The sequence below is a fragment of the Vulpes vulpes genome, chromosome 16 (genome assembly GCF_048418805.1).
Source record: "Vulpes vulpes isolate BD-2025 chromosome 16, VulVul3, whole genome shotgun sequence".
Taxonomy (NCBI): domain Eukaryota; kingdom Metazoa; phylum Chordata; class Mammalia; order Carnivora; family Canidae; genus Vulpes; species Vulpes vulpes.
This window is the reverse complement of record NC_132795.1, coordinates 69,562,187-70,097,669: the sequence shown is the minus strand read 5'-3', so window position 1 is coordinate 70,097,669 and position 535,483 is coordinate 69,562,187. Positions and strand designations below refer to the sequence as shown.

Genomic DNA, 535,483 nt, shown 5'->3' with positions numbered 1-535,483 from the left:
GGGGAACTCCTCCGCGAGCGGGCCGAGGGGCGTGGGCGCGCGGTTGGGTCGAGTCGCCCGGCGGCTGTTTATGAAGCGTGGACTGTGCAGTGCAAGGGGCGTGACAGAGGCCTTGCCTGTCTAGAACCAAGCTACATATATTTTCCATACACGTTTTGTGACCCATTTTTGTAACCCCGACTGATCTCTTGTCGCTTCTCTCAAGCCTTGTACTCAACCTTTTCTACTGTATTTTATGTATAATCTGTAGTTTTGAAATCAGTGCATGAAACTACCTATTTAGATGAGCACTTACATTGTACAGCAGTAAATAAAGTAAATGCTAGTCCATTTGCAATTGCAGTGGCTAAAAAGCCTTACTGCAGCAGGAAAAGTTGAGACTGAATTTCCGACTGACTCATCTTCCTCCTTCTACAAGGATCTATAATTGAAGGAAGTAGAATGTTGACACTCACACGCAGTGGTTTTTGTTCGGCCTTAAACCTCACTTTTTGGGGCGCCTGGGTGGCTCAAGTGGGCTGAGCCTCTGCCTTCAGTTCAGGTCATGATCTCAGGATACTGCTCTGATTGAGCCTCAGTGGGGAGTCGGCTTCTCTCTCCCTCGAATAAATAAATAAATTTAAAGAAAGAAACCCTCAGCCTCTTTTTGTTATCAGCCTCTCTTGGACTGCATTTTAAAACTGCTCCAACGTGCAGCCTGGCCCACAACCCATAGCTCCCCTTCAAGTGGGATCCCCTTTCCCTTTCCCATCAAGAAACTAGTTTTAAGAGGCTGAAAGGGAGGCTAAGGGCCTTCCCCTTTTCCCAGGTCTAGAGTAAGGGAGGTAAGTTACGGTGTTCATGGCAGCCTAGAGAACAGGTCTCAGGACCCCTACATTATGCTCCAGCAAATAAGATACTTGTAGTTCTCAGAATATGCCTTTGTAGTGTCATGTTATGTTTTTGCAAATTCATTTCCTTCTTTCTAAAATCCTCTTGCTCCTGGCTCTTGACCCAGCAAACACCAATTTAATCTTCAAATTTTATCTCTAAAGCAATTTCTTCTATGAAACCTCTGGTTCCTAAAGACAAACTTGGGTGGTCCTCCTGTTTTCTGTGTTGCTTGTGTAAACCACATTCCAGACTTTTTTCTTTGTCCCTATAATTTTTTTTCCTATAAATTTTAAGTGACAAAATACAGGATATATTGTTTACTTGCCTTATACATTAATGTTGAACCAGCAATACTGCTTTCCAAATACAGGTTTTTAGCCTTCTTGCAATACTGCGAGTTTCAAGACAGCAAGGATTGTGTCTTTGGTGTTTTTATGAACCTAACCTCAGCAAGCACAGTGTCCTGTGTAACCCGTGTTGGTTAAAGGAGCAAAACAGCTCTTTTTTTTCTCTTTCAGAATTAAGGACTCATGATTATTTACAGGTTTGTGGCTTAAAGACGTTCAACAGGTTAAGACCTCGCAGCTCTTAAGCCTTGAGGCTCATCCCAGCTTCTTGGTTTTCCTTTCTTGATGACCATCTTGAAGCCTGTTCCCAAGCTGCTGCCACTGGCTCAAACCCTTAGGGCCTTCATCCCCTACTTCATTGCCACGTGTCAGTTAGTCTCCCAATTCCCCTTTTTTCCTGTCCCAAGAAGAAAAGCTGACAGGCCTTACCCCTACCACACTCTTTACAGGGGCAGGAGGTGCAGGTTTCATGATTTTTTTTTCTTTTAATTGTTTTATTAAAGAACATTTCAAATATTTCCAAAAGTAGAGGGACTAGTGTAATGAAGCTCTATGCACTTATAACTTAAATTCAACAATGATCAACTCATGGCTAAATTTCAGGTATACTCTCAGCCACTTCCCCTTGCCCCTATTGGATTATTTCGAAGAAAATCCTGGTCATCATTTTTTTTAAAAAGGATCTATCTATCTATCTATCTATCTATCTATCTATCTATCATCTACCTATCTATCTATCATCTATCTATCTATCTATCTATCTATCTATCTATCTATTTATTTATTAATCAGGCTCCTGTGGGGAGCCTGATGTGGGACTCCATCCCAGGACCCCAGGATCACGCCCTGAGCCAAAGGCAGATGCTCAACCACTGAGCCACCCAGGTGTCCCATATTTTATTTGTAAACATTTTCATTTGTACCTTTTGAAAAACATAATCACAGTATTATCATGATATTTAAATAGTCTACAATTCTTGAATATCACATATCTAGTCAGTGCACAATTTCCTGAATGGTATCTGAATGGTATCTTACATTTAGTTTGGATCAAGGCTCAAATGTTCACACATTGCATTTGGTGGAAAGGTTTCTCAAGTTTTTTTTCTTTCCTATTTCTTTTTTATTTATTCATGAAAGACACAGAGAGGCAGAGACACAGGCAGAGGGAGAAGCAGGCTCCATGCAGGGAACCCGATGCGGGACTTGATCCAAGGTCTCCAGGATCATGCCCTGGGCTGAAGGCAGGCACCAAACTGCTGAGCCACCCAGGGATCCCCTTTCCTAATTCTTTTTGAAGGATTAGATGATTTGAATTTTTTTTTTTCGCAGTGTTAGTTACCATAAATGATTACTCGAATCTACTGTTTCATTAAAAAGATTGATTGATTGATTGATTGATTGATTTGCTAGAGAGTGTGGCGGGAGGTGGGGGAAGAGGAGCACAGGGAGACTGGGAGAGGGTGGGGGAGGAGGAGAGAAACAAACTTACTTCCTGCGCCCTGGAGCCTGGAGCCTGACTGGAGCTCTCTGTCTGTCTCATGACCCTGACATCATGACCTGAGCCGAAACCCAACTGATGGCTGAACCAACTGAGCCACAAAGGCTCCCCATTCCTTCTTCATTTTATTAATTGGAACATTTATATAAAAAGATACTATCCCTCACCAAATAGGCGTTACCCTGAGGTACAATTTATGTAGAAGAGCCAGATTAAATGTTTATTTATCATTTTTCAGAATAATGAATCCCTAACTCCCCCTAAAAAGAATCCTTTTTAGAAATCCACTGTGCTGGGCACCTGGGTGGCTCAGTGGTTGAGCGTCTGCTTTTGGTTCAGAGTGGATCCCGGGATCCTGGGATCGAGTCTCGCATTGGGCTCCCCACAGGGAGCCTCCTTCTCCCTCTGCCTATGTCTCTGCCTCTCTCTCTCTCTCTCATTACTGAATAAATACAGTCTTTAAAAACAAATAAAAGAAGTCCAATGTCCTCTTCACTACACTATAGACCCAGGCAAGAGAATTCTTTTTAAATTGTTATTAATAATACATACTTGATGAATTTCAATCCTTTGCCGTTGTTATTCTTTTTGAAGCCCATATTCATTCTCCCATCTCTGATCCTAGGGAACCTCTTTAGATTGGATTCTAAATCCATTTGATTCCTTTGATATCTATCCTGCTTTCTGTAGTCAACAGACCATCAGCCATTTCTCTCAGGGCACTTGTTTCCTTTTAGTAGAAATGCTCTTTAGAGACCACAGTCTATGCCTTGACTTTTAAAAAATTTTTTCATTAGTCATATAATAATACATGTTCATTGTTTAAAAAAAATCAGAAGGTATAGATACCTTGAAAGAAGATTAGAAATACCACCACAATGCCAGAGAAATACTGCCAAATTTTGGTAAACCACATTCCAGACTTTTTTCTGTCCCTATTTTTTTTCCTATAAATTTTCTTTAAGTGACAAAATACAGGACATACTGTTTATTTGCCTTTCAAAAATTCAGCAAGGTCTCATGAACATTTTTCTACATCATGAATACATTTTCCCAAAATCATTTAAATGACTACATGGGGGATCCCTGGGTGGCGCAGCGGTTTGGCGCTTGCCTTTGGCCCAGGGCGCTATCCTGGAGACCCGGGATCGAATTCCACGTCGGGCTCCCGGTGCATGGAGCCTGCTTCTCCCTCTGCCTGTGTCTCTGCCTCTCTCTCTCACTGTGTGCCTATCCTAAATAAATAAAAAATTTAAAAAAAATAAATGACTACATGGTATGTTTTTATAATCAATCTCGTTTTGGGACATATAAGTTGCTTTCTGTTTTTCCACGTTATAAATGAAAACATAACATGAACAATCTTACAAATTTTTCCATATTAATGTTACAAATATTATATTTAAAATGTATAATATTTATCATTGAAAATTTACCCAGTCATTTAATATTTCCCCCATAGGACTAGTTCCTAAAAGTGAAATTGCTGGACCTAAGGGTAGATTTTTTTTTTAATTTTATTTATTTATTCATGAGACACACACACACACACACACAGAGACAGAGACAGAGAGAGAGGCAGGCTCCATGCAAGGAGCCTAATGTGGGACTCAATCCCAGGTCTCTAGGATCACATCCTGGCGGCACTAAACCGCTGCACCACTGGGGCTGCCTTAAGGGTAGATATGTTACAAAAATTATTTTGAATGTGATATGTTCTCACGATTCAAAATTCAAAACAGAGTTGCCTGGGTGGCTCAGTGGTTGAGTGTCTGCCCTTGGCTCAGGGTGTGATCTGGGGTCCTGGGATCGAATCCCACATCGGGCTCCGTGCGTGGAGCTTTCTTCTCTTCCTTCTGCCTTTGTCTCTGCCTCTCTCTCTGTGTCTCTTGTGAATAAATAAAATCTTAAAAAAAAAACAACAACAAAATGTAGAAGATGCTCATTGCAACCCTTGTCCCAGCTACCCCAAACCAAGGCAACCAGTATTACTAATTTTTTATGGGTTGTTCCAATATAATTCCATACTTATGCAACAAATTAATTAATTTATTTATTTTCCATACCTCTTTTTTTCCACAAAGAGTGGGATTTTTTTTTAATTTTTTAAAATTTATTTATGATAGTCACACACACAGAGAGAGAGAGAGAGGCAGAGACACAGGCAGAGGGAGAAGCAGGCTCCATGCACCGGGAGCCCGACGTGGATTCGATCCCGGGTCTCCAGGATCGCGCCCTGGGCCAAAGGCAGGCGCTAAACCACTGTGCCACCCAGGGATCCCAAAAGTGTGGTATTATACACTGCTTTGCACCTTGCATTTTTCACATTTGTTGAAGGTCTTTGCATAATAGATCATAAAGAGCATCTTCATCTTTTCTTAGGCTATGTAGGGTCTCATTGTATGTTCAATTTTTCCATCATCTATTTAACCAGCCTCCAAGTAATGGACATTTAGGTTATTATCAATCTTTTGCCATTACAAATAATTTTGCCATAAACAACCTTGCACATATATTCCTTTACACATTATCTATAGGCTACGTTTCTAGAAGTGGAATTGGTGCAGGGATGCCTGGGTGGCTCAGCAGTTTGGTGCCTGTCTTGGGCCCAGGGCGTAATCCTGAAGACCCGGGATCGAGTCCCACGTCGGGCTCCCTGCATGGAGCCTGCTTCTCTCTCTCTGCCTGTGTCTCTGCCTCTCTCTACCTCTTATTAATAAATAAATAAAATCTTTTTTTTTTAAATAAAATCTTTAAAAAAAAAAGGTGAGTGCATCTGTAATTTCCATAGATATTCCCAAAATGCTCCCCCCACAGAGGTTTTACCAAATTCCATTCCACCAGCAGTATCTGAGAATACTCTCCAACGTAATGTGTGTGCAAACTTTTTATCTGACTAGTTACTAGTATCAGAGTGATTTTATTTGGGTATATATCTTTTTGCTGCTTTTTACTTCAAATTGACCCCCTGGACCTTCTTATATTTGCTGTTGATCATTACTTGGAACCAAATGAGGAATTTAAAAAAATAACAAACCTGGGAAAGTACCCAGTTATTTTGTTCCTTGTCCTTGGTAATTGTTAAATCAGTGGTTCTCAACTTGGCTGTACCGGTGAATCTCCTGGGGTGTTTTTTCAAAAATGCCAAGGCTAAAAAAAATAAAATAAAATAAAAATTAAAAAATTAAAAAAAACAAAAACAAAAACAAAAATGCCAAGGCTGAAGCTATCATGTAAGATACCACAATGGTGGATTCCTGACCTTCTGCATTTGATGAAATCCTAGAACTAACTGTACAACATCAAGAATTAACCCTGATGTAAACTGTAGACTTTAGTTAATAATCACGTACCAATATTCATCAATTCATCAGTATTTATCAATTGTGATTAATACACCACAGGAATGCAAGATATTAATAGTAGGGGAAATCGTGGGGATGAGGGAGGGAGTATATGGGAACTCTTTGTACTTTCTGCTCAATTTTTCTGGAAACGTAAAACTGCTCTAAGAAATATAAAGTCTTGGGCAGCCCTGGTGGCTCAGCGGTTTAGCACCACCTCCTGCCCAGGGCCTGATCCTGGAGACCCGGAATCGGGCCCCATGTTGGGCTCCTTGCATGGAGCCTGCTTCTCCCTCTGCCTGTCTCTCTTAAAAAAAAAAAAAAAAAAAAAAGAAAAGAAAAGAAAAGAAAGAAAAGCAGATGGATAATGGTTCAAAGGGTGGTCCTTGAACTGGCATTATTGGCATTACCTGGGATTTTGTTAGAAATGCAAATTCTTGAGCTGCATTCTGGACCTATTTTGATCTAAAACTGGGAGGGCGAGGACACAGGAGGAGAGCCCAGCTGTCCCTGTTTTGGCAAGCTTTCCAGGTGAGTATGATGCACACCCACATTTGATATGTGTGTGTGTGTTTTTTTTTTATTTTTATTTATTTATGATAGACAGAGAGAGAGAGAGAGAGAGAGAGGCAGAGGCAGAGACACAGGCAGAGGGAGAAGCAGGCTCCATGTCGGGAGCCCGATGTGGGATTCGATCCCGGGACTCCCGGATCGCGCCCCGGGCCAAAGGCAGGCGCTAAACCGCTGCGCCACCCAGGGATCCCCACACCCACATTTGAAAACCACTAGTCTAATCTCATAAAATGATTCTTCTTGGTACCTTGAGTACCTTGATTTGGGACTTGCCCCTTGAGAAATGATAAATTGTAGCACTGTGCTTATAGATGATTTATTTTGCCAGAGCCCCCATGTTAGCTGTGATATATTATTATTCCTAATGGAGTTCAAAGTTGTAATTAAAAAACAAAGTTATTTAAATGTGTAATATACCACATTTTATTTTATTCACACCAGAGACTTTTAATTGTGCTACCAAGATAGACTTCTTTCTTTCTTCCTTCCTTCATTCCTTCCTTCCTCCCTTCCTTCCTTCCCTCCCTCCTTTCTTTCTTTTCCTTCCTTCCTTCCTTCCTTCCTTCCTTCCTTCCTCTCTCTCTCTCTTTCTTTCTCCCATCCCTTCTTCCCTCCCTTACTTCCTTTCTTTTTTGCCTGTGACTGGATAAGTTTTTTTCACCTCCACAGATATTTTTTTCAAAATGGTATTTATTAGAAAAGCTGTAGTTCTGCATAGGCCTACTCAACTAATACTGTACAAACAAATAGTACTGCCTATCAGCGTGCTAGAAGATCATCATAGTGTGCAAAAGAATCCCCAGGAAAGCAATATCTTAGAGGGTGAGGCTGCTGTAAGACACTGTCATTTATAACCCCCAATGCAAGAATTTTGAATGGTTCTTTGCCTCACTTCTTGGTTTTATAATACATGCATTGGCAAAGAATCTCATTTACAATTTTACAACCTTAGGTATGTGAGAATTTTCCAGTTCTTTCTTCTTTTGAATAGTGGCTTTTTTTTTTTTTTAATAAATCATGTCATCTGCGAAGAGTGATAGTTTTCTTTCTTCTTTTCCAATTTGGATGCCTTTTCTTTCTTCTCTTACCTAATTGCACTGGCTGGGACTTTCAATACTCTGTTGAATAAAAGTGGCGATAGTGGACGTCCTTGTCTCAAGAAAAATCTTTCAGATTTTTTTTTTTAAGCTTTCAGCTTTTCAACATCAAGTATGATGTTAGCTGTGGGCTTGGCATATATGACTTTAATATTGAGAAAAATTCCCTCTATACCCACTTTGTTGAGAGTTTTTATCACAAATAGGTGTTGAATTTTATCAAATGCTTTTTCTATATCCATTAAGATGATTATATGATTTTAATACCTCATTTTGTTAATGTGGTACATCACATTGATTAGCAGATGTTGAGCCAGCCTGGAATAAAGATGTTGAGACATCCCTGGAATAAATCCCACTTAATCATAGTGCATGACTTTTTTTTTAAGATTTAATTATTTATTTGAAGTGAGGAGGAGTAGAGGGGAAGAATCTTCAAGTAGACTCTCTGCTGAGTGTGGAGCTGGATGTGGTACTTGATCTCACAACCCATGAAATCACAACCTAAGCCAAAACTAAGAGCCGGATGCTCAACGAAATGAGGCACCCAGTGTATGATTCTTTTAATGTATTGTTGAATTCAATTTGTTAATATTTTGTTGAGGATTTAAAAATCTATGTTCATCAGGGATATTGGCTTGTAATATTCTTTACCTGTGACATTGTTGTCTGGTTTTGGTATTAGGGTAATGCAGGCTTCATAAAATGAGTTTGGAAGAGTTCCCTCCTCTTCTATTTTTTAGAAGAGTTTGAGAAGGATTGGCATTGATTCTTCTTTGAATGTTTGGTAGAATTCATCAATGGAGTCCTCTGGCCTGGGACTTTTGTTTTTGGGAGGTTTTGGTTTACTGATTCAATTTCCTTACTAGTAATCCATCTATTCAGATTTTCTATTTATTCATGATTCAGGCTTGGTAGGCTGTATGTTTCTAGGAATTTATCCATTTCTTCTAGGTTGTCCAATTGTTGGAGTATAATTGTTCATAGTTACCTCTTACGATCCTTTGTAATGCTGTGGTATCAGTTGTAATAGCTTCTCTTTCATAGAAAACCCTAAAGACTCCATCAAAAAACTGAACTAATAAACAAATTCAGTAATGTTGCAGGATACAAAATCAATATGCAAAAACCTGTTCCATTTTTATGCACTAATAATGAACTATCAGAAAGAAATTAAGAAAACAACCCTATTTACAATTACAGCAAAAAGAATAAAAGACCTATGAATAAAAATAACCAAGGAGGTAAAAAACCTGTATACTGAAAACTACAAGACATTAAGGAAAGAAACTGAAAATGACAAAAATTAATGGAAAGATATTCTGTGCTCATGGACTGGAAGAATTTACTACCTAAAGCAATCTACAGATTTACTAACATCCCTATCAAAATTCTAATGGCATTTTTCATAAAATATAGAACAAGCAATCCTAAAGTTTCTGTGAATAGCCAAAACAATCTTGAGAAGGAACAAAAAAACTGGATGCCTCAAATTCCCTGGTTTCAAACTCTATTACAGAACTATAGTAATTAAAACAGTGTGGTTTTTGCATAAAAACAGACACATGGATCAATGGTCAGAATAGTCTAGAAATAAACCCATCCATCTATGGTCAATTAATTTATGATAAAGAAGGCAAGAATATACAATGGGAAATAGGTAAATGGGAAAACTGGACAGCTACATGCAAAAGAAAAAAAAAAGAATCTAGACCACAACCTTATACCATACACAAAAATTAACTCAAAATGTACTAAAAACTTGAATGTAAGACCTAAAACCATAACATTTATGAGCTCCTTGACATAAATCTTGGGGATGTTTTTTTTTTAAATCTGAGACAATCTGATGCCTGGGTGGCTCAGCAGTTGGGCAGCTGCCTTTGGCTCAGGGCATGATCCTGGAATCCAGGAATCAAGTCCCACATTGGACTCCCAGAATGCAGCCTGCTTCTCTGCCTCTCTCTCTATCTCTGGGTCTCTCATGAATAAATAAATAAAATCTTAAAAAAAAAATAAATCTGAGACCAAAAGTAAAAGCAACAAAAGCAAAAATAAACAAGTGGGACTCCATCAAACTAAAAAGCTCCTGCATAGCAAAGGAACTCATCAACAAAATAAAAAGGCAACCTACTGAATGGGAGAAAATATTTACAAGTCACATATCTGATAATGGGTTAATATCCAAAATGTATAATCATACTCAACAGGAAAAAAAATCTGACTTCAAAATGGGCAAATCTAAATAGTCACTTTTCTAAGAAGATAGATAGATGGCCAATAGGTACAGGAAAAGATGCTCAACATCACTAATGATCAGGAAAATGCTAATCAAACCACAATAAGCTACCAGCTTACCCCTGTTAGAATGGCTATTATCAAAAAAGTAAGAAATAACAAGCATTGGTGAGGATGTAGAGAAAAGGACGCTCTCATTCACTGTTGGTGGAAATGTAAATTGGTACAGCCACTGTGGAAAACAGTATGGAAGTTCCTTAAAAAATTAAAAATAGAACTACCACATGATCCAGCAATTCCACTTCTGGATATTTATGGAAGAAAACAAAACTACTAATTTGAAAAGATACATGCACCTCCATGTTCATTCAGTTTCATTTACAATAGCCAAGATATGGAAATAAAATAACCTAAGTGTCCATCCATGGATGAATGGATAAAGAAATTGTGGTACACACACACACACACACACACACACAGAAGAATATTATTCAGCCATAAAAAATGAATTTTTTTTGTCATTTCTGACAACATGGATGGACCTCAAAGCCATTATATTAAGTGAAGTAAGTCAGACAGAAAAAGGTACACTGTATGCTTTCTCCTATATGCAGAATCTAAAATAAAACCCCAGGGGCACCTGGGTGGCTCAGTTGGTTGGGCATCTGCCTTTGGCTTGGGTCATGATCCTGGGGTCCTGGGATCAAGCCCCACATCAGTCTCTCTGCTCAGTGGGGAATCTGCTTCTCTCTCTGCCCCTCCCCCTGCTTGTACTCTCTCTCTCAAATAAATAAAATCTTAAAATAATAATAATAATTTTTAAAACCCCAAAAACCAAGCTCACAGATTGTGGTTGCCAGAGGTGGGGGTTAGGAGGTGGGAGAAATGAGTGAAGGTGATCGAAAGATCTAAAAAATTTAAAAACTAAAAAAATATATAAATTTACCTATTCACCATTCCTACTTTTAGGTAATTATTCTGCAGATAAACCTCCAAAGGGATGAAGTGGCAAAAACAAAGCAAAATAACAACAAAACACCAAAAAACAACGCGTCTCAAGGTTTGCTTCCGGGTTAGCAACCTAAGACATATATTTTCTCAGCACCCCCAAGTATGATATGACTTAACACTTTCAACCTTGCCACATCTGTTACTTGGCTGATCCTCAAAGTATCTAAGTCTGTGGCTCCTTTTCTAGGCATGCTGCAGGCTTATGGGAAGCCCTGTGCCAGGTCTGTGGGAAGAGCACCTTGGGGAGGGAAATTCTGAGCTAGATCACACAGGGTGACCCCTACCTCCTTCCTGACTTCATTATAGCCACACCCACTCGAAACTGCAACTCTGCTTCTCTGTCTTGGATTCCAGGCAGGTGTAATGGCTACAGGAGTCCCAAGTCTAGTTTTCCAGAGTGAGTCATAGCAGGGCCCGACCTTAGAAAAATAAAGATAAAAATAAAATAAAATGAAAGAAATACATAAAAAGAGACCTCAGCTCTATACCACAGTGACTGTGTCAGTCAGCATAGGGACCCTTCAAAGTGCAGTAGGTTCCAATGGGGTCCAGAATCCAGGGCTGGGGGCCTAGGGGGAGGGGATCTGATTAACAGCCTAACATATGATGTAAAGATCTCTAGTACTGCCATGAATTCTGTTTACATACTGTTTCCATGCCTATCGTGGGGGCCAGGAACCCTAGTGCCAGCTCGCCTGAGATCTAAACACCTTCTTGGTATCGCCTTGGAGGCTTGCATGTTCCCAGGGACTGGTTCCCTCTCTTCCTCTTTACTCTCAAAGGTGTGTGACTCACTTCTGTGCCTCTGGAATCCTTCCCCTAACCCCTAACCCAGCTTCTCTCACCTAATGTGTATACTCATTGCCTAAAGAACCTATTGAAAGAGTGTCCCAGGCCTCAAGAGATTCTGATTCCAGGAGCGGGTTGGGGCCCATGAATTCACATTTCTAACTCCCTAAGAGGCTCCTCAGAGGATTACCCTTTCTGTAACACTGGCTAGGATGCCATCAAAGGGTGGGATCAACTGAGAACAGCTTCTTTTGTCCACGAGGCAAAACTTCCCGAGGCAAAGAAACAGCAAGCTCTGCCTGAAACACCTACACTGGGTGTTGGGTGATGTGGCATAGAGAGTAGAACAAAGAAATTAGTATTTCAAAATAAATATTACCAACTAGAAATCATGAAATTAGGTTCTGCTACTAAAACATCACTTCTCTCATTTACATGTGACTACATACATACTGAGATTCTGTTGAGATTTAAAAATAATTTTCAAAAGAAGCTTAAATCCTTTTTCTAGAAAAAGGATCTTCATGATGGCAGGGACTATGGCTGTGTATACTCAGATAAATGTATATTGTGATGAATGAATGAATGAATGAATGAGTGAATGAATGGTAACTTAGTAAAATTAAGAAACACACATATTCACCTCTGTTGTACCCAGGTTTATCTAAAGAAGGACCAGAATGGATATCTTGTAATTGTTAATAACAGGGTTGTTTTTGGTGTTGGTACTACTCTGGGTGAATAAGTATGTTCTGAATTTAGTTTTATTTCTCTATGAATTAAAGAAAATATTTTTCCCATTTATTATTATTATATATTTTTTTAAAGACTGAGAGTGCATGTGTGAGATGGGGGGAGGGGCAGAGGGAGAGAGAGCGTCCCAAGGGGACTCGAACTCATGACTTTGAGATCATGACATGAGCCAAAAATCAAGAGTCGGATGCTTAACCAAATGAGCCACCCAGGCACTCCTCTTTTCTTTATTTTAGACATTTTCTTTAATGCACTTGAATGATTTTATTTGTAATATAATAAATGTTATAAGCCTTTTTTTTAAAATATTATAAACTTAAATAAAACCAGTGTTGCTAGGTCTACAAAATCTTCCTAGTTCTGCTTGGGGTGTATAAGTGCATGTTGGGGGAATATAGGGCAGAGGACACATGGAGGTACAAAGAACAGTCTTTTGCTGGGTTCCCTGGTGAGTGTGTCAAAGGCACCACCCTTTTGACAGCCCAGATGGATCACAGAGTCCCCGGAAGTGCCTGCCTGAGGGTGAACTTCTATTGGACTCCACTCAAACCAGAAAACCCAGGGTGGCTCCTAAGAAGAAATCTCTCTAGGCTCATCTTAGTCCAAATCTAGGCCACGGTGGCTCCAGAATATGAGTCTAATATGGGTCAGGGGTGCTAGAGGCCTCTCTTAACTTTTCAATCCCTAAAAGAACTCATAAATATAGCACCAAAGCACAGAAGGGGGTAATTTGGTAATGTTGGTCATTAGGCCATAAACTCGAACATTATCAAACATCCTTTCCAGCTGAATCAGACTATAATTAGACCCAGGCCTGGGCAATCCTTTGCACAATAGCCTGTTACTTTGTTTGGTTTTTGTTTTTTAACCTACTAGCTACCTCTTTGGTCTTCTGAACATTGCCAGCATTAAGAAATGATGGATAAACCTGACTCCATTCTCCAAAAGTTCTCCATAATGAATTTTCAGAAAGAAAATTCCTGCTGGCCTTCTTGGGGTTCCTGCTTATTTGTGGTGCCAATTCCAGAATCCTCCCTTTGGACAAGCCAAGGTATCTATAATTCACTAGATCACCACTGTCTAAGAGAAGTACAAAATGAGCTACATATGTGTAAACTTAAATAGTAGCCACATTAAAAATTTTTTTAAAACTGGGTGAAATTAATTTTAATTAATGTTTTACTCAGTTGAATATACTCAAAATATTTCAACATATACTCAGTATAAACACGATTGAGATTGTTTACTTTTTGGTACTAAGTCTTTGGAATAAAGTATGTTTTACACTCCCAGTAAGTCTTAATTAGGACTAGCCACATTTCAAGTGCTCAATAGCCAAATGTGGCTGGGGCCATTTATTGAACAATGTAGGACCAGGTGAATACAGGTAGATTCCCTGAGACATTGCTGTGTGTCTAGCAAGAACATATTACTTATTAATGGACACAAAATACAGCTGTGTCTTGATGTCACATACAAGGTATTAAAATAGCTTTCAAACAATCTGCTCAATAAAGCTTCTTTCTCCATACCAAAGATCTTAGTTTCCAGTATTTTTATGTGCCTGTATCTCCTGGTCCCCCCCCCCCCAGTATCTCCTGTTTTCAAAAATATAATTCTCTAACAAATATTCCTAAATAGAACAATGGAAACATTTTCTTACCATCACTTGCAAATTTAACTCCAGTATATGAAATAACTAATTCACCAGATGATGCAAATTATGAGGTTGGATATTTACCAAAACACTTGTATAAACCCTTTCTTTATCATTGTGAAATATGCAGGTTATGACATCCTACAAACTCTATAAATACATGTATGTGTAAATGGTTACTAAAAGCCCATAAACAGGGGGTATGTAAGGCTGCAAGGTGCTAGCTGTGATTTGCAAGTCCTTAAGTGCCTTCCTGGGACTGGGTCCCCCCAGTGATTACAGCTTGTGTTAGCAGAGCCTTGTTAGACAATGTAATAGTTCACCCTGGCAAGAAAGTCTTCCATTTCCCCAAGCTTGAGGATTTCCCTGCTCTTTTTGGAAACAAGTGATACATTTATTCATTTATACTCATAAAATGAGCTACTCTTCTGAGTATGTTTATGAGAAAAGGCAAGGTTTTTCCTTGGGCAGCCGGCGGGGGGGGGCGGCTCAGCAGTTTAGCGCTGCATTCAGCCCAGGGCATGATCCTGGAGACCTGGGATCGAGTCCCATGTCGGGCTCCCTGCGGGGAGGCTGCTTCTCCCTCTTCCTGTGTCTCTCATGAATAAATAAAATCTGAAAAAAAAAAAGAGAACGTTTTTCCTTAATCCTATTTCGATAATCAGAGAGGGACCTAACAACAAAATAAAACAAGGCATGTGACAGTCTCATCTGCCAATAGGCAAAATTTCCCTCCTGCATTTTCAGTTAGTCTTCAGAAATATTTGTTTACAGTAAGGCAAATAAATAGAACTCTATTTTGTAGATAACTGTTATATTTGTCTTTATGGGAATTTTTCTGTTTCATCTAGGTCCTTTTTATTGCTATCAGGTCAGCAGTAATGTCCCTGCTTTTCTTCCTGACTTAGTAATTTGAGCTCTTTTTTCTTGGTTAGTCTAACTAGATTCATTAATTTTGTATTTTGTTTGTATTTTCAAAGAGCCAGCTTTTGGATGCTTTTTCTCCATTTTTTTTCCTGTTCTCTATTTTAAGTATTTCTGCTGAAAGCTTTATTAAATTTTTCCTTCTTGCTTGCTTTGGGTTTAATTTGCTTATCTTTTTCTAGTTTCTTTTTTTTTTAAGTTTTATTTATTTATTTGAGAGAGAGAGAGAGAGAGGCAGAGCACAAGCAGGGGGAGCAGCAGAGGGAGAGGGAGAAGCAGGCTCCCCAGTGAGCAGGGAACCTGATGTGGGGCTCTATCTCAGGGCCTTGGACTCATGACCTGAGCCAAAGGAAGGCACTTAACTAACTGAGCTACCCAGGCACCCCGTCTTTTTCTAGTTTCTTCTTTTTTTTTTTTTTTTTAAGATTTATTTATTCATGAGACACACACACACACACACATACACACACACACACAGAGGCAGAGACACAGGCAGAGGGAGAAGCAGGTCCATGCAGGGAGCCTGACACAGGACTTGATCCTGGGTCTCCAGGATCAGGCCCTGGGCTGAAGGCAGGTGCTAAACCGCTGAGCCACCCAGGCCACCCTTTAGTTTCTTAAGGTGAAAGTTTAGGTTATTGATTTAAGACTTTTCTTCTTTTTCACTAAGAACATTTATAGCTATACATTTCCCTTTAAGCTCTGCTTGAGCTGCATCCCATAAAATTGGTAATTTTGTGTATCATTTTCATTCATCTCAAAATATTTTTTAATTTTTCCTTGTTTCTTATTCTTCAACCCACAGGTTATTTATGAGCGAGTTGCCTAATTTCTACATATCTGCGTCTTTCCCACACTTCTGTTGCAATTGTTAATTTAATGCCATTGTGGCTGAAGGACATACTTTATATTATTTGAATTATTTTACATTTACTGGGAATTATTTTGTGGGCCAAGATATGGTCTGTTTTGGGGACTGTGAATATATATTTTGCTGTTGTTGAGTGTAGTCTTCTATAGATGTCTCTCAGTTTTTAGTGTTATTCAAGTCTTCATTTCCTTGTTAATCTTTTGTCTAGTTTTTCAATTCATTATTTGAGATAGGGTAATGAAGTCTATAACTATTATGGTTGAACTGTTTGTTTCTCCCATTAGCTCTGACAGATTTTGCTAAGTGTATTTTAGGGCTCTATTGTGAGGTACATATATGTTTATAATTGTTATACCTTCCTGATTGATCTTTTTGTCATTATAAAATGTCTTTTGTTTCTTGTAACAATTTTTGTCTCAAAGTCTATTATGTCTGATATTACCATAGCCACTCCAGCTTTCTTTAGTTACTGTTTGCATGGTATATCTTCTTCCATTCTTTCCATTTCAACGTATCCATGTCTTTGACTCAAAAGTACGTCTCTTGTAGAAGTTCAATTAGATCATGATTGCTTGTTTAAGAAATGCCTTCTGCCAATCTCTGCCACTTTTTTTTTTAAAGATTTTATTTATTCATGAAAGACACACACACACAGAGAGAGAGAGAGAGAGAGAGAGAGAGAGAGAGAGGTAGAGACACAGGCAGAGGGAGAAGCAGGCTCCATGCAGGGAGCCTGACATGGGACTCCACCCCGGGTCTCCAGGATCATGCCCTGGGCTGAAGGCAGGACTAAACCACTGAGCCACCCAGGCTGCCCCAATCTCTGCCTTCTTAATTCTAGTTATATTTCATGTAATTATTGATACAATAACAACATTAAAGTAATGAAGTAGGATTTACATCTGCCAATTTACTATTTGTTTTCTATATATCTACTTTTTCATTTCTTTTCTCTTTTTCATTTCCTCTTATGACCAGCTTTTGTGTTAGACATTTTTCTAGTTTATCATTATAATTCACCTGTCCCTTATTTTAGAACATTTTATAACTTATTTTCTTACTGGCTGCCCTAGGGATAACAATTAACATCTTGTAACAATCTAATCATGACTAATACCAACCAAATTTCAAAAGAATATAAAAACTTTGTTCCAATATAGCTTTGTTCCCTTTTCCCTCCTTTTTGCAGTTATTCTCATACAAATTATCTTCATAATTATAAGTCATCAATAGAGTTTTATAATTATTGCTTTATGCATTTGTGCTTTGAATCATGTAGGAAAAGAAAAGTGTTATTTATTTATTTTTGGTGGGTGGCAAAGTGTACAGAGCTCCCGAGGAGGGAGGGGATCCGAGAGGGTTGCCCAGAAGAAAAGAGTTATAAACAAAGAACACAATTAAGCAGTCTTTTTATATTTATCTCTATAATTGCCTTTACCCGGGTTTCTTATTTCTTTGTGTTCAAGTTACTGTCTAGTCGTCTTTCATTTCAGTCTGATGAATCTCCTTTAATATTTCTTGTAGAGCAGGTTTGCTAGCAGTGTGTTATCCTAATTTTTTGTTTGTTAATTTGGGAATGTCTTGATTTCTTCTATATTTTTGGAAGTATGCTTTTTGTGGGTATAGAATCCATGGTTGACAATCTTTTAATTTCAGCATTTTAAATGTCATCACACTGCCTTCAGGCCTCCATGGTTTCTGATTAGAAATAAGCTGTTAATCTTACTGTCAACCACTTTGTCATAATGAGTCACCTCTCTTGCTGCTTTTAAGATTCATTCTGTCTTTAGACAGCCTGATTATGAAATGTCTAAATGTAAATCTCTTTGAGTTTGTCTTATTTGGAATTTTCTGAGCTTCTTGGAAATGTAGAAAAATGTTTTTCACCAAATGTGAATAGTTTTCAGCCATTTTTACCCCCCAGGCATTTTTTTCTTCTCCTTTCTCATGTTCTCTGGGACTCCCATTATGTGTACATTGGAATGCTGGTGGTGTTGCACAGCTTTTTTGTTTATTTTCCACTTTTTATTAGTTTCGGAGGTAGAATTTAGTGATTCATCAGTTGCATATAACACCCAGTGCTCATTACATCAAGTGTCCTCTTTAATGCCCATCACCCAGTCACCCCATCTCCCACCCACTTCCCCTCCAGCAACCCTCGGTTTGTTTCTCAGTTTAGCATTTCTTATGTTTTGCCTTCCTCTCAATTTTCACCTTATTTTATTTTCCTTCCCGTATGTTCATTTGTTCTGCTTCTTAAATTTCACATGAGTGAAATTATATATTTGTCTTTCTCTGACTTATTTCATTTAGCATAATAACCTCTAGTTCGGGGATCCCTGGGTGGCGCAGCAGTTGGGCTCCTGCCTTTGGCCCAGGGCGCGATCCTGGAGACCCGGGATCGAATCCCACATAGGGCTTCCGGTGCATGGAGCCTGTTTCTCCCTCTGCCTGTGTCTCTGCCTCTCTCTCTCTCTCTGTGTGACTATCATAAATTAAATGATAATAATAATAATAACGTCTAGTTCAATCCACATTATAAATGGCGAGATTTCATTCTTCTTTTTAAAATGATTTTATTTATTTATTTATTTATTTATTTATTTATGAGAGAGAGAGAGAGAGAGAAAGAGAAGCAGCATGACCAGTGGGGAGGGGCAGAAGGAGAAGGAGAGGGAGCAGATTCCCCACTGAAGGAGTCTGATATGGGGCTTGATCCCAGAACCCCAAGATCATGACCTGAGCCAAAGGCAGATGCTTAACCAACTGAGCCACCCAGATACCCCAAGATTTCATTCTTTTTGATATATATATATCAAAAATATATAAATATATATATTTATATATATCACATCTTATTATCCATTCATCTGTCAATGGACATCTGGGCTCTTTCCATAGTTTAGCCATTGTGAACATTGTTGCTATAAACATTGGGTTGCAGGTGCCCCTTCAGATCACTACATATGTATCTTTGGGGTAAATACCCAGTAGTGCAATTGCTGGGTTGTAGGATAGCTCTATCTTCAGCTTTCTGAGGAAACTTCATACTGTTTTCCAGAGTGGCTGCACCAGTTTGCATTCCCACCACCAGTGTAAGAGGTTTCCCCTTTCTCTGCATCCTCACCAACATCTGTTGTTTCCTGTCTTGTTAATTTTAGCCATTCTGACCAGTATAAGGTGATATCTCATTGTGGTTTTGATTTTTGATATTTTCCTGTTGCTGAGTTATGTTGAGCATCGTTTTACATGTCTGGTAGCCATTTGTATGTCTTCTTTGCAGAAATGTCTATTTTTGTCTTCTGTCCATTTCTTGACTGGATTTTTTTATTTTTTGGGTGTTGAGTTTGATAAGTTCTCTATAGATTTTTGGATACTAGCCCTTTATCTGATAAAACATTTGCAAATATCTTCTCCCATTCTGTAGGTTGCCTTTTAGGTTTTTTACTGTTTCCTTTGTTGCTACAGTTTTTTGAGGCTTTTTAAAATTTTGTTTGATTCTTTTTGTCTGTTTTTCAGACTGGATAATCTAAAAACAAATTATCTTCAAGTTAGCTCATGATTTTTTTCAACCAGCTCAAATCTGCTGGTGAGCCCTTCTAGTGAATTTTCCACTTCAGTGAGTGTACTTACAACATCCAAATTTCTGGCTCCATTGATTAAGCATTCGACTCTTGGTTTCAGTTCAGGTCATGATCTCAGGGTTATGGGATTGAGCCCTGCATTAGGTTCCATGTTCAGCATGCACTCTGCTTGGGATTCTCTCTCTCTCTCTCCCTCTGCCCCTCCCATTCATGCTCTCTCCCTCCAAAATAAATAAATAAATAAATCTTTTTAAAAAACACTGAAATTCTTTTTCTTCTTTTAAAAATAATTTCTTTTTATTGATATTATCTATTTGGTGAAGTATCATTCTCCTACTTTCCTTTTTTTTTCTGTAGATACAGTTTCCTTTAATTCTTTGAATGCATATGTAACAGCTAATTTGAAGGCCTTATCTATGAAGTTCAACGTCTGGGTTTCTTCAGGGGCAGTTTCTATTGACTGCTTTCCCCACTGTATATGGGCCATACTTTCTTGTTTATTTGCTTATCTCATATATTTTTGGTTGAAAAATGGACTTTAATTAGGTTCTCCCCTGATCAGCATTTATTGCCATTTCTGTTTGTTTAGCAACTTTCCTGAATTGATTCTATAAAGTGTGTATTCTTTGCAGTGTGTGACCACTGAATTTTCTGTTCAGTTAACTTCATGGTCTGTTCATGACTCGTCTGAGATTTTCCTAAATGCCTTGAACAGGAAGTCTCCTAGTTTTTGCTAAAGGGCTCTGTGTTTAGGTGGAAGCATGTTTTCAGTGTTTTAGAAGGCAATTTACAATTCTGCCCCAGTTTTCTCTTCTGGATTTTGCCGAGTGTCAAGGTCAACAGGAAGTGAGAGACTAGGGCCTTCTCAGTCTTTCCTGAACATGCACACAGTTTTGCACAGGCTTGTGGTTTAGATTCCCAAGAATATGCTGAAGGTTTTCCAAGTCCCTACGGATATTTTATTCTCCAGCTTTTCAAAGTTTTTCTTTTTCTTAAATTTATTCATGAGAGACAGAGAGAGAGAGGCAGAAACATAGGTAGAGGGAGAAGTAGGCTCCCCACAGAGAACCCAATGCGGGACTCGATCCCCAGGACCCCAGGATTACAACCTGAGCCAAAGGCAGATGCTCAACCACTGAGCCACCCAGGCGTCCCTCAAAGGTTTTCTCATTTGCTTCAATTGTTAATACCACCTCAGGCAACTGAGAAGTTAAAAAAGAAGCTGCTGATTATTTTTAATAAATGCTCTGGGAAAGAGCTGTTCCCAATGAACAAGCTCTGAATGTGGTAATGACTTTTAATAGAGGAGGGTGAGACGGCCCAACAACCAGGGTACTTACTCACTTAAATGTATTGGAAGATACTGCGTCCTAGGGCAGAACTGCTTGAAGTGTGGACTCTGTCTGGTGCCAGTCAGTGAATTGTTTGTTAATGGTCTGACATGAGATAAAGAGCTTGTACCAGAGTGTAAATCAGTCCACTGTTTCTTTTATGATGAAAGTCTTGGTACAAAAAGAAAAAATTTCAGCTGAACCAGGCATCATGCTTAAAGATGTGGACCATTCTTTGACACTGTGGGGCTCTGCATGAGGGAACGCAAAAAGAAATATGGCAGAAACTAATCTACAATTGAGTAGTAGAGATAAATGTTCCTATTTCTTTTTTTAAGATCTTATTTATTTATGAGAGATGGAGAGAGAGAGAGGCAGAGACACAGGAAGAGGGAGAAGCAGGCTCCAGGCAGGGAGCCCGATGTGGGACTCAATCCTGGGTCTCCAGGATCACACCCTGGGCTGAAGGCAGCACTAAATCGCTGAGCCACCCGGGCTGCCCCAAATGTTCCTATTTCTGTGTGTTGTTGCTGGGTAAATTGTAGTAGATACCATCAGGAGCTCCAATCAACAGTGAGAGAGTTTCCAAGTAGAAAAATCTGGCAATAGTTTACTAAAGCAGTGAATCTGAACTAAACTTTAAATGATGGTTAAGATTTTTTTAGGGATTAAAAATATTTTTCCAGTTTTATTGAGGTATAAGTGACAAAAATTGTATATGTTTAAGGTATACAATATGACAATTTGATGCACTTATACACTGTGAAATGATTACACAATCAAGTTAACATATTACCTCACATAATTTTTTGGGTGCAGTGAGAAGGTCTAATTCTCTTAGAAAGTTTCATAGAAAGTTTCAAGGAGGGATCTCTGGGTGGCACAGCGGTTTAGCGCCTGCCTTTGGCCCAGGGAGCAATCCTGGAGACCCGGGATCGAGTCCCACGTTGGGCTCCTGGTACGTGGAGCCTGCTTCTCCCTCTGCCTATGTCTCTGCCTCTCTCTCTCTCTCTGTGTGACTATCATAAATAAATAAAAATTTAAAAAAAAGTTTCAAGGATACAATACAATATTACTGTACGTTAGATCCCCAGAACTTGTTCCTCTTATAACTAAAAGCTTGTGCTCTTTGACTAACATAATCTCATTCCCCCAGCCCCTAGCAACTATCATTCTCCTCTGCTTGTGTGAGTTCAACTGTCTTAGATTTCATATGTAAGTGATATCATACAGTATTTCTCTTTTGGTGTCTTGCTTATTTTACTTAGTGTAATATCTTCCAGATTCAGCCATGTTGTCACAAATGGCAGGCTTTCCTTTTTTAATGGCTGAATTTTATCTCTCACTCTCTCTCTCTCATATATATAATTCACATATATGATTGATACATATCATATGATATTTATACATTATATGTATAATATTTTATTTATCCATTCATTCACCAAGGCTTAGGTTGTTTCCATATCCTGTATTTCTATGTATAACTACAAATGGGATTGCTGGATAATACGGCAGTTCTAGTTTTAATTTTTGAGGAACCTCCATACCATTTTCCACAGTGGCCAGCTTATATTCCCACCAACAGAGTTCCCTTTTCTTCACATCCCCACCAACCCTTGTTATTGTCTTTTTGGGTATTACCTATTTTAACAGGTGTGAGGTGATATCTCATTGTGGTTTTGATTTGCATTTCCCTGATGGTTAGCAATACCAAACATCTTCTTATGTGCCCTTTGGCCATTTATATGTCTTTTTGGAAAAATGTCTATCAAGGTCCTCTGTTGAATGATGGTTATGTATAGGGTTGGTAGAGAGAAGACATAAGGCATTTGAGGTAGTACACAGTAAAAGAAAGTTTGGAAGTGGGAAAAATAAGGGTTGTGTTTAGATACTAGTAAGTAGTAAATTGTGAATGGAAAATAAGGTATAGAAGTCAGAGTGAGGTAAGGTCAGAAAGTATTTGAGGCCACATTAGAAAGGACTTGGATTCTACACCATGGAGTTTGTCCTCTGCTTTTGGGCAATAAAGACCCATTGATATTTGGTGAACCAGGAAGTGACATGGTTCTACTTTGATTTAAAAGATTAACTTCATATATTTGAGGAACAAATATCTAAAGAGAAACAGACCAGAGTGAGGGAGACTCATTAAAATGTTATTTAAATAATAAGAGACCAATAATGAGGGACTGAAGTGGGGTGGTGGTAGTGGGATCTGCCAGGACTATGATTGAGACACCATTTACAGGTCTTAAAACTGCTCAAATATGAACAACCAGGGAAAGAAAGGGTGTTTGAAAGGATGATGGTGCCAAACCAAGGGAGAGAGGCAGCAGGTAGAACTGGTTTGGTGGGAAGATAATGAATTGGCTTGGATTGAGTCTGAGGTTCTTGGCAAGCCATCCAAGTAGAAATATGCATAGACAATGTAGGTCAGCAACTTGAGAGAAAGGTGAGGTCTAGCGATCCTAATTTGAGAGGCAACAGCACCGAGATAATTGGGGAGCTATGAGGATTGAGATGCTTGCAAAGGAAACTACTTGATGAGAGAAGGTAGAGAAACTTGGGGGTAGGTTCTCTACCTTTAACCAAGTAAGAACTTTAGGGGAAGAAGGAGTGGTGGTTGGTAAGGGTAAGAGAATGAAAAAGAGACATTGAAAGTGGCAGATAAATGTTCAGGTAAGAAGACCCCAAGGATTACCCTGGCTATAATCCTGGGGGCTGTAAGTGTAACCATTAAATGCATTAAGTCACTTGAGGAGAAGCAAGATTGGTAATTCCAGGAAGTAGTAGGATTGAGGGGAGCATTTTATTTCTTGGGGTGAGATTGAGCTAAAGGAGTCAACCTTAAAAGGCAGGAAGCATGTATTTTTTCTTGGACATGGGGGAGAAGGATGAAAAGGTAAGTGTGGTTCCAGAGACATTCTGATGTGTGGAGACAGGAAGCTGAAGACATTCTTAGTGGGTGACTCACTCTTTTCAAGAGAATAGAAGGTGAGATCACCAGAGACCAGCATGGAACAGGTGCTGGGTTTTGAGAATAAGGGAAAAGACTGAAGTGGCTGTTGGCGTGGGATAGAGTCCACTAGAAATGGGCAAACAGATTTCTGAAGACCACTAGGAGCCTGAGTCTAAATCCAAGACTTTGTGGTAGAAGTAGGAAGCACGATCACCCATGTGGGGTCCCTGGAGGGCAAAGAGAAGAAACCAAATAGTGGGGTCTTCCAGATATATGTTCTAGTCAGTTATCTATATATTTTACATTATCACTGCAAGTGAAAAGCAGGTTCATACCTTACTTGGCATTGTAGTCCCCATACCCAGTGCCATTACCATGTTCATATTTAAGGGTTTGTTGAATATAAGGGTTTATTGTTCATATGTTCATGTCCATGTTTATATAAGGGTTCATTAAATGAATAAACAGACTATGCAGCAAGATTAAAATTCTCATTAACTAGCTACCATAGAGCAGAAGGAGAGGATGGAAGGTGAGAAACTGAGTTATTACTAAGGCTGAGTCAGTGCCCCATCAGCAGCTGCCCATCTCCACATGCCAGGGAGAAGATGCCAGAACCTCAGATCCCTCTTCCCTATTGAAGCTCAACATGCCTACCAGTGGTACGGAAGAGATCCATGAAACTTCCCCCACCCCCTCCTTTCCTTGATCGCCATGCTTACCTTTCAGCCCTGATCTCTAATTCTGCTTCCTAAGATCTATGGGGTCTAATATCAAAGCCATAATCATGGCTTACTACAGAGATTTTATCTTCTTTTAACATTAATAAATTAGCACGATGGCTTATAAGCCAGTCTTGTGTGAGTTTGGTTCATGGGAGGCATAGTAATTCATGGATGAATTAATAGAACAAGTTCAAAAGTTGCAAAGCTGAGCATTAGCATCAGGATCAGAGGCAATTTACTGTAATTATACTTTCACATTGCTAAGATTGAAGTCAAGAAATTTAGAATTTAGTGCTCTCTTCAATTAGGAGTATCTAATATTTTAGCCGAGGGCATGGGCTTTTCTAAAAAAAAAAAAAAAAAAAATCAGAACCCTCAAGAGGAAACTACAAGACAAAATGAATAATTATTTAGATATTATATGAACATTTACAGTCTACAGATCTAGATTCTCAGAATCTGGGCAGAACACTCTTTTAGACACAGAGGACTATGAACCTGCTGTGCACCTGCAGTGAATCTCATTGACCCCAAACAGCATGGGTGTAACTGACTGCTGTTGCTGGCCTGATCTCGGCCAATAACTGGGTGCTTCAGCCAGGGATGTGGAGGCATCTGCATTCTTAGAAGACGTGGATCTCCTCTGATAGCCAAGTTTGGCTTGAGAGCTCTCCTTTGGCCTTGGCAGAACATTCCTTACAGCACACAGAGGTCTAGGACACCTCCAGACCCTCTTCCTTCCCTGTCTCCTTCACTCAGGGTCAAATTTGCCTGGGTGCTAATGTTGCATCCAACCTTTCCAGTCCCTTCCTCATTATCTCTCACAGGCATAATAAAATGCTGGCACCATTCATCTCATCTCAAGCCATGGAGTTGGCTTCTTGGGGGACCCAGACTGACACAGAATCATTGTGTCAGGACCCAGAGGCCAAGAGAGACAGATGGCAGGTGAGAGTTTTCATAGCATTGCTCTAGCCACCGAAGGGGCTGACGGTATTGTAAGAAATATGTATTTTGGTCTTTGTCCTTGGGAACTGATGATCCTAATCTGAGTTCAAAAGCCTGAGGATTGGGATCCCTGGGTGGCGCAGTGGTTTGGTGCCTGCCTTTGGCCCAGGGCACAATCCTGGAGACCCGGGATCGAATCCCACGTCGGGCTCCCGGTGCATGGTGCCTGCTTCTCCCTCTGCCTGTGTCTCTGCCTCTCTCTCTCTCTCTCTCTGTGTGACTATCATAAATAAATAAAAGTTTAAAAAAATATATTATCTATAAAAAAAAAAAGCCTGAGGATTAGGGGATTGACAGTATTAAGTCCTGGTCTGAGTCCAAAGGCCGGAAAATCAGAACACCGATTCTGTTCAAGGACAGAAGAAGATGGATGTCCTAGATCAAGCAAAAGCGAAAATTCACTCTTCCCCTTCTTTTGTTCTATCCAGACTTTGAATGGACAGGGTGATGTCCACTTGCACTGGTAAGGATGATCTTTACTCGGTCTGTGATTCAAATGCTAATCTCCTGGGAAACATTCTCACACACTCAGGAATGAAGTTTAAGCAGCTCTCTGGGCATCCCCTAACTCAGTAAAATCAACACATTAAATGTACCACCACATACAGGTTTCCTCTTCTGTGTTTAACAGCTAGGGAGAAAAGGGAAAGTCTCAGTGAATTAAGATTTATTGGAGAACATATTTCTGTAACCCAACCACTGAGTTAAGTGTAGTGTTTATCTGTTGAGTGTGCCTGTCTGGGGTCCATCTCCTGTTTTGCTAGGAGCACCACTGTTTTGTTTAGTGGAAATAGTTTTCTGCACTGGATACTGTCTTGCTGGGAGTGTCACTCAAGGTGCTTTCTCTCTCTCACTCAAGTGTTGGTAAGTAACTCAAAGAGGAGCTCCCTCCCAGAGCCTGAATTAGAGTAGCACAAAACTGGAGATGGTTGGAGAACATTCGCGTAGAGACCAGGACTCTGAAGAAACCTTCCCTGGGTTCCTGACCCAGACCTCAAGAAGCCGGGAACTCTGGCTTTCTTTCAAGTCCATGGCCATCTTCAAAGCATCTCAAGATTTTCCTTTGCTGAAATTAGGCAGAGGTGGTTCTCCCCGGTTTTACTGTATTCCATCTTTTGAGAAAGTCTCTTCGAGACAAAATCAGAAAGGAACAGCAAGGAAATACTGATGTTTATCCCCTCACAAGTGGGATCACCTTTCTCTTTAAGGTCAACATCACATTCAGTGTCTCAGTGGAACCTCTCAGGATCTTCCTCCTCCTCCTCATGGGTAAATAGAGGCTGCCCAGAGTTATATAATTAGGGAGTGATGGGGTTGGCATATGTATTTAGTTGTCTGACTCAGGGATGCCATGCTGGTATCTCTCAGATAGCACCCTGGCGTGCCCACCTTGCTCTCGGGTTGTGATTTGGACCCTACCACTTATACACTGTGGGACCTACGGAGCCTCTTCTGGGCCTCCATTTCCATGTCTGTAATGTGAAGATTGGAATGCCTGCCCTGTAAGGCTTCTTCCCCACTCTCAAATTTTCTATTTTTCAATGTAACATTATGGGTAGGAAAAGGAATGTAAAAACACCATTTCCTCTGTGCTTAATATATGTCAGGCCTTTCTATGTATTTTGTATGGACTAACTCCCCTAATTCTCACATCCCCTGCCTCTGTGGTAGAGGCTCCATGAGGGCACAGGCTTTGTTTTGTTCACTGTGGTATCCACTCTGTGCTTGGCATAAAGTAGATGATCAATAAATGTTACAACAGCTGAATAAACAAGTTAAAAAATAAGAAAAAAATCAATTGATGAATGAGTAGAAAGGGGAAAGAGACCAGTTTTTTTCAAATCTAGTTCCATGGACTTTTGGTTTTCTTGAGGCTCATTTTGGGTTCTCATTATTTCTCCAGTAGGCTCTAGGTGTTTTGAGGAAATTCCCAAATTAGTTCTTTTTTTCAACTGCTGTGAAGATATGATTTCTGCATCTGCTTTGTTTCTGTTTTTCTTCTTTCAAGTAGAACCAATAACTGAGCCCAATGGTGTAAGTACTTAGCTGAAAAATGGGTATCATTTATTTTACCCGGATCCATATAGGAAAGGCTCTCCCTGTTCTGAGATGGTAGGTTATCAGTTCCACATAACCCAGTTCCAATGGGGGTTTTCTATGACCAGGTCACTGAGAAAAAACTTAAGCTTAGTTTTTAAATTTTTAATTTATTTTTTGAGAGAGAGGGAGAGCATGCACGTGTGTGCAAATGAGTGGGGGTGGGGTGGAGAGGAAGGCCAGAGGAAGAGGGAGAGGGAATCTTAAGTAGACAACACCACTCAGTGAGGAGCTGGACACTGGGCCCATGACTCTGAGATCATGACCTGAGCTGAATTCAAGAGTCTGATACTTAACCAACTGAGCCACCCAGGCACCCCTTAAGCTCAATTTATGATATGAAGCTGTCAGCCAGAAGCAGACAGCTGCAATGTTGTGGCTTCATCCAGGAGGGTGTCCAAAAGAAAACAGGAAAGACAAATCCTGGGCAGGACTGCCCAGTTGGAGAGCAGTCAAAGAAATGGTCTATATTGTTAATGGTTTGGCTGGATAGCCAGGGACCTGGAAAATAAAAGACCGGTGATAAGGAGGTCTGAGGAGGGGGACCATGCACTGACACTTTGGAAAGCGCAAAAGTTGGGAAAATATTTAATACCTCATGTGAATGTGCACCAAAGAGCAGAGGAGGACCCTAATAATCAGAAGAACAACATGCCCTATTCTGTGGATGTCAGCCTCTTTTTCCTATCACCCCTGCCTTTACCCAGTGCAGATGGGGATGTGGGCAATGCATGGACTCAACAACCTATGTTTCCTTTCACAAGACTGGCCTGCTACTGAGGCTACTGTGTGCTGGCTCTGTCACCAACAGATGTCAATGCTTAGTCTCCAATATGGCACCCTTCCCAAAGGGATCAGTCATCCATCTAGTGGGCAGGTTCATTATGGGGGACTGTCATTTGGCCATGAGGGCTCTTCATGCTCTTGAACCAAAAGGCAGGTTGTCTGGGTGATTGATCCTGATTACCAAGGGCAAATGGCTCCTGATACACAAAGGGAGCATGATGCGTGGAACACCTTAGTAAAACATAAAGGAAGGCTACAGCAACCAACACAAAGACAGGACTGCTAAGGAACCAGTCCTTTCAGCAAACGTTTGGGGCACTCTGGGTGAAGAAACTCACCTGAATGCTACCAGAGATGAAAAGGAACATGAAATGAATAGTGGAAGAAGGAAGTTAGGCTTATCAACCATGGCCTTGTGACCAGGTATACAGCAAGGACTTTGACATTATTATATTTTCTTCCTTGTTTGTTGTTTACATATTCATCTGTAAAAATTTCCCTCCAGCTTTTCTTATTCATTTTATATGAGGAGTGATGGTGATGATTAACATTATCATTTGGCTCTTGGATTATAGAACATCGGGCAATAATTAATACCACCCAGGGTGTGATACAATGACTGATGAGCCTTTAAATCTCCCCTTTTCAGAGAGAGAGGTTGAGAGAGAGAGAGAGAATCTTTATTTGGATAACGTGTACTTGCATCTTGTAAGGTAGAAACATGAGGTTTCTTGGTGGTGGTGAATGGACATTGAAACACTAATTGAAGGGGTAGACTGTGCCAACTATTGACCAACTGTCTCTTACAACTGCAATGTCTCTTTTCCAGTTGGTTCTGTAATGTGAAGGCTGGGAGTCTGCAAACTCTCTTGGAGCGTGGGATCTTGGAGACCCCAGCTGTCTTGCCAGCTGACTTCCTATCGTCTTCTGCCAATAGGAGGCACTGATGGTAGATCCAAAGGTGGGAGAAGGGGGGAAAGGAGAAACTGCTCCTTTGGTAGGTGAAATCCCGGGAGTATTCAAGAGTGTCTATGTTCAGATTAACTGGAGAATAAGGAACCATTTTGTCAGCTTCTTCAAATATTGGGTCTTATTTTTTTTTTAATTTTTTATTTATTTATGATAGTCACAGAGAGAGAGAGAGAGAGGCAGAGACACAGGCGGAGGGAGAAGCAGGCTCCATGCACCGGGAGCCTGATGTGGGATTCGATCCCGGGTCTCCAGGATCACGCCCTGGGCCAAAGGCAGGCGCCAACCGCTGCGCCACCCAGGGATCCCAATATTGGGTCTTATATTTGAAGTTGCTAATTGACTGAAAAATTGCAAAACCAAATTACAGTGCGCTAAGAGTTACAAACATCAGCATGGGATCATTGTCACTAATGTCATGAATACCTATCAAATTTACCCTGGAAATTATGACCATTTTCTCTTGAAAAGCCTGTGAAACATTATCCACCCAGTAGGTCATTGAGCATTACTGATTTATTAAAATGTGTAAAGACAGCATTTTTCTCACCTGTAACATTAGGAGCTCCTTTGATCTTGGTTGACTTTTTAGCTGAAGGGATTTGGACATCTTTGTTGGCATCAGAAAGGGCAAAGAGTTGTCACTGTTTGATAGCTATTTGATATTTGACCTCTTTTAGCTGAAATGATTAGAGTCTTTGTAGAAACCATGTATTAATACATGGTGAATAATTCTGCGTCTTAAAGGCCTATGCATATACATTTAAAACATAATTTTTTGGTTACGCAATATTGTGAATGTACTGAATGTCAATGAACCGTATACTTTAAAATGGCTAATTCTAGGGTGCGGGTGGCTCAGTCATGTGAGCGTCTAACTCCTGATTTTAGCACAGGTCATGATCTCAGGATTGTGGGGTTGAGCTCCATGTCATGCTGGGCATAGAGCCTGCCTAAGATTCTCTCTCCCCCTCTCCCTCATGCCCCTACCTCCCCCTCAAAAAGAAATAAAAAATAATAAAATGGCTAATTCTATGTTATGTGAATTTTGCTTAAATAAAAAACTTTTCTTAAAGTATTTTTTTCACATTGAAAAAATTATTTGCATACAATTTCACTTAGATTCAAGGACATTTTAAAAGTTTCTCATTGCCCCCCCACCCCCAAAAAAGTTTCTCATTACCCACTTCAGCTTATCCTTAAGCTGAAAGCCATTTCATAGATCTCAGATCTTGGGTCATTTTTGTTTTCAGTGAAATTCATGATTTTTGATCACTTAATAGATGGAATAAGATATGGAGGACTTGTTGCACTGGCTATTTAACCCAGGTATCTTAAAGGTTCACAATAATCAATTGTGAAAAATACACAGAAGTCTCAGGATACTTTCTTATGCATGCTCAGAAAAATCACCAATTTTGTAGTTGTATGAATTTGTAGGAAATCATTAAAAAGGAATTTTGGAAAAAAATTAAATTGTGGGAATTTAAGATAGTTATAATGAAATATTATGACATGAATAGTTCTGAAGCTTGCTAGTTATTAATTTTATTTTTCACAGTTCTTGTGCCTATATATAGCAGATTGCTTCTTTCTTCAAAATAAAGCTATATAGAGGCTCTGCAGGAAAATCATGTTTAATGGAACTATCATTCCTCTTCATATGTTGCTGAGGATTTTTCTAATATCAAATTATGAGGACCATCATTCTAAATTTGTTTGGAAATTTTAATCTTACATGTGTGGGCAGATATATCCTTTGTTTATTATATCTCATCTTTATTCTAGATTCCAAATTTAAACATCTACTTAAATTTTTTACTAAAATTGTGTTTTCTTAATATTTATGCCAATTTATATGCATACTTTTTTTTTCAAGATTTTATTTATTTATTCATGAGAGACACAGAGACAGAAAGAGGCAGAGACAAAGGCAGAGGGAGAAGCATGGGCCATCAGGGAGCCTGATGCAGGATTCAATCCCAGAACCCAGGGATCATGACCTGAGCCAGAGGCAGATGCCCAACCACTGAACCACCCAGGTGCCCTCTGAGTTTTGTTTTTAACTAGGTCTTATCCGTCATGTTTTACTCCTTTTTTATAGGAGCTAATTTGTTATGAATATGTACTGTATTAGTTTCCTGTGGCTGTAACAAATTATCACAAACTCAGTAGCTTAAAACCACACAGATTTATTGTCCTAAAGTTTGGGAGGTCAGCAGTCTAACATGGTTCTCAGTGACCTTAAATCAGGGTGTCAGCACAGCTACATTTCTTTGAGGAGGCTTTAGTGGAGAATCAATTTTTTCTTCCCTTTTCCAGCTTCTAGAAGCTGCCTGCATTCCTTGGCTCATGGCCTCTTCCGTCTCCAAAGCCAGCAGTAGCTGATTGAGTCTTTCTCACATTACATCACTCAAACTCAGGCTCTCTTGACTCCTTTCACTTAGACTCTTGTGATTACATTAGCCCCACCCAGATATTCCAGAATAATCTCCTCATCTCAGGATCTTTAACTTAATCACAAAGATAAAAAGTCCCTTTTGCCAACCCATTCACAGATTCTGGGGATTAAGATGTGGAAATCATTGACAGGCCATTAGTCTGCATACCATATGTACCATAAAATAAAGCATAAAAACATAGTGTTACAGAAGGATACTGACAACTAGATTTCTTTTTTTTTTTAATTTTTATTTATTTATGATAGCCAGAGAGAGAGAGAGAGAGAGGCAGAGACACAGGCAGATGGAGAAGCAGGCTCCATGCACCAGGAGCCCAACATGGGATTCGATCCTGGGTCTCTAGGATCGCGCCCTGGGCCAAAGGCAGGCGCCAAACCGCTGTGCCACCCAGGGATTCCATGACAACCAGATTTCAATTATATTGTTTAAAGACATAAAACAAACACATAGTTTGTGTAAATATGAAAATAAGTGTGGGATGATATACTTGCCATCTGTTGGGTAGCAGTGACCCTGGGGAAAGGAAGAAAGAAGGGAGAGGAAAGGATTAAGGGTATCACTTTATTTCTTTAAGAAATCTGAAGCAAAATGTTAACATCTTGTAAATCTAAATGGCAGTTACATAAATGGCTGTTATATTCTCCTACATGTTGTATTACTTCATAATTGATAACTAAAAAACATTAAGAGAGTATCCATTGTAAAGATGTGCTATATATACTCAATGGAATATTACACAGCCATCAGAAAGGATGAATACCTACCTTTTGCTTTGACATGGATGGAACTGGAGGGTATTATGTTGAGTGAAATAAGTCAATTGGAGAAAGACAATTATCATATGGTTTCACTCATACGTGGAATAGAATAGTAAAAGGGACCATAAGGGAAGGAGGGAAGCTGAGTGGGAAAAAATTAGAGAGGAAGACAAACCATGAGAGACTCCTAACCCTTGGGAAACAAAGGGTTGCAGGGTGGAGGAGTGTCAGGGTGGGGTGGGGTAACTGGGTAGCAGGCATTAAGGATGGCACTTAGTGGGTTGAGCACTGGATGTTATACTATATGTTGGCAAATTGAATTTAAATAAAATATTTTTTAAAATAAATTTTTAAAAAAGATAGTACCCAGCAACATCTCAGTGTTGGATAACCTGAACTAACTCCAATTTGATTTCGTTGTCAAAAAGAAATCAGTTTTCCATAACTTTTACAAAGCATACCAGAAAGTGAATGAAAATTTGTTTTCACTTGTATGACATTTGTTATATAGTCTGCTTCTCTACACAATATTTATGTTGCTAAGTGGGAACTTATATGTTTTAGCATTTAGCATTCAAATTGCTATTTCAATTCAAAGTGTTGATCTTTTCTGATTCAAGCACATAACTATCTGGTTAGTTGTAGGATTTAAGTATTAATTTGATGACTGACCAGAATGGCAAGAAGAAATGAGAAAAGACCTGTTCACTGAATGGGCTCACTGGGTACTGGGGAAACTCCCCAGAGATATCAATTCTGAGACACAGACTAAAAAACTATTAGATATCAAAGAAAAAGAAAATCCTAAAGGCCTGCAGGCTAAACTATCAAATAAATTACAAAAGAAAGAAGAATTAATCTGGCCACAAAATAATTAGTCTGGCATCAAACTTTTTGGTCTACATACCAAGAAAGCAACATTGAACACCACTTAAAAAAAACAAAACAAAACAAAAACAAGAAAAGAAAGCATGACCCAAGGGTTTTATACCAAAACAAGTTGTCCTTCAAATATCAAGGCTAAAGAAAAATAGCCCTAGACATAATAACATAGAGAAATCTGCATCCACCAATCCTCCTTGAGGATTTACTACAGTATATATATTCATTAACCAAATGATGACTGGGAAAACATCAGAAAACATGATGGTGAGTATTTTGAAACATATAAATGCACCTCTAAGATTAAATTAAAAATGGAGACAAAGGCAGAAGACCAATGTACAGATTTTATATATTATGACAAAATTGAAATATGAGAACCAAAATATGGGAGAAGGGAGCAAGAAAGCAAAAAATAAAATAAGCTTATTAGTTATTGTAGACAATAAGTGGGCTTTAATGGATACTAATTTAAAAAAAAAATCATAAAAATTAAATAAGAAAATAAAGGAGAGGCCTAAACATGAGACTGAAGCCATCAAAGCTCCTAAAATAAAACATAGGCAGTAATTCCTTGGACATCAGTCTTAGCAACATATTTATGGAAAGGTCTCTTTGGGCAGTGGTAACAAAAGCAAAAATAAACTATTGGGACTACACCAAAATGAAAAGCTTTTGCACAGCAAAGGAAACTATTGACAAAACAAAAAGACAACTTACTGAATGAAACAAAATATCTGTAAATGATGCAACCAATAAGAGGTTAATATCCTGAATATATCAAGAATTTACACAGCTCACCACCAAAAAACCCCAAATAATCCAATTAAAAAATAGGCAGAGGACTTTAATTAATATTTTTCCAAAGAAGACATCCAGATGGCCAACGGACACATGAAAAGATGCTCAATATCACTCATCATCAGACAAATGCAAATCAACACCATAATGAGATATCACCTTATACCTGTCAGAATGGTATCAAAAGAAATGTGTTGGGGCACCTGGGTGGCTCAGTGGTTAAGCATCTCCCTTTGGCTCAGGTTGTGATCCGGGGCCCTGGGATTAAGTCCTGCATTAGGCTCCCCAGAGGGAGCCTGCCTCTCTCTCTGTGTCTCTAATGAAAATAAAATCTTATAAAAAAAAGAAGAAGGAAGGAAGGAAGGAAGGAAGGAAGGAAGGAAGGAAGGAAGGAAGGAAGGGCAAGTGTTCATGAGGATGTGGAAGAAAAGGAACTCTATGCACTATTGGTGGGAATGCAAACTGGTGCATTAGCCAGTACAGCAGTACATGAAAGCATTAAAATTAGAAATACCACACAATCCAGCAATTTCACTATTGGGTATTTACCCAAAGAAAATGAAAACACTTAATTCAAAAAGGTACAGGTAGCTCTATGCCCATTGCAGCATTACTTAACAATAGCCAAGATACAGAAGCAATCCAAGTGTCCATCAATAGATAAATGAATAAAAAAAAAAAAAAAGATGTGGTATGTGGTACACACACACAATGGAATATTCCTCAGCCACAGAAAGGAGTGAGATCTTGCCATTTGCAACAACATGGATGGGCCTGAGGGTATCATGCTAAGTGAAATAAATCAGTCAAAGAAAGACAAATGCCAGATGATTTCACTTATATATAGAATCCAAAAAAACTAAGCAGACAATAAAAGACTGTTAAAAACAGAGAACAAACTGGTGGTTACCAGAGCGGGGGAAGGGGGGGGTGGAATAGGTGAGATAGGTGAAGAGGATTGAGATGTACAAACTTCCAGTTACAAAATAAAAAAGGAAAAAAAGGGAAAAAAGAAAAGAAAATAGGGGAGCAAGGTACTTCTGCTTCTAGCATGATGGAGTAACAGGGACTAGATTCACTCTCCCCTTCGAAATGACTAACACAAACACAAAATAGGTGAAATGATGGTTTTCAGACATTGCACCTCAGATTATGAAGAACAGGAATTCCTGAGAAAGAGGAAACATAGGAGAGATGAGTGAGTGCCGAACTTGGGGTCTGAAGACAATCTTCAGGTGGTGGGGGAATGCAGCTAGAGCCCAGCAATTTCACTGAGTTGAGGAAGTGTGATCAGGAGTTCTGGGAGGCCAAACTAGCTTGGGTGCACAGGGCAAAGTGTCAGAGAGGAGACAGCTGCATGTGTGCACAAAAATAGAGGCCCATGCAGTGCCGGAGATCCAAAGAGAGTCTTCTAGTCTTCAGCGGAGTATTGGTCTGTGCATGTGTAAGAGGAAACTACTCAAGGCCGTGGAAAGAATCAGCCCTTCAGATTAAAGGGAACAATCCTGAAAGGTTGAACAGGGCTAGGAATTGTTCCTGTGCTCACGAGCTGGAGTGGGAAGCCTCATCATTCATGGTCAGCGAGTAACACAGAAAGTTACTGCCTCTGTAATGGAGTCACATTAGTCACAGACTAAAGGCTGCTTTGATCCCACCTAAGCAACCTAAAAGCAAAATTGAAAGGATCAAACTGTTTCTAAACAACAATTTCATCCCAGAACAAAGCTCAATGATATTTATAGGAACACAGAAACATCTAGTCCCCAAAACAAGATACAATATTCGGTAGAAAAAATGCTGGTGTTCTGCTATTCAATAAAAAATTTCTAAGCAGACAGGGGCACCTGGTTGGCGGTTGGCTCGTCAGTGTAGTGTGTCACTCTTGGTTTTGCGGTTGTGATTCGAACCCCACATTTGATATAGAAATTACTTAAAAATAAAATCTTAAAAAAAAATTTCTGAGCATGCAAAGGAGCCAGAAAATATGACCCACAGTGAGGAGGAGAGCAAATCAATAGAAACAGGCCCAGAAATGACAAAATGATTAAATCAGTAAACAAAGCGAAGTTAATATAACTCTGTTATTATGTTCAAGAAGGAAAAGTTTGAATGTGTTAAGTAGAGACAAGAGAGATATAAAAAAGACACACATGAAAACCCTAGAGATGAACCACGCACTGGAATTAATAGCCGATTAGATACTGAGGAAGAAAAAAAGCCTAAGTACAGAGGCGACCACCAGAAGAAAACACGAACTTTCCTAAGTACCAAAAGTGTTTTAATAAATAAGAGTAAAGGGTGCACATCTTTCTTTCTTTTTTTTCTTTCTTTCTTTTAGAGAGAAGTGCACGTGTGTGTACGTGGGTTGGGGAGAAAGGGCAGAATGAGAGAATCTTAGGAAGCCACCGGCTTTATCTTGTGACTCTGAGATCACAACTTGAGTGAAATCAAGAGTTAGACACTTACCTGAGCCACCCAGGCACCCCAAGAATGCGCATCTTTTAGAAAAAGAAGTACACGGGACGCCTGGGTGGCTCAGCAGTTGAGCGTCTGCCTTCGGCCCAGGGTGTGATCCCATGGTCATGGGATCGAGTCCCGCATTGGGCTTCCTGCATGGAGCCTGCTTCTCCCTCCGCCTGTGTCTCTGCCTCTCTCTCTGTGTCTTTCTCATGAATAAATAAATAAAATCTTTAAAAAAAAGAAAAAGAAGTACAGTAAATAAAATATACGTCATTATAAAATATGACAGAGACCAAACATACCAATGACATCAATAAATGTGAACAGGCATAACTCACCTAGTAAAACAGTAAGATTTTCACTTTGAGTCATAAAACTACACCCAACTAGATGCTGCAAACAAGACCTCAAGCAAAATGATTCAGAAAGACTACACATAGAGGTATAGATGAAGGTATGTTAGGCTAAAAGAAAAATGGAAGGAGACAAAATATAGAAATTATCATGACAAAAATATTTTTTTTAAAAAGGGGGAGGGGAGACACTTAGGTGGCTCAGTGGTTGAGTGTCTATCTTTGGCTCAGGGCATGATCCCAGGGTCCTGGGATCTAGTCCTGCATGGGGCTCCCAGGAGGGAGCCTGCTTCTCCCTCTGCTTGTGTTTCTGCCTCTCTGTGTCTCTTATGAATAAATAAGTAAAATTAAAAAAAAAATAAAAAGAGAATTATCATGACAGACCTTTATGCTTACCTGTACACATTCTTTAGTATTTATTAACAGAATTCTTAACTTCCCAAGTTGACATTGAAAATTGCTCTATGTTTGTACCTGACTCCATGCCTTTTTCATGTGGGGCAGACTACAATTATAGCTATCATTTAAAGAATGAAACTCCAGGCATAGTACCAAGAGCCTTTATTTACACATCTCATTTAATCTTCAGAACAACTCTATGGCATTTATGGATTATTACTCTCAGTTTACTATGGAGAAAATGAAAGATCAGAGAGGTCAAGTACTTTGTCCAAGGTCACACAGTAGTAGTAAGTGGCATAGCCAGTAACTCAGCCAGGTCTGTTTGAGTCCCTTGTACCTGGACTCATCTGGTACTCCACACTGCCTTATCTTTTGTTAGGTCCTCATAAGGTATTTGAAAAATACTGACATTACCAGAAGGCATGTTAAATACTACATCAAATATAAAAATATGCCACATAGAAGAAATACCATTCATTTTAGAGAAGAATTTAAAATGCCCAATGTGGCACTCGAACTCACAGCCCTGAGATCAAAAGTTACATGCTCTACCAACTGAGCCAGCCAGGGACTCCTTACCTTTTCTTTCTTTCTTTTCTTTTTTTTTTTTTTTAAGATTTTATTTATTTATTTGACAGAGCACAACGAGGGAGAGAGGCAGGCAGAGGGAGAGGGAGAAGCAGGCTCCCCAGTGAGCAGAGAGCCTGACATGGGGCTGGATCCTAGGACCCTGGGATCATGACCTGAACTGAAGGCAGACACCTAACCGACTGAACCACCCAGGCACCCCGCCTTTTCTATTTTTAATAAAAACCGGTGGAAAGGGCTGATTTACATTAAACAGCCATTACAACAGGGATTATTGTATAAAACATAGGTTACTTCCAAGATCCTAATTAATTACACTATTTTATATATATAACCTCCCACTTAGTTTTTCTTTGGGCCCAAATGAGCAGAATCATTAAGTTTTCATAAAATATTTTGATGTTATCATAAATGTGCTTTCCTTTTTTTTTTTTTAAGATTTTATTATCAAGTAATCTTGGCACCCAATGTGGGGCTCGCACTCACAACCCTGAGATCATGAGTTGCTTGCTCCACCGACTGAACCAGCCAGGTGCCCTTGACTTGCTCAACTTTTGAAGTGTACAATTTCCATGGTTTATGGCTCCTAACACAAACTATATTTGTATTCTAGGCCTGAGAAATGTGAATATGCTGACTGGATATACGAATACACACACACAACAATAAAGTTTTTCTCAAGGTTTCATTTATATTAATGTAATTTAAGTATATAGTATCCCCATTCAATTAGGAGTAGTATCAACTTTAGTTTTATCTGGATTTAAATTCCCTAAAAATTCTAGCAATGTGCATAATGAGAATTCCTGGTCCCAGAAACTGTGTGATATGATAAATATCGTTGCATTCAACTACTGAGTTTGGGGGTAAATTGTTACACAGCAATAGATGATCGAAATACTGAGATGCAATCTAAATCAACTAAGCACATGATATGGAAATTATTGGTTGTCATGGAAGGACATCTCAAAACTTCCTGAGTGGTTCTAATCAATCAATAAGTATTAATCAATATTTAATAAATTGTTGGGAGATAGAATGGCTATATGCTGCAAACAAACATGACTTAGAGAATGGTGCCTTGGAATAGAGCTTTGTCAGTGATATTAAGCATTTACCCATCACCCTCTTCTAGGGAGAGACCTCCTAAATCTGGATTATAAGAATAATTTGGCTGCATTCTCTGTTAGGGAATAAAGATGATCTTGTTTCCCTGTTTCTGAGTTTAGATGAATAACCCCTTCCAACCCATTCTACTCCTTTGATCTGTTTTATGCCTGTCAAACAACTCTGGGTAACAATTCAGCTTTCCTGATGGCTGGGGAAAAGGGTGGGGGGGTCCTCACTGTGAGGCAGGAACATTTGGATGTGTGGATGCTGTCCTAGCCTGCTCAGACAAAGGCCATCTGGACAAACCCCAAGTCTGACAAAGTCAGGTTTATTGGTTCAAGGAACTAGAGCCTGCATACCAGCGGAGCCCTGGGGCATTTCACCAAACAAAGAAAGAGATAAGGTTATTATGTAATTTAGGGGAAGGGAGTTTAGGTAAAATTTAAATGAAGTAATGTTTGAATAGCCTCAAAACAAACAGGATTGTGTGTTAGGGGTCAGTTTTGGGTGTAAACTGCAAATCAAACTCAGGGCTTTGCTTCTTGGGAATTAGCAAGCGAAGATAGCTATATAAATGTCTTGTCTGGAGCCCGCATTTCGGTTGAAATGGAGGCTGTTTCTCTATGTTAAAGACATAGATCTGCCCAGCAAAAGAGTGCGGGCTTTCATTCTCGCTGGTTGGATTTTAAACAGCAGTGTTTCTTGATGGCCTCTGATTTTAGAACAAGGCTTCTCATCAAGAAAATAGAAGTCACTCAAAAGGGGGTTTGTTATGACATTTTACAGCTTTACCATGACCTTGGGAGTAATACTGTTTCCAGTTAACTTTGCAGCTGGCTTTGTTTCTGTTCTGCCATCCAGATTCAGGGTAGGGCAGTTTTTCCTTTCTCAGTGTAATGTCTGGGGAGAGAATTGTTTGAGTCTTTATTAAAAAAAAAAAAATCACCAGCTACTTTGCTGAATGTAGTACACCACAGATGAATACAATAAACAGTAATTGCTATGTTTAAAAACCAACCAACCAACCCCAAACAGTCATACTATTTCACTGTTCCCAAACACTTTTAGGTCACGACATCGTTCTTTCACAATTATCTATAAAAAAGTGGCATTCACGTCAGAGGGATCCAGAGCATAATTTTAAAAGTAATTAAAATATTGTATGACCTGGGAAATGTGAGTCATGACAGAAGAAATGTTTTTCTCTTCCACGAGAACCTAAGAGATCACTGCCAAGAACATTTCTTTCTTGTTAGAAAGTGTTAATCAGTGTCCAATCAGAAAAACAATCTAGATAATTCTACTAAACAGGATTGAAGGTAGGGACTTAGCTACAAAGACATTGGAAGGGCTGGAAGAACCGAAGAGCCAAAGACCCAAGAAGTTCGAGCTGGGAGTGAGGTGGGGATTATTGCAAAAGCTCCCACTGAGTGGCTAGGGGACGTGGGTCTGCATTACTATTCTTGTATTACTGAATCAAAATTAAAATGTCAATCACAATTTGATACTGAAAAATACACAGATAAACCTGTTGAGTCATGTTTCAGAGCATGGATGTGAGGCACCAGCAATTATTAGCTGCGTGACCCTGGGCAGGTTTTCTCACTTGGCAATAGAGGAAGCTCTACCTCCCAGGGTAGCTGTATTGTTGCAATGAGTAAAGAGGGTACAGCTTGTGAAGGGCTCGCAGCAGGCCTGGCACCCGGTAAACTCTCCACTGATTTAGGGTCCTTGCATCTGCTGGAAGCAGCACCTGCCTAAGCTGAGGCCATGCCAGGGACGGCCACTCACCCTGCTGGAGAATGGAAGAAAAACTAGTTAGAAATAACTGAGGTAGGGGCCTGGGCGGTTCAGTGGTTGAGCGTCTGCCTTTGGCTCAGGACGGGTCCGGGAATCGAGTCCTGCATCAGGGTCCCCGCAGGGAGCCTGCTTCTCCTTCTGCCTGTGTCTCTGCCTCTCTCTCTGTGTCTCTCATGAGTAAATAAATTAAATCTTAAAAAATAATAATAGGGATCCCTGGGTGGCACAGCGGTTTAGCGCCTGCCTTTGGCCCAGGGATCCTGGAGACCCAGGATCGAATCCCACGTGGGGCTTCCGGTGCATGGATCCTGCTTCTCCCTCTGCCTATGTCTCTGCCTCTCTCTCTCTCTCTCTCTCTCTGTGTGTGTGTGACTATCATAAATAAAATAAATAAATAAATAAAAAATAATAATAAAAAGAAAGAAGTGAGATCTTCCTGAAACCCTTACAATGTTGGGGGCGGGGACGGTTGGCGTCAGACGATCCTGGGTTTAGTACCCACTGGGCTCCCTACCTGGTACTGGGCCCCAGGAGTGCAGGTCTGAAGGGCTTCTGAGCTGCAGGTTTTCCCAGGTAGAAAACTGAAGTAGTTTCTTCCTTGCAGGGCAGATGTAAAACCTAAATGACTTTTTTTTTTTTTAAGTATGTGAAATACCTGGCTTATAGCAGGAGTTCAATAACAGGAACTGCAGTAATTAAATAATTACTTTATACATAATTAACAGATAAATAATTAAAATCTTTGACATAAATAATTAAAAATCACTATCAAAATGTCATAAAGTATTGTGTCTGTCCTATCGCCGTGTGCGGGGAAAACACTTATCTGGGTACGTTTTCAAAGGGAGAGCTTGGTGTGCGTGCGTGCCCATCGCGGGTACCTGCCCTAAGGCGGCTCCCGGGCCTGGACGCTGCATTCACGGGCTCTGGAGTCCGAGCCGGGAAAAGGTGAAGTCCCCACATGTCGCCACCGGGTGGCGCAGCGACCCTTCGCCAGGCTGCGGTGAAAAACCCGCCGGGTCGGGAAGCCTGACCAGCTTTGTCAGCTCCGGCAGGGCCAGCACTTTGTCTGGAAGTGGCCCGGAGGATGCACGGCCTCCGTGAGCTGCAAGACGGCTGGGGACGAGGGCCACAGCAGGAGACGGGGTGGGAGGTACCCCCGGCACCTGGGGAGCTCCCCCCCCCAGGCCCACGGATAATTCATCTGTTCTTGCCAAACGGTTTGTCCAGTGCTCAGCATGAGCCGTGAACCGGGCACAGTGTGAGATCAGCCCCCGCAGGCAGCTCACAGTCTTGCTGACAAGCTTGGCACGTGGACACATGGCTAATAGGTAAGGTGAAAATAACAGGACATAGGGACACCTGGGTGGCTCAGTGATTGAGCACCTGCCTTTGGCCCAGGGCGTGATCCTGGTGACCTGGGATCGAGTCCCATGTCGGGCTCCCTGCATGGAGCCTGCTCCTCCCTCTGCCTGTGTCTCTACCTCTCTGTGTGTGTGTCTCTCATGAATAAATAAAATATTTAAAAAAAAAAGAAAATAACAGGACATAATGCCACCATCTCTTCAACCCTTATGGTGAGCCAGGGGCTGGATGATAATCTTCCTACTTTGCACATAAGGAAACCAGGATTCAAGGGATTCACTCATTTTCCAAATTCCCAAAGCTGAAAAAAACCGGATTCAAGCCATGCCACTGTATTTTAGAGGCTTTGTCAGCAGTGCTTTGCAAACCACTGCTGCTCGCCTAAAACAAGACACACAGCCCCACTCCTTTAAAAGCTCACCACTTGAGGTTAGTCTCAGCAAGTTGACAAGATGACAGCGGGCACCCCGCCCCCCCCCCCCCCCCCAGCCCTGGGCTCAGTGCCCCTCTTGCCTTCCTCCCTGCTCCCTGTTCACTCACTGACTTAGGCACGTGGCTCACTGTAATCATCATCTTCTGGGTTCTTCTGCTGCCGCTCCCACAGCCACGGCTGGCCTTGGTGATCGCTGGCAGCTGGGCCCTGGAGAGACTAGCACCCACATCTCCCGGCTTACCTGGCCTTCCAGCTGGGTGCCTCAAATGCCCCACCCATAAGGAAACCTCATTTAACCTGGTGCGAGGAGGCCAGCAGGGGAGGCCCTCACGCCCCTCCACTGGTGGCCAACTGCACACCCAACGGGAAGACTCACCCACCAAGTAGACAGCTGCTACTTCACTCTCCAGGCAGCAGGGGGAAAGGGCTGTCTCCTGGGTGCTCCAACAGCCTGGCCAGGGAGAGACTGTCACAACTCAGCTGGTGAAAAGCCACTGCAGTTCGAATCCCAGTTTACGCCAGTGAACACTGGGTTTGTAAGAGCTGCTCCATCTCCTTTTCCACCATGAAGGACCCTCCCGTTTTGTTTTGCGGGCTTGGCTAGCATTCTGCTGCAGTTTGCTCATCCCAAGTTGCCATTCTCTGCTATTCCTGAAAAAAGCCTCTTTTTGATGGGAAAATAACTGACACTTTTCTTTTTAAAGTTAACACAACTAGTCTTTGTTTTACTGGGCCCCCTGGCAGCTGGTCCAGCTTCTCCCTGCACCCACTTCTCCTGACTTCACCTCCTTTCCCCAGCGTAGTTCCCATGAGGTGGCACCTCAGCTACCCTTCAAGAACAGCTTCGGTGCTGTCCCCAGTCCCACTCTCCTCCGGATGCTGGCTTCTACCTCACCATCACCAGTCCTTGCTGGGCACTACATCCCGCAACCGTGGCCGTGGCCTCGGTGGGAATCCTTGCAGCAGGGGAGCCCGTTGGAAGGGAATAGGAAATTCTGAACGGAGCACTAAGCGGAAGGCTTCAGAGTTCTCTGGGACGGCAGCGAAGTTGTGGGGTCCCAGGGCTAAAGACAGTGGAGAGGCCCTGACAGTCACTGAGGAGAATGGGGAGCTCCTGGTCGGGGGAGCATGCGGAGGGCCCAGCTGGGGATGTGGACCTAGGAGCTAAGGTGGGACCAATTCTGTGGCTGTGGCCTTCCTCTCTGAATGCTTGGCTGCAGGGATGAGCAATCAGTTTATCCAGGGCAGGAGGCTGCCAGGTGGTTCCAACAGAAAATGCTGGAGATATTGGCCAAAGTGTTGGAGCGAAATTTATAGACATTAACCAGATTACCTGGCTTGAAAACCTGATCATTTACTAATTGTTTACAAAACAGAAGCTTCCTGAATGCAGGGCCTTGCTCTGCATGTAGTCCTATCCTGTCAGGGGTCACTTCTTGAGCAAGTGAACTCAGACAGTGGGCATGAAGAACCTCAGTGCTCTGGCAGCAGGACAGAGGCAGAGGGAGAGTGAGAGAGACTGAAGGAGGTGTCTGATGGCCCAGTTTCAGAGACGGGTCACTTCTGGAGATGATCTGCTCAGGACACCAGGGCCTGAGGTCGAGTGCAGGTAGGTGACCAATACATCTGGGTTTGTTTGGACCTTCTTGACTCTACCATGGAAAGCCCTGTGTCCTCGAGAGCCTTCAGTCCTGGGTAATTTGGCCAACTGGTTACTACATGCTGGACAGGAACATCTCTGAGAAGCCAGAATATTGGTCAGTGGTCTGTGGAAGCTGCAGGATTCCTCACTCCTGTGGGCCTGTGTCAGTTTTTGCCACACTCAATGTGGGACTCCTTGGGCATGTTTTCCCAGCAGTGAAAGGGAGCCTTTTCATAGCACTGAACTCTAGGAATAACAAGTATGCTAAAAATGGCAAGTATTTCCAAGAATGGAAACACCAAGGTGTGGCTACATCAGCATTTCCAAATCTGCAAATTAAGTGCATCGTGCTCAGAGCCTTAAAAAAATCCTATCAACACAGCTGCCCTGCTAATTTTTTCTCTTTCTAGTGGAAATTAAACTGCTGATTTATTATAATAGCATCTATTTTCTTAGAACTCTAATAATGTCAATTTGCAATATTACATGAAATGCCTATGTATAAATATCATAATTTTATTTAATTGAGCACAAGAATCATATCAAAAATGAAATAGTCTTTGGTTAAATAGACATATCTAGTGTTGAAAATAGATTTCACACTCCACATGCATTATATAGCATAGACAAACCTTCATTATAATTCAAATTTTCTAATAACTGACTTGCTGTTACAGCAATCAAATGTGCATCAGTAAATTATTCTAGAGAAGCTTTATTTTCAGGACCATATTTGATGGATAAATCATTAAAAATGAAATACAGACTTTCTGGAAAAATTGCAGAAATACATTTCAACTAAAAAATAACTCTCATAATGAGTCAATATATACAAGGTACATTGAAACAAGTAACATCAGAATTATCCTATGTCAACATCATGGATATGTACAGTCACTATAAATAAAACCATAGGGGTCAGGATATAGCTGTTCACAGAAACAAAAGACTTCTTTCCCAGAACATTTAGGAATATTCCAGGAATGTTACTAGGAGTATAGTTCTTTCCTATAATCAGGGGAGAATCAGTATATACAGACTCGGATTCCTACAGTACCTACAGCTTACTCAACATGCTTATGTCAGAAATTTGAAGACAGCCTCCCTTTCTATGTGTCCCACATAAAATCTTATTTGAATCTGTTGAATTCTTATTAATTTGGATTCAATATTAAATTGAATACATTTAGAAAACAAACCTTCTCTTTCACAAATGCATACATTAATGGTTAACTAAAGAAAACTAATGTCTGTTCTGCTAGATTTTGGCACATAGTTGAGTTCTTCATTTCATTAAGGACCAATGAGATAGCATAAATGCCTTAGTAAGTCCGCTAAGCCTTATATTTTGTTTGTATTAAACTTTTTACTCTGAAATAATTGCAAATTCTAAGATAACTGCAGAAATTGTAGATTCACATAGAGTTGTAGAAAATAATACAAAGAGATCTTGTTTGCCTTTTATCCAGTTTCCCCCAAGGGTACTATCATGCAAAACTATTCCATACCACAACCAGGATTTTGACATTGATACAGTCAAGACACAGAATGTTTCCATTGTAAGGATCCCTCATGGTTACTCACCTCTCTCCTCCAAACTCCTCCTTAGCAACCTCTCATCTGTTCTCCATTTCTAGAACTTTACATTTCAAAATGTTGTATAAAAAAATGTTGTATAAATGAATTGTACAGTATGTAACCCTGTGGGATTGACTTTTCACTCAGCATAATTCTCTGGCGATTCATCCAAGTTGTTGCTTGTATGAGAGATTATTTTTATTGCTGAGTAGTATTCCAGGGCATGGATGTATCACATGTTTAACCAGCCACCCATTAAAGGACATCTGGTTGTTTACAGTTTTTGAATATTATGAATAAAGCTGCTATGAACATTCATGGACATTTTTTGTGTGTGAACATAAGTTTTCATCTCTCTGGGATAAATGCCCAACAGTGCAATTGCTAAGTGGTATGGCAGCTGCATGTTTAGTTTTATAGGAAACTGCCAAATGGTTTTGCAGAGTGGCTGTTCCATTTTACGTTCCCACCAGCTATGTATGACTGATCCAGTTTCTTTGTATCCTTGCTAATACTTGGTGTTGTTACTATATGTTAGGAATTTTGATAGGTGCATAGTAGTATCTCATTGTGGTTTTAATTTGCAATTCCCTAATGATCAATGATGTTGAGTATCTTTTCATGGTCTTATTTGCCATGTGTATATCCTCTTCAGTGAAATGTTTGTATATGTTCTCCATTTTTGAATTGGATTTTTTAAAAAAAATTATTGAGTTTTGTGAGTTCTCTATATATTTCTAGGTATTAGTCATTTGTCAGATATACACTTGCAAATATTTTCTCTCAGTCTGTAGCCTGTCTTTTCATTCTTCTAACATGGTCTTTTTCAGAGCAGAAGTTTGAAAATTTGATGAAGTCATTTATCAAACTTTCCTTTATGGATTGTGCTTTTAGGTGTCAAATCAAAGTACTCTTTCCTTAGCCCTAGGCCCTGCAATTTTCTATTTTTTTAAAAGTTTTATAGTTTAAGATTTTATGTTTAGAAGTATGATCCATTTTGAGTTAATTTTTACATTAGGCTGAGGTTTCTATTTGCCTGTGGATATCCTATTGCTTTAACATATTTGCTGAAAAGACTATCCTCCCTCCATTGAATTACTTTTGTATCTTTATATAAAACCCAGACGAATATATTTGTGTGGGTCTATTTCTAGATTTTCTACTCTGTTCTGTTGATCTATGTATCTGTGCCTCCAGCAATAAAAGCCATACTGTCTTGATTACTGTAGTTACATATAAATTTTTATATTGAATAGAGTGATTTCTCCTACTTATTTTTCTTTTACAAGACTGTTTTAGCTATTCCAAGGCCTATGTCTTGGAATTCCTGGAATAAACTTGAATATGTCTACAAACTTTGCTGGGACTTTGACAGAAATTGCATTAAACCGATAGCTAAATCTGGAGAGAACCGACATCCTTGCTATTTTGTGTCTTCCAATCCATGAACATGGTATATCTCTTTATTTATTTAGGTCTTTGATTTCTTTCATTAACACCTTTTAATTTTTGACATATAGATCTTGTACATGTTTTGATAAATTTATACCTATTTATTTTCTTTGGAGTTATTATAAATGGCATTGTGCTTTTAATTTTGGTCTCCACTTTGTACATTGTTAGTGTTTAGAAATGTGATTAAATTTTGTGTGCTGATCTTGTATCCTGAAACCTTGTTGAATCCACTAGTTCTGGGAGTTTTGTTTTGTTTTGTTTTAGTAGGTTCTTTGGAATTTGCTATGTAGACAATCCTGTCATTTGTAAACAGAGATATTTCTTTCCAATCATATGCATTTAATTTTTTTTCTTGTTTATTGCCATGTGTGGAACTTCCAGGACAGCCTTTAACATTTTCATCAATGTAAATTTCCAGAGATTTGCAGAAACATACTGTCCTGAATGGGGCCCATCATTCTCAAACAGATGTATCTTCAACACTCTTATCATCCAACCTGTTTAGACTTCATTCCCTATAATTTGGATAAATAACTGATAACATTCAGCAGTGGTTTTTAATGGCACCCACAACTGCAAAGCCTCTTGAAGCTAGCAGAGAGGCCATTAATGAGCTAAGTGGAACCTCATTATAAAAGCAAACTTAGCATAGGAACGTTATTCGTAAGACAGAACTAGGAGGTAGTGATGCTCAAAGAATTAAGGTATGAGGTTGACTTATGGAGTATGTGGTTTATCCTTCCAGTTTTCCCCTCTTACCTCTAAATTGAAGGTAGCCATAATTTTTTAACTTGGAAATACAAAGTACCATCAAAGTTACCTTATTCTTATATATTAGAAATTGCTATTGTTAGGAACCCTTTCAATAATTGGCTTTTGACAAAGAATTCCATGCATCTTTCTATGCTTTTAGTAATAGGCACTTAAAATATATTTTGACATTTCAAACTCTATTCATGTCTTAATTTTTTAAATAAAAGTATAACCATCAATAACATTTTACTTATTTAAAAAGTGTATATTTCCTATAGTGTTGTGTTTTTATGTTATACAACATACCTAACCCACCAAAGAGGGTTCATAGCCATTATAAAAAGACAGAAAACTGGGTACTACTAGATCTTTATAGAGGTCAATGTAAGAGGTCTTGGATGTATACACATAGGCCCTCTATAGGCCTTAGATGTGTGCTCAGGTACAATGTAGTTTCTTGCAAAACCAGGAGCTCCTGCATATAATTTGTAGAAAATTTTAATCTGTAGTAACAGTAAAACTTCAGAGACTTTTGTTTTTGTTTTTGTTATTTTGGTAGTTAACCGTGGCAAATCAGCCACAGACAGGTTAATCCTCACTTTACCAATTTTGCTGATTCAATGACCACCCCTGCATTTCGATAACACTCTTGTCTTGTTCTTAAGATTGGAAATCATCTAAGTGCCACTTCACCAGAAGCAGTGGCTTCTGGAGTCAGACCATGGGACGCTGACTTAGCCTGTCTGAGCCTCAGTTTTCTCGTCTGTAAGTGGCAATGATGATATGACTCTCACTGGTTGTAAGGCTTACATGAGATGATCCTGCCAAAGGCCTGGTCCAAGGCTGGGCAGGGAGTGTGCCTTCAATTACTGAGTTCCTGGATTCCTCCTCTTATATATTGTCCTTGCTTCCTTCTCTACTTCCTCCATGCTCTTCTCCTCTCTACACACCACAGAATGAGATGCTTCTTATTTTGGATGCCACTCCTCATGCCTAAGGAAAGGGAACCATCTGTCAGAAGCATTAGCAGTTGGGATCTGGGGGGTTTGGTGCTGAAGCTGTCCTGCCTCAAGAATGAATTACCAAGGCCTGCTCACCCAGAATGGGGCTGCATGCAGGACTCTGTGTTCTCATGCAGTTTGTCATGTTATAGTGGGACAAAGGCTTCCTAAGTGCCTAATACATTCTAGCAAATGTGACTTCATAATGCATCTGCAGTCCAGTAAGTAGCATGATGAGTGCTCCATAGACAAGCAGCCCTGCGTGCTCACCCCAAACACAAGACTGTAGCCATGTGAGGCATATCTAGTTCCTTTGTGGTTGCGGTGAGCTTCAAATCCAGACTGCTTTGGGCACAGCAAGCAATGAAAATACACTCACAATACAATGCAATCACATTGCACATAATTTTTTTTTTTTTTTTTGTCCTAAGGAATGGAACAGCAACTGTCTCAACAGGTCACTTTGACAACCAAAGATGATTCCCGAGTCAGCGAGACTGGGTTGACTACGATACAGAGGCTAAATATGTGAGTGCCTGTGGGAACTGGGGGTTTGCAAACGAGTACTCTAATCTCCAGCCTGGCACAGGGTTCCCTGGTCACCCTCCCTCGTTCTGCCATGATGATGACAGGGCGGCTGTGAAGCCTGCAACCAGACAGACAGCAGATCAGTCGCCGTCTGGCAGCGTGACTTCAAAGGTTTTCATTTCCTGCAAACCCCAAGGACTTTCTTCTTACTGCATCAGGCCTTTCTTGGGACTGCTCTGAAGTATTCGTCCCTCGAAATGTCGGATACTCCTCCATACCATTTCTGAAGCCAGATATGTTCTATCCTCATCTTCATAAAGAACCACTCATACTGACGAGGCCACTTCCTCATAACGGGGTGTCTGTAGAAATAAAGGAGAGGTCACGAGAGAGCCACTCTCATCAGCGGGTGCGCCCTCCCTGGGCAGCGGTCCAGACTACTAGCATCGGCCAGGTGAGGCAGGCCTCCAGAACCCAGGCCTCATTTGGGTGGAGCCAGAGGCAGAAGCCAGGGAACCAGGGATGGGGGCTGGGACACCCCAGGAAGGCAGGAAACTGCACCTCCACCGAGGGGCAAACCAGTCTTGTCCCAGGCTCCTTGGTTCCAATCCCAGGCTGACTGCTGATGAGCTATGATGCTTCATGGGCCATTTGGCCTCTCAAACCCTGCTCTCCTTACCCATCATGTGGGATGATGGTCAGTGCTCAGATCATGGGGTTGTGCGGAGAGCAAACAACTCTGCACATGTGAAGCACCTGCACAGACCAAGTGCTCAGTGAATGCTGGTTACTGTTACCAGGAAACACAAAGACAGGCTTGATGCATCAAAAGAATTGTGAGCCCATGAAACGAATCTGTTCATGGGAAGATCTCCATTCCTGCCAGAGGCTTAGAACTGTTGAACCAAGTAGAGAGTTAGCCAGAATGGACAGGGAACGTTGCACTCCACCTTCACTGACTTGCTTTCTCCCTCACGCGTAACTCTACACACACGCATGATTCGTAAGGGCAGGGGCTTGGCTCACTTCTTTAAAATTTCATAAAAGTAAAAAATTATATTCATATCAAATAATGTCAGAAACAAAATTCAAAGACCAAAGGCAGGCTGGGAAGGATGTCTGTGACAATGTAGATGCAGTAACAGGCTCATGGCCTCTTATAAGAGATAATTTGTTTTGAAATAACTGTAAACGCACAGAGAAGTTGAAAGTACATTACAATGAACTGGGTTTTCCCCCCTAAACCACTTGAAATTAAATTGCTGATGTGATGGGCCAACACTCCAAATGTTTGCGCAGCCAAGATAATAAAAGGATTGTCGTTATTTTAAGCCAACACCTTTTGTACTTGGAACTGGAACACACTTTGGCACTGGCAGGTGGGGGGCAGGTGTAGCAAATCCTAATCCAGGGGGCACCGGCCTTGCGTGCAGGCAGCCAGGGGCAGGTGGCAGGAACTTGAGGAGACTCACAATGGGGGCTTAAAAGAAGCTAAAGATGAAATTCGTCGAAGTGGGAGATAAAGGGACCCATGTAACATAGTGGTGAAAAATTTGGCAACACCATGCCTGTGTGATGCAGACGGCAGGAAATGAATTTAACGAACCCAATGGTCTCCCTGAGATTTTGGCCTCTTCTCACTGCCTATCATAACACAAAAGAGGAGTGTTTAGAAGTAAAGAGGACAGCTGGACTTGAAAGTATATCACGCATGCGGGCACACACACCCTCTCTGTTCTTTTCTCAGTCTATGTTCAGAAAACCCTGCGTTCGTGTTATGTATCTGATCACGATATGATTCAGGAGTTCATTCCGATTTTCTCTGTGGATGTGAAAATCTTTTCCACTGCATTGAGAAGCCAGGGTTCCCCTCTCCTACTACTTATTTGATGCTTCTCCTGTATGCTTCACCTCCTGAAGTGCCACCCACACCGCTTCTCCACTTGCTTTCATATTACTCTAACTTAGACAAAGTATTAATCTGCCTGTTTTCATAACCTGCAACTCTGGGAGGGTACCTGCCACTCCCGGGCCCGGCTCTGACCAAGGCCACCCCCCTGACCCATGGAGACAGACTCCACACCCGAGCGACCACCCCTCCATGCACACACCCTCCTCACGTTTTCATAAGCCCTTGACCTCTCACCACCTCTAACCTCCTGCTCTCTGGGAACCCCTACAGCAGTGATTCTTAAACTTCAGCATTCATGCTAATTTCCTGGAATGTGCTTTTAAAATTTAGATTGAATCTTCTCTCCAGAGAATCTGAGTCAGTCAGTGGGTGGGTTGGGTGGGTGGGTGGGGGCAGAAAGCCTGCCGCCGCCAGCATCTTCATGAGTCAGACGGAGGCATCACAGGACCACACTGGAGAGGCGCTCTTTCACCTCTGCACTGTGCTTTGCTTAGCGTGGCCCTTTGACAATGTTTGTTGGGTTGACTTCTCTACAAAGCCCAGGTATTTCCATTTCAAGGCAGGGGGTTGTGGATGGTTGCAAGGGCGCAAGGAAGAGTGCCTCAATCGGGATGCTGTGTGGCCTCTGCTGCCACCTGGAGCAGCCAAGACAGCCAGCGTGAGGTTGGCAGTGCTGCCATCCGAGGGCCACTCAGACCATTACTGTCATTTGCTTCAAAGGCAACAAATGGCACACTCCTCACCTCTGCTTTTTATTGAGGTTTATTTGGGGGCAAATCAACTTGAAAGCATATACAAACCTTGAAAACATGGCCTGCTTGGCAAATTCTACTTCTTCTGGAGGCACTGCAATCATCTGGCCGGTGAGCGTCAACCGGGCACATCGGGGGTCTTCCGGGTCGACGATATTTTTTCTGCATTCAGAGAACATTTTTCACATATTAAAATGATAGAACATTGACCTGAAATACTGAGGATTTTATTAAAAATTAAAAATAGCAGCCACACAGCTGGTTGTATCATTCAGGTTTTTACACTGTCCATAATCACTTTAAAAATACTTTGGCACAGGCCATGTGGGAGGTGTGCGTGGGTAAGTTACACATTGGCCTGCACCCCCGGGGCAGCAGAGAACTCCCAAAGGACCTTAGTCAAGGGGGTACGTGCCAGCTTGACCTCTGCAAGACTGTACTCGGGAGCTGCTGTCCTGAATCATGTTGCTGCTCTGCACAACTCTAGGGGGTGCCACTCACTTAAAGACTGTATGAAAGGTGCTCCTGAAGTAGTGCAGTGCACCTGCCTGGATCCAGGGTGACTGAGACAAGGGTCTTCAGACGTCACTATCAGAACGTGGAGGCTCCTCCCTCAGCGTAAGGGACATTGGAAATAATGAGAACGTTATTGTGACTATATCTGTGACTGCTTGCTAGAAGTGCTTCCACGGTGGCAGACTTCTTCTAAGACCTGCTTTCACTGAAAGAGTCACCTGGCAGTAAGGGTGTATTCTGTATTCGGGACACCACTCTACTTCTGTAATATGATATATGGTATGATATGATGTAATATAATTCTCTTAGTTAAAAATTCTCATTAGGATTGCCTGATAAAATATTGCATGACACATAGTAATATGGGAAACATATTTGTTGTTTATCTCATTTAATTTTTTATAGCTTTACTGATATATATATATTTACATAAAATTCACCCTTTTGAAGTGCACAGTTGAGAGTTTTTAGGATATTCAGAGTAGTGCAACCAAAATCCTAATCTAATTTTAAAACATTTTCATCACCCCTCACAAAAACCTCTGTGCTTGTTGGGGGCACATTCCTCATTCCTGACCCTTCACTTCATCCACCCCATCCTGAGCAACCTCTGATCTACAGTCCACCTCTATAGATGTGCCTGTTGGGTCGATCCGGATGGAGTCATACCACATATGGTCTTTGGCGACTATCTTCTCTCACTTAGCATAGTGACTTCAAAGTTTATCCATGTTGTAGCCTGAATCAGAACTTCTTTTTTTTTTTTTTTTTTTTTTACTGCTGAATGTTATTTGATTGTATGGAGAGACCACCTTGTGCTTATCCATTCATCAGCTGATGGGCATGTGGGTTGTTCCCACTTTCTGGTCCTTACAAATAATGCTGCCCTTGGCCCTTACAAATGATGTTTTTGTGTGGACATGTTTTTTCAGTGGTGGAACTGTTAGTAAGGGAATCGCTGGATCCTATGGCAATTCTACGTTTAACTTTTGGAAGAATAGCTGAATTGTTTTCCAAAGCAGCTGTACTATATTACATCCCCACCAGCAGTGTGTGAGGCCAGTTCCTCCACATCTTTGACAACACTGTTTTAGTCTTTTTCATTCTAGCCAGCTTAGTGAGTGTGAAGTGGTACCTCACTGTGGGTTTTATTTGCATTTCCCTGATGGCTAATGATATTGCACCTTTTCATGTGCTCATTGGCCATGTATCTATCTTTGGAGAAATGTTGCTCAAATCCTTCCCCATTTTAATTTCGACTTGATGTATGTAAAAATAATTTAAAATTTTTTCATCGGGATCCCTGGGTGGCGCAGCGGTTTGGCGCCTGCCTTTGGCCCAGGGCGCGATCCTGGAGACCCAGGATCGAATCCCGCATCGGGCTCCCGGTGCATGGAGCCTGCTTCTCCCTCCGCCTGTGTCTCTGCCTCTCTCTCTCTCTCTCTGTGACTATCATAAATAAATAATAATAAAAAAAAAAAATTTAAAATTTTTTCATCAAGTCCAAATTACCTATTTTGCTTTTGTTTCCATTTATGTTTTTTTAAAATCTCCCACCAAACTAGGGCAAAGGCTATTTATCAAAATCCTACACATGTGTTATATTTCATAGAACATGACAAGCGTGTCCATATTACTAGATATTGTGGCTTCTATAGTACAAGTAGAAATTTGTATAAAGATTGGGAAATAATAAACAAACATGTAGTTATTTGCAAATAACATGACTGTATACAAAGGAAAATGCAAGAAAATCCACACTAGGAACATCAGTATTGAGAAGAAAGCTCAGCAAGATTGTTGAGTTTAGGAATAAGATTATGAAACAATTGCATTGCTACTTATAAGCAAAAAATCATTTTTAAATACTAAAAAGTATACAAGATGGTTAAAAAAAAACTATAAAATACCTAGAAATAAATGTAACAAATATTGTGTAATACCTTGGTGGAAAAAACTGTGACTTTATTGAAATACATAAATGGCCTAAGCAAAGGAAGAGTTATCCCATACACATGAATGGGGAAGCCCAATTTAATGGAGCTGTCAATTTTCCCAGAATTAATCTTTTTCTAAAAAGATTTCATTTATTTATTTGAGTGAGAGAGAAAGAGAACAAAAAAGGGAGGAAAAGGAGAAGCAGACTCCCCACTGAGGAAGGAGGCCCATGTGGGGCTGGATCCCAGGACCCTGAGGTCATGACCTGAGCTGAAGGCAGATGCTTAACTGACTGAGCCACCCAGGTGTCCCTCAAAATTAATCTTTATAGATGACATAATTTCAATTCAAATTCTGGTATTTTTTAAAGATTTTATGTCTAAGTAATCTCTACACCCGACATGGAGCTCAAACTCACAGCCCCAAGATCAAGAGTCACATGTTCTAGTGACTGCGCCAACCAGGCGCCCCAAATTCTGGTATTTTTATTTTTTATTTTTTAAAACATTTTTATTTTATTTTTTTAAAGATTTATTTATTTATTCATTCAGAGAGAGCGAGAGAGAGGCAGAGACACAGGCAGAGGGAGAAGCAGGCTCCATGCAGGAATCCTGACGTGGGACTCAATCCCAGGTCCCTAGGATCACACCCTGGGCTGCAGGCAGCACTAAACCGCTGCACCACTGAGGCTGCCCTTCTGGTATTTTTAAAGTAGAACTAAGCAAGCTGAATCTAAGTTTCATATGGAATAACAAAAGTCTGAGAATAGTCAAAACCATGATAAAGAAGAGCAACATGGTGGGAGGGCTTCCTCTACCAGATAGCAAACCCTGATGTAGAAGAACCATATTAATAAGGCAGTGGGTATTGGTGTAAGGATAGAGCAAGGGAACAGACTGGAAGACCCAGAAATAGATCTATGCTTACACAATCCTTGACATACACCAAAGACTGAATTAGAAATTAGCAGGCAAGGTTCTAATTATTCAATAAATGGTGCTGAAAAAAAATGGCTATCTGTATGGGAAAAGAAATCTAAAAATAAATCCCTATATCACACCCCATACAAGTAAATTCTACATTGAATTAATGAAATTAATGATTTAAATGTATAAAGCAAAGCCCTAATACTTTTAGGACAAAATCTTTATGACTTCAGGGTTGGAAAGAATTCCTTAAGCAAGACACAAAATGCACAAACCACAAAGGTAGATGAATATGACTTATTAAAATGTCAATTCTTCTTTAATAAAAGATTTCATAAGTCAGCTATGGGTGAAGTCTGTTGATTTCCATCATGATTTCTTATTCTCTCAGTGAGCGTGGTAGGCAGAATTCTGGGATGGTCTTCGTCATCTCCACCCCCTACTGCTCCACCCTTTATAATCCTTCTCCCTGAACGTGGGAGCCGGCTCTCGCTTTTAACCAAGAGAATATGGCAAAGGTGACGGGATGTTAATCCCATGCTTATAAGATGTCACAGGCAGTGAGAAAGACTTAGGGACTGTGGAAGAGACAGACTGTCTTACCCTTCCTGCTGGTCTGGAAGAGGTCAGGTGCTGTGAGGTGACCTGTCCTGGCAGTGGAGGGAACAGTGGTGGCCTCCGGGAGCTGAGGCCCCAGTCCTACAACCACAAGGAAGTGAACTGTTCCACCAGGAACAACGCTCATGGGAGCTAGAAAGAGGACCAGAGCTCCAGAAAAGGAAGGATGCAGCCCCACTGACATCTTGCTTGCAGCTTCAGGAGACTCTGAGCAGAGGACTCAGTTAAGCCATGCCCAGAACCCTGACCCACAGAAACTGTGAGATAACCAATGTGTGCTATTCCAAGCCTCCATGTTTGTGTTAGTTTGTTACATAGCACAGGGAATGAATACAGTGGGTCTGTTCAAATCGTAATTTTCAGCTGATAATTCTTTTTCCAGTCCCATTGTTTGTTACTGATTTCCAACTTAATTACATTTTGGTCAGAAAGTTATCCATATGGTATCTTTTGTTTGGTATTTGTTGAAATCAGCCTTGAAGCCTTGTGGTCAACTGCTTTGCGCCTGAATAGAATGGGCTTTCTCTAACTGTTCAGTGAAGGTTCTACAAATGACCATTATGGCAAGCTTCTTAAATGTCTTCAAATCTTTTCTATCTTTGCTATTTTTGTTGTTGTTGTTTGCTTGCTCTATCAATTACTAAAAAGTGTGTGAAATACTTTAAGGGCCAATGTCTGGATCTCCATCCTTACACACACGCACGCACGCACTCACTTCACTTCCTCCTAAAGTAGTTATATCATAATTTTAATTTTTATTCATATAAATATTGTGTTTACAGTGAACACAGAGTTTACATAAGCCACTATGAATAAACTTTTTATTCAACCTTTTGTTTTCATTTGGAATTAGTAATAACTTCCCCTTTTTCTTTCTTTCCTTTTTAATTTTATGTTAGCATTCTACAAAGTTACCATTTATTCATTCCCAAACTTCCTTTTAGCACAATCAATATCAGATATATTCTATTGTACTCAAAAGAACTGAAAACATGAGATGCCTGGGTGGCTCAGTGGTTGAGCATCTACCTTCAGCTCCGGGCATGATCCCAGGATCCAGGATCCGGTCCCACATAGGGCTCCCTGTGGGCAGCCTGCTTCTCCCTCTGCCTATGTCTCTGCCTCTCTCTCTGTGTCTCTCATGAATAAATAAATCTTAAAAAAAAAGAACTGAAAACATAAGTTCATACAAAAACTTGTAATCGATGTTGATAGCAGCATTATTTATAATAGCCCAAAAGTAGAAATAAACCAAATGGCATCAAATAGACAGAATGTGGGATAAGTCATTCAGTGGAATATTATTCAGCTTTAAAAAGAAATGAAGTACTAGGGTGCCTGACTGGCTTAGTTGGTAGAGCATGCAACTCTTGATCTTGGGGTTTTAAGTTCAATCCTCACATTGAGTGCAGACATTACTTAAAAAAAAAAATCTTTATAAAATCGGTGCCCTCTCTCACTTCAAAAAAAAAAAAAAAGAATGAAGTACTGATCGTATGGGTAAACTCTGAAGATACTTCAAGGTGTGTATGTGTAATATAGATACATAACTCATATATATATGCATATATATGTGCAGAATATGCAAATTCATAGAGACAGAAAGGAGATTAGTGGCTGTAAGGGCTGGAAGAAGAGGAAATGGGAAGAGAAAGCAAATACACATGGGGTTTATTTTGAGGGAAATGAAAATATTTTGAAACTAGGTAGTGGTGATAGATGCACAACCTTGTGAATTTACTAAAAGTCAGTGAACATCACACTTTAAAGGTGAATTTTATGGTACGTGAACTCTATCTCAATTAAGAAAAAAGCCGTATTCCACTGAGTTCATTTTTTTTCTTCTTGGGAATCATCTGCTGGCTCCCACCTGTACAGTACAGGTACTTTCATGCTTGTTGCATGACCATAATCAGGAGAACTCGCTTTATCAATGAGAAATTTCCCTGGTCCTGTGTAGGATCATTTCTTTCCTTTTTTTTTCTTCTCATTTTGGTATAATGATTCTGCCCAAAATATGTACATTTTCTGAGAAGAACTACATTGGAAGTAAAATTGAGGTTTTGTTTATTTGAGAGTGTGATTAGTTTATTCTGATTTATTTTTTTAAGTAAACTCTACACCTAATATGGGGCTCAAACCTACCACCCCAAGATCAAGAGTAGCATGCTCCACTGACTGAGCCAGCCATGTGCCCCTAGTTTACTCTCATTCTTGATTGATAGTTTGGTCGGGTAGTAAATGGTATATTTAATGCTATACTAAATGCTGAAGTAAGTCCATCATTCTGGGTACCTGGTGAATAGTTTTAAATCTGGAGACTCATGTCTTTTGGTTCTGAAGAATTTTTCTTCAATTATATCTGATAATTTTTTCTTCTATTTTCTCATCTTTCCTGGAATTCTTTTATTTTAACTGCTGGACCTTTTGGATTAGTCCTTTAATTTTCTTGTTGTTCTTCTCATATGTTTCATCTATTTCCTTTTATTCCACTTTTTGGAAGATTACCTCAAATCTACCTTCTATATTTCAGTTGAGTTTTTTTTTTTTAATTTCTGTTATCATATTTTTAATCTTTAAGAGCTTTTTTTTTTTTTTTTTTTTTGGTCCTTAAAGCTCATTCTTCTGCTATATATTATCTTCTGTCCTGAAAAAATGTTTCCTTCTTTTTGTATTGTTTTAATTTTCCCTAGTTCTTTTTATCTGTTCATTTTGCATGGTAGAGATTTTCCTAAAATGTTTTCCTTGACTGTTTATACTGTGGTACCTCACAGCCAACTGAAAATTCTGACTGCATAGGTATGGCTTTCTGACTAGTGGACTTTACTCTAAGGTGATCAGCTTTGATGGTTTTGCTGAGGGATTCCCTAACTATTTAGTATCTCTGTGTTTGTGTGTGTGTGTATATGTGTTTCTCTTGGGCTGTTCAGTAACCTTGGGGAAATCCTCAAAGGATTCTCAGACAAAGCTTTGTTAAAGATGAGCTCAGTCCATAATTCACAGGAATAAGCAAGAGTCAGTAGAAACATAAATAGTAGAATAGATACCCAAGATACACTTAACTGATTTATAAGATAAGGATATCTAGGGCAGCCTGGGTGGCTCAGCGTTTTAGCACCACCTTCAGGCTGGGGCCTGATCCTGGAGACCCGGGATGGAGTCCCATATCAGGCTCCCTGCATGGAGCTTGCTTCTCCCTCTGCCTGTGTCTCTGTCTCTCTCTCTGTCTCTCTCTCTCTGTGTCTCTCATGAATAAATAATTTTTAAAAAATCTTTAAAAAATAAGATAGGGATATCTAAAATTAATAAGATCTCCCAATCTTTAATTGAAAGTGTAGCTCTTTGGAGGTCTGATTTTATATAGGGACCTTATTTCTAACTCTTCACCTCACCCAGCCCAAGCTATTGTTTCTTCTTTCTTGTTGCATTAATACCTAAGCCTTTATTTTTCCCAGACTAGTATACCCCATTAGAAAAGTTCTGGTTCTGGGTTTTTTTTTTTTTTTTCATCTTCATTTTTAACCCCTGGGGATTTCTTTTTGTTTCTTATGAATATGCATTTAAAAGACTGTTTTTCTTCCTACTGTTTTTTAGATTGATGAAGTCTGCAGTTGTATTTTATTTTATTTTTTAAGATTTTATTTATTTATTCATGAGAGACACACACAGAGAGAGAGAGGCAGAGACACAGACAGAGGGAGAAGCAGGCTCTATGCAGGAAACCTGACGTGGGACTCGATCCCTGGACTCCAGGATCAGGCCCTGGGCCAAAGGCAGGTGCTAAACCGCTGAGCCACCCAGGGCAGTTGTATTTTAAAACTTTAAACAGGGCAGCCTGTGTGGCTCAGCAGTTTAGCGCTGCTTTCAAGCCTAGGGTGTGATCCTGGAGACCGCGGATCGAGTCCCGTGTTGGGCTCTCTGCATGGAGCCTGTTTCTCCCTGTGTTTGTGTGTCTCTCAGGAATACATAAACAAAATCTTAAAAAAAAAAAAAAACTTTAAACAATACAAATTTTTCTTTTTTAAGATAAAAACATAATTTTCATGTAGAAGATTTGGAGACTATAAAAACATATGCTGGAAAATAAAAATGTGTGTTTTAAAATAAACTTGGAATTTTCATCACTTGGAGTTGCCTCATATAGAGCTTTTATCTTATTTTTTCCACTTCAAAGTTAAATCGTGAACATTTTATTTTGAGAAGTGCATGCTGTGAGGCCTATGTACTTGCAGAATTCTCAAACATTTTTCTACCATTCCTGTCTACTGAGTATCCAAAAGGGGCTGGGACGCTGCAGCTCTGATGTTGAATGACTTCACCCTGTATTGCGGGGCTGTGCAGAGAAGCTGAGTCATGGGAAGTGCACGGTGTCTGCTCTTGGTGCGACCACGGACCTTGTGAGCTGAAGCCCCAAGGACAGAGCCTCACTTTCCTCTTTGGTAAAGTGAGGACATTAATTTCTTGCCTGCCTTCTTCACAGAGTTCAAAGGTATGTAAGAGCATGATGAGCATCATAAGGAAGTGTTCTCATCGAAACGTGAAACTACAGTAAGTTAACGTGAGTGGGTTCAAGACAGGGAAGCTCTTCTTTGGGGTAGACCGGATCATTTCCCTTCTCCATCAGTCTATAACCCCAAGAGATTATTCTGGCGCTGCATTTCATTATCTAAGGCTAAATGAGAAAATCTTTATGATGGATTGTTCTCCAACATCAAAGGAGAGAAGGCAGCGGGAGAGAGCTTGCATTTCCCTTTTGCTTGAGGCCAGTTACAGTTAGGAAAAAGGGAGGTGGAGTACTCTTCCCTCGTCTGTCTTGTACAGTCAGTATCACTGAGCATTCTGATAGACAGTAAATGCAGAAGGACGTGAAAGGCATATAGTGAGGTGGTTAAGAGCATAGACTCCGGGTGCACCTAGCTGGCTCAGTCGGTGTTGTATGTGACTTCCTCTCTCTCCCTCTCTATCTCAGGGTTGTGGGTTCGAGTCCCACGTTGTGTGTAGAGATTCCTTTAAATAAAATCTTAAAAAAAAAAAAAAAAAGAGGATGGGCTCCTAATCAGCCCCTTAGACTTGAATCCTGTGATTCAACCTCTTTATGCCTCAGTTTCCTCACCTGTAAGAAACAGACACAAAGAGTTCCTGCCTCCTAGCAGCATTGTGAGGTACCAGTGTGGGAAGATGGAGACTTCCTGGTGCTATGATGAGGTGGACTCCCCAGGATAACACTCCTGACTCTCTCCAATACTAAAACTTCAGTTAATCATTGAGTCTGAAAGAAGATACTGGGCATCTTCTTGCAGGAAGAATCCATTCTGTTCTCCCCAGTCTCTTGCCATAAACTGGAAAGACCTGCCACAGCTCAGAGAGGTCCTAGGGTGGAAGTGCTGTAGACTGTGTGAATCTGTCAAATTTGGGAGTCTCCTTGCCCACATTCTCCATGTTGGCTTGACCAATGTTAAAAGTGAGATTTTGCTGTTCCCTCTGCTTTACTCTTTTAGTTCTCAATTGGTTTAGACCAGGCAAACGATGGCCTCTCACTTGTTTGTGTTTGGTGTGACAGATAAGAATGGATTTTACATTTTTAGAGGATGGAGAAAAATCAAGAGAAGAATAATATTTTATGACACATGAAATCTATATGAAATTTGGATTTCAGTCTACTTGAAAAAAGTTGTATTGGAGTATGGTCTCACTCATTTGTCTGTGGCTGCTTTCATGCTACAACAGCAGAGTTGAGTAGTTGTGACAGAAACCATATGGCCCCACATCTAAAAAATTTGCCATCCTCCCCCTACAGAAAACACTTTCCAACCCCTGGTTTAGATCATGGGACTGTTCATCAGGTCCCCTGGGACTCCTACATGAGGATGAAATGCATAAATTCATATAACATAATTAGAATAGTGCCTGGCCTGTAGCAAGCCCTCCAGGAGTCATGCTGTTACCATTCTGCTCAGTTGTCTTGGGAGCTGAAAGGGTGGAGTGGCTGGAAAGTTCTGGAATCTTATAGCCTTGATTGGTGGTGGTATTGATCATAAAATATCAAGAAGACTGCTATGAAGTGAGCTGTTTGCCTCTCAAATTCAAATAGTGAACCACCACCTCCCAGTGGGGCTGTGAAAACAGGGTTTTTAGAGAAGTAATTGAGGGTAATTAATCAGTTAAGGTTAATGAGGTCACAAGGGCGGTGTCCTCATCTGATGGCACTGCTGATCTTATAAGAAGAGAGCAGGGAGGGACACGCAGAGGACGAAGCCCAAGGGAGGACCAAGCAAGAAGGGGGCCATCTTCAAACCCAGGAGAGAGGCCTCGAGAGAAGCCAACCCTGCTGACACCTTCATCTTGGGCTTCCAGCATCCCGGCCTGTGAAAAAATAAATTTCTGTTGTTTCGGCCTCCCAGTCTGTGGTATTTTGCTAATACAAAGTTGGTGGGGACTGTACGGGGACTCTGAAATGGTGAGCACCAAAAGCCTCCTCCTCTGGCTCTCAGGCCACATTTGTTGCGGAGGTAGGATATCATGGGATGGAAGGTATTAAATTAGTATGACAGTAGATAACACATAATATTGGTGGGAGTTAACCTACAAAATCTTGGAGGTATTTTTTTAAAGCTGAAAATGGAGACCGATTATGTGTGTGGCAGATCCTGTGCCTGTATTGGGAACCTCGGTGTCTAAGGAGTCCACAGAGATGTGGAAAGACATACTCTAGCTGACTCCCAGAAGTTTGTGTATTTTTACCATCTGAATATTATGACATCCCCTGGCATCATGGTTAAAGCTGTCCCCACTTTAAGAACCTTGGCAGTTTCCAGCTGGGCTGTGCATTTCAATTCAAATCTACCCACCTAGTTACCAATCCATTTGCTTCACTTTGTAATTTGATTACTGCTTGAGAAAATGATATTTCTTTTTTTTTTCCTTTTTGAAACAGGTATCACTATTTGACTTTTACACATCTCCTTTACATAATACTATGTATCTTTTAAGGCATCTGACTTGTTTAATCCTCACGATATCCACGGGATGTAGGTAAGGAGCTAACTCAGCAGACCACAGTTGCTCAGGCCCTGCACATTCCAAAGAAAGACCTGTTTCAGGAGGACTGGCCCTCAGCTGGTTCCTGGAAGATAACTTCTGAGGCCATGACATATTCTCTTCATGAGAGTGTTTCTGTGAGGCCCTGGGCCACACAGGATCAACTTGACCTCTATGGGGCCCAGAGACTGAGTAGCTAAGATGAATCATTTGGACACCGTAGTGCCCATGTGACTGAACTACAATAAAAACACTGGATATTGAGGCTCAGGTGAGCTTCTCTAGTTGGCGACACTTTATACATGCTGTCATGCTTCATTGCTGGGAGAATTCAGTGTGTCTCCATGTAATTCCACGGGAAGCGACTCTTGGAAGCTTGGGCCTCCTTACTCTTGGACTTCACTTGTGCAGCTTTTCTTCTGATGACCTTGATCTGTATCCTTTTACTGCAGTAAAGCAAGAGCTCTTGAGTCTCACAAGGCATTTCAGCAAATCATCAAGCTGTTGGGGGGGTGGGGGTCGTTTGGGAGTTCCTGACACAGCTGGCCAAGCAGACTCCCATAGATCTATTTCTCCCAGATGGCATGTGTCATAAAATGGAAGCCTTGAGGCATGATTCTTTAAAACTCATTCTCACCCATTAAATTGCATTAAAACCTTGAGAAAGGTACATTTGTTAAGCAAAGCATATGTTTTGCTTATATTTAAGGAACTTGTTTTCACCTGCCTGGAAGCTTTTCTGTACGACACATCCTGTTGAGTTGTAACACGGGAAAGAGTGGACATGCCCACACTTTCAGGTCAATTGCTTCATGTGAGAACACTGTACCGTTTGAAAGTGTTATAGTCTGCTCTGTTTAGGACACCACAAAAATGCAGTTGCTGAATTGTGAATTCTTCTTGTGGGGTTATGATGAAACAACGGTGGGAAGCAATCCACATAATAACTACTAATCTACATTGAACTTGGTGAAAAACCCAAGAGGAGAAAAGAAGCAAGAACAGTAAACAAGAACTAAATTTACATATACTAGACAAGACTGTCAATCAGTTGCACCTAATTATTTGTTCACTATTAAGGCTAATTTCTTCACAACATTGTTCTCTGATGAAAGCAACAAAGTAGTACTCATAAGTAAGTCATTACAGGGTTTATATAGGGGGCATCATTTTTATATAGGGAGTGTTTTGCTTATCCACTGGTGGTGATTATATAGAAAAGAAAGGAGATTATGTATTTAAATAGATAAATACAAAACTTGCCATTTATGCAGTGGACAACCCAGCGAGACTCTGTAGAAGTTCCTTCCCACCTGTGGCAGGCAGGATAATTGTCACCCCACCCCCTAACAAAGATGTTTGCATCCTAATCTCTGGAATACGTGACTGTGTTACTTTACATGGCAAAGGGAAATTATCCAATGCCAGCTGGTTTTCCCATTTCTCCTCTCTGCCTTCCCTTCTGCTTCATTTTAAAGATGGCCCCACTTGTGATCCAGATGTGGCACCAGCAATTTCAAGGTTGTTTGGCCAACCAGCTGGCATTGGATATGGAGACTATCCTGGATTATCCGGCTGGGCCCAGGGAAGTCACAGGAGTCATTAAAAGTCACAGGGGGAGACAAAGGAGAGTGTGAGAGAGATACAGTGTGAGAAAGACAACCCACCATCGCTGGCTTTGAATGTGGCAGGGGCCACAAGCCAAGGAATACAGGCAGTTTCCAGAAGCAGGAAAAGGCAAGAAAATGGTTTTTCCCCTAGAGCCTCCAGGAAGGCACGCAGTCCTGTCTACACCCTGATTGCAGCCTATGAAGACCTGTTTGGGACTCCTGACCTCTGTCACTGTAACAATATATTTGTGTCATTTGAAGCCAGTAGGTTGTGCTGCTTTGGTACAGCAGTAAAAGGGAACTAACTAGCATCTGAAAGAGGTGGGAACCTTTAGTTCCCTGCCCCCCCCCCCCCCCCCGCCACTCCCACTACAACATACTTGAGGTTCCTCGCAGCTGCTGCTCTTGAGATGGTCAGTAAATGCACCGGGTACCAGCGAGGAGGATGCCCTGTACCCTGGGGACCCTTCCAGTTTATGAGAGCCTCCTTTGGTGAACAAGGGCTGGAGACAGACTCTCCCTCTTCCTGACACTGTTTAGGCATCCACTTGTCCCTTGTTCCCAGCTCCAGGGAACTCTATTCCACCACCCTGATTCTGAGGGCTGGGATTGCCTAAACCAGCCAGAACATTCTGTCCCCTGGCCAGAGTGATGGATTCGGGGATTGGCACAAGAAGTCCGGTCACTAAAGCTCAAGGTGCTCCTTGCTGGGGACTTCTGGAAGGGCAGCCCCCTTACTCTCCTCTGGAGTCTACCTGGAGTGGTGCTCACTCTCCCTGGACATAAAGAGGGAACAGCTTTGAAATTGCTGGCACCACATCTGGATCACAAGTGGGGCCATCTTTAAAATGAAGCAGAAGGGAAGGCAGAGAGGAGAAATGGGAAAAGCTGATTTGGCCTGACACTGCAGGACCCCTAAGAAAAGCCTTCCTCTGGACTTCCAAATATGTCAGTTAATAAGTTTATTTCTCTAAGCACTTCTGAGCTTATTTTTTCTATTTCTTGGCATCTGAGAGGCTCCTCACTGGTAGAAGGGTTTACAGTTCCTGGAGCTCTTCCTGTTCTTAGAATGGATCCTGTGGCTGAGGCATGCCCGCCTAATGCTGGTGGTATTAATAGTGATCTGCAAACTGTTCTCGATACAGGCAGTAAAGTCGTGATGAAACTGTGCAGAGGAAGGAGGTCCCCATCTGCATCCGTTTCTACTAACACAGTATCAGGCCAAGCAAAGAGGGCCCAGGTTTAAAAACTATTCACACTTTGATATGTTTTTTAAAGATAAGACTCTATAAGTCTTATCTAAGCAGTTCTCCAAGAGTATCTCGTGTTTCTGACCTCTTAGGAGCAGAGGACTAGCTTCCTTTGTTCAGGACCATCTTTTCCCAGAGATGTTCATAGAGCAAAGTGCCTTGGAGGGTACAGTGCTTCCCTCTGGGGCAAAGGGCAGGCTTGTTTACGTCCAGCAGGATGAAGATGCTGTCTTTCCCAGGATGGCGGGGGCAGGCAGGCTTGCTCTCGGTCACACAAGACTGAGGCTGAGAGGCTGAGAGTTGCTCTCCTGTTGTGCAACCCACTGTGTGTATAGATGCCACCTGGCCCTCTTCATATCCTTGTGGGAACTGGGGCCCCTGGGAACCTTGGCCACAAAACACTGCTCTGCTAGCCACTGCCCTCACGGTGAGCAACCCAAACCTTTGTCTCTGACTCACGAGTTTTGTGTCCTGTGCCAGCATCTGTGAACCACGGCAGGCTCACTGTTGGTTAGAACGAACGTGGCCAACTTGCTTGCAAATAGGGCAAAATCTTAGCCCTGTCACAGTTCTTGACACCATGTAAAACCGTTAAGTTTTTTTGCTTTGGATTGGAAGTGAATCACTTTGGAATCAGCGAAGTAAAAATAAATAGATCGTGCTGATTGCAAGCTCCGATTTGCATATGTATATATCTCTCTGAGTAATAAAAACGGAGGAATAAGTTATCTTAAAATGTCATCTGCCCATTAGACAAAAATATTTCATATTACATGGATTATAGGGTAAGATAATGAAGAAGGCATTGCTGGTGCAAACTCTGGAGTCCATTGGTGGCCTTCTTCTTTCTGGATTAGTCCAGGGCCTTGCTGGTCTATCCCCAGACTGGGGTGTGTGCAGCACTGGCAGGAAAGGAACTGCCTCTTCTCCTTCAGAACTTCCCCCAAGTCTGTCCATTCACCTCTTGTTCCCTGTTATTATCTGCACAGCGCCCCAAGTCTGATACCCACCTGCTATTTCTTGACCTCTGACTCTAGCTTAACCACATTCCTTGGCTCCTGGTGGACTCACCACTAAAGAAACACGAGCTGACTGCAGCTGGCCAGGAATTCCTGTGTCTCCGTGTGACTGGAGTAGAGGACCCGGTGGTGGGAACAGAGGGCAGTAAACACATCTCAGGAAGGGCTGCTCTTTTGTTTAGGAAAATGCATTAATGAGTCTTGATGAGGAGGACAAGGTGAGGCCCCCTCCCCAGGGCAGGGCTGGCACGTGGGAGGAAAGACAGGTCAGCGTGTGCAGTTCTGCAAATGATGTCTTCCCTTGATGTTATTGCATCTTGGACTCCTGTGCAGGCAGGAGACACAGAAGAGTTTGGTTTTGTTCGGGGAGGGTGCTGAGACTCAGAGAAGAGAAGAAGAGCAGAGACACGGAGTTGAGAAGGGAGGAAGGGAGGCCCAGCAGTGTGGTGGGAGGCTGGGGGTAAGGGGCAGACGTGCTCTCCATCCCTGCAAGGAGGGCGGCCAGTGATTGGAGCGGGGACGCCCTGGGATCCTCTGAGATGGGGTTAGGGTGCCCGGGCAGGCCTCACCTGCAGTGCCGGCCTCCGATTGGACGCAGCCCTGAAACCACTTCGGAGATTCCACCCAAGCTCCCCCTGCCCTTCTGCTGGCACTGCCTGAACAGTGGGCACACAGGCCTTGCGGCTCCGCTTGGGCTACATGTGTTTCTTAGACCCACCATGGCCCTCCTGCCTCAGAAACAGGACAGCAAGTCCCCGTGGAGGCACACAAGACCACAGGAGCCCACAGAGTGGGCTTTGCTTTTGTCCTCACCCTGTGTGCCCACGCTCTAGCAGTTGTAGCTTGAGCACACGTGCTGTATAATAACACTGTCCTCAACTGCACGTTCAGCTGTCCTTCCCCAAACCCCACTGCTCATCCTACTCGGAGATGTGCAGCAGCCGACGAAGTAAGCAAGAGGAGCTGCCTGGCACTCCAACACTCCACCCCCTTGGAAGGAGACAAGGCAAGGAGGCAGCTACAGAGGAGCCGAAAGCCAGAGGATGTGGGCGCTCAGTGGGGAGCAGAGCTGTCTGCAGAGATCATGCGGTGGGCAAGGGGTGACCGAATCCTGAGCCCCCATTTTCTGGGCCCCGGCTTCCCGCCCCTCAGCTCCTAACCTGTAAAGTGGAAGGCAGTAGCCCATGGCCAGGCCCTTGCAGGCTGTAAGGACCTCTCAGTGCCCCAGAGCCTTGGCCTGTTGTACGGGGAGAGACTGTGCCCCTTGGAGAATCACGTCTGCCGGCAGCCCAGTCAGGCTCAGCTCAGGCTGCTCTGACACCTGAAGGGGAACAGGGCAGAAAGGCAGTGCAGGGCGCACTAGGGTCAGCAGGTGGGGAGCACACAAACACCCCGCTGTCCTGGCAGGTGGGGGTGCAGGGGAATGGGCTTCTCAGAGCTGGGGGCCTGGGACGATGCAGTCCCAGGGGCTGAGACCTGGGCTCTCCTTGAGAGGCAGGCAGAAATGAAGTGCATCCTGGGAAATGAACTGGTAATTACTAGGGCTAGAAGGTGTGTTCGAAGCCTTAAGATGGGAAGGAAGAGGCAAAGAAAGGAAGGGACTTTCAAGAGATTAACTTTCAGATCAACTGTGTTGTTTTTGGTTTTGGGTTTATTTATTTATTTATTTTAGATTTACTTTTTACTTTAGAGAAAGAGAAAGAAGGCATGCAAGCAGGGGGAGGGGCAGAGGGAGAGGGAGAGAGAATCTCAAGCAGACTCCATTTCAGTGCAGAGCCCACCTAGGGACTCAATCTCAGGTCCCTGAGATCATGACCTGAACAGAAATCAAGAGTTGGACTCTTAACCGACTGAGCCCCACCAGGCGCCGCAGTGTCTTAAAGGACAGGTCAGACTGAATGGGATGAGATGGAAATGGTGGACAGACAGATGCCAAGTGGAGATGCTAAGCTGGTGGAAATCACAGCTACCACGTGCATTTCTACTCATCTACCCCACTGCAGAGATGTGTGGTTTTAACAATTAGGGGCCCTTTACACACAGTCACTTGTTCGATCTCCCTGTCTCAGTTCAAATGACTGGTGACAAATAAGCAGGGAAGAGCCCATGTCTGTAAGTCCTAATTATGTGCACCTGGCATAGAGGGAGTGCTTGATAAATATTGTTTGAAAGAAAAACTTATTTTCATTACTATATTTAGCATGTTCCTTCGTATACAGTATGCTTAATTCAATTAATTTTTTTAAAAGATTTTATTTATTTATTCATGAGAGATACAGAAAGAGAGGCAGATACAGGCAGAGGGAGAAGCAGGCTCCATGCAGGGAGCCTGACGTGGGACTCGATCCCGGGACTCCAGGGTCACACCCTGGGCCGAAGGCAGACGGTCAACCGCTGAGCCACCCAGACGTCCCTCAATTAATGTTTAATTGATTTTATTGTCAGTATCTCCCCACCTCATCTCTAGATTATTAGAATAACAGCTTTCCCTCACAAATCCCTTTTCCCTCACAAATCACAGATCCAGTGACTCTTTGTGATCCAATTAATTAAAATCTTTTTTTCTGAGACATTTTCTTACCATTCTGCACATTAGATCATTTAGGTGTACTTCTGTATTATCTCAGGAAAGTTACTTCAATTATGTCCTTTTCTGATGGGGGAAGTCCAGCTTATAGAAGCGAAAGAACACTAACCAAGAATATATATAATTTAAATGTCAATATTAAATCCTGAGTTTTTCTACTTCTTCCAATGACAAAAGAAGAGAAAATCAGACAAACATGCATTACAAACATTTGCAAATTATACATCTGACAAGGATCATATCCAGAATATAGAAAGAACTCTGGCAACTGAATAATAAAAAGAGAAATAGCCCAATTTAAAAAGGGTAAAGGCATTAAATAGTCCTCCAAGGAAGATAGACAGATAGCTAATAAGAACATGTGAAGATGCTTAACATTAGTAGTCATTAGGAAAATGCATATCAAAACCACAATGAAACACCACCAGGATGGCCATCATAAACAAGGCAGACAGTAACAAGTGTTGGTGAGGGTGTGGAGAAACTGGAAACCTCATACACTGCTGATGGAAGGTAAAACGGCGAAGCCCGTGAAGAAAACATTCAGTTCCTCAAAAAGCTAAACATACAGTTACCATATGACCCAGCAGTTCTACTCTTAGGTAGGTACCCTAGCGAATTTAAAGAAAAAGTCCATATGAAAACTTTTAAATATTCATAGTAGCATAATTCATAACAGGCAAAACATGGAAGCAAATGTCCTCAACTGATGAATACATAAGTAAAAATAGATACACAGAATGTGGCATTTTCATACAATAGAACAGTATTTGGCCATAAAAAGGAATGAAGTGTGGATACATGCTAAAACATAATGAACCGCAAAAGCTGAGGAGAGAAAAACTCTAAAGATCTACCCTCAAAGGAAGCCATTCTAGATTTCTAAGTCAGCATGACTCTAAACTTTGTTCAAACCAAAAGCCTGATTTATGGCCACCATGCATGTATTGTACATCTGCTTTGTGAATGAGTAACCTAAAGAAAAATCATCTTGTCCTTGAGATACGGATCAATGTTCCTGCTCCCTGCATTCCTTTATGATGGAAAACTCTTGATTCCTGCCTATATGCTAATCCATAATCTTCTGAGCTTCTACAAGATGTAAAATGTAGACAATCCTGTAAAAATGACTCATTCTTCAGAACACGTTCATCTCTGTGAAGAGCGTGTTTCCCAGGCAGCCTAACTTGGGCTCAAATAAAATGCTCTTTCTTGGTGTTAGAGATTCTAAAAGATTTGTTCATTTTGCATTGACAAAAACATCATGCTAAGTGAAAGAAATCAGTCATAAAGAAGCATATATTATATAATTCCACTTAAAGGAAATGCCCAGAATAGACAAATTCAATAAATACACAAAACAGATTAGCAATTTCCAGAGGCTAAGGGCCTTATAATAAAACCCTTACCTCTCTCTTAACAACTAAAAGCTTTCTGGAAGGTGTATATTTATAGGAGTTACTTGTCATGAATTCATCTCATTTCAGCACAAGGTGAAATCATGTCTAACAGGTGAATAAAACACTGTAAACTGGATGGGGAGAGGTAGTCAGAGATGCCAGACGGTGTGGTATGAAGACAGGGGAACCAGAACCACCAGTGGACCTGTGAAATGAGTGCCCTGGGATCCACAGGGACAGAACTTCATGGAGCTGAAACAAAATTAGGGAGAAAGAGGTAGCCCCAGGTTCCCGGGAGCACTGGCCATGGCAATGAGTGGAAGACGGGAGAGAAAAAGCAAACACCTGCCCAGGAAGCCTTCTCTCCCAGACAGTCTTTTAAAAGCAACTCGGGTTAATGTTAGCTTCAGGATTTCAGGGCTGTGCAGGCAAAGGAGAAGAGGCAACATGGACCTGGACAGAAAGCCATCTGTTTAGAAGACCTCTATGCTGCCTTCAAGGAGAATGAACAAAATTCAGTTGAAGAGAAATTGAATTCAGCTTCTTTAGCTGATGAGGGCTGGGCCCTGCACTTTGGAACGCCCGTCACGTCTCAGGTAGACGGAGTGCAGACGGAGATACATCTTGGCCGTTAGCAGGCAAGCTGTTGCAAGCACATGCTTACGCTGTGTGTTCACTTGACTGAACTCTTCTAGAGAACAATGGAAAAGAGCGCCTTCCACGTATAGTTCTAGGGGCACAGATCTTGGAGCCTGCATTTGAAATTGGGCTGGGCTAAGGTTTTCGGCTCCCATTTGATGTATCTTTTCTTCCTACGACAACAGTTAAAAAGATGCAGGCTAAGGGGCATTTGTATTTCTGGAACTTCTTGTAATTTTCTGCAGAGAAGGAAGGATTAAAGTCACTACGCTGTTTGAGTTGTGTGAGCCCACTGAGCGTTTGTCCTGCCTGTGCTCCTGGCACAAAGGCAGACCAGCCCTCCCACGGACACCCTCCCACGTTTCACCAAAGGAGCTTCTTGTCCCGTCAATGTGCCTATCAAATGCGAGGGCTGCTCAGAGGATAGGGCGGGAACCTGTGTCCAAGCACATTGTCCCAAACTCTCTAGTGTGAGCAATACTCTTTTGATGTGGGATTCTTCAGTGTTGAATTCCCTGTGCTGCACGTACCCCTCCAAGCAAATCACGCTGAGGGACCATCGTTTCCGAAGGGCTCCCATTCCGTGTTTTACACACCCAGGGGGCTTCGATCCATTCAGTCTGGCATCTCCCTCTCAGAAACTAGATTCCTTTACAAAACAGAATCTCAGCATCTCCTTTGATGCCAAACCACTCTGAGCCCTGGTCAATTCAAGGGCTTTGACAAGCTCATTGTCTGGACAGGGACGCTCTCAGCTGGGGGGAGGGGGGTGAGTAGGGGGGGAATGAATGGGCCATGGCAATATTTCATTAAAAACCTTTTGGGGAAAAGGAAACAAGTGTTTTCAGATCCTCCTGTCTTGATAACTGAGTAGAAACCTAGCTTGTGTCCAAACTATCAATCAAATCTTTTTTTCATTGCAGGAAAAGCATCTGATAAACCCCTTTGGGTCCTATTTATTTCCAGATCTTCAAAATGAAAGTTCATTCTAATGCCAACGAGCAGAATGTCACTCAATAGAAGAACCCTCCCTGGCCCAGAAGGCTTGATTTGCCTTGGCTCTGAGAAGATGCAAACCCTAAACTCCACAGTGTTTGAGCCCACGCGCTCTATAAGGAAAGATGTTTCTGCAGAGGGGAAGGTCTCCGATAGGCTTTCTCTGTCAATCAATATTTATTGGATATTCACACAACTGGGTCTCTGGTCTGAGCATACAGTCACTTAGGCATAGGAGCATCTCTACATCCTTTTTTTTTTTTTAATTTTTTATTTACTATTTATGATAGTCACAGAGAGAGAGAGAGAGAGAGGCAGAGACACAGGCAGAGGGAGAAGCAGGCTCCATGCACCAGGAGCCCGACGTGGGATTCGATCCCGGGTCTCCAGGATCGCGCCCTGGGCCAAAGGCAGGCGCCAAACTGCTGCGCCACCCAGGGATCCCGCATCTCTACATCCTTATGTGTTTGAAGGAAGAGGAAAATGAGAGGGGAGAGGGGTTGCTCATTGCTGGTGAACCTTGTGAACTGGAATCTTATGTTCAATTTGTCATGTTAACCTGAGCTGGGAAGCCTGAGCGTGGTCCTTTAGAAGCCACCAATGTCCTTTTCCGATATTGAAAGTCGCTTTCTGTTTATTGTCCAGTCGGATTCCCTTTCCAAATGATCTCCTCCCGGAGGAAGGGCAGCTAATAGCACCCAGTTCAATACGTCCTGACATGGGAGTCCAGACAACTGTGTGCCATTACATCTAGTAACTTTACTGTGACATTTTAGGGTACGTTCAGGGACCAGAGGATCAGGGTGGTAAAAAGTCTGGGGGAAATCCCATAACCAGATGGGATGGAGGACCCCAGGCTGCATTTTTAAAAAATATTTTATTTATTTATTCATGAGAGACACAGAGAGAGGCAGAGACACAGGCAGAGGGAGAAGCAGGCTCCTTACTGGGAGCCCAATGCGGGACTCAATCCTGGAATCCCGGGATCATGCCCTGAGCCAAAGACAGATGCTCAACCGCTGAGCCATCCAGCCATCCCCCCAGGTTGCATTTTACAGATTCACCAAAAAACTCTCTAACGTCCCCGTAAACCTGTAAAATGTGGAGAAATACATGTTCCTTGCTTATTCTCAAGATGTTGGTCAGCCTTAGTTAAGGACAAGACATCTGCTATGTATTTTTTACATCATTAAACCTCCTCGGAGTTTTGGATACTCGATGTCTTTCACCTCTAGGAATTAATTTATTTATTTTTAAAGATTTATTTATTTACTCATGAGAGAGGCAGAGACACAGGCAGAGGGAGAAGCAGGTTCCCTGTGGGAAGCCTGATGTGAGAGTTGATCCCAGGACCCCAGGATCATGGCCTGAGCCAAAGGCAGTCAACCACTGAGCCACCCAGGTGTTCCACCCTTAATAGTTTAGATCCAACTTTATCTTTAATCTACAGGGCAGCTATAGACCTAAGCATCATTTTGGGGGCATGATCTGTGTCAACATACATGTGGTGTTACTGAATGAAAAGCACTTCTCATGTACACAGGAGGACATTAATCAGCTAAAATCAAACTCTGCTATTTGAGACAACATGGATGCCTCCTGAGGATGTTATGTTGAGCATGAAAAATCAGATGGAGAAAGACAAAAATGGTATGATCTCACTTACACGTGGAGTTCAAAAAAAGCCAAACTCACTCACTCAGAGAGTATGGTGGTGCTTACCAGGGCCTGAGGATGGGGGGTGGGGGTGGGGGTGGGGAGAACCAAGAATGTGTTGGTCAAAGGACACAGGTGAGCAGTTGGAAGATTAATGAGCTCTGGGCAGCAAATGCACAGCACAGTGATCACAGGCAATGATACCGTATCACATACTTCAAAGATGCCAAGAGACCAGATCTTAAATGTTCTCACCACAAGAAAGAAATAATAATTATGGGACGTGCCAGAGGTGCTCGCTAACACTATGGTGGTAATCACACTGTAATATGTAAATGTATCAAATCAACATGTTATACACCTTATATACTGTTCTATGTCAATTATATCGCAATAAAAAAAGCGTATTTCTTAGCTACATGCCAAACATCCACATCAGCTTTGATCACAACATGCTTTCAAGGTTAAGCCTCTCAAATTAATAAAACGAGGATATAAATCAACTGGTAAGTCAATTAGCAAAGACTCGGGCTCTCTTACCTATTTTGAGAAAGAGGCAGGCTCCCGGCCATGCAGGGCCTCTCAGGCCATTTCTGAGGATTTTGTTATTTTTCCCAATGAAAGCATTTAAGCAGGGGAATCCCAGGATCTGACTCGGGTTCTGAAAGATCACTTCAGCTGCTGGATAGAGGATGAATTCAAGGTGACAGAGTAGACTGGGGGGGAGCCGGGGTTGGGGTGCCTGAGGTATATGCCCTCCGAATGGGTAATAGTCGAATATGGGACAATACGCACATGTGCACACACACGGCTCAGCCTGCCCTGGCAGGAGAATCCATGCCTGCGGTGCACCCTCGGGCAGGAATAGTGCTTGGCCCTGCTGGCGCTGTGTCCTGCCCGGGCAAGTGGGGCTCCCCAGCCTGTCGCAGTGCACACTGTGGGCACCGGGCTAGCCCTGGGGCAGAGGCATAGCCGTAGCTGCAACGCTCCGTGGGCCCTTCAGGAAAATGGCTGGGAAGGTACTTCTTTTCCTTCTCTCAGAGCATCGGTGGCCGCGTTGCTTCCCTCCCGTCTGGCCTCGGTCTGTGGTCGGGTTTCTGAGGGTTCCCCAGCCCCAGCGTGGCCCTCGGGGCCCCAGAGCCCTGGCATGCAGCACGCAGGAAGAATGGGTCTGGCTTCATTTGCCCACTTTGGGTGAAATGGGGAAAAGCCAGCCCCTCCCCGGGTGCACAAAGCGGAGAGCACCACGAGCGTGCAGAACGTACCAGACATGACGGTAAAAATGCTGCTGCACGTCTTCAATCCACAAGGACACCAGCTTTAAAGAATGAAGGCAATTTTCACTTTTCTCAGTATGAGCTGCCTTCTGCAGGTGAAAGGAAGGTGAAAGGCTTTGGTTTATCATCAGCAGCAGCAGCAGCAGCATGAGAAATGGGAGTTTTTTTTTCTTTTTTCTTTTTTTGTAATCCCGCGGCTCTGTGGGGGAATGCTGTGAAGGGCTTGGCAAAGAGCCCTGGTCTCAGGGGCCATCTCTCTAGACCCAGGGATCAGGTGGGAGGGGCAGCTTCTCACTGCCTTGCCAGGCTGTGGCAGGTCCGAGTAGTTCTTAGCCATGGACATTTTTTTTTTAATATATTTATTCATGAGACACAGAGAGAGGCAGAGACACAGGCAGAGGGAGAAGCAGGCTCCCTGCGGGGAGTCCGATGCGGGACTCGATCCCAGGACCTGGGGATCACGCACTGAGCAGAAGGCAGATGCTCACCCACTGAGCCCCCCGGCTGCCCCAGCCATGGGTATTTGTATCTGATGCCCTGTGATGCTTCTGTGACCCGAGGAGCTCCCGCTCGGCTTGTTTGTTCAGGGCTCCAGTGTCTGCCTGGCTTTCTAGTTAAGTCTCTGTGCTCAACATCACCAAGATGTTGGACCCAAAGCCTAAAATATAATGCAGAGCTTGGACGCTGAAGCTCACACAGCGGAAACACACCGGGGCATAGGCAGTTCAACGGAAGTAGTGGATCTTGGGGTGACAACAGGCCCCACTGCTTGGTCACCTTAGCTTTGGTGCTTACTATAGCTAACCTTGATTTTGTGTATGTTTCTTTAAGTTCTATTTTAATGCTTCAGAAGCTTAAGCAGGGAAAACAGGGAGCAGTTCTGAGAAGTAGTTTCACGTGAGGATCTAAACACAGGGGTACCAACGGTGGCGGCTCATCCCTCCTCTTCCAGGCCAGGCTTACACGTGTGCTGAGACACTGATGCCCTCAGGCCTGGGGTGGCCACTCAGGCAGGTCCTGAGCGGCCTCCTCCAGTGACCCTGGCGTGCTGCACAGGTGTCTGAACTTTCCAGATGTGGTCTGCACGCATGAAGACGGATGGCACAGATGGTTCCAGGCCATACACACACATACCCAGTTCTTACAGACCTCGATCACCCCAGCAAGGACTTCTCAAAGCCAGATTTCTCGTGGCTGCCAGCTTTCAGCTCCTGCTGACGTCCGCCTGGGACCTTCCAGTCGACAATTCCTTCCGCCATCTGAACTCTGCAGCAGCCGTGTGCGCTGCTCTATGTTCTGTTGTCTGTCTCCAAGAGCTGCTGTGGGATCAACACGCTCAGGCCTCATGACAACCTTTAGGATGCCTGATTTTGGAACTCCTCAGATGTTTAGAAAGGTATCCTGAGAATATACTTCTAGTGCCAGCAAGCTTGACTGGCCAAGAACAGAGAGAATATTCCATGAAAGAAGAATCATCCCTTTTCCTGGCTTCTTGCCAGACCCCACAGGGGTCTGAACTGTCTCTAGCCCAATGCAGTCTCTCCTCGTCAGTGTCCCAAAGGTAAGCGACAGAGTCTTTTATCTGAGTGGCATTTTACAGCATGTTGTTGCTTTGATTATTACCACCCCACACCCCACACCCCAAAGAACTAATCAGTTTGTTTGCTTAATATGTTTTTTTATGCCTTGTGTAAAGAATAATAGAATTTTGGAATTGGGATGAATTCTATCCTAGTTCCTAAAGTGTCACCAAATTTTCCAGTGAAGTGACTGAGTCCTGGGGTTTAAGGGACTTGCCTGAGGCCACCTGTTGCATTTGCTGCTCCTCAGGGGGTTCCTGCCATGTGACCCCCACACAAGCGTGGTGCGGACGTCTCCCTGGCAGGATGGGATTTCAACCTCTATGCTCTGAATGCAGACAGAAGTGTTGGATTAATGTTCCATCTGCACTTAAGTGTCTTTTCTTTTTAGAGGTTTTGAAAAAAGTGTGTTAAAGAATTTGGGGTCTTTGTGCATACATCTCTGGTGGGAGGGATGGCGGGTTCAAAATTAATTTGAAAAACAATAGAGAGTGAAGTAGGTAGATCACTGGGGGTAGTAAATGGATTCCTTGCTACTTGTGACTCATGGACTATTGGACATTCCTTCATCAACCTCCCCTCCCTACCCTATTTCCATCATAACAAGAGCTGCCAGTTGCCCACCAGGTATTGTACAAGACCCTCAACCCTCCCAGTAACCCTGTGAGGTAGGAATTATTATTCCCATTTCACAGAGGAGGAAGCTGAGGCTCCCACAGGTGAAGTAACTTGCCCCAAATCACACAACTTGGTGAGTGGTGGAATTCTATTCACCTGATTCCAAGGGGCGGACAGCCACTCCTTCCACTTCAGGTTGGTGAATACATCACTTTGCATCTCAGGGCCCTGGCAAAGTCATGCCACCCAGACAGGACCCACCCCATGGTCCCTCTTCTTTATGCAGAGGACCTGTGTGGGCAAGGCCAACCCCTTTGACTACCTGCAGAACTCTCCTTCCGATTCTGGCAGCAGGAGGGAGGCCATGGGGTTCTTCATCAGATCGGCCACTGCAGGGTCCTTGGGTGTCACATAGAAGAAAGGAATCCCAGTGCTGTTGTCCAAGGGGCCGTCGCTGATGGGCAGGCAGTTCCCAAACGGCAGTCCTGGGATCTAACAAATAGCGAAAAAGGCTTTTTCAATGCAGGGTTTTGGATTGATCTGAGCTGGGAGCTTAACTTGTGTCTCTGGCCAGGAAATGTAGCAACGAGGATGGCACGGCATCATCACGGGGTTGACGGGTAGTAAATGAAGCCACGGGGGTTCCCACCTGACCCAGGTCACCCAGTGATGGCTCTACAATTCTACAGAGAAGGTGAGCGGGGCCATTCTGTCTGGGAGAATAGCAAAGGGATTATTCTGGAAGTTGATGAAAAGCATTTGACAAAGAAAAATGCTCACTTTATGCAATTTAAAGCGATCTGTGGGAGAGGTGATGAAATGTATGGAAGGGTGCTAGAATATTTTCCATAAGCTGCCCCTAGAAGCCTCACTCTCCCAAGGTTTTGAAAACTTTGAGAACAGAACTCAAGTCTTAACTTTAATAACTGGTCTTTGGACTCTGGGAACTTTCTATTACTGTTTCTCTTAGGGCCACACCATTTTCTTAGGTATTAGTTACATTTTTTAATTGTAATCAATATTTCATTATATAGTCCAGCAACTCACCCTGGAAGTCATAGGAACATATTACACCCGGTTTTGTTCATGATCACCCAGTGGTGTAGGTGAAGTTCTCAGACATGTATGCAAATATATCTTAGGTTTGCCCTGACACCTGCTGGGTGTTGCATCCCTATCTTCATGAGCTTTATTTACCTTCTACAGAGGGTTCCTTATTGTCACTGAGCTTAGAACTCAGGGGCTGTCCTAATCTTTAAAGTGTTACATGGCAACAGTGGAATAATAGATGGCTTTCATCTTTGGAGACGCAATGTTATGGAGTCTTCCAAAATTGTAAGTTCATTCACAGATTCTTGTTTTTCAGCTTGTCATAAACTGCCTCGAGTCATGCTTTGCACACATGACATGCATATGGTAAATGCTCTCTGAATGTATTGAATTTGGATTAAATGTCAATACCGGAATAATAAAGCTAAGAAAAGAGACGTTGAAAGTCAAAGTATCTTCAGTACATTGGCACTAGCCTTTTAACTGCTTGAAACAATCTGTGTATTTTTTTAAAGCATTCACTCTATCTAGATTCTTCTTTTCTAAAAAAAAAATATTTTAATTTAAGTAATCTCTATACCCAGTGTGGGGCTCAAACTCACAAACCCCACATCAAGAGGGGGTTGGGCTCTTCTGACTGCGCCAGCCACACACGCTGAAACAATGTTTTAAACCAAGATCAGGGATCCCTGGGTGGCACAGCGGTTTGGCGCCTGGGCGCGATCCTGGAGACCCGGGATCGAATCCCACATCGGGCTCCCAGTGCATGGAGCCTGCTTCTCCCTCTGCCTGTGTCTCTGCCTCTCTCTCTCTGTGACTGTCATAAATAAAAATTTAAAAAAAACTTTATAAATTAAAAAAATAAAAAATAAACCAAGATCAGCTTCATAGTTAAGCTTCATATCTTCCTAAGGTGTGTCTTAGGAACCTCATATATAACTGTGAGCAACCATTTGGATGCTGTGACAGGGGTTAAATCATCACCATAATCAGAATAAACTTCTTGAGATATTTTTTAAAAAGTAAAACAGGAACTTTGAAACTATATAGTCAACCACTTAATTTCATAGACAAGGAAAGCAAAGTGGACAAGCCAGTGACTTAGCCAGTCCCCAAATGGGTGAGACCTGGGTTAAGAGCCTGCCCGCTGGCCAATGACCTATACATTCCAAAAAAAAAATATATTTTTTTTGCATAAATTAAATAGGAGTTCTAATTACCTCCCTGTAATAAAACCCTTACCAGGCTTACCAGCCCTGAAAGCTTTCTGGAGGGTGAGTACTTGTGGATGTCACAGCCTCGTATTTCTCCATGTCATTTTGACTTAAGGGGTAATCCTGGCTAACAGGTGAGTAAAACATTTGCGAACCGAATGATAAAAGTGGAGCAGAAACCGGCTCATTCCAGCACGTGTATATATATACATACACTTTGCACCTAAACCTCCTTTCCAGAAAAATTCTCGAGGTGCATATTTCAAAACGTCACTGTGCACCCCCGTCCCGTGGTGCTTCCTCCCGGCCGCAGTGTGGGCAGGTGACCGGGGCGCTGGGGTCCGCTGGGCGCCGGGGGCCGCCTCGGGGGTGCAGCTCGGGCGCCGTCCCCCCGCCCCCCGCCCCCCGCCCCCCGTTGCCAGGGTAACCAGGGCGCCGGCCCCCGCCCCCGCCCGCCGGGCACGGCCCCCGCCTCCCCCCCCCGGCCCCGCGGGGCGCGCACCTGCCGCCCGCTCGCGGCCGCGTACCTTCTCGTGGGCGGACACGGTGGCCAGACAGCCCCAGGCGCTGGCGTGGGCCAGGAAGCGGGCGGTGCCGGGGCGCAGCCTCGGGCCGCCCTGGCGCCGGTAGGAGAACATCCCCGGCGGCGCGGGGGGCGGCCTGGCGCGGGCGGCGGCGGCGGCGGCGGCGGGCGGCAGGTGCGCGTCCTCCTTGTGCGCCGAGGCCGGGAAGCTGCGCTGCCAGATGCTGCCCGAGTCCTCCAGCAGCGCGGGCAGCGCGTCCTCGGTGGAGGCGCTGTCCAGCTCCTCGTCCACCTCGTTGGTGACGGCCCAGGACACGGAGCTCACGATCACGTAGCCGGCGGCCGGGGACAGCAGGGCGCCGCAGCACAGCAGCCAGGGGAGGCGGCCGGCGGGCCGCGCGGGCCGGCGGCGCACGGACATCTTGCGGCGGCGCGCCCTGCCGCGGGGGCCGCCTGGAGCGCGCGGGCGGCGGGCCGGGCCGGGGCGCCCCCCGGCGGCGGGAGCGCGGAACTGGGCTGGGCCCCCGAGCGCCCCCGCGCGCCGCCGAGCCCCCCGCGCGCCCCCGCCCCCGCCTCGCGCTCCGCGGCCGCTGGGTCCGCGCCGCCTGCCGGGGCCCGGGTGCGCTCCGCGGCCAGACCGGGTGGGCGCTCAGATCCGAACCGACGCGCTCCCTGCCTCACCGGCTCGCGCAGCCTCTCTGCGCCTCGGTTTCTCTATTGGAGAAACCGGCAAGCACGGGATCTAGCGCCCAGGGGTGCTGGCGGGGAGAAGCGAATCACGGCGTGCAGAGGCCTCGGGCAGCGCGGGCGGCGGGGTCCGGCGTGCACCGGTCGTTGTCATTTCAGAGAGTGAACGGCGGGGGTGAGCCTGGCACCGCGTCAGCCTGATGCAAAGGCCTTGCTCCTGCTCTTGAGCACTTTACACTTTGCTGGGACAGGAACGCGTTGCCCCCCGCTCCTCTGAAAGCAAAATCAAATGTTTACGTATCAACTAAAGTAGAAGGGAGCGGACGCCCAGAGACAAAGTGGCTGGGGCGGACTGGGCGGAGAATTCTCTGAACCCGCCGGGGTTAAAGCGTTCTCCTGTTGGTGGACATTTGGGCTGTTGCCAGTGGTGAGGTTTTATAGGTATCAGCAGGATCTGAATCATTTACCCTCTGAACCTCTGCTTATGGCATTCCCTTATCTGCCCGTACGGAGACATGGTCTGCTCTAGATTTTTTTTTCTTTTTTCTTTTTTCTTTTCTTTTCTTTTTTTTAAAGATTTTTTATTGGGGATCCCTGGGTGGCTCAGCGGTTTAGCACCTGCCTTTGGCCCAGGGAGCGACCCTAGAGTCCTGGGATCGAGTCCGGCGTCAGGCTCCCTGCATGGAGCCTGCTTCTCCCTCTGCCTGTGTCTCTGCCTCCCTCTCTCTCTCTCTCTCTGTGTATCATAAATAAATAAATAAATAAAATCTTAAAAAAAAACTAAAGATTTTTTAATTTATTCATAGAGACAGAGAAGGGCAGAGACACAGGCAGAGGGAGAAGCAGGCTCCACACCGGGAGCCCAATGCGGGACTCGATGCCAGAACTTCAGGATCAGGCCGCCGGCCAAAGGCAGGCGCCAAACCGCTGCGCCACCAGGGCTGCCCTCTGCTCTAGATTTTCTTTTTCTTTCTTTCTTTCTTTCTTTCTTTCTTTCTTTCTTTCTTTCTTTCTTTCTTTCTTTCTTTCTTTCTTTCTTTCTTTCTTTCTTTCTTTCTTTCTTTTTTAAATTATTTATTCATGGAGACAGAGAGAGAGAGAGAGAGAGGCAGAGACACAGGCAGAGGGAGAAGCAGGCTCCATGCAGGGAGCCCGACGTGGGACTCGATCCCGGGTCTCCAAGATCACACCGTGGACTGAAGGCAGTGCTAAACCGCTGAGCCACTCAGACTGCCCGGCTCCAGATTTTCTATCCAAAATCTGATAGTCCTACTTCCAATTTATTACGGATGAAAGAAACAGGAGTTTGCACTAGCATTTTTGTAGCTCTTTTGGCAAATGTTACATGGTGCAGTAACCAGGGGATCTGTTGCCTACTCTGTCCCCCAATCCATCTACCTCCTCCTTTCCCTTCTCTTCAAAGCCTTTCTTCTTTTAAAAACTCGGCTTCGGGGATCCCTGGGTGGCGCAGTGGTTTAGCGCCTGCCTTTGGCCCAGGGCACGATCCTGGAGACCCGGGATCGAATCCCACGTCGGGCTCCCGGTGCATGGAGCCTGCTTCTCCCTCTGCCTGTGTCTCTGCCTCTCTCTCTCTCTCTCTGTGACTATCATAAATAAATAAAAATTAAAAAATAATAATAAAAATAAAAAGTCGGCTTCATCTCCTGGGTGCCCTCCAACCTGACCTCCTCCCACCCCACCCCCCACCTTTCCACGATGCCCTCTCTCTACCGAGAGCCTAAGGGGAGGCCTGGTACTCTCTCCCAGTGATCGCCTCTCCTCCGTGGCTCTGTCATCCTTTCCTACTGCTGACTTGCCAACCTCTCACTCGCCCCAGAGTGATGTGTGCCACGGTCTTGGAGAGGCAGCGTAGCAAGTTATTAAAAACGTGGGCTCTTTCAAATGACTTCAAATGAATCCAAATCCTGCTCTATGACCTACTAGCTGTGTCTGCAAAATAAGGACAGTCACATCTATCCCAGTGGCCTAGGAGGAGCCCGCAGCCGCGGCGCCGGATCCGTGTAGCACAGCTGCTTCCCCTGCCCGGGCTCTGCAGGGAGCAGGGCAAGCCCCGCGGCTACTCCTGCCACCAACGTTCTTGTTCTTGACTGTCAGGGGCTGCGTCTTACTGTGAGGCTCTGGTGAAGGTGGGTGTTGTCCTCTGCCGCCTCAGCACATGATGTGAAGATGAAATGCCTAATTCTTACTGTTCATTGCCAGCAGGGTCAAGTCCAGGTTCCTTAATTCAATATACAGGACCCCTGTAACCTGGTCCCTGCCTGTCTGTCCCTGGCCATCCTCCCCACTGCATCTCCCTCGCAGACTCTGCTGCAGTCATACCAGCCTCTTTGTGGTGCTACAGTCAGCGAACACCCACACTGGCACCATGTAGATAATGCAATTACCATTCTGATCTACTTGCGTCCTCACTCTTTATCCCTCTGTTCATTCATCAGGCTACATGATAATAATTTTAGAATATTTTGATTAAGAGATAGGACATATGCAGCAAATGCATAAAATACATGTGTATGATTTAAAGAATCTCTAACAAGAAAATCTGCTAAAATCATTCAGTGAGGAAATATTACCATTACCATTACCAGTTCCCCAGAAGCTCTCCATATATCCCCCTCCCCAAATCACAAGGCCCTGCCCCCTCTCCTGGAGGTAATTACCATCTTGTCATTTGTGACACACATTCTTTGCTTTTCTTCATAGTCTGACTTCCTACGTATGCACCCTCAATGCTACGGATTCATCTTATTTTGAACTTCATATAAATGAAATCATACTTAATGTATTTTTTGTGTCTGTGTTCAGTCAAAATTCTGTTTGTGGGAATCACCCTTGTTTTGTTGTTTGTGGATGTATGTGGCTGTACACAATACTTTGCATTGTGTGACTATCTGACCGTTTATTCAAGTACTGTCAGTAGATGTTTTGATAGGTTTTATTATTCAGGTAGGGTGAGGCCGGCAGATCAAGAGATGACTGCCATGGCAAAGGTAATTTACTCTACTCGTAGATCTCAAGAAAAGGGATCTTTGACTAATGTGGACAGGAGCCCTAGGATAAATACTCCCCATTTCCAGGTCACAGGTGGGCAATTTACTTTACACAGTTTCTCGGAGGGTATCCAGCAGGAATGAGCATGGGTTGCTCACCCCCTTCGAATGGCTTTCCTTCCTCACTGGTTCAGTCATTCAAATGATGCGCCACTTCTGTTCTTTAGGACTGACTACATCCCGAAGTAAACTACTGTGTGCCAAGTCCTTGTCTCAGAACTTTGGAGGAACCTAAGCTAAGGCGCTGGTGCACACATTCAAGAGTTTCTCTAGAAAATATCACTTGTAGTAGGATAGCTGATTGTGGGGTATAAGTGTGCTTAATTTTATTATATAATGTCAAACTGATTTCCACAATGATTGTACCAGTTTACATCGCTACAATCAGTGTATGATAGTTGCTGTTGCTCCACGTTCTCATCAATACAGATTATTGTCAGATTTCCTGGTTTTTGACTCCTCCACCCAGTCTGGTGGATAAATAATGGTAATGAGTGATTTTTGTTTTAATGACTAATGTGGTTGGTTGATTACCTTTTCATACTTTTATTGGCCAGTTGGATATCCTCTTTTGTGAAACGCCTTAATGTCTTTTGCCCATTTATATTGGGTTGCCTGTGGGGTTTCTTTGGTATTGATTTGTAAGAGTTACTTTTATTTTCTGTATGCCAGTCTTTTGGTGTTGAAAAGTGCCACAGCTTGTCTTTGGGTAGCTGTTAATGCTCATGTTTTTATGCATCAACTTCACGGGGCTAAGGGATGCCTAGACAGCTGGTAAGACATCATTTCTGGGTGTGTCTGTGAGGGTGTATGGGGAAGAGATTAGTGTTTGAGTCCATAGATGAGCAAAGAAGATGGGTCGCACCACTGGGGGTGGGCATCACTCAGTCCTTAAGGGTCTGAATAGAGTTGAGACACCCATCTCCTCCTGCCCTTGGACATCAGCACTCTTGGTTCCCAAGTTTTCAGGTTCACGCTGAGATTTACTCCATTGATACCCCTGGTTCTCAGAGCTTTGTGTTTGGACCGAGACCACATAAGTGGCTTTCTGGGGCCTGCAGCTTGCAGTGGGCAGATCTTGGACTTCTCAGGCTCCATAGTCACATGAGCTAATCCATGTTGTTCTATGGATCAGTAGTGCTTTCCTTTTTCTAGGTGACTAATATTCCCTCGTGTAGATATACCACATTTGTTTATTCATTCAACGGTTGATATTGTGTTGTTTCTTTTCTTTTTTTTTTGCTGTTATGAATAAAGCTGCAATAACGTTCACATAAAAGTGTAGGTGGGGACACATGTCTTCATTTTTCTTGAGTAACACTTAAGAACAGGATTGCTGGGTTGTGTGGTAATTATCAATTTACCTCTATAATGAATCATCAAGATTTTTTTCCCCTAAAGTGTCTATGCCATTTTGCATTCCCACTGACACTACATGACTGTTTCAATTGCTCCACATCCTTGGCAACACTTGGTATTGGGTGGCTTTTAATTTTAGCCATTTACTGGGTATGTAGTGATATCTCAGTGCAGTTTTAATTTACATTTCTCCAATGACTATTAATATTGGGCAGCTTTTTATGTGCTTACCTACTTTTTACCTATCTTCTTTGGTGAAGTGTCTCTTTAATTCTTTACTCATTTATAAAATCTGGTTGGGTCTTCCTATTGTTGAGTTGTGAGAGTTATTTTATATATTCTCCATACCAGTCTTTTTCCAGGTATGTGTTTTGCCAATATTTTCTCCCAGTTTATGGCTTGCATTTCCATATTCTTACCAGTGTCTTTTTAAAAATATTTTATTTATTTATTCATGAGAGACACAGAGAGAGAGGGGGGGGCAGAGACACAGGCAGAGGGAGAAGTAGGCTCCATGCAGGGAGCCTGACATGGGACTCAATCCCAGGTGTCTGGGATCCTGCCCTGGGTTAAAGGTGGTGCTAAACCACTGAGCTACCGGGGCTGCCCTTACTAGTGTCTTTTGAAGAAAAAAAAAAAACATTTAAAATTTTGATGGCATCTAATTTACCAATTTTTTTCTTTCATGGTTTGTGTTTTCTGTATTGTTTCTAAGAAATCTTTGCCTGACCTAAGTCCATGAAAAATAGCTTTGATGTTGTATTCTAGAAGATTAATAGCTTTATCTCTTACATTTAAGTCTATAATCCATTTAAAGACATTTTCTGTATATGGGTGAGGTTCATTTTGTCCCCAGAGATTAGACTGATCCATCACTCTTTGTTAAAAAGACTATCCCTTCTTTTGACTTACATGTTGTTGTTTTAATGCTATATTTTCTTAATACAATGAGACATTGTTATTCTTTTATGCACTCCACATTTATTCATTTTTAAATATCTTATTTATTTGAGAGAGAGAGAGAGAGAGAGAGAGAGAGAGAGAGAGAGAGAGAGAATGCGCTAGTGAGGGGAGGGGCAGAGGGAGAGAATCTCAAGTGGACTCCCTGCTTTCAAGATCATGACCTGAACTGAAATCAAGAGTTGGATGCTTAACTAACTGGGCCACACAGGCACCCCCAGTTCACATTTATTTAGATTTAGCCACATATTCTCCAATTTCCTCACTCTGTCTTTTCTTGTATCTCAGATCTTCCATTTGTAATCATTTTCTTTCCTACTAAAGGCCCCATCTCTAAATATCATCTAAAAGATCATTCTAAAGGAATTATATCCTTTAGAATTCGCTTTAATGAGGGTCTACTAGTGGCAAACTCTGTCTGAAGTGTACTTCTCTTTCACTCTCAGCAAATATTTCTGAGTATAGAATTCTAGCAATAGGCATGTCTTCAAGACATGGAAGTCATCATTCCACTTTTGGTTTCCATGTTGCTGCTGAGAAGTCAGATTTCAGCCTCATGGCCACTCCTTTGAAGACCACTGCTCTTTAGTTCTCCTGTGGCTTTAAAACTCTTCTCTGTGTGTTTGGTATGCATCTGAGTAGAGGTTTCTTCCTCCTCCTTTTCTTCCTTCTTTCACTGGAAACATTTTAGACCTCTCTGGTCTTTAACCTTTTATATTTGTTGTCTCTTTATCTTTGTGCTACATTTTGGATAACTTATTGTTGTGCACAGAAGCTTTGTGTCTACCCCCACCCCCAATTCATATGTTTAGGGGTAGCTATATTTGGGCATCGGGCCTCTAATGAAATAATTAAAGTTAAGTGAAGTTGTAAAGGTGGGGACTGATTTGACAGAATTAGTGACCTAATAAGAACACCAGAGAACTCTCTCTCTCTGTGTATGAGCACCAAGGAAAGCCATGTGATGACAGCACAAGGGTGGCCATCTGCAAGCCAGGAAGAGAGCTCTTACCAGAAACTGAATCAGCTGGAAACTTGATCTTGGACTGCCCAGCCCTCAGAACTGTGAGAGAAGAACTTCCTGTTCTTTAAGCCACCCAGCCTGTGTATTTTTTTTTTTATGACAACCTCAAGCACCTGAATACAATGAATATACTGAAATTGGTTTGTCCTTGAACCTATTGATGGATAATAGTCTTGTTACCAGATATTGTCTATTATAGCTAAAGCATCTATAAGTACCCTTGTACAAGTCTTTTTGTGAATATATGTTTTCTTTCTTTTGGGTAAATACCTTAGAATAAAATCGCTGGCTGATAGAGTAGCTATATGTTTATAGAAAACTGTGTTATGGACGGAATGTTTGTGGCCCTGCCCATATGTGGAAGCTCTATCCCCCATTATGATGATATTTAGAGATGGGGCCTTTGGGAGGTAATGAGGATTGGATTAGGTCATAGCGTAAGACCCCATGATGGCATTAATGGCCTTATAAGAAGAGGAAGTGAGAAAGTTCTTCCACCCACCTTCCTGCCCCACTGTGTCTATGCACCAAGGAAAGCTGTGTAAGGACACAGCAAGAAGATAGATAGATGTAAGCTAGGGAGTGAACTTACCAGGAACCAAGTCATGTGACATCTTGATCTTATACTTCTAGCTTCCAGAATTGTGAGAAAATAAATGTCTGTGGTTTAAGCCACTCAGTTTATGATATTTTGTTATGACAGCCCAAGCAGACTGAAACACTGTCAAACTGTTTTCCAATATGATATTTACCATCTTATAGTCCTAGTAGCCTGGTAGCAGTGTATGAGTACCACATGAGGTCTCTAAATGATGCATGTGGTCATAGCACTTACACAGAAGGAGTTATTTTGAATTGGAACTTGGTTACTTGGCTTAGTAACATTTTCCAGTGATTTTAGGTTTGTTTTACTGTAAGCAATCCAGAACCATCGGGTATGTGTTGCTCTAGCAAAGGACTCTCCCACTAGCAAATACTCTCAAGTTTGGTTGTAGGAGACTGGCCATTGGTACCTTTACAAGAATATTTGACTAGTAATGGGAGAGAACAGATTGCAGATCTACTGCTCACCCATTACTTCCCACTCACAAATACTTTGTCAAGAACAATGAGAGGCATGTGGTCGGAGGAAATAGACCATGGTTTAAAGTTTGGGGATGGGAATGTACAAGATGAGGCTGGGATGCCTTCTCGAGTTAGAAAAGAAAGCTAGAAAAGATTAATAGATCATGTCAGAAGAACACAGGAGGCAACTGGAAAGGTCTTCCCCTGGGAAAAGATGGAATAATTTAAGTATCAAAAAGAATAATAGTGGCAGTTATTTTAAACACTAAACATACATTTATTTACCGTACTCCTCAGCAATTGCTCTCCTGGGCATTTTTCCCAGAGAACTAAAACCATATGTCTCCCATGAAAACCTATAGACATCAGTGTTCATAGCAACTTTATTTGTAGCAGCCTCAAACTGGAAGCAACCCAAATGTCCCTCAATATGTGAATGGCTAAACAAATGGTTCTATCCATATCATGGAATACTACTCAACAATAAAAATTGATGCATGCAACAACTTGGGTGGATCTTAAAAGCATTATGTTGAGTGAAAAAAAATCAGTCTCAAAAAGTCACACATCGTATGATTTCATTTATATGACATTCTCAAAATGACAAAATTATAGGGATGGAAAACAGGCTAGTGGTTGCTAAGGGTTAATGATGGTGTGTGGGGGTGTATAACTATAAGGGGGTAGCATTAAGGAGCTCTTTGTGGTGGTGGAAGAGTTTTGTATCTTTTTTTTAAAAAAGGTTTTATTTACTCATGAGAGGCACAGAGAGAAGCAGAGACATACGCAGACAGAGAAGCAGGCTCTCTGGGGAGCCCAATGCAGGACTCGAGCCCAGGACCCCAGGATCACACTCTGAGCCAAAGGCAGATGCTCAACTGAGCCACTCAGGTGACCCAAGAGTTCTGTATCTTGATTGTGGTAGTGGTTACACAAATATACATGTGATAAAATGTCATAGAACTACACGCATATAGCACCAATGTTGAATTCCTGTTTTTGATGTTGTACTATATTTGCATAAGATATAAGTCTAGCTAATGGTACTGGTCTCTTGAGTTAATAATGATGAAAAACAAAACAAAAGACAAAATCTCAATAGTCTTCACTGGAAGTTATCAGGGCATCTGATTTATTATATTTTTTTAAGATTTTATTTATTTATTCATGAGAGAGAGAGAGAGGCAGAGACATAGGCAGAGGGAGAAGCAGGCTCCATGCAGGGAGCCTGATGTGGGACTCGATCCCGGGACTCCAGGATCATGCCCTGGGCTGAAGTCAGGTACTAAACCGCTGAGCCACCCAGGGATCCCTCCTACTCTATTTTTTTCTAAAGCAAAAATAATCTAAGCATTTATCCTGCCTTTCCTCTTATATTTCAATTATATTTCAAGGTAACCAATTGTTGATGAGGGAAAGATTTTCTTTCTAGATAAATTCCAGCTAATACATCTAGAAGGAAATAGAAAATGATAAAAAAAAAATCATTTTGCAACCCCTAATGAGGCAATCAATATAGGCAACAATAATCAATATATAAGTACAGGGCAGCCTGGGTGGCTCAGCAGTTTAGCACCTCCTTCGGCCCAGGACCTGATCCTGCACACCTGGGATCAAGTCCCACATTAGGCTCCCTGCACAGAGCCTGCTTCTCCCTCTGCCTGTGTCTCTGCCTCTCTCTCTGTCTCTCATGAATAAATAAAATCTTAAAAAAAATACTAAGTACAAGTTCAGGTGGAATTTTACACCAGTCTGGCAACACTTGAACCCTGGGATCGATCCTAATTCCTAATTTCACCAAATGTGGGACAAAGGACTGTCTTAGTCTGTTTGGGCTGCTGTATCAAAATACCATAGACTAGGTGGTTCAAACAACAGACACTTATTTCTCACAGTTCTGGAGGCTGAGAAGTCCAAGATCAAGGTGCTGGCAGATTTGATGTCTGGTGAAGGTTCTCTTCTTGGCTTGTAGATGGCCACTTCACTGTGTGCTTAGATGACTTTTCCTCTTTTTTTCTTTTTATAAGAGCACTAATACCATCATGAAGCCCCCATCCTCAAGGCCTCATCTAATCCTAGTTGCCTCCCAAAGTCCCCACCTTTAAACACTGGGGTCTAGGACTTCAACATATGAATTTTGGAGGAACACATTCAGCCCATTACAGTGACATCAAGTATTTCCTGATGTGATGCAGTGGTGTGAGCAAAAGTAGGAATTGCACAGGGCTGTCTATGAAGTGTTTAAAATAATTTGGCCTGATCTATGCAATGGGAGAAGATATATGCAACTGACACACCTGATAAAGGGTTAGTATCCAAAACAGATAAAGAACTTATCAAAATCGGGATGCCTGGGTGGCTCAGCAGTTGAGCATCTGCCTTTGGCTCAGGGCGTCGGGATCAGTCCCACATCGGACTCCGTGCAAGGAGCCTGCTTCTCCTCTCTGTGTCTCTGCCTCTCTTTCTAAGTCTCTCATGAATAAATAAAATATTTTTTAAAAAAGAATTTATCAGAATCAACATCCCAAAAACAAATAATCAGTTAAGGAAAGGGCAGAAGACACAAATAGGCATTTTCCAAAGAAGACATCTAGATGGCTAATAGATACATGAAAGGGTGCTCAATATCACTCATCATCAGGGAAATACAGATCAAAACCACAATAAGATACCACTTCCCACCTGTGAGAATGTTCTTCACAGGAAACAGCAGATGTTGGCAAATATGTGACGAAAGGGGAAACCTTTTACTGTTGGTGGGAATGCAAGCTGGTCCAGTCACTCTGGAGAACAATTTGGAGGTTCCTCAAAAAGTTAAAAATAGAGCTACCCTTATGACTCAGCAATTGCACTGCTACGTATTTATCCAAAGGATACAAAAATACTGATTTGAAGGGGCACCTGCACCCCAATGTTTATAGTAGCATTATCAACAATAGCCAAACTATGGAAAGAGCCCAAATATCCATCAACTGATGAATGGATAAAGAAGATGTAATATATATTAACAATGGAATATTACTCAGTCATCAAAAACAATGAAATCTTGTCATTTGCAATGATGTGGATGGATCTAGATCACTTATGCTAAGTGAAATAAGTCAGCCAGAGAAAGACAAATATATTATTTCACTCATATGTGGAATTTAAGAAACAAAACAGATGAACATAGGGGAAGGAAAAAGAAAGAGAGAGGGAAGCAAACCATGAGAGAGTCTTAACTATAGGGAACAAACTGAGGGTTGCTGGAGGGAGTTGGTTGGGCAATGGGCTAAATGAGTGATGGATATTAAGGAAGGCACTTAGTTGGGATGAGCACTGGGTGTTATATGTAAATGATGAATCTAAATTTTACTCTTAAAACCAATATTACATTCTATGTTAATTAACTAGAATTTATTTTTAAAAATTTTCCATAGAACTTTTATTTTTAATTGAATTTTATTTAAATTCAATTAATTAATATACAGTGTATTATTAGTCTCAGAGGTAGAGTTCAGGGATTCATCAGTTGCATATAACACTCAGTGCTCATTAGATCATGTACCCTTCTTAATGCCTATCACCCAGTTACCCCATCCCCCCACCTACCTTCCCTCCAGCAACCTTCAGTTTGTTTCCTATTAACTAACTGGAATTTAAAATAAAAACTTGAAACAAAAAATTTGGCCTGAATCTGCCCAAGCTTCTATTTTAACTTCTAGATAACAGAAATACAAAATGCAATGGAACAGGTTATATAATTCAGAATGTGGAACACTCCATGGTACAAATGACTCCATTTCCTCAACAAATAAGTGGCATGAAAAATTATGGGTGTATGGTCATAGATATGAAAAGATTTAGGAGACATAGATGAAGTGTAATGTATGGGCCAACTGTTAAAATCTATTATTGAAGTAAGTAGCGAAATCTGGATGTGGGCTAAGAATTAGATGATAATGAAAGAATGTCGTTATATTTATTAGATGCGATAAAGGATTTTTTGCTAGGTAAAATATTCTGTTACAGAGACATCATCTGACGAGGGACTTGTATCCAGAGTACCCAGAGACATCTACAACTCAGTAACAAGAAAACAAGCCTCTTTAAAAATGTGCAAATGGGGTGTCTGTGTGGCTCAGTCCATTAAGTGTCCAACTCTTGATTTCAGCTTAGGTGATGATCTCAGGGTGAGATCAAGCCCTGTGTTGGGCTCCATACTCAACAGGGAGTCTGCTTGAGATTTTTCTCTCTCCCTCTCCCTCTGGCCCTCCCACTACTTGCATGCTCTCTCCCTCTCTCTAAAATAAATAAAATCTTTAAAAACTGAAAAATTAAAAAATTAAAATGTGCTAAGGATTTGAATAGACATTTCTTCTAAGAAGATATGCAAATGGCCAATAAGCACACAAGAAAATGTTCAACATTATTAGTCATTAGGGAAATGCACACCAAAACCACAATGAGATACCACTTCACAAAAAGACAGGTGATAAATATGTGGAACCTTTACCCATTTCTGATGAGAATATTCGGTGTGATAAGAGGAAATAGGGGTGCTAAATGAATTAATGTTATTCATCTTTTGGGCAATTTTCTCTTTTTCAAATCCCCTGATAACAGCCAAGATTCCCTCCAGCCAGGATTCCCTGTGTACCAACCACACAATTGTTGGTCAAGCTTCCCAGGCTGTGGAGAAGTTTCATAAAATAAAGCTATTTCTTTGGAAAACAGTTGTGTTTTCTTTGGAAAACCGTTTGGCTGTTCTTGAAAAGGTTAAACATAGAGTTAGCATATGAACCAGTGGGATGCCTGGGTGGCTCAGTGGTTGAGCGTCTGCCTTTGACTCAGGGCCCAATCCCAGGGTTTGGGATCGAGTCCCACATCTGGCACCTGCATGGAGTCTGCTTCTCCCTCTGCCTGTGCCTCTGTCTCTCTCTCATTAATAAATAAATAAAATCTTAAAAAGAAAATAAAAAGCATATGAACCAGCAATTTAATTCCTAAGTATATACCCAAGATAAATGAAAATGTATGTCCACACAAAAATTTGTACACCAATATTTATAGAGGTGTTATTCAAGTGGAAATGATGTCATTTCCATTTCCATTCAGGGAAAACAACCTAAATGATGAATGGATAAATGAGATGTGGTATATCCATCCAATAGAATACCATTTGTCAATAAAAGGAGTGGCTTCTAGGGGCTGGGAAGAAAGAGAGAAGAGAGGGTGACAGCTTTCCCCCCAACCTGTTACACCCAGCAACTTTGTCACCTCCTGGGTATGGAATAGGGTGGGTGGGGAGGGCAGGGGCACGTTCACTTCTGACTCACCCTTACCTGGAGTGTATAAACCTTTGGATGTTCCAATTTGTGAGGTCTGCTATTAGACTCCACACCCTGGATAGGTTCTGGTATTTGACTACTGCTCTCTTCCCCCTAGTGGTCATCACACCTGAAGCTCAAAGTTGCATAGATTGGAAAAAGTAGCCTTGGTGCTCAGCTTATCTCACTTAACTCCACTTTCTCTTAGATTTTGATCGGGAGGGCTTTTTTTTTTTCTCCATCTAGTCAGCTTTCTGATGCTTTTAAGAAGACATTTTCTATTTTTTTCCAACACATATAGTTGCTTTCGCCTGATGAATTCATTCCAATATAATAGCTTGCCATATTTCTGAAACCAATATTGATTTTAAATCCTTAATAGTTTTAAGTTCATGGTCATTAACTTCCAGAGGCCACTAGGGCTGCCTGGGAGTGCTACTCAACTACCCTGATTCATTGTCCCACCCTTCTAGAAGATTCTCACAATTTCTTTTTTCTTTCTTCAGATCTCTTTTCAAATTACACCTTGTGCTTGAGAACCCTGTAAGAAGCAACACCTGCCTCCCCATCATTATCTCCATTATTGTGTGTTATTTTAACTATTATACTAGGTAATAGTGATAGCTACCTAAGATATCAGACTTCTGTTGATTAGTTTGGTGTTGGTCTTCTACCAGGAATATAAGCCCACGAGGAGCAGGGATTTGCCTGTTAGTTCCATGATGATCCCCGATGCTTAAAGAGTAGCACATGAAAAAGAATACATATGACAAATAATTTTGGAACACATCACTATACATTTTAGATCAAATGCCTGTGTTTGCGAGATCTGTCTGTTGCCAGAATGTTGGTGGGCTTCCAATTTTTTTTTAAATTTTTAACTTATTTATTAATGAGAGACACAGAGAGAGAGGCAGAGACACAGGCAGGCAGAAGGAGAAGCAGGCTCCATGCAGGGAGCCTGATGCGGAACTCGATCCCGGGACTCCAGAATCATGCCCTGGGCCGAAGGCAGGTGCTAAACCGCTGAGCCACCCAGGGATCCCCCCTTCCAATTTAACATCACTGTGGGTACAGTTTTATGTTCCAAGATCTATGTACTATTTGATGTGCTTCTCTTTCTGCAAGCACCATATTGACACTAGTGATGGGCCCTGGGAAGATTTCTGTTTGTACAGGGGGCTCATTATTATTTCTATTTCAAATGACTGTTTCAGGAAATATTACTGCCTCTGTGGTAGATGGCTGAGTGAGTCCAGCCAAGGTTCACGGGGTCCAGCCCAGATCAGCATAACCGTCCAAACAACCTGAGGACCCGTGGGGGGAATAATACACACATTGTGGCTGTTTGAAGCCATTAAGGCTTAGTCAGGCCGCAATCGTGAAGTGATAGATGGTGCAAGCAGGAAACAGTCTTTGCCACTCGCTCTGTAAATTATTTCTGGCTCTTTGATAAAAACCCAGGTTTGGGGAAGGGGCCAGAGGGAGGTCCTATTTATGCTCATGTTCACGTTCACATCATAGACCACCCGTCACTTTCAATCGTAAGCGCTGCCATGATTTCAAATCCACTTCTTCATGGTTAAGTGAGGTTGTCTGGATCTAAGGGTGACTTTGTTTACATTCGGGTGGCCATGTATGAAGGACGTCACAAAGCTGCTGTGCTGAGTGCTTACAGATACCAAGAATCTGTGAAGCCTTACCAGAGTGTTCTGTCCAGGCAGGGCTGCTCTTTGGCGGTCTAGATAGCTCTTTGAAGACCTTGGGACAGTAGCTCCTGCCGTGGTGAGGCTACTCCTTGTTGGCTGTGGTGCAAACCATGCAGTGGCCCCCTGAAGGGGATCCTCTTCCCCACCAACACCAGCGCTTCCGCTCTGCTAGCAAGGTGCTCCAGGGACAAGGCGCCTTCAATCTGTGCTGGCAGCTGGCCCTCAGCTCTTGGTTGGCGAAGCTGACTCTTCTGAGAACCAACTTGTGGAAAGGCACACCTCAATTAAATTTGGATTTTATATCTTTCATCTCCCCTTTGCCTGGAACAGTAGTGTAATTAATCTATTACTGGTTTGGAGTATGTTATTTCTTTATTGGCTCATGAAGAGACATTATCCTGGATGCTGCTGGCTTGTGACATATTATTATTATAAATTATAATTCCCGCAGTGAACTTCCGTTAAATGAGTTATTGGCAAAGACAATCTTGGTCTCTGAGCATAATTTGCCATGAATGAAACAAGAACCCTCTCTGTTGAGTAATTAGAATGTCCGATCCAGTGTAATAACCCAAATGTCAAACTTTATTAAGGATAAGAGCTTCTCCTCTCTCCTGGCTGAGAACTCTGTTGGGTCTTGAGGGAGGTGGATGTGGTTAGATTCTCAGCTTCCTTGCTCGGCCTCCTGCCTCAGCTCACAAGGGGTAGACTGAGAGGGAAAAACACAGATGTGCAGGGCAGGTGCGGTTCCATTTTCGTATCAGGACTCATGGGCCCTGGTGGCTTTCCAACATGGCTCACTGTCTCTTGAACTCCTGTGTGCTTCTTAGCCATTCTCCCACCAGAAACTTCCAAAACGATCCCCATTATGTATGTAATGCCTTCTATTTTTAAAAAAACATTTTCGGATATAATATAAAGCAGAAAAGTAATCAAATCAAACCACAAACTTTGTGACCCTTTTTCACAAGGTGAACACACTTGTACGGCCACCCCCCACCCCAGCCAGGAACTGGAGACTCTATGAGGGTCCCAGAAACCCCTTCTTCTCTTCTTTCTTACAACCCACCTCCATCCCCTACCCTAACTTCTAACCCTAGAGATAAACAATTCAGATTGTTGCCTTTGACAAACCTGGTTGGCTTTTTCAAGGAAAGAATGTCCTCTGCTAGTTCTCAGCTTATCAGTTTACCCCAAAATATGCAAACAAAATTCACTGTTCCCAGACTGATACATCTTGTTGTTACCTTTGTTTCTTCACTCAGTCTCCCATCCTTTTACTTACATGTGAGCAAACAAATGATATGCTAAGTTATTGAACAGTGAACAAAGGAGTATCTCTGAGTTATTCTTTGATAGACAACCCCTCCCAGAGAGCTTAAGGAATGAGGTAACATATTAAAGGTGGGGGGGGGGAGGGCCCTGAAATATGATTACTTCTTTAACTATAAAGATGAAGAATTCTTAATGGATCTCGTGACATATAGTTCTTAGGTTTCTTTAAAACTTCCAAGCATTTAGGGAAACCTAACTCATTTCTTAAATAATATGAGATCAATAAAATATTCTCTCTTCTCTCCACTTACACCAGAAATCATGTTGAGCATGAATTGTTAAATTCCTTTTAAATATTATAATCGGTTATATAAAAATTGATCTGGTTTAACAGGGATCTATTCTTAGTTTCAGCATTCCTTAGGATTTTGCAACAGAGAGGAATGAAAAGTGATTCAAAGCAGGACATCATTTGTTGCAGACACTACTGCTTTCACAATTCCACCTCACCTTACGAATATTCTTAGTGGACCACTGTGTAAGCCTAACGGTGGGTTCAAATTGCATTTTGCCTGTTCCTCACTGCCTGAGGGGATCTTTCTGCAAGGGGAAGAAAAATGTTACCATTGGCATTCTATTGCTTGTATCAGTTTGTGTCCTTCAAACTTTATCTTTCTCTAGAGATCTATCCATTTCTCTCCTCCCAACAAGATTTCTCAAATTTCTCTTCTGTTAAGTCCCCAACAAACATACTCAAAAATCCCTAAAGAAAAGCAACAGAAGCAACAATTATTCTCCAAATCAGTTTATGAGATTCATCAAAACTGGCTCCTTGAAATACAAACACAAAACAGACAATGCTACCTCTCCCATGTACAGAAAATCTTCTTTCTAATCAATATAAAAGCTTTAGCATTTAATATATCTTTATTTTTTCTCATTTAATATATTTTTAAGAGTGAAAAATCTGTCTTCTCATGTCCTATTCAAATAATAACCTTATATATTAGCATTGCTTTCCCTGAAAAAAAATATTTTCAGAGCTTTGGGGGTACATCTGATATGTGAATTACAAATTTTTGTCCATCTTTTAGGGTCACAAGGGCTTCTTGTCCCACAGGAAGGCTGAGTTTGACAGTGCTTTCCGTGGCCTTGTCTTCTAGTAATACCTGGATGAGCTGCAAGGGGGAAATGTTTAAACGGCAGGGAAAGATAAAAAGAGAAGTTACTCCCTGTTGCAGGACCCACCACTTGTATCCTTCTACCATGCCCTCAACCCACCTAAACCGCAAGCTTGTGCCTTATTTATTCCTACTACATGAGGTCCTAATTTCTCTGAGGAATCTTCAAGGCCTGGTGAGGACTTCAGGGAAGGAGTCTCATCCCTGGGATGGTGCAAGAGAGAGGGGCCACGGGGAGGGGAGGCAGGTGGGCTCTCTTTAGGAAAAGGAGCAGGCCTGCAGTTGTTTGGGAGGAGCAGAGATCAAACCAATACTCTGCTATTAAAGACACGGGGGAGTGTGGATCCATTGTCAGAAAGGAACCTGTGAAATGTCCATGGGGCTCCAGGTGGCTGAAAAGCTCATCGCTTCGGCTGCCTTCCAGATGGATACCAATCCCTGTATTCTTGGCTCAAATTCCCACATAGATCCTCCCTCCACCATCCATCAAACATACCAATAGATAAGGGATGGCGGGGGGGGGGGGGGGGGCATGAAAAAAGTCATTGATTAAATTAACACTCCTAGGTACTAATAGATTTGAGAGATTCACAGATTCTGATGTTAGCTTAGTGCCTGCTCTTGGATAAGGCATCTAACTTGCCTGAGCTGGCCTTGCTATCAGAGAAACAAGGATAATATGCCTCCTTTCCCTTAACTCCAGTGGTACTTGGAAGATTAGTAAATCCTTGGACATGATTACTTTTAAACTGATAGAGACATATTTTCTTGGTGTGATTTCATCGATAACCTCCTTCACTCCCCAGAAGTGAATACATTTTGACAAGGATGTGCACAAGACAACTTCAAATGCAAGGTTAGTGAAATTATTTTTCATTCTTTCTCGCTAAATTTGACAATAACCATCACCACCCAATGAGAGGATGTTTCTCTTCCCTCTCAAAAAAATCGTCTTTACCTTTGTCCTATAGCTAAAGAGTCATTTGTTTTTAAATATTTTTGCCATGCTTTAATCCTTGAGTATATACCCTAAAGTGAAAAATGTTTAGTATGTTATTTATTTTATTTTTTATTTCTAAATATATATTTTTTTATTTTTAAGTGATCTGTACACCCAATGTGGGGTTTCAACTTACAACCCCGAGATCAAGAGCCACATGATTTACCAACTGAGCCAGTCAGGTGCCTCCGTGTGGTATGTTTTTAAAAAGAATATTTCTTATTTAATATCAGTATGATTTTTTACTTTATTCTTAAAGACTCCTTGGCACCTTCCTATCTTGAATGTTGTTGGAATGTAGAAGAGTGACAGATGGATATGCAAGTCCAGAATGCTGACTTCGGACGTTATCATAGGTGCAGGGCAGCACTAAATTGTTCAAAGAATGAGGAAGCCACAGATGTACCGCGGAATGAGGCGTTAACTCGTGGCAGATGAATGCGTATGGGACACAGAGGGTGTGCTTTTTTGTTGATGATGAGTGCAAATGCTGAATAATGAATGCAATAAAAATTAGATGAGCGTAACTTTTTGGTGTTAGAGTGTTTAAGTCATTATAGCTAATTCAGCAGACATGCACAAACAGAAGCAGGTTTAATTAATCTCTAATGCATATTACCTTGGATTATCTGACATTCATCTGCCTGTATTGCTTTATGATGTAGTTCAATTAAGTATTTAATGTTTTTCTCTATTGTTTCCACCAATTAAATATAGGTCAAACCCCACTGCAATGAACTTTGGAGTTGCTAGGAGATTGGGTGGAGTGTCAATGGAAAGGCACTCAGATTAGGTTTCTTCGGCGAAATAATAATGACGACTAATGGTTATGGGTAATTACTATGTTCAAGAATTTTGTAACGATTGACTTATTTAAATTTCATAACAGCCCTATGGGATTAGATATTATTATTCCCATTTTGTAGATAGGGAAACTGAGGAACAGATAAATTAAGCAACTTGCACAAGGTTCTCAGCTAAGAGGTGGAAGATGGGGCATTTGAACCCAGGAAGTTAATGTACATAGAATTTCCCACTTAAATTCCCAAATCTTCAGACTTGAAGGTATTTTTTATTTATTCTTGAATCACCGCTTTTGGACTTAAAGCACATAGTAGCATCTTCTGGGGAGAGAGAAAGTGCTAGAAAATGATGGTCTTGCAAGGAGATCTACAAAGGTTTGACTCCCTGCTCTGTCAATTACTAGTGAGGTGACCTTAGGAACATTACTTGACACCTCATGAGCTCAGTTATGCTACCTGCGAAATGGAGGCAATGATGGCACATCTTGAGTTGCTGAAATGATGCATTTAAATGCCCAGCATAAGGAGCTGACAGTGTCTGCTCTCCAGCAGCTTCCAGCTGTGGCCAAAGAAGTGAAAATTTACTCCCAGTTATCTTGGTGATCAAGGGGCATGTCAGATTATCTATAGTCCTAGTTCTCTCCCCAGCCAGGGAGTAGAGAGATGTACACACTTGGAAATGAGTGTCTAGTACAATTGCTTGTCCTGTTAGAGTTCCATAGAATGTTCCAAAGTGTACTCAGGCAGACTTCCTACTGGCCAGCCCTTGTGGGACCCTGTTGTCAGGACAGGGCACATCATCCAGAGGGTCAGGGTGCCGGGAGAGACATGCCCCTGGGCACAGCCTGGCCAATGGATCTGAACTGAGCCTTCTGACAACAGCCCTGAAATACTAGCTCATGAGTGATGTCTTAACTGTCCCTGGCTATTCCTCTCCTAAGGGGGTCCCTGCCACTGGGTCCCTGATTTGAGGCAAGTATGTCACTATATCACTATTTCATCCCTATTCGGCATATCTGCTTCACATACACACTCACAGGGGAAGTTTCTTATTTTTTGACACACATCTGAATCTCCTTCACCAACAGCATCAAAGGCAGCTGGATATATGAACTTACTATTGCAAAGTAAGAAAACAAAGACCAAAGGCAGAGAATTTATAAACCTGAGATGCATTTCTTTTGCTCCTGCTCATATTATTTTTGTCTAGTATGGTGTTCCATCCACACTTTGCTCAATAACATGGTTCTCTGGGGGTGCCTGGGTGGCTCAGTTGGTTAAGTGCCTAACTCCTGGTTATAGCTCAGGTTATGATCCCAGGGTCTTGGGATCGAGCTCCTTGTCGGGCTCCCCACTCAGCGGGGAGTCTGCTTGTGGATTTTCTCCCTATGTCCCTTCCCCTTCTCCCCAGAGAGCGAGAGCTCTCTCTCTCTGTCTCTCTAAAAATAAATAAGTAAATCTTTATTTAAAAAAAAAACACACACACAAGGTTCTCTGCACTCTGGAATACTTGGAACGAGAGTTTGTTTAGGAAGAAAAGGTCCCTGGAAGGTTCTGGTTATTGTGATGACTGACTGGGAGGGCACGAACAGCTTCAGGCTATGACTCAGTCCCATGGTCAAGACCACTGTAACTCAGGTGAAGGGCAATGCCTCTGCCTGGGTCTCCTACTCAGCTCAACTCCTCATCTTTCCCAAAGGGGAAGGAACTTGAGGGTGCAATAGAAATAGTATGCAAAGTGGCTAAACTTCCAAACGTGTATAGAAGTTTTAGAAATTAGTACTAAGACAATTGTCTTTACACCAGCCATCCCTGCTTCCTCAGTCAGCAGAGTAGTTTTGGCGGCTTGTTCCATCAGTCTGGCTCCTCTTTCTGGCACTCAAGGCCCCCTGCACATCTGCAACCCGTGTCATAATCTTCTGGGGGCATGGATCACCTTCTTCTGATCTTGTGTTATGGGAGAAGAATGGATTGGAGAATAGGCAGGCCAGGGCTCCAATCTCTATTTCATTATTTAGTGCTGCGTGACTTTGTGCAAATCACTTAGCTTCTCCGAGCCTCAGTTACCTCAGCCATGGCATGACAGTGATAGCAACAAATATTCCACAGGACTGTATGGTTTCGAGATAGTGTATATAAAGGGTGTGTAGTGGGTGTTAGATAAATAGCAATACCTTTTTTTTTTTTTTTTTGAGAGGGACAGGGGAGGGGCTTAGGGAGAGGGAGATAGAGAATCTTTTTTTTTTTTTAGAGTGGGGAGGGGCAGAGAAAGAGAGAAAGAATCTTTTTTTTTTTTTTTTTTTTTGAGAGAAAGAATCTTAAGCAAGTTCCACACCTGGCATGGAGCCTGATGTAGGGCTCAATCTCACAACCCTGAGATCATGACCTGAGCTGAAATCAACAGTCAGACGTTTAACAGGCTGAACCACCCAGGTGCCCCAGCAATTCTCATTCTTACATCTTTGAAGAGATAACACAATTCTATCTTTTCAAAGTCCAAAACACCAGACGTGCTTTCAGCGCTTATGTCTTAGTTGAGTTAGCTCAGTTAGTCTTACCATGCCTGGTAAGCTCTGGAAAGACAAGGCCATCCAAATCTTCCATACCTCTAAGTGTGCCAGGTACCTATCTATGCACCACAAACTTGAGCCGACCAGTGATCAACAGATAAGCTACTATAATCACCTCTGGCAAAATCTCCCAAAGCAAAGATAAATCTAGAATTGTGTATCATTGTTTGGACAAAGTGATCTTTATGGGTTTCTTTTTCTTTCTTTTTTTTTTCTTTATGGGTTTCCTAACCATATGATAGTGTTAGGAGTTAGCTGACCAGGTGGGTAGTCAGGGCCAGGGTCCCCAACAAGAAAATAGGGAGTCAGGACAGCTAAAATAAAACAGCATTGACAATCTGCTTTGCAGGCCTTGCAGAGAACTAACTTCTGCAAAATGTCCTAAAACAAGACAATTAACCACAAAGCATTTGTCAATATCACGGGCAAGGGGCAGTGAAGACTCAAGCCCCCAGATGTCAACAAAACAAGACCATCAGCACATGGACATTAACCAAATGGGTAGACAGATAAGTGACCAAAGCCCTGATTGGCATGACTCAGCATACCTTGACTGCTTAAGAAAGTTCTGCAAAAGAGCTCATAAAACCCCTTAAACTTAGAAATTCCGAGGGTAACCCACTCAGGCTCCCCTCCCTCTAGGGGAGCTTTATACTCTTGCCCAATAAACTTTGCTTTGCAGCCCACCACTCTTCATCTGGTCTACCTCTTCATTCTCCGAAGTGGCATGACCAAGAACCTGGGCACTAATGGGACAAAAATCCTATAACAATGGTTCTTGCTTCCTTTGCAAAGACTGCAGAAGCCAGGGCCCCTGTATCTGTACCTTATTGCCTGTGTCAGTGTCCACCAGGAAGCCCAGGACCCTGAGAACCACACTGCTCACACCCACAGGATATCGGCTCTGGCCCATGTGTTTCAGGGTCACCCGGTGTGGATCCACACTTGGGCTGTCATACTCCTGAGTTGGCGAAGAATCTGGAGGGTGGAAAGGTGCCTGGTCTGGCTGGACAAGAGACTGGTCATCTGGTAGCATTTCCTTGAGATTTCCCACGTCGTCGTCCTCCTCTTCCTCTTCTATGCGTGACTGAAGTATATGAGTTACAAATTCCAAAAGCAGCAAATGAAACAGATGCCAGGAGCCTACATTGAAATAACAACCCCCAAATGAATAATTAGATAGGCAGATGGACAAATAAACAGATCATGGTGGAATTACCAACTTTTCTGGAGCTTTTAACTCCTGTGTATGGGGCCCTTCTCAGTCCTTTAGCAAATCCTTGCGGGGGGTGGGGGGTGGGTCTTGGGCAGGCATTCCATACCCGTGAACCCCAGCAAGGCGACTTTTGGACAGAAAGCACAGACAGCTAGATAGCCTGAGCCATGAAAGGGAACTTAAAACCCATCTAGTATAAGCAAATCCTACAGAGAAAGAGGTGCTATTCCCAGAGCTGGGGAATGCGCCCCTCAGCACACAAGGCACACAGCTGGCACACAGCACACAAGGGACAGGCTGGGAGAAGCCGTGGAGGCAGAGTATGGAGGAGGCCAGCTGGCGTTGGGAGGCAGGAAATGCAGCCTCGCCTTTCCCCTGTTGCAGTCTGTGGGGTGCCTGTCCTGGAGGGGGGGAAGTGGGAAGGGAAGCTGGCTGACATTCTCTCCTGCCCACCCGCCTGCAAGGGCTGCCATCAGGGACATCATGTGGGGAAGACAGGAGGGCCTGCGACTCAGCTGAGTGCTCCAAATCCCAAGGTCTTTGGTCTTCCAGGAAAGAAGGATAATTAATGTTCAGCTGAAAAGCAGGGAGGGGGGCCTGGCTTATTGCTATCATTAAAAGATACTTTTTTTAATGAAGGGAAAACCGTGGCTCTCTACAGATATAAAATAAACCTGCATCAAAGATCTTATGTAAGTCGTTTATTAAAGAGGAATTAATAAAATGTTGCAATTGGTTCAAAGGAGAATTCAAAGCACTAAACATATATAGACAGTGAAGAATTCACACAAAGATGCCCAACAGATCTGTCCTCAGGGCAGTAATTAATAGCATCCACCTGACACAACTAGTTTGCATTTCCCTGGAGGAGAATCATTTGCATTGTTATTGATATAATTTAGAGAGTTGCAAAATAACTCAAACACAATGAAAGGTGGAGATAGCTCAGAAGTGTGTGCTGAAAACCTTTTGTCCATTTCAAGCAAACTTTTGTCGATTTCAAAGCCTTATACAGAGTTTGTTTTTCCTTGATGGATCTGGGTGGGATGGGATGATCTGACCTGGTCTGGAATGAGCCTGACCAGCAACCCCTGGCCTATTTAACTATGTAAAGAGAAGAGACCAATGCAAACACTTTTCTTGGATGTCCTACGGGGGTTGTGTCGGGGGAGGGGGCAAGAGCTTCAGGGCTGGGTTTCTTTCTGTGATTGCGCTCCATCACTTTGCTCCCGGAGAGCATTAGCATAAAGCAGAGTCATTTTGGACTTCATCAAAGGGGAGAGTCTCATTACCAATGGGTGTCACCTACATGGCAGCTTACAGCAGCCACTCTCGATCGAGTTCCAGAGTAAAACTGGGAAAACTGGGCCACAATAGGTTTCACCTACCTGGCGTGAGGGCATCCGGCAGCTCTCTGGAGCCAGGAGTCTTCACCCTGCAAGCTCACAGGGTGGAGACTTTATCCTCTCACTGCAATGCCCCGGAAGGTGCCTGGGACTTTGTAGGGACACAATAAATGTCCACGGGAATAAACGATCCTTTCCATGAGGCTGGAAGGCTCAGGGGTGAACTGCCCTTGCTACCGCTCTCCTATGCGGCATCTTTGCCACAGATGCAGTGGAGGTGACCTTCCCAGAGAAAGACCACCTCTTTGACCAGAAAGTTTGCAGTGGATGCTGCTTCACTCTTTCCACTATCTGCATAAAATGATGACTGTATCGACTATTATTCATGAAATTTAAATATGGGTGCCCCAAGGAACCCATGTTCCTTTCCATCTCCATCAGCTCCCTGGGTGCTTTTCTGAACACACTCACTCCAGCACACAATTCAAAAACAGAAACAAGGAGAAGTTTTGTCTGCATCCGACCAGGATGGAATGGGAATGGGAAGCATGCTGTTTGATGGGCTATCATGTTGCCATTAAAAAAACGATTATTAGGGTTTTTGTGTCTATGTTGTATTTTACATACACAGGTGAAAAGAAAAGAAGGTGATTGGATTCTATGTGAAACACAGAAAATGCTTATGCCCTAATAGCAGTTTTCAATACAAACTGTTTGGTATTCTTGGACTTACCGAAACTCTCTCTGTGGCAGAGGGTCATGGCTTTGCTCACCGCAGTGAGAAGGAAATTCCATCGTAGCTGGAAGCTGGCGGCCAATTGGACAAACTCTTCTTTGTTTCTGCTTGGCTATTGCATTTTTGTGAGGGGGAAAAAAATGCTGGGGTTTATGACCAAGTCAAGAAGATCATGTGCGCACAGCTGCCCTGCACAGATGCTCCCAGGTGGCCGAGCGGAGGAGGAAGAAATGGTCAGGCTGGGACGGGGGCAGAGGCACACTGGCCTGTTTCTGGTCTCCGGCATCTCCTGTGGAGATGATTCCAGGCCAGAACCCTTTGAAGTCGGTGGAGAGTAGAAAAGAGGTGGGAAATTGGCCTACATTTGTTTTGTTTTGTTTTCATCCCACACGATTGTTTGAAGGCGTCACCTGCGGGGCGCACAGAGAAGGGTTGCAGGAGCGGCCTCCGGATGCCATCAGGAGAGCTGGAGGCTCTTGCACACCTGCCGAGGCCCGTGGGGTTGGGGGGACGGCACAGAATCCCTTAACGACGAAGGTAATTTGGAAAGCACAGAGCTGGCCGCAGCGCCGCGTGCACGGCTGAGCCGGGAGGGTCCCGCGCGGGCGGCCAGCGAGGGGCAGCCTGGGCAGCCGGTACCCGCGAGACGCCTCCACGCGCGGGCTGCGCAGCTCCCCCCGGGCTGAGGCTCGCCGTGGGCCGCGGGATCTGTGGCTCCGCGCCTGGGAGTGAACGCCCCGAAGCCGTCCCGGGTCTCCCGGGCCCTGGGGACCACCGGCCGCTGGCCCGCAGGCTGGGGGAGCAGCCGAGGGAATGCCCTCTGCTCTAACCCTAACCTCCCCCTCCGCCGCCCTCGCCCCGGGCCCCGGGCCAGTGCTTCTGACCACCCAAAGCCGGCCTCCCAGGACCAGCCCCGCTCAACACATTCAAGGATAACTTTTTAAAAGCATCGAGAGGGCAGCCTGGGTGGCTCAGTGGTTTAGCGCCGCCTTCAGCCCAGGGCGTGATCCTGGAGACCCAGGACTGAGTCTCACATCGGGCTCCCTGCTTCTCCCTCTGCCTGTGTCTCTCTCTCTCTGTGTGTGTGTCTCTCATAAATAAATAAGATCTTAAAAAAATAAAAGCAATAGGGAAAGTAGCCCTGGGTGACCAGCTCTCTGCACGAACCTTCAGACTCCAGGGGGAAACCGTGAACGCCCTGGGGTGTCCCTCTGGTGCTCTGCTCGCCACCCCACTGACACTTCAGGTTCCCAAGTCCCGAAGCCGCTCCCGGTCTGACCCCACAGGAGCTGGGGGGGAGGGACCCGAGCCCCGGCGACTGTCCCCGGTGCTAGCCGGCTGCCAGATGCTAGCCGCTGAAGCCGTGAGTCATCTCCGGCAGGCCTCGGGGCTTACGTCCTAACAGTCTGAGTATTTTACTGACACTAGTCTGTTTTTTATCAGCCAGGCTGTTGTACAAAAACAAGCCCTTGGAAGGCACGGTTACAAAATACACCATTTTTCTAACATGTCTCATTTGTGAAGGGTGAAGATACGGGGGCGGAGTCCGGGGAAATCCAGAGGGTCCTGCCCCAACACAGGGCGAGCCTCTGGGGCTGCCCCCAGGCGGGGGTGGGGGGCATCAGTGGTCTCAGACACAACTTGGTTGAAGTCAGAGGTGGCGTGAATACTCAAAACAAGGGACAGAGGCTTGAGGGCTTCTATGGAGGAAACTTTCCAATGAATACATGTCTCCACAGCAACGCAACCCTAGACACATGCTTACCACTGTTACAAATAAGCTTTGCCAAAGCCCAATGAGGAGGAATAAAAGCCATACAGAATCTGGAGTGATTATCACCCAGAAGCAAAGAATGGGGACAGACCCCTGCCAAGGATTGGGACTGACTTTCAAGCTCCTTCCTGAAAAGTTTTGTGGTTCATCTCTCTCAATGAGGCGTGTGACCCCACGGCTGCCCGCAGTCTTTGTGGCCTTAGGTCTTTTCTGCGCCCTCTCTCTTCAATGGGCATCCAGACAAGATCAGGCAGGGCAGGAAGCGGGAGAGAAAGAAATGTGACTGAGGCTTAACAGAGAAAGCCCAAAGTCGAGTTTCTGGTCCAGGCCCTCCAAGTCTTTGCTTTCTGTTCCAGAGACATCTGCTTCTTCTTCAGGAAATATGTCCTCCATTTTTCCATATGCTCCTTCTGCTCATGCCCGTCTCATGTGGGCTGTTCCCTTTCAGAATATTGTTTTAATCCTATTCACCTCCCACATCTTGTTTAAATCCCACCTCCCTCATCAAGGCCTTTCCGAAGGGCCCCAGCCTTCAGAGGATAATGCCTCAAGGTGGGGCGGCCTTGTGCTACCTTGTTTGGGTCTAAGTTTTAATGCATTGCCCCCAGCTCCTCGCCCACCACCCACTGTGGGCCACCAGGGCAAGGGTGCTGTGGCTTTCTCTGGCGGTACTCTCAGCTCTTACAATGTGGCTGCTGAGGCAGAAGAGGAGGACAAGCAAGCCAAAATAAAGCCCTATTCAAGTAACACCCAAGTTTCAAGCTGACCAGAAGGACCAAACTCATCTGTATCCAAAACAATATGTCTTTGATTTTATGAAATCAAGCCTGACACTCTACTGGGATAGTTCTGCAAAGTACCCAGACCTGCACCATTCTCCCCAAATAGACAAAACCCCCCCCTTTTTTTTCCCTAGACACTCTTGCTTGGTGTACACATACACTCATCCATGCTCATCTGCACACACATGCTCACTTGCACACACCCTTGCATACACATGCTCACCTCCACACACATGCTCAGCCACCCTCACACACACTCACCTACATACTCATGCTCACCCCCACACACATGCTTATTCACTGTCACCCAACTCACCTGTATATATGTGCTCACTTGTACACACACCTGAGGCTACACATGCTTACCCACAAACACACGCCTGTGTGTGCCAGCCTCTGATTCCTGTCTTGCTACAGGAGTCAGACACTACTTCCCTATTCTTTTTTTTTTTTTTTTTTTAATTTATTTATGATAGGCACACAGTGAGAGAGAGAGAGGCAGAGACACAGGCAGAGGGAGAAGCAGGCTCCATGCACCGGGAGCCCGATGTGGGATTCGATCCCGGGTCTCCAGGATCACGCCCTGGGCCAAAGGCAGGCGCCAAACCGGGGCACCATCCAGGGATCCCTACTTCCCTATTCTTAATATATGCACCAGCCTTGATACATTTCTAGCCAGAGAAAATTCTTTCATTTCATCAAGCCATGGGCACTGGTGCTAAAACATAGTTAGAATGAGCAACAGCCCCTTCTTCCCTTAAAAAAAAAAATCATGGTTTTGTACCTGAAGAACAAATGTTTGGAGATTTGAATACAGACAATTCAGGAATACACTGAGATCTGTGGATGTCCCCAGCAAAGCAATCAAACTGCTTAAACCTGTAAACAGAAGAAACAAAAAGACCGTGAGCCAAGTAGCAGGATTTTACTGGAGGTATTTGTATACTAGGTAACCTGGGCACAACACTGGACCTGCAGTTCAAAGGAATTCCCTGGGGCCTCACACTGCTTTTGAACACAAAGGATGAATTCTAAAGCTGTATTTGTCACTTCTGCGGTCAGCTGGTTCAGAGTTACAAGGTCTTGCCTCTTAGGAACCACCTCTGTCGCTTGTTGAAATAGAAAAAAAAATATTTTGAAATAATAACCACACCTTGTAATTATACAGAACCTGGCTACAGATGAGCTCATTGCATGATATAGACATGAGCTCACCTCCCCTTGCTGTTTTCACAAAAGGGGTAGTTTATTCATGTCCTTTAAGCCAATGGTGGACCTCAAAGCTGCTGAAGGATGTGCCTTGCCTGGGGTTACAGGCTCAGTGAGTACAGACCTGAAGGGTGGAGCCCAAGCATTTGTGATGTTGGCACTTGGGTCCTCCACCTTCTCGGGCAACATTGAGCAAAGAATAGCCTTTGGCTCTCCCACCTTTTTGCATGCAGCTCTCTGTACCAAGCAGAGTTTAGAAAACCAAGTAGGTTGCTGAGGCTGGCCAGGCCTCATCTGGAAGATCCTCCAGGGATACCTCAAGCATTTGCCTGCTAGGTGTCAGCAGTGGGTACCAGAATACTGTCTCCTTGCTGGCTCTGTGCCCCCTTGGAAGTTCTTTTATTCACAAGAGCGCCAGCAGGAGCACAGGAGCCCTGGGCAGGCATCTGGGGAGAGGCCTCATACCCTCCTGGGGCTCCCTGGGCTCTGGCTGGGGGCAAGAGCAGGGTTTGAGCAATCACCTGGAGTTTGGGGAAGAACCATAAGCCTGGGAGGGGGGCCCTTTGGGCTCCTACTAATGAGCATGACTTATCCATATCTCTGAAGCTTTGCTAGGTTAGGCATTTACCTTCTCGTTCCTGGTTTGGGAGGGGAGGAGCTGGGATTTGGGACAGTAGGGCAACAGGGGCAGAGGAGACCAGCCAACAAGTATGGACCTATTTAAATATTTTAATAACTGGTACAATCCTACCAAAGTCGGCCCTACTTCAAGGTTAAAGAAAGAGGCCAGGATAATTTGTGGTTCATTTATGTACTACTGAATCTCTGTATTCATCTAGTTATGAAGTATGGAAGTATTACCATGTGCCGACACATGAATGAGCCACAGCTGACACCTGAAGAAGCCCACAGGTTCTGGGGAGGCAGCTCTATGCACTGTTAAGTGTATCAGGACAGGGCCAGGTGCAGGGGGGAGTGAGGCCATCGTGGTGGAGCATTGGGAACAGGCACGAATGGAGCAGGGCCCTCTTAGCCCCCTCCTGGCAACGCTCATCCAAAGGCCTAGAGATTTGCCCATCGTCTGGGGAGGAGGTCATGCACCTTCTGTAGCTCTCCTCCTCAATCAGCATCCAGTTTCTCCCCACTGAGTGAGGACAGCAACTTCTCTCACTTTGCTTCTGGGAGATAGAACCGGGCTGTCAGGCAGCTTGCTGAGCCTTTGTGGAAGGGAGATTTTTTTTTTCCCCTTGAAAAATAATTACAACTATCAAATAGCAAAGGGCAGGAATATCGGCCTGCTTAATATCACTTGTTTGGAAAGCAGAGGAATACGGTAAGAGCACCGCGGCTAAACTTGTTCAAAATAATACTTGGTGATGCTAACAATAGTGAGAGCAGAAGCTGGCCAGGCCGGGAGCTAACTGAATCCAATTCAGACAAAGGTAAAAAAAAAAAAAAAAAAAAAAAAGACACTGCTGAATCTGCATGTGCGAGATCGACGTGGAAACGTTTTTTCCAAAGGAGACACTCCAGATTGATTTTTTTTTCCAGAAAGAAATACCGGGAAGCAATAACCAAACTCATCTGTCCATCCATCCAACATTCGTGTATCAGCACTGCTGGCAGACCCGGGGGGGGCCCCGGAGCACGTTCCCTTGGGTGCTCCTCACCCCTGCAGGATGAGATGTGGGAGCAGATAAATCATCATACCAAAGAGTAAAGTAGGTTCTACCTCTATTAAGAATTCATAAACTACTCATGGCCACGCCAGCCCCAAATAGACCCCACATGCTTTAAGCCGCAGGAGGAAGATTACATTTCATCTCCGTGTGCATCTCCAGGTCAACCGAGCTACTCGGGGTACTGGGCAGGGCTTTCTTAGAGAGGTCCAGAGTGCCTTGATCGATGATGGCATGCAGATCTGACTTCAAAATGTGGACTCTTCTGTTATTTTCCAATAGCATTCTCATAGTCTAAAGATAATGGAGAAGCGTAATACTTCATTAAGTCTTGTCCTTTGACTTTTGCCTAATCCCCCTCTCCAAATGACCATTTTTTAAATTTTAACTTTTATTTTTTGAGGAGAAAGACAAGTGGATTTGGGTATTATCCTTTAAAACTGAATCTTAAATGACAATTGAAATGTTTGAATTGCACACATTCTAGAACAGCCTGTCTGAAAAATCACCATTTGGAGTCCTTCTGCTCAGAGGCAGATGTGGTCAGGGCTCTCGGGGCTCTGTGGCTTTTCTTCCCCCGATTCTTATTCTCTGCACCCCATTCCATGAACCTGAACTACTCTAGAGAGGAGCACAAAGGCTCTGCCTGAAGTTCTCCAAGGAGAGTGTGGTGCTGCAGACATGACTTGACCTAATCCAGACGGTGGCTGTGGGCCCCCAGACACTGTCTCTGTCCTTCCCTCTTGGAGGTTTGGGCCATGAATTCAGCTGCTGGGAGCTGATTTCCTCAGCCGTCCAACAGGGGCAACCCAATTCCTTACACTTCTAGAGTCCATCCAGACTCTAGATGGGGTGGGTCATCCTCACACCAGCCTGATGGCAGTGGGTCATCCTCACACCAGCCTAAGGAGCAGACACTAGAGCCACCTCCTCCATCTGATAGGGGAGGACCCCCGAGGGCCCCTGGGTGTGAGTAAAATTTTCCAAGCAACAGTGTTCAGAAAGAGAAAATTTGCCACTTGGGCTGGGGTTGGGATGGAGGCCTTGCTGTGGGGCCGTCACCGGTTGACCAAACAGAAATGAGAAAGTGCTGGAGAATGGGATGGGCTGCAAGCACATAGGCAGGAAACAACCCCAAGAAATGTGAAGACAAGAGGGAGTTTTGTGCTGGGGGGGAAGAGGTGGGTAAGTGGAGGGCCCAGCAGAGCTCCTGCCGAGCCCGGATTGGTTTGGAACAGAGCAGCAGTCTAAGTGCTGTCCTGATCTAGTGTCACAGGATTTCAGAACAGGCGGCTGAGGGGCCAAATGCCGGCATTATATAACCTTTCTTTCAGCCCTTCTCTGCCTTCCTCTAACACTGAAGCTACATAAATAACCCAGGAGGGGAAAGGTCAGAGCTGAGAGTCCTGGAGGCCCAGACACCCAGAGTCCATGGGGCCACGCACAGGGTGAAGGGCTCTGTCTGGCTGTCCCAGGCTCTGTTACGATGCCCCTTCACCTCTGCCACTGGCTGGCCCTGGTCAGCACTTCTGTGGGGTCCTCCTCTGGAACTTTAGAATGTTGACCTGCTTTTGCTTTTTCTCCTGCAGGGAGAACGCTTCTCAGGAGGGGAGCAGGAGCATTGGCTTCTAGCTGAGTTTGGGGTGCACTGTGCCTTCCCATCAGTAGCCACAAGGTCCTCCTGTCTGCCTCTGCCCTCTGCATGGATGGACACAGCCTCCCTGCAAAGGGAGCTACCCCTGCTCTCAGGGGAGACCGGCAGCTTTCACTTTTTACTGCAGGAAACAGCTTCATTCCCTCCTTCCTGCGGGCTGAAGCCTACCTTTGCCATGTTGGAAAGGTATGTCTTTCTTCTTAGTCTCTTGACAAACACAGTAACTTCTGTTGAGAACAATACACATGCCATTATTGACACTGTGGGGACGAGGACATGGCACAGACACGAGGCACACACGTTTGTCTAGGCAGGTACAGCCGCCTGAACTGCCCTCCACACAGGGAGGCCTGGTCTTCCCATGGCCCACTGACCCTTTCCTGAATGACCAGGAGGTGCTGGCGGGGGCCACTTGACTACAACACTGCTCCCCCCACCCCTCCGTACCAGGAGGTGATGCACTCCCAGCATCTGACGTGCCTGCTCAAAGGAGTTTAGGACTTTTGCCCAGGAAGCTTGAGTTCCCCCAATTTTGTCTTCTCTACAGTGCTCCCCTCCAAAACTCACCCAAGGAGGGGCTCCTGGGGGGCTCAGTCGGTTAAGGGGCTGACTCTTGGTTTCAGCTCAGGTCATGATCTCAGGGTGTTGGGATCGAGCAGTGCATCAGACTCTGTGCTCAGCAGGGAGACTGCTCAGGATTCTCTTTCTCCCTCTGTGCTTCCCCCAGCTCTCTCTCTCTCTCAAATAAATAAATAAATCTTAAAAAAAAAAAAAAAAAGATCCAAGAAAAGGAAAGGGTGAAATGAGGAAACAAAGGGAGTGTGTGCATGTATTCATCTGGCAAATATTTATGAGGGACACTGGCGCAGTGTGTGCTCCATAAATGTGTGCGGGGTATTCGCTGGGTTGTTGGACAAAGGAGGGCAGCCTCAACTCTCTAGGGAGGGCCTCACCTTCTGAGGATGGGTCACCAGATGTGCAGACGCCTTCCTCAGAACAGGCTAAGTGCCCCCCTGTCCTAAGGAAGAAGGAAGGAAGGGGGAGGGAAGTACAGAGGGAAGGGAGAGGCCTGTTTGGAAAAAGGTGTCAGGTGTGGCTCCACTTAGAATGTGCAAGGTAGGAGTTAGGGAGGGGTGAGGGTTTGGCAGGGGAGGGAGGCAGGGGTTGAGGATGGGTTTGGCAGACTAGGCAGAGACAGGAGCAGGAATGTGGACCTTTTTGGAGACAACCCGTGTTGTGTTGCTGGGGAGCACCCATGGGAGGACTCCCTGGAGGCTGGGGGCAAAGATGAAGCCAGAGGCCAAGCTGTAAATGACTCTGCCTAGTCAGTGAAGGTGCGTGGACTATCTAGGCAGCAGAGGTCATGGAAGGTTTCATGAGTCAGAGCATTGTGTAGAAGGATCACGGTGCATAGAGGGAAGTGTGACAGAGCGGGCGATGCTGGAGGTGGGGGTGTGGACGATCAATGAGGAAGCTCTGAGGCAGCTTGGGGGAGGGCCAGAGGGAGACTGGGCTTGAGTGCTGAAGTCACCATAGGAAAGCTGGAGCAGGGCTTTGTCTCCTCACTTGACCCTCTGCCACAGCAAGTTTCAGACCTCATGTTCCCTGCAACGCCCCCTCTCTGCCAGTCCTTGGCTGGCAGTCTCACAGCTCAGGGCCCCTGCCCGGCCATGGAGCACTTCCAGGGGTCCCGCAGGATGGAGATTCCCCTGTGAGTGCTGAACACAGCAAAGGGTGCAGGCTGGTGGGTTACAATGAGATATGGTGCTGTTCCAGGAGACAGCAAACAGTATGCTGAGTCAGCCCGGAGCAAGCTGGCCCAGGAAGACAAGGGCCTGGGTAGGGAGGGCATTGGAGGTAGCTATGGGTGGTAGAGGGCAGGAGGGAGAAAAGAGGTATTTCCAGGACCATAAAGCATGTCACACACACAAGGGTGAGTGCTGGCATTGTGAGCCATTGTAGGCCTTGAGTGGACAAGCAGCCTGGGGGCAGTAGTATTCAGAGACTATCACCTGGCAGTAGGATGGAAGGGAACGTGTTCTAGAAGGTGAGTGAGGAGACTGAGACCACCAAAGTGTGAATGCCTCAGTGGCCCAAGAGGTGTGAATAAGTTAAGGACATGGGAAGAATTTCTTTCTTTTTTACCCTAAAGATTTTATTTATTTATTCATGAGAGACATGGAAAGAGAAGCAGAGACATGGGCGGTGGGGGGGGGGGGGGGGAGCAGGCTCCATGCAGGGAGCCCGATGTGGGACTCGATCCCAGGACCCCAGGAACACACTCTGAGCCAAAGGCAGACACACAACCACTGAGCCACCCAGGTGTCCCAAGGGAGGAATTTCTAAGGAGGGAGTGATGTTCTTTGAAGACTTGCTGGGCGGCCACACAGAGCACAAAGAGGCAGAAGACTCTTCGAGCCAGAACCCTGTTCAGTCCTGCTCACATGGCCCCTGAGCCCAAAGGCTTCCCTCAGGGGAATGCTCTGAGAAGGCACACATCAGCCACCAGCTGGACGCACTGCCAGTTTCTCTCCTGCCTGGACCATAGTCAGTGGCACCTTTTCTGCACCTCTAACTAATAACCCTGTGGGCCTGTCAAAAATCTACGTTAGTATTTATGAGGGGCAGTCCATGAAAGGGTGTGGATGGATCAGCACAAGGACCCAACACCCTAAAGAAAATGCCAGCAGATCCGAACCGGTCAGGCCTTGCGGACTGCAGTTTAGCACAGGATGGGAAGTGTTACCCAACAGCTGGAGTGACCTGTCTCAGTTTGAAAGTTAGATACTTCACCTACTCTCACCGAATTTCTTTCTTTCATTGAAACCTACCTTTGAGTTTGGAGATCTGTACAAGGGCTGGAAAACCTTCCAAAGCATTAAGTAGCCACAGCTTAAATTTCTTACTGAATAACCGGACAGATTTCAGGTACTGAATAGATACATCTTCCAAAAAGTCATGAAGGAGAATGTCCTCAATGCCCTACAACAGAATTGTCAAGGTGTGGTGACTGCAGGCCAAGGTAGGCATTCTCTAGCTGCAAGTGGCCACAGTCACACATGCCACAAACTCAGAGAGAAAGCTACCAGCAGCCCTAGCCACTGCTCATGGTGCAGGGTATTTAGCCAGAATGGGATTTTTTTCAAAGATCTTAAAATATTGACAATTGGTTGAAAATTTGAAGAGATACTATTTTAGCCAGTAGTAGGTGGATCAAACCCAAATATACAAGGGTTGAACCCAGCCTCCAGTTTTCAACCCTTGTGTTCAAAACTTTGTGGCACTAGATTATTTCTAAAAAAATAGTCTAAAAAATAAGTAAGAGGTAAAGGTTCATGACCAGCTTGAGGAGAACCACAGAAATTCTATATAACAGATTCCCAAGTAACAATAATCACTTTAGAGATAGAGCATTAAACAAACACAACAAGAACCATATGTATATTCCAAAGCAATTATTTCAATTACTCATTTTTAAAGGCTTCTTTTGTTGAAATTACCAGAGAAAGAAGTTTGACTCAGTGCAGGGTTCACTAATCACTGGAACCATAGGTTACCATGTGTATTGGCTTTTTCGTTATATGAGGTAACTCTCGCTGAATTTAAAAAGAAAAGCTGAGTTTTAGGGAAAGATCAAAATGCTCTGTCAACACCATGATTTACTTCTTAGAGGGCCTGAAGTCCACAGAGACTGCAGAACAGAATCGCTGCAGTTCTAACCCTAGCATTTGGTATCAGTTTCTGGAAAGGACACAAACCAGCAAGGCCAGTAAATGTCATCCTACCTTGTACAGCTGCACATCATAGTATTTAAAGAGCTGGCACACATCGGGCAATGACATAAGCATGACTGTGTCTTGCTGTAGAGATTTCCAGAAGGAAGTGAGCAAGTCCTCCACCTGATGAGGGAATAGAACATACCTCCAAGTGATCCCCTCTTATATACCTAATCAGCCCTAAATGATAATAATGGGATGGATTTCAGTCCAGTTAATGTAAAGCTCGGCCTATGAACTTTTCCAAGCTGTGTTTTAGAAGTGTTCTGCCCAGCAATCCATCAGTGAGCAACTGCCAGGTGGATGGGATAATGTGGAACGTGGTTTTTCATGAAGTTTTCTGGAAGGAAGGCTGTTTCTGACCACAAGGGGGCTCCTTTTGATTGTAATAGGATGAGCCACAGGGCATAGACCACAGTTTAAAATAAATGTTCATTGATTGATTGACTCCCTCAATTATTTGTCAGCTCAGAAGGATGTGTAACAGTATGTAATCAAAGAGGTCCCCTCGAGAAGTTAGAATTCACCTAAGGACCGTGTGAGCAAAAGGGCACCTGTATCATTCTACATAGGAGCCTTCTTTAAAGACTACAAAAGGTAGACACCTTTTGTTGTGGAACAAAATGGTAGCTTCCTTACTTTTTTTTTATGTTTGTCCATGTTGACTCTTCAGACTCTATTATTGAACCAGGTGGCCAATCTGAGATGCCAACTGAGAAAAACTCTTGCCTTTTTGGGATTTTTGCAGGCTCAAATATTTTGCAGCATTGAAACCCTGAAGTGAGGACCCAACAATGACTCCAGGCAAGGAACTATTCCTGTATATAGGCTGTCAAGGAAGTTCTGGCCAACTCTCAACATACCTGATGATGAGGCTGTGATTTGGAATCCTATTATTGGGGCATTAATTTTAGATAAGTCATCTCCAAATGACTCATAGATACTGAACAAAAAATACAATAATGAGATGAGCAGGATTATTTAATTCTTTTACTGTCAGGTTGGTAACTTTGGAGCATGGCTCTTTGAGGTTGGTGGGTCTGAATGAGGTAGCAATCACAGGCTCATCTCTGATGACTCCCTCATCACCTTTGTCCAAAGTCATCCAATCCTGCTGCATCTGGTTCAGAAATATTTCTCCAATTTGTCCATCTTTCTCTCTGATGTCATTGTCACTGCTCCAGATTGGACACCACCTCATATACCACCATGACAAAGCCTCCTGAATGCTCTCTGCTCCAATATGGCAATCTTGCATCATTGCTCCCCCACCTCCTTCTTTTTTTTTTTAATTTTTATTTATTTTTTTATGATAGTCACAGAGAGAGAGAGAGAGGCAGAGACACAGGTGGAGGGAGAAGCAGGCTCCATGCACCAGGAGCCTGATGTGGGATTCGATCCCGGGTCTCCAGGATCGCGCCCTGGGCCAAAGGCAGGCGCCAAACCGCTGCGCCACCCAGGGATCCCCCCCACCTCCTTCTCAATCAGAATTCTTCACAGGGCACGAGGCCCTTTCTAGCACGAGACTATTTCCCCACATCCCCTCTGGTTCTCTTCTTAAGAGATATTAATTTAGTCATAGTGACCTTTCTGCTGTGTCATGCCTGTGAACATCTTGCTGCTTTTGCCTACACCATTGGTTCTACCTGGAACCCCTTTCCTACTGCACTTTTAAGAGTATTTGAACCTTTGCTTTTCTACTGCAATCAACAGTATCATGGATTCCCCTTGGGAGACTCTTCGGCCATCTTTGTTACTCTTCCTCCTGGCACCCACAACAATCTAATCAAGTTGTCATTCTAGAACTTGCCATATTGTATCATATTTATTGACTTATATTCCTCTTTTAGTACCTGACTATAAGCTTCTTGAGGCTTATGGAGAATACCTTCCTAGTTCTAGAAATGGCACTAGTCAAGTGTAAGAATTAGGTTAATGTTTGATGAGAAAATAAAGGAAAAGAGTATATTAGATATTTAATGTGGATGGATATTTCTAAAATTTAATTGGTAGAATAGGGGCCATCCTGAAGACATCTTGGTCTCCACTATAATGCTTTACACTGAATAAATACTAAATGAACTCACGCTAAATGAATATTATCACCATACTTAAAGTACTTAGAACACTAGGCATCAGAAAAGCTTTCATTTAAATGTGTGCCCAGGAATTTCTACTTCAAAGGATAAAATTCAGAATGGTTAAAAGATTTGTTTGTGTTTCCCACAGCCATTTCTAGAATAAAACCCAATCATTACAACACAGATGACCCTGCTTCAAACTCTTGCTTCTTTTTAGTTAGTATGTATCAATAAAATGGCTCTTTAGCATTACTGAAAATTCTAAGGTGGACAGTGTTACCAATATTTTATTCAAAATCAGCAGGAATTAGATCTTTAAAAATAGCTGAATTATATTTGAAGCATAAGGCTATATTCGCACCTTGGAAAATTTCCAAATGATTAAAACTGAATAAAAATATCACCTCAGATATCTCCTCAGTATCCATAAATAGCTGACTTCTAAGCACTACAGTGCAATGAATTACCACTTGATACCCCTTCAGGGGGTCTTTTCAAGTGAAAGGATTAATAATGAGCCATAAATACTTGTATTTTATAGATAAAACCCTACCCTCTCAAATTTTTGGTTCCTCACGTTTTGTAGAATGTCTTGGCAATAGTTGTAGTAGTCATCAGCAAGAAAGGCCATCTAGGAAGGATATGGAAAATAATTTCAGGTGACTTCAAGAATGAACTGATCCTTAAAGGCCTCTTTAAGCCCTTTAGAAACTGCTGCTTATATTGCGATGTTGCAATTCTGATATGACAGTAGCTGAGCTCTTCCAGTGTTGTTTATTTTTGGGTAGCAATACATACATATTATTGGCCTAACATCAATATAGCTTCAGTTTTGATGTCATAACTCCAGGGTATGTACCACCCACTAAAGAGGCCACCAATCTCTGACATCTCTCTCCCTAAACCCCAATTTCCCCCTCCATATTCCCCAGTCCCAATTTCTAGAAAATCTGCCTATTTATTCTCTGCTCTGTCACTCTAGATGACAAAGTGGTCTCAGGTAGAGCCTTTCTATATAGGATGTGAGGGGAAGACCTGCATTTCCTAACTGCCACCAAAGTCAGGAGGGAACATGGGTGCTCATGGGTTTGGGGAGAAGGCAAATGTTACTCCATTTGGTTCAAATGATCATAAGCAAAATAAGAAGACATTTACTCCTCTAAGCATGAAAAGCATGAAAAGTTAGTTTCTCCCGAGTGTGCAAGCCTACCATTTTGTAGGAATACTTCTTTGCCAGTTCTTGCTCCCAGAATGGACATCTCCTGAATTCAGACAAAGGGGATCCAACTGGGTCTGTCTTTATCGGTGAATGATTTTCACACTAGAAACCATTTACACATGGATTATCTCTTTAAAATAAAATGGACTTTCTTTCATATAAGCCATGTAATAATCACATCGCTACTACAGGTTAATGTTCTATGTAACCTTTATCCACACCTCTGGACATATTATTGATCCTAGCAACTTTTCCCCCTTATTTCATTCCAAGTGATATTAACCTTCCCCTATGTTCCATAAACTATGGTCATCAGGAAGCAGTTAGGACTGAATATATTACTCAAATGTATCACTCTTGTGGTCATGTATTACAAGTGCTGTATAGCAACATGGGATGAAAATATTATCTATGAATAATTTAATACCACAAATACATTTATAAAATCTTTGTCTATGTACCTGTCCCTCCTTGAAATAAAACCATATCCTGCTAGGTCATGATGCCTGCATTATAAAAAGGATGAGTTGTATCAGAAATCTTAGGGCCTAACTACCATGGAAAACGAAGAGCATAGACTTCAGAAGGACAAACTACAGAATGGCAAAACATTCCATCAAGGAAAAAAAAGGCAACATCGCAGAAAGCAAATCCAACATTCCTTCCTGCTGTCCCCTTTGAGCAAGGGAAGGCATGATCCCTCCTGATTGATTGAAGGACCTTGATTTTTTTTAAAATTTTTTATTTATTTATGATAGTCACAGAGAGAGAGAGAGAGAGAGAGAGAGAGAGAGAGAGGCAGAGACACAGGCAGAGGGAGAAGCAGGCTCCTGTCAGGGAGCCCAACGTGGGATTCGATCCCGGGTCTCCAGGATCACGCCCTGAGCGCCCTGAGCCAAATGCCAAACCTCTGCGCCACCCAGGGATCCCAGGACCTTGATTTTTATCTTAAATGACTTCTTCAAGATTTTTCAGAACAACTTTTGAATAATTTCCATGTCAATAGAGTAGGATGAAGTCATTTCTAGGAGTTGGAAATTGAGCTGGCTACATTGGATTGTAACACATGTGAAAGTTTTCCTCTTCATTCTCCAACCCAATGGTTTGCTCTGTGACAGTACAGTTCCAAGATCAGTATTTCACCCTTAGATCATATCCTCAGATCTTACATACTTAGAGCCTCACTGAGCTACTCACTTATATCTTGCTTAGTAGATTGTTTATGTGGGTTTGCAGTATGTTCCTGTCTACAAGTCATGTGAGGGAAGAGCAGCCTTCTGAACTGCCTGCCTCACCCTTATGGAGAGGAGTGGCACTCAGTGACCACCCCACTTGGGGCTTCCAGCTTCCTCCTTCTCTCATACTCTCCGTTATCAACCCATATCACAGTGAGGATCAGTGGAGCTTCAGGGTCATGGCCAACAGTCTTCTCAGTGTCCTAAAATCTTTACTATTTAACTCTTCGTGGTCCTGAACCCCTTTGAGATCTGATGAAAGCAACTGACCCTTTCCCTGGAGCCATGCACACTATGCACTTGATACTGTGAAGTGCCAAGTTGAAATTCCCCTTGTAGATATTTTTGGAATAAATAGAGGTGTGGGTGTCTAAATACATAAAGTAGTTGCACAGAAAGGTGACAGCTCAAAGGATGTCATTTCCTATGGGTGTTTGGTTTCTACTGGGTTTGCACTGGGTACTATTGAATTCCCATTTCTCTCACTTTGGAACACTTGCTTTATTTGGAGTCATGGATGGACAGCCCTTGTAGTACATGGGTGTGGGTCATCAAGAAGGATGGAGCTATTTCATGGAGTTCACTGGTGTGGCCATCCATCTTCTATTAGAGAAGCACTAAGGAATACCAGCATTGGGCTAGCTTCTCCTACCTTCCACATTTTACCCTAACTATATCCGTTTTCTGTAGAGCACACCTTGAACTCCTGTGTTCATCAATGCTCCTGAGGCTGATGTTACTATGATCAAAGCCCGTGTTTCTCAAGTGTGGTCCTGATACCATGCAAATCAGAATCCCTGGGAGCGCTTGGGGTTCATATCCCGAGGGCCCTAGTAGATCAGATGAAGGCAGAAATCTGTCATTTTAATCAGCCTCCCAAGGGAGCCTTACACATGCTCAAGTTAAGAATCGCAGTTCCAGGCAGACTGTTCTTTGTCTCGCTGCAGAAATTGCTACATTTCAACATGGCAAATATATCACAGTTCTACCTGTTTAATGTACTATGTACTATCGTAGCAAAGTACTATTGTAGTAATGTAAGGAAATGTAAAAGTAATCAATTACTAAAAAATAACAAAAAGCAAAGTTGTGTGTTCCTGGAGTTCATCCTTTCCAGGCTCTTCCTGTGAAAAGAACTGATCTTTCAAAAAAATTTTGTTTTAAAACCACAAATTGAAATCTTTTCCTTACAACATAAACAATCAGAAATCTAACGTGGAAGTATGTTACAGAATCATTGAAGTCAGAATTTCTGCAGGAGAAGGCATTCAGGAAAGAATCAGAGGAATTCTCATTCTGGAGAAATAATTCAGCAAAATGACAAAGAAAAAAGTGAGAAATTCTATTTAGATTTTCAAATATCTATTCAAACAACTATTTATTTTTTAAAAATATTTTTAAATTTATTCATGAGAGATAAGCAGAAAGGCAGAGACATAGGCAGAGGGAGAAGCAGGCTCCCCATGGGGAGCTTGATGTGGGACTCCATCCCCGGACCCCGGGATCATGACCCTAGCCAAAAGTAGACCCTCAACCACTGAGCCATCTAGGTTCCCCCAAACATCTATTTAGATGTCAAATGCAGTTTGGGATTTTCAACAGTTCCAAAAAAATGTCATTGTAATCTTCAGCAAGTGCATACTGTGTGTCATACCCTAGAGATACAATGGGAGACCTTTCTAGTCAATATCGATCCTCTAGGCATTGTCTGCCTTCCCTATCAATTCTCCTGGATGCCATTGGTCCTTCCTGCATCCTTGACAACACTCATGCCTCTGTTATCACCCCCAAAGCAAACATAACCTGTCATTCTTCTTCTAAAGATGCCTCAATGGTGGCCTATAGTCTCCACCAGTCTTCACTATAGGCGAAATGTAAATTCCTTGGCCTGACATTGACAAGCTATCTACCATCTGACCCCACAGAGTCAGAGTGCAGAGAGAGCAGTACAAAGTCTACTGCCCACTCACCTCCCAGCATGAATGCAAAGTACACCCTCAACATGAATGCCTCCTAAAGAAGATCCAAGTGATCCCTCCAGTCTCAGCTTAAGGAGGTGTGTGGCAAGCAGAATAACGGCCAAAGATGTCCACATCCCAATCCCCAGAACCTTAGATGGTGAGAGGGACTCTGCACATGTGATTAAGGATGTTGAGATGGGGAGATTATCTGGATCATCTAGGCAGTGCCAATGTAATCACAAGGGTTCTTAACAGCAGGGAACCCTTTGCAGCTGCAAAGAGCCAGAGGGATGGCAGTATGAGAAAGACTCAGCCTGCCTTTGCTGGGTTTGAAGACTGGTGAAGGGGGTTATGAGCCAAGGAACATGGGCAGCCTCAAAAGTTGGAAAAGACAAAAGAACATGGATTTTTCCCCCACACCCCCCAGAAAGACTGTAGCCAGCACTTTGATCTTAGTCTGGTGAGAACCATGTCACACTGTGACTTCTAGAACTATAAGAAAATAAGTTTGTGTTTTAAATCACTACATTTGTGCTAATTTGTTATAGGAGCAATAGGAAACAAACACAGGCCACCTCTTCCATGAGGCCTTCCCTAATCACTCTGGCCCACTACAATCTTTCTCTTCCAATCCCACTTTGGACTTCCCAATCCACCTACAGCCTACCCTGCCCATATCACAGCACACCAGTTATTTCATGTCTATCTTATTTCCCCAAAAATGAAACTGTATTCTATTCAAGTATAGAGCATATGTTTTTACTCTTCTTTCATACCTCATTCAGTCCTCAAGAGTGTTGGTCACAAAAAAAGGTTTTTTATAAACTCATCCATTCAATGACACCGATCCACAAGACAGTATCAAAGTACTACCACGTCATCTCAGACAACTTAAGTAAAATTCAACTCATGATGTCATAGATTAGCTATGAATAATTCTGGTGTCCTAATTCAAAGAGCTATAATTGTAATATGGAGATGCTTTCACACAAATTGATTGCTAACAACCTATACATCCTTAATTATAGCAAAAGAAACACAAACAGCTGATGTGCAGTGAACAGTATACTCCTTGAGGACATCTGTCCCAGCACAGTGTGTGGCACATTGTGGATAATCAACAACCCTGGCCAAATGGGTGAGTGTTTAAGGGTCACACATAATACGACCATCAAACACAGGAAAACAGTTGCATCTGATCAAGCAATTACTGACTATTGCAGGGTCTGTTATCGTAACTCTATTTTATTCCATACTCACTGTTCCTTTTTGTTGGATAATGCTGTTATAATTAGGAGATTTTTCAAAGGCAATGATGTCTCCACTGTGACAGAACAGATAACAGAGAAATAATTTTAGTAAGCCACCTGTTTCTGAGCGCAAACATGAAGTGATTTTTTTTTGCAGCAAGTTTACTTATATGGGGTATAACTTTTATTTCAAAACTCTCCTCCAAGTTTCTATACATGACTGGTGATTAGCACCTGCTTGGAGTTAAAAAAATCAATTTCTGTAACTGAGACTGCCATGTATTTCTTTTGAAGGGTTTATTCCCCCTTAGAAGTAAGGTTATGATGTCACCATGGGTAGAGCTTGCTCCTGAGAGAAAAGAAAAATCATTATGGAAACGAAGTTTTATACTTCCTGATTTGGGGCTTTTAAATTGACCAATTCAGAAATGATAATATCTTCTGAGTCGATGGATGTAGTAGGCACCTTCGCAGAACAAGGAAATGGAGGATAATGAGATGCACATTGCATTTCCCCATGCCTCTTGGATTCATACCTTATAATGAAGACATTTGTATGTCATGGAGAACAGATTCAGTCCTCTCCATGTGGTGTGGTACATTTCCCCTCTAATTCTGGGTATTTGAGAAACTGGGAGCCCAGAGATGACCCCCTTTGCACAGGAAATGTCTATTTGCTGGATGCCAGAGGAGGTGGCATCTCCTTCCCAGTTCCCCTACCGTCCTCAGAGCTGTGTAGGCTCTGTCCACTCCAACTCAATGCACATCATCACACCAGATTGTTTCAACTCTATGTAAACATACAAAGAAAAGAGGAAGGCAGTAGACTAGTTCTCTACATCTGGAAGCAAGGCGGTGGTCTTCAAGGTAGGATGGCTTGGGAGGAGGTCAGAGTCCAGGGGAGCAGGGGAGATGGAAGCCAATGGCTTTTATCTCACACAGGGAGAGACTACAGCCCCTTCCAGCCTCTCCAAAGCCCCAGAAGCTCCCTGCTGAAGGTTTCTGTGTCTCCAGTCTCCAACCCAACTTGTAGGAAACGGAGATTACTTGATACCCCTCTGATGAATGTTTCTACATAATATTCTATTTCAAAACAGGGCAATAGATTAGGGTTTGGATACAAAACCACTAGAAAGCCACCCTCTTCACCTTCCATTAAGAGTTGTTATCACAACGGGAATTGTACTTTGGAGTGCTCAATGACAAGAGGGTTTCAGAACATGGGATCTGAACAGAATCTGGAGGAAAGATATATATTTGTCTTTCTCTACATAGCATGATGGATTGATGGATGGTGCAAGGAGAGCCACAGGTGAAGAATTTGAGATGTCTTGGAATTCTACTTGTCATATCCCAGTGGTCTCCCGGGTAGGTATGGACAATGATGGAGTTTCTCCAGGTAAAATATGTAAACAGCCCATTGCCACTCAGGTTCTGAGACAGTTCCTCAAGATCAACAAATAATAAATAAAACATTGGATAAAACCTAGAATGAAAGAAGACAGAGGAAGGGTGCCTGGATGGCTTAGTTGGTTGTGTCTGCCTTCAGCTCAGGTCATGATCCCCAGGTCCAGGGATTGAGCCCCACATCAGGCTCTCTGCTCAGTGGGGAGTCTGTTTCTCACTCTCCCTCTATCCCTCCCCCCTGCTTGTGTTCTCTCTCTTGCTCTCACAAATAAAAAATAAAAGATCTTAAAAAAAAAAAAAAAGGTCAGAAAGTTCACTGAGTAAATGGCTAATAGAAGAGGAATTTATATAAAAATACATAGTCATCAGCCTTAAAGAGGTCCTAAAAATCACTTATGAGGTCTCTTGTCAACTAAATTGGAAGGAAAAAATTTCTCTGTAATTCCATATTCTGTTAATATGCTACTACTAATATATTCTCTTTGGAAAAACGAATGCAAGATATTCATTCAAAATATGAGTGTATTCAGTGTCATCCATCCATCCATCCATCCACCCATCCATCCATTCATCCATCCATCCCTCATCAAATATTTACTGCATGCCTACTATATGTCAGGCACTGCACTAGGCTTTGGGGGATATAGCTATGATCATGGTAGAGAGGCTGTTCTTGCAGAGGTAACAGCCTATAGAGGATAAAAGATGTTACATAACTGCAAAGATACTGCATGGGAGTTAAGACAGTTGCAGTATGGGGTGTTAGGGGAACAAATGTCGGGGGGCCTGTGCTATCCCATTATTAGTCTACGTGCCTGTAAATTATCAGTTTGATAAGCTCAGGAGAGCTTCAGTTGTGATTAGTTAGCCCCTTTGGATGGTACTTATCTTAACACTGTACTTGGACAGCACTTAGTAAACTCTTTTGATGATGACAGCAATCTTCCTGGGACATTCCTTTAGCTGCTTAGAAACAGGAATCTGGAAGCTAGAAGGTTTGATTTCTGACTTAAAGCAAGACAACGGGGATGCCTGGGTAGCTCAGCGGTTGAGCCAATGCCTTCAGTTCAGGGTGTGATCCTAGAGTCCTGGGATTGAGTCCTACATCGGGCTCCCTGCTTGGAGCCTGCTTCTCTCTCTGCCTGTGTCTCTGCCTCTCTCTGTCACTGTGTCTCTCATGAATAAATAAATAAAATCTTTAAAAAAAAAAAGCAAGACAAGGGCAACCCTCTTGCCTTATTGCTCAGCCCCTCTGCTCTGACCCTGATTCTGGTAGCTTTGGAAGCCAATCAACTGAGAGTATAAATGCGAGTCCCAAGTTTCTGCCATTTGTTTATCGTAGTATAGGAGTTTAATTTAACAACCATTGAAAGGAGCATGGTGTTACCCTCCTCACTGTTCAAAGGAGGCTGAAAGGGAACTTCCTGCCACATAGAGGCCTTTGTGTATCAGACTAGGAAACACAAGCCCCCTATTCTCAAGGGGGAGTTATTTTATTTTCATAACATTTAGATGGGGGATTTTATCCTTTGAAACAATAGTGACAGGAAAAATAAAATCTCATCTTCAAAGAGAGATATTACAAAAAAGTGTCCATCTCTTTCTGGCCAGTGACAGCTCACTTGTTCAAAACAATGGCAAGGTTGCCTCTTCCAACCTTTGGGATCCCTTAATTCAGGTCAATGGCTCATAACATGGGTCTGGGCTTAGTGTAATCCTATCTATTTATTTAAAACATTTGCTAGTCTCAAAGGCCCCCTTCAAGCAAAGATGCATGAAAGTATGCACCAGTTAGTGAGAGAGAGGGAGGCAGTATGAGAGCCAGGCTACAAAGCAGGTGAGCAGAGGGTTGCTGTTGGAGACCAGCCTTGTGGCAAGAGGGGGATCCATGGAGGCCCAGGGCGAGGGCATTGGTGCCCAGAGGATCTGGCCAACTAGGCCAAACAGACACTGTAGACATTGGCCCCATGCTTTAATCTTCAGACAATGCTGGGCTGAGCTAGAAAGGGAGACTGGAAGACAGGTGAGGTCTATCACTCAAGGGGAGAGGCAATCAGGGTGGAGAGGGTAGGGAGGCCAAAGCAGCATTGGAGGTGACAGTTTTAGCTCTTGGGGTGCCAGCCAGGATGGCCTCATGTTCTAGGGGTCACTGTTACTGCATCACTTCCCTTGTGTGGTTCTGATTCAGTCCTTTGGGACATTTATTAGGTTGTGGTCAAAAGCATAGTCATTGCTGAAATATGGTTCTAATAAAACCACACTAACATCCACAGCCAGCCTTGCCATGAATGAAGGGCTTCCAGTCCACAAGGGCTTCTTCCACCATTCCCTGAGGCCTGAGGTATTTCATGGTGTCAAATCCAGTGGAGCTCAGGGCTTAAGAGAAACCCTGAATCAAGTCTGCCCAGTGAAGTCACTTGTGTTCCTTATGAACTGTCTCCTGAGCCCCAGGCCCAGGATGTCAGGATTTAACCGCTAGGGATGGGGTGGTGGTGGTCAGAAGGGGCCACAAAGGGTCCCCTGGTTTAAAAAAAAAGAACAAACAAAAAAAAAAAACAAAGGGTCCCCTGGAAATGGAGGGAGAGAGACTTAGGAAGAAGGAAGGCTCAGAATTCATACAGTACGATAGAGAATCTGGAGCAGACTCCCTCTTGAGCATGGAGCCCGATGCAGGACACGGGGCTTGATCTCATGACCCTGAGATCATGACCTGAGCAGAAATCAAGTGTTGGGTGCTTAAGAGACTGAGCCACCCAGGCACCCCATTCCTTGAATTAGTTTTTATGATAAATTTGGCTAAAGAAGGATTCAGCATGAGGAGGACTGCTATGTGGATTATATGGCACACAACTCTTTTTTTTTTTAACCATAAAATCTTTCAAATGCAGTGTTAGCTCAATACACTTTTTGGCATTTGACTTTCTTATAGTCTAAGTACAATTTTCATTCACATTCTCAGGTTTTGACATCATTTGTCATTAATCCAGACTTTCATTTACATCATTTTGGCCTCGTAATTTGTCCTCTCAAATCACTCCAACAACAGTGAAACAACTTGAAGCAATTACAAAGGTAAGAGGATAAAAATGTAATAAAACCTAATTCGTGGACCATACTTGTTTGGTGTCAGATTGCAGAGCAAAGGTGCTTCACTTTCCAGTCATTAAAGGATCCAATTTCAATTTTTACTCAAAGCACATGAATAATTATATTTCAGTTTGGTTAGATGAACTTAACTTGATGAATATTTTTATAGCTAAAATTAAAATAATAAATGTATGTAGCTGTAGAAGGACACGTGTCATTAGGATTGAAAAACAAAAGCTTTCTTTGATATAATTTTGCTTTTACCAGTGATAATAATCCCTACAATCCACTGAGCACTTATTTATTGCTAAGTGCTTTACTTTGTATTACCTAAATTCTTCTAACATAACAATCCACAAGGTAGATAGATAATAATTCATTATTATCCCCATTTTATGTATCAGAAAAGAGAAACAATTCAAAGAGCTAGAGACCCAGCTCTGACTGCAGAGGCCTATCTCTATCCATTCTGTCTTGCAAGATGTACGTTTAGGATAAAAAACAATGTACATGAGGACAGAGTAAGACATCGGGTATTTGAAACTTAAAATGGAAAATAACTACCTTATTTTAAAAACTGGTTTGCTGAGTGTTCGTGGATTAGTCATGTCCTGCATTGGGGGCTGCTGGTTTTTATACTGCTTAACCGTACCCTGACCCATTAGATTTTATGAGCAACTTAATTGCAAAATGATGACACCTTTGCAAATGTTGGAAGTCTAATCCATTCACCCTCACCCTCCTGAGGTAAAACTCGGCAACCAGAAGTCAAGTTTCACCAGCAGAGAGCAAACAGCACGTTGGCTTGTAGCGGCCCGTGGGTGAGGGAGGGAGGCTTTGAGCAAACCGGATCATCCAGCATTCGCGAGCTCCGGAGTGCTACCTGCTTTTATAATCTTTTCCAGGCAAGGCGCAGTCTAGGGTATAATTCCTCACACGTATGTTTCTCGAGCTGCTAGACAGCACCCAGGTAATGCGTATTTTTTTAACCTTCGCATGTTCTAACCAGCCTTGAAAACTATAGGGTGGACAGGGCCAAAAAGCGGGTTGCAACTTGGACACCTTGTTAGTACCTGAGAGTCAGGCCCTCTGGGGCTCACCAGAGCCTGGGGCCTCGACCTAACCGGACAGAAAGGAAGCCGTTCTTGGGTCTGGAGAAGGACTCTGAAGGAACTGCTGGTGTTCGCTCTGACATCATTAGGTCTGCGGTGCCCACAATTGCCAGGCTGACAGCTCCCTGTGAACTCATTCTCCTCAAGGGTGGTGTGGTCTGAAAGACGAACCCTTTGCCTTTCTGCTTTGTCGGCAGGACTGGCCAGCCTTGGACTCACAGCCCTGGATCCCGCAGGCCCGAGGCCCACCGAGGCAGCCCCCTGAGCTCATGAGCTGGCCGAAGAACAAAGGGCCAAAGAACAAAGCCATAGAATGTCGAAGGCACAATTTTAGAAGCTTTTTAAGGGCTTTTAATCTCCTAAATTTGAAAAGCTGGGAGAGAGAGAGAGAGAGAGAAAGTGAGAGAGGGAGTAAGAGGGAGAGAGAGAGAGAGAGAGAGAGAGAGAGAGATTGTTGCTGGGAGAGGAATGAGGGCAAGGGTTAGTTTCCATATTTCCTGAGAGAAATATGAGCCTCTGTACAACTGATTTCAGAATTTACATTAGGTAGAATGGGAATTCATCTATTTGCAACATGACAAAGACGTTTTCCTTGGAACATACTAACGGGGATTTTGCCTCAGAGGAAGAGCCTAACCGTGAATTAAGCAGGGTTGTTTCTCTAGATGTGACAATAATACACACACTCTCCTCCCATTCCCCTCTTTTTCCCCAGACAATAATAAAGCATTTTATACTCTGGCCTCAATTCTTCAGTGAGTTTCTAGGTCAGCAATTATACCCAGGTCCAAGTCTCAATCTGGTTGCCAGCTAAACAAGATTGGAATCTGGGGAGGCCTATTCCCTGTAAAAATTATGTTACCCCGGAGAGGGGAGCAGGAGGGAAAACGTTCTGGATTTTGTGAAGGGGTCCTTTTCACATGGTGCACACTGCATATTTATAGTTATTTTTCTTTTTCCAAAAAAAAAAAAAAAAAAAAGGAAGAAGAAGAAAAGCCTCAAACTTTTCATTTGCTTTGAAAATCAAACCTCGGTCTCTGCTTGGTTCAGGGCAGACGCTGCCTCAGCAGTTTTTAGTGAAATTCAGCACCACCCCCACTCCACCCTACTGCAAGCGAATGCTGTTGACATGCTGGACTCCTGATCTGCTCCTTGGCCACCTATTTAGGTGTCCAGTGAAGGGAATCATCAGTGAATGTGGGCCCTGGCTCTGAATCATGTCTTCCTGCTGCTTTTGTTTGCTTGCATGGAGGGCAGGGTGGGATGGATGGTGTCAGAGACCTGGGCATCAGAAGTTCTAGACTGATGAGCCTTTGGAGGAACAATATGGAGGAAATAGGGAGGAGATAGGGACTTATTTTGATACTAAATCTATGTTAATTAGGTTATATGCTTCTTTGCAGCGCTTGGTGGTGGTGGTGAGGAGAAAGCGAAGTCCCCCAAAGCCACCCTTTGCTACCAACCTGGGTTCCTTGTCAAATCTATGTTGACACTCCTATTGGTGTTTCCATTTCTTTCCTTAACACAAGGTCCAGAAGGCATAAAAGGCAAACAGAATGCCCTCGAACAGCATGCACACAGCTCAATAACTCAGGTGGTTGTTGCTGGAAATGGAGTATATTCCACTCTAAGACCCTGCTAACAAGCCATGCTGTTAAAAATAAAAATGAAACAAAACAAAAAAACCAACCACAATAACAACAAAACATAAAAATTCAGATTCCTATTCTTCTCATAGGCAAATTTCCATAAGATAGTTTTTGTAAATTAGTCTTCACAGAGAGAAGTGCCTGCTTCATTGGGACATTCAACTTTTGGAAACTATGAATATACTCATCTGTGGTTTGCTGTGGGTTTCCCTCTGTGTTTTAAACACTGGGGAGATCATGCTCCTGAAGGTGAATGTAAACATGCTTCAGCAGATGCAGTTGCCCACTGCCCACAGGGCTTGAAGACTTTCCCAAGCCTGCAGAGGGCCCCTCCTGTTCTGTGCCTCTTGGCTCTAGGAGTCTTGCTTGGTTATGGTAATGAGGCCATTTAAGGTCTCCGGAGGAAGAACAACTGGGCTGCCATTGCCACTTCCACACAGAGGAATGTGCAGGAGAGTGCTTTGAAATAAAGAACTGAACTCTGTGAGAAGAGAGAATGGGTGTGGGCAGAAGAAACACTAAAACCTCTGCAGATATGGCCTGGAAAAATGGGCAAGGGAATACTGTGGGGATACTTCATGGGACCTGTCATGTAGGATTAGGCCTCATTTATTACTTGAAATTGAAATTTTTAATTGAGTTAACTGTAGATTGACATGTAGTAAGGAATGATTTGAAGAGCTTCCTTTTATACTCTGTCCAATTTCCCCCAATAGTAACATTTCACAAAACTATAGTCAATGTCCCAACCTGGATGTTGACGTTGATGCAATTCACTGATCTTACTCAATTTTATCAAGTTTTACCTAAACTCATTTTTATGTGTATTTAGTGCTATATAATTTTATCACCTATGGAGATTGATGTGTCCATCCCGCCACAGACAACATATAGAACAGTCTCATGATCACAAGGATCCTTGTGTTGTCTATCTATAACCATACCCACCTCTTGCTTCTCTACCCCTGGTCCCTGGCAACCACTAATTTGTCCTCTATTTTAAAAATTGTGTCATTTAAAAATGTTTTATAAATGGAATCATAAGGCATGGAACCTTCTGAGATAGGAGTTTCTTCACTTAGAATCTAGAGATTCATCCAAGCTGTCAAATCAGTAGTTTATTCCTCTTTGTTGCTGAGTAATATTCCATGGCATAGATGTACCAGAGTTTGTCTAATCATTCACCCAATGAAGGAAATCAGGGCTGATTCTAATTTTTGGCCATTATAAAGAAAGCTGCTGAACAGCAATTGTGTTGTTTTATTAAATTAAATTAATTAATTTATTTTTTATTTTTTTATTTTTTTTAAATTTTTATTTATTTATGATAGTCACAGAGAGAGAGAGAGAGGCAGAGACATAGGCAGAGGGAGAAGCAGGCTCCATGCACTGGGAGCCCGATGTGGGATTCGATCCCAGGTCTCCAGGATCGCGCCCTGGGCCAAAGGCAGGCGCCAAACCACTGCGCCACCCAGGGATCCCAAATTAATTAATTAATTTATTTGAGATAGAGTGAGCATGTGAACACAAGCAGGAGGGGCAGGGAAATGGAGGAGAATGTCAAGCTGACTGTGCTGAGTGTGGACTCTGACATGGGGCTTGACCTTATAACTGTGAAATCATGACCTACAACTGTGAGATCACAACCTGAACTGAAACCAAGATTCAGATGCTGAACTTACTGTACCACCCAGGCACCCCCTACAGATTTTTATGTGGATCTAATTCTTCATTTGTATGGGATAAATGTCCAAGAGTACGATTGATGGTTTGAATGTTTATTGTATGTTTAGTTTTATAAAAACTGCCAAACTATTTTGAATTCTTACCAGCAATGTATAAGTGATGCAGCTTCTCTGGATCCTCATCAGCATTTGATGATTCCTGTTATTTTATTTGAGTCAGTCTGATAGGCATGTAGTTATATTTCACTATGGTGTTAATTTGCATTTTTATAATGATTAATGATGCTGATCATTCTTTCATGTTCTTATTTTCCATCTGTATCTCTTCTTCAGTGAGATATATGTGTCTTTTGCTCATTTTCTAATTTTTCTAAATTTTTTTTACTGTTTTGAGAATTCTTCATATATACTAGTTACTAGTCCTTTCTCCCAATTTCTATATTGTCTTTCCGTCTTCTTCATACCGTCTTTCACAGAAAGCAATTTTTAATTTTGGTGAGATCCAACTTATTAGCTTTTTCCCATAGGCTGTGGTTTTGGTGTCAAGGGGCACTTTGGTGGCTCAGTCAGTTAAGTGGCTGCCTTCACCTCAGGTCATGATCTCAGAATCCTGAGATTGAGCCCTTCCTTGGGCATTCTGTTCAGTGGGAGTCTGCTCCTCTCTATCCCTCTGTGCTCTTTCTCTTTCAAATAAATAAAAATAAAATCTTAAAAAATATTTTCATGGTTTAAAAGTAAGTCTGTGATCCATTTTAGTTAATTTTTGTATAAGTTGTGAAGTTTAGTTGTGAGTTTTTTTTTTTAATGTGGACATCTTAGTTGTTTCAGCACCATTGAAAATCTAGTCTCTTTCCATTGAACTTCTTTTGCACCTTTGTGAAAAGCCAGTTGAGTATATTTGAGTGGATCTATTTCTGGATTCTCTACTCTGCTTGATCTGTGTCTGTGCCTCACCAAAACCACACTGCAGTCTTGATTACTGTAGCTACATTACTTGACATTAAGTATCAAGTAGTGTTTCCTCCCACTTGATTCTTCTTTGTCAAGACTGAACTATATTAGGGCCTTGCCTTTCCACATAACTTTTAGAATAAGCTTGTCTATGTCTACAAAAAACCTTGCTGGGATTTTTTTTTTAACAACTTCACTGAGAGATAATTCACATACCATACAATTCACCCATTTAAGGAGTGCAATTCAATGTTTTCTTCATATATTCACAGGGTCATACAGTTGTGCAGAAAAGAGATAACACAGCGGTACTGAGACTGCTCTCCTTAGAAAGGCCTGCTTGCAAGATTGGCCCTTGGCTGGAGTCTGGGAACTTGGTTCCCAGAGTGTTCTCAGTCAATAGTTACTGATAAGAGTGGTTCCCTGTGCCTAGACTGTTTGTGCAAACAATATAATTTATGTTGAATAACATATTTTCTTTTTGGGACTCCGTCATTTTGGCATATGCTAGGAAGAATATGCTTATGACCAGCCCCCAGTAAAAACTTTGAGTGTGGAGTCTCTCAATGGGCTTACCTGAGTAGAAACATCACATATCTGTGGCTGCATTTTTGTTGCACAGAGGAGTATGCTCTGTGTGATCCCTCATAGGAGAGCAAGAGCATATAGAAGCCTAAACATGCATGCCTCCAGACCTCTGCCTCTTTCCCCTTATGTTCCAAATGTGTATCCTTACTATGTCTCTGTAGTAAATTTTAGCCATAGGTATGAATATATTATTTTGGTTTGCTTAGTTTATCTAGTGCTACTGGGGCTCCCTGCTGGTGCTACCTGAGGGAGCTGGAGGGCTATTCGAAGATTGGGTGAGGGGTTTCTCTCTGTGGGGCAGGGGTTCCCTCCATTGGTGCTCCCCAGCTCCCTCTGGGTGCAGTAGAGATAGAGATTTCCTAGACTAGGCCACTTGCTATAACTGGGTCTCCGTTGACAGATTAGCTCAAACTCCTCAGTGTATCTCTTGGTGGAAAAGGGGTATCTCAGACCCAGAGAGTAATGAGAGTGCTTTCTTTGGCTACTTATTTTTGGAGAGACTTCTCTTGGCTGCTATTAGAGAAACTAGAGGAGGAACAAGTCTACCCAGATGCCTTGTCTTGCTAGGTAGGGGGCTGGGAACCAGTGGGCCTGGGTGAATGGGGGAAGATACACAGTGCCCTATCACAGTGCTGGTTGTGCAGTCCTGCGGTCCCCAGCCAGCTCACTTTCTTCTTACCACCTTTCAGAGTTTTCCTTTCTTCTTGCATTGTTACCAGGGTTTACAGATGTGCTTAGCAAGGAGGAGCAGAAAGAAATGGGTGTATGCTATCTAGGCCTGGCCAAAAGTCCCTACCATCATATTTTAACTCATCATATTTTAATTTGTTAGGCACAATCATATAATCAAGCATTCCAATCACTGGTGACATTAATTTATAATGTATACAAGGTCTGCTTTCAGAAGGTTTTGGATGCAGCATGGATGATGTACAGGGAACAAGATAGTGTGGATTCATTTTTCCTTGCTGATTCCCTCTAATACAAATAGATACCCTGGAAATTTTTCAATGGGACATGATGAAAGTACTCTGAAACCTGGAAAGTAGAAGGTGGACTGACCAGAGAAGAGATAGTGTGGCAAGTGCCTGAAGGCACTTTTCTTTTTATGTCCCACTCATAGTTGGATTGGGTACTGGAGAGACCTGTAACCCAGAACTGTCAGTAGGAATAGGCATAAATCCCAAGAAAAATCTACACTCTCTGAACAAAGTGCTAGGAAAGGGAAGTCTAACAGAGACCCAGAGGGGGCTGCAACCTTTGCTTCTGGAGCATGGACTGGCAACCCAGTTTGACCACAGTGGCAGTCTCAATACCCAGGATGGGCTGATCCACCTGCAGAGACAGTACTGAGTCCTTTGGGAATTCAATGGAGTATAGAAGGGCAAGCATGTTACCCACAGGAGTAATGCCAGCAGAACCTAGTACTTCCCTGCCTGATACCAATTAGCGTAAAAGGACCCAGGCCCAGCCACTCTGGCTTTCTGCATTCCCCACAGATGGCCCAGGGGAGCAGCAGGTTCAGTCCCTGTAGGTAGCACCAGTAAGGAATTGATCAGCAGTCCCTGTGGTGCCAGAAGAATGAAGCAGACCAGAACAGCATGCAAGGGCTCTGAAAACAACCATCTTTAGTCTACAGCACACAAAAGTAGGCCAGAACCTATATGCTACACCTAAACAGGGTGACTGATAAAGTAGAAGATTTAATAGGATTGAAAATCTTCTAACAGCATAACCCAAATGCTTGGGATACAATAGAAAATCAATAGAAAAAGCCCAAAATAGAATAGAAAAATACATAGATCAACAGACCAGAATAGAAGGGCCAGTAGTAAGCCCATACATTTATTGTCAATTAATTACAACAGAGCAGCCAAGAATATACAACAATAAATGATGTTAGGGAAACTGGACAGCCACATACAAAGTAAATGCTAAAGATTTTATTTATACATGAGAGACACACAGAGAGAGGCAGAGACACAGGCAGAAGGAGAAGCAGGCTCCATGCAGGGAGATCGATGTGGGACTCGATCCCAGGTCTCCAGGATCATGCCCTGGGCCGAAGGCAGGCGCTCAACCGCTGAGCCACTAGGGATCCCCTCATGCTGCCTTTTTGAGAGAATTAAACTTATTTCAGTGAGAAATATCAATGGGCCAGCTCCGCCAGGGCTGCTGAGAAAGTCTTCCATCTGGTCGCTCTGCCTCCATTTAAAAGAGGCAGAGGCAGAAGGATCTCCATTTAAAATACGAATCAGAAACACCGCATGACCCAGTAATTCTACTGCTGGGTCTTTACCCAAAGAAAAGGAAGACGCTAATTTGAAATGATACATGTGCTCCTCTGTTCATTTATGCAGCATTATTTACAATAGTCAAGATATGGAAGCAACCCAAGAGTCCATCCATAGAGGAATGGATAAAGAAGATGTGGTGTATATATGCACAATGGATAATATTAACTATAAAAATGGATGAGATCATGTCACTTGTGACAACATGGATGGACCTAGAGGGTTATTATACTAAGTGAAATAAGTCAGATAGAGAAAAAAATACCATGACTTCACTTAACAGTAGAATGTAAAAAACAAAAATGAATAAACAAAAAGCAGCTCAGACCTACAAATAGAGAACAAAACTGGGGGGTGCCAGAGACAAGGAGGGGGGAAGGATGGGCACCATGGGTAAAGGAGATTGGGAGGGACCCCCAAATTCCAGTAATGGGGTGAGCACAGCATAATGTATATAGTTGTTGAATCACTATGTTGTACACCAGAAACTAATGTAACAGCTGTGTCAAGTATACTCAAATTTTTAAAAATTCAAATAAAAAGAAATCAGATTGCTTCACTACCCAGCCTGAGACTCTCAAGTGGCTCCTTATCATACCCACAACAATATCCAACCTCCTTGCCAAGACTTTTAGGTCCTGCTTGTATGTTCAGATTCCACTCCTCCCACTCTTCTGCTCATTCACCAACCTCCACCCTCAGACTTTCTTGCTGTTCTCTGGAGTCATCCCTGCCTCAGGCCCTTTGAGCTTGCTCTTTCCTCTGCCTGGAATACTTGTCCCCCAGATCTTCACTTTGGCTGGCTCTTTTTTTTCACATTTCTGCTCAAAAGGCATCTTTTCAAGGAAGTCTTCTCATGACTTCATTTTATGGTCTTCAGAGTAATCTTGCAATTGTTCCTTTTTTATTGTCTTACATCTTCAACACTAAAACTGACAAGAGGGGAGACCTTGTTTGTCTTGTTTACTGCTTTATTATCAGTGACTAGAACTATCAGGATCTGACTTATTGTGCTTACTCAAATATTTGTTGAATAAACAAAAAAAATGAATGGATGAGTTATACAATTTTCACTGGAGAAATGAAATTTTTGTTTTGAGACCTAATTTTTAAGAGGAATTTGTCATACAGATCCTTCTATAAAATGTACAATAGAAGACATTTTCATCTGTGTATTTCATAGATTATTAATAATAGTGTATCATTTATTATATTTCTGCATTCTAAAATAAATATTAAGTATTTTAAAAAATCTGGAACCAGTAAGGCAGTTAAATCTTAGTGCTTTAAAAAATCTCTTAAATGGCCAAGACTGTAGAGTTTATCAATTATCAAATATTATTAAATATGTGTTGAGCATGAAAAGCACCTGGTGTTGGGCTTATCTCATGGATCATCCAATGTCACCCCTGTTCTTATCTCTCTGTCTCCTGATAGCCCTCCTCTTCCTTGTTGAGGATAAAACCTACATTTTTTCCCCACAAAGACCAGTTCCAGATCCTCTCTCTGTGACATCAACCCAGAGACCTTAGGACACTCTTGGCATCTCACGCTGCTGAGTGCCAGTCTTGTCATGCTGTGGGGCTCTCTAAACTGTCGGCTGGGTGCTCTGGGGCAAAGCGAGATGCCAGTTCTAGCCTTTCAAAAGTGTATGGGTCAGTAAGTGAGAGAACTTGCACAAGGAGAGTTCTAACCCTCACTGAAATAAATCTATCTATTGCCTTCCCTAACTTCTCGATTTTTGTTGATGCAATTTTTCCATCTTTGTGACTAATCGATGAATAAGACATTTAAGAGGAAGAGCTGGTTGGAGGAGGAACATAATGACTTTATTTGAGGTTAAGTCTGAGGTTTCAGAGGGACAGGCTGGGCTGAGTCAACCAACCGAAGACCCTGCCTTGGAGAGGGCTTTCTGATCTGCCACATTTTTGATTCAGGCACTCATCCAAATGACCACAGCAGTCTTAGAACTATCTCTTAGGCTGAACCTCTCTTCCCAATCTAGTCAGGGATGACTTTGGGGTGACACTTTGTGCAGATTCTATCTATTGGTAGCATAGATTAAAATAAGTCAAGAGGAAGTCAAGAGGCAGAGATGTTTTGGAAGGAGATTAAAAATTTAGATTTCTGCATACTAAGTATGAGGCACCAATGGGTCATATAAATGAAAATATCCAGTAGACTGAGAGGAATGGCTGGGAGGTGAGAGAGAAAGGCCCATCAAAAATGACTTAGGAGAAGGAGTCATCCATGGGGGCGTGGTGATAGGTGAAGGATAAAGAAGGATGAGATATCTTGGGACCATAGGATAGGAAAAGCTCCACTGGTTGGGTCTCAGGAGAATGTCTGCACATAAGAGAAGAGAGCGATAAGGAGACCAAGAAGGGGTCACTCTGGGGAAAATATTGGAAGAAGCAGTCTTCAGAGCCAAATGAAGTTTCGAGAAAGAAGTGGCCAATGCTGTCATATTTTACAGAGAATTTGAGAAGAACAAATAAAAAACGGCTTTGGCAATTGCAATGATAATTATAATGAAAAGTATCCAAGAAAATGAACTGGAAATACCTTTCTCTGGCTAATGATGTTGCCAGAGACTGATTTATTGCCCATGTCAAAGCCATGTCGACATGATGATGTGTGTGTTTCCATCCTTAAGAAGGATTAATAGCAGAACAGCCAAAAAAGCCAGTTAGATTCAACTAAAATATGAATGCTTCTCATATTAATCAGGCTGTAACCTATGACCAAAATACCTAAATGACAGACAGATACTAACCTGTGATACCTTTTTTCACCCAGAAGGTAACAATACTGGGCATAGAAGAAAGAACTTTTCTTGATACAGATTCCATCATAATGATACCTGAAAAATAAAGATTAAGATAAAGATTAATCTTTAAGCTGTCTTAAAGATTATGTCAAACCACTGACATGCTTTACAAAAGCCACCGAATAGGCTAGCTCATGAAGACCTGAGTTTCATCTCAGTTTTAGCTATGACTCCCTTTTATTAGCTCCATTAGGTAGACAGTTTCATACTATTTCATACACATTAGCTTTGAAACAGGCTCACAAACGTTCTACTCTGCTTTCCCAACTTAGGACACCCCAGTCTTAGAAAGATGTGGCAGGGAAAGCCTTCTGCTGCACCTCCATGAACCTTTTTAAAGTGAAAGAGAGCGACACCAATGTTCCCTCTACTGAGAACCAGAGTCAGGTTCTCATAAACCCAAGAAGGAAGTTAGTTCCTGCTCTGCAGCCCAGGCACTTTGCTGAGCTGGGAAAATGCAGCTGCTTGTCTAGGCTCACAGCAGCAGAGCAAAATTTTTTCAAGTGAACTATTACCCAATGTTTAGTTTGGCAAACGCTTGGGCTTGTCTTCATTCCCCTGTGGGTAGCAGGCCCCTTTCCTAATTTGGCTTCTATCCCTTCGCACTGATTTTCTGATCTCACTGATTTCTCCTGATTTTTCTGGATTTAAAAGAAACAACAAACAACAATAGTAATTGAGTGACAATTATAACCCGATGCACCTGATAACACTGGAATTTCCTTTTGCATTAAAAATACAAAGAGCCTGGGTACCTGGTCTCCTGAAAATTCAAATATGCTAATTAGATGAATAGTTAAAAATTTTAGTTCAAAGAGTAATTAAAACAGTTCTATTACTCTGTGTGTGTAATTATTTCGATATTTCAATAGACATTTAAAGTGTTGAAATAAGAAAACATTGTGATTTTCGTATTTTAACAAAGTCACCAAGAAAGTAAAAACTATTTGCTTTTAGTATCACCCAAATTATTCCAGGCACTAGGATATCATTTGAATCATGGGAACTCTTTGGTAAAGCATTGATTTTTCTAGTTTGTTTAGTTTTGCATTTTTTTGTCACCCATTTTGAGATTTTTCAAAATGTTTGTTTTTAACACTTCAAATAAAGCAAAAATGATAAGCCTACCTGGCACTTCCTCTCGTGCCTAGCCTCCGGGTGCCGAGATCAGGAAAAACCAAATGCACAAGCTAAAAGAATAAACCAGATTTAAAGTTGCACTTAGAAAATTTAGAAATAAAACTTACTGTTTCTTCATTTATAATGTTTCAATTGTATTTCCTCTTTTTTTATTATAAAGAAAATATATGTAAATGAAATTTGAAAAAATCGGACAAGTATAGGAGAAAAAAACATACCATTCAGGGGAAACCATTCTTTAAACCTCAGTGTGGTCCCTTTCAGTCTTTTTTGTTTGTTTTTTTAAAGATTTATGAGAGAGAGAGAGAGAGAGAGAGAGCACACTTGTGTGGGGAAAGGGCAGAGGGAGAGAGAGTCTTAAGCAGACTCTCTGCTGAGCTCAGAGCCAGATCCAGGGCTCTATCTCAAGACCCTGAGGCATGAGCTGAAACCAAGAGTTGGTTGCTTAACTGATTGAGCCACCCAGGCACCCCTTTCTAGTCTTTTTTGCAAGCCTCAATATGTGTATTCTGTGGGTATACATAGGAAACAACTAGTGTCACACAATTAGCATGTGTGCAGTTTTGCTTTTGACTTTCTCCCCTCTACACTGTACCATAAATGTTTCCCCTTGTTATTAAGAATTCTCTAAAAACAAGAGATTATTAATAGCTGCATAATAGTCTATGTGTGTTGCCATAATTTTACTATTTTTCTTTTTCCAATGTGATAGTCATTTTCATTTTTATTATTCGTTTACCCAATTTTTTCATTTTAAAGGTTTTAGTAGCAAATGTTATTAAAATATTGAATAACACAGCTACTTCTGACTCAACTTCTCATCCCCCAGTTATGTTTTTGATGTGTTTTGTTAGCACTGATATTATATTTATGACTAATTACACTTAAAAAAAATAGAAGTCTGTTCCAGTTTCCTAATTAGAAGAGGTCCATGACATGCATGGTATCCAAGGGCATGTCTGTTGAAAGTAGAAATCCTGGGACGCCTGGGTGGCTCAGTGGTTGAGCGTCTGCCTTTGACCCAGGGTGTGGTCCTGGGTTCCCGGGATCGAATTCCACATAGGGCTCCTCATGGGGAGCCTGCTTCTCCCTCTGCCTGTGTCTCTGCCTCTCTCAGTGTCTCTCATGAATAAATAAATAAAATCTTAAAAAAAAAAAAGAAAGTGGAAATCCTGGAGCATGGTGGAATTAGAAAAATACAGAGCATTAAAGGCATGGTGTTTAAAGCAGTTAAGTAATGATTTCTGCTATTTTTCTACAATCCCCTCCATAATCATTCAGCCTCTGCTTCTGCTTGGTTTCTTCTTACATCCCTCTTTTTTTTTAAAAAAAAAATATTTTATTTATGTATTTGAGAGACCATGAGAGAGAGCAGGGGCGGGGGGCAGATGGAGGGGGAGAAGCAGACACCTTAATGAGCAGGGAGCCCAATGTGGGGTTCTGTCCCAGGACCCCGAGATCATGACCTGAGCTGAAGGCAGCTGCTTAACTGACTGAGCCACCCAGGTGTCCCTTCTATCTTTTTTTTCTTAACTTCTAAGCAGCAAGGTTCGACAGTGTTGTGTAATGTTTCTCTTGTCTGGTTCCAGGCCCTACCTTTTCCTATGGGAAGCCACCCAAGCCTGGGTATGGAGGAAGAAAAATGAAGGAACAGGAAAGGCAAGTCTTGCACAATTAAACATCAAGGTTGTGAGGGCAAATTGAGAAGTTCCTTCAGGGAAAGGGTCCAAAATGTACAGATGAAGAATAAATGACAATAAAAGAAAAAGCCAGCAAGTCTAAAAATGCAGGATTAGAAGCCAGAAATTCTTACTTTCAACAAGAGATTCTGAAAATTCCATCACCTCCTAAGAAAATCACTTACAACCCTCCCTCTATATCTACTTGTAAAATAGTGGGTACCTAGAAGAATTATTATGAACTATGCAGCAGGCTCAGATTCAAGGCCCTGGGAAATAATCTGGTGTTTTGGAGAGAGAATCAGAAATAAATTGCCTAGTTGTCTGGCAGCATAATAATCTGCACATTTTATTTTATTGAGTAATTCCAACCCCAGACTATCCTGTGTTTTCATTTTATGATCAGGTATGCTGCAGTTAAATTTAAAAACCAACTGAGATGATTATTTCCAAAAAATGTAATAAGAAATATGTATGTCTAATATATGGACAGCTCACATAAATTAATGGGAAAACAACAATACCTCAATAAAAAGTGGTCTGCTGATAATATGTATCCATATTACATAATATACACACAAGATCCATACGACCAAAGCACATGCAAAAGTGTTTACCTTTCCTAATCATCCAATAAGTGCAAGATGAAACAGCTAAATATAGTTTTTTTTTTTTAAAGATTGCATTTATTTGTTCATGAGAGACACAGAAGGAGAGGCAGAGACACAGGCAGAGGGAGAAGCAGGTTCCTTGAAGGGAGCCCGATGCAGAACTTGATCCCGGGATCACGCCCTGAGCCGAAGGCAGACGCTCAACCACTGAGCCACCCAGGTTTCCCAGCTATACATTTTCTTGGTTAAAATTTTAGAGATTTGGCTTACCAAATATATCAGGAACTACCATAAGGGCTGTGAATTAGTTATAATTGTCTAGAATCTCTCCTAGGGAAGCTATCACATACAGGTGGGGACTTACAGTAAAAGAGAAAAATTATAAACAACTAAATTTCCAATAAGGGAAATGGTTAAATGAATTCTGGAACATCCAAAAAGTATTTTACACTATTTATTTTAAAACATTTTAATGTGAAAATGTTTATGATATTCTAAGTGATAAATGGGCATGTAATTATATAAGTTAATTATTTCTTGAGTGCTTCCTATGTGCCAAGATCACTCATTTCTTTTTATATGCATTATCTCATTAATTTCTTAAAAGTATCTCTTAAGGCAGGTACTGTTATTAACATTATGAATCGTTTCACTTTGCAGTTGATGATGTTGAGGCACAAAAAGATGAAATAATTTGCCCAAGGTTATAGCCTAATTAGTCGGATTCCAGGCTTAGTGCTGTTAAAAACCATACCATATTACAAAATCAGCAACACAAGAAACAACAAGTGTTGGCGAGGATGTGGAGAAAAAGGAACCCTCATGCACTGTTGGTCGGAATGCAAGCCGGTGCAGCCACTGTGGAAAACAGTATGGAGGTCCCTCAGAAAGTTAAAAAAAACAAAACAAAACAAAAAAACCGACCTCACTTCAAATGGATACATGCACTCTTATGTTTATAGCACCATTATTTACAATAACCAAAGTATCGAAGGAGCCTGTGCCTATCAATTGATGAATGGGTAAAAAAAAAAAAAAGTGATATATATTTAAGGGAATATTATTCAGCCACAAAAAAGAATGAAACCTTGCCAATTGCAATGACTTGGATGGAACTAGAGAGTATAATGTTAAGCAAAATAAGTCAGAGAAAGACATATACCATATGACTTCATTCATATGTGGAATTTAAGAAACATTTAAGCAGGGATCCCTGGGTGGCTCAGCGGTTTAGTGCCTGCCTTTGGCCCAGGGCACGATCCTGGAATCCCGGGATCGAGTCCCACGTCGGGCTCCTGGCATGGAGCCTGCTTCTCCCTCTGCCTGTGTCTCTGCCTCTCTCTCTCTCTGTGTGTCTATCATAAATAAATAAATAAATCTTTAAAAAATAAAAAAAAAAAGAAACATTTAAGCAAGGAAAATGAGTGAGTGAGACAGACAGACAGACTGACCAAGAAAAGACTCTTAATTATAGAGAACTGATGGCTACCAGAGGAGGTGGGTGAAGGGATGGGGGATACAAGGAGGTAGGAATAAAGAGTATACTTATTATGATGGAAAAATGATAAAAAATGCCATACTGTATGCTGTCTATCCACCTGTCCATTCACCTTTCTGTCTTGCCTATCCACACATCAATCAATCCATCCCTCCACGTAGTATCTATACAACAGGATGAGGCACGAAGACAGCAGACATCAAAGTGAATTGTGAGACACACACATCTCAGGGAACTTATACCCTTAGACATTTATCTAAAATTGGGTATTAAAACCCTAAAAAGTCCTCGTCTCAATTTACTCATGATGAGATAGAGAGAAGAGGAGGCCTAAGAGGATTTCTTGTGGTAAGATAAGAAGGTAAGACCTTCTTACCTGTACAGGGTGTGTGGGACAGAGTGTGGCTCAATCATCTCGAGCCTAGCAGAAGAGGATTCACAGATCACTCCAAGAACTCTTGGGGAGGTCCCTGGAATGCGTGTCTGGCTATGGCATAGGACTCCTGATAGACTACAGACAGGCTGGCCAGTGGCCTTGGTGGACAGGCAGAGGTGAGTGTCAGTCAGCACATCCAAAGTCTGTTTAGTTCAAGAATGGCTGAGTAGTTCCTATGGCCAGAAGTTGTCTATGTGTGAGAAAGAGCTGACATGTGTAAGAGGCCAGACTTCGCCCAGCAAAAGGCCCACAGAATGGACAGTCAGGCTGTAGAAAGAGTCATTCACCAAGACAAGGAATGCATACTAGAACATTCCCAAGGGCTGCTCGGAAGAAGCCACCAAAGGGACCAGGAAACAAGAGTCTGTCTGGTCTCCAAAGTGTAAAGCTCAGTAGTAGGAACTTTCCAGCCATTTTTACTTCCTCTGCTCCCAGAGCGGTCAAACCAACCCCCAGTAAGTTTTGGAGAAGAGGAGTATAGGGAGGAAAACAGAAGCCCTCATGCCAAGTTCTCTGCAGGCAAGAAACCACCCTGGAGGAGATAAGGAAAAGATTTCACTTTAAACCCAGTTCAGTTTTGATATTATATGGAACTGGATATTCTAAGTATCAGACTGATACCATGTGGTAAATTAAAATAAGGGTGACAACAGGGCTTTGTATCACCCGAGGATTTCTAGAGAGGTCACACTGCCTGTTTGTGTGCTCATTCAGGAGTGGAGGAAGAACCAGCCAACGAGCAGGTTCAAAACACCATAGGAAATGAAGACAAAACCACTGTGTGATTAGTCCCTCAGCTCTTGCTGGTCACATGTGTGTGCATGTTTGTGCAAATATGCAAATAAACACATGTGTGGCTACATATCTGGACAATGAGGTTACAGACACTATTTATTTCCCTCTTTTTATAGTTTTCTCTAAATCCTATACTTTCTATAAAGGGACTGTAATACTTTAATAATCAGAAAAATAATCAGTAAATGTTATTTTTAAAAAGGAAGTCAGTGTTATGGAAATTCCCTAATCCATGTGAGATATCACTTGCACCAAGAATGAGCACTACCCATCACATGCCCAGGGCTGCCAAAAAGAGCAAGAAACATTCCAACATCTGCACAGGAACTTGATGTGGAATCTGGAATCAACTCCATTCCCAGGGGAAGGGGGAGGAAATGAGAATTGGGTATTTTGTTGTTTCTCTTGTAAACATGCTTTGGGATCATATCCTTTTCCCCTTCCTCTCCCTTGTCCATTAGTCACAAATTCAGCAGCAAGGGTCCCTTCCCAACATGGGCTCCACAGAATGGCCCATTCTTCAGGCAAACCCCCAACGAGAATTGAACATTAGTTGTCTTGAAGAATGATTCTAAGTATTAAAATGAAAAATGCAAAATAAATGCCCATCGCCACACACAGGAGTCTCTTTTTTATTTTTCCTTTGGAATGTTCTGCAGTGAGACTACCCTAGAGGGAACACAACTTACAAGAAACTCTAAAAAAGATTTTGAGAAATAGGCTTTGGCTTCCTAAAAAATCAAGTAGAAGTCTTGCAGAGCCTAAACATGTCATGCTCAAGTCATGCCACTTCCATCTGATCAAGTTGTTGGGCAGGTAGATAAAGAAAATGCTGTACAGTCAGGGTCCCCAGGAGTGGGTCCCCTTGAGGAAATGCTCCAGGCTGCCAAGTGACGAAATGGCAAAATGTGGGCTGAATGATAAGCTAGCTGAGGGAATTCCTGGTTGGCTGGAAAATTTTACTCAAGGACACCTTGTGAGCACAGAGTGTACTCATCGTCTTACACGTACTCATACTGCTTTCATGTATTGAATGAGGGATAAGAGATACACTTTTCACCAGGTTGAGAAGACTGGATGACTTACAAGATTCAAGAAGATACTGGCAAACAGAACTGCAGTTTGAAATTAATAAGCTGAGATACAGGAATAAGGGAATGGCTGCTTCTGTGTTCAAATACTTAAAATGACAATAATCTGAGAATAATATTTTGTATTTATGTGGAGTATTTCACAGTTTCCAAAGCAGTTTTTTTTGAGGGAGGGAGATAGCTTGATTTTAATTCATGTGAAAAAATATTTAGGTGTTATTTTTGTTGACCACAAGCTTAAGATGAAACCAACAGAGTGACAGGGAAGGATAAAAGCCAATAGTAGTCCCCCCATAAAAGTAAGAGCCTGTGTCCTCTGAGTACTCCTAAGACACCTTTTAAGAAGAACTTCAATAAATTGAAGTCATAATGAAACAAGTGGGTATGAAGGTAAAAATTCGGGAGCCAAGGAGTATTTAGTGTGGAGAAGCAAAGACAGGGAGATGTAAAAAATTGCTTCAAATATTTGAGCAGCTGCCATATTAGAAGATTCTTCTATGTATTTTATTATTATCAAAAGTACAGGACTTCTACCAATGACTCTAAGTTTCAGGCATGAAGATTTTGGTCTGAGGAATGGATCAAAAAATTCAATGTTTTGGAAGCAACATTGGAATCCACAGAATTGCTTGTGGGAGGGTAACCTGGAACAGCCACTTTGGAAAATATTTTGGCCCCATCCTGAGACATCACAGTCACACCCCCTCCTTAGCTTGCAAGGTTCACTCCTTGCCCAAGAGAACATCATGTGCACAGCAGGAAATGTACACATGAATATTCACAACAGCAAATTCTGGAAACAATCCAAATGCTCATCTGTAGGACAGTGGATGAGAAAATTATGAAATATTATACAATAGTGAAATGAATCTAGATGAATTTTAATACAATATTAAGTGGACTAAGTCCCAAAAGATGATGAATAACACAACATGATACCCCCTTTTAAAAGTTAAGCCACAAAAATTAAATATATGCTTTTTAGAAATACATGTATGAAATAGGTTAGACAAAGAAAGCCAAGTACCCTATGATCTCACTTACTTACATGTGAACCTAAAAGACAAAAACAACGACAAACCAAACTCACAGATATGGAAAACAGGTTGGTGGTTGAGAGAGGCAAGGGGCAGGGGAGTGGGCAAAAGGGGTAAAGGTGGTTAAAGGGTTAAAAAATACACAAAAATGCACTTAAACTCTTTTTTAAAAAGCGAGGTAATGATGAGAAGGTTGACGGTTCCCACCCGTGGGGCAGGCAGGGAGATGGGTCATGGGGAACTGGTGATGTGGTTCATTTGGGGTTGTGGGTTCACAGATGTTTACCACATTGTTAAAAAGAACTACGTAGGGCAGCCCGGGTGGCTCAGGGGTTTAGCACCACCTTCAGCCCAGGGCCTGATCCAGGAGACCCAGGATCGAGTCCCACGTCGGGCTCCCTGCATGGAGCCTGCTTCTCCCTCTGCCTGTGTCTCTGCCTCTCTCTCTCTCTCTCTCTGTGTGTGTGTGTCTCTCATGAATAAATAAATAAAATATATATATAAAAAAAGAACTAAGTATCCAGATAGAATTAGGCCATGGGTAAGCCCATGATGAGAGTGTGTCATGCATCAATTCAGTTCTGTCTATCTGAGTGCCATGGAAAAGAGGGAGAAGGAACAAAAGAAGGAAGGGAGGTATGGAAGATATTAAATTGGCATCATTGAGGCCTGGTCAGCAAGCTCCTTGTCACCCACATGATTTCAGCCCAAGTCAGGTGGCTGCCCAAAGTGGTATGGTTATACTAGTTGTGAGGTGCACCAAGGTCACCAATGAGGAGTCAAGCAGGTTTTCATCAAGCTGTGCTCTACTTGTCAAGCAAGATCCTGCAACAGGACTGTGTTTGCTCAGAGGAAGAGCACAGAAGCCTGCTGCCCCATCACCTATCTCCGCCCAGAGAGGGCATTTTGTTCTCATAAAAAGTTCCAGCCAGAGGTGCTTTCAAAGGGATCTTGCACCGGGATGGAACTGGACCAGGTGATGGTTAAGGTCTCTTTGAACTCAAGGATATTTTTGATGGAATAACAAGTGGAAAGAAGTCTGACTCACAATTCAGGAGACTGAATGTGAGGGGAGCAAAATTTGCCACCCCAAAGTGTATCTCTATAGTAAGCAGGTTATTTTAGGTATATAGAGGGCTCCAGAAGAAACTTTGACCTTTCCCCTAATTGCCTAAAAGAATTTGGAGTACCTGTTATCTTCTAAGGGAGGTATCTCTACAGAAAAGTCTGGTATAATATGAATGATGTGAGGAAGACAGGGAGGAATTTTAGCAATATCTGTTTGCTAAAATTCCTCTTGTTATTTCTGTATGGCCCAGCTAAAGTTTACCAAACATTCACTCTTTTTCATCTTTCTGTGAATTGCATTTCTTCCCTTTTGAAGTCCCACAGTCCCACCCCCTTCTCCTTGGTGCTAGATGGCATATAAGCCTCAATTGCCTGACTGCCAGATGGTCCAAAATAACCCCCATGCACACAATTATGTGTGTGTAAATTTGATTTTCTCTTGTTAATCTGTCTCCTGTCGATTTAAATCTTAGACCAACCAAAAGAACCGGAAAGAGTAGAGGAAAAAAATTTTTCCCCAACCACCACCCAAGCATTGCAACTAGCTGTGTGATCCTCAGCCTTACTGCTAGTTTGTTTCCTTGACTTCTAATGCTGCCTGCTTCAGCCAACGGCTATGACACAAGACAAAGCTTTAAAAATGCCAACCATTTCCTCCCTGCCCACATGTCCTTCCTGCAGGCCTCTCTTGCCCAAAGCCTGTTACAGTATGGGGCACTGGGGCAGAAGGTCAGGTATAGGAAGCACCATCCAAGCAGCCATCATGGGAAATCAGGAAGTCAGTGAAGGAAGCTGACTTCTCGGAAGGGACATGGAGCAGGCCAGTGGAGAGAAGCAGAGTCCCAGTGGTGTAAGGATATACTGGAGAGAAAGAAAAGAGATGCCTGGCGACTTAGAATCTAGTTGTGGGCTGAGATGGGGACCACCAGCCACATGTGGCTACTGCACACTTGAAATGTGCTAGTCCAAACTGAGATGGGCTGTACATGTAAAACATACACCAGATTTTTGAGATTTAGCATAAAGAAAAGAATGAAAAACTCAATGATTTTATAATATTGATTACACGTTAAAATAACATTTTGGAAATTTTGGATTACATTTCAAAATAATAAAAAATTGCACTTTAAAAAACAATCCCAAAATGAGGATACTAGGATATTTTAAATTACATCTGTGGCTCCCATTACATTTTTATTGGGCAGCAATGGAGTAGACTCTATGAAGTCTGAACTTCTTACAAGAGGATTTAATGAGGTATTTCTTTTCCTTTAAAAAATTCTCCTTCTAACTTGTTTTGAGTTGGTGTGTGCCTATTCCTGAAAAACCAGATGGGTAAGTGCCCTGAAAATAAATACAACTCTATCACTGGAAGTTATTATTATTGTTAATTTAATAACGATTATGTCTTATGATTCTATTAATTATTTCCATCAACAAATCCTATTGGCTGTTTCCCAAATATACCCAGAATTTGACTTCTTCTCCCTAATACATCTCTGTCCATTCTTGGCACAGCTGGCTCCTCTTGCCTCCCTGATTTGACCTCAAGGTCCTGGGGACCATCCTGCTCCTCTCTCCCTGTTCTCTTCCCTCCAGCTGTTAGTCTCCTTGCTGCTTGTGCTCCTTCTTCCCTCAGGGCCTTTGCACTGACTCTGCCTGCACTGCTCTTTTATTCATATCCACATACTCACTGCCTTATCTCTTCAAAGTCTGGATTCAAATATTACTTCTGAGGGAGGCTTTCCTTGTTTGCCTTCCCTAAAACTACAACATTTACACACACACACACACACACACACCTTATCTCCTTCTGCTCTATTATTCCCCTTAGCATTTATACTGTCTAATATACTATGTATTTTATCTTATATATATTTCTCTTCCAACTATAATAAATTTAGCAAAGGCAGGAATTTTTCTCTGTCTTGTTCATTATTACATTCCCAGCATCTAAAACAGTGCCTGGGACATAGCAGCTGCTCAGTAAATATTTGTCATATGTGGAGGGTCTCAGATAGACTTCTCTTGTGCTAATAAGTGCTGTATATTACATGTTCTACACAAAGTTCCTGACAGAGCTCTTAACCTCCAGAGGAGGTATTTAAGAGCCAATAAATTCTCTAAGTATAACCAAATTATAAGAAGCACCAGCTGTCTGACACCACAAGTGGTGCTTAGAGTTTGTGTGGTGCAAAGCATTGGCAATTCTTTTCTTTTTTTAAAAAAGATTTATTTATTTGAGAGTCAGAGAGAGTGAGCATGAGTGAGAGAAGCAGAGGGACAGGAAGAGAGAATCTGAAGCAGATTCCCTACCGAGCATGGAGAGCAACATGGCTTGTTCTCACAACCCTGAGACCACGACCTGAGCCAAAACCATTTAAGCAACTGCACCACCTAGGCACCCTAAGTGTTGGCATTCCTATGCAGGGAATATCGGCCCAGCAAACCTGGCTGAGGTTTTGGAGTATTTGGAGCTGCCGTGGGTACTTTCTTAGGCACCGTCCATTCCTTACCTTTCCAGACCCCTTACCAAGAAGTGTGGACGAAGGACAGAATGGCTTTTCAAAGAAGATGAAGAAGTATATTAACCATCTGGTCAGCTTCCAAGCCAATTATTCCCACTAAGAACCCATTAGACCCAAATAGACTTTAATATTTCCTTATCAGTTCACTTGCACGCTTTTTTTACTCAGTGAGTACTATATTTTTATCTTCATAACCTACCTTCCCAAATGTGGCTGGGTTGACTTGATTCTGAGCATTCTGACCACAGGTCTCCACATAAATCTCATACATCAGGCAGCGAGGCACACTGTATCCTTCACAGATACAGAAATTGTCAACCAACCTGCGGGAGAGGAAGACAAGGCAGAGGTGAAATTGACATTGGTTTGTCTGGAGTAGAACTTTTTTTTTTTTTTTTTTTGGAGTAGAACATTTTGATAAAGATCAACAGTCAGACACATGTGTGGGATCCAAGAAAATGAAATCTGTTTAAGTATTAAATGCAAAGGCTCACCAATCAGCATCGGTAATGTATCTCTCTTTTTTTTTTTTTTTAAGATTTATTCATGAGAGACACACAGAGAGAGGCAGAGAGAGAAGCAGGCTCCATGCAGGGAGCCCGACATGAGACTCGATCCCAGGTCTCCATGATCACACCCTAGGCTGAAGGCAGCGCTAAACCACTGAGCCACCTGGGCTGCCCAATAATGTATCTTTTTGTTCTCAGCCCAGAGTATATTGATTATGGGTCTTTATTTTTTTTAGTTATTTAATTTTAATTCGAATATCACTAACATACAATGCTATAAGTTTCAGGAATACAATACAATCATTCAATCCTATACATTACTCGGTGCTCATCAAGATAAGTATACGCTCCTCCCCGCTGGGAACCATCAGCTTGTTCTCTATAGTTAAGAGTCTGTAGGGGCACCTGGGTGGCTCAGTTGGTTAAGCATCTGCCTTTGGCTCAGGTCATGATCCCAGAATCCTGGGATTGAGCCCCATATGGGGCTCCCTGCTCAGTGGGGAGCTTGTTTCTCCCTCTTCTTTGCTGTCTCTGTCAAATAAATAGATAAAATCTTAAGAAAAAAAATCTGTTTCTTGGTTTGTCTCTCTGCCCCCCCACTTTCTGATCATTTGTTTTGTTTCTTAAATTCTGCATATGAATAAAATCATATGGTATTTGTCTCTGACTTATTTCACTTAGCATTATCTCTCTAGCTCTATCCATGTTGTTGCAAATGGCAAGATTTCATTCTTTTTTATGGCTGAATGATACTTCAATGTGCATATGTGCCACATCTTCATCCATTCATCTACCAATGGATAGTTGGGCTGTTTCCATAATTTGGCTATTGTAAATAGTGTGCAATGTACAGGGGGGCACATATATCCTTTTGAATTAGTGTTTTTGTATTTTGGGGGTAAAAACCCAGGAGTGCAATTACCAGATTGTAGGGTAGTTCTATTTTTAACTTTTGGAGGAATCTCTATACTGTTTCCCACAATGGCTGCACCAGTTTGCATTCTAATTATGGGTCTTTAGATTATCAACATGTGGGTTTTTATTGTTTTGTTTGTTGGTCTGTTTTTGTTTTTAGCATGTAGGTATATTGAAAAGAAGCCTAAATTATTGGCTCAGCAGACACTTTTTTTTTAAGGTTTTATTTATATATTCATGAGAGACACACGGAGAGAGGCCGAGACATAGCCAGAGGGAGAAGCAGGCTCCCTGTGAGGAGCCCAATGCAGGACTCGATCTGAGGACTCCCGGATCACACCCTGAGCAGACGGCAGACGTTCAACCACTGAGCCACGAAGGTGGCCCAGCAAACACTGTTTTACGTACTATTATAAATGTTGCAGCCAAGATCTCTACAGCAATAAAGTGAGAGGGTTTTTTTCAAGATTTTATTTATGTGGGAGAGAAAGGGTGAACGAGAGCTAAAGAGAGAGCACAAGCAGGGGGAGGGGCAGAAGGAGACAGAGAAGCAGGCTCTCCTTGGAGCAGGGAGCCCAATGTGGGGCTCGATCTCAGGACTCTGGGATCATAGCCTGAGACTAAGGCAGATGCTTCACCGACTGAGCCACCCAGGTGCCCCTAAAGTGAGAATTATTTACTTGCTATATCACCCCTGCAGGCTACTGCTTGTCCCAGCATGGCTTGCCAGTCCCTGTGTGCCTGTGACCCAGACCCTGTGTGCAATGCTTTGCCTCCCTCCCCCAGTTGTTTGCACAATTTTTAAACCTGAGTCATCTAGGGCAGGCCACGATATTTTGATTCTTTAAATTGAGATGAGATGTAAAATGCAAGACACCAAGAGACAGAGAGGCAGTATGCTTTCCCTCTCCAGCTGAATGGCATTTATATGTGATCTGCAGCACTCCAGGCCTCTGCTCAAGTGCTCCCACACTTGGGGGCAGGTGGTGCCCCCTTGGCAACGAGGGGCTCTGCCTCTGGCTCACAGCCCACAACCAGCCCTGTGGGGACAGCCAGGTCTCTGTTCTGGCAACTGGTATGTGTGTGGGGCAAGAAGCGGGGAGACTGAGATCAGGAAGTGTGGTCCAGGGCAGCCCCGGTGGCGCAGCGGTTTAGCGCCGCCTGCAGCCCAGGGCGTGATCCTGGAGACCCTGGATTGAGTCCCACGTTGGGTTCTCTGCATGGAGCCTGCTTCTCCCTCTGCCTGTGTCTCTGCCCCTCTCTCTCTCTCTCTCTGCATCTCAATAAATAAAATCTTTAAAAAAAGAAAGAAAGAAAGAAAGTGTGGCCCATAGTGACATCTGATCACAACCCTCCCTTTCCTGGTTGAGGAAAGACTCTCAGTGTTCTCCTCATCCTTTTAGAGAAATATGCAAAGCAAGCCAATATCATTTTTAAACACAGAAGAATGTTTATCAGGGAATTTACCAATACATCTTCTCCTTTTTCATTGATGATATACAGCTTATTTTCTGGGATGAAGAATGCTGAGGCCCAAATTTACTTTCCCTGAGAGCTAAAGACCACAGCCACAATTGTCAACCCCGTCAGCTTCCTAGAAAAAGGAAAAACCAACATAGGGAAGGTGGGGGAATCTTTGGCCCTAATATGAGGTATACAAATTACCACAGGCCAGGCAACTTAAAGAAATAGAAATTGATTCTCTCCCAGTTCTGGAGGCTGAGAATCCAAAAATCAAGATGTCCTTAAGGGTGGTTCCTTCCAGAGGCTCTGAGGGAGAATGTGTTGCATGCTCTTCTCCTAGTTTCTGTGGTCGCTGGACGTCTTTGGCTTATAGATGTGTCGCACTTATGTCTGCCTCCGTCTTCACCTGGGCTTCTCTTCTCTGAGAGTCCTCTCCCCTCATGAGGATACCAGGGATTGGATTTAGGGGGCAGCCTAACCCAGTAGGATCTGTTCTTAATCAATTACATCTGCAAAGGCCCCATTTCCAAATAAGGTCACATTCTGAGCTTCCAGATGGATATGTATTTTGGGGGGACACTATTCAACCCAGTACCTGCCCAAGGAGGGGGTTTTTCAAGGGTCTCCTTAACATCATGTGACAACATGCCACTTGAGATACTTTACCCTGGTTTAAATATAGCTGCTATAGCACCAATTATTTGGCTCAATGTTGAATACAGGATGATGTCTATTGGTGGGGAGCAGAGTGGCAAATTCATACAAGTAGGTGATACTTCTATTCCTCTTGTTAAGATATCACTCATTGATAGATGAAAAACCTACACTTAAAGTATCACAAAAGCTTGCTACACTTGGGGAGCTGCTGCAAAATGTGATAGATGTTAAGGTCAAACTCACTGTTGTTTGTTTATAGCTGCTACTGATTTATCATGGGATGGTTTCCTTTAAAAAGAAGCATGCAAAATGCTCCTTAAAAATGAACTCCAGGGCAGCTCGGGTGGCTCAGCGGTTTAGCACTGCCTTCGGCCCAGGGTGTGATCCTGGAGTTCTGGGATCGAGTCCCACGTCGGGCTCCCTGCAGGGAGCCTGCTTCTCCCTCTGCCTGTGTCTCTGCCTCTCTCTCATGAATGAATAAATAAAATCTTAAAAAAAAAAACAAAACTCCAGTTTAAATTTTTGCGAACCCTTTTTCCTCATCACAGTAATTCCTTTGTTCTGGGCCTCTGTGAACTGTGTCCTTCTCTTTCAAAATGCCATTACCGAGTCTGCCTGTTATCTGGGAACACAAGTAAGGCCAAATAACACTATCAGTGAGAATAACAGTAAGGGTCTATGATGAGTGTCTTCTCTGTCACACACTGAAACAAAGGGCTGCCTTTCTGGTTTTAAGCCTTGCACTGCCCCCTTGGTGACTTTGCTGCTTTGATCCTGGCTGCACCCCATTTCCATCCACGTGTCTTTGGTTGTTTCCCCAAAGTCCCCAGCCAGATCTCAGAAACTGGCCTGTGGTGGGCAGCAGCATACATTAACTGGGAAAAAGGGAAGGTTTGAAACAGGGTTTTAGTTTGTCCAGTAAGAGCATCTGTTCAGGGCCATGACTTTACTTCAGCTCAAACAGTGGTTGTTTCAGCATTTAGTCCCTACACGCATAGGAAATTATGATTTTTTAAAAAGCTTACTTATTTTAGAGAGAGAGCATGCACAAACAGGAGGAGGAGTGGCGGGAGAGGGAGTGGGAGGGAGAATCTCAAGTGGACTCCCTGCCTAGTGCTGAGCCTGGCTTGGGCCTTGATCTAAGATGATGACCTGTGCCTGGCTTGGGCCTTGATCTCAGATGATGACCTGTGCCGAAACTGAGAGTCAGATGCTTGGGGCACCTGGGTGGCTCAGTGGCTGAGCATCTGCCTTCAGCTCAGGTCGTGATCCCATACTGAGTCCCAAATCAGGTTCCCCACTGGGAGCCTGCTTCTCCTTCTGCCTGTGTCTCTGTCTCTCTCCGTGACTCTCATGAATAAATAAATCTTAAAAAAAAAAAAAAAGAGTTGGATGCTTAACTCACTGGGCTGCCCAGGCACCCTTATGAATTTTAAGTAAATTATTTCTTTTAAAATAATCTCTACACCTAACATGGGGCTCAAACTCATGACCCCAAGATGAAGAGTCACATGCCCTACTGATGGAGTCACCCAGGTGCCCCTTGAAATTATGATCATGAGTATTACCCAAGACTTTGCACCTCACAGAGCCAGGCTTTCGTTCTGACTCTGAGATACCAAGCTTTTGTGACCAGAAAACAAGCATATTACACACCTTGTACACTTACTGGCACATGGAAGCTCTTATCATTGTCATTTTAGTGTCTACCTCCAAAATCTTCAGTAGAAGCAAGAAACACATCCTTGTGGGCAGACTGGCAGCCCAGAAACACCTCTGGCAAGTGAGCCCGACTTTCAACAACATGTGGGTCCAAGGAGAGGCTGACGCGGGGGGGGGGGGGGGGGGGGTTAATATATAGGCAGTAGGGCTGGGCCAAACTACCGGCAGATGAGATTGCTTAAGGTTTTACACTGTTCCACCAAAACGTGTTTTGGAAGTCATGATTATAAGGCCTGTACACGTGAGCAATGAATCAGCTCACTAAACTCTTGCTTAGCTGTCTAACAGCAGTATTTACCAGGTCTTGTGACCAGATGAAGTTGATTGCTAAGATCTTAAAAACATTCATGATGTTCTCCTTGTTTAAAGTGATGTGTCCATCACAATCTGATAGTAGCCAATGTCAGAGCGCACGTACCTAGTCCTGCGATCCTCACGTTTTCTGAGCACTCCTTTCCATGGTAAAGAAAAACATAATGCTGGGAATTACACATGCTGGGAATTGTAGTACCCTTTCTTTGATTCAACCTAATCAAAAGCTCCTATGAATTCTGTATCTTTCAAAATAAATTTGCATTTCATTAATTTCAACAGTCTGTAGAAATTTGAAAAAAGTCATATCATATGCGGGAGACAGTTATTTTGGTCTCTAGCCAGGCTCAGCCTGCAGAAGGATTAGAGGATGCCTAGCTTCATCTGAGGTCTGAAGCCAAGGGCCACAGTCAGACCTGTCACTCCCTAGCAGGGGAAGTCAAGTCATTGCTTTTCATCCCTTTGTGCTCCCCCGAGGTCCGACCACTTCTCTCTCCGTTTCTACAGTCCTTCTTGCCTGTGAAACAGAAAATGTCTATTACTTCTGTTCCTGGAGACTGTCCTGCTCCTTGCAGAACCTTTCTCCTTGGAAAATTTATCATATGTTTACGACAGTGGCACTGAAGTCTCTAAGGAATGCTCAGGACCTAACTGGTGACTGGAAAATGAAGCAATGAGGCAATGCTGAAAGTGGAATGTTCCTCCCACGTGACAATAACCAGCCCCCTCTCTGGTCTTTCACTCAGAAAGAAGGTCTGGGCAGCTGGCCCAACAGTACTCACTGCCACTCTTCTAGGAAATTGGTTTCCTTGGGCATCTTCTAACCCCCTCCAGGATGCCAAGGCTCTGGATTACAAACTGAGTGGCTCTACTGTGTGTGTGTATGGGTTTTAAAATATATATGTATTTTTTCATTGTGGTAAATATATATAACAAAATTTACCATTTTAAAATGTATCATCAGTGGCGTTAACACCTTCACATTGTTGTGCAACCATCACTACCATCCATCCAAGAACTCTTACCATTTGCAAAAGAAATTCTGTACCTATTAAACTCTAACTCCTCCTTACCTTTCCCTCAGCCCCTGATTCCCACCATTCTGCTTCTGTGAATGGGACTACTTTAGGTACCTCATACAAGTGGAATCATACAGTATTTGTCCTTTTGTAACTGGCTTATTTTATTCAGCATAATGTCTTCAAGTTTCATTCGTATTGTAGTATGTATCAGAATTTCTTTCATTTTTTAAGCCTGAGTAATAGTCCATTGTACGTACATATCACATTTTGCTCATCCATTCATCTGTTGTTGGAACTTGGATTGTTTCCGTCTTTTGGCTATTGTGTATAATGCTGCTATACATGTAGGTGTGCAAAAATCTGCTCGGGTCTCTGGCTTTCAATTCTTTGGGGTACATACCCAGAAGTGGAACTGCTGGATCATATGGTAGTTATAGTTTTAATTTTCTTTGAGGCACCGCCATACTGTTTTCCATAATGGCTGCACCATTTTCCATTTCCACCAATAGTGCACAAGGGCTCCAATTTCTCCACATCACTGACAACACTTATTTTCTATTTTTGTTTGCTTGATAATGGCCACCCTAATGGGTGTGAAGTGGTTGGTGCTGTATTTTTAACACCAATGTTAAAACCATCAGTACCAATGATCTGGTTTTTTTTTTTTTAATTTATTTATTCATAGAGACAGAGAGAGAGAGAAAGAGAGAGAGAGAGACAGAAGCAGGCTCCATGCAGGGAGCCTGACGTGGGACTCGATCCCAGGTCTCCAGGATCACGTCCTGGGCCGAAGGCATGTGCTAAACTGTTGAGCCACCAGGGCTGCCCCCAATGATCTGTTAATCATTCTACTTCATAGGCTGGATGCCTAAAGAGCAGCCCTCTGCAGGAGGCTAAGCCCCCCTCACTTTCATTGCTCCATCTCCTCCCCAACTTGAAGAGCATTACCCTGTGTTTTAGAGGCTTGTAGGGAGGTAGGAATTCATGGCCTAGGACTTGAATTAGTTCAGCTTACAGCTTAAATGGTCTACACCATCCTAAGTGATTTAGGGCACCTGCACTGTGGATAGCCTGCATTGTGCCTGTTCATAGACAACTTCAGGAGGGTGTCTAGGTATTTTTGAATCTCTAATGATTCTTAAGTCTCTGAATATAATGCAAATCCCACAAACTCTAATTTACTAAAGAGTGACCTGGAATAGTTCACAAAGGCATCCTCATAGTTCTTTCTTCTAAGAAGGAGCCACTCTGCTGAGGGATCTGAGATATTGCATATAAAGGAAAGAGAGCACTGCTCCGTGGTATTCTGAAAACTTTGTGTGTCCTCTAATATGTATTTTTTTGATCGTTTTTCTCTTATGCAAGACAGACTACATCAAAAATTTTCTCTTAGAGGAACAGGGAGGGTAACACTTTTAGGACTTTTCACATTATAATCACAAACACGCCCTTCATTTTTCTATTTTGCTCACATGACTTTTTCAGTAAGTCTTCCCTGAGAAATATTCCTTAAAACCTTTTTAAAAAAGTAATCAGATATCTGCTATTTGTTCACCTTACGAAACTTAGGTTTTAGATTTTAGAAGACTGGTTTCAATTATTTTCCCATTTACGAAAAGCTACAAACCCATGAGTTCATCAGTCCCAAGGGCTAATGATATTTTTCTTTCCAGTTTTTCTGTCCCTATTTAAATAGCCAGAAGCGAATTTCACAAACAACGTGGAATGCATTGTTAAAGCTAAAAATGGCTTTGCTTTAAGTTAGAAAACATCCCATTCTGGATCTCATACCAAGGGGAAACATTTCCTCTCCTGGTCAAGGCCCACACGCCTCCAGACGTAGGTGTAGGAGCCAGAGTGACCGACAGGCCCCCGGTGGGGGTGGGGGCGACCACGGGGAAGCCCCACGGGGAGACCCCCAGGAGGCCTCCGCGGGGTGTGCGCGCCCGCGGGCCCGTCCCCTGCGCCGCCCCGGCGAGCCGGCGGCCGAAGGCGCGGGTCCTGGCGTGAACCGCGGCCCTCCCCGGCCCTCCCCGGGCTCCCGGCGCCGCCGGCCCCGCCCCCGCCCCCCGGCCGCCCCCTCCTCCCCTCCCGGGGCCCGCAGCGCCCCCCAGCCCTGCCCTGCGCCCGGCCGGGTGGGAAGGCGCCCGGGCGCTCACCACTGGACGACGCCGCCGTGCAGGCCCCGCGGACCCGCGCCGCCCGCCGGGGGCGCCGGCCCCTCCTCCGCCGTGGCTGCGACCCGGCCTTCGCTCCGGGCAGGGGCGGCCGCGCTGCACCCGTCGGGCCGCCGCGCTCCTCCGTGTTTACTTTAGAGCGGGGCGCGCGGGGCGCGCGGGGGGCGCGGGGGGCGCGGGGGGCGCGCGGGGGGCGCGGGGGGCGCGCGGGGACCAGAGCCCGGGGTGCCCTTTGGAGCCTGCTCGGGCCGTGCAGGAGGGTGGGTTACCGGCGGGGGGGGGGGGGGGGCACGGGCTCGCCTGCCCCTGGGTCAGAAGATGGAAAGACAGAGGGACGCAAGGCGCTGCCCGCCGCGCTACCCACCCATCACACAAACGAGGAAGCAACAGACAAAAACCAACGTCTAAGTTTCCGACGCGGTCACAGCAGCCGTGGCCAGCCGCGCCCTCCACCTGCTGGCGCTCTGGAGTTACCTGAGCCGCTCTCAGAAATTCTGCCGCCCAGGCGCCAAGCCGAGTTCTGATGTCATTGGTCCGGGGGTGGGGTGGGGTGGGGGGGTTGGCTCCCCCGGAGGTTAGTGCTGCTGGTGTGCAGGCTGAGAACCACTGGTCCTGGGAGGTTTGAGGAGCCGACATCAGGACTGTAGAGAGGCTGACCCCAGATTACTCCGGTGGTGGCTCACGTTGAGAACAGCTGCCCTGGAGTGACCCTCCCCCCAAGCCTGCAGCCAATGATCCCCCAAACCTCCGGGCAGTCCCTGCTCTCAGGAGCTATGTTCATGTCACTGATAGGTGATGTCCAACTGCTTACTCTCTCCCAACCTTACTTCACTTACTAGGAATTGTGTGGTTGTTTTAAGTATTAAGTGACCAAATATGGGCCACAGGGCCTGTGGCATGAAGAGGAGTTCATTCAGGCAACTGTTACTTTGGCTGCTGACTGCTTAAAAGTCCTCTCATAAAGATTTCTTCATCTAGGTTAAAAATACACTTCATAACTCAACAACAACAACAATAAAACAGCCCAACTGGAAAATGGGCAAAGGACTTGAATATCTTCTCCAAAAGAAGATATAGAAATTTCTATAGATATAGAAATATCCAAAAGAAGATAAAGAAATATCTTCTTTGGAGAAGAAGATATAGAAATGGCTAATAAACACATGGAAAGATGATAAACATCACTGGCCATTAGAGAAATGCAAATCAAAATCACAATGAGATACCACTCCATACTCATTGGGATTGCTATTATTAAAAACAAGAAATAAAACCAAGAAAATAACAACTGTTCATGAAGATGTGAAAAACTGGAACCTTATTCATGGCTGGTGGGACTGTAAAATGGTGCAGCTGCTATAAATACAGGTGGTTTCTCAAAAAATTAAAAACAGAATCAACATATCCATCAGTTCCACTTCTTGGGTATGTATTGTTGGGGTGGAAAAATTTTCCTTTACCTTCAAAGATTCTTATGGCTGGTTTAAGAATTAAATTTACATCAGACAGATTAACAGAGAAAAACATATTTAATTTTATATGTACGGGAACCCCATATACATGAGAGCTGTAAAGACAGAAAGGTAAAAGGAGGGAAATATGCCATCCTGAGCTGAGGAATGAGATAGGGGCCTAGGGCTTCAAAGGGGAACAGGGCAATTCACAGGACCATAAGGAAACAGGCAAATGTTTGGTAATTAGGTGTTTGCCTTGACATAAGGATGGGTCACTCAGATAAAATTTATCTCTGGTAGTAACTTTATTCTGGGAAAGATCCCCAATTTAGATTCTTCTAGGTAGTCAGGGGAGGGGCAGGAGTTTCTCTTGAGCCTGCAGGGTCTCAATTGCCTTCAGCTCAAAATAGACCACATGCTGAAGTAGCACATTTTGGGGAGATTTGTTCTGAATCCCTTCAGTACCCAGAAGAACTGAAAGCAGAGACTCAAACAGATATTTATAATTTATATCCCTATTCATAGCAGTATTATTCGCAAGAGCCAAAAGGTAGAAGCAACCCAAATGTCCATCAATGGTTGAATGGATAAACAAAATGCGGTATTTATGTTTACATAAACAATGGAATATTATTCAGCCTTTAAAAGGAATGAAATTTTATTACATGCTACAACATGGATGAACCTTGAAGGCATTTTTTGCTAAAAGAAATAAGCCAGTCACCAAAAGATGATTCCCCTTATATAAGGTACTTAGCATAGTCAAACTCATAGAGAAAGAATGGTGGTTACCAGGGGCTGGGGGAAGAGAAATGGGAGACGTTGTTTAATGAGTACAGAGTTTCAGTCTGGGATAAGGAAAAGTTTCTGGAGATTAATAATGGCAAAAGTTGCACAACGTAAATGTACTTAATGCCACTGAATTATACACTTAAAACTGGCTAAAATGGTAAATTTTATGTTATACATATTTGACCACAATTTTAAAAAATCTGGCTCAAAAAAAAGATACCCCAGGGTGCTTGGGTGGCTCAGGCCATTAAGTGTCCAACTCTTTTTTTTTTTTAAGTGTCCAACTCTTAATCTTAGCTTGTGTCTTGATCTTGGGGTCGTGAGTTCAAGCCCCATCTTGGGCTCCACACTAGGCATGGGGCCTACTTAAAAAAAAGAAAGGTAAAAAAAAAGATACCCCACCCCCACCACTAGCACCAGGTGAACCCATTTGGAGAACCACTTTTACTTTTTTTTTTTAAGATTTTATTAATTTATTCATGAGAAACAAAGAGAAAGAGGCAGAGACATAGACATAGGGAGAAGTAGGCTACATGCAGGGAGCCCAATGTGGGACTTGATCTCCAGACCAGAAACATGCCCTAAGCTGAAAGCAGACACTCAACTGTTGAGCCACCTGGGTGTCCCAGAAGAACCACTTCTAGAAGCAGGGCAGAGTTTCACAACAAACAGCAATGACTGCCTTCCATGTGACAGCATTAGAAAGTAGTTTTTGGGGAGGGGGGCATCTGGGTGGCTAAGTCAGTTAGGTGGCCAACTCTTGGTCTCAGCTCGGGTCTTGATCTCAGGGTCATGAGTTCAAGCTCCACTTTGGGCTCCAAGCTGGGCATTGAGTCTACTTAAAAAATAATTTTTAAAAAATGTAGTTGTTGGGGTATATCAGAAGGCTCCAGGGCTGGCATTCTCCCTCTAGTGGGGACACAATCATCAGGGTACCAGGGACAAGGCTCCAAAAGCAGTTCCAGAGAAGAGATCGCAGGACATTCATTAAAGAGCCTGAGCCTTGAAGTATGGCCAGGTCACTGGAGCCAACCCCATATGGCATCTGGTTTCACTTTGGGGAGCCGCACCAGGAATCAGCTTAGTTCTGAAAACCTGGCAAGGGTTTTTTTCCAGGGGAGAAGGTAGCGGTGGGCAGTAAAGTGGAAAGGACTTATAAACAAGGGATGGATGCCGAGGTTTGCCCTCTTTATCTTTTCAGCTGAATTTCCTTGTTCAGGGCTGGTGGCTTTAAAAAGCCATCCAGTAGGGGACACTTGACACTACATCAGCATCTCTCAGGCCAGAAGCCAAGGGGAACAGCATGTGGAGGGACTCCTTCATGACCTGGCAATGATAGGAGGCCGACTGTGTGGGTAAGAAGCAGATTGGCAGCATCTAAACTTCAAGTAGTGCCAGGACACTGCTGAATAGGGAAAGCTGAATGGTAACCATGATGAAAAACTAGCAAGAGGCGAGAGGAAACAACCAGGTGACATGATATAGAAGGTTCTCCAAGGAAGCTCTCTGGAGTTCAGTCCTTTTTCTCTGGTTGTTTCTAGAGAGGTGGTAGGTGTCTCAGGACCATGGGTGGGAGCCCTGCTAGGCTGCTTCATTGACTTTGCTTTGCCCTGAGGGCTCACATCCTGGGCCTCCTGCAGTGGGGGCAGGGCCTTCTCAGTGGCCGGTGGAAACTGAGAGCATGGCCCCTTCCATTCTTCATGCAGGTAGCTGCATGTGGCTCCTTGCCACCCAAGAAACTTCCCAAGAGGCTCACTCATTTCCACAGAGACTGGAAATAACCAAGAGAAGAGCCTACTCTTATTAGGCTCAACTTGTTAGGTCCAGCGTGAGGTCTTACTCTGTCACTGATGATTATGTGAGATTTGCATATTTACTTTGCCCCAGTCAGTCCCAGGCACTGGAACAGATCTTGGAAATACAATGGAGCACCGTGACCTTCACCAGGGGTCTCTGCTGTTTACTATATCAAGTATTAGATACAATGAATTGCAAACATTAGTTTGCCTTGCTCCAGAGCTGTTGAGGCTAGTTGGTTAGAGGACTACAGACATGAGGCCATGGGGTCGATTTCACACCCTCCACCCAAAGGACCAGCTAATTTCATCTATGACAGCTGACAGCTGGTGTCCCTAGTTTGACCAGCCCTCTTACAAATGCAGACTCTGAGTAGGTGCATGCTAATATAATAACAATCTTAGACTTCTTCACAGTGTATGCCTTCCTAATGTGCTAAATGTGCAAAAGACATCTATCTCTGCAGGTGACTCTTACTAGCAGTGTTAATTAAGGCTTTCATCTGGGCTGAGCATATAGCCACATAGACTGCAGAGTAGAATTAGATCTAAAATTAATCTTCTTTTTTTTTCATCTTATTTTCAAAGAACATTTAGGGGGATCCCTGGGTGGCTCAGCGGTTTAGTGCGCCTGCCTTTGGCCCAGGGCATGATCCTGGAGTCCCGGGATCGGTCCTACATCGGGCTCCTGGCATGGAGCCTGCTTCTCCCTCTGCCTGTGTCTCTGTCTCTGTCTGTCTCTCTCTCTCTGTGTCTATCATGAATAAATAAATAAAATCTTTAAAAACAAACAAACAAAAACAAAGAACATTTCATTGCAACTGATGTAACAAGAAACTTCCTTTTGTGGCACTCACTGATGAGTTAGCCAGACCCATGTATATGCTCTCTTGTACCTGAAAAATCCAGTATCCCTCTAATTCAGGTTCAGCATCTGATCACTAATGTCCTATGTCATCGCAGGGAAAAGAAATCTTAAAGTTCATATCAAACAGAATTCCAATTTTTCATGTCATATATTATGCACAATAAGTTTTTTCTCCCTCTGCCATAGAATATAACTCTTTTAGTTGAACAGTGACTTCTTTTGCCTACTTCAGTCTAATTGGTTGCTAGATTATCCAATTAGTCTTACTTCACCTTCTAAAAGGGCACACCAGCTGTGCCGTATCCTTGCACAGAAACATCTATCTGGGGTGCTTAATTTCATTCCATTCTTACAATTATTCACTTTGTGGATGTACCAGGTGTCTTCAGGCAATAGATGTATTTTTAAATAAAGCTAATGAGTATAATGCATTTGGTCAAGAATGTGGAATGTAGTTAGTATCTGCACGGACAGAGCATTACAGAGAACAGACAACTGCATGTTTCATTTTTACCTGGAAGAGACTTTCGAAGATCACTGGCCTCTAAACCAATAAGCCATGGAGACTTTTAAACTATACTGGAGCAAAACAGTCTCACTGGAGAGATTCCAAATTGCTATCACATGTTAAATTTTTCATTGGCCTGAATTCACCTACGGAGTATCTGAAATTGATTGGGTACATCACACTCACAGGCATGGATGTGCTAGGAAAGAAACTCCACACAAAGCAAATCTCTACAAGAAATCTCTATTTCTTGATCTGAAACCCATGATTTGGAGCACCTTGGAGACATACCATTTCTGTAGAGGTTAATTTCTACTGATCCACAGTCTTGCCCCTCCCCAGTTTTGCACAGGTCATGTGAAAGGCTGGCCACATGTGGTATAACAAACAGTATTATCTGCAGAGGAACTCTGAGAATGTATGGAATGAAAGGGAACAGGCTTCATTCATCATAGAATGCTCGTAAATAATAATGTGTAGAGGAATACATTTGAAATCTTGCCACATTAAAAATGGGATTTTTCTGAAGTCCGATAGAAAACCAAGTAAACACAAAGTGGAAAAGTGATTTCTTTCTTTTTTTTTTTTTTTGCAAAGGAACCGTAAGAATTAAGTCATCCTAGCTGAACTGTTACATAACCTCCAAAGGCACTTGTTCAAATCATAATTGTGTGCAAAATTGTAAATCACATCCTAATTTGATTAATAATTCTCTAAGAGAATGAGCAAAGGCACTCTATTGCAATTAGTTTGGTTTGTGTAAATACTATTTTAAAGATTTTTATGAGTGTGGAGGAGTTTTTTTTTTTTTTTTTTTTTAGGAATTATTCTTAAGAGCAGTTTTAAAATGGTAGCATTAGATAACTTTCTGGTGTGACAAACCTTCATCTTTCCTTACTGTTCATATTATTCTTTGGTAAAAACATACTCCAATAGCTAGTTGCTTGCGAAATTCTCTCATGCTATCCTCACCCTGAAATGAATATCACTAAAGCATCCCCAAACAAAACACATTTGACACATCTTTCTGAGAGCAGCTAAAGGATAGCACACTGCCTTTCAACTGGTTGTGTGACCCCCTTCTGCTAAGTAGGAATTGGAATACTCAAGCAGAGAGGCAAGGAGAGTGCTTTATAAAGGGCATCTGTCTATATGCTTTGTTACAGGACAAAAGTGAACATATCTCACTAGATGCCTAAAGATTTTATGACTAGAAGCTTGTTTTCACCTGGGTTACAAACCACCAATATGAAGACCCCAGAGAGCTAGTCCACAATGCAAACAGTTGTTGAGATCATCTTTCTCAAATACAATTCACATGCCATCACTGTGCCAGCGCCTTTCATCCACACCTGGATGCAGCTGAGTGGTCCAGGTCATACCTCTCCCACCTGCCTCTAATAATTCCCCAGCCAGACCACTCAGTTTGTAACACTTCTTAGAAGCCTGCAGAGGAAGCAGATGAGCCAGGAGAAGCTGAGGTGAGAGACCACAGAGCTAGGGAGGGCTGGAGAGGGTAGATACTTGATCACCTTCTAGTTCCCAAGTGACTCTGCTGTCCCTCCTGAAACGGAGCTCTGCAAGATTCCTCTGTGTTCTCCAACAGACTACCTTTTCATGTGAGTTAGTTTCAGTGGATTTCCTTTTCTTAGAACAAATAGATGTGTTTCTAATACTCATCATTTATTTTTTCAGTGAGGATTCTGAGAGAAGCAGGGTGCTCCCACACCAACCTTGAGGTGGCCATTTCGAAGTATCCTTGGTGTATCATGGCTAAGCAGAGGGAGGGCTAGATTTGAGCCTTTCACTCAGTATATATTTATGGAGCATCTCTATGACCCATGTGCATGCCAGGGCCTGGGAGAGTGAGGGCACATAGCAATGGTTCCCGCAACAATCACTGTTTCTGACAGAGACATAGAAATGAAAATAGGGCTACCCCCAAAAGATTCTGTAGGATTGAACATGTTAGATAGTGATTGAAAGTCTAGCTAGGGACCTTTTCAGAGTGGACATATAACTCAGGCCATCGGGGTGGGCCTTGTGGCAGGGAACAATGAAGACAGAGTGAGATCTCAGGGGCCCACAAAGCCCTCAGTTGTAGAAAGGCACAAGTCCTCCAGGGAGGGTGACTTAGGTCTAACCTCAGTCATGGTTAGATACCGGTTAGATCCCAGCTCAGATACTGGCCATGCTGCCACTAGTGGGCAACACCCACGAAGACAGGGGCATTGTCTTTGTGTGCTGGGGGCCAGGGAAGAAGACAACAAGGTCTGAGAAGGGCCATGTTGGGTGGGGTTTGCCTGGAATAGGGCAGGTTTATGCCTGCTGACTTTGTGCAACTGTTTCTTGCTCTTTTCCATTCTGAAGAGTGCCTGGGCTTAAGCCATGAGTTCTGTGGTTCTCCCACACAGTAAGCCACCTCTTTTCCCCATGTGGGGTGGGGCCATCTTGGGGAAAAAACAGGGGAGGGAAATAGAAATAAATCATGTTTCTTTAAGGAGACTGGGCATGATCTCAGAGGATGGGCTGAATCATTATACTGAACTCACTTTAGCAGTTTGGACTGAAATATAGATTTTTCTCCCTTGTACCCAGCACGTGCAAAAGAGAGCAGTCCTCCCCAGGGTCTTATACATGATTGTAAGTCCACTAGAGGAGCATAGTACTGTTTGCCTCACAGGGAGGAAAATGATACTAGAAGAGATGTGAAGTGACTTTGTCCTAAAGTCTCGCAGCCCCTAAGCAGCAGAGCACATGGGAACCGGCTTAATGACCCCACAGGGGGGGGGGTCTAGGTGGCAGTTTCCTTGGTTACAAAATGGGCAGTAAAGTAGCTACCACCCAGTATAGCTGTGAGGCAAAAAGAAAGTCGATAAAGCCTTTAGCTCAGTGTCCAGCACATAAGTACTCAGTAAACTTTTGACTGTTGCCTATTTTACAACTTTCCTGGAAAAGAAATAGTTAAAATGATGTCATTTTGAAATTTTTGGCATTGTGATATTATTATGGCTATGCTTGTAAAGAGAATCCTTATCTGTTTTAGAGATATACATTCAAAGATTTACAGATGAAATGAGAGGATGTCTGAGATTTTTTTTTAACCCATTGCAGGAGTGGGGAGGAAAAGAGGGGAGGATAGAGGACATGAGATTGGCAGGTGCTGATGATCGCTGAAGCCAGGCCATGGAGTTGAGGGAGTTTGTTATACTCTCTCCACCTTCACGTGTTTGAATTGTCTATAATAGGGGCACCTGGGTAGCTCAGTTGATTAAGCATCTGCCTCTGGCTCAGGTCATGATCCCAGGGTCCTGGGATCAAGCCCTATGTCAGGCTCCCTGCTTAGCAAGGAGTCTGCTTATCACTTTGCCTCTGTCCCCACTCCCGTTTATGTGCTCTCTCTCAAATATTTTTTAAAAAGAATTATAATAAAAAGTTTATATATATACATATATATTTGAAGTTGTATTCTGGGAGATGATACATAAGACACATAAAAGACATAAAAGACAGTTATACACATATAGACACACACACACATATGCACATGCTAGTTTCCGATCTGCCTAAAACCCTCTTCAACATGTGGAATATACAAACATAATATGTTAACAGTATAATTGACACAAGTATTTTGTTGATATGCAATTATTAGTACTCTGGTTTAATGTTCTTGCAACTAAGTGTTCCGCACATACATACAAAAAATTCTTTGGAAACTCCCAAGTACTATATTTTCATCTTGATTCACAGATGTATTATGTTGAAAGAGCTGCAGTAGATAATAAGCCTATTTAACTTCATTTAACTTAGTGTTTCCAAGTTTAATCTTCTACAGATTCCCACTTCCTCCCCATTTGTCTGTTTTTACATAGCACTGATTACCACTGCCTGAAAAACATCTTGAAGGATACTGGTTCCATGGAATTCAGTTTGGGAAACACTGGTATTGCTCTATATCACAGAATGAGATCTTGTGGGCTGTCCAGGAAGTGTAGGCTGCTGTTCAACTAGTGGTTTCTAGATGTTTAGCAAAAAGGAAGTGTAGTGTCCTTGTCTTCTGCTTCCTTCGTCCACTTTTCTTTTTTCTTCTCTCCTTCCCCATAGCCCCAGCCACCAACTGCCACATACCCAGAGAAGAGAAAGGGGTAGCCCTTGTGAGCACACCTCACTCTTCTTCTACAGGGGCAGCATTTCTGACTGTGGTGTGAGCTGGAGGCTACAGAAACAGTTCTGGTTCCTTGGAGCTCTGGGTGAAGGCTCAGCTCCCACGCCTCCTTCCCACAATTGCACACAGCTGGGGCCTTCTTATGGAAGCAGGATATAAGTCAGAGTTTGGTTCTATCCAAGGAGAGGTATGACAGGAAATTAAAAATACATATGTAGTCATATTTTATACATTCAGCATTCTGATATGATGCAAATGAATTTTCTTTGACTTTCCTCTTTGCTAGCACTTGAACTCATGTTTTAGCTGTGCATGAAAAAGCACTATGAAAACTGAAAAGATTGATCATTTGAGATTTTCTTGCTCTGGAAGTTTTGTCAAAAAGAAATAATAAAAATAAAATGAGTGTGATCATAACTGCTCCAGAAATATGCTGAGAATCAAAGAATGTTGATTCACAGACTCACTTTTTATTTATCCACCCACCACACAATTAGCCACTTCCCCTTCCTGACCTTTGTGCAGCCCAGCCAAAAACCCACATGCATCTTCCTTCTCATCCTTTACTCTTGTCAGTGGCCCCCAGCACCTCTGAGATCCTAGAGTCTGCCCCTTCCCTCCGACCCACTCCGCTGTATCTTCTCTAGCCTTCCTTTCTTTCTGTCTCTTGTCATGTGGGAGGCTGGGAAGACAAAGGAAATCTTGTGCTAAAGATGAACATTGTAATAGTAAAAATGCTAATCCCTAACACAGTTATTACCATTACATCATATTTGCTCACAAAGCTTGTAAAACACAGTCCTGTCCATCCATTTAAGAATATTTTTATTATTTTGTAGGTGAAACGAAAAACAAAACAAAACCCATTCCTCAGAATTAAGCAGTTTGCTCAAGATCATATGGTTGCAATTTGTAGTGCAACTAAATTTGTGACCTAAAGTTTTGCTATCATTCACATCTCTGTCATACTCTGGATCCTCTGTTTCCCAAAAATGACTGCAGTGATGTAACCACACACCTGAGGATTTTCCATCTCTGTAGGTATAAGCCTATAGTTTCAAATATTCATATGGAAATTATGTACATTTGAATATCTGATTCTCTAGCCTCATTTCGCTCACCTCCCCGAAGCACAGAACTCATAGTTCCTTGAGGAGCTGCACATTTGCATGTCCCAGTGCCTTTGCACAACCTATTCTTTCTGTCTGGAATCTCTACGTTTCTGTTCATCTTCTCCTGGCTAACTTCTGTCGGCCTATTTCAGCTTAATTTCTTCTTGTCCTGGAAACCTTTCCAGACCTTCTCTTCTTCAACCAATTTAAATGGGGGAGTTCTCCCCTCCTATACTCCCAGGGCTGAATTCCATCGTTTATGCTGGGCTTTAACACTCCGTGTGCTCAGCTGTCCTTCCTCTTATATAGTGAGCTCCTTAAGGCAGGGACTGACTAGCACAGTGCTGGACAGGTACTGGTAGGTGCCGAATAAGCAGTTGCTGAAAGACTAAGGTAATGAGAAATGTCCTCTAGAAAGGGATGATAAGGAACTTGAGTTTTGTTTCTTAAAAGGACCATTTCTTGCGTTGTTTTCTTTAGCATAATATTTTCTATTTCATAAGGTGGAGGTGGTATTTTTGCTTGGACCCATCCTAGGAGCCATCACTTGACCTTCCTGACTTTGTTGCCTTTGACACATCAGATACAGCCCACCGTAAAGAGGCCTGCTGCATTTGACTTCCTCTGCAAGGAAGAAAAACAAAACAAAACAAAAGTCTCAATTTATCACAAAACCCAGCACAGGAAAGCTTAAACAATGGCTCCCAGACTCAGCTCTCACATTGCTGAAAAAAACTATTTGTCTTACACGAGGAAGAGAGTTCCTCAAATCCAACAAAGGCAACTCTTCTTCCTGGATAAAGCAGCTTTGCCAGGAATGAGAGGAACATTCACAATACAGGTTGATGGTCAAGTGACTTTTGTGCACCCCAAAGACTAGGCGAGGGAGGAAGGACTGACAGAATCCCACTGAGGAGTGTATCCATTCAGTTTTGAGGATGAGACGGGCAACAGCTATGACTTACAGTAGCTTTGGACAATACACAAGTTTAAAAATAAACCATGAAATCATCAGATGTTTTGGAGGAAGCTGGGGGCCCAGGGAGGTCCCACGTGGCTGTATAGACAGTGAAATAGAGATTCTGTCCCTGTTTTCATTGTGTATCTTTCTGTTAACTGCTGAGGGTGCTGGTTTCCACTTCTTTTAATAGTGACCTCCTACTGTGTGATGTCTATGTTACTAGTTTCATTATTTGTCGAGCGCTCTCTGAGCTCAGGACAAACTTAAAAATCCCTTTTCTCTCCTTTCTCGCTTTCTTTGGGATTAATTTAGTAGGTTTTGTTATTCCATTTCTTTTTGTCTAGGTGGCTGATGCTCATCAGATGCTAGAAAGGATCTGGGTAAAATGAGTGGATAAAAAAAGATGTTAAAATATTTCATATATTGGGATCCCTGGGTGGCACAGCGGTTTGGCGCCTGCCTTTGGCCCAGGGCGCGATCTTGGAGACCCGGGATCGAATTCCACATCAGGCTCCCGGTGCATGGAGCCTGCTTCTCCCTCTGCCTGTGTCTCTGCACCTCTCTCTGTGTGTCTCTCATGAATAAATAAATAAAATCTTAAAAAAAAAAGACACATTCAGGCGTCAACTCCCCAAAGTGTTTCCTTATCCTCCCAGCCCTTCTCTTGTGACCCCAAGCCCTGCCCATGGGAACCCAAAGCCTATCCACATGATGGTGCCATCACTGTACTTATCACACCACATTGTTTTTAAATCTTGTTTTTAATTGTGAAATATAAGGCACTACGAAAAACACATTAAATATAAAATATAGCTTAACAAATCAGTATAAAATAGGACTTGGTAAATGTTTTCTGTAAAGGGCAAGATAGTAAATATTTTAGGCTTTGTGGTCATACAGTCTCTCTCTAAACTACTCAACTCTGCCATCGCAGTGAAAATCAGCCACAGACAATATGTAAACAAATGAGTGTTCCAATAAAAGTTTATTTACAAAAACAAGTGACAGGCAGGATTTAGCCTACAGGTGTGATTCACTCTTTTGTACTTTATACTAATAAGTAAACATTCTTGTAACCATCAACTGAGTTGAGAAATGGCATATTGCTTTTCTTGGCTCTTCTCAATCATAACTCCTCCTCACAAATGTAATCACTATACTGACTGATGATAATTCAATCTTTGCTTTTCTTTATAGTCTTAAACAATATGGTTAGTTTTACTGATTTTAATTATATATGAAAATATTTAATTTTTTGCATCAGGACTCTTTTTACTTAGGTTTTTAAGATTCATCCAAGTTGCTGCACCTAGCCATAGTTAATTCATTTTCTTTGCCGTATAGTATTCCACAGGATTGTATGACCACACTTTATCCATTCTATTATTCATGGATGTTTATGTTTTTCCAATAGTTTGGGACTATTTTGAATAGTGCTTCTGTGAAATGTCTTTTGGTACACACATGCAAGCTTTCTGGTTGCACCAAAAATACCCAGCAGTAGAACTGCTAGGTCATAGGTGTGTAATTCTACAATTTTATTCAACATGAGAAAGTGTTTTGCAAGGGGTTATAGTAATGTACTCTACCATCAGCAATGCAGAGTTCCTGCTGCTCCATGTTGTTAAAGATAAAAGATTGCTGACTGAATGAACAGTTCCCTCCAACTTCCACCTTGGGCAGAACACACAATCCAGCAGAGAGTCTAAAGTCTAAAATTCAATGGCTTCTAGGGTATCCATGAAGTTGTGCACCTATCACAACAATCAACTTTAGAGCATTCTCATTACTGCTAAAGAAAACCTGCACACCTTAGGTCACTCCCTACCTCCTCCATCCTCCTAACCCTAGGCAATCACTAACCTACTGTCTATCTCTATGGATTTGCCCTGTTTGGACATTCCATTTGTAAGTGGAATCATATAATACATGGTCATTTATATCTGACTTCTTTGACTCCGTATGATATTTTTAAGGACTATTTGTATTGTAGCATGTGTCAGTACCAACTTATTACTTGTTAATTTTAATTTATATTAACTTTAAATTAATTACTAAATTAAATACTTATTTAATAATCATTCCAAATACTGTGATACCATTCTCCACACTGGGCTAAGGGCTTTCTTCTTGGCTCCTAGTACTTTGAATAAGCTAATACATGTTTCTCTAAATGAAAATTACTTAATATTTTTCTAAATAAAAATGACTATCTCCCATCTCCTTATAATGAGCAGGGCTATTTGCTATCTTTGGTAAATGGAAGCAATTTAATCCACCCTAATGATGTGGAATGGCTGATTTAGTAATATAAATAAGGGATGCCTTGCTGTGAATGAAGTGTCAGAATCTTATGGGTGAGATTAAAGATAAAGTCCCAGATGAATTGGGAAAGGGTTCTATTAGATTTTATGTCTGCTAACATCACTGAATCATTATTCAAAATATGATGCAAAATATCCAAAGTCACTCTCCCTGCAAGCAGTGTCAGTGATGGGCCAGACTGGCTTCTCCTCGCCAGGTTTCATAAGCCAGGAAAAGCCTCAGTTTTTCTGGTCTGCATGCTCTCTTTAAAAAGCCTCTCAGGGCATGGGCCCTTCAGAGGCAATCTCTCAGGTCTGTCTGACTTAAAGTAATACAAAGAAGGAAGTAAAATTATCTGAATGAACTGGAAGAGGGCTGGCCATAGGACACTTCAACTATCCCTCTGGGATACTAAAAACACAACAAAATAAGGACTATAAGCTGATGAAAATATTGGCTCATACCTTACCGGTTGATCAATATGTATCAGAGATCAAGAGAATTAACAATAGAACATTTGGAAATGAGTACTCAGATGGAATAGATGTCAAATAGAAAAACAGGGAGATAATTTTATGGGCTTCTTAGAAAACTTATAGTAAAGTATAATGTTCAAAATGTTAAAAACATGCCTTTCATACAAAGATAGAAGGTTTATTTAACACATTAGTGAGAGATTCGGTATGATATTAAAGCTTTCTCAAAGTGGAATTTAAGAATTTATTAAGTCAGGAAAGGCCTGCTGAAATGGCTTTGCTAAGTGCATTTGTTTACTAAAGTTAACATTGCAAAATCCCACAGACTGGGGGCTTAACCAACAGAAATTTATCTTCTCATGATTCTGGGAACTAAAAGTCAGAACAAGTTGTTGGCAGGGTTGGTTTTTCCCAAGGCCCTCTCCTTGGATTGTAGCTGGCCTTCACAGAACTGTTCCTGTGTGTGTATGTGTGTGTGTGTGTGTGTGTGTGTGTGTGTGTGTGTGTCCTGATTGCTGGGCACAAGGACACCAGTCAGATTGGATTAAGGCCCATCCTCATGACCTCATTTTAGCTTAATTACCTCTTCAAAAATCTTGTTTTCAGATACACTAAGGTACTGGGGATTAGGACATCAACATACAAATTTGGGGGAGGAGGAGGGGACACAATTCAGCCTGTAACACTTCATGTTACAGACAAAACTAGTTAAGGTCCTAACAGGGCAAGAAAACTGTAACTGTGTAACTTTCTTCACCAGACAGAAATCTTTACAAACCTAACTAGACAAAAATCTACAACTAAGAATACAGGCCAAATCAGTATTAATTAGTAACTCAAGCAAAGTTACATTCCCTAGAGAATCAAATAATCCTGAGTGAGCCTGTTGAACAATGTCCTTAAGTGACATTGAAAGGAAATGCTGTCACCCTTTTATTGTAATCCCAACTTGGCATAGTTTTTTTTTTTAAGTGTGTAACAAATACAACAAAATGTAAAAACAGATAAGCGAAAATACAAGAAGTTGGGGAATTAAATGATTAACATTGTATATTGGAGAAATAAGTCTTGAAATACATTCAAAAGAATTCAAGATTAGGTTATTTGTAAAAATTCATTTAGTAACACTGAAACTATTTTGTTGCCTCTTTAAATTTTTAAAAAAGATTTTTATTCTATTTATTTTTTTGAGAGCAAGAGCGAGAGAGCACAGTGTGTGTGAGAACACAAGTGGGATGGAGGGGCAGAGGGAGAAACAGGCTCCCTGATCAATGGATCCTGGAATCATGACCTGAGCTGAAGACAGACGCTTAATGACTAAGCCACCCAGGAGCCCCTAAATGAATAATATTCTACTTATTTTTGGAAAAGCTCACTCACATTTTCTGTTTTTCTTCTCAATAGTAATAGCTTTCTTTTTGTTATAAGAACCAATATCTTTTATTATTATAAAAGCAATATGTTATTATTAAGGCAATATATTTTTGGTATCAAACAGGAAATTTTATCCAGTCCCCTCATTTATTTTTTAATTAAAAAAATTTTTTTTCTCTATTTAAGAGAGAGCAAGAGAGAGAGAGCGCATGCGGGGAGAGGGGCAGAGGGAGAGGGAGACAAGAGAATCTGAAGCAGACTCCCTGCTGAGTGTGAAGACTGATGTGGGGCTGGATCTCATGACCCATGAGATCATGACCTGAGTTGAAAACCAAGAGCCAGAAGCTTAACTGACTGAGCCACATAGGTGCCCCCAGTCCCCTCATTTTATACAATAATGAATAAAATTCTAGAGTTCTCTATATAAGTGGATGATTCTTAGTCTATTTTCCTAGACATGGAATTGAAGTAAGGAGCAAGCATGTTTGAATTTTTAATAGATACTATCAAAAAAAATTTTTAAATAGACACTATCAATTTGCTCTATAGAAAAGTTGCTCCTATTTTTCCTGCCACATGAAGTGTTTGAGAAAGCCTAACCCTTTCTTCATATCCTGGTCAACATTAGATGTTTGTGGTTTGTTTTTTAAGCCAGTTAAAAAAAAATTATAAACCTAATCCATGCTGTTTTTCTCATTTCTGTTTAAAAATTTATATCTTTATTAGGAGAGTTGTTTTTCGTGTTTCATGGCTTTTGAATTTCCCTTGTGAATTAATTAATCATTCTTTACCTGATTTTCTATTAAGGTGCTTGGCTGCTTTTTATTGATTCATAAGAGCCCTTCCTTTGTAAAGTTTGTAATTTGGATGTCAACCATTTCAGTTGGATATCTGGTAAATATTCCCCTCTCCTTTTCTTTGTTTTATTAATTAGCTAATTTATTTGTTTGGGTGAATTTTTGCCATGTGCAAGTCCTGTATTTTTTGTAGTCCACCTTTTAAAATATGGTTTCTGATTCAAGTATCAAAATAAAGTAATACAAGTACTTTTGCAGCTGATATTAAAAGAATAACTTCTTAGAAGGTAGGGACTAATGTTACATATTCTGTATGTTGTAGAGGTTGAGTAATTATTAAGCAGCAACAAATTTAGATAAGTAAGGGAAAATTAATTACATAATAATAACAACATGCTGAGAAAAAAGAAATGGCCTTACCAGGGAAACAAAAGATTGAATACAATTTCTACTAGTGTATTTAAAGGAGAAGTAAAAAATCTACATACAATGCAGTAGCTAATGGGAGCAACAGTTAGCTACATTCTGGGTTTTTTTGCAAGTATAATTGATCTTTAAAAAGTTGAAGTCCCTGGAAAAAGAAATGAAAGGCTCTGGAAAGTAGGATAATTTTGTTTAAAAATGCATGAAGCTCTTTGATAGTACAGAGTGGTTGGGGAAATGCCAGGAATGGAGATCTAGCCACAAGAACAAAGCTAAAGTATTTTATGTCAAGAAATGAAGTAAAAATTTTAAAAGGATAATTTCAGCAACTTTACGGCTATTTTCCAGAAGATCAGTTACAACCACAGATCTGCAGCTGTGACCAGAAATTATCTGGGTTCCCCCAGCATGGGATGAGAAAACAAAGGAGAGCTCTAAGTTCATACAAACCCAAGTCTATAACCAAGAATGATTTAAGAACTCCAGCAATAAAAGATTAGTAATCGGCCTTTAAAAGAGTGTGAAATGGAATGTGTTTATAGTCGTGGAAAAAAAAAAAGGAAATAAACAGAACTAAAAAGATAAACTTTATTGTCACTGTTGTTGCCATACTCCCCAAGAGCCACATGAAAATTCTTCAGGTACCTCTAACATCGGGTTCAAACTCAGCCCCTGAACCTTCTAAGCCTACCCATGAGGTCATGGTTAGTCTGCTCTCACCTGTCCTGATAGCCACGCTAGGAAGCCCTGCGCTATCTGGGCTTCCTCCCTTCTCCTTTCCTTGTCTTATAACCAAATGATGGACAGGTGACAGTTGCTCTGCGGAGCTTTCCCAGCCCATTGAAGATTACGTTCTTCCACTGTGCTTTTTTTTTTTTTTTTAAAAAGATTTTATTTATGTATTTGAGAGAGCGAGTGGAACAGAGAGTGGGAGCAGGGAGCCCAATGTGGGGCTCCATCCCAGGATCCTGGGATCATGACCTGAGCTGAAGGCAGATGCTTAACTGACTGAGCCACCCAGGCGCCCCTTCACTAGGCTTCTGAAAGGACAGTGCCTTTTCTGAGATTGTGTTGATCACAGCTGCTTTGTATTTATGGTCCATGTACATCCCTGGCACATAATAGATGCTCACATGGTTTCCTGAGTTGAAATTAAATCCAGGAAGGCTAGTCACCTACGTGATGTATTTTCTATGGCGGAAATCAGTCTGGCTGCTGTTTCAGCATTGCTGCTCCTTAATCCCTGCAGATTCCATTGCTATAATTTTTATGATGATTCTCCTCTGGTACAGGGTTTTTTGCAGCTGTTAGTAATTGCCTACAAAATTTGAGACTGTATCCCAAGGCTTGCATTAATCTCTGTAAATTAATAGGCCACTGTGATCACTTTTTATTACTGAATCAAAGAGCCACCTACGATGTGAGACCTTTTGCAACCTTTGGGAAAAATATTTCTGAAAGCCATTCTCATGCATCTGTGAGTGGCAAAATGAAGAAGTCTTTTTGCTTTTTTTAAAAAAGCATTCTTCTCTTTAGTCTATTTATAGAAGAAGCTTTCCCATTATTTTATGAAGGTACTTTAAGCACTTCTGTGCCACACATACCGAAATAACGTGACTGGAGAGAAGTTTGAAAATGAGCTGCTGGAGCTGGGAGACTAAGCTGTCACCTCTGAAGGAAGCACATTTCATTCAATGACCAGAACCAGTCAGCTCCTGGCCAGGTGGCCTTGCCCTAAACTGACCCCTACCCTAAGCTGGATAGACAGGTAATGATGAGAGATACACAGCCCAGCTCAAGTAGTTCCTGAGGGCAGGGACTTGATCCCAGTCAGAGTTATATTCCAGAATATGACCCATAAAAGACCCTTGAAACCATTGCCTGTTTTTGAGATATGCACGGACTTCCCTTCAAACACAGGCTGTGTTCATTTCCTCAGCAATGGACATGTTGGGTTCTCAGTGGCAAAGAGATTTCTTGGCTTTGGGCACAGACAAAATTTCTGGGAAAAGTAGCAAGAACAGGATTAGGTTTTTACTGCCCCATTAAAGAAAAGATATTCTAGATCTGAGAGGCATTAAGAGGCGCAGAGCCTGGCAGACACAGGGAGAATGTAAGGGAATACCAAAGAAGTAGAAATACTGCCAAGGCCCAAGGGTAGTCAGAGAGGTTTGCTCACAGCAGCCCATGTTCCCATCCCATCCTGCCGATGATATGGCAGGGAGGCTGTCATGCTCAGTGCCCTTGAGGCTTACCTGGCTGCCCTGCAGTGTTCCCCATGTGGACAGCTGTCCTATTTCTAGCCCTTCAGATGGGCTTCCAAATACCTGGAAGCCCAAAGGATGGAAGCTGGGGCCTTGAAAATGAAAGTGACCCCATCTTGCACTGTTAGCTCATTTGGAGAAGAGCCTGAAAGGAGCCAGCCCAAGCCTGCACCTGAGTAATTACTTTCTGCTGAACAAATGCTAGAGGGAAGCAGAACAGCTAAGGTGTGAATGACTGGGAAAAAAGTCAGCTGGCTGGTCAGGCTACAAATATTTAAGAGTATCCAATATCTCCTTGGTATTCTTTTAGGTGCTGGGAAAAGGGCAGTGAAGTTCCTGCTCTTGAGGAGAATAAAGATAGGAAACAGGAAGGTGGGCAGGTAGGCAGGCAAGGCTGAGGATGGGTTTGTAAAGAATGAGCAATGTGGTCTATCCTTACAATGGAATAATATTCAGCCCTGAAGAGGAACGAAGTTCTGACACATGCTACAATGTGAATGATCCTCAAAACCATCATGTTAAAAACACAAACAAACCAACCATCATGTTAAGTGAAAGACGCCAGACACAAAAGGCCCATATTGTATGATTCCTTTTATATGATCTGTCCAGAATAGATGAATCTCTAGAGAGCAGAATGTAGATTAGTGCAGGGAGGGCAAATGGGAGGTGACCGCTAAATGCATAAGGAGTTTTACTTTGGAGGGTTGAAAGAACTCTTTTGGTCACAGTTTCTAGCCTGTGTGACACAGAATAGGAGAAAAGGCATGGATAGTAGGACTGCAGAGGTGGGCAGAAATGGAGGTGGACTCTGAGGGGTGCTCTGGGCTCCCCTTTGTTGGGGGGCAATCTGAGTGATGGCAGAGGCACCAGAAACCCCAGACAAAAGCCAAGTACATCTAAATCTACATAGTCCTGAGGCTGTGGAGGGCAGAGAAGCACAGGAACAAATCCCAGAGCTGGCTGTCGAGGATATTGGTCCTATAGTGAGAACCCCTGAGCAGTTTTAGCAGGCGAGGGGAGAGGAGAGGGTGTTTTAGGAGGTGTCGTGCAGGCCAGTGGTTCTCAAATTGTGTTCTGGGGATTGCTGAGTGATCTGTAGACACTTTGAAGACAAGTTTAAAAGTATTTTCACAAGAATATTAAGCTGTCATTGGCCTTTTCACTCTCCTTCCCTCATGAGTGCACGGTGAAGTTTACTAGAAGCCATGGGATGTGTGGTACTGTGACTAGCTGAATACAGAAGCAGCTATAAGAGGGGTACCTGGGGGCCTCAGTGGGTTAAGTGTCAGACTCTTGGTTTTGATTCAGGTCATGATCTCAGAAGTAGCTATGAGAATCTAGTTGCTTTCTATTAAGCCAGACACTAAGATTTGGGAAAATGTAAAACAATTCTACTCTTCCCATTAAAGTTTTTTTCCCAATTAAAGTTGTTTAAATTATAGCATTTTTTTCCATAAAATTCTGCAATTTATCTTAATGGATTTATTATTGCCATTAAAGTGAAAGGATAAATATATCTTTTAAAATCTTAGTTTTAATTTTAAACAGGGTAAATATGAAGTTAGAACTCACATATATAAAAACTCTTTAGATTCCTCAATAATTTCATAGAATGAAACCAAAAAGTTTGAAAATTGCTGGTAGAGGTTATAAAATGGACCTTTTTTCATGATTTTGGTGGGACCATGTAAAACCTGGGCCATGTGGGTCTTAATTCTTTGATGCTCAGTCAGAGGAATTAAAAGAAAAAAAGTTGCTGGTCAGCAGCTAAACCACTCTAAAAAAATCACTCTATCAAAGATTAAAGTATTTTTGAATTTTGTTTTCTAAATTGAGTAGACTATCATTTTCTTACCTGAACATTTTATCATCCTGTTTCCTCCTTGATACTACATACTGCCTATTCTCTGAAACCTGGGACCTTAATTCCTGTTCCAACCTTTTTCACATAGAAATATTCAAACAGGGGCACCTGGGTGGCTCAGTGGTTGAGCGTCTGCCTTTGGCTGAGATTGTGATCCCCAGGTCCTAGGATGGAGTCCTGCATAGGGCTCCCTGTGGGGAGCCTGCTTCTCCCTCTGCCTATGTCTCTCCCTCTTTTTCTGTGTATCTCATGAATAAATAAATAAAATCTTAAAAAAAATATATCCAAGCAAGAGAAATCCCAGCTGGGAACCAGGCAGCTCTAAGTTGTGGCTGTTTGGTCCTAAGTGCAATACAAGGCAGTGAAATCATTCATCCTTTCTAATGACCCAGGGTAAATGTTTATTTGTTTCATGGGAAGAAAGTCAAATTTCAAGACTATAAATACTATCAAAATTAAAATCCCTCTATTATCAAAAGCCCAAGAGATTCTCTGTAGAGGTCTTCTATCCAATAAAGCAACATTCTCTTGATTCAATGAATTTATAAATCCCTCAGAATTTATTGTAATAGTCTTTAACTCATTGATTCACGATCATTATAATCTCAATAGAGACTGAAAATTGATATAATATCTCCCAAAACAATTTGTAAACTGGAAATATTAAAGGATGTCATCTGGTTAATTGTATTAGTCTGGGTTCTCTAAAGAAACAATAAACCAAAAAGGTGTGTGTGTGTGTGTGTGTGTGTATACATGTATACTACAAGATATTATAGTCCTATAAACAATAGGACTATACATATATAACATGTATACACACATCATATCTATAGTTAGCACACTGGAGATTCAGAGAGCTGATGGTATAATTCCATTCGAGCCTGAAGGCCTGAGAACCACGAGAGCTGACGGTATAAGCTCCAGCCTGATTCTGAGTCCAAAGGCATGAAAAGATGAATGTCTCAGCTCAAAAAATAATTAGGCAGAGAGGGTTAATCTTACTCAGATTCTTTTATTCATCCTCCAAAGGATCAAATGAAGCCCACCCACATTGGGAAGGGCAATTGACTACACTCAGTCTACACATGCACGTTAATCTTATCCAGAAACATCTTCACAGACACATCTCCAATAATATTTTACCAAATATCTAGGCACCTCATGGCTCAGTCAAGTTGACACAAAAAATTAACCATCACAGTAATTTTCTAACTTTTCCTTTTTAAAACCATGGGGACTGTAGGTCATGGGGATGGAAGTATTGAATCCTCTGTCCCCATTCCCTGTGGGTATTCTGAAGATCCACAAGCCCAGGGTAGAATCCCTGTTTGTGAGGGTCATGCTGAACACCTACTTGGCATATCCAACTTGGAAGCCCTAGGATATTAAAGCAGCTACCAGGAATTCCATTTACACCACGGCCCATAGACATTATGAAATGACAAAAAGGATATTCAGGACTGATCCATTTCAGACTCAGACTCAAAGCAGAGAAAGTTATTTGAAGCTGCCTCAGTCATTTCAAGGTTTGGGAGGAAAAGAGGTGGCCTGAATATGTGGAGGAATCATCCCAAGTTAGAAGAAAGTTGATATACAAGAGGGAAGTCCATTATATATTAGAGATTGTGAATTTATGTTTCCTAGGGTGGTTCTTGTCACAAACCATCTGAGGGCCCCATCTGAAGGTTCCTAATGGTCAGAGTGACTTCACCATGTGATCAGCTATGAAAGTATGCTTCCCAGGTGTCCTCAGATGCAGGGCCACAGTAAGTATCTCCTCTATAAATACTGGTCTCTGAGTTTTCACCAAAGCTGCCGAAGGAATGAAGTAATAATGCTTTTCTGCTAAAGTGGAGATATAGGCATTTCTACACATGGCTTTGTCCCAGAAACAGTCCAGTACATGAGCACCCTGCTGGTAGAGGGTTGTTAGCTAGAGGGAGAAGTGACTAACAACAAGGGAGGGCAGCCTAGCATCATGCCAAAATCAGGCATGTGGGGGTATGGGCATTGGGCAATGAAGAGGACAGCCAATCAAGGTATTGGTAGGCTCACACAGGCAAGGGCTAGGGTAGGAAATTCAAGAGAAGGATGAGAAAAGAAGAATACTGAGTGGGGAAGGAGGCTAGGATACAAATTAACCAAAGGCATCTTCACCGAGCTAGTTGGAAAGTCTGGGGAAGGTGCCACATCAGTGGGGATCTCACGGGACAGCCAGTGCAATATACAGTTTAGTGTTCAGGGAGCTGGGAAAGAAAAGGGGGATGACTGTGCATCCAGGATTTAAGGGATATAGGGTACTGATATCTGACTTTCACCTGACAAGAGGCTAGGGTGAGACTGCTAGAGGTGAGGCTGGAGCTGGACCCCCTGGACCACCTTAAAATGGATCCCACTCAAGAGGACTGTCTGGAGGATATATGAGCCTCAAATATGCAGGGGGACACAGTGGGAAGAAGGAAGTAGAAGAGAGTTGGTGTTATACAACTTGCAATCTTCCTTTGGCCACTTAACTTGGGGCCAATCGGTGCCCAGTAGAACAGGTCACACAGATCATCTGCACAGTGCCCCTGATTTATAGTCAATGCACTGGTATTAGATGGTTTTCAATGGTGAGGAAGTCAAAATTGGAAAGAACACTGGAAATCTGGAATACTTCTGAAGTTCATTTAGCCCTAGCCCTACCCTGCTTAGTCTGCCCACCATTGTACTCCCTCTTGGGCAAAGTGTCCTCGACAAAGTGTCCTCCTGGGCAAACTTGTGAGGTCATTGAGTGGAACAATGGTATTCCTTTTCTTCATCTCTCTCTTACCTTTTGGTGTGCTTTCCCTATTCCAAATTCCTCCTCCAACAAGTATAATCTTGGGACTCACTGGTGGTAAGGAATCCCTCCCCACTTGTATCCATAAAAACTAGCCTTTTATGATGGTGCTCTCCCCTTGGGTTCAAATTCTGACCCTGCCATTTATTAGCTGTGTGACAGACAGCTAGTCATTTTGTGGTCTAGGTCTTTCACTGATAGAAAAGTACCAAACCAGAGAGTCACTGTGAGGATTAAATTAGATAATCAACAACACATAGTGAGCACATCATGAATGTTATCTATTGTTATTTGAATTATTATCCAAAAAGGACTTAATATGCATATTCAGGATTATCTGGAAAACCAAGTATTAGACAAAGATTTCAGTGACTGTGTCTTTGTATGTTATTGGAACATACTGGTACAGTGGTCACTGGAAGATATAGTACTTAACTTATACCACAGGGTTTTTCTAATTAAGAGCCAGGGATATATCCTTAAGTGACACCAGGTTCACAGATTTGAGATATGCTGCTATGTACTAAATGGATAATGCCTTCAAAGTACATTCAACTGACAAATCACATATGCCCTTTAAGTACGAATTGTAACATAAATCCAATAAGTGTGGCCATGGTATCTCTAAATACAAATGGTTATGGCCATGTGCTGTGTGAGGGGTGGCAAGCCTACCCTGGGTCCCCTGGCACTGTGGGGCTTGCTCTGGGTCCCCGAAGTGAGTGTAGGATAATTGACCTTCGCATGACCACTTCATGGAATCACTGATGATCTAATTAAAAGGAAACATGGTGAGGGAGAATGTGCTCAGAACTAAAAACCTAGAGTGTAAGATCTCCAAGGTCTTTTCAGCTATACAATTCCAAAATAGCATGTCCCTCAAAATGTAAGAAATTGTGTCACAGCACAGAGGTATATGATGTCGTTATGGATTGAATGTTTGTGTCCCTCCAAAATTCCTATGTTGAAGTCCTAACCCCAAGTGTGATGGTATCTGGAGGTTTGGATAAGATTATGAGGGTGGGGCTCCATGATGTCAGTGTCCTTATAAGAAGAGGAAGAGAGACTAGAGCTCTCTGTCATATGAGGACACAGCAAGAGGATGGATGTCTGCAAGGCAGGAAGAGAGCTCTCACCGGGAGCAAATCAACTGGCACCTTGATCCTGGACTTCCCAGCCTCCAGAACAGTGGGAAATAAGCGTTGATTGTTGAAGCCACCTAGTTTGTGGTATTCTGTGGGAGCAGCCTGAGGAGACTAAGACAGATGGCAACCTAAGCAGCCCTATTTGGTATAAGTAGCATTAACTCAATTAGGTGTTCATTTGGGACAAAAGTTGGCATTCTTTTGCTAGTGATTACTGATGGATCCTGGCTGGTTACCTTACTAAGAATTTTACCAGAACACTTACAGAAGACTCAGCACAATTCTGCCCAAACACTTGAGCCTTAATTTAATAAGGGGTGAAACTGGGAGTCATGGGGCCTGAGGTTGGATTTCTGCTCTACTGCTAAGTAGCTGCTTGATCTAAAAGGCCCTGCTTCTTTTTGGGTTCCAGGTACTCAGTGGCTTATCAAGAACAGAACAAAGGGGGCAGCCACCTTAGTTGCAGGCAGTAAGGGGAAGAACCACCTTTAAAGAATTTTAAAATAATAAAACCAACTCAAAGTCAGTCAACTTTTTATTATCACTGTGCTTAGCAATTCTAAACGAAGTCAGTGATAAAGAAGTCCTCACTTGAAAGTCTTTTTTAAGTTCTAAACAATTGGTGCAATTACTATAGTTTTTTTTAAAGATTTTATTTATTTATTCATGAGAGGCACAGAGAGAGAGAGAGAGAGGCAGAGACACAGGCAGAGGGAGAAGCAGACTCCATGCAGGGAGCCTGACGTGGGACTCCAATCCTGGGTCTCCAGGATCACGTCCTGGACTGAAGGTGGCACTAAACCGCTGAGCCACCTGGGCTGCCCTACTATAGATTTTTGATAATATTTTTGTCAACTTTAGCATATTTGTATTATCCATTGTAATAGTCTTTCTATTGTTGCATAACAAACTGTCACAAACTTAGTAGCTTAAAACAACATTCCCTTCTCAGTATATATCCAAAGGAAATGAAATCAGATCTGGAAGATGTGTCTGCACTTCTGTGTTCACTGAAGCACTATTCACAATAGCCAAGATATGGGAACAACCTAAGGTTCTTTGATGGATGAATGGATAGAGAAAATATGAGAAGATACACATGCACACTCACAATCGGAATATTAACCATAAAAAAGGAAATCCTGCCATTTGTGATAACATGGGAAAACCGTGGGTATTATCAACAGCATGAACTTTATGCTGAGTGAAAGCAGCCAGACACAAAAAAAGGCAAATACTGCATGAACTCACTTATACATAGAATCTAAACTAGTCAAACTCAGAAGCACAAAGTAGAATGGTTGTAGCCAGAGCTTGGGGTATTGAAGAAATAGGAAGATGTTGGTCAAAAGGTATAAACTTTCAGTTATGCAGAATGAATAAATTCTGGAGATCCAATGTGATAGCACTGTAACTACACTTAAAAATATTGTACTGTATACTTGAAATTTGCTAAGAGGGACATCTTTTTTTTTTTTTTTTAAGATTTTGTTTATGAGAGAGAGAGAGAGAGGCGGAGGCAGAGACACAGACACAGGCAGTAGGAGAAGCAGGCTCCATGCAAGGAGCCTGATGTAGGATTTGATCCCAGAACTCCAGGATCATGCCCTGGGCCAAAGGCAGGGGTTAAACTGCTGAGCCACCTAGGGATCCCAAGAAGGTATATCTTAAGTGTCCTTGCCACACACAAAAAAATATGTGAGGTGGGGCAGCCCGTGTGGCTCAGCGGTTTAGTGCCACCTTCAGCCCAGGGCATGATCCTGGAGACCCGGGATTGAGTCCCATGTCCCACGGAGCCTGCTTCTCTCTCTCTCTTTTGCTCTCTCTCTCTGTCTCATAAATAAATAAATAACATCTTTAAAAAAAAAGCATGTGAGGATGGATATGTTAATTAGCTTGTGATGATCATATGGCAGTATATACATTATATACATATGTCAAAACATTAAGTTGTCTTAATATCTTAAGTATATACAATTTTGCTTGTCAATTATGCTTCAATAAAACTAAAAAACAAACAAACAAAAAAACCCAGCACTCACTTATTAGCTCATAACTATGTAAGTCTGGCACAGTGTGGCTCGGCTGCTTCTCTGCTCCAGTCCCAGGACAGAAGTCAAATTGTCAGCCAGCCTGAGTCTTTGGCTCCTTTGGCCACATTCTTTGCCATATGGCTCCCTTCATCCTCGAGCCAGCAATAATGCATCAGAAGTTTCTCCTGCTTCACATCTCAGGTTTCTTATGTCTCTGACCTCCACAATCAGATTGTTAGGGCTCATGTGATTAGGCCAAACCACCTAGATAATCTCCCTAAAAGATCAACTGATTTGAGACTTACATCTGCAAAGTCCCTCACAGCAGTACCTAGATTAGTGTTTGACTGAATAACGGGAGAAGGTGCCTGTGCACCGGGGGCTGGAACTTCGAGTTCTGCCCACCACAGTCCATAATAAACTTTGTGTACCAGGGAGCATTAATTCAGAGAACTTCCAGTTATACAATTGGCCATGGATTACCCTGGACTCAGCTACACCCATTCCTTTTGAGAGCAAATCGGCCTTGTGCTCCTTTAGAGTGAGTTGGCTTCAAGTTCATGTCTAATCTTCTGTTGAACTACATATTCCCACATTTAAGTAGTAGATTTAATAAATCTATAATAACAAGAAACAGGTAGGAAATAAGGATAACAGAATGACTGTAAAGATAAAGAAACTGGGAATACAAGTTGCTTCTATTCTGACTTTTTATATAACCATGTGGAGTTTTCATTTTTATTTATTTTTTTTAATTTTAATTTTTAAAAAAGATTTATTTATTTATTTATTCATGATAGACATAGAGAGGCAGAGACACAGGAGGAGGAAGAAGCAGGCTCCATGCCAGGAGCCCGACGTGGGACTCGATCCTGGGACTCAAGGATCACGCCATGGGCCAAAGGCAGGTGCTAAACTGCTGAGCCACCCAGGGATCCCCCATTTAAAATTTAAAACTGTGAAACCATGCAAACTGCAAGGTATAATATTTTTGTGATGTGCAAATTTTCCATACACAAAATGAATGATTAAATTTGAGTAATTTTTGAAAACTTACTTAAAATTCAAATTTATTTTTTCTTTTTACCTTACTTTCATTCAGTTGCTATTAAATTTCACTATTGTCCATTACCACAATGGACCAGTTTTTAAGTATACATCTTTCTTGTTGATATTAAAAAATCATTGTAATTAAAAAACACTAATCCATTGTTCCTTTCCTTGGCTGTACTGAAAATGTACTTCCTTTTTTGTATTGGGTATTTCATGTTTTACTACCATGACTATATATAGAAAGAAAGCTCCATAAAAAGAAAATTTTACTGCATTTTTTCTGGCCATTACCATTACTTATTCCATATCATGATTGTTACTGAAACACAGTTCCATAAGAGGGAGAGGGATAAAAACTGATCAAAAGCCACTGCAGGTGCTTGGACCAGCTTCAGCTAACATTAGCAGAGGCTGATATTTCCTGGCTGTCTCCCACACTCAGGAGACTGTGGCAAATGCTTTGTAGACATTATCTCATTTAAGCCACACAAAATCTTCATTTTCCAGATAGAAAGCAGCTCAGAGAGTTGGCACACTTGTAGGTAAAGGAGCTGAGCCTTGAACCCAGGTCAAGTCCACTAGCCATGTCACTAACTGGCAGCTTGTAGAAAAGCCATAACTAGTTGAAAACAACATCATTGTTTTTTCCTGTTAGTCCTGCCTCAGGGTGGGCAGTGCCATGCTTTCCTGGCACAGTTTCTCTGCCAAAGCACACAGAGCAAGCCATACCCCTTTCCACTATGGGCAGCTCTTGTGCCTGAGTGTGGCTCACCCTCTTGATGCTGAGTTTCCCATCAGCTCCCCTTCTTCTGGCTCCATTACCAGCTCTGATAGTAAAGGGAATAAGGCTTGGTCTGGGTATTTTAAAATCTGCTTGCCTGCATGTTAGTGCTTTCATAGCAACAAGTGTGTGTGGTTGATGGGTGTAACCCCAGCACTTCCCAGGGTCCTTGGCACATAGTATGGGTCTAAGAAATGTTTGTAGAGCTTCCTTGGCTGGCTAAATGCGAGCTACTAGTTCAGAAGGTGTTTGGAAACTCTCTGGGAATTTTGTTTAAAGCTGCAACTCTGATCTCACATAAATGATGATCAATTCCTTCCTCTGGCAGGAAGTAGTGGTCTGGTTTCCTCAGCCAGAAATTTTCCCCTGCGACTGTGGTAGATGAAAACGGAAGGAGCAAGCAAAGCTGTGGATCAGGTAGGACAGCCAAGGTCAGCATGGCCGTCAAACAGGTCCAATCTCATTGTCAATAAAAGGAGAGTCTGGTAGTCACTAAAGCCACGCACAGATATTCCAGTTCTCTCCTGCTGGTGCACAGCAGGTCTGTACTTCTCTGTACCCACTGAAATTAGGGATGGCCATGTGACTTGCTTTGGCCAATGAAATATGAGCAGAAGCTTTGGGAGCTTGTAATTCACCATGTTGCCTTCTCCATCGGTGGTTGATCAGGAAATTGTATGTGGAGTGGGAACCTCCATCGATCTGGGTCCCTAAATGATTGTAGTGAGCAGAAGTCCTCCACCAACCTGTAGTGGACAAGTAGCATGAGCAGGAAATAAACTCTTACCATGATTATGTCACTAAGATTTTTAGATAGTTACTGTAAGGGCACTTCACCTCTCCTGACTAACAGAGGATCTGAGGCAGGTACATGGAGGCTGAGGGGGACATGAAGAGTTCTGGAAAAGAGAAACAGGAAACATGGATCAAGAGGTCAAATGGCAAGGGTGTCTGAGGAGACACTGAAGCTGGGCCCCTTGTCTGTGGTTGGACTTTACACACTCTGAGCGGCAGGTTGGCTGCTTCTGAAGGCCCAGAGTGGAGAAGGCAAGCACAGGCCATGCAGTGACACCATCCAGGAGATATGCTAATGGTGATTTTGTGGCAAATGCTGTCAGTCTCTGCTGATGGGGGAAGTGGTGGCAGGAAAAGGGTCTGGAAGAATGTGTGTCATGCTCTGAGCAGTTTGATACCGGAAAGTTCTAACTCTCTTCAAAAAGGAGTGAGCTTATATATCCACAAAAGAGGCATAAGTCAGACTTCCTGTGTGGGGGAGCAGTGCCTAGCTGTCGGTGAGTTATCAGTTTATCACGCTTGGCTAGCAACTAATGCACTTACTCTGGGGCCACTCCTAGAGCAGAGAATTTCTTGTGGAACATGGGTCATTCTTCATACATTTATTCTGCAAATATTTGAGATCCTAGGCATGAGCCTACCGTAATGAGTAGACAGGCTTCCTGAATATTATGGTCTGCATGGAGCTGAATAATTAATAGCAATTTACAAAATGGATTATTAAGTACTCTGACAGAGCTAAGTACAGATTATCCAGAAAAAAAACCCATAAACTAGTCTGGGAGGTTCCCGAAGAACGAGGTTGCTAGTTACTGCATTGGGAGTTAAGTACCTGTTGCTGTGTAGAAAATGGCCCCCACTCTTAGAGATCAATGCAACCTTTCCTTTTAAGGCCCAGTGAGAGCAGGGAAATATTAAGTTGCCTGAGGATCTGAATGCAATATAAAAAGTTCTGAAAGTCAAAGGTCTTGGAATAGAACAATCATGAGGTGAAGGCTTATGATTCATACTCTTGGGTTCACTACATGGTCAAACCAAAGAAGAAAAAAAATCTGGGGAGTTTGAAGGAAGCCAGGTATCTGGAATGAATTAACTAGTTCTTTCTTCCTCACTCTCTCTCTTTAAAAAAAAAATTATATGAGTACTACCAGAAACTCAAGGGACCTGAAACTATCAGAAAATTAAAATATCACAACAAAAACAGGGCTAGGTGCCCACCTCGAGTTAACCTTTCCCTTTCCAGAGAGTTCTACCGTTTCATCCCTATCCCGTTTCCTTCCATTGACCAGGTCCTTTCATTCTTCAATGCTTGGGTTAAAATCAACCTCCCAGAATTATACAAAACAAACTTTAAACAGTGGTTCCCTGTCAAGAGTAGAGGCATGTGGGGAGTGGGAGGATGCTGTACTTTTTGGGTTTTTTTCAATTTTTAAATTTTTTCCAATAATACAAGCATGTATTATCTTGTTTAAATGAAACCAAAAATAAACCATCAAAAATCCACCTTCTCCATGGAAGGTTCTCTGATTCTCTATAGCAAAGTGACCTCATGCTCTTTGAGTCTCATTGCCTGCTACCCTAACTGACTTTTCACAGCTAAGTCTTTTCCCTTTCTTTAGACTATCAGTTCCATCTAGAGTCATCTGTAGAATGAGCATGGTAGTGCTCATATACTGGGAACGCAACTAATGTTTGGTGAATGGATAGATACCTGTAATGTTGGCACCTTACTTTATGGGAATTGTGGTTTGGTGGTGTGTGTGTATGTGTGTGTGTGCACACCAAGCACACACACACACACATGCACTAGAAATTAATTTCTTTAACTGAGTCCCCAACTTTGCACAGTTTAGTAGATGTAACAATTGTTTTTCATTCCCTTCTGGTTTCCACACACCTCTATCAGGAAAAAGCTGACCTATCATTTTCTCAAGAAATGTGAAATACTAGTACATAGGAGCTGATGGAAGTTGGGGGAAATCTACTGCTCTTCCTTCTGTGAGGAAAGAGGACTCTGAGCCAGCATTTTCCTGAAAGACACCCCCCCCCCCCCCCCCGCCCTCCCCCCAGCAAACCACCCCCGCATCTGTGTGTGCCTGCTCCCTCCCACATCACTGTGCATTTTTCCCTCATAGGTCCACTAGATGGCCTTCAACAAACACAGTGACTTTGAGGAGGCCTGGGTTGAAAGAGGAAATACTTCTTTGCTTATTTGTTCATTTGTTTGCTTTATCTTCCACCATTTGTCCCCATAAATCCCTTAAGTAGCACTCCTATTAACAATACCTCGTGGATTTAAGAATGGGGAAAGTGCCAGGGCAGAATTGAAACTCTAGGCTTTCAACCAGAGATTTCTGATTTGCTGGCAGAGTGACAGTTGATTTGCTGAGTGTTAGCATTTCGTTAATCACACATACACAACTGTCACAGAAAGAAATGAATGGCAAAATAAGTGTAAAGGCTCATTATGTATTTATGAAACTAGTTAAAATAAGGAGAAATGGCAAGACCTAGTGCGGGCAGGCATGTGAGGGAGGAGGCTCATTTGTACACTGCTGGTATCCCACATACAGTTGTGGCTTTTATGAAGCAATAAGGCTTTAAGTAAGAGCTATAAAATAACTCACATGCTTTCACCAGGAAACTTTACTCTGAGGAAAAATCTAAAAGTTAGGAAAAAAAGCAAGCAGTGTAAAAATGTTTTGATCACTGCTATTTGTAGCAGTGAAAAACTTGGAAACAACTCGAGAGCTCAATAATAGGGAATGACTCAGGGTATCAGTATAATAGTTTGGGCATTGCAGATGGTGGAAAGTGTGACCTCTGCCTGCATCTGTGCATGTGAAATCACGTTAATGACGTTTTCTTTAGTGAAAGACTAATTTTCTGGTTGAGAGAGTGACACTAGGAGCAAGTTACTTTCCTCTGAGTGAGCTCTTCTGGAGACAATAGAGTCACCAGACAAGGGTTGAACAAAAGTAAATTAAAAAGCTACCTTCCCTGGAGAGGAAGTGGACAGTCCCTCCATGGGGGGGTATACAGTGCAGACTTCTGGGGAGGGGAGGTCTTAGTCACCTTGGACTGCTAAAACAAATGACCACAGCCTGGGTACCTTAAACAATAGACTTCTTTTTCACAGTTGTGGAGACTAGGAAGTCCAAGCAAGGTGCCGGCAGATTCACTTCCTGGTCAGGTTTCCCTTCCTGACTTACAGACAGCCATTTGCCGGCTGCGTCTTCATAGGGCAGAGAAGAGGGGGCTCTGATCTCTTCTTCTAATCTCATCATGGGGGCCCATCTTCATGACCTCATAAATCTAATTATCTTCCAAATACCATACCTCAAAATATCATTGCATTGGGGATTTTAGGTTGACACAGGAGTGTTGAGGGGACACACCTATTTGGTTCATGGCAGGGAACAATTCCACTAGCAGATGTTAAGCATTGTATAGAATCAGCCCAGGCCAGGGGAAGGCCTGAGAGCTGCTTCCCCTGTGGGACTCACTGGGTGTAGTTGTGGTTCTCATGGAGACAGGCTGGGCACTCAGGGGCTAGCCCACACATGTATAGATGAACTACTGTCTGCTCAGATTGCATCACTAACGATCACAGACGTTTTATTCTGATCTAGCATTTGAACCTACATTCAAACTACCACACAATTACATGTTACACTGTTTTGTGTATAACTTAGGGCCTACAGTCTTCAACTACTTTGAGGGATAGTCTGGTGATCAAAGGGAAGAAGCCATGTGATAAGGAAGTATTTGACTGAATGCCCAGGTCCCAAAAGGGAGATTTTCCTGGGATCCTTTCCACTGCAGCAAAAACAGGCAGGATATAAGGCAGCATTGATTACTGCAACACAAAAATGTACATTTGAGCTCTGACAAGTTACACATTACAAATTAAAAAGGGTCATATAGAATATAAGGTTTGTTCCTTTCTCTTATAAGACTGTGGAGTTAAAATTTTAAAAAATTATTCAAGATTTCTTCAAAATCAGAGATAACTTTCATGATCACCCATTAAAATTTTTGTTAAGCACCTACTATGTTGTGAATCTTGTGCTAGATACTGGGGTTACATCACTAAACAACACAGACCACCACCATCTCTACTTTTATCAAGCATAGTTTAGTAGAGAAGGCAATACTTACAGAATTAATTAATGCTATAGTGACAGATGCTACAAAGGAGAACCCAGCTGTTATGAGATTGAATATCAAAGGTCCTATTTAAATGCGAATGTGGTTTGGGAATGGGGACTCAGGATTTTTTTTTTTTCTTCATGTGGTTTAGACAGAGGTAGAGGTTAGTTGAATGTGATTAGCCAGGTAGAGCTTCCATAACAAAATACGTATGGACAGGGACTGGGCAGCTTAAGCACCAGAAATCTATTTCTCACAGTTTTGGAGGCTGGGAAGTCAAGATCAAAGTGTCAGCTGAGTAGGTTTCTGGCGAGGATTGTTCCTGGCTTGTAGCTGGCTATATCCTTGCTGTATCACATGATGGGGAGGAGCAGGGAGAGCTCTCTTGTGTTTCTTTTTATATAGATACAAATACTATTGGATTAGGGGCCCACTCTTATTACCTCATTTAACCTCACTTCCATAAAGCCCTTGTCTCCAAATTCAATCACACTGTGGGGTTGAGGCTTTAACAAATCAATTTTGAGAGGATACAAACATTCAGGCCATAACATTGAGAATGGAAGGAAAGAAGGAAGGGTTTTGTAAGTAGAGGGAGCAACAGGTGCAAAGGCCCAGGAGAAGGAAGTGAAGGAATGACCCTATGGCTAGAAAGGCAAAAGTGGAAGCAGGAGGATAAGAGGCTAGGTTAGCCTGATCCTTGCAGGCCAAGTGAAGGATTTTGTTCTATCCTAGAAGCAATGGAAAACCACTGGAAAGTCTGAAGCAGGGAACTGATACCAGAAGGCAAGAATGAATGTGGGGCAAGTAGTCTGGAAGCAAGAGATGTTGGAGGCCTGGACTCTGGTGGTGATTGCAGAGATGGAGAGAAAGAGATGAATTTGCCATACATTTTAGAGGTAGAATCAACAAGACTTAGTAAAGGTTTGAACAGGAGAAGAGGATGTCAAACAGGATTCTCAGTGTTCAACATGAACAATTCTATAAATGTCGGCTGTTAATGGGTAAGGTTTTGGAGGAGGAGCAACTCCGGAGGGGAAATGGCTAGTTCAGTGTGGAGAGTTGATTTGGAGATATCTAAAAGGACTCCAAAGAGGAAACTGCATATACAGGAGAGGTCTGAGCTCAAGATACACATTTGGGAACAAGTGAATGGGATCAGCTAAGGAGAAAGTAGAGAGTGAGAAAAATAGAAAGTATAGGATTGAATCGTGAAGAACACCGTTTATAGGTTGAGTAGGGGAGGACGAGGCAGCAAAGCAAACCGAGAAGTGGTCAGTGAAGTAGGAGAGAAAATAGGAAAATAGGATGCTATGGAAATCAAGTGGGGGAGTATTCAAGAAGGTGGTGGTCGATGCTGGTGAATGCTGCTGTCAAGTCAAGAAGAGGATTAAGATGTCTCTGTTGTTTGTAGCACTTCCATGCCCTTCCTTGGAAAGGCAGATTTTGTGGGATTGTGAGGCATATGCGATCTTGAATGGGTGGGGAAGTCAGTGAAAGGTGAGGAAATTTGGCTGTAAGGGGCAGAAGAGGTGGTGCACGGGACCGGAGATAATGTGGGACTGAAGGAGAGGTTCTGCAAGATGGAGGAGAACAGATTAGGTTTCAGTGCTGATTAGGATCTATTAGCTGACAGGAAGGATCTATTAGCTGATAGGAAGAGCTCCAAGATATCCTTACTGGGAAGGCCAAGGAGGATGGGTCTAGAGCCCAGGAGGAGTGCCCGCCTGAGGCAGAACGACACTCAGGTCCCAGCTTATCTGAGGAGGGAAGGCAGAAGGGGAGATGACTGAGTAAGGAAGTAAAAATCTGACTAGATGTTTTGCACTGGGGTTGGGGGTAGTTGTTGACTATTAGCTTCAGTGGGACAATCAGCCTGGGCCATGAGTTAGGGAACCCCCAATGTCAGTATTTTCAAGTCTCTCCTCTTGGGCCATCTGATGTCCCTGAGGAGAAGCTTCCAGCATACTTGGCAGAGGGTAAATACCCGCTTGCCTGTGTTCTGGGAGCTGTGTGGGAGAAGAGGGCTGCCCAACACAGCTTCAAATAAGTGCAACACATCATTTTCCCATCCTTTTAGTACAGGATCCTGTCCTCAATTGTGCCTGATATTCCCAGTTCTGAGACTCCCCATGTGCTCTCTCCATAGACAAAATCTCCAGTCTCCTGACAGGATTGGGAGAGGCAGGTTTTTTTTAATTAATTAATTAATTAATTAATTAATTAAGATTTTATTCATTTATTCATGAGGGACAGAGAGAGAGAGAGAGAGAGAGAGAGAGAGAGAGAGGCAGAGACATAGGCAGAGAGGGAAGCAGGCTCCATGCAGGGAGCCCAATATGGGACTCGATCCCAGGTCCCCAGGATCACGCCCTGGGCCAAAGGCAGGTGCTCAACCTCTGAGCCACCCAGGTGTCCCTTTTTTTTTAATTTTTAGAAGATTTTATTTATTGATGAGAGAGAGAGAAGCAGAGGGAGAATCAGGCTCTCTACACAGCAGGGAGTCTGATGTGGGGCTCGATCCCAGGACCCCAAGATCATGACCTGAGCCAAAGGCAGATGTTAACCAACTGAGCCACCCAGGTACTCATAGGGAGAGGCAGTTGTGGTGTGAAGTGGAGGGGGGCACCTGCAGACCTCCTTTGCCCCCAATTCCAGAAGCGCCTCTGCCATCCTGAGCTTTTTGAGGGTGTTTCGATATAAACTGTGTAGATCTCAGCTTTCTGTACAGCCAGGTTTGGTATTCATCTGCTTTCCACCCTTTAAAAACCTCATTGCCTCCTCTCCTGCTGGCTTTCTCTATCATAGTTTAGTAGGGTTTCAGGCGAGATGAAAGTTAGAGGCAGGTGTTCAGCTCGCCACCTTTATCTAGAAGTCAGAACCAGAGCCTGTAGATTGTGAAAGAATGCTTTTGCTAGTGTAGGAAAGGAGGAGACCCCAGAGCCTTTTGTCCTCTCTGCCTCTGTATGGACACCAACTCCTCAAACCAGCCTGCTCACCTGGCACATCAAACTAAACCAAGCAAAACAGAGACCACACACAGATAGCAAACTATAGAGTGTGAGGTTCTGTCGACTTGGATCTGGAATTACATAGGCCCAAGAGCCTTCGGCCCCACTGGTGGCCTTTAGCAGCCAAAGACACAATGAGACAAATTTAGAAACATGTCTGCATCTTCCTAATATAGTATTCATGAATCCCCTTTAAGTCCAGAGAAATGATTCCTCTTTCTGAAGTCTACAAAGGAAATTTTAAAAAATATTTGCAGAAATCCAAATAAAAGAAGAAGGGAAACTTAACCATAATCCTATCTGCTGCACACAACATGTGATTTTGTTTTGTTTTTTTCAGATTTTCAAACAGCTCTGGTCCGCAGATATTCAACAAAATTACCGCAAGAATCTATCTAGGTCACCTCTGGTTGGTTTGTAAAAGTAGTCATCCGCTAATCCTTTCAGCTCCGAAGCCAGGCCCCTTTCTGAAGGAAGAGCATTAACTGTTTCAGGTAAATAACATACAGAACAATGTAGGAATTGTCAATAGGGATACTGGCACTGTCTCCTTCTAAGAAGCCCCTCAGTTAGGTGCCCAAATAAACTAGGGAGACACTAATTGACCGTGATTTGCACTTTGTAGAGAGCCCCGAACTCCGAATCTTCTCTATTGGTCTGCCATGTTTCTTCCCTATTACAGCCCCTTGGGGGAGATAAGACTTTACCTCCCTCGTGCCTCAAGGGAGCCCTGAATCTGAGAGTGAGAAAGGGCCTCACAGACCATCTGGCCCAGCCCTCACATATGCCTGAATCTCTCTTGCAACTCCCCTGACCAGTTGGTATCCACCCTCTTTTGCACATTTCCATGGCCTGGAAACTCAGTCCTGGAGAGCTCCAATGAAGTACATAATTCTCGAAGCCCTTAGCCCCTCGGTGACATATTCTTGTGAATTAATTCTGATCAGGTAGTGGGGTCTAAGGCCAGGCCAGGTTGGGCACTACAGTGGGGGTTTGTGGAACCCCCAGGTGGAATGTGGGTTCTAGGCTGGGTGCCAGAGAGTGAGTCAGCAGGCATGAACACAAAGAGAAAGCCTTGCCTGTTAATGTCACCCCAGAAGGTGACAACTGCCAACAGGCATTCCTGAACTCTCCCTGAATGTGCAAGTACAATACAGTGCCTGAAATGCATTTATCTATCAGCTGCTCTGTAGCTCCTTTTGACATCCTGCTTTCTAGTTTTTGGCATCTGCTGGTCTAACCTTACCCTTCTCCCTGCATAGCCTTGAGATAAGGTCCTGACTCCTAGATCAGATCATCCTATTTGGGGAATAGTAAAGACTTGTAACCCCCTGTGGTGGACATTATGGGCAGTCCCCTCTCAACCATTCTAAGCTCCTTCCAGAGTGCCCCCTTATTCTGTAGTCACGGGAAAGCTAGCAACTACATTTCCCAGGTTTCCTTGTGACCAGGGTTTGGGTTGTGATCTATACTCCTCCAATGAGATACACCAAAGTGTGAGACTCAATTTGGATCTGAACCAAGATGAAGAGGGCAAAGGGTAAGGCAGTTGTTTTGACAGCATTGGACTGCCGCGGAGACATGAGTTCCATGGGAAGGCTTTCTGCAGTGCAGTGCAAGTGTGGACTGAGCCTGGGAATTGTTCCTGGAAGCTCCCACTTGAATCCACTCCTTACAGTGATTTTTTTGTAAGCCATATAATATTCGGTAATGAATTCCTTGAACTGGCCAGAGTGATTTCTGTTGCTTGCAAGAAACCTCTTTTTAAAGTCCCTTCAGACTCTGGATGACATAATATTTAATGTGGATATTAATATTTAGTATGTGCCCATATTGATGACCTATCACATCTCAGTCACCTTATATATATTCACACTCACGCACACACACACATCTCACTGAACATCAGAACAATCTAAGATGTAGCATTCTCCTCGTTTGGGAGATGAACTGAAACTCAGGGAATTTAATAATTTTCCCGAAGTTTTATAGCTAGTAAATGGCAGAGTGGGGTGTGGAGATACCTAAATCCAGAGACTATCACTTTATTCTCCTCAGTACTGCATCCAAGACAGTCCTCTGAGACATAACATAACTGCTATCCTGAATCCTTCATTTCCTTCCACCTCGAATTTCACTCTCCTTAGGACCTTTGTGTCACACCCAGTTTTATCTTCCAAGATCCTCATGGTTCCATGCTCATTTCTTTCTGTTGTAGAGTTGGGTCATTTGAGGAGGGCTGGGGTATAAGTCAGTACTTCTCAACCTTTCACATGCATGTGAAGCCCAGGAGCTCTTATTAGAAGGAAGTCATCAGACTCTGCATTTATTTTTTTTTAATTTTTATTTATTTATGATAGTCACAGAGAGAGAGAGAGAGAGAGGCACAGACACAGGCAGAGAGAGAAGCAGGCTCCATGCACCGGGAGCCCGACGTGGGATTCGATCCCGGGTTTCCAGGATCGTGCCCTGGGCCAAAGGCAGGCGCTAAACCGCTGCGCCACCGGGGTTCCCAGACTCTGCATTTCTAACAAGTGATGCCAGATGCTGCTGGTCCATGGACCACTTCTGAGTAGCAAGGATGGGGCAGTGTGGCATCTATAGTGGATGAAAGATTTTCCTCAACTTTCCTAGAATCCCTGGCTGGGTCTGAAAATCAAACTGACAAATTAACAGAAGAGCATACACATCTATGGAACATAAATTTTACATGACATGAGGGCCTTCATAAGGAAATGAAGCCATGAGGAAACAGTTAGGCTTGAGTATTTTTACGCTAGGCATGATGAATAGTGGGCATTCATGTAGAAATGTGATACGTCAAGGAGTATGAGGTAAGTGTTGTAAATGGGGAATTTAGCAAGGTTCGTTTGCTAAATTCTTCTTGCTGTCCCTTTGTCTTTGGACATAATGATGTTCCTTTCCTCTGGATATACAGGGGGCACCTCTCACACAAGGGTTTATGGCCTATTTCAGGGAGAAGGACCAGGGGAAAGTGAGCATGACTTTCCATCTGCCATTTGCTCAAATTCCTTCAGCTTAAGTATCCAATATGCCAAGTCGCCATGTTTTGGGGAGCATGTCCTGAACCTCATCATATGTGACACTCGTGGTTTTAAATTTCAATTCTATCACCTTTTAACAGTGTAGTTTTATTTAATGATTTACCCTTTCTGAGGCTCCAGATCCTCATCTGTAGAATGGAGACAATGTTATCGACTTCACTGGTGAATGTAAAGGAAAGATGATAACCATGGACTAGCTTTTCACTCGTTTTGGTTGGAATTGGAGGTGCAGCCTCCACTGACATAGAACATTAAGGCTGCTATCCAGATAAAGCTGTTAAAATGTGGACTGGGGCCCAGATCATTCAGATTATGGCAACAGCTCTCTGTGCCACCCAGGAAAAGCATCTTTGTGAAGTCCATTCTGTCATCCAGGCTGGTTTATTTGTGGCTCTTGTTTTAAATGCTGCAAAGACCTCTTTCAAACAGAAGGAGCAGATGAGAACAGGGAAACTGCACATGGGTGCACAGGGACCTGTACCCCAGGTCCACTCATTATCCCAAATTTCAGAATCAGTCCCCCACAAGTGCAGGGGTCTACACCCTCCCTCTAACAACACTGAAAAAGGCAAAGCTAGTTCCACCTTTAAACTGAGAGAACAGAGATAGGATCACATTTCCTGAAGCCCCCTTGAAGAAATCAGCTTGGTCCTGGGCCTGTGCAGCCTGGAGTATTCTCTAAGGCTGGCTGGAGCTTAGAATGGGTGCTCACTGCCTCCCTGCATTGTTTCCCTTCCTGGAATAGCTGTTTGTTCTCACCAGCTAGTGTTGTCAGCATTTCCATTCAAGACCTTTTTGTCAGGACTTTATTTTTAAGTCAGGCATAAAAATGGGCCTTGAGCTGAAACTTGGAAGCTGGGCAATTAGCATATTTGAGAGGAAGCCAACTGGTCTTTTGTTATTCTGTGGGGCAGAAGGGACTCTTCTCTGCTCTTCTAAATAACAAAAAGGGGTTGTGTTGGGGCATTTTAAAAATTAGTAGTAGGCATGAACTTGGGCTATTTATATAGAAGTTCCCAAGAAATCTGTCTCTGGGCTTCCCAGTGTGGTGTCTATGTAGAGGGCTTCAAGACCCTGTCATGCTCTGTGCTGACCAGAAGGAATCAGAGCACTTTAATGTGAAAACTGAAAGCCAAGGAACTTTGAGTTTAAAGTAGGATTGGTGGATGTGGCCAAGTCCAAGGCTGCCTACCAGAATGCCCTTAGGAAAAATGCTGACCAGTCAACTGACAAATATGTACTGCACACCTTCTTCCCACAAGACGCTGGTTAGTCAGAGATTTAGAGCTGGGGCTGGGTAGTGATCAGCAAAGAAGTATGCAATCTAAGTAGGAGGATGGTCTGTTTCTAGAAAGATAACAAACTCAAGGCTAAAAAGTGCTCCTTGCCGAAGGAGGAGCCAGACACACAGTGATATAGAACTCCAGGTGGGAAGAATGCAAGACTGAGGAAAAATTGCTGTGTGTGTGTGTGTGTGTGTGTGTGTGTGTGTGTGTGTAGCCAGCAGGTGGAAGAAACAATGGCTTTAGAATCACACACTAGCTTTGTGAACATGGCCAATTCCTGAGCCTTGGGGAAGCACCAGAAACTATAAGAAAACTAAGAAAAGTAGTACCAGGAGTGGGTTGTTATGAAGATCAAATGAGATAACACATGCCAAGATCTTATCATATAATAAATAGTAATTATGATTTTTAAATAAGTATATCAGTTTTTAGAGTTAAATAATCAGACAAAATGGATCTGTTCAGAGCCTTGAAGATATAAGCTGTAGGTACTCTATAATCTCCTCCCCTCATTTTGTGCATACTAAATACATGAAACCTAATTAATTTTCATAATATACATGGGCAGGACAAATGTACTTTTCCTATAAGATATTTCACATACAGAAATTAATATAATTAACTAGGGTTGCCAGATAAAACACAGACTGTCCCTATGTGACATGTTTATATTAAAAATTATTGATAATAAAAATTGTTGTTTATTTGAAATTCAATTAACTGGGCATCTTTTTTTCTTTGTGCTAGGTCTGGCAACCTTATACCTAACATAGGTATGGACTCAACACTCAGACTTAAAAATGTTAATATTTTGCTGTCTTATATCTTAGCTTGAATTATTTTTATGTTTTAACTAGAAAGTTACAGATCACAGTTGAAATCTTTTTGTAACCTTCCCTAAGTAATACCCTCTACTCTGCCATTCTCCTCCAAACTCCCTATTTATTTTATTACTGGTTATCCCTATGGGAGTGTCTTTCTGCTTTTACCACGTGTGTGTATCTAGAAACAAAATATACTTTGCTTTTTGCGCTTTACACAAATGTGCTTTACATAAATGGTATATTGCTATACTTTATGCCACATATTTTTTCATCTTAAACTTACAAAATATATGATGCAAATATTTTATATGTTGCATGTAAGAAATACATGATAATAACAAAAACTGTATGCCCACCACCCCCAAGTGAGCTATGACTGGTACTCCTCAAAGACCTTTGTGTCCCTCCCAAATTTTATCCTCCTCTCTCCTATGAGAGGCCATTGCTTCCTTGAACTGAGTGTTTATTGTTTCTTTACATTTCTTTTTAATTTGCCATAATATATATAATCCTGAAAAACATATTGTTTAGTTTTGACTATGTTTAAGCATTGTACAGAATATGTGTTATATGTATTCTTCCAAAACTGTTTTCTTTTGATCCGTGTATTTGTGTAGTTCACCCATATTGATGAGCAGAGTTACAGTTCATTGATTTCTTTTCCACTGTTGCCTAGTGTTCCATTGGATAAACACACTATGCCATGGACTGCCCCTGGATATTTAGGTTGTTTAGGATTTTAGGTTGTTTCAAGTCTTTGCTACTACAAACATTGCTGTTATAAACATTATTGTATCTTTTCCTGGTATGTGTATGTGTGTGTGTGTGTGTGTGTGTGTGTGTGTGTGTATGCAAGAATTTCTCTGGTAAATTCCTTAAGAGTTAGATTTCTGGTTCCTTTTATTATTGTATTGATTGTTTTCATTTTTCAAAGTGGTTCTACCAGTTTATACCCCCACCAGGGTTTTGACCAGTTTATTACTACTGGAAGTGTGTAAGTGTTCTGGATGTTTCATGGTCTTTTCAACATCTATTCATCTATTGGGGACAAAATGACATCTTGAGAGGGCTCACATTTTCACTTGATCATCTTTTCATATGATTATTGGTTATTTGGAATTGTTTCTGTGAAGTGACTATTGTATCCATTGTCCATTTTTCTATTGGGCTTGTTTTTTTCTTATTGATTTCTAAGAACTTTTAATATATTCTGCATATTAATCTTTGATGGATTATATGTGTTGCAAATATTTAATTCTGGTTTGTGGCTTGTCTTTTCATTTTTTAATGCTGTTTTATGATGAAGCATTCTCAATTTAATGTAGTTAAATATATCAATCTTTTCCTTTTATGGTTAGCACTCTGGAGTTTTATTTTAGAAAACCTCTATGGGACAGCCGGATGGCTCCGTTAGTTAAGTGTCTGCCTTTGGCTCACATCATGATCCCAGGATCATAGGATAGAGCTCAGCATTGGGCTCCCTGCTCAGTGGGGAGCCTGCTTCTCCCTCTTTTCCCTGTTCCTGCTCCCTCTCACTCAAATAAATAAATAAAATCTTAAAAAAAAAACCTTCTCTTCTGATATCATGAAGATGTTATTTTACACTTTCCTCTTTGACTTTAAAGTTTTGCCTTTTATATTTAAATGTCTAATCTACCTGAAATGGAGATCTGTAATATGGTGTAAGGCCAGGATCCAATTCCAATTTTTTCTTTATAGATAACCAATTATTCCAGTTCCATTTATTGGGAAGCCTATCCTTTCTCACTGATCTGCAGTACTATTCTTTTCCAGATGTACATGGATATGTTTCTAGGTTTCTTTTATTCCATGAGTTTGTCTGTCAGTCCTTGTGCTAATTCCATACTGTCTTAACGATCACAGCTTTATAGTAAATTGTGATGTCTGGGGAAACAAATATCCCTAACTTCCTTCCTCTTCACAGTTATCTTGACTATTCTCAGTTCTTAACCTGCAATATGATTTTTGATACAAAAAATTCTCATAGGGTTTGTCCATGTGAATATATATGTAATTCTATATTATTCATTTTAAATATCATTTATTTATATTTAAATTATATACATTTTATATTTATAGATTCCATTTATAAATATGCCACAGTTGGTTATCCATTACCCCAATAATGCACGTTAAGTGGTTTCCACCTTTCTCCTTAGCACTATTAGTGTTGTTGCATTATAGGGTAAGTGGATCTTCAAATTTACTACACAGTGCAAAATTGCTCTTCAAAGTGGCTGAACTAAGTTACACTCCCGCCAGAAGTAAAAGAATTCAGTTTGAGCTGCACCTTTTGAAGGGTTTGCAGTTTTATCTCATAATGTTATACTTTAATTTGTATTTCCCTCTTCCATGCAAGAGCTTATTTTTGTATGTTTATTACCTATTAATTTACTATTCATATTATTTGCTCATCTTCTTGTTGTGCAACCTGTATTCTTCTTGATTTGTCCACAGACCATTTTATATTTTAATTACTAATCCTTTGTTATTTATACTGACTGAAATGATCTTCTCCAATACTATGCCCCCTTTCCCTGGCCTGTTTGTGTAGGCCCTCAAACTAAGAATGGTTTTTACATATTTAAAGGCTTGAAGAAAGAGCAAAAAGGGGGGAAAAGAGGACAGAGATATGTATGGCATGCAAAGTATAAAATGTTTACTATCTGTCCATTTACAGAAAAAGTTTGCTGAAACCTCTCTCAATTGTTTTGTTAGGTTTTGGTATTTTTAAATGCAGTGTAGTATGTTTTTTTTTTTTCATTATATTATGGGATATTATGTAGCTCTGTGTCTGGCTCTCTGGTTTCATTGGTTTATTTATCTATCACAATTTTAATTTACTAGTGTTCCAAAATAAGTCTCAATGTCTGATAGGGTAAATCCATTCCCCTTCCCCACATGCCAACCTATATTCTTCTTTAAATTTCAACCACACCACCTTCCCACTTGGGCATAATGATCAAAGTTGAGGGGATCCCTGGGTAGCCCAGTGGTTAAGCACCTGCCTTCGGCCCAGGGCGTGATTCTGGAGTCCCGGGATTGAGTCCCGCATCGGGCTCCCTGCATGGAGCCTGCTCCTCCCTCTGCCTGTATCTCTGCCTCTGTCTCTCATGAATAAATAAAATCTTAAAACAAAAACAAAAACAAAGTTGATTCAATGCCTGAACTGATTTTTGTATTTACACATTTTAATTGCCAGTAAAAAAGAATTAAAGGATTTTCTTTTTCTGGTTGATTATTTTAATGCCATTCTTGACAGGAAGTGAGTATTTTCCAATCCATGGCACATGTGTGTATTAGTGGTAATTAGGAAACTAGCAAGAAGAACCAAATTCATTTTGGGGACATCTGTTTGGCTTTCTTTGCCCTTCTGCTTGCTTCCAGTGTAGGAGCTGAGCTCTTAATTAATTACTACTTATATTGAGTAGTAATGCCCCCTGAGAAGGGCAGCAGCTTGCAATGAAGGGAGTATAACAAATAGTAGATAGCTATAAATAGACAACAAAATTTTTTAAATGCTTGTGTCTTTAAGTATCATTAGGTACATAAAATCAATCTCCTTGGAGACCTATCAATTAAATTCATACAATCATTCCAAATTCTAACTTACCTTCAGCAACAGATATGATTCATAGCAAAGGAATGCCAACTGGACTGGAGTTGGATTTTAGGTGTCTATATTTCATATTTTCAAGATTTTAAACAGCTTTATTGAGGCATAATCTATATAAATTTAAATTCACTCATTCTGAGGGCACATTTCAATGATTTTCAACAAATTTATAGAATTGAATGACTATCACCACAATCCAGTTTTCAAATATTTCCATTAGCTCAAGAAGTTCCCTCATACCAACTTGCAATTAATTAGGTTAATTAGGCAACCACTAGTCTGCTTTCTGTATCTATAAATTTGCCTTTTCTGGACACTTAATACAAATAGAATCATACAATGACTAGCCATTTGTGTCCAACTTCTTTTACTCTATTTTAGCATCATATTTTGAGCTTCATTTATGTCACAGGATATATCAGTCATTTTTTCCTTTTTATTGCCAAATAGTATTCTATTGTGCACATATGAAATATTTTGTTTGTCCATTCACCAGTTGAGATATTTGGATTGTTTCTAACATTTGGCTATTATGAGTGATACCGTTCTGAACAACTGCATATGCGTCTTTGTGTGGATATGTGCTTTCATTTCTCTTGGGTAGATTCCTAGGAGTGGAATTGCTGGAGCAAGTGGAAAGCTTAACTTTCCAAGAAAATTCCAGGCTGTTTTCCAAAATGACTGCACCATATTAAATTCCCACTGGCAACATATGAGAGCTACATTTCTCTCTGTCCTTATTATATTTGCTATTGCCTTTTTGATTATAGCTATCCTTATGAGTAGGTAGTGATATTTCACTGTGATTTTATTATGCATTTCCCTAATAACTAATTATGTTGAACATCTTTCATGAGCTCATTAGCCACTTATATAATTTCATTGGTGAAATACCTATTCAAATCTTTTGGCCATTTTTATATTGGGTTATTTGCTTTTTTATCAACATGTTTGGAAAGTTCTTTATATCAGTTGGATAGAAGTTCTTTATCAAATATATAATTTGCAAATATTTTCTCCCAGTCTATGATTTGTCTTTTCATTTTCTTTATGATATTTTCTGAAGTACAAATATTTTAAATTTTGAAGTCCAGTTTATCAATTTTTTTCTTTTATAGACCTTGTATTTGGTGTCATTTGTAAAAATGTGTAGTGCAATCTAAATTGACATAGATTTTCTCCCATAAGTTCAGTAAGTTTAGCTTTTTAATATATATCTATGTGCCACTGTAAGCCAACTTTTCTGTTTATGCTATGAAATGAGAGTCTAAGTTATTCCTTTTTTTAGCATGTGGATGTCCAATTGGACCAGCAACATTTGTTGAAACTATTACCCTTTTATCATCTAATTGAATTGTCTAGAACCTTCATAGGAAGTCATCAACTGACTGAGTGGCTCAGTCAGTTAAGTGCCCACCTTTGGCTCAGGTCCAGATCCCAGGATCCTGGGATTGAGCCCCACATCAGCCTCCCTGCTTAGCGGGGATCCTACTTCTCCCTCTACTCCCCACTTATGCTCTTGCTATCTCTATTTCTGTCTCAAATAAATGAATAAAATCTTTAAAAAAATCAGTTTGTGGTAAATATGAGGGTTTATTTCCGGACACTTAATTGGTACCTTTCTATATGCCTTTACTTGTGCTAATACTACACAGTCTTGATTTGTGTGGCTTTGTAGTAAATTTTATTTTATTTATTTTATATTTTTGAAAGAGACAGAGAATCTTAAGCAGGCTACATGCCCAGTGTGGAGTCTGATGTGGGGCTCGATCCCACAACCCTGAGATCATGGCCTGAGCCAAAATCAAGTCATATGCTTAATGGACTGAGCCACCCAGGTGCTCCAATAGTAAGTTTTAAATTAAGTAATATAAATTCTTAATTTGCTCTTCTTTTAAAAACATTGTTTTGGCTACTCTAGATTCTTTGTGTCTTCATATAGATTTTTAAAAATCATGTTGTGAATTGTTACAACAAAACTTACTGGGAATTTGATAGGAACTATGCTAGATTTATAGATCAATTTAAGGAGAATTTCCATCTTGACAATATTGAGACTTGAAATCCATGACATGGAATATATTTTCCTTTGTTTAGATCTTTAATTTTTCTCAATGATGTTTTCTGGTTTTCAGTATATAAGCTATGCACTTCTTTTGTTAATTTTTTCCTAAATATTTTATATTCCGTGATACTATTATAAATTGAATTATTTTGTTAATCACATTTCTGGACTTTTTTATTGCTATCAAATGAAAATATAATTGATTTTTATATTGGTCTTATGTGAAGCAATCTTGCTAAACTTGTTTATTTGTTCTTATTAATTTTATGTGGATTCTTTGGCATTTTCAACATACAGAGTATTATTGTCTTCTGAGAATAGAGTTTTACTTCTTCTTTTCCAAATTGAATGACTTTATTTTTTTGTTGTTATCCTGGTTTTGCCTATTTTACTGGCTAAAACCTCAAGTACTATATCTTCTTTAATTATTTGATATTATATCTTCTTTAATATTTGAAGTCATTAGGTTCTTAGCTTTCTTTGTAAGAAGTTGTAAACTAGGGGTGCCTGGGTGATTCAGTTGGTTGAATGTCAGACTCTTGATTTTGGCGCAGGTCACGATCTTGGGGTCATGAGATCAAGCCCTGTATCAGGCTCTGTGCTGAGCATGTGGCCTGCTTGAAATTCTCTCTCTCCCTAGATTCTCCTTCTCCTCTGCCCCTCACTCCCCTCATGCTTACTTTCTCTATCTTAAAAAAAAAAAAGTTATAAACTAATTCAATTTCTCTGTTTCTTAGAGTCTTATTTAGATTTTTAATTTCTTTATAAATATTGGTAATTTTTGACTTTATAAGAATTTGTCCATTTTATTTAGTTTTTTTGGTACATAAATTTGTTCATATTAGTCCTTCTAATCCTTCTAATCTTTATAGAAATCAGTAATGATGTCTTCTCTTTCATTTCTGATTTTGGAAATTTGTGTCTTCTCTGAACTTTTTCCTTACAGGTCTAGGTAAATACTTCTCAATTTAATTCATCTTTGTTGAAGAACCAATCTGAATTTCATTGATTTTACTTTAAAGTTTTTCTGTTTCCTATTTCATTGATTTCTCTTCTAATCTTTATAATTTTTTTTTCTTCTACTTGCTTTGTATTTAGATTGTTTTTTTATCCCTATTTTCTTATTTGGAACCTCATGTTATTGACCTGAGAACTTTCTTCTGTTCTATTACAGGCATTTAATGCTATAAATATCCATTTAAGCTCTGCTTTTCCTGAACCCCAAACATTTTGATAACATGTTTTCATTTACACCCAGTTCAAAATATTTTAGAATTGTTCTTGTGATTTCTTCTTTAACTCATGAGTTATTTGCAAATGTGTTGTTTAATCTCCAAATATTATGGAATTTCCCAGATTGTGTGCTTGGTTCAGCAGCACATATACTAAAATTGGAATTTCCCAGATTTCTTTTTGTTGTTGATTTTTAATTTACTTCCATTGTAGTCAGTAAACATACTTTATATAATTAACCTGTTTAGATACATTGGGGCTTGGGCAGCCCAAGTGGCTCAGCGGTTTAGCGCCACCTTCAGCCCAGGGCATGATCCTGGAGACCTGGGATTGAGTCCCACATCGGGCTCCCTGCATGGAGCCTGCTTCTCCCTCTGCCTGTGTCTCTGCCTCTCTCTCTTTCTGTGTGTCTCTCATGAATAAATAAATAAAATCTTTAATTAAAAAATTACATTGGGGCTTATTTTATGGCCTATCATATGGTCTTTCCCAGGGTAAGTTCCATATGCACTTGAAAAGGATGTGTGTCTGCAGTCCAAGTGTTCTGTATATGTCAGAGTGAATCGTTTGATACTGTTGCTCAATCCATCTATATCCTTATTGATTGCATATCTAGTTTTTCTATCAGTCACTGAGGAGGTATTGGAACATCCAACTGTTAATGTGGAATTATTTATTTCAGCTTCAATTTGTCAGTTTTTGTTTCATGTATTTGCTCTGTTTTTGGTAGGTATACATTTGTAATTGTTTTAATTCCTCATGTATAGATCCTTTTCTCATGAGATATTCCTTTATTGTACAATACTTTTCATTTTATAGTTTATGTTGTTTTATATTAATATAGCCACTTGAGCTCTCTTAATGGATACTATTTTGGATAACTTTTTCCATCATTTTCCTTTCAATCTCTTTGTTTAAGAATCTTTGTGTAATTTACCTATTGTAGACAGCACGTGGGTGGATCTTGGTTTTTTAATCCAGTATGACCTTTGCCTTTTGTTTGGAATGTTAGACTTGACTGGGGTTTTGCTCAAGACCCTGGAGCCAAAAAGACTTCTGTCCTCTGCTGATGGATCTGTGAGTAGTTACGGGCCACTTTCAAAGTTAGGCCATTTTTACATCTTCTTCAAGCTTTTCCGTTCCACCTGGCCTTTTTTTTTTTTTTTTTTTTTTGCATTCTCCCTGTGTCTTCTGTATAATCCCATGGTTGACCAGGACTATGTGCCTAGTTTGGGCTGTCTCTAGTCTCTGTGCATGCACATCAACTCAGCCAGGAATATGCTTGCCCCAGTCACAAATGCAACCTTGGGCTAATAGAGTCACCTTCACCCATTGCCAAGATTGTCAACTTCCAGACTATGTGGACGGACGTAGGTGTCATACACTGCTTCAAATCAAGCAAGGTCTTTGATTGTGGCTGAAAGGCTGCTGGTCCTCACAGTCTGTCCTGCCCTGGCAAAACATTCTCCCCTGACCTGGGGAGGGAAATGAAAGCAGCTGCAGGCAAGAATGCCAGACTCCCACTGTTCTTAGCTTTATATGCAAATGTTTCTTACCTTTTTGTATGCCTTTGGGTCAATTTCCAGGGTAATAAAATAGCTGTTTTTGTCAAATTTGCCCAGCTTTATTGCTGCTTTTTGAGGATGGGATTTGTGGACCTCCTCACTTGGCCATAGCCAGAAATTCCACTAATAGAGTCAGGGGCACTGAAACTGATTTCTTTCAGGGCAACAGGAAGTTTCAGTATTGAACGTTGCCTGTGAGATCCTGAAGTCTGCTCTTACCTCACTTATTACAGAGCAGAGTTGCACTATACTGGTTTATCTTCCAACCTAATCTAAGGGAGTTTAGTTAATGAAGTGGTAAAAAAACTTTCACCAGAAGTCATTTTTTCCAGTACAGCAATCCTCAGCAGAGAGACTTGTAGATGGAATTTCAGTGTATCAGTGGATAGATTTGCATGTGTTTTAACACTCATGACTTCAAGTTTTACAGTATCCCTGGTAGGAGATGGAAGGTAAGATTTTTCATGACTACTTTATACCTGGCATAACTGTGTCTTTAAAAGATGACTAATAATGGCACTTGCTGAATGCTTTGGTACCTGGCATTGTGCTAATTGTTTCAACTACATTAACTGTAAGTTAGATATTATTACAAGCCACATTTTATAGTTGAGAAAGTAACCTACCACAAGTTACCAGCTAATAACAGGGTTCTGAAGCCACATGGTCAAGAATCAGAGCCTTATTCCTTATTACCTATACTCTGTGGTTTTGTGACAATTCTTGAAAGTTATAGGCCTAGTCATGACCAATCAATAGAAAGATGGTAAGTTGTAACCTATCTCAACATTAGAGACAGGAACAAGGGAGACATTGTTTATGCCCAGATCAGACATGGAAAGTATAATTATCTTGGTATAACTAATATTTACTTCCCAAGATTCAGATGATTGGAGTTCCTCATGACAGACTTTAAGCACATCTAGCCCTCTAAGTGATTCACACTGAATGTGATGGCGGGGCTTAAGGAGGATGACCTCCCCTGAGGATAACACCTACCTCTGAGTGGGCTAGGCATCCCTTACTGGGAAAGTCTCAATGAGTTGTGCTAAAAAGGACATAGAGAGCCATTCAGTTTCCTCATTTTAAGAATGAAGTGACTGAGGTTTAAAGAACTGACACCCATCCCTAAAGCCCCTGAAGTCCAGTTCAAGCATTACCTCTTCCCTGAAGTTTTCCTCGTAAGAACACTAATCCTTACTGTCTTCCTGTGTCTGAGTTCCTTCAATGTGATCTGTGTGCTTCATTCAGGGAACCCTGTTCTGGATGGTTGAGTGGTTTTATTCTTACAGGGTAGATTAGAACTAAGGCACAGGGTGGAGCCCAAACGTGGCAGTTACCTTTTCCCAAAGAAAACCATTCTACCACCCTGCACACTGGAATGAGAAACAATGTGGCCACTTGTCCTATTTCTCAAACACAGGGTCTTCTAATAGTGGGCATCATCTTCTACTTAGATGGTCATATATAATTATTAATTTCTCCCTCTCTCTTTCCTTCTCTCATTTTCCAGCTCTTGGAATTACAAATGGATTATGGGATAAAATAAAAGCTTCCCCAAACTAAGCTTCATCTCCCTATGATATTGGAAGGAGAGAATTTTTCCCTTCTTGGCCCTCCTCTTCCTCAGTCTCCTACCTGAATGGAATATATCATGGGCATCCCTATTGGAATATTAGGGATCTTAGGAACTAAATAAAGACCATGGGAATGAATCTGTTAGGTAAAATTTGCTAAAGAACAGGGATTTGAAATAAGTTATCCAGTCATTTATGATTAGTTCCCTTCTATCAAAGAAATAGTATATTTCTTAACCTAATGTAATGATGGGGGTGGTGGTGAAGAAAAGCCTTTTAAAAGAAAAGAAAAGAATCTTGTTTGGTATGCTCCATTCCCCTTTCCAGAATAGAAATAGTTCTGCAGTAATTATGCATACTATAGACTTGATAATGATGAGTCTATGCATATGTATGGCCGAAAAGGGCTCATTCACAATTTGTATCATTTTTTTTTTGTACCAAGAGGACAGTAAGGTTGATTCCACTGTTGTAGATTGTAGCTGTAGTTTGCAGCTGACTTTTTGCATTATCATGCATTGTCTGTCACATAGATTAAAAACAAACTCTACTCTGAATGGCCAAAATATAAAACACAAGAAACGGCAAGTGTTGCTGAGGATGTGGAGAGAAAGGAAGCCTTATGTACTGTTGGTGGGAATGCAAATTGGTGCGGCCACTGCAGAAAACAGTATGGAGGCTCCTCAAAAAATCAAAAATAGAATTACCCTATAATCCAGTAATTCTACTATTGGGTATTTACCCAAATCATACAAAAACACAAATTTGAAAGATACCTGAATCCTTATATTCTCTTGTTTATTCCAGCATTATTTGCAATAGTCATATTATGGAAGAAATCCACATGTCCTTCAGTAGATGAATGGATGAAGAAGATATGGTACATATATTATATACAATGGAATATTACTCAACTATAAAAAAGAATGAAATCTTGCCATTTGCAACAATATCAATGGGTTTAGAAGGTATAATGCTAAATCAGAGAAAGATAAATACCATATGATTTCACTCATATGTGGAATTTAAGAAACAAAACAAATGAAGAAAAAGAAAAAAGACAAAACAAAAAACAGATTCAGGCATGGAGCCCAACATGGGACTTGAACTCACAACCCTGAGATCAAGACCTGAGCTGAGTTCAAGAGTCTTAACCAACTAAGCCACCCAGGCGCCCCCGTCCCCTAAAAAAAAAGACCCTTAGGTATAGAGAACAACCTAATGGTTACCAGAGGGGAGGTGAATGGGGGAATGGGTGAAACAGGTGAAGAAGATTAAGAGTACACTTATCAGGATGAGCACTGTGTAATGTATAGAATTGTTGAATCACTATATTGTACACCTGAAACTAATGTAACACTGTATGTTAACTATGCTGGAATTAAAATTTTAAAAAAGAACTCTACTCCATCTCTTATCAGTGCAAACCACCTTGGTTGGCCTTTAAGCCTTATAATACACATTGGCAAAGTGTGGGCAGCTCTTTCATATTATGTACCATTAGGAAGACATCAAAAGTTCATAGATAAAACCATTATTCATTATTTTTTGGCTTTGCCCTCTCTCATTCCCTTACTAGTATGGTAACTCCAAGTCCAAAGTTTACTTTTTCTTGACCAGGACTGTGCCCAGAGTCTACAAGATTTTCCTAATGTCTCAAATCTTATTTTGCCATCTTGTCTCATCCTTGTTTTTACCTCTCTAACCTTAACAATACCAAAAACACAAAATCTAGCCATGGGAGAAATTCTAGACCAAACACAATATTTTCTTCTAAGATGTCGAAAAGTTAACACTACTTATTGAACTTCTAGAGTTTCATCAGGCCATTACCTGGATTCTTTTGGGACCATAAGTTCTCTGTCTTGAACAACTTTTTAAAAAAGATTTTATTTATTTATTCATGAGAGATAGAGAGAGAGGCAGACATAGGCAGAGGGAGAAGCAGGCTCCCTACAGGGAGCCCGATGTGGGACTTGATCCTCGAACTCTGAGTTCATGCACTGAGCCAAAGGCAGATGTTTAACCGCCTGAGCCACCCAGGCATCCTGTCTGTCTTGAACAACTTAAGGATGAATGGTAACCACAGCCTGGACTGAGGCTAAAGGAAGAATGGGCATGGCCATGCCCTTTACATGTATCTACTAATGGCTTTAGCTTGATATTAAGGCAGATGGTTGTTTATTATTTAATGAGTTATGTAGGCAGATATTAAGAGGAGTCAAATGTGACCCAGCCCTGTCCATTATCCAAGAGCACCTATAGGTGTTGGTAATATGGCCTGTGATGCTCTTAAGAGAAAATAAAAACACTGATGTGACTGCATAAAATACAAGGTAGTGGCCCTTCTGAGTTTTCTCTGAGGTAGTAATCTCAGAAGACATGATCAAACTGTCCAAGTGCTTGGGTCACCGCAGGCTAGGCACCCGTCCATTTGAGGTGGCTCATTGCAACAGTATGAGAAAGACTGGCTGGAATTAGACTCACACAATTAAAGAGAGATAAATGCTGGGAAGAGTCCTAGGCCAACAGGCAGGACAGGACATTCAAAGAGTAGAGCAACAGATGACAGATGGTGCGGTGGCCCAGTCAGAGGTGGGAGTGGTGGTGGGCTGTTGTTTATGGCACAAGTTGTCTAACACAAACAAATGGATATTATTTGACATCTGAGTATAGTGCTGTCATAGAGAAACCAACATTAGGAGATTCTTAAAAGTCTGGGCAGCATCAGGAAAGCCAGTAGGCAAGAGTCTATCATTGATCAGGGCATCTGCTAGACCTGGGACACAAGTTGAGGAATGCATTTAGGAAGTTATGAGAAGTGAGGCACAAGATCAGAGAGGTGAGCAACAAGGAAGACTTAAGGCTGGGCATTCCTCAGCTGTTGCTAAAACAGTATCCATCTGGTGGGGCCTTAGCCCTGAAGAGTAGAGGCAACAGGAGCTGAGGAAGATTGATAGACAGACCCAAACAAGCCTCAGTCCCACATCACAGAGCTCTGATCTCTTGAATCTTGATGTAAGTGTCATGACTCGTATGGCTGAGAGCTGGCACAGGAGGAAGATGGGCTGGTCATTAGGGACAAAGGTCAATGGAAAGAAACAGGTTGGGCAAAAGCACAGTTACCTAAAATGAAGTCTGAGTTGAGTGGGTCAGTATTGAGGAGTCATTGCAGAAGTAAAGACTTGAAACCAAATGTTGTGGCATTATAAGTTTCATGACTAGGGCTCATTGGGTAGAGAAGGAACTGTTACAGAGAGGATAACAGAGAAGGATGCACTTGTTCAGATGCCTTTAGGACATTGTGGGTTAAGGGGGTTATGGAACATCTGTCTTTTTTGGAATGTAAAATATAGTGGAGTCTTGTTTTTTAATATTTTAATTTTTATCAGGAAATCTCTGTCTTTAAATTAGACTATTTAGACCATGCATATGAAATGTGATTATTGATATGTTTGGATTTAAATATAGTGTATTGTTATATATCTTATATTTATCCCATCTGTTCTTTGCTCTCTTCTATCTCATTTTCTGCCTTCTGTTGGGTTACTTAAACATTTTTTTAAATTTTTATTTATTTATGATAGTCACACAGAGAGAGAGAGAAAGAGGCAGGGACACAGGCAGAGGGAGAAGCAGGCTCCATGCACCGGGAGCCCGACATGGGATTCGATCCCGGGTCTCCAGGATCGCGCCCTGGGCCAAAGGCAGGTGCTAAACTGCTGTGCCACCCAGGGATCCCCTACTTAAACATTTTTTAAAAATAATTTCATCTTATCTCTTATGTTGGTTTATTTGCTGTCACTCTATTATGTTTTTATGATGGTTGATTTATGATTTAGCCTATCACAGTCTACCTTCAAATGACATGATATCACTTCATGTCTAACACACAGTATACTTCTATTTTCCCTTTACAGCCTTTGTGCTATCAGTGTCCTATATTTTTTTCTATTTTTTTAAAGATTGATTGATTAATATGTCTGGTAATTTGGATGGCAGACTGAATTTTCAGGGCTGGATATCTTCACATTCCTATAAATATACTTGAATTTTGTTTTGGTGATGCAGTTAAGTTACTTGGAAAGAGTTTGATACTTTGAGATCTTGCTTATCTTAAGTGTTGTCAGTTGAAACTAGTGGTGTTTTAATCTAAGGACAATTTTGTCCTACTGAGCAAAACTCTTCTGAGTTCCCTGAAATTCCATGAATTGTGAAGTTTTTCACTTTAACTAGTAGGAAGTGGAACTTTCCTAGCCCCAAGTGAACTTAGGGATTGTTCTCTCTTATCCTTTTATGTGACCCTTTCCCTGCCTTTAGGTAATTTCCTCACATGCATGTGAAGAAAGGCTTGAGGGGGACCTCCTGCCAATCTCAAAGGCTATCATTATGTGCAGCTCATTGGTCTTTAGTACTCTGCCCTGAGAACTCAGTCACCTTGACTTCCCTGGACCACCTGTCTTATCTATAGGGAGACTGTGGGGGTTATCCCTGGGTTCTCCAGCCTGTGCTACATCTTGGACACTTTCTGCAGGCAGTACTGGGGCAAATTGTATTTATTTTCTTCTCTCAGGATCCCCATCCTTCATTGCCTAATGTCCATGTCTTGAAACCACATTTCCTTCGGTGTTTTAGTTGTTTCAAGTAGGAGCTAAATCCAATCCTTGTCACTCCATCTTGGCCAGAAGCAGAAGTTCATTTGTGTTTCCAAATGTGTTCCATCCACAGTCTTGTCTTTTTAGGTGAGAAACAGAAGCTCAACCTCACTGGTTGATGTCTTCTGAACCTCAGTTGTCATTGTTGAAAAGGGTTAAGGCACAGATTACCTTATATTACCAGGCTTGGAAACATGTTCTCTCTAACCTCAGTTACCTGCCTTGACTAACTTGCTTGGCTCTTGTATTTCTTGCCCTAACCTCTGGTAACCAAACTTCTTTAGCTTCTTCCTTGTCTCCTTGAGAGGAGAAAATCTCTTGATAAACCCAAATCCCTACTCAATAATATATTCTACCCACACCTACTAACCTGACATGCATTCTTTCTTTCATTCATCAAGTGTTTACACAGTGCCTATAGTAAACCAGGCACTCTGCTAGGTAACAGGATTGTAACTGTAAGCAAAATTAGACACTATTCCCACTTGCATGGTTATTCCAGATATTTTCTGACCACAATAATCAGTAAACATTGAAATGTACACATTGGCTTTATCTGACTCTAGATTTAACCACAATGATTATAGTACAAAAGCACTTCACTTGCTTTTTCTATTATGTAGTACTCTCAGTTGGAGCAAGACCATGAACATTTAGGTTAACTTTAAAGGCTGCTCAAAGCTATGTCATTTCCTGTGGTATCAACTTACTACAAAGGTCATCATAGAGTCAGTTACCCAATTTTGCTCATAGGTCCTGAACTAGAAACAGAGTTTCCTTTCTCTCATCTGGCTCCATGTTTAAAAAACTCCCACTAAAGCTTAAATTTCACTTCTTGGGATGTGTTTAGGCATATATAAAGTTACAATATGAAACGCCATCCCTTAGTCATTTACATGAACCAATAAATAACTCAGCTGATACCAGCTATTTCCTGGTCTTGTCCCTTCTATAGGCCTTTGATCCCTATAACAGAGAGTCTGACTCCTAGTTTTTTTTTTTTTTTTTTCATTCCTTTACCCTGAATCCTCACTTCCACTTTGTACTTATCCCACCTCCAACACACATCCACTTATTAGAAAGGAACACTCATACTCACTCCTCCCATTACCTATGAAGTAACATCCTCTTGAGTATCACTCCTGGTCTATTGCCCTATCCCTTATCCATGCTTCCACAGGTTCTTTGATTTATGGGTGACTGCTATAGGTCTATGTTCTCCCCTGAGAGGATCTAATATAAAAGGCTAAAAAAATAAAAATAAAATAAATAAAAGGCTCTGAGCAATGAGGTACCAATCTCTCTTTTCTTCCTTTTCCCAGACCAGTATGAGGCACAGTCTTGGATAAGAGTGTATGCTTGCAAACATGTTTTCCCTCATGTGGGTTTTCCATGACCAGGATTTGGGGATAGGAGGACATGTGTGAGAGAAGGATGGAGAGTGTGTTAGTAAGCAAATCTGAGTTGCTCACCAACACCACATCTTCCAACCTGGCTTTTATTGGTAACAAAGTGATATTTTGATCACCATCTGCCTTACTTTTGTATTTACCATTCAATTGGGTCTACACACAAGGAGAGATGAAAGCATCTTATCTGGAGCGTTACCTACAGTGAACAGTAACTAACTTAGGACCTGGAGAGGGAAAGATCGTATTTATAAGTGACATGTCACCTAGATTCATAGTCTACAAGAATATGAATGAAGCTGGTCAACAAGATCATGTTCCCCTGCCACTGGGCGGCAGAAACTCTCCCATGAAATTGGCCCTTCATTTGCCATTAGTCGTTTATCATCCCATGTGCTCTGACAGTGAGGAGGGTGCAGTGGATGGTGGGGAGGTTGGAAGTTTGGACAGAACACTGATGAAGTTCTTAACCAGGAAACATCTTGACCCTATGATCCCACCTTCCTGTTAAAGGGCTCCATTTCCTTGATGCAGCATGAGGAATTCTACGTGAAAAGTTAAATATAACCTTGAATTAGTGTTTCTGGACAGGAAATGCAGTTTGAAAGTAAGGAAGATGGTAAAGATATTGACAAAGCATACACAAACATAAAAATCTAGCCATAGGAAAAAAAATTATACCCTTCATTCTGAAGACCCAGAAGAGCCTACTGAAGATACAGTATTTTCTGTTTCTGTTTTTGTTTTAGGGTAGCCTAAAGCAGGGTGTGATGCAAAACTAGAACAATCCAAACTTCAGTTTTCTTTGAGAAAAACCATCACCCTTAATTTGAATAGAAAATATAGAAACAGAGTATTTAAGAAGGTTTTTTAAAAATAACTTTTGCTTCATATTTTGGTGGCGGCTTTTTTATTTTTAAATACCAGCACATGAAGGCTTCAGATGATAATGGAAGTTACATGGCTTTAGTCTATCTTTGGAGACACTGGGTTTCTTCTTTTTTGATAGCCTTCTTGGCTGCCCTTTGTATAGCTCATTTCCATTTTCACATGGACCTTTAAAAACAAGTGTGGTTCTTCCCTTTTAACTAGTAAACCGTATGCTATTCCTCTAGGTATGTGGGTAGGCCCAGTTCCCCACTAGCCATTCAAATGATGGGTTGACACCATTTCATAATCTAGACTGAACTCAATAATTTCATAATGTTGGTTTGTAAGCCTATACTTTGGAGAATGTCAAATATATACCAAAGTAGGAAGGAACTTCTGCTTGAATCTCTGCATGTCCATCACTGGCTTCAATAGTGATCATCATCTATACCCCCACTCACTCCCCACTGCCAGATTTACCTTGAAGCAAATCCCCAAAACCATGTCATTTCCTCCATAAATATTTCATTACACATCTCAAAAATACAATCTCTTTAAAAATTACCCAGAATATCATTTTACCCCCAAAATCTTAATAATTCCTTAACATTTCAAATATCTCCACTAGATTATTTTGAAGCAAATATAAGATACCCTAATATTTCATTTATAAATAGTTCAATCTATACATCTAAAAAAATCCCACCTTTAATTTTTTTTCTTAGCAAAATCACAATGTCATTTTCACACTTAAAAAAATTAATGCCTTTAAAAAAAGGGGGTGGGGTGGGCAGCCCCAGTGGCCCAGCGGTTTAGTGTCATCTTCAGCCCAGGTGTGATCCTGGGGCCTGGGATCGAGTCCTACATCAGGCTCCCTGCATGGAGCTTGCTTCTCCCTTTGCCTGTATCTCTGTCTCTGTCTCTCTCTCTGTCTCTCATGAATAAATAAATAAAATCTTAAAAAAATTAATGCCTCAGTATCATCAGATATCCAATGCATAAAATTTCCCAATGTTCTCCTAAATGTTATTTTACAGTTGAATTATTTGAATCTGGATCCAAACAAATCTACACAATGCATTTGATAGATAGGTCTCTTACATCTCTTGACATACTTGAGATACAATAAACGGCACACAGTTAAAGTGTATAGTTTGATAAGTTTTTGACACATGGGTATGCACTTTGAAGCCATCATCACTATAAACATCCTGTTACTCCCAGATACATTTTGTTTTCTGAATCTGGATACATGCTTAACTTCTCCCAGTCTCAGTTTCTTTACTGTAAAATGAAGGCAAATAAAGGATACGTGTACAGAATTAGATGATCATTAATGTCCCATACGTGTCTAAATTTCTAGTATTCTTTCTTGGCTTGCTGCTCTATCAGGTGTTAGGGACAGGTATATGTGAGCTTCGTCTCTGTATGTAAAATCCACAGATGGAGCCGGTAGGTTAAATCCATTTTTCATATTACATAGGGCTTTTTTCCTCCAATTAAAATAAAATAGGAGGCCCTTTAGCTGCTTTCTCTCTTGCATACCAGAAAGATTCATAAATTGGTTGCTCAATGCTGAAAACTGGCACATTTCTATTTAAGTTTCTGCCTCACAAATCTCTCATTTTGAACGTCTGTGAACTACTGCCCTCCTTCAAACCAGAATGAATGTTATGTAGGTTCAGGGCCCTGCAGGCTCTAATCATTCTCTAAAACAGGAAAGCACACCGGGATGAAGGATCAAACATCTCCCAGGGAAGAGTTGGAGAGATGCTGATTTTAAAATGTTCAAGAGATGATCAAAATGAACATAGCAGGCAAGTGTTTAAAGCTGAGAAGATCTTAGCAAAGGTAGTTTGAATAAAGCTGGATCTATAGACACTGGTCTAGGCAGAAACTACTGGCAGGGCATGAGCAAATTTGGGTCTATAGTATTAATAAAGAGTATGATGAATTTTGCCGGAGATTTGAAAATTTCAAGGACTCTCAGCAACACATTGGTTTGTTCATTTACTCACCCACTTGGTGTTAGGTAGCTAGTAGGTCTGAGAACACTAACATAAGTAATCTGTCACCACCTAGGGAGCTAGAAGTAGATAGAAGATAGAAGATTCTTGGATATCTACAGTCCTAAGCAGACCATAATTAGGGCCTCAGTTTCCCCTCCTGAGAGGGTTGGACTTTAGGATCACAAAGACAAAATACCCAAAGACAATTCGGATGGAAATTAAAAGGTTCATTTCACTGGATCCTTTAGTATAAAAGTCTATAATTCAAAGATGTCACATAATAATTCAACATATATTCATTCAGGATGCCGCTAGCATTGTGGGTGCAGTTTCTTCTCCCTAGAAATCCTTTCCCATCTTTTTCTGCGGCTAATTCTTATTTATTTCTGTGTCTCAGTTTAGGTGTCTTTTGTTTTGGGAGGTCCACTCTGACCTCTAAGTTTTAGCAAATACTCCATGCCACTCATCACTCTACTTATCAAGTGTCTCATATTCACTGGAGCCACCCAGCGGTCCCCATGCAGTAGGGAAGAGTAATTGGCTCTGTTAGCTGTTCCTGCATTGAAAAAAAAAATCCCCAAAGTAAATGCCTTAAAATATCAACTCTCTATCTAGCTCACCATTCTGTGGGTTGGTTGGCAGGTTCTGGTGTACACTAGCCTGACTGGTCTCACCTGGGGTCACACATGCTTCTGTGGTCAGCAGGAAGCTGGGTATCTAGGCACCTCACCAGCGGCTCTTCTCTGCTCCCGGTGGGCTTCCATTCAATAGTGGAGCTCAGTGACTTTGCACAGTATCATGCCACTCAGCCTATTGCTTACAAGTCACAAGGCCATCACAGACTCAAAGGGTCAGGAGATAGATTTTGCCTCTTAATGGAAGAAGCTGCAAAATACTGTAGCCATTTCTGCAACTCACTACCCTGATTTTAAAACTGAGACAGGGGCAGCCCCGGTGGCTCAGTGGTTTAGCGCCGCCTTCAGCCCAGGGTGTGATCCTGGAGATTGAGGGTAGAGTCCTGCATCGGGCTCCCAGCATGGAGCCTGCTTCTCTCTCTCTCTGTGTCTCTCATGAATAAATAAATAAAATCTTAAAAAAAAAAAAAAAAACTGAGACAGTTTTCTTCAGGGAAAAAGCTGAGTTTTGTGTAAAATAAGGAAAGAAATCCTCATGGAGTTGCCAGGATAGACTTGGAACAAGCAAAGTAAATTGCCTTCTGAATACAAAGGTTCCCCCTCAAATTTTTTTCTAATTTCCATGGGCACCCTGGAAGTGAGAGGGCTGTTGAGACCAAGAAGGTTGCTGAGATCTATGGAAATAGCCAGCACTCTGAGGGCTGATGCAGTGCCTTGCACACTCATGCACACATTCCTCAGACTTTCACCTAAAGTTCTTCATGAGCAGCCAGACCAACAGTACTTTGGAGAAGAAGATGGGATGGGAGGTGTCCAGGGAGGTGACATGGAGTGGCAATGAGGAGTTATCCAGAAACTTACACCTACGTCACTTCTGATTTTTCCTTTAATATGGGCAATTTTAAGGATATTGGTCCTTAAAGGATCCTACTTTTTTTTTTTTTTTTTACAGTTTTTGGTGGAAAATTTCAAACATTATGTAAGTAGAATAGTTTAATGAATATCTATGTACTCAAACTCCTGCTCCCACTGTGATCAATTCATGTCTGCCTTGGTTCACCTTCTGCCAACCACATGATTTGAAGCAAACCCAGGATCTCTCCTTTGTAAATATTTCCATTTGTATTTCTAAAAGATAAGGAATTATTTTTAAAAGTGTATATTCACACTACTACTATAACAACTTCAAAAATTAACAATAATTCCTTAAAATTGTCAAATATGAGGTCAATGTTCAAATTTCCAATTGTCTCCATACTAAGGTCTGCACATTGCAAATGATTGATACATTTTTGTTTATTTCTATTTTTTATTGGTATGTTTTATGTCTATTAACCTATAAGATGATTCTCTGATATTCTCTCTCTTTCTATTACTTCTAATATATTTATTGAAGAAACCAGGTCATTTGTCCTATAATTTCCCCTGGTCTGGATTTTATGGATGGCACTCCATGCTGCCATTTAACATGTTCATTTAGGGCAGCCACGGTGGCTCAGCGGTTTAGTGCCACTTTCAGTCCAGGGCGTGATCCTGGAGACCCAGGATGGAGTCCCACGTTGGGGTCCCTCCCTGGAGCCTGCTTCTCCCTCTGCCTGTGTCTCTGCTTCTCTCTCTCTTTCTCTCTCTGTGTCTCTCATGAATAAATAAAATCTTTAAAAAAAATAACATGTTCATTTATCTGTCTTCCATTTTTCCTATAAATAGGTAATTGGATCAAGAGGCTTGATTGTTTCCAATTCATTTGCTTTGGGAAAACTATAAGTGATAAGGGCCACCCCTTTTATTTTGGAAGACATTTTCCAGACTCCTGGCTTTAAAATTCTGTGCATCAAATGATATGAGTTTGCATTTTGAATAAATAAAATATTCACAATCTTTTCTTTCCAATAATGAATACATTTTGGTTTTTCCATGTTTACTACTCTGGCAAAAAAAAAAAAATAGGGAGTGAGAAATACGCATGGTTTTTTGAAATGCCAAAGCAATAATTTTCCAAATCAGTTTGGAAGTGCCTTTGATGTATGTGTGATCTAATTTCCAACACTCAGCAATAAAACTCTGCGAGAAGACCTAGTGAAATGTCCAACACACTGGTGTGAGCAGTAAAATGGAAGCAATCAGTTATAGAAAAGGAAAACTGCTGCCACAGGGAGGTTTGGCTATTCAGAGGAAAGAATGAGAGAAGCAGGGGTTGCCAGTAACTTCTGGCACCCACTAGCAACATCAGGCATCTAAAGAAGACGTTTCTGTCTCTGTTGGCCATCAGTAAATATCCGGGTTAGCTAGCAGCTATTCATGATCTTATTGTCAATTAGGAGTTGGCAACTGGGCTATAATGTGTTTGTAAATACACACAGAGCCATAGCTTACATCATTTCTTTTAAAAAGAATTGCCCTCTCTATTGGAACTATGCAGGCTATGAAAGCAATACTTTTTTTTATTATCTACTTCATCTAACGATCTCTTTAAAAAGAACAATGACTTCAGAACTAGTTATAGCACTAAATATGAAGAAGGAAAGTGCAAACCAGATCAGCTCCCCCTTTTCCCAAAATTCCTGCAGGGGGAAATCTGTGGAGTGGAGCTGGCCTCTGGGGAAAAGGCTAGTCTCACTAACATGCTATATATAGAATCTGGGAAAAGAAAGTGACCCATGTGCCCTGCATCTAAAGGCTATCAAACAGCAGGCCTGAGGTTCAATATGTCCTTGGCTTCCCCATTCTCATCCCTTTGTTTGATTTTTACAAGAATCTGTATGGGAGCTCTCTCTCTCTCTCTCTCTCTCTATTGTTCTTTTTGTTTTGTAAAACTATTTTATTCTCTTATTTTTAGGACATAGGAAGCAATGCACAGAGGTGGCTTCCATAGAGAAGCTATAAAAGGCTACATTTTAACTTGATACCATGAACGTTGGGAAATGGATGCATTGTTGTACAGCTGTTGACTCTTGTGTAAAACAGTCTCAGATTAGGTCTGGTGCTGGTGAAAATGCCCTCCGGCCCCACCATTACCACCAGCTACCAGAGGAAGGTCTCTACCTTGAGCAAGGAATTGCCAAGCAGTGGAACAAGCACTGGGCTAGCTGAGCTGCACTTGAGTTTCCTCAGTCAGAAAGTAAGGTCCCAGCAGCCCCACCTGCCTCTCAACTCTCAGAGGTATTATAGACAATTATATTAGTTCCCTGTCACTGAGGTAACAAGCTAATACAAATGTAGTGACTTAAAACAACATAAATTTATTATCCTACAGTTCCAAATGTTGGAAGTCCGACATGGGTCTCACTGGGCCAAAATGAAGGCATCAGTAGGGCTGTGTTCCTTTTTGTAGGTTCTAGGGAAAAATTCATTTCCCTGCTTTTTCCAGCATCCAGTGGCCCTCCTTCTATCTTCAAGCCAAGTGCTCCCCGTGCTGGCATTTCCCTAGTTCTCTACAGCCAGAAGTGTCCTCTGACTTTAAGCATTCATGTAATTAAATTAGGCCCGTCCCATTAATCCAGGAAAGTTTTCCCATCTCGAGGCCCTTAACCCTCTTCACAGCTGCAAAATCCCCTTTATCACACCAGGTAACATATTCACAGGTAGTGGGGACAAGGGTATGGACATATTTTTGGACCCATTATTCTGCCTACCTCAAAAATTACATTTACCTTAGGAAGAGGGGGAAAAAAAACTGAGGAAGGAAACATTCTCAAGGGGATTCTCTTTTTTTAAAAGATTTATTTGTTTATTTTAGAGAGAGGGAGAGAGCATGCATACTAGTGGGGGGAAGTGCAGAGGGGGAGAACCTTCAAGCAGGCTCCCCGCTGAGCATGGAGCCAGATATGGGTCCATCCCAGGACTCATAAGATCATGACCCATGAGATCGTGACCCAAGCTGAAACCAAGAGTTGGGCGCTCAACCAACTTGAGCCACCCAGGCACTCCTCAAGAAGACTTTTAAATCCACATTCCTTACCCTGTCATTTAAGACCTTTTCATCAATCTACCTGTCCAGAATTATTGCCCCATTTTTCAACTTGAAATAATGTACAGTTTCTTTACCTAAACCGAACAACGCATGCTGTGGGCTTTGCCTCTTCCCACGCTGTTCCTGCTTCCTAAGAGCCTGGGCCATCCCACCTCTTCTCGGCATCACCACCTTTCCCCAAGGTCCAGCTAATGCACATCTCTTAAAAGCGTTCCCCAGTCCTCCAAGAGAGAAGCAAAACATCAGTATTTTTCTGTTTGCTTTTGTTAATAAAGCTCTGCCTGGTCCTGTAACTCCTGTCCCATGAGGCTGCAGGCTCCGAGCCCTGGTGCCCTGTGCACAGCAGGAGCTGCACCCATGGTGTTGACTAAAGGCCCCAGTGACCCTCAGTGGACTCCAAGTGGGAAGAAAGAAACCACAGAGAGAACACCATAGATGGCATTCTGTCCCCTTAGATCCTTGAACTGGGCAAGAAGCGCCTCATCGGGTGTTTGCCCCTAATGGAGGAGAAGCTACCTGCACACACAGTGGGCATGTGAGTCCTGAAAAGAGGGAGTCCTTGTATCCCCTTTAGGAAAAATGGACACATCCTGATGCTGTACAAGGTCTAGCAGTAAGAGAGAGAAGTTATCAAGGCCGCTCCCCCCTTCACCTCTTCACTCCTCACTTGTCCCACTCCCCTCCACATGAGCAGGAGGAAAGTGTGTGGAGAAACAGGTCACAAAACAGTTGTTATGGGTTGAATTGTATCCCCCCTAAATTCACATGTTGAAGTACCCCCAGTACCTCAGAATGTGACCTTATTTGGAAACAGGGTCTTTGCAGACGTAATTAGTTAAGCTGAGGTCATAGTGGAATCTGCTAGCCCCTGATCCAATATGAGTAGTGTCCTCACAGAAAGGGGAAATTCGGATACAGACATACAGGGAAGAGCCCTCCGAAGACTGGAGTTAGGGTGCCGTAAGCCAAGAAACTAGCAGAAGCTGGGGACAAGGCCGGGAACATATCCTTCCCTAACTCCTTCAGAGGGGGTATTGCCCTGCTCACACTTCGATCTCAGACTTCTGGCCTCCAGCACTATGAAACAATGAATTTGTTGTTCTAAGCCATCTGGTGTGTGCTTCTTTGTTAGGGAAGCCCTAGGAAACTAATACAAACTCATGCTCATTTTGGTTGACTTCCTGTGAAAGCAAATTTTCTTCAGACAGAAGACGCTTCCAGTACTGTAGGAAATAGCATTACTGAGTAACTTTGAACTTGTTACTTCTCTAAACCCCAATTTCCTCATCTGTGTGGGGTGCATGTGAGGATAAATGTGATCTTGAACATAAGGCAACTAGCTAATGTGTCCCGAGGGGCACATTAAAAGCTCTCAATAAATGTGGTGATATTAGTCCCACTCCACATAGGGATGTGGATACATTTAGTTAGTGGTCAGAGCTCTGGCTAGAGCATCAGGCATCAGGGAGGTGTCTGGGCATGGGGGGCTGGAAACGGTGGAGCCAGATTATAAAGCTGAGGAAGACGTCAGGGAAACCTTCTAACTGGTACTCCTGCAGTGTTACCTGGCTTATCTACTTCCTTGCCTGCCTCTACCCCATCTTCATCTACTTCTCCCTGTTGGCTGCTGTGCTGAAGAGGAAAGGAAATGTAAATATGTTTATAGTTCATTGCTGGCAATTCCAGCAATCAGCAAAGTAAGAAAACCACCCAATTGGTGGAACCTCGTTTATAATAATGATTGTGGAATAAGTGAATAAATAAATGGATGAGCAAATGAGCAAATAAATGAATGAATGTGTCTTGTGGCTCCCTAGACTCTGAGTCTTTTCACCCCACAACCCCACTAAAAAGTAAGGTTTGCTTTGGCTCCCACTGTCATCATTCAAATGATAGCAATTTGATCTTCTGTCTCAGATCCAAGAGATTTTAGCAGTTACATGAGAAGAAATTATGTAAACATGGGAAGAGCACCAATGAACTTAAACCCTTTGGTGTGTCTCACTTCAAACAGCTAAGCCTGACTTTCCAGCTTGACTTTGTGGGGCCTGCAATATTAGCCTTCCCTCACCCCTACCATGGTCTCTCTCACTCAGCCTTTTGCCCAAGTCTGGTTTACCTGGTGACTAATCTCACTGTCTATCCACCCACCCCTCAAACATACATATACATTTGCTCCAAGATGCTCCCAATCAGCATAAATCTTGGGTCTCTGCTCTGCCCAACATCACCCTACGGCTATCACACCAGCCGGAAGCATAAACATAACAGAAGGGAAATGTACCCCCTCTTAGATCAGATTTCCTTCCATATTTTTTCCTTCTCGATAATGTCTTAAGTAATATAAACTTGTTAACTCCATATCCTCATATGGCTGGACTGTTAAGGCGAGTTTGCTCCATCCTCCCTCAATCTGTAGCTCACACCTGTCCATGAGACTTTGCATATTTTGTGTCCTGATCCTGTAGTTCCAGAGCTCTGCTTTGTTCTCCTACAGTTGAGCTATCCCACACTTGCTGCCCACGATTCCTTGGGAAACTCATTCCCACTTGGGTACTTGGCCATTTTATTTGGCGTATTTCCTCCTTTCCCCCAGTCCTATTTACCACTTCTCCCAAATGCCTGAAGAATTTACCAACAGTTCTATCAATGCCTCTCAGACAGTTGGCTCCTAACTTCGAGTTCCCCCCAGTGACTGAGAGACTAGTTCTGGTTCAGCTCAGACCCTCTTCAACCATGTATCTGCTGGCCTCCTCCTCTTGTCTCCTGCTATCTAGTGTACCCTGGGCTATTTGATCCTGGCTTCAAGACCTCATTACCACCCTTGACACTTGCTTGTGTACAACTGGTGTCATCCATAAGTAGTAAATGTCTATTGGTTTATTTCTACAAAATTGTGCTTCCTTCTAAAGTCCTCTGCTACCTCCCAGCGATGGCTGTGGAAGGCTGGAGTTCTGTCTTTTGAAATGTTCCACTTTTACTTGAAGTGCTATTCTGGGAGGGGGTGGTAGACTGGGTCATTTCCTCTTTGGAAGAAAAGGTGAAATGAATTGCCCAATTTGCATAACACCCTGGCACTTCTAGTCCTGTTACTAATGTAGCCCTAACCCCTCTTTTGTTAGACAGTTTTATGCAACCATGTTGTGCCTCATAGCAAGTACCTCACATGTGCATAAGTCATTTCCACTTCCTCTCTTGCCACACAACTAGGAAATGGGCCTGGGGCTGGCTTGTGTGAGAAGTTCTAGAGGGAAGATGGGTGAGTTAACAAAGGGATGCTAAAGAGTAGGAAAACAAAACGAAGAGCCCTCTTTACCAACCTTTTAAATTCTTAAATAGCAAACAGGAATGAAGAGAATTCCCCCTCGTGACATATTTCTTCTTAAAGATGAGCATTTCTTTTTTTATTCTAGAGTTTTTGATTAAATATTTAAAATAAAGGGATCTCTTCATATCTTCCTGGTTTGTAAAGAAATATCACCTCCACACTGATCTCACAAAGAGCACCTGGAAGTCAGAATCAAACTTCCTTGCTTTCAATTGAAGGGCTGGGAAGCACTTGAAGAAGGCAGAGCCAGCTCCACTCACAAAGGGCTGTAATGTGCGTATCCTCTCATCACACTACTTCCAGGCAGCTGCTGGATGGCTTTTTGGTATGCTTATTAAAATAATGCAATGCAAAGTTAAATCTCCAAGCTTGCAAACAACCAAATATCTGCTTTGTTTGAGAGGAAACATATTCCCCTCTTTTCAATGATTCTGGGACCCAGGGACCCACAATGGCCACTTTTCCCCTCATCTTCCCTTAACAAAGCTTTGCAGAGAGAAGGGCTGCCAGAGGCACCAGGGGAAGCTACTGAGCACATCTTCATCCAGCCCACTGTGGAAGGTGCCCCAAGGGATGGGAGTTCAGGGTCCCTCTGCCTTCTACTTGAGTTACCTTTGTCATCTAGAGAAAGGGATGCCATCACTACACTCATATTTTCCCCTAAACCACACACCTCATAGCAGAGGTAAAAATGAGTATTTCTCCCATCATGCAGCAATGTGGAAAGAACCTTCCTGTGCCTGCCCCTCAGGAGTTTTGTCCTTCCACGATGCCAGCTTTATTTAATCATAAAGCAAGGTTAACACAACTGTAAAGCAGGTTCAGGATTCCAGACTCAACGACATTTCACTACGCATTTAACTTGGCTTCATACACGTCACACGAAGTGAAGCACAATACAAAGTCACACAACAAGCAAGATACAACAAGTCAGACCAAAGTCAAACCAAAGGCAAAGTGGGTCAGTGAGGGCACAGTGGAAATGAGGACTCTCTCCCTTGGGCTCTCAGTGCTACTGCTTCGCTGTTCCAGCAGTGGAGGATCAGTTATGCTCCGAGATTTGCCAGGCAGAGCTTTCGGGGGCAAGTTGCCTTTTTGATGTGGTCAGATGTGAAAGGGTCAGCGTCTGGAGTCTGAAAGTTTGCTGCAAAAGTCTTCCCCTTTTAAAGGGATTTAATCAGTCTTAGGCCTTTGCAGGTTTCTTCTGGTTCTGTTGGTTATCAGCTCTGGATGTCTTTAGCCTGTGCTGGTTTTGGCAATATCTGGTCTTAGCTGTAATGCCCTTGGAGGCTTAGGTCACTGCTTGGCAGGAGTGACTCCATCTTGCTCTCTACAGAAAGTTTCCTACATCTCCTGAGCCAGGGTTGTCTGTACACTGGTGACTGTAATGATCAATTTTACATGCCAACTTGATGGAGCCACATGGTGCCCAGATATTTGTTTAAACATTATTCTGGGTGTGTCTGTGAGGATGTTTCTGAATGAGATTAGCATTTAAATCAGTGGACTGAGTAAAAAAGATTGCCCTCCCCAATATGTATGAACCTCATCCAGTCAGGCAAAGGCCTGAATAGAATAAAAGGCTGACCCTACCCCCTAGGACAGAATTCTCCTGCCTGACTGCATTTGAACTGAAACATTGGCTTTTTCCTGTCTTTAGACTTGAACTGAAATACGAGCTCTTCCTGGGTCTTGATCCTGCCAGCCTTTGGACTGGAACTTACACCACTAGCTCTCCTAGTTTATAGGCCTTAGGACTCAGACTAGAAATACACCATCAGTTTCCTGGGTCTCCAGCTTGCCAACTCACCCTGCACATCTTGGGCCTTCTAGCCTCCATAATTGGGTGGGCTAATTTCTTATCTATTTATCTATCTACCTACCTACCTACCTACCTATTCATCCTATTAGTTCTATATCTCTGGAGAATCCTAATACAGCAATAAATGAGACTAAATGAGGAAAGCCAAGAATTTGATATACTGTAGGCAGATATAAAGAAGGCTCTCTTCCTTTCTTAATGTTCAGAATTTCAGAAACTGGAACCCCTAACTCAAGCTTGGCTGACAGTCACTTGCTGAAGCTCCCAGGGGTTCAACTGCATATTTCTGTTGAACTCACCTCTACCTCCAACACTAGAGAAGGACCTAAAGGGCCCTAGTAAGTTTCATTGAGAAATGGGGTTGAAATGTTCCTATCAATAGGAATTGTTTTCCAATGGTCCTGCAGAGGACCACTGTCCTTACTGTTTTAATAATGATGATCATTGTGGGCTTCCCCTTATAGAGTGAGCTAGTGTAAGACAAAGAATTAGATTCCTCAGTGAAGGAAAAAGGGCCCCATGGTGGAATCTGGAATTTTATTGCCTTTTAATGCCACTGCAAAACATAGCCTAGTGTTATTAAATGCTTTGATTAGTTTTTTATCTTTACCCTAAGATCTGTAAAATAATAATAATAATAATAATAATAATAATAATAATAATAATAAATACCAGAAAATTCTTCTAAACCTCAAGCAGATTATAGCAACATATTTACCAGAGACCATGTTTAATCAATTACAAATCAATTCACATATTTACAACATCTTAATTTGGACTAATTAAGAGAACATTTAGTGACTTCTTTTCTTCCCCCATAACACCTCTGTTGAGGGATAGGCAGATATTTTCTGCACTTCAACTTTTCATTTATTTGGTTGTTCACTGATCATTAGCACTTAGCTTACTTCTATGGGTAGAATTAGTTTGCAACCAACTTTGAAATTCTCTAAAAGGAAGACTGAGCTCTGAAGTCATCTGATGCATCTTGCCTTACATGAATGGATTTCTCCCTCCTTTTGAACAACTTCTGAGCTAATAACGTGGAGTAGGAAGCTTGTCATGGAGAAAGTAGATTAGTAGTCACTACCAGAGGTAATGGAGAAGTTCTCTTTACCTTAATAATACCCAAAAGGAGTACTTTAACATCTACCTATACAGAATATATTGACCCCCAAAAGAGACTCCTTCTAGTAATATGTGACTTTTCCATGGTTCTTGAGGCACTCCTCATTTTGGGGGAGGCTACCCCTATTTAGCTTTATCCACTGACCAAAAACAAGTAGTAACTCCATTTCCAGGCATAGAAAATCAACTTCCTTTTCTGATTTCTCCAGTTCCTGCTATCCAGGATGGAGTCCAAGAGAAAATAACTGAAATAGTTCAAATTTGAGCTAAACACTTGGGTCACAGGTATGAAGAACAAGGTATAAGCATTAATGGGATGAGGGCTGGTTTTTGGCTTAGAGGAGTTATAGGGTATACATATTCTCACTTCTGAGTCCAGGCAAAGAGTATTAAATTGGATGAATGTGAAGACATTACAAAACGATGATTAAAACTCACGGGTGCTAAGAATGTGTGCAAGACTCCTCTTCACTAGTGAAAAAGAAAGTTCTTAAACTTGGAACATGGCATCAATAAGTCCCCGGAAAGAGATCTGATAAAACCCAAAGGGCAGGAGTTAACTTTGCTTATAGATAGCACTGAAATCACTAACCTAGCACTAAGTAAGCACTGAAATGCTTTCTTTTTAGACTTCAAAGAGGCTCAAGGACAGAGCAGCTGTGCCCTGGCAGCTTCCCCTTTGATGGCTGGACCCCTCGTCTCACTGCACCAAGGGCAAGCCAACAATCTGTGTGGAGAGAGAAGGGCAAATATCACTGATAAAATACCTTCCAAGGGACAGAGGGGGGAAATGCAAATATGACCAATTAATACCTAGATTCCATCTGATACGGGATCAAAGCTGACAGTTTATACACAAGCAAATACAATGAATCAATGCATAGCCCCAATTTTAGAAATGTAAATGTAAAATTTTATGAGAGCATGAGGTACCTATAAAGCTCACAAATGAATAACAGTGTAAATATCCAGCTTGGTCAGACTCTAAACTGGTTTGATCTTTAGGGACAACACTGTGGCAATATGTATACTAAAAGCTACAAATTAGGTTTATGACTTCTTATAATCTAGTATTCTACTTTGGGAATTATGCCACATATAAATTACATATATACAAAAATTTTTTTAATTACATATTTACAATTGTAAAAAATAGGAATAATTTTGAATGCCTGAGAATAGGGAATTGGTTAAATAAATTATGACACCTTAACCTAAAAGCATGTAGACACATCCCATTATTTTATAGATGAATGACACTCAGGAGTTTAAATCTAGGACAGTGAATAGTTTTCATCTTAGGCACCAATTCTCTTAACTTGAAAGCATGTCCTAGAGTCCTAAACTGAAAAGGTCTGGGGCAATATTTGGACTTCTTGAAAAGAAAACCTGACCAATTAGTACTATCTGCCAAGCGTATGAGACTGAAGCTGAGATGTGGAAGGAGGCTCTATGCACATGACCATGAGCCCTGCATCACAGGATTGACCAAGGGCACACATGAGCAGTGGAACCAGTCTCCTTCAGTGTGTTCCAAAACACAAATCTTCAGCTAGGGTTTGAGGATTTCTGTGGGTGGGCAAAGATGTCCTAGCAGCTACTCTGGAAGTTTCCTTATCCAACCCTTAATATCTGTATATATCCTTTCATACAATAGATTGACTGAGATCTGTCCTGAGTTCTCAAAAGCCTATTCCTACTTGAAAAAGATAGGCATGCTCCTTCACCATCTTAAATCTTTCATATTTATTTATTTATTAAGTTTTAATTTTAATGCCAGTATAGGTAACATATACTGTTATATTTGTTTCAGGTATAAAATACAGTGATTCAATAAATCCATGTATTACCCAGTGCTTATCACATCAATTGCACTCCCTAATCCCATTCCCCTTATCCACCACCTCCACTCTCCTAACCATCAGTTTCTTCTCTATAGTTAAGAGTCTGTTTCTTGGTTTGCCTCTCTATCTCTATTTTTCCTTTGCTTGTTTCTTTTGTTTCTTAAATTCCACATACGAGTGAAATCATATGATATTTGTCTTCCTCTAATTGACACACTTTGCTTAGCATTATACTCTCTGGTCTCATCCACGTCATTGTAAATGGCAAGATTTCATTCTTTTTTATGGCAGTAATATTCTAATATAAAACCTCTTCTTAATCCTTTCATCCATCGATGGACACTTGAGCTGCTTCCATAATTTTGCTATTGTGAATAATGCTGTTATAAACATAGGGACGCAAGTATCCTTTTGAATCTGTGTTTTTGTATTTTAGGGGTAAATACTCAGTAGTGCAAGTACTGGATCATAGGACAGTTCTGTTTTTAACTTTTTGGGGAACCTCCATACTGTTTTCCTCAGTGCTAAAACAGTTTGCGTTCCTACCAACAGTGCACAAGGGCTCTTTTTTCTCTACATCCTCACCAACATTTGCTCTTTCTTGTGTTTTTGATTTTAGCCATTCTGACAGGTATGAGGCAATAGATATCTCATTGTAGTTTTGATTTGCATTTCCCTGACAATGAATGAGTGATGCTGAGCATCTTTTCAGGTGTCTGTTGGCCATGTGGATGTCTTCGTTAGAGAAATGTCTGTTCGCGTCTTCTGCCCACTTTTAAATTGGATTATTTGCGTGGAGGGAGTGTTGAGTTTTAGTTCTTCATATATTTTGGATACTGACCCTTTCTTTATTGGATATGTCATTTGTAAACATCTTTTCCCGTTCAGTAGGTTGTCTTTCAGTTTTGTTGATTGTTTCCTTCGCTGTGCAGAAGCTTTCTGTTTTGATGTCATCCCAATAGTGTATTGTTGCTTTTGTTTCCCTTGCCTCGGGAGACCTCTCTGGAAAAATGCTGCTGTGGCCAGTGTCAGAGAAATCACTGCCTGTGCTCTCTTCTAGGATCTTTATGGTTTCAGGCCTCACAGTTAGGTCCTTAATACACTTTGAGCTTATTTTTGTGTATATGATATAAGAAAGAGGTCCAGTTTCATTCTTTTGCATGTAGCTGTCTGGTTTTCCCAACACCATTTGTTGAGGAGACTGTCTTTCCCATTGCATTATTCTTGCATCCTTTGTCAAAGATTAATTGACCACATTAATCGTGGCCTTATTCTTGGGCTCTCTATTCTATTGATTGAGAGATCATTGATCCTTGCATCTGTTTTTGTGCCAGCACCATACCGTTTTGATTATTACAGCTTTGTAGTGTATCTTGATGTCAGGGATTGTGCTGGTTCCAGTTTTGTTTTTCTTTCTCAAGATTGCTTTGGCTATTTGGGGTCTTTTGTGGTTTCATACAGATTTTAGGATTATTTGTCCCAGTTCTGTGAAAAATGCTGGTGGTATTTTGATAGGGATTGCATTAAATCTGTAGATTGCTTTGGGTAGTGTGAACATTTTAACAGTATTTACTTTCCCAGTCCATGACCACAGAATATCTTTCGATTTAGTTGTGTTGTATTCAATTTCTTTTGTCGGTGTTTTATAGATCTCAGAGGTCTTTTATTTACCTCCTTGGTTAAGTTTATTCCCCTAGGTACTTTGTTATTTTTGGGGTGCAATTGTAAATGGGATTGTTTTCTTAATTTGTCCTCCTGCTGCTTCATTATTGTATATAGATGTGCAACAGATTCCTGTACATTGCTTTTGTATCCTGCGACTTTAGTGAATTCATTTATTAGTTCTCATAGTTTTTTGGTGGACTCTGTAGAATTTTCTCTATGTAGTATCATGTCACCTGCAAGTAGTGAAAGTTTTACTTCTCCCTTGCCTATTTGGATGCCTTTTATTTCCTTTTTTGTCTGATTGCTGTGGCTGGGCCTTCCAGTACCATGTTAAATAAAAGTGGTGAGAGTGGACCTCCTTGTCTTGTTCCTGGCCTTAGGGGAAAAGCTGTCAGTTTTTCCCATTGAGTGTGAGGTTCCCTGTGGGTTTTTCTTATATGGCCTTTATGATGGTGAGGTATGTTCCCCCTAGACCCACTTTGTTGAGGTATTTTTTTAAATCATGAATAGATATTGTACTTTCTCAAATGCCTTTTCTGCTGTATCTATTGAAATGATCATATGGTTCTTATCCTTTCTCTTATTGATATGACGTATCTCACTGGTTGATCTGCAAATATTGAACCACCTTCGCATCCTGAGAATAAATCCCACTTCATCATGGTAAATGATTTTTTGCATGTATTGTTGGATACAGTTTGCTAGTATTTTGTTGAGGAATTTTGCATCATCTGTGTTCTCAGAAATAATGGCCTGTAGTTCTCTCTCTCTCTCTTCTTGTGTGTGTGTGTGTGTGTGTGTGTGTGTGTGTGTGTGTGTGATGTCTTTATCAGGTTTTGGCATAAAGGTAATGCTGGCTTCATGGAATGAATTTGGAAGTTTTCCTTCCCCTTCTATTTTTAGGAATAGTTTAAGAAGAATAGGTTTTAACTCCTCTTTAAATGTTCGGGAGAATTCCCCTGTGAAACCATCTGGTCCTGGACCTTTGTTGGGAGTTTTTTGATTACTGATTCAATTTCATGGCTGGTAATTGGTCTGTTCAAATTTTCTATTTTTTCCTGTTTCAGTTTTGAGGAGTATATTGGAGGAGACAGGTCTGCAGGAGGATGTGTGGGTGGGATGCAGTACTAGCAAGTTATTTAGTGAGTTTTGGCATTGCTCTGGTCCCTACTGGTGTCCATGTATCTAGGCTGGTGGGCTAGGGAAGGAAATGGCACCTGCCAGCTCCTCTGTTTCTGAAAAATGTCTCCCAGGGATCCGAGATTAATAAATCTACCTCTCGCATATGCCAGGCATTTTCCAAACTGCTGCTTCTATGCTCTATTTCCACAGGGCTGTTTGTTGTGGTATCTCTTAAGGACAGGGACTCAGTTTCCTATTACTTCCTGGCTCTCGCTCTCAGAGCTGAACTTGCGGATTCTTAAGGTTTCAAGTGTTAAGCCCCACTGAATATGACTAGTATAAGAACTTATATCTGCGCCCTCTGGCTTTTATGTGAATTCCTCATGCCTGGGGTACTTGGTGTGAGGGTCTGGTCTTCTCCCCTCTGTGTGTCTGAGGTGTCCCTCCCTTTTGCGGATAGTCCCTATTTAGCTCTCTGCCCTTCCTACCCTCTTTGATGTGGCCTCTTCTCTACATTTAGCTATGAAGAGTCTGTTCCAACAGTCTTCGGATCATTTTCTGGGTTTTTTACACTGAGGTGGGTGTTATCTAGTTGTATCTGTGGGATGAGGTGAGCTTAGGGTCCTCCTATTCTGCATTTTTCCTAAACATCCTCTAAATTTTACCAAATCTTTAAAAGGAATTAACACAAATTCTACTCAAACTCTTCCAAAAAATTTTTTTGAAGAAAATTTTAACACATCCTATGAGGCCTGAATTATTCTGATGTCAAATTCCGACAAAGATACTGTAAGAAAACCTACAGACAAATATTCATTAGTAATAAAGACTCCCCAAAATTCAGAATAGGCAAATCCATAAAGACTGGAAGATTAGAAATTACCAGGCATTGGTTGGGGGATGGGGGGAAGGTGAAGAGTGATTACTTAATGGATATGACATATTTTTAAGGCATAATGAAAATTGTTTGAAACTAGCTAGAGACTGGTTGCACAACCTTGTGAATATCATATATACAACTCATCTGTATACTTTAAAATTGTTAATTGTATTCTACTTAATTTCACCTCAGTAAAAATATAGGAACATGTATGATAGTAGATAATTGTTGTGGCTTTTTTCAGAATACACACACACAAACACGATTAATATAGATAATCTGCAATTAGATAAACTCTTAGATAATCATAGGTAGATTACTTTTAAGGACTAACAACTTTAGGCAGCTCAGCTGCCCAAATGTTTCCTTAGACTAAAGATGGTATTCTAAGCTTGTTCTCTTCTCTCCAGTCATGATATAGGCCAGCTGAATTCCAGTAGTAACTACTCTTACCCAAGAGGCTAATCTATTTGGAGGACTGAGACTGGTGGCTCTTTACAGGGTGTGTTCACTGTGGGTGACAGAGTCTTATACTGGGTTTGATATGGCATTCCTCACCTAAGATCCCTTCTTTCATTTAAAGCTGGGAGGCTTTGTTTCACAGGTGTTTTGAGATATGACAACCTGAATCTGCTACAGAAATGCAAGTACCTGCAAGAGATGAATTCTCTGGGAAGAAGAAACAGCTCTCTTGGAGATCATAAACCTCAGCTAGCTGCTATAATTCTTCCCAAGATGTTTTATAGAGAAATAGCATGAGTTGGAGTTGGCTTATCCAAATGGCATAAACTGTTCATATCTGAATTTGAGACTGGCCCTTTTGCCCATGAAGCAAAAAGCTTGCTGTGTCTATCAGATTGCAGGGAATAATTATTCACAAGAACTGAGTCCTTCAAGTAAAACAACTTCTATGGCTGAGACAGTTCCCCAGATACAGATGTTTGGTGTGAAACTAGTACATCATCCAGGTCCTGTAAGATGCACTATTTTATACTGAGGACCTTCTCTTTCTCCTCCTCCTTCTGAATCAATCAGTCACCAGCTGTAATTCCTTCCTACCTGCCTAGATACACCCTTCCCCATTTTCTCCCTTTTCTTCTTATTTGTATTTGTCCTAAGCAACTTTACAAAAGAAAAAAACAAGTAAATGCTAAGCTGTTTACATTGGTCCCAAAATTATTTCAACCAATAAACAGTTTTGCATGGTTCTCATGTGTGTCGATATTATTTTATTCTACTTTTCTCACCATTTCACTCACAATTTTTTTTCAGGATATTATTTATCCTGATATTATTTAATTCAAGTAGCTGGGGGATATGACAAAGCAGCTTTCCCCCCAAAACTATCCCATGGACATTAAAAGGGATATTTGAGAAAATAGAGATCTAGGATCACATAAGTTTTGGAAACACTAGGTTAAGCCAAGTTTAACATGCGTTTTTTACCCTAAGATTTCTCAGAATATTCAATATGTGTTGTAAGCTTTCAAAATGGGGACTTGAAATATTCCTCAAATTTATTTAATCAATATACCTTTTCCTGTGAGGCCTTGGTAACAGAATTACTTATGGGTAATAGGTTAGAAAAATTTTTGTCACATATCTCCTAAAAGAATTTTAAAACTGTTCATTACATATTTAGGTTGACATTTAAAAATTTCAGGTAAATTTAAGTAGTTGCATTAATACAACTATTGAACATCAAAAATAAAATGTATCCATCTTTAAAAAGTATATAATGGAATTGCAAAACTATAACACTTTGATATTTACCAACATCCATTAAGAAAATGAAGGAAGGAAAAAAAAATGAAGGTAGTTTTTTTTCTTGAAACCTGTATTTCCAATTCACTTTCTCCACACCGTTTTATCCTCAGACTATTTTGTTATGCTTGGAAGTGTCTTTTTTTTTAATTTTTATTTATTTATGATAGTCACAGAGAGAGAGAGAGAGAGAGAGGCAGAAGCAGGCTCCATGCCGGGAGCCCGACATGGGACTCAATCCCTGGTCTCCAGGATCGCACCCTCGGCCAAAGGCAGGCACCAAACCGCTGCGCCACCCAGGGATCCCTGGAAGTGTCTTTTTGGTTATGCCTTCATACAAAATAAATGCATGGAAATGGAAATTTTATATTTCAATGTAATCATAATACTGTATGCATTAATTTTTCTTACAGATTGAATTTGCATTATAATTATTATTTTAGAAGATGATTGATCAAGACAACATAAATATATTATCAATTCCAATACATAATGAAACATAAAACAGAGAATTTATTGGAAGTAAATCTCTAATTTAGCTACATCATGATCAAACATTTTTTATGCATTTAATGAAAGGTTAAACAATGCCAACAGCTAGCATATTATTTCTTTTTTTGCTATTAGGAGGTTAAAAAGATCATAATTTTATATTTTAGTATATGTGCTGCCAAAGTGAGCACATAATTTTATAAAATAAAGCTGAAGACTCATGTAATTTGAATTATTATTTCATAATAAAAAGTTTTTACCAAATTTAATAGAAATTACATAATAATTTTGCTGTGGGTTTTAGTCAATCACAGAAAACTCTGGTACTCTCAGAAAACATTTTAGTTATATTTAAAATAATCATTAACACTGACTTCTACTTCTCTGGCTATTTGAACACACATTTCTTTCCCAGATAATGTCATATCCTAGGGATGAAAATAGATAAAAAGTAGAAAGAGTAGCTTATATGTACATATGAAATTAAGTTCTTCTTAATAATTAGTATTTCTTAGACTGCTTTCTCTCTTTTAAAGGGATTCTCAAGAGAGAAAAATTGTGTTATGGCAGTTGTGGGGGGGCTAGGGGGAGAGTGGTCGAAAAAGTAAAGTTACGACACAGATTGTTATTAATCTTGCTATCTCACTCTAGCGTAGTTCACACAGGGCTACTTCACAGTTCACAAAAGTATGTATAGTCAGGGGCTTCCAGGTGTGTGGGAAATTGATTCGTTATTAAAGGAGGTTTCATCTTGTTCTTTGTTTTTTTTATCTCTAATCTTTCTCACTCAGAGCAATGGTACATGGTAAGATTTAAGATAGTGAATGTACTAATAATGAAAATAAAAGTCAAAAATCCTTGGGATGCAACAAAAGCAATTCTAAGAGGGAAGTTTTATAACAATGTAGACCTACCTCAAGAAGCAAGAAAAATCTCAAATAAACAGCCTAGCTTTATACCTAAAGGAACTAGAAAACAACAACAACAACAACAACAACAACAACAAAAAGGGCAGCCCTGTCCCTGTGGCTCAGCGGTTTTGCACTACCTTCAGCCCAGGGCCTGATCCTGGGGACCCAGGATCGAGTCCCACGTCGGGCTCCCTGCATGGAGCCTGCTTCTCCCTCTGCCTGTGTCTCTGCCTCTCTCTCTCTCTCTCTCTCTTTCTATCTCTCATAAATAAATAAATAAATAAATAAATAAATATTCATTAAAAAAAAAGAAAAACAGAATCCAAAACCAGAAGAAGGAAATAATAAAGATTAGAGCACAAATAAATAATATTGACTCAAAAAAAAAAAAAAAGAGGAACAACAATGAAATGAAGAACTGGTTCTTTGAAAAAAATCAACAAATTAATAAACTTCTAGCCAGGCACATCAAGAAAAAAAAGAAAAGAAAAGAAAAGAAAAAACAAAACAAACGACTCAAATAAACAAAATCACAGATAAGAAAAGAGAAATAACCAACACCACAGAAATGCAAACAATTATAAGAGAAGACTATAAAAAAGTATGTGACAACAAATTGGACAACATAAAAGAAATGGGTAAATTTTTAGAAACATTTAACCTACCAGAACTGAAACAGGAAGAAATAGAAAATTTGAACAGACCAATTACCAGCCATGAAATTGAATCAGTAATCAAAAAACTCCCAACAAAGGTCCAGGACCAGATGGTTTCACAGGGGAATTCTCCCGAACATTTAAAGAGGAGTTAAAACCTATTCTTCTTAAACTATTCCTAAAAATAGAAGGGGAAGGAAAACTTCCAAATTCATTCCATGAAGCCAGCATTACCTTTATGCCAAAACCTGATAAAGACATCACACACACACACACACACACACACACACACACACACACACAAGAAGAGAGAGAGAGAGAACTACAGGCCATTATTTCTGAGAACACAGATGATGCAAAATTCCTCAACAAAATACTAGCAAACTGTATCCAACAATACATGCAAAAAATCATTTACCATGATGAAGTGGGATTTATTCTCAGGATGCGAAGGTGGTTCAATATTTGCAGATCAACCAGTGAGATACGTCATATCAATAAGAGAAAGGATAAGAACCATATGATCATTTCAATAGATACAGCAGAAAAGGCATTTGAGAAAGTACAATATCTATTCATGATTTAAAAAAATACCTCAACAAAGTGGGTCTAGGGGGAACATACCTCACCATCATAAAGGCCATATAAGAAAAACCCACAGGGAACCTCACACTCAATGGGAAAAACTGACAGCTTTTCCCCTAAGGCCAGGAACAAGACAAGGAGGTCCACTCTCACCACTTTTATTTAACATGGTACTGGAAGGCCCAGCCACAGCAATCAGACAAAAAAGGAAATAAAAGGCATCCAAATAGGCAAGGGAGAAGTAAAACTTTCACTACTTGCAGGTGACATGATACTACATAGAGAAAATTCTACAGAGTCCACCAAAAAACTATGAGAACTAATAAATGAATTCACTAAAGTCGCAGGATACAAAAGCAATGTACAGGAATCTGTTGCACATCTATATACAATAATGAAGCAGCAGGAGGACAAATTAAGAAAACAATCCCATTTACAATTGCACCCCAAAAATAACAAAGTACCTAGGGGAATAAACTTAACCAAGGAGGTAAATAAAAGACCTCTGAGATCTATAAAACACCGACAAAAGAAATTGAATACAACACAACTAAATCGAAAGATATTCTGTGGTCATGGACTGGGAAAGTAAATACTGTTAAAATGTTCACACTACCCAAAGCAATCTACAGATTTAATGCAATCCCTATCAAAATACCACCAGCATTTTTCACAGAACTGGGACAAATAATCCTAAAATCTGTATGAAACCACAAAAGACCCCAAATAGCCAAAGCAATCTTGAGAAAGAAAAACAAAACTGGAACCAGCACAATCCCTGACATCAAGATACACTACAAAGCTGTAATAATCAAAACGGTATGGTGCTGGCACAAAAACAGATGCAAGGATCAATGATCTCTCAATCAATAGAATAGAGAGCCCAAGAATAAGGCCACGATTAATGTGGTCAATTAATCTTTGACAAAGGATGCAAGAATAATGCAATGGGAAAGACAGTCTCCTCAACAAATGGTGTTGGGAAAACCAGACAGCTACATGCAAAAGAATGAAACTGGACCTCTTTCTTATATCATATACACAAAAATAAGCTCAAAGTGTATTAAGGACCTAACTGTGAGGCCTGAAACCATAAAGATCCTAGAAGAGAGCACAGGCAGTGATTTCTCTGACACTGGCCACAGCAGCATTTTTCCAGAGAGGTCTCCCGAGGCAAGGGAAACAAAAGCAACAATACACTATTGGGATGACATCAAAACAGAAAGCTTCTGCACAGCGAAGGAAACAATCAACAAAACTGAAAGACAACCTACTGAACGGGAAAAGATGTTTACAAATGACATATCCAATAAAGAAAGGGTCAGTATCCAAAATATATGAAGAACTAAAACTCAACACTCCCTCCACGCAAATAATCCAATTTAAAAGTGGGCAGAAGACGCGAACAGACATTTCTCTAACGAAGACATCCACATGGCCAACAGACACCTGAAAAGATGCTCAGCATCACTCATTCATTGTCAGGGAAATGCAAATCAAAACTACAATGAGATATCTATTGCCTCATACCTGTCAGAATGGCTAAAATCAAAAACACAAGAAAGAGCAAATGTTGGTGAGGATGTAGAGAAAAAAGAGCCCTTGTGCACTGTTGGTAGGAACGCAAACTGTTTTAGCACTGAGGAAAACAGTATGGAGGTTCCCCAAAAAGTTAAAAACAGAACTGTCCTATGATCCAGTACTTGCACTACTGAGTATTTACCCCTAAAATACAAAAACACAGATTCAAAAGGATACTTGCGTCCCTATGTTTATAACAGCATTATTCACAATAGCAAAATTATGGAAGCAGCTCAAGTGTCCATCGATGGATGAAAGGATTAAGAAGAGGTTTTATATTAGAATATTACTGCCATAAAAAAGAATGAAATCTTGCCATTTACAATAACGTGGATGAGACCAGAGAGTATAATGCTAAGCAAAGTATGTCAATTAGAGGGAGACAAATATCATATGATTTCACTCGTATGTGGAATTTAAGAAACAAAAGAACAACAAAAAAGAGACAAATGGAAAAAAACAGAGTCTTACATATAAAAAACAAACCGTTACTTTTCATAAGGGAGGTAGGTAAAGGGATGGGTGAAATAGGTGAAAGGATTAAGAATACCCTTATGTTGAAAAGCACTGAGTATTATAGAATTGCTGAATCATTATATTGTACACCTGAAACTAATATAACACTGTATTTAACTACATTAGAATTTTAAAAATTTAATTCATTAAAAAAAGTTTGGTAGAATTCACTAATGAAGGTATGTGGTTCTGCGGGGGGTTTTGTTGGAAGGTTTTTGATTATTGATTCAATTTCCCTACTTGTTGTAAGTCTGTTTCAAGTTCCTATTCCTTTTTGATAGCTTTGGCAATTTGTGGGTTTCTAGGTATTTTCTAATTTGTCGGCATACAATTATACATAGTATTCTTTTATCTTTTCAAATTCTACAGGATCAGTAGTAATGTCCTCACTTTCACTTCTGATTTTAGTCATGTCTTCTTTCTTTTTTTTCTTAGTTTAGCTAAAGGCTTGCTAATTTTGTTGACCTTTTGAAAGAACTTACTTTTTACTTTATTATCAGTCATTTTTCTAGTCTCTGTTTCATTTATCTCCATAGTTATTTTTATTAATTTGTTTCTTCCATTGGTATATTGTTCTTCTTTTCCAGTTCTTTAAGACTTACCTTTGCAATGAGACTTCACTGTCCCTTCATCAAGAGTTAGGGTCTATTTCCTCTTATCCTGAATATGGGTGGCCCCATGACCCATTTTGACTGAAAATGTGGTGAAAGTTATTCAAGGTACCTTCTAAGCCAAGGCCTTAAGCTATTTCTATCCTGCACCTCCTTCTTAAAATCTAGTTTCCATGTGGTAAAGAAGTCCAAGTAACTTTAAGGAGAACCCCACATAGAGCACTGATGAATCCACTGAGCTTCCAGCAGCTAACTAGTATCCACATGACAGAGGTCATTTTGGACCTTCCAGGCATCCCAGAGCCTCAGCAGATGCCATGTGAAGCAATACTGCTTGATCAAGCTACAGAATTGTGAGAAATGATTAATGGTTACTTTTAGCCACAAACCTTAGGGATGGCTTGTTACACAGCCATGGATGATTGTAACAGTAACCCCAGTCCTTCTCCTCCCACCACTCACCCGGGTGCCCTGAGTCGTTAGTTCAATGGAGGGGATTGCAAGGGGAGATGGCTTCAAGTACTCCACATGAGTTCTTCACATGTACTCAAGCCAAATGAGCATTTCTGATCATAAGAAATGCTTTTGGATTGTCTATGGAATTTATTGTGTCTGAAAGCTGCAAAGTCAGGAGAGCTAGGCAGCCCAGAGTTCAAAAGCCATGTCTGCTGTTCAGTGATGATCTTCAGCAAAACACTTCCACTCTGAATCCCAGGGTGTTCAATAGGAAATGTGGGTATTTAGCAGGGCTCTTCTAAGGATTTAATGGAAAAACAGATTCAATGGGCCAAGCATACTAGTCTCTCAAAGGCTGTTCAATGCTGCTATTGCTGCTGTTTCATAGGAGTGCCATAGGATAAATGAAAGTGGGTATGTTAAATTTTCAGATGATTTCATCTTATTTAATAGTCCTAAACATAGGAAACTAAGGGAGGGTCAAAGTGCCTCAATAACCTGGGGAAAATTTTTTTGAGACTTTTGGAAATATAGGAGACCCATTAGAACATCATGGAATCAGCTAGATGAATCATGAAATATAAATTGATTATTCTAGTTTTTTATCTTCAAAGTAATGAAATTGCAAATTATTTTTCAAGATTAAAAAAATCAAAGATTAACTGCACTGGAATTAAAATAAAATGTTTTTTAAAATCAAAGAAAAAAACATGGAGGATTACATTATATGACCTCCTGCCCCCAACATCACATGACAAACACCCTGTATGTATATAAGTATGTATGTGTGCCTTGTTCACACGTGGGCATATGTACAACATATACGTGTGTGCATCTTTATTGTGTGTCTTCATGCATCTGTGCATTATGGATGTATATTTTACACTGCCCTAGGCCCAAAGTTCTGGTTAATCAAAGAAGTTTAAGAGTGAGGAAACTTAGCCCTTCCCTATCTCTGCCATGTACTCAGTATACAACCTTTATAGCAGATGTCTTTGGTGTGCCAGCACAGCTCACACAGTGTACTATTTGCTCCTATCTCCCATCCCCACATGCAGGGGGTGGTGGTTTCTATTTCTATTTGTTAGACCCCTGCCCAACACAACAGCTAATTCAGCTAAATTGGACAACTGACCCACAGTTGACCAATCAGCTTCTTTCCTCTAGAAACCTGGATTAGGTTGAAGAGAGCAGGCTGGTTTCTTTATACAACAGAAATTAGAATGTGAATGTGAACACTCTCTGAGTAGCAGAGAGCCAGGGCCAAGAACACCAAGCAGACACCAAGAAGCGCAGCAAAGAGAAAATTCCTGAGTTCTCCATGGCTTTTTACAGCCTTATTTCCCGACCAGGGATTTCATGCAATACCCCTGAATAAACTCTATTTATTTGTCTGTTTGTTTGACTGAATTGGTTGCTGCTTCTAATAAAAAACTTCTCACAAGTCATTTACCTTCATTTTGTTTCCATTTCTTCACTTACAAAATAAGGAAATTTGACCAGGCACCGTCCTACCTCTATTTTATATTACTAGCACCTTTCTGGAGCCTGCCTCCAGGATGAGGATAGGGTTTTGCTTCTCTTGGCAGAGAGGTGGGAAAAGACTACTGCAATATTTTACCATGTAAGTCAGCTCTCTTGAAACTACACAAAGGTAAAAATCTCACTTCCTCCAGAGTATGCCAGCCAGACGGAGTTCATCTTTATGTATACTAGTTAAAAGAGAAATAAAAATGTCTGAGAAGACAGGAGTCTTTGCAAATAGAATACACATAGAATATTTTTTTCTGGATGAGAATTTGAGGTATGACCCCATAAACATAAAAAAATTTTCTCATCTCTATATTCTTTATATAAATTATGAAGTCCTATAAATTATATATTACCTACTGAATTACATACTTATATTTTGAGTATGACTTTGTGATCATAAATCTTGCCTTTCTAATTAGATTAAATATTCTTCCAGAGTAGAGGTCAAAATGTAAATTTCATGTTAAACATGAAATAATCCCTATTGTGCCTAGCCCCATTTTTGTTACGTGGTAGTTGTTCTTGAAAAATGTGCAGTTAAATTGTATTCATCAGCCAAATAAACCACTGCTTAAAGATGCTCTTACGCTATCAAGGTTCTTAGGATGTGAATGCCATTTCCTGGCTAAAGGGACAACTGATTGAATAAATGAATGATGCCAACAAATATTCATTGAGCTCATGCTAAGTATCAGAAAAAGTATACCCACTCACCCCATCTCCAAGCACCCACAGCTCAGCTCTGCAAGCAAGGAACAAGGAAATGGAGGCAAGTTGTTCTTCCATTCCTACTGACAGAAGTTTATTGATTGTGTCGCAGAATACTTTGCACCCAGTAGATACCGTTAATCCAGGTCACCGGAGAAACAGATGGGATTAAACGTGTAAGGATATATTAGGGAAAATGCTTGTGTGAAAGAAAATAGGAAAGAAGCTAAAAAGGGTTGAGAGAGCCATGAGACCATGATGCCAGTCTGACTCTGAGTGAAGGAGAGCAGGAGGAAAGGCTGGGTGAAAGTCTGCTGGATTGCCATGCAGTATGAGGAAGGTTGGATAAAGCCAGCAGAATCCCATGGCTCCCAGGAACAGACCTGCCCTGATATTGTGCCCACCTCAGTCACTGAAAGCAGCCCATGGGAGGCATGGTCTTGATGCAAATGACAATGAAATTTAGAGTGGAGCAGCTGGGTCCCTGATCATTACACACACACACACACACACACACACACACACACCACCCCCAACTAACTGCTGTCATTGGCAATCTGGAATGGATGACCACCACAGCTGCTCATACTTTTGCTTCATTGAACTGATGATTTTACCTGAAAGAGCCATATCCCTCTTCTTTTCTTACCATGTCAGTTCTCACCATAATAGAAGAGGCTACAGATCTCAGGAAGTAAGCGACCCTAGCTGTTCAATTTTACAGTCTGGATATCCGTATTAAGAAGTCCATTAGGAAGTCTTGAGAATCCTTGCTTTATTCAATCTCAGAAAGTTCATATCACCCGATAAACACTCATTTCCATGCTATAGCCCAAGATTTGTTCTCCAAAAAATATAGGGTACAATAGAAGTATACAGATGTGTGAGAGAGAGACAAACAACAGGTCTATTGAGAATTTGCTCTAGCCAAGCTTTGAATGTGACTATTTCAGTACTCACCGTCTTCTGATTAAAGTGAAAAAGCATAGATAATGCAGCCAAGTTCACTTATATCATTAATATAAAATCTATTTCATGGATTTTTTTCCATCAGACTGTAAGTTATTTGGCAAAATTGCAACACAACTAACCAAATACTCACTTACATCAAAACACCCTCAAGATTAGCACTAAATAAAAAAAAAAACATTGCTTTCTGGGACTAAAAATTACTTGCTATCAACCAAAGCAAACAAAATTTAATTATTTCAATAGATTAAAACTTGCCATTTTGTTCTTCTCTTGGTGTGTTGGTTCCACACTACAGAACCATTTGAGCAGACCAAAATAACAATATCATTTCTGAAAAAAAAAAAAAATATATATATATAAATATATATCATTGCTGTAGAATTAAAGGACTAAGAACTTGCCCCTGCTTCCATGATGTCATTTTCTTCTACTCTTATATTTAGAAAATTCCATTTACATTACTCTGGAAGAAGGAATCTAATTATATTAAAATGATGTTTTTCTAGTAGTTCTTAAGCCAGATTTGCAAATGGCTAAGAAATAACAAGTTTAATAATATTTGTAAAAGATCTATCTTTGATTGGAAAATTAGGCCCACTTTGTGTTCATATCTTATATTCCTACATAGCCATGTCAAGAAAAAGAAATTTTGTTTAAAAAAAAGCCAAATGGCGTTTTCTACATGCTCAAGCCTAATGTGGTCCAACTCAAAGGACTGCAAGAAGCCAAAGGTAAATTTGTGCATATAGCTTTGATCAGCTTTAAAAATTACCTTTTGTTCAGAATTCTCAATGAGAACAGGGAAAACCTCCTCCAAATTGTAAAATCGCTCTTTCACATTTTCTTTTTGAATATTCTTTCAGTTACCTATTCCTTCCAACATTGCAGAGTACAATGTGCCTATCATTCTGATAGGATCTGTGGAGGAAATAGAATACAGGAAACACATCTTTACTCTCACAAGATGTTCAATTTAGTTGAAGAAATAGGACATGTACATACATCCCTAAAACACATAATGATTACAGTGAAATGGACGTTTAAGGCTAGGAAAGAGAAATTCTGGTCTCAATTCCTGCGTGGTATTTGAGGTAGAGGCTGTGAAAGGATGTGTCTGAGATAAAAGAAGACAAAGAATATGCCAGAAAATGAGAAAACTATGAGACAGAAAGGGGAAAATAGAAAGCATGACCAGTTTTGTTGAAAGCAAGGACCATTTAAGGGAGTAGAGAGATATCAAACTGGAAAGATTAGAAGAGCCAGACTGGAGCATTTTTAATACCAGCTGGGGAGGTAACAAGGAACCACTAAAAGCTCTAACAGAGAAGTGATATAAAGAATTTTAGGAAGGTATTAATCTGGTGGTGATGTGCAGATTCCTAGAAGAGGCAAAAACAAGAAACTAGAAACCAGGAGGGTATCACAAGAATCAGAACATGAAGCAAGAGGGCCAAGTTAAGATTGTGGCAGTGGGAATAGAAAAGTGGGGTTCAAAGGAATAGCCGCTAAAAAAGAATTAACAGGATGTGTTCAAGTAAATGGATGAAAATGGCAAGAGAGATGAACTTGAAGATGACCCCATTCTAAGCCTGAGTGATGAAAACTGACTGTGCAACCAAAAAAATAGTAAAGACAGGGAAATGCTGGTGTGGATAGAAGGAATGGAGAAGGGAAGTAAAAACACTAAGTTTAACCTTAATCACATGGAATTTATAGTGTGAATAATATGTCCATAGTCACCTGGTAGGAAATATGAAACTATGGTCAGGGCACAAGTCATGGGCCCGTGATTGTAACTCAGGAGTGAGGGGGAGGGTGATCCCACAGGCTCACAGAATCCTATGGAGGGAGACAATGCAGTCAAGAAAGGAGAGGAGTGTGGAGGGGAGTGAGACAAGAACAGAAAAGAGAGTTCAAAGCAGAACATTGGGAAGTGTCTCCCCTTCCAAGTGTGATTTCCTCTCATATGTTTGGGGAAGGGAGTATGTGAGGTGTAGTTGGCCCTTCATTATTATATTCTCCCCACAACCCCTCTCAGTACTACCTTGGGTACTCATACTGCTCTTCATCTCTTAGAGTTCTATGTGTCCTGTTCTTCCTAAATAATTACACCTGGATGTGGTGATGGTGCAGAGATGTCAGCATGTCTCCTTTCTGGGGTATCCTTTATTTATCCATAAAACCACTCAAACAAGGCTCTGGGGCACACTGGAAACTTTATTAAAGTTTTGGGAATAACTACAGGAAATAGTAATGAAGGAAAGAAGAAAACTTACATCTGTATGCTAAATAGATTATTATAACCCAGAATCCTAGAGATAGGGAAAAATGTTACACCTTTCATAGGGTACACTGACTTCTTAGTCTTATTTTCATAACTTGAAACCTATCCTTCTATTTCTCTCCTTAAATAAAAGCACACTTTACTTTTTTTCCTTCTGAGAATCCACTTGGCCCAGAATAGAGATGTGAAATTCTCTACCACTGGACTGTCTCCTTGTTCCATAATGTCACACAACCCAGGGAACACAGGAAGCTATTACATTTCCTAGAGTGTGAGCTAGTCAATTTAGGATCACAGCACAGGTAACTTCAGAACAGTCCACAGAAGGCTTTCCCACTCCAAGTTCAGTCCCTGTTCAAGCATCTTCATGGTGGGAGGTGAGGATAGCCTTCTAAATTTCCTACGGATAACATGAAAGCACAACTTCACATGCCTTTTTCAAGGACAAATAATAATTCTCAGAGCCAATGTAGTCTAATGACACATTAAGGAAGACAAATATTTTCCTAAAGGCAATATAACCTGCAAAAATTTCTCCAGTTTATCATTGAAATAGCTTTTTACATTCCTAAGCAAAACAACTTTTTCCCATTTTTACTCTGCTACTCTAGGACATGCCTAAGGCCCACCTATGAAAAGCTTGGCTTTCTAACAATAGAACCATTTATCTGTCCCCAAAGACCTTGCAGAAACTGAAATTATATTTGTCTTAATAAGCAGTGTGAGAAAAGTAGCCAGCTACAGTGGCAGAGGCATAGTGGTCAGAAATGTGAAAGAATAAGGAAAATAGAATTAGAATTTAGGCCAAAGGAAAAAATTTAAGGGAGAAGTAGGCCATAGTTTCATGTGCTCCTAAGAAACCAAGATAGAAGAAAATGACAAAAGTCATTGCCAACCTAAATGTCATTGATGACCATCTGTACAGGAGTTTCAAAAGAATCATATGGGAGTAGAATAGAAACCACAAGAGTTTTCTCTTCAGGAAAGGCTATCCATGTAAAGAAGAGAAAAGACATGACAGCTTAAGACAGTAGGAGAGTGGGGGTGAGGTTTTATTTAGGTGAAGAATACTTGGGAATGGTTATAAGCAGACGATAGGAGAGATTGAAGACAGCTTTGTCTCTAGTTAATAAAGCAAGGAGAGAAGGAAATTGGGGGAGATAGGAGGTAGAAAACTGAAGCTAGGTTGACAAGAGTTGACTGACTTTATTTTGAGAAAGGAAGGAAATAGACAAAAATATAGAAAGATACAGAAACAAATAATTCAAAAAACAGTATTGAAGTAGAGAGGAGGGCACTGAGAAAGATTTGCTTCCTCAATTGAACAAAAAGCCAAACTGTTTGTTGGGACTGAAGAGCTGAAATTGGCTCAGAAGTTTGAAGATTGTGGCAGAGAACTAATGGCTTCTATGTGGAACTTGAGAGTGGAACAAAAAGAGTGTAATAAAAAAACACCAGATAATTTAGACCAGACTTCACAATGAATACAATTAGAAAAGCAAACAAAATATAAAAAGCAACTACTTGATGGTGATAAAAAACAGTAAGAATTACCCTGCTAGACTCAGAAGATAATCTGAGATGTAAGCTTGATATTTGAATTCCTTTTCCCCTGTGAGTGTTTGCTAATTCCTGCATAGGCATCTGAGCAGTGTTTTTGGCAGCCTTAAAGAATTAGAAGGATAAACATGAGATCCCAAGCCCATGAATATTAGGAGGGAGAGAATCCCTAACGAATTTCCAGTGTTATAAGTGGAGTCTCCATAGGACCATAACCTGGGAAAACTAGAACCAAATGAAGACCAGCAAAAATTGCAGCCTAGCTTCAAACCATATCAATTCCTAAAAGTGTATGATGTGATCCTGGATTACAAAATCTTCCTAGGAACCTGCTGGCAGCAAACATAGAAATTCTTTTTTTTAAAAGATTTTATTTATTTATTCATGAGAGACAGAGAGAGAGAGGCAGAGACACCTGCAGGGAGCCCAACACAGGACTCAATCCCAGGTCTCCAGAATCACACCCTGAGTGGAAGGTGGCACTAAACCACCGAGCCACCCAGGCTGCCCAGTAAACATAGAAATTCTATGAGAAAAAATAATGTAATTATAGACCTCAAAATTTTTCCACAAACAAGTACTCAAATATTATGTCTAGCACACTACTACAATAACCAGACATACCGAGTATCCATCATAATTAATGGTTAAACAAAATGTTTACTATTTTGGAATATTATTTAGCCTTAAAAAGGAAGGAAATTCTGACATATGCTATGACATGGATGAGTCTGAGAACATTACAATAAGTAAAATAAACCAATCACAAAAAGAAAAATACTATATGATTCTACTTACATGAGGTACATGGAGTAGTCAAAATCATGGAGGCAGAAAGTGGAATAGTGGTTGCCAGGAGCTGATAAGAGGTGAGAAATAGAGAGTTGTTGTTTAATGGGTATAGAGTTGCAGTTTTTCAAGATGGAAAGAGGTCTGGAAATGGATGGTGGCAATGGTTGCACAACAATATGAATGCACTGATACCACTGACTGTACACTTAAAAATGTTAAGGTAGCAAATTTTTTATTAGTGTATTTTACTACAACAAAAATTTAGAAATGCAAAGAAATGTATAAATAAAAAAAATAGGGAGAAATTAAGACATTCTCAGATAATCAAAATTTATGAGAGTTTATTGCCGCCTAGACTCATCTTGCAAGAAATTCTATAGGGTGTTCTTCTGGTTGAATTAAAAAGAAACTAGACAGTTACTTGAAGCTGTAAGAAGGAATAAAGATTTCTAGTGAAGATAAATACATGGATAATTATAAAGTCTAATATTATTATAATTATGGTATGTAATTCCACTTTTTAAAAAAGATTTTATTTATTAATTCATGAGAGACACACAGAGAAAGAAAGAGAGGCAGAGACACAGGCAGAGGGAGAAGCAGGCTCCATGCAGGGAACCTGACATGGGACTAGATCTGGGTCTCCAGGATCAGGCCCTGAGCTGAAGGTGGCGCTAAACCGCTGAGCCACCTGGGCTGCCCTGTAACTCCACTTTTTAAAACCATGGTTTAAAGGACAAATTCATAAAAAAAAAAACATTATTGACCATGTAAATGTAAAGATGTAATCTTTGAATTCTAATAACAGAAAGAGGGAAGGGACCTACATTAAGTTTTGTGTGCTATTGAATATAAATTCTTATAAACTCAAATTAGAGTGTTATAACCTTAGAATGTTAAATGTAATCCCTATGGTAATCACAAAGAAAAGAGTTATAGAATACACACATAAGGAAATAAGAAGGGAACTCACTACAAAAATCAACTAAACACAAAAGAAGACAGAATGAAAAAGTGAGGGACAAAAAAAGGTATCAGGTATATAGAAAACAAATAGAATGACAAAACTAAGAGAGTCCTTCCTTATCAGTAATTACTTTAAATTAAATGGAGGAAACTCTCCAATCAAAAGATAAATATTGGCAGAATAGATTTTTAAAAAATGATTCAACTATGTACTATCTATAAAAGATTCACTTTAGATCCAAAGACAGGTTGAAATAGGTTGAAAGTAAAAGGACTGAAAAAGATATTCCCAACAAATATTAACCAAAAGAGAACTAAGGTAGCTATACTAAGAACAAACAAAATAGATTTTAAATCCAAAAGATTGCAAAAGAAAAAGACATTATATATTAATAAAATGTTTAATACAGCAGGAGAATATAACAATGATAAACATTTACATACCCAAGAGATTTTCAAAACATATGAAGCAAAAATTGAAAGAATTTAAGGGAGAAATAGAAACTTTTATAATAATACTTATAGACTTGAATGTTCTACTTTAAATAATGGATTGAAAAACCATACAGAAGATAAGTAAGGATATAGGGGACTCGTATAACACAATAAACCACCTAGACCTAACAGATATATAGAATATTCCATGGAACAACAGCAGAATACATATTCTTCTCAAGAACACGAGACATTCTCTAGGATAAACCATATGTTAGTCTACAAAACAAGCCTCGATAGATTTAAAAAGATAGGTATCATATAAAGTATCTTCTCCAGCCATTATGGGATGAGGATAGAAATTGGCAACAGGGCCAGCCCTGGTGGCTCAGCGGGTTTGGCGCCGCCTCCAACCCACGGCGTGATCCCGGAGACCCCAGAATCCAGTCCCACGTCGGGCTCCCTGTGTGGAGCCAGCTTCTCCCTCTGCCTGTGTCTCTGCCTTTCTCTCTCTCTCTGTGTCTCTATGAATAAATAAATAAAATGTTAAAAAAAAGAAAAGAAATTGGCAACAGAAGTAAAATGAAAATTCATAAATATGTGGAAACTAAACAACATTCTTAAACAACCAGTGGGTCAAAGAAGAAATCACAAGGGAAATGAGAAAATAAGGTGAGAAATGTACGAAAGCAAATGTTTACTGAATGTCACGCCAGGCCCTTAGATGGCATTGTCTCATTTGACCTCCATGAGAGCCCTCAAAGGAGGGGACTTCCCCTGGCCCAGTGTATTCATGAGGGAATGGAGTCCCAGTGAGGTTAGAAACAAGAAAATGAAAATAAAGCATGCCAAAACTTATGGGATGCAGCAAAAAGAGTGCTCAGAAGGAAATTTATAGCAGTAAATGCCTATATTTAAAAAAGAGAGAGAGAGAAAGGTCTCAAATCAATGGCTTAACTCTGCACCTCAACATGATAAAGGCCATATGGGAAAACCCCACAACCCATCATACCCAATGGTAAAATAGTGAAAGCATTTCCCCTAAGATCAGAAACAAAACAAGGATGCTCACTTTCATCACTATCATTCAGTATCATACAGCAAGCCCTACTAGCCAGAATAATTAGGCAAGACAAAGAAATAAAAGATATTCAAATTAGAAAAGAAGTAAAATTATCTTTGTTCTAAGATGACATGATCTTAAATGTAGAAAACTCTAAAGATACAGAAAACTTTAAGTGCAAAGAAACAAATTCAGCAAAATTGCAGGACATATCATCAACACTCGAAAGTCAGTTTTATTTCCTTTTGCTGGTAATAAATAATTATGACAGAAAACTTAAAAACAATTCCATTTACAATAACACAAAAAAAGAATAAGACACTAGGAACTAGTTTAACCAAGGAGGTGAAAGACTTGTACATTGAAAACTATGGAACATAGCTGAAATAAATTAAAAGAGATCTAAATAAAAGGAAAGACATTTCTTGTCCATGAATTAGAAGACTTAGTATTAACTAAGTCTTAATATGGGTGACACTACCCAAAGTTCAGTGCAATCTCTATCATAACCCCAATAGTGTGTCTGTGTGTATATATTTACTTATTTTTTGCAGAAATGGAAAAGTTGGTTCTAAATTCATATGGAATTTCAAGAGCTCTGAGTAGCCAAAACAACTTGAAAGAGAACAAAGTTGGAAAACTTAATGCTTCCTAAAGTCAAAATGTACTACAAAGCTATGATTATCAAAACTGTGTAATTGGTATTGGCATAAGGATACACCTAGATCAAATGAATAGAATTGAAAATATAGAAATACCTTTTATTTTGGTCCTTTGATATTCAACAAGGACCATTCAGTGGAGGAAAATGTAGTTTTTTCAACAAATGGTGCCAGGAAGATTGACTATCCACATGCAAAAGAATCAGTTGGAACCTTCCTTTAGACTATATACAAAAACTAATTCAGTGGGGCACCTGGGTGGCTCAGTTGGTTAAGCACCTGCCTTCAGCTCAGGTCATGATCCCAGAATCCTGGGATCAAGGCTCCCTACTCAGTGAAGAGCTTGATTCTCCCTCTCCCTCTACTGCTTGTGCCCTCTGTCTGTCAAATAAGTAAATAAAATCTTTAAAAAAATTAACTCAGAATGGATCAAAGACCTATTAAACCATCAAACTCTTAAACTAGGAATAAATCTTCCTTGGATTTGGCAATGGTTTCTTAAGTATGACACCAAAGTAACAGGCAAGGGTGCTTGGCTGGCTCAGCTAGTAGAGTATGTGATTCTTGATCATGAATTTAAGTCCCACCTTGGGTGTGGAGCTACTTAAAATAAAAACAAAAAACCAAAAGCATGGGCAACAAAAGAAAAAAATCAGATAAATTGGACATCACGAAAATTAAAAACTTTCATGCATCAAAGAACACTATTAATAATGAAAAAAGACAAGAAAAAAGCAATGGAATGATAGTAAATATTTACAAAGTACATATGTGACGAGAATTCAATATCCAGAATATATAAATAACTCCTACAACTAAAAAAAAAAAAAACCAATCAACCCATTTTTGAAATGGGCAAAAAAGGGGCACCTGGGTGGCTCAATCAGTTAAGCATCTAACTCTTGATTTTGGCTCAGTTTATGATCTCAGGGTCAGCAGATGGAACCCCAAGTTGGGCTCCACACCTAGCGCAGAGTCTGCTTGTCCCTCTCCTTCTGCTTCTCCCCTTTCTCTCTCTGCTTGCACCATCTCCTCTCCAATCTCTCTCTCAAATAAATAAATAAAATCTTTAAAAATAATAAAATGGGCAAAAAAGATACTCAAATAACCAATGAACACATGAAAATATGTTCAACATCATTATTCATTAGGGAAATGCAAATCAAACCCACAATGAGATACCACCTCAGATACCTATGGCTATAATAAAAACAAACAAAATCAGAAAATAACAAGTGTTGACAAAGATGTGGAAGGATTGTAACCCTTGTACTTTACTGGTAGGAATATAAAATGGTGCAGCAGCTTTGGAAGACAGTTTGGTGGTTCCTTAAAAAGTTAAACATAGAATTACGTTATATAATTCCACTCCTATATATATCTCAAAGCAAAACAGGGACTCAGGTACTTGTTCATTAATGTTCATAGTAGCATTATTGATATTAGCCAAAAAGTGGAAAAAAAAAAAACAAGTGTCCTTCAACAAATGGATGGATGTTTTATATTCAGGGTTCTCTAGAGAAACAATAGGAGATGATAGATAGATGACAGATAGATGGATACAGAGATACATAAATATAAAGGGATTTATTATAAGATATTGGCTTACATGATTATGGAGGCTGAGAAGTCCCATGGTCTACTATCTGTAAAGCTAAACAACCAGGAAAGCTGGTGGTATAGCTGAAAGATTTAAGAGCTAGAGAGCCAGTGGTATAGATTTCAGTTCAAGTCTGAAGGCCTAAGAACTAGGAGTGCTAAGGGAAGGAGACCAATATCCCAACTTAATCAGTTAAGCAAATTCCTTCCATTGGCCTTCTGTTCTACAATGGCTCTCAACAGATTGGATGATGCCCACCTACACTGGGGAGGGCCATCTGTTTTATTCAGTCCATTAATCTAAATGTTAACCTACTCAAGAAACACCTTTACAGACACACCCAGATACAATGAGATACCTGGCATCCATGGCACAGTCAAATTGATACATATAACTAACCATTACAATAAGTAAACAAAATATAATGTATACATGCAATGGATATTATTTAGCCACAAAAAAGTAATGAAGTTCTGTTCTTTCCCTGCCATTGTGGAGTCACATGCACCTCTACATGTGCCATGTAGAGGCCCAGGTGCACCAAGATTCAGCTCCACCCATAACCCACTGCCATGGCCAAGGAAAGCATTGCTACTTAGGGTGTAATGGGTGTTTAATACTGCTTTACAAGAGGCACTGAAGGGGATCCCTGGGTGGCGCAGCGGTTTAGCGCCTGCCTTTGGCCCAGGGAGCAATCCTGGAGACCTTGGATCAAATCCCACATCGGGCTCCCAGTGCATGGAGCCTGCTTCTCCCTCTGCCTGTGTCTCTGCCTCTCTCTCTCTCTCTCTCTCTGTGACTATCATAAATAAATAAATAAAAATAAAAATAAAAAAGTATTAAAAAAAAAAAAACAAGAGGCACTGAAGAACACCCTCATCCACCATGGCCTAGCACGTGGAATTCAAAAAGCTGCCAAAGCCTTAGACAAGCACCAAGCCCATCTTTGTGTGTTTGCATCATATGTGATGAGCCTATGTATGTCAGGTTGGTGGAGGCCCTTTGTGCTGAACACCAAATCAACCTAATTAAGGTTGATGACAACAAGAAACTAGAAGAATGAGTAGGCCTGTAAAACTGACAGAGTTAAAACCCCACAAAATTGTTGGTTGCAGTTGTGTGGTAGTTATCGTCTATGGCAGAGTCTCAGGCCAAGGATGTTATCAAGGAATACTTCCAATACAAAAAATGAATAAATTAAAAACTTGGTTTTTGTTTCTCAAAAAAAAAGTCATATAACATAAGTGAAACATGAAAATATTAGGCTAAGTAAAATAAGCAGATATAAAAGGACTAATACTATATATGATTCTTCTTATATGAGATATCTAGATTAGGCAAATTCATAGAAAATAGATCAGAGATTGTCATATGCTGGATGGAGGTGGAATGGGGAGTTATTTCTCAGTGGGTACAGAGTTTCTGTTTGGGGCGATGAAAAAAATTGGAACCAGATAGTACTGATGGTGTATGTATAATTAATGATACTGAATTGGGGGCACCTTGGTGGCTCAATTGGTTAAGCATCTGTCTTTGGCTCGGGTCATGATCCCAGGGTCCAGGGATCAAGTCCCATATTGGGCTCCCTGCTCAGTGGGGAGTCTGCTTCTCTCCCTCCCTTCCCCCTACCTCCTGCTTGTGTTCTCTCTCTCTCTCTCTCTTTCACTCTCAAATAAATAAATAACATTTATTTTATTTATTGTCTAAGGTTTGGCAGCTTTTCAAATTCCATGTTGCAACCACATGATTTACAAAGAGGGCTGAGCCGCAGCCTTGGAAAGGGAACTCCATTTCCAAGTTTGTACTTTCTTGGATACTGTCCTTCAGCTCTTGGTGTCCTTTAACATTATCTCTACATCTTCATAGTTATTGTCCTATCATGGTTTAATAATTCTTTATATTGAACTTTCTCTGTTTAAATTATTTGTATAGTTTCTCATCGGGAATGACTGGTTGCAGACTGATACAAGTACTTACAAAATATATCTATGGTAAACATCATATTTAATGGTTAATGCTGAAAGTTTTCCCCTTTGAGATCAAGAACAAGACACAAATGCATGCTATCGCCCCTTCCATGCCATACTGTACTAGTCACTGTAATATGATAAGAAAAAAAGGACATATGGATTGGGAAGAAAGAAAGGAAATTTTCATTATTCACAGATAGTAATGATAATGTACATTATAAAAGTCCAAATGATCTATTCATTATTAGAACATATGTAATTAGCAAGATTACCAGATACAAAGTCAACTACAAAAATCAATGATACTTATATCATTTATATAATGATATAATTATATGTATAGTTATTAATATAATTTATTTCTAATATAATTATATAAGAAAAAGAAACTTTAAAAATACCATTAACAAAAACATAAAAATATTAAATACTTAGCAATAAATGTAACAAAATGTGCAAAAAACTGTAAGACATTGTGAAAAATTGAAGAGATCTTAAAAAATGGAAATACAAGTTTATGAAATCATAGACTCAATATTGTGAAGACGTCAATTCTTCCCCAAAACTGATGAGTAGATTCAAGACAATTATAATAAAAATTCTTACAAGTTTTTTGTCGTTGTTTGTATAGGAAACTGACAACCTTATTTTTAACATTTATATGGAAATGAAAAATTAAGAGCCAAGACACTTTGAAGGAGAAAAACAAGGAAGAAGACTTGTTCTATCAAATATCCAGACTGATTATAAAGGTAAAACAATTAAAATAGTATGGCACTGGCATAAACATAGAGAAGAATGGAACAGAATAGAGTCCCAGAACAGACAAACATGAAAAGTTTGTCACTGCAGAGAGTGGGTGAACCATACTATTAAAAATAGATTGTGCTGAGGAAACTGGATATCCGTGTGATAAAAAAAAAAGAAACTTGGTCCCCATTTCACTCCATATAAAAACCAATTTCAGATAAACTACAGATTGAAATGTGAAAAGCAAACAATAGTCAAAAATTATTTTAATAATACTTTTTAAACTATAAGAAAAATAGGAAAATACCTTTATGACCTCAAGATAGGGGAATATTTCTTACACAGCTATAAAAACCACTAACCAAAGGAAAAGATTGATACACAGGGCTACATTAAAGTAAGAACTTCTATTTATCAAAAAATGCTCTTCAACCAGTTTGTACCCAAAAGAATTCTACAAACTCCAAAATGAAAAATAGACAACTCAATGAACAAATGAGAAAATAAACAAGAATAAGTATTCAATGAAAGAAAATATCCATGGTCCCAAAACATAGGAAATGGGGCCTACCTCATTAGTAATTAGAGAAATGAAAATTAAAACTACAATGAGATATCATTACACTGACAACACTAAATGTAAGTGTGGATGTGAAACACTGGAACCCTTGTTGACTCCTGGGGATGGGGGATGTATGTAAATTCCAATCACAAAATCGGGAGCTAGCTGGATTTCTCGCTCATATTTCTCGCTAATCATTCCATGATTCAGAATTCACTCCGAGGTGGAATTCCTAACAAAAATACCGGCACATGGGCAGCCCCGGTGGCGCAGCGGTTTAGCACCGCCTGCAGCCCGGGGTGTGATCCTGGAGACCTGGGATCGAGTCCCACATCAGGCTCCCTGCATGGAGCCTGCTTCTCCCTCTGCCTGTGACTCTGCCTCTCTCTCTCTCTCTCTCTGAATAAATAAAAAATAAAATCTAAAAAAAAAAAAAATACTGGCACATGGGCACCAAAAGATATGCACAAGAATGTCCACAGCAGCACTGCTCAAACTAACTCCACACTGGAAGCAACCCAAGTAGCCAACAATTGCAGAAGGGATAAAGAAATTATGTAGGCAGAGTGGGGCACAATGAGTAAAGGGAATCATAAGATATAAACTTTCAGTTATAAAATAAGTAAATTGGGGCATCTAGGTGGCTCCATCAGTTAAACGTCTAACTCTTGATTTTGGCTTAGGTTATGATCTCAGGGTCATGAGATGGAGCCCTGCATCAGGCTCTATGCTCAGCAGGGAGGCTGCTTTCTAGCTCACTCTCCCTCTGTCTCTCCCACCACCCTCCCCATGTTCTCTCTCTCTAAAATAAAGAAATCTTTTAAATAAATAAATAAATAAATAAATAATAAGTCATGGGGATGTAATGTACAGCATGCTAACTATAATAATACTGTATTGCACATTTGAAAGTTGCCAAGAGAGCAAATCTTAAAAGTCCTCATCAGAAAAAAAAAGAAAAAGAATGTTTGTAGCTGTGTATGATGATGAATGTTAACTAGACTTGTGGTGATAATTTCACAATGTATTCAAATATCAAATCATTATGTTGTATATCTGAAACTAATACAATGTTATATGCAAATTAGTCAATGATATCTTAATAAAAAATAATAAAATTATGGTATAGTTATATAATGAAATAATATACAACATTGAAAATGAATGCACTGTAGCTTCTTGCAATGGCATGAATTTCATAACATAATAATAAGTCAAAGAAGCCACAAACACACAATATATGTACACTCTATAATTCCATTTATATGAAGTTCAGAAAATGAGCAAAATGAAATTATAGTGTTTAACAGTACATGTTTAAGTGGTAAAAGTATTAAAAAAGGCTAGGAAATTATTACTATGACCTTTAGGATAGTGCTTACTTTAGAAAAAGACAAAGTACCAGTGATCAAGATGGGTTGTGATGAGGACTTCAGGGTGTTGAAACATTCTAGTTTTTGACCCAAGTGGTCATCACTTAGAGGTTAATTCTGAGAATTCATTGAGCTGTATATTTTTTCATAAATGTCTGTAATATTTCATCTTTAAAGGCTTAAAGGAGGGGTGCCTGGGTGGCTCAGTTGGTTGAGCATCTGACTCTTGGTTTTGGCTCAGGTCCTGATCTCAGAGTTGTAGGATGGAGCCCCAGACCCAGTTCCACACTTAGTGAGGAGTCTACTTCAGGATTCTCTCTCCCTCAGTCCCTCACCACACCCTGCTCTTGCGCATGCTGTTTCTCAAATAAATAAATAAATAAATAAATAAATAAATAAATAAATAAATCTTTTTAAAAAAATGTAAAGGGTTAAAAGAACAGATGACTGCCTGACAGCACAGGGGACCCAGTAGATAGCACCACATTTTAGTAAGTCCTATATGTAGCAACTTTTGCCGTGTATAGGAGCCTAGGAATGAGAGATGCAGAGAAGGAGTATGGCAATGACCCAGGATCGGGACTGGTTTGTCAAGACTCTAGAAGGCTGGCAGGGCAGGGTGGGGAGAGGAAATCACATATCCTTGAAATTGCAGTCCCTGAAGCAGACATTCAGGCAGACATAAATTCAATTAGTCAAATGCCCCTAGGAGAATAGAAAGCCAAAAGACCAAAGATCATGGTGAGGGAGAAGGGTAAGTTCATAGACATGAGAGTCTGGAAGAAATAAAGGGTATTAGACACAGAAGGAGAGCTTCAGTGAACACTGCAGTAAAATGTAGTGTATTGATACCCTGTGCACAGAAACAAGGATCTTTTAGCTTAGCATTCATTCATTTATTCATTCATGTATTTATTGAATATCAGGAACCATTCTACATGGCATAGAGAAAACAAGAAATTCTAAGACAATTCTCTTTAGTTTTAAGTAAGATAAGACACACACTCATGAATGTTTAACTTATAGCTCAAGATTCCACTGCCCTAGGGATAATGCCCCAACTCACCCCTACACACAGCATACAAGCTCCACCCCAGTTTGGCCCCTTGCAAGTGGCATCTCCCATTGGTCTGCTTTTCCCCAGAGTAGCTCATTTTCACTGATCCTGTGACCATATGACAGGCACAGTTCTATGCACTTTATTTATTCTTACAATGACTTTAAGAGGTTGGTACCATTATTATCCACACTGTTCAGGTGAGGTAACGAGCTCAGAGAGGTTAAGTAACTTGTTCATGTTCACAAAAGCTTATAGGCAGTAGGGCCAGAATTCCAGATCTGGCTCCAGAGCATCTGCTCTCCACAACTACAACTGACCCACAGCTATCTTTTTTGTTCCCTGACAAGTCCAAACCCTTTCATGTCTCTGTAGCTTTGGATTTCTCCCTGTTGTCTTCCCTACAAATCCATCAAGAAGGCTGCCACTTCAGTGCAGCCTTCCATGGCCACCACCAGAGGGTGAATTTCTCCCTTCCTCCTCTATAGCCTCATCTCTCATGGGCCTCTCCTAACTCCTAACATGTCCCTACATGTCCTCAAGGGCAGGAACTTTGACTTGTCAATATGTCTTCTCCAGAATCTGACACACATGAGATCATAGGAAATGCTGAATTGGATCCAAAGAAAAATCTAAGTCTTAAATAAGTGGAGTCAATACTGAGAGTCATAAAAGTTAGAAGAGAGCCCCCTGAAGTCTGAGGTAGCCCAGGGAAGTCTTCTGAAAGGAGTAGCCCCTAGCTAGACTGTAAAGGAAAAACAAAACCTGTAACACTGGGGATGATCAAGAGGGTGACCATGGTGGGAAAGAGTATGTGCATAGGCCTAGAGACTCCAATGCACAGGGTGTCCTTAGAAGTTGATCTTTAAACCAAACTTACCAGAACACAGGCTGCAGGTAAAATAATCAGGGATCAAGAGGCAAGAATATCAAACTCCCAATATAAGTAGCTACCCTAGCAACTCAAGTTCTTCTTACGTCAATCCAGAAAACAAGAATACTTCTGAGTACAAGACATTTGGAGAGGGAAGCCTAAGTGGCGTAGTGGTTGAGTGTCTGCCTTCAGCTCAGGGCGTGATCCTGAGGTCCTGGGATCGAGTCTCTCATCAGGCTCCTTGTGGGGAGCCTGCTTCTCCCTCTGCCTGTGTCTCTGCCTTGCTCTGTGTGTCTCTCATAAAAAAAAAAAATAATAAATAAATAAATAAATAATCTTTTTTTTAAAAAGACAGAGAAAAAAATTAATCGGACTTAGAATTTTTTGATTCTATTGAATAATATGGTACACAATTAACTGCAAGGTTGGAACTGCTCTGAATTTGCAACTGTTGTAAATAAATAAGTATCAGTATACAGAGATTTCACTGCATTTCTTTTGCAACAGGCCATCTGGGTTGTTGTCATCAATCAGGGCCTACCCTGAGATCTAAATGATGCCCATCCATGCTAACCACAAGCTCCTCCCCAAGATTCTCCTAGTCGTGGTACAAACAGTCCTGCCATGTGCAGGCTCCTGTCAAGAAAGAGGTACTAACCATCCAAAAGGAAGGGCAGCCCCAGTGGCTTGGCACTTTAGCACCGCCTTCAGCCCAGGGTGTGATCCTGGAGACTGAGGATGGAGTCCCGTGTCAGGTTCCCTGCATGGAGCCTGCTTCTCCCTCTGCCTGTGTCTCTGCCTCTCTCTCTCTCTCTCTGTCTCTCATGAATAAATAAGTAAAAATAAAATCTTAAAAAAAAACATCCAAAAGGAATATTTCTTGAGGCAGACAGAGGGTGGATTTCTATGTGGTCTCTTTTGGGGGGAGCCTGGAAAATATATGCCACCAGGTTTGGGTTAATGATAGAATGTCTTTGCAAACTAGACTGAATGGATTAGGAAGGTTGAGCTCTACTATCTGGATTATATCTCCTATCCTGTTTGCTCTTTGCTCTTTGCTCTTATTATCACCTTTCTTTTAAGTGAATGAGAGGAACATAAGGAACGTATAGATACTATTTTCAACACATGTTACAAAAAAAAAACTCTTCATTACCCTTCGTAAGACCCCAGGCCCATCAGAACTTCCTTAAAGTGTGTGAGAGAAGGCCCACCTGCCTGCCTATCACTTAAAGAAAATAAAATTTAGGTAGTTAAGGTTGTCGTCATGTGAGAAAATCTTTCCTTTTACTCCTACATATTTGCCTTAGATTCTTCACAAATAAAAACAACACAACATTTCATTGGCACTACTAAATCTACAAATTATCTTAATGATCTTGATCTCGTTTAAATTCATTTTGCAAATGGGCATTGTTCTTTGAGTTTTATTGATTGCCTATGATCACCAAGTTACTAAGTCATAGTGCCAGGCCCGAGTCTAGGACTTCAGACATATAAGACTTCTAGGACTTCTAGGGCCACAGACATATAAGTTTTTGCTGTATAATTTATATACTCCAATTTGGAGTTTTCTTATAACTTATAAGTGTTTTCTCATGATTCAAACTTACATTTTTATGTAATCTTATAGGGCTTGAGTTGAGTAGCAGCTGACTCATTGATATCATGTTACATTTTGCAGACTCTTAATTAAATATTTATTTCAATTTCAATATTTTATCCTCATGTTTAGGAGCCAATACATTTTTTTTTTCCAGGTCTGAAATGTTGCCGTGGGTCCTTGAAAGGTCATGGGCCCCAGGCAACAAGCCAAGAATGCTTCACGACAGAAAGAGCCCTGTTCTGGCTGCTGTGCCACTCAGCGCCTAGCACAGGAGTGTGATGTGAGCACAGGGTTAGAAGCTGGAATACAGAAGGCAGGTAAAGGCGGCTATCACAGATTGAGCCGGTTGGAGCTGAAAGGGCAGAGTCTAGTCCATCTCTGGCCTTGTAGCAAGCTACGTGGACCTTCTCTGGATAATCTGCTGTCGGCATTCTGGAATAGGCTGTGCCCTTACATTAAATGATACTATTAATCCACAGAGGTAAGCAGCATCCAGAGAAACTTCAATGATCAAAGGAAGAGTTTATTCTATACACATATATTTTTTATTCTGTATATTAATAGAGCTCTCCCTAAAACAAATCTCACAGGATTCAGGGATTCTGGTCTTGACTGACCTCATCACCAAAAAGCCCCAACCCCAGGGAGAGCTGGGATCAGAGAGGATCTCAACAAAGAGCAGAGAGCCCCTCCTTCTGTTGCCATGGGGACGTGGGGACTCCTTCCACCAACCAAGCCTGGGATTAAAGCAATTCCTACTGAAACTCCTACTGGGTGGCCTTGCTTTGGAAGCAACATATTCCCAATAATCCTGAGTAAGTTGTTTTTGTAAAATGCATTTTTAAATGCACAGGCCAGGAAAATCTAACTACTTAAAGGCATACTGCCCAAATCCTTTTAGAAAGAAAGAAAGAAATCTTCAATACTGTAAGCAGTCACTCCTTAAATTCTCTTTTTCAGATGTCCACATTTTGTGTTCTGCAGAGTTTTATTAAATTAGAACACATTACCACAGTACTTGCTAAAAACATATTGCATCAGGCCTTGTAATTTAGAAAGAAAAATGAGTTGTTTGTGCCATGCCACCTTTCTTCAGTAATTGAAACAAATTTGAAGATGTGGAAAAACCTGGGGATTCAGGAGAAGCTCTTCACTCATCTATTCCTCTAGTTGCCATGGAGAACAACAGATTTAAAGGCACCTTTAAATAAAGCCAGCCCTAAGCCTAAACTTTACTTCACTTCTTGAGTGAGGAAGAACACTAAGGGGGTGGGAAACAAGTCTCTTTGCTGCTCTAAACAGCAAGTAATCTGAGGAACACACGCGTGAACCTTGTGTTTATTCAGAAGAGACATTCATGTGGGAGACAGCAAGCAGTCCTGGAGCAGTGCACCCACCAGAACTTTCCAGGGCTTCCCTTTCATGCTCAGGATTGTTTCTGATCTGCAGAGCTATAGGCTTCTGAGAGCTGGTTCTCTCTCCATGTTCATCAGGCTTTATTTACCAAATATTCCGCTTCTTTGGACCCACTGGTCCTGGAGCTCCCAAGAACATGGCCTGCCCTTTCTCACTGCCTACAAATAGCTTCCTTTGACCCATCTGTCCAACTTCCCCTCTCCACCTTCCAATTTCTTCTAGAAACTCTCATTCCCTGGAAACCCCCTTCGTTCTCATTACCTTAACAAAAGATTAAGGTAAGATTATTAGCTATTATTAGCTAATAATAATAATGATAGACGTTTATTATGCACCTATGAAGCACTTAACATAGATTGTCTCATTTTATCTTCCAGCAACCTTGAGATAGATCCTATTTCTACCCCCATTTTACAGAAAACGAAATAGTCTTAGGAAGCACAAGTGACTTGGCCACACAACTGGCAAGTAGCAGAATAAGAGTTCAACCCAGACTGTCCAACTCCAGAGTATCGACTCATTTTGTCTATCTAATCATTCATTCATTTATCCAACCAGTATTTATTGAGCCCTCACTATATGCCATGCCTTGTTCAGTATAGATAGCAATGATGAAGCCCCTTTCTAAAATAGGGGCTGTGGAGAAAACATTTCAAGGAATAGAGCAGTGGTCTTCAAACTTGAGTGTGCATGAGCTCACCTGGGGGGCTTGTTGAATCACAAATTGCTGGGCCACATTCTCAGAGTTCCTTATCCAGCAGGTCTGGAGTAGGGCCCAGGAATTTGAATTCCTAACAAGCTCCCAGGTGAGGCTGATATTGCTGGTCTGGGACTGTGCTTGGAGAATCACTGAGGTAGGGAGTAACTGGATTGGAGTGGGGAGTGGGAAAGCCTCTCTCAGGATGTGTGGCAGTTGAGCTGAGACCTGAATAAAGAAACAAGTAAACCACCAGAAGATATGACGAAGCAGAAGGTACCAAAAGTGCAAAGTCCTTAGGGCAGAAATGAACTCTGGGCATTGGAAGGACAAAAACAAAGATCTGCTGGGCATTGAATGAGGGAAAGAAGAGAGACAGACAAGAACCAGTTTCGACCCAACACAGTTCAGTTATTTCTTTTCCTCTTGCTCTGCTAAATGATGCTCTTTTTAACATGAAAATTAAAATGTCTTTAGTCAACAAAATAGTGACAATTAGTTGACTTGAAAAATAAAGATCCAGGGACGCATGGGTGGCTCAGCGCTTGAGTGTCTGCCTTTGGCTCAAGGCATGATCCCGGATTCTGGGAATCGAGTCCCACATCGGGCTCCTTGCATGGAGCCTGCTTCTCCTGCCTCTGCCTGTGTCTCTGTCTCTCTTTCTGTGTCTCTCATGAATAAATAAATAAAATCTTTAAAAAAAAATAAAGATCCAATATAAGATTACTTTAAATGGCACCTCCTATGACACATTTAAAATATGAATTCAGTTCCATTTTAAATTGTAATTTTTCAAGCAAAAATAATCTATTGTGTTATACACAATGTATACTAGTGTTGTATCTTATTTAATTATATATTTTTAATCCGGGCAATTTGTCAAATCTGCAAGTTGTTGCAAAAATCAAAGACAGGATCCATGCCTTTTCTTTCCTCATTCTTCCACCTCTAGAGTTTTTCAAATACAAATATGCCTAGAAGTGAACTCCTATAACAGGCTCCCTGGAAAGGGACATGTATTAAGGAAAGTGATCTAGGTGAACCTCGTGTTCTCATCAGAATCCCTTGTCCACTCTGGTCCCTGAGGTGCAGGAGTGCCAACTGGGACAGGATGAGGTCTTGGCTTCTGTTGGATTCTCAGCCAGGGTGAGAATCTTTTACAGGAAAATTGGCTCCCTCTTTCTCTCAGCAGATACCCTTGGAGCTGCTTTTGCAGCAAGGTCTTTACTATCATTCTTTGCTTTAGATCTGTTCTAATGAAGCAGTGATGTTCTGCATGATTGGCAAAGATAGCCTGTTCATTTCATTTCTTAAAACACATAGGAGTGGGCAGCCTGGGTGGCTCAGCAGTTTAGCGCCACCTTCAGCCCAGGGTGTGATCCTGGAGACCAGGATCGAGTCCCACGTCAGGCTCCCTTGCATAGAGCCTGCTTCTCCCTCTGCCTGTGTCTCTCTGCCTCTCTCTCTCTCTCTCTCTGTATGTCTCTCATGAATAAATAAATAAAATCTTAAAAAAAAAAACACATAGGAGTGATCAAGCATTCTGAATTTCCTAAATATTGCACTGTTGATGCCTGGAGCATCCAGAAATTACTGTTGGTGAGTGTTGTGGGCTGAATAGTGTTCTCCAAAATTCATATATTGAAGTCCTAGCCCCTAGTACCTCAGAATGTGACTGTATTTAGAGACAGAGTCTTTAAAGAGACAATTAAGGTTAAATGAAGCCAGTGGGGTGGGCCCCATTCCAATATAATTGGGGTCCTCATAAGAAAAAGAGATTAGGAAACAGACATTTCAGACAGAGTGGTGATCATCTACAAGCCAAGGGGGCTGGCCTCAGAAGAAATCAACCCTTATGACACCTTGCTTTAGAGTTCTGGCCTCAAGAATGATGAGGAAATAGATTGTTGTTTAAGCCACCCAGTCTGTGGTTCTTTGTCATGACAGCCCTAGCACACTAATATAGTGAGTGTTGGATCACAGCTGGTCCCATCTAAGCCACTAAGAGTTTGAAGAGTTGGATCTTCTGAGAACCAACACTATGTGTTTATAGAGATTCTTATAGAAACTTTGTTACATTTTCATTCCATGCTTTAAAATTTTTTCCCTCTATAAAATAAAAATTAAGAAAACCAGGTCCCTTGGGGTGCTTGGATGGTTCAGTTGGTAGAAACTTTGACTCCTGATCTCAGGGTCATGAGTTGAAGCCCCAAATCAAGTGTGGAGGAATAAAAGGAGGAGGAGGAGGAGGAGTTACAACAAAATTCTAGGCAAAACCCTTGAAGAGTCCAGCTTGGGTCATCTGCTAATTTCTAAACAAATCATTGTAGCCAGGATGGTAGAGTACTCTGGGCCACATGCCCACCTCTGGGACTGAGAAATGAGGTGGGGGAAGTTGGCCCCATCCAAGCCACTAACAATATGGAGAGTTGGTTCTTCAGAGAGGTGCCAGGAAGAAAACAAGTAAACACATAAAACATTAACCTAGTATTACATTAGTCTGGTTTATAAAAGATGCTCAAAACTGGCTGGCTTATACAAAGTGCTTAAATGACAAATTAATAAAAAAGGGAAAAGCACTGTGTCAAAAATTCGTAGGACTGTCATGTAGAAAAGAGAATGGAATGGGATGGAAAGAGGATGAAGCTCAAAATTATACACAGAAGTCATAAAAGAGGCAGATTTCAGCTCAATACAAGGAAAACCCCTACTAGAAATGAGGACAACAAAAGGGGTACTTCACAAAGTGGTGATCTCCCCTTTCCTCGGTGAGCTCTAGTGGGGAAGGGATGCAGAAAAGGGGGTAAGTCAGGTGAGTTGGGTTGATCCCAAAGACCTCCTCACAACCTCAAGCTCCTATGATTCCCAAACTACTTGTTTCCACATTAGCAAACCCTGAAGCAGCAAAGAAAGTGCAGACCAGAGGGAGCACAGTGGACAGCACTGAGGTTTTGGGGGTTTTTTTACTTAACATTTACTGAGGCCTTACTGTGTTCTAAGTACAGGCTAAGTGCTTGTATCCCTTGCCCCATTTAACCCCCAGGGTAACCCTTGAAAAAGTTTTAGACCCCCATTTAATTAATGAGGAAATTGGGGTACAGAGAGGTTGAGTAACTTATCAAGAATGACATGGTAAATAGTAGAGCTGGGACCTGAATCCAGGCCACTTGTAACTTAAGCCAAAGTTCTTAACCGCTTTGCTCTTGGGGGACAAGCAGTACTGCTTCTTTGTAGAGTGTCATCGTACACCTACCTCTGCTCACCTACCCCCTCCTGCCTGCTCTGAATCAAGGTCGATCGGGTCCAGATGGTAGCAGGTGCATCTAATGAGATGTGAGGGTATTACTCACAAGAAGCCAAGAGTGGCTGGGAGAGAATCCCAGATTCACATCCCGGCACTTGAGATGTCAAGAGCAAACGTTATGGCCATGCATTAGAAACAAGCACAACAACAAAGCCAGTGTTATCCTTGAACCCTTTCCAACTCCAATCCATCCAACTGCTTTGGTCAATGCATCAGTTAGTTAAGCCAGGTAGGCCCCTGTAATGGCTCCTATCTTCCCTCTGGGGAAGAACAAATAATTTAGTTTTTTTAAGTTTTCAACTTTTCTTATCCCTTTAAAAAACTGATTTCATTGTACGCTTAAAAAGCTATCAGGAAGAAAGTAGAATTATTTACTACTTTAATTCCCTATTTGCTTATCAGGCAGATATTTATTTAGCATCTACTATGTGAAAGATCTCGGGTTTTGCAGCAAAGATGAGTATTTATTTCACATAGCAATTGAAAACACACGTTTCCTGGAGTAACTAATAAGGGAATCCATAGTCAAAAGCCATACCATTTAACTTAAGGATCCCTGGTGGCCATAAGTAATTGAACCACCAGAATTCATATTAAAAGCTGCAGTAGATGCCCTACCACTTTCTGAAAGGGCCTTCTCCAGGAATATTCAGGATTAGAAATTTACAGCTAGTTCATCAAACTGCAGACAGATATTATGAGTCTTGTACCTGCCTTCAGGGCTCATGATACTTTAGGTTTCTATTAGGTTCTTTAACACACATATTCACACATGTTGCTAGTTTACCCTAGAGCAAAACAGAGTAAGCAAGACAGCCTCCTGTTTTCAAAACTAAATCAACTCCTGTCCAGTCTTTTTCTAGAGAGTGCAGGGAGGAGCCTCTCAGACACAGAGAAGCAGCTGACCAGGACTGCTCAGATCTGCCCTGGGGCCCTCACTCTGTTCTCACTGTCCACTGTGCCTGAGCCCAGTCGTGCCTCTAGCTCTCGTGTCAAGACAGTCCTTTTTCTTTGTGGCCCTGGGATTACTGACACAGCCAAACTCTAAAAATATCACTTCAACACTAACTAGTAAGATACACTAAGAAGCAAATATAAGAACAAATAAAAGAAGCATAAAAACATCCAAGTTTTTTTTTTAAAAAAAATCCAAGTTTAGAGAGAACTACATCCAGTCTTACTGCATAGATACTCATGGACCAGATTCATAAGCTCTATCCCAATTGTTCTCAATCCTGTATGCATGTTGGAAGCACCTAGAGAGCTGTGTGTGTGTGGGCGGGGGGGCGGGGGGTGCATGGGTGTGTGTGTGCTTGATGAGTTTCCTGAGTCTTACTCTCCAGTGGTTTTAGAACTTGGCTGGCTGTCCTACAGATGGCTAAACCACATTCCTAGAGACCCTAATTTGCTTATTCAGAGGTGTGACCTAGGCACAGGTATTTTTAAAAGCTTCCAGGTAATCTAGTATCCTACCAAGTAGGGAATCATTGCCCTAGACCACATGAGACAGAATGAATCTGGACACCATTGAATAAGCTTCCCAGTTATAACTGACTGTATTTCTAAAGATGGTGCAACAGTATCCCCTAACCCTCATGCTCTTCCACAAGGTGTCATTGACAATGCACTCCATTAAAGATATAGTCTATAACATCATATTCAATGGTGAAAAACTAAGAGTTTTCCCCCTAAGATCAGTAACAAGACAAAGATGTCCTCTCTTACCACTTTTATTCAACATAAAACTGGAAGTCCTAGCAATCAGACAAGAAAAAGGAATAAAAGGAACCCACATTGGTAAGGAAGAAGTAAAACTGTCACTATAAAATCATAACATGATACTCTATACAGCAGCAGAAAGACAAATTAAGAAAACAATTCCAATGACAATTGCACCAAAAATAACAAAGTACCTAGGAATAAACTTAACCAAAGAGGTGGAAGACCTGTCCTCTGAAAACTATAAAACATTGATGAAAGAAATTGAAGATGACACAAATAGAAATATATTCCATGCTCATGGATTAGAAAACAAATATTGTTAAAATGTCCATACTACCCAAAGCAATGTATAGATTTAATGCAATCTTTATCAAAATACCAACAGCATTTTTCACAGAACTAGATCAAATAATCCTAAAACTTGTATGGAACCACAAAAGAACCCCAATAGCCAAAACAATCTTGAAAAAGAAAAACAAAACTGACGGTATCACAATTCCAAATTTTGAGTTATACTACAAAGCTGTAGTAATCAACAACAGTATGGCACGCACAAAAAAAGACACATAGATCAATAGAACAGGGGAGAAAGCCCAGAAACAAACCCACAATTATATGGCCAATTAATCTTTGACAAAAGAGGCAAGAATATGTAATGGGAAGAAGACAATCCTTCAACAAATGGTGCTAGTATAACTGGACAACTACATACAGAAAAGTGAAACTGAACCACTTTCTTATGCCATACACAAAAATAAACTCAAAACGGATTAAGGACCTAAATTTGAGACCTGAAACTGTACAAGTCCTAGAAAAGAGCACAGGCAGTAATTTCTCTGACATCAGCCATAGCAACATTTTTTTAAGATATGTCTCTTATGGCAAGGGAAATAAAAGCAAAATTAAACTATTGGGACCACATCAAAATAAAAAGCCAAAAAAACAAAACAAAACAAAACAAGACAAAATAAAAAGCCTCTGCACAGAGAAGGAAACAATCAACAAAACTAAAAGGCAACTTACTGAATGGGAGAAGATATTTACAAATGACATATCTGATAGAGTCGGTATTCAAAATATTTAAAGAACTTATATAACTCAGCACCCCCCCAAAAAATAATCCAATTTAAAAATGAGCAGAAGACATGAACAGATGTTTCTGTAAAGAAGACATCCAGATGGACAATAGACCAATAAAAGATGCTTAACATCACTCATCATCAGGGAAATGCAAAATCAAAACTATAATGAGATATCACCTCACACCTGTCAGAATGGCCAAAATCAACAACACAAGAAACAATAGGTGTTAGTGAGGATGTGGAGAAAAAGGAACCCTTGTGCACTGTTGGTAGGAATACAAGCTGGTGTAGCCACTGTAGAAAACAGTATGGAGGTTCCTCACAAAGTTAAAAATAGAACTACCCTATGATCCCATAATCACATTACTGAGTATGCACCCAAAGAATACAAAAACACTAATTGGAAAGGATATATATATATATATATATATATATATATATATATATATTCCTATGTTTATATATATATTTTTTTAAATTTTTATTTATTTATGATAGTCACAGAGAGATAGAGAGAGGCAGAGACACAGGCAGAGGGAGAAGCAGGCTCCATGCACCGGGAGCCCGACGTGGGATTTGATCCCGGGTCTCCAGGATCGCGCCCTGGGCCAAAGGCAGGCGCCAAACCGCTGCGCCACCCAGGGATCCCTATTCCTATGTTTATAACAGCATTATTTACAATAGCCAAATTATGGAAGCAGCCCAAGTGTCCATTGATCAATGAAGGGATAAAGATGTTACACACACACACACACACACACACACACACACATACACACACACACGAAATATTATTCAGCCATAAAAAAGAATGAAATAAAAAAAAAGAATGAAATCTTGTCATTTGCAAAAACATGGATGGAGCTAGAGAATATAATGCTAAGTGAAATAAGTCAGTCAGAGAAAGACAAATACCATGTGATTTCATTCAGATGTGGAATTTAAGAAACAAAACAAATGAGCAAAGGAAAACAGAGACAGAAAGACAAACCAAGAAACAGACTCTTAACTATAGAGAACTAACCAATGGTTACCAGAGGGATGTGAGTGGGAGGATGGGCGAAATAGGTGATGGGGATTAAGGAGGGCACTTGTCATGATGAGTACTGGGTGATGTAGAGAATTGTTGAATCACGGGACACCTGGGTGTCTCAGCAGTTAAGCATCTGCCTCCAGCTCCGGGTGTGATTCTGGAGTTCCAGAATCAAGTCCCACATCCGGCTCCCTGCAGGGAGCCTGCTTCTCCCTCTGCCTATCTCTCTCCCTCTCCCTCTTTCTCTCTCTCATGAATAAATAAATAAAATCTTTAAAAAATTGTTGAATCACTATGTTGTATGCCTAAAACTGATAAAACACTGTATGATAACTATATTTGATGGGCACTGAGGAGGGCACTTGATGGGATGAGCACTGGGTGTTATACTATATGTTGGCAAATCGAATTTCAATAATTTTAAGAAATTAAAAATAAATAAGTAAAAATAAAAAATAAAACAAGAGGAAAAAAGGCAAAAATAAAATTAAAAAAACACTATGAATTTAAGATAAAATTTAAAAATAAAAAAATATTTAAAAAGGAATTAAACTAAAAAACTTAATAAAATCTAAAAAGGAAAAACAAAATAGAGTCTAATTTCCCTCCCCTTTTGTCTGATTGGGCATGTGTGCTTCAATTAATAAAGTGTGACAAAGCTAAGGGTATGTGTGACTTCTAGGCTAGATCATAAAAGCTATGCATTTCTCTCAGCTTTGCATGGGATTTTGATGCAGTCTAGCAACCCTGGGACTACTGTGCTAGGGAAGCCATGTGTAGGCATTCAGGTCAATAGGCCCAGTCATCCCCACTACTCCGCATCTTGGGGCCTTAAAACCAACACAACCACCACCTGAATACAGGAGCCAAAGAACTACCAGCTAAGCTCTATGCAGATTCCGATCCACAGACTTCATGGATGTAACAAATGGTGGTTGTTTTATACCACTAAGTTTGAGTAGATTTATTATGCAGCATTATTAACCTGAATACCAGTTGACTCTAATGTGCAGCCAGGGTGAAGAAACAGCCTCTCATTTTGTGGCCCTTTGCCTGCGTAATTATACTTCATCTCCCCAAACTAGTGCAAGAGCTCCTGCCTATATTTCAGGACTCCAAACTGTACCTTTCATCTCTAGCCAATTGCTCCCTCATGGAACAGTCCCAGCAGCCCTACTCTCATCTAGGTCCAGATCCTGTGGTATGTATGGGCAGGCCTCACCTATAGTTCACGGGCCGCTTGTGGCAATCACCATGGGATAACCCCTGAGTGTGGAAAAGTTCCCCTATGTCACATATGCCATCCCTGTGTTCACACACAGCCAATATTTCCCATGGGCCCATGTTTCACAGTGATCAGCAATATATCTATTCCTAATAGAGTAACATAGGAAGACAGAAATTACATCTTTCCCAGTCCTGTCCTCAGTGAGGTTGAGACACAGCAACTTGTAGACTCATTTTAAAGGGTTTTACCTTTCCTTTTAGAGGCTTTTCTCCACATATCTTTTCCCAAATACTCATTGCTTCCTCTCAAACTTGTGGGAGATCTGAGTGCCTCTGGTAAGGCACTGAGACTTACCTAGAAATTTATATTGCTCTTTCTAAGGGAAGGCAAACCTTGAAATAAGATGTAGACAATATGGAGGCCTCCCAGAGTTTGGGCCCAAGTCTGCATTGCTTGTTATAAAGGACTGAAAGGAGCTGAGACATGTCTCTGGATGTAACCCATCATGCCTAGGCTGCTGCTCTATGAAGTTCTCTTCCCTTCTAGACCCAATGCTGATAATCAGATTTCCAAGTTGGTCAATGGCTCCAGAAGTTTTACTGAGGCATGTGGTGATCTAAGCTTGTAGTCTTTGTTTTTTTTTTTTTTTTCATCAAAAAGCTCTGCAGTTAATGATGAACACTTGAGCAGCCACCTTATCAAATACATGCCTCTGAAAGATAGCCTGTAATTGACAGGAGAGCTTGACAGAGGCCAAAGATGTGGACTTTTTAAGGTTAAGTGTGTTATAGCTTTGACAGGAGTACGTTTCAAGAGGTTAACATTGCACCAAAGGAAGAGATGGAATTTATTTTAAAGGCAGGTCTTAACTCAGGCCCATGAGCTTGGAGATGTGGAAGCAATAAAAGACATTTGGCTTTAAATGAATTTGGCTATTACAAGAGCCATTTGAAACTACCCTTCTGTAAAGGTAAGCTGTGTCTCTGCAATCTTAGAGGATGCATTCTGAAAAGAAAATGTCTCCTTACTGTGAATTTGAGCTGTATTGGGAAAAATTATGTAGGCACATTAGAATATATATCAATTAAATATAATAACATCAATACTAGATCTAAAATGGCATTCAAATTTCTTGCTAGCAATAATTGCAGTGACTTATCCTGTTTGTCTTAAATTAAATTTATATTTCAGTAAAACTATTTTTTAAAAGATTGATTGATTGATTTATCTGATTGAGAGAGAAAGAGAGAGAGATCATGCAAGTGAGGGGATGGGTAGAAGGAGAGAATCTCAAGCAAACTCCCTGCTGAGCTCAGAGGCCTATGTGGGGCTCCATCTCACAACCCTGAGCTGAAACCAAGAGTCAATCGACTGAGCAACTAAGGTGCCCCAAAACTTTATTTTATTACACTTTCTTATTATTTATTTACTCATGAGAGACACAGAGAGAGAGAGAGGCAGAGACACAAGCAGAGGGAGAAGCAGGCTCCATGCAGGGAGCCCGACGTGGGACTCGATCCAGGTCTCCAGGATCAGGCCCTGGACTAAAGGTGGCGCTAAACCGCTGAGCCACCCGGGCTGCTCCCAAAACCTTATTTTAAAACTACAAAACTGAAGGTTTGACTTTTCATCCAGTCACATAAAAAGGACTACAACACTATCCAGGAATAATGAACTTGCATTTCAGAGACTGAATATGGTATTGGAGTAGGTTAGGGTAGGGAAAGGGTTTTAATGATCTTCTGATGTTCTTCACTCAAAGCTGTTGCCAATAAGCTACTCCTTGGGGATACCAAAAGATCCTTTTCTGTTTTTAAAAGAATTAACACATTTTATCAAGAATTATTATGAGTATGGGACACCTAGGTGGCTTAGCAGTTGAGCGTCTGCCTTTGGCTCAGGGCGTGATCCCGGAATCCCGGGATCGAATCCTGCATCAGGCCCCCTGCAGGAAGCCTGCTTTTCCCTCTGCCCGTGTCTCTGCCTCTCTCTCTCTCTGTGTCTCTCATGAATAAATAAATAAAATCTAAAAAAAAAAAAAAGTCAACCAGGAAATTAGAGAAGAATTAAAAAGATTCATGGAGGGGGCATCCCTGGGTGGCTCAGCAGTTTGGCCCAGGGGGTGATCCTGGAGTCCTGGGATCGAGTCCCACATCGGGCTCCCTGCATGGAGCCTGCTTCTCCCTCTGCCTGTGTCCCTGCCTCTCTCTGTGTGTCTCTCATGAATAAATAAATAAAATCTTTAAAAAATAAAAAGAATTATTATGAATATTTGAAGAAGACTTTAGTGCAGGATCTCCATCTTTTTTTCCCTCTCATTTTCCCCAGCTAAACATGGATTTCTATAATTAAAATTCTAGCCATAAGAAAAAAGAACCTAAGATAGACCTTGAGCCAGCAACCAGGCAAAAAACTATAATGCTCTTTTGAGCTCCTGAGGTGACTTCAATTAAAGAATAAGACTGTCAGGTCACATTCTTAGGATAATTAAAGTATGATTACTATTGTGAGTCTAACATTCTAAAATTTTTTTAAAAGATAAATAAGTCATACATGGCTGTTATTTCTCCAGGGATCACTCTGTCTCAGAAGAAATGTCTATGCATTGTCACAGGTTAAATATAGCTAAGAAACAGAGGCATCAGAATGCATCTGGACAATGCCGGCTTCCTCAGTTGCACTTAATTTTTTTTTCATTGGAGATAATATCCATACAGAAAAATGCCCATATCACAGGTGTCCAGCTGAGTGAATTTTCACAAACTGAACATACCTGTTTTACTGGTGCTTAGGTTAAAAAAACAAACAAAACAGAATATGAGCTGGCCCCAGAAGCCCCATTCTCTCACTCCAGGGGTAACTAGCATCCTGATTTTAACATCATTGATTAGTTTTGCCTGGTTTTGTACTTTCTATAAAGGAATCATACAGTATGTTCTCTTTTGTGTCTGGCTTCTTTCATGCCATGTCATGTCTGTGAGATTCATCCATATTGCTGCATGTAGTTATAGATGGTTCATTCTCTTTGTTGGCGGGTATTCCATTGTGTGAATATACCACAATTTATTTATCCATTCTACAGTTGATGGACATTTGGGTAGCTTCCAATCTGGGGCTATTATAAAAAGCCAGCTGCATGAGTTTTTACACAGTGCCCAGGACTCCTCCTCATTTGAGTGAATGCTTCATGGAGGTCTTTGGAACAGCACTGGCCCCTGATCTCCCAACAGCATTGTCAGTCTTGTCCTTCAGCTGGCAGATGCAGACCTTAGAAGAGAAAGGCCACAGCTCTCCACCTGCGAAAACGGATTTCTTGTTTTCATGAAAAAAGTTTTTAAAAAAAGATCAGCAACTGAGAACAGAAGTAAGTATTGTTTGCATTATCACAGAGAGCTGAGCAGCTGGCCACAGGGAATTTGGATCAGAGATAATAAGGTAACTTATCTTATTGAAACAGGATCCAGGCTAACAATTCTTGAGCAAGGAATAGGGCATGCCCAGAGAAGTAGGAGATAGTATAAGCTGAGAGGTGAAATACTGCCAAGAAAGCATAACTGAACCATCTCATCGCAATGGGGTATGAGTTTAAAACAAGGGCAAAAAGCCAAGATTCTTCGTAAACAAAATCACTAGCTTAACTCTTCCCTGAGAAAACAGGGTTTGCATCTTGACTCTGGGTTGCCCTGGGGATGCTGAACAAACTCTCTATACAGTTCTGCTTCTCTGTAAGGAGGGCAGGATTGCCACACCCTTGCCAGGCTGTGAGGCTCAAGGAGACTGTAGGTGAAAGTCCTGGCAACACTGAACAGATCTGTTCCCTTTCGGCCCCCAAGTGCCATGGTTTACACAAAAGATCTAGAATGCATTGCTGAGAGCTCATTTGTTTAAATGGGCTAGAATGTGAATTGGAGGAAAGTCAGAAGATGGACTGCTTGTTCTTACTGAAAATGCAGAAGAAAACAAGTGAGAAGACTGTATCACTGTCAGTGTGGAGCAGAAGAGTGAGTAGAGGAGGTCAGGGTGCTCCCAAGAGAATGGATGAGAGCTGAGAGGCAGGATTAAGGGCAGGAGAGGGCAGTACATGGAGCAGTTTGCCCTTTTATTCTGCTTGGCCTCACTCTGGGCATATCCAACCCTGGTTACTAAGAGAAAAGCTTCTATGGTTGTTTGTATATTACAATATTCTCGCCTATCCAGACAAACCCATCAATCTTAGGCATTTGACAACTTGGCTAGGTTGTCCAAGAGACCCGAGGTCCCAGCATTTAGGATGGCTTCAGGCTTCCCCTTCCCCGAATTCTCTGTGTAGGCCCTACATTGGTGGCTCTGAGACAGTTTCATTTCTACTGCTGGTGGTGATGTCAAGTTTGGATTTCAGGGCAAAATACAAGGTTATCTTTGGAAATAAATGGCAGGCAACAAAATGATGCTTTGAGGTCCCGGTGCCTAAAGCATCACCACTGCAGTCCAGCTGTGTGCAGGCAGGTTTCCACCAGGCCTGGAGATGCCTCACCAACCTTCACCAGCAGGGCAACAGCCCCAGCCTTATGAGAGGCTGCAGTAGAGAAAGAGCAAGTGCTCTGGAGCAAGCAGGAAAACCACTGCAGCTCAGCTGGTGGCCCACCCAGGCGTGGCCCTGAAGCCCCTGTTGGAATCCTGCCTTCACCCTGAACCATGGATGTTATATGTGTCCTCAAAGCTACTTATTTTATCCCAGTTGGAAAGAGAAAAAGTGAATATCATTAAATCTACTTTACAAACAAGCTCAAGCAAACACAGAAATAATAGATGATTGGTCAACGGATGCAGAACTATAAGCCATAGGTCCAGGTTCCCACACCTTCCAGGATGAACATCAATCTCTGATACAGGCAGATATGGCCATCTCTCAGGTTCTGAATAACTAGACCCTGGATTGAGGGGTCACAGATAGCAGTGCTGCTAAAGCAGGATGTGGGGGGACAGGGATTAGCTAGTTACTTCCTAGATTTAAGAGACAATTAGGAGGTAGAGCAAACAAGAGTTGGTGACAAGCTACTGGGGAAGAGGAAAGTGAAGATGCCCCTAGGTTCCTGGTCTGTGGATCTACATGGATGGTGGCACAATCACTGTACCAATCAGCCCTGGAAGTCACCCTTGATTACAGAGAATAGCTAACTGGATTTCAAGAGTCCTTAACTATTTCGTATTTCAGTAAGATCCACAGGGCCCGTACTCTATTAGAGGCAGAATTGGGTGAGGCTGGGGTAATTGATATGAGCGACCAATTCCCCCTAAGAGCTGATGAATCTGCTTAAAAGTCATCTATGGCTTCCCACTGCATTGGGAATCAAATTTGAATTCCTGCCCATGGTCTCCAAAGCCACACAGGGGCTGGCCTGTTCAGACCTTCCCATTTCATCCCCCCATTCTCCCTCTTACCTCCAGCTTATGTTCACCTCCAACCCACCTGCAAATCTGAGGCAAGCCTGGGATCCTCAGCCTCAAGATCTTCAAATGTCACCTCCTCAGAAAGGCCCTCCTCAACCAGCCTCTTGGGTCACTCTCTAGCCAATTTCCCTAGTATGTTTTTCTTCACAGCACTTAACATTATAAGAAACTACAGAATTTGTTAGCATGTATGTTAGCCATTTCCCCAACCACATTTTATGTTCAATGATAGGAGGCAAGAGCTGAGCAAGAGAACTGGCACAGGGTCATCCTGGTGGGGATAGAAAGAAGTGAGCAGATTTACTTAAGAGCTGTTTAAAAGGCAGAACTGGCAGGGTTTGTAAGTAAACTGGATAGGGAAAGTGAAGACCCCTTCTAGATCTGCATGGATGATCGTGTCAATCACTGAACTGGACTGCCCCAGAAGAGGGCCAGTTGTGCATATAAAAGGTATGAGTAGGCTTCTCACTAAGTTTGTGGTGCCTTTGAGGCATTCAGGAGGTCTTACCAAGTGTGCAGATGATACCTGGGTCTGGAGCTCAGCAGAGAGGTCTGAGCTGGATATATAAGTTTGTGAACTGCCTCTGGGTGGCTGGCAAAGGACACAGTGCTTGTGGATGAGATAGCCTGATAAGAACAGAAGAGGGACACAGGAGGGGGCCTTGAGCTAGCCTTGAGGAGTGCTTCAAGTGGAGAGCTGAAGGGTTGAGCTTGAAAAGGAACCAGAGGGGGTGGAAAAGGACAACCAGGTCACAGTGGCTGAAGATGGAAGAGTATGTTAAGGTGTGGGTAGCCTTCTTTGGCTTCCAAGCCTCCCAAGACCCTGGGAGGGTCATTTCCAGCCTTGTCAGCCAGCGCCTGAGATGCAGATATGTGTGAACTAGATACCCAGGCTTTCTAAGTGATCTACTGCACAGCCTTCACAACCTTTACAAATGCTGACTCACTCAGGCCTCACAAGGACCCTATCCATTACTCCAAGGCACACAGAGGGTAAATGACCCACCCAAGTCACATAGCCAGTGAGTCTCAGGATTCAAACCCAGAGTCTGTGGTCTTTATTACCACATACAGTAACAACCTCCCTCACTCTTTTTTTCCTCCCTCCCTTTTTGTAGCCTCCTCTTTTGAAAGGACTGATACAATATCAGATAATTTGCAATAGCCAAATATCAACTTTAGTAACAAAAACATTAGTTCTAAATGCAAACATAAGGTATGGGCCAGTACCCTCTTAGGCATTTGGTTAAGATAATGATGCAATCTTGACAGCCCCCGCCCCCCCCAGTCTCCCCAAAGAATTGCTTTGTCATCTTCAGAGGGAGTTCACAAGCCCTAGGATGCTTCAAAGAGGCTTCTGAGATCAAGATCCATACATATGGACACTGGGCCATTCAGGCCTTCCCCTCCCTCCCGAATAGTGGCAAGAACACCAGAGCTAGGGTACACTGGAGCCATTCATGGTGAAATCAGCTTGGCCAGCATGCACTGCTGCAGACCTTAGTGCTGGGCACCTTTGCACATCAGCTGAGCTTCTTGACCAGGGTCTAATTTGGGCCTGCTTCAGTTATGACCTGAGTAGGAAGATGGTCTAAGTAGAGAGTATCTCAATGATTTTGTATGACCTTAAGAGTTCCTCTTCTTTTTTTTTTTTCTTAAAGATTTTTATCTATTTATTCATGAGAGACACAGAGAGAGAGAGGCAGAGACACAGGCAGAGGGAGAAGCAGGCTCCATCCAGGGAGCCCGATGTGGGACTTGATCCTGGGTCTCCAGGATCACGCCCCAGGCCGAAGGTGAGCACTAAACCCCTGAGCCACCCGGGCTGCCCAAAAGAGTTCCTCTTCTTAACAATCTGTCCCTCATCATCATTCAAACCATGCTTCCTTCCCTGTAATGTTGATAACCAACATTTCTTTGTTGCCATTGCCCTCACAATTGCAAAGTCTCTTTAAAAGTTTGAAAACATGCATTTTGTTTTTTTAATTTAAATTCAAATCACCAACATATAGTACATCAAAAGTTTCAGATGTAGTTTTCAATACTTCATCAGTTGCATATAACACCCAAATAACACAGGCCGCAGAAGTGTCTGGTGTAGATGTGTAAGCAGGCCAGAGGAGCAGAGGGAGATGGAGAGAGAAAGAATCTTAAGCAGGCTCCATGCCCAGTGTGGAGCTTGACATGGGGCTTGAACTCACAGCCCCAAGATCATGACCTGAATGAAATCAAGTCTGACACTTAACCAACTGAGCCACCCAGATGCCCCTGAAATCCTGCATTTTAAATGAAAAAAAAAAAAAAAAACTGATATGCAACCACTCATGTCTTTCACAAGACTATACAATAGTTTCTCTTTAGCTTCATAAAATCCCAGAGCAGCCAACTTTAGTCACTTTGTATCCAAATAACACTGTATGATTTGATGAAAAGCCATGTTTTATTGTCATAAAATATAGTATTTTGAAAACATCAAATTGCTATTATACAGGCTCTTCTAATAGCCTATTCAGAACTTCCTTCATTTTAGGGTACAACTTCCTATTTTAAAAACCACATAAACTCTCCCACCCGTTCCCCTTCCAACCTAAAGGGTTGGAAGCAATCTAATTATGTAGTACTTTTATTTTTCCACTGCTATTGCCACTTTAACATCAAATATTACCAAGCTCTAAGAAATGCACAGTAATATTCACTTTTGTTATTTTTCCTTGTTTTTAAGACCATACATTCAGTATCTTCCCCAATGTGGCTGATTGCAATAGTGATCTATCTGGAAGATATATTATTGCCCCATGACCAGAACCCAGAGGGAACCAAGTTTGCCTTTGCATTGTTGTGATTGTTATGTGGATTTTGTAGTTTAAAAAAAAGAAAACTAGATTCTGCAGTGACATTCTTTGTAGAAATCTGACCTTTGGTGGGGCTGACTAATCTCATCAACCAATTAATTTCACACTAATTACTCTGCTCATTCATTCTCAGCAAATAGTAAGCAAAACTTCTAAGAATGACTGACCTTCTCACCTGGGCTCAGCCTGGCTTTAGGCCTTCCCTTTGAATTCATGTTCTTGATGATGATTCTCAACTAAAAGTTTGATTTGATCACCCTTGCTCTCATAGTATCTGTCTGAAGGGCTGTGGAAACAGGACCTGGGTTCACATTCTTGCTCTAGAGTCAGCCAGACACTTCTGGGGACGGGCTTCCTTGACTTCTCCCCCATTCTCCATCTGTGCCCCTAACCCACCCTTGCTCCCCCAGCCAATCAATCACTAACTCTTGTCAGGTCTGCCTCTTAAATATTACTCAGCTCTACCTGCTTCTCTCTATTCTCTGCTATCACATCCTGGCTCAGCCTCCATCACCTTTAGCCTCATAATAGTCTCTGAAGTGGACTCCCTGCCTCCAAATATGGGGTCAATCCATATAAGTGCTCTTAAAAATGCAGATTTGACAACAGCATAAAATCCTGCTTAAAATCCTCAATGGCCGTCTGTTACTGGTAGGTCAGAGGTGAGGTATCTCCTTACTACCCTGAAGCTCTGCACAGACCTGGCTCTGCTGCCTTCCCATTCTTGTCTCCTCAGCTCCCCCATCTGAGACGGCTATCTCACACAGTTTGAGACCAGCACATACACTATGCTAGTTCACTTCTTCACATGATGCCTCCTGACATTACTTTGGAAGGACTTCTCCCCACTCCTCTTCACCCTATTCCTGATTATTCTGCAGTGTATATGGCTTCTAGAAACCTGCTCTGCATCCGTGCCCTGCACTCCATTTTATACACTTCCCCAGGTCCAACGAGTGCCTGTCTCCTGATTCCCTGAACATCCTACACTTAATGGAATTTCTCCAAGTATACCTCCTCTTCCAGCCCAATGTACTTGTGGGTAGGTACAATACGTTTTTTTTCTATATCTCTTGCTCAGTACAGAACATGTCATAAAGTAGGCATTTAGTAAATATTTGTTGGCTGGTGATGGGGTTGGGCTTCAAGGTGGTTCTTAGAGTACTAGACTTCCATCTATATCCCATAGAAAGCTCCATTTAGGCTTCCACAAATATTTGATTCAAATTTCATTTTTAAAAGTGTTAAATTATTTTTCAGACTTCAGCATAAGATTCAAATATGTTATTTACAAACATGTGACACTGCAGATCAATAGACTAAGTATGTTGCAAAGTGAAATCATTTTTGTAAAGACTGAATAAATCTTCCGTCATTTGCTGGTCCCTTAAATTCCAAGGTTATAAGGCTGGTTATTTTTAAAACTGTTACAGTTTATAGCCATTTATCTATGTGAATTAGGAATCTCTTATTAATTACAATGTGACCAAAGCAAATGGCAGAAATAAACTAAAGCCTGAGGCTGGTATCAGACTGCAATGGTTTCCCATAACCAAAATTTCTTTCTTTCTTTTCTTTCTTTCCTTTCTTTCTTTTCTTTCTTTCTTTCTTTCTTTCTTTCTTTCTTTCTTTCTTTCTTTTCTTGTCTTTTCTTTTTTTTTTCTTTAGATTTTTATTTTTAACTAATCTGTATATCCAACGTGGGACTGGAGCTTACAACCCCAAGACCAAGAGTTGCACACTCCACCGACTGAGCCAGCCAGGCGCCCCCATAACCACAATTTCTATTTTTTCCAGTTATTAAAACAACCTATAATTCCATTGGCTGGCTTCACAATGTGTGAGTATAGTTAAGTTTGAAGTTATGCATACTAATGAAATATACCATTAGCCCCTTGATATCTTAGGGATTTCTCTAAGATGTTTGAAAAATGGGTCTAGCCATTTCTTTAAATGTTTGAAAACTACTGGCCAAGGGGAAGAAGAATCCTGAGACTGAGGCTGCCCAGAGATTCAGCACTCAGTTCCCAAGAAAGTAAGGCAACTGTTAGGGACTGGGCCCAGGAAGGCAATGGAAGAATGAGGGATCTGGGAAGAACACTTCCAAGTTTTGTAAGGAACAGGGAAGAGCAGGAAATAGCTCTGTGTCCCCTCTACACATTAAGGTTCCCAAAGGTCTCCAGGTCAGTCCCACTGCCTACTTCACAACAGGGCCCTCTCTGCTTTGCTGTTGGGAAAGTCCTGAAGGAACAGATTCTCATGTACCTGTGTGCTAGTCCTCTGGATGGACAGTCCCTGTCCCTGTAACTCTGCAAGGGGAATTCTAAAGGGACAGAAGTGAGGGGAAATAGGCCTCAGGCTTTTTACAGGAACCTGGTAGAGCTAAACAGGGAGGCATAAACCAGGGGCTGCCAGTATTAGGGATGGCATAAAGGTCCCTTCCTTCTCCCTCCTACAGATATTGTACCAAACCGGTGTTATGGGTTAACTGTTCAACTGGGGTTTGTGTGCCCTTCCCCTGGTCCTTGTGAGTTTCCTTCTAACTCATTTAACAGTTGTAAATTGGGCACAATATGCTCTACTGGGTCCTTCTTTCTGGGGTTTCTTTTTTTTTTCTTTCTGGGGTTTCTATAGCCATGCTTGCCCAGGGCTCCCTAACTCTCACCCTGAATAAATCCTTCCTTTGATTCTGTTTTCCCTTCAACCTACTGTCCTATCTCATCTCCTGCCTTTCATACTGAAACTTCTTGGAAAAAAAAGGATACTCTACCTGTAGACTATCATGTCACACTCCCTCAACCCCACTATACCTGGTTTTCCCCTGCTACACAAATGGTATTGTTCCCTCAAAGGCATTAGTGACTTCCTTACACTAAAATCCAGCACCTTTCTGTAAGACCTGCATCCTCATTGACAACTAGCAACCACTCCTCATCCCTGAGATACCCTTTGCTTTTGTGACTGCTCCCTGCTCCCATCACCTCCCTGGCCACTTCTTGCTCGTCTCCAAGGATATAAATACCTCTTCTTGTTCTTCTCAAGGAAGATGGCTATGTTTGCCAGGGCTGCTGTAACAAGGTACTACAGACTATGTGGCTAAAACAAGAGAAATTTATTTTCTCACAGCCTTGGAGGATGGGGTCTGAGAATGAGATATTGGCAGTAATAGTTCTCCTCAGGCCTCCTTCTTTCCTTGGCTTAGACATGGTCATCTTCTCCCTTGTTCTTACATGTTTCCTTCTCTCTGTTTTTCTGCGTCCTAATATCTTCTTAGGAGGACACCAGTGTTACTGGATTAGGTCCCACCCTGTTGACCTCATTTTAACTCAGTTGCCTCTGTAAAGGCCCTGACTTCAGTACATTCTGAGGTACTGGGGGATCAGGACTTCAACACATACATGTTGGAGAGGAACACAATTTAGCCCATAGCAATAGTCTTCCAGATAAGGTTCTTGACCTTTTTTTTTTTTTTTTTGGATCAGTTGTTTAAGAAATTTAGAACACCAATTTGTGAGGGTAAACTCTATTTGTGAGAGAAAACACAGAGTGGAGGTAGCCCTGAAGCTGAGGAACAACTTTGATTTTTGGCAGAATTTGCAAGTCCACAGCTTTCTGATTAAACTTGCGTTGCTCTGTAATCTCATATTTCTCCTTCTCTGTGTCAAAGATCTCCCCTTCCTGGTGTTTGGGTTTCGGCAGCTTCTTCTTCTTGAAATAAGCGTCAGTGAAATGTATGGGGATTTTCACACTGCTGATATCAATTTTGGTGGAAGTGGTAATGACAAATTTCTGGTGTGTTCTACGCAGAGGAACTCAGTTGAGAGCCCGTGGTCCAGTCACAAGTAGCAAGCCACTGCTCAGTTGCTTCAGGAAAACTACCCTCTTGCCTCTGTAACGCCCAGGGAGGATAATCAAAATGGTCCCAGGAGTGATGGTAGCTTGCAGCTTTCTCACATGCTGACTGAAAGGTTTTTTGCCATGGCTCAACAGCTTTCAAGGCACATCTTCGGTAGGATAATACCTAGACATTTTTGCAAAGTTTAACCACTCAGGTGCCACCATCCTTGTCACCACCAACTGGTTTTGTAACAGTAGCAAGAAACTTCTCCTTCTTTTTCTTTTCAACCCTGGAGTTAGCTGCCAAATACTTCCTCTTGTGCATGGCTTTTCTGGAATACATAGCTGATCAGGAATATCTGCCAATTCCTCTGACTAGGACAGGGTTTCAGCTGCAGTGGGGCTTCCCCTTGTTTGGTGTTTTAGCCTTGAGGTTACCCTTTTTTGTCTTGCCACCAGCATCAACCTTCTTGGCTTCAGGTTTCTTCTCCTTAGTATCTGGCTTCTCAGCTTTTTCGCCCGCCATCTTGCAAGATGGAAAAGAGAACCAAGGTCCCCGCTTCTGGTCTATCGGGATTCTTGACCTTTTTTTAACCCTACACACATTTCTAACACTTCATATATCATTATTCAGTGAATACGTCTATCAATTTCATTTTTTAATTAAAATATGTATCTCATTAAAATAAAGTGGAACAATCCTCTAGTGTCTGTAGAAAAGGTTAATAAGAGGATATGATTTACAAGTAAATAACTATATCTCAAAGTTGTTTGCTGAGCTCTGAGACCAAATTTCTACCAAGTTTTCAGACATCTCTCCGTGATGGCTGGTACATCACACAGCGTTCTCTCCACAATGCCATTCTCACTCCTTACCCCTCATATGTTCACAAAATTCCCCAAAACTCTTTCAATGACTTCTCTTCTCTGCTTCACCCCATATGCAAGCATTCTGTCCATCCTATATGTCCCTCCCTCAAGACTGGTTACATAACTTTTGAGACTAAATTCAAAATCTGTAGAGCTCTTTGTTCAAAATCTATCAAGAATTTCGAGACAGTGACTGCAGAGCTTTAAACCAAGCACAGGACCCTTGGAGCATGGTCCTATGTGACTGTGAAGGTTGCATGCCCTTGAAGCTGACCCTGCCCCTCCATTATCCTTCCCACATCACCCTGCACTCCACCCCTATTAATGCCCTGGATTTCCACACTGGCCTCTTGTGACCCCACATCCATCTCACTTCCCCCATCCAACCCCATCTGCCCAGTAACTCCTACTCAACAACATCTGCACCTGGTATCCTCTGCTCAAAGCCTTTGGTATTTCCTCATTTCCTACCAAACTGGGCACAGCCTCTTCAGGCCAGCATATTAGGCCCTGATTTCCTGACTCGACTCCTACTCACACCTGTCTGACACAAAGCTTGAGGCAAATGTTCTAGTCACTCTCCTCAGACTCTTCTCCATATGGCTTGAACTCCAAGCCTTGTGTTTCTGAAATCCTACCCTTTCCATCTGTGCCATCAGAACCTTTCCAAAGATCAAGACCTACCTCTTTCAAGAAGTGTTTTCTTGGTCTGGTCTCTTCTTTCTGGTTAGCCCCACATGTACAGGAACTGTGGTAAGCACTTAACCGCACACTGCTTCTTGCCAAGGGCTTATGAGCTTTTACCCTTTAAACCTCCCATACTCCCAGAGGCAGGTTCTATCATTATGCCCTGAGGTACTTAGAGGGCCTGGCTGTGTTATATAAGGTCACTTGCATGGTGGTGGACCAGGGTTCAAACCTAACAGTCTGGCTCAGAGTCTGTGACTGTCTTGTGCTTTGTGTGGATGGTATTTGTGCATTTCTTCTATATTCACACTAGACAATGAGCCCTTTGAGAAATATAGATCTTTTTCATCTTCATTTTCCTTGAGGCACCTCCTTTGTTTCCATGTTCAGCCCATATTGTTTATGTGACTGAGCAGGAAGTTTTGAAATACAGGGTTAGCCCAGAAAGATGCAATGACCAAATATATTACCTTAAATTTCTGAATACTCAGCCAATTACGGATTCTTTGGAGTGATACCAACCCTTTTCAAAGCAGTATAGTTTGGGGACCATTCAGGAAATATGTATTTGTCAGTCACACTTGACTTATGAATTGGTAGATTCAACTCTGTTGGCTTGCCTTCCTTCCTTCCAAATGAGAGCTAACTGAGGGGATCTTTGATTGAAGGGAGGCCATCCAGCTCCCCCACATTTGCCCTGTTGTTTGGTTTTGTATTAACCTCTGTCTCCACCTCAAATCCCACCTCCCCCACCCCCCAGGCTAGGCTCTCAGAGGGTAAGGGAGGAAGCTGTATTTCTTAGTCTCCCACTATTTCTTTTCTTCTCACTGGCACTAAGGGAGGCAGCTTCTTTCAGAGCTTCTGTTGGGCCCAAATGCAAATGGTTCTCTTCTAGCCCTTTCCTGCCCAAGAACCAGTGATGCAGAGTAAAAACTGAGGGAGGTTTTAGAGAGGGGGACATATGGTCAACAAAAAGAGAACAAGGGAAAAAACAGATTACAAAGCAGTGTGTGTAATAGGATCCATTCTTTTTTTTTTTTTTTTTTATTCATGAGAGACATAGAGGGGCAGAGACATAGGCAGAAGGAGAAGCAGGCTTCCCCCGGGGAGCCTGACAGGGAACTCCATCCCAGGACCCCGGGATCACAACATAAGCCAAAGGCAGATGCTCAAATATTGAGCCACCCAGGTGCCCCTAGGATCCCATTCATTTATATATATATATATATTTTTTTAAAAGTCTATCTGTTTATTACATTCACATTTTTTTTATATTCACATTTTCAAGCCCAAAATTTCTCTAGTAGCTCAGAACTACCACCAGCTGACCTTGGAACACACTTGTTAGAGAAAGAGATGAATAGTCCTCCCAAGTGATGCTGAAGATAAAACACACTCATCCATTCATATCTTCTCCATCACATTTTCATCAGACACAAACAGTCTCCTCTGGAAGATGCCCACTCTTATATTTTTGCATTTAAATCAATGTGTGTGTTATATTTTACCCATAGACATTTGAGAAAATATGTTTTGTAAAAAGGAAGATATACCTGGGTGACTTGGTCAGCTGAACATCTGACTCTTGATTTTGGCTCAGGTCATGATTTCAGGATCTTGAGACTGAGCCTCACATCAGGATCTGGGCTCAGCACAGAGTCTGCTTATCCCAATCTCTCTGTTCCTCCCCCAACTTTTGTGTACGTGCTCTCTCTGAAATAAATAAATACAATCTTTTTAAAACAATAAATAAATAAATAAGGAAGATTTACTTTCCAAAGATATTCACCAAAATGTTTTTAGTGGTTATATCAGAGTAGTGAATCTTGGATGCACTGTCTTAGCTTTTTTAAAATGTATTTTAGGGGCACCTGGCTGGCTCAGTCAGTAGAGCATGTGACTCTTAATCTCAGGGTCTGAGTTCAAGCCCCACGTTGGGCATGGAGCCTACTTAAAACAATAATAATAATAATGTATTTAAAATTTGTTTTCTATGGTCGAGTGTTACTTGGGACGTGTGTGTTTTGTGTTAATTGGAATTTTAGAAGCATGTGACATGTAGCCTTCACTCTCGTGCCCATCTCCTCACCTCACACAATTCCCACCCTGGTTGCTGTTGGGAGAAATAGGAGGAACTAGGTGCCACCAAGGCCCTTTGCCTGTGGTCTACAGGCATGTGAGTGCCTTCACTGGGCAGAAACTCGGTCAGGAGTGTACCACTTCCCCTTCAAGTGGGAATTCCAAGTCTAAGGTAGTGATGTGATTTGACCCAAGAGGGTGTAACAAGCCTGGAGGAAAAGGGAATTGAGCAGAGTTCTTCTGATTCACTGTCTTGTGTGTTCACCACAGCGCTCTACTTCCTGCGGTTGCTATTTGCCACACTGGAGGCCGGGTGTCAGCCCAGAGCTCACTAGTGATTCCCTTCTTGGGACTGTGTGAGGGAGGGACAGGGGATGATGACTCAGAGGGGGTCCTTCCCCCTGCCAGCCAGTGCCCCCTCCATTCTGTCCCTCTTGCCCCCTCTACTTTAAAATGTATTACCTGCCCTGCTCCTAACCTCTCCTCAACTTACTGCAATCTGCTCACCACAAGATAACATGTTTTTGGCATTCTAGAAATGCTGGTTGAGTGACCAGATCTTCACATACTCTGTACTCTACCCAGATTCCATGTTGCCCTTCACACCTTTGCTTAGAGGTCTCTTAGTAACTCCAGGCCTCTCCCACCCCTTTGGTGGAAATCCAGCCTAGGGGAACAGAAAGAACATCACTTCAAACAATACCCTATTTCTCTACCTCAACATTCCCCAGCTTCAAATAAAAGGAATAAGGGAGAAAATGCATGAATATAATGAAAACAAGCCAAGAATGTCTGAGAAGTTGGACACTGTGTCCTATTTGTCCCTGACAGCACCAACAGAACAAAAATCTGCCTGGGTCCATGCTCTTGCCACTCATCCAGCCTGGACTCCTCTCCCTCCCACTTGCTCTGTCCCATCCTTCTGCACAAAGCCTTCTCAGCGCATGTGAGCCCACAAAAGCTACTTGTGACAGTGCTTGTATTATGAACTCACTGTTCATCTGTTTATATCTTATCTCCTCCCAGATACAAAGCTCTTTGAGGACTGAAATCATATTTCTGGACACAGCAAAGTACATTGGTCTTGGGACTGAGATCTGGGCCAAATGCCTGGCTCAACCCCAGGGTAGTTATAAGACCACAGGTAAGTTGCTTGAACTGCTTTGGGGCCTCATTATCTCATCTGTCAGGCAACAATAATCTCTACTGCATAGGACTGGTGGAAAGATTAAATAAGACAATACATCTAAGATTTCTGGTAATTTAGGTGTTTTCTCAACATTTAATTTAACATTTTGTCATCCTTCCCAATACCTAGTGCAAAGCTTTTCATATAAATGTTCAATAAACATTGGTTGTTTGATTGACAGATGGTGAGTTACATTCCATTCCTTCCTGAATCTCCTCTGTATATCTCAAAGGTTTGGCCCATAGGACTGTACTATGGGAAAGTTTGGATGCGTACTTTGATAGACACAATAAATTAGAGATAAACATTATTGATTTTTATTTAACAATTCATCTATAAAGTAGTCAATACTTTTTTCCATAGGTGCCTAAATCCAGAGAAAAATAACATGAAAATAATATATTTGAGAAAAAGTCCATGCCAACCAGTCCTAATGGAGTAGGACTTAGCTGAGCAATTAGTATTATCTTCCACCTTTTTTCTTAAAAAACCTTTAAGAAAATGTGATCCAGGGCAGCCCAGGTGGCTCAGCGGTTTAGCGCCACCTTCGGCACAGGGTATGATCCTGGAGACCTGGGATCCAGTCCCAGGTCAGGCTCCCTGCATAGAGCCTGCTTCTCCCTCTGCCTGTGTCTCTGCCTCTTCTCTCTCTCTCTCTCTCTCTCTCTCTCTCTCTGTGTGTCTCTCATGAATAAATAGATAAAATCTTAAAAAAAAAAAAAACCTTAAAAAAATGTGATCCATCCATTACAAAATAGGTGTATGGGACAGGGATTTGGCTAGAAACAGATGGCATACCTAAAAGGGGTAACTGAAAAGAGTTTGTTAAAAGATATTCTTGCATTTTGTTTTGCTTGGTTTGGTTTTGTTTTGTTTTACAAAGGATTATGAGAGACCAAAAAGGATGGTGAAATAGTCCGTGTTACAACAATGGGTATCTTTAATTCTGCTAGATCTAAACGGGCAAAGGGAAGGAAAAGTTATTGGTAACCAGCAAGAGTTACCTGTTAGGGATGGCCACCTGACATGTGCTGAGCTCCCCATTAGGGGAACCCAGATCTGCAGAAAGGGAACTGGTGGAACCAATACCCCAACTTTCCTCCAATATCCTGTCCTCCAATATCCTACTGGGGCTTCACCCCAATCAAAAGCCAAAGAGCAAGCATTTCTGTTGGTAGTCTATTGAAGTTAACCCCCTGAGCACAGAGTTGGATGGACAGTAGATACCAAAGGCAAATTGAGAATATCCAGCAGGATAGGAAAGGAGAAAGAGAAGTCAAGGGAAATTACAGTAAATAAGAATAAGAACAAAAATGGATGCTAGAAATAAACCCAAACAAATAATTTTATTAATTGTAATAAATGTAAACAGATGAAAGAGATTTTTAGATAGGTAAAGCAAAAAGATAATCCATCACAATTTCCATTTAAAGGAGACATAGCTCAAGCAAAAGTTAATGACAGGTGGAAAACAGAAAAAGATACATCATGTAAATACTAATGGAAGGAGGGCTTCTCTAGTAATACTAATATCAAATATGACAGGATTAAGGTAAACATTTTTAATGTAAGTTAAGAAACCAAAACACATGGCAGCTCTGGTGGCTCAGTGGTTTAGCACCGCCTTCAGCCCAGGGCCTGATCCTGGAGACCCAGGATTGAGTCCCACATCGGGCTCCCTGCATGGAGCCTACTTCTCCCTCTGTCTATGTTTCTGCCTCTCTCTCTCTCTGTGTCTCTCATGAATAAATAAATAAAATCTTTAAAAAAAAGAAACCAAAACACAAAGAAGATATAAAAATCATGAAATCATACCTACTTAGTAGTAATATAATCTTAAAACATACAACATTAAAATTGATGGATTTACAAGAGGTAACTGACAAATCTACTATCATAGCAGGAGATATTAAAACATATCTCTCAGAACTTGACAGAAAAAGCAGACCAATGGTTTTAAGAAAATTAAGGGTCCTCAAATTTGAACAAAACATTTAAAAATAGCTAACCTTAGTAGATAACATATAGGCTGCTGCACCTGTCAAGCAAACAACACCCTTTCCCTCTGCCTAACACCAACCCCCTCCTGCCCCCACTCATGTGTGCTCTCTCTCAAATAAATAAAATCCTTTTTAAAAATTAAATAAAATTAAATTTAAAAATTCAGTTCTTCAGTCATACTAGGCACATTTTAAGCATCTAACAGCTCCATATGGCTAGCCATAGTATTAGACAGTGTAGTCCTTATCCATGAAGATGTTCATGGAGCAAAGAACTGCCCTTTCCAAAGTATTCCTCCTTGTCTGCTGGCCTATGCTAGGCTATGGAACTTTCCATTCTAACCTCAATATAAAGCAATTTTCCTGCCTAAACTACTATGTAAGAAGTAAAGTAGCTCTGGACTAACAAAGCAGCCCCTCTTCCAATGGCCCATGAAAATTTCTATTTAACAACAGCACTAGTCACATTATATTCTTTCTTTGTCAAAGATCAGTAAACTACTTCAGAAAATATTAAAGCCCTATGTAATGGAAGCAGTAAGGTAGTTTGCAAGTGAATTCATAGCATTAGATCTCAGAGAACCTCAGCAAGAAAGTGGTAAGAATTCCCTGGGTCCATTCTCTCCCCTGTCTCTACATTGAGTACCTCTGGGAACAAAATGGAAGGAGAGCTCATGGCAACACTGCTCACTGTGTTTAAGCTCCCACCTCCCATTGTCCAGGGCTTCATGATGAGCCCAACACCAACATACTAGGCCACCTGTCTCCTCCTTCCCCTACGTGGCTTAGCCAGAAAAGAGGGCTTATTTCGGATAAAGAAACGAAACACCCCAATCAGGTCATTCTTTCCACGTTGGTATAAATTCAAGACATGCAGAACCCTTGGGAGGCTCTTCACCACATGGCCATGCCCTTTTTGCCTCTGAAGCCTTGTGCTTGTGGAAAGAGAAATTCAGAAAAACAGTTCAAGGGCTCTGCTTCTGGCACAGCTACTGACTCACAGTGAAACCTGGAGCAAGCTTTTTTGGCTGAGATTCTAAAACAGGAATAAAGTCTTCCCTACTTATATCCTAGACTATCATGAAGGTCAAAGGAGAATACATATTCTATGTAAAAATACCTAGAAAAGTATAGGGTACTTTACAGACCTAAAGTATTATTTTAAAATCATGTTGGTTCAAGTTTCCCAACATATACCCAAGAAAGACTTAAAAGTAGGTATGCCCAACAGGCCTTCTCATTTCCTGTTGGGGATATAAATCAGAATAAACTTTTTGGGGGGAAATGAGACAGTATCTACCAAAATGTTAAGTGTTCATACCATTGGAGTCATAAATCCCATGTCTAAGAGTAACTGGAGAAATACTCACATGTGTTGATGAAGATGTATGTGCAAAAATTTCACTGAAGCATAGTTTGCAATAGCAAAAATTAAAACTCGCCTGAAGTTCCAGCTGTAAGTAGTAATTAAAAACTTTTTTAGCTTTTAAAGTCCCAGGATATACTTAGCCTCACTTTTTTCTTTGTTTATTCAAGAAGTTTCTGTAATGAATCCCACAACTAAGGCACTGTACCGTGTGCTATGGTGCAATGGAGGGATTTCTTATTCTGACCTTGGGGTGTTTGCAGTCTGACGGGAAACACAAGAGATTTGTATAAAGAATAATAATGCAAGGGAGAATGGCAAGTGCCCAAAGGGATAAACCAGATAAAGGATTCTGGGGTCTCAGAGCGCATGTCCTGGGGAATGTAACAGGCAAGAGGAGGGCTAGAGATTTGTGAATGGGGGCACTGGCCCTGAGTTGTGAAGTGGTGGGATTTGGAAAAGTAAACATCACTTTCCAAATGTAGAAATGAATCGAGAAATGTTATAGCAGTTTAAGCAAGTGCCAAAGTTTACTGCTGTTTTTATTTCTAATGACTAAACTGACCCTCTTGCCACACACCACTCCTTTGTTGTTGTTTAACCAAAAGGAAAGCAGGTGAACTTGGTGCCCACTAGTGGTCTACCACCTTCCCTCCTAACAGGAGCATGACCCCAGGGTGGGCTTCTGGAGCTCTGGCTGAGTTTCAGCAGTGCTGGTTCAAAGTTACCAGCCCTCACCCCATAAAAAAAAAGCTTTTAGATAGATTTTTCTGGTATCTGGAAATCTCTGGACAAACCTGATCTCTGAATTGTGTCAAAAGTCATGTTTGTGTGCAACCCATGCTCCACCTTCTGTACAAGGGGAAGTAGCTTATGCTCACAGTGGCCTGACACAGTCAGTGTGGTGGGTATGTAGAGCCAATCTGTGCTGTGCTTCATGGAACGAGGCCCTTGAGCAAAACACTCCTCTGTGAAACAGCAATTCTAACTATTTCCTCCTAAATCCTTATTTCAACATTTTAGAATATCGCTCGATAAAGATGCTTATTTTTTTCTTTCTTTGTTCTCATTATAGTTTAAAGAAAGCTTACATGAAGGTCACCCCTTCCTCTGGGACTAGGGCTGAGTCCTGATAACCAAGAGGGGCCACCATGCAACTGGTGGCTTTGATTAAGTAAAACATTCTAGCAAACATTTTGGGAACCACTGAGACTGTGGGCAACAGATGTTCAAAGACACAGTTAGCCAGGATGGTTCTCTTCCAATCTGTTCTATAGATATTTATTAAGCAGTCAATATGCCCCAGGCACAGGGGATACAAAGATGAATGACCTTCTCCTTAACTTCTTGGTATCTGCAGTTTGGGAGAAAAGATGTTGTTGCAAATCATATTAATAGCTACCATGATTTAGATCCTCTTCTGAATCAGATGCTGTGCCAGTAGTTTCAATCATACTCTACAATCCTGCAAAATAGGTTTTATTAGCTTCTTTCCACAAATAAAGAAGCAGAGGTCTCAGTAAACACAGAACAGATACACAGAGCATAGGAGAGCCCAGGTAGAGGCTGGAAGTGGATCTGTCCCACCAATGAGCTAGAAGTGTACACAGGCCCACAGTGAGGAGCAAGGGAGTGCACAGAAGCTGGGAGTTATGATAAAACACAGAGGAGAAGAATCCCTGGGTGGCTCAGTGGTTTAGCACCTGCCTTTGGCCCACGGCGTGATCCTGGAGTCCTGGGATTGAGTCCTGCATCAGGCTCCCTGCATGGAGCCTGCTTCTCCCTCTGCCTGTGTCTCTGCCTCTCTCTCTCTTTGTGTGTCTCTCATGAATAAATAAATAAAATCTTTAAAAAAAACACAGAGGAGGGCAGCCCGGGTGGCTCAGTGGCTTAGCGCCACCCTTGGTCCCGGGTGTGGTTCTGGAGACCTGGGATCGAGTCCCATGTCAGGCTCCCTGCATGGAATGGTGCCTGCTTCTCCCTCTGCCTGTTTCTGTGCCTCTGTGTGTGTGTGTGTCTCATGAATAAATAAAAATTAAAAAAAAAACACGGAGGAGAAGAGTGGGTGTACATGGCAGGTGGAGAGGTAGGCAAGCAGCTCCAAGACATAAGAGATCTATAGGAAAAGAGTCCCAAATCCATGAAGCTGGACAGAGATAGCAGCACTTGTGACCAGAAAAGAAGCAAGAGCTCTGCTTCCAGGGCAGAAATGCTATGAACTCAGTTTTCTTTTATTCAGCTGCATCGCTGTCAGCCATTTGGAAGCTTCAGGAGGACAAACATAAGAAAGATATAGAAGGATCATGCTAATCTACTTTCCTGGAAGGGTGATACTCCACTGGGGATGACTCAGTGAAATCACTTCATTTCAAGCAGAACACATTGTGCATCTGCCACAGACCAAATACTTCAGTGGAGGGCCAGTGGGCCAGTCAAATTTGCACTGATCCAAGAGGTTTATTTACCTTTCCCCCATTTCCCAAAAAGCCTTACTGGTAGCGGTTGAACTTGATCTGTGACAAAGGGCAAGACACACTTCCTACAGATGCTTACTGACTCATCTGTATAATGTGCAGGGTTGGATGTTCTCATTTCCAAGATCCCTCCCTGCTCTCAATGTCCACAAACTTAAGTCAGCATTTTGAGAAGGCAAACTCTTATACCTCTTCACCCTTATTTGATCAGCTATTTTTATTACAATTGTCAAACTATACATATGGAAAAAAATAGCCTAAGCCATAAGCATATTATTACACAAGGGGAAGAAAACTATCCTAAGCCCTAAGCATATTGACAGAATATAGAAATGTGGGTGTTGAAGGTCTTAAAAGTGGCTAGTGTCAGAATAAGGGTTTTTTAATTTTTTTTTTTTTTTAATTTTTATTTATGATAGTCACAGAGAGAGAGAGAGAGGCAGAGACACAGGTGGAGGAAGAAGCAGGCTCCATGCACCGGGAACCTGACGTGGGATTCGATCCCGGGTCTCCAGGATCGCGCCCTGAGCCAAAGGCAGGCGCCAAACCACTGCGCCACCCAGGGATCCCCAGAATAAGGGTTTTAATCTAGATTATATCACCTATTGGCTACTGAGCTTTACATCCACCACCCACTCCTCCCAAACCCAATTTTCTACATCTGGCAATTGTAGGAAAGCATCTTACTGTGTAGTGTTGTTGCAAGGATCAAATAAGATGATAAATACAAAAGAGTTTTGGGAAAGGCAAGAAGCTAACAAGTGTATGTTAGGAATAGAATTTCCGGTATTAAAATTCCTGATGGTCCAAGATTGGGCTGGCAGGCAAAAGAAAAGAGAAAATGTATTATGGGTGAAAAAGGCCAATTATGGATCAGGGCCCAGTAAAGTAGGGGAAAGAGCTTGCTGACAAAATGAGAATAGGAAAAAAGGGTGATCTGATTTCATCTGAGAATGGAGAGAGCAACTGGGAGCAGTAAGAGTATTTCAGAGGAAAGAGAGAACACCATTAAGCAGGTTCTTCTTTATGTAAATGTATCTCCTCCTACGGGAAACCAAGCACCAGGGTCATGAGTGCTGGAGTTCATGTTGCTTCTCAGATTGCTCACCTTGGGATCATCTGGCTGGCCCAACTATGGCGCTTAAGGATGAGGAGACAGACCAGGGAAGAGGAGATGACTTACCTGAGGTCATAGGATTTGGAGCAAACTCAAAGGGCCTAGTGAAGGGAACTCCATCAAAGAGTGAAAGGTGCAAGCATTGCCTGAACTGGAGTCTGGGGTTGCGCAGAAGGCAGATCTCACCTAATTCTAAAGGGTTGTACAGAGTCCTACCAGGAAAGGATTTTAACCTCCCAGAGGAGAGTTAAGACACTCTTACACACACACACACACACACAAAAAAAAAAAAAGAGAGAGAGAGAGAGAGAGAGAGAGATTTACACCAGAAGCAAGCCAAAACCAACAGGACACAGACATACATCTTATGCTGTATCAAGCTAGGTTCGAGGATAACGATGTTAGTTTCTACATTACCTACCTCTATACAGTACCATACAGTACTACACTACTATACAGTAGAGTCCTCATGTCATGGTAAAGCAATTCTGTACTTTATACAGCTTCCCTGGGCATAGGATGTGCAAATAAGCAACTAACAATTGATTTGTTGTTGTCATCCCCATTAAAATGGTGGAAATTATTATTTTGTTATATCATTATGTCTATTATGTATTCAGGGCCTCCCATGTGTTCTGTGCTGTGCTAGTATGTATATAACCTCCAATCTGCGCAATGACCCGGTTACAGAGGTATTTGTAGATGAGTAAACTGATGTTCAGGAAAGTTAAGTAATTTGCCTGAGGCCATATAGCTGGTAAGTGGCAAAGCCAAGGTTTAAACTCAGTTATGCCTGGTTCAGAGCCCATTCAATGGCATTACAACTAGTACTTGGTGCTCCAGGACACAGTGATGGCAGAGAAGCAAAGAAGCAACTGCAAGAGCCGAATCTCTGAATAGTCTCTGTAGCAAAATCATTAAATCAATCAAAAGTTAAACTTAAGTCAGCAATCAAAATAATTATTTCTGCACTGAACCTAACAGTGTCATATTTAGTTCAAGACACCACTTCCTAAGTTTGGCAAAGAGAGCAAGTATGCCAAGGCAGCAGGAAGTCCCATTAACGTAGGATCTCAAAGCAGATGAGGATGCATGTCTCTAGGGTGTTGAGCATGCCATAGGAAAATATTTATTCTCAGGTAGCATTAGCTGAGTCAATTCACCAGGCAGTGTTTTAACCTCAACACTTACTAAGTCTTGTGTATACGACCTGGGAAGGAGTGGTTTCTTCCTAAGACCTACAGGTGACAGATAAGAAGACAAGATCATTATATTTGACTAATGCTTATTATGTGTCTTGGGACTCTTTTTAAAGATAATCTTTATTAGCTGACTCAGTAATTTCATCCAGCCAGGCCTTATTACAGAAGTGATTTAAAGAAGCCCTATTTTTATAACATGACTTAAAGATCTAGAAGAGAAATAAAGAAAGAAACAAATTCAAGTGATAAGCTTGGAGACATGAATCATTACCTTAGGCAGGATGAAAGAGAATGCAGTAGCCCCAGGCAGAGCACTAGTGTCTCCAAGTTGCTATTATGGGGATGTCCAGAGATACAGGCCACAGTTGGAAGCCTCCTGCATCCCTTGCTGTCTCCAAGGGCACTCCCCTTCTCCCCTAACAAATGTCAGAAACCCTGGAAACGAGGTGGCAGGGACACCAAGCTGGAAACATTCTAGTAGGGTAGTATTGAGTCTTAGGGGTCACTGACCCAATTTCAGGAACCTCTCCCTTCAAAATTACTCATAAATAAAAATAATAACATTTATTAATTGCTACTAAGAGCCAAGCACTGTGGCAATATGACAGATACTGCTTCTCTGTGTCTCTGTGTGTGTCTCTCTCTCACCAACTACCTTTTGTAATATCTGATTTTTGAACATGAAAAACACCAGAAACTCAGTAAGGTTAACTTGGCTGAGTTTACATATCCAGGATTTTCATGCTTGCTTTTCTAATTCTAGGACCCAAGTACTTTCCTCCATCTCATACCACCATTGTCTCTCTTTTTTTTTTTTTTTCTTAAAGATTTTATTTATTCATCAGAGACACACACAGAGAGAGAGAGAGAGGCAGAGAGAGAAGCAGGCTCCAGGCAGGGAGCCTGATGTGGGACTCAATCCCGGGTCTCTAGGATCAGGTCCTGGGCTGAAGGCAGCGCTAAACAACTGAGCCACCTGGGCTGCCCCCACCATTGTTTCTTTAAGCCAACCAGCATTCACTCTAAACAGTCAGAACTGTTGTGGAGGAATTCAAGAAAGCAAAAAATGTACTTCTAAACATCAGAGAGCTTAAAATCTAGAACAGCAAACAGATTCACACAAGAAGAGAAATGACATCACTACAAGGCAATAAAGAGATAATTAAATGCATGAAAAGAGGGCCTGGTGGCTTGTACTTGGGGAGTGTTACCTCAGGCAGAGAGGGAGTGATGCAGTTCATTCCTGAATTGGTCTTGGAGGAATGAGTAAAAATTAGCTGGAAACAGGCAGGGTTACATATATTCTAGCAGAAAAGACTTCCCACAGTAAACTTTCTGTTCCAGAGAAAGGCCTGTAATCTTGGTACTTCTGAGGTCTGGGGAGAAGCAGCATGAGCATTCTGGAGACATTTTGAAAGACCTGCTACTTCTTTTAGTTAAAAAAAGTATAGAGGCAAAATTTACATACAGTGAAATGCACAGATCTTAAGTAGAAGTTCAGTGATTTTGATAAATATATACATGTGTCATCACTCTAATTCAAGTATAGAACATATATGTTACCCCAGAAACTTCCTTCAGGCCCTTCTCAATCTCTACTCTCCCCCCTCACCCCACCACAGGCAACCACTGTTTTGATCTATATCCATCGATTAAAACTTCACATGAAAAGAATTGTATCCAAAAAAAAAAAAAAAAAAAAAAAAAAAGAAAAGAATTGTATCCTGTGTGGGGTTTTTTTGCTTCTTCTTTTGTGCTGCATCATGAGATCAGTTCTTGCTATTGCCCATATTAATTGTTCATTTTTTTTTTAGTTCTCAGTAATAAATATTCCATTGTTTATTGTTTGTTTTTTAAAATGTGTTTATTCATTATTCTTTTCTGGCAGATATCTGGTTTTTTTCAGTTTGGGGCTACTATGAATGAAACTGCTATGAACATGGTTGTTACCCCAACATCATTTAAAACCCGTCTTCTAGTTTCTTCTCTTTCTCTCCTTTATTTTGTGAGACTTCTGATGACATCCTGCCTGACTGAAAGACCTGGATTAAGCCCCTTTCCTGTGAGAGTAATCACACACACAAAAGCTTTCATGTTCAGATCTAACCATACCAAAAAAGAAAGTCAATATGTGTATTTTATTTTGTTTATAGCTTTTTAAAAAAAACTATAGTTTAGGGATCCCTGGGTGGCTCAGCGGTTTAGCACCTGCCTTCAGCCCGGGGCATGATCCTGGAGTCCTGGGATCGAGTCCCACATCAGGCTCCCTGAATGGAGCCTGCTTCTCCCTCTATGTCTCTGCTTCGCTCTGCCTGTGCTCTGCCTCTGTGTGTCTCTCATGAATAAGTAAATAAAATCTTGAAAAAAAAACAAACTATAGTTTATTTATTTGAGGGAGAGAGAGAGAGAGAGAGAGAGAGAGAGAGGAAGGGAGGGACTGCACACATGAGTAGGGAGAGAGGTGAGGGGAGGGGCAAAGGGAGAGGGGGAGACAATCCCAAGCAGACTCTACACTGAGTGCACAGCCTGACACAGGGCTTGACTCATGCATGACCCTGAGATCGTAACCTGAGCTGAAACCAATAGTCAGACGTTCAACTGACTGCACCACCCAGGAGCCCCTGTTTATAAAGAATTTTGATGAACTTGGATAAAATTATTTGTAAGAAGTTATGGAAATAAGGTTTTATAGTTCACAACTCATGGAAGTTTTTAGCTGCCCCATATTTTATCTATTCTGTGTCTTCCTCAGCAATGTAGTAGTAACAATTTCCTTAATACACACACGAAGATGCCCCATCCACCCATCTATTATCCCATGCTGTTAAGAATGAAAGAAGTAAAAAAGAAAATGGAAGCGACATTTCTTTCCCCTTCCTCCATTTACAACAGATTTGTAGCCAATGAGTTTAATAAACTAGTTAGTAACAAGAAGAAATTTGACCCAGAATTGGAATTCTTTCTATATACCACTTCAGCATTCTCTCTGCAAACCCCCAACTCAACTGCATGGCACCCTACAGATTGTGAGTGCTGAAGACTGACCACCTTTGTGATGTGACCATGATACTACTCCTCATTCACTCACATCCAAGATGGCTTTTCTTGTCATTTGACATCTAAGTTTGAAGACCTTTCTCATTACCAAAATTTCTGCTCCATTTTGGAAGGCCTCTAGAAGAATATCTACCATACTACCTCTAAGTATGGTAGCCTGAGTCATTTGCCTCTACTCTCTCCAAAACCTTCAACAAAATAGCAGACATGAGTTTTAAAGAAAAGAAAGAAAGAAAAAGGAAAGGAAAGAAAACCAACCAACCTATAAGGACACAGAACAAGAGAAGACATGACAGCAACAGAATTTTGGAGCCTGGAAATCATATGGGCTTGTGCTGACACATTTTGCAACCTTGAGAAAGCTAAAATCTAAACTAGCAGAGGAAGAAATTCAGAGATAGACTAACTTCCAGCAGAAAGCTGGAAAGATTCAACACTCAATTAGAGGCACTAGTGCCTTTCAAAGTAGGAGTCCAAGGGAGACTAAGAACAAGTATATATGGTTTAAAGTCACTTTCAAAAAAAAAAAATAAAAAAAAAAATAAAGTCACTTTCAGAACCAGTTACACTTGCTTTTTCCCTTTATCTTAAGCAACCAGGCAACTGCCCCAACCCAAGCTGGGATAGGGTTCACTCTCTGGGGTGGAGGGGCTAGAGAGACTCTGGCTGTAAGGACAAGTAGGAATGGTGGAGATTGACTCCAAGGACACGGAAAGCCAGGCTCGTGCCTCCTAGGAGAAGCAGGACTTCCTCCTACTATTTACATTTGGAGACTTCTCAATAAAACATCTCAGTCCTATCACCCAACAATGAGGTCCACCAATCAGTAAGAATCACATCCCTACACAGAATTTCCACTTTTAATTGTAAATGGGTCACCAGACATTTGAGAAAGTTTTCTAACATTAACTACAAGGGTCAAAACAAAAGGAGCTTAGGTGGAAGGTAAGGAAAAATAGGTGAAGAACAGAAGAAAACATATATAATTAATATCCTTACAGAGATAAATAAAGATATTGTCTCCAAGAGATGAGAACAAGAACTTATAAAAGAAATTTTTAAGAAGGGAGTTCTTAGGAGTTAAAGATATGAGAGCAATATGTAAAATTCAATTTTAAAAGGGTTAGAAAATAATGTCAGGTAATACAGTCATAGAAGAGAGAGAAAAATTTAAAAAGTTGGAAAAAATATTAAATATTAGTGAATAAACCAAGATGGTCTGATATCCGGAAGAGAATTTGAGAATGAACAAACAGAGAAAGCAAAGAAAGGAAATAAACCAGTCACATGAAACAGTTTCCTGGAATGGAAGGATGTGCATATAGATGGGGAGGGTTCACCAAGTGCCCATAGCAATGGAGGAACAGCAGTGCATAGGCCACATGAAATTTCAGAACAGCAAGGACAACAGAATATCTTAAAGGCTTCCAATGACAAAAAAAAAAAAAAAAAAAAAAAAAAAAAGAAACCTTAGGAATAGACAAGGAATCAGAGAAGCTCAGATGCTTCATAAGTGACAATGATAATACACCTTCAAAATTCTATGAGAAATTATTTCAAAATCAAAATTCTACCAAATATCAGTGGAGTGTAAGGGTAGAATCAACTTTCTAAAACTTTAGTCTTATTTTTCACCTCCCATGGTTTTTTTGGTGTTGTTGTTTGTTTGTTTGTTTGTTAAAGAATGCTGTGCTCTACTAGAACGAGAGAGTGATACAAACAGAGACAAGGATGGGGCCAGGTAAAGGTACTCCAATGCAGCTGAGAGAGAAGGGTATCTGTCCCCATGCTGATGGTTGGGGATATCCTTTTTTTTTTTTTTTAAGATTTTATTTATTTATTCATGAGAGACACACAAAGAGAGAGAGAGGCAGAGACACAGGCAGAGGGAGAAGCAGGCTCCATGCAGGGAGCCCGATGTGTGGGATTTGATCCCGGGTCTCCAGGATCACACCTTGGGCCAAAGGCAGGCGCTAAACCGCTGCGCCACCCAGGGATCTCCGTTGGGGATATCCTATCATGACTTTAGAGAAGCAGGCCTGGCGTGCTACTAGTTCAAGTTGAAACAGGAGGACAGAGGGTTACAGGAGGGGTGGCCCCAGGGGGAAAAATGAAATTGATAAATTATTCATCATATTTAAACACACTGAGAGCTAATTTACATTTTGGGAGATTAATTAGTGATTGGCACATAAAAATCTAAATAGAAAAATTAAGGCTGTTCTTCTCTTAAGAAAGCAAAAAAAAAATATTGAACAAGAAAGAATTATCATACATAACATGGCTAAGCTTTCAGTAGTATTTCCAAAGTCATAGTAATATAAATACTGGATACTGATTTGTACTGCATACAAAAGCAGAATATATTTATATGGGGAGGGAAAGTGTAATGTATGTGAGCTAATTCTTCTCTTCCAGAGCAGAGAGACAAAAGATAAAATCAAAGCAGAAAAATAAAGAAATAGTAGCATTTGCAAGTTATTTAAAAAATATGGAGGCAAAAAAAATAAAATAAAATAAAACTAAAAATATGGAGGCAAAAATAAACAACTAAATTAATTGGAACTGGGAACCTCTTGAAGTGATAATCAAGGGTGGGGAGGCTGGCATCAGGGCTCCTGCCTTTGTTACAAGCTTATAAAATGATTTCACTTTCTAATGTATGTGTATAACCTTAAAAATGAAAATTTCCTAAAGAAAAGAAAAAAGGTATAGGCTTCTGGAAATCTTTGGTATCCAGAGACATGAGCATACGTACTGAGTAATATAAGATGTGACGCATATTAAAAAAAGCCCTGATCCCACCGGACACAGCCACCCACAAGTCCCCAGAGTGGCATCTATGCTTACTCAAGGACTTTCACCTATCTCTGGTTCCTTCTTCAAGGTTGTTCTACAGGTCACTAAAGGCAGACTGACTTCTCTTTGGCAGTTTATACCCAGTGACCAGAATGCATGCTATAGCTACAGTACTATCTTTTTTAGCATGTGAAAGAAATGCATAGGTTGCCAGGCGAATGAACTAAATGTTATATTTAGCTGGGAAGATAACATATCCCTAATGTTTGGATTTATCAAAACAAATTCCAGATGGCAAGCAAGCCATAGAGAGAGGGGCCATCTGGTAAGTTAAAGCAGGGCTCATTTTTTTTAAAGGTTTAAGGTAGTAAATGTCAAAACTTCCTATGGTGAAAATACATCGATCTGTTGCTATGACTGAAGGAGCAATCCTGAGCCACATGTCTCATATGTGCTAATTTAAATATCTGTGACATTACACTCTTTCAAATACCTGAGTGATTTTTTAATAATTTAAAAAACACTTATTGAATATAGTAAGATTTCTTTGTATACCTGCTAAAAGTATATTGTATGATGGCAGCTGTAGGCATTAATAAAACCATTTAACAGAGCCTACAATTCAACAAATTCTTTGAAAGTATAAACCAATAAAAACTGAAACAATTTTTTAAAAAATGATTTAAGATGTTGCTGCCATTTTTGATTTAGCTCAGCAGTGGTATTTTTAGTGCATTTTTCTGTTTGACAGAATGTTTCTTGCACATATTTTTTTCTCTCTCCATTCCCACTGCTCCCTCTGAAACTAATCATTACATGCCTCTATTTATTTGCCAGTTTCCCACCCCCTCCCCCTAGCCCCACTTGCATACAACTTCCAGCTTAATCTTCTTTAAACATTACTCTGTTTATATAACTTCCTGGCTCAAAAAACAGTCAATACCTCTCCAATGTCCAGAAGATAATGTGCAAGCTTCCACTCACTGACACCCCCCACCTCCCCATACCACTCTCTCAATGTGAATCTTCCCATCTCTCCAGGCTGCAGGCAGGCCATCACCTCCAAGAACTGGAGCTCTGCCCCTATCTCAGTACCTCTGGTGGACACTCTGATTCTCTCTGCTGGGCCTAACAGCCTTCTCCCCCATGAGCTGAATCCAAGATGCCATGGCCAACATGAAGGTGCCCTAACACAGAGAGGCTTCTATGGCAGAGCCCACCCCCAGGTCAGCTTCCAGGGGTGATATCATAGTCTAGATCTTACATGATAGTAAATGTTGGTCACCCTCAGTGGTGCCCCCCGCCCCCCAAAGATGTCCTTATCCTAATTCCTGCAACCTGTGAATATGTAACCTCACATGGCAAAAGAGACTTTGCAAATGTGATCAAATTAAGGAATTGGAGATGAGGATTTTATTCTGGATTAGCTCAATCGACCCAATGTAATCACAAACCCTTAGAAGAGGGAGGCAGGAAGATCAGAGTCAGAGAAGATGTTGTGATGACAGAAGCAGAAGTCAGAGAGAAAAATAAATTTTGAAGATGCTAAACTGTTGGCTTTGATGATGGAGGGAAAGGACCATGAACCAAAGTTATGTGCCAGCCTCTAGAAGCTGGAAAAGGAAAGGAATGGACTATCCCCTAGATTTTCCAGAAGGACCCAATCCTGCCTATACTAAACTGTAGCCTATTAAGACTGATTTGGACTTTTGACCTCCAGAACTGTAAGAAAATAAATTTATGTTGTTTTAAGCTACTGAATTTGTGGTAATTTGTTCTGGAAGCTAATACAGCCTCTTTGACGGCTCTCCTGGTTCCAGCTCCAAAAAGCCTGGCGTACACTCATCTCTCTCTCTGTTGGCCCATAGTGAAGTCCCAGCAAGCTTAGGCTGAAATTGATGCAGGTTAGAACTTACTTAACCACTAGTCACATGTGGCTATTTATATTTAAACTTAAATAAAATAAAACATTCAGTTCCTCTGTTATACTAACTGCATTTCAAGTGTTTACCAGCGACCTGTGGCTAATGGTGATGGAACTGGATAGTGAAGGTACAGAATAATTCTATCATGACAGAGTGTTCTACTGGAGAGTGGTTGCTGTACTAATATGCTGTGTACCACTAATTTTTACGATTCACTGAACTCTTCTTTTTTTTTAATTTTAATTTTTTAATTTATTTATGACAGTCACACAGAGAGAGAGACAGAGAGAGGCAGAGACACAGGCAGAGGGAGAAGCAGGCTCCATGCACCGGGAGCCTGACGTGGGACTCGATCCCGGGTCTCCAGGATCGTGCCCTGGGCCAAAGGCAGGCACTAAACCGTTGCCACACCCAGGGATCCCTGAACTCTTTTTTATTCAATCTGGTTTTACCTTTCCCCCAGAGGGCCTGGGGTAAATAGTATAGGTCCCTTGGGGGAAGTTCCAGGCTGGGGAAACGGCTTTGAAGTGACTAAAGTGAACACACTTGGGTGAGTGTGCATCCTGGAATACTCCCACTGTCTCAGTCAGGGCCAGAGTCAGGGAGAACAAAGTCAGGGAGATCCCTCCAGGTCAGCCCCCAGTGCTAGTCTTGGCTCTACCAGGAGCTGCCCCTGCCCTCAAGGAACACGTCTGGTCTTTGGAATTGCTTAGGCAGTCTGTCCTTGTAGTTAGATGATAAAAACATTCCTTATTATTTTCTCCTAATACACTCAAAGTTCTTACTTTAAAACTTTCTTTAACTCATCTGAAATTTATTTTTGTATACCATGTGAGACGGTGAGCTAAGCTTATTTTTCCCCCACAGATAGCAAATGTCTTTATCATTGCCCCTCTCCCCATTTTGAAATGCCACTTTGGTCTTACAATAAATTCCTAAGTACAAACAGATGTTCTTCTACTTAGCCCTACATGACTGTCATCCTGCCTTAAATGTTACAGTTTTGCAGTCTATTTAACCATCAAACAGGGAAATTTCCCTTTCATTATCCTGATTTTTCAATATTTTGTTTTTTCTTGTTGTTTCCTCTTCCTTGTGCACTTCAGAATCAGTTTGCCAAATTTCACCTAAATATTCAGCTTGAAAATTTGGGGGAATTATTTTGAATGTAGAAAAATGAGAAAACTGACATCTTAAATATTGAGTCTCTTGATTTAAGAAAGAGATCTGCTGTTCCATTTATTTAGGTGTTTATTTTTTACTTTTTATAAAGTTCTATGCTTGTTTTCTTTTTTTTATGTTTAAAGATCTTATTTATTTATTAATGAGAGAGACACTGAGAGAGAGAGAGAGAGAGGCAGAGACACAGGCAGAGGGAGAAGCAGGCTCCATGCAGGAAGCCAGACGTGGGACTGGATCCAAGATCACACCCTGGGCTGAAAGCTGCGCTAAATCGCTGAGCCACCTGGGCTGCCCCCCATGGAGTTTTAAATTGCTTAATATTCACATACAGGAAACCATGGATTTTTGTGTATTGCTCTCTTACTGAACCGTTTTTCTGTTTTAATAGTTTTGCTGCTGATCCTCTGGGATTTTCTAGATAGACTATCATACGACCTACAAACCAAGACAGGTTTTCCTCGTTTGTTCCTGGTATCTTTATCGCTTTCTTCTCTTCTTGGCTTCATTTATTGGAATATCCAGCATGATGTTGAATAGTAGTGGTCACAACTAGTATACCTGTATTTTCCTGACTTTTTAAAGGGAATATTATTATCTCACCATTATGAATAATGTTTATTAAAGGTAATTTCTTTCTCTAATTTGCTCAAAAGGGTGTTGAACTTTAAACCAAATATTGTTTTACATATGAAACAAATGTTTTTCTTTAAATTGTAAATGCTGAATTATAATAATAGATTTCTTTTTTATAAGATTTTATATATTTATACCTGAGACACACACAGAGAGAGAGAGAGAGAGAGAGAGAGAGAGAGAGAGGCAGAGACACAGGCAGAGGGAAGAAGCAGGCTCCATGCAGGGAGCCCGATGTGAGACTTGATCCCCGGACCCCAGGATCACGCCCTGAGCCAAAGGCAGACGCTCAACCGCTGAGCCACCCAGGCATCCCTAATAACAGATTTCTTAATATTGAACTAGCCTTATATTTCTGGGATAAACTCTACTTAGCCAAATACTTTAGAATTAACCTTTAACTATACTGGTAGGTTTCATTTATTAGTATTTTGTTTGTACTCTTGTTTCAGGATTTTTACATCTATAGTTTTAAATGATATTCCTTTACAATTTGTTTATTATTTATTATTTGACTTTTGCCCAGTCAGGTTTATACTAGCTTTGTAGGTGATTTGGGAAACTTTCTCTTTTTCTAGTCTCTGGAAGCTTTAAATGCCGTAAAGGTCTGGGACTGCAACTGAGACAAATTGCTTTTTAAAGATAAATCTTACTAATTTTAATTTCTTGTATAGTGACTAATCTGTTTTCTATCTCTTTAAAAGTCACTGGATCTGATGTTCATTGCAACATTATTCATAATAACAGAAATGTGGAAACAACCCAACTCTCCATCAACAGATAAACGGTGGTATTTACCTGCAATGAGATAGTCACCCATTTTTTAAAAAATGGAGTTGTGATAGATGCTACAACATGGATGAACCTTGCAAAGATACTAAATGAAGTAAGTCAGTTAATAAGAAACAAAGTGTCTGATTTTTTTTTTTTTTTTTTTTTTTTTTTTTTAAGATTCCACCTATTTATTTGAGAGAGCAAGCTTAAGGGGAGGGGAATACAGGAAGAGGGAGAGAATCTCCAGCAGACTCTGCCTTCAGCGTGGAACACTGGCTCCATGTGGGGCTCCGCTCAGGACCCTGAGATCATGACCTGAGCTGAAATCAAGACCTGATCACTCAACCAACTGAGTCACACAAGTGTCCCTAATTCTACTTTTATGAAATATCCAGAATAGGCAAAGTCAGAGACAGAAAGCAGGTTAGAAGTTACTAGAGACGAGAAGAGAAGGGTAATGGGAAGTTTTTACTTAATTATTATGGAATTTCTGTTTGGGGTAATGGAAAGATTTGGAAACAGTGATAGCATTGTACAACATTATGAATATAATTAATGCCTCTGAATTATATGCTTAAAATGGTTAAAATGACATATTTTATGTTATCTATATTTTATCACAATACAGTTTTTTAACCCACATAAAGTGCTTTTTGTTTAAAAAAGGATCATTTGGGGTAATTTATATTTTCCTAGAATATCTTCTCTTTCTCTAGATCATTATATTTGTTGGTATGAATTTTTAGTTTTGTCTTTTCCTTAATCTTATGTCTTTCCTTTTCTATTGTTCAGACTTGACAAAAACTTATTTTATTGCTTTTCTCTCCTCTTCCTCCCAAGAAATAGCTTATGATTTCATTGATGAAATATGTTGGGTTTTTTTTTCCCTTTTCAATTAATTCTTCCTACTATATATTTTTTTAAAGATTTTATTTATTTATTCATGAGAGACACACACAGAGAGAGGGATAGACATAGGCAGAGAGAGAAACAGGCTGGGACTGTTTCCCGACGTGAAACTCGATCCTAGACCCCAGGATCACGCCCTGAGCCAAAGGCAGACACTCAACCGCTGAGCCACCCAGGCATCCCGATTCTTTCTATTATCTTTATGTTTTTTTTTTTTTTTTTTTTTTTTTTTAAATTTTTATTTATTTATGATAGACACACACAGAGAGAGAGAGAGGCAGAGACACAGGCAGAGGGAGAAGCAGGCTCCATGCACCGGGAGCCCGATGTGGGATTCGATCCCGGGTCTCCAGGATCGCGCCCTGGGCCAAAGGCAAGCGCCAAACCACTGCGCCACCCAGGGATCCCTATGTTTTGTTTTTAAGAGTTACTTCATTGTCTCTTTTAGCTTCTGTTTTTGTTGTGTAGTCCCTCTACTGCCCTTTATTTCAAAATAACTAACAATTTTAGCAAAAATTTATTTTTTTATTCTAGTAGTTAAACATTTTAAACAACTTATAACAAATTGATTTTTTGTTATTTCTAATTTTACTGCCTTACAGCCAGTGAACGTATCCTGTACATATGATTTGTACATTTTATTTTTAAAATTTTTTTAATTTTAAATTTTTAAAGATTTTATTTATTTATTTATTTATTTATTTATTTATTTATTTATTTAAAAGATTTTATTTATTTATTCATGATAGTCACACAGAGAGAGAGAGAGAGGCAGAGACAGGCAGAGGGAGAAGCAGGCTCCATGCACCGGGAGCCCGACGTGGGATTCGATCCCGGGTCTCCAGGATCGTGCCCTGGGCCAAAGGCAGGCGCCAAACCCCTGCGCCACCCAGGGATCCCAAAGATTTTATTTATTTATTCATGAGAGACACACAGAGAGAAAGGCAGAGACACAGGCAGAGGGAGAAGCAGGTTCCATGCAGGGAGCCCGACATGGGTCTCCAGGATCAGGCCCTGGGCTGAAGGCAGCCTTAAACCACTGAGCCACCCGGGCTGCCTAATTTCTAAAAATTTTTTAAGGATGTTATTTGTTCATCAGAGACACAGAGAGAGAAGCAGGCTCCATTCAGGGAGCCTGACATGGGACTCGATCCCCAGTCTCCAGGATCACGCCCTAGGCCAAAGGCAGGTGCCACCCAGGCGTCCCAATTTGTACATTTTAAACTGTATTGAATTTTTTCTATGTGGTCTGATTCACAGTGGTGTTCTGAAGTTAATAGAAAAGAATGCATGTGAATATATACATATGTATGTATGTGTAAATATATGAGTGTCTATGTTAGTAGTTAATTCTATTATTCAAATCTCCCACATACATACAGAATTAATCTTTCGTCTCTTTAATATTTCAATTTCTGAGAAAAGTATCTTAAAATGTCCCACTATTTGAGTTTCAATTTTTTTCAGTATTTGCATATATATTAAAGTTGTCTTATTAAAAGGGCAAAGATTTATGACAATTTGTTTTCTTGGCAGATAGCACCTTTACCATTATGAAATACCTTTTCTCATTCTATCTAATACTTTAACCTTAAATACTATTTCGTCTAGTATTAATATTGCCAAACTTATTGTCTTTAATTATTTTTAATCTCTATAGCTTTTAATTAATTTTTACATTTGTTTTTATTTAAATTCGATTTGCCAACATAGACTATAACACCCAGTGCTCATCCCATCAAGTGCCCTCCTCAGTGCGCGTCACGCAGGTATCCCATCCCCCCACCTACCTCCCCTTCTGCAACCTTTTGTTTGTTTCCCAGAGTTAGGATACAGCTTTTAATTTAAATGAGCATATGGTTTTTAAAATAATTTTACAAGACCTAGAATAAAATGACTTTTATTGTCATTTTATTGACACCTCACCTCTCCCACTAGATTTTCTCTCCTTAAAGACAATCACTTATTACTCTTTCATTGTTTCTTCTGATAATTGCTTCCACATTTCTAAGTAATAACTTTTCCATGGCTATCTCTGATTTTTCAGTTTTATCTATTTCCTGTTGTGGAACATTATTATTTAGCTCCCTTACATGACTCCATCACATTCCCATTTCCATTCCCTACATCCTCCTAACATAGTTATAATTTTTGTTTAGGTCAATATTCAGTATTCATTATGATGGCTATGAAAGTTACTTAGAATATTATAATAATATATCCTTCTAGGTGTAACTTCCCATTTTCCTTGGAGTTAATAAATTTTCCCCTTTGCTCGACTAAGTTCCTATCACTAATTAATTCCCAACTTTTCATCAGGAATGTTCAACCCCCCTCCATATTACACAGTCTTTTCTCTGCCCTCTTGTGCCAATGGTTGATCTCAAGACCTCCTGAATCGTTGTCCTTGGACTTCTCTGTGTTCTCTCTTTTTTTTTTTTTTAGTAAATTTTTATTGGTGTTCAATTTACCAACATACAGAATTCTCTGTGTTCTCATCCTGAACATTCCCTTGACCATTCTCCTGTGTGTTTATTCCCTAGTTAATCCTTCCTTCCTCTCCTCTCCTCTCCTCTCCTCTCCTTTCTTTTCTTTTCTTTTCTTCCTCTTGTTTTGGTGGACTGTATCCAAAACTTCTTAGGACATGATACATAAGGGTAGCCTGTCAGAAGATGTCTTTATTCCACTCTTACATTAGATTGATAGTTTGGGGAGTAAATCATTTTTCCTCAGGATTTTGAAGACACTGCTTCAAAAGTTTCTGGTCTTGCTGTTGAGACATGTGATGCCAGTGTGATTCCCACTCCTTTGTGGCCTATTTTGTTTCCTGGAATCTTTAAGAATCTTTCTTTTGTTCTGAGTACTCTGAAATTTCACAGAGTTGCCTTGGTATGGACCTCTTTTCATCCACAGTGCTGGGTGTTAGTTGGTACTTTCCATTTAGAAACTTGTGGAAACTTCCTTCATTTATTTTAGGGAGATCTCTTTTGAGTTGATAACTTGATAATTTCTTCTCCTACATTTTCTCTTGGAAACTCCAATTTCTCAGGATAATGAGACTGCTAAGCTGATGCATTGATCCTCTATCATTTCTAGCCATTTTTATCCTCTTTCTTACTCACGCTCATTATTCCTTCTACTTCCTGGGAGACTTTTGATTTATCTTCTTATCCTTTCATTGCGTTTTTCATATGTGCTATTATTTTTAACTTCCAAGGCAACTTTTGAATGTTCCTTTGTTGTTAGTCTATTGGTCTTTTTTTTTTCCATAGATTGAATTATCTTTCTTTTTACTTGTCCAGAAACATGGCTGTTTTGCTTCTAGGTTTCTCGTACTTATACATTGTTTCTGTCTCCCCCAAGTTTCATTTTTCTCTTTTGTTGATTTTTATTTTGTTTTCTGCTTGTACATGGAAGCTTTCTTTGAATATCTGGCAATCCTTAGATGATCTTTCACAGTCAGGAGTGAGTAACTTGACAGTTTATTGGAAGCTCCCTATGTGTGGGTGTGGCTTGTTTCCTAGTGGATACACCATAAGGAGCTCTGTCTCGGCAGTGTAGTTGGAGGACCCTCACCACCAATATTTGAAGGTCTTTTTCTCTTAGACTAGTTAAATTCCTAAGAAATCATCTCTAATGCCTGCAGTAATAGTGCAAACTACCCTCATTCTTGGAGTCAAATGGAGGAAGGAGACCAGGGGCTTATACTTTATACTACTTTATAGTAGTATTTCCTTTAAGCTTACTGAGTCAGGCTTACTCTAGTTCATTCTCTCTCTAGACTTCTGTGGAGTTGAGAAGGATAGTTGGAGGTCTAACTACATCACAGATGAACTTTGATCAATGATCCCGTTTTTTGCCTCACACACACTCCACCTTCCCTACTCAGAGTGGTACCTCCTACTCTTGAACCTTTCTGGCACAAAATTGCTTACTTCTATGTTTCTCCCCTACTGCCAAACAGACATGAGCTTTAAAAAGAATCATTTATCAATTAGCTGTCTAACTGCTTTCCTTTTCCCAAGATGTTGTTTCATGTCTTTGTCCTTATGGGTCATGTCTATACATTAAAAAGATTCCCTTTACTCTATCTTTAGTGGGTTTTTGGGTGGGAGTGGCAGCATCTTCAATCCATCATATTTAACTCAATGCTCCCTATTTATTTTCACTAGTATTTATTTGCCCTATCTTGGACTGTTCCTATATTTTCCAACTATTTTGTTTTAGGTGTATCAAATAGTAATAATAAGAGCTAACATTTTTGAGTATACTATTTGTTAGGTACTCTACATATATATGTTTTGAGGTACAGTTACTACACATCCATTATCTCATTTAATACTCATAACAACACTATGAAGTAGGTAGTACACATTATCTTATGATCACTTTACATATACCTAGTAAATAATGTGCCCAAGATGGAAATCCAGAGCCTATAGTACCATACTAATCACTAGTATAGTAATGTACACTACATTACAGTAATGTAATGTATGTTACTACAGTAATGTATAGTAGTATATCACTACTAATAATGGAACCTAGATTTCTTTAATCTGTTAGTGTCTTTGTCCTTTAATAGGGTAATTTCAAGCCATCATATATTAGGATAATTAATATGAATGAAATATATTCTTACTATCTGTGGTAAATAATTATATGATTACAAAAATAATATTATTTGCAAAAATTCACTCTCTTTTCCAACTCTGTTGTTGGGTTTACATATGTCCTCTGTTTTAGCTAATTGAATATAGGTGGCCTCTCTCTCCTTTTCCCTCTACCATGAACACAGATATGTCTCAGGTAAAGCTGCTCCTTCATTCCAGGTCCTACAATGAGAAAAACCATGGAACAGACCCATAGCCTGAAATAGAAACATACTCAAGCAATGCCATCATATAATGTGAGCTGGAAATGAATGTTTACTGTCATAAGCTACTGAAATTTTTAAACTGTTTGATACAGCATCTTTTATCTTCTAAATCCATAAAAACTTTTTTTGCTAAAGTACATTCTTCAGTATTATCTTTCTAAGAGGTCCTGTGGGATGTAAACTTTCTTCATCTTTGAATGCCTAAAAATGTTTTTATTTTGACCTTCCACTTGAACATTAGTTTGCCTGGTATAAAATTTAAAGCTTAAAATAATTTTCATTAGGAATTTTGAAGCTAGTTTTTAGTTTTTTACCCTACCCCCACCCCATGTCTATTGTTTCTAATGCTCACCTGAGTTTCATTCCTTTCTAGATAATCTGCTTTAATTTCTAGAAGTTTTAGGAATTTCTCTTTATTCTTGAAGCTTTAAAATTTTAGTATGACACAGGGATTATTTTCTTTTCTTGCTCAACATAAAGTTGACTCTTAAATCTGAAAATTCATATTTTCTATGAGTTCTGGGAAATTGTCTTCAATTATTTATTTGAATATTTCTTCCTTTTGTTTGTGTTACCTTTAAAACTCCTGTAGGAAAAATGTGCAATTCTCTTCCATGCCTTATACTTTCTATTTCATGATTGACAATTATCGTTATTTTATCCTCTAGAATTATATTGAGGGAGAATTTCTTGGTTGATCTTATACTTTCAGCTGAATCTATTCTTTTATTTAGCCCAATTTTTCAGTTTTTATTCCATAAATTGTTACTAGGTATTAAAATCAGGATTCAAATCCAGAGGCTGAGCTATTAACTACTACATTACTAGTAAATGGTATTTTTTCTTTAACCTAATTGGAGTCTTTGTCCTTTAATAAACAAATTTTAACCCACCTACATTTATTGGGATAATTGATAGGTATAAATGTACTCTTATCATCTTGACTTACGGACATGAAAATCTTTAACATTTCTCTGAGGATATAATTTATAAAGTATTTTTTTCCCTTTCCTATGTCATGGCTATTTATTCATTTTTTTTCCCCCACCAATGTACTCTTGAAGCCTTGTTGCTTTTCCACAAGTAACTAGGTTAATCTTGGCTTTTTGCAATTATATTTGAAATTCTCTCCTCATCTATCATTGAATGTTTTTGTTGGAATAGTCTGCCTCCTTCTTCTTCTTTTTTTTTTTTTTTTAGTCTGCCTCCTTCTGATTATAAAGAATTAGGTTTTGGGATTGGGTTGGCATGAGAAGTTTGTCTTCTGGATCTCTCTCCCTCTCTCTAACAGTTCATTTGTTCTCTGGAGCCCTAACCCCACTACCTAGTGTGTTGGTCTCCCGTGCCAAATTTCCCACTTAGGAGAAGCATTCTTGGGCAGCCCTGGTGGCTCAGTGGTTTAGCGCTGCCTTCAGCCCAGGGACTGATCCTGGGGACCCGGGATTGAGTCCCACGTCGGGCTCCCTGCATGGAGCCTGCTTCTCCCTCTGCCGGTGTCTCTGCCTCTCTCTCTCTCTCTCTGTCTCTCATGAATAAATAAATAAAATCTTAAAAAAAAAAAAAAAAAAAAGGAGAAGCATTCTTGTACTTTGGAAGCAAAGATGGAGTCAGCTCTTCCCACCTCTTTCTTCTGTCCTCCACTGTCCCTATGAAGGTCTGGAGGCCCTTAAGAGTTCAAAGTAGCCTTCTTTAACCCCAACATAATAATATTGAATAATTATTACTGAATAATAATAATGAATATTTCTCTTTTGAAAGCAGTTCTAAGGGTTCTAACTGGGGACATATGGTGCTGTTGCCACTCGATGTGCACAGTAAGAGAAGGGGAAGGGAAAGACTGCTCCAAATATAGTTATTTAACTTACTTCCCTCACAATTGTTTCAAAGTCCAGGCCTGTTCTTTGTAATCACTTATGCTGAGAATTGAGAAATGTTAGAATTGCTTTTGTGGCCCTGAATTTTAAACAGGATTTTCCTTTTCTTGTTTTGCCACCAATGCAGTCCTATTCACCCTTTGTCTTCTAGGAATTCCTAAAATTTCTGGAGTATGAAAATTTCTTTCTTGTGTTTTTTGCACTGCTATTGTTCTGTTTTAGTTATTTCTTTAATGGAGGGAGAGATAAATCCTACCTTCAGCTCTTCAGTTAGCCAATTTGATTCAGTATTTCATTTTAAAAATATATATTTTTGGTGTCTTAAACAAAGTAAGTAAGGAAAGGGAAAGAGGATTACATTTGTGTATAAACTGTTTCCTTACAGCCACTTCCAACAGGCTTAAGTGAGGGACCTTTATGATCACTCTCAGAATACACACCCATAGGAGCTGGCCAAATCAACTATTTTTTGTTTCTTGGTATATTCTTTTAGTTTGATGTTTTTACTTGCTTTTCTCCCTCAACCCACTTTTCACTTAACTTGAATATTCAGAGTTGTTAAGTAGTCTATTTTCTCCTATATAGAAAATAATCTAAGACATTGGTTTGCATTAAAATGTTAGGAAATCAGGGGTGGCTGGTGGCTCAGTGGGTTAAGCATTGGAATTTTGATTTGGGCTCAGGTCATGATCTCAGTACTGTGGGATTGAGCCCCACAACAGGCTCTGTGCACAGTGTCTGCTTGTCCCCCTCACTCTGCTCCTCCCCCTACTCACATATGCTCCCTCTCTCTAAAAATTAATAAAATCATTAAAATGTTAGGAATTTAATATATTTTTCCTATCAGTAACATGTGTACTTTGAAAATGATGGAATGATAGCAAGCAATGCTTACGGTACTTACCCTAAGGGGTTGCTGTGGCCGGAATATGCCCTCTAAAATTCTTAGGTTGAAATCCTAATGCCCAATGTGATGGTATTAGGAGGTGGGGCCTTTGTAAGGCTATTAGGTCTTGAGGGTGAAGCTCTCACAAATGGGATTAGTACCTTTACAAAAAGGCAGGAGAGCTTGCTTCTGCTCTCTCTGCACTTCTGCCTTGAGAATATAATGAGAAATCAGTGGTCTGCAACCTAGATGAGGTCCTTATCAGACCTGACCATGCTGGTGCTCTGATCTGACTTCCAGACTTCAGAACTGTGAGAAATAAATTTCTGTGGTTAATAAGCTATGCAGTGAATAGTATTTGGTTACAGCAACCTATGCTAAGACAGGGATAAATAGGTAATGGTTGCACATCAGATATTTCAGAGGCGCAGCTTTTGAAAATAATTTTCAGACCAGTGCCACTTTACCTATTCATAAAGATAGCCCTGCCTTCTACAAATGGGATCCTTCAGCAGCTCTGTTGAAGTGTGCAATGTGAACTGTTATTTATTTTTTTTAGTCCCTTATAGAAAAAGATAGTAATAATGTTTATTATTACTATTTTGAGCAAAAGTCAGTGAAGTCTCCTGGATATTTGCTGGGGGTGGCTCGTTGGGTAGTTGTAAATGGGCACCTTTGGAAAAGTGGACAGTATGATGGATGAGTATGCCAGGGAGGGATTTCATTTTAACTTCAATGTCTTCTGATTTTTCTATAGAAATGGTGTAAAGACAGCAAGAATTTCTGAAAGCTCCCCTCCCTGCTTTGTGATTTCTCTCCTTTTTCTAAAAAGAAGTTTCCAGGAAGGAGATAACACCACTATGCACCCCTGTGGCTTAGAGGATTAATCCACAGTGAAGTGGTCAATCTATAGAGCAGCATCAATTCACTGGAAATGCACATGAAACAGGTTCATTATTTCTGACAACTGCCCCCAATAATTGGATCCCCCTTGCATTGGGTGGAAGGACCTTAATGTCTTGTCTAGATTCCATGCCTTTCCTGGCATTTTGGGGTTTTTGACATCTCCCTTGATTTTCATTTAATTGCTTTGGTAAGCTTAGACTAGAGTACTCTGATCTTTCCTCCCTAACCTGAGGTTCTTACTACTTCACCATGATTCCTATTAAACACAGCAGTGTTTCTCTGTTTTAAATTGAAGTATAACACACACAATAAAGTGTACACTATGATGAATTTTTACATTTGTATACAACTCACCAGCCAGATCAAGTTATGGAATGCTAGCCATGACCAGCTAACCTAATGGTTTTATTATTATTAAATTTAGAATGAGTGAATATACCATGATAGTGTCACATGATATAAAATGAGAGAAAGTTGCACAATCCTATCACAGTTTAGAATTAGAAAAGTCAGGATAACTATTTACTATAATATTGTGCCTTTGCATGCTCTTTCCAGAGGCATCTATGTAGGAACACCACGAAAAATTTATTTTTAATGTTAAACATGTTTTAATATGCAAATTAAAACATAAAATATTAAAGCCTCTGTGTTAACCACGCTTTATTATTCATCCTCCCCATGAGAGTCAGTTTCAGGGTTCAACATGCTAGTAATCTCTATCTTCTCCTGGGTGTCTACCATGGTTACTTCAGATTCACAGAGGCACCTAAACCCACATAGTAGCCAAGTCCCTGAAGACCTACAACTACAACTTACTTTTTTTTTCTTTTTAAGATTTTTATTTTTTATTCATGAGAGACACACAGAGAGAGAGAGGTAGAGATACAGGCAGAGAGAGAAACAGGCTCCATGCAGGGAGCATGATGTGGGATTCTATCCCAGGACTCTAGGATCACACCCTGGGCCAAAGGCAGGTGCTCAATTGCTGAGCCACTGGGGCATCCCTACAACTTACTTCTTTTACAAATTGTCTCATGCTTCCTATTCTTGCCTCAGTTTAATAGAAGTGTAAGAGAAGTATTTGGTAAAGTTTAAATTGTGTGTGTGTGTGTGTAACATTAAATACATCTGAAATAAACAGGCAAACCTGGGACTATCTCTAGGTTTTGTTTTTCTTCATTTTTAGTGAATTTTAGTGCACATCACACATGATGATCCTTGGCTTTCTGGTTTTGACATTCCAAAATGATACACAGACTCACACTTGGGGTTGAGCCTGTTTGCCTTTGTTCAAACCAACAAACTGGGCATTGTCTTTGCACAGTTATCCAGAGCTCTAAATAGTTGTCAAGAATGTGTAACCAGACATGTAATTACCCGAAGTGCCCTTTTTCAGACCCCATGTTAACTAAGTGCATTCCCCTCATTTCTCACATTTGCCAGACTTGTTAGTTTCTCAAGATTGCTAGCCTAAAAGTTCAGTACTATCTGTGTTTAGGACAGCATCTCTTATGTGGCTGGAATTCAGCAAATGTAGAAAAATAAAGATAATTACTTGTAGAGCAAATTCAGGGGTTCCTTAATATACTACGAAGTATTTCTACTTGTTGAGAGACAAAATCTTTTACATAGAGGCTCTTCTCTCAAGGAAAGGCAACCTGATGTAGGACAAGCTAGACATCATCTAGGCTTCTCTGCATAAAGTGGTGTGACCTTGAGTAAGTCAGTACCCTCACCTAAATCTGACCACCAGGGCAGCCAGGGTGGCTCAGCGGTTTAGCGCCGCCTTCAGCCCAGGGTATGATCCTGGAGATTTGGGATCAAGTCCTGCGTCGGGCTTCCTGCGTGGAGCCTGTTTCTCCCTCTGCCTCTGTCTCTCTCTGTGTGTCTCTCATAAACAAATAAAATCTTAAACAAACAAACAAACTTGGAGCTTGCATGTAAGCAATCCCAAATATTAAATCTGACCACCAGGGCAGCTCGAGTGACTCAGCGGTTTAGTGCCACCTTCAGCCCAGGGCCTGATCCAGGAGACCCGGAATCAGGTCCCACAACGGGCTCCCTGCATGGGGCCTGCTTCTCCCTCTGCTTGTGTCTCTGCCATTCTCTTTCTGTGTCTCTCTTGAATAAATAAATACATCTTTAAAAAAATAAATAAATCTGACCACTATTCTCTGAAAAATGCCAATGGTCATAAAGTTGTATCATTCCAAGGCTGTGACAAAGATCAGAGGAAATAGTGAGCTGGAACACATGTTTTTAACTAGTAAATGTCCTGCAATCTTTGCAATTGCTTTATTTACTGAGAAGCAATAGTTTCATGCTTCTCAGGAACCACTGAACTCACAGCCCTGAACAGGCAGTGTACCTCATCTGTTCCAGCCCTTCTCTGGTAGTTCGAAGGTCCTTCTTGGACTGGGAGACATCAAGAGGCTACCCATAGGTATGTTCTTGAGAAGTGATGGATGATTTACATTTCCCCACGATATCTCCTGTACTAGAGCCTGTTACCAGAACTTGAAAAAGCTACCTTCAGACCTTCCCATCTCATAATTGGCAAAGCCTTTTTGGAGAGAGTTTGACAAAATATACCAAGAACTTTACAAATGTTCATAATCTTTGATTTTGCAATTCCACTCCTAGGAATTTATCTTAAGGAAATACTAGCATGTGTGACTGGTTAGAAATAACATAACTACTCACCACCACAAGACTGGTTTAAAAAATCATGTTATAGTCAATATAGCCATTAAAAATTAGATTGCAATATTTAATGACATTGAAATGTGCATAACATATGAGGTGAAAAGAAACAGGTCACCAAACAGCACAGTTCAGATTATATTAAACATACCCCTCCCTACCTGCACACACCCACACACAGGCCTATGACAACAGACAAAGTAAATATATTAAGTGTCAATGATTGTTGGTAAGGATTATAGGTGAATTTGTATTTTATATTTCTCTGTATTTTCTTCTAAGAATATATGTATTATGTTTAGAATCAGAAGAATGTAATTTTTTAACCCCTTCTTTTGCATTAGAGCATTAGGTCTTCCAAAACTTGGTAAAAATGCAAAAGTCACCTAAAATTTACTGGTCAAAAGCATGAGTTGTCCATGTGAATTTGGTTTGTAATCCTGGATTTGCTACTTTCTAAAGGTGCTATCATAGCCAAATTACTTAATGTTTCTATATCTTGGTTTTCTCATCTATGATATGGGACAAGAAAACTGCTCGTTAGACTCGCTTAAAGAACACAGATAAAGTGCTGAGTACAGTGCCAGGCACATGGTGAACACCCACTAAGTAGCGGCCACTAGTAGCCGTGGTGGGAGAGCTACTGCACTCTACCCCTATGACATCAGCACAGGCAATGTGTCAGTCTGATTGGCGGCTGCCTTCTTGTAGAGTACAGAAGAGAAGTTGGGAGTGGAAAAGGTTGAGGACCCAGGGGCCAGAGCTGTAGGGTATCTTCTTTCCATCTGGTTGGGTCAGCCCTGCCATGAGTCCTGTGCACCAAGTAGGGCGAAGCGATAGTCTTCTGTATCCTGATAAAATCCTCATGAGAAGAAACGGCCACACTTTAACTTTTCTGACATATGATGTTCAGAGCAGCCTAATAAAAGCTGCTGGAGGAACAACATATTCTAATTTCCTGACTTGTACGTAGTAAAGTTTCATTGTATTGACAGAGCCTTGCATTTAATTTCCTTAGCTTTTTAGACACAAACAAGCATTCTTAACAATAAATTGAAAATAAAAGGGAATAACTGCACAATGGAATACACATGCTGATTTGAATATGTCATTGAGTCTCATAAATAGTCATTAAAATAAATGCATGGATGTAACAAAGGAAATAAATATTTTTGCTTCCAAAAACATGTAGCAGCAATATAATCATATTTGGAAAATATAAAGAAAGTCATTCTTTTTTCTATTGTCTATCTATGCCACACTATATTCCCTTATTTACATTATTATTTCCAGGAATTCTCTCAAAATTAGCAAAAGCCTGTATCCTTTCTTTAAAAAAAAAAGATTATACTTATTTATTCATGAGAGACACAGAGAGGCAGAGACATAGGAGAAGCAGGCTCCTTGAGGAAAGCCTGATGCAGGACTTGATCCCAGGACTCTGGGATCATGACCTAAGCCAAAGGCAGATGCTCAACCACTGAGTCACCCAGGCATTTCAAGCCAGTATCCTTTCAAAAAATTAAATAAACATGCTTAAATTTCAATAAAAAAAAAAAAGCTATTTCTAGCAACACATTAGGGAAAAAAGTCACAAAGAGGAGTTCGAAGCCAGTAAGACACTATTTAAAAACATTTAGCTTATTTACAAATATCCCAACCAAACTGGAGATTACTCTATGCTGAAAAATATTCCTTCTGGCTTTGTAACAGGCGAAATTAATTTCTATTTGGACCTTCTATTTCCTCTTTCGTTTTCTTCTGTCTTTTTTCACCTATCATCTGTTATGTATTTGTAAAAAGGTTTTAAGAAATTTGTTTATAGTCTAACGTAAGGATAATTTTTAAAAAAGATTTTTATTTATTTATTTTTATTTGTGAGAGACAGAGAGAGAGAGAGGCAGAGACACAGGCAGAGGGAGAAGCAGGTCCCATGCAGGGAGCCCGATGTGGGACTTGATCTCGAGACTCCAGGATCATGCCCTGGGCCAAAGGCAGGTGCTAAACTGCTGAGCCACCCACCCAGGGATCCCAAGGATAATTCTTTATGGTGCTCTGCAAACTGAAGTCATTCATTATAAAGTCAGTCTATCTGAAAATTACAGTGTAAATGAAAGCAGCTTGTAGCTAATGGTTAGAAGAAAGTTTTGTGTGATTTAAACATTTTGATGGATTTTACACAGTGCTACAAACTCACTGTATGCATAACAAATACATGTTAGATATGGAGGGGGATGGCAAGAGAAGTGAACAAGTCATAGCAAAAACTATCAAATCCACCACTTTTCTACACTATCCATGTGCTAAAATAAAACCACTACATTATGGTCAGAAAGAATAATGGTCTTCAACTTCTATAAGAAGCATCAGAATTGTTAAGTTACTGTTATAGGTTGAATTGTGTCCTCTCAAGGAAAAACATGCTGAATCCCTAAACCTCAGTACCTCAGAATGTGTCCTTACATGGAAGCAGGGTTGTTGAAGATATAGTTAGATAAAATATAGTCATACTGCAGTACGGTGGACTCTAAATCCAATATGACTAGAGTCCTTATGAGAAGATGGCCATGTGAAGACACAGATAAGGAGAATGCCACGTGACTGGAGCTCCGCAGCTACGAGCCAAGGAACATCATAAATTGCCAGCAAACACCAGAAGTCAGGAAGAGGCAGGGAAGGACTTACTCTCCTACAGGTTTCAGAGGGGGTGTTGTCTACCAACACTTTGATTTCAGACTTCTGGCTTCTAGATTGTGAGACAATACATTTCTGTTAAACCACTGAGTAGCTTAAAACTTTGTTAGGGTAGCCCTAGGAAACTAATACAATCACTTTATTTCATTTTCTTTTACAATGTAAGTTTATATTTTTTAATTCATAAAATAAGACATGCTTGTAGAGGGAATTTGTAGAACCACATGTCTCAGAGGAAGGAAAAAATATCATTCAGTTTCATCAGCCAAAAAGGACTAAAATTTGATGTATTTCCTCCCAATTTTTCCTTTGAATAGTTTTTAGCATTTGTACAGCTATAACTATAATCTCTTAACTATTTATAGTGATATTTCCAATTAGCATGACAATATACATTTCTATATTGTTATAAGCTTTTGGAAAACATCCTTGAAATTTGTCAACATGAGCAATGTTGCCTAGATTATTGTTGGGCAACTCTATTTTATTATTCTACTGTTTTCTTTTTTTTTTTTTTAAGATTTTATTTATTTATTCATGAGAGACACAGAGAGAGAAAGAGAGAGAGAAGCAGGCTCCATGCAGGGAGCCTGACACGGGTCTCCAGGATCATGCCCTGGGCCGAAGGTGGCGCTAAACTGCTGAGCCCCCCGGGCTGCCTATGTTTTCATTTTTTCAGTCATCCTTTTGGATCTGACCCTGAGAAATTAAAAATGATAAGCTCATTAATTCTCCACATTGTGCTGTGTGAGAAATAGGAGGTAGGTTATTTAGCAAAAAACAGGCCATGAAATAGACCCTAATAGCCCATGCTCACACTTGTAGACAAGAATTCTCAGATCTATGTATAACAGGCAGTATGAAAGTGAAGCATTTGATAATTAGTGAACCAGTTAGTGACTACTTGGTCTCATGACACCGGGCTGTGACAGTATAGAGTCTGGTAGAATCAGAATCTGGTTTCCTGATTGCCACTCCTATATCATTTCCACTCAGTTCATGGCCATGATTTAAAAATGCCTTAAGTGCTGTTTAGTTTTGAACTCAGCATAAATCTATCTAACAGATACCTGTGTTATGGGATCATAGAAATCTTGGTTCTAAGTATACCTTGGCTCGTTATTTGCAAACTTTTCTCAGCCATGGAAATCTTATCTTCATAAAGTGTTACTCATATTCTCCATTTACAAACCATAACGGCAGGGAGGGCAGGCAACAAGTTCAGTTGTCCTATTAGTAACTCCCTAGACCTCAATGGGGATCCAGGCAGCCCCTGAACTGCCTCAAAACATTAGGGCTCAAAGGAACACTTCTTGTAAAAGAGAACACATAGTCTTGTTCTTCATCTACTCTGTGAGTAAAATGGCTATGCAGAAAGAAAGTCCTTCTTAAGGTCTGATATGTGAAAAGAATTAAGTTATGAAAAACAGCTTTTCAATTTTTCCTAGGCCTAGTTCTCTCTTCTGAATGTTTATCTTGTTCCCAGTTCCTGGAAATTTCAAAATGGGTGGCGACATTTATAAGTTGGCTTATGTTGCGGCTGTATACAAGAGCATTCCTTCTTCAATTCCTCTTGCCATCTATTGGCGCCCCACTTCCTCTGCATTTTCTCCTTTCTATATAACTGAAAAGCTAAGTTGTGAATTCTAAAGATCATTTTTGTATAGCACTTCCCCACAAGTACTATTATAAATCTGAATACATGAAGGCAGCTAATAATGATAAGTTCTAATACAATAAGAGATGCAATTCTGTGATAATAAGTGGTCTTTCCTCTTTGTGACTCTGAGCTGCACTTCTAGGAGCTATAAAGACTTTATGCTGATCCAGATATACCTTTGTCCAGCACTTCCTTTCCTCAACACCAGGGTCTCCACTCCCAACTAACCTCATGGAGCTGTCTATAGCCAAGAATTAGGACAAATCCAGGTGATCCATGTCACTCATGGCCAGTCTCTTGATCTGGTTCTGATGATATTTTCTAAATTAGTTGGCCACTAAATATAGAATATATATAGACTAGAAGATAAAGATGACAATTAATTATTCAAAAGAATAGGAAAGGCCTCAAATTTTGTAATTCATAAATATGGCATTTGCAGTTAGTTCATAGTTTATCATTGGTAGATCACCACTTAATCTATTATTATAGAGCATATTTTAGAAGATTTTTGAGAGCGGAATCACTATAGTCAACTGAGAACTGCAAATCAATAGGACTGGCCAACTTGCATATCACCGATGGAGATTTGTAATTCATTCATTTTTAAAGGGATAAACTTGATTACAGTTGAGCTCCTCTTCAATGGAGGTTCTGATGCATATTGGCCAGGATCTGATGCATCATATTCAAGCTCATGACCCTGTTTCAGTTGTGACATATTAGATGCCTGAGCATAAGAGAGGTCCATTGGTCTAGTCACTTCCTGAGATTTTGCTATACAGACTTAGGACACAAATATGTGATTAAGTATAAATAAAAGCCTGTTATCTCGTCAGGTAGGAGGAAAGTCTAGGCCTACCTTGGCCTTCCATTGGCAGAACCTGATTCCATTCACCCAAACATCTATTGAAATCAGACATACTTGACAACTATTCACCATCCCCATCCAGCTTCTCAGAACCACTTTCTATGGCTCACATCTTTATTTCTAAAGCTAGGGCTATCTCTGACTTCCTTTTTGAGACCCTTAGGGATTTTTCAGGTAAAGAACTTTTCACAGTGGAACTCAATGAAGCAATCCATGTATGCAAAATACAAATTTACAAAAGGGATAAGTTAAGAGACAGTAATCCCCTTCGTAAAACATTTCAAATAAGTTTTCTATAAAGAGTAAGTTCCTCTGAGTTTAAAATACTGTTCTGTTTTTTTAAAATATGTTTACAGAAAACTTTTCCATGAACACATAAACTAAGAGGAACCTACATTTTCTTTTTCTAGCTAAAGCTAGCCCAGTTGCCCAGAGTGAAAAACTGCTCATTAACACACTCCTCAGTGGCTCATCTCCATGTTTCACTGTTCTTTCTCCTTCACTTGGGCTTCCTGCAATCATCTCTTAAATAAAGTACCTGCACCAAATCTTTGTGTCAGGATCTCTTTTTGGGAGGTCTGAGCTAAGCTAACGCCCTTATCACAGAAGTGACAGGATCAACATCCCTGGTTGCTAGGGTAAGATGTCTGTCTCGCCTCTAGTCAGCTTCTTCTTTTGTTGCCATTTGATCTGTTTCAGCATCCCACGCCTTCCATCCTGTTGTGCACCAGAGTACTTACTTCCTTTTAATTCAACTGATACGCCAGTCAAAAAAGATTCTTACCCTCTCTACCAGTGCTCAAAAGATGGCTTTTTAAAGGGCTGAGCTTTGCTGCCAAATCTATGGCATCCACGTGTTCCATTAGCTTCCGTTGCTCATATCAGTCCGTTTCCATTCTGGCCAAGAGGTATAAACAGCTGAGGCCAGGGTTATATAAATGAGAGTCTCTAAGGTCCTAAGGGGATCTTTGAATCATTTCTATCAACCCCCTAACCTGACGTGTTAGAAAACTGAGGGGCAGAGTGTAAGCATTTGCTTAACACCTTGTCCATCAGAGAAGGGGAACTCAGATCTCTGACCCCTAACCTAGGCTTTCCCCTTCCTGAGATTTTTCCTAAATGCATTCCACCATTGCTTCCTTTGACTCAATTCCTCCTACTCACCACTATTCCCATCATTTATTTCCAGTTGACCTAAGTCCTCACTGACTCTGAGCCCTTAAGTTATATTCATTCAGTCCAGTTTCACAGATTTGCTACCCTCCTTGCCCTGCCTCCTGAGGTTAAAAATTTCCACCAATATTTTTGCAACAAAGAAAAAACTAGGAAATAAGTAAAGGGGTGTATGGGGGTTGTCACTGATGATTTATTGCATAACTGAGCTTCCCTTAGGATTTTGTGACTGGGTGAGATGATAGCCGACTGGCCCACTGTACCCTGGGAAGATGCAGACTTATATCCCATGGCCTGCTGAACGCACAAGCATCTAACCTGCCATGGGAGCTCTTGAAGGTCAAGGCTAGGATGTTTCTCCTTTGACCTGACTGATAATCTGGCTTCTCTTTGTAACCTGCACATCACCTATGCCTTAGCTTGGTCTTCTGGTCCCACCTAACCTGTCTAGCTTTATGTCACGGGGTTCTCTGAATTGAATTCTCTGGCCCAGTTTCTTTACTTTTTCAACTTCACATTCTTTGTCTTAGCAAGCTATCTTTCCCTCCAGCCTAAAATACCAAATTAGCATTTATTTTCCAAATTATTATCTTGCCTATCTTTTGGGGTGGGTTTATGTTGTGTTCTCAAATAGATTCTTAAGGACAAGGGCTATGATGTAAGTCTACTTCCTGATACTATTATTGCACATGGCTTGTTATGGACTGAATGTTTGTGTCCCCCATGTGTTGAAACCCTAAGTCCCAGTGTGCCTGCATTTGGAGATAGGGCCTCTAAGGAAATAATAAATAATTAAGGTTAAATTTATAAGGTCATAAAGGTGGGACCCTGATAGAAAATAACAGGGTAGTTGTCCTTATAAGATGAGATACCAGATGTTTTTTGTTTGTTTTTTCCTCTCTGTATAGTAGCACTGAGGAAAACCCATGTGAGGACAATAGTGAAAAGGTGGCCATTTGCAAGGCAGGGAGATAGTTCTCATGGGAAACCAAATAAACTGGAACATTGATCTTGGATTTCTATGCTCCAGAATTATGAGAAAATAAATCTGTTATTTAAGCCCCCTAGTCTACAGTATTTTGTTATAATAGCCTGAACTAACATAGCGCTGTTGATTGAGAAAATGGCCCCTACCTTCAGATCTCAAGCAGAGTCACAAACTGGGTGGGTGTCACTGCTTGTGCCTAAAAAGTTAACTTTCCACGGAGTCCAAAACCAAACCTTCCTTTGTCACCACCACTCAACAACTTGTATCCTTTCCTCTGTTCCTCCCAAGTGTGAACAAAGCTCTAAGCCACAAGCAAATCTTTTACCCTCTTGTCTATACTGACTGGCATCCCATCAGAAGCTGAGTTTTAAGAGTCTACAGGCCGAAAGTTTGTATCTCCTTTCTTCAGGTCTTATTACTCTGGGCTGTGCTCCTGAGACCTCCTCTTCCTGGCTCTTCTAACCTCTAGTCTTCATCTCATAGACAGAAGAGGAAATGGAGGCTCAGAATTTAAGCAACATGTTGAAGGTTGCACAATTGATAGAACTAGGTTCAAACCTAGTGCAGTTTTGCCTCAAATTTGGCATACTTTCCAAATGATTTTTAAAGATTTTATTTATTTTAGAGAGAGTGAGAGAGAGAATATGAGTGTGGGGATGGGGAGTGGCAGAGGGGGAGTTAATCGACTGAGTCACCCAGGTCCACTAGACCTGTTTAATGTTCTTCCTATACGACTAAAATTTATAATGATCTGCTTTTAACTATAGATATTTATGAGACTGTCTAATACCCATTATCAAATTGTAAGCTCTTTGAGAGTAGCTGGCTTCATTTTCCTTATATCTCAGGCAATGGCTAAGCCAGTGCCGCGTGCTGGGTAAGGCACTTCAAGGAAAGGTCCTGAATTAAAAATGAGAAGTAACTGTCACAATGGTGACATGGACAATAGCAGTTTAGGAGAGAGCGATTCAGAGAAAGCTTTTAAGAGAAGGAACAGTTGGTTTCTGAGTTGAGCTTGAGATGATGGAGAATCTGGCTGGGCAAAGAAGGGGGTGGTCTGAGGTGGGCTTCAAAACCATGAGTGAACCTCTGGAGGGAGGTTGGCTTACATGGCGGGGGAGGGGGTACTGAGTTTCTGCATTGGGTTCAGCTATGCACAAACAAGTCAATTATCTTCTTTATTTTATTTTTATTTTTTATTTATTTACTCATGAGAGACACAGGCAGAGGGAGAAGCCGGGTCCCTGGGGGAAGCCCGATGTGGGACTCAATCCCAGGACCCCAGGATCATGACCTGAGCCCAAGGCAGATGCTCAACCGCTGAGCCATCCAGGTGTTCCAATTATCTTCTTTATACATTGGTTTCTCAATGTGTAAAGTGGGAAAAATAAGAGTACTTATCATTTGGGGTTAATGAATAATAATGAAATAATGTGTATAAAGAACTTAGCACATTGTCTGGGCCTAATATGTGTTATCTATTATTAATTATAAATATTTGGGACACCTGAGTGGCTCAGCAGTTAAGCGTCTGCCTTCAGCCCAGGTCGTGATCCTGGGGTCCTGGGATTGAGTCCCACATTGGGTTCCCTGCATGGATCCTGCCTTCTCCCTCTGCCCGTGTCTCTGCCTCTTTCTCTGTGTCTCTCATGAATAAATAAATAAATACAATCTTTTAAAAAAATAAATACTACTAAAATACTATTAGTAGTAACATGGCCTGAAATTTCACATGCTCGCCAATCTGAGTAAATGATTTACCCCCACAGATAACGCCATTGCTGTGAATACATCAAAAAAACAAAATCATTTAAAAGTACTACTAAATTTGCAGCAACACTTCGGTTACTATGATTTTCCTAATCAAGGAATTCCAGGAGTCCCTTACAAGGGATTCTCATAGTTGAAAATTTTGGAAACCAAACCGTTGAGAGGCAGGAGAGTGCTAAACGTTTCCTGGGTAAAAGATTAACTCGGATGAATGGGAGTCTTGGATTTTTGGAGTAGGCTGACCCAGTGATAATCCCTGTTCCACTTCCAGGCTGTGCTTTTAAGGAATTTAGGCACATTCCTTATGTTTCAGTGCTTTGGTTTCCTCATCCTTAAAATGTGGATACTAATACACAAGGGGTACAAGACAGGTTAAATTGGGTGCTGTACATTAAGCAAGAACCGCTAGGTGATGACGACGCTGGTGTCTGTGAAGCCCAGTTGTGAAGGGCCTTAGATTTTCATCCTGTAAGGAGGGCCCTTGTTCTCCAAGTGTGATCCCTGTAACAGCAATATTTGCATCATCTGACAGCTTGTGAGAAATGCATACTCTCGGGCCTACTCTCCCAGACCTGCTGGACTCTGGAGGTGGGGGGTCAGCCATCGGCGCTTTTACAATCCCTCCCGGTGATTCTGACGCACGCAGGTTGGAGAAAGAACCTGCCGCGAGGCAACAGGGAGCCATTCAAAGTTTTTGTACAGTGGAGCGATGTGATAAAAATGATCGGTGGTGCACAGACAATGTATTCATCCCTATTCAACAGGATCAAACTGCCCACCTACCGACGAGCTTCCGAGGTTGCTGGCAGAAGCCTGTTTATATTGATCCTTAATGGTCTGTAGGCACAAAACGGGGGTTAGCACTTGGGGCCCCCCCCCACAGGGCTCACCTCCCGAGTGCGGTAAGGAAGACAGTGCCAGGCGCTCACAGGGGCTGTTCTGGGCTCGGTTTCCACGGAGAGCCTCGGGACCCGCGGCCAGGTGATGCTCGAGGGACGCCGCACCTACACGCCTGTCACAAATGTCGCCTGCAAGATAGGAAACGAGAACCGTGTGAGGAAACCGGAAATGAGGGTCGGGGGGGGGGGAGGTAGAGAACCCATCCGGGGGTGGGGGAGGGGCAGGGCAGGGGCAGGGCAGGGGCAGGGGCAGGGGGCCCGGGGCGACCCCCCTTCGCGTCCCCGCGACGCCGGGGCCGGTGCGCCTCAGCGCGTCTGCGGCCGGGGGCCGCGTCCCTGCGGCTCCGTGTATTGTTAGCGCGAGATGGGGCGTTTCCTCGGCGCCGGCACCTCGGGGGGAGTCCCGGGGCGCCTCCTCCCCGCCCCGGCCGCGGTGCGCGCCGCCCGCCGGCCGGCCATTGTTCGGGCCGCACCCCTGCTGAATATTCACGCCGCGCGGGCGGCTCGCCCCGCGCCCTCCCCGGCGGGGCTCGGGCTGGGAGCGTTTCCGCTCGCTTTTCCTGCCGGGGCGGGCGCGGGGGAGCTGTGCGCTCTCTCCTCAGAATATATTTTCGGTGTCCCGTTTCTCCTCCTCCCGCGCCGCCGCCGCCGCCGCCGCCGCCCCCTCCCTCCCCGCCTCCCTCCCCGCCTCCGCCCCCGCCCCCCGGGTTATCTTTGTCTCGCTGCCTCGCGCTCACTCGCTCAACTCTCGGCGGCGCCGCGGCCCCACGCTCCGGGCCCGTCCTCCAGGCGCGCGGCGCGGGGCGCGGGCGCGGGGCCTGAGGCGCGGGCGACGCCCGGGGGCCTGACGGCCGCCCCGCGCCATGGTGTGAGCGCCGCCGCCGCCCCGCGCACGCTCCGTCCGCCCTCCGCGCGCGGCCCGGGCCGGCCGACAGCCGCCAGCCGCCGCCGCCGCCGCCGCCGCTGCCCGCGGCCCCGCCGGGCGGAGTCCGGCCGCCCGCTCCCGTGCGAGGAGGCGCCGTCGGCGGCCTGGCCTGCGGCGGAAAGAGATAGGCAGGCGGAGAGATCTATTGGTACTGTTCCGTGGGGTGGCAGAAAGGGAAAATGGCGAACGACTCCCCTGCAAAAAGTCTGGTGGACATCGACCTCTCCTCCCTGCGGGTGAGTGGCCGCGGCGAGCCCCCCACGGGCGCGCCGGGAGCGGGGAGCCGGGGCCGCGCCCTGCCCGCCGGGCGCTCGGGCGCTCGGGCGCAGCGGCCGGCACAGCCGCGGGCGCGGCGGCCCCTTTGTCTGCCTGCGTCGGCGAGTGCGGGGCGGCGGGGCGCGACCCTCCGCGACCCCCCGCGGCCCCCGCGCCCCCCGCGCCCCGGGCGCGGCCCTCGGGCGCTGGGGGACCGCGCGGGGCGAAGCCCGCCGGGTGTGCCGTCGCCCGTTCCCTCCCGCCGCCCCGCTTTATTTATTCATTGTTGTGCTGCTTTTAACATTCTCACCCCTCCCCTCCTCTTCACCAGGATCCTGCTGGGATTTTTGAGCTGGTGGAAGTGGTTGGAAATGGCACCTACGGACAAGTCTATAAGGTCGGTGCGAGCCTCCGTCTTTGTTTCCCGTGGCACGTTGAAACTTCTGGTTGGGGGAACGAGCAGACGGCTGGTAAACACGCCGCCGGCTGCAGGCCACGCCGCTTGGCCGAAGTTGGGAAAGGGGTTTCGCCCTGCAGTCCCTCTTGTTTTTAAACAAGAGTTTATATTCAGGCTGGCCTGAAAGGACCTCACTCATTTCCTGGCTTTGAGATAAGGAAATAAGCTACACTCTTAGGCATGCACTTTTCTCCAGTAAAATGGGAAAACATTTTTTTTTTTTTTTTTTCCTCTCCCCGTCAAGGCAACTTTAATTCTTTTCGTTTTCCCCAATTCCGGCCCTCTTGAGTTTGTGTGTGTTAATTAAAATTCAGTATAGGCAGGCCTGGCCTATGATTATCTTAAACCACTGCCTTGGCCTTCTTGAAAATTGTCATCATGTTGCCTCGTTTTGATGTTTGCCAAGTGCTCAAGGTGAGGAGTTCGGTGTTACCTGGGACTGCTTGCTTCTTAACTCTCTCTCGTACGTTCTGCGGATGCATACATACATATTTTGGGGAAGCAGAGAGGGGTGTGTGTTTGGGCACCAGGAGCAGGAAGGATTACAGTATGAGGATTATAAAATCTGAATTCCAGGAATAACCTGTTTGACAGGTGTGTAATTGAAACAGAGATGAGGGAGAGTGAGGAGTCAAGAGGATGCCCAGATTTCACACCCACCCCAGGCCTCTCTCTCTCTTTTTTTCTCGTTTAACCCCGACTCCCCCCCACCCCCCACCCCCCAAGTGAAACTAACAAATCTGGAGACTGTGAGTCTGCTCTGAGTAGCTGACACCTGATGTGACTAACAGTGCGGTTCGTTTTGTTCAGTGCACATTGTAGAGCTTCTTGAAAGAGCTGTAGGTAATGGAGGCACAGGCCTTGAAAATTTGAAACGGAATGTTAGATTTCCCCTGTCCTGATTTATTTCTTATTACTAAAGGTTTGCTAAAAGTAATCTGCACTGGGGGTGTTTTCTAGCTGTTAGAGTGGATACAAGGTCCGGCTAGAGGAAAATATCTTCTGAAGCAAGGCTTTGTGGTTCACCATGAAGAACTGTCATTGTCTCATTGAAGATGGAGGGAGGGGGGTTGGAAGCTGACTGTAGACATTTTCTTAGGCCAAATTAAGTGTGGATCCTATTGTCTCTCTTACGCTTTATGAATAGGGTTTATCTGTCGCTTGAACGTTTCTCCCCAGCCCCGACTTCCCCTGGCCTGAGCTTCTGTACCAGGCTGTGTACCAGCCAGTGGTCTGAACTTGAGTCAGTATTCTTAGGTGATCTCAAGTGAATTAGCATGTGTTTTGTTGGTTAACTGTTGGGGCTGCGGCCAGATTTTTGAATTTGAAAAGAAGCCCTGTTAACTCAGGCTGCTGGGCTCAACTGAATTTGGAAGCCTTTGGAAAATTTTGGAAAAGAGTGTGTTGCAACTCACTGAGTGGCCTGGTAACTGGCTCTAAGACATTCTCCCCAGCCCCAGTGTTTGTTTAAGCCCCAGTTGGTTTTTTCTAACCCGGTTTTTCTGGCCAAATCTAAGTGGTGAGTGTACTCTTCCAAGTAAGTTAGCCAAAGCTTGTTTTTGACCTGGTTACACAGTAGTTGGATTGTTTGTATCTTCCTCAGGCAGCATGGATGGATGTGAAGGGCAATGAAGTAAACTAGAAGCCTACAGTCTTGCTTTTAAACCATAAGAAGAAAGAAAGAGTGAAACCTGACTATGAATTAAGTGGCTTTAAGAGGTGGGAGTTCTTTATGGTAACAGTTTGGGCAGGTTCATTGTTCAGCTTTTTCCCCTCTTCATTTCCTTTGGTTCTGTCTCCTCCTTCCCCCAAGCATTTGAAATAGATTTGCTGAGTGGTGCAGTTGGGAAGCATTTGGAATACTGGCAGTGACACAGCTCTCTGACTACAAAGTCTGTACAGTTGAGAAGAAATTCTCAAATTATGCAAACCTAACGAATTAAGAAATCTGTGCAAGAGTGGCATACACACACAGAATAGTGCCTGAGATTTTGCTCACCAGCAGTTCTTTTTTTATTCTGGAAAATTGCAAGCATACACAAGGAGAGAGAGTAGATCACTCAGTTTAACAGTTAATCAGTACTTGACTGATCTGCTTTCATCTATAGTCTTCCTCCTTTAGTATTTTAAGGTAAAGCCTAAAATACCATTTCACCCATAAATATTTCAGTCTGTATCGTTTTTGTTTTTCAGATAATCGCAATGCCCTTCTCACACCTAAAAAGTTAATTCCTTAGTATCACATATTCAGTGTTAAGGTTTTCCTGATTTTTTTCATACATTTTTTCTTACTATCAGAATATTTATGAACGGATACTGGGAAGTTCAGTCTTGGTAGATGGTAAAAATAGGAGAAGCAGTTAATATCTCCATTTGCTTCTCCCTTTCAGTGTCAAATGGTTTACATTATGCAGAGTCATTTATTTAGGATTTGTTGAGGTGATTTGCATGTGGTGGTTTGGGATTGGATTAATAATACTAGCATTTGTTTTTATTACTAAAGAACTACTGTGAATAGCATCTAAGTTGTGAAAATATCTGTGATAACTTGTTTATAAAGAAGCTTTTTTCTTAACATAACTTCAGGTAAAATACCTTTAAGCTAAACAACCTGTAGCCCTAATTTGTTTCATTGTTATATTTTCTAGTTTCTGTTTTTTTCCATGAACTTTTAATTTTTTTAGTGATTGTGGTTGCTTATTTTGAGAAGATTATATTAACATGAGGCGAATGAGTAAAAAGGGAGTTTTCTGGGTTTTGATAGGTTTTATGAAAGTGGCTTTTTTTTTTGAGGGTTTTAAAATTTTCTCTAACAAATTTGTAAATAATTTGAGTATGTTGAACAGTATATAACTGTGTTAAGGAATAAGAGTTGAAACACCATATTCTATTTAGAGAAATTTATTTTTTGCATTAGGTTTCTGAGGGATCACAGAGAAGGATACTTACAAATTAAAACAAGAAAAACATTGTGAATTTCACTTTAGGTTTCCTTCAGAGTACCATCTATTTGTAAAAGAAGTATTTATAAGATGATCTTGCGCATGTTGAGTAAATCTAGTGAATTTTAATTATTTTCATCAAAGGGGAACAGTGCTTAAAAAACAAAATGAGAAAAAATAAGTTTTGTTTTTGTGTTATATTAGGTTTTATTATTATTATTTTTTTTTTTAAATTTTTCTTTATTTATGATAGTCACGCAGAGAGAGAGAGAGAAAGGCAGAGACAGGCAGAGGGAGAAGCAGGCTCCATGCACCGGGAGCCCGACGTGGGATTCGATCCCGGGTCTCCAGGATCGCGCCCTGGGCCAAAGGCAGGCGCCAAACCGCTGCGCCACCCAGGGATCCCGGTTTTATTATTTTTAATATTTGGCCATTTTTGTTGTTTCCTTGGGGTTACTGTTACCCTGTTATTTTGTATTTTGTGAGCATACAATGACTGGTGTTCCAAATGTCTTGACTGGGAGAAGGAAAATCTTGCATCTGGAAAGGTGTAGTGAGAGGTGAGGTTGGGGAGTTTAGAATCCGGCAGGTGCAATATCTGGGGTTAGGGCTTGCTCACAGGAAGGATGCCACTCTTGTGGAGGATTGAGCATCTTGACCCTGTCTGATCCCTGTCCTTGGAGAGGAAGGGTAGGCTGTAAACTTTGGAAGTTGAGGAGGGAGTACTCTGGGCCCAAAGATGGTAAGCAGAAGCAAAACTGGGAGTTTGCCACCCGATAAGCCATGGTGCTAAGGCTGTCCCCCTTCATTTACTGAAGAAGTGGGGGAGGGGGTGTGTCACAGAATGGCTGAGGGTGACTGCTTTGGGAATGACAGGAAGTTTAGGAAGGAGTGGGTATCTGGAGAGAGATGATTTGCTTGCAAGTTGAGGGATGAGGGGTGGTGGAAAGGGAGGTGGGCGGGGGATGGAGGTGACTGGGTGACGGGCACTGAGGGGGGCACTTGATGGGATGAGCACTGGGTGTTATGCTATATGTTGGCAAATTGAACTCCAATAAAAAATAAAAATTAAAAAAAAAAGTTAAGGAGGGATGTCATTCTATGAATACTGAAGAGTCATTGAAAACTTTGTTGGGATTAGGGATCCCTGGAAATAAGAAACATGATCACTTGATGTTTGGGGAAGGAGCAGGTGAGATGGTTGGCCAAGGACAATGGTCTAGAAGAGAGGAGGTAAAGGCCGGGCCAAGGTAGTAACAGTGACGATGGAGAGGAAGGGTGTTGGGCTGGACTCTTGGGCATTCTTCCTTGTTGAGGTCTGCCTGCTAAATTCAGTCATTTTCCGGAGGCTTTGGTGTGGCCCTTTAAATGGGTACATTGTTTGCCCACTGGATTAGGAGGAACCTTGGGATCTGTGAAAGTGCTAAAATTACTTTCGATTGCTCAGCAGTAAAGTGCTGTATAAATTGTGTGGCTTTAAAAAATCATTAGCCTAATATTTTGGCTCAAATACTTAAACTTTTGTGAGGGGTTTCTCTAAATGTTATTCCTTAAGTGTAGCCTCTCTTTTTCTCAACTGGAGATAAGACATCCAGTGGGGCAAAATGAATTTTGAGGAACTAAGTGATTTCATTACGAGAAGGATTCAACTGCCACGGAGTGGCATGTACAGGCTTGTTCTGAGACATAGGGCTCCTTCATGCTAGAAGAATTCTGGGCTTGGGTAAGGTGGGAGGAAGCCAACCCCATTGAACACATGTTGGTGTGTAGCTCCCTTAAAAAATATCAACTCCAAATTTCCAAAACTTCGTCAATTAAACAAAATCACAAAATAAAAGCTTTATAGAAAATCCAACTACCAGATAAAATCTTACTCATGATGGTTTTTAAAATTTCTTACTGTCTGAAACTTTCTAATAATTCATTTGCATAGCTGCAAACTTGTATTTTTGCCCTTTTTTCTTAACCAATTTTAGATATATGTATATCTCTACATATTGAGCTAATCCAAAAGCATTATCTGGGGTTACTTCTGGTGCAGTGTGCGTGTAGATTTGGTGGACTGATACTAGCAGGGCAAAGATTTTGAAGTAATATGTGCTACTTTTGAAATAATACATCCTGAACAAGTGTGCTAGTAAGCCAAGGAATAATCATTTAAGGGATTTCATTCCCAAGGAACTGAAAATATTATAAACTGGAGATTGATGCTTTGACACATGAATTTCATCCATGTTTTTTTTTTTTTTTTTCTCTATTAGTAAATAAATACTTGGTCATCTGGTTGTGAACAGCTAGCTGCTTAAGCTGAGAGATTGCCTACTTTTAGGGCATCAGATGTTTTCCATCTCTTGAGTTGTTTTAAGTTTATGATGCCTGTGCTGCCTATCATTAGTATATTAGTGCTTTCATTTTTTACATTCATTTCTAAAGATTGGTAGACAGCAATAGAATATTTAAATAACTGCACAAGTGTACTGTTTCAGACCCAGTTTGTCCAGACACTGAAGCACAACTGTTGACCAGAGGGCAGCACTAATATGTGATAACTGGAAGGCTCTCTCCGCATCTTATAATATGGGTCTATGATGGATTGCACGCAAGGGCAGACCCCATGACAGTTGACTATATTTGAGGCAAGGGCTTATTCCACAGTAAGTTCTTAAAATCAAACAGTACGTATTTGGAATTTCTGATAGTTTTTTTTTTTTTTAAAGATTTATCTATTTATTTATTCAGAGAGAGCGAAAGAGAGGCAGAGACACAGGCTGAGAGAGAAACAGGCTCCATGCAGGGAGCCCGATGTGGGACTCGATCCCGGGTCTCCAGGATCACACCCCGGGCTGCAGGCAGCGCTAAACCGCTGCGCCACTGGGGCTGCCCGAATTTCTGATAATTTTAAGAGTTCAAACAATTTTAGTCCACCGTCTTACCTTTTGAAGTCAGTGCTTCAGAAACATTCACAGATAGTGATTGTACTTGCATGCAATTGCTTTGAATATTTACTACAAACAGATTTTTTGTGAATTCAAATTGGTTTCTTTTAATACTACTGTGGATCACCCGTGTTAAGGTATTAGAATATATTTAATTTGGGACCAATTACTTTATGATCAGGGGTAGAGAATTCCAACTGCTGATTTAGCTTTTTGAAGACTTGGTTGGCAGTTATTTTGTTGTCATAACATGGTAAAACCAGAGTTGAATCAAGATAAATATTTTGGACACATGGAGGGATGGCTAGGAGGAGAATGGAGAAGGCCAAGTGATAGACTGTCAGTGACCAGTGTGGGAGCCATGTGCTCTTAGGTTTTATAATGCTATATGACTATTCACTGGACAGAATATGATACTCTCTCTGTTAGGAGGCTGGTTCAGTAATAAAAGTCTGCTGGTATTATTCACAGAAGTGATGGGAGGCACCGTGTTGGGAAGCAGTTTTTAGCAGTTTTTTTCTATCAGAATTTCAAAATGTTTTTTTTTTTTTTAATTTTTTTTATTTATGATAGTCACACACAGAGAGAGAGAGAGACAGGCAGAGACACAGGCAGAGGGAGAAGCAGGCTCCATGCACCGGGAGCCCGATGTGGGATTCGATCCCGGGTCTCCAGGATCGCGCCCTGAGCCAAAGGCAGGCGCCAAACTGCTGCGCCACCCAGGGATCCCTCTATCAGAATTTCAAAAGAAAGGACAGAGAACGAGAAGTTTTAGAACTTTTGGAAACCCTGACATCTGTGTGGCATGAGGAGAAACTTAGAACTAAGTTGGGGAGACAAAAGCAAAACGATTAATCATACAGGGCTGGTTTCATGCCACTAACAGTTCTCACTGTGCTCTTGCCCAGGTTGGGCCCTGGGCACTATTCTGCATGATGGGTATACATACAGGGGTGAAGGAAGCAGGCAGTTTCCTTACCCTCAAGGAGCTCAGAAAGGATGGGGATGGACCCAAAATGCCAAGTATGTTATATCCACTGTAAATCCAGTAATGTCTCTGTCTCTGTAGGTCCTCCACCCAGCATATTTGCATTCACTAGTGCATGGAACTGGCTCAGACTTCAAGTGCACTTCTTCAGCATCAGAGGGCTTGTTACAAACAAATGACTAGAAAAGCGAAATGAAAAAGTAGGCATACAAAATACCAGCTTAAGTCTTTTTATTATTAGGATGAAAAGACCTAATGTTATATTGTTAAATTGCTATAAAAGTTTTTGCAGTTATTCTCAGTTTCTGAAATTCTCTCCTTGTGTACCCTAGTCAGCCCACCACACTTTGAGGAGCAGTGAATGGGCAGGATTGATTCTGGGCTCTTCTTGAGCTCCAGGGTTGATTTGTTGCCTCAGCAAGCTGGAGAATGGCCATTGTCCAAACCTGGCAGGTGTGCCCCCACCCTGGAGAAGTAGGGAGCCTGAAGCACAGGCTGACCACAGCTTTGTGCTTAATTTGCCTTTGAGCCTGGGGCATTGTAACTATCTCAGATAGGGCCCATTGCTGACAACTTATCCTGTTAAATTTAAATAGTTTGAGAAAAACCCATACTTTTACATTATGACTTAAAAACTTTATTTTCGGGGATCCCTGGGTGGCTCAGTGGTTTGGCGCCTGCCTTTGGCCCGGGATGCGATCCTGGAGTCCCGGGATCAAGTCCCGCGTCGGGCTCCTGGCATGGAGCCTGCTTCTTCCTGTGTCTCTGCCTCTCTCCCTCTCTCTCTCTCAAATAAATAAATAAATAAATAAATAAATAAATAAATCTTTTAAAAAAAAGCAACACTTTATTTTCATATGATAAATAGGGCCTTATTAACCATCAGTTATGAATGCATGTGTTTGCAGCCAAACGATACTGAAGTTCTCTTATCACATCTTGAGATTTTCCTCTTCCCAAGATGTGTCTATTTTCAGTTTTTAGTTGCCATCTCTGGAATTTACTGCCATTATTTTTAAATTTTATGTTCATGTGGCTATTTCATCATTTATCAGTTTTATGCGTTTGTTGACTTTTTGTAACAGTAGTTATGGTTTTGGACTACAGTTTTTGAATTTCTGCAGTAGTCAAAGATTAGCTCTTAAATATACCTCCTCCTCTAAATGAGTACGTATATCATAATTTTGGGTTAAGATGATAATTGTTTATATTATATTATTGTGACTATGTAAAAACCATTTATTTCTGAACCATGCAGTCTAATATGATTATATTTCCTTTTTAAAACATCAGTTATCCCTCACATTGACATTTTTTGATTTGCTTAGTTTTCTGTATACCATTGATTACTTTCTCCCTGAAATACCCTATAAAAGATACATCAGATGCCCAGCAAAGTTAGGTTATTATCAACAGTTTTTCCAAACACTTAAATCCGTCAGATAATTTTTTTGTTTCAGATAACCTATTCTACTTTTTTTTTCTCCCAGGAGGTACCTCAGAGCTGCCCAGGTATGGTTGCCCCTTAGACCTGGTGCATAACTGTTTCCTGGATACACTAGTCTTCTTTCTGGATTTGCTACTTTATTTTCCTGAAGCACACCTTCTGGTAGCTTTATTTATTTATTTGTAAAGATTTCATTTATTTATTCATGAGAGACACAGAGAGAGAGAGGCAGAGGGAGGAGCAGGCTCCATGCAAGGAGCCTGACGTGGAATTCTATCTGGGGACTCCAGGATCACGCCCTGGGCGGAAGGCAGGCGCCAAACCGCTGAGCCACCCAGGGATCCTCTCTAGTAGCTTTATAAGAAAGGTGCATGGCATATGGCATGTAAAGGTTTGAAGTCCTTGGAGGGCTGAAAATGTCTTTTTCTTTTGCGTTGGATTTTTACGTAATTCTCGTACAACGTATTCTAGGTTGAACCCTCTTTTTTTCCCTTGGAATTTTAAGACGTTGCTCTTTTGTTTGAGTGTGACCTGTTTCAAACTTCTTTAGAGAAGTTTTTAGGATATTCTGCTTATTCTTGATATTCTTAGTTTTTTATGAGTATCTTTCATTGTCATTCACTGTTTTGAGTACTTAGTTCTTTTTATCTGGAGATATTCTTTTTTTCCCTGGGAAATATTTTTGTTCTTCTCTCCAACTTCTCTGTTTTCTTTTTTTGGAAGTTCTATTAGTCATCTCTTCAATTTATTTTTTTATCTTCTCTACTTTTTTTGGGGGGGGTCTTTTTGCTCTATTATGAGATGTTTTTGACTTACACATTTCAATATTTCTGTTAATACTTTTAACTTTATCATTTTAAATTTATATGAGCAACCCTTTTTCCTACTTTGTTTTTAACTGCATGTAATCTTTTGTGGATATGTCATCTATCTGAAAGTATTGAGTATAGGTTTTTTGTTGCTAGGTTGATTTTGTTTTCTTGTGCTTCTGCATTTTTTCCCTGTTTTTGTTTTTTCCCCAGATTTTATTTTTCCTATTTGTTTATTTTAGCCTCTGTTTAATGCTAGAGATTTTCTTTAAGTGCCTGAAGATTAGTCACTCTGCTGGTATTTAAAAGTAAGGTACTGGAAGTGATTGGAAGGTCAGTGTCAATGAGCAGGGGGCTATTGATTGGTGGTACTTCAGTGTAGGGAGAGCATGTGGGGATCAGTATGTTCTCGTGGGTGGAGAGTCCCACTTATTAATACCTGTAGATCTTTTCTTTGGGGTCAGTTTCTCTAAGAATACTCCGAGGCCTTTCCTGCCTAGGGGCTATCCATCTGTTCATTGGAGTTCTGGGATTCAGGGTGGAGGAATGAGGCTAGAGCTCCTGCAGCCTAATAGCTTAACTTTTCAAACCTGTGCCCAGTACTTTGTTTCATGTCCTCTCATCTGGAGCAATTGTCCTTCAATTTCTCCAGAGACTAAACCTCTGGCTTTTAATAGGTATGGTGTGATGTGAAATATGAAATAGTCACCAGACTGTGAGATTCTGAGAAAGGTTCTGGGGCATTCAGTCACTAAATACCGGTGCTGTGGATTTTAGCTATACACTTTTTTATTTTTTAAAACATTTTATTTATTCATTCATGAGATACACAGAGAGAAGGCAGAGACCTAGGTAGAGGGAGAAGCAGGCTTCTCGTAGGGAGCCCCATGTGGGATTCAGTCCAGGAACTCCGGGATCACGCCCTGAGCCAAATGCAGACACTCAACCGCTGAGCCACCCAGGCGTCCCTAGCTATACACTTTATACTTCATGGTATCATTGCTTCCAAATGACGATCTCCTCTCAGGGTTCTATGGGGGCATATCGCCTCACTTGTATCCTTCTCAACAGGTACTTAGGTTGTAACATTTTCCTCTTTACTAAGTGAATTGCCTCTCAGTCCAGTTTTTAGCTGTCAAAACCTGATAGAAATGATTTCTGCTGTTGTCTCTTCCCCCTTTATCTTTTCTTTTTCTGTTTACCTTGTAGTTATTTCATGTGAATTAACCCTCATAACTCATGTGATCAGTCCACTATTAGAAGTTAACTAGTCGGGGATCCCTGGATGGCTCAGCGGTTTAGCGCCTGCCTTTGGCCCCAGGCACGATCCTGTAGTCCCGGGATTGATTCCCGCGTCGGGCTCCCGGAATGGAGCCTGTTTCTCCCTCCTCCTGTGTCTCTGCCTCTCTCTCTCTCTCTCTCTCTCTCTCCTCTATGTCTATCATAAATAAATAAATAAATAAATAAATCTTAAAAAAAAAAAGTTAACTAGTCATTGTATCTTTGATTTTTAAACTTAACTTTGATTTTAAACCTACATTTTACTTCTGTAGTTGCTCCTTTTTGGTCAGAATGACAATAAAACATGAGCAGCAACAATATTGAAAACAGTCCCTTAGTACGTGACCTCTGGACTGATACTTAATTTGGGAAATGCAAGCCCAGGGAGATGAGGATAAGGAGGAGGGAAAGTGAGGCACAGTACAGAGCAGTGCAGTGTTATGTGTCATGAGACTTGCTGCTTGCTGCTGCTTTGAATAAGCCTTGAAGATACAGAAATTTTTCAGTGGATTTGTTTGGGGTTTTTTGACAGCTTTTTTGAGGTATATTTTATGTATCATGAAATTCACCCATTTCAGCCTTACATCTCAGTGATTTTTAGGAAATTTACCTAGTGGTGCAACCTCACCACACAGGTCAGTATTAGGATACTCTCCTACTCTAGCAGGACCCCTCATAATGTATTTACAGTTAATCCCTCTGTGAGCCCAGAGCTCCAGACAGCTACTTCTCTATTTTCTGTGTCTATAAATTTGCCTTTTTTGGACATTTCATATAAATGGAATCATACAGTGTGTAGTCTCTGGCGTCTGTTTTCTTTTACTTTGCATAATGCTTTTGAGGTTCATTCACACTGCAAAGAATGTATTCCTTTTTATTGCTGAGTAGTTTTCCACTGTATGGATAATGTTGCATTTTGTCTATCTGTTCATCAGTTGACTGACATTGTTGTGGTTTCTAGTTTCTGGCTGTCCTGAGTAATGCATTCAGCAGATGTTTTGGCTTGGTACCCTGGATGTGTTCAGAAGAGCTATGCAATGGGATTGCACTTGGAGCCTTATGTAGCATGGGGTGGGGATCTGCCTGGGTCTTCCCGTTTCTCAGTAGTATAATCAGACATCTAGTTCTGGTGACCCTGTGTGTGTCTGTCTGCTTCCCTGAAGCCCATACCTTCCCACTCTCATTATTAGTCATCTCTGGGTTTAAGTCATTTCTTTAAACATGAGTACAGTTTCTTATCTCAGTAAAGACAACTGTTCGCTATCAATGAGGTCGTTGGTAACAAGAACCAGGCTAAACCAGTTTTTCCTTCACACTATTTTTTGGGGGGATTCCAATGTGTAATAGCCAGCCTATTTACCACGTGATGCTAAAAGACAGGAGTGTTCATTTATCTTAAGCAGAAGCTATTGACTTGCCATGATTTAAAAAAAAAACAAACAACAGGATCTATTGTCTTTGGCCAGAGGACATATATACCAAGTTTAAGTGATTTGTCATATGGGGGAATATGAGTAGTCATTTGATTTGCTTCAAGTATACCTTTTAGAGTATTTTTCTCATTTTTAATTCTAAAGACTTTTAGGATGTCTATTAGGGATTTATTGCATTAACAAATTTAATAGTATATACGTTTTGGAAATTCTTGTGCTTAGAACTTTCATTCTTACCTACTTACCGTGGTGACAGACTACTGCTGACTACCAGAACTGCCCCCCATCAGGTTTCCCTAAGATGCTCTGTATGTAATTGTTGTGTAGTTTTATGGTTATTCTGTTTTGAGATCTCAGATCAAAGACTCAGAATATTATCTGACTTAGGGCTGTACATCTCAGGGACATAAAATTTATTTTTAGGGATCCCAGGATAGGCACTGAGTATTATTGCCTGATGTTAAGGATATGCATTCAAATGACGCACAATTCATTGGATGTATTTATTCACCTGGTAGGGCATGTCTTAATTCCAGGGTCTTTCCTTTTTGAACTTCGGATATTAGAGCATTTCTGTTTTCTTTATGTACATAGAATCTTTCATCCATTCTTGTTGCTCCTTCCCTTAACTCACAGGGAAAACCTGTGGATGTTTACTTATTACCCTTCAGTGATTTGAGGGCTCAGTATCTGTTTTGTGTTTCATTGCCTATAGATAATTTTGAGCCTGCTCTGCTAGGCATGATTTCTTTCTATCATTTATTGCTCAAGTACTTAATGCGTGGATGATAGATGCCAGGCACCACATGAGGCTTGCTCATTGGTGACAATGAACCAGGAGAGCAGCCAGTCAGCTCCTGCGGAGCACATAGCAAGCAGTTTTAAGAAGATATTGCAGATGGGGAAGAGCAGGGTCTATGGGAGTGTATGGCTAAGCTGGATCTGATAAAGTGGGTATGGTTATGTATATAAGGAAGCTTTATGGTTTACATTCAGATTCTCTGGGTGAGGCAAAGATGAGTGAGGAGCAAAGAACAGTGGGCTTGTTTTACCATGGAGCTGATGACTCATCATCTTGGTTAATAGAACTTTGAATAAAGATAGGAAAGGGTGTGTTACATTGATTATGGTAATTGCTGGCCTTTTAGTTTGCCTGGAGCCCTCTGCCTCTTGGGAGGTCCTTGCATCCTACATCTGCTGCTGTTTTGGTTTTCATTATTGTTTTGCATCTCCTGTATCAGTCAGGAGTTACCAGCTTATCCATGTAGCACCCTCAACATCCCCGTAAGAGAGGCAGGGTGGAGAAGGACCTCTCATTGAACCTCTCAGAGTATCCTGTGAGCAGTATCTGGAATAATATCTGGGATATTTGGTGAATGGCTGTCCCCAAGTAGGCTACATTGTGCCCTATACTATAGACATAGGAGAGACTACTTTATTCAGCTGCTGGTCTCCTTGAATCTCAGGTCTGGAAGCAATTTCTGTAAAATAGGAACAATGGTGTGCAGCATTGTGATATTCAGGTAGTTTTAAGCTAGTTTCTGGAGTTGAGGTATACAAGGAAATGATTTAAAAGATGAAGTTTTGCATTTCTTTTCAGGTGTTATGTATTTGCTTTTTGATAATATAGATAAAAGATAATTTTCTTTTCCATAGCCTACTGAGTAAAATGATTTTGTGGGCTGTTTTTTTTTTTGAAAATAATTTAATATCAAGTGAAATATTTCTAACTTTTCTCTAATCCTATTGGGGAAAAAAAGGCCTTTTTAATTACTAATGCTGTCAAGGTGTGAAATTCTTTTTATTTTATTTAAGCAAGGCCTTTGTTAGTCCTCAACCCCAAAACTGAATTGGACACTTTATTAGTTTGTTATTCAGTTAGCTGAAAGTATATATTCCCTTTTTCACTTATGTGATAAAAGTGATTTAAAATCCTAAATTGCATGTGTGATTTTTTTTTTTTTTTTCTTGACCTTTAATTTTGTTTCATTTCTTTCTGGCTCTCAGTACTGAGGACTTAATCTCCTTGGTAGCTTGTCTTTTTTCCTTTTTGCTGCTTTCTTTTGGAATTATGCAGTGTTTTTATGATTCCATTTTCTGGTTGATTAGCTATAACTTCTATTTGTATTGTTTAATAGGTTGCTTTAAGATTTATAATACACGTTTTTAACCTATTATAGTTTACCTTCAAACGGTATGTACTTCATGTGTAATATAACAACATTATAGTAGTATCATTTTCGTTCTCCTTCCTGGCCTTATAGTATTTTTGTTATACATTTTACTTTTATATATAAGTCTTAAAATATGTCAACACTATTTCTTGTTTAAACAGTCAACACTTTTTAAAAGAAGTATAGATAGTAAGAATAAAACACTTTTGCATGTACCCATGTGGTTATCATTTCTGTTACTCTTCATTCCTTGTTTACATCCATATTTCTTTCTGGTACCATGTATCATTTTCCTTCTATCTGAAGGACTTTATTTATTTTAAATAGTACAAGTCTGCTGGTGAGGAATTCTTTCAGGTTTGTATGTCTGAAAACTTTTTTTGCAGCCTTCATTTTTGGAAGATTTTTTGCTCTGTGTAGAATTCTAGGTTGCTAGTTTTTTTGTTTTTTTATTTCAGTGTTTACTCCACAGTCTTTTCACTTGCATTGTTTCTATTGAGAGATCTGCTGTCCTTATTGTGTTCCTGTGTGTGTGTGTGTATGTCATTTTTTCTGACTATTAAGATTTTCCCTTTACTCCTGGTTTTTTATTTTTATTTTTATTTATTTTATTTAATTTTTTTAAAATTTACGATAGAGAGAGAGAGAGAGGCAGAGACACAGGCAGAGGGAGAAGCAGGCTCCATGCACCGGGAGCCCGACGTGGGATTCGATCCCGGGTCTCCAGGATCGTGCCCTGGGCCAAAGGCAGGCGCTAAACTGCTGCGCCATCCAGGGATCCCCTTTACTCCTGGTTTTGAGCAGTTTGATTGTGATGTGTCTTGGTGTACTTCATGTTTCTTGTGGTTGTGGTTTGTGAATTTCTCGGATCAGTGGGTTTGGAGGTTTCATTAAATTTGGAAAATCTTTGGCTAGTATTCTTCAGTTTTGTTTTGTTTTGTTTTGTTTTGTTTTGTTTTGTTTTGTTTTCCACCTCCCTTCTCCCTTCTTAGGCTTGGGAACTCCCATTACATGTTTATAAGGCCACTTGAAGTTGTCTCACAGCTCACTGATACATTTTCTTTTTTCCTTTTTGGGCTTCATTTTGGTTAGTTTCTTCTGTGTTGTTAACTTTTCTTCTTCAGTGTTGATTCTGCCATTAACCCATCCAGTATGTTTTTCATTTCAGACATTGTGTTTTTCACTTTTAGAAGATTTGCGTCCTAAATATTTCCTAGGTCTCTACTTAACTTTCCAAACATATGAAATAACAGTTTTAATACCTATTTTAATGTCCTTATTTATAATTCTAATATCTGGTCAGTACTGAGTTAGTTTCAACAGATTTTTCTTATTTTGGCTAAGTGTTTCTGTCTGGTAATCTTTGAGTGGATGCCAGACATTATGAATTTTACCTTGTTGGGTGCTGGTAGTTTTGTATTCCTATAAAGTATCCTTGAGTTCTTCTTTCCTGGAGGTTCATTTAAATTACATGGAAATGATTTAGTCCCCTTGTGTCATGCTTTATGATTTTTGTTAAGGTGTTCTGGAGCAGCGGTTAGTCTAGTCCTAATTGTGGCCCACTGCTTAGGCAGGACCTTTCTGATACTCTGATTAATTCCCCATGATTTATGAGTTTGTCCATTTGTTTGGTGGAACCAGGTACTTTTCCCATCCCTGTGTGAGCATCTGCAGTGTTCTTTCTAATCCTTTTTAGTAATTCTTTTTCCTGCCAGCCCTGGATAGTTTTCTTAAGATCAGCTAAGTTGATCATAACCTGGCTGAATATGTAGGGATCTCTCTGTAGGGTTTGGGAATTCTCTTTTCTTTGTGCAGCTTTCATCTCTGGTACTTTCACCTGGAACTCTAGGTACCTTAGTCTACTTAGGTTCCAAGCTACTTCTCCTCAACTTAGGGAGGGAGTCTGCTAGACTCTGCTTGGGTTTCCTTTTCTTGTGCCATGCCCTAAAACCTTGTGTAAAGGGATTAAGTCCAGGCACTTCTATGGCTTACCTCATTTGTTTTCTCTCAGGGATCACTCTCCTTCATTATTTCATGTCTCCTTTCTTGAAAACCAAAATTTTCATAAATTTTGCATGGGCTTGTCTTGATTGTTTATTTTTAAATAAAAAGGTAATTCCAGCCCCTGTTAATTCCATCTTGCCAGAAGTGGAATTCCAATGATAAGTCTAGTCTGTCTCTCTATTCACTATTCATTCATTATGAGACATCAACAACATGGCAAACTGTGAAAACATGTCTTCCCCCTTTTCTGATGGGAGTAGTGGAGCATAGGAGGGGAACAACATTGAACATTGGATGTTGAAAATCTCATTTAAAAAAAAAGTTCATTGAGATACAATTCAAATACCATATTATTCACTTATTTAAAGTGTACAGTTCAGTAGCTTTTAGTTTATTCACAGAGTTGTACAATAATAGCCATATTTTAGAACAGCTTCATCACTTTAAAAAGAAAGCCCATTACCCCAATCTTTCTGTGACTGTCTCTTTCACTTCCCTCACCTCAGTCCTAGGCTACCACTAATAGGTTTTTTTTTTTTTTTGTCTTTATGGATTTAGTTATTCTGGGCATTTCATATAAAAGGAAAGAAAACAGTATGTGTTTTGTGACTAGCTTAATTCACATAGCATGTTTTCAAGGTTCATCCATGTTGTATGCATTGGTACTTTTTATTGCAGAGTAATACAGTATTGTATAGATACACCATGTTTTATTTGTTAATCAGTTGATGGGTATGTGGGTTGTTTTTACTTTGGGGCTTTTAGGAATAATGCTACTATGAACATTTTTGTACAATATTTTGTTTAGACTCTTTATTTTTCTTGGGTATATATATATTTGGGAGAGGAATTGCTTGGTCCTATGAAACCCAAGCAGAGTCTTGGTCCTAACCTTTAAGAGGACCTGCTAGACTATTTTCCAAAGCAACTATAATATTTTACATTCCCACCAGCGGTGTATGAAGGTTTCAGTTTCTTCACTTCCTTTCCAATACTTGTAATATTTGTGTTTTTAATTGTAGCCATCCTGGTGATATCTCATGTTGGTGGTTTTAATTTGCATTTCTCTGATGACTAAGAATATTGATCTTTGCTTGTGCTTGTTCGCTATTTGAATTTCTTCTTTGGAGAAATGGTTATTCCGATCCTTTGTACATTTTAAAATTGTGTTATTATTATTTTAATATTTGAGTTGTAAGAGCTTTTTTTTTTTTTTTTATGTATCTAGATACAAGTCCTTTGCCAGATACATGGCTTGCAGAATTTTTCTCCCATTCTTTGGGTTGACTTTTTCCTTTCTTGATGTTCTACTTTGAAGCACAATAGTTTTTAATTTTGAGTAAGTCCAATTTGTCTATTTTGTTGCTTGTGCTTTTGATAGCATATCTAAGAAACCACTGTTTAGGCCAAGGTTATAAAGATTTACTTCTGTGTTTTCTTTTAAGCTTTATAGTTTTAGCTTTTATATTTTAGTTCTTTGATCGTTTTTTTTTTTTTTTAATTTTTATTTATTTATGATAGTCACAGAGAGAGAGAGAGAGAGCGAGAGAGAGAGGCAGAGACATAGGCAGAGGGAGAAGCAGGCTCCATGCCCTGGGAGCCCGACGTGGGATTCGATCCTGAGTCTCCAGGATCGTGCCCTGGGCCAAAGGCAGGTGCTAAACCGCTGTGCCACCCAGGGATCCCCCCTTTGATCGGTTTTAAATTGATTTTTGTACCTCATGAGAAGCAGGGATACAGTTTCATTCATTTGCATATGAATATTCAGTTATCCCAGCACCTTTTGTTGAAAGGACTAGTCTTTTCCCATTCATTTGTTTTGGTACACTTGTTGGAAACCAGTTGACCTTGAGTCGTGGGGTTTCTGAACTTTTTGAAATTTCTGGACTCTTTATTAATCTCTTTGTTTATTCTGTATTAGTATCATACTGTCTTGATTACTATAGCTTTGTAGTAAGTTTTGAAATTGGGAAATAAGTCCTCCAACTTTGTTCTTCAGAAGAATCTATTGATTTTGCTAATCTTTTTTTTTTTTTTTTTTTTACTAATGACTGATCCTTAGCACATACTTGGAAGGAAGAAGCTTTTTTTCCTGCTTGCCAAACATTTTGTGAATTGGAACTTATTCCTCTTAATGATTAAAAGCTTTACTGTTTTGCAGACTAATTTCTGTTCGTACGTGTATCTATTATCATTGAGGTAGTAGTAGGATTCTCTACTCTGAAAACACATATTTGTAAAAGAGCATCTAGAGATACTCCTGAGTCCTCTTACTCCTGCAAATGGCATTAAGCAATAATCCGATGATGATTCTTCCAGAATCTTAGTGACCCTATAAATTAAATACCATATAGCACAAAAAAAAGGAAAAATAAAAAATCTAAGGAACCAAGCTAAGATATCTAGATGTAAAATAAATCTGCTGAGATTATTTTATCATTTCTTTTTTTTTTTATTTTTTTTATTTTTTTTTAATTTTTTTTTTAATTTTATCATTTCTTACAAAAATTTTACTATACAAAGTTTACTCCAGCATATGTACAAGTTATATATCTAGGTAGCGTGCCTATTATTATCAGGAAAGTATAGGGAAATAATGTTTCTTAAAGGAGGATCAAAGACTCTGGCCCTAAACCACTAAGAAATAGTTTGCCTTGAACTTCAGTGATTGATTAATCAGAAATTTCTTTGTAATCAAAATCTCTATTATGCTTAAAATATTTCATCTAAGAGGGAAAATGTACTTTGCTAACCAGATATTTCAGTATGACAATGATAAATGAAAAAGTTCCTAATCTCCCATCACCCTGACCCACCAAAAGTAACAAATACCCAAGGAGCTTTCCATTTCAGTTGTAGTCCTGAAACTCAACTGACCTTGTGATAAGAGCAAGTTGATTAATATCTTTGTTTAAGAACCCCCGTCATACAATACAGATAAGTCTCAAATCCAAGCCAGAGCATTGCTTCATGAAACCGTGGTGACTTTAAGGCACTTTGAAAATCTGATGGTGCTATATATAAATGCTAAGGTATCAAGTTTTGTCAGGTGTTAATTCAATGTTATTATTATACTTTCAAAACATGGTTTTCATTTAACTTTTTCAACTGCTTGTTTATAAATATTAGCAAAAGAGGAACTACCCAGAACACAGATTTCTTCCGGGCAACCTGTTCAGACTAAATTACAGGGAAGGAAGATTTTGCTAAAATACACTTCCTCTGCTTGTGAAGAAAGCTTTGTTGAGAAATGATCTTTAACTTTAAGAAAATTATGCCATCTCTATGCAACATATTTATACTTTTTTTTAAAATTTTTTAAAATTTATTTATGATAGTCACAGAGAGAGAGAGAGAGGCAGAGACACAGGCAGAGGGAGAAGCAGGCTCCATGCACCGGAAGCCTGATGTGGGATTCGATCCCGGGTCTCCAGGATCGCGCCCTGGGCCAAAGGCAGGCGCCAAACCGCTGCGCCACCCAGGGATCCCGCAACATATTTATACTTAAGAAACATCATTATCTTTCATTTCAAAAGAGGTTCTTGGAAGAAAGCAGCAAGAAAGCCCCCTCTCCCCTAAAAATATATAATATGGTCCACAGCTATCTTATATAATTAGTCATAAGAGCTCATCTTTGCTTTCATCAGCAAACTATGGAAAAACTATCCTCTGAAGTTCAGCCCTGATATCAAACGAGCCCTAATAAAAATGGGAATTAAAACTCCTTTTCAGATCATTTGCAGAATTCATCTGAATGTTCTGATAATTGCTTTCATATGTGCTCATTGACTGTCAGGGCTGGGGGAGGTTTGAAGTTATCTAGTCCAAACTTTGGTAAGAGAATGGATCTAAGATTTATTCTAACGAGGCTGTAGAAGTCACAGGGCTCATCATCAGTCACAGAAATGCGACTAAAACTAACTCCTCTTCATTAAAAATAAATTAAAAAATTGCGTGCCACCTAACATTTTCTTCCATGAATTCCTCAGTAATTTTGATTTTTCAGAGAATACGATAAAAATAGGAGACCATAAGAACTTATAAGAACAGTTGTATGTGTACTCCATATCTGTATGCTTGAGCAGCCATAGCAAACAAAATACGACCCATTGGGTGGCCTAATCAATAGATGTGTTTTTTCCACAGTTTTAGTGGCAAGAAGTCCAAGATCAAGTTGTCCATAGGTTTGGTTTCCCCTGAGTCTTTTCTCCTAGGTTTGTAGGTGGTTACCTACCATTTTGTTGTGTCCTCACATAGTCGTCTCTCCTCTATGGATGTGCATCCCTAGTGTCTCATGTCCAAATTTCCACTTCTTAATAAGGCCACCATTTGACTCTTAAAAGCCTCATTTTAACCTCATCACCTCTTGAAAGGTCTGGTCTCTAAATAGAATCACATTCTGAGGTATGGGGTAGGGGGGCTAGAGCTTCATCATACAAAACTTTGGGGGCGGGGCTGGGATGAAACAATTCAGTTTACGACAATTCCACAATGTGTTTTTTTCACAGTAAAGACACAAAAAATAAATGATACAAGGTAGTAACATTTGGGGCACCTGGGTGGCTGTTGGTTAAGCCCCTGCCTTTGGCTCAGGTCATGATCTGGAGCTCTGGGATCCAGTCCCACATGGGATTCCTGCTCAGTTAGGAGTCTGCTTCTCCCTCTTCCTCTGCTCTGCCTCTTCTCTGGCTTGTGTGCGTGTGCTCTCACTCTCAATTTCTCTCTCAAATAAAATCTTAAAATAGTAATGTTTTATTAACTATTAAGACTTTTAATTTTTAAAAACTAAAATTGCACGTGGTATTCTCAGATATATGTATAGCATATTCAACTCAGAAACACTACAACTCTATTCTAGATGATGGAGGTATGTAGATGGGAAAAAAAAAAAAAGACCGTCTGTGTTTTCATGGAGTTTAAGAAGACAGAAAATGTACCAGGTGATGATAAATGCCTTTTTCAGTTGGTCTTTGCTAGGTAACAAACCACCCCCAAAACATAATGGTTTAAAACAACCATCATTTTATTTGCTCATGATTCTGTGGGTCAGCAGTTTGGACTGGGGCCAGGCTCTGCATGGTATTCTTTGGCCGGTCTCTCATAGGGCCCCTCAGGCAGCTGCAGTCACCTGTTAGCTCACCGGGAGTTACTCACTGGAAGATAGGGCCTGGCAAACATTATAAGCACCCTGTTGTTTTCTTTGATCACTGTTTTCTCTGTCATGTCTCAGTTCTGTCTCTTCTTTTCACTCTTTAATAAGGAGTATTAAAAATGTTTTGGATATTTGGAGATTCCATTTTGGGGTCTTGAGATGGAGATAAAAGGCTGACCTTTTAAAATATCTTTATTTATCTATTATTAATATTATTTAAAGATTTTATTTATTTATTCATGAGACACAGAGAGGCAGAGACATGGGCAGAGAGAGAAGCAGGCTCTTTGCAGGGAGCCTGATGTGGGACTCAATCCCCAGACCAGGATCTTGGCCTGATCCGAAGACACACCCTCAACTGATGAGCCACCCAGGCGTCCCTATTTTTATTATTTTTTAAAGATTTTAAGGAATCTCTCCACCCAACATGGGGCTCGAATTTAACAACCCTGAGATCAAGAGTTGCATGCTTTACCTACTGAGCCCTCCAAGCACCCCTAAAATATCTTCATTTTACAAAAAAGTGCACCATTAATTGCAGTGTTACCATATATCCTGTTTTACAATTAGGAGTTAGAAATTTTCATCCATTTACTTGGCTAGGATGACAGTAGCAAAATGATAGGTAAGTCAAAGTTTGCTTTGGCTTTAGGTGCTCAAATGCCTCGATTCCTGTATGGCAGTGCTAGACCTGCTTTTCTTAGCTCAACAGGAAATAGAGTAGGGCTTGGACCAGAGGAAGTCATGCATAGCCAGCTTGCAGTTTGTGGGCTTCTCATTGGTGGTTAGGAGAGCAAGTGAAGTTTATTTCCTTCCCCAAAATGTTGATTTTGAAGAGGAAATGAGATTTGTCTACAGGTAAACTAACCAGATTGTATCTGCTGTTTATCTGTCAGAAGATGGAATTTGAAGATGAGTTCTCAGGAAGAATAAATGAAATAGTGGGATTGAAGTTGAGGTGACTGAAAGTTATGTCTCTCAGATGTTAACTCTTAATTTTCTTATGTGCAGGGAAAAGAACAAACTCTTGGCATGAATTATTGGTTACTTCTAAAATTCATAGCTTTCTTGATTATAGGAAAAGTTGGCATAGGCTCCATTATGCAGTCATTTTTTAAGTTTCAGTTGGTTGGCCATATGGAGGTTGAATGCCTGGGGTATGCCATAGGCAGTGCCCAGGCCTTTTGTTTAAGAGTTGAGGGTGTTTCCACAAACAGTGATTTTGGTGGGTTTAGAAAAGAGCCAAGATTTGCTATGCTCAGTGAGGACTCATTTAGCTTTTGGTAATGTTACTATGTAGATTCATGAAAGTGGAGAGGTGCAGATTCAGAATAGAAAATATGCTGATATTGGAGGTTGGTCTGATTTGTGGGAGCTTTGGAACCCCTGTTATAATTGAGTAAGTGAAGAGAGGGGACACCTTGACATTGTTTTAAAAATAATAATAAGTTATTGCAAGTTCTGACTCAAGTCTTTTCATACATTTCCTCATTTTTAGCTGTATTTTATGTCTGCATAGAGAAGTTAGGCGATTTTGCCTATAATCACTTGGCTAGTAGGTAGTGGAGAAACCTGATTTTAAGGCCTTTCAAGTCTTGACTTGTAAATTTAGCACTGACCCATTTGCCAGACTGTTTCCCAGGGTATTGACAGGCTGAGTTGATGGGCAGGATGTTTGTAGGCAGAGGGAAGGTAGGAGGGTTGGGGGCCCTGGATAACAGTGGGAAGAGGATGGGAGGAGGAGTTAGGGGCAAGTCCAGCAGCAAAGGAGGGCACAAGTTGCCACTCCTGAAGTTTTCCTTTTTATCTCCTCATTTTTCTGTGCCTAGTTCAGTGCTTCTCAAACTTGAATGCTCACTTGAGTCTGCTGGGGAGCTTGTTAAAGTGAAGGTTGTGATTCACCAGGTCTGGAATGGGGCCTGAGAGTATGCATTTCTAATATGCTCCCAGGTGGTGCCCAAGTAATTTCACTCTTCAAATGCTAAGGACCTAGGCAAAACAAACAAACAAACAAAACCAGTTAAAGCAGGAAGTGTTGGTAGTTAGCACCTGATTTAGACATTTCATTGGAATACAGCCATAAGAGTGGCTTATTAGAAGTAGGATTATGTCTTATCAGTGTGTTGTGTCTGTCTTGTGTTCAAAATTGGTGATTTTGTGAACAGGCTCTAACTTTTCAGTTGGGATTGCAGGCTTTCTGAGAATCACAGGATGTTTATGTCAGGAAGGCTTTTAGTGAATATGTGGCCTGACCTCTTAGGTTATAGATGAATAGTGAGGGACTTTTGGCCTGACCAGAGCTAGGGTCACAGAGGTCTGGGATCTCTTCTGCTCTCACCCTCAAGTGCTTTCTTTCCGCCTGGAAGGCAGTGCAGTGAAGTGCTACCCCTCCTACCCTGTTTAGATTTAGTGGTTTAGTGACATGACAGAAGTCGGAATAAGAAACTGGTTATGATTGTCCTATTCCATCTATTTCAGTTGGTAGTACATTTCCTGGCACAACAGTAAGTGTCTCAAGAGTGAATGAATGAATGAATGAGTAAAGGAATGAGCCAAGGTTTCTGGGTCGGAGGCTGAGGGTGGTTAATTGAGCTGTGGTGGCAAGTTTCTAGTGAAAATAGATGACCCCGCTGTGGTGTTGCAGAGAAGGTTGCAGACCCAAACAGAGGCAGGCCTTTCAGATGACAGCTGTGTTTTGAGTCAAGAGAGGAAAAATGGGCAGGTGTAAATATAATCAAGTGGATAACTCGGGAAAGACTTTTAGGCATACTGTTTGGTTCGTGATTATATGCTGTTTATTGTGTCTGGGAAAATAGGCAGTAGAAATTGTCATTGTTGGGATAGGAAATTCAAAAGCCAGATTGTGAAAGTAAAGAAGTTCTTAAAAGGGGGACTGGTGGATGGAAGGGAGGAAGAATTTGAAGAACTACTGCTGAGAAACAAGCAAGAAAAAACTCTGGGTAGAGATGTGTATGTCACAGTGGTACTTAAGTTTGTATCTTGTGAGGGTACAGTGGGTAAGGTCAGTGGTTTTTCTGTTGAGGTCTTAGAATCAGACTGAGTTCTGAAAAGAATTTCAGAGAGCCTCTAATTCAACCTCAAGGACCCAAAGAGGTGGAGGGAGCAAATGGCTTATCAGCTGCCAAATGGACTTTGCATTTTTCCCTGAAATGACTTGTTGATACTCTGGCTTTGTCTCATCTTATTTTTTAAAAATACACTTTTACTGCATGCCTGTTATGTATAGGCACTGTAATAAATATTTTTCTTTTTATCATTTTCCTTTGACATTTAGCTTGTGCTTTCTGAAAATTCAGATATTAGGGCTGATTAATTCAGTAATCTTTTGCTTCTGTTCTCTTGATGTAGGAATACTTACTACAATTGTCTGTCTTAGGCTTCAGTTTGGAAAGCAGATGAAGTTTTTGCTGAAACTGGTTTTGGCAGAATTGGTATTATATTTTGCAGTTTGTTGTGTCAGTTGCATCAGGCTGGTCTTTAGAGAACATTTTTAATACCAGATTTTTCTTTGTTACATTAATAAAACCCACATTTTATAATATGTCCTTTAAAAGAACTGTAGACTAGCTGAATTGCTTTTAGCAGTACTCGTAGCTTTCCCAGCATGAATTCAGATCTCAGTCATTTAAAAAGTACAGAAGTAACATTCTCATTTTACAAATATGTCTTTGAAATTTAGTTTGCACCGTAGCATATGTCAGTAGGCTCTGAGGTTAAAAAAACAAACAAACTAGAAATTGTCAGTATTTCATGGGAGGCATTGTGTAAAGGTTATCTCCTAAAATAGCCTGGAGAATCTGAAATCCACTTCTGAATGACTTTGAAGAGGTGTATTGTTTTCCTCTAGACTTTTGTTACAAGGCCATTTTGAGAGAGGAGGTGGCTCAGACTGTGAACTTAGGGAATAGCTGATGGGTGGGGAAGAAAGGCCCCAAGAGGTCATCTATATGGGAAATGTGTTTAGTGGTGTTAAGGATGGGCTGGTATGTTGCTTTTAGAGTGTTTGCTTGTTTTTATGGTAATTCCTATGGAATATAAGAGTTGTCCTAAAGCTGTAGCACTACCTTCCTTCGGTTCCCTAGCAAATGCCTGGCAGGCAGAGTTCCTCTCATCATCTCCTCTTCCCTTAACCAGTAAAAGTCAGCAAGACAGTAGGCTTGCTTTCAGCTGATAGCAACTTCTCTGCTAGTTTTATTTCTGAGCTCTCACTGTACCCCTAAACAGATGTCCTGAGCACTTTCTTGTGGCCTTGAAGCTCCTGACTCCAGTTTATAGCAGAGAAGCAGATAGTAATAGTGAGAAGTCTGCAGCCATGGGCAAGAGGTTCTCTACCCTTATATACTTTGGAATCTCTGGGGAGCTTGTATGCCTCACCTAAACCAGTGAGTCCTAGCCTTGCCTGCACATCGCAGTCATTTGGGGAGCTGGAAAAAAAAAGGAAACTGTGCTGAAATCCTGGAGACAGAATTGATTGTCTTGGGGGTGTCACCTGCCTGATGGGATTTTAAAAAGCTCTGTAGGTGGTTCTAATGTGTAAGTGTGAAGTTCTAATTCACACTTATAAACTGCTTGGTCAGTGCTTGTCTGGAATTGATAAATAAGTTTCTGCCCTGTGACTCTGCTAGGAGTTGAATGTGGAAGTTCTTTGCATCCTTTCTTCTTACTTTTGCTCCTTCTACCTCATTTAAAAAAAATTTGAGAGCATATGAGTGTATGAGTAGGGGGAGGGGTAGAGGGAGAGGGCCTTAAAGCAGACTCTGCACTGAGCACATAGCCCAACATGAAACTTGATCCTATGATCCATGAGATCATGACCTGAGCTTAAACCAAGAGTCGGATGCCCAACAACTGAGTCACCCAGGTACCCCCTTCTACCTCCTTCATATAGTAACTCAGATTTGGAGGACACAGATTCAGTTGGCTGTGGAAATTGCTCCACAATTCCAATTGGAATAGCTAGTTTTGTATTTGAGAGAGAAAGGTAAATCAGAATATGCTTGCTATTTTTTTCTTTTTATCTCCTACCTGAATGAAATGTCATGAATTATTATTGATTTTCTGACTGGCTTTAAAGTTTTCAACTAGATACTATGTTGGAGGTTCTTCCTTTAGGAGTTCATTGTTAATTTTCATGGTTTGTAAAGATTTCTTCTCTTAGATATGATTTGTAACTTCATTAGAGGACATTTTCTAGGGGATACCTGTACTGTTTTTGGAGGAAGAGACTATTGAGGCTAAGGACTAACAGGGTTTGAGAATCATCTATTTCTTACCCATGTTTTTTGTGTTCTGCAGAATGATGCATAAGGGAATTGATCTTGCATATATCAAACAGATACTATACTAGAAGTGTACAATCATATCTGAGGATGTTTCCCCTATTTTTTTTTGCCTATGATGCAGACATCTTGTGTAAACCAGTACACTAGTAACATTTTCTTGTAAATACTTGTAGTAAATATAGGACAGAATTGCTGAAAATATTTACATAGTAAAGATAAGAAAGATAGGCTTTGGATAAGCACTGAACTTGAATAAAGCAGATTATACTTTATTTTTTGCACAACCTCTAGAATCACTGTTTGTTCTGTAAGGTTAGGCTGAAAGCCTCTTACCTTGTGTAGCTTGCATGCCTCATGTAGTTGAGATCATGGGCCAGAAATCCGGTGAATAGAGGCTGTACATTTCACATTAAGAAACTTAGATATGATCTTTTGAAGGCTCAAAACATTAACTACTTATTTTTAAATTCTTTGTTACCAGCCTTCTTTTGCTCTCTCAACTCTATTCACAGAGAGATTGAGAAGAAACCATAAACTGGCCTAGTGAAGTGAGCTCTTCATCAAGGAAATGGAGAAGTTTATAGGTTAACTAGTCTGTGCTTCTTCCTGTCCACATTCAAGAAGCCCTCCTACAGCACAGCATCTCTGGCCAGTTCTTTGTCCTTGTCCCTTGCAAACTCCTAGGCTAGGGACAGGAGTTCCTGGCCACCATTATTTACATGGCAGTTGCAGTTACAAATGTCAGCTGAACTTTTCTTCCCTGTAACTTTTGCCCTAGTGAGTTAACTAGCCAGATAAATGGAGACCTCACTCATATCTCCTGAAGGCTTCTTAGCTTTAGACTGAACTCTTTAGTCCTCTCTGTGTTTTTATGTTTGATGCATGTCTTTGTGTTTGGCGTAATAACTGTGGATGTGTTCCACTTTGATCGTGACCTGTTTAGAGTTGATGGTGCTTAGGAATGGATGCAGTGTTTGTGCCATCCAGCCAGTGTGCAGTGTAATGTTACACTTGCTGGCCAGGCTGTGGACCCTGGAACCAGTCCTGTGGGTACCACAATAACGGGTGAAGCCATGAGGTCAGGGAGCAACAGAGCCTTAAGGGACCAGGAGGGATGCCCTTCAGTGAATTGGTTATATTGAGCTGGTCATTAAATTTCCTTGGGCCTTAGATTTCTTTTCTACAGAAGGAAGGGGTGGACAGGTGTGGGCCCACTTACTGCTAAAATTTTGAGTGCTTTCAAAGCAGCCCTTTTTGAAACCTCTAGTGCAAGAATTCATTAGAAAGTGATGATTTATAGGGCACCTGGTTCCACTCACAGGCTATATCCCCAGACAGTGTTTTAGGTCTAAATTGGTTTTTTGGTTTGATAATTTTTGCCATGTAAATTCAGAATATTCTGTTTTTTGAGAGAGTGACACAAAAATCAGCTTTGGATCTAAAACTTAAGGAATAGTTCTGTCCTACTTGTGGGAGATTTACCCTGAAGGATTACAAAACTGATTCTAATACCTTATTTACACCTACTGCTGAGGCTTAGAAATCTGCCCTTTTTTTTTTTTTAAAGGCTCTTCAAGTGACTGTACAGCCAACTATGGGAAGTACTAGTTTCCAAAGCACTGCAAGTGACTATACAGCCAGCCTTGGGAAATACCAGTTTCCAAAGCATTTGTTTCTTAGAAATAGTGAAGTGTTTGCAGATGAAATACATGGCTGGGATTTTACTTCAAAATTACCCAGCACAGGGAGATGGGAGTAAAGATGAAACAAGATTGGCCATGGGTTGATTATTATTAATGCTGGTGATGGATACATGGGGCTTTGTTCTACTACTCTATTTTTGTGTATGTTTCAAGTTTTGCAGACTGAAAAAGTAAGCAAAAAAAGTTCTGTGTTTTGAAACCATTTACTCTTGCCCATTGTGTTCATTCTGTAGTCACAAAAGGTAAACGGTGAGATGAGCATGGTGCCTGCCTTATCTGAGAGACTTACTTAAATTGGATCCCTTGGATAATCAAACCTTTCTTCCAGCCTCTGTACAAGCACACTAGAGCGGCTGGGTGTGTTAACTGATGTAACAATGGCTTTAAAAAAAAAACAACCTGCTCATCATCATTTTGGCTTCAAGTCTACAAGATAACATGAAAAGAGACATTCTCTCATCATGTCCTATGCCAAAATCAGCATCTCAACACTGTTGGGTGTGAAAGGAAAACTCTGGTGGGTGGCATTTGTGGCCGATAATTGGGGAGGAGCCACGACACCTCTTGTCATGTGGTATTCACGTATGGCATTCATAATTCTGCAGGACTTACCCGGGTAGTTTATATCCTGGATTTCCTCTCTGTCTTTTCTTGTCCTTATGAGCTGTTTCTCTGTGACCACCTCATTTCTATTGGTGGAAGTCTGGATCATAGCTAACTATGTAGATGAGACCACTGAATGGTGATCTGTATAGGGAATCCTTGACCTATTGATTTTAGTTTCACAGCCTCCTTGGGTTTGGGTGTGGCTGCTGGAGGGAACTTGGACTCTTGCTGGGGAGAACATATTCAGCTGTGCCATCTCTTATATTGTGACTATGAGGACAAACCAAACTGATTTATATGCTAGGGAGCTGCATATTTAATACTTGAAACTGGCTTTCTTACCTTTGAGGATTCAGAATTATAAAGGGTCTTTGGGGCTTGCCTGCTTGCCTTTTTTTTTTTTTTTGGTGGTGGTTCAAGAAATTTGGAGAGATTGTGAAAACTGCTTTTGAGTTAGTGTCCAATTACTATCCTAGGTTATGTGGTTTGCAGTGGGTAGGTAGGTAGATACGGATGCTATGCCACAGAGAACCAGTAATTAGCTAATTTATGAGCCTTTCCTTTTTAGTATTTTAATTTTGATTTTATTGTTGACTAAATGCCACTCAGTTTTAGCTGAATGCCAGATAACGTTAGCTAATCATCTTGGAGTTAATGATGAGCTCTTTTTTAATGGTTGTTACTAAAAAGTCATCTTTTCGGTTTTTTATTTTGCAGTTGGCCTAGCTGATACTGTCACATGCCATCATGAAGGCTTCAAGTTTTACTTAGAACATAATTAACTTTATTTTGGAGTGAAAGGGCCTTAGTGGACGGGATTATAGAACATGTTCCTTGGGGCACCTGGATGGCTCAGTGGTAGAGCATTTGCCTTTAGCTCAGGTTGTGATCCCAGGGTCCTGGGATCTAGTCCTGAATTGGGCTCCCTGCAGAGAGCCTGCTTCTCCATCTGCCTATGTCTCTGTCTCTCTGTCATGAATAAATAAAATCTTAAAAAAAAACCAAACAAACAAAACATGTTCCTTAAACTACATAGGAAAGAGCAAATGTGATCTGTTTCACCTGATTGTTTTATAAATGAGATAGAATAGGACCTCAGTTCTACATAACTTTCTAATACTTTGTGTTTGAATAGTTTGCAGGTGATCCGTAGAAACACAGAAGAACATTTAACAGTTTCTCATGCAGCTACCATTTTCAAAAAGAAAAGGAATGTATTTCTTGTAAGCTCAGTAGAGTGTATTTCCAGTGTCTTGAGAGAGTTTACAAAAAATATTTCAGCAAATACTATTACCTCAAAACACGTGGAAGTATCAAAAAACTTCCTGTAGTCAGTGAGGTTGTCTTATGACTGTAATTGCAGAACTCCTTAAAGCCAATTTTATTTATTCATTTTACCTGAAATGAAAACTATTTTTCTTGGACATAACTTACCAAATAAATGGCCTGTGTTTTAGACTCTTCATATATTTTTGCAAGTACAGATGAATATAAAATGAAAAAGAAATAGACATTTAACTATTAACTTGACAGCTCTTGTGTCAGAAATTATAAAAACAAAACGATTGTGCTGAGCACATTTAGGACTCAATATAGGAAACACGTGGAACAAAAAAGCTAGAACTTCATCAAGTTCAGCCTGCTCTCACAAAATAATGAGAAAACACCCAGAATTGGTAACTTTAAGAGTACAGCCCATATAATCTCCTGATTTCCCAGCCTAGAGCATTGTTGGGACTTTGATTCAGACATACAGACTGTCATAGCATATTTCTCTGCAGCACATTAGCAGGGTCATGAGCAGTGCTTTTCCTTCCCTGGGGCACTTGTTAGATTGCTGGGCCCCACCTCACAGTAGATCTAGAGTGGTGCTGAGAACCTGTATTTCTAAGAAGTTAGTGGGCACAGTAGAAGATGTTGGTGTAGGGATCACATTTCAAGGTAATATCGCTTAGATTTTATAATTAACATTTTATTATATTTACTTTCTTGCATAATTATCTAATAGTCCATTCCTATTTTTAAGACTTTATTTTTGTAGAGTAGTTTCAAGTTTGTGGCAACATTAAAAGAAGGTACAGAGATTTCCATTTACCTCCTAGCCTCTCCTTTTATCAATATCCCACCACAATGGTACATTTGTTATAATTGAGGAAACTACATTGATACATTGTCATCACCCAGTCATAATTCATATTAGTTCACTCTTGGTCTTGTACATCAATGGGTTTGGACACATATCTGTTATTAGAGTACCAGAGTATTTTCACTGCCCTAAAAAAATCCTCTTTTACAAATGAAATGATGTATGAAGGCAGGGGGAAAGGAAAAGATTTTGAGCCTGAACCTGATACACCCTATCCCTGAGATTCCTTTTATTTTTATTTTATTTTATTATTATTTTTTTTCTGAGATTCCTTTTAAATGGACTAAGTTTTGGTGCCTGTTGGTGGATTATACCATTCTTCCCTTCCTCCAGAAATGATTAGGAAAATCATTAAGAGTCCCGTAATCTTCTGTAGACGTACCAATATAGTGAATCATTCCCTTAATTTTAAATTATTCTTCAGAATTGGAAAGGGAAGCTGGTTCTGCAAGTTTCTGTGTGACATGTATAGTAAAACCATCAAAGGAGTAGGTGTAGATTTTAATAAAATTTATTATTAATTTAAAACTCAGTGGGAGATGAAATAGGCTCAGAAAGCCCACAGGAGTAGCTGGTGCGTAATTTACTATGGCCCTGGGGCTGGAATGACCCACACACTCTTCATAAACTTGCCAGAATTTGTTTATTTTATATTGATTTTATTCCTTTGAGAGCTGATTGCCCCTCAGTAGTGTAATCAAATGGGCTTTTGTGGAATGAGGCTAAAGGGAAAACAGCAGGCACCCATCTCAGAACAAGTGATTTTACCATCTTGAGATGAGTAATGTTTAAAAGTTTGGCTACTCAGAAAATGGGTTGTCATAAAATCCAGGGGAGTTTTTTCCTCTGTCAGGTCTCCTGTCCCCTTTCTGCCTGGTACAACTATGTTTCCCCTCTTCTCTAGCTATTTTGACAGTATGGAAAGCAGTCTCTCCTCCTCAGGTCTTGCAAGTGGTTTCAGTTAGCTGTTCCTCCTTCTCTTCCCCTTCCCCTTCCCCTTCCCCTTCCCTTTCCCTTCCCCATTGAAGTGCTGGTAAGCTTGGAAAGACAAAAGTGTAGTCTCTTGGAGCCTTTATCCTCCTTTATCCTTTGTGTATTTAGGATCTTGCAGCTGTCAGTCCTCCTGGCCCAGGACCCCGTGTCAGTTGACCTCTGAGCCAGTATTACAGCATCCCAGAGAGGCATTCTGGGTGACTTCCAGAACTGTGGATTGGAACTAATGGGTTACTTGGGGAGTTTCCCACTCAGTGAGCTGCAGTGATCTAAAGCCAGCCTGTCACTCAAAGGCTTTTGGAATGCCCCTGGCCCTGACCTGGAGCCTCCGTGTCTGCAGGAGAGCAAAGGCAACTGAGCCCAGACCTGGAGGTTGTACCTGACCCTATGTGATTGAGGAAGGAAGTGACTGTTGCTGGTGATGGTCAGGAGAGGCCTGACTCCTCAGGGAAAGGATGAACTGATGTCTGGAAACCACTGAGTAGAAGGCCTGTACAAGACCTTCATGGTCATCTGGTCCATTAACCATGGGGCCCACAGAGGTTAAACTGCTTCCATGAAGTCACCCAGCAGGTTGGTATCAGGTCAGGTTCTAGAATTAAAACTTGGGTCTCTGAAAGCTGGCACTGGAGAAATGAACACTGGGCATTAAGGCAGGGCAGTTGATGTGGGAGCAGCAACAGCGCTAGTGTTGAGGGAGAAGGGAGGAGTCAGGAAGTTGTAGGTGGTTGGCTTGCCAACCTCCTGTGGGTCTCAGCTTGTCAGACCAAAAGGCAAAATGTACAGAGTGTTTAAGGCAGTGAGAACAGGGATTTAGAGCCAGGCAGACCGAGATTTAAATATCTTTCCCACCATTTAGTATCTTGGAACCCTTGGACAAATTACATTCTTTTTGAACTTTAATTTTTCTGACCTGAAAAATAGAGATAATCTCCTCCCCCCCCCACCCCCCCATTTAAGCTTCAACTTGAAGAAGAGATGCTCTTTGTTCAGGTGGTCTTGTACAGTGCTAGCCCGGGGTAGGTGCTCAGCACGTAGTTGTCTTCTAAGGGCGTACCAGCTCCAGAGCAGCCATTCTTCTAGACAGATGACAGGCTCTGCTATAGAATAAACAAAGATCTGAAATGATGTTTCTGAGCCAGTTGCATTTTTATCACAAACTGGCTGTGTGACCTTGAAAAAAGTCACTTAGCCTCCTGGAGCCTTTGTTCCTGCACTGTAGCGTGGGAATAGCAACACTGACCTCAAGAGGGTTGGAGGGCTAAGGGTAGATCTAGCAGTGTGTGGCCCGGGGTGGTGGTTCATGAAATTAACAGAGCCTCCCCCCTCCCTGAGAGTGTCTGGTAAGAATTTATCTTTTTTCTTCTGTTATTATTTTGTTTTGTTTTGTTTTTTAAAGATGTTATCTTTATTTATTCATGAGAGAGAGAGAGAGAGAGAGAGAGAGAGAGGCAGAGACACAGGCAGAGGGAGAAGCAGGCTCCATGCAGGGAACTCAATCCCGGGACCCCAGGATCAGGCCCTGGGCCAAAGGTGGCACTAAACTGCTGAGCCACCTGGGCTGCCCTCTTCTGTTATTATTAAGACTGTTGATAGAAAAGAGATCCTATGAGTGAGTTGATACATTATCCATTATATAGGGAATCATAGTTTCTTTAATAATAGAGAAGATTGAAGTTTTAAGATCTGTGTGGAATCAAATATCACGGAAAATATAAATAAAGAAAACAATCACCCGGTAAAATATTATACCCATCCCATAGCCCCTTATTTTTTCTTTTATGTTATAACAGCTGATTGTTACATGTACAGAGTTTATTATTTAAAAAAAAACCCGCAAACTCACAATATAAATCTGAAGCACATAATTATCCATATGAATGGTAATTTATTACCAATATGAGGTAGTTGACTTAAAAGACTGAAATTGCCCTTATTACACAGCAAGCCAGAATTTTATATATATATATATATGTACCTTTTCCCATTTCCATTCTTTTGTACCTATAATCATGCACCCATTTGCTAGATGAACAGTGGTTGGTTGTTACCCATTGATTCATGTACACATTGGCAAGCTCAAGCACTGCATGTTGCTCTCTGAGAACTGGCCTGCCTTCCCCTCCTGTGGCCTCACATGCTGAGGATTGGCTGCTTGGACTATGCAACCAACCCTTCTTCCCTGCTTGCTTTCTGGTCCTTTGCAGGGAGAGAGGTTCTGGGTCTGTATGCTGGTCGTGTTGTCCAGGGAGCAGTATGAGCATCACTCTGTGGTCTGGCTACTATCGAAACCTAGGGTGGTTGTGGAGAGAAAGAAGGCTCCTGACAAAATAGGCTCAGAGTTCCTATGTGTCGGTGGTCCTGGAGGAATAGGGGATGGGAATAAGCTTACGTTCTGACTTGTGTCTGTGGGCAAGGTGCTGTTCAGAGAAAGAGGAGGCATCAGATGAAGATTATACCACCTCCCTTCTCATTGGCCAGAACTTAAAATTGCTCTGTGCAGCCCTAAAGCCTTCCGTTTTCCCTTTATGTGCGGTAAAGACTGTGTATGCACATTTATGGTGAGTGGCTGAGTTTTACGTGCTGTATAAATGAGATGCCTGTTAAGATGGCCATGAGTTTTAGGTTGGAAAGCAGGAAAGTCGTAGAGGGTGGAAGGGGAGCATGGAAGGGATGACAGGGGAGTCTTCCATTGACAAATGGGGTTCTCCTTGGCAAACTCCCAGACTAACATTTTTGCAAAGGCCAGCCCTGTTTATTTTCATCTCTGTATTAGACAGGTGGAAGTTGTCAGAGGGCAAAGGTCTTCTATTTCTTGGACAGTGTCTGAATGGAAGGCTTTTTGAACAGCTTGGCCAGAGCACCAGCTAGGCACCATCTGTTTTATTTTTGTAGTAGGGTTTCCTGCAGATATCAAATGAAAAATCTGTAGGTTTTGGAGTAAATGCTTCCCATAATACCCTTAAGTCACTCTTCTCAGTCAGTATTTGGGTATGGGGCAGGGCCAAGGCAGGGGCCTCATAGGAGGCTCTTTGCAGCTAGCGAAAGGAATTCAGGTTTCATCCTGAAGCTGCAGATGAAGGCTTTGAAGTGGGGATGGGGTGGGGTGGGGGTTGAGGGGGGCTTGAGGGAGTGTCAGGTGTGAACTTGGAGAGAGCTCTTCCACAGCAGAGAAAGTGGCATGGGGCAGAGTGTGGCTGAAAGCAAGAAGAACTGCTTGGATGCTGTTGGAACAAGACCTAGAAATGGAGCTAGAAATAAGGGTGTAAATTCAGGAGTGGCATGAATATATGATGGCTGATAGTTTAAAGTATGATTGTGACACTGAAGCCTCAGAACTTGGATTGGTTGCTGACACATGCTCTTGGGACGGGTGGTGCTTTTTCTGCAGGGGAGAAACCCACTTCTCCAACCTTCTGGTTTTTTTGTTTTTTTTTTTTTAACATTTTATTTACTCATGAAAGAGAGAGAGAGAGAGAGAGAGAGAGAGAGAGAGAGAGGCAGAGACACAGACAGATGGAGAAGCATGTTCCATGCAGGGAGCCCAATGTGGGACTCGATCCCAGGTCTCCAGGATCATGCCCTGGACCAAAGGCAGTGCTAAACTGCTGAGCCACCCGAGCTGCCCCAAACCTTCTGTTTTCTAATGCTTTTCCTCCTGTTTTAATACTTTACAGAAGTCCACATTTATAGGTGTTTTATTCCACCCAGAGTAAGTGAATACTAGATACTTTCAAAGTTTAAAACTTATGGGGTACTGCTGCAGCTGAGATGTGAATTCCTTCCTACTTGTTTTAATACAGTGCCTGGAAGTAGCCTTCATCCTAACCTGACTGCCCTCCTTAAAGCTCAGGTTCAGAACAAGAGCCTGTCAGGTCTCCCTCCTTCAGCGATTGCCAACTGCTCAAAGGATAGAGTCCAAACTCTTTAATATGACTCTATGCCCAGTCTGGTCCAGCATCTGACTAAGTCCAGGCCCCAACCTGGTGCCATGGTCCCCTTTCTTCCTTGTGCTGCTATCACATTTGTCTTCTGTCAGCCTCTGCTTCTTATTTGAGCCTTGCCAGCCAAGCATCTAAGATTTTTGCAGGTGCCTCCTGGATGTCCTCAGCTGGGTCCTGGTCACAAATACAGGCACTTTTAGTACTGTCTCTTACTGACTGACATAACTCATGGCACAGTTGTGTTTTTACCTTTGTGTAATAATTTGATTAGTGTTAGAGAGGGGTCACCACTGTGTGCCCCTTTGTGGATCAGAGTGGCCTGGTGCATAACTGCTCCTTATGTGTCTTGAATTCAGCCCTAGTACATTTCAGTAACTCATTCTGTTGCAGATTTTCCATTACTCAAGGAAAATTGTATCGGTATGTTTTTTTCTGATTGCCCAACACCAGATAAACTCCATTGCATGTGTCTCTCAGTCCTTGTTCGAAATCCATAACACTCCTTGTTTTATACTGCTAGGATGTCAGCTTTATGAAGACCACAGAATTGCTATTTGCGACACTTAAGATACTTGGCACTTGCTATGTTCTGTTTTTTTGTTTTTTTTTTTTAAAAAGATTTTATTTATTCATGAGAGAGAGAGAGAAAGAGAGGCAAGAGAGGCAGAGACACAGGCAGAGGGAGAAGCCGGTTCCCTGCAAGGAGCCTGATGTGGGACTTGATCCTGAGTCTCTAGGATCATGCCCTGGGCTGAAGTCGATGCTAAACCGCTCAGCCACCGGGGCTGCCGGCACCTGGTATGGTTTTTTTTTTTTTTTTTTTAAACCTGGTATGTTCTTAATAAAGGTTTGTTGACTGAAAGTCCACTTTAGAAAGGTATCCATTAAAATAAAAGTAATGAAAGCTTTGGCATCAAAAAAGGTAATCAGTCCTTCCCTCCTTCTCCCTCTTTTCCTCCTTCCTCCCTCATTTCCTTCCTGTGTCTTGACAAATCATATTTACTATCTCAGTATTATTGCTTGCTGTATTATCATGAGCTGTCCATACACAGGAAAAAGAGGCTATTGGGTAATTTGGAGTTTTGATTATGAGAAGTTAGTCATGATGACAAATCTGTGAAACATGGATAATAAAGCTGCTAATAAAGCTTGCGCAATTATTTGTCACCTGGAAGAGCTGCCATTCTGCCATTTGTGCATTCTCTCTCAGTTGGGGTATGTGGGTTTCTGTTGGTCAGACATTTTGAATGATGTATGGTTTCTGGGAGACGTGCAAGTGGGGTCAGGGCTGTGGTAGTGGTGGTAAGCTGCCACCCTTATATGGGGAATGAGGGCTATATCCCCCTTTTAGTTCTTGGATTAGACTAAGTCGGTTACATGGTTCAAAAGAATTTATGAATGTACATTATTGCTCCAAATTACTTAAGTTAATTAGGAGTTATCTGATGTAAGGTGCTTTTTTTTTTTTTTTCTTTTTCCTATTACTAATTGTTGTCTCTGATGGATTTGAGATTGGGAAATATTCAGTAATAATATCTGGAAAAGAGACAGGCCTGGAGTAGTCTGGAGGTAGGGCTGCTTAGTGTTTTATTAAACATGCTGATGAATGCACACATTAAAGATGATGGGCGTTCCTTTTCCTTTCTCTGCCACTCCTTTTGAAATTGCTCAAGGCCAGGAGCCTATGTCTGGAACAGGTGACTCAGATGAAAGAAAGTTTGAAAAGGAAAAAAGCTGTTATTTTCTGGTTACTCACTATCATTCAGGCTGAAATTATGCTTTTATTCCTACTCTGTCCTCTCTTGCTCCTTCATTTAGATTCGTGTCTCTTCTGACTTTTTAAAAAGTTTGTTAGGAGGAAGTGGAAGCGGAAAGGGAGGCTGTGAGTTAAAATTTGTTGATCTCTTGCTCTGTGGCAGGCTCTGGAGACATGATGAAATTCAGAGAGGTTACCTAACACGTCGATGTACTTAGCTTGTAGGTGGTAGTGAGAACTGGGTCTGGACCAGGGTTTGACTCAGAGCTCACTTCTGGACAATGGTGCCTCCACTGCTTTATCACTGCTATGGGACATGTGCTTCAGAGTCAGCAGTGACAACTGCCTGCCCTGCCCTTGCAAAAGAAATTTTAAAAATGGAGACAGCTCCTTTTTACTTTTCTGAAATCACTAAAATACATTCCCAGAGACTGGGATACTTCAAACACCAAGGAGTATCTACATAAACCTTGAATCCTCTCCTAATCCGTTGAACAAAAGAAATTAGAAAAAGAGCTCCTGACTAGAAACTGCCTTGGAATCTTAATGAACACAGGGGCCAACCTGAGGGATTAAAGCATATTAGGCACAGTATACTAAGGAAGAAATGCTTGCAGTCAGTACTAAGAGTAACTTATATGCAGATTTTTTTCTTTCTTTAAAAGCAATAGGATTTTTTTTTTCTTTATACTGGGCAATTAAAGTCAGTTTCAGTTGAGCAAAATTGATAGTAGTTGCCCCTGGGAGGCGATTTAGTGCTTTGAGATTTGTAGAGTGAAAGAAATAGGATAATGATCTGCAGAAGGTTTTTTCAGTTCAGTGATTTTTTTTTTTTTCTAGACCTCTTGAATCTGTCTTACTCCCCCACCGTTCCCTTTCACTTTCTGAGTATCCTAGGGACTTAGACGTTGGTGCTTTCTGCAGCATCTAATGACCTTCTTTTCTTTTCTTTGGCCCCGGTGGCTCTGCCTTGCTTTGCGGGTTCTCCTATTCTTGTGTCAGTGTAGTTTACAGGAAGTACCAGTGGGGAAAGTTTACTGTCTGCCTGGGCTGCCACCAGATAGGAGGGGACCTTGGGATGGTGACTAAACAACTAAGAACCCATTTTTTCATCTGTGAATTATGGTGAATCTCAATAATGCCTATTTCATGAGGTGATGGTGAGGACTGTCAAAGATGAACAGAGCTGGACACTAAAATAGTAAAAACAGATTTTATCTGTAAAAACTTTTGCAGTAGGGAAAAGAGTCCAGCATGAACTGAACTCAACCTCAAGTCTATACGAAGATGACTGGCTGTTTTAAAGGGAGAATGAGAGAATTGGGAAGAGGGGTGAGCAGAACCTCTGTAGTGTCAGGGAAGTGGAAAGTTCGTCACTGAGATACCCATCTGGGTTTGCTAGCTAGCCCTTAGTGAAGTTAGGCTCCTCCCTTCCCACGGGGACCCTGTCTTCAGGTATTGGCTGGAACTGTCCCTTCTTCTGGCAGTTTGAGTTTTCTCAGGCTTGTACTTTAAGGGGGGGGGGGGGGCAGTCATCCTGGTACCTTAATGGGAGGGGGACTAGTCATCCTAAGGATGTGGCCTTGAGCGGTTAGAAGCTGTTTGAGCTTGTTCAAGTCCTTAGGTTAAGGTCTAGTTGAGAAGAGAGTTTCAGAGGAGCCTGGCCAGAAGTTATTTAAGGAGAGAATCTCCTGACTAAATGAGATTGTATTCATAAAGTGACACATGTAAGTGTGATTGTTGGCCATTCTATTCCTTGGTACTTCTGGCAGGACATTTGCCTTATTTTTTAAATCATGGTTGTGTCCTGTTACATGATTGTTCCTGGAAGGCAGAATTCATGGCTTAGAGATGGTACTGCTTGGTAGACTCATAGGCAGGTGGTGAAGCCACTCTGGTAGTTGCATGGTAGTTGACTGTAGTCCCTGCATTGACTGCTCGAACAAAGCTGGCATTCAGCACAGTGCTTTCCTTCCTTGCACATGGTTGATGTTCAGTAAATAGACACATTAAATCAGGATAGTAGTTCGGTTTTAAAAGTATCCATGAGGGATACAGATTTCTGTGTGGCACCAAATCCTGCTGCACATGAGGTCCAGCCCCTAGGTCCTACCTTGTGGTTCTCAGTACCATTGGTCCCAGTGGGAAGGTGTTATTTCCTTTGCCTCCACTCTACAGTATGGATGACCCAAAAGGAGAAACACTTATGAAGACATGTTATAAGGATGTAAATGACATTTGTCTTTTACATTGTTAGGAGTTCTCAAGTGGGTTTTTTCCCCCCTCTGAAATATTATTTAGTTCTAATGATATTTTGTTTGTTTTTACTTTTCTAATAACTCAGTACAACTTAAGAAATATAAAGCAGAAGATACTTCTGCAATTGTTGGTGCACTGCTTTGGGTTGTTCTTGGTGGTTGTAATTTAAGTTCTTTGGAGGTTGCCAGCTGCTTTTTCAGTCTGAGCACTCTGTGCCTTATTGGATTAAGGTTTATTAAATGGACTTACTTTGCATAAACTCTGTTGTCTAAAGGTTTAAAAAAAAAAACCTGACTCTGAAAACTTGTTTTTTTTTTTTTTTTTTTTTGACAACATGGCAGATGAGGGAATTTTTAGGGAATCTCTAAATTAAACTCCAGAAATGAATTCAGAATTCATTCCGATAGATTAGGATTATAATCAGTTTCTTGTTGGCCAGCTTTTTTTGAGAAGTCACCTGTAGAAATATTGAGGAAACCAGCCTTGGGATTATCAGAATGGCTTCTGTCTCTTACCCTGTAAATGAAGAGGGCTCTGGAAACCTTTTTTTAGCAGGCTACTTATATTTTAGTCTCTGGCTCTTCCTATGTTATATGTGGATTATGGGCCACAGGCAGTGGACATTGAATATCCTGGGGGATGGAAGTAACTATTGAACCTTCAATAGAACATCTGCCCATGCCTTTGGCTTTAGAGGTGATTTTATATCCCCTTGATTTATTTTCCCCTAACCATCATATTCTAAAGTCTACTTTATTGCCTTATGCTTCTAATTTATTATATAAATTGGAGTCCCACACAGTTAAGGTCATGTACTATCTCTGGCAGAATCAAGATTTGAAACGGTGCTCTTTGACCTTGATATAAGGTCGAAAACAGTAGCTGTTCTTTTCTAGCTTGCTGTGAAGACAGAAAGGAATGTTGACGTTCAAACGGGAAAATAAATATTTGAAGATAGGTTCTTGTCTTCTCAGTTTGCCCTGTCAGCATAAGCAAGCCCCTTCCTTTATTTGCTTATTTTTAGAGTACGGGAAGGAAACATGTCTGTTCAGAAAACCTTGCTAAAGTTTTGTGGAAGTGGAAAATTCTCTCCTTGGTCCTTCTCTTCTTTTCTATAGCTAATAATAATAGTAATGACAGTCAGCATTTGAGTGTTTATGAGTTGGACACTGTATTGAGTTTTCTACCCTGAAAATACCTCCTTAATTGTTATATCTCTAGCTATAGATGAGACCAGGGCTGTAAAGGTTATTTCTCCCACCTAAGACTGTGAAGAGTTTTTTTTAAAAAAGGAACCTGATAATTAAATCCAACTTTGTGATCCAACTTTGTAGTTTTGACTATCCATGTTATGCAGGGAAATATGGAGGAAGACTGATCCTTTTCTCCCTTGAGCATATTGCAGATTCCATGTTAATGAGAGGGATGCCCTGTCCATTTGCCAAGTCAGATCAAAGGAGTTTTACTTTTTTTCTCTCTCTCCTCCCCTCCTTTAATTACTCAGTTTTAATTTCTAATGTAGTAAGTATTGATATAACCCTTCTAAACAAATCTCCTTGGGCTTTTAAATTTTTATGAATATAAAAAGATCCCGGGGATCCCTGGGTGGCTTAGCGGTTTAGCGCCTGCCTTTGGCCCTGGACGCGATCCTGGAGTCCCGGGATCGAGTTCCACGTTAGGCTCCCGGCATGGAGCCCGCTTCTCCCTCTGCCTGTGTCACTGCTTCTCTCTCTCTGTGTGTGTCTGTCATGAATGAATGAATGAATAAATAAATAAATAAATCTTAAAAAAAATGAATATAAAGAGATCCCAAGACTAAAAGATTTGAGAACTACTGGCCTGGTGGTTAAAAGTGTAGACTTTGGGATCAGCTGTCCCTGTTGTAGCATTTATTAAGGGCCATTGTGAAAGTTATTTTTCTGAATCTCAATGTCTTTAGTTGAAAAATGGGCCAATAATAGTAACCTAGAGAGTTTTGAGGCTTAAATGCCAAGTGTTTGTCTTATAGGGTCGGGCACTCAGTAAGTATTGTTACTGATGTGCTGATGGCGGGGATGCACCAGATGAGTGTCTGTCTGCCAGTCTTCAAGGAGTTTGCAGTTATTTTTAGGGAGACAGACATGTAAACAGATGAATAAATGCGTGTTTGTAGGTGGTACAGTGAGTGCTCTTAACGGCATGCTCTTTATATTGATCTTTGGCTTGGAAGAGATTATTGTCAAAGGAATAGGAGTGTCGCATGAGAGGTTTCACATGCCTCAGTGGGTCTGTCATCTGGGCAGTAGGAAGATGGTAAAGGACCTTTCAAAGTCCTGCACTCTTGGGTTGGGCTCATCGTAATTCTAGAGGGGCTGTGGTGCCCAGCAGCAAATCTGAGCCCTAACTTCTGGGCTCCTGGGATCTTGCTTGAAGGCTTCCCAGGCAGGTACCAGCAGGTTCTGGCCTTGATTAGTTTGGGCAGACTGAAGAGGTCACAGTCCAGGGCAGCGGAGCGATGGACCTAAAGCTGATAGATAACCTAGGGGGTGCCGCTTCTCTTCAATGACCTCTTCGGACTGGTGCTGTTTTCCTTAAACCTTTAAGTTACTTCTTTCCTAGTTTTTGGCTTCCTGTGCCAGCCTTCCATCTCCTTTGTGCCACCACCCCCCCTCCGATTCTCTCCCTTTCCTTCCCTCTTCTCTCCCCCACTGTCCCTGTTCCCCGCCAAGAAGTTTATGATAGATAAATGTGTGTCAAAGAGAGTGAAGCCCCCTTTAATTTAGTGCTGTCTATGGCCTGAATAAAATGAGAAGAGCTATTTATATAGTACTTCTTTTTTTTTTTTAAAGATTTATTTATTTATTTATTCATAGAGACACACACACACACACACACACACAGAGGGAGAGAGAGAGAGGGGCGGGGGGCAAAGGGAGAAGCAGGCTCCATGCAGGGAGCCCGATGTGGGATTCGATCCCGGGTCTCCAGGATTACGCCCCGGGCTGCAGGCAGCACTAAACTGCTGTGCCACTGGGGCTGCCCTTACGGAAAATGTCCCACCTCGGGTTGTTTTTCAGCAGCTGGCACTGGGAGTGCTCAGAAGCCTTGCTTACTAAATTTCTCCTGCAGTGATAGATATTCAGGGCTAGTCAAGTAAAGGAGAGGGAACACTTACTAAGTATTTAGGACATACAGTCATATCACTCCTAACTATATTTTATGAAATGAGTGTGGGAATGCTTATGAACTATTATTATCTTGGAATGGGATGGTGAGAACTAGCTTCCACCTTTACTCCTATGGTATGTATGTTATATTTTAGAAGCCTGAAAGAACAAACCCACTTTTCTCCAGTTTTTAAATCTAAAGTGAAATAAGAGGATTGCATCCAGCCCAGCACACACACCCCCCCCCCTTTTAAAACAAGTTTTACTTAGATTCTTAAAAATAGAAATCTGTCTACATCCAGTTCTAACTTGGCCTCAAGTTTTGTGCTTGAAGGGGCTGGTGAGACTAGAACAAGGTAAACTTTCTGAAATTAGAAGAACCTGAGGGGTGTGTGAGAGTGATCTCTCTTAACACATCTTGGAGACAGTTGTAAAGGGGAGCCTGTCTTAATTTTTAGGACTATAAGGTCAGATGCTTCTAAAATATATATACTGATGTGAGAGGCTTTTTTAGGGTTTTTGTTTGGTCAGCAGTATTCCTAACATGGTGAAAGTAATGAAACAAAGAGTTGTTGATGGGAGAACTGTGGACCTTGTCTCAGTAAATGACTTGTAACAAGGGATGGCGTTGATTGGGTCATTTTTGGATCAAGTGTTATTAAGGCCCCAACTCTCAACAACAGGGATCCTTTTCAGTAAATGTGTTTCTGTTCTCTACCCATGTGACAGGACTGACTACCCATTGAGCTCTCCACGGGGACTTGTATTTCCCTGGCAAGATGGTATTACCCTTTATTTCTACTCTACCCACCTCCCACTCTGACATGACTAACTGTTTTTACTGGGAATAAAAATACCCCACATTTTAAACCAGTCTCAGAAACTGGAAAGAAGAAAACTGAGGTGAGGGAAAGGGATAGTCTGTTTTTCTTAAGGTATTTCTAGCACTGTTTTCGTTGCCACTCTGCTAAGAACTGTGAGGCATCTGGCTGTTAAAGCCAGTATAAAATTTGTCAATGGAATTTGTCTTAGCATGTTAAAACAGAAGAATATGGAAGTCTTGAGGTGACTCCTGAAATTGGAGAGAGCAAATTTAGCGAATTTGATCTTTTTTATCACTTACTGAAACTTAGTATAGTTTTCTGTTTTTCTACTTACTAAATTGTAAATGTTGGATTTGCAGAGGCTACTCTTTGACCTGCACCAAAGGGTTCACATACCAGAGCTTTCTGTGAGGAGATGAGGCCTGAGCTGGTCTGTGGCCTTACTCTGGCCTGCGGGTGCAGGAGCAGCCGCGCTGGTGCCCTTGGCCAGGTGGGCTTCACCGCTCCTCACAGAGGCCTGCCGTCTCTTGCCGCACTTGAGGATTCAGTGGTGCAGACAGCAATTTCGGGCCATCTGCTCTTTGCTGATCCCTTCCTAAGAACAAAGGTGGTTGGCCACTAGAGTTAGCATATATGGTTCTGAATCTCTGAGACCTGTTACTTGAAAGAGGCAGGAAATGAGTTAGTCTTGAGTAGTCAGGTTCGCACTTAGTAACTTTTGTGGTGAGTTCTAGGTACTTCTTTCATCTCTAATGGGTTAGAAAATTTTCATTTCACTTTATTGATAGTGCAATACTACATTTTTAATATTCTGTCTCACTGTATGAGTAGCTAATATGCAGATGTAAGTCATGTGAAACCAGGAGTTAGACATAGATGAAATACAGTACATGTAGCCTGTAAATACATGCAATTCTGGATTACGTATCGCAAGATTTCTTCTATAATTACATTTAATATTATAAAATTGGTTGAATCAGAGAGATACTAAAAGACAATGGAAAAAAGTGAAAATAATCTCCACCCCTTTCCCCATATTACTCCCTCCCTCTCTCACAAACCTTATCACTTCAGTTGGAGTGGCTGTTCTGTGGTAGTTTCTCACACAATACCTAGCAGAGTATCATTTGCCCCAGGTAAAAAACAAAAGTAATAAAACCTACATCTTCTGACTCTGAATCCTGAATCTCTCCTATATTATCTAGCTACCTTTGGGCCAGGAATTTGAGCTTTTCCTCATTGTATATGAATCCTTCCAATGTGCCTCCTGCTTCCACTTCCTCTTCTACTTTACTGGGAGACTTTTGAGCTTTGGATCTTAAGCATCTTCCAGTTATGAATATTGAACGTGTGCACACACACGTGGCCATCCACAGCCATTAAGTGCCCAGCTGACCACCTCTGTGTGTGCAAATGTAGTTAAAACCTCCTTTCTGGTTGTGAGCTGCCAAATTTATTTTTGGAGTCATTCGCTTGGGAAACAGAGCCCTAGAGTGTAAATAAACCCTCTACGTGCTTTTGTTTCATTGCTTACTTTCTCCATTATAGCTAGGTCTATTGCTCAGGCTCTTTTATTGGCTCCTACTTGGATTCTCTGCTGTTGTTGCTGCCAGTCATCTACATATACCAAATTTTTTGAGGTCTTCTATTCACATATCCTTTGATTTAAAAAAAATTTTTTTTTTAAATTTTTTTAAATAAAATTGTATGCTGGTATTTTTATTGTTGGTGTGATGAATGAATGCAATTTTCATTGTTTTAGAGCAGTTGTGAGAAACTTATTTCATATTTTCTAAGTTTCAGAAGTGGCTTTGTTTGTGGCTTACTTTGTTGATATACCACTGTAATGTATATTATTATAATCAGGAGAATCGACCACTTCTCACAACTGAATCACAGGCAGGCACCTGACTTCCACATCCTCTCTTTTGGAATTTTAATTTTGTGGGATTACTTTTCTCATTGCAAGATGAGAGCTTGCTATAAAAATTCTGTTTTGTGGACCTTGTGCACTTTGGACTATGCCTTTAACTATAAACAGCTATTTAAAGACATTAAAACTCATATTAAAACTAAGTTACATTTCATTTTTGTGAAGGCTACAGACCTTTGTGAAAACGTTTTTTTATGCCAAATATGGACTTGTTTCCTGAAGTTCCCCTCCTTCTCCCCTTTCTCTTAGGTAATTTTGATTTTTAGATCCATCCCATCTTTTATTTTGTTTTTTTCTTTCCCAAGTTCTTTATAGAAACCTGAAATTTCTAGCATGGGGGGTTATTGTCGAAATGTAGATAATATACTCAAAGTATTATTAGCAACTGACAGGTAAGCAAAATGTATGTCTATGTCTCCACCTTTTTTCTTTCAAACACATTTTGAGGTTGATATCCACAGATGGAAGTAACTGTGAGAGTTTAGGATGAGACCAGGAGAGAAATTTTAAGGTTTGTCCTAGGGCTGCTTGTGCGTCAAGACTGTTGTGTGTTTCTGCTGGATTTGGTGAGGGGGGAGAGTGATGAATTTGTATCCATCGCAGAGGTAGGCATTTGAAGGGTGGAATAATTAAAGACTTCTTTAAAGAACAGATATTCCCACCTTCTAATTAGAGAAAACCTCTGCACCACAGGTGACCACGAATTAAAACAGCTCAGTTGGGATAGAAGATTAGATGCTGTTACAACAATCTTAGATATTTCTTCTCTCCTTTAAGTTTTTTCCCCCCCCTCTAAGTCTTCAATAAGGGATTAGGAAAGTTGTCTGAGAAAATGAACAAACTAGAAAACAAACAAAAAAGTCTCAGGGTTTCATTTCAATACTAGTTGTGCCCAATTTGGTACAAGAAGTGAGCTCGGTAAATCTTTGCAGCAGGCTTTGAAAATGATTGAAAAATGTAAGACGGTGAAACTTTGACTTGAGGCATTTCATCCTAGGATTCTTGTGGACAACGCTTGGGAAGCACTTGAGAAAAAGTTGTGATTAATAGCACTACCAAAGGGAATGATAGGGTTATTTCCTTCTGAGAAAGAGAAGAGCTTTTAATGTCTTTTTAGCACATTGATATGTTGAATATATTAGTGTGTTTTCTAGATTGTGCAGTTCAAAGGAGCAGCTGCAGCCTGAGTCTTCAGTGTAAAACAGAGCATTTTAGTATTTTATGAGATTTCCAGAGAAAGTTGGTGGATACAGTCTGTCAGTAATATACCTTGCTTTTTGGTTTTTGAAGAAGAGTCTAGAGTTTACTAAGTGAAGCTTTTCAAAGCAAGGAAGCTTTGGAAATGGATTTCCATTTGAATGCCTTAAAAAAACGTGTGTGTGTGTGTGTAGGGGTGTGTGTCTGTGTGTGTATATGGAAGTAACAAATGCTTCTGGTATTTGCCTTTTAAAAACATACGCAAAATAGCAAAAAAATAGTTCCTACTGTTTTGCTTTGGGATTGAAACTCAAATTGTTTACTATCAGATGATGAATTTTGTTGAAGAGCTTTCATGTGTCCACTTAATTTCTATTTACCATTTCTTGACTCTGAACTTGAAATGCACAAGACTACTTTTTGAAATAAGGAATGAAGAGACATGCCTATGGTCAGCAGGATGATCTCACAAATGGGAAGGGATCCAGATAATGTTATCTTCTGCTGTAAGCTGTCTATCCTTTTATCTTTTCATTTGACTTCCTCCTGGCCCACAGCTTGGAAGAAGCTTGCATCTGTGGGCTTGCATTGATACCTCTGCTGCACGGAGGGAGGTAGCCATTCGTGTTTTGTGTGCCACTTCCTCCTCCCTGTTGGTGTGTTGGAGAGTATGACAGGGTTTTATTTTTTTTTATTATTATTTTTTTTTATGACAGGGTTTTAATAAGAGCTTTTCAGTTGTGAATTAGCATTTCTTTTAAAAATTATTTATTTATTATTTTAAACTTTATTTTTATTTATTTTTAAATGTTTTATTTGTTTATTTTAGAGAGAGAGCATGAGTGGAGGAGGGGCAGAGGGAGAGGGGGAAGCGGCTTCCTCTGGCTGAGCAAGGGAGCCCAATGCAGGGCTCTGATCCCAGGACCCTGGGATCATGACCTGAGCTGAAGGCAGACGCTTTAACCAACCGGAGCCACCCAAGCACCCCGTGAATTAGTATTTTTGCAAGGGATTCTGTGTTCTACAGTTGAACATACATATATTCTTATCAGATGAAGAAGCATGAAGTCAACTAAAAAGGAAAGGAGAAAACAATTCAGAATTGGTAAACTTTCAGTAGAATATATTAAAAAGGATACCAACTTGGTGGAAATGTTTTCTTTCCCCCCTTTTTTTAATACAGCTGAGAAGTGGAATGCTTGGATGCTTTGATTCTCCATGTTCTCAGGGCTGCTTCCTTGTCCCAGCTTTGATGGGTCAAATAGTTTAACCCCTAGAGTCTAATATGTCTTATCTGCAGAATGGGGCTCAGAGAAAAGATCAGAGTAGGTGATAGCCTGAGATCCCTCAGCAAATGTTTATTGGGTACCTACTGAGTGTGAGGCGCTGCGGCTCCAGGTGTTCAAATCTAAGGAAAGGAATGGAGCAGATAGGGTGCTGTGGAGCACAGGCATGAAGCAGGCCACTCCTGAATCAATGCTGATGTGACCTGTAGGTTGAGGTACTGTTAGGAGGTGCTGAAACTAAAACTGGTGCTGGCTTCTACTTAAAGAGGTAGGTGAATTGTCCTTAGTTGGGGGCCCAACTATAGGCAGCTGCAGACAGAGCTGACTTTAGAAGCACAGTGTGGAAGCTTTGATGAGCACCATTACCCTGTTAATGTGTGTGTAACTGTCCTGGTTAGACGCCTGGGATTTGCGTGCATCTGAAAAATCTGTGCAACCTACTGTTAAAATCGGAGGTGCTGCTGGGATTCTCAAGGTTGTTCAGTCCTAGTTGAGTCAGTAACTTCCATCCAGGTCACTTTTGAAGGTTCCTCTTTTTGTGATAGGCCAGTTAGGTTTTAGCTGATGGACTATCTCGGGTAGATTTTTGCTGCTGTTGTTGATTTGAGGCTTGATCTACAACCTAGGGAAGAAGATATTCATAGCTTCAAGGATAGGTCTAGACAGAGAAAATTGTCTGGAGGCCATAAAAGTTGACATACTTGTGTTGAAATTTGCTTTGGAGTGAAAATGTTGCAGTCTACAGAAATAGAAATCCACATGGGTAAAAGGGTTTCCTTGTCACAAGTCTGCAGACAGTTTTATATGAAGTGTCTGAATGGGTGGTGGGCCCTGCTGGTAGCCTGTGGGAAGTCCCCACCAGTGAGAGAGGACAGGGCTAGGCATCTGCAGGCCAGGTGCTCATGTTAGGAGTGTGGGTAAATGACAACCTCTTAAGTCTCAGTTTTTACACTGGACACAATGAAGATGAAAACCTTTGACCTGTGTGCCTTTCAGAAAATTGACCAGAGGACACAACAGAGAAGCTTTTATAAGCATCATTGATATGTAAAAATGATCATTGCTGTCTTTGCCCAGTCTCTTTCTTCACTGTCCTAGGGTCTTTGGAAGTAGTGGTCTAGTAATTCCCTTCATTGTTACAAAAGGATACCCTGCTGGTTCTGGGCCTAGCAATATCAGCAATGATATATGTCTGGGTTGTGTTTATTATGTGCTCTTGCTTTTAAGTCTTTACTTTAAATAGCACAAATTCAAAGCATATTTCTGAGGAGTAACCACCCATGGTTCGGCAGGGTTTGTGAGGCTTCAGTGGACTGTAGTGAGGACATCACCAGAGGTGTCTGTTCTTCTGACTGACAAAAGTATCTGTTGTTATGACTCTTATCCTCTGAGCACCAGACTCCTGACCTGGTACTTCCTGGAGGAGCAGTTCTTAAAACACATTCCTTTCTTTCTCATGTCCCTACTTGCAGAATGCAAGAGAAATGGTTAATAGAATAGGCAACTCATTTCTCTCTTTCTCTTTGCCCAGCATTAAAAAAAAAATGTTCTTTATTACCTAGCTTCCCCAAAATAGGTAGGAGGGAGTAGGGTGAAATCTGGACATTGAGGAGATAGCATGGGGTGGGGATGGAGGGATGGCATATTTATAACTGATTCAAAAAGTACCCTTAAATTACTTGTCATACACTGCGTTTTTTGAACCTTTAACCCCCTCAGATGTATGAATCTTGACTACAGTCTGGACATCACATTCATTCTTACACATTGAGCTTTCATTTGTACTGGATTCTACCTCAGTTTGGTCCCAAAGGAGCCAGCCTGGGGGTAGTGTCAGCTGTTATGCCTTTGTTTCCTTATCAGTGCTTTATAGATTAGTTATCTTCATCAGTCAGGTGACCTTAGGGTCTGGAAAGTGAGCCATGTGAATATTCCCTGAAGATGCTGGAGAACAGCATTTTCCAAACTTTATGGTGTTCACTGCCCTATTTTTTTTATCTTTTTCTTCTGAACTGCCCTTCCAGGATTGTAAAGTGGATTAAAATTATTTTATATTGAAATTGGGAATTTTTTGGCATGCCCAAGGATAAATGAAGTTTTACCCCAAGGTATTGAAAACCTGGTCTGTAAATGAAAGATTACCCGAAAGTCAATAAAAACAAAATAACATAGGTATTCCATGGCCACTCAGGTATCAGTTTCATAGGTTATGTTCAGAGTGCACCAGCTTGTTTTTATTGAACAGTTAGTTTCTCAGTGATTCACGCTTTTATCTGAAAGGTAGCATTATCTCTGTAGGCCAACTCTGTGTTGTTGGCTCATTCTTGGCTCTGGAGAGAATGCCACTCCCTGTATCAACCTACATTTTCTCATGTCTTTATTCATTTAACACCCAGCCCATTTTCTGATTATCACGGTTGACAAGCTCACGCCTTATGCCCCAAGGCACTTAGATTAGGAACTTAAAGGCTAGAAGAGAAGGAAAAGAAAGGGTGATATTTGTGGTGTGCTGAGCCAGGCACTGTGTTAGTTTTACACCTGCAAGGATTAATTTAGGTAATGTAATATTCCCATTGTGTTGAAGAGAAGCCTAGAAGAGGCTAGCAAAGTTAAATTCCCTGTCTGTGATCATAGAGCTTGAAGGTGCTGAATTGGAATTCACACTCATCATTGCACTAACTGCACCAAAATGTTCTCACCATGTCCACCTCATTCTTACTGCCAGCCGCTGCCCTGTGTCTGCTTGTGAGACTGGGTCAGTCTCAGGAGACCCAGTCCAGTCCCAACTGGTGCCAGGCTCCAACTGCAGGGAGTCATGGCATCAGAGGCCAGCAGTAGACCATAGGACAATGCCAGTTCTGTGCCTCTTGCAGGGTAAGTGATGATCGCAACAATAGCCAGCATTTATTGCATGTTTTATGCATGCCAGGAATTACTTAGCTCCAGGAGTGGGGTGCACTTCTACAACACACTATCTCATTTAATCCTTCAGATGAATGCTACGAGGCAAGCATTGTTATTATCTCCATTTTTTAGATGATGAAATTGAAGTTTAGAGACAGTTTTGCAACTTGCCTGAGATTGTATAGAGCTAGTAAGTGGCAAGAGCTATGATTTGACTTCCTTGTTAAGCTGCAACACCTTCCCAACTTTGCCTTTGATTAAAATAGTTAAATCACTTTCTTGAGTGCACTCACCCCACCCCAACATGCTTTTCAAAGAAAATCTTTGTTTGAAATAGAAGTTTTTGAAATGTGCCTTTGGCATTTGGAATATAAACATTCTCATTGTGCTGCTTACAGGGGACCCTGCAATGCATTCCCTGGAGGACTTAGCAAAATATTGTAGATACTCATCTTTTTTGTTGAGGTCCCTTTTTTGTTGAGAAATCAAGTCAGTAGCATTCTAAGTTATCTAGCTCTGATATATTAAACAGGGATGTGGTTTTTAACAAGTATGTGTACCACTTCTAGCATTTGAATGTATTATTCTTCCAGACTTTTTAGTCTGCAAGTATATGCTGAATGTTGTTCAATCTGAATACATGATTATAGGATACTCAGTGAAAACGTTTCCTAGCTCCAGTCTAAAAGGCAATCCAATTGTTTCGGACAATACCGATTTCAGAAATTGCCAGCACATTAAAGGATTTTGGTGATTGCTTTGGATTTAATCAGGTAGGCACCTCTTAGATAGTTACCTCAGCCCTTTGTGGCTTAAAGAGTTAAGGGCCATTCATATCAAGGTGGATCAACTCTTTAAACCACAATAAGTTGAGGTAGAAGTTTCTTGTGGGCATTTTAACTCCTGCTGCTTGGCGATTTCTCTATGGGCCTTGCAGGAATCACTGAGGTACAGCCCCTAGAAGGGTGGACAACTCCTAGGGGGTCTTTATTATTAGTTACTATTTGCAGTGAAATGAAGAGGAGGGGCTGATTGACCAGCCAAGCGTGTCTGGCACATTATTTCTATTAATTGAAAAAGCTCAAAGAATGAATTGGTTTAAATCTTTTGCCATCTTCAGTTTATGTGACATGCAGCGTGTCCAAAGGGAGAGACAATCTGCAGGGCATTTTATAACACTAAAGGTATTCCCATGTTTCTCACTGGATTCAGGAATTGGTTGCTGCCAGATTCTTTGGGAAATGACTTTCAAGTACGGGTTATGACATAGTTCTACAGTATATTGGAGACTCTGCTTTGGGGGAAAACATTATCGATGTAACTTTTCACTAAGCAGAGTGAATTAAAACAAAGCCCCAGAAGAGAGTGTAGGTGGCATATTGGCTGAAGCTAAAAGCAGCAAGAACTTCTCAGTGTTCAACAGCTCTGTGTTGGAAAAGGAAAGCCTGATGACTTTTTTGATTTTGAATTTTTATGAGGGAAAGAAAGGTATGGAGGTAGAAAGAAGGAGGGGAGGTTGAAAGGATGAAGGGGAAGGACCCAGGGTATTGTTTGTAATGACTGCAAAACCCTAATGACTTGTGTGCAGTCCCAAGATTAATGAGCTAACATGGTGTGGTTCCACGTATTTGTTGTTGATTTTTTATGCCTTATTCCAGGAAGAATTTAAGGTGACTATTTACTATCCAAGTAAACCTATTGAGGTAGTGACACAACTAAGGACATGAGCAGCCATTTCCTTTATGTTAAATCAGCTGAGAAATCTTAATGAGAAATTGACCTTATTGCTAGATTCGGAAATCACTAATAACTAAGAGTGATAAGATTTGTCATGGCTATTAAAATTTACTTTGTTTTGATGTCTTTTTTCTTTCTTTCTTTCTTTTTTTTTTAAGCAGGGTGAAAAATTCTGATATTCTAGTCTAAAGTTCTTAAAGGTTTTCTTGTGGACTTCTTAGTAAAGGCCCTTTGTGTGTTATGTACACTCTGAATTCACATGACCACTGCTGGGGATAAATAAGTGCTTAGATGCGGCAGAGCGAAAGGCAGGCCCATCTTCTTGTTCCTTTCATACTTGTTTATTCCGCAGCCCTGGGCACGTCTTTCATATTCCCCATCCCATGCTCTGCCCTACATCTCTTCAGTTATGGCTGTCCTCAAGAGAAACTCAAAGAAAACTTTTACTTTGTAGGTGTCCTGGCCTGTGACAACTGTTAAAGGAACAGAAACTCCAGAAAATGATACTTTGAGATATTTTAAGAGGGAGGGAGAGAAAGGGACCACATTCACATAGCTTTTAGGAGAAGGATTTGATTGCAGTAAATTTTTAGGCCCATTTTCTATAGTAGGAAAGAGGTAGTAAAATACCACTCAGCATATTTTGTTGGAAGGAAAAATATTTGCCCCTACGAACACTCTGGAGCTTTAAACCATAAGCTCATGCATGCATTAAAGTAACAATTCTTGGCACTTTACCTTAGTTGGTTGACTGAGGTAGTCATGAAGCAATTTCACTAGTAGTATTTTTCTCTTTGCTTCCCCCTGAAATGGATTGAGTAGTTGGCCTTCTTGGTTTCAATGCTTGGTTTACCACATGGTGAGAGGGTGAGTGGGTGTGTGGCTGGAGATCTGTCTTTTTACTGTGCTCGAACTGGGTTATGTGCTTAGGCTTTCTGGGCACATAAAAGTAATTTCCTGGGTTTTGCTTGCCTTGGAGTGCTTGTTTAGTTTTGGTTGGGATGTGCTCTGCTCTGGAGAGGTAGTTTCATTTTGCTGATGAGGTTTAAAGTAAGCTCACAAAAGTAAATAATTTTGAGAGAAAGTTATGTTCTCTTTCAGCCTAGTTATAAGCAGAATAATGTACACCACCTCTACCTGTTTATGGGTCAGCTGCATTTCAGGAAGTTAAAAAGACACCTTGATTTTAATGAACCCATGGGATCCCAATGCTCCTGCTTAGACCTCCTGTAAGATTTCAATATGAGCCTTAGTAAAAATCTAATTAAGAGGGAATCTAGAAGCTAAGTAGATGCCATCTAGTTCACCCTGTTCGTATTTTGCAGCTGGGACTATTGGCACCTGTCTCCTAGCAGTTGAAAAATACTGTAGAAATATTATTGAAAGTGAGAGATGAGGAGGTTGTTAGTGACCAGACTGGACTCCTAACCGTTATATTTTGGATTCCAGTTTGCCTGTACGGCTGGTGTGTTTTATTGTTGAATGTCCAGCATTACTTACAAGTTATTGTGTTCTGCTCTGCAAAAGGTTTACCTACGTATTTACTTGGTGGGTTGTATTTGGGTAAGATCCTTAACACCGGTGCTATTTATTCTTCCATTTTACTTCATGCAGAGTGCAGTGGTACAGGGTTTGTTGGACTTTTACAATCTCATTCAACTCTTGAGATCTCAGAAGTATCTGTGTATCCCTTTGGGGTCAGGAATATGCAAGAAGGATACTTCTTTCCCAGGGAAAGCTTAGGGCATTAAGAACCTTGGGACTTTGTTTTATACAATTATAGTGCCATTAGAAACTCATTGAAATAATTACAGTTTGACAAATGTTTTTTGAGATAATGATATATTTATTATTTTAGATTATCCTCTCTTCATAACGTCGGAATACTTTGTACAGATTACTGTACTATGTATATAAAAACTCTTCGTTTTTGCCTCTCTTTCTATAGAATTTGAGAACACCTTCCTGGTAAGTAATGAGTGAATAATAACTAGTAAGCAAATAGATTGGATGTACAGAAAAATAATCTGTGCCTTGCAAATGGAAAAATCAAGACTAGAACCCAGTGTAAAATGTTTTTTTTTTTTTTTCTCAAATCAGACATATAGTGGTAGTGATAGGTCTTATAATACAGATAGCAGGAAAAACAAAACTTTAAAATAGTTTTTATAGTAACAGATATAGGCACGGGACCCTCTATTCTTGGAAGATGATAAATTAGGGATGTCAGTGTGTCAAAACTGTGGTAAACACTAGCTATTTCATATCTTTTATTTGAAGAGGGATGCTGCAGATGGAGTTTTAAGGACACATCAAACATTGTCAGAGACATCTTACTCCTCATTTGTTTATGCTTCAGATTAGGCTATTGATGAAGGGCAATAATGTTCTATATTTACTGAAATTCTGCCAGGATTTAGGTTTTTCAGCTTCTCTCCCTTGATAATTTTTAACCTTGACTGATTCCATAGGTTTTCTTTAGATGCTCATCCTTTTAGGAAGAAACATGTGCTTTGAAGAAAGGAAAGCAATCTGGCAGAGGTCAGAAATACAGACATTGGAATTAATCACACTTCCACCTCTGGCAACATGTTCTCTCAGGGTTAAATTGGTCTCCTGACGTTTGACACTGCAAAGCAGAACAGCCATTTTAACTTTAGGTATTTTAGAGTTTTTGTTTTAGTTTTCATTAGACTGTAAAGGCTCATTAGGTTAGACTTCTCTCTCTTTGAATGAAGTTTGCTTCCTTGGGTTTCCTTGGGCATTTTTCTCCTAGAAAGAGGTCTTACCTATTTTCCTTTTCTTGAGGGAGTCTTGCATGACAGCATCTCCTTGGCATTTCATCTGAGTTTATTCTCTCAAACTGTCTAAGAGGAAGGAGTTTGTTTATGAAGGGGAGCTGTGATATAAGTGAAAATTAACTGAGCCTTTTCTCTAATTCCTTTTAAAAAAGAAATTCAGACTCTTATTTCACTTAAGCCTTTAAAATATTTGTGGATTTTCATACTATCTGGGTTCTTAAGCTGGCTCTCAGGCATTCTGAGACATCTAAATAGAAACTAGAGAAGATGTTCTTTTCCTGAAAAAAAATCGAAGTGGTGGAGAAGCAGAGGTAAAATGCTGTTAGAGAAATACAATTTTTGTGGCTTTTTTCCCCCCTCAAAACAGATTCTTTTAACTTGATGGCAGTTAGACAATAAAGACTAGATTGAATCCAAAGAACCATCTTACCTTTGGAATCCTAAGTCCGTTGGGAACATATTTAAGTCATAATAACTCCAGTTTTAAAGTGAAAATGTTTGTGTTTTGTGAACTGTAGGGAGCTAAAGGTACTATTATAGCAGTGTGGTTTTCTTTTCACTTTGGTATAAACGAAGTACTTCCTTTTTAAGGTTATGTAAAATAAGATTGGGGGTTTACTATTATTAGACAGATTTTTCTTTTATGATTGTGTAGATCATGGAGACAGTGTTGTTTGACCTTTTCCGGTGACTTTTCTGAGGTTTTTCTTGGGCCCAGTTGGCCAGTAAACATTGACCCAGTGTGCTTTGTATGTCTGGCATCGTGCTGGGTCCTGGGATGTAGAAATGAGTGATAGGGTCAAACGTTACCCTCTAGATCCTCTTACTTTGTAGGCAGGTAATTAAATTACAATGAGAGTGGGAGTTCTGGGGAGAAAGGACACGTTAATCTTTGCTTCTCCTGTAACTGCCCCCCTCTGTCACTGGACTTGCATGCCCCATCTGTACAGAACCAGGGCCTCTGCACATCACCTTCTGGTTAATAAGTGACAAGGAGGAAACATGGTTGGAGAAATGTGGGCTAGATGAACTGTGATTTGGGAGACCTGGGTTGACTCTCAGGTCAGTGGGCTACTAGGTCTGTAAGCTTGGGCAAATTCATTAATCCCTCTCAATTTGTTTCCTTCTCTGAAAAAAACAGGGCCTTGGAGGACCCCCTGCCAGGCCAGGTTGTTTTTAGGATTAGAAGGTGTATGGAAAGTGAACTTTCAGTTAAGCATTCAGTAACCTGTGTTGTTAAGAGTCAGGTGATGACCTTTGACACCAGGAATTGTGCATCCTACCTTCAGAGGTACCCCATTTTCAGTGTCTGGGAGAAATTCTCTCTGAGGGAATATGGAGTGTGGCAGATTGCCATGTCTTGATAAGATGCTAAGTTTACTCTGACTTCTCTGGGGTGGTGAATCTGTGGCTGGCACAGGTAGCACAGCTGGTCATGTGCCCTGCCCCCAGCCGCCTCTGGGCAGTGAAGGTTTTTTCCCTTGCAGTGATTTGAATTTCTGGGGTTTAGAATGCCAGAGGAGTTTTCAAAGGAAGTCCTTCTGAATAGGACCTCTGTCCAGCCCAGGCCCTTATACTCTCATTCAGGCCTGAGTACAGAAGTACTTTTGATACCGTCTGCTGAGTTGTCGGCTCTCGTGGAGGTGAAATGGCTAAAATGGCACAGGGGAAGATTATTAAGGGCATGGCCATCTAAATGGGAGCTCTTTAACAAAAGTCTGCAGTAAATGGAATTTCCTCATTCTAAATTGCTGGTGAGGAAACCTCCCAAGCATGTGTCTCACAAAGCTTTACTGTTGTCTTACTGGGGGCTAGCAGAGGGCTGTGAGGCTCTCCCTCTGACTTGATAAAATCCCCTCCTCCCTAACTTTACAGTGCTCAGTTCTCCCTGTGTGGGTATAATTGGAACTGGGAGAAGAAAGGGGTATGAAAAGCAGTAGTCTGCTTTACGCTAGTTTCCAGCAGCTGTTTTGGGCTAGTGGGGGCTGGATGTTGTGGAGAATTTGAGTGGCTATCATTTGTGGGAATGTGGCACCTGATTAACAATTGATGGTAGTTTGATGGGGGTGTGAAGCCGAATAGTGTCATGGCTAGGGGCTCAGGCTCTGTAGCCAGAGACAGCTGTTGGGGCCCTGCTCTACTACTACCTACTAGTTGTGTGACCCAGGGTGAGCTGCCTAGGCAATTAGGGAGCAGTGAGTCTACTTTCAGTTACTGCAGAACTCCGGGAAGAATCCTGTATACTGAGGGACTTAGGCAGCAGAATTTCCGGAACTGTTATTCTCACCTGCTGTGTCACCGGTGGATAAAGGCTCTGTTCTCAGGGCTGCTGTACAGTTGGATAGCAGTTAGGTACAGCATAACCACTATGCAGAGTATAGAGCACAACACATTTATTGGTATTACTACCTCTTTATGAGGTAACCCATGTTGGTGGGCTTATAAAATAAATTTTCAGTTAATTACTCTCTGATGGGAGAATGACCAGAGTTGTTATGACAAGGTGCAAAAATGTACGCAAATCCTCTTTGCATCTTCTAGTTAAAGTAACAATTTTCAGAAGATTTTAAATCCACTGGCAGTTCTGAGAAAGAAGGTGTTAGTTAGGGTTCATAGACTCTAGACCACTTAGCAGTTAGGGAGATGAACGAACTTGAAAAATGGACTCTCAGAATTTCTATGGGAAGCATAGAATTCTGATACTTCTGTAAAATAGTGTTAATTCTGATTTTGGAAATGTCTTTTACTTAAAAAGCACTCCTTAGTGCATTTAAAATGTATTCTGACTTAAGGAAATTCAGTGCCAGTCAGTGTGCCAGCACAAGATTGTGGATGGGGAGAGGCTAGAGAGAACTAGACCCACAGAGGCCAGGCTGCGCACAGTGTGGCTTTATCTAAATGCTATTTTGTGGGCACCCTGGGTGACTCAGCGGTTTAGCGCTGCCTGCAGCCTGGGGTGTGATCCTGGAGTCCTGGTATCGAGTCCCACGTCGGGCTCCCTGCATGGAGCCTACTTCTCCCTCTGCCTGTGTCTCTGCCTCTCTCTCTCTCTCTCTCTGTGTCTCTCATGAATAAATAAATAAAATCTTTTTAAAAAAATGCTGTTTTGCCTTAGAAACAGGGATTGATTTTCATCAGTGCTGTCATATCTTTTATTCTTTGTCATGTGTGGCTGTAGTGACAACTTTATGTGGGAAGTCTGTTGTAGGATTGATGTTGCTTAAAGAGAATTTATCTAACATAAATATTGTTAAATATAAATACTGTTTACTGAAATAGAGGAACATTATGATGGAAAGAACTAGATGTAGTACATAGATAAGAGTATGCAGGAAACTATATTTATGTGTATAAAATATGAATGTCTTGTTTGTATAGCGTTACACTGCAGTATCACACGTAATGGTGTTTCTGAAAAATTGTAGCCAAATTGAACCTTACTGTTAAATCAACTCATTTTATTAGAAAGGTCATTATACTGAGTGTCAGATGACTTGGAATTTAACCTTGGTTTTGACACTAACTGTGATCTTGGCTGAATCATTGCCTTTGAGCTCAAATTCCCATTGGTAAAATGAGAATGTGAACATTCTTGCCTTTCTTCCCTGGGGTTTACTTCCCTGGGGTTGTTGTGATGATCCACTGTGGGAGTTTGTGTACACACACACACACACACACATATGGAAAGGTATGTTTGAAATGTATTTAATGATTTGGATGATGGTGTTCCACCCTTACTGCATTTTCAAATGTATTTTAATCATACCTGAGGAACTACCCGTGTATATAGTTTTCCAGTATTATTAATTACCAACTAATTGTGTCTGCCTCAAAGCTCTTAGATTTTTCTAAAGGAGATTTTATACACGAATACTACAAACCCCTCATTTTCTGGTCGCATTTGTCTTTCCTAAGTTAGGCTAATTCACTTGAAATAAACCAAGACCTAATTCCACATTTTGTCTCATCTGTTTCCCTGATTTTTGTCAATTATTCTTTTTCTTTTTTCTTGTCCTTTACTCATTTATAAACATCTGTAGAGATTCTAAATGGTTTTAAGTGAAATCACTTCAGATTAAAACATTTATCTCAGTACACAAGTGATCAAATATAGGATCACTAATAACTGGACAGCCTGACATAATATTATCCCTTGTAGTGCTATAGAAATACAAAGTGTTATCTATGAAATATTGTCCCCCAAAGTGTTAATCAGAATCTGAGGTAAAATTGGAGATGGAAGAACAAGTTAACAACAAAATAATATCATCGAATAATCAGATAAATCCAAAATGTGAGCCCTTCTATAAAGCAGCTGGCCTCATTTCTTGAAAAAGTCAGTGCCATATGGCTATCAAAGGAATGTTGGGAGGGATTGTTGTAGGAACAAGCTAAAAAAAAAAAAAAAAATGGGGAAGGGAGATTAGGAACTGATACTATTTTCCTTAGTTGTAATACTGGTGTGTGATAATGGCAAGAAAATACTCTTACCTGTATTTAGAAAGAAGGTGTTTTTTTGTTTTTGTTTTTTGTGTTTTTTAAATTAATGTCTGTAACTTACTTTGAAATGGTTCTGGGGGAAATCTATCTTATTAAGAGAAATAGATAAATATGTCACATGTTAACAGATGTTGACTCTAGGTATTAGATACTCATTATATTTAGGAGCATCACTTCCTTTTTTCTGTATGTCTAGAAACTTTACAATTAAGAGTAGAAAAATACTATTTCCATTTTTGAGGCAATAACTCTGCAGGTTATATTTTAAAATGTAGGCCCACATGATTTCTAAAGTTTTGTTTTGTTTTGTTTTTTGGGCCATGCCAATGTCTGCCTCTTTTCAGCTTGCTTATTGAATCTCTAATAATAAGAGACTGCACACCCTGCTCGTTGGCATGGGTGGTTGAGAAGGTGCATGGAAATGTTCTTGGCAGGCTTGGCACTGGCTTTATGGCTTTCTCATAGGCCCAGCTGTGTCTTTCTCAGAGTAATGGACCTTCCTTGTCCTCTACTGCTTCTGGGGAGACCTTCTCCCTCACCTAATGAATTAAGCTACTGTGAGCACCTGCCCTCTGTGAAGTTACAGAAGAATGCAGTCATTGGAGTGATTTTGCTTTCTCTTTTTTGAGTGAGTAGGGTAGTGGACCAGAGGGGGAGCTTGTGGCAGTCACATGGGCCTACTGGAAAGGAAGTTATATGTAGGGTTTAGAAGCCAGATAAATTGATTTGTTTTTTTGTGTTATGATAAGCATAATTGTAAATGTCTTACAGTTGGACTGTGGAAGGGTGCTGGAGGTTTGGGGTAGCCCCTGGCTCACAGTCTTTGGGGTGTGGCCCAGGCCTCTCTGAAGTTACTTCTGTGTATAAATACAGATGCAATTTGAATTGATTGGGTAGTTTTGAAGGACAGTAACCTTAAGCTTTTAATTTCCAGCCATATTTGCTTAAGTTTTCTTTAAAAGACCGTTAAATATTGCGTATTTTTCCCTAACTTGTTTTTGGCTTCAGGATAGCTAAGCTCATTTCCCTTTATGCTTCCTGTACTAGGAAATAATTCTTTCAGACTCTATCTGGTTGCATAGGTTGAGGCAGCTTTGCACCAGAGAGATTTGTTGACAGTAAACAGGGGATGGCTAAGTGGAGCAATGGGTAGGTGGCCCAGTCTGGTGAGAAAAGCCGCAGACACAAAATTGGGATATTACCTTTTAGGAAGAGCAAACCAACAGCCACAGTACTTTGCAAACATATTATGTCATTGGAAGTTGGGCAGAGAGGTCCTAGAATTTAACTTGGTTTTTACTAGGAATGTTTCAAAATTCAGAACTGTAAAGAATTTGTCTCTTCCCCCACAAGTACGGTTTTTCAGAAACTCTTCGGTTCAGAATTCAGAGACAGGTAAGCTGCTCTTTGAATACAAAAGTTCCCCTTGTGCCAGTTTGCTTTGGCGTATCTTTGGCCTTTGATCTTGCTGTAACCTCTTGTATTCAGAATGGCCTTGACCTTTGACTTTCAGACCTCAGGAAAGTACACTGATGATATGCATTTGGTGTAAACGTTTGTTTACAACAATCTCCAAAGGTACAATCTCACCTTTGGAGATGCTTCTGCCTCAGTTTTTATCCAAATCAGAGTCTTCACTGGGCAGAGGCCTCCAGACTGGTCTCCCAGACAGTGATGTGTTCTAAGTGGCACTGTTTGTGTATATATGGCAAGTTGACTTAACCTTTAATTAGACAGGAAATTTGCTTTAATAATTGCTGTAATAGTTTGGCTTGCTAATAACTGGGTTAGAACAAGCTGTAATATTCTATAGTTTGTACTCAGACCTGGTTTTTGTTTTTGTTTTTTCGTTTTTTGTTTTTTTTCCCCTTTTTCTTACTTTCCTGTAAATACAACTGCCTTTTGGATTTGGAGGCTTATTGTAAAGCAATACTACTCAAATAAAAGATTTGGAGAAAGTAAGAGAAACACAGATTTTGTTTTCTTAGTCATTACTTATCTGTGTGCTTCATTTTTACAGGTGGCTTATTACTGCAATTACTTAAGCTGCCTCTCTATGATTATCTTGCATCATAATCATAGTAATATTTTAATATCATAATGAGTTGGGGGCATAGGGGCATCAAGTTTTGCATTTCCACATCCAGTGAGGAGGTATTTGTGCTTTTCAGAAAGATTGTGATCTATTTCTTCTATAATTGACTAGTGGGCTTGGGAGATAGAGAACGTTACTGTATTTAATATATACTGCTTTTCTTTTCTTTTTTTTAAAATTTATTTATGATAGTCACAGAGAGAGAGAGAGAGAGAGAGGTAGACACAGGCGGAGGGAGAAGCAGGCTCCATGCACCAGGAGCCCGATGTGGGATTCGATCCCGGGTCTCCAGGATCGCGCCCTGGGCCAAAGGCAGGCGCCAAACCGCTGTGCCACCCAGGGATCCCTGCTTTTCTTTTAATAGCATAACTGCTTTTACCAAAGAATTAAGTGTTGGATTAGAAAAGGCAAAGTTAGCTTCTCAAGGAGCATAAAGTACTTAATTGAATTTTGAAATTTACAGTGGGGTCTTCAGTGTCCAGGTTTTGGCTTCAGTATTGATTGTATGCTTTTGGGACTGTAGTCCTGACATTTCAGATTTTGCTTGTTTTTCCTTCATGTTAGTGTCTGCACAAACTACATAGTCCACTTTTTTCGGGGTACACCTTGAGATACTCTGGTAACATCTGACTTTCCTACTCCTCAATAATAGTATAGCACTGTGTACCTTTTTCCTCTGCTAGTGACAGGGTATGTGGGCAAAGGGCTAGATGGATGGGCAGATAGATTTTTTTTCCACAGCAAAGAGTATTTATTTCTAGCCAACATCATTGGTGTTAGTATTTCTTGGGCAGTCTAAGAGTTTTAGGACATAGTTAAGTGTCTGGTAAGAAAGCACCCTCCTCTGCCCTTTCAGTGTTGCTGCTGCTGCTGCTTTTTTTTAACTGGAAAAAAAAGGTTTTTATTTATTGATTTATATCAGAGAGCAGGATAGAGGTAGGAGCAGAGGGCAAGGAATAAGCAGATTCCTTACTGAGCGTGGAGCCCAACAACTCTGAGATCATGACCTGAGCAGAAATCAGAAGTTGGATGCTTAACCAACTTAGTCACCTAGGTACCCTGTTGCTTCTTTTTAGCAGAAAGCAGAAATGCCTTTTGTTTGCTCTATTGTGAGAATGTCAGTTACAGGTATTGGATGTCAGTGGCCACAGTTGGTATAAGCCTGTTCAGACCCTTCTAACTTAAACCATAGGGGTGTTTGGTTATAAAACTGAAAGAAGAATCTCTAAAAGTCTGGAATTTTATTATGTGCTAATTTTGTAATTATAGATGAAAAAGGAGATCTTTGCCTTTTGCTTTTGCCAAAATCTTTTGCAGGTGTTTGATATATACCTTCTTGGAAAAAATCACAGTTCACTAAATCTTAAGTGGTATTATGTGAGTTGGCTTTTTTAAAATATATATACATAAAATGGGAAATTAACTGCTTGATTATTTTATTTTTATTTTTATTTTTTTAAATTTTTATTTATTTATGATAGTCACACACACACAGAGAGAGAGAGAGGCAGAGACATAGGCAGAGGGAGAAGCAGGCTCCATGCAGGGAGCCTGATGTGGGACTCGATCCCGGGTCTCCAGGATCAGGCCCTGGGCTGAAGGCGGTGCTAAACCACTGAGCCCCCCCGGGCTACCCTCACTCTGATTTTTGTAGGATAAAAATATTACACTGTTACACTCTGTAATCATGCAACTTCAGTTTAATGTGATTAGCAGTAGCTTTTCTTTTTATCTGTTCTCATTTCTTAAATAGAGGATGGGTCTTCAGGTCCTAATAGTTTGTCCTTATCTCTTGGCATTGGACTAAGAAGTCTAACCTGGGAACCGTAGAATTACTGCTGCTCTCTTGTATGGCAGCCAACCAGCCAAGGACCCAGAATTTAGGTGGGTATTTAGGCTGGAGCAGACAACTGTCGCCACGTGCCACATTGTGGTAGGATCCAAGATAGATGTGGATTGCGCATAGGGCGCCTTCTCTCCTCTCTCTCCACGCCCCCTCATAGGGAGGAGATGCTTGTACTTAACTGAGTGTGAGTAGCAAAGCAGAAGGAGCAAAAGCAAACCTTGTACTTTCCTGGGGTCATAATGGTCATGATTACCTTGGTGGGGAGAACTTTTTCTAGATCTCCTGCCTCTACAGTGAGATGAGAAGATGGGATGGCTATTTTAAGTTACATCCCCTTTGCTGTACCACTTAGGCCCAGGTCTTCTTTAAGCATGCCATCCTATATCCCCCGTTGTCCCATCCAGTTACGCAGGCCCATTCTTCATTCATGTATCTTTCTGTGCCAGCTGCTCAAACTCACTGAGATTTAGGAGCCTGCTAGAAAGAACAAGGGAGCATTTTCAACCTAATACTGTCCCTAGCCTTCTCTGTGGTTGAATTTCATTCCTACCACTATATTTTTAACTGCACAGAGGCTGTGCAGATGGCAGTCAAGTAGTTTTAGTTGTACTGTGGCTCCATTTAATGAGGCCAGATTCACCATTGCTGTTCCCTCATTCACATGATGAAATGCACAGTGCTCCAGGGTGGATGTGATCATTTGAAGAATTTGAAACTATAATGAGAAGATGCCCGATTAACCCCATTCACTGTCATTCTTTAAATAGAAGCAAAATCCCTTCTTAATTTACTAGAATCCTAAGACTGAAACACAATAGTTTGATGCCTTGTGATTGATGGTTTGGAAATTAATTGCTGGTGGTCCTGAACTGCGGTTCGTAGTGGATCAGCAGGGCTTCTTTTTGGGCCTCTCAAGTCTCTCTTAGCATAGCAGAAGCCAGGCATCAGGCAAGACCTGCTGTTCCTCTGCCACGTGATTGCTCTGCTAGGGTTCAAAATTCTGTTGGCTAAGTGTGTTGAAAGAGTATTGCCCAAATAAAATTGTAGCCTTTGGCCTCTACTGAATTGAACCCCCCTCCCTGATGGAGAGGACTGGGGAAGAGGCCCACAGATTTAGACTTAGCATCTCAACCACCTGCAGATCATTCAGAAACAAAGTCTTTGTTTCTTACACCCTGAAAGGGCAAATTGTCTCCCTAGGGCTTACAGTTCGCTGTCTTTCATTTTAAACAAATCCTGTATTGGAAGTTGTAGTTGACATGCATGAAAAAGGACACCCAATAAAATTTCTTCAAACTTGATGAACTGTAGTGACTTTCAAAAACCTCTTTGATCTAAATACCAGCTTTAGGAACACATCTACTGATTGAGAACACAGCTCTAGAAATATTTGTATGTTAGCGAATTTTGTTCCTTTTAAATTGTGGGCTGTTGTGACTCCTTTTCCAAAGAGCCAGATGAAATTTTTGTGTGTTTCCATCCAAGAAAGGATGAGAAGGGAAGGCTGCTACTGAATTTTCTTAGTTATAGCCCTAGTCTGGAATAATAGCATGCTTCACTTTCAGTGCTACATGGGAAAAAGTAGTGCATAAAACACAACTTAGTGAATGAAGTCCTACCTGGCATTTGTGATGCAGAGAGTTTCGTCAGTTTCATAAACTGTGATGAATTGCTTGCGCAATTATGCTGTTTAATGCTTCTTTTTTTTAGCACGCCTTGGGCACTGTGCTGGGCTTTCCACACATATCCCTACATTTGTCCTTGGCTTCACTCTGAGACATAGGTGTCAACAAGGGGACTGGGCTCCTGAAGTTGGAAATGGTGCTCTCTGCTTTATTTAATTACTCTGCTTTGCTTTTATCTCGGTTGGCCAGGTTCATTTTCTTTGCATTAGGTTTTCAGAAAGTGTGTACACCTTCACATAGGTGTAGGATAGTGCCTTGTAAATGCTGTGGAATTAATTGGTCATCTCCTTTCCCATGCTGCTTTGTTCCCTGCTGGGCCCTTGGTGGGCCAGAGCTTTCTTCCTGACATAGCATCTGGGGTAAGAATTATACCACTCTTGGCTTTGATATTTTCCCTGATACCTTCTTAACTGGAGAGCTGAATTGTGACTTTGTTGCATGACAATGTCATAAGAATAGGAAAAGTAAAGACTGGGAGCAGGGAGGGAGGTAAAATAGTGCCAACAAAGCAAAATCCCTAAGCGGATATGTCTGTCCAAGGGGCCCCTCACTGCACAAACAGGAAAAGAGATTGAAGGTCCCAGAGGAGTCCTGGGTTTTGAATCATTACTGCTTCCCTTCAATATTTAAATTTTATTTTAAAAATTGTCATAAATTTACTTTATGACTTTGTTTTCTTTTGGTGTACAAGTCTTTGAACTTTAACACATGTATAGATTTAACCACAGTCAGAAAACAGAACAGTTCCCTTGCCCCTGGAAGCTCCCTTGGTGATATTCCTTTCAGCTCAGATTTGGGAGGAATGCCTTGGTGCCCAAGAGACTTGCGTTCTTCCTAGGCAGGGCTCTTTGGTAGGAGCCAGAAAGGGACTTGGGGGGCCCGGGGATGGCAGAGTATGGGCAGCCCCCAGTTCTTCCCAGGAAGCCTGGCGTGTGCTCTCAGGTAGGCTGGATGCCTCTCCCTAGGAGTCTGTGATTGTGTGTGTCCATTCTAGGTCTCATTGTTCACATTTTATCACACTTCTAATGAACTGGAGTTTCCTCTTTCTTAAAAAGGTCTGGATAATGATGGTGTAAGGCATTCGCGGGTTTTGTATTTCAGGACTTCCCTGTCAGCCTTAACCCTTCAGGCTTCCTGCCTATTGTTGAGCAGCTTTCCAGGGCCAGTGGGGGCGGGGGGAGGTCCTGAGGGCAATGGCCTCTATCCATAAGGAAAAACAAGGGGTACCTAGCCCTGGAAAGGGGAGAACTCTGTCTACCCCAGAGGCAGGCAGGGAAGAGTTTGCACCTCAGAAGTCATCTGTTGGGTGCTATTTGGCATCCTCCTTTTCATAATGTTTCCTGTGAAGAATTTGTATCTCACCACATTGATTCCTGTCTAGTCTGTGAAAGTGTAGGGACTGCTGTGGTAGACTTGCCAGGAAGCTCCTGGGGAAAGATCACCTGAGAGATCTGAAGGCTATACCTTTTCTTTGAGATTGCTTAAAGGTTGTGTTTACAAATCATCAAATAAGATTCATCTTGCCATCTACCACTCACAACTTAGTCTTCATTGGCCTCCTGATTATTCATTGAAAAACCATTTTTTGAGGGCCTGCTATGTACACGCACTGTGTGGAGGGGTGTTACTTAAAAAAAAAAAAAAAAGATTTATTTATTTATGATAGACATAGAGGCAGAGACCCAGGCAGAGGGAGAAGCAGGCTCCATGCAGGGAGCCTGATGCGGAACTGGATCCTGGAGTCAAAGGCAGGCGCTGAACCGCTGAGCCATCCAGGGATCCCCCTAGGGGTGTTACTTTTTCTGCCTCTAACTTAGAATCTAATAGAGAATCACCACCTGGATGTTTGTTGTTTTTGTTGGTAGCGGGCTTTTTGGGGGGATGGGGTGGGGGATGGGGATGCATGTTTTGTTCCTTTAAAATAAAAGTTTTTGAACCATGGTGTGGTGAAGGGAGGGTGATCATACCTCTATTTGCCCAGGGCAGTTCTGGTTTATACTTGCTGTCCTAGCATACTTATGACTAGTGCCTTGTTCATTCTCCAGTCTCCTGTTTAGCTGATAAATTAATATGATCACTCCAGTGAAGGGGGAAAGGAGGGGAGGGCACTTGTTTGGTCATCTGCTAGTTGGTGTTTTTGATGGAGTATGTTGTTTGGGCTTCTCCCATGCTGTTGGGGCTGCACCTGTTTGTTTTACATGCCCAAGAGATAACCATGCATGATGCTTAACTTGTTACAACATGGGATCCAGGGTGATGGTGTTTGGGGTTTTTTAAAATTTTTTATTGAGAATGTGACCTTTATTGGTACATACTGGAGTCTTTCTGACATTATTCCTCATGGGACCATATTTGCAGTTTTTCTGAATTATTTAGAGATTACAAGATATAGATGCTCAGGCCCCGATCCTAGGGATTTTGATCTGGGTGAGGCCTAAGATGTATAATTACAAACAAAACAAAAACACCCAGCAACAACAAAAATGGTGACTTATTGTCAGCTAGGATTGAAGAACCACTGCTCTAGTCTCTGATTAAGGACACTTGGCCCATGCCAGTATGTACATATGTGAGTAATCTGAGGAGTGAGGGCTGTGGGGATTCTTGGAGAGCTCCTGCTGGCCCCCCAGGGCAGCCTCTGTTCAGTTCAGCTCTATACCTTGTTTCCATGGGTCTAGGGACCCACCTTTATATTTTTTAAGAGAAATGTAAAACTTAAAAATCTAGGTTTTAGAAATGTGCAGCCTCTTCATTTTTTGAATTTTCAATTTTGAAAAATGGACAAAAAGCACCCTATACTGGTCGCCTGGATGGCTCAGCAGTTGAGTATCTGCCTTTTGCTCAGGGTGTGATCCCAGGATCCAGGATTGAGTTCCGCATCCGGCTCCCTGTGGGGAGCTTGCTTCTCCCTCTGCCTATGTCTCTGCCTTTCTCTGTGTCTCTCATGAACAAATGAATAAATCTTAAAAAAAAAAAAAAAAGCACCCTACATCACCACCACCACTATAAGAAATGTAATGTCCAGTTTAGCCAGTGAATTACCAGGGAGAACTTTGCAGTGTATATTTGCATCTAGAGAGTAGTTTCAGATCTTAGAACTCAAAAGAATTGCCTTTATAAGATGCCAAGATATTGTGAAATGGTAGAAGCACAACTGCAACAAGAACACACTGAAGCTATGAATATGGCTCTGGTAATAGGCTTTTGTTATTATTCAGCAATCAACTTTTGTGACCTCAGCCCAAGTCGTCTCATACCAAATATTAATATGCAGTGATGTGCACCATAAACTGAGGGATTTATTTTTAATTAGAAATGTGTCATGTTGATTCCCCCTCCCCCCCTTCCTCTGTGTATTGTCCTTATAGTAAGAAGGGAGTCTTTGCTTTTCAGTGCTAGGTTAGAAAGTGATAACCAAGCTCTGCCAACAGAGGCCTCATACACAACCTTCAGGATGGGTTTTGCTGAAAAGAAGCTGTCCAGTCACTCAAAAAATGGAGAAATCTTACAGCTTTTTTGGGTCCAGAGCCTCTCACAGCCCTGTCTCTAACCCAAGCCTGAGCTTTGCAGGAGGAAGTAGTCCGCTGTTGAGAATGGCTTAGCTTGCTCACAGAATGGGTTCTGCTCTAGATGTATGCCGAGCACTGCCTGTTTTCACAAGAGATCTTGGGGTACTGGGTCTGCTGGTGACAGGAAGGAGTGGAACACATTGCCGTTACTGGAGCTTGAATAGAGTCCCCATGTTACCTACAACATGGCAGAGGGTGATGTCCTGACTAAGGCAGTAGGACTCTTGTGGCACACCCTGTGGCGCCTGTGAATTTTTCTGTGTAGATTAATTCTGTCTCAGAAAGTCCTGCAAGACAAGCCATTCATCACCTTCTTCGGCTCTCTGCCCAAATGACAGGGTATCAGATAGGCCTGCCTCCCTGACCACCAGTATAAAATAGCAACTGCCCCACCCCAGCACTCCCTCCCCTCTTCGCTCTGCTAGGTTTTCCCTGCAGCTTTTGTTGTTGTTGTTGTTTTGCATCAGAACATATTCACAACAGCAGCAAAAGTATTCACTTGTTTATTGCTTGTGTCCCCTCTTAAAACAAAGAACACAGACTATCTGCTTTGTTCACTCTTGTATCCCTGGAGTGTGGGCCTCAGAGCCACGAACATTTTATAGTGAGATGACCACACTTCTGAGAAGTTAAGTGGCTCATTCAAGGTCATAAATCTGTCTAGTGGCAGAGTGAGCAGTTGACTTAGATGATCAGAATTTTTACTTCTGGTATCTTGGGTTTCTCTTGGAAAGCAAATTTTGGTGTATTTGTGGCTTGAAGAGTTTCAATTTAGTGTTCTAACTACAGTTCTGTAGGGTAATTTTGGATACCTGTGCCTGTAGGTTGAAAAGAATGACTTCCCTGGAGCAGCACATCCATTGCTTACTTAGAGTCTGTGAGACTTTGTTTTCTGAGGACTTGTTGAGAGGGAAGGACTGAACCACAGGGAGGAAAGAGTGGCGCTGGGCATTTCTCCTGCCATCTCAAGTGAAGTGTGTTGAAGGACGGAGTTAATTAGGCAATTACGTAGATTTGTGAGTGCACATGTTCACTTGTCCCGGATTTGTTTGGCCAGCGCACTGTGTTAGCTTTCTCCTTTGTATCATTTTTCAGAATCCTGCTGTTTCGTACTGGTAGTGGTAAGTCCCAGGCTTTTTGTAGACCCTAGTAATATTCTTAGAATTCTGGAGGGTAGGCACTGGCTCGGAGGTGTCTTGTGGGGGTAGCAGCAGAACTTTAGGGTGGTTCCTTGGCAACTGTCAGGTTTCTCAAGGTGCTGTGGTTGCGACAACACCTGAGGCTGTGGACTGAGTAAGGGGTTGACTGAAAAGGATTAAGAAGAGTTGAGAGGAGAAGGCTTTCATAAAACAGCCTCCTGGAAGCTTCTCTCTGCCTGCGGGGGCAGGCAGGGGAGCAAATAAACTTGTCTGGAGGCACATGCCAGCGGACCCTGACTGACCACAGATGTTTCTTAACCACGTTTCACTTGCTGAGTTCTGCTGCCGACTGTTGTCAGTTATTGAAATGGAGCAGGTTCTGGAATGCAGACCTTTAGCTTTAAATTGCTATGGCCTGTGAGGAAATATGCTGATCCAAATCACTGATTCAGGTACCTAAAGCTTTGAAGCCATTTTACCCTCTTTCTAGCTGTATGATCTAGTTTTCGAATCTCATGGACCTCTACTTCCTTTCTGTTAAAATAGTGATGGTTTTCTTTGTAAGGTTGTCGCAAGGACTTCTTGTGGTTTATATGAAAATATTTGTAAACTTTTTAATGTGCCAGGCACAAAAAATCTGTATTATTGAAAATACTTTTGAAAGAATAAACACACAATGTGTGCTTATTTATCATCCTTTCTTTTGTGGGGTGGGAGAGGAGAGTTATTTGTTGGTAGGAAGAAAGGAAGAGACAGAAAAAGAAAGGGAAGCATTAATTTCAGCACAATTTCACATTGCCTTTTCATTGAGTTATGTACTGGGATCATTGCATGGCCTTGTCTTACAGTGTGGTCAGGGAAGGTGGTCAGAACACTGCCTTTGTCCACTTGGTTTATGTAAGCCCTACTAAACTTCTAAAACTGTTCTGTTATTTTATTTACTTGTTCACCAAGTCTTTGATTGTGATTTGTATTCTGAGAAAGCTATAAGGTGTGCACAACTCAAAAAGAAGTGGTTATATAACAGGAAAACATCTGTTTTTATAATACGGTTCTTTGTAGTACAAAGATCATGATTTTTAAGAAAAGATGCTTTGAGGAGAGGATTTTCTTTTTCAAATGCTAAGGTAAAGAGTTCTTCCTATTTTCTATGGAAATATCTTTTAAGCTATCAATTATCTTTATTCATTTTGATCAAGTTAAATTTTAGATTGACATGGTATGAGTTTGCATGAAATGCAAACTTTGAAAACTTGACTTTTGACTTTGAAAACTTGAGTTGTTGGTGTGAATGCATCATTTGTACTAAGACACTATCAAATAGACCTCAAAGGGAAAAATCCTAGGGTGGATTTTCACTTACCTCTTTTTTTTTTTTAAAGGAAGAATAGGGGAATTATGAGGAATGAATGAAAATCACTAATATGCTTATGAATTTTCAGCACAAGCATATTAAGAGTTAGATACAGACTTTTAAAATCAGAAGGAGGTTATCCCTGGGTGGTGCAGCAGTTTGGCGCCTGCCTTTGGCCCAGGGCGCGATCCTGGAGACCCGGGATCGAATCCCACGTCGGGCTCCCGGTGCATGGAGCCTGCTTCTTCCTCTGCCTATGTCTCTGCCTCTCTCTCTCCCTGTGACTATCATAAATAAATAAAAAAAAAATTAAAAAAAAAATAAAACCAGAAGGAGAACAAGTTTATCAGAGACCATCTTGGAGGGAAGAATATGCCCTTTATACTGTATTAGTGCTGAGGACACAGCAGAAGTAGTTTAAGGTTCAGAAACTAGGTTATATTTGTATTTAGAAATCGTTCAGGGAGACACAAAGCTGCTTAGAGGGGAGCTTCATATAAATACTGTGAATATGTCTTAGTTCAAGGGCACTCTTAGTGTCAGCGTCTTGAAGTGCTGAGAAAAGGTAAGGAATAATTTGAAAACCTTAATTGAAGGTTGGGGTGGTGATAAGTATGAAGGGACCATGGGTGGATCAGGAGCCCAGAATGGAATCCAAATCCCTTGTGGTGTTTAATTTCTTGCCCGTTTAATCTTTTTTTAAAGTAATCTCTGCACCCAACTTGGGGCTTGAACTCAAGACTCCAAGATTTAAAGTCTCATGTTTTACCAACTGAACCAGGCAGGCGCTCCTAATCTCTTTCTTTTGATTTGTATCTGAAACTTTCAACTTTTTTCTCTATCTAGACCAACAAGAAGAGTTCGGTTTGAACTCTTTAATAATATTACTACTAATAATAATACTTTAATGATGTGCGAAATGATATTGCAATATTAAAATTGTGCTATGGATAAATGCTGAAAGTTGAGTGTCCTATGGGTTATGGGGAGAAACATAGGGAAGCTTCTTGGTAGAGTGGGGGGTTAGTGATTGGAGGAAAAGGAGGGGAACCCACAGAATTCTGTGTTTCATCTTTTGTTGTGCGTAAATGGTTAGGCATTGCAGTTAATCTTTTCATTAAAATTCACTGTTCTGTGTGTGATGTCTTCTAGAGTCCTACAGGAATCACGGGAATCCTAGAACTCTTGGGTTACTGCCACATCCAGCACTGTGTCTGCTCTGGCTTTACCGTGGTTGGTGTAGTTTAGGTCCTTTTGGTTATTATGCTGTGGTGTAACACTGGGCTTCCCCGCTGGTCAGTCACAAGGCTGTAGCTCCCTTCTCTGTCTTTCTTATCTCCTCATTTGGGAAACTAAAAAGTTAAAACTATATTTAAAAAAATAAAGACAAAAAAAAAAAATAAAGACAGAATTCCCTGCTTTGGGTTAGGGACCTGTGGTCACCTTACATAATGCCAAGGGAAGGCCAAAGAAAGAAGTGTTCATATTGAGGATTATATTAAAGAAAGAAGTGTTCATATTGAGGATTATATTAAAGATAAACATGGAAATCATTCATATTGCGATAATTTGAAAAGGAAGTGTAGTATATGATGTGGTTTTAAGTAAGAATATATTTCAGTGTCTCATAGTAGTTAAAGGTACTGTTAATTTATATGGGATCTCAAGAGAAAAATTCTGGTTGTATATTTTGTTTGAAATCTGAGTGAATAGACATAAATTACTTTGTGATAGATTTGTATAACTAGGTTTATCTCTCCCTCTGCCCAAAGATATCTCACATTGGAGGGAAACCTCTAGGATGACCATGGTAGTTTTGAAATTTGCAAGGTTTGACCTTAAAGGACCTGCCCTCTGCTTTGGAAGTTCATCTCTCAGATACTGTGGTCAGTTGTGCTAGTTTCTTTCTACTGATGCTGATGCCACTGCTGCACTGCCAGCACACCCAATCAGAATACTGTCTGCTGGGACTAGGGCTGCTATCTCAGTGTGTGCTATGTGGAGGGCTGGGATTATCACCATTTTACAGAGGAAGAAAATGCTGTCCAGAAGAGGTTAAGTAATGGCCTGAGGTCTCCCTCCTAGTGGTGGTGTTGGGCTTCCAATCTAGGGCTCCCAGCTTCAGTGCCTGCTTTCAGTACCATTCTTCCGCAGTATTTAAATGCCTTATATGTGAAATAAAAGGAACTGATTTTTAAAATTTCTTACCTTTTTCCTTAGAAATATTAATAGAATTTTTATCATAACAATATCAGTAATATAGAAAAGTAGAGAAAGAAAGGTAAACTCACCATTTTTCATAGCTTGAGACAGTCAGTAAATATGAAAATAATGTGTTATGTACAGTTCTTGCTGTGAGAGCACTTAAGTAGAGAATGTGTGTTTAGGAGTTGTGTATGTATCTCCATTGGTCAGTTTTCTTTGTCCAGTGCTGAGTTCAGTTACCTTCAGGAGTATAGGTTTTTTTTTTTTTTAATTTATGATTTTATGTATGTATGTATGTATGTATGTATGTATGTATGTATGAATGAATGAGAGTGAGAGAAAGAGCACAAGCCAGGGTGGGGACAGGGAAAGGGAGAAGCAGACTCCCCGCTGAGCAAGGAGCCTGACCTGGGACTCCATCCCAAGACCCTGGGATCATGACCTGAGCAGAAGGCAGATGCTTAACTGACTGAGCCACCCAGGCACCCCAGGAATATAATATTTTAATGTATCTTGACAAAGTCATGCAAATAAATTTCAGATCTAGCATTACCACATTGACTACTTAAGTTGTTGAATGTAGTATACCATCTTATAGTGGCTAATAACTTTATACATATGTTTGCCTATAGTTAAGGATCTGGAGTTTGTTATGCTATTAGACATTCTTTTGTTATTTTAAACTAAAATTGTTGAATCTGAAGTCAGTTAAGTTTTTCAGATAATTATGGGAAAAGACAGTTGCAAACGTATATTAAATGTTAGTGATAGCTTGTTTACAGAAAATCCCAGGCTCTTGGGGATCCCTGGGTGGCGCAGCGGTTTGGCGCCTGCCTTTGGCCCAGGGCGCGATCCTGGAGACCCGGGATCGAATCCCACATCAGGCTCCCGGTGCATGGAGCCTGCTTCTCCCTCCGCCTGTGTCTCTGCCTCTCTCTCTCTCTCTCTGTGATTATCATTAAATAAATTAAAAAAAAAAAAAAAAGAATCCCAAATCTCCGTTGTTTTATTTTATTTTTTTTGTTTTTTTTTTCCATTGTTTTATTTTTATTTATACTTTGATTTGAAGACTTTCCAGTGCCTTTTCTTTTTCATTTTCTATTGATGTAAGAATAGATTGGCTGATTTTTTTGTTTTTGTATTTTTTGGTGTTTTTAAAATTCTCTCGTCTCCCTCTTAAAACATGACTCTTTATACTTGATACTGTAGTCTAGCCATTGGCTCACATGTGGGGGCTACATGTGGGGGCTACTGCCTCCTTTGAAAGGGTCACTGTCCTTTCTTATGAAGCTTCACCAGGTGTCTTTAAAAATCAGCTGCCCTTTCTTCCCACCTGACCCGCTGCCTAGCCAAATCCCTCCCTGTCTTTGAAGGAATTACATATAAACTCTCATGGCAGTATTTCTTTTCTTGTCCCTTTTGTATATGTGTCCATCCAAATTATCTTCATTTCTCAACATGAAGGTACTTTTTGCTACAGTGCTAGCTCACCTAACTGGAACTTGCCCCCCGCCCCTCAATCTGTTCTAGAACACAGGTGAAAATGACAAAACAAGCATGCAGAACCCAGATGACCAGGCCGTTTCTTTGTAGGAGTCAGAATATTACCACCTTCTGTAATGTTCCCTGAGGCTGTCACTTAATTGCAAGGACAGGATAGTAATTGATGTTCATAATGATTTCCCTGGGCCATTAATAAAAGCAACTTTAATATACTCAAGATCAGGGTTTGGAAAGATTTCCATCCAGATTGGGCTTTTAAAGAAAAAAAAAGATGTGTGCATCAAAACGACTCAATAATTGGGGAGTGGAGACTAAAGTTTTACGTGCTGTTTATTTTGATTATGCTTCTTTGTAGTAAGTTAAATCTGTACATTCTCTGCTACTGAGGCACAATTGTCCTTAAAGGGAATGTTGTTCCAAATAAGATAGCTCCAACCTAAGAAAGGCATAATTCTATATTGAGGTCTTTAATTTTAAATTCTTGAGGGAATAGAAGTACTGTCTTCTTATTAAATTGCAAATCTGGGCTAATCTCATAACACATATTCCTGTGCTTTCACTGCCTGCCTGCTCATCCACAGCCCTAATCACAGAAGGGAGGAAGATGTTGACTCTAAAGAGAAATACTATTTACAAGGATGAAATGTGCAAAAATATGAATCTGCTTACCTCACATTTAGTTGGGCTGTGGAGGAGTGTGATGGGAAAAGCAGGCGTGTGATGGGGCCATGCATTATTCCTGCTCTGTTGTAAGGAGATGCTACAAGACTGCAGTGTTTCCTGAAGTACTCTGAGCTGTCTCTCTCAAGTTAATTATATGGTTCCTTATCTTAAATGGCTTATGGAGTGCTGTCTGGGTAATATGCCTCTCTTCTTTGGTTGAGTTTTGGAATTTTCACAGACACTTCCTAGAAGAGAGCACTCTGGAATGGGGACACTGTGGTTTTGGGTTTAGAGTGAAGACCTGGTGAAGCTTGTCTTTGCCTTTGTGGTGGATGGATATGGAACCTTAGAAAGAGTGGTCAGTGGCTGAGCTCATACCATTCACCACATGGTCATGTAGGTTAGGTTCATTTATGTTCTTTAAAATAAGGAAATATAAGGTGGAGCAGATTAGAATTTAAAAAAATGTTTTAATCTTTATTTATTACAGCAGTTTTAGGTTCATAGCAAAATTGAGAGGAAGGTACTGAGATTTCTACGTACCTCTTGCTTTCACATGTGCATAACCTCCTCCATTATGACATCCTCCACCAGAGTGGCACATTTTGTACAGTTGATCAGCCTACATTGGTTCATCATCATCACTCAGAGTCCATAGTTTTTCATTAGGATTGCTCTGATGGTGTACATTCTGTGGGTTTGGACAAGTGTATAATGACCTGCATTCATCAGTATGGTGTAGTAGAGAGTAGGTTAACTTCAATAAAATCCTCTGTGCTCCGCCTGTTCACTTTCCTTCCTTCTGTTGGAATTTTTAAGTTGAACTCTGTGTGATGTGAAAAGATATCCTGGGGAGAAAATAGACACATCAGGGCATAGCCTCACTGGTGTGTGTCCTTCCTGCTCTCTGGGTATATTTTCTTGTCTGTAAAATCAGCTGTTTTGTTCAACTAGGCTTGCCTATCCCTTTCAGCTCCTGAACACTTCAGAACATAAATTCTTTGTTTTTATTATAAACGTATTTGACATTTCTTGGAATTTATGTGTTGTGTTATGAATCTAACCTTCACACATCAAAAACCCCAGCTAAGACAATGAGTGCATATGTTACTGTAAGTAAATATTGTATGGTCCAAAAAGGATAGGAGAGCTTGAATTTGGGCTTTTTAATACAAGCTTGGAAAAGTGATTACCAAACTTCGGAATGCATAAAAATCACTAGAGACTGTCTAAAAAGTCATGGGTTCCTATACCCTGCTTATGGAATTCTCATATGTGGGTCTGGGATGGCGCCTGGAAATCTATACATCATGGGTAAAAGTGAGTGATTTTTGTAATTGAATCTGACCTGCTTAATAGAAACACTTGACATCCCTCTCTCATGGTAAGCCTCTTGTATCTAAAATATTACATCTGCAAACCAGCGAACCACTGCTAAAAAATGATTAAGATCAAATAACAACTCCCAGGTTGGATGGGAGTGAGGGGCAGCTAGTTGTTGCCCCTTCTGTGGCAGGCACACACATCACCATGTTGGAAAGCCTTCTTCTGACTTGGGGAGAGATTGGCTTTTTCTTGGTTTGGTGCAGAGTATGAAAAGCTCCTTTTTTCTTCCAAGTTGGGAGAGAGTTGATATAGTTTTATGACACAGTGATGGCCCTCTAACAACACCTTTTGTACTTCATGCCAAAGCAATTGGTGTCACGCTGTCCTGTTTCTTAAGTGTTTCTGCTACAGAGTGTACAGTGTTTCTCTGTCACCATGTTAGTGCTCCTTGTGGACTTTTTTTACCCCTCTAAATTGTAAACTTCTTGATGGCAGATGCAGTGTTTTATCTCCTCTGGCAGCACAGAACATGTCCTGGGCACTGGTTAAGTATAGTCAGCCTTCAGCTTACAGAGTTTTGGCATTGATAGGTTTTTCTTTTAAGCAGAGAGAAAACCAGTATCAGGAAGTTAATCTCTGGGGTTTTGTTTTTTTTTTAAGATTTTATTTATTCATGAGAGAGAGAGAGAGAGAGAGAGAGAGAGAGGCAGAGGGAACAGCAGACTCCATGCAGGGAGCCCAACGTGGGACTTGATCCCGGGCCCCCAGGACCATGCCCTGGGCCGAAGGCTGTGCTAAACCGCTGAGCCACCCGGGCTGTCCAATCTCTGGAGTTTTTGTTTCAGGTTAGACTCATCAAAAAGAAAAAGCATTCTGATCTCCAATATGTATTGAAAGAACATTTATGGTGAGATAAAGGAAGGAACAAACAAGCCTGTTTGTTACCTGTCGCAGAAAGCCAAGGATCGAGGCTCTGAATGTATTCACATATGCCTTCAGATTTCCTAAATAATTCCTTTGGGATGTTCTTTCATTGACCTTTTCTGATTTATCATAGGAGAGGAAAATCCAGGGATTCAGAGTAGGTTTTTATTATTGGTTACTATATTGCCACGTTTGATTATAATCACTTAAAATATCTATGTTATAGAATGGTATACTTGGCAGCTCCTCTATGTAAGTTGGTTTAATGAGATGATTGTGATCATTTGTATTCTAAAGTTTACAGCTTTGTATAGGGAACAAGTCTGGGTGTGAATCTTGAGCTGATTAACTTAACCACTTAACCCTCTCAAAGCTTTAGTTTCTCTGTCCGTGAAATGAGGACATTGGTACATATGTTGGGTTGTATCAGGAGTAAATGAAAGTGCATAGAAAGTGCTTTGTTCACTACATGCTCCAAGAGTGGGGACATCCTGGTGCCTTGTATCCTGTTCTTACAGTCCTGTCTTTAGTACTGGCATGCTTCCCAGGTGTCACAAGGGTCTTGCTTGCTGGAGTTCAGGCTAAAAAGTGTGCACCCCTCTGGGTTGTTGAGAGAAGAAAATATTTGTTGTTCCTGAATTATGTTTACTTACCCTGAAGAGTGTCATAAATTTAATAGAATTTTCTTCTCCAATAATATATCTACTCTCGAAGGCTGAGTGAGTGCAAAACCTTTATGATTCTGTAAAGAAAGGTCAGAATTAAGTAGGAAGTTCTGTGTGCAGAAATGGAGCTGCTAAGTTGTAGTGCATACCCTTGTTAAGATATGAGATGGTGATGCCATACAATGACAAAGGATGATTGATGTTGAACAGCAGCATGACCATCCCCAAGGAGATGAGTCCTGAGTTAAGGACTTGGTCTTTCATTTCTTCAAATCATTTTCACCCCCTGAGTTTCTTCTTGTAAATGAGACCATCAGATTTTGCCTTTCAGTGAGCATACATGTTCATCAGATTGTATTCTAATGGAGTTACCTGAGGTCTAGGTAACATGAGTTAGTTCCTAGCAGTTGGTCAGTTGGTGATATTACATCTTTTTCCTCTTGGGATTTAAAAGCTTCCCTAGAATGCTGTTCCTTCTACCACTTAGCTTCTCTTTGTGGGTTAGGACAGGCTTCATTAGAGGACAGGCTGCCACCATGCCCTGCATTTTAAAACCATGAAGTATATGTGTGTTGTGTTTTTTTTTTCTTGGAACATATATCACAAATGTAATGCATATTTGCAGATGCAAGGTGGCAATTTTGACTCTGTTAGAAACACGAAGATGAGTTAGAAATTAGGGCATTTTCCTTAGCTTGAACGTCTGCCAAGAAAGTTTGAGTTTTCCTTTAAAAAAAGGAAACATTCCTTTTCCCCCTTTAAAGACCAAAAATGAATCAGATGCCACAAAGGTTGCTCTACTAAAGGGGACAATTCTGGCTAGTGTGAGCCAATTTGACTTTGTGTGAAATAATATTTATTGCAGTAACAATTTTAATTTCAAATCATGGTAACCCTTTGAAGACACTGAAGGGAAGTATTTAAGCTGTTTCTTTAAAAACAGAAAGGCCCTCAATAGCAGGAACTTGACCAGCTGGTAGATATGGTAGGAGTGAATCCCTTGCATTTTATATAATCATTATGGAAAGAGAATCCCACTACCATAGTACCATGGGCAGATAACACTCACTTTAGAGTTCTTCATCTATAGAATAGGATAATGGCCTGTTTTGCTGGCCTTTATAAGATTTTTCAGGCACTACTAAGAAAATAGCTGTGAATAGTATTTGGGGGGGCTTTTCCTCATTGGATGCCTTGTTAAGTGCATTAATGTTCACCTGGTGCCTTATAAATAAAACCAGGGGCCTTTAGTCTCTTCCTTCTGGCATTTTATAACGCTGGATGGGACACCATGTCCAAGAAATGCAGGCAATAGGCCAAGAGAAACAGGTTCATAATGGATGTTAGGTATGTATATTTAATACTGACCAAGTCATATACTGAGGTGTTCTAAAAGTGGATGATACAATAGAAAGAAAGGTTCTATTAAGTTCCAAACCTCTCCATGTGCAGGCGAGGCATTTAAGTGACACAGCATGCTGGATGCAGTCTCAGATAAAGGAAGGTGATCATATTGGTCATCATAGGGAGCAGACTGCATGAAGCAGCCTTTAAGAGGTGGTATAAAGGTCAGAGTGAAATGATATAGTAGATGTGTAGCCTCAGACTTCAGTGAAATAATGTCTTTTCTTATATCTTTGACCCCTAGCACAATACAGTTGGTTATGATTATGTGTATTTTCTCTAAAAGTACTACTGAAGGCCATTTGTTACAACTCTAAAGTGATGCCAAAGGGGCATGGGTAGGGCCTTCCTGATGGGTGGGGGCACCTGGCTTTTGTGGATCTAAGTTTGTAACCAACCCTGAGAGGAACCTTTAATATATTCTCTCTGGGGTAGTAATTGAGTAAATCACAGACAGATTTTTATCCTTTCAAACAACTCTTCATATGACCTCCATGTGCAATTATAGGTGTAAAGATGTTTGGTACATTTCAGTCCCAGCTGTAGTTTTTCTCCTTGGGCTGTTTTTGCTCACCATTTTGGTTCTTTTTTGCAAAGATGACCCATCTGAGTAGATAGATTATTATTTCTGTTTCAAATTTAGAGGTTTTCTCTTAGTTTGTTGGTTTCTTTTTAAAAAATAATCAGGGTAGTACATTACTTTAGCACCCCAATGCCTTTCCCCTGTTGGCCATGCCTTTTGAAAATATGAGAAATGGGGATGCCTGGGTGGCTCAGTGGTTGAGCATTTGCCTTTGGCTCAGGGCGTGATCCTGGGGTCCTGGGATCGGGTCCCACATTAGGCTCCCTGCGTGGAGCCTGCTTCTCCCTCTGCCTCTGCCTCTGCCTCTGTCTCTGCCTGTGCACGCGCGCGCGCGTGTGTGATGAATGAATAAATAAATAAATAAATAAATAAATAAATAAATAAATAAATGAAATCTTTAAAAAGAAAGAGAAAAAAAAATGGGCCTAAATAGACTAGGGTTACGGTAGTTACAAGGTGAATTAAGGAGAAAGGGTTATTAGCATGGACCTCTGGTGGGAGTGGAGAGAGGAGGACTCTCATCTTAGAGCCCATTATATGCCAGATATGATGACTAGGGCATTATATACTTTAGGTTCTTTATTTATGGCCTGCTTAGTCTAAAAAGGGCATTGGGATCCTACAGTGATCCTAGGAAGCTTGTGAAAGTTAAGCAGCTTTCCCAAGGAAATACAGTAATGAAGTGGTGTCAGAGAAATGAAAGCCAAACACTGCCAGGATCTCAAATTTCATTTCTTTCAGTATGTTGGCTTGTTTCTTAGAAAGGAGAGGGACAGAATTCTTAGACAATTTCCTAATTTAAATTTAACTTTAAAATGGACGTAATTTTTGGAAGACCTGATATACATTAATGAAGACTAATGCCTTTGTGTGGTCCATCCTCTAACACAAAAATAATTGATTAGTTGTTAGGTACTGATTCTCTCTAATCCCCTAGTAAGGGAAGCTCACATTCCGTGAAAGCAAACACTGAGTGAATTCACACCTCTAAGCTTTTATGCTGTCAAATTGCTAAGTCTTGAGAATACTCTGTGGTCTTGAGTTCAGGCATAGAGGGAAATACTGCTATATTACATAAACTTCTGGAGTGGTTTTTTTCCACGGCCCATGGATTTTCTTCATCTGTAAGGATCTTATGTTATCATATCAGATTCTCAGAAGACCTTCTCCTCCCCCACATATCACCTAACACATTCCCAGGGTAGTGCTATTTACCTCTTAAAAAGAGCAGATCTGGGGGCAATTTTCTTCTGACATTTTCTCTCATCATTTGGTTCTGTCAGCAAGAAATTTGCTTTAGTAATTTGGAAATAACCTCGCTACAGGAAGAGTAACCAGGTATGTGTTTCCAGTTTTGAGGACTGCCTGGGTGCTCAGGAGATAGATGATCTTTGTGTTCCTTATATAGAAAGTACTATAAGATTACTCAATACTGTTGTCTGAAGTTTTCCTCTTTGCTTTTGGATTTGAGGAAATCACAGTTTGGCTTCATGGTTGTGTTAACCAGTCATAATCATGGGATTTTTAAAAATTTTTAAAAGATTTTATTTTATTTATTCCTGAGAGCTACATAGAGAGAGGCAGAGACCTAGGCAGAGGGAGAAGCAGGCTCCATGCATGGAGCCCGATGCGGAACTCCTTGGGACCCCAGGATCATGCCCTGAGCTAAGGCAAACGCTCAACCGCTGAGCCACCCAGGCGTCCCTACGCAGACATTTTAAATGAGTAATTCAGGGATGGGCATTATCAAAAGATACTGAATCTTGGACAGACAGGTAGGAAAAAATGGCAATAGAATCAGAAGTGTGGGAGCCCATATAATATTCATAAATTACTACTTTCTGACACACAATTGTATTCCACTCTGTGTATCTCTGAGATGGAGTTTCTGTAGATGTCGAGTGGCTTCTTAGATCATTTTGTGTGCTGTATGGTAACCTGTATGCAGGGCAGCATTTTCTTTCAGGATTGTGGGTTACTCAGCCGTGAATGCAGGAGGGAGTGCCAGACTGTCTGGGAGGGTTGTCTGAGGATGTTGGGGAAGATGTGATGATGGAGTACTGAAGGCACAGTTGAGGGGACAGTTTATGTTTGCCAAGGCTGGCCACACTAGAAAAGCATGCTTGTGGAATGGTAGCTGGGGAATAGCTGACAGGGTTCCTTGGGCTGTGGACCGATGTGGGACCAGCCTGCTCCCCTCAGAAGCAGAACTTAAGACTGCTTGAACTGCAAGTGTGTGTTTGTTTTTGGAATGGTGCCCCCCTTTTTATGGTGGCACTTTTGAAGACCAGGAAGGTAGTTCAGTTTAGAGGGAGGTGGTGGCATCTGCAGGTCGGTGAGAGTTGGGATAAGGTTCTTGGCCTGTGGATTTTATTTGTCCTGGTTACCTGTAGAGTTGTGTAACTCCTGCTCATGAACTGCTGGGCCATTGCAGGACTCCACACCACCGTGACCACATACAATTGAGATGTATTTGTAATACAGTGTCATTTTCATGGTGGTGTTTTGTCCTAGATGCAACTTGAGTTCCTCGATAAGCTTTCCAGACTAACTGGAGAGATTTCCTCAGGTTTCAAGTTCTAAAGTTCATAACTGTTCATCATGAGACCACAAGAGAGGCAGGCTCTTAGGAGATACGGGAACATTCTTTCTGTTTTACATTTGTTGAAGAAGAACCATTGTCCACAAAGTCCTGAAGTAAATCAAGCTCAGGAGATCTGGGTAGCTCTGTGTTACTCGCCAGAGAAATGGCCATCAGGGCACTGCAAAGAGTGGATGGAAAGGTCAGGGCTGACAGGAATTAAATCTAGTCCTGTGCATCTGGGTGAGAGAATGACCTCACATTGGTTTGAAATGCTCAGGGATAGAAATAATGAGTTTTAGGGATCCCTGGGTGGCGCAGCGGTTCGGCGCCTGCCTTTGGCCCAGGGCGCGATCCTGGAGACCCGGGTTCGAATCCCACATCGGGCTCCCGGTACATGGAGCCTGCTTCTCCCTCTGCCTGTGTCTCTGTGCCTCTCTCTCTCTCTCTCTCTCTCTCTCTCTCTGTGACTATCATAAAAAAAAAAAAATGAGTTTTAGGTCCTAGGTCAGAAATGATACTGTAGCTGTAAGAAGACTCTCTCCTTCTGCATCATCCCGATCTCTTTGTGCACTGCCTTATTTTGAGTAATTATTCTCAACCTCACTTTGGGACTGTAGAAAAGCTTCAAATAAGAAGCTTGATATAACTTTCATAAAATCAAGTAATGGGTCTTGGGAGTACACCAGGGAAAAGTGACTGCTATTCATTTTTAACAGTAAATATCTAGAGGCTTTTTTGGGTCATTTTATTTATGCAGAATGTTAAGAAAGAAAACTTGGCCAACCGGATGTATAGAAGAAAATATTATTTAAGTTGCTTAGGTTGAGAGGTAATGATATGTAAATTGAACCCAAGAAAGAAAGAAATTGATACTTTATCAAAACTTACTGTCTCTACTACTTGTTTTGTTTATTAAGTGTGGTTCATTGATATTATAACCCATATTCTGCTGGAGAGCACGAGACTATTTCATCATCACTTTTGGGGAAAAGTACAAAAGAGATGATTTATTGAAACTGCAATCATTGTGTTCTAATGATCCTGCAAAAACGTGGTGCCAATTATCTTTCTTTTCTCTGTTTTTCAGGGTCGACATGTTAAAACAGGTCAGCTGGCGGCCATCAAAGTTATGGATGTCACTGAGGTATGGTTGGGTCACAAATAGTTTTAAAGAAATCATTATATAAAAAATAAGATCCTCCATCCCTCTAACCCCCAATGTAATAGTATTACTCTATTTGTAGAATCGATCTTGAACAAATTGCCCCCCTGTGACATTGTGGGTTCATAAGGTCCAGCAGACTAGTTGGCTTAAATTGTTGCAGATGGTCCCCCAAGTAACTAGGAATCAGTAGCATTTTCTTAAAAAAAAAAAAAAAAAAAAAAACAACAAAAAAAAAAACTGAGTGATGTCATCCTTGGCAACTTAATGGACCATAATTGGAAACATCTCTAATGGAAAAGTAAAGATTTGAGAAGGGCTCATGGAGGTCACATGGATAGGGAGATCGAGGGGGTGTGGGGTGGGGAAAGACTTCTCTGGGGTATTAGGCCACATTTGGGCCATTTCTTTTATTTTTAACATGGGGAAAGAAAACAGATCCAGCCAAGTTCCCAGAGGTTTGAAAACAGAAACATCTGCTAGAATGCTGAGCAGATTGTTGGCAAAATTTAGTAGCAAAAAATAGTTCTTGAAACGGTCACATGAGGATTTACTCTGTAGCTTTAGATGGGAAAGAGGAGAAATTAACTCACACAAAAGTAAGTGTATATGTCCCTGTGCATGTACATACATGCACAAGTCCATATTTAACTTTTTGAAGATAACCATAGACTGCAGTGAACCAAATCCATCTTACTTTAAATTATTTTTATCTGAAATTTTACTTTTCATTCTCATGGTTGCTTCTAACTTGCCTAATTATAAATAAGATTTACCATCATTATCATAGATTCTAGAGTTAGCTAGCAGCCGTGGGGATCTGGGATATCGTTTAAAAATTTTTTTCTTTTCTTTCTTTCTTTCTTTCTTTCTTTCTTTCTTTCTTTCTTTCTTTCTTTTTTTTTTTTTTTGAGAAGAGGGTGGTGGGCAGAGGGAGAGGGCAGGAATCTCAAGCAGGGGCTCTATCTCATGACCCAGAGATCATGACCTGAGCCAAAATGAATGGTTGGACACTTAACCAGCTGAGCCACCCGGGCGTCCTTAATTGGGTATCTTTAAATCAGACAATAATATTCCCCAAATCTGGGGTTGATCTAGGGAGATAATGACTGAACTGATCTCAGATGTACAGTTGAGTATTCTAGAGAGATTTCCTCCATGGTCCTGTTCTACCCTTGGTCTCCCAAAACATGCTCATCTCCAATATGCATATTTGTTAGTACGAATTATATGTACTGCCGAAGCGAGCACTGTTAGTACAAATTAGAAAACACTGTTGCCTGTGGACTATGAGACAACTGATAGAACTTTATACAAATATTTGAAGATGTGACATTTTATGAAATGGCTGCTCTCATTTTTCTGCCACAGAGAATACTAGAGACTTTATAATGAAAAGGGACCCATTGCAGGCACCTGGGTAGCTCAGTGGTTGAGCGTCTGCCTTTGCTCGGGTTGTGGTCGCATGGTCCTGGGATCAAGTCCTGTGTCTGGGTCTCTGCGGGGATCCTGCTTCTCCCTCTGCCTGTGTCTCTGCCTCTCTCTCTCTCTCTGTGTCTCTCATGAATAAATGAACAAAATCTTTTTTATAAAAAAAATTAAAAGGACCCATTGCTTGGTTGAATGGCCTAAGGAATCTTGTAACATACTATGATAATGGACTGTTCTGTTGCCTTATAGTGACACTATCTTGGATGCTTTCCAGTTAAATATTATTTTTAAGATTATTTTAAAGAGTAGTGAAGGAGCAGAATTTCTAACCTAACTGTAATTTAAATACAGCAGTTAAGTTATTTCTGAAGTGCCCTCTGTGAATGGAATGATGGTTGGCACCTTCCTGTCAAGCCTCCATTCCTGCCACTGTGCATGATGCTGGTGCTGCATTGGGAAATGGTCTAGCTGGAGCCTCTGTTCTTTGGCATTTATTAACACACTTCCTGACTTATTTACTAGCAGATGAGACACCATTTTGAACGTAAGCTTTTGGAATTTTACAAAGCAGTTGGAAGTTCTGAGAGTTGCATTTCTTTTTTTTTCTTTCCATATACATATATGATTTTATTTATTGAGAGCGAGAGAGAGAGCTTGCAAGCATGTGCACATGTGAGAGGTGGTGGTGTGTGGAGGGAGAAAGAGTCTTAAGCAGACGCCCTGCTGAACGTAGAGCCACCGCAGAGCTCAGTACCACGACCCTGAGACCAAGACCTGATCCCAAATCAAGTCAGACGCTTAACCAGCTGAGCCACCCAGGTGCCCCGAGAATTGCATTTTTCTCAATAATATGGTCACTGCTTTTTTTTTTTTTAAAGTAAATACTGCTACTTTATAATATCTATTGTTGGTGCTTTGTTTTCTTTTAATCATCTTTCTGTGAGCATAGCTATGAAATACATATCTATATGTGTGATGGATGCCTTTTGTATTCCACTTTTGTTGAGTTGTATACAAAAGGTATTTCCTTGCCTGCAGAATCAGGCAATGTTGGACAAATGCATTTTCAGGACTCCTTTAAAAATAATTAAGCAAAACCCATGTGTTCAGGTAAAATGAAAACCAGATGGTGAGTCTTCAGAACAAATACAAACCAAATCAGCCATTTACCATATTGGCCTTTCAGTAATGTTTCTTGTGTGCTGTTTCTATTTAGTGACCTCTATACAGAGTGACCTCTGTGCTATAGCTTGGGGCACAGTCAGGGCTCACAGTGAGTGTTGATTATGGATAGAGGATGTTGTACAGCTGGTACCCTGGAAAACATATCCTTGCCCCTCACATCAAGGGCCTTCCAGCTTGTAAAGTTTTAGACATTGGCCTAGGGGCGGTCTGAGAGCAGGAGGGAGCAGGCTGGAATGAGGGGGAATTTGCAGCTGATGTAGCAATCTTTTTGGATTTCTTCTCAGACTTTCACAATTTTAAGAATTGACTATCTTTAGGATTTTGAAAGGCTCTTTTTAAAGAAAGCTTGTCATTTATCAGAGTGGTTGTGGGAAGGGTTTAAGAAGTCATGTTAAGGATATGTTCAAACTGGAGAAGACCAGAACATGAGATCTATAATGTGGTTTTTGTTTTTGGAATAATTACAGATTCGATGAATTTGCAGAAGATTATATAGGGGAGTCTCATGTACCCTGTACCCAGTTTTCTGCTGTGGTAGTAGCATCTTTGTAACTGAGTTCCTTATGCAAAATCAAGCAAGGCAAATAGTTGCTCTTACAAGTTAAGGACTCAACTCATACTCCAGTGTTCGATTATAGCAAACAAGCCTGTACTGTTATACATGGCTTCAAAACAGTGCAGGCCACTGATAATTGGGCCTGATACAGTCCACAGAGCTTGTTCAGATTTCCCCACTTGGACATGCACTTGTGTGTATGTATGTTTTTGAGTTGTTTTCAGGGAAACTTGATTGAAGTGGTTGTTGGATTCTTGTTAAACTCCTTCCTTTCAGTCCTCGTATCTTAACATGGGGAATGATAGTTTCTGGGATATTCTATTACTTTGAATTAATGCTCTGGAAGGTAAGAAGATAAATCCGTTAGATCAGTAACTCAATTTGGGGTCCATAAACTCATAAAGGAAGATTTATCTCTGAGAATATGTTTTCATTTTAATAATTTCCCCTGAACTTTTTACTATGAAAATGCTCATAATTACAGAATTGTAGAAGAAATGAACACTCTGAGTCACTCTGCTCTTAGACCGCCCCTAGGCCAATGCCTAAATGAACAACTCTGAAGTTGTTAACATTTTGTATGTGTGTTGTATGTGTATTGTTGTGGCACCACCATGACTCTTGTACATACTTGAGTGTGCTTCTCTTAAAATACAATCTTCCATATAATCATAACACCACCTGAAAGAATTAATTAATGCTTACAGAATTTCACTTGATGTTCAGTCTATTCAGATATCCTCAAATGTGCCAAGAATGTTTTTACAGACATTTTTCAAATCCTAGTGCAGCCAAGGTTTGTGCATTACATCTGGTTATCTTTTGACTCACTTTTTGTCTGGTAGCTCCTCCATATCCTCCTGGCCCCTCCTGTTTCGTTTCATTTCATTTCATTTTATTTCTTTTCTAAGAAATTGGCTTTTGGAAGAATCCAGCCAGTTTGTAAAATATCCCACATTCTGGATTTGCCTGTTTCCTTGTGTTGTGCTTTAACTGGTCCCTCCCTCTTACATTTCCTGGAAACTGGAAATTAGGTTGGGAAGCTTAAGACTCTCGATTAGATGATGTGTGTGTGTATATATGTGTGTGTGTAGGCAAGAATACCTCATTCATGGTATTAGATCCTTCCTGTTGTATCACGTTAGGAGTCACAGCCCTCTAGTTGTCTCCCTATTAGTGAAGCCAAGTTTGATCTTTGATTGGAGAGGGAGTTAACCAGAGCTCTCCCCTCTTAGGATGTACTGCTAGCTTCAAACTTTGTTAATAATCTCCAGGGCAATACTTGGGCACTGTGTGAATATTCTGTTCATCAACAGCTTTTTAACTAATTGTTTTGGCATTCATTTGGTGATTCTTTCCTGATTTAGTTATTACAGTGAAATGATGACTTTTAGATTCTGTCTTCTATGTTATTTAGCATCAGTCTATAAAGAAGAGTTTCCTTAGCTACTCCCACCCTTCTTTGTCTTTCTTTTTCTGGATATTGCTATAGACATTGGCAATTCTATTTATTCAATGTGTTTATCAATTAAAGCTATTACTGCTTATTTAATCAAATTGTACCTCATCTGGCTATGGGAGTTAATCCATGCCCTTTGTCATGACTCCTTTAGCTCTAAGTACTTCTGTATTTTCTGACACAAGTAGGTATTTGAAGCTCACTGGCTAGGATTTGGAATCTCTTTGTCTCAAGAGCTGTTGTTCCTTTTAGTGGGAAGTATCTTTAGAAACCAGTATCTGAATGCTTCTTCTCTGAAGTTTTTGGTCCTTGGAATATACTTCTTAAGGATTTGTAGTCAGAAGGCTATGCTCAGAAGTTACTTGAAATATTTCCTTTCTCTGTATGGTTCATAAATTTGTTATTCAGCTCAGTTCAGTTTCTGTTGAGTCATTTATAGGGCTTGCTTTTTCTCCAGATTAATTTTTAAATGTGTAAATCATTTACATTGGTCACAAGTCAAAATCATATAAAAAGGTATGCATTTTGATAGTTTTTAAAAAGCTTACTCTAGATCATCTGGGAGATAGACCACCTCAACCCCTTGTATTGCCATATAGTTACAATGCCCTTATTTGTTTTTGTCATTTGTTTGGGCAAGGTAGGACGAAACATTTCTTGGGGTGATGCAGAGAGAACAGAGGCAAACTTAATATGTGGTATTTCATGTCAAACTGAGATGAAATGGTGCTCTGTGGAGTGCTGTTTCACTGCAGTACATCTCCATGGACTGGGAGTGTTGCATCCACTTCAGTCTCCTGGCCAGTCCCATAGTCTTTCCTCCACTTGGCCATGAAATGGGGTTAAAGTAGTAGATTAGCAAATTACAGTTTCTGGACCTGCACCAATACCTGGGGACTTGTTAGAAATGCGCTGTCTCACTTTCCACCCAGACTACTGCATTAGAAATTCTAGATTGGGGCTAGGACCCAGCAATCTGGTCATAACAAGCCCTCCTTGGCGATTCTGCTGTACACTCAAGTTTGAAAGCCCATACTTTAATGGAACCTTAGGAAAGAAGCTGGCCGCTCATATCTACAGGTGAAGAATTCTAGCTCAGAGACACTGGCACCTCGTGCTCAGGAATACATTGCTAGTTAGATTACAGGGATTAGAATCCAGATCTCTGATTCTCAATTTAATGAGCCTTTGAAAGTAGTAATAGTTTGAAACATTAGGTTCTAAGTAGAACTGATTTGATCTGGACCTTAAAGACTGGAAGAGTCTTGATCATTTTTCTCCTTTCTAAAGTTTGTTTTTATCAGATCAGCCAGAGTATACTTTTTTTAATCTTAGGACCAAAATTTTGTGGTTGGTAATTGTGGCATATTCCTTGGAGGAAAGGAAGATGCTGGGCCTGATGGTCATTGGGGTGCAGGAAGCCAGCTGGCAGATTTTATTGCGTATCCTCCATATTCCTTGCAATGTGTTCCTAGGGATTTAAAGCATAAAAGCTTTGTGAAAACATGGCCTTGCCTGGAACAGCCAGCAAAACCCTAGCCTCTGCCTATCATCAAATTGGAGAGGTAGGAGCCCCAGAAGCAGCCCACCAGTGCTAAGCAAGTGAAGATCATATCTGACGGAACAGTGTTTGAGCACCGTCTGAGCTAGGTCCATGGAAGAGCAGGGGGACACATTGCTTGCTCTTATGGACTTCATGCTCTGACGAGAGAGCAAAACAGACTTACTCCAGAGACAAAGCAAGGCCAGGCTTGCTTAACAGTTAAGCAAGTTAAACCAGGCTGAACAGTTTTCTCTCTTTTCAGTTGGAGGGGAGCACAATATCACAAATGTGCTGTTCTTGTCTAGACTGAAAATAAGAACAAAAGAAAGGGAGGGAGAGATCTCTGTGGACTCTGTGACCTGTAGTTCCATCCTTTTGTTCCATCCCGTTGTTCCTCAGAGTCTAGTTAAATGCTGCAGGCCTTAACAGCTTGGTTCTGGCTTCTTCCATTCAGGCAACTGGTGGCACTTTCTCCCTAGCCTTCCCCTGGCTCTGGCCCACTCATCATATCATGGCCGGGGGCTGTCAGGGAAAGGCTGGTCAAGTATCAAGTGAGATGGTGTCAGCTCTAGTGTCAGCTCTGTCATCAGCTGGGTGCCCTCCTCCACCTCCCCCACCCCTGCCCCCAATAGACTTTGCTTTCCTTGTCTTCTGTTTTTTACCTTTCTTTCTTTCTTTCTTTCTTTCTTTCTTTCTTTCTTTCTTTTTGTTTGTTTTGTTTTGTACCTTTCTTAACAAGCTACCTTGTCTTTCTCTGCCACTGAGAGAGAAACTGATGTGCCAGGTTTACGGTATGCCAAATTTCCTTATCTGGCATTTTCTTACTTTTGATAGCTTCTAATTTAATTTAAATGATCTTGATCTTAGATTGCAATTCCTAATTAGGATTGTTTTCCTTAGTCAGCTTTTCTGTAGATAAAGATCACAAGTCATACCTCTTTTTTATTATTATTAATGGTATAAGTTATTGAAGAAAAACTCTTGATTAAATTTTGATTTATTTTAATTAAAAAGTATGACTGATTTTTGAGAACCAATAATTCCACTGTATCCTCAAAAAGTACAGCAGTATTTCTCAGCCTTATTTTCATTATCACCTCCCTAAGAAGCCTTTTAAGATATTTTTCCTAATCACCCTTTGTGAAATTTTAAAATACCTATGTATCTGTTTCTCTGCTGTATGGATATCTTTATGCTCTGTACATAAGAATGTTAAGTTTTTCTTCTACCTCCAAAACCCACTTTTCATTGGAGGGGGATGATATCACTCTAATTGATATCTCCATTGATATCAACCTGGTATAGAATAAAGTAAACATACAACAACCTTATACAAATGAGCCAGGGTAAGCATTATGCTATTGCTAATATTTTCTTTTTATAAAAAAATGTACTAGAGATTAGAATTCATCTAAGGTGATAAAGAAGATTGCCTGGGAAAAGTATAGAATGCATTAAGGGAACTAACATTTTTTAGAAGACTTGGTTTTTTTTTTTTTTTTAAAGATTTTATTTATTCATGAGACACACACACACACACACACACACATACACAGAGAGGCAGAGACATAGGCAGAGGGAGAAGCAGACTCCATGCAGGGGACCTGACATGGGACTCCATCCCAGGTCCCCAGGATTAGGCCCTGGGCTGACAGCGGCGCTAAACTGCTGAGCCACCGGGCTGCCCTTTTTAGAAGACTTGTGCCAGCTATCACGTAAGGTATGATACAGGCACTTGCTTGAATTACACACAGTAGACTTTGGAGACAGATAGCATCGTCCTCTCTTTTTAGAATGAAAGAGCGAAGGCTAGGACTCGTTTCCAAGCCTTCCTGATTGTGAAGCCTACTCTTCTTTGAATCCATCAATCCTCTTTTCCCAAAGTGATATGAAGGGTGATGTGAACTTCTCAACAAATGGGTACTTGTTGAAGTGTTTTATTTTTTATTTTTTTTTAAATTTTTATTTATTTATGATAGTCACACACAGAAAGAGAGAGGGGCAGAGACACAGGCAGAGAGAGAAGCAGGCTCCATGCACCGGGAGCCCGACGTGGGATTCAATCCTGGGTCTCCAGGATTGCGCCCTGGGCCAAAGGCAGGCGCCAAACCGCTGCGCCACCCAGGGATCCCTGTTGAAGTGTTTTAAATGCTGGTGATATGATAGTAAAATTTTTTTTAAGGATTAGGGTTTTTTCTTTTTTTGACAGAGAATATGTTTCTATTTTGGATTAATTCATTTTAAGAATGCAACTGATTTTTACAAGCAAAGGATGATTTAAACTAGGTCAGCTATATACCTCATGTTGTTTTTCATGTTGAAAAGCCTTCATTTTATTGATGGATAACAACAGTTGATATTCAGAAAAGTGATCTGCTTGAAGTTTCGCTTATTGCCAAAATAGCATCCCAGTCTTCCATTCATTGCAATCATGATATATCCTAGTTCACATTAGAAACATCGTATAGTGGTGGTCTGTAGTTAGGTTCTAATACAGCAAATAAGTTGCAATACCTTGTAAGTTGTAGGTACTGGTATCTTTTTTTTTTTTTTTTTAAGATTTTATTTTATTTGAGAAATCGAGCAAGAGTGAGAGAAAGCATGGATGGGATGAGGGGCAGAGGGAGAAACAGACTCCTTGCTGAGCAGATTGCCCAATGTGTGATGTGGGGCTCCAGCCCAGGACTTGGGGATCATGATCTGAGCTGAAGGGAGACACTTAACTGACTGAGCACTCAAGTGTCCCGGTACTCAGATCTTTGATGAATTGTACAGGTGATCTAATTTTGGTGGATGCTTGGAGAAGCTTGTAATAGATGTGCATTATTGTTTTCATTGTCCAGGAAAGTTATAGTAATATATTGTTGCCATAGAGGACTTTGAAGTTGTGATCCTGTTAGCATTCTCAGTCTTTGTAATAAGAATACTAAGAATAATCATAGATGTTATACATTAGCCATAAGAATTGATCTCTTCACACTTGAATTTCATCCCTCTAAGGAAAGAAAATAAGAGTCCTTTAAAATTATTAGTGATTAGAAAGAGACAGTACATTTTTGGGTTTTGTTTTTAGAATTGTCACTGAACTAATAAAAATGATTTATCTTTTTTCTACTCTTTCTTATGAAATATTTTCTTATAAATTTGAGGCCTATAAATATTTTTCAAGATGAATTTATAGTTTATGAACCTTATAGAAAGTCAGCCTCTTTATTCAATAGTCCTGTGCTGGCTTTTACCCAAGACAGTAGTAACACCCTTTGTTGGACTAGGGCCTAGAATTATGTTTAATGAAAGTTCAGTTTCCTCATCTGTAAAGTGGAATAAAAATTCCAGGCTTTTGTCAGAATTATAGAATAGATGTAAAGTGTCTAGCATATTAATTTTTTACACAGTAAATGAGGGTTTTTGTTGTTGTTTCCTTCTTCATTTTTGCTGAAGACTTTTGTTACTCCTAGACTTTTGTTACTCTCCTTCTTAGATACTCTTGGCCTCTCCCAGGTGGCCTTCTTCTTTTTCATTCCTGAAGGCTTCTGCATCAGGTGGCTTCTTTGTCCCCTGGTTATAGGCATCACTGTATCTCCTTGGCAATTACTTTTGTCTGGCCCTATGAGTAATTTTCTAGTGCTGTTCTAACAACCACCTAGAGAACAGTTTCCGTACATTTTTATTGTTCTATTATTCTGTACTAGACTAGAAACTGTAGGGAGTTTGTACTAGATTAGAAACTCTTTGTTAAGGGGTAACTCTTAGGGTTCTCATAGACCTTCTAGGCTTAGGACAGAGCCCTTCCCATGGATAATGCTTAGCTTTGCTGTTTTCGAAAGAATGTCCTAGCAGTTTTCCTTCCTTCCTTCCTCCCTCCCTTCCTTCCTTCCTTCCTTCCTCCCTTCCTCCCTTCCTCCTTCCTCCCTTCCTCCTTCCTCCCTCCCTCCCTCCCTCCCTTCCTTCCTTCCTTCCTTCCTTCCTTCCTTCCTTCCTTCCGATTCTGTTTATTCAAGAGAGAGAGAGCGAGAGAGAGCGAGCATAAGAGGGGTGGGTAGTAGAGGGAGAAGGAGAAACAGACTCTCCACTGAGCAAGGAGGGAGGGAGTTGAATGCAGGACTCACATCCTGAAACTCTGGGATCATGACCCTAGCTGAAGGGAGTTGCTTACTGACTGAGCTACCCAGGCACCCCTGTCCTGGCAGTTTTAAAGCAGAATTTACAGAAGTGTTTTGGGCATTGACATAAAATATATATAGATTCCCTTTAATAAATTAGATGCAGTTCTTAATAGATATGTCCTAGTATATTTTTATTGTATTATTGTACTCTATAATCATATGTTTTTTCTGTTACTTTGTGGGATAATTTTAAATATTAAAAAGAAATAGAGAAAAATGTCATTTATTCTTACCAAAAGTATGACAGAGTACTAATTGCTTTGGTCAGATGCAGTTTTGATTCATTTGGGACTGGAAATGGCAAATATCAACCATGATTTGCAGGGGTGTTTTGTTTTGTTTTAATACTGTTCATGAAGTTGCCTTAATTCATTCATTGAAACCATTACTGAACACCTAGTCTTTTTAATAATACCTACTATCCTCAGATCCGGGGTAGAATAGAAAATTAATTATGCTCTAGAAGGAGCTATTCTTGATCTCTTGGTAAAACAAAACTTGCTTTGAATGGATGCTCTTTGTAATTGTTAATGAGCACTCTCCAGGCCACTTCTGTAAGTTCTGTTGCTACATGAATCAAAGACATTTTTCTAAGTAAGTAGTTGAATAAAAAAGTCACAGCAAAATCTGCATAACCTAAATTGCTAGTTTCAAAATATGGGCCCTGTTCTTTTAAAAATCTCATCTTCTTTCCCCACCAGCTTTTTTTTTTTCCAATTGTTGGGCTATAAGTGCAAAATTTTGTTTTTCATCTTGACATCTCCCTTCCTGTTTCTATTCCCAGCAAATTTTTTGAAAAAGCTGTGTGTTGGAGGTTCTCAAGACCATCCTCAGGTTTGATGATTCACTGGGAGTACACAGGATTCAACATATAGTACCCTCAACCATGATTTGTACAGTACGATGGAAGAACACAAAGCAAAATTAGCAAAGGAAAAAGGCACATGGGATAAAGTGCAAAGGAAACCAGACACAACCTATTAGGAGTCCTATCCCACTAGAGTCGTATAGAATATGCCTAATTTCTCCAGTAATAAGTTGTCAAAATACATGTGAAGTGTTGTTGTCTGGCAGGAAAGCTCATTAGAGACTCCGTACCCCAGATTTTTTATTTGGAGCTGGTCACATAAGCACATCTGCCTGATATGTACCAAAAATTTCAGACTCCTGGCTGGAAAGCAGGGGTTCAACAATAGACCACATTGTTCAAACCATCTAGAAATGGTGAGCCACTCTTATCAATTCTGGGAGTGGTGGAAACCTTCCTGACATCTTAGACCCTTGCAAGCAGGACTTTTAGTGATAGTATTCTCAGGTCCTGGGACCAGACTCTTCTGAACTCTACATTCACTTATCACTTGCCTTTTCAGCATCTCTAATTGGGTGTCTAATGGCCCAAACTCAATGTATGTCATATGAGTTCCTTGTCTTTCCTCCATAGACGTGTTCCTCCTTCAGCCTTGACCTTTCTCAATTGGTGGCATCCCCAACCTTCTGTTTGCTCAGGCCAAAAAACCAAAAAAGCCTAGGAGTCTAGGGACTACTCTGCCTAATATATATAACACTCATCTCATTTGTTAGGAAATCCTGTTAGTGTTCCCTTCCTTTGAACAATACCCAGTTTGTGTCAAAATAATCTTTGCCCTTGGTGGCCAGTGGGAGGCAGTAAGCCACAAATTAATAACTATGGAATGTGGATTATAGGTGCAGGAGAGTCTATTATACTGTTTTCTTTACTTTTGTATATTTGAAACTCCTAACAAATTTTAGCAGTCTGTAAGAAACTATCACACATACGGATCTGTCCCTTCCCACTACAGCCTCTACTACTACTGCCCCCCCCCCCCACCACCCTGTCCACCCCTCTTTTCTCAGTATAGCAGCCTAGTGATTCTTTAGAAACAAAGTCTGATCGGAATCTATCACTGATTCCTTACTGAGCTCACAGTAAAATCCCAGGCTCTTGGGGATCCCTGGGTGGCGCAGCGGTTTGGCGCCTGCCTTTGGCCCAAGGCACGATCCTGGAGACCCGGGATTGAATCCCACGTCGGGCTCCCGGTGCATGGAGCCTGCTTCTCTCTCTGCCTGTGTCTCTGCCCCTCTCTCTTTCTGTGTGTGACTATCATTAAAAAAAAAAAAAAAAAAAATCCCAGGCTCTTAGAGTAGTTGACAGTACTCATCAGATTGCCTCCTGCCCTGTTCTGTCTCATACCTCCTCTCCTACTCCTCCCCCCCCCCCCCCCCAACTACACAGGCTTGCTCATTCTTTCTCCTGCCAGGGAGCTCCTACTCCCATTTACTATTGTTCCCCTCATCCCCTTTCATGACCTTATGGCCCAGTCCTTCACCTTCATGCCCAGTGGCACTTTCTAACCAACCCCTAATGCCCATACCTTGTTGTATGTTTTCCAATTCCATCACACAGTGTATAACTGGCCTATTATACTTAGTGTATATCACTTTCCTCTACCATTGCTCCATTTCATCCCTTCTCACCCTGGAATATAAGCTCCATGGTAACAGGGATCTTTGTTAATTGTTTTCAGTGATGCATCATCCCAAGTACCAAATTCAGTGCCTGGCATATATAGAAGGCATTTCATGAATGATAGTTGAATGAATGGTCAGTCCTGTGACACATACTAGAAATCTACTAGAGTTCGTCTTTTTTCTTTTTTTATGTGAAGAATCCAAAGCCCAAAGAAGTTATATGTAGTTGGTTAATGGTTTTGTATGAGTGTGTGTGTGAACATGTGTGCTTTTGTTTATGAAACTATTTGAAAATTAAACTTTTATTAATCTTTTAATTATGTATCCTGAGATACCCTTTGAGATGTAGTAAAATGGTGAAGCAGTACGATTGGAAAGAACAGGTTTCAAATACCCCATGCCTATTCCATTGAAATGCTTTACCTTTTAAAATGGTAACCCTTTTTTAAGAGGACCTCCTTAACCCCACCAGACCTGATTTTCTAAAGTTAATTCCAATAGCTGCTTTCCAGTTTAAATTCTTTTTATAGGTACTGAGTATAAATTCATAGCCTAAACTAAACTGCCCGTATAATAAAACTTACTGAAATTGCTTGTTTTCTTACTCTGTCAATGTCCAGTGATAATCCACAGTGAGAACGTATAGTTACTATGACAATGAAAGAGCTTTTAGGATAAAAGCTTTACTTGTTTGTTTGGAGAAACCTTACTGCCTCTCCTCCCCTCAGAATCATACTCTGAGAGAAGGAAAATGAGAAATCTCTAGTTACAGAATCCATATCTTCTAATTATTCTGACTTCTGTACTTACCTATAGAAAAGGGTGTTGACTTTAGTGGGAATGATCTAAAGCAAGATTAGAGAAATAACTGGTTGGTTGGCTAAGTTTTTAGCTTCCACATTGGCAGTATTGTGGGTGCAGTGCTAATCCACACATGGCCCTTAAGCAGTGCAGGAAGCTACCCCAACAAGCTGTCCTTTGGCAAAAGAGCAGACTCTGAGAGAACAGCCTCTCTGCCTAGTCCCCATAACAGCTAGGCTGTGCCACGGATGCAACTCTCCTAGATTTATAACTCTACATGCTGATGTGGTTTAACAAAGCCTAGATTATATTATAACTGTAATCCTGCCCCAAAGCTTGTTTTGTTTTAATTTTTTTTTACAGATTCAAATATGTCCCTTTGAACCTTGGGCATTGTATTTATTCAGTATGTGTTAGAGGTTTTCAATGATCTTTCGGATCATTATAATTGTCAGCTTCTATTCAAAGCCATGGTGAGGTGAAAGAAATTGATCTGCTGGCTCCTCTTAGTAGTACTCACTGCTGCTAATTTGTCGTCCACTCCGACAGAGTGCAAGCCCTGAGGAGGTGGAAACCTGCCTCTAGGCCTGGACTGCTACTGTGATCTGTGATTCATGGTTGTCACGGTGTCTGGGGGCTCTGAAGTCCAGCAGAGTTTTCACAAGGCCTGAGAACCTTGTGCCAGTTTATCTTGTATCTTTTATGTCTGGACATTCTCAGATACCTTTATTCTTTCTCCTTAATATACCTGTGTTGTAGCAGTGTGTTTTCAGGTTTGGAAAGATTTGAAAGAACCTACTTCTCAAGGGTAACTGTGTCTACTTGCCTTTGTATGTGAAGTATAACATGAATACAGAGAAAGGCATACATTAGAATTAGCAAATTTCAAAAAAGTGAACACATCTACTCAAGAACCAGCAACTAGATCAAGAAACAGGACATTGCTAGCCTCCTAAGAGTGCCCCTGGTGCCCTGTTTCGGTCAGTAATTCCTCCCTGCCCCCAAGAATAACCAGTATCCTGACTCCTAACATGAAAGATTATTTTTGCTTATGTTTGTATTTGATATAAATGGAACCATATGGTACTATTATGTCTGGCTTCTTTTGCTTAACATTATGTTTGTGAGATCCATTCATGTTGCTGCACATAGAAATTGTTTATTTTCATGTCTTGTTTTTTTAAGATTTTATTTATTTATTCATGAGAGACAGAGAGAGAGAGAGAGAGGCAGAGACACAGGCAGAGGGAGAAGCAGGCCCCATGCAGGGAGCCCGACATGGGACTGTATCCCAGGACTCCAGGATCATGCCCTGGGCCGAAGGCAGGCACTAAACCGCTGAGCCACCCAGGGATCCCCATCATTTCATTTTTTAAAGATTTTATTTATTTATTCATAAGAGACACAGAGAGAGTCAGAGACCTAGGCAGAGGAAGAAGCAGGCTCCCTCTAGGGAGCCTGATGCAGAACTTGATCCCAGGACCCCTGGATCACAACCTGAGCCAAAGGCAGACGCTCAACCACTGAACCTTGCAGGTGCCCCTTATTTTCATTTCTTCTAGTATTCTGTTGTGTATCACTAGTTTCCAAGTGAATATCTCTCTCCAGATGGCTATCTATCTCTAGTCATGCAGCCTAGCACCACCATCTTGGACACAGTAGGTACTGAATTGACTTGCTGTAGAAATAGAAGGAAATTTATCCAGTGTAGGAACTTCTCCTTTATTAGATAAAGAGATGCTGAGGTGCATGTTATAGGGAAACCTTCACTTCTTTATTTCTCATGTTTGGGCATGATGAAATATTTAACCTCTTTACTGATTTAATATTATTTGCTTAACTACAAGAGTCATGAGAAAGAGTGGGTAATGTTGCTAACTTTTGATGACTGTAAATAAAGTATTACTTAGGAACTTTTTCAGAACTCCCGTCTTCACTGGAGTTTTTTTTATACCACACCCTTGGGGGATTCTTCTTTGGCTTGGGTCTTAGCAGTGATGTCACGCTGCCGTCCAATTTTCCTCCTGTTTGTGAGGCTGGTTGGCTTTTCTGCTGACCTTGCTTCATGTGGAGCATGTCCTCCCCGCCTCCCTTAAGGTGGTGGAAGTTTGGGGTGAAATAAAGATGGGGAGATGAAACCAAATATAAAATTCCAAGCAAGCCTGTGTTCTTGCCCCACCCGACTTCTGACCAGCTCCCTCTCTCCCTCAGTTCCTCACAGATTTTCAGGTGAGAAATATCTCAGGCTCTACTTCTTCTTATTTCTAAAGAACAAGGATGTTTAAAACAAAGTCTTTGGTGTGACATTCTGTCATAACTAAGAGAGCAGCAGTAACTGTAATAACTGTTAGGATGTGGGAATGTGTCATTATGTGGTATTTCCTGGTGGTGAATCACCTTCCCAAGAGCCCCCTTGGTTATCACTTCTCTTGTGAGTGAGAGGAGATGTTCTTTGAAGAAAAGAGTGGACAGACACTTTCTTTGTCACTGTTTCACTCTTAATGTGCCTGGCTATAGCTAGTCTTCTCTCACTTTGTTCACTTACTGAAGTTGCAGGATTTTTTTTACCCCCCTGCAGCTAGGACTAAAGAAGATTCCCTGGTTGTTTGCTCTTCCCTAAGTTGTTTAGAAAGAAGAAAATGACTACACAGATGTTTTTGTTCAAAAGGGGAAAGGAAAAAAGGCTGTTAAGATAGAAGAGATTAACATTTGGAACTGCCGGGTAAAGCAGCAGCCTCTGGGTCTTTGTGAGAGCCCTGGTGTGACTGGATCCAGTTGCCCTGTGTGACTTGGTACATTTGGAGTGATACTGCTCACAATTCAAGCAGCCCTTTCTTTTCTCTTCACCTTCTTTAAACTAACAGGGGACTTCTTATATGATAGTTTGAGTAAGTTGACTAACATTGAGTCCTGCTATATTTGTATAAGTGCTTTGTAATGATACTCTGGTTCATAGTTTGTGTGTGTGTAGGGCAACTGCCATTATCCTTTAGTCAGTCCAGAGACCAAAAGGATTGTGGTCATATTTGTAATGGAAAATGGATTGTCATAGTGAAGTCCAGCAAAGTGAGTTGTTATTTTCAAGATAAGCCCTACTGCTGTACTAGCAACCGTTGTTCTAGTTCTTCTCTGTGTGTTTTTATTTTCCCCACTAGGAGGATGGAGAGTACAAGCCCATTTCTCCTGCCTGCTGGTCAGCAGATGAATGCTGTCTGGTGTGGGTGCAGTGTGTGTAGGGGTTGTGGCTTGGCAGCTCATGAAGAGGGTTATTGGCTTCGTGTAGACAGATGCAAGGACTCTGCATCTTCCTCTTAAACCATGGAGCCAGTGGCTATAGCCCCACTTGTGGTTTGAATACAGCAAAATTTATAGCTGATGTTGCTTCAGGTAGAGTTGAGGTCATCACAGATGGTGAATGTTTTCTTAACTGCTCTCGTCATGTTAACTTAGAAGTTCAAGGTCTTTGGGGCCTTTTAGTTTTGCTGGTAATGCTTATCTTCTCAGTGGTAAGAAAATGAAATTTTATCCTTCCCTTCCTCTAAGAAAAGTTTAGCATAATGACAATGGTATATGTTTATATTTATTACAAGTTACTTAAAAACTTATTACAAGTTTTAAAATTTATTATAAATTATATATAAATTAAATACGTTTATGGTATACAAATCATAGCTCAAATAGTAGGAACAAAAAGTTTAAGTGCCTTCTGGAGTACTGTTTTTGTTTAGTTTATGAAATGTAGATATTCTAGAGAGAAAATAGAAATAAAAAGATGAAAAAGCATTTCACAATTCTGTCATCTTGGCTTACTTATTGTTAACATGTTAGTGCATATTTTTCTAGTTTCACATATATTCTAGATACATACATGTGCCTTTATGTGTAAAATTATTTTTACATAAATAAAAATGTCACATTTTTTAAATGATAAAATAGCCCTTTTTCTAACATTAAAAGTAATATACTGTGTAGAAAATTGAAAGATGGAAAACCTTTTTCCTTACAGTGCCCCTGCCCCTTACACTGCCCCTGCCCCTGCCCCTTACACTGCTCCTTAAGTTACAAGGTATTTGTCATTATCTTTATTATTTTAACTTACTGCTTATAAAGAAAACTGGAGTTAGGGAAAGGAAGCAGTATACGACTTAGGAAAAGCCTGATGACTGTTTGAAACTAACATACTATTTTAAACTTCTTTGATAGATTCTGTGTATTTCTACTGATACCTGATTCACATCTTCCATCACCTGCTTAATTGAGGTATTTCAGTCTCAGTATTTGTCTACAGAATATCTTCAGCATCTGTTGTTTCATTTGTATGGAAGGGAAGATAGCTGGCTGCCAGCCTGTCTCTAAGCTGGACTGTGACCTCATGTCACATTTTTTAAATGATAAAATAGCCCTTTTTCTAACATTAAAAGTAATATACTGTGTAGAAAATTGAAAGATGGAAAACCTTTTTCCTCACACTGCCCCTGCCCCCATCCCTCTGCCTACCCCCACAGGATAACTATAGTTGACTTTTTGATGTGTTTCCAGTCTTGTGGATTAAAGCTATTTCTTACTGCTGTTAATCACTCAAGGAACTCCCCACTGAACATGTGTGTTTATTTATATGGCTGCATTTAGTTTAAAAATAAGCTTGTATTTATTCTAAGAAGATTTCTCCTAAACAGTTTAGCTCAGTGCTGTAGTCTTAGTCAGTCTCAAACATAAACTTAAGTCACTGCTTGACAGTTCACTTCTACCTTTAAGCTTGCTAATAGTATGTATATACCTTTTATATTTATGTAGTGCTTACTTCTGTCTGTATGCTTTGTACAGTGTGGCCTTTAGGTTGTAAAATACTACAGAATAGGCTAGTTTCAGTATCTTTGTAATACTGTGTGGCTGGAAGCACTTTTTATTTTTAATTGTTTTTTCCATTGGCCTACAAGGTCTTGAAAGGCGGCACTAATTGCCACTATACAACATGGTTGCTTAATCTCCATACGTTTTCCTTGACAGCTGCTCCTTAAGTTACAAGGTATATGTCATTATCTTTATTATTTTAACTTACTGCTTATAAAGAAAACTGGAGTTAGGGAAAGGAAGCAGTATATGACTTAGGAAAAGCCTGATGACTGTTTGAAACATACTATTTTAAACTTCTTTGATAGATTCTGTGTATTTCTACTGATAACCTGATTCACATCTTCCATCACCTGCTTAATTGAGGTATTTCAGTCTCAGTATTTGTCTACAGAATATCTTCAGCATCTGTTGTTTCATTTGTATGGAAGGGAAGATAGCTGGCTGCCAGCCTGTCTCTAAGCTGGACTGTGACCTCATGTCTGTGATCGATGGACACAGCTGTGGGCTTTCCATGTGTGCTTGGCAGCACCAACACCCCAAACATCTGGTTTAAGAATGTAGTTCTCTTCTCCTGCAACTCTATGAAAATTATTTGGTGCATAATGGAATAATGCCAAGTATCCTTACTCGGTATAGAAGTCACAAGTGACTCCAGAGGAGCCCAGAGTGGCTTTCTCTGCAGACTTGAAGATATCAGTGAATTGAAAGTATCACTGTCTTACTGAGTATGTACCTATAAATCACTTGGTCCAGTGCCACGTGGATACATGCTACTTTTCTTCATCCTAAGTTTAAGAAATGGCTATTTTGGTGTAACAGGTAACAAAACCAGCAGTGTAGGTTTTGGCCAGAGTGATTTAGTTTGATTCACATCTCATAAGGATTGCAGTGTCTGAGATGCATTTCTCAGCTCCTGTACATTTTTAGTGAGGATGTTGAGGCAAAATTGCATAGTACCACTGTGGGGTTTTTCCTGCTCTCTCTCTTCCCAGCGCCTACAACGGTGTATGTTACAGTTGATGATAAATGTAGCAGTTTATATTGCTGGTTTGGGGTGGATGAGTTGGGCAGGTTCTAACGTGGTAATATCTTTCTTTGTTTTTAGGAGTTTGGGTTGGTGAACGGCCTTTCAGAGTCTTCACTGGAGAAATTTATTTGAACATGTTACTGATTTGCATTTTGATCTCTGTAAACCAGGGTTTCCCCTCAGAGGAGATGCCATTTGAGGTGCTTACTTTGTGTATTCTGCTGGCGATGATCTATTTTCTTTTGTTCCTTTTTCCTTTTCTCTGGTGCAGAAATCTCCACACCTCCAGTCTCAGGGGTAGGCATGGGATAACTTCTGGTCTTTTTCTCTTGCCCTCTGTGAGAGTTCTAGTTTTAAACAGTTACTCGGACTTGGCCAGCCTGATTTGGGAGGCTGCACACACTCACCATGTATTTTGCTTCCATGTCATTTAGAATACAGGGACCCAGTGATCCCTGGGTGAGGACTACCATATCCTTTAGGGAGTGGCACTGTTTGACTTTCACCAGACGGAGAGCATCTGTAGTGTCCTCAGGCCTTCCTTTCAGATCTCTCTTCCAGTGATTGTAGCCTACAGTTTAAGTTTTCACTGTGTGTGTGAGTGTGTGTATAGAAGGAAGAAAATGGATTAAGGAACATGATCTCAAGTTAATGAGCTATTTTTAGACCAAAATGACTTACTACAATTTTGTGAAATACATATAGTAGACCACTCTAAAGTTCTACATAAAGTGATTGTGATTAATAACAAAAAGTTTGCTAATCATTATCTTTCTGATAATCTAAAAAAATCTATACTTTTGCTTTATTTTCCTCATTAAACTTTTGCTTTAACAGGCAAAATTCTGTAACAGATTTTTGTGAAGATGTTTGCATTAAAAAGTACTAATTTTAAAAACTAGTACTTAAAACTGCCATACACACACAAAACAAATGATCCACAAAACATTCTCCTTTCCTTCTGAAGGTTTTACAATGCATTGTTATCATTAACCAGTTTTTTACTATTAAACTTAAGCGGCCAATTGACGCAAACAGTTCTGAGACTGTTCTTCCCCCACTGATTAAGACTGGGGTGGCAGGTATTGGGGATAATATTCATTTAGCTTTCTGGGCAGTGGGCAGACTGGGTGACCTTGCCAGCTCCAGCTGCCTTCTTGTCCACTGCTTTGATGACCCCTAAGCAGCTGTCTGTCTCATGTCCTGAAGAGCAAAACGGCCCAGAGGAGGATAGTCAGAGAAGCTCTCAACACACGTAGGCTTGCCAGGAACCATATCAACAATGGCAGCATCACCAGATTTCAAGAACTTGGGACCATCTTCCAGCTTTTTTTCCAGAACAATGATATATCTTATATTTTAGCTCAGCAAAAGTAAAAGTAATGTGAGCTGTGTGACAATCAGGCACAGGTGCATATCCAGTGATTTAGCCTGGATGGTTCAGGATAATCACCTGAGCCATGAAGCCAGCTGCTGCCATTGGTGGGTCATTTTTGCTGTCACCAGCCACGTTGCTACAATGAACATCTTTGACAGATATGTTCTTGACATTGAAGCCCGTACTGTCCCCAAGAAGAGCCTCACTCAAAGCTTCATGGTGCATTTCAACAGACTTTACTTCAGTTGTAGCATTGACTGGAGCAAAGTTGACCACCGTGCCAGATTTAAAAACATCAGTCTCCACTTGGCCCACAGACACAGTACCCATACACCAAGTTTGTAGATACCCTGGAGAGGCAGACACAAGGGCTTATCAGTTGGATGAGTTGGTGGCAGAATGCAATCCCGAGCTTCAGGCAGTGTGGTTCCACTGGCATTCCCATTTTTATGGGTGACTTTCCTCCATCCCTTGAACCAAAGCATGTTAGCACTTGGCTCCAGCATGTTGTCACCCTTCCAACCAGAAAACTGGCACAGATGCTACTGTGCCAGGGTTGTAGCTAATTTTCTTAATGTAGGTGCTGACTTCCTTAACGATTTCCTCGAATCTCTTCTGGCTCTAGGGTGGGTCATTGGAATCCATTTTGGTAATACTAGCAATTAGTTGTTTTATACCCAGTGTGTAAGCCAGAAGGGCATGCTCATGGGTCTGTCCATTCTTGGAGCTACCTGCTTCAAATTCACCAACACAGGCAGCAACAATCAGAGCACAGTCAGCCTGGTTGGTATGTGCCTGTAATCAGTTTTTGTTTTTGTTTTGTTTTGTTTTTTAAATATTTATTTATTTATTATTTATGATAGACATAGAGAGAGAGGCAGAGACACAGGAGGAGGGAGAAGCAGGCTCCATGCCAGGAGCCTGACGCGCGGGACTCGATCCCGAGACTCCTGGATCGCACCCTGGGCCAAAGGCAGGCGCCAAACCGCTGAGCCACCCAGGGATCCCCTGTAATCAGTTTTTGATAAAGTTTCTGTGTCCTGGGGCATCAATGATGGTCACATAATATTTACTGGTCTTGAATTTCCACAGGGAGGTATCAGTGGTGATATCATGTTCACGTTCAGCTTTCAATTTAGCCAGACCTAGGCATTCTTGAAGGAGCCCTTTCCCATTTCAGCAGCCTCTTTCTCAAATTGTTTGATGGTTCTTTTGTCCATCCCACCACCTTTGTAGATCAGATGGCCAGTAGTGGTAGACTTGCCTGAATCTATGTCCAATGACGACAATGTTGATGTGAGTCTTTTCCTTTCCCATTTTGGTTTAGGTTTAGCGGTGGTTTTTCACAACACCTGTGTTCTGGTGGCAAACCCCCTTTGCTTTAAATAATTACTGTGCAGCTGGCTCACTGTTCGTTGGGGTGCATGGAGGACCATAGGAGGTAAAAGAAGCAAGGTTAAGATAAGATATAAATTTATAGCTTCAGATTTTGTGGAAACTTCATTTGGTTGGCCTGTTTAAATTGGATTACTTTAATCCCATATTATTGCCTTCCACTCTAAAAGATTTATTTGATGGGAAACACGTTTTATTCCTATAGGCAATAAAATTTACATTTTAAATAATAATCTACATCTTTTAAGATCACATTTAAAGAAAGATTTTCTTTTCTAAGATTTTATTTATTTATTAGAGACAGAGAGGGAGAGAGAGAGAGAGAGAGAGAGAGAGAGGTAGAGACACAGGCAGAGGGAGAAGCAGGCTCCATGCAGGGAACCCGTCGTGATTCTTGATCCTGGATCTCCAGGATCACGCCATGGGCTCAAGGCGGCGCTAAACCGCTAAGCCACTGGGGCTGCCCTAAAGATTTTCTGATAAAATACAAATAGTATTCAATATAAGCACTAATATGTATTGTGTTTAGAACATGTCTCAGAATGAAAATACTTGGAGTTGAGGCAGAATCAACTGCCCATAGTAGTTGTAACATTCCTTAAGGCTTGGGAGTACATTGATTAACATCAATCACAGAATACGTTTTCTTATTTCTAGTCAAATCACATATTGAAGATAATTGGTTATCTGTTCCCTTCAGTCTTTGAAATCTGGGTTTTTGATATCTTTTCGTGTTTTTCCAAGAGGAGCACCTGCAGTTTAATATTATGTCCTTGTATGAACAGAGGTAACTGCGTATAGAGTTAAGGACACCTGTTGCTAACCATTCTTTAGCATTAGACCTAACCTAACTATAGCAGTCAGAAAGAAAATAGTTTATAGTGGTGTTACCTGTTTTGGTGGCTGGCCAGTGGGTTAGTTGATGACTGGCATCCTTGCCTAGGCTTTCTTAGCCTGTCACAATAATGAGTCGGTAAACCTGGCAAAGTGTGTGCTATTGATTGTCCACCTACCTGCTGCCAGAAGGCAGGTGATGCCAGAGATTTATGCCGTTTGAGTTCACCTGGACTGCCTCTTTTACAGGCTACTTTAGGAATGCTGTGTGTTCAGAATTGCATTAAATGCTGTTTATAAAGTAAAAGATAATTATAATTCATTTCCCAAACATTGTATTTAAGTACCTACTATGTGCTAGGCACCATGAGAGTCTTTTTTCACACATCCTGTCTTGTGACTCACTGGCCAGGAATGGATTAGAGTTTTTCATCTTATACATAAGGATGGTGAGGCTCAAGGATTTTCTCTCTCTCTCATTTAAAAAAAAAGTCATCTGTCTTACACATTCAGTGTGACAGGCACTGTCACTGTACAGAGATGAACAAGATAGAGTCCCTGTCTTTGGAGCTTATGTTCTCATAGAGAAGATTCATTTTTAAACTAATCACTGTGGGGCAGTGAGTACTGTGAAAAGCAATAATCTGTCTCCATAGCTGGTAATTTTTATGTAACTGAATGTTTTCATTACCTTTCTAGTTTCTTCTGGAGCTTAAAACTTGCAGTTGGCATGGAGCATAACTAGACTGAAACTTCTAGAGAAGAGGGGCTTTCTCCAGCTGGGAGGCTTGGGGACATATTTTGATAAGTTTCTGTGGCTGGTGCGGATTATACTGGTATTTGGTTCAGAGCAGAACTTCCCTTTTGGGTTTTATTGAGTGATGTGGGGTCAGTTTGCATATTAATTTAGTGCAGATGGTGGCCCTGTGGAATCAGATACCCACTAGCTGGTCAAGTATAGTCATTTTTCACTTGGAATTTTGAAGCTTCTGATTACATATTCTCATTTTCTCTTTTCACATATTTTGGTGTGTTCCTAAAAAGTAGGGAAAGTTGAGGGAGACCCATTTTAAGTGGGTTTCCTAGTTGAAATTGAAAAATAGGTGGTTTGAGTTTTAACTATTGAAGTCATTATTTCTGGTGCCATTCTGTAGCTTTCCTCTGCACCACAGTAGTGAGAAATGATCACACAGATTTTAAGAAGTTTTGAGAAGTGTTGGAGTGGTCTCCGCATGTGTTAAGTTCCATCATCCCCAGAATGGGAGTAGATGCAGTGCGATATTGCCAAATGAATGATCTTTCCTGAATTCTGTCACCTAAAAGCTCTTAAATGGGGGGATGTCTGTAAGCAATTAGAATATCTTGATTGTATTTTCTGTTTTGCCCGAAGATATGTGAAACTTAGTCATCGTCGTCTTGAATCACTTTTGTGACAAACATCTTTGAATATTGAGAGCTAAGAGAATGGTTCTAAATACGTGGTTTCCACAAGGATCTTCCAGAGACTTCTCCAGGCATGTGAAATGTGTGCCAGAAGTCACTCAGTTGTATTTGATATAAACCACCATTTCAGAACAAAGAGGGGAATGAATCCCTTTCCAGACATGCAGATTATCCACAGCAAAATGAATTGTTTGTAAATAACAAAATGGATACACCTTTAAACTGAAGCTTATTTCCTTATTGTGGTAGTCTCCAGAGCTTAATCGTGCTCTCAGTGCCGCCAGCTAGCTGGCTCTCCTCTGGTCTTTGTCCTCCTGACTCCGGCTGCCTCATCTTCCTAGTGTCTCAACTCAAGAGAATTGCCTGGGCTCTGACTGGGTTCCCTCTCCCTATGAGAGAGCTTGAAATCTCTCTCAAGGCAGTAAGCTGGGGCAATTATAAAGCTTCTCTGGCGTTTCCCATCTCCCAGGGGTCAATTGCTCTGCAATCCCTGGTGTCCAGTGTCTTAAAACTTTTTCTCTGTGTTTTGTCTAATTCTAGTTGTCTGGTGGGAGAGTAAATCTGGTCCTTGATAATCCATCTTGGCCAAGAGAAGTAGTGCCCATCATTCCTTTTAACTGAAGACATTTTTCAGAGCCCAGCCTTTATCTGACTCATCATGTCAGATTTGGTGCAAGAGCCTTTGTGCTTGTGAACACACGGATGGATCCAGTAGGAAATGCACAAACACGTACCACTTAGCATACCCATACCTTCTTCAGAGTTGCGCCCCTTGTTGCCTTTCATTAATTGGGCATACTTTTAGGTTTTTTTTTTTCTTTTTTTTTTTTTCTTATAGGGTTTTAAGCAAGACTTTCTTCAGTGTGCACAGTATTTTCTTGCTTGCAGTGATGGAAGCTTCATGGAGTTTACCACTAGTTTAGGGAAGGGTATGAATGGCCTGAGGCAAGGTCTTCTTTAAGGGACCCTCTGGCAGGTCAGAAAGGTGAAGATAGCATAATGATTGACCCTGGACTCCATTTACCTTCTGCTTTGCTCTAGGAAAAACTTAAGCTTGGAAATTATTGATCTCAAGAAGTTATGGGTCAGGATTGGTACCGTTATAGAAAACAGTAGGAAATGACTGTGAAGGCAGACCTCTGTGCTGTAGTTGACCCAGTAGAAGGCAAATTAGCAAGGTTCTGGTACTTCAGGCTCCCATCATATTGTGGAAGCAACCCAATCAGGGAGATTGGCAGTGACTCTAGAACAGCATGGTGGGGATCTAGACACTTATTTCAGGGAGACAGAGGGAGCCAGACCATGTGAATTGCCAGAAAGAAACTCATTTTGAATTCTTATGGAGCTGTCTTCTTTAACCTGAACTCTTCTCTTAAATTTTCTTTTTCTAATTAGGAAAACAGTATATGTCAGTTATAGAAAATTAAGTAAATTAAAGAAGAAAATATCTATAATCCAGAGATAATCTTTGATAACATTTCTTTTTTCTTTGTGTCTGCTCCTTAAAACATGTATATAGTTATCTGAATATACTTACTTGTAAGTGGCAAAATATTGATACCAAGAATATATTTTATCAGGGCCCCTGGGTAGTTCAATTGGTTAAGTGTCTGCCTTTGGCTCAGGTCGTGATCTCAGGGTCCTGGGATCAAGCCCTGCATCGGACTCGGTCTCTATCTCTCTCTCTCTCAAGTAAATAAATAAAATCTTAAAAAAAAAAAAAAACAATATATTTTATCTCCTGAGCATTTGGGATTACTGATCTCTTTTTGGTCTCATAATAAAATCACAAGTTTGATTATATAGGGGAGGAAGAAATCTTTCCTTCTGGCTTTCCAGGTTCTCGACCAGGACCCCTATAACAAAAGATTAATGAGAGAAAAACAGAAGTTAATTAATGTGTATCTCATGTAAATTAGTGGGCTTCACAAGAAAAATGAAGACTTCAAGAAATGCCAAAACCCAAATGCTTTTATACTAGGTTGAATAGAGAGAGGCAGTAGTGGAAAACTAAAATATATGGGCAGGCCAAAGGAAGATAAACGATATGTTAACAAAGTTTGCTTATATCAGAATTCTCTTGGCCTCAACTCCCTGTCTTTGGTGATAAGCATGTTTTTCTCATTTGGTATAGGAAAGACATCTTTCACTTGGGAGTTTTATCTCTTGCTTCCAGGAAGAAAATGGGAGGTTAGCATGCCCTTCTTACACCTGCTGTTTTTCAAGTGCCTTTAACTCTTATGTTACAGCATATTTTGGGGTAACATATTCTGGTTTCCTTCAGTTAGAGTCAGGTGTTTGGGTGGGGGATTTTATTTTGGCCAAACTGAGGCTTATCTGGCAGATTGGCTTTCCATTTCAGTTAGCGTCTAGGTTTCAGGTCTTGATTTAGGTTGCTGTACTTTAGGATCCTCAAGAACAGGTACTCCTGTTGTATGTGTTATCTGTGTGTGTATAGCTAATTCCCTCATGGAGGAAGAAAATGGATGGATTCTGAAATTGGGTACTAACATGAGGTGTTTCAAGTGACACTGTTGAAGGCATTGGTACCCATACTGTTATAAACTGTAGATTGGGACTTGATGCCAACTGTTAGGACTTCTGTATTGATGACAGCAAACTTTGGAAAGTTGTAATAGTTTCATTTAGATCCTAGAGGTATAGTGATCTGTCTTATTTGACTTTATTGTTTGAGAGCATCATGTTCATTTGCTGCGTTGAGCTTTTTGGTAGGGAGTTATCACAGAGATGTATTTTGGCCTCTTGGTGGTTCTTGGTGTCAGTCATGGAAGCGTCCATCAGTCTCCCAAGGTTGTTTATGAGTGTGTGATGGGAAGGGAATATGGAATGAGGTGTATACCATCCTGCACCATCTTGTTACAACCTCAAGTTGTCCCCCATCACTCACCTCCCCATGTCCATCCAAGCAGATGGTGCTATTGTTTCATTCTTTACCACACACTTTCTAGATTGCAGTTGAGTGATAGAATCTCATAGAAATATAGTGAGTAAGTGGCCTATGGAAGACAGAGGAGCTAGAGAGCTCTGTGAGGACTTTGTTGTGTCTAGTAAAAGTTCTGAATGGTACCTGTAGATATAGAAGACAATAGGTTAAGGGCCTCAGGGCCATTGCCCTTAAACTTTGGAGTCCCAGAAGAAGTTAATTGATTCAGTAGCAAACTAGAGAGCATGTCTTTTTGTCTGAAATGGGTCCTAAATAGTGTTCGTTCTTGAGTAAAATGTCTCCAGTGTCTGGTTTCCATTTAAGTTATATTAATTTTGAAAGTTTTCTGTTGGATTTTTATTCTGGGATTGACCTTGGGAAAAGTGGGCTGATTAATTTTAAAGAACATGCCAATCCTTCCCTTGACCTACAGAACCAGATCCTGTAATCTTATTTGTTCCAGAATTTTTCCTACATCAGCCTGTTCACTTTTGTTTGGTTGGATTATCAGTGAATTTAAGCTGTATAACGTTTTGTGCGTCTGAGTTAAAAAATTAATAATCTTGATTAATTCAACCAGTGTGGTACTGAGTAATACTCTCAGGTGTAATTGGAATTTGCCTGGTAGAAAGTAATCTGTTCTCAATTTTCTGCTAGTTCATAGTCATAGAATGGAGGGTTTGGTAAGAGTTTACTAAGACAAAAAATAGATTAAACTGGTCTTTAAAAATTGATATTTTCATTCTAAGTATATATTCATTTATACATTTTGATGATGAAACCTGACAGATAGTTGCATATCTTGTTTTATCAGCCCTCTCTCCACTAGCAAAAATAGAGTGATAAATGCATTGCCCTTCCTTTTTTGTTCCAACTGCTAATGGGTAGATCTAATTTTGTAAAGCTGGGAAGAAAGATGATTACTCAGAATATTTCCCAATCCTCTGGGTTCCTCCCAGTTAACTTATCCAAAGTCTGCCTGTCTCTCCTCACATTGTTATTGCCATCAGTGGAAGGAAAGAGAATTTGGATAATGGCTTAAAAAGCATGTTAAGGAGTCAGTTTTAAAAAATGCATTCATAATATGCAGTCCTCTCTGATCACATGATGAATTGGGCAGGGTTTGCCATAGGTCTTATATACAAACTTATAGCTGCTTTTGAAAATTACCACTATTCAGATGTTTTCCCCTCCTCCATCCTCTAAGCGTCCAAGGAAAGGCAACAGAAACTACTTGCCTAGTCCTATTCCAGTTGAAGACAAAGACCTTTTCTATGAGAGTTGGCTCCCCTGGTTGGAGTCCAAAATGCTAATTGGCATCAGCTGCATTAAATCACTGAGTGGAGCCTAGCAGCTGCCTCATCATTGGAGAAAACCAGGAGGGAGCCTTCCCGTTCTCACCAAAACGTCCTCTTTCCTCTCTCCAGTTACCTTTAGTTTAGTTTTGTTTTGATCTGTATATGATTGTGGCCTCCTAAAGAGGAGAATGAAGGGCAAAGCTGTTTGGATTTGGCCTAGACAGATGGGATATGTAAACTTAGGTCATGTTGTTTGTCCATTCCACCTTTTTTCATATATGGGGTGGTGATTGTTAAATTTCAGTTCTAGCCTGTCCTGACTCTGTTTTCTACTGTATTTTCTCAGGCTAAATGGGGTGTGTGGTGGCGGCAGCAGTGGTGGTTACTTACTTACTTACTTATTTATAAAATAGTTTATTTATTCATGAGAGAGAGACACACACACACAGGCAGAGACACAGGCAGAGGGAGAAGCAGGCTCCATGCAGGGAAGGGAGCCTGACGTGGGACTCCAGGATCACACCCTGGGCCGAAGCCCGCACTAAACTGCTGAGCCATGCATGCTGCCCTGGTTACATATTTAAATGTTGGAATGAGACCACCGAACTTGTTTTTAACTTATGACAAAGGAAATTTGAATTCAGAGGTTGGTTCATTATTACTCCAAAGACAACATGTATTATATATGTTAGTCATAATTAGGATTCCAGTTTTGGCTCATAGGCATTGGCAGACTCTGCATTTCTGGAGCTTTTTCTCTAAGGTGGGCACTCTTAATTAGTATATGACAATGAGTGGTGTGAGACATCCTTTTATTTTGTAAGATGTATAATAGCCTTTTTTAAAATCTTAGAAGAGAAGGAATGTTCGAAGTATGTATAAACTGTTTCCTAAGACACTCATTTCAGAGGACAGTTTCCCTTCCCTTCTTTTTGGTAGTTCAATTTCATATGCTTCCAGGATTTGACTACTTGAACCTCAGAAATACTCTGGCAAGTTGTATTAATTTGATTACCCTATTTCTGGATGATACTTGGATGTTTCAGTCATATTGGAAAAGCTGTTGCCAAACTTGATTGTATTTAAGTTGTTTTTATATCATATTTCATGTTTCTACTATTTGGCCTAATTTCAAAAATGTTACAGTATATGGCTTATGGTTGATGGTGAATCATAGTTTCATTACATAAAATACTTTAGTGTGACTATCTAGTGGCATCTTGGATTTAAGGAAATATATTGTGTTGTGATAATCTGCCAAAAGTATCTACCATTATGCATATTTAGCGTCTTTCACACCAATGGATAGCACTGAATTGAAGCCTGTGAGAATTTTTCAATGTATATAATGCATAAGATTTTCAACTCCATGGGCTCTGAAAACATTGAGTCCTCTGGAAGCTCTTAATTGTCCGTAAAAAGAGTGGTGAACAAGTCAGATCTAGAATACTTTGGTTTGTGTTGCTAAAGAAAAAAAAATCAAAACTAATCAAAATACATTGTGATCCTTAATTATTGCTCAAGAAGCTTCTCGTGGGAGAATTGTAGGCAATATTTGCTTTCTGTCAAGAAGTGAAATGTACTGGCAGAGCATCATACGGAATAATGACCCTCAGAATAATTTAGCTAATATGGGGAGTGGAGGGAAGTAGTTATGGGTGAATCAATAAAGCAAAGTCGTGCAACCCAATAAGATGCATATGCTGCATGGCATGATTGGCTGCAAATACAAAATTAAAAGCAATATTTTATTTTCCTGTATTTTAGTTCAACAGTGTTTTTTGCTTTTCTGTATTCTTTATACCCCAGATCTTTGTACATTGACTAATTTTGGATAAAAGGGGAAAAAAAAAATCAAACCTTTAGATGACTTTCTAATCATGTAGTTCTAGTCCAGTGTAAGGAAAGTGGGATGTTTAACTTTTCAGGGCCCAACGTGTTTAACCATAGGCCTTCTTCTAGGAGTGACACCACCTGGCTTCCTACCAGGAGCACATTTATGGCCATGGTCATGTGCTACTTTTTGTTAGGAACCAATCAGTCTTGGGGATCTCTGGGTGGCTCAGGGGTTTAGCGCCTGTCTTCGATCCAGGGGGTGACCCTGGAGTCCCAGGATCGAGTCCCACATCGGGCTCCCTGCATGGAGCCTGCTTCTCCCTCTGCCTGCCTCTGCCTCTCTCTGTGTCTCATGAATAAATGAATGAAATCTTTGGGGGGAAAATGTGTTCTCTCATACTGGCAAGGTTGAACTCTGCTTTTGTTTAGGATTAAGATAGCTATCCTAGTTATTCGTATGTCAGTTTTCATTGCTACTTTATTTATTTACTTATTTATTTATTTTTTTAATTCAGAGAGAGAGAGAGAGGCAGAGACACAGGCGGAGGGAGAAGCAGGCACCATGCAGAGAGCCCGATGTGGGACTCGATCCCCCGTCTCCAGGATCATGCCCTGGGTTGCAGGCGGCACTAAACCACTGAGCCACCCGGGCTGCCCTTATTGCTACTTTAAACACGGCCATGTTTAAATCAGATTGAAATGATATACATGTGGTATATTTTCATATATATAGGGTTTGAATGAGAATTTGTACACAGACTGTTATATAGACTGTATTTGGCCATGTGACTGCTCCATATTTGTAGCCACCATCTTATGAATCATTCTTCTAAGGTGGTTCCATGTTTTGTTACATATGGTTTCTAAAGCAATAGTGCACAGCTGAAAGTTGTATTTTAAGAAGACATTTTCTTTTTTTATTTGGTCTCATCACTAATATGTAATTAATGATGTGTTGTAGCTTTTAACAACTTACTTGAGGTCTGTGAGGCTTTATGAATGGTTTTTAGAGATTCAAGACTGCAACAGTAAGTTTATTCAGCCTTGTATCCACACCAATGCACTTGATTTTCACATGCACGGTCTTCCTCTTTTTCTCTTACATGTGTGAACACACAAGCATGCACCTTGAGTGCAGAGTCTTCCCTGAAGAAAGGAGAACATCAGTTAGAAGTGGCATGAGTGTACCAGTGCGGAGAATAGAGGACATTGTATATTTCCTTTTGGAAATATATGTAGTAAAGGGAATTCTAGAGATCTGATTATCACATTTTTGGTAAAGATCTTTATCTTCCCTCAAACACAGCTTTTTTAGCCAGGGCTAGTTTTCTCTTTTCCTCCACTTTCTCTCACTTTAACTCTGCTTTCCCCTTCGTTCTCATGCTATCCATAAATCGTAATTCTCTCTGCAGGTAGTAGGGCAGAGCTCTGTCTGTTCTGTGTTTGCAGTTAAGGGAGGAATGCCCATACTGTTGCAGGCTCTGCCCCAGGGGGGTAGGAAACAGAGAGGCAGAGACTGGCAGCCCTCCCCATCCACAAGGGCAACTTATTTTTATTTTCCAGGCCTGTGTCACCATCTGTTTCCTTCATCTCCCTTCTGATCTTCCAACACAAACTCTGCATTTCTTCCCCTGCTCATCTTATTTAAATAAAAGCAAGAGGCTGGGGGATGAGCCAAGTTTAAAACAACCTGCTGTCATTGAATGATGTTTTATTCCTGTGACTTGCCAGACTCACCTGAATCTCTTTTCGGGATAGAGGATCTCATTAAGCATGCCATCTATCCGGGGCCTGCAGGGCTGGTCTGGACTCTGTAATTTGCCTGTGGCCACAGCAGAAGGTAATACTTGTGTGCAAGGTTGTTACAGGTGAACCTTCTCTGCTGTAGCTGTGCCAGATGATTTATATTCACAAACATTTTCTAGAAAAGAAACAGTCTTTCCTTGTAATTAGTCGAAAAGTTCTCTTTTTTCCCTCCCATTTTTACAGATAAGCAAATTGAAGTTTAGAGGGCATAGTTAGTAGAAGAGCTACTCCATCTACTCCTTATACATATCTGTAACTTTTATACTTCTGTCTTTCTTGCATAGCTTGTGACTACATTTCGAAAGATGAGCCCTGTCAAAGTCCCCAATTCTTGTCACAAGGATAAAGCAAATGTCTTTCCCTCCCATGCAAGAGGGACTTGGAATTTGTATTATTGCCCATGGTTGTGGAAGTTAAAATCATGACATTCAAAAGCCACACATTTTATTTTTTATTTCTTAAGGATGAAGAGGAAGAAATCAAACTGGAGATAAATATGCTGAAGAAATATTCTCATCATAGAAATATTGCAACATATTATGGTGCTTTCATTAAAAAGAGCCCTCCAGGACATGATGACCAACTCTGGGTAGGCAAATGTTTCCCAAGCATTTTGAGGGGTTTCCTCTTTGGTTGTACTACAAGGACTTGAAAGACCTTCCAGAGGGAGGGGAGAGAAAAGCAAAGACAAAGGGGGTAGTGCCTGTTATCTTCCTTGGCCTTCTTGGTTAAAGGTCTACTGAATATTTATTTTTACATTAATTTCACATTGCATGGAAATGAGTTAACTTTATGTTTCAAGAATAAAATGGTGTGTTTTAAAAGGAATGTAACCAATAGCAAGAAAATCAGGACCTGGAAAAATAAAACCCAATACAATAAAAACTTTGTTTATGGAGATTAATTAATATGGAAGCTCAAATAAATGCATCTTCTTTGCCACCTGAAATTAAGGGACAAATCACAAGAAAACAGAGTTCTGTCAGTATTAATATTAATGATCACAGTTCATTGAAAACAGTAAATGCCTAGAAATTTCTAGGGAAACTTCTAGAATTGATATACATTCAATCTTACCTCTTATTAACCACATCTATACTAAAGATGACATTGAGATGCTGCCAGAGCTATGGTTACCACATTAGTTATGCCAAAGGTACTGGACTAATAAAGCAGGAAGATAAATACTTTTTATAATTTTTTTAAAGCCATTATAGAAAATTTGCAATATTTTGTCTTAATTTTCACCTTTAGCTTCATTTCCCAAATTCAGTCAAAGTTAAAATTTTAGGATAGTTTAATTCAGTTCATTTTCTAGGTATTTAAAAAACATACTTGTGCTGATATTGTATAAACATTTAGGTATTGTAAATAATGTATTTTTAAAATTAGTCACTGCTTAAAATAGCATTTCTCTTAATATAAAAATAATTTGAGAATCATAATGTGTGAAATGATAGAATATCTTTGACTCTTGCAAATGAGAAAAAATGCTAGAGTATCTCTATCAGATTTCTGATAATTGGGCACTGATTAAGGACAAAATGGTCCTCCCATACCCATGTGCTTAGGAGAGAGAAGGAATACTTCAGAATCTGCACTGAGGGATGTACTGTAAAATACCAGAAACTCTTAATCTCCTGAACCAAACCTACACAGTGAATAAATTGGATGGTGAAATGAGCTCTCGGCCATTTGGATGCTTCTGAAATGATCATGTACCCAGATCTTTAAGAAAGGTGGAAGGGGTTGGACTTTGCTTTCCCGACTCATCTCCAGTGTGTACCAATCTTGGTGGTGCTCTCACTGGTTGCTGGGATGTGCTAGTCACTATGTGTCTTGTCTACCCTGTAGCTTGTTATGGAGTTCTGTGGGGCTGGGTCCATTACAGACCTTGTGAAGAACACCAAAGGGAACACGCTCAAGGAAGACTGGATAGCTTACATCTCCAGAGAAATCCTGAGGGTAAGGAGAAATGCATGTCTATGATAACCCTGCGCATGGTTTTGTGTTTCCATTTTCCTTTTCCTAGCCTGAAGTATTTCTTTGCATTAGTTATAACTGTACAGATTGTTCTTTTCGTGACAGCCAAGAGTTCTATGTAACTAGCTGGGTTTGATTATTTAAGCTACATCATTGTTTTGATTGTGACAAGTATCTAAAGAAAATAGACTTAAAAATAGTTTTCTGCATTTCCCTGAATTCACCCTCCAGGTGTTAAAAAGAAAATCTGAGTGAAGAGAAATATTCTCTAACTATTGTTTTTACAGGAGTTCTTTGTGTAAGCTTATGAATCCATATTAATGATGCCAAACGCTGGCTTTCAAAATCATCTTGTGGACTTTGGTGTTAACTATTGGAATCTGGTGCAGTATTTATAAGGAAAAGTTCTGTTTAATGTTATTTACAGCCAATTGGAAAGCCAGTTTATGTTAAAGTTTCTAAACTACCATTTTAGCAGATTCTAAATGATTGCTTTTAGTAGTAGAACTATGCTGACACTACAGGCAAAGGGTCTGTATGTTTTGCATTTGAAAAGTGAGTTACCATTGGGCCTCTTTTCCCTGGCCAGCTGTCCCAGTTTTTCTCTCTGCTTTACCCCTTAATTACACATTTAAATTACTTGGTTGGATTTTATTTACCCACCACATTTAAAAAATAAAGACTGTGGAGTTAAACTGGATTCTAATTCTTATGTTTCTCTCACTAATAAAAAAAACTGTTACTTTGCTTTTTTACTTAGAGACAAATTTACCCTTCTTTTGTATTTAAGTTTCATAGAGGACTGTAGGTCTAAAAAGTGCCAGCTAGAATTCACAGAGATGAGTTTTAATTACTTTTTATTTAGATATTTTATGAAGCCCTTGAAAAAATAAGCAATTCCCTGAAGAAAATTAGTTGTAGGGGGTGAGCATGTAATCCTCTTTTTGTAATCATTCTCAGATTTCATTATTAAAACATGAGGGTCCTATCTCTCTTGGTTATTATAGGAGGCAGAGTCTAAAAGTGGAAAATTAAGCATCTTGCCTTGCACTAGGATGAAGGAGCTCAGCAAGTGGGCAGATGTATTTGTTAACAAATAAAGCTCTTGGCATGGTTGGTGGGAGAGAACAGTGGCTATAGAGTGAGTCAGATATGGGTTTGAGTCCTGCCTTTGCTTCTTACCTGTTGCACACCCCTGGCGAAGTTACTTCTCTTTCAGGACTTAACCTTCTTCTATAAAATGTAGATACCAGTCCTATGAGGGAAGTACCATTGTTACGAGAATTCATTGCGTTGGTGTATATGAATCATTTAGTGTAAAATTTGAGTACATAACTGATTGTCAGTAAATATTCATTTTTGTCATTATTTCCTGTTATAAACACATATTTACACATACCTTTTCTATATATAATTCCAGTGTGGGATTCCTCAAACAGAGAACTAGATTTTAGTATAAATGTCCTAGGCGAGTATCAACTGTATTTCAGCCATCAAAGATAATTTACATGTATGTGTGTGTGTATGTGTGTGTGTGTATATATATATATATATGTATATATATATATATGGCATTATTTACCTATCATGTAATAGGTATATTTAGCTATTTTACTTCCGTTGATCTCAGGCATCATTTCAAAGATGCCCAGGTTGTTTGAGGCCCTGATTGACCTGAATATATAATAGCTTCATGGACATTGTTTTGAGATACATCAAATGTTTTCCACCTTGGTGGCACCTGAAACAAAGATTTCCTTCATTTACATTTCATCTAGAGTGAGAGTTTTTCCTATGACAGAAGTCTAAGTGAACTAAAAACAAGCCTCTGGAAGAGTCAGTGTGTCACAAGCTAGTGAATGCTTTTCACAGGAATCACTGAGAATCCACTTTGGTAAAGAGAAAGCAGTATGGTAAGAAGACAGAAGAGCTGTCATGGGAACAGAAGGAACCAGCTCAAGCGGATAACCTGGGTTCTCAAAGACACTGCTGGGTTAGCTTATTTTTGCAATGGCAAAACTTGTCCTCATTCTTTCGTAGGTGTTAGATTCACATGTTGTTATTATGTTAAGAGCTTCAAAAGACTGAGAGTCATGAGCTTATAGGCCTCAGACATAAGCAGGAAAGTTCTCTTGGGCCTGCCCACTGGAACCCCGAGACCAAAGGTTTACCAACAAAGCCAGTGCATATTCATTCCAACCCGCTTCCATGTTTACAGTCTATACAGCTTTTGATGCATTTTAGTAGAAACTGATATTCATAGTGTGTATGGGTTCTTACAGTGTTTCATAATCAGAACTGGAGGGACAGCTTTTGACTATTCTTTTGCTGGATGTCCATGAATGAGATAGTTATAGGAAAAATGTTTTTTAGCTTTGAAACATTGATGCATTTGCTCTAGGTTGGTATTTAGTGTAGTATTTCTATTTGGACTGTCTCTGCTAAGGAGGGATAATTGTGGCTTACTTTTGCCATGGGAGTAGTTGAATGTACATTCTTTCTTTTCAGACAGCTCATTCAGAATAATTGGAACTCGAGTTCGTGTTGTCTACAAGCTATTAGACACACCTTGAGGGGTTTCACCTGGAGATATAGCGACCCTTTAGCAATGGGACCAGGATGATGTTTCTTATATTTATTGCTCATGAGAAACAAGAGTGCATGCAGGCCACAGTGTTTGCTAAGACAGTCCTGTGTAGAAGGAGTTTGGGAAAGTTAAGAGAGTTAAAATGAACTAAAGTAGTAAAAGTAGGAATTATGAAAGAATTAGGAAAGCTACTTTTTTTTGTTGTTCTTTATTCTTTGCTATTCAGAATTATGCCATGCTGTAAGGAGAGACTTTCTTCCTAACTATAGCACTAACATACCATATATTTTTAGTGCTTTTTCCCCCTAGTCGGTGCTTTGTGGTGTAACACGGCACATCCTGTGTGGTGGAAAAATAAACAGAGCCATCAAGTAAGCTCTATTCTGCTTTATAAGCAGACTAGTAAATTATTGTTTAGATACCCCCGGTGTTAGAAAAATTAGTGTTCTAGAGCAGCTGTTAAATTTAATGCATATCCTACACAGTATTGATAACAATAAAACCTCACACAAAAAAATCAAACAGGAATATTAAATAAACCTGTACTTCTGATCTAGCCTTTTTGAATTGAGACATTTCAGAATAAATAGGTTGTTTGTATCTTAAGGAGGCAAGCTATACATTTGGCTCCTCTAACTAAAGACAGAACAAGGACAGGAGTTGTGAGAATGACACATTTTTGTCTCAGTTCATAGTTGGATGCAAAATGTGTTTTTGTTCTTCCACCACCTCTCATAAGTGACATGCTCTTGGGCCTTCTTCCCAAAACAAGGTCATCCGAAAGTGCTGTATGCCCAGTAGGGTTTATTTCCTTGGGAAAGAAAGAAATTTTATTTGAACATAAAGCTCTTTCGATGGCAGAATTGTTCTACACTTGGGGTGGCGGTGGGATTGATCAGCAGTTAGCAATTTGTCACTATGTGGTGGGAAAACTATGCAGTGCTCAAGAGCCAGACTTGAATGAAACCCCACTCTGGCTCTTTGTTTTTCCCATGGGATGGGTTTAGTTCACATATACCCACAGGGTCACCCACTGAAAGATGGACGTGTAGCGTGGGAAAGGAACCACCCTGTACACAAATAGCACAAATTACAGCAGAGAAACTGCAGATGGTAATCTAGTGTGTGTCTTCAAGGAGCGGCTAGAAACTGGTCATGTTGCTCACACGGGGGACCTAACCTGTTGGAACCTGGGAGTGGATACTTCTTTCTGTGCGGTACTATCGGTGATATCATCCTGAAAATGCACTAAAATTGAATTGTAGTATGTTCTAAATGGGGTTCATTAAACCTTAGTTCTGTATGTCCACTTTGTTATCAAAAGTGTGTTCTAGGCTCTTTATTTGCGACAAGGAACTAAAATTCAGATCTGTCTCTCCTCTTCAGGGACTGGCACATCTTCACATCCATCACGTGATTCACCGAGACATCAAGGGCCAGAATGTGTTGCTGACCGAGAATGCAGAGGTGAAGCTTGGTATGTGATGCATGTGCCACATGATCTAATAGTTGCCCCTAGTACATACCAGCAGCACTCCCAACCTTGTTGGCATTTAGCTAAAAGTTCAGTCTATTAGCCACATTTTCTCTTTCTGTTCTGGGAATTAGGCTTATTGCTTTGTCTGGCTCCAGCCTCCCTTTCTACTAGGGTTGTCCCCCGTGCTTTGCTCTCCATATAATAGACTGAATAATGTTTGAATCAGATCACGGCACTTTCTTCCTTAAAGACCATTAGTGGCTTCCTGTTTCAACTGTAATAAAATATACATTTTTTTTACCATGGCCCATAAAAAGACGTAGTCCCTACTATTTTCTTGCTCTGTTTTGTGACCATCCTCACCTCTCTCTTCTCTAGTTCATTTTTTTTTTTTAATTTCCTTGCAATGTCCCACACGGTTCTTTGCACATACTATTTCCCCATTGGGGGGCAGTTTGGAAGTTGCGATTTTTTCCTCCTTTTCAGAGTCTTTCCCTGACCCTCTGATCTGCTGTTTGTTTCCTCATTAATCCTGATCACAGTTTATAATTATACAGCTATTTGTTTACTTATATTTCTGACTTACGTACTGGAATATAAGTTCTGGAAGTATAGCAACTTATGATGTTTTATTTACAAGAGCATTCTTATCTGACATCTAGCTTAGTGCCTTAAATATACTTAGATACTCAGTAAATTTATGCATAGATGGATGGAGTCCAAGGTATCTTCCTGGAGGTGATTTTATAGTGGATCTTCTCTATTTCCTGTTTCCTTTACCCGGATTTGAACTTTTTTCAATCCCACTTTTATATAATGTTTCTGTCAAATTTTTAAACAATTAGCCTTAAGTTTTCTTCCACTAAGGTATCACACAAAAAAAATTCTTTACGCTTATGAGACTCTAGTCCATCTTTCAAAAATCCTAGATGCAGTAGTTAAACCTTAAAAACAAAATCTTCATTATTGCCTTCTTGCCTAGTACCTCCATTTATTGGCCATCTGTGGAGGAAGAGTGTGCTGATTTGGGAAATCCCCTCAAAGCTTAAATGGGAGGCACTTGAATTGTTCTCATTCTCGGTGACTCTGTAAGCTGTGTGTGTTTCCTGCACTGGCCCCCTGGTGCTAGGACTGTGATAATTCTTCCGTAATCACTTGGTGATCACTCGTGACTACTGTCTGAGTTACTACAAATGGCACGTACTGCCTGGCCCATGTGTGTCTGTGTCAGAACATGTGAGTCTACCTCCTGGTCAGGTGGTTTCCTGAGCATGTTTTGCCTACAGAAGTTGAATCTGTTACCCAACCCCTGTGAGTGATCTCAGCCCTCCATAGGCCCTTCGGCAGGAGCTTCCCCTCATGCAGTCCTACGGGTAATAGCAGTGTGCATAGTGATATCGTGGGCAAACATTCCTTTAGGGACCATAATCTTCTTGCTAGCTCTGTCTACCATCCTTGAACTTTCCTCTAGACCACCATCATCATTCAGCTGAGTGGGATGTGGGGGTCACTCTGAAAAATCAGAAGTCCCAGGTACTTTGAGAAGAATGTCTTAGTATATTTGTGATTTAGCTAGATTCTTTTTATTGAATTCATTACTGTGTACTTTCCAGAAAACCTTTGTGGGTTTCTTCTCTTTTTGTGGTTAGTGCTGCTTAAGAAGCCAAGTCACATGGGTGTTAGTCAGTTCTCCTGAACTTGGAGCTTTCTATGACTTGATCTTAATTTGTGGCAGGTATGTTTCCTACAAGCACCGAATATCCTAATTAGTCTAAAAGTCCCTCTGGAGGTCACTGTCATTGCAACTCCGGGAAGTGGCTGGATCCAGACCTCCTAGGAGCTGGCAAACTGGTAGAAGATTTTGTCATTTGGGCAGCTTTGCTCTAGAGACCATTCTCCTTATTGATGCTGGTGACCTTAAGGTGTTTGCACGTCCATGAAGTCTTATTACTCCTTGAGTTTATACTGCAGATACCTCCGCCTCACATTTCTTCATCTTGTGGTTTGTTAATTATGTTCTACCCCTTCTTCCTCCCACAGTTGATTTCGGCGTGAGTGCTCAGCTTGACCGGACCGTTGGGAGGAGAAATACGTTCATAGGCACCCCCTACTGGATGGCTCCTGAGGTTATTGCCTGTGATGAGAACCCAGATGCCACCTATGATTACAGAGTAAGAGGCACCTGCTTTCTTGGCCTCATTGGGTCCCTAGTCTTCCTGAGGGATAGGGGCTCTGCTTACAAATTGCACACCCCTTATCCCTTCCTGCTGTTGCAGTGAGGATGACTTAGGAACCTTGTTGCAGGTGCAGATTTTCCAGCACAGTATTGAGATGCTGTCTCATTGTTGTTCATTTTCTGTCACCTTGGTTTTCCTGAGTACACTGCTTTCATGGCAGCGTGACACTGTCTTGTGCATAGAACTTTTTGTCATGAGTAAATTAAATACTTTGCCCTGTTTGTTGTCCTTTTAAATTTGAAGAATATATTATAATCAGATATTATAGTTCTAAAATATTTTCAGAATATATAGCAATAGTTTCGTCTATGTGAAATTATAGAGTATTGTTAAAGAGCTTTACAGCTTGATTTGGTACACAAATATATTTAAATTATTAGAGTGACCTCTAGGGACTTGTATCAATAATACACTTTTCAATTCCAGTGTAAAACCTATATTTGTTTTATCATCAGATTCAGGTTGAATATGTTTACAAAAATCATTACAAAAAAATTTGTTTTGCCATAATTAAATGAGTCAGAGTGTTTATGTACCTGTTAATGTTATTCAAAGTTGAGTTCATATCTTTATACTCTCCAGTGTATTTTAGGTTTTTTTGTTTGTTTGTTTGTTTGTTTTTTCACACAAATACCCAATTAATGAAACTCATTTTAAGCATATGGTATGGAGGAATTTTTATTTTATGTTTTCACATGCTGGAGTATTTTAAAATAGATTATATAGACTGTATGACTTTCCTCTCTTGGATACATCATTTTGTTATCTCCAAAATTTGAAAACCTCTTCTAGTATACCCAAAATATTGTCATGCTTAAGTAAATTAAATTTAAAATAATTTATTGGGGTGCCTGGGTGGCTCAGTTGGTTAAGCATCAGGTCATGATCTCAGAATCCTGGGATCGAGCCCACATCGAGGAGGGAGCCTGCTTATCCCTCTCTCTCTGCTCCTTCTTTCGCTTGTGCTCTTTCGAATAAATAATTTTTTTTTAAAGAAAAATAATTTCTTAATACAGAATTTATAATTAGACCCAACTAGTTTATATCTGATTTATCCGAAGGAGTATTTAATATAGGACAAACATTGTATTTGGTAGTTTGGCCACAGAGTATCTTTTAATCAAGGCTAACCAACTCCCTCTCCTTTTTTTCATGACATTGACTTGTTGAAGAGGCCTATTCTACAGTTCAGATATGCCTTACCATTTTTGAATTTTAACTTTATAATCTTTATAAGGCATTTACTTTGTTTCTTATAAACTGGAGAAATTCGGGATCCCTGGGTGGCGCAGCAGTTTGGCACCTGCCTTTGGCCCAGGGTGCGATCCTGGAGACCCGGGATTGAGTCCCGCATCGGGCTCCTGGTGCATGGAGCCTGCTTCTCCCTCTGCCTGTGTCTCTGCCTCTCTCTCTCTCTCTCTCTCTGTGACTATCATAAATAATAAATAAATAAATTAATTAATTAATTAATTAAAAAATTAAAAAAAAAACTGGAGAAATTCAATTAGTATCAAGAAAAACCTGAAAGGAAAATTGCCTTAGGAAATGAGTATGGTTTGTGTTGCATCACACCAGGTGGCATGGAATGTCTGCATGTCCCACGACCCAGTGATTAGTCACTGGGTCAAGTTGGGTGAAACCCCTCCTTTGCGCGCTATAGTAGGAAAAAAAACTCATAAAAATAAGGGAGAAATTTTTGGGCCTATCCTTCTTGTAATCAAACATGTTTGAATTGTGTAACATAATTATAGGTTATTTAGAAAACGCTTAAACTAAGCAACTTTAAGTAATTCTTTCATTAGAATTGCACATAAACAAGAGAATGTTAATGGCAATAACTACCCATTGTTTGCTTTTAAAAATCTTGTTTGGATTTTAAGAAATTGGCTGATAAAACTTCATTCATCAGCCGATGTTTATTGAGTGCCTACTACATGCCAGTCACCATTCTGAGGATACTAAGGCGAATAAAACAGACAAAAGTTCCTGCTCTCACAGAACTTGTATCTGAGTGGGGAATACAGTTAAAATTCCAATCTGAAGATGAATATTTCAGGGGACTCAGAAGGAAGAGATTCCATGCACAGAAAGGCAGCTTATTGCTCACCCCTTATTATAAGTTTGAGGGGAGAATGGAGAGGCTTAGCAGTGTGATTCAAAATACTGAACTACGCTAGATTTTATTAATTCAAGTATAATTAACATACAGTGTTACATTAAGTTAGCCTTTAAAACTTTAACATCTTAATTAAATTTGAGATAGTAACATAAAATACAAAATTAAACATAAATCTGGGCCAAGAGTCTTAAGGTATTGAATGTAAAGAAATGAGAAAACATACTGAACAGAGCACATGGTGGCAGTTAAAGAAAAGCTTTTCCATGGACCACCTCTAGTTCAGTCCTAGATGTGAGTGGTTCTAATTAGCATACCAGTTTTTATCTTTATATTTTCATTCATTTATTTGGAAGGTATTCGTTACAGATGTGTTTGCTTTTAATTTCTTGGCAAACTTCTTTTCAGTTTATATACCGAAAAATGCCTTTATATCATTTGTGTGAGTAGCCGGCAGTGTTAAATTAGTGGTTTCATATCTGATCCAGTACCTGTAACACACCGTTTTATTTTTGCAGAGTGATCTTTGGTCTTGTGGCATCACAGCCATTGAAATGGCAGAAGGTGCTCCCCGTAAGTAGTCTTCTTTCCTTTTGAGCCCAGTTGTTACATGTGATTTAATCCTAGTTTCAAGCTTTCAGACAGAACAGCTTCAGGAGTAAAGCAGTTCCTGGTGGGACATTCAGATGAAGGATGCATAAGTACAGTGAAGTTTGAGATGTGAAAGGATTCTTGGCACCCACTATTCCTTTTAAAGATCCCTGAAGTCTGTGGGTTACATTTTATCTTTTATTTAAGTTGTATTCAGATGTGTAACCTGAAGTTTGGCTGACATCAGATAATAGGCAATAGTGTTTCATTTTACAATTTAAACTTTAGTGAAACTAAATCCTAACACATGAAATTTTAGTGATACTTAACGTTTTGACTTTACAAACAGAGGCATAATTTTTTATCTGTAGAATAAGGCTGGGGTTGTTTTATTTTTTGCTTTTTGGTTACTTGTGAAATTTGTTTCTCCTTTGGATTAAATCAGTGACAGTGTCATAAACTTGAATTTTGAGCAGAGACAGGTAGAATTGTAGAGAACAGAGAGACAAAACAGCATTATCTGCTGGTCCCCCTGGTAAAGGGGTATACAAAGGATGCATCCTTGTCTGCTGCAGAGTTTCTGCTGAATAAATATTTGTTGAATGAATGAAAAAAATTTCCAACAGCTAAAAATTAGTTTGCAATACAGAAATGGATGTCAGTCTTGACTACCATGTGTTTCCTCATGTTTCCATGTGAGGAATTGAGGCAGGGACGAATTGCCTGGATCCTTTGTTTCAGTTTTCTCTCACGGTGGGAATAGATTGTCTTCTTTGGCCCCCATTTCCCAGCTGCCTTGTAAAATTCTCATGAAGGTAAATAAACATATGAAAATGCACATTACCTATTGTAACATGTTAATGCGTGCATGTGCACTTGACTTAGCTTTATTGGGCAAATAATAGAAACACAAATAGTACTTGCACGGAATGAAATAGTTTGTTGTATTCTCTCATCTTTGCTCCTTCCTAATATTACAGCAAATGAACAGTTAACATTTCTGGAGGGCTTCATTGAGCTTACTGTGTCTAGGCACTGTATGACTGCCTTTACAAACAGGGTGTGATTTAATCCTCACAATGACCCTGTGACAATATAATTATTTTCATTGCGATCTTACAGAAAGTTTAAAAACTTGGTTTAGAAACTTAAGCTGTTTATTCCTTTAAGACTGTGAATCTGTATTTATTTTTGATTTACAAAAACTTTCCACTGTCAGTTTGAAATTGTAAATTCTTGTTGCTCTTGACCTCCTCATGTTTTGTTGTGTTTAAATGGGGGAACTCAGGGTATGCCCTAGGGTTCATAGCTGGATGTCTAGACTGCCTTGATGTAAAGATTGTCAGTCAGATGATGGGATAGCGCATTTGATATTTTGAGTGAGGCCTAGAAATTAAGAATGAGTAAAATAAGTGCCATACTGACGCCACCGTCTCCTCTCCCCAGCTCTCTGTGACATGCATCCAATGAGAGCACTGTTTCTCATTCCCAGAAACCCTCCTCCCAGGCTGAAGTCAAAAAAATGGTAAGCTATGTATGGTTTGTTGTTGTTGTTGCTCTTTCCTTTTCACAAAAAACTGTTCCTTTTCAGTTTCACTCCAAGACCAAATTCTAGCCATTCCAGTTCCCAAAGAACTAAGAGCCAGTGCCCTGAAACACCAGTAAAGAAGTGTATTTTTATTTTTTTTTTATTTTTATTTTTTATTTTTTATTTTTTTAATTTATTTATTTATGATAGTCACAGAGTGAGAGAGAGAGAGAGAGAGGCAGAGACATAGGCAGAGGGAGAAGCAGGCTCCATGCACCGGGAGCCCGACGTGGGATTCGATCCCCGGTCTCCAGGATCGCGCCCTGGGCCAAAGGCAGGCGCCAAACCACTGCGCCACCCAGGGATCCCAAGAAGTGTATTTTTAAAAATGTTTTTTCCTTGATAAAAATTCTCTTTTAATTACAGAATAGTAACAAGTGACCATAGGAAACACTGTAACATGGTTAAAGAAAAAGTTTCATTTTAACATTTAAGCCCACTTTTAAGTATACTACTTTGCTAATAAGCATTTTCACATTCCAAAGGAAAGCTGTACTGACTTTGCAGCTTCACAGGTGAAATAGGATTCGAATTTTAATTTTAATGAAGGCATTTATGGTAATTGTTGCAAAACATTGCAATTAGGTATATCTTTTTTCATTCCAGAAATGAAAGGAATGGTCCTGTCTTGTCTTTGGGCTGCCACCTTTCTTTCTCCCTGCAGCCCTCATGTTTGCTCAACAAAGATCCCTTATCAAAGTGAAGGGAGATGATGGTGACCCTCCCTGGTGAAAGCTTTAATTGTAGTGGTGTGGGCAATAGTTAGTTTGGTTTAGTTTTAAAAGTCTTTGAGGAAAGGGTAGTGTTTTGTTTTTGCCTGAGAGGTTTGCTCACTTGTTTCCTCTTGAACTTTTTTCTGAGTGCTTTCCTGTCACTTCTGTCTCCACTCAAGCTCTTCATGAATGTGGGCCCTCTCCCCTTCTTCTGTTTGTGTGTTCCTGGGTACATATCTTCCTAGTGCCCACCTACTCTCATGGTGGTTTTTTTCCCCTTCTGAAACTAGTCTCACTGGTTTTCCAGTAAGTGTGTCTCCTCTTGGGTTCTTGACTTTAGTTGTAAAATATGCAAAGGATTTCAATATCAATCAAGCCTTCTTTTCTTGTGGATTTGGTCTTTTAGCTCTTGCTGTCAGCTCTTTTCTTCTTGGTTGCTCATCTTCTGATGTCCTGTAGCTCTCTTTTCCCATCTGTGGGCATTACACACACACACACACACACACACACACACACACACACACGTATTTTTACTCTTTCTTTCATACTTCTTCCTGTTCCTCAGTGTTTCTCCCTACCCTTTATTTGCTGGCAGGATTTTTCTCATTCTTTTTATATTGTCTTTAACCATATTCAACTCCAGATAGCTGAGCTTGCCTAGTTGTACTTTCCAGTTTTTAGAGAGTTCTCCAAGACTGTACAGTTGCCAGGATTTTAGACCCAGTTGGTCTTTTGTATTGAAATTTGGTAACTCTGGACATCTATGGTGGCCAACCCTAAGGAAACCAAATGTGGACAGTGGGCGTCATCAAGGAGTAAGCTGTGCAGCCGGGGTAACACTATCCAGCTAAGTGAAATAATGCTATTTTTTTAGAAAATGGAATTTATGCTCTGTCTCAGGGTATCTCCCAATTCACAAGTCTTGTCAGCTAGCCCCACTCTGATATGTTACTTGCAGTTTGGGATTAACCATTCTGTGTATAATACAGCAACGTAAAGAGAAGATCTAGATGGCAAGTTTTTCCTGTGTTCTTACACAAAACTTTCTCTAAACTTGATTAGATTAATTTTCATTCATTTATATCACTGCTGTCGTTTTACCCAAGTATTCTAAAAAATGAGATGATTGCAAACATACTGTTCTTCCTCCTTTCTGATTGCCATCTTCCTATCCACCAATGTAGATTTATCCTTCTGGTCTTGGAGAAGTGATCAGTGAACTCTCTTCCAGCAGAACTTTGACCATTGATTTTAAAGAATATATTATAGACTATCATTTCCCAAATGTTAATTTGTAGACATGTTACATTAGAATCCCCTTGGAATCTTTTTTTTTTTTATTGGAGTTCAATTTGCCAACATATAACACCCAGTGCTCATCCCATCAAGTGCCCCCCTCAGTGCCCATCACCTAGTCACCCCCACCCCCTGCCCACCTCCCTTTCCACCACCCCTTGTTCATTTCCCAGAGTTAGGAGTCTTTGGAATCTTTTAATTTAGGTTTCCAGTCTCAAAGTGTTTCTGGTTTGTTAAGTATGAGGAGTGATCCAGGTATTTGTATTTTTGATAAAGTCCTCAAATTGTGGGCAGTGGAATTTAGGAATCTCTATGTTAGAACAAGGTACACTACAACTGTGTAGAACCTTCCATGTTTCTCATTAACCACAGTCACAACTTTGCCGAGTGATTTTGAGGGCCCTTCTCTTGAACAGACCCTGATCAGTTTTTCTGTTCTTTTCCATTTTTCATACTAGCATCAGAAAATGATTCTTTATTCTCTGGTACTTTTCTGCCTTTGTTCATTTTGGAATGGAGGGTTCTCTTTCTCTCCCCCATCTCTAGAATACTAACTATCCTACTTTTTCTTGATGTCTAACCTTCCATAGCAGTAGTTCTTATCTTTCTTCTTCTGTAAGTTTAATTTACACATCTACTGTTGTGTGTACATAGATTTCCCCCACTTTATTTCCTATGTGTATTTCTTAGCCTAGCATAAACAAATGTAAACTGTTGATATATAAATATTTGTTGAATTGAAAAAAAATGGTAAGTTTGAATGCAAATACAAGACAGTGGAAATGATTCTTTAAAGCAGTGAAATAATTGGAAAGAACTGAACTAATTTTCTAAATTACATTTTTAAAGACTGAACAACTCATTCATTCAACAAAAATTTATTATATACCTCTTGTGGTCTGCTCACGCTCAGTGTTGGGCATTGTCAACAAATTGAAAAATAGGTAACGGTTCCTGACCTGTACCCCAGCAGAGGAGACAGAAACATAAACATGAAGTATACAGTCTATTAAATGCAAACAAGACAAGTTAGGAAAGGCTCCTAACTTTGGGGATGTAGGAGTGAAATGTTGCCAGGAAAATCTTACCTGAGTCTCAACAGCCAGGATGGGTGAGTGGCTCGGCCAAGCCTGGGGATCGGGGGTCACATGTGCCAGGCATGGAAAAACAGGCAAAAGTAAAAGTAACTGGTAGGGTAAATGGAGGTTACAGAGTCCTTGCCCTCCTCAGAGTTATTATGCATTTCTACCTTTGTACATTAAGCATAGAGAATTGACAGATAAAGCAGTTGGAAACTCTGATGGAACTGTCATATTAACAGGTTCAAGAGCCCCCAGCATTTGGTCTCTTACCGACTCCTCATCTGTATGTCTGTCCTTGTCTTCCAGGTTCCTGACATCTGCTGTCCCCTGCCTTTATTTTCACAAAAACCTCCCTATTACCCCCTTGCCTTTTCCAGTGACTAAATGATTAATAAGCAACATTACATTTAAATCCAGTTCATGAAAATCTGACTTCCTTTAAAGCTCTGTTTGTGGTATGTTGTCGGTGATGTGTAATTCTTAAACTGTGCTTAAGTGATGCTCTTTATCCACAGTGGTCCCAAATTCCTAATACTTTCCTGTGCATTTGCAGAATGTTCATGGTGAATTCTGTAGCTCTAGTATGTTTTCAGACTAACATTTACTGATATTTTGGAGCTTTGCTCTTTGTAGTGGAAATTTGATGACCTTTTTTACTTCCTCTTATAGGTCAAAGAAATTTTTTAGTTTTATAGAAGGGTGCCTGGTGAAGAATTACATGCAGCGACCCTCCACAGAGCAGCTTTTGAAACATCCTTTTATAAGGGATCAGCCAAATGAAAGGCAAGTTAGAATCCAGCTTAAGGACCATATAGACCGGACCAGAAAGAAGAGAGGAGAGAAAGGTATTAACTTGTTTTTATTTTCATTTTTAAAAAATAATGTTTTAGGGTTTTGCCCACTAGAATAGGTCACTCCTTTTCTAGCCAGGAGTGTATGCTCTCTTGGCCAGTGCTGGATTTGCTGGTCTCTGCTCTGCAGGTCAATCATGAGTCTAGGTCCACCGTGGCTCGGGTAGAGTGGACTGGAGCTGCATGGTGGGTCACGAGGCAAACCCCAGACAGACAGCACTGTGTCTGGTCATCACAGAGGGATGTTTCTCTTGTTCCCCCACAGGAGCATGTCTTTGCTGCCCCTTTTACTTCGTTATGGGCATTTGTGTTCTGAATACATCACTCAGGGTTTATTGAGCATCATCTGTGAACATCATCATCAGTGTGTTCACCTGTTTCTCTCCTGCTCAAGAACCTTCTGGACTTCGTACTGCTTTACTCTGTGCAGGTGGCGTGGTTAGACCTGGGCCACGTATGTGCCTGACTACTTTTTTCTCCTTACGGCACAGCATGAACATGCCCTCATGCTAATTATTTAAGGTTCCTTTCTATTCCCAGTATCTTGGTTTTATATCTTTCCATGTTCTGTGTCCACCTTTCTGGAGTGCCCTGTCTCCCTCTGTCCAGCAAGGTGCAGTCAGGCTTCATCACTGTCTTCACAGCCTTCCCTGAGGCCTCTCACTCACGTTGATCTTTCTGTTTTATGAATTCTTACCATAACTTGACAGAACAACATTTGAATAACTGGCATCTTGATAAAGAATTTTTCTTGATATTCAAACTTCAAGGCCAAAGAAGAAACTAAAAAGTTTAAGTTCAAGGTGATAAGAGTTGTTCGCAGTCCTCTTAGGACGTCTATACCAAGATTTTTACATGTTCATTTCAGTCTTCGGAGCTAAATCATCAGTGATGCTCACAGCAACTTTTTAGGCCCTCTGGCATATTCAGTTATAAAAGTAATTAAGCTTTGTACGTTAAGCTATGCAGTTAGCAACAAGTGAACTAAAGTTTGAAAACAAAGCTTTTCCTTGGGAAAAGGTTATTTGTACACTGGATTATTTTCCCAGTATGTACTTTCTTAATAATAGCTCAAAGTCCTAGAACATTCGCTGTGTGCCAGGCATTTACCAAGTGCTCAGCCTGGAGTCCTGTGCACATTTGCAGGTGGGAACAGTGGAGCACTTTATCTTCATTTTTTAGTTTCCAAGTCACAATGACCTTTTCCCCCCTCCTTTGCCTTCATTTACCTTTCAAATACCCTCAGCCCCTCATCAGTAAGGAATGGTTCATAGTACACAATTTTAAACATAACAGAGTACTATTTGAAGGATTCTAAAGATTCTTCAGGTTGGAATTTCCTTTGGAAGCTAGCCTATTTTTAGGTTCTTTAAAATTACATAGTTTGGATTGTCTAGCAATGAAAAGAACTAATGTCATAGAGACTGATGAACTTGTAGATATATTTTTCTACAATTATATATAATATAGACTGAACCCCATTTTAAGTTCTCAGACTTGTTTTTCTTACCAGGACACTGATTTTCAACTTCTGTATCTCTGAAAAAAGCTGGAAATAAGTTTTACTTGTGAATAGATTTGTTTTATAAATCTCTTCAACTTTTCTAGATTTAATTGCTCTCTGGAGTGCAGTGCTGACATTAGATACAAGGTCCAATAAAATGGACTGTTACTTTTGGGAAAAATAGCATAAAATCTGTTGAAGTGAAAACAGGTTGCTCGTGTTGAAACTTGTGCTTAATCTGCTGAAAGAGAAGCAACTTTGGTCTCCTTTTGCTCTATTGTCACTGCATCAGTTTTTCCCTGGCTTCATCTTTGTGAGATGAATTTGTGAGAACATTTGATTTTGTGTCTTTATGCCCTGAGTACCTCCTGTGCTTCACCTGTTGCCAGTCCTGCAGACCTTTCCCTCTGCTGTGCTCTAAGCAGCTCCCTGAGTGCTAACAATAACCAAACGACTTCTCCTAGTTGCCTTAGTTTGGGCAGTTGAAGCTCTCTTTTGCATTTTGGCTTTGGTGGGACTTTCCAAGTTTGCTGATGCGTTGCGGGGGTGACTTCTCTTATACGTCAGGAGCTTGAAAGCCCCTCTCACAGCCCTGTACCCCCTCACCAGTGCATCCCATCAGCGACGGTGTTGATGCTTTGGAATCTACTCTTCTCCTGGGAGGAAGGGTAGCCCAGGGGATTGCCTGTGGGAATTGGGTGTCACACCCTTCCTTCCCTCAGATTCACTGTGTGCATTGTCCTTTTCATTAAAGGACATACTGTTTATTTTCTGCTGTAATGCTCTTGGAGATGCTTGCCTGTACCTGCATGTGTCATGATTTGTAACTATCCCATTTATCATGCTCTTTTCTTTATAGATGAAACCGAATATGAGTACAGTGGGAGTGAGGAAGAAGAGGAGGAAGTGCCTGAACAGGAAGGAGAGCCAAGGTAATGATTGAGTGGCCAAGGCCACTCATTGTTCAGCTCCCTGCTTTATGAAGAAATTGTTCTATGTTTTTGCCAGGATTTCAAGAAATTTTAAAGTACTTTGAAAGTGCCTTAATTTCTTCATTCTTGTTCATTCTTTGAAAGATTCTTATAAACATTGTCCCTCTCTGGTTCCTCTTATCCCGTGGTGCTTTACCAAGATTGCATTGTTTCCCCTCCCCTAGTTATTTGGGAGATGTGTAGGGTTGTGTTTGGTTCTGGGGGAAGGAAGCTTGCCACTAGCACTTTCTGCTCCAGGAGGCATGGACGGTACATGTTGTACAGTGTATAAAATAGTCCTACAAGTAAAGAATTGTCCTACCCATGGGCGAGTAGGACCTCCATTGAAAAACACTGCAGTCTTTCCCAAAATGTTTTGTTTTGTTTTGCTTTCCCCACAGGTGTGGTTACTAGCATTTCATTTCTTCTACTAGTGTATATTCTGTCCTGATCCAACTCATAGTGTATATTTTGGTTATCTGTGCCTTCCCAAGGTACAGTGAAACAGAAGGTTGAAGGTTTGGTAGTATGAACCTTATAGTAACTAAATTATTCAGGGAATAGGGGATTTTAAAATTTTAATAATGGTCTCACCTGGCAGTCCTTCATGATTTCAGCTATACATAATTTGACTCACTGAACAAAAGGAGGCCTATAGGATATGTTCAAAGACCTGTGGGGACCTATATACAGGCATTGGGAGTTTGAAGAGAGCATAGAAAGAGATAAGAAAATTTATTGATACAACTCCATAATACCTTTTTCTCTTACATAGGAGAATATTTGAATCCATTTGAGATTAAATACTTTAATTTGAACTGAAGAGCAATGTAATTGTTTTGGATAGAAGTATGATACAAGGAAATAGGCAGTTTAAGGAGATTGATGTACCATGTTATTTGGTATTAGAAGTGGAGCAGTGGCTCTCAGCTGCAAGCCCAGCTATCAGTGGTACTGTTCATCTGTGCTGTGTCTCATTCTTGGGCTCAGCTGCTTACTCTGGAAATAGGCAATGGGAGGGCATACGTGATAAAGACCTGGTGGAAAGTAAGGTGGTCAAGGAGAAACTGAGGAAGTGAAAGACAGGGATTTTCAACTTTCTTTTTACAGAGTTTGAGCTGATTGATGTGAGAATCCTAAGTAGAGATGTCTTGTTGAATAAACATCCAGAATGGAGTTTGAGATATTTGTGAAATAGATGAAAGATGTCATACTGTAGACTTGTAGATACAGTTAGTCCCCTGGGTTTATTAGCTGATTCTCAGAGTGGGAGGAACTCAAGAGGATGAATGAGAAGTGGAGCAGCACACTGAGGCTCTGGTCTCATCTGGGGGGCAGAGTGATCTGTGCACAGCCCTGAAAGTCCTGCCTCCTCCTCCAGCTCCATCGTCAATGTGCCTGGTGAGTCGACACTTCGTCGGGATTTCTTGAGACTGCAACAGGAGAACAAGGAACGTTCTGAGGCTCTTCGGAGGCAGCAGCTACTGCAGGAGCAGCAGCTCCGGGAGCAGGAAGAGTATAAAAGGCAGCTCCTGGCAGAGAGGCAGAAACGCATCGAGCAGCAGAAAGAACAGAGGCGGCGACTAGAAGAGGTAAACTGGGAAAAGGGAACTGTCCAGTTGGTTTTCTCCTTTATTCACATTTGTAGCCAGACACTTGAAGGAATGTTTTCTGTGCCCTCCTGACATGATACCTTTCCCTGGCCTTACTACGCAGGTCACTTCAGAAGGAAAGCTTATGCTTTGGGACTGGGAGGCCTCACCTTCCTTGTGGTTTTTGAAATGTTTTCCTTGCTTGTAAAAGCTTCAGGCCCTGCCCCACAGTTACTCATCATCATATCGTGCTTAGATGCAGAACAGCAGGGGCCCAGAGACAGCATCATACCAGTTCTGCAAAGGCTGTTTCTGTTTGTGGTTTAAGTTGGCGAGCTCAGGCTTGACCTGATTTCTTTTCTTCTCTTGGCCTCTGGGTCCAAGTGCATGTGTACATATTTTTCTGAAACTTCAGACTTCTTCACAAGAAAAACATTTTTTTCTATAAATGCCTTAACTTTGGGAGGTTTTTTTAAAATAAATACCTCCCCTGTAGGTACATTTAAGAGTAAGGGATGAAAGGGGCACCTGACTGGCTCAGTCGGTAGAGCTTGCAACTCTTAATCTCAGGTTGTAAGTTCCAGCCCCATGTTGGCTGTAGAGATGATTTAAAAATAAAATCTTTTAAAAAAAAGATATAAGGGATGAGAACAAAATTACATTGGGTGTAATATACCCTGCTGTTCTGTAACCTAGTTGTTAATGTAGTGGGATTAGTTCTACCCTGTAGTGGGGAAATACCTTTTGTACTACCTGCTCATTTAATTCATTAATACTGTTAACATTGGTATTGTGGTTACCCACAGCTTTTTCATTTGTAATTCATAGAAATGTTATTTCTATTTTCACTTGGGACTCAAAAAAAACTTTTGATTTTATTTTCTTTTTAGTACATACTTCACAGCTCCAAATTTCTCATTCATAGTAGTTTCCATTTCTCCTTAGTTCATACACCTTGTTGACTCCTATTTCTTATGGCAGAAAAAGAACCCAAACAACAAGAAAGCCTTGTATTGATACTAAACAGTGGACTTTAATGTAAATAACAACACATGGTATCTTACCCATTATTTAATAGTATTTTGGGGTTGGAGGAATCTTTGTTTTATTTGCTTATAGTCTGAATTCTGAAAACTATACTCTGTTTCTAGTTTAGAAAACCAGTGCCTGTCCAAACTAAGGAGACTGGAAATATTCAGCACAAGCTTGTGGAAGAAAACATAGGACTTAACCCGCCTCTGTAGGAAGGACATTGATGGTTATAGAACTCTTTTTGCAGTTTAACTGCAAACTCTTCTGTAGTATTTTTAAGACTCTTCTTGGTCCTCTTTGAACATAACAGGAATCCGGAGGGGTCCAGGGTTTTTGAAGTTGCATGTTGACCATTTGGACTTCATATGTGAGAATGCTTGAGTATTGAGGCTCTGGCTACTTATAGTACTTGATGCAATATTCTCCACTGTTCATTTAAATCTTGGGCTGTACTTTCACTAAGGATACGATACAGGTTAGTTTGTTGGTTTAGAACTTTAGCTTGAGCTCATTTGTAACACATGCCAGGGAAGTTATTTTCATGCCGAGTGGTAATGAGACAAGTGTCCACTATCCAGCCTTGTGAAGAGGAGGATTGCAAAGTAAAGGCCAGCACTGGCCAGAGAGAGAGATTAAAGCTTGACAGCCATTTTTGCTTTATTAGTTAAAGACTAGAGGATTAGGGATGTATGCTGAGAACTTTGTACTTTACGTGCTTCAATTAGCTCTTTAATTTCAGCTTCTCAGTAAAAGTTCAAACTCACAGTCACCTCTTGGCACCTCTTAACCAGGAAAGATCGGAGCTGGGTGTGAAACCAGGAACAAGGACAGCCCGAGTGGCTCAGTGGTTTAGCGCCACCTTCAGCCCAGGGCCTGATCCTGGAGACCCAGGATCGAGCCCCACGTCAGGCTCCCTACATGGAGTCTGCTTCTCCCTCTGACTGTGTGCCTGCTTTCTCTCTGTGTCTCTCATGAATAAATAAATAAAATCTTAAAAAAAAAAAAAAAACATTTGCATGAATAGAATCCACTGATTTGGATTCTTGGTGATCTCACTCCTTTTTACTACCCCGGGGTAAGTAAGCATTGTCTACCCTCTAGGTCCCAGAAGGTAATTCTGGGAATATTTGGGGATATTTGAACCATAAATGGTTTTTAGCCCTTTATTGGCATTAAAGCTTCAATCAGAACTCTTTGGGGAATAGAGATTCCCTTTGTTATTAACAAAGTAGAGGTAGTCAGCCTCAGTCATAAGATAGATGACAATTAAAACTGAAAGGACAAGGGTGCCTAAGTGGCTTGGTTGGTTCAATGTCCAATTCTTGATCTCAGCTCAAGTCTTGATGTAAAGAGTCATGAATTCAAACCCCACCATCGGCTTAGAGACTACTTAAAAAAAAGAAAGAAAGAAAGATAATAATATTTGTCGGTGACTGGCAAAAAGAAATGGCCCAAAAGTCGAGGTTGTAGGGAAACTGTGTACAGATTCTCCTTTCTTGGCAACTGCCACAAAATGAGGCTCGTTGGGACTAAGGACCCTTGGCACCCCACCATCTTGATTCTCAACCCTCTTTGCAGGTGAGTGGTTTTGCCCATTACAGGTCCTTAACCTATGGAGGTGTATATTTAAGAAATCAGTATGTGTGTTTTATACTCCCCTCTTCTTTGCTCCTTGAGATGTGCTGCTGCTAGGATTCCTCTCCTTTGTTTTCCTCCACTTCCCCCTCCTTGGCTCCTGTTTGAACTGGAGGTCTTAGAAGTCAACACAGGTAATTTCAAGGCTGTCTCTCACTTTTGCTGGAAATTAAGTTTCTATTTCTTTTTTCCATTTTCCTTCTTGCTTTTGGATGGTCCCAGCCTGAAAGGGGGAGAATGCTGAGCTCAGGCAGCCAAGTTCACACTGGCAGCTTCAGTCCAGTCCTTTCCTGGACCTCACAGCTCCTCAATTGGTTGCGTCTGCTCCCCAGTTTTCTCATTAGGACCCGTTTAGGGTATTCTCCACTTACTCGAAGTATTGCATCCAGATTCAGAACCCCATGTGGTAATGACCCCCTGCATCAAAAATGTTAATATGACAATATTACCTTTCATATTTAGATGCATTGTCCTACCTCTGCCTCAAATAGAATGTTGCCTCTAGCTAATTTTTTTCCCATAAAAGTTGTTCACAGGCCAGCTTTTTCTCCCATTCCGTTCTTTACCTTTTTGAGAGGCAGGCACAAATGAAGAATACTTAATTGTATTGTCATTTTATCCTAATGGTTTATGCTCTTTTTCCATTGAGTCTTGATTTGATACTGTTAACTATTTCTCCCTACTCCCATGGCATCCACATATTTGATTAGCATGTTTTCTCATTCTTTGTTCAGTTTCAATACAAATATTAAGAACAAACCTGTTCAATAGTCTAAGTTAAGATTACTATGTTAGTTGGTATACTTTGGTTATGTTTTTGAACCTGTTACATATTTCACTAAATTTCCTGTCTGGTTTATGCATCTTCATTTTGATCTCATGGAAGTTTACCAAATTATTACTAAAAGCAAGATATGTTTATCTGTGGTTTGGTGTGCTACTTTAGTAAACTTCAAGAAAAGAAAATTTCTTAGGGAAGGGTTGTTTTGAGCAAGGCCTTTCGTGCCGTCATAATGATAGCACATTCTGGTTGGGTTTTTTTAAACCATGTATAAATGATCTCTTTAGTATATATAGGAGTCAAAACCAAACTTTTATTTCAGGGTTAGAATTTATCCTTTCCTTCATAAAAAAAAAAATTAAAATACCCCATTTCTCTGTCTCTTCCCAGTCTTTTCCCCTTTGGGGAGATGACCATGGTACATGGTCATCTCTTTTAGCCCTAGAGTTGGGATTTGTTACTTTGTGATTTTGGTTGCCCCACGTCCAGGGTAAAAGTTAGCATCAGCCCCAGCAGTTTATTTGCTTTTTCTTTCATCAAGAGAACCCATGCTTGCTTATATTCATTTCTATCATTTCTACAAATTCTAAAGCAATTAAAATTTTAGGGAGGTGAGTGGAAGTGGAAAAAATTAAAAACAAAGGAAAGCAAGAGAAAAATGACTTCTCTGTGTGAAGCGAGATCAGTAGTGAATCTAAATTATAGTAGTCAGAAAACATAAAAGTTTCTAAGAAAAAAAAATTAATAAACTGCCCCATAGATTTGTTAGCTGTGAGATCTTGGAAGGAAGATGTGGTGGACTCCTTCCTCCAAACAGAGTCTTCATGTATTGCAAAGAAACAGGAGCCACTCCCTTACCCCTCTGCCTACACAAAGGCCTTTGGCAGACATGATCGTCTCACATCAAGAATATATATTAGCATCTTTTTTTTTTTTTTTTTTTTTGACAGTTCCAGCTGTGGTACATACATTAGGGCGTGCAAGTACCCCTCCAACCCAGGCCTGGCTTTCTGTGAAGTCAGCGGCTCCATTTATTGACAGCGGGTAGCTAGCTGTCTTGTCTTTCTGAACTCCTTATAAGTTCTCACGTGTTCTTTTGGCATCCTAGTCTAGAGTTTGGTTATATTTACACTTAAATTTTGTCAGAGTTCGCTTAATTCAGCAAATGTTAACTTGTTGCCTAAAGATGAGTAAGGGTTGTCTTTGGAAAGAAGCAAATACTTTCTCTACTAAGGCCTCATCAGAACTTGTACGAAAAAACCTAAGTGTTTGTTATGTCACAGATATGTCTGTGCAGTACCTCAGAAGTGCTTGGAGTTAGCTGAACATGAAGAACAGACTGGTTTATTAAAGTCAGTTAGTTTCTACTAAAGCCAGTAAGTCTAGTAGAGTGTGTTTACATGGACCTCACTGTTATCAGTGTGACCTAGAAAAGTTTTTAGAATTGTGAGATGAAAGCATTACTTTTAAATACCAAACTAGAAAGGGAACCTAATTAAAGCATTGCTGGATAAGTACATATTTACTCAGGCATGCTTGGGAAATTTTAAGAAATAAAGAAATCTCTTTACAATTTTAAAGATTTGGAAGTCACTTTACAGCATCATGCAGTTTTTCAGTTTGTTTGATTTTGTTTTCAAAGAGTGATTTAAGAAAATAATGATGGCATCAGTTTGCAAATGCTTCACAGGATTATATCATGTTAATCATTCTTAGTGGGGAAAGCCTGAGAGGGCATGTTTGTTAGAGTCTCCTAGGTTTTGTTATTTGAAATCACAGGCATAAGGTTAATCCAGTATGAATTGATGTTACTTAGTTGATGGCATATATGTTTTATTTTTGGCTACTTTCTTTTGAGGTTCTATTGTAAGAGGCCAGCTTTTCACATTAATCATCTATTAAGATATGTTTACTAAGGGCTTTTTTTATTTTTAAGTATCCCTCCTCCCTTAAATTGAGAGCCTCTTCTGAGTGTAGTGGTTTTTATGGTTGACAATTTAAAATGTTGCTCTCGATCCAGTTTACAGTTTCAAATGTTAAAGTATAATGTGGAAGAGGAATCAGTAACTACCTTGTTTTTTCACTTTAGCCATCAGTCTTGTCAACCAGTTGGTTTGCAAACCAAACCAGAACTTGCTTAGTGGGCTAGTCCTAGGAAACTTAGCACTTTTCACATTGTCTTGTGGATTTTTAAAAAGCATGTGGCTGTGTTACTTACAAGACTTGAAGGGGAGGGGCTGTGTCTACTTTATTTTTGTGTGCTCATTATGGTGTTTTAATATTTCTCAAGTGGATGAATCAGTCATCTGTAGTCCTAGGTGCATCTCTGGAAAGAAAGGACTTGTTCTTGAAATGTATGCCCATTCTTAAATGGACCTTTAGGCTTGAGATCTCTAATTTGAGTTTCAGAGACACCTGAAAGAACTTTGAAGGACCTTATAGAATATCTTGAAGTGTAAAAGGGTGTGTTGTATAAAGTATGAGGCACTATTCAAATGTAATAATTATTGTTTAAACCATTATGTGGTTTCCAAGGGATCTCAAAAAGATGACTTTAGGATTTGATTGGATCTTGTTAGGACCTAGAGATATGAACAGATTCTTTAGTCTTTTATTACTTTAAATGTTAAATGTTGAAGATAAAAATCACAGTAATTTTTGTCTCGGATGCCATGTGTTCAGTGTGAGGGTTAAATTTAACTCAAAGTATTGTGATATTTACCACAAAGTGAAAAAGATGAGCAAAACATGATTCCTGCTCTCAAGAAGTTTGTGGTGGTTTTGTGTGTGTGTGTGTTCATCTAGTAACCAAGAGTATAATACTTTCATAGGAAACAGAAGAAAGAGCCTCTCAGAGGTTTTCATTTGACAGTTGAGAGCATCAGTTATAACCTGTTCTTGTTTGTAAGAAGTTTGCTTACTGTTATTTTATGGTGTACATTTTGAATTAAACTAATAATAATTTTTAACTGTGTTAAATAATTACATAATAACCATTATAATGACTTTGGAAAACAGTTGAACAAAAGCATGATGCCTATCTTCCATTCATTGAGAAATCCTGGTAAAGTGACTGAACAAACAGAAATATAAACAACAAGGACAATGAGAACAAGAAAGGAAACCAAATTGTGGAAATTAGTGCATGGAAGAGGGAAGACCGTAAGAGAGTTAGTACTGCAAATTCTGGAAGAAATGAGAAGCAACAGGTGGGGCTAGAAGCATGTATATGTGGACAGTCAGACTCACCCACCCCAGGCAGCCAAAGCCAGGCTGTTATGCTGGGTGTCCTTGGCAGGAGCAGATACGAACTTCTAGAAACAGTGAACAGCAAAGCCTCAGAACATGGAGAATCCCAGTGCAACGAGGACATGGAAGGAGAGGTCCTGCAAGCACATGCACTTCCGCTCCCATAGTGCTGGCAGCCACATTTATCACAGATGCCACTTGGTGCCCAACACAGAGAGGGGATTGGGAGGATCCCCAAGGGACATAAGACCCCTATAAAATGACTAGGCTGCCTTACATCACCTTACTCTAAAGCTTAATAGTTACCAAGTGCTTCTCCACAGCCTTTACGGTTCACGTTTTACTGTCTTACCTGTGAGTGGACAGCCAAGATTGTGGGCACTGAGAAAAGTTTTTGACACAAGAGATTCCAATATAAATAGAAAAAAAGACCTTGAAGGAAGTGTAGATGACAGAGTTCTATACATTGTTTTGATATTTAAAAATGTCTAAGATGAAGAGATGATTCTGAAAGCCATAGTCAGGGGGAAGCAGGTTAGAGAGGTGTGCATGAGTCTTGTACTATCAGGAGTCTAAATGGTTGGAGATTCTCCAAGAGCACTTTTGGAAACTAGAAAATGACATAGGCATACTTGTGGAAATCAGAGGGAAAAATTCCTTCCCTCAGTCAAAATTATATGTACATTGTGAGGGTAAAGATTCTGGGGCCTGGCCTGCAAAATTGTTAAAACCTTTTGCCTTGTCTGCAAGCCTCCTCAAGAAGCTGTTGGAGAATGTGTTTCAGCAAATGAAGAGAAAAGGTAACAAGGGCTCAAGGAAACGGAATCCTGTATAGGAGAGAGCTCAGAAGGGCTCCTAGTAAGTTGGTGGGCAAGTGCGGAATATCTGAAGAGCAGGTGGTGTTGGCTGGCGTGGGGGGAGGACAGGGCTATGAGAGTCAATCTCTAAGAATAAAGAAAGAATACCTGATTGACTTTGACCACACTGGAAGGAGGTGTGTGGTAGTATAAGAGACTTCACATATGATCTATGATAGACCCACAGAAAGCCAGTGAAACACACACAAAAAAACAGCAAAAATAAAGCAATCAATAGCTCCTCAGAAAACTCAAATTTGCCTTGAGTATGGTTTTCATTTAACCAGAACTTGTCACAGGACTTGATTGGGAGCATAAGATGGTGCTTGTATCATGGATATTTTTTGGGAGAAATCAATAGATGGTATCTAAAGTGGAAAAAAACTTTAAATAACTCTTACAAACATGTTATTTAAAAACCAGCTTCTAGGGATGCCTGGGTAGCTCAGCCTTTGGCTCAGGGTGTGATCCTGAGTCTGGGGATCGAGTCCCATATTGGGCTTACTGCATGGAGCCCACTTCTCCCTCTGCCTATTTCTCCCCCTCTATATGTCTCTCATGAATAAATAAATAAAATCTTTAGGAAAAAAAATCAGCTTGTGTAAATACTATGGATAAAGCTAAAAGCATTGGAAGTGGTTATACCTTGGAAATAAGAATTGGGGGTGAGGAGAAATGGGACATCTTATTTTTGATATAAGCCTCTTACATTCTTTTTGACTTTTTAAAGTGCTTAGTACTTACATTAAAAAATTAAAATGCAAGGCACGCTTAGGTTGCTCAGTCAGTTAAGTGTTTGACTCTTGATTTTGGCTCGGGATTGTGAGATCAAGCCCTGAGTGAATGTGGAGTCTGCTTGAGATTCTCTCTCTCCCTCTCCTTCTGCACTCCCCCATGTTCCTTCCCTCTCTGTCTCTGTCTCTCTCAAATAAGTAAACCTTTTTTAAAGTTTCAAAATGTAAATAAAGTGGAAAAAAGCTACTTGTAAGATAACTTAAAATTTGTCTCTTAGTAGCATTTAATTAGATGAAAGTAGTCAGGATTTCCTCCTGGACTGGGAGCCCTGCCCTCAATGCAGTTGGAAACAACCAAGAAAATGGATTGTACACATTTTATCTTACCACTTTGCTGCCTCAGAGGAGAATGAGTGCTTCCACTTAGACCCCATGTGACCTGAGGTCCTGCCATTTTCTGAAGCTTTAAGTGACAACAGCTCAGGAGAGGAGAGATGAGAAGTGGGTCTGGGGAGTAGGCGGCCTAAGATTACACTTGTGCTCAGTGGATTGGGAAGGCATCCAGATGAGAGGGCTAACGTGGAAAGCCAGCTCTCATCCTGGTTCACTCCTCTGCTGCTCTTCCGCACCTTCCCTTTTTCTTCTCTGAAGACATAGAGGAAATTTGAATCTGGAGGCAGATATGAATTGGGTGCTAGACTGCACCTGGCTGCCAGCTGTGTGGTGGTTGAGTGGCAGGCGGCCTGTCATTTCTTTCCATCTAGGACTGTTATTGAAGTAATTTCCCTTCCTGGCTCTCTGGAGGAGCCCTTACTGATAATAGCCAAAAATCATCAGCAGAGATAGGGACAGCTTTGCTTTCAAATTAAAGAAAAAACTTTTTTTTAATAATGAGAGGAAAAAGCAAGTGCAGCACATGGCTTTTCTTTCTACTACTGTGATCCCACAGGTTTAAATGGGGACCTTCAACATCATCTAAATATCAAAGAATATTTAATAGTCTGCATAGTATATAAAGAAATGGCAGTAAGCACATCTCTAAGACTGTTGTGGGTCTGTGTCTCTGTGGTCCTGAGGTATTGCTTAGAACAATGCGATGGCCTGTAAGGGTTTTTAATCATGCATCCATCCTGTCAATAAAAGAAAACCAAGGTGTAAATCTGATATAGATCCACTTCTATACCCTTGCACTAAGTATGTATATTATAAAACATTCAAAAAGAGCTATCTTAAAAAGGGTGAGCTACAAATACAAGTAAATAAAAGTTCACTGTTTTCTTTTCCTAGACCTCCATTGATTATCTTGCTCACTGTTAGAGAATGCTGATGTAGAGACCTATCATCTTAGTTCTTCACTTCTCTCTTTCTCTCTTTTAATTTTGGTATACCAGGGCACTCTCCCCAGGATAGTGTGGTGGGCAAGGAAGGGTAAAGTCCAGATCTTTTGAAGAGGAATGATTCTCTTACAGTTAATTGCTTACGAGATCTTTATAAAATTTTTTCTCACCAACTGTTGACTTAAAAAACAAAACAAAACACCCCATTGCAAACTCCACACCATGACAATTGGTGATATACACTGCCTCCCTCCCACCCCCACTGCACACACCTCTGTTTTGACAAGTGAGGAAACAGCTCAGGGAGGGGAAGTGGCTTGGACCCAGGAAGCAGAATCAGGACCACAAGCCCTATTCCTTGAGTCATCTCACTTGTCTTTCTAGGTTTCCGTGGTGTATTATAACTTCTCAAAGGATCCCTCGAACCCATTTTGGCTTCTTTGTTGTCTAAAAGTTGTAAAATAGAAGTTTAAGGTTCTTTGCCACTTTTGACCTGTTCATATTAATCTAATTTACTTGGAACCTAAATTCTCAGAAGCTGAGGGGGAATTTTAAGGCTGTAGACATGGCTTCCCTTTCTTTTTGTTTCCCTTTTCTTCGTTCTCCCATTTTTATCTAACTTGGAAGAAAATTATGTACATAATACCTCATTGGATAGCTTTCTGTCCACATTTTTTGTGATTGTGGGCTTTTTATTTCATCCAGAGGTGAGGCCCTTCTTACCTGGCCTGCCAGGTGTTTGCTAAACCCAATGTATTCCAGCAAGTCATTTCTTTTTTATAAACCTGAAAGTGTCCTGATGGTTGCCAACCTTGCCCATGACTGTTTTCAGAACTAAGCGGTGCTGAGTATCTCTGTAAAAATAGTAGAGTACACAAAACCACTCTCACTCCTCAAGATGGAAGGTTCTACAGAACTTCCATGTTCACCTCTTGAAGGAAAACATACCATTTTAAGCTTTTAAAACCGATTTAATGAGATTCTTTGTGTTTTAGGTTTATCAGAAGGCTTTTTGTTTTATTTTGAATGTCTTTATATTCAATAGAAAAGTCAGAGGATGTTTTCCTTTGGAAAACATGACTAGCTAGGAATAACTGAAGGAATTAAATAATTTCTATTTAAAGCAAAGAAACCTGTTTCCCAGTTGGCCAAAATATAATGATTTTTGTTACCAGTGTTAAAAAACGGTTGTGTTCTTAGCTATTGTATATTTGTTGTAAATGATATACTAGTAAAAACCACTCACTTCTTTTTGCTTCTAAATAGAAAAGGCAAAAGATACACAATAAAAGATCTTACTTAATTTCCTTTGAAGTAGAAAGCTCTAGTAACACTGCTTGGATGAGATTCTCAGATTTCTTACCTCAAGTTTCTGTTATGTTGCTCATGAAGTCATGGGGCTGGAGGAAATGGTTTTGTTTGTTTTATTTTCTGTTAGCTAATTTTAAAAAAGAAAGACCTCCTTCCCAGGGGTGCAAGGCCATGCTCAGGGCCAGGTGGCATGAACAGCAAGTAGCACCATGGCAGTAGAGAAAGGCCTCAGTGCAGAAAGCCTTAGCTCCTGAGTCCTTTGGCACATAGGTGGTTACTCTGTGTTGTCCTCCCTAGATTTGATTTTGAATAGGGTCCTCTTTTTTTCTCTTTTTTTAATCTTAAAAAAAAGTATAAAGGCATTAAGCTAGCAAATAACAGGCAACAAGTGCATTGTACGGGGCAGTATAGGTGTTCTAATTTAATAAAGATTCCTTGGCCAGTAAAGTTGTAATTTCTAAACAGACAAGAACTCAGTTCTGTTTACGGCCCCACCCCTACCCACGGGAAGCTCCTGTATTTTTGTGCATTGAATTCTAAGAGCAGGCAGTGCAGGGAAAAGAAGTAAAAATGAAATGTATGTAATAAGAGAGGAAGGTGAACCAAAAAGCTGACTCAGGACTGTATTGAGAATAGTGGTGATGTAGTACTCAGCTGAGAGAGACCAGGTACCAAGTAATCCTCTCTATCCAGGGGTTCCACATGTAAGACATTTCTGTACATCTCTCAGGAAATTATTTTAAATGTTTGCCTTCAAGAGTGAATGCTTGTTACAGCAGTGGCAGGGTCGGGGGAAACCCAGAAGGAACACTGAAACTATAATAAATACCTTCTTTTATACCCATTATAAATATTTGTATCTTATATCTCCAGTAGCTTCATCCCAAACTTTTTTTGTTTGTTTGTTTTTTTGTTGCCAAACTTTCTTATTTAATAATCTCAGTATTACATTGAACTTTGCGGTAATAATATCAGCTTCCTGTGTGTGTCTTAAGAAATGTCATGGCTGTGTATTCTTTAGAGCTGTGTAGTCTAACATAGTAGCCACTAGCCACGTGTAGCTATTTAAACTTAAATTAACTTCATTGAAATAAAGTTGAGGACTAAGTTCCTCATTTTTACTAGTCACATTCCAGGTACTCAATAGCAACATGTGGCTAGTGGCCACTCCATAGAATAATGCTGAGACAGAACATTTTCATCATCCCAGAGAATCTGTTGGATGGTACTAGTCTAGAGTCTAGAGGCTAACATTTTTCATATTCATGGGAAGAATTGGTTTAATTTTGTACTTCATACTGTGGAAGTGCTTTATTGACAGATGTCTGGGGCTGGATGAGACAAGTGTCCAGACAGGTGCCCAATGTATGCCAATATTCTATTCTGTGGGGTTATATAGGATTACCTGGATTAGGGATGCCTGGGTGGCTCGGTGGTTGAGCATCTGCCTTTGGCTCAGGGCTTAATCCCATTGCGGAGATTGAGTCCCACATCGGGCTCCCTGTTAGGAGCCTGCTTCTCCCTCTGCCTGTGTCCTTGCCTCACTGTGTGTCTCTCATGAATAAATAAATAAATAATCATTATAAAATAAAAGGGATAGCCTGGATTAGGAAAGGCTGTCAGAGTGAGTCTGGTGATTAGTAGCACCAACCTCCCTATTGGTTGGATGCACAATTGTGTCTGTTTAATACTATAGGGTGTTAGAGGCAGTGGCCCTTCCAGGTGGTGCTTGCTAGCTAGGTGACACTGGGCAAGTCCCTTAACTCTTCTTCTTCTTTTTTTTTTTTTAACTATATTTATGTTGTAGACTTTTTAAAAGATTTATGTATTTATTCATGAGACACACAGAGAAAGAGGCAGAGACATAGGCAGAGGGAGAAGCAGGCTCCACGCAGGGAGCCTGATGTGGGACTCGATCCTGGGACTCCAGGATCACACCCTGGGCCGAAGGCAGGCACCAAACCACTGAGCCACCCAGACGTCCCTCACTTAATTCTTCTGAACATGTTTTCTCATCTGTAAAGTAGGAGTGAAATAACCTACTTCCTGGATATGTTATGAGAATTACATTAGATAACAGAAATGGAATAAAGGAGGTCAAACACTTGGCACAATGCAAGACTAGTGGTAAGCATGTGTGCAGGAGTGGTTTCTTACATTCATAGTAATAATACCAGCATTTCTTATGCTTGTTGATGTCAGTTTCTCTTTTTCATGATATTTGCTTCCTTTCCTTTTTTGTTTTTGTTTTTTGCTTCCTTTCCTTTTTAAGTTATTCCTCACCTTTCTTTGCTCTACTTCTGTTATCTTTTATTCCTTTGTCGTCTTTTCCTTCTGACTTAAGGGCCCTGAGTAATTCTGTTGGTGATATGCAAGGATAAAGAATCTCCTGTCCCTTGGTTGCTATAATACAGTGAAGGATGGGGAATAGTCTTTCACCAAAATGGAACCACACTGTGTGAAGATTCGCAGACACACACCACCTTTGACCAGTATTTATGAGGATGCTAGTACATAGGGGCAGTGTGGAAATAGCTGGGCAGTAGAGCCAGGGTCTGTGAGCTCCCCTCATTAGCACCTACCTGTAACTGGTCAGCAAACTGTCATGAAAGCTGTAAGGGGAAGATTCCTACTGACTACATATCTCTGCTCCCCTAGCAACAAAGGAGAGAGCGGGAAGCTAGAAGGCAACAAGAACGTGAACAGCGAAGGAGAGAACAAGAAGAGAAGAGGCGTCTGGAGGAACTGGAGAGAAGACGTAAAGAGGAAGAAGAGAGGAGGCGGGCAGAGGAAGAAAAGAGGAGAGTTGAAAGAGAACAGGTTAGTTCACAAGAGAATGTTCTACCCATGAATTTGTGAGGTTTGCTGCTTAGTAGAGTTGAGGGATTTGGGGCAAAAAGTACACGCATGTGTATGAGCACTTACAACACATTCAGGACTTGAGAGGTTTCAAAATGATGAAGCACAACTTGAAGCATAGCAATACATTGAGTCTCATCTTTAAAAAAGGGCGGTTAAATCTTTACATTTACAAACATTGAAACCCGTTGAGTCGTCTCCAGTGTGATACCCAGAAAATTTTTGAATATGTCTTCTGGGCTTTGGCTTACATGCTTTGAACCCCAGATATCTGGATGATGATTAGCCTTTTCTTTAATGACATTAGAAACCAACCACAAGAAATGTTTGAAGTAGCCAGTGGCTGAATATTGTGATAAACATGGTTGCTTATAATGCAGTATATACTGATGTGGATCAAAAAAACTAATAACATTGTGGTTTTGTTTAGCCAAAAAAGATCATCATGTTTTGGTAATAAGTATATTGATGCCAGCTATAGTTGTCTTTAGAAGTCTCTGTTCCCTGAACCACCTGTGCAAATAAAACTTGACTGTACTTTTGTGTCTGTGCTGTCAATGTGAGCCCCTCAGAGCCTCTCCCGTCTTTGAATTGATCATTCTTTGTTATGAGGTTTTAGTAAAAGAAAAAAGATATGAATGGGGCCAATTTAAATAATACTTGAAATTCATCCTTAAAATGCTTATCAACAACGGTATTAATTTCCAAAGTTGATTATTCCACTGTTTTCCTCAGTACTAATCATATGCTTAAGCTTCTCTCCATGTTTTCCAGTTCTTAGGAATTTAAGTGATACTTTTCATTTGTTACCTTACTGACATTATGTATTTTGGGTTTTTGTCGTAGTTGTTCTTTTGGTTTTTTTTCCACGTTCTAATTTTTATTTGGGGACTGCAAAGAGGAGTAAAAGTGAGCTTTTGAAAATTAAATACCCTAGGAATAAATCTTGTAATTAGATGGTGAGAAGAGGGTATGAGAGTAATACTTAATCTTTAATGTTCTAATGGCAGTCGTTAGCTTTTGAGTACAGCAAGTATTCTTTACCTCTTCCTGAAAAAAATAATAGCATCAGAGTAGTTTCATTCTGCTTTCCTTATTTGTAAAATATTCCCCATGTTAACAGTGCTGTGAGAAATGTGTCATTTCTGCATTGTGTGTGCATGTTTGTGTACATGTATAATTCTGTGTGCTCACTATTTGTTAGGACCTTTATGATTTGGATAGATGTGAATTTCCTGGTTGTTCTTGTGTTTTGGAAGGCAAAAACCAAACAACTGTGCCACTTTGATCTTTTAAGTTACAATTCAGTTCTGTCTAGTTCAATGAGATGAGTTGGAATTCAGATTTCCTTTCTCAGCTATTGCAGGGGAAGGCCACATAGCAGGCAAGGGCAGTGCTTGGCATAGCATGTGCAATGGAGGGGCTTGGAGTCCAGGTTGGAATCAGATTGGCTTTTTGGGGGGAAACTTATTTTGTAAGATAAGGGTTTCTAAGGAAATATATATGTCATGATTTGTGTTACCCAACATTCACTCTGCCAGAATTATTGGTTAACTAAAACTTCTGTCCAGCCCAGGTATATGGCTATTTTTATTTTAAAGTGTGTGCCATGGTACAAGTGGGTGGTCAGCATTAGACATGGTAAAGCGATTATCTGAATTTCAGAAAAAAATTTCTCCTCATAGCCTTTAGTCTACTCCTCTTATGGAGTAGTTGGCTTTTTTTCCCTTTTGAAAAGGAAGGAAACTTCTTTCATTTGTATTTCAAAGTTGTTTCATGTCTGTCGCCTATTTGAGCCTCACAAAAAAATGTTGAGAATTCTGAGAAAATATTCTTGATACTCATTTGAGTCAAATGAAGAGACTGAGAAAATGGGAAGGCTTTCTAGGGGTCCAGGTCTCTTGATTTCCTAGTCTCTTAAATATGTTTGCAACTTCAAGGCTGGATTTCTCCTCTTTACATATTTTGAGTGTGTTTGCCTGTTTTCATTGTTGCAGAGACTTGTTCTCCTCCCCTTAAAAATAGGCTCCCCCCACCCCCACCCCTTCACCTGCCCTAGAAATACACACACTGTCTCACAGTCTCATCATGAAGAGCCTGGACCTGTTTATTTGTGAGAAATCACCTGAGTCTGGTGTCTACAGAGCATGGCTTTCAGAATGTAGTCATTCTGGGTACCTTCTGTATCATCAGAGAAAACACAAATCATGTTTGTTCTGTTTTAATATTAAACAGGTTTTGGGCTGGGGTTTAAAAAATTGGCTATCTATGCCAGTTATAAATAATGACTAATAAGAGCCTCTGGGGCAATGTGAACCCCTCTGGTTTCTTACCTAATTAAACTCTTGGTTTCTTTGGAGTCTGCCATCCTTAAGAGGAATTATCATGGTCCTTTGAAATCCTGCATTTGTATTTAACAGCTGTGTTTGAACAAAAATTTTTAGATACCTTTGTATATATCAGTGGAGTGTATATCATCATTTGTTAGACTCTTTAGGTCTTGGCCAATTTGAACATCTTAGGAAAAATCCTTCAGCATGCACTTTATAATATATTCTTCACTAAGTGTATTGCCACTGAAGACCATTGGGGCAAATGGTTCTTGGTGCTCCATTCAGGTGGTTCTGATACTTTCCTTTTGGATAAATTGATTGCTGGGTAATTTCTGTGTGACAGGAGTATATCAGGCGACAGCTAGAAGAGGAGCAGCGGCACTTGGAAATCCTTCAGCAGCAGCTGCTCCAGGAGCAGGCCATGTTACTGGTAACGCCCTGTATCTGTCTTGTTCCGTAGCATTAGGGCTCACTGATCCATCCCTCCCCTGAGCTTTGGGCATAGCTGTGGTGATCACCAGACCATTTTGGTTAGTGCTGTGGGCTGACAGGCTCAAATGGAAACGTCCTCTGTGGTCATGCTACTTTGGGCACATTTCAAGGTGGTATTTATTTATTTATTTATTTAATTTCCTGTTAAAAAAAGAGTTAAACTTTTCTCTGGTAGATAGCAAGGTTTTGAACAGAACTTGGCATTCGGTGAACAAACTAGAATGTTAAGGGCTGAAAGCACATGCCATAGGATTTTTGTCAAGTATTTCTTACTTTTGAAACCACCGAAATCAGCTTTTAATTGAATTCTCTCTCTGTCCAGTGATATTATGGTTAGCAACAAGCTGTCAGATTTTTCCACAGGTAATATGCTATTTAAAATCCCAGTCATTTTGCTCTGTTACCAACAAGGGGGGAAAAGGGCATTCATTGTCTTTTTAAAAAGTTGAGAATGAATCCAGAGAAGAGGCGAGCTCTGCAGTGTCCCATAGATTTAGTGTTCTCCTCTCCCTCTCCAAGGAGTGCCGATGGCGGGAGATGGAGGAGCACCGGCAGGCAGAGAGGCTCCAGAGGCAGTTGCAACAAGAACAAGCATATCTCCTGTCTCTACAGCATGACCACAGGAGGCCGCACCCGCAGCAGCAGCCGCCACCGCAGCAGGAAAGGAGCAAGCCAAGCTATCACGCTCCGGAGCCTAAGCCCCACTATGAGCCTGCTGACAGAGCTCGAGAGGTATTTTCTTTCTTCTGTTGCTTAAGCATTGATCCAGTGTTGATTATTCCCTGGAAAGTAATAGAATGACTCTTAGGAACTGTATAATATTAAGGCTACAATGGGCACCAGTTATAAGCCACTCTCTTGGTTTCCTAGCTGAGAAATTGTGGATGGGGGAAGTGAAAGGACACTTGCCCAAGGTCTCTTACCTGGTTAGTGGTTTTTAAATCCATAGACGGATGATTAAAGTGCCTCCGTTAACAAATTGCAGATGAACACTAACCTAAACAGAAAGAAGATTATATGGCAGAATCATTTCTTCTAATGTAAATGAAGGGAATAGTGGCTTGGTTAGCTATTTCTCCAAAATTGCAATGAAAATAAAGTGTGCCTGTAGCCCAGTTTACTAACTTTTTAAAGATGATTTGTTACGGAACTACCCGGAGCCTTATTGTAAGGATGTGGGGAAGCAGTAACTGTTTAAGGATATTAGGAATATGGGGACCTGGGCGGCTTCTAGAATGTATTTAAACCTGGCCTATAGGTGGCATCCTTCTACCATGTCTCACCCTCCCAGAGAGTAAATTCTAGGAACAAGTGTTTTGCTTATTCTGGAATGCTAGTGTTCTTGGTAGAATGAAATGTGTTTTGAATTCTTGATGATAATCTTTTAATCTGTTGGTTAAGTTGGTTGTGACATTAATTTTTTTCCCTAGTTTATCATCATGAATAATCTAAAAATTCTTGCCAGCAGGAGATTTTAAAGGCTTAATTTTTATCTTCATAAGTATTCTTTATCTCAAATCACATTTTAACCTTATTTTATTTGCTCCCTCTTTTTTAAATCCCCCCTTTCTCTTTCCTCGTAGTTGGAGAAAAGACGAAATTTCTCCCTAGGCCCCTTCCACCTTCAGGCTTTCTTTAGCATCTCTGCTTTTCCCTACTAACACTGAGTTATGTCTTCTAATTCTCTGATGCAGGTGGAAGATAGATTTAGGAAAACTAACCACAGCTCCCCTGAAGCCCAGTCTAAGCAGACAGGCAGAGTATTGGAACCACCAGTGCCTTCCAGATCAGAGTCTTTTTCCAATGGCAACTCCGAGTCTGTGCATCCTGCCCTGCAGAGACCAGCTGAGCCACAGGTAGCAACAGCCAGGTGGCTGTGGGCTGAGGAGACTCATACAGTAGCTCACTGAGCCATGGGCCTGCTTGTAATGTTTTCAGTTTGGTTTGTTACCATACTTATGAGGAAAAGACACTAGCAGGAGTGATTTTAGATGAACATACAGGCAGTATACCCTCAGAAAAGAGAAAAGAAGGATTTTTTAAAAGGATTTTTATTGTACTTGTTAAAGAACATCTAGATTCAGTGATTTCTTCTTTTAGTCTGTCTTCCCTAACTCAAATGTTCATAAACAAGTGCTTAATACAAAAAACTTTCAGTTTAGGTTTTGGAAAGTTAGTATCAAAAGTATATAGAGGGAGAACCTTTTCTTAACCTTTGATCCTTGGCTCCTGGCCAGTTCCACGAGTGGACTTTAGAAAGCCAGTGTCTGTCCTGAAATTGCATATAGAATTTCTTGGTTTGTCCAGCTGTGCATATTTTTCTGGGAAAGGGGCCTTTTATTAGATTCTCAAAAAGTTCAAGATCCAAAAGAAGGTATGATCTAGAACGTTAAGTATGCATTTCCCTGTAGTGGGTCAGGGGGAAAGTCATGACCTCTCATTGGGCGGGCCATACCATTCTGCATAGTCTAGGTGAAGGAGAAGCCCATGGACTGGGGGCCGTGTGGTTAAGAGAGAACCCTCTGAACTGTCCAGAGAAGAAAGGTAACAACAGGGATTACCCATGTCAGAGATCTGAAAGATCCTTGAAACACAGGTCCCATTCTCTTACTGAAAATAAGTGACTTTAGACATTTTGCTCCTTGAAGCCGTGTCATCTGGAATATTGGGAACAAGTTCTTAAGCTGCATGTGTTAGGGGATGAAAGTTCATATTCTTGCAATAGAAATAGCTGCGGTATTTTTAAAAACAAATCCAAGTGAGGAGGGAGTTCTTAAGAAAAAGAAAGAAAAAAGAAGAACCAGACCTAAGCAAAGGGCATGTTTGTGGGGGTGGGAGGTTTTATAGGCAGGGAGATATTTACATGGGGTCAGCAGTCCCTTGAGTCACAGAAGAGCTGACTGACCCACAAGCCCAGAGAGTGAGGAAAGCAGGACAGAGAGAAGGGAAGAGAGACTGGTAGAGTTGGTTTGACATCACTTGTATAAAGAGTCCAGGACTAAAATTTTTGTTCCGAAAGTTAAAGTTAACCACAAATAGAAAATTTTTATCTGTTTGGCTACTAACAGTTTAAAAAATAGGAGTTCTTGAATTATGTAGGCTACTTTTATATTCATGATTAACTAATGCAGTGCCTAGAGATAGTCTCCCTTTTCCTCCTTCTACCTAAAGTCGCTTTGGGCTGAAATCTATACTTAAAACATTCTTTGAAGACACTATTCACATAGGAGTCTGTCTTAAAATGCATTTTTTATTATAGTTACAGATAATACTTTCAGTTTCGTGTTTTTCCCCCTGAAAGTTTTAAACATTTTAGCACTCTGGGATTATACCAATAAGTGGAATTTGTCACTCTTCCAGAAGTCCTAGAAATCATGACTTGGGACTTACTCTGAATCTTGCATTCAGACAGGTTAAACTGGTTGTGATGTGGTATATTTAGTTTTCATTAAATGCATTGAATAACGGATAGCGTAGCTAGAATTATGTAAATTACAATCTTGAACACTTATTTTAAAATGATAAAATACAATAAAGAAAATACAGATTATATCAGAGATTGTTCTACCAAATTAAAAGCAACCAGATTAACTCAGGTGGCAGATTATTTGTCCTGCTTCTTCAGTTGTCAAGTAGAAGGCATATATACTCCAGTAGCAGTTAGTGGAGGGAACAATAGTATTGAATATTCCTAAAGAAAACCAAATTCCTTTTTTTCATAACCACTGTGAACATGTATGGAGATCTCTGAGGTTTGAAGGTTTTAGGACTTGGGAGAGGAAAGCAGCAAAGTTGTTGGTGTATTTGAAAAGTCGGGTATTTTTAAGTTATATTACAACAGTCTGCCAACACATAAGGGGTTTCTCTTTGCTCATGAAATGTGTTCTGTGGTCATTGGGTCTGAAACCTGACACTGCCAGGTGCCATGAGGGGATGGATCGCTAGGTCTGCATGTATGGCAGTGTCTGTCTTGTGATTTTTTTTTTTCTTTCCTCCCTCTCTCTCTCTCTGCCTGTTGCCTCCACTTTGACATGGATGTGCATGAAGCACGTTGTCCTCCCTTTCAGGACCAGAGGTCTACGAGGGTTGTTTTGATTTAGTTTTGTTCATTAATCTTCATGTTTACTGCTATCTGTAATGTTAGTCTGGATATTAAAAGAGTTTTCTTTATAAATGTACATTTGCTTTTTTCTATATATCGTATTCCCCAGACTGCTTCATCACTTAGAAGTGTAACTGTTCCTTTGCTTGGCTTCCCTAGGACTGTATTGCCCCAGTTTGCCTTCCCTCACTTCTTGGTTTGGATTTGGTATTGACCAGAGAAGCGTTTTATGCAGAACGCATTGAATGTTTTGTGTTTTGTTTTCTTGTAAGGTACAGTGGTCCCACCTGGCATCTCTCAAGAACAATGTTTCCCCTGTCTCGCGATCCCATTCCTTCAGTGACCCTTCTCCTCCCAAATTTGCACACCACCATCTTCGCTCTCAGGACCCATGTCCACCTTCCCGCAGTGAGGTGCTAAGTCAGAGTTCTGACTCTAAGTCGGAGGTACCTGACCCCACCCAAAAGGCTTGGTCTAGATCAGACAGTGACGAGGTGCCTCCAAGGGTAAGAAGCAGAAAGACAGATGTGTGCTGCTTTTTTCCTTTTTGTTATTTTTTCTTTTAATTATTTATTTTGACTAAGGGTATGGTGACTTCACCAGAATGAAGGGGCAATGAAACTTCAAAGGAACTTTTTACAGTGGGGAAAGTTCCATAGTTAACACACTTATATTCAGCCAGTGGCCAGTTAGCTTATAATGGTTGTTGCTAACTCTATACTTAAATACAAAGTAACAGAATAATATATGAATAAGTCGATAAAGACTATCCTTCTAGAACAAAAAAGAATCAAAATATATTCTAGCTGTTGTCTTAAGTACTTAGACAAAAGCATTTATCAAATTATTTTGCAATATTAATGAATATCAAAAATTTCAGAAAAGGCCTTTTAAGAAAGATTTAACATAAAAATTCTTTAAAAATGATTTTTTTCTTTTTAAATTGCGGTATTTTTGGTTTTTCAATTTTTTGTTTTGGTTTGGTTTTAGTAATTACTGGTGAAATCAAACAAAAGGCACATATTCATTTCGTTTATTTTTCCTCCACTTGGAATTTGCTTCCTCTGAATATTTTCTTGCTTCCTACCAGTCTTTGTTTCCTGCTGATCCATTTGTAGACCATTGTTTAGTTTCTTTGAGCTGATTTTCCTGATCCTCACATTATCTCAGCAAAATGCTTTGTATGTCCCCTGCCACAAAGCTTTAGTCCAAACATCATTTGAATGTTATAGAAACATAGAAAAGCTGTTTGTCCTGGCTCCTTTGATGCCTTTGACTAAATTTTCTCTATGTATTGTATCTGTGGAGGGCAGAGAAGGATCAGGGATGGGGTGGGGTGGTGGGTGGTGGTAGTGATTAATCCTCACATAAGTAGGAGTGCTGTAAACATGTATTTGGGTAGGGAAATTTTTTTCTTCTCCTCCTATTTTCAATACTTTAATTGCTATATTTTTCTACCCAAAGGTTCCTGTGAGGACAACGTCTCGTTCCCCTGTTCTGTCCCGTCGGGATTCCCCACTGCAAGGCAGTGGACAGCAAAATAGTCAAGCAGGTCAAAGAAACTCCACTAGGTAAGAGAAGAGGGAAGCTTAAGAATAGGTTTACTGCATAGCATATTGTGTCATCTTTATTTTCATGAAAATGTTCGTAATCATGGAACATCTGAGGTAAAGAGATGATCACTTTATAAAAGAAAAACTGCCAGAAAAATCCATTATTGTGAATAACAACACATTGGTTTCTAGTGAAAAGTCTGAATCCATTTGTGTATTTCAGCACTTTTAAAAGGAAAACTCCTTAGTTCTGTAAGAGCAAGTGGAAGGAATAGCAAGGAAGGCAGCAGAGAGATGAGAATTGGAATCTGAGGGGGCTTATCGTCTAAAGGATGTCCCAAGTGCTTAGGATTGGTATAGAACTCACAAATAGGCTACTAAAGGAAGTCAGTGGTTGGCTTACAGTCTGTAGTAAGCTAGTGAATTAACCAAATAATATTTTTAGGTTGTAGTGCTGTTCTGTGTACACTACAGTAGCTGTTAGCTACATGAAGCTACTTAAATTTGAGTTTTACTTAATTAAAATTCAGTAAAATTAAATTTAATTTCCTTAGCTACAGTAGTCACATTTCTTAATATCCACATGTAGCCATGGCTACCATGTTACACCAGTCAGCTCTAGAACATTTTCATCCTATCAAGTGACTTCCATTGGCCTTTGCCATCCTAGGGGAAGAAAAGAGCACTATATTGGCCATTTTGTACTTGATTGTCACTGAACCTCTGAAGTTAGCTTTCTGCATGGGGAGCCCTGAAAGAACGTGGAGCACTGAGATGGATGACAGACCAAAGCCACGGAGAGCCTTTCTGGTCCTTAAATGAGCATGGCGCACTATGGGATTCTCCAGTGACAGAGCCTATGTATTAATTGTGACCTAGCAAACTTGTGCTCTGGGTACATCCATGGCCGGGGAATGTCCTGGCCCTTGCCCTCTGTCGCATTTCTAACACAGCTCGTACAGAGCAGTGTGCTGTGTGAGTGTTGGCTCTTCAAGGTGTTGACAGAAGTGAGAGCAGCAGCCTGGAAGCAGCATGATTTTGTGTATTATTGTATAAGTGGAATTTCTTATAAGAATAAACTGAGTTTGGAGCTGTGACAGGAATAGTAACACTTTTCCTGTCAGAAGTGATAAAGATTTGGTGTCTAGCCTGTCATTTAACATTTTTTATTTAAACTTACCTGAGAGGGGATCCCTGGGTGGCTCAGTGGTTTAGTGCTGCCTTCAGCCCAGGGTGTGATCCTGGAGGCCCGGGATCGAGTCCCACATCGGGCTCCCTGTGTGGAGCTTGCTTCTCCCTCCGCCTGTGTCTCTGCACCCCTCCCCCGCTCTGTCTCTCTGTCTCTCATGAATAAATAAAATCTTAAAAAAAAAAAACTTACCTGAGATATTTCATATACCCAAAACTAACGTAACATTGTGTGTCAAACTACAATTTTTTAAAAAAGGAGGGATGCCTGGGTGGCTCAGGAGTTAAGCATCTGTCTTTGGCTCAGGGCGTGATCCTGGAGTTCCAGGATTGAGTCCCACATCAGGCTCCCTACATGGAGCCTGCTGCTCCCTCTGCCTATGTCTCTTTCTCTCTCTGTGTCTCTCTCATGAATAAATAAATAAAATCTTAAAGGGTGGGGGGACATCTGAGGGACTCCAGGGGTGCTCAGTGGTTGAGCATCTGCATTCAGCTCGTAGCTTGATCCTGAGGTCCTGGGATTGGTCCCACATCAGGCTCCCCACAAGAAACCTGCTTCTCCCTCTGCCTATGTCTCTGCCTCTCTGTGTGTCTCTCACAAATAAGTAAATAAAATCTTTTTTTAAGAAAAAAAGATATGCAATAAAATCCATGAATCATGTCATTGTAACTTTTGATGAATTTAATGTTAAATGCTTTTCATAGGCCTTTTTTTCTCATCATACCTACATTTCAGAGACATTGATGGACACATCATGCACATGTTTATAATTTGATAACTACATCTTGGGATAATGCAGGAGCTGTTCTCTCTTTTTCCTAACAGCAGTATTGAGCCCCGGCTGCTGTGGGAGAGAGTGGAGAAGCTGGTGCCCAGGCCTGGCAGTGGCAGCTCCTCCGGATCCAGCAACTCCGGATCCCAGCCTGGGTCCCACCCTGGGTCCCAGAGTGGCTCTGGAGAGCGCTTCAGAGTGAGATGTAGGGTACCTTTGCTCATCCCTTTCCCCATTAATGATATCAGGCTATAGGCTCAATATATTGGAGATCCTTTTCAATCATGTAAAAAGGCCTGTGAGTTTTTCACAGCTGCATATCACAGAACAGTGTTTTGGTGCAGGTTATTGATGATATAATTTTAATAATAAAGAGTTCACTTTTGAGAGCTTACACATGCCTAGCACAGTGAGTACTTTATGCGTTATCTCATTTAATCCTTAGAAGAAACGTATGAGAGAGAGAGAGAGAGAGATGTACTGTCTCCATTTTATAGATTAAAGCAGCTACAATTTAGTGAGGTTAAGTAACTTGTCTAAGGTGATGAGCTGGGATTTGAACCCACTTCTTTCACTATAGACTCCATTGATGCTGTCATTGTTACTGTTATTTCAACCCTTGAAATAATAAGCTAATGAAAAATCCCTCTATTATATTATTGACATAGTGTAATAAGGTATTGCAAATGCAGGTTAGGCAGAGTCGGGTCTGCATGTGGTGACCTGCTGTGAGTGGGGCTAACAGAGGTGGGCAGGAGGGGAGGGAGAGACAAAGGCTAGGTGGACTGGGTCAGATATGTGCTCTGTGTTTATCTGTTTCTTCCTTTCTTGTCTGTCTTGAATTTCACAGCGTCATCCAAATCTGAAGGCTCTCCTTCTCAGCGCCTAGAAAATGCAGTGAAAAAACCTGAAGAAAAGAAAGAAGTTTTCAGACCTCTCAAGCCTGCTGTAAGAATTGTACAAAATCAACTTTACTTATTCTAAGCTTGAGTGAGGTCTTCCTATTAAAAACATATAGTTGAGAGTCTTACAGTCCTTCCTGTGGGCTCCCTTCTCACAGATTGGAGGAATTAGAAGAAATATGTCCTTAGACACATTTGTACACATACCCCCCTCACTGCTGTAGTAATTTTTTTTTTAAGTACAAAAGAAAGAAGAGCCTTTTATTTTTATCTCTTTGCTCAGCAATAACCTTTATGTATTTTTGATGACCTGGGCATTTACAAAACTGTCTTTTAGAGTAAATTTTTTAATATCACCTTCTTCTTCAACTGTACTTAAATTCTGCCTTTTGGTACTGGTAATGACAGTTGTGACTTCCTTATACTTGGCCTTTAGTTCTCGTTGCATTAACTGACCACGTAACTCTGCCCATTTTGGGATTGTAATAAGCTTTTTGGAATTTTGATTTCTTGCTTGAATTGATTCCTGTCCTTCCCCTTCCTCCCCTTCTTTCTCCCGTGCTTCCTTGTGCTGTGCATTTTGCATCACTGATGGTTTCTCCGGCTCAATGCAACTGCTCCTACGCTGAAGGGCGAAGTGGTAAGCCCCATCTCTGAAAAATGCCGCAGCAGAGCAGCATTCCAACTGCCTCTTAAACTTAACTTACGGTCCATCTACATTTCCTTTCCTCCCTCAACTTGCCTTTTTGTTCTTTCTGGAATTCAAAAGTGCTAAGCTTCTGCTTTCTCTTTTTAACACAGAATTTGCTGCATATATTTATTATTATTAAATAGAACTTCTAAAAATAACTTCTTAAAAAGCCACAGTTGTAATCATGAGACAGTAAGACTCAAGGTCCAATACACTGTTATTTCAGAGGCTCAAACTCAGAGAAGGGCAACATATTCTTAACTGTGGTGAAGGAAACTCAGTTGGAACTGCTAAAAAGAAAAATGAAAAATGACTATGTAGCCTGCTTTTTCTAACAACAACAAGAAAGTCATTACTTCCAAATATAATTCCCAAGTAGAAACTTTGGACTTCTGTATGAAATTGTCAAGTGTAAATAATAATCACACTTGAAAATTATATGCGGATACTTGACTGAATATTAAAATGTCTCAGTATGGAAGAATAATGGGAAATGAAGCTCCTTTTGAATAATGTCTTTTAAGGTAGATTTCCTTTCTGTGTGATGTTCATAGTTGTTGTCAGTGTTGCAGGAAAGTGTGGGTCAGGTGGTGCCAGGGGAGGGCCTCATCCCCTGCCCACAGCAGCACAGGCTGCTTCCACTTTCCCACTTGCTGTGTCATGGACATTCTTAGGAATGCGGCAAGTTGTTAACACTCCATGAAATAAGATATTAATAGTATACTCACTTTTTCACTTTTCGTAGGTTTGAAATTGTTAAAAGGTAGAGTTAAAAATAGGTTCACTAAAGAAAAGTTTTCAGTCAGCTCCATTTAACTATAATCTTGCTTTTTGGATAATTTCTTTGAAATAAGACCATGTTACATAGGCAGAACTCCAAGAATTTTCCTTCACAACATTTGTTGCCCTAGAATTTTATGTTAGAGTTTTTAAAAAGCACTGTTGGCCTGTTGTAAGCAGATTATGTTTTTTATTGTTGGGAGATTTGAACTGTGTACATCTTTGGCTTTCTTTTTTCCCTCTTTTTACATTTTTTGGTCTTTCCTATCAAAAGCTTTAAGAGCTCACTTTCCTGTGATGCTAGTAAATACAAAATAGTTTTACAGAATGGATGTTGTGGCCATTTTATCAATCGTTAAAATGAAGAATGTCTCATAATTTGTTGTTTTCTTCCCACTACACCCTGCACACGCCCCTTTGCCTTACTCTCATTTCTGTCCTGTGCATTAGGATTTGACTGCACTGGCCAAAGAGCTTCGAGCAGTGGAAGATGTACGACCACCACACAAAGTGACAGACTACTCCTCATCCAGTGAGGAGTCCGGGACAACAGATGAGGAAGACGATGACGTAGAACAAGAAGGGGCTGAGGAAGCCACCTCTGGACCAGAGGACACCAGAGCAGCGTCAGTCCTTGGTGTATTTTAGAGAGGCTGAGAGTGTCTCTGCTGAGCTTACTTTTCATTTAGAACCAGTTTTTCCCAAGCTTTTCCTGACTCTGTGAACACTTAACATTTACTTCTCCTGGATTCAGCAGCAGCAGCCTTTATGTTCCTCTCCCTTCTTGTTTGGGTGCACATGCGTGTTAGTGCTGTTCCCCAATACCCTAGTGGGTAGTTTATTGTTTTCTTTTTAATTTGAGGATATGACAAAAGGGAAGTTTCAGTTCGGTTGAACCACATTAACCATAAGAATTCATTCTAAATGTTTTTGCTTAAAAACAAATCATACTGAGAGAAAGTTCTTTGTTGAAGGAGAAGAGCTAAGCTTTTGTTTTCCTTGAGGAAACTATATCTGTAGCCTGATCTCGTCTTAAGCCTTAGGGAATGTGAAGGATCTAAACAGGATATTCTCAACTCGCGGGATGATAGCCCTTCATTTCTGATTTTTGTCTCAATAGGTCATCCCTGAATTTGAGCAATGGTGAAACAGAATCCGTGAAAACCATGATTGTTCATGACGATGTAGAAAGTGAACCAGCCATGACCCCATCCAAGGAGGGCACTCTAATCGTCCGCCAGGTACCTGTGTCTTCTCTTTGTTGTTAGAGGCAGAGCTTCTCCTGTAGTCATTAACCCACTTGCTCATTCACTCACTCATGCTGTTTCTACATCATCATCTGTTTTCATGTTAATAAGACCCAGAGGGTAGTGTTGGGGGCTAGGGAGGCAGGTATGTGCTGCATGCCAAGAAGGTAGCTAGCAGTCTTCCACCCCACATTGCTGCTCCTCTGCATGTTTTGCGGCAGCCCTCATTCAAGCACCACGCTGATTCTCACAGTCTGTGTCTGAGTAGTAGAAAAGCCATAGGGAGTCCCTTCACAGGCTCGCAGAGTGAGGAGGCAGGGCCCAGTCTGTAGCAGAGCAGCCACAGAGCTTCTGCAAAGCTCCTAGCACTGAGTGTCCGCAGTGCTGCAGCAGGAGCAGCCCTTAGGCAGGAGTAGTTGAAGAGTGGATGTGCCTCATCAGCCACAGGAGGACCTCGTGGAACAGAAGGGTTGGGAGGTCTCTCTTGCGTGTTCTAAAACATGAGTTTCCTCACTCGTTGAATAGTAAATGTGTACCACCCCAATGTGCTCGGTTCAGATCACTCAGCTTTACAACTGTCTGTTCATTTCTTAGCTTAGAAAACAGAGAAGTGATGCACTTCCCGTGACATAAAACAGGCGCCTTTCTAGTGTTTTGGACTTTTCCTGAGTGTGTTTCATGCAATGGCAATGCATTCGGAGACAGTGAGAAGAACGTGGAAAAGACCAGGATTCAAAGAAGCGACAGGGTACTCTCTAGAGTTTTAGACAGGAAGATTTTTTAAAGAAAAAAAAAAGGCGAGTGGTTTTGGTAACAATAGCTAGTGCGGCAGAGAAACCAGATTAGGCAGTCACTGCTCAAGTCCCGTGGCCACCAGATGAGGTACTTTGAATTCTGTTGGCTCAGGCAAGGCATTTGGCGAGGAAGTGTGAACAATTCCGGCCAGTTTCCTCCGGTCTTTCCTTGATAACAGAGTTTGAAAAGTCACACAGCACCTTAAAGTCAGTTATCAGTAGGGTCATAGGGAATTTCAGCAGCGCTTGAGCGAGACGAGTGTGCCTGTTTTTTCTACAGAGTACAGTTGACCAAAAGCGCGCCAGCCATCATGAGAGCAATGGCTTTGCCGGTCGCATTCACCTCTTGCCAGATCTCTTACAGCAAAGCCATTCCTCCTCCACTTCCTCCACCTCCTCCTCCCCATCCTCCAGCCAGCCGACACCCACCATGTCCCCACAGACACCCCAGGACAAGCTCACTACTAATGAGGTATGTCTCGCACCACAGCTGGCTGCTTTCCTAGGGTTTGACCCGCACTGCCTAGTAGTTAGTTTGCAGAGGAGACCTTTCCCACGCCCCTCACCCCCCCCACCTGCTTTCTTCTGTCACCTACCCTTCTCCCCAACCCCAAGTAACATGTCTCAGATCTGCATACAAATCCCGTAACCCTAGATCAATGTCCCTCCAACTTGCCAGTTCACTGTTTACTTTTCTCTAGATAAGTGTAGTTGCATGGCTTCTTTATTCAGTTTATTTTATAAAAGTCTAAATAAAATGATTGCTGTGTTCTCAGATCCATTATCTATTTGGCATGAAATTATTGTAGTCCTTTGTGGAATCTGCTTTTTTGATTCTTTTTATCTGAAAAATAAAATACAGAAAAAATTGGTTAAGCTGACTTGGCCTTACCTATCTGGACATGCTTGTTATCCTCTATAGGAATCTCCTTCAAATAGGCCTGGGTTGCTTTTTGTTTTTGATGGGGGAAGATTGTTGATTGGTTAATCATTTGTTTTCACCCACTCTGTTAAAAAGGACTTATTTCCTTGAAATTTGCAATCACTCAGAGCTTAAGAAAAAGCCAAATGATTTTTAGGGAAATCTAGAAAATTAGGGTGTTAAGAGCAAAGATCTGAGCATGCTTTTAATATAAAATTTTGAGTGGGAAATCCTGTGTGCTCGCTTGAAGGCTTGGCTGTGGTGCTCACTCAGTCTGGGTACTAGTTGGGTGATGCTTTGCTCTTTGGAACAAGATTATGCCCCCAGTGCAGTGAGAGAGTCCCCCTTGAGCACCCTGTACTAAATTAAAACAAGCAGTTTGATTTCTTGGGAAGTTTGGTTGAAATGCACTTGTCTAACAGTTGAACGAGGTTGAAAGTGGCACGTAGCTTCAGCCAGTCTTGTTAATGTAAACATTTACTCCCAGCCTGTATCTACCTGCTCCTGTGTTGGTTCCCTTTTTAGAAAGAATCAGAATATAATCCTTTCCCCCTGAGGAGCCAGGGGCAAGTAAGGTGGGCTTGCATAAGACTGGCCATTGGATGGACTAGCCATTGGTCATAGGGCAGGGTGGGAAGCTTGCCAGCAGGCGGCTATATCCAGTGGAAGGAGAAAGCCTGGGAACCTGGGCAGGCTTGGGCTCTAGCACACGGTGACTTCTAGCTGCCCACGGAGGGCGAAAGATTTCAGAACTAAAGCACTTGATCGGAAGTGTTCTTTTTTTCTCCAGTGATATATGCTACCTACACTCAACATTTCTCCTTATATTTATATTTAAACTTGGCTCCATTTTGCTCTAATGTACAGTATTTACTATAACCCTTAACTCACTAAACTGGCAAGTTTATTTTTCTGTTTGTTTTGTTTTTAATTGTCATTACATTTCCACTTAACAATTTGTTTCACTTTCTTTGTGTTTTTTTTTTTTGTCTTAAGTTACACTATTAACCAAAACACTAGTGCTCCTAAATGAGCTAAAGTATGTACCATATATTGTCGTTTGCACCTTTCACTAATGAGCCCCTGTTCAATATGGGTTTACTGATGATGCACCTAAAACGGTGGTAGCCAAAGCTTCTGTAGCTTTCTGGCAAGAGGCTCACGTTAAATAATACAAAGTAAAGATTTGCCAATATTCCAACATAGGTTAATTGGCCTCTTTTAGACAGAGGAGTAAATTCAGAAATTGATGAATTAAGATAGACATTTCAAACCTCCTTTAGGAGTTTTTATTTTAATTATTTACTTAAAAAGAAAAACAAAAAACCTAGGAGCGTGAAATACAGATTTTGTTGGTAGTTCGCAGCATTCCTGTCTTAGATGAACAGTATTTCTGGAAAGAGATGTAGCTCTTTTGGTGGTTCCAGGTTGTACAGCCTGTTGGTGGGGTGTATTGTGCACATGCAGAGCCCCCCTCCCCCAGAGAGCTTTTGGGGGGAATGATGCAGGAGGGACAGGGCTTGCTAGTGGGAAACTGTGCAGTAGACAAGTGGCTTGAAATGTTTTGTGTTCATCTTTTTAATGTCATTTGTATTAATAAAATTGAAATTTACATTGCAGACTCAGTCCGCTAGTAGCACACTCCAGAAACACAAATCTTCCTCCTCCTTTACACCTTTTATAGACCCCAGATTACTACAGATTTCTCCATCTAGTGGGACAACAGTGACTTCTGTGGGTAAGTAAACCAGCGACAAGAAAGCAGCTGACAAATAGGACTCGGTCACTTTGTGTTGCTCTTTCTGATAGCTTAGGCATGGCGTGGTGGTGGTGTGCAGGCACAGACCTCGGATACAGAAACACCCATCTCGCTTGCATTGCCTTACTTGCAATGAGCTGCATAGTCAGTTTCCCTTTTCCATATACATTTCTTACAAATTTCTTTTCCTTGACAAAGAGTTGATTATAGCATATGAATATTTAGATGTGGTGGGAGAGAGAGACAGATGCAGCATTTGTGTGTACAGAAGATAATTTCAATTGTACTCTGTTCTAGTGGGATTTTCCTGTGATGGAATGAGACCAGAAGCCATAAGGCAAGATCCTACCCGGAAGGGCTCAGTGGTCAATGTGAATCCCACCAACACTAGGCCACAGAGTGATACCCCGGAGATTCGTAAATATAAGAAGAGATTTAACTCCGAGATTCTGTGTGCTGCCTTATGGGGTAGGTATCTTACGGCCACTGTGATGGCATTTTTTTATTTTCCTGAGGGTAGACTGGTCTTTTAGAGAAGATAGTATTTTGGACAGTTGGGGGATTTTGTAAAGAGTTGTTGACAGATAAGTTGGAAGACTTCTGTAATGCGTAACCCTTGTTACCTTCTCCTGCAGAATCATGCAGGTATATGTGTGTGCTTGCACTCTTTTCAGCCACCAGGTATTGGAATGGAAACTCCCCTCCTATTTCTTCATGTAAAGAAAAAAAGTAAAAAGATGAGGACATTTGATTTGGTCCTTACTTATAGGGAAAATGAAGAAGCCTATTGGATTGCTTTTTAAATGCTTCAGTTTGACATTTTTTCCCTGCTCTTCATGACTTGGGCATAACATGGAAATGAAGCTTTTAAAAGCAGTTTGCCACTGGCCAGAGTGTACAGAAGGGCACTGTGGTGCCGTGCCGCCTTTCCCTGTTCTATCTCCGCAGTGTTGATGTAGCTTCTCACAGCTTGAGATGCCATGAGACATTGTGCCTGGGGAGGCCGCCACATGCAAGACTTGCCCTCTCATTCTTAGGCTGGCCTCTCTGTTGCTCCTGGGCCATCACCTTCCCCACTACCGCAGACAGACCCTGCTGTTGGCCTTCCCTTGTCTTCCAGTCCCACACTTTGTTCTTGTTCTTCTCCTGTCTAAACCCCGAAATCAGCTGTTTTTAGCAGGGACCCTGTTTCTGGTCAGCTCCTTCCTTGACAACACAAATGTAAGTGGACAGAAGACATGTGATCCATTTTGGTTTGAGTGCACTGCACATCAGCCTCAGCGTGTGGTTTGTTGGAATGTCCATGATGGCCTCCAGGGTGACCAAATCGACCCTCCTGTCCACACCCACTCTACCCCTCACCCCCTAACCTTACCCAAGACTTGAGGGCCTCGCTGCTTGCCTCCTGAACTTCACGATGTTCCTCATTCCTGTTGTTAAAGAGGGGGTCTGTAACTTGTTAGAAGTTCTCCTTGTTCATCTCCTACACTTTTATCTGTCTGTTGACTTCTCTCCTGCCCCTTTCCCAAGCTCCTGTTCGGCCTTCTTTTAAGGATTTCAGGAGAGTCTTCTCCCCTTTGCTGACATGCCTACTTTCTCTTTGACTCTTTGAGTCCTGGATTTCTGTCCTTGTCACCACCAAATATCTTAAGTCCCTTAGTGATCATAAAGCCTTTTTTGTACGAACCCCATAGGTAAAGGTAATAGTAGACACGTTGAGGAGATTACTGGAATCCTGTAAGGCAGCTGTCACAGCATTGTCACCCATGGTCCTGTTAATGTTGCTCTGTGAATGCCAGTTGTGATCTCATCACAGGGTTGAATTCCATCATTTTTCTTCCTGAAGGCCCTTTGTGGGGGATTGTATGTCATCAAAATTCATACATTATATTTAGTGTAGGAATTATGTTAATAAGTTGTTATTTTAAAATTACTAAAGTAGTTTTTATCCAGAAAGTTTGCACTTGGTAGCAGTCTTACACTGATTTTATATTCCTCTATTGTCCTGCAAAGTGCTGGACACCCATTTTTGTGCCATTAACTGATTTTGTAACTAAAATCCTTCTTTTTTCCTAATTAACTCTTTAGTACCTCAGAGAAAAGAGAGTATCTCGAGCTTGTGTTTTTAAAATTGCAGTGGAACTTTCTATTTTATCAGTGTGTGGAAAGGAGGGATAAACAGATGACTTAAAATTGAAATGTTTCTGTAAATTGGTATATTCGAGTTGTTCCTTGGCTTGGGGCACATCGGTGGTGGGCTTCCTTAAACTGCCTCTGATAGCTAAGCTAAAATGTAAGATAAAAAAATAGCCTTTTAAGTTAAGTTTTAAAATGAGCCTTTTAAAGACTTAGACCCAGAAAAGTTAAAACATGTACTATGAAAGAGCTAAACTGACAAGGGGAGAAAATTCAGAGGGCACTATTAAGTGGTAACTCATTTAGGGTCTGCTGATCAGTGTTAGATAGGTTAAGTGGGTTTTTTGTGCCTCCTTGGAACAGGCTAGCCTCGAGCATTCTTTTTTTTTTTTTTTTTTTTAAGATTTTATTTATTCATGAGAGACACAGGCAGAGGGAGAAGCAAGCTCCATGCAGGGAGCCTGATGTGGGACTCGATCCTGGGTCTCCAGGATCATGCCCTGGTCTGACGGTGGTGCTTAACTGCTGAGCCGCATGGGCTGCCCTCAAGCATTCTTTTTTAATCACGTTACATAACTATATGACTTTTGTTTTGCAAGTTGCTATATATTTATTATATTTTTGTATTAAGACAGCTTTTCCATTTGCAGCCAGGATTATTTTAACACATTGTGAACATCATTATTTCCACTTTTTTTTTTTTAAACAAAATGTCTACACGCAGCATGGTGCTCAAGCCTACAACCCTGAGATCAAGAGTCACATGCTCTACTGACTGATCGAGCCAGTACCCCTGTTCCCATTCTTAATAGTAAACTGCTCTGTTTGCTACAGAGCTTTGCCTTGTAATATCATCATAGAATTTAAAGGAGACTTTAAATCACATGTTATAGAGCTCTTAGCCATTTTTCCCATCAACCAATACTGGATTCCTATGAATACAATTGCAGTACCTAGTACAGCTTACCTTTGAGCAATTAGCATTTAAAGTTTAATTATGTTTAACAGTCAAAAGGTTTAAAAATCATGTTTATAAAAGGTTATTGCAGCATGCAACTTAATTTTTTCATAGGCCCATAATTTCAAGGTGGTTATTTTCCAGTGACTGTCAATATTCCTTTGACTACTAATAGTACTTTACAAAATTACACAGTGCTTGGAAATACATAATGGAGAATTACAAGGTAGAGTGTAAGTGCCTATATATGCTTTTTTGTGTGTTTATGAAAAGACTTTTTCAGCTTTTTGTCTTTTATTCCTTTATTCATTGCTGTAAAATCTTGACTGATAATTGGATGCTATTTATTTTTGGAAACCACAAATAATGGAAAGATTTCAAAGGCTCACACTTTGGGTAGTTATCACCAGATGCTTTTTTTTTTTAAGATTTTATTTATTTATTCATGAGAGACACATGGAGAGAGACAGAGACATAGACAGAGGGAGAAGCAGGCTCTCTGTGGGGGAGTCTCATGTGGGACTCGATCCCAGGACTCTGGGATCACATCCTGAGCCAAAGGCAGACACTCAACCACTGAGCCACCCAGGTGTTCCCCATTACCAGATTCTTAATGTGGATTTTTTTCAGCTGCATTTTATACTGAAGATTGGGAAGATAACTGAAATACTACCTGAAATGGAACTTTTAGAATGGACTCTATCTGGCAGCAGCTCTATCAGTTAATGTCTTGTTTTTCTGTTGCAAGTAACTGTGAAGCTAATTAGAATAATCTCACTTAGGGATATGGAGGGAAAACATGAAGAAAAATGTCCTAATATAGTTCTACATTGTTAGGGAGGTAGTCACTATAAAATGGCCAACCTCAATGCTTTAGCAATTCGTAACTCATCGTTGTGAACCTGGCACTCTGTTAGTGAAGTTCCTGTTTAAGTTTGAATGGCAGTACCATAACCACCTATGTAAATTCCAGGTTTTCAACTTCCCCAAGATCCCAAAAGTGGTTTTCTCTCATACCCTTTTTCAGATAGAAATATTTCATTGCCACTCCTCTATGGTGATTTGTTGTCATTTGGTCACTTTAACCTCTGACTATTCCAAGCATTTCTTTTTGTGGGTGAGTTACAAAAACTTTCCAGATAGATAGTGTTATCTTTTCCATACAACCAGACTGTTTGCCACAGAAAGCATAAAATTCAGGTCTTTCTGTGTCCTTAAAACAGGAGTGAATTTGCTAGTGGGTACAGAGAGTGGCCTGATGCTGCTGGACAGAAGTGGCCAAGGGAAGGTATATCCCCTGATCAACCGAAGACGATTTCAGCAAATGGATGTCCTTGAAGGCTTGAATGTCTTGGTGACAATATCTGGTAAGTGTTCATTTAGTAAAGCAAGATTACTTCCCAGTACTAAATTCCATTAGCTCATTTTTTTGAAGTAATGGCTAAATGAGGTACAGCCATAGCATGGTTTTACAATAAGGTGATAGAAAAAATGTATTCAGCTGTGACCCACAAGTATGCACTGAACCTGTGGCTCCTCTAAAGAGCAGTTTTGACAGGCACAGGGACATGCATTCTCTAGTAGACACTGATCCACATGACGATTCTCCACCTCATTGCTGGTTGGGTTTAATGTGGCTTCTCGAGCACTCGAGGTTTGTGTCCACTTCCACCCACAGGACTCTTTCACACAGAAGGAACTGTGCCCTTCCATGATGGTAAAAGTGTACCTTATTATATTTTTTCTTACATCAGTTAACACCTAATATGTTTCTTTCTGCAAGGAGTATTTTTTTCATATAAACTATGTAATGTGTGTTCGTTGTAGAAAATAAAATACTGCAGAAAAGTAAGAGAAATGAAATGTAAAATCAGAGACACTTTTCAAGTTTGACTTTTGAAGTTTTAACTCTAATCTTAAGCATACACACAATACACACTAAAGGGAGGAATCTGCATAAAATGGTTATATTTCAAAAATACAGAAAATAATAGAGAATAATTACATAATAATGACACCCATGTACTGATTAGCTAGTTTTAACAGGTTAAGTATAAATATACTCTTGTATGTGCAGTTAGCACCCTGTCCAGCTGTCCATGGTAACCACTGTCCTGGAGTGAGAGTGTATTCTATTCATTCTGTTTGCCCAAATCATGTAGCTTGCTCTTTCTGTGCCATTAAACATTTCTCCATGACATTGATTTTATGTGACTATAGAGTTTCTTTGGATACATATTCTAAAATGTATTTACTTTTGTTGTAAGTCTTTCAGTTTATCCCTTTTTTCTCTCTCACACAAACATTTTTCACATACGTCTGGTAGCTTAATTAACCATTATGCATACATATCCATGTTGCACAGATAATAACATCCTAATAATTTGTTTTATTGCTGGTGTCAAGAGTATGTAAAATTGAAACAGTTTAAATAGGCCTTAAAATAACCAGCAGCAATTTTGATTTAATCATCTGCTAGCCCAAGCTTATATTTTTTTATATGTAACATTTCTTGGAGTTATTTTAGTTTTCAGAAAGGTTTTTGGTTGTAAGTAAAAGATCTTTGTTGAAATGCAGAAATTTTGCCATCTAGCTCATACTTTAAATGAGAAAACAGTTATTTGCAACTTGAGTATTGATGGGGAGCGGGTTTTTAAATTGGAGGAAAAATAAATTTGCTGCTAAAAGTGATTTAAACTTCATTTTATGATCCAGTGAACAAGATGATTAATGGGAATCACTAATCAGTTGACACCAATAATAATTTTTCAGTCTACTTTTCTGTATTCTTTTCCTCTTTTTATAGTTTTTAATGGCTTTTACAATCATGAAAGTAATAATGTTAATTGTGGGAAGCTTCAAAAAGCTTTCTTACCCTAAGAAAAAAACTTAAGGCAGCGTTTTGTTTTATTCTTCCTATCTCAGAGACAACTCTTGTTGACATTTTTTTATATTTCCTCATTAAAAAAAAAAAGATTTTATTTAGTTATTTGAGAGACAGAGAGCATGAGACAGTAAACACGAGGCGGGGGTGGGGGGAGGCAGAGCAGAGGGAGAGGGAGAAGCAGACTCCTCACCAAGCAGGGAGCCCCATGTGGGGTTCCATCTCAAAATCCCAGGATCATGTGACCCCAAAGGCAGACGCTTAACCGACTGAGCCACCAGATGCCTCTCTTCCTTCTCGTTTCTATACATATTTATCACGATATGGCAGTGGAACACTATATACATAAAACTCTACATGGTTTTTGTTTCATTTAACATTTTGAATGTGGGAAATTATTCAGTAAAGTCTTCAAAACTTAAAAAGATTGAAGTATGATATAATACAGAAAGTGCATAGATTATAACTATACAATAAAAGATTATAAATACACAGTTCAGTGAATTGTCACAGTTAGAATCCATCTACCTAGAATTCATTCACTTACCCTGGTGAAGAAATGCAGCAATCCCAAGTAGCCGAGAAGCTCCCCTGTAGTCCCTGTTCTGCTGTCTCCCAGTCACTGCCTGCCCTGGTCTCCAGAGGGAAACACTGTTCTTTAATACTTTAAATTGGTTTTACTTTCATTGAACTGAATTCATATAAATGGTAAAACAAAAGGCATTGTTTTGTATCTGGCTGTGTGTTTTTTGAAAGCATCTTTAGATTTACAGAAAAGTTGAACGAAAAATTAGAGACAATTCCCATATTACCCCCACTCCCCACCTCCAATTTTCATGATCATCTGCATTAGTGTAGTACATTTGTTATAATTGGTGAACCATTATTAACACATTATTAACTACAGTCAGTGTTTTACATTGAGGTTCACTCTCTGTGTTGTGCAGTTCTGTGGGTTCTGACGAATACATAATTATCCACCATTACAGACTAATTTCACTGCCCTAAAAATCCCCTGTGCTTCACCTATTCATCCATCTCTCCCCTAAAGTCCCTTGCAACAACTGATTTTTTTTATAGCTCTATATATGACCTTCTCCAGAATGTTATAGTTGGAATCATATAGTATGTAGCCTTTTCAGACTGGCTTCTTGACATTAGCAATATGTATTTAAACTTCTTCCATGTCTTTCTGGACTTGATAGTCTTTTTAATTTCTTTTTATTGCTGATTAATCTGTTGTGTGGATGTGCCATTTTGTTTGTCCATTTACTTATTGAAAGACTTCTTGGTTGCTTCCAATTTTTTAGCAGTTAGGAATAAAGCTGCTACAAATATTGTGGACAGCTTTTTGTATAGACCTCAGGTTTCAGCTCATGTGCTTTTAGTTAAACACCTAGGACCATGACTGCTGGAATGTAAGGTAAGAAGACTACATTTAGCTGTAAGAAATAGCCTGTCTTCCAAAGTGGTTGTATCATTTTGAATTCCTACAGGCCACAAATGAAGAGTCCCTCTGCTCCACATCCACATCAGCCTTTGATATTGTTGGTGTTTTGGATTCATGTAGTAGTATTTCATTATTTTAATTTTTAATTCCCTGATGACATGATGTTGAGTATCTTTTCACCTGCTTATTTGTCACCTATATATGTCATCTTTAGTGAGCTATCTGTTAAGGTCTTTTGTCTATTTAATAATTGGGTTGTTTGTTTTTCCTACTCTTGAGTTTGAAGAGTTCTTTATATTTTGGATGCAAGTACTTTAGTTTTGCAGATATTTTTTTTCCCCAGTTTGTGGCTTGTCAGCCCATTCTCTTAACAGTGTCTTCTGCAGAACAGATGTTTTTAATTTTAATGAAGTCTAACTTTCCAATTTTTTCTTTCATGGATCATGACTTTTTAGATAAAGTCATTGCCAAACCCAAGGAGATTGTACTTAGATTTTCTCCTATGTTATCTTCTAGAACCTTTATGACTTTGTATTTCATATGTGGGTCTAAGATCCATTTTGAGTTGATCTTTGTGAAAGGTTCAAAGTCTATAAATAATTTTTTTGGTATGTGGTTATCCAGTTAGTTTAGCAATGATTGTTGAAAAGACCATCCTTTTTCCACTCAGTTGCCTTTGTTCCTTTGTCAAAGATTAGTTCATTATCTTTGTGTGGGTCTGTTTTTCCTTTTTGCTAACCCACATTGTCTTGATTGTTATAACTTTATAGAATCAATTTATTAATATGTATGAAATAACTTGATAGGATTTTGATTGGGATTACATTGATTCTATAGATGGAATTGAGTAGAATTGCTGTCTTAGCAGTAGAGTTTTTTTTTTTTAGCAGTAGAGTTTTACAATTATATATTTTTTTGTTTTTAGTACCTTTTTTTAAAGATTTATTTGTTTTTTTAGAGTGAGGGACGGGGAAGAGGGAGAGAATCTCAAGCAGTTTCCTTGCTGAACATGGAGCCTGATACTCATCAGTCTTGTGACCCTGAGATCATGACCTTAGCCAAAATCAAGAGTTAGACTCTCAACCAACTGATCCACCCAGGCGCCCCAGTTTTTAGTGCTTCTACAGGAGGTGCTGTGTTTTTAATTTCAAATTTCCAATTGTTTGTTGCAAGTATATAAGAAAGCAGTTGACTTCTATATATGAACCTTGTCACTTGCAACCTTACTATAATCACTTATTAGTTACAGGTTTTGTTTTGTAACCAGTTCTTTGGTATTTTCTACCTACACAATGCTGTATTTATTCCATCCCAGTTTGTATACCTTTTATTTCCTTTGTCCTATTACAGAGCATTTTAGGAGTGGTAAGTGGAAACACCCTTCCTTTGTGGTTTATGGATATTATCTGTTTTTATAAGTGTAAGTTCTTTATTCTTTTAAAATCTTTTCTTCTGGGGTGCGTGAATAGCTCATTCGGTTAAGTGTCTTACTCTTGATTTCAGCTCCTGTCACAGTCTCAGGATTATGAGATCGAGTCCCATGTTAGGCTCTGTGCTCAGTGTGGAGCCTATTTAAGGTTCTCTCTCTTCTGCCCCTCTGCTCTCACTCTTGTTCTCTTTCTCTCTCAAATAAATTAATAAACAAAGTCTTTCCTTTTAACTCAGGCCTATACCTGATATTGATTCTGTAGGAGTTTCAGAGTCCATCTGAATAGCTTAAATTGAGATGCTAGTAAAACTCATAGAGTTGGTGCCCTTGGAACAATATTTATTGTTCGTTGGCATTTCTTTAGCTACTGTTGTTACTAATGATATCTACTTTGAATATGTGTATAAAATATTTATATTTGTTTTACTAGGCAAAAAGGATAAGTTACGTGTCTACTATTTGTCCTGGTTAAGAAATAAAATACTTCACAATGATCCAGAAGTTGAGAAGAAGCAGGGATGGACAACTGTGGGAGATTTGGAAGGATGTGTACACTATAAAGTTGGTAAGCTCCTGGAGGGTCATAAGGGTTTTGTTTTGCACGGTTTAGTTTCTGATCCCTCTGGCTTATTTCTGTGATTATGTTTCTAAGGCATCTTCTAATCCTGAAGTGTCATCTAGACTCACAGGGCACATTTTAGCATAACATTGTTCATTCCTGCTGCTCACTCTGTCCTCCATCCGTCTCATCCTCGCGGTTCATCTTGTAAGCGAGGCTTTTCACCTTCCTCTTTTACAGTCCACATTCTTCTCTGTAAGCTGTGGCCACAAGAAGCTTTCTAAGGAAACCTTGCCAAAGGAAAGCCAGCCAATTTGGATTCTTGCTTAGTGCTTCAGGCCTATTCTCCATTTAGAGGACTTTGGGTTCTTGGCAGCTACTTACTGATAGAACATTTGAGACTTTGACCAAAGAACTTGTCGTTTTGAATGAAGTGCACTATGCAGAGCTACCGTGCTCTTAGCTACTAAATGAATCTAGCTGGTCAGCCATTGTTTCATAGCAACTGTCTTCTTTTTTTCTTGTTGGCTTACAGTCTGTGGTTCATATGAAATAACTCACAAGAAAAAAATGTAAAACAAATTTTTTATGTATGAGAAAAATCAAAATACTGGTACTAATGTTGAAAATAAAGGGGAAATAATGGAGTTTAGCCAAATTAAACTTTTATGGGAGAGATGATATACTGTAATAGAATTTGAAATGGGAATTTGAGAAAAGCAACAAATGGTCTCTAGAAATCTAAGACTGACTAACCCTAAGTGTCCTATTATATATTGATTTCTGCTAATTTTTTTTCTAAGTTCATGAAAGTATATACTGTAGTCCTCTGCTTCCAAGGATATTACAGTCCTTTACTCTTTATTTATATGATCTATCTACAACTCTCAGCTCATTGATTAATAATGACTACAAGCACAGTCATTCCAATCATCTTGGAATGATTCTGTGTTGCTAGAAAGTAGTACTATCTCCTTGATTAAATTTTTGGATTAGAATTTTCTATGTTGTGTTTATGTGAAAGAATTGTTGAGGTGTAACTACAATCCTCTAAATCTAAACTTAATGAAACAGACCAAAACAGATAAAATGTACATGAATAGATTATCCTACAGGGGGAGCTAGAGGCAGATGTTAGATTGTGCTGCTGGGCTTTTCATCAGAACAAAACAGCAATCCTCAGACCTGTCATTCTTGCAGAATGAATCACAAACATTTTCTGAGATAACAGTGTACAGTACCATTCATTCATTATCTTTATACTTCCAGGAAATTATATTCCATTTATCAAGACCTGTGCTGTATAGTATAGTTTTCATCAAGAATAGGGGCAACTTAAATTTGTATTTAATTAATACAAAATAAACTTTAAAATGTAGTTCCTCAGTGGCAGTAGTATATTCCAGGTACCGAAAGCCACGTACAACTAGTGGCTATCTTATTAACAGTACATATATAAAACCTTTTCATCATTGCAGAAAATCCTTTTAAACAGCATTAATTTGGACAACCTCTTATAATCCTTTGTGTCTTAATATTAGTGGCAGTGATTTATTTGAATAGTGACAGTATATGGAATTTAACAAGGAGGCTTATAAAGTTAAGCCATCTCTCATGTGCAAAGGAAGAATCAAGTAGTAGTAGCATGACATCAGATAGCTTATAAAGAAACTGTAGGGTGGCATGTGCAGTCACAGCCCCTCAGAGAATCTGGGTGGGTTTGTTTGTTTATAATGGTGTAACCATGTTTGTTTATTTATCTAAATTTTGTTAACATATAGTGCAGTATTGGTTTCTAGAGTAGAATTCAGTGATTCATCACTTACATACAACACCCAGAGAGCATCTGTTTCTAAGCAGAGGTGCCTGGCTGTAGGGGAACCAAAATAGCTTTGTAAAAGCATTTTCAACTATACTTCCTTTACTACTGCTCTTTTCATACACAACTTTAGGTAGAATTCAAGTAGTCACTACCTCTGTAGATCAGGAAGTGGTTTGAAGTGATACTTAACTGATTAACCATATCATTATCCTTTTGAAATCATACTAAGCCCCTAAGACTTCAGAGTTGTATGGCTGGCATTGTCCTTGATTATTAAATACTTGCAATCTAAGAGGATTAGGAACATTAGTGAAAGTACTCACTGATAGTAATTAGAGTATTAGAGTTGAATTCTATACATCATCAAGAAAGATGGGAACAGCCTGAATCATAAAAGTATTAGGAAAGGAAACTCTGAGATTTGATCACTCAGTAATTTTCTCCTATTGGTCTGAATGACTCAATAGAAGGCCTATTTAAAAGTTTGCAAAAGACAGCTAACTGAATTTAGATTTCCATGTTATTCTGACCTGTGCTTCTCTTGTTTTTATGTTTGTTGTTTTCAGTAAAATATGAAAGAATCAAATTTCTGGTAATTGCTTTGAAGAGTTCTGTGGAGGTCTATGCGTGGGCACCCAAGCCATATCACAAATTTATGGCCTTTAAGGTAACAGCATCAAGTGTACTTGCAAGTAGCCTCAGCCATGCATGTGTGACCAAGAGCCAGGCAATAAATTTCGAAACTCTGAACAGTTAAGACTGATGATTTTTAAAAATTGTGAAATAACACAGTATACAACTTTATCATAAGAGAGGCCATTTCCAAAATAGTAGGCCTTACTGTCTGCTTTCTGAGCCCTCAGAGTATGAGAAGGAGAAAGCTAAATGTTTGGCAGACACTTCGATTGATATGTCAATATGGTAACAGAAGAAAGGACAAAATAACACCGCCTCTATTTAAAAAGGAGACCTTGACCTTCTACCTAAAGTCTTGCATGTATATAAAGATTTAGATATGTTCAAATAGCAAAAAAGTATCCAACAATAGGCAGCTTGAAGGTATATCTATTCAATAGAGTACTAAAAATTAAACTACAGAAATTCTTAATGACACAAGGAATATATATTATGCTTTAAATAGAAGTTAAAAACATGAGTAATACATCATTTTTGTTTAAGGGAAAAACTAGAAAAATCTTAGCAGTTTTCTTTGTGGATATTTTTAGTATTTTTTATAATTCTAGAGTTTACATTAGATACAAACTTAGGAAATTGTTAATTAAAATGATATTACTATGACATTAGATATTATAAATAATCTAATAACATCATTTCTAATATGAGACACCAAATCTTAAGGATATCCCTGGGACTCTCTTAGTGCATACCAAGCAATTAAGAATTTTTCATCCAAAATGGTTCTATTTTTATTTTTTAAAGATTTTATTTATTTATTCATGACACAGAAAGAAAGAGAGGCAGAGACACAGGCAGAGGGAGAAGCAGGCTCCATGCAGGGAGCCCAATGTGGGACTGGATCCCAGGTCTCCAGGATCACGCCCTGGGCCAAGGGCAGGCACTAAACCGCTGAGCCACCCAAGGATCCCCTGATTCTATTTTTTTAATAGTTTTTGATACATTTTATTATTAAGAGTAAGCTTCAAGTGTTTGGAAAATTGACATATTTAGACTGCTTGTTGTTTGATTCCCCAGTAAAGTTGGATAATGGGGTTACCATATTTGTTTAAAAAATAAATCCACTTATTATTGACTAAAAGTAATTGGTTATAAAATTACAGTTATCTTCTGAGATCTGGTCTTAATATTCTTCATGTGCCAGGTGTATTCTAATTGCTTTTATAAATATATTGTTTATATCTGTCTTGTGAGCTATAGGTATTGATACTATTGAAGAAATGGGGTCATCTAGGCTATCCCAGTACAGCTTTTCATCACCATATCACCCTAGTCAGGAAATGAAAGTAGAAGTCTATATATGGTGACTATGATAACCTTGCTAAACATTCTCAATATATGACTCCTACAACACCTCCTTTTTGTCCATTGTATGCATTTGAATAGTAGAATAATATGCTACAGAAAGTCCTGATTATTTCACTTTAGATGTATTTTTCACCAAGACAAACAGCAGAGTGGAATTCTTGGGTCAGGTAGGCGGAATTTGCAGCATGGCTTCTGGAAGAGTTGTCTTCCAGCTGCTGATTGACAGACAAAAGCATAGTAAATTAAAGTCTTATTTTCTAGAGGATTTTTGCTTCTGGTTGTTGCCAGATTGGCTCGGTAACTGTGAAATGAATAACTAAGTACCTTGGGTTTGGTTTCTCTAATTTGATCTATCAGAAATAAGTTCTACTCTGTCTTACTGTTTCTCTCTTTGTTATTTTGTAGTCATTTGGGGAATTAGTACATAAGCCATTGCTGGTGGATCTCACTGTGGAGGAAGGCCAGAGGTTGAAAGTGATCTATGGATCCTGTGCTGGATTCCATGCTGTTGATGTGGATTCTGGATCAGTCTATGACATTTATCTACCAACACACGTAAGAAAGAACCCACACTCTATGGTTGGTTGACTGGCTTCATTTTGTTTTGACTTTTTTCTTTACTCTGCTTAGTGAACTAACACAAGCAGGGATTCCTTACTTCCCCTTGGTATGGGGGTGAGTATTTAAACAATGTACCATTTTCAATAGCTGCATGCTCTGAGACAAATGGAAATCCATTCTCTTGGCTCTGTGAAGCCCTCCTGAAAACCTCTTAGCCTTGGCTTTGACTAACATGGGATGGACTTGGGGGGCAGTTGCTGGCAGTACAGAACATCGCTGGGTTGGAGGTGGTTTGGGAAACAAAATTTCTTAATGGAATCCACAATCCAAACTTGTTCCAGGGGCCTCAGAAAATGTGAACTAGTAGAGTATGTGACTTGGAAAAGGTAGTTTTTGAGATATATTTTGCATGGGTTTTCCAAAATTTTATTCAATTGCTGTATTTATTCACCAAGAATATTAACCAGTGCATTCACCAACACAGCCTTTTTGAGCACTTTTGCAGGGATAGAAATAACCACAAACATACTTCCCTATGCTTTGTTCCTCTTCTCTAGATCCAGTGTAGCATCAAACCCCATGCAATCATCATCCTCCCCAACACAGATGGCATGGAGCTTCTGGTGTGCTATGAAGATGAAGGGGTTTATGTGAATACTTATGGAAGAATCACCAAGGATGTGGTTCTGCAGTGGGGAGAGATGCCAACATCTGTAGGTAGGTATCACTCAGGAAGAGATAGCATTTGTAAAAGTGGAGCCTTCTCTAAAACTGCATTATTTATCACACCAGTTTTATGTGTTGTTTAGACCTTCTGGTCATTTAGCAGAATGGTTGAGGGGAAAAAAAAAACAGAATGGTTGGCAATAGATAGTGGAAAGTGAGATGACTGTAGACCACAGGACTGATCAATCATCTATTTTAAAACAAAATCCAAGTAATTATTGAACACTTCTAAAACTGTCATTGGAGCACCTGAGTGGCTCATTGGGTTAAGCATTTGCCTTCAGCTCAGGTCATGGTCCCAGGGTCCTGGGATCAAGCCCTGCATCAGGCTCCCTGCTCAGCAGGGAGTTTGCTTCTCCCTCTCTCTCTGCTCTTCTCCCCCACCCCACCCCGGCCCTCACTGGTGTTCACCTCTCACTATCTCTCTCACTCTCTCAAATAAGTAAAATCTTAAAAAAAAAATTGACTACCATTTACAATCCTTCATTTAATCCTTAAGATATCCAGGGAATAGGACAGATGTTGACTGATTTGTGGAAAGTAAGGTGAGACAGAAAAAATGGGTAAGGGACTTGTTCCTTAGAGTGGCAGAGCCACAACTATGAACACAGCCTCTCGATCTTCTGATGTGTGTTCAAGAAAAAAGGGGCAGAAAGGCTGCTATCTGAAATTTTTAGTTTATATCCCTGACATGTTCTGGTTTTATTGCAATTAGTCACTATCTCTTTTTATCACATTTTCCTGCCTTCTTTATGACTTTTCATAAAAATATGAGCACTAAACTCTGTATCCAGTGGGTCATTCCTCACAATAAGCAATCAACCATTTCAAAAATTCAAATGTCCACTTCCCAAGATTAACTTTAAAAGGTTGCAGAGGCAAAATTCCTTAAAAACAACAATCCTTGGGCAGCGCATGTGGCTCAGCGGTTTAGCACAGCCTTCAGCCCAGGGCGTGATCCTGGAGACCCGGGATCAAGTCCTACATCAGGTTCCCTGCATGGAGCCTGCTTCTCCCTCTGCCTGTATCTCTGCCTCTCTCTCCCCCTCTCTCTCTGTGTCTCTCAGGAACAAATAAATAAAATCTTTAAAAACAACAACAACAACAGTCCTTAAATACTAGACATTCAGGTGTGTATGTAGTATATGAGCAGCATCTTTTCATGGATGTTTCCTTATCTTTATCAATTACATGTTTCCCCCCCCCCCCTCCTCAAAAAGCATATATTCGATCCAACCAGACGATGGGCTGGGGAGAAAAGGCCATAGAGATCCGATCTGTGGAAACTGGTCATTTGGATGGTGTGTTTATGCACAAAAGGGCTCAAAGGCTAAAATTCCTATGTGAACGCAATGACAAGGTAATGGTTTTCTTACAACTTCTTTTAGCTGCTACTAGTTTTAGTAATGGTTTATTTTCCATGGAGTTTGGCGAAGCCTTTTCTTGGTGTTTAGATTCTGAAATAAATTCATCAAGCAACATTTTAGAATTGACTTTTTAGACCTGTATATGGGGGGTGGGATATATTTATTTTGTGTTTGCTTACAAGGGGTAAGAGATAACTTGTCTCTGCCAAAGTAATTATATGTTGGTCTGTTTGTGGTGGTGGTTTTTTTACTTGTTAGGTGATGTGTGTGAGCTGTGTTTGAGTTTAGGGACAGGGAAGGTTAGAGCTGCCAATTTAAATGAATAGGAGTCTTTTGTGATTGAAAGGAACCACCTTGCAAATTTGGATAGGGTAAAAGTTTCCTCTCTCTTGATATTCGTCAGAAAGATAACACTTGTCTGCTTCTAAGTAATGAAATAACTACATAGTTCACATGTCAGAAATACCTAACTGCATCCCTCATTTTACGCAGAAGCATAAGGACCTCCTGCAGCTGAGATCCTAAGGCCTCAAAGCCCCATTTAAAACTCTCGTTTTTCAAAACTGGCCACATCTTTATCTCTTCCTGGGCTTACAGCCTTGGAGTGGAGCACTTTGGATGGCCCAGGGTGTTGACCCATCCCACTTGCTTTGAGAAGGACCTCCTGGTGGGCCTGACCTTTACCAAGCCCAATTTTCTTTCTCATTCCCTCCACCTGGATGGAAAGCCTCTGACCACTTGAGGCAGCCTTTTGCAACCTTAGGAATTTGTTACATTTCCACTTCTTGCTTCACATTGAAATATATTAAAAATACTAGCCACTGGCCCACTGATTGACTTCTCAGATTAAATTTAAAAATTCAACTTGTCAGAGGAGCTGTAGATTTGCCCTTGGCAGCCAGTTCTCCTGCCTAACTACATGTAAATTAAATAAGCTGCATCACCACCAGCCCACTTTCCTACAGTACTCTATAGCTCATTTACTAATGGGATTGACATTTTTTTCCTAGTAGTATCTCCCAAATTGTTTACCTTGAAAACCCATACAACCTCTGACCCAGTTTAGGATTTTGCCAGCTTTTTGGCTTATATTTTCCTGAGTATATTTAATGTAGCCATAACTATAATATTCTTTGAATGTGGGACGTTTAGATATTTTTATTTATAATGTACATCACTTAAAGTTTATTAATAAAATGTCCAAAAGTAAATTGTCATAGTCATTTGACTATAGAGTCCTATGAAATAATATGTTTTAGCTTAATTTTTTAAGAGAAAAATCCGGTTGCCCAGGAGTCCCCTCCATTGCTTATTGTATTTTCCAAACACATTTATCTTTTATAGGATATTAGCAGTAGAGGTAAAAAGAAATAGCTCAGTTTCAGAAATGCCATTATTTTTCTTTTTGAAAAGACTCAGTATGGCAGTGTTAGCCTTCTTAGTTCTAATAAAAATTGGCTACAGAGATGATGACTGATTATATATGATAAATTGATATCATCTCAAGTCTTCTTTTGGAAAGGGACTTTGGGCTTTTAAGCTTCCTACATTTGGAAGTGTTGAGGTATCAGTGGCTCTAGGTTATCAGCCTGGGAACCATAGGAAGCATTGCCCCTGAAGACTGGGTTGTATTTTCATAATAAATCTCTCTCTCTTTTTCTCTTGTTTTCACAGGTCTTCTTTGCCTCTGTTCGGTCTGGTGGCAGCAGCCAGGTTTATTTCATGACGTTAGGCAGGACTTCTCTTCTGAGCTGGTAAAAGTGGTGGAATGAGGCTTGCTGGCCCCCCAGAGTCTTCAAGATCCTGAGAACTTGGAATTCCTTGCAACTGGAGCTCAGAGCTGCACCGATGTAGTCCAGGACAGCTGTGTGTGCAGACACCGTGTGTGGGGTGTTTTGTTTTGTTTTGTTTTGTTTCGTTTCCTTTCTGCACCTCTTACAGTTTATCCCCCTTCTTTTCTTTTCTTTTCTTTTCTTTTCCCAACTCAAAAATAAATCAAGGCTGCAATGCAGCTGGTGCTGTTCACATTCTACCATCAGGTGCTATAAGTGTTTGGGATTGAGCATTAGACCAGAAAGCAAATGCCTTTCCTTCAGCTCCAGAATTCCTTGTCTCTGAGTGACTCTGTCTTATGGGTATCGAAAGTGGAGACCATGAACATGCCATTGGTTTTGCTGGAAATGGGCACACGGAGGTGTAAAATGGTGCTCTAATGAGCAGCTTACTGAAGCAGAGAGCAGATTTAATATAGTAACATTAACAGTGTATTTAATTGACATTTCTTTTTTGTAATGTGACAATATGTGGTCAAAGAAGAAGGTGCAGGTTTAAGAAGTTAATATTTATAAAATGTGAAAGACACAGTTACTAGGATAACTTTTTTTGTGGGTGGGGCTTGGGAGGCAGGGTGGGGTGGGTTAAGGGGGGGTCCCATTTTGTTTATTTGGATTTTTTTTTTTTTTTTTTTGGCTTGGCCAAAAACTCAGTCATTTTTCTGTGTACCAGGTTTTGCCTAAATCATGTGCAAATGGTTCTTTAAAAAAAAAAAAAAAAAGGAAAAAGAAAATGTGTGCGTTTGTATAACGGCCAGAACTTTGTTGTGTGACAGTATTAGCACTGCCTCAGTTAAAGGTTTAATTTTTGTTTAAACCTAGAAGTGCGACAACAGTTTTACCCACAGTCTGCACTTGCAGAGGAAAAGAAATTTTTTCAACCACATGTTTATTTTTTTGCCTACCTCATTGTTTGTAATGCATTAAGAGGTGGTTTAGTTTATATGTTTTTGGAGGAAAAATTAATGTTTAATTTAATCTTAATACCAAAACTATCAGATTGAAGTTTGACTGTTATTTTGTCACAGGTCTCAGTAGGCACAAGAGAAATTACCCCTGAAGATAGGAAATAGCCATATGGCTTCATCATGCTGACAGATGTAATCTGTTTTCTAAGTTCAGAGAGCAGAATGCTTCGTTTTCACCAGATTTACCATTAGTGGTTGATGGGCAACTATGGCCTACAACATAAGAGGCCTCATTGTTCTCAATTTGGGGTTTGGTAGCAGACGGGTGGTCATATTAGAATAGTCACACAAACTGTTCAGTGTTGCAGGAACTTTTTCTTGGGGTGGGGGAGGGGTGATGTTTCCCTTTTCTAAAAATGCAATGCACTAAAACTATTTTAAGAATGTAGTTAATACTGCTTATTCATAAGATGGCATCTTCCTGTGTTTTAGGTGTAATATCAAAGCCCTGGCTTTTCTCCTCTCACTTGCTCTCTTGTTCTCTCTCTGTTTTTTAAACCAATTTTACTTTATGAATATGTTCATGACATTTGTAATAAATGTCTTGGGTAATAATTTGTTTTATGGCTTCATGGTCACTCAATTCCTCTGATAAAGGAGCAGTGCTCGGTGTCCTGGCTCTGCCAGCTTACTTTCCTCCTGTTGAGTTTTGAATGAGAATAATGTGTGATGGTGGCTTTAAACTTTGCCAAACAGAACTTGGTGTTTCCTAGGCTTAATCCTCCTTTGTGGTTAAGTTTCTTTAACACATGAAAAAGGAAGATTTTTCTCCCCAAAAGGTAATAGGCATTTCACCTACCTGTCAAGGCTTTGCCCAGTGTTCTCATCCTATTTGGCATCCACTTTGACCCCTTTCATTCTCTTCCTCCTGATTCAGCACCTTTGCTAAAGGCTGTCCTGGAATTACAAAAACCTAGCAAAAAGATAAACTCACAGATGCAGAAACGACACAGGTGTACCTAACACAAAGACAAGATAAGCTGAGAAAACCTTGCCCTCTTGAAAAGGACAAGGCATTGGAAAAGGATTTTCCATCTCTATGACTTTGGAGTGATGCTAATATCCAAAGCAGAAAGGACTAGTTCTTTCCTACTAACTTGTAGTTAACATAGAGAAGATTGAAGAATTAATTCCACCTTTGGAAGGTACTTTTGAGATGAGCCAGACACCATCACCACAGGACTTCAGTCAAAATCAGATCACTGCTGGTGATTTCCTGCATTTATCGGCTTTTGGAGTAAGATGAAATGTGCCACGGTGAACACGTATGCCTACCGAGAGGAGAATGTACTGGATGGCTGGGTTGATTATAGCCTCTCCCATGACTTCACAGAGAGGTAAAGTTGAACAGGTGTCTGGAAAAAAAGCTTAAGCTTCTGATACCAATAAGGAAGAAAGAGAAAAGACTCAGGCATCATGGTTTTACGTATGCACAGACTTGGAGCTCAGTGTCTGTATGCCAAGGTGCACAGATAATTCAAAGGGTTTTTCATTGGGATTACTAAGTAGTTAGAACTTGACAAAAACTGGATTTCCTCTCAGAGGTGATGGGGTCTGAGCTCAAGCCAGAATTGTGCCTGTCCTGCTCATGAAGCACCAGGAAGCCACTCTTGGTGTTTGCGTTGAATGTGATCAAATCCATCCCTGGGCTTAAGTCACTGAGGTCAGACAGCCATTTGTCCTTGTGGGGTGGCCTTCTTGGCCTCAGCACCTCATAAACCAGATTCTGTTGCTGGAGCTTCACACAGGTCCCCAGTTAGGTTTCTCCAGAAAAGATTATAAGCAGGTGAAATTTCATTCTTCTAGAAAAGGGATGGGTTTTTTTTTTCCTTTAACAGGGTAGTGACTTCACAAAAGTGCTAAAATGGCAAAATTACAGAAGAAAACAGTATTATACCATTAAATATGGAACATTGGACTATCTAGCACTGCTCTTCAAAACAAAATACAGATATGTCTGTAGGTGTAGTCAAAGCTTTAATAAGTAATTCCTTTCTGTATTTAAATCAGAGTAACTGTACTGAGTGCAGTGTTTTTTTTCGTCATGCACATGTTATGTTGAAGAAAATGTTTACAAAAATGGTTTTGTGACACTAATGTGCATCGTATATTTATGGTTTATTTTTAAAGTGATTTTTTATGGGTAATTTAGGTTTTCAACATAGTGGTAGTCCATTTACAGTGACTCATAATCCCTAATTTTGCCAACTATAAATTTGCTAAACAGTAATACAAATGACATAGTGCATTACATTTACTAATCCTAGAGCTACAAAGCAGACTGGTGGCAAATACATGGCCTCCCCCCGCCAACCCCCAGTGCTAACTTTAACTTGTCTTTTGTGTATTATGAAAATTACTGTTGTCCCCTCCCCCCTTTCTCCTTAAATAAAATAAAAATGACACCTCTATTATGTGGCATGAGTTTCAAATATATTCTGATCCTTCAGAATGTTTCCTTCCCTTAAGATTCCTTATTTGATGCACACCTCCATCCCCAGTGCCACCCTTGGCTAGAGAGAGTGGCTCCATATCCTGCCATCTCCTGTAACGGGGATGTTTGTTCAAGGTGAGCCCTTGATCACCATGTTCTTGAAGCCAAGAGTATAGATCCTTAAGGAAGATAAAAGGTTTTATTTTTTCAAGTCTAAATTGAATCAAAAAATAAAATAGCATGTCTCTATCTAATAGGACAATTGAAGTAGCCCTTTCTAACACTGGCACCATAAATAATTATTTAGGCCTAGTAATCGGAAGGCCTTTGTGCCCAAACCCTCGGCGTGTGCCCCATTGATTTCCTCCAGATACCTGGCAGGTATGATCCCCATTGGACGACGTGGGGCCGCATCACCATGATCAGTGCCTTGGCCAAGCCTCCAGGATTGCAGAGGGGTGGCCACACAACATTATAAATGTTAATAAACAAGCTCCTTTGTGCTTCATATTAGAAACATGTTATTTCTCTAAGGTGGAAATAAAATAGTAAATACCTAGGCCACCAAATGAGTATGTTTTTTCTTTTCCTACTTGATATTTGTTGGAGCTGGTGGATGACTAGGAATAAAAATCTGGTGGATGGCTAGTTGTCTTGGGACCATCAGTCATCCCTCCTATACCTACTTCATCCTCCACTGCTGTGGCTCTCAAAGCCAGCAACCAGGATGAAATCCATTCCTATAACTGACACCAGCTTTATGTTTTAACATCACATTCAAGGGTGCTGCGAAATTGCTACCTCTCTGCCGTCTACGACTTCAGCAACAGCAACAGATGCCCGTGCTCACTTGCTGAATGCAGTTTACCCTTGAACAAGGAGGCTGGGGTCACTGACCCCTTGTGCCATCCAAACTCTTTTAAGTATAACTTTTGACTCCCCAAAAACTTAATTATCAGTAGCCTATTTTTTTAAAGATTTTATTTATTTATTCATCAGAGACACGGGGGGTTGGGGGGGGGGCAGAGACACAGGCAGAGGGAGAAGCAGGCTCCATACAGGGACCCCGATATGGGACTTGATCCTGGGTCTCCAGCCAGGATCAGGCCCCCGTTAAAGGCGGCGCCAAACCGCTCAGCCACTCAGGCTGCCCAGTAGCCCATTGTTGATTGATGAGAAACCTTACCAGTAACGTAACAGTCAACACATATTTTGTGTATGTATTCTATATTATATTCTTTAAGTAGGCTAGAGAAGAAATGTTACCAAATCATGAGAAAATACATTTACAGTCCTGTACTGTAAGAAATCTACATGTAAGTAGATCACACAGTTCAAACCTGTGTTCAAGGGTTGGACTATAGTTGTTAAAAAGTAGAACAAAAAAGAAAACCATTAAAAGTTGGGGAAAGTTGTTAATTTCCTTATGGGAGAAATAACATGTTCAATAATAGGTTCTCATACGTGGTCTATTCTTTTTTTTTTTTGGTCTATTCTTTTCATATTAAGGTTAATCATATCATATCATATCCTGGTTTCAAAATCTTCATGAAGCTGTCCCACCTCTTCCTCTGCTTAGCTTCTCTGTGCTTACAGTCAGTAACCTCCTGTTCCCTAATAAGTGGACATGGTATTGTTCTGTTTACTCTTTGTTTCTGTCTGAATACAGAGCCTGTATATGAGCTGAGGTTGGCTCTCAGGTTTGAATCGTAATTTCTCTGCTCCTCAGAAACTATCAAGCGTGTTGCTGGTACTGAACAGACACTTACAAATTCCTGGTTGTTTGGTTAAATAGCACAAAGTTAAAACCCTGGTGTTAGTCCAAGGGGAAACCAGCATTCCTATGCCCTGTGGGACTTGTGAGGAAGTGCACTGGTGTAGACAGGTCCCAGGAAGGGTGTGGAATTCGACCTTGTTGGGCACAAGGCCACCCCATGCCATAACAGGCCATAACACTCACCAGTGCCTGCTACTGCAGGTTGGCTTGCTATAATAACAGAATCCTTGATCAAGTCTTATCTCCTAGTTTGCTTGATTATAGGAAATTTGAACTTTAGGGCTCCTGGAAGTTCTATGGAAGGAGATGTCGAGCTTGAGCAAGACAAGTCTGCCCCTTGCTTAAATTTGTTTAGATGTCAGACGTAACTACAAATCTTAGAAACCAGTGTTAAACAACTTTTTCTCAGTAAGTGATATTAAATAATGCCTTTATTTTTTTAACGACTTAGCTGTAGTTCATATAACCATACAGTTCAGTGGCTATTAGGTCATTTAGACTTGTGCATACCTAACGACCACAGTCCATTCTTAAACGTTTTATCTTTGCTGTTATCCCATCACCCCACCTCCTCACCTGCACCCCCCCCCCCCCAGATGTAGACAACCACTAATCTACTTTTCCAATATGGATTTGCCTCTTCTGGACATTTCATATAAATGAAATCATACAATGTGTGTATGATTTTGTGACCAACTTTTTTTGATTTAGCAGAATGTTTTGGGATTCAGCCATGTTGTAGCATGCATCAGTACTTAGTTTCTTTTTACTGGCATCCCTGGTTCTTCACCTTTGTCACTGGTGCCTGCTTTCGACCCACCTTGGGGCTTAGTCAGTTGAGCATCTGCCTTCAGCTCAGGTCATGATCCTGGGCCCCTGGGATCCAGCCCCACATTGTGGTCCATGCTCAGCAGAGAGCCTGCTTCTCCCTCTGCCTCTGCTTCTGCTGTGCTCCCTGCTTGTGATTTCTCATGTGCTCTCTATGAAATAAATAAATACTTTTTAGTAAAATAAAGCCAACCACGTCACGGATAACCAACCACATTCCAGCCTCAAATGAAAACTGCAGAGTTAACCATCCACCTTGTAGGGGAACCCGCTGACAAGCAGCCTCAGAAATGGATTCCTGTTAATACGTGTTTTCCGTTTGAGCACTTAGAAATGCAGTAAGCCCCCCTCCCTCCACTCCCCCGCTGCCCCTTGAAGAGGTCTTGATACTAAACATCAGGCTTCTCACAGGGTAGGTACAGGGTGGTCAAGGTTTGGGATGGAGGACTATTTGGGATTGGTAGGTGTTCTGCTTATGTCCAAGGCCTGGATCAGGATACTTGGCTTGTCCCTCTACCTTTGCATGCTCACCTCTAGGAAGGGACACAAAGGCTGGTCTTGCTGAGCCAGATCCCTTTTTTGTCCTGGGAAAATACTCTAAACATGTTTCAGAAGGGTCTCATGCTGTTGGCAGCTCATTTGTATTTTACTGGCATCAAGGACATTTCCTTGGCTTTGCCTCCTGAAAGGCCTTCTAATTGTCCTCAACTTTGCCTTGCAGTATACATCATTGAGTAAGCATGGACACTAGTAACTTCTGGGAACTTGGTGGCATTTTGGTCAATCTTAACAAGTTGAGCAACCACTGGGTGCTGAGCAGTCTTGAGGTATGGAGCTCCTTTGGGGAAATGGAGGGGAGTTGTCATAAATGGCCAACTCTGAAAATGGTGCCTAGTGTATTCTAGATATTGAAGCAGAGCCTGTGGTAATGGTGCATATGAAAAAGATGAACACTTTTTAACTTAAAAAGAAAGCAATATGGCTACCCTTTTGGGTTGGTATGAGTTCAGTCTGTGGCTAAAACTGAAGTGAGAGAAGATGCTCCTTTGTGGTTAGGTCACATGTGGTTAGATAACACTTGTAGGATCTGGACTGATTGCAGCCTTGGCTCAAGAGAGGGACCTGGATGGGAAGGGCTCCATAAAGTTCCCATAAAGATTGGTTTAAAGAAAAGGTAACAAAAATAATTGAGAGAAGTAATTATAGAAATATCTAAGTATTCAACTAATCAGTCCATTCTAGTTTTTGGCTAACAACAATGATGGCAGGTATTTTGTGTGTATTTGCTATGTACCAAGCATATTCTAAGGACTTTTACCTATATCCTTTTAATCTGTAGAAGAAAAAATTTAGGGTACCCACTTGTTGACTTAAATTCATTTGGAGAGATAACAAATGCAGGATAGGTTGCTCTGCAAGGTGCCAGCTGGTAGAGCTGGAAAGGTGAGTTGAACCCATAGAATTTGTCTCCATTATGAAAGATGCAATCATCATTGTCCAGGGGAATGAAACAGGTGCCTTGGATGACTGGCCAGGTCCATGCCCTTGAGGCTGTTTTTGTTGAGATGTAGAAGAGGTCTTTTGAGGTGTTTTGGGACTACATACATACAAGGCTAGTTAACAGTCCATGAGCCATTTGAGAACATTCTTGAACCCAAGCACAAAATGGCTTTGGCACTCCTTGTAAACATGAGCGCATTTTTTGAGCAAATAGATATTTAGGCAGCAATCCTAAGAGTTCCTCTGGCCTGTGACAGAGATAGTATAGAAGATGCCATAGATAGGAGGAATGTTCTCCAGGACACATTGATGTGTTCGCTGCCCCACAGGGCTCTCCTGTGGAAGGCACACTATGTTTGATTCCTCTTTTCCAGTAATGTGGCTGGCTTCCCAGTGAACGCTTCAGCCATCACTTAGGAATCCTGCAGATATTTCCACCTCTGGAAGTGAGCAGGTTCTGCTAGCCCTGAGACCAGGTAGTGTTGTTCTGGAGGGCTGTTCTGCATTTAGTCAGCCCTCTCGCTGCATTTAGTCAGCCCTCTAGGTCTGTCTCAGGTTTTCAATCTTACCTAAACAGTGGAATGCCAGTGTATAAGGCAGAGAAAAGAGGTGTTGATTTTAAATTCAAATTTATAATATCCTTCAAAGATGAAACAATGGAAACTAATACTGCTTTTCTATTGGAACTTATGGATCATAGCTGTCTATGTCTATCAAATTTCTTTCTTGGTTCTTTAACCTGGAGCTAATTCTGATGCCAGCAGGAGTATGATTACCATTTCTAAACAGCCTTGCAAGAAAACAACCTAAAAAGTATATGGTATCAATAATTTGGGGACACTTTTTAGTATTTATGGGTAGCAGCAGAAATTTTTAAGATGCACACAAAAATAAGTTAACCTGACACCAACTATTGTTTTGTTGGTCTCTAATATAAGGTATACACTTGATTGTGCGTGTTTATACACTTTTAATATATTTTATTTAACTCAATATATTCCAAAACACAATTTTAATATGTAATCAATATTTTAAATAAAAGGATGGTTTACATTCTTTTTTCACACTAAGACTTGAAAATGTGTGTATTTCACACAACATATCAATTCTGATTGGCCACATTTTAAGTTCTCAATAGCCACATGTGACTAGTGACTACCATTTGGATGTGCAGTGCTAAGGCCTTATATACCTTATGGTGAGAATCTTTTGAGGTAAATATTGTTACTATCTTTTACTGGAGAAGATACCAAAGCTCCTAAAAGTTAAATAACTTGCTGGGAATCATCCTAGAGAGTATAAATGGAGGAGCAAGAATTCGGACCTGGTCTATTAATCTCTAAACTCTGTTTTTTTTTAATATATCGATGCACATTATTTTGATTTTTAAAAAATCGTTTTTAAAAACAATTTTTTTTAATTTATTGGCTTTATTTTGATTTTGACTTTTAAAAAATAATTTAAAAAACACTTTAATTTTTTAAGACAAAGTTCTAGAATGCTACCTGGGAAGGGGGGTCTGATCTATTTCATTCGTTTGTATTTTCATCAAGAAACCTGGATTTTAGGGGAAAAAATTCTTTTTTCATTTACAAAGCTTTTGTCCCCACGTTTATTAAAACAAATGTGAGACAGAGATAGCCTACATGATTTGTGAATATCACAGGGCCAATTTGGCAGTGTCTGATGTATAAGAAGAGCTAATTTTTCCCTGTAAGACTGACTTGGCATTCTTTGACATTCAGAATCTCTCAGCTTTGGTGTTTCCTTATTTCCTCAAGTTCATAAGGAAGCTCATGGCAAGAGGGATATCACTGAGGTTTTTCACATTGCTTCCTGCCCCAGAAGTTGTATGCAGTAAGATCTGTGCAGCTAGGTGGCTACTTTTTCTGAGAAAAGTGAGTATTTTACACAGAATAGCTTGTCTAGTGCCAGGAAACATGTTCAGTCAGGAACCTCTGAGTCATGTGACAGGAGTGACTAGGGCCTCATCCTGCTGAGAAATGAAACTGTCAGATATTTCTTATAGTTGTGGGGAAAACCAGTTCCACCTTTATGTCCAGACATGGTTCCTGCCATTGTGTGGTCCATAAAAGAATGGGACCCATGTGGTAGAAATTGAGAAACAATGATAGCTCAATAGTGTTGCACTCATGGCATACTCATGTACAGCCTAGTCACTGACAGTATTTCAGGTGTTCCATTCTTGAGTCACTCTGTTCTGTCCCAAAAATTTAGGATAGGTAGGTGTCTTCTGAGTGTCCAGGTCATAATCTCCCTTGTGCTAAACTACAACCCCTTGTTTTAGTTTATATTCTTAATGCTTTGATGCCTTTCTAGAGGATTTAGTTGCAGGTGTCTCTAAACATAAACATTGTTTATGTTGAAGCCATGGTTGTTGTGAATTAGTTGTAATATAATAGAGTGCTCATCCTGGAATCTGCCAGAATTAGGGGCTTATCATGTAGGACCAAACCCCCAGACAATTTTTCCTCAATATCAGATAATAATCAAGTCCAGCTATCTGAGAGCATATTTCTTACCTACATAAAACTGAAGTATCTGCTGCAAAATAAGTGTTTTACAGATGTTTTAAAATAGGTGTTTTATAATCTTAAGCTCTAAACAGTTTATCCATTCAATAAGTATTTATGAAGCACTATACTTTGTACAAGTCACTGTTGTAACATGTGAAGACTTGTGTAAAAAGTGAAGGAAGAGGACTTAACTAGAGCTCAGGTTCCCAAAGAAAGTTCATTTTGAGGAATTAAAAGGACATGGCAGCCTCCGAGAAGTGCAGGGAAATGCTAAGGCACACTGCAGAGAGTGGAGCTTAGGCTCCCATGAGACAGGAACAGCAAAGGCAGCAAGGCTGTGCAGCCCTTCCAGGTGTGGACAGTCCAGTCAACTAGATCAGTGGTCCCAAACCTTGAGTATGCATGCATCAGATCATCTAGGGGGCTTGTTTAAACATAGATTGCTGGGCCTTATCCCCAAAGGCTCCGTTTTGGGAGATTTGGGAGGTCTGACACGGGGCCAGACAATTTGCATTTCTAACCAGGGTTCAAGCTGCTGCTGCTGTTGAAGGACCACACTGGGGGAACCATACTGTTCTATAGAAATTGTTTGCAAAAATATTGAAAACTGAAAGACAGTGAAAAATGCAGAAAATCAGCATAGTAATTGGAGCCAAATTCCAAGATCAGCTAGAAGCACAAAGACATCCCAGAGGGGAGGGTTCACATGAGAGGGACAGACTGTTGCTTGCCCACACTTACTAAACCTCATTAGAAAGTTGCTCAGTAACAAAGAATCAGAGGCTGACACCTGAATCTGTGGTTGCCCCTGTCTTATTTTGTATGTGTTGATGTAATATCTGTTTTCCTTTCACAGCTGGGCTATAGGGGTCTGTTATGGACTAAATTGTGTCCTCTGCAAATTCATATGTTGAACTCTTAACTTCCAATGTGACTATATTTGGAGATAGGGTCTTTCTAGAAGTAATTAACATTAAATTAAGTCATAAGAATGGGGTGCTAATCCAGTAGGATTGGTGTCCTTGTAAGAAAATGAAGAAACACCAAGTGCCCACACATAGAGAAAAGGCCATCTATAAGCCGAGGAGAACGGCCTCAAGAGCCACTAAACCTGCTGACACCTTGATCTTGGACTTCCAACCTTCAGAACTATGAGAAAATAGATTTCTGTTGTTGAAGCTGAGCAAGATAATACGGTGTAACCAAGATGAAAAGGTGAGCTTCCTAGAGCAAGGGAAGGAGAAGTTTGGAAGGGGGCTCTGCAAGTGGAAACTCATCCAGCTCCCAGCAAAAGTGACAAGATCTCTGAAGAGGTGAAGCATCATGGGAAATTAACACAAAAGGCCGAGGGCATAGTAGACAGAGCCAAAGATCCCTAAGTGACTGACTCCACAAACTTGAATAGTGAATGTCTCCATCAGCTGGAAACTCAAGACCTATCTTCTGTTTTCAGATGACACACAAGCTCCAAAGATTCTGGTGAAGAGGACACCTGGGTCACTCAGTTGGTTAGGCACCCCACTCTTGATTTTGGCTCAGATCATGATCTCAGGATTGTGAGATCATTCCCCTTGGTGGGGTCAGCATGGAGTCTGCTTGAGATTCTCTCCCTCTCCCTCT

General features: G+C 40.8%; 3 protein-coding genes and 1 pseudogene across 52 annotated transcripts; 1 reads left to right on the top strand and 3 right to left on the bottom strand.

Moving 5' to 3' along the window:
- Window positions 1-44,996: 44,996 nt before the first annotated feature.
- On the bottom strand, window positions 44,997-81,360 carry CREG2 (cellular repressor of E1A stimulated genes 2). Its single transcript, XM_072742503.1, has 4 exons — window positions 80,935-81,360; window positions 78,466-78,635; window positions 52,524-52,637; window positions 44,997-50,173 (listed from the first exon to the last, which is right to left on the bottom strand). The coding sequence occupies exons 1-4, from the start codon at window positions 81,349-81,351 to the stop codon at window positions 50,026-50,028; spliced, it is 849 nt and encodes a 282-aa protein (XP_072598604.1). The 5' UTR covers window positions 81,352-81,360; the 3' UTR covers window positions 44,997-50,025.
- Window positions 81,361-98,175: 16,815 nt separating this feature from the next.
- RFX8 (regulatory factor X8) lies at window positions 98,176-335,770 on the bottom strand. The gene is given in 18 exon segments (XM_072741451.1): window positions 98,176-98,436; window positions 98,439-98,564; window positions 103,767-104,083; window positions 106,236-106,350; window positions 109,579-109,673; window positions 111,820-111,976; window positions 113,505-113,563; window positions 116,168-116,318; window positions 117,122-117,235; window positions 119,747-119,824; window positions 120,404-120,514; window positions 124,869-124,932; window positions 140,408-140,494; window positions 141,590-141,651; window positions 152,544-152,667; window positions 254,097-254,157; window positions 335,170-335,307; window positions 335,569-335,770. Coding segments are annotated over 16 exon segments (1,722 nt in total). The 5' UTR covers window positions 254,108-254,157; window positions 335,170-335,307; window positions 335,569-335,770; the 3' UTR covers window positions 98,176-98,385.
- Window positions 289,217-290,207, bottom strand: LOC140595868 (large ribosomal subunit protein eL6 pseudogene; annotated as a pseudogene).
- Window positions 335,771-336,094: 324 nt separating the features above from the next.
- On the top strand, window positions 336,095-527,198 carry MAP4K4 (mitogen-activated protein kinase kinase kinase kinase 4). Of its 50 annotated transcripts, none has more exons than XM_072741444.1 (32): window positions 336,095-336,339; window positions 336,690-336,755; window positions 421,652-421,708; window positions 454,636-454,761; window positions 456,027-456,137; window positions 460,129-460,219; window positions 462,260-462,390; window positions 465,091-465,145; window positions 466,610-466,688; window positions 470,512-470,687; window positions 473,057-473,129; window positions 474,550-474,760; window positions 488,355-488,516; window positions 491,232-491,318; window positions 491,993-492,112; window positions 493,075-493,236; window positions 495,755-495,988; window positions 496,947-497,053; window positions 499,053-499,201; window positions 499,847-499,944; window positions 501,820-501,995; window positions 502,490-502,610; window positions 503,691-503,882; window positions 505,953-506,070; window positions 506,389-506,559; window positions 510,409-510,552; window positions 515,379-515,513; window positions 517,896-517,996; window positions 519,739-519,888; window positions 520,452-520,611; window positions 521,841-521,980; window positions 523,662-527,198. In XM_072741444.1, exons 1-32 carry the CDS (start codon window positions 336,283-336,285, stop codon window positions 523,743-523,745), a joined length of 4,044 nt encoding a protein of 1,347 aa, XP_072597545.1. In that variant the 5' UTR covers window positions 336,095-336,282; the 3' UTR covers window positions 523,746-527,198. The 50 variants fall into 50 exon arrangements, with proteins under 50 accessions (XP_072597545.1, XP_072597513.1, XP_072597510.1 ...); XM_072741412.1 differs by having other exon boundaries at window positions 499,050-499,201; XM_072741409.1 differs by having other exon boundaries at window positions 491,900-492,112.
- Window positions 527,199-535,483: the final 8,285 nt, after the last annotated feature.

What these genes read in the sequence shown, in the direction of transcription:
- CREG2 (XM_072742503.1), bottom strand. Translation starts at nt 81,351, where the DNA reads ATGTCCGTGCGCCGCCGGCCCGCGCGGCCCGCCGGCCGCCTCCCCTGG. An exon ending in TCGGAAGGAGAGTTCTGCAG is followed by an intron (nt 52,638 to 78,465) that starts GTAGTCAAAGGG and finishes CTCTGAATGCAG; the next exon opens with AAAAAATATCGTCGACCCGG. An exon ending in AAGCAGGCCATGTTTTCAAG is followed by an intron (nt 50,174 to 52,523) that starts GTTTGTATATGC and finishes TTATTTCTACAG; the next exon opens with ACACCCCGTTATGAGGAAGT.
- MAP4K4 (XM_025992401.2), top strand. Translation starts at nt 336,283, where the DNA reads ATGGCGAACGACTCCCCTGCAAAAAGTCTGGTGGACATCGACCTCTCC. An exon ending in GTGACGAGGTGCCTCCAAGG is followed by an intron (nt 495,989 to 496,946) that starts GTAAGAAGCAGA and finishes TTCTACCCAAAG; the next exon opens with GTTCCTGTGAGGACAACGTC. An exon ending in GGTCAAAGAAACTCCACTAG is followed by an intron (nt 497,054 to 499,049) that starts GTAAGAGAAGAG and finishes TTTTCCTAACAG; the next exon opens with CAGTATTGAGCCCCGGCTGC.